Source organism: Caretta caretta, chromosome 12 (genome assembly GCF_965140235.1).
Source record: "Caretta caretta isolate rCarCar2 chromosome 12, rCarCar1.hap1, whole genome shotgun sequence".
In the NCBI taxonomy this organism is placed as follows: domain Eukaryota; kingdom Metazoa; phylum Chordata; order Testudines; family Cheloniidae; genus Caretta; species Caretta caretta.
In genome coordinates this window covers 7,868,981-8,408,029 of record NC_134217.1, presented here as the reverse complement: position 1 = coordinate 8,408,029, position 539,049 = coordinate 7,868,981, and the positions used below count along the sequence as shown (strand labels likewise).

The following is a 539,049-nucleotide window of genomic DNA, read 5'->3' as shown; positions in this document are numbered from 1 at the left end:
CTGGAATAGGCTTTCGAGGGAGGTTGTGGAATCACCTTTCTAGGAAACCGTATTGCATGAAGGGCCTTAATCTAAAGGGTACAAACTTCCACTGGCCAAAGTATTTCTCTGAAACTGTTGATGTTGCCAGATCCTCTGAGTGAACTAAAGTACAGTTATTTTCCGGAAAGTGACCTTGGGTGTCATTTTTTCCATTAATGAGCCAAGTTTGCTGCTGCTGTAAATTGGCAAAACGCCATTGGCGTCAATGAAGCTCTGCTCATTTGTCACCAAGAAGAGCGTTTGCCCCAGTGGACCCCTGTAACATTTTCTCAGGGTATAAGTGAAAGGATGAGGTTTGGGGTTTTGTTCAACTGTCAACGCTGCGAACTAAAGCTGGAGTCTGACCATACCGTGAGGGTCTTTCTGGTTCCGTGCCTCATCCCCAGCCGTAAAGATTGTCCAGTTGGAACTTAAGTTAGCAGCTCCAAGGAGGGCTCCTCAATATTCAATAGCATGCAGCTCATGCAGTGGTGACAGCTTTAAAAAAAAAAAGGACACCTTGCTATTGAAGTAGGTAGATCTGACTGTCGACAAACAGGGAGCGGCGTTATTGAGTAGGAAAGTGCCATTTTACACATCACATTTCTGGTTGTAACAGCTCTTTAGTGAAACATCTGTCACTATCTTGACTTTAGTTTAACAGGTCTTCTAGCTTTGTGGACTTAGTTAATTGACAAATTGACAGTGGAATAGACTGCTACCTCTGAGTTGGGCGTGTGTTTAAGGACATTTTAAACAATATTTTTTGCAGGGGAAGGCTGATGGGTTTACATAGAGGGAACATTTTTTATCGCAGCAAAGCTAGAAATCATCACTGTGTAGTTCTAGCATGTGTTACTTGCCCAGTAAAAGAACAGTTAAAGTAAATATCCTTTTTTCATTCCCGCCCCGCAAGCATTTGTTTGAACTGGGTAAGGAGCGTTTGCTGTAGCTCCCTAAGCTAAACCGTGAGTTATTTCTGGCTGTCAAGATCTCTGGCCTGCAGTTATTCCTCCGGCTGGCTGCATGCAGTTTGTGGCTAACCTGCCGGCCATCATCGCCTCTCGGATGTCTCTCCGGGAACTGCACTGAGATTAGCCTTGGGCTGTAAGTAGTAATCTTTGCATGAGCTGGAGTTGAACCGCACAGCCCTGCTTTGTGCGAACTCTTCGCCTTGTGCCAACGAGGAGAAAGTCTGTTTAAACACATTTCCAGGACATCTTCCTGCGTTCTCCCAAAAGGTTTGCAGATCAGTTTCTTTATCTGATTTTTTTTTTTTTAAATAACGATACAGATGTCGACCTCATAGGGGGTATTTGTTTAAAAGTGTTCCCAGTTGAGATCCTGGTGCTTTCCATCATGTATATTGTGCTCGAATAATACTGAGGACTACTTAGCACTTCTCAAAGGTCCAGTCCACGGCCCACTGATGTCAATATGTTCCCCACTGGTTCAGGCTCTACGTGGAGTAATATAGGCTCCAATTCAGCAAAGCATTTAAACGCGATGGTTCATTGATTTCAATGAGACTTAAGCACATGCTTATGTCCTCTGCTGAATCTGGGTTTTGATGCTGTTTCTGCTTTGTGAGCTGCCTGGCCGGAATGCAGAACACCAGGCAGGAAGAAAGCCTAGTTTGGATAATCAGTTCCGTTATGTTTTTAAAAATACATGTGTCCTTTTTAAAGAAGTCAATAGCTATCTTGTATTCTATTCTGTTATAGGAGTGTCCCTTAGAGCTACTTCACCATCTGATGGAGCCACAAGATATCTATTGCTATGTCCTGATGTTGCAGCAGCAGGGGATGAGATTGCATTGCAGCGTGATAATGTTTTTCACCTGCTTGGTTCTTCTCTTTCACCACAATCCTGGCTGCTGAGAGGAAATGGGTGTAGGCTCCTTTCCTGCCTGGGACTGGAGATGTTGGTAAATCGATCCTGCCAGATCTGTTGGCTCAGTGCTCTCCACGCTGTCTGATACAAGTACATATGACAGACCTATGGGAGCCAATCAGGCACACTGATTCTGGTAACACAAGGCACACCGGGTGTCTGCCAGTGTAAGCGAGATGAGAATCAGTTTATAGGCACCGCAAAGCCAGTGAAGGGCCCTGAAGGGCAATCTGTAACTCGCTTACCAGCCACCAAAGGAGAAACACGTATTTAAAATATAAACGTTTGTTGGCTTCTGAGTGCGTTGCTGCGCTGATGTAATTCTCAGAGTCTGTCCATCTGGCCACATCGACGCTACCGCTTATGTCGGCAAAACCCCACACCCAGATTTCGCCGGCATAAGCAGTAGTGTGCACAGTGCTGTTGGCGGGAGAGCTGCTTACACCAGCAAAGCTCCTGCCGCTCGCTCGTGGAGGTGGTTTTATTTTACTGCCCGGAGAGCTCTCTCCCGTTGGCATAGAGGGGCTGACAATAGCCTGTGTCAGTATCTACTACTACTGAAAAACTGGCTTCCGGGTTTAATGCCTGGCTCCCTGTTGAGTACAGATTCCAGTTCAAGGTCTTTGTCCTGATCTTCAGAGCTTTCAATCCGGACGGGATTAACGAGCGAGGTGAGAGGCTGTCTCTCCCTGCACCACGATGCTAACCTCCCACAACAACTTTGTTCCACGGGCACAATGACAATCTCAGCCCCTAGCGTGACACCTGCAAGCACATGAGTGGGACCCATGCTATGGATTTGTCCCTTGCAAGAGATAAGAGAAACTGATGGGCTCACTGCTTTCAGAACAAAATGCAAAACTCAGTTCTGTGATTAAGCTTTCCCTCAATATGCTGTAAACCCCCGTCATGCCAACCTCCCTCCCTCAAAAAAAGAAACCCCAAAACCTTCCAACTAATCAAGCTATTTCTCCACAGGCTGGGAAGGAAGAAAAAGAGATTGTTGTTAGATCTGTTTTTAAATACCTGGGGAGAGGGGTGCTCAGATCCTGCTGGAATGCGAGTTGCCATCTAATTCTGTGCCGTTCTGTTCAGACCCTCATCCCTCTGGTGTCTGAATGGGCCCTGGGTGGGTGGGGAAGTTGGGCCGCTTTTGCTTGCCCTGTAAGATATTCAGAAACTGTCTGAACAACTCCTGTATTTTCCCTTTTCAGACTTCCCTGTGGTTTCAGACATTCAGTTTCATTCTGCACTGTGTATTTTCAATGCTAAGGCCCTGCTCATATGTTGTTGTAATGTAATGCAATGCCTCTCCGTTCCAGTGCAGTAGATTTCCTCTTCCCTGGCGTGCGCCAGAGGAGATGGAAACGTGTCAATTAAAACCTTGTCCCGATTGTTAACAGCTCGGAGGAATAAACTCTGCTGGCAGAACGTTAAAAACAAGCTGTCGATAACGCACTGAAATGTTTCTCTTTTTAAACTAGATTAAGGTTCATTTGTCTTGTTTAACAGCCAGAATGGACCAAAGGAAAGTGAACAAAGGCCCCCCAGAGCAGAATTTGTCGGCATCTCTTAACTCTGTGAATAGAGGCTTGTTCTGCTGGACACGCTGCTTGAATGAGCCAGGTGTAGCATTTATCCCTTGATTAGAGTCACGGAGATGGATTGCCTTGACTCCGTTCCCTGGCACGCAGCCCAATCAAGTGGGTGGGTTGCTCGTTGGTGAGCTGCTGCATGGAATTCTACTGCTGTGTTTTATCAGTTTGATGCCACTGGGTTGCTGCTATGTGGCGTCGAAGCCAGCATTTAGAAAGGCTTTGGCTGGGCCAGTGCAAATGGTTTCCCCTTCTATAACAAAGGCTAGCTCCAGAACTCCTTCGTTATTGTAAGAAATAGCAGGAGGTGGTGAGATGCCAGCTCATGGCAAAGGGATACAATAGCTGGCGGGGGGGAATGGAACAAGTAAGCTGTGACTGCAGGGGGGTTTGTTGAAAGGTTTCTGCAATCCGCTTTAGTGCGCCACGGGACTGAGAATCCTGCGCCACGGGACTGAGAATCCTGCGCCACGGGACTGAGAAGCTGTTTGCAGAGGGGGAGGAGAGTCCTGGAGTCACAAGATGGCGTAAGGTATTGTTGCTGCAGCTGGTGTTGTGAATCAGGCCGACAACAAGCTCATCCTACTATCCGGCTATTTCACTACACCAGGGTTGCATCATACCACTCAACTTCGCTACACAGCCAGCGCCGGGAGTCTTCTGCGTTCCTCCACCATTCCTGCGCCTGCTTTGATTGTACACCGCTTGGATCCAACTTCGATGTACAACTCGCATGTCCTTGGAGACAGCTGATGCCTGTTATTTAAATATGTTGCCAAAATAAAGCCCTTCCCTACAAGGCGTGTGAGATTTCCTGACCTGGAGCTCTTTTGAATGGAAGTTGATGAACTTGCGGGAGTGAAATTTTGAAGTTTTGGATGGGTTACGGCAGAGTAGAGCTGAGTGATCTCTGCTGATCCTGAGTGACTCCCAATGCAATTTAGTCAGGTAGAATTTTCGGGAAAGGTTTAAATTCAGTTTGTGAGCCCTGAGGCTGTCTCTTAATTGGAGGGCTCTAGCTCTCTTTTAAAAACAGATCCTTTTATGCACATTAGTATGAGCAGTTGGTAGTGCTAAGAGGGGGTAGTCATGCTTCTGTTTCAAGCTGTCAGTTGCCTCCTGGGTTAGGAAGGCCTTTTTGCTTTGGACCAAAGGAAGCAGCGTGAAGTGAACAAAGGCCCCGGAGCAGAAATTTGTTGGCATCTCTTAACTCCGTGAATAGAGGCTTGTTCTACTGGACACGCTGCTTGAATGAGCCAGGTGTAGCATTTATCCCTTGATTGGAGTCCCTGAAATGCATTGTCCGCATTCTGTTCCCTAGCACGCAGCCCAGTAAAGTCCATGGGCTGGTCCTCAAGGAGCTGCTGAATGGAATTCTACTGTTGTTTTTGGAGTCCCCTTAAGTAGTATTATCCACTGCACAGAAGATACTGGGTCTGATCCAATCATCTGCTCCAGGAGAGTAATGTTCTAAGGGTTTTGGCTGTGTAACAGTTTCTGATAGGGAACTGTAGGAAAGCCTGGTCCTCCTCGTGCCTTACAGCATGCCTGCCTGGGCCAGTGCTGTTCGGGGGGTAGAGATTGCCACCTCCGCTATGCATGGCAGGGCAGCTGAACCGTTCCCCTACCCTCTGCGTCAGCTCCCCTGAAGACACTGATTTGTGTGGTCCCTTGCAGAGGCCCCCGTGTTAAGTGTCCACCACCACTTCCAAGCAGCATAATTAAAGGGATTTTATTAGCCAGTTGTCAGAAGAAAGACCGCGGGAAATAACTGTACTGAGGTGGATTCTCTGATAAGCACTGCTGGGTAGGCACAAAGCATGGGGCTGGAACCTCACAGGGCAGCGAACGACAGCGTCTCTGATTCATCGCAAGGTAGCCTTTTAATCTTTCTGCAGCTCAGGGGACACGTGCTTGTTAGCTCTCGGTCACGTGCCCCGGAAAGGGTCAGGACATTGAGTAAGCCACTGACCTTCCTCCACAGGGCCTCAGTTCCCAGCGCTACATCTCCAAAGCTCAGCTCCTGGGGGATTTGTCTCTCCCGCACAGGCTGGTCTCTTCCAAACCGATGGCAAAGAGAAGTGAGCATGTCTCTCGGGGTTCCCCCAAGGCCTCATCCACTTGGTTCCCCAAGAACTCAGTTCGACTCCGGTTCCTTTGTTTGGCATACACTAAAGCCATGCTGAGTTGAGCAGACTCAAGCCAAGGGGTTGGGTATAGGGTGAACCACAGATCCCAAGTTACACGGCAGACCTCTTCCTTTATCTATATTTACACAGTATATTGCATTCACTGGACATTGCCTCACATGCTTTGGGATTGGTTGGTCTCTGTAGGAACCAATCCCTGCACTACATGTTCTGGCCGCACACTGGCCGTGCACTACTTCCTCTCTACCTCACCTTACGTTCCAGGCATATCTTATCCATTGCTACCTTGTCCATCGGAAATGGTTCCCTCCCTGGGTGTGCCCCTTTCTCTTAGCTAGTGTAGACATTCTGTTTTTAGCCCGCTGATCCATTTAGCTCCCTAATCCTGTCTCCCAAGAAATGTGGCCACACCCATGTCAAGCCAGGCCTCCACCCTTACCAACCAACAGCTGGGACCAGCTATTGTATGCAGCTAGAAATGGCAGAGTCCAGACTCAAACTGGGGCATAGCTTTAGTTCAGCGTTCAGCATTCACATAAGTTTACTCTCTGGAAGGCTCTGCATTCATCCCAGAAACCCCTAGTGAAGGCATTGCCATAGGGATCGTAAAAAGCAATCATACATGTGTACCGTCAATGTAGGGTTTAAATGATTATTCAGTTTGCATGATCGTGGCCCCTAGGAGCCCTCATCACAGACCAGGACCCTGTTGTGCGAGGTGCTGTACAAACCCAGAACACACACAATCCCTGCCCCCATAGGTTTACAATCTAGCTATAAAGCTGGATTTTCCAGTGGTGCTAACTACGTTTATTTCTTTTGAAATAAGAGCTCAGCATAAGGGTGTCTAGAATAAAACATTTATGTTGATGGACCTGGTTTATTACACTGATCTAAAAAAAATAAAAGTTACAATGTGAAGTGACTGAGTGGCTACTACCAGTCTTGACACAAGCCAGCCAGAACACACCGTGCCTGCATACACTCTGACTACTCGGGGATGCTCAGTTCATGCAGAACTGTGTTTTCTGAGGAGCAAAATATTCTATTTGGTTCCTATACCGTGCCCATCACCCTGGCATCTGAGCACCTTCCAGGAATGCGTTTTTGGTGCCGTGACGAGCGTCAGCCGTATGGACTGTGGCCTTGGGGTAATTTAGAGTGATCAGCCATCAGACAGCCGGCTCTTCGCCCCTGCTAGTTACTATTTCCGTAATAATGCTGCCGTTGGGGTAGCTAGATGGTCATGACGCTTCTGAACAGGCCCGTGGAGGTGATGTTGTGCTCAGCCAAGGACTAAGCCTAATGCCTGCCCAGTGCAAGGTGCCTGGAGGGTAGCACATGTGAGTCGGCAGGGGAGGGGCAAACAGCCAGGTCCTGGCAGCTTCTACGCTCTCTGCATATTTCATATGTAGGTGGGAGCCCGAGCTGCTGAGGAGCAAGCAGACAGAACCAGCGGGAGAGTGAGGCACCCATTAAGACATAGCACTGGGTTTAAATCGCTCCTCAGGGAGGTGTCTTGGTTAAGCACGTCTGAATGAAGTGGATCATTCTCCATACCAGTGGCGCACCATGTAGAGAACAGGGCTGGCCCTCTGTGGGAAGTGTGTGGTCTGCAGCCTGGGTTCAATTCCCACCTCTGCTACGAACCACGGGCAAGTCACAATCTCTCAGTGCCTCAGTTCCCCATTCGTAAACCACTGACAATAATACTCCTCCCCTTCATTGCTTAGATTGCAAGCTCCTTGGGGCAGGGAGTGTCTCTCACTATGTGAATTTACAGCACCCAGCGTAAGACAGTCCTCATCTTGGTTGGGTATTCTAGGTGCTGCTGGAATACAAGCTACTACTCCAATGTGGGGCATTGCAGATCCTGGCTATGATTCATTTCAAGAACCTGCTCCATCTATTGTCAGCCCTCTGAGCCATCAGTTTCCCACTGCAGATGCATAATTTCTGTTGCAAATCATCTCATTTCGTGCAGCTTTTCCTGCCCTTTGTCATGCTGTAGCATTGTGAATGCTATTACGCACTGCCTCAGTTTCCCCGTCATTGCCTCCCTTCCTCGGAAACTCTTCCTTTCTTCCCTCACAGATTGTGGGCCTCTCCGTCTGTTGTAACTGGACAGCTACCCAGAAGGCAAGTTCACATGATACAGTGTTTTACCTGGAAAGGGTTTTGTCCGCTTTAATTTCCCTCTGATTGCCATGTGTCTTACATGTAATTCTTGCCGAGAGATTTGCAGTTTAGACACTGGAAAGGCCCCCAAGCCCCAGACAGTTTCCCTCCTTGTCTTTATTTAGCGCTGGAGAGTTGCGGTTATTTTGTATTTACTGGAGACAGACGCAATTCAGAAAGTCTGGATCCAGATCTGCACCAGCAAGACGGACTTGTGGTTATTGCACTGGACTGGATCTCAGGCAAATTGGCTTCAGTTTACCAGCTCTGCCACAGGCTGTCTGGGTGACCTTGGGTAAATCATTTAATCAGAAAAATAGGGATAGTGCTCCTTTCGGTTTGTCTAGTGAGAGCCCGTTGGGGCAGGAACTCTCTCTTACTATATATACGAACAGCTCCCAGCACCAAGAAGTCTCCTTAACTGGTCAAACACTGAAAAAATTGAGAAAAATTAAAAATGGTTCTTTTCCCAAAAATGAAAAAATTTCACAAATATTTTGGTCAAATCATAAAATCAAGCTGTATTGACAGCCATTACAGCAGTACCCTAGTGTCTCTCGGGCATGCCTCAAGCACTAGCTTAAAGTTCTTTGTTGAACTGAGGCCTTCAACAGAGCAGAGGTCTCCTTTATGTACAACCAGCTTCACAGTCCACAAGGCGTGCCTTGGGCAGAAAAAATGAATTCAAGACCACGTCTCACTGTCCAACACCCCAAAGGGAAAGCCTCTCAGCTGGGTTAGGGGACGAGGCCTGCCATGAAATCTGAAGTTTTATACAGTGTGAAACCGCAAAGCGCCACTGGATCATGTAGTCTAACCTAGAAGGAGATGAATTTACCCTAGGGTGTGTACTCGACTAAACCCCACCCTTCCAGCTAGAAGTTGGGAGATTTTTTTTTTTAGTTGAAACAACTGAACAAAAGTATGCCCAAGTGCCTGGTGCAAGTAAACTCTACCAACGCTGGTGCTTGATCCTGCAGGGTACCAAGTATTCTGGCTCTGATCCTGTATAGCACTTAAACACATGCTTAAATTTAATCACCTGCTTAACATTAACCACCTGCTTAAGTGCCTTGCTGGGGCGGGTCTGCAATGCTCTTCATGGTGCAGGTTGGGCCTATGGAGCAGTTGACTGTTGATTAATGACACCCCTTCTAATGACAACTGATTATTCCTCCTGGCCCTGAGGGTGGGATGCCCTAAGCTTTTTTGGCGGCAAGATGGGGCTGTTATCTGTTACTACCCCCTTGAGGCCAGATGGGGAGCTGCGCTACCGGACTCCACCCTCTGTATGCCACCACATCCAATTCTGCTTGTCAAGTCCTTGTTATGAGCCACCCCTCTGGCCAGGTCCTTAGTAGGCTCTGTCCCTTGCAGGCTAACGGGGAGGAGTGGTTCTCAGCCTGTGGCCTGCGGGCCGCTTGTGGCCCACTCAGCACAGAGCTGTGGCCCGTGTGACGCGCTCAGGGCCATACAGGTTGTGTTGGATGCAGCCCACATAACACGTTGTGGGCCATATATGTGGCCCACGCTGGTAAGCCGGTTGAGAACCCCTGTTCGAGGGGATTCGACAGCCCTCGGCCTAGGGGGTTTAGAGCCTTCTCTACACTCCTCCCCTGGGGTTTAGGGGAACCCAGGCCCCACCCACGCCCCTGGGCTCCAACGCAGGGTCCTCGTGTGGAACAGAGCCTGGCCGGAGCCCCCCCCTCAAGTCTGAGCCACCCCAGCGCCTGAGCCCAGCTCAGCAGGGATAGCCCCACCTCAGGTGGTGCCCGGACATGGTGCTGAGCTGCCCAGCGGCAGGACAAGCAGGCGGAGACCCTGGAGCCCAGGGCGGGGGGCCAGACTGTGTCCACAGAGGCCTGGCCTGGTGCTGCAGGCAGAGTCTGCCCCAGTGAGCTAACCCTGTCCCTGGTGTGCCGGCGGTGAGTCCGTCCACCCCCCCCCCCGGTGCCTGTGAGGGGAGCTGGGGCTGGTGCCAGCATGGGAGGGAGGAGCGGGGATAGGGGTGCAGAGCGGGGATAGGGGTGCAGAGCGGGGATAGGGGTGCAGCTAGTGGCACTGCGACACAGCTCCCCGCACTCCCCCAGACCCCTACCCAACTCCCCCATAATAGACCCTCAAATCATCTCCCTCCCACAGCCTCCTACCCACCCCCTGCCATAATCTTCCTAATAACCATCCTGCCACAACATCCAACCTGCCCCCTCACAGCTCCTCCACGCCCCCAAACCCTGCTTAACCCCCACCCGCGAATAAACTCAAACCCTCCTACTGCCATGGCCCCCTGCCCATCCCACCTCCCCGCCATACTAACCCCATTTCCTCAAATAAACCCACCCCTTGCGGCACCCCCCGAAAACACCCCAATGAAACACCCCCCTACCAAAACCCTCCCTCCACTCCCCAAAGCCCCACATCCCCACCCCCAAACCTTCCCCTGCCACTGCTTCCCACCCCCCCCCATTCCCCAGTAAACCCACCTCTTAAAAGCTCCCCCATCCCTCACTGGCCCCAAACCACTTCCCTCCCACCAGTCTTCTGCCTCAGCATGTTCCTCCCCCGGCCCCTGCTGCACCCCTTATTCCCCTCAGGGCCCTTCTGCTGTCCCCAGCATCCAAGTCCATTTAGTCTGAATAGATCAGCACAAATGTCCCCAATTCCTGGCTGCATCAATCCCCCCTGCTCCCTTCTTCAATTGCTCCAGCCTCGTATAGCTTGCCCAGGAACTCCCCACAGGGCCCCTCGCTCCTTTAGCCCTGGCATCAGCATCCCATCGTTGCTTTGGAGTGTTACACAGGGCTGGTGATATTTCCCCTCCTCTCATTGTCTTCTTGGGGTGATCTGATGGCTAGACCCAGCCCCCATGTTGGGGAGCCTGCCACAGCAAATCTACGAGCGGGGAGAGCCAAAGGGCCGGAGTGGGACCCTGCGGGACAGAAGCCGCCATTGCGGGCTGAGTGTGGGGCAGGCTTGTGCTCCACTCCTCACCTGAGGCCTGCCCTGCGCCCCGGCCCAGGATAGAGACAGTTGACCCCACATGCACACTGGAGAGTGGGGCCTGTCAGTTTTCCTCAGCACCCCCCCCCCCGCCCCGCAAAGACCATTTTCCTCAGTCGCTTATGGTTGGACGTCTAACAAGCCTCTTGCCTTCACAGCTCTGGGAACCTGAGTCCCTTCTCTTTCCCCTCCCAAGCCCAGCCAGCCGGCAGTACTGGCTTCCCTTCTGCCGGAGGAGATGGACGATGGGAGGGTAAAGCTTAAACTGTCAGCCTGAGAGTCAGTGGACTTCAGATTTGGGGATCCACCCTTGGCCTGAGCATTTCAGATCCTTCATTAGCACCCACCAGAAAGAAGGGGACCAACTGAATGCACAGTAATGTTACAGACAGGTGGCTGGTTTGCGAGGCTCCAGAAATGTCTGAAGGGGATGAGTGTGCTGACGCAAGTTAGTGTTGCTTTACGCAGGGTCTTGTGAGGTAGATTGTGTAACCTTTACCCAAGCGAGGGAGTGCTTACCAAAGTGCGTAAGCTCATTGCTGTCAGGTGGCCTCACATGAGTAAGAGCCCACCCAAGGGAGCAAGAGGTGCATAAGCTCGTCCTCTGAGGCGCATAAGCTAGCTCTCTGCGGGCCAGTACATAAAACAATACAACCCAGAAGGAAATAACCCCCAGTAAAAGGAAGGCAGGTGAAAGGTGTAATGTGAATACAAAAGATCGCCAGAGGCACTCCAGAGAACAGACTGAATTTTCCATTAACCCGCCAGCCAGCATATACAGGGCTGAATTTCAAATGGCTTTTCTGGTGTCGCACTCAAACTTTATGACCTGACTTCTATTTGCTGTCTTGAGAGATCTTATCTGTAACTGCTTTTAAATGGACATGTGACTTCGGGAACAAGCGTCCCAGTGTTAAGTCCCTGGAAAAGCCCCTCGCCGCCACACACACGTGTACACCCACCTCTGTGCTGTTCAGAAGTTCTGTTTGATCAGATGAGATCAGCATTTAGGCCCCGATTCAGGCAGCCCGTCCCTATTCAGGGCAGCGCTTGAGAACATGCTTGTCTTTAAGTGCACGATTACGCGCCATTGAGGTCAACTTGAAATTTAGGAGCTGTCCCCCTCATTGAAGCCAGTGGAACCTGAGCCTGGTTTTGGGGGCTCTCCTGAATAGGAAAGGAAATAAGCCTGCACTTAGTTGGCTTTCTGAATTGGGGCCATAATCTCTGGATCTTTCAAGACGTGTTTCTAGAAATGGGGCCTCAATCCCTGCATGGGGCCCTTCAGGGCTACTGCAAGACAAATAATAATGACAGATTACCTTAGCATCTCCGTAGTATATTCAATATGGGCCCTATCCTGAGCGGTGCTGAATAGTGTACCCAGGAGTCCAGGAGCTGCAGCTACTCAGCTCCCTTGAGGTGTGAGTGCTTTATGCAAAGTAAATAATCCAGTCCCTGCGGGGTATGTTCACTTCTCAGTGCACCCGGGTAACGCCTGTTAGTGCCGGTAGGAGTTTCACAGACTTCAAGCATCGGTTATACAGAAGCCCATTTGAAAGGCAATTTGGGTTCTGGAGGGCTCTGGGGGTTGTTAATGGTCTATGTGGTCTTTCATCTCTAGGTCACTCGCTTGAGGCCAGGCCAGGCCAGCCCAGGACTTGTTACCATATGAAGGGTGTTTGATGCCCTATATGGAATGGGTTCGTTAACTGGTGCCCACATCACAGTAAGTTGCCGCCGCTCTGGCTAATGGGCACCCTTGATGCCAGTCTCATTCTCGAGGTGAACTCCTGTAAGTTGCTCTTCCTGCGTGAGGTCTGGGCTCTGTATGGTAAGGTGGGAGCACATCAGTGGGACCCCATGGAGGAATCCCGCACTGCTGCCACCTCTAGTACAATACCTGTTGTGTGGATTAGCGGTTCACAAATCTTCCCAGCAGCCCTACCGCGCTGAGTCAGCAAAGCACTCGAGACATGCCTAGCTGTAAACGTGAGAAATCTCAGCCCTATCGAACAAGGCACCAAAGTATGTGCTTAAGTCAAGTCCTTAAAGTGAAGCAGGCACTTAAATACATCGGTGAACTGGGGCTTAATTTCTCACTGTGGTTTGATTATTTGTATTGTGGTTGGGCCTGGAGACCCCAGCCCAGGATCAAGGCCCTCTTGAGCTGGGCACCATACACATGTGTGATAAGACAGCCCCTGCTTTACAATCTGAGCATATGGTATGACAAATCGGGGGGCAGGGGAGGAAGATCACGAGATCACAATTGGGGAATAAGCACCAGTCTCTGCTTATGACAATGTGGTGCTTCATGGGAGCTCCTCCTGTGCATAAGGGGCAGCATGGGGGAAAGCCCAAAGAGACTTGATGGATGGGTCCTAATGGCTACACCGCTGGCACAGAAGAAGCAGCATCTGGCTTCAAGTTAGAGGTGACAGACAGTGAGGCCAAACTAGGGAGAGCCCTGAAAGTAAAGGCAAGAAATTTGTGTCTGTGATGGAGGAGCCAGTGGAAGGATGCAATGAGGGGGGATTAATTGGAAGATAACATTAATATCTGATTGGTTCATTGTGTCCCCATCACACAACTGCCATATTCTTTTGCACGGTGTGGTACGAGCAGCTCGGGGAGATGCTGCAGGTTAGGAGCAAGGCAGGTTGGCAGAGTTCTGTGAAAGGTGCTTGCATAATGCTTTCCAGCACTACCGCTGCTTCAGATCTGTACATTTGTCCTGGATTTTCATGATCTCTAATCCAGAGCATGTACCCAACTTGAATCATTCTTATCTGGTCTAGCTGGTGTTTCCAGGTTTTGATGGAGAATGTTGTGGAAGTCATGGAGATTTGCCTCATGAGCTTTCATGCTTTAACCCAAAGGCCAGGAGAGTTTAACTTTTGTTTTAAAAAAATCACTTCTCCCAAGAGATTGAGACACTGGCATTAGCAAAAGCAAAGTTTTAAACTATCTGACTTTAAAATCCCTTTCCCTGTCACTGTTCAACTTTCAGTCTCTTGAGATGTTTATTTCACTAGCTCTCCAGTCACCATAGAGTCCCCCAGGGTAGACATGATCTGGATTTATAATGCTAAAAAAACCCAATTTTTTTTTTTGCACAGAACCACTTCAGGTTTTCTCTTTATATCATACAGAAGGAAAATGAGCACAAAGCCCACTTTATTTCCCTGTGCAGGCCGCCTTCAAATACCTTTCCTAGTGTTTTGCAGGCAACAGCAAAAAATTCTTTTTGGTAAAATGTTCTATTTTTGCACCATGCCTGTTTGCCTGTTACGCCTGTTTGCCAAATCCAGCTATTTGCGCACCACGCGGAGATCCATATTCTGGGAATTGCTCCAGATTACACACTACACACACACATGTGTCCACTCATTACAAAAACACGACACCCCAGCTTCTGGTGTGCCAATAAAATATACCCCCCACCCCGCCATCCTCCAATGGCCCTAGTATATGCACACAGGATCCTGGTGATGGCATGTGGATGAAGGATGTGCTCGTATACACAATGTTGGTCAGAGAGCTGCTTGATCACATGCAGTTCTGAAAAATCTGGCACTGTGCTCACTAGAGGGAACATAACTGTCTCGTGACCTAAATGCCTAACTCTTGGGTACCTGCCTATCCTTCTGAGAATGGCCCAATAGTTAGGGGACCAACCAGGGACTCAAGGAGAGCCGAGTCCAATTCCTGCTCTTCTGAGTGACCTCACCTTGGGCAAGTCATTTAGTCCTTCTGTGCCTCAGTTCTCCATCTGTAAAATGGGGGTGATAGCACTGCCCTACCTCACTGGGTTGCTGTGAGGACTGAAGATTGCTAGTTGCTTAGGCACTGGGTAATGGGAGCCAGAGGGAGATAAGTTCACAGCTTTGCCCTCAGGCACTGCACATGAGTGGAGAACACTGTGTATAATAATCAGACAGATCAATCATGGGTGCTCCCACCCCCAGTGCTGAGATGAGAACTGCAATGCTACAGCCCTATGTCTCTGGACCCCAGCAGGCACAGAGTGCTGCTCTCCCGTGTCCCACGCATACAAAGAATCACAAGCAACTCTACCCCGCATCTCCAATTTCCCTCTGCTCAGACAAGAGCCTACAAGTGGCTGAGTGCCTCCTGTGAGGTACTGCGCACTCTGAGCTCCCGCTCAATCAATAGGAGTTGAAGGCACTCAGCACCTGGCCATGTGAGGTCTCTCATCTCATGTCAGCCTCCTCCCTGTTTCTTCCCACAGTCTTGCTGGTGTTGGCAGGAGAGCTTTCTTCTCTGCCTCGCCTGTCATCTGGAACACTCTCCCTGTATCCCCCTCACATCTTCCTCTCTCCATGAGGTCCCTGAGGGAGACATTTCTTTTCTCCCTGAGCCTTTGCTCAACTCCTCTCTCTCTCTCTCGTTTTATTTAACTCTACAACTTCCCTATTCCACACTGCAAAGACCTTTGGGATTTCTGGTGTGTAGAGAAGGTGCTGTCTAAACTAAAATTGCACTGTAAATAGCTGAATCTGACACAGTATGTTGCATGAAGTTACATGACATAACAGAGAGTCTAGATGGCTCCTGTTTGACAGGCTTAAACTCAGCAGCTCTACCTGAAAGCCTCTGAGCGACATGGGCAGTGACAAGAAAAACCCAAGGAAAGGCTGATATGCTTCCTCTGTAGCCATTTTACAGAGGCCGTTCAGGCTGGGGCAATATCCCCGAGAGAGATCTGTTTATGTTTATACCTAACAGCGGGAACAGAATGTACCTGGTTAGGCTGCAGGGGAAACATAACTCCACATTCTCCCACTGATCTGTCCTTGGGACTTAATCTCCAATCTGTTATCGCAGCCCCGATCAGGCACTGGGAGTCAGCGATTCGGGTAACAGGCATTTTGATACCCCCTCAGGCTATACTTTCCCACGACCAGCTCCGGGTGGTTCAAGCCAATTAGTTTTCCCCATGAGTAATTGATTAAGTGGCGGCCAGTTGGTTCGTTCTGGTTTCGCTGTGTATAAAGTCTCCATACGCTCCTGTGTGTCGCCAATCGCATCACAGCTCCCCATCACTTGACCAAGAGAGACCCAGGCAGAGAGAAGAGCAGGGATGAAATGGCCACAGAATTGCCAGCCACAGAATTAACTGACTTGGCCCATGCCAGTGGCAGGTTCACCATTAGCACCCTGATCAGCACCGAGGACAGCGGCAAACCTCACTATGGACCGCCTGCTGCTGCCCCCTGTGAGGCTCCCCATCCCAGCCACCTCACCCACAGAAGCACTCTCTACATGAGGACCTTTGGCTACAACACAGTGGATGTTGTGCCGACTTATGAACATTATGCCAATACGAAGGCGGTGGGCGAAACCAATAAAGTTAGGCCCACGCTGGCAGATCTACATTCTTTCTTGAAGGTAAGCGATGTAGCAGGACTGTCTCAAGCATCGATTTACTTGAGAAGTGCTGTAGTCTGTTTGTAGTGAATGCTCTTTCTGTACTTATCTCTGTCCCTGCAGAAGAAACATAGACTTTGAAATAAGCCTTCTGCAAACATGGGTCATAGAAAGAGTCGCTGAATAACTGTGAACCATGGGTGGAAATCATGATCTGTTCTTAATCTAGTTACTAACCAACAACAAAGGTGAAATCTGATGCTTTAGGTCACTGCAAATGGTTCTCCAGCTCCATTGCGGACAACCAACAGCTTTGGAGTGCTGAGTGCCCTGTTTCCACCTGGAGAAAATGTTGGCTCTTGGGACTTAAATATCAAGCAGATGGATCAGCTCATGACTCCATCGGCTTGTGTCACTCTCCTGAGAGGGCAGAGGTAAATCACACTAGCATATAGGATGAACAATGAATATTGCTGTAAAATTCATATTCCCAGACATAAAACAAACCTGCGGTAGTATTGTAATCTAACTACCCTCATGCTCTGCAATATTTTCCCATTGATGTTGTTCTACTGCATATGAAGAGGAAGCCTGCCTGCTTTCCAATAATAACAAGGCCTTGCTTCCATCATGTCCACGTAGAGTGAAATCTGACTCCAGCTTTGGAATCCGCCCCTTCCTTGGTCCAAAACATCCCATTTCTGATGCTCTTCAGAGCATATTTTCCCTCCAGGCATGGCAAGGAGCAGCTAGGGAAGAATTGTAATTGCCAGGATGGGGACTGGGAGGGTCACCTGCATTCGGATGTATTTTTAAGTTATGCCAAGGATGCCGAGAACATGTAGCTAGGTGCCCCCCTTTTTAGTATTTTTATAAACTCAAGTAAATAAAGAAAAGAAATGGCCTGGTAGAGGACTTGCAAAACTCAGTTGCTTCCTAGCAAAGTCAGGTCTGAGCTCTTGGGCCATGCATCCGCCTCATAAATGGTGGTGTAGGGTTATGTTTCTGTGTCCCGTCCTTTTTCTGTCCTGGGGGATAGAAGGAATGCTGTTGAAGTCTCTCTGCACGGTTATGGTCATTTACCTTGACCTTGCGGCAAACAGAGGTATGCTTGTGGTTTTTTATTTTCAAGTGAAATTAGTGCTGCAGAAAGTTCCTGGCTTGATGGACCAAGTGACTCAAATCCTGTATTTATCCAGCAAACAGATTGACTTTGGGCAGGGCAAGTTTTCCCTAAATTGCTCCCACTATTGTACCCCTTACTTGGAGGGGGAAGAGGGCTCCATGGTCTGTAAAATCTCTGGCCTTAGGGGTATCTATCTGCATCCCAACCCAGAACCCCCTTCTCTGTTGCCAAAGCTCTTAAGAAAGTAGTCATGGAGGTTCAGTAATTTCAAACAAGGTGTTTCAAGTTCTTACTCCAACTATTGGGAAGGGGCATACCAGCATGACACAGACTCAAGCAGTAAAGACTGCAGGGCTGTGTGACATGGCCTGTATGCATCCTATTGCGAGTCACTCTGTTGTTGTGGTCTAGGTCACAGGCCTCCTCCATGAGGGGTCTTTTGCTATCTCAGCATTCCAGGGATGAGCTGAAGATGGACTCGTTTCTCTGCAGCCTGTAGTCAGCAAGCTCCTGGGGCTCATTGAAACCTGCCATCATCTTGCCCCCGTGCTCGGAGATATTTTTGTCCTTGCACTGCTGATGAAAGCTCCGTTTGAGGCATCGTGTGAACAGTGGTTTTCCCATGCGTCCCACCGCCTTTACTAAGGGCCGTGTTTTTAAAAGTATTTCAGCACCTAAAGATGCAAATAGCTGCTTATGGGGGATTTCAAAAGCACCTAGGCACCTAAATCCCTCTGAAAACACTTGCATCTTTAAGCACCTAAATATCTTTAAAATCTGGTCTTTAGCTTCTGTTTCCCATCTATAAAATGGCGATAACCGTGCTTCCCAGCCTCCCAGGATTGTGTGAAGATGAATGCACTAAAGATTGTGAGGTCCTCAGATCTGATAGTGACGGGGGCCATGTCAGTCCTTAAGACAGACAGATTGTGAAAATCTCACCCATAGTTCCTTATATTTTTACAGCACTGTGCAAATATTAACTAACTGTGAATCAAAAATCCCAAAGTCTCCACTCCCCAGATCTGCTACTACTGATCTGCTGATGGAAACCACTGTATACAAGCTAGGTATTATTGTTATTTGCAAGTTCTGATTTACAGTATTTTAAGAAGAAACAGGAGTATGTCTCTACTTGTAGGGTGGTGGTGTTCATTATTTATATGATGGTGGTGTGAACTGAAATTGGGGTCCCATTGTGCTCAGCGCTGTACAGACACCTAGTGAGAGACAGGTCTTGCCCGGACAAACCTTGTTAGCACAACATTGCTGCTTACCTCTAGGATTAAAAATTTCAAACGGAGGGTTGAAAATTGACAAGGTCGAATATGGTCCCAGACATCTTCCTTTCTGTCCCACCTCTATGCCCTGTTGTGACTTGATTTCTCTCTGCTTTCTCAGTCGGACAATAGTCATCTCCACAATCCCGTGTACGAGCCCCAGAGAAGTAATGGCCTGAGTGATGAAACTACTGAGGAAGATGGTGGTGAGGGTGGGGAAAAGCCTCAAGGAGAGCCTGTCCGATTTGGATGGGTGAAAGGGGTGATGGTGAGTTGTTTGTTTTTTTTTTTGCTGCCTACAGACCAGAAGGAAGTGTAATGGGAGAGCTCGGGTCCTATGCTGGCAACAATTCACGTACAGCCCGATCTTGCCACCTTCACTCTCCCCAATTTGTAGATCACTCCTACATTGACTTCAATGGGACCATACAGAGGGTAATGGCTTGGGTTTGAAAGTCAGTGCAGAACTTTTCTTCTCCCTGGGTTCACTGTATAATCTAGCTTATTTTACTGTGACAAGTATGCAACCCTGATGTCTCATCTGCCAAGTATAACCCATTATATTAAGCCACATGATAGCAGGTGATGTTCAAACTCGACAAATGGCAGGTGATGTAGGTAGGGAGGAAGGATGGTCCAGGGGATCAGTCTAGGACTTTGGAGACCTTGGTTCAATTTTGTGTTCTGCTGAAGGCATTCTGTGTGTGTTACAGAGCCACCCTGTGCCTCAGTGTCTCCCCTGGGAAATGGAGATAATAGCACTTTACTTGCTGTGAGCTTAGGTACATTAAAGACCGTGAGATGCTCGAATACTAGGGTGATGTGGCAAATAGAAGACAGATTCAAAGGAAACATTTGAATAATTGTTGCACATTACTAGGTTCTAACCTGACTGCCTCCACTGGGTATCTTTGCAGCAAGCTCAGGGAAGTCGCTGCTCAAGGTGCCGAAAAAACAATCAAACAAATGGTTAGGAGGTGTAAGGAATGGGATGAGAAATCATACTGAAAATATGTTCATTTCATTATATGTCAATCCGATGCCCTCACCTGGAAGACTCCGTTCAGTTCCGATCATCCTATTTCAGGCAGCATACAACAGAAAGAATGGGGGGCAGGGTGCAAGACCAGTGATGAAATAATTTGGGGCATAAGAAGGGTTCCATATGAAGGGAGATATGAATTGGGAGTAATCTTGGAGATGAGACAGATAAGAGGGATGTGATAAAAGTATACATAACAATGAATGGTCTAGAGAGGGTAGATCAGACATTTCTATTAACCTGCTCTAATAATTAAGGCTACGTTTTAGTCATGAGTACTTTTTAGTAAAAGTCACGGACAAATCATGGGCAGTAAACAAAAATTTGCGGCCAGTGACCTGTCCATGACTTTTACTATATACCCCTAACTAAAACTTGCAGGGGTGGGGAGTTACTCCGGGGGTGGCCCGGGGGGCGCCCTGGATACTGGGGGGGTGCGGGTGCTGCGTGGGGGTGCAGCCTGGGGAAGTGCCGCGGGTACTCGGGGAAGGTGCAGCCCGGGGAAAGCGCCATGGGTGCTGTGGAGGGTGGGGCACAGCCTGGGGGGACGCCTCGGGTGCTGTGGAGGGTGAGGCCCAGGGGGGCACTGCGGGTGCAATGGGGGTGGGGTTGGCAGGGCTGGGGCAGGCTCCCTACCCAGCTCCTGGGTAGCGGGAACTCCAGCTCCTAGCTCCATGTGCTGCCTCCTCTCCGCCCCAAGCCCCCGTTCTGAAGCTCCCATTGGCTGGGAACTGCAGCCAATGGGAGTTGCGGGGGCGGTGCCCGTGGGCAGAGGCAGCTCATGGAACTAGGAGCTGAGGGAGGGGAGTTCCTGTCACCCTTCCAGGGAGCTCCCCCCAGGTAAGCACCACCCTGCACCCCAGTCCCCAGCCCTGATCCCCCCCACCCAAACTCCTGCTGCAACTGGCCCAGGGGCTGCCCGAGCTTCTCAGGTGGCTCCCAGGCCAGCCGCATTGTGCTGCTGCGGAAGTCATGGTGGTCACGGAATCCCTGATTTCCCTGACCTCCGTGACAAACACGGAGCCTTGCTAATAATACAAGAACAAAAGGGTCCTTCAATGAAATGGAGAAGTGACATATTCAAAAAACAATAAAAAGAAATGCTTTTTTTTTTTTTTTTACACAGAATGCACAATGGATCTGTGGAACTCATTGCCACAAGGTATCAGAGGTAGCATGTTCAGGTAGAGAGGAAGGATGGTCCTGTGCTGAAGGCATTAGCCTGGCCCCTGAGAGACTCGGGTTCAATCCTCTACTCCACCACAGACTTCCTGTGTGATTTTGAGGAAATCAGGCTACATCTACACCTCAAGCTAGGAGTGTGATTCCCCTGCTTGTGTACATGTATTTGCGCTAGCTCTCCTCAAGCTTGCGTGAGCATAAATAGCAGTGCAGCTGCAGTGGCATGTGTAGCAGAGGCAGTGAAGGCATGGACGAGCCATGCCGAGTAGAGACCCACCAGCTTCACGTTCGTGGATTCTAAGGCCAGACGGGGCCATTGTGCTCATGTACTCTGAACTCCTGTATAACACAAGCCAAAGACCTTCTATAAAATAATTCCTAGAGCAGATCTTTTAGGAAAAAAAACATCCAATCATGAGCAGGGAAGTCACACCCCTAGCTTGCAGTATAGATGTAGCCTCCATCTCTCTGTGCCTGTGTTCTCCAACTGTAATGGGGATAACAGCAAGAGGCCTGACCTACCTCAGAGTGGTGTTGTGAGAGTAAATATACTGAAAGGTTGTGACGTTCTCAGCTATGGCCATGGGGGTTATAGAAATACCTAACACAGATAGATCACTGAGGCCGAGAGCTTAGCAGGATTCCGAAGAGGATGCAGTGTTGCCAAGCGGACGGAGCACTGGGCTAAGATTCATGAGACCTGGGCTCCATTCCCTGCTTTGTTGCTGGGAGGCTGTGAGCAAGTCGCTTCCCTGCCCTGTGCCTCAGTTTTCCCATCTGTAAAATGGGGGATGATGATCCTGACCTGCTTTGTAAAGCTCTTTGAGATCTACTGATGAAAAGTGCTAGATAAGAGCTAGACATAGACATGGATAACACGAACACCACAGAGTTGCAATAGGAAGGATTTAAAAACTTCTAGAAGGGAAATTAAGCCTCCTGCTTCAGGGCTTAAACCAGCCTCTGACTGATGAGGTTAGGAGGAAACCTTCCTGTGGGCTGGTCACTCCACTTCATGGGTCTCAAGCATTTGGCACTGGCCATTATTGCAGATAGGATATTGGACTTGAGGAGCCATAGGTCTGAGCTGGCAATTCCACTTTTCTCTATTCATGCGCACTGTCAGCTATGCAGACGATCACATGAGATTAATGTGGCTGTTTTCCTTCTAGATTCGATGCATGCTGAACATCTGGGGTGTGATTCTCTATCTACGATTGCCCTGGATCACTGCACAGGCAGGGATTGGTAGGTGCAGCTCCATTCTCTAGAGTTGCCAGCAACAATTATATTTGACATAATTTGTTTAGTTGTAAACCCTGACAGAGTGCTTGGCACTATTCAAGACACCATGAAAACAGTCCCTCCCTTCCCCAATATCCTTAGGCCCAATTCTTAAAGGTATTCAGGGGTCACTGTGCCCCCTATTGCAAAGCCTACTGATTTAGGAGCCTAAATCTCATTTTCTAAAGTTATTTAGGCACTTAGGAGACCAAATCCCATTGACTGAGGGATTTAGTTCCTAAATCTTTTTTGAAAAGAAGACATAGGCTCCTAAATCTGTTAGTTGTTGCAACACTTAACTCAGCAATGCCTAAATACCTTTAAAAATCTGGGCTTTGGTGTCTATGGGACAGCAATGGAGAAGATGGGCTAGGGATATAGACAGGCAGATGCAATATAGAAATTGGGCTCAGAAGAGGACATGGCCCCTTATCGACATCCTGGAAGAAGTAGGTTGAGGGGAAGGGTGACTTTATGGATCAATGTATGGGGCACCAAGGAAAAGAGTCAGAGATGGTGGTATTGCTTTCTTCACCAGGCAACAAAGTGAAAATAATTCCTCTTCTCTGCAGCGCTCACATGGCTGATTATCTTCATGTCTGTGACTGTGACGAGCATCACAGGCTTGTCCATCTCTGCCATCTCCACCAACGGCAAAGTGAAATCAGGTAGTGCTTGGCTCCCATTTTTCTTCTGAGGGCTGGCCCTGGTCTCTCCTGGGGGAGGAGAGGGGGAAGAGGTCCCAGCTGGCACCGATCTCTCTCGGCTGATCCCGGTCTCTCTGGTTGGAGGGGAAGGGGGACAGGTTCCAGGCAGTCCCTCTCACCTAAGGCTGGTCCCTGGATATGGGGAAGAAGTGATGATAGAAGCTGTCAGCGACTGGCTGGAGGGGAGATGGCTCCTCCTGAGGCTCTGGCCCCCAGGATCCCTGGACCCAGCTCCCTGCTTCCCAGAACTCTGGGCTGCCATCTCCTCAAGCTACCTCCTCCATCTCTTCTGCTTCTGGGCCCACTCTGGCAGGAGAGGGAGCGGCTCAGCAAGGACATTCACATGACTTGTAGAGGAGTCTATGGCTAAAGGGGGGCAGTCCTGGGTGAAACAGAAATATGAAATCTCTGACGTGTTAAAGAAAGGTTCAGTCTGGTTTTGTCTTATCAACACCTAGTTCCCTCATGCCGATTTCTCAAGGGTTTGCTCTTGTCTAGTTCTAAGTCACTGTTCCAATCTCCCTTCAAACTCTTCCTTCTCCTAGGAAGGGATTCTTTATGAGCACAAAATTAATGCTTTTTAATTAGAGATGGGCCTGTCCCAAAATTCCAGATCCAGACTTGCCTGAACTTTGATATTCAGACCCTGATAAACTGCCTTGTAAAATGTTGAGCATCTTATCCTATCTCCCTGTGTCATTGTCACTCATCGTGCATACAGTGTATGGATGTAGATACGTGTCTGCCACACAGGCTTTTGTGGTCTACTTGTCATTAGTTTATGCGGAGGACAAAGAGTCATTAAGGACATGTTGTTTGGGTCATGAATATCTGTGATCACCTCAGGTGCTGCAGTGCTGATCCTGCGTGTGAAGTATTTAAACAACGAAATGTTTCTGGCATGTGTTAGGTGGCACCTATTTCCTTATCTCAAGAAGCCTCGGTCCAGAGCTGGGTGGTTCCATCGGTCTCATATTTGCCTTTGCGAATGCCGTAGCGGTGGCCATGCACACGGTGGGCTTTGCGGAAACTGTGCGCGATTTGCTCCAGGTAAGGAATCCGAGTTGTTTCATGGTGCCCCTCCCTCCCCCCCGATTTCATCCGCAAGGACTTGTACCGTGTCAACATTTAAGTCCTTCTTAAAGGCCAACTTCTGCCATGCTGCCGACAGTGAATCTAGTTGTACAAAAGAATCTGTATTTGTTCTTTCTCTTTCCCCTCAACTTGTCTGTCATTAAACTTTTTGCTCTTGACATGCCATTGCGTGTGCATTAATCATAAGCAAATTAATAATCAATAGTTGATACATGAATGGTAATTAATCACTTATAGCCACTGATTAGTTATCAATACTCAAATCAATAACCAACAATTAATAATCAACAGCAATCAATAACCATGGAAATCATGCTAATTAGAGATGACAATGACCGAGTTGCTCTTCCATTCCACATGTTTGCCAGTTCAGGCTTGTTCCATACAGCCTGCTCCTGCCTGGTTTGAAATTGGAAATTTGTTTTTTTAACGATTCACATTTGTTTTAAATATCATTTTAAAGCTGTTTATTTAGGAAGTATAAATGACTTTACAGATCCATACCTCAAACACACCGAAAATTATATAGACCTATCCATTCACGCAGTGCTCTATGGAACTTAGGTAAGACACAGCCCTGGCATTGAAGAACTCACAGTCAGTAGGTCCATAATGTTTTAATGTAAAATAAAAGTCTAGAAAAGTGCCTGGCAGACCAGATTTAAGGTCACTGCCGACTGAAATGACTTAGCTGGTTGAATGTTGGTACAAAAGAATGATGGTTTTATAGGCCTCTTCATTCTCTATTGGTTTTTAATAAAAAGAGGAATTTAAAAGTACAGAAAGACATAAGGAAGTGAAGGAATCGGATGCGGTCTGTATGGTTAGGTTCAACTCTGCCATCAGCTTCCAGAACTGCAGACTGCTGACTTGGGCTTCCTTTCCCAGGAACATAACTCGCCCATTGTAGACCCCACAAATGACATCCGCATCATCGGGGTCATCACAGTGACAGTGCTACTTGGGATTTCCTTGGCTGGAATGGAATGGGAAGCAAAGGTAACGGTCTCAATTGTTAGGATGAATGTAGGAATTTCCATACCGCAACACATCCATGGTCCAGCTAGTTCAGTATCCGGCCTCCAACAGCAGCCAATGCCAGTTGCTTCAGGGAATAGGGGACCTATACCCTCCTTGCAATAATACACCTAATTGCAAGGTTCTTACCACCAGGAAAATTCTTCCTGATCCTTCCTGATGATTGGGTTTTGCCCTGCAGCATAAGCATTGTCAGCCTAGATATAATTTTCTTCTGACTGTTGAAACTGCAGAATCTGTTCTCATTCATACGAATATCCAAATCTTTCTTGAATCTTATCACCACGTTTGCCTCAGTGTTGTCCTTTGTCTGGTTCATTTGTTCAGATGCTGCTATTGGCCTCCTTTAACTAGCCACAAAAGCCTGCTGGCCAAGAAACCTAGGGAGACAGACAAATACAGAAGACTGTGCAAGGCACGTCTCAAGGGTCATGCTGCATCTTGTAACACAGGTCTAGCCAGAACTGATGCTTAGCTTAGCTTGTTAGGCTGGATGAGAACCATCTGTCCCCAAGTTTAGGAGGGGCAGGAAGCATGGTACAGAGGAGAGGTTGGGGGAAGAGGTTGGGTCGCTCCTTTGCACCAACTAGCCTTAGGGTATAAGCAGCATTGCAGCTTGGGAGGAATGCACAGGTTACTTACCCTGGCCTACTAGTCACAAGGGCAGAATGTTGCTTCAGGGGGGCCTGTTTGCAGATTCCCAGCTGGCAGATGGGTGAAACTTACTTAGGAGTTGCCCACCGGTACTTTTCACTCCACCCCTTTGTACAGCGTTTGCAGCAGGTACTCAGCCAGCAGATTGTTCAGCTGGATTCTTTTGGTCTCACAGGCACAGGTGCTGTTCTTCATCATCATCATGATTTCCTTCATAAATTACATAGTGGGGACGGTGATTCCAGCCTCCGAGGAGAAGCAGGCAAAAGGATTTTTCAGTTACCGAGGTAGGTTCCAGCGGTGGCTAGAGGCAGGAGTTTGGGGGGGACTCTTACTAATTCTCATGGATGGCTGGGAGAGCCGGCGTGAATGACTGAGGTTTGCAAGTAAGCAAACAAACAGTGAAAAGGGAAGACAAATGCATCCCCTAAAGGAAGAGGAAGGATGGTTCAGTGGTTAGGGAGGCAGCCTGGGACTGGGAAGACTCAGGTTCAAATTCTTGCTCGGGAGCAGACTTCCTGTGTGATCTCATGCAACTTGTCTCTGAGCCTCAGTTCCCCACCTGTACAGTGGGGATAATAGAACTTCCCTACCTCCCAGGGCGGGTGTGAGGCCAAAGCCATTACAAGATCATGAGGCATTTGGGTACTAAGGTGGTGGGGGTCAGATATGCACATAAGCTGGCCAGAATGTATTTTCAGTCAGTTTACTGTGTCAACTGGAGTTTAGTTCTAATGGTTATGGTGGAATGGGAACAAAACCACAGTGAAGGTTGCACCAGAGTTTTCTATTCAGCAGGACTCTTAATTATGATAATGTGCTAACAAATATTCTCTGCTACATGTCACAAAACGAGGAAGTCTTGGTGCTCAGACATCTCACCATAATCGCCGCTGTTCCATTTCGGTGGAGAGGGCCTGGTTAATTTTGGTGGATTATATGGCTTTTGGATCATAGAATCATAGAAGATTAGGGTTGGAAGAGACCTCAGGAGGTCATCTAGTCCAACCCCTTGCTCAAAGCAGGACCATCTCCAACTAAATCATTCCGTCCAGGGCTTTGTTCTACTACACCAGCATGATTATGGTTTATTTACAAATGTAGATGAATGCTCGAGTACAGTGCTGAACTGAACATTTCCATATGGTCACTTTGCTCTCAAGGTCCTGGCAGTTAGTCGAGAGTAGGGCAGCATGTAACAGAAATGTATCTTGTTCAGGTCTGTTATGTGCCTGCAAGAAAAATAGCCTCTCACTTTAAGCGCCCGCTCTGGCCTGCTTGTTCTGAGTAAGAGCGGTGTGGTAACGATTAAAGCTTCCAGGGAGACAATGACACTTTCCTGATTGTTCTGCTGAACGTTTGCAAGGTGCTGGAGGCCCATAAGGATCTACATCCAGGGGCAGAGAGGTGAATGCTCCTGCCGTGTGTATGAGATGGACCCAGCCCGTGTGGCAGGGGACCCAGCTCAATACATGTTTCAGCCCGGGACTGTGCAAACCGCTTTGGACCCTCATTCTGAGTAAAGAACGGAAGACCATTGGGACTCTAGAGTTCTTGTGGGTGTCATTTACCCAGCATACAAGTACTGCATGAGCCTCATTTTCATAGGAGCTGAGCATCCACAGATCCCATTGATTTCACTCCTGGGGATAAAATATGCTGGCATTTGTCTTAATTACCATTTACTCTTTGATGTAAGAAGGATCAAAATGCATCGGCTGAATGTGGCTATTTGTTGCTGTCAAACAGAATGCCCATTTATTGCCAGGGAAAAGGCTTATCACTGAGAGAGCTCGATGGATCAATGGATGAGACAGTCGTGATAATTAAGGCTGTGATGAAATGCTTCTCTTTTGTTTAGTGAGTTTCTCCATTCCTGCTGGAATCATTCTCATCCCCTGGAGCAAAATCTCCAGGCAGGCAGTGGCAGAATAATTTTTTATATCTAGAAGCATCTTTAATTTGGACTCCGCCCTGTCCACTTTAAGGCCCGACCCTATAACAGATTGAGGGGTAAAAATAGCAAACAAGAAATTAGCTCATGACGCATCCTTTCCCAGCCCTCCTTAGACTTTGTGTTGTCTGTGTAGACCTTCATTTCACAATCAGATTGGCATGGGCAGATCCATACACCTGTGCAGGAGCCCAGGCCCAGATTTGTAAAGGTATTTAGGCACTTTTGAAAAAGGAACATAACCCTCTAAATCACTTAGGCCTTGCTTTTAAATATCTTTAAGAAACTGGACACGTGTGTAGGCAAACCCACTGATCTGCTTGCAAACACAGTCTTAGACTGTGAACTCTGATCTAACTTTATGACAAGAAAGCACATAGCATGTTTTAGGGTGCTGTATAAACAACAATGAAACGCTGCAAGGTTGCCTCTCAAGAGCCGTTCATCACTGCAGCTACTGTTTCAATCATTGCCTTTAAAATGAAAGAAACGAGATTAAAATGATCTAGTAGATTGGAATTGATAGAAAAATATTTTTCTCCTCCAGCTGATATTTTTGCTCAGAACTTTGTGCCAAATTGGCGCGGACCAGATGGCACCTTCTTTGGTTTGTTTTCCATTTTCTTTCCATCAGCAACTGGCATCTTGGCTGGAGCCAACATTTCAGGCGATTTGAAGGTAGGTTTTTACTACTTCTGGCCAATACAGCATCACAAGGGCAAGCATCCCAGGTTGTGTGCTATAGGCAGGAATGAGGTTGTGCTGATCAAGCTCTGTGTGTCAGAAATGGGCAAACTCCAGAGTCGGCAAAACGTCCTTGATTGGCTTTTGATTTTGTAAATCCAAGAGCAGGCATGGTTTGGATCCAGGTCCTGCTTTACTTGGATAATTTTTTGGTCTATCTCTGTTTTAGAGCTGGCCAAAATATTTTTATTTTCAAAACATTTTATCCAAATTTTGAAAGAACAGTAAAAATAATTTTAAAAACACCCCAGATGTTTTATTCATTTTTTGAGCAGCGATGGAACTGGTTGACATTTTTAAAATTTTAACACAATTTCAAGAAATGTTTGAGGATATATATATTTTTACTGCATTTCCAACTAGCTCTACTCGATCGGTTCTTGGGTCCTGATCCTGCGCCCATCATCCACAGAGAGGCCCAGTTACATTAGCACAGGGGTCCAATGCCCAAAGCCTCTTGCAGGATTGAGGCATTGGATTGCACAGTGATGGATGCGCTACAAGACTCTACATAGAATGGAATAGAATTAATATTGGGCTGCCTACATTTATTGTACAGACACGGTTGAACTGATTTGGATAAATCAGTTGCCCGTGCAATAAACTGAACTATTTTTGAGGTTAGAGAAAGTTTGGTAAGCTTCGTTTCTTCATTTCCACAGGTCTCTGCCCTTGCTGCCTGGGGCATGAGTGCCAAAATCATGTGAGGAAGACTGTTCCTGCAGAAGTGTTGAGCTAGCCGCAGATTAGAAATGATTGGAAATCTCTCCAAAGGGCTTGGGCTCAGGAGATTCCCAGCTCATTTTGCATCCCAAACAAATGTCAGATAGTTTGGCTATAAGTATCCAAATTGAATCAGTTATAGATGGGCCCAGCGTGCTGATTTGGACTGGCATGCCGAATGCTCCGGAGTTTGGATCCATGGGTTCGGGTTGCATGATACATGGAATCCCAGCCCTTCTTAAAGAGGAGGTGCTTATTAAAGACGAGAGCAACAAACTATAGACACAAACAAACAGGCTTCTGCACAGCCCAACTTTGTCTTCTTTATTCACCAGGGATCACCCCCTCCTCCCTTGTAATGACATATTTATAAAGTTCAAGTTTAGGGCCATTTCTGGCACCTTGGATCCTTACGAGGTTTGTCCAGCCTGACAGCTGTTTAGTTGATTTTATAGCTCCTATCTTGTACCCGAGGCTTTACCTTACTTTAAACCTTAGTTCCTCCTGTACCACTGACACATTGGGCAGTGCAGTTCCTCTATTGATCAGAGTCACTCGCTCGTTGTGATACTTCTTCCCAGATGAGGCCAGTGCATGCAATATCCTCTGTCACTGTCACTTTAAGTAGATTAAAACAACGTTCAGTACGACATGCTCTGAGATTTCCAACACGCCAGCCCATCAATCCCACTTCACCTTCAAACATCTAGCACCGAAAGAGGGCTTTGCAGAGTGCCCAGCAGGTTAAGAAATCCAGACTCTGGACAATGCAAGTATCAGGTTGAAAGCTGTCCTGTGGTTTTTGAGTATCTAGGAGTGTTTTCTCTTCTTTATGGCTACAAAAATGAAAGGTAATTTTGTGGTGCCTATGGAATGCTGCTGTGTAACTCTGTGGTTGCCTTGCTTAGGATCCAGCTGTAGCCATTCCCAAAGGCACTCTGATGGCTATATTGTGGACTACAATATCCTATCTGGCTATTTCTGCTACAATTGGTAAGTAACATGCATCGACTTAATCCATGGCAGTGGTGGGGAAGTGACAAATGATTAAATGTTCATGGTTAATTTAATGTGTGCTTTCATGTTCATTAGGGACAGGGCAATTCCCAGTTATCAGGAATCCTGGGACACAGGGCACTTTGATTCAGTCTGGCTCAGATATCCATTCTGATTCTGGGTACCAGCAGGGGTGCAGAGTGGAGGGGCATTAAACAGTAAAAAGACAGACTAATAAAATTATAGTTTGATGATTTTTTTTTTAAATTTCATGATTTTTTGAGATCTGACTCAGGAATTTTGACCTCTTGAGATTGGCAACCCTGCAAGTGTCTCCAAAGAATTCAACCCAGGTTTGACACTGGGCCCAGTACGTACTATCCATGGTATGGAACCTTGGGAGCTTTAGTTAGCACTGGGTGGATGCCTATACAGGGTGGACATGTCTGATACAGCTGAAAGTTACTTTAAAAACAAAACTTAGTACAAGTTAATTCCAGGAGCAGCCAGGAACTTGGGACACTGGGCAAAATGAATGGGCAGTCTGTGATAGCCGCCATCTTAGTTGGGACATTGGAGATTGGAGGTCCCTGGTTCAGAGGGGAAAGCATAAGCTGTTACAGCTTGAGCTAAAGCTCTCTAGATGGGGACTGTGACAGACTTATCTCCTCTGTGGATCAGGCACAGAAGGGCACCTGTAACACACATTCAGTAGTGGGTTACAATTACACAGGGACCTTTGTTAAAGCACATCTGGGCATCATGCATCGTACTGGAAAAGACAGATGGGAAGTGAATGGGAGCTGTTCCCTCCTAGGTGCCTGTGTGGTACGAGATGCCTCTGGGAGCCTGAATGACTCCATTCCTTTTGGCTCGCCGGGCTGCGAAGGACTTGCTTGTGACTATGGGTGGAATTTCACGGAGTGTGCTCAGAAGCAGAGCTGTAACTATGGACTCAGCAATTATTACCAGGTACTGTCACTCTGGTGCTCTCAGCAGCATGGCTTAGAAGGCTGAAACAGGGTTGGTCACTTTGGCCTGGGGTGCGGAAAATCCTAAGATATCCATGGCTGGTGGTTCTCACCCCCTTCCTGCCCCCACCCCAGTTCCTTTGCTGTACTCCGTTAGGTCTGCATTAGCGCTGCTCAGAGCGGAAGTAGTAGTCACATCCCAATGCAGCCAGTAGCCACTGAGGGTGATAGGTCAGTTGCCTGAATTGCTGCTTTCTCTCTCTTAAAAAAGTAACTTGCCACAAATGAGGAAGGGATCCTACAGATAACGGGCTCTTTCCCTACACCACCCTGATTCATTCCCAGAGCCTCCTGTGACATGAACGAGGTGGGGCCCTATGGGGGAAAAATCGCATGTGACCGTGTAATTAAAGACTGTATTATAATGCATAAGCACTAGAGGGCTGAGTTAAGGTTGCACAGCCAGCCTGAATACTGGCACTTCCTACCTTTTGAGTGCTTGACTTTGCAATCTTAATAAGGTTCTTTTGACGTAGGGTGTTTTGGGCTGTAATAAGCTGTGCTCTGAGGAGCTCTGAGTGGTGGCTGTCAGAGTCTGAGGCTTGCAGGGGAAGGAGCCCAGGCTGTTAGGCGCCGGTGATGCTGGAGTGATCTATCGCTTCCTGTTTTTTCTGTAGAGTATGAGCATGGTATCTGGATTTGCCCCCCTGATCACAGCTGGAATCTTCGGGGCCACCCTTTCTTCTGCTTTGGCCTGCCTGGTCTCAGCACCCAAAGTCTTCCAGGTGAGATGGTGGCATGCTCAGGGGACCATGAAAACATCTGCAGCGTTGTCTTTCATGTATACAATAAACATGAGTCCACGGCAAGCTAGCAGGTCCCTGGCATTTCAGAGCCATAATTACAGGCTGAGTCTCCACCATGCGTAGGCACCGGGAGTTCTATAACAAGCTGAATAACCACCGTCGTTGGGCCTCACAATGCATCACTGGCAGGGTGACCAGATAGCAACTGCGAAAAAACAGGACAGGGGGTGGGGGGTAATAGGCGCCTATATAAGAAAAAGTCCCAAAAACCGGGACTGTCCCGATAAAAATGGGACATCTGGTCACCCTAATCACCGGGAATTGCCAGCTTTCTGGACAGATTCTTTAATCTGATATTCTTGATGCCTCTGGGGTTTTGTTCCAGCAGCTCCCATCATGCGGTGCAGCCCACGAGCTGGGGCTTATGCACATTGCTACTTTTTCATGCTGTCCCCTTGGCTTTGCTCCTACCTGGCTAATCCTAATGGGACAGATTCTGTCCTCAGTCACTCCCATGCAGCTTCTTCCCTTTCAGTGGGCTTGCAAGGGTATAAATGAGGCAGTATATGGCCCATTGCTTTTGTTCATTTTATGAATTAAGATAATTAAGGTGACATCTCCTGCCCTTTCCATAGTGCCATCCGTGGTGGCAATGCCCCATCAGCAGAGAATAAGTGTGCTAGGATTGTTACCACTGATATTGGGATGAAAGTTAGTTATTACAGTTAGCTTTTCCAAAGTGAAGGGGACCTGATAGCAGGAATGGGCAAACTGGTTCTAAAAATATATCAGCCCTGTAGGGTGGGGGCCAAATTCTGTTCTCACACTGCGTAAATCTGGAGTAAGTCCACTCAAGAATAAGGATATACACTGAGCCAGTGAAAGTGCTTGAAGCTGAACCCTGGTTCCGTGGACCCTTGCTCTCAGCTCTAACCAATAGTCCGCAGTGCCTGTCAAGTCTAGACGACCTCTCTTCCTCTCCACAGTGCCTGTGCAAGGACCAGCTCTACCCTCTGATCGACTTCTTTGGGAAGGGCTATGGGAAGAACAACGAGCCGATCAGGGGTTACATGCTGACCTACATCATAGCAGTGGGGTTCATTCTTATCGGTAAGTGCCTCAGATTTAATAGGCTGCCAGATCCAGTAGGTAGTTTTCTCTCCTTTTTTTCTACAGGCCGATTAATGATCAGTGTGGTGCTAGGTGGCTCTTTCTTTGTCAAACCAAATTCCTGCCTTTGTTAACTTCTTCCACCGTGGTATGAAGAATGGCTGCAGGTTTCCTACACACAGGAGGCCAGAATATAAAATTATATTCTACCAAAGGATGAGTGCAAGGCAGATTGGGAGAGCCTAATTCCACCCGCTCTTACACGCTTGGCGAGTCTGGAGTAGAGTTACTCCATATTTACACCCAGGTGAGGGGAGATCAGGCCCAGATGTTTCTTACCTTCATGGAACAAAATGTCAAATCTAAGAGAGTTCTGTCCTTCGCTCAGCAAGAAGATTCTGATGGCTACTTCTCCAGTTGCACTGAAACCTGACCAGCCAAGCCAGCACTGAGCGCAATTCCCTCCCAGGAGCAGGGAGCTCAGCAGGGCATATGTTAAACCACTAAGACATGGCTGCTTTTTTAACTGAAGTTTGATCTTGATGGAAGGGGCTAATCCTTCCCCAGGTGCATTCTAATATTAGGGGGAAGAGTCCTTTCATAACCAATACACAGGGAAAGAGAGAGCTGGAAGTAGAACCCATACCCAATGGCTCTTCAATATCATAGAATCACAGAATACCAGGGTTGGAAGGGGCCTCAGGAGGTCGTCTAGTCCAACCCCCTGCTCGAAGCAGGGCCAATCCCCAATTTTTGCCCCAGATCCCTAAATGGCCCCCTCAAGGATTGAACTCACAACCCTGGGTTTAGCAGGCTAATGCTCAAACCACTGAGCTATCCCTCCGCCCCTAAGATGTTGATAGACGTCTTAGAAATCTCTACGATAGCTGGAACAATCAGCCAGGGCTCTCAGTTTCTTCTTGATTTTCACCTTTCTCCCATTCTCAGAGGTTAAGTTGGCCAGGGTGTAGCAAATGCACTAATGAGCTATCCCTCTCTTTCCTGTCCCTGTAGCGGAATTGAACACGATTGCCCCAATCATCTCCAACTTCTTCCTGTGCTCGTACGCACTCATCAATTTCAGCTGTTTCCACGCCTCCATCACCAACTCACCGGGTGAGTGATCGCTACACTGGTTCTCGATAGCTACACCCGTCTTGTTGGCTGGGAGGTAGTGTCTGGGGTCTCTGAGCTTTACAAGGCTGGAGGGTCACTCTCTGCATCAGGGTAAGGTGTGAGACCTAGCCCAAAAGTTTCATAGTAAGAAGCTCTTTGAGCTGAACAAGGCGATACGCTTGGAGGATCCATGGTGGTTAGGAGATGGGGAATATCTTCAATTCCATAAACAGAGCATCTCTGGGTGGGGGTGGTTGGGTACAGGTGCTTGCTCCTACTCTGAGAGATGTCAGGTTCTCTCTCCACCCCGCCTTTGTCTCCCAGAGTTACAAAGAAAGCATGAGCCACTGATACGGGCACTAGCCTAGGACTTGGGAGATGTGGGTTTACTTCCCTACTTTGCCACATACTTCCTGTGTGACCTTGGGCCAGTCGCTTAGCCTCCATGTGCCTTATCCGTACAGTGGGGGTAACCACCCTGCCTCCCAGGGGTGTGGTGAGGATAAACACATTAAAGGTTGTGAGGCGCTCAGGTGTGGTGGTGATGGAGGCCAGATAAGTACCTAAGATAGATAGGGTGCCCCTGTTCTACTCTCTCTCCTCAGAGGCTGGAGGACCCCTCCCCCAGGTGTGAGGGAAGAATTTAGCCGTGTAAGTGATGAATGTATTTTTGTGTCATGTCCATGCAGGATGGAGACCATCCTTTAGGTATTACAGCAAGTGGGCTGCGCTCTTTGGTGCCATCATCTCTGTCGTGATCATGTTTCTGTTGACCTGGTGGGCAGCCCTGATAGCCATTGGCATCATTGTCTTCTTACTGGGATACGTGCTCTACAAAAAGCCTGGTGAGTAACTGGGGCTTCTTGTTCTTAAGCAGACAGCGGCTCTAGTGAAAATGCCAGGCTGAGATATCGGAAGTCTATTGGTCTCGGAGCAGGGCAGCATCAGTGCAAGATTGTACCATGCTCTCTTCTGCCAACAAGGCAGTCAGCTGGGAGAGAGGTTTCTATGACGCGGACAAGCCTGCCATAGTAACTGAACCCAAACCCTCCCACTTGCTGCACACGGGCAACTAAACAAACCAACGCATGCACAGCCAGGCTCTCTGGAGCAACCCTACAATAACAAAGCAGCCCGTGCACGTGCCCAGCTCATTGCCAGCATCACTCCTATTTCTGTTTTTAAATGGTCTAATATGTTCTGAATGATTGTCCCCCTCCAGAAGTGAACTGGGGCTCATCTGTGCAGGCTGGTTCATACAACTTGGCCCTGAACTATTCCGTGGGACTCAACGAAGTCAACGAGCACATTAAGAACTACAGGCAAGTAATAGTGCCGTGTGGAGGATGACGGCAAGGGAACATGGCCCTCATCCCCAAACACAGAAGGGGCTCATGAATTGAATAAGTCCCCCATGTTCCCCTCAAAGGCATGACTAGTCAGCTGAACCCCAAAGGAGACTCAACTGAGTGTTAGTAAACTTGTTTAAATTTCTGCTCCTCTCTGCACCTCTGGGTTGCAGCCAGGGCCAGAAGGATGGAAGAGGAAGAGAGTTTTCACAGTCTTTTCAGCCCAGCTAGACACCGGAAGTCCTTGCAAGGAAGCCTGAGGTCTCCAGCCCAGTTGTGTACTTCCTGGAGGATCTGATAGTTTGGTAGTGAAGGACCCACACATCCAAAAGATACTGCGTAGATTGGGTGGGTGCCATTAGCCATACAGGGGCATAGTGATCAAATTCCACCAGAAGATCTCAGCAGTGACTTTTTTGCTGTAAGTTACCAGCCATCTTTTCTTCTTCCTCTCTAGACCCCAGTGCCTGGTCTTAACAGGCCCTCCCAACTTCCGCCCAGCTCTGGTGGATTTTGTGGGCACTTTCACCAAAAACCTCAGCTTGATGATTTGTGGGAATGTGCTGGTAGTAAGTATTTTCGGTTCAGCTTCTCTCTACCACCTCCATAAGAGCAGCACGAGCAGCAGTGCAAGGTGGGGTAGGATGCAGGTATCTACACCAACCCTAATCTGGCATCTGTTCACTGCCAGTACAAAAGGAGTAAGCTGTGTGATATATTCCCTGGCAGGGCCCTGAAAAATAATATCCAGGGTTGTTAAATGCATGGGGATGACTCTTCCAGTCCTTATGTAGCCCATGCAAACTGCAGGTCTTTGTTTCCCTCTGGTGATGGGGTCACCTACGAGGTTCATGAGGCTGATACTATCTCTAGCTAAGTAGCTGATGTGGTAGAGACTTATGTTTTCAGCTCTGAAGGTCCTGGGTTCAAACCTCATTAACGGCCAAGGAGTTGGTTCAATTTGAGTTTTGCCAGAGAGAGGATTTCAGGATTTGATGCCCTGACTTTTGAGGAGTTGGCACATAGCAGAACCTTTGCGGGTTAGTAGTTTACCACCGCTGAGTGAATGAGCACCTATGCTGCCATACCTCTCTGTCACAATGAGCTTGCAAAGCCCTCAACATAGTGCATGAGAGCTGAAGATAAAGCATTCTTGGCTGAGGGGTTTACCTGTGGCACAAGCTTCCTAAGGAAATTAGAGTAGTCCAGAGTTGGGGCACCCTGAGGCCAAGATAAAGACGCTTTTCTTTGACAGAGCATAACAACCTGAAGATAAAAAACCAAAAATAATCTCCAAGCAAAGCCTCCTTTAACTAGGGAGAGGAACTCCATGAAGATCACTAGGAATCTCATCATGGAGATATCTGGGAGTCACTTAGATACTATGGTCTTCTTTTTTCGTCTGTCTTAAAAACAGCACTGTTAGATGTCCAAGTCTAGGTTAGTGATCCAATGGATTGGTTCAGGTGATGCGGAGTGGATGGCAGAGATCTCATGGTGATACGATGGTTTGGGATGTTGATTGAGGAGGTGTTCTGTAGTTTGATGTCCATTTCTGAAGTCACAGATAGGATTGTGTTTCAAAGTCCCCATTTATGGAAAAGGCAGGTACATCTGTCATGTGTTGTGGGATGCAGCTAAAAGTCGACCATATTTTCTATGGGAATAAAAAGCCATGGGGGTTCTTTGGTTGGGTCCTTGATGAGGTGTTTGACTGGGATGTTGGCGTCCTTCCACCTTGCTCACTGTGGTGATGGATTGTATAGAAGACTTGGAGGTAGATAGACAAACCCAATTCTTTACCATGTACCTATGATTTAAAAATATATTTTTAGGCACTGTTAAATGACAAAAAAAAAAAAAAAAAGTAAACTCATGTCTGTTGGAAAGATCCCAGGCAATTAAGCAATATTTGTGACCGGCTACAACGTTGTCATGGGCTAATGGCCTCCTGCTGCAGATGAATTGTCAATGTGAAGATCAGGCATTGCTTTTGAAAGGGGACATTGATCATAGGACAACATTCTGTCCCAGTGACTTCATTTCTTCCAGACCAAATGGCTGATGTAGATGTATTCATTTTTGCCTGAGGTGTAGCAGACTGACAGTTGCTCACACAGAGCCTGATCAACAGGAGCATAATCAGTACATTGTATTACTAAAGATAATCTTGCAGTAAAGGCACCAAGATGAGGCTCTGTGGTCAATTTCTGGCTGTGTGCAACCTTGGGCAAACCACTGAGGCTAGGATTTTCAAAGCTGGATTGGTACATGAATATGGATCTGTGTACATAAAAGTCCTTCTTTAAAAGCAACCAATGAAACCTGCATTCCAGGCGATATCATGAAGGCTTTTCACAGATTTTACCAGGTCCTGTGCCACATAAAACTTCATTAACATCAGTGAGATTTTGGCAAAGGCAGGACTGAATTCTGGTATCATTTAAAGTCCACAGAAGTTTTGCCAGAGATCTCAGTGGGAGACAGAATCAGGACCTGGATCAGGACTTCAGGATTTGGCCCTATAAGATTGTCTTCAGCTTCCAATTATTTTCAACCTTATTTTACACAGACACAGTGAGCCCTGTGGAGCCACTATTAATGTAATGTGTGTGTGGGATGGGGAACATGTATTCCAAATCACACTGCAGTGTGATGGGGATTAATCGAACTTCTGCCTAATGATGGCTTGGAAAAAGTACAGAGAAGGGCAACAAAAACGACTAAGAGGATGGGACAGCTTCCCTATGAGGAGAGATTAATAAGACTGGGACTGTTCAGCTTGGAAAAGAGACAACTAAAGGGGGATATGATAGCAGTCTATAAAATCATGACTGGTGTGGAGAAGGTGAGTAAGAATCACTTAACACAAGAACCAGAGATCACCCAGTGAAATGAATAGGCAGCTGGTTTAAAACAAACACAAGGAAGTATTTCTTCACACAATCCACAGTCACCCTGGGGAACTCAATGCCAGGGGATGTGGTGAAGGCCAAAAGTATAACTGGATTCAAAAAAGAATTAGATAAGTTCATGGAGGATAGGTCCATCAATAGCTATTAGCCAAGATGGACAGGGATGCAAGCCCATGCTCTGGGTGTCCCTAGATCTCTGACTGCCAGAAGCTGGGACTGGATGGCAGGGTATGGATCACTTGATAGATTGCCCTATTATTTTCATTTCCTCTGAAGCATCTGGCACCGGCCACTGTCAGAAGACAGGATACTGGGCTAGATGGACCATTGGTCTGATCTAGTATGGCTGTTCTTATGTCATCCCACATTTCCAGGGGCTAAGTCTGGATCTCATATATGATTCAGGAGACTGCAGGACATTAAGCTGTTTGGTGCAAAGTAAAGCATATTATTTTATGGGGATAAACTTAAAACCACCAGCTAAAAATGGTTTGCATGTCGCAAACACACCGAGCCTTAATGCTACTGTTGTGTCCTTTCCTCCCACTCAATAACAGGGACCATGCAAGCAGAAGATGCCAGAATCCAGGCTCACCTCCAATGGCCATACAAAGTGGCTGACCAAGAGAAAGATCAAAGCTTTCTATACGGACGTGGTAGCTGATGACTTGAGAAGCGGAGCCCAAACACTTATGCAGGTAAAGCCCTAAACTGGATATGAATTATGAAGGAACTGCAGTCCCCTGCTGTAAATCTTGCATCAAGGAATTCTTCAATGTTTCTTACAAGGGGCCTTCAACCTTTTCACTGAGAAGAGGTCAGTATTGTTGGGGCCAGCATGATTTGCTAAGGGATGGATTATGACTTGGCGTTCATGCCCGTCCAAGGGACTAGAGGGGAGTAAAAACTCTTCTGGTGCCCCTTCATGGGTTAGCCAGCACTCTTCATTCCATCTCTGGAGCAGGTGGGTGGGGAATGAGTGGACCCTTGGCTCCAACCCCCCACTCACTGGCCAATGTTATAATTTGCTGTTGACCTATTCCAATGGCATATTACCCTTGTCCCCCATGGAGCAAGGAGGAGGAGTTAAGATTTAGAGGGGTGTCTCTGAGACACAGTGCTCCTGGGACTGCTCCTGGCATAGTGCAGTTTACACACTACTCCTTGCTCAGAACTGGGCCTAGAGGGCACCATCTAGTGGCTCCTGCGTCATAGGACTCTGTGCATGTGATGATACCTTCAGATGAAATAAATGCATGTGTGTATGGCAGGGATGTATATATAGTCCTATTAACACTGGAAAAATATCTATTAACCAAGGCATCCGGTCTTGGGAAGATGAAACCCAATATCCTGGTGATCGGGTACAAGAAGAACTGGCAGACAGCTCACCCTAGGACGGTGGAGGAGTACACTGGAATCCTGCAGTAAGTTGGGAGGCTGGTTGATGATAGTGTTGCCTGCTTTGTTTGCTCTCAGTTGAACAGTAGGGAGTTCTGGGTGAACTGGAGGACACTCAGGAAGAAATATGGTGGTGTATAACTAGTCCGCTTTCATGGCTATCCATCTTCATGAATCCACTGCAAAGTTTGACACCAGCAGCCTCCATTGGCTCCCAGTTTAGCCTCTGGAAACTTAGCAAGGCTGTTGCAGCCGCTGGTCAGCAAGATGTGTATTGGTGGGTGTTCGGGGCTACTACCAGTCTCTCACTGCAGTGGGGAAGGATGGGCTTGAGGCTAAAGCAGGGGACTTGGGAGTCAGGAGGTCGGGATGGAGGTCTAATTCCTAGCTTCCTGTGTGACCTCTGGGAAGTCACTCAGTCTCTCTGTGCCCCAGCTTCTCCTTCTGTAAAGGGGGATAAGAATACCTACCTGACCCTGAGTTGTGACTTTCTTTAGAAGGGCAAAGCCTTATTTCCGTGATTGTTTTTATTCGCATGTGTTAAATTAGGTGGATTCCAACCACCACAGTTTATCTGCACCTCAGACGTCTAAATTGCTCTGCCCATTATTGCATCCATACACTGACTACATCTCACCAGCTGCCTTGACCACATCTGATAGGCAAAGGCAATCCCAAGGATGTGTTTGCTTTAGCTTTGCTCCAATTAAGGGCTGACAAGCGTTTGCATCAGTAGCATTTCCAGGCCCGTGGGGGAAGAGGATCTGACAAGCTCTGTGCTCTGCACAATCCTGCCCACCCTCTCCATGGGTGGAGAAGACCCTGGATGCAGCAGAAAGATGACAATTCCGTTGCATCAAGGGTGCCATGGAGCAGTGGTTTTTGGAAGCTCGCTATGATCTGGGAAGATCCACAGGCCACACTCCCCCCTACTTCCAGTGTGGAAGGGAAACACAGCCACTGTGGTACTGGGGCCTGTGCCCTTAAGGGCTGAGCTTCCCAGACAGCGTCTGGGTGGGGCACTGGGAAGCTGTTGTTAGGCACAGCCAGTTGGAACTGGACACAGAATAAAGCAGAGCTCTTGCATTCACCTGAAGCACGGAGTGATCACTGAACACCACCTCTACCACAGCCCTGGGACTGAAGTGAGTAGCTCTTAAGACTGCTCTGTGCTGGAGTAGGAAGGGTTCATGTCTCTGGGCTCTTTCTGAGACCCCTCAAGGTGTAGCCTGGCCACCTAGGATTTGTGCTGGGGGCAGGATTTGCTCTGTAGTAACCTCAGTTACAGTGATCACACCAGTACCATTTGTCTTGAAGTTTTGGTTAGCTTTTAAAGGCATTCCCCACTGGAAAGGCTCAGAGGTCAGATTCGTTTGGTGTCTTGTCTCTAACAGTCAGATAGCTAGCATACTGAACTAAAGGGACAGCCCCTCTGAGCCTGTTCCTAGATTCCCATCGAATGCAAAGAATGTCAGTGCTAAGTGTGTGTTCTCGCTCTCGTTCCAGTGATGCGTTTGACTTCAAGTATGGAATATGCTTAATGAGAACGAAGGAAGGGCTGAATGTTTCCAGAATGATCCAGGCTCACAGTAAGTGTCTGTTGCAGCCACACCTGCAGGAACTGCACCAGCTGCTGCTGGGGTGAGACTGTTAGATCCCTAGTCTTAAGTAGCAGGGAGTGCACACGGGCATATCAGTTGAATGGATGAACACAGTAAGTCAAACCCACTTGCCCTTTGCAGATCAGTAACGGTGCCTCTCTTGTTAATAATTAAACAAGGTGTCAAATATTTCCCCCTGCAAGAGGAAGGGCTTTGACACAGAACTTTGACTGTACGTGGCCAGAATCCTTCTGACTCCCCAAATTCTTCCAGTTACTGCAACTGAACGTGCTATTCTTCACTTCCAGCCCGAAATCATTTCATGGCAGTACTCTGCACTGTTCCATCCGAGCGGCTGCACTGGGGAATGTCACTGGGGAAATGAAGTGTATAACATATTTCTGGGTCATTTCAAAGTGCCCCCTAGCCAGCGGCTCATTGGGTGGCATGGTGAAGGCATGTCCGTTTCATAGCCAATGGTACACAAGGGAGTGGTACTGCCAGCATCACATCTGACCGCCTTTGACGGCCCTGTCCCAGTGGATCAGGTACCCATCTTGCTGCTGGGTGAACTGGAGGTGGCCTTTCAGTGTGAGATCAAATAAGACAAACCCACAGCCTTCAGGACCACAGGCAAACCCCTGAACAACTCAGTCACCGTACCTCACCACAGACTTCTGGGTGGGATTGTAAAATTCAGAGCTTGCTTTACAGAGCTCCAGTGTCTGAGATCAGCCTGGCCGCTTGGTTCTCCGTTAATTCATCACCGCACCCACAAAGAGTGATGAAAGGCTATAGAACGAATTGCCAGTGTCATTACAGCAAATTACTCACAAGGTGACCATTCACTCCCGTGCAGAGGGCTCACACAAAGTCTATGCACCACTTAAGACTCGCTTGGACAGTGCCCGGGCCTTGTGCTCTGCCTTGGGGTAAATTCACCATAGTGAACAGCAGTCCTATGCCATGCACATCTCTGAAATAACAACAAGCTCCTCATGAGCAGCTGGAACACCCTCTGCCATGGGTGCACAGGAGTTCTTGGGGCTGACAGAAGTGGTCTTTGTCTAAAGTCAATTACCTTCTGCTTTTTAACATGCTTTAAATCTTTGTTAGGTTCTGTGCAGATTGGCTAACGATGAAATTCACCATTGTGCAAAAGGCTGGCATGAAGTCTATGGACCATTTAAGTCTTCAGCGTAGGGCTTAAGTGGAATTTAAGTGGTGTCTGTCCTTTGTGCTGGCTGTCTGTGCAGAAGTGAATTTTCCCCTAAACCAGCACACATGCAGCAGAATTTAACGTTGCAACTATAAATGCAAACGTTTTCTAAACTAGCTTTAACTTTTCTGTTCAGGATGTTCTTAAAGTTCAAATTAAAATGAATGTAAGTTCAATGTTCATTGGATTTAGCCATAATATTTTTCTAAGTGAAAAGAACCTTCCATTGTTTTGTCTTTCACGTCTCCATTGCCTTTATTCTTTATTCTTCAACGAAAAACTGTAGAATTGGAATTAATTTCCAAACTGGACACCATTAAATTAGGCTTGAATAAAGACTGGGAGTGGATGGGTCATTACACAAAGTAAAAATGATTTCCTCATGCTAATTTTTTCCCCTACTGTTACTCATACCTTCTTGTCAACTGTTTGAAATGGGCCATCCTGATTACCACTACAAAAGTTTTTTTTCTGCTGCTGCTAATAGCCCATCTTAACTGATTAGTCTTGTTGCAGTTCGTATGGCAACACCCGTTGTTTCATGTTCTCTGTGTATATATATCTTCCTACTGTATTTTCCACTGCATGCATCCGATGAAGTGGGTTTTAGCCCACGAAAGCTTATGCCCAAATAAATTTGTTAGTCTCTAAGGTGCCACAAATACTCCTTGTTTTTTTTATTCTTCTCATCATCTCTTTTGCAGTTAACCCGGTGTTTGACCCAGCAGAAGACCCTAAAGAGAACGGAGCAAATGGTGTGGTACCCACTGTGACAGGCACATGTTAGTTCTAATCACGTTCATCTTTGTAATATGAAATGCTCACGCTCCAACTTGCAGTGAAAAATAACGATGTTCTACCATATCAGAGCCAACTAGCTGACTGATTTTTGGCTACTAGTTACACAGGGACCCTGGCTGCAAAGTCCAGATCTGAACTTCGCTAAAGTTTGGGTCAGCAGGGTTTGGGGATGTTTGGATCAAGCGTTTTGGTCTAACCAAATACAGAAATAGGGTTCAGCTACTAAGCTTTGCTCTGGATCATACATTTACAGGATATGGCCTAGACCAGTGCTTCTCAAGCTATCTGATGTGGGGGACCGGCATTTTTTTTTCCAATGTGCGTGCAGGCCAGCAGCCGATGGCTCGCAGACTGGCATCAGTCCGCAGACGACCACTTTGAGTAACACTGGTCTAGACAGCATTTTGCCGTAGCCTGCAGGCTGTAAATAGGAAGGGCCTGCCACCTGCTGCAGAGAGTTGGAAGAACAGCACATGTCAAATTCCAGGACCTGTCTCTCATGCTGTGGGTTCTTTCCCCCTTGCTAGCGGATCCGGATGCCCTTACAGCGGAACAGCAAGCAAGCACCATCTTCCAGACTGAACAGGGCAAGAAGACTATTGACATCTACTGGCTCTTTGATGATGGAGGTGACCTTTGACCTTAATAAATACTCCCAGTCTGCACACAGATTTGGGACTTTTTTATCTCATTATTTCCATCCCACCTTCCATTCAGCTCATGAATGAGTCTGATCACTGAAGGTTTTCTGCGCTGCAGCTGGGTCTCAAGCCACTGCAGGGCAATGACCTCTTCAGCTGTGCTCACCCCCATGCATCACCCCCGTCTCAGTCATTTCTCAGCAGTGTCAGGGTCAAGTTCTCCGAAGGACAGTTCCTACCCATGCATTTCCAGCTTTCCGCAGGGTGAAGCCCTTCTCAGCAGTGTCCGCCTAGCAGTTGTCAGCTACCCCCAGATCACTGTACTGCTCCTGTACAGTGCTGTTAAGCTCCACCAAAACCTTGCCATGCTTGGCCAGCGTGGCCTACTGAGGACATTGCCTGAGATTCTCAAAGGCGATGAAGAGAGGTAGGTGCCCAACTCTCATTGAAACCAGTGGGATTTGGGTGCCCAACTCTCTTAGACTCTTTTTGCAAATCTCACTCATACTCTCTTCGCAAAATCTCTCCTGCACTGCCCTTTCTACCAGGACTGCTGATAGCACAGCAGGAGGCTTTCAATATAATCGTTTTGAGCAGAAAACATTCGACAGCAGCACTGGCTACAGAGACTTGCTTCTGTTAATCATGTTTGTTACGGTAGCACCTAGGGACCAACCGAGATGGGGGTTCAGTTGTGCAAGGCACGGTACAGACATAAGCAGTAGGCTGTCTCTGCCCAAAAGGGTTGCCATCTAAATAGACAGGACAGACATGGGGTAGTGGAAAAGAATACAATCTACAAGCAGAGCAATCAATGTGATGATGGCAAATGGAGTATTTGTTCCATGATTTTTTCCCCCAAGAGTGTTAGGTAGGAGGAAACAGCTAAACGGAAAGACAAGAGAAGGGAGAGGAGCGACAGGGACAGAACAGAGGAAAACCTTGAGGGGAGGAAGGTAGGAGGGTAAGATGTGGAGTGAAGCTGAGGTGAATTACTATATTATTAGGGCTGTCAATTAATCACAGTTAATGCATGAGATTAACGCAAAGCAAACTAACTAGATTAAAAAACATAGTTGCGATTAATTGCAGTTTTAAATGCACTGTTAAACAATACCAAAATACCAATTTATATTTATTATAAACACTTTTTGGATGTTTTTCTACATTTTCAAATATATTGCTTGCGATTACAACACAGAATACAAAGCATACAGTGCTCACTTTATATTATTATTTTTTATTCCAAATATTTGCACTGTAAAAAAAGAGAAAAGAAAGAGTATTTTTCAATTCACCTCATACAAGTCCGCTCAGTCCTACGTCTTGTTCAGCCAATCGCTCAGACAAACACGTTTATTTACATTAATGAGAGAGAACGCTTCTTATTTACAATGTCACCTGAAAGTGAGCACAGGCGTTCGCAATGCACTGTTGTAGCCGGTGCTGCAAGGTATTTACATGCCAGATATGCTAAACCTTTGTATGCCCCTTCATGGTTCGATTTGTAGGCTCTAAAGTTTTACACTGTGTTTGAGTGCAGTTATGTAAAAAGTAATAATTCTACATTTGTAATTTGCACTTTCAAGATAAAGAGATTGCACTACAATATTTGCATGAGTCTCCATCTGGGACTAACTGCAGCCCAGAGATCTGGCAATGCAGGGTGTGATTTTTAGCTGGGGACATTTAATACTAGACGGAGCAGTACACTAGAAAATACACCCCGGGGTGCAATCTCACACTGGTGGGGGGATGGGCTGGCAAGCACACAGAGTCTTCTCCATCTCTGATTTAGAATATTAAATAGTTGTTTCGTCCCCAAAAGTAAGAACCAATCCCTGTGCTCTTCCCTGTGGCAGGTCTCACGCTCCTGATTCCATACCTCCTCAGCCGCAAGAAGCGGTGGGGCAAGTGCAAAACCCGGGTGTTTGTTGGTGGGCAGATCCACAGGATGGATGAAGAGAGGAAAGCGTGAGTGCATTACTGAGCATTGATCAAATAGAGCTTGTGAGACCATTAGATGCCACTAATCCCATCGATAATTCAGAGTCACTTCTGTTATGATTTTTTGTACACAAAGTGCCTAGTACAAAGCCTAGTGTAGCCAATAGGAGTCTTTCCATTGACTTGAGTGGACCTTGCATCAACTCTGTATATTCAGTCAGAATAGCGTGTATTTTGGATTAATTGAAATAACTAAGGAAGAAAGAACAAAAGCAAAGTCTCCATGGGAGAGCCCAATCTGTGTGTCTGCTGTGAAATCAACTCAACCGCCCAAAATGGCAGCTTGCCTCACCAGATTCCTAGAAATGTAAAGGCACAGCATACAGAAAACGAAAGAATAACAGTTACCTGCCACCTACCCCACAGGTTGTACTATCTCACAGATTTGCTGCACCTTCTGGGGATTTAAGTCTGGAATTTTGCTGTTTACCCAACACTCTTCTCTTCGTTTTAGAAATGTCAGAAGCTCTTTTTTTTATTTTGATCATTTTTAAATTGTATTTCTTCTGCATGGTATGCCATAGTCCTGGTCATCAGTTTGTGTAAATCAGCGTAATTCCATTCCAGCTAATGGAGCTATGTTGATTTTCATCATTGGAGGATCTGCTCCATTTGTTTGTTTGTCTGTTTATTTTAAAGTGACATTGCTTGTGTTTGTGGAAAAATGTATTGAGAGTACACAAGGGTTGAGAATAAAAAATGCAAATATGATTTTTAAAAATGCAAACCCTAGGGCCATGGAAATGAAATTCCCGCTGGTAATTCTCACCTGAACTAGGTGGCTCGTGAAATTACAGGAGCTGAACACAGAAAGAGCTGTCAGCAGTAAATGGGAAAGTAGCTGAATGCCACTACAGAAGATGTGGTAGTTAGGTGATATTGTTAAATACTCAGTGGACCAGAAAAAGAGAAATTGGCCATGCCATGAAAGGTTCCCCTGCTACCTCCCGGTTCTGACTTTTCACCTTGAAGATGACCGTGCCAATACTTACTACCTGGCTAAATTCTTACTACCATGAGTGGGCCTAGTGTTTGCAGGGCTTGTTAGGCAGACAGATATTTACAATAATACTCTTCTTTAGCACTTTACATCAGTAGAGCTCAAAGTGCTCCATAAAAGAGGTCAGTAGCAATTTCCCTATTTTACAGAGGGGGAAACTGAGGCACAGAGAGGCAAATTGACTTACCCATGGTTACTCAGCAGGCCAGTGGCGGAGCCATGACTAGAACCCAGGTCTCCTGAGTCTCAGGCTACTGATCTGCTTCTCTTGAGTTTTAAATGTTCAGAGAGTTTCTGGGATGGTCAGTAAAATATTGAGCAGGAAAAACTGAGTAGATTTTTTAAAAATCCCCCCTTTTTCTCTCTTATAGGATTGTCTCTCTGTTGAGCAAGTTCCGACTTGGGTTCCATGAGGTGCATGTCCTTCCAGACATTAACCAGAAACCACGCCCTGAACAGTACGTTATTGCTACAGTTTTTGTCTTTGCCTCTTTCATTCTCTAGACGTGGTTCCTGTGTGTGTGTGTGTGTGTGTGTGTCTTGATTGTGGGTATATCCAGTGGTTAATAGGTCCATCAATGGCTATCCTCCATGAACTTATCCAGGTTTTTTTTAACCCAGTTATACATTTAGCTATTGTAACACCCTATGGCAATGAGTTCCACAGGTTAATTTGTGTGTTGTGTGAAAAAGCATTTTCTGTTGTTTGTATTAAACCTGCTGCCCATTAATTTCATTGGGTGACCTCAGTTTTTTGTATTGTAGGAAAGTATAAATAACACTTCTCTATTCACTTTCTCCTCACCATTTGTGCTTTTATAGCCCTCCGTCATATTCCACTTCAGTCACCACTTTTCTAAGCTGAACAGCCTTGATCTTTTTAGTCTCTCCTCATATGGAAGCCATTCCAGACCCTTGATGGTCTTTGTTGCCCTTCTCTGAACCTGTTCCAGTTCCATGATATCCTTTATGAAATGGGGGAACCAGACCTGCACCCAGTATTCAAGGTGTGGGTGAACCATGGATTTATATAGAGGCATTATGATATTTTCTGTCTTATTTTCTACCCCTTTCTTAATGGCTCTTAACATCCTATTAGCTTTCTTGATCACCGCTGTGCATTGAGCTGAAGTTTTCAGGGAACTATCCATGATGACTCAGACCTGACCAGCACTCTTGTTGATCCAGGATCTCTCTTCAGAAGACAGAAACAAACAACAGCCGCCATCTTTCTAATGGGATGCTTGCTGGCTTGCTCACAAACCCTAGCAGCATTTACCCAGTACAACAAATGTCAGAACAGAGCTCCTATCCTATCATGCTCTTTGTTTGTTTGCAGCATCAAGAGATTTGATGACCTGATCGCCCCCTTCAGGCTGAACGATGGGTTTAAGGACGAGGCCGTGGTGAATGAAATGAGGCGTGACTGCCCCTGGAAGATTTCTGATGAGGAGGTTAATAAAAACAAAGCAAAGGTAGGGACATGACCACTGCTATTGGGAGATTTCAACAGCTGGGCAAGGGAGAATACCTAGGAATTCTCATGTAAAGGATTTTCCTGACCTAATCCACGATTCAGAAAGCTTTTCTTGCTTCCAGGCTTTTCCAGGATCCCAATCCTGTAAGGTGCCGTGAGCGCCTCCTGTGGGTTGCTGAGCACCATCCGCTCCCAGTGAAATCACTACAAGGCAATAGCATTCAGCACCTTACAGGATTGGGCCCTTAATGATTTGGGAGCCCTCTGGGCTCCATCCTGCACCCACTGATGTCAATGGAAGTGTTGCTGTTGACTTCACTGGGTGCAGACTGGATCCTTCAAGAGCTCGTCTGCTGCTGTGGAGAACAGAGTGAGCTGCAGAGGGTTTTCATGCTGATTCCATGCTGAAGCAGTGGAAGGACCAAAGGGTTTGGAAGGAAACGGCTCTCAGGAGAGGTTAAGGGAGGCGGCATCGTTTGGCTGGAGACGAGGTCAGCAGGCAGACCGGGCTGACTTTAGGAATGCCCGGTGCTGGCAGCTAGGGGCCTCACCAGTAACCAGGGTGAGGTCATGGTTCATCCTTAATCCCATGCAGGGCCGGATTAACCTTTTGTGGGCCCGGCGCCAAACATATATGTGGACCCCATGGAGGCAATGGAGCATGGCGAGGGGCCAGCCAGAGGCAATGGGGCATGGCGTGGCAGGGGTGGCCCTGCTCCGCCCAATGCGAGGGCACTATTTACAAACCAGCAGTTCCCAGACGCACAGTGGCCTGCCCAACCCTGTGCTGGCAACAAGCCCCTTCCCCTCAGGGGCAGGCCTATGCCGCACCACACAGCCCCCCCCCCCCCGCCCAACACTCCCCGACTCCCTATGGCCAGAGGCCCCTTGGACCCACTATGCCTAGCGCCCCCCCAGACCCACCCACAAATGCACAGGACCCTGCACAACACCACCCCTGCCCACAGCCCCAAGACAACTGCCCAGCACCCCCCATAGAACCCCCACTCCCTAGTGCCCCAACACACACAGATCCTCCCCACAGCTTCACAGCCCAGCAATCCCCCATACTCCCCACAGACCCACTCCCCCAAGCTCTGCCTCCTGGCCGCACTCACCAGCCCTCTGGGAGGCAACTGTGTCTCCCGGGCTGAGCCGGCAGTGCAGCCAGGGCTGGTCCCAGGGCTGGGAATCGCTCCGGCCCCTCGGGAGTGGCACGATTAGCCAGGCCAGGGCCTGCCCAGCTGGGCTCCCTCAAGACGCACTTGCCAGGAGGGTCCCAGCCAAGCCCTCCACACTGTTTCCCCCCCCCCACACACACACACACAGACACACACCTGGCCGAGACTGGCCAGTCTTCTGCACCAGTCCCAAGCGGCCCAGCTCTGGGGGGACAGGTGGGGGCCCACAGGTGGTGGGAAGCAGAGACTTCCCAGAGCTGGAGGTGCACTGGGATCTGAGCAGGGGGGGTGGGGCCAGGGAGCAGAGAGGAGCCCTTGGCCAGCCAGCGGGCGGGCCGAGAGGAGCAAGTGGTGGGTGGGGGGAGCCAGCGGGGTCTTGGGGCACAGGGCAAGCAGAGCAGGCCGGGGCCCCTTCTGAGCATGGGCCCGGCTCCATGACGCCACTGGAGCCATTGTAAACCCAGCACTGATCCCGTGGGACAGTCCCGAGTGTCACAGATCTCTCCTCTGTTTGGCAAACGACCACAGCCCTGCAGCATGGGCTCAGGACTCACTGAAGTCGATGGAATGACTCCCACTGGGGACGACGGGTGTTGAATCAGGGAAATCCACGGGCATTCCGGGGGGACGCTGCCTCATTGACTTTGTGCTGATGTGATTTTTACTTCTTGCTCCTTAGTCACTTCGCCAAGTGAGACTGAATGAGATTTTGCTGGATTACTCACGGGATGCTGCTCTCATAGCCATGTAAGTAACAGCAGCCTCCAGGGTGATCAGGGTCCATAATGTGCCTCTTATGTATTTTCTTCTCCAGCAAGTCAGTGTATTGATGGGCTGTTCTTGTTCTTGGATAGATTACTATGGAAACAGTCCCTTCAGTCTTCTTCCTTCTACATAATAACAACTAAGCAGACACTACCAGTCCATGTATTCCCACAAGTATACCCCCTTCTACGCAGCATTTGCAGAAAAGCCCACCGAAAAATACTAGTTTTCTACAGTGATGGCCTCATACACTATGAGTGATGTTGTTATAGGAGGTAGGGCTCAGGATCATTACTGTAGCATAATGCAATATTTTTTCAATTTGTTTGTACAATAGTGCAGCAGTTTGGAGCAGACCTAATTGTGTAGATTGGATAATTGCTCCTCTGATGATATAATCTCCACCTAGAAGGCCAGGTTCTCTGCTGCTCCAGAAGAGGGGAAGGGGCCACAAAAAAGCTGGTTGCAGCTCCCTGATTCAGGTTGGCTCGATGCTGGAACCTGTCCTGGCATAATTTAGAGCAGCCTCAAGGTTGCTTTAAACTATACCAGTTGGTAGAATCCCGTAAAAGGGCCAATCTCAGGCTCAGAATAGCTGGAATGCAACAGCATTCCAGTTGTATTGGCTTTGCCAAGGTGGTGTGTGGGAGTTGTGTAGGAGTGGGTTACTCTGGGTCTGTCACATGGCTGATGACTCCACATGGTGGGGGAATTCTCAACTGGGGAGGTCCATCCGCTTTCTGGCCCCTGTTTCACCTCCTGAGTGGTGCAAAAGGGCCAGATTTCACAACAAAATCTGGCCCATAAGGCCTATTGGGTGTAGTTTTGGAGGCTACATTCATATGGCCATAAACAGGCGAGCAGGTGTCCCTGTGTCAGTGATGCCCAGTTAGATTTTGACTCTTGTGAGACTGTCATTCATTCAGAAATCTTTTCAACCCTCCAGACAGTGTTGGTCACAAATGTGACACAGGAAGCCGAGCCCCTCTCCTGTCAAGGCCAGCTGACTGAATTCACTTAACTTTCTTCTGGTCCTTGCCTTGATTGTAAGAGCTACACGTCTGGAGCACTGAACTCCCCCCACAGCCTGTAGTCACAGGCCACCTAGTGACCAGTTGAGGAAACACAGCTCTTCATTTGTGAATGCTTGACATGACACAACCTATTCAGGGAACTGAATCTTAAACAGGGGCTGCCTATGGAAGCATCTGCAGCACAAGGACTGTTTATAGGGCGAGTCAAGTTTACCAGTTCTGCTCAGCTCCTCTGCTAGCAGAGATAGTACAAAGAAAGCAGAATTCAAAGTGAACAGGAATCAGTGTGGTGGACAGGACCCAGAAAGTTGGTGGCACGCAGTTGGTATGAGGTTTCAGAGTAGCAGCCATGTTAGTCTGTATTCGCGAAAAGACCAGGAGGACTTGTGGCACCTTAGAGACTAACCAATTTATTTGAGCATAAGCTTTCGTGAGCTATAGCTCACTTCATCGGATGCTGTAGCTCATGAAAGCTTATGCTCAAATAAATTGGTTAGTCTCTAAGGTGCCACAAGTCCTCCTGTTCTTTTCGTGTATGAGGTGGATCTATAATCTGCAAATCTATATGGACTCGTTACACAGGGAATAAAACTCTTCCAAGGCAAAAATAGATGCAAGGGTTTTCTCCTCCCCCCCTTTATACCTCTCTTGTTTTTGTTCTTCTCCTTTCCAGAACCTTGCCAATAGGCAGAAAGGGGCGATGCCCCAGCTCCCTCTATATGGCCTGGCTAGAAACCCTCTCGCAAGACCTGAGACCCCCAGTTATTCTGACCAGAGGAAACCAAGAAAATGTTCTGACGTTTTACTGCCAATAGAATGTGGTTGAATGCACGGTGGGTTGGGATGTGACTTTTTCAGGCCAGGTTTTGGCCTTGGAATGAACTCTTCCGGTTTTTCGGGTGCTAGTCACTGGTAAAAGCAAACTCTCCTGGTTTCAGCTGATGGCAACCATTGATAAAGGATTACTGATGGGAAATGACTAACACTGGTTTATACCAACTCTGCTCTCCCCCTCCTGAAAACTGATCTCGCTGATCCTAGTCTTTGCATATCCCGGGAGCGCCTTAATACCACCACATGCCAAATGTTGTATGGGGGGAATAATGTGTTCCTGAGTTCTCTAATGCAAATTCCTGGGTGGAACCTATTGGGCAACACAGAGGAGGCAGTAATGGGGGGAAAGATAGAGGTTTTACGTGGGGGTTTTCAAAGGTGCCTAAAAGATTTGGATGCCCAAATGAACTGGGCTTCCAGTTCCCCCAGATATCATCTGGCCCATTTATTTCCCATTAATTTGCTGAAAACGACCCTGTGATTCCAATCAGAATGTGACTGCTGGCTGTTAGAAGCTGGGAAATTTATCAAAGATTCTAGCCCCAATTGTATAGTAGCTGTATACTCCTTTGTCAGTGAAGGAAAGAGGCTGGTGAGAGAAGAGAAAGGGGGTGAGCGAAAACAGGAAGAAAAATTAATAGGGACGGGACTTGCCTTAGAATTTTGGGGAAGGAAAGGGAGACCCCACTGCATTACAATCCTGCACTGCAGCGTAGAGGATTGTGCCAATGACCACGCATTGCTCCAGGATGTTCTGCTGCTGTGTCAGCACATATTGTGTCTCCTTTGTCCCCACAAAGGAAACTGCACTGTTAAAAATCTGAACTGTTCCATTCTCATGACACTCAGTAAGTCAGGTTTACCGACCCTTAGTAAAGCTGAGGAAACTGAGGCAGAGAGGTTAAGTGAGAGGCCCAAGGCCACACTGTGAGTCACTAGCAGAGCTAGGATTAGAACTCCGCACTCTGACTCCCAGCCATTCCCTCATTCCTGCTGGCCACACTGCCTCCCTCATTATTATAGCCATTTTACAGCTGGCGATGCTGAGAGAGGTGATGTGATCTGCCAAAGGTCACACAACATGTCAGTGGCAGACTTCGGGTCTCCTGATCCCCAGGCCAGTTTTCTAATCAACCTTCTTCTAAGATACTGTCAGGGACAGATTTGGTTCAGAGTGAATGCTACGGGGAATGTGCTCACCATAGGGTTTGACAGTGATACTGCCATCCTCCCTGGTCGTGTTTGTTTCAATGACCTACCCTGACCCCAATCAAGCATTAGCGAGCGCGCTTGTCTGCCTTCCTTAGACCCCCACAGAACACTGGCGGGGGGTACATGAAACACGCCGCCCTGCAGTCCTCTCCTATTAAAAACGGGTATTAAGCTCGCAAAACCCATAGGCCTGTCGGGTGAGGGAAGGTGGCTGCCCATGTGTGAAATGAGGGGGGAAATGAGTGGCCCACAGTGGCAACTGATGCTTATTGTCTTCTACCATTTCCTTCCGGAGTGACACCTTGGCATTGCCCTGAGCCTTAGCTCTGTCTGGTGACACTGCATCACCTGGCCTGGCTGTCAGCACCTCGGCCTAAGGCTGTGTGAAATTCCCTGTTCTTGCTCCCACTGGTTCAGTTCTGCCCGCAGCAGCATGGTGGGAGCAGTGGTGAAGACAGGGGTCCGGAGTAACCCTGCTCAGGGCAAGGCAGCGTGATAGGATGCTTAAAACCCTGGCAGGTGCTGGTGCCTGTCCGCACTAGTGCTCCCATGTTTGAAACCACTGGTGAGACTGCTACCCAAGCGTCAGCAAAGCCTAGGTCACCCTGACCTTGGCATGGGTACCAGGCTCTGCTTTTCACAATGGCCATGGATTGTTTTCAGCCATGTGTGACGTGGGCAGCACAAATGGACTTCTCTCCAGTGCCGAGCCGGAGGCTGGTGTTTTTCCACCCAGTAAACTCTTCCATCATGGAGAAAAATCCCTCCCTCCCGGTACTTCAGAGACGTGAGTGACAGAGGCAGCCAGGCCAATTCATTTCTTGTCTTTGGGATGGTGAAAGGTGCTGGGCTGACCTGGAGACTGCAGTCCTGTCTTTCCTCAGAACAGGTAAAGCCTGGGCAGCAGCAATGGAGGCTTTCCACATGCTGGGTCTTAATTCGGACCAGCTGTCATGGTTCCATTTCCTTGGCCCTTTAAATCCTTGGCCTCACCTGCACATCCACCAATGTGATATATGCCATCATGTGCCAGCAATGCCCCTCTGCCATTTACATTGGTCAAACTGGACAGTCTCTACGTAAAAGAATAAATGGACACAAATCAGATGTCAAGAATGATAACATTCATAAACCAGTCGGAGAACACTTCAATCTCTCTGGTCACGCAATCACAGACATGAAGGTCGCTATCTTAAAACAAAAAAACTTCAAATCCAGACTCCAGCGAGAAACTGCTGAATTGGAATTCATTTGCAAATTGGATACTATTAATTTAGGCTTAAATAGAGACTGGGAGTGGCTAAGTCATTATGCAAGGTAGCCTATTTCCCCTTGTTTTTTCCTACCCCCGCCCCCAGATGTTCTGGTTTAACTTGGATTTAAACTTGGAGAGTGGTCAGTTTGGATGAGCTATTACCAGCAGGAGAGTGAGTTTGTGTGTGTATGGGGGTGGGGGGTGTATGTGTGAGAAAACCTGGATTTGTGCTGGAAATGGCCCACCTTGATTATCATGCACATTGTAGGGAGAGTGGTCACTTTGGATGAGCTATTACCAGCAGGATAGTGAGTTTGTGTGTGTGGTTTTTGGGAGGGGGGTGAGGGGGTGAGAGAACCTGGATTTATGCAGGAAATGGCCCAACTTGATTATCATGCACATTGTGTAGGTGCCACAAGTACTCCTTTTCTTATTGTGTAGAGAGTTGTCACTTTGGATGGGCTATCACCAGCAGGAGAGTGAATTTGTGTGGGGGGGTGGAGGGTGAGAAAACCTGGATTTGTGCTGGAAATGGCCCAACTTGATGATCATTTTAGATAAGCTATTACCAGCAGGACAGTGGGGTGGAAGGAGGTATTGTTTCATATTCTCTGTGTGTATATAAAGTCTGCTGCAGTTTCCACGGTATGCATACGATGAAGTGAGCTGTAGCTCACGAAAGCTCATGCTCAAATAAATTGGTTAGTCTCTAAGGTGCCACAAGTACTCCTTTTCTTTTTGCGAATACAGACTAACACGGCTGTTACTCTGAAATCTGCTGAGATTGTTATCCTTAAAGACCAGTTAGATTATGGAACAGCCTTTTCCACCATTGCATCAGAAAGCCAGAGGTAGGCAGGGCTTGATCCTGCCAGGTGCTGTGTGCTCTGGGGTGACCAGATGTCCCGATTTTTGGATCTTTTTCTTATATAGGCTCCTGTTACCCCCACCCCCACCCCATCCCGATTTTTCACACTTGCTGTCTGGTCACCCTAGCCATCCAGCAAAGCACTGAAGCATGTTAACAGAGTGACTCCCATGCTTAAAGCCAAGCATGTGCTTTAGTGGTATGCTGGACCAATGCCAGGGAGCTCAGCGTTGCATCAAAGGATGATGTGCTAAGTGCTAAGCAAAGTGCTATTTGCAGCGGATACATCTGCTAATGTGAGCACAGTCATTGAATCGGTTGCTAATTCTTCAGGAGAGAGGGAGGTTAGTGAGATGCCAGAGAGGATGGGCTGCTATGTTCAGCTTCCAGCCTGCCTGCTCCTCCTCAATGTCAGCCAACTATAATGTTGCTGGTCACGGGATCTGTTTTCAGGCCTCCCCTCCTCTTTAAACATCAGCCACCAGCAGGGCAGCTGGCCCCAGGCTCTATTTTGAGGCCCCAGTGATAAACTTCAGGTCCAGCAGTCAGGTGCAATGCTCTCTCCAAGTGCAACTGAAAGCACAAACTGCTCACGCCCTCTACAAATATTCCCACCCTCCCTTCCCAAGAACCCAATTCACAGTAGGACTAACGGCTGCCACAGGAGTCCTGGCTGTTTAAGTTCCTGGGACTTCCCCTCAAACCACTCCATCATCTGGTCTTTTTTTCTGATTGATGAAAGGTCACATGCACTTACCTATAGAGTTTATCTGTAGCAAACAATCCTTAGAGGATAAAAAGTCCCTTCAGCACACTAGGACAAACAAGGAGATCTATTTTCAAAATACATAGCAGATGTACAAGCATTTATATCCGGTGCATACCGCAGAAGACTCCAGTCAACATTAATATGCTCCCATCCTGTCCATTGTACATATAATGCATTGCAGCAGTGGAGAAATGCCAGCAGGTTTTGCATCTGTTGTTCTGGCAGGGTCTGGTGCCACTTTGAGTTGTGTCCCCTGGTCTGTGGGGAGCTTGCTTCCAATGATGAGCTTGGTGAGTCTGGGGCGTTGATTGAAGGCTAGAAGAGTGTTCTCTAGAACAGTCCTGCACCAATATCAACTTCCTGGACTCACGATCAGCTTCAGCAATGGAACATTACAAACAACCATGGACAAGAAACTCATGGATCACCACACCTACCTTCACAGATCCAGTAACCACCCCAAACACACCAAGAAATCTGTAATCTACAGCCAGGCATTCAGATAGCACAGAATATGCTCCAAGGAGAAATTCCAGGATACACACCTTAACACCACCTTTAGCGAACAAGGATGCTCCACCAGAGAAGTAGATCACATCATGGAACAGGTCACCCAAAGACCCCAAGAGAAACTACTTCAATATGGCCGGGGGGAGGAGAACCTCCGACCACACAGACCTCGTTGTCACCTGCCATATGGGGTATCATTAAACAATTACAACCCATCCTCAATGGGGACCACCAAATCTTTCCCAAACCCCCTCTTCTGGCCTTCAAACAGTCCCCCAACCTTGCCAAACTCATCATCAGACACAAGCTCCGCACAGACCAGGACCTAAGAACTTAAAGTAGTGCCCAGACCCTGCCATAGCAACAGATGCAAAACCTGCAGATGTCTCTCCACTGCTACAATGATCAACACCCTCCCACAACACACCTTTCACAATCCGTGGGTCCTCCTTCAGATGCCTGTAACAACATGTGGTATACCTCATACAGTGCACTAAATGTCTCAACTCTGTGGGTGAAACCCAGGATAATCACTGTGTTCTCGAATGAACTCACACAGAAACACGATAAAAGACAAAACATTCTGTCACTTATGGGTGTACGCTTTTCATACAACAATCACTCCATATCTGACCTCTCAGTTCTCCTCCTTAGGAGAAACCTGCACAACACTGTCAAAAGAAAAGCCTGGGAACTTACATTCATAACTTTGCTAAACACTAAAAATCATGGTCTTTAATGAAGACAATGGATTTATGGCTGATTACAACAATCTGTAACCCACTAGCTCCCCTTTTTTGCCCTTGGACTGCAGGGGTGTTAACTGGCCACCTCCCGTTGAATGGTCTCTTACTATATACGTTAACTACGCATGATAAACAATCTGTTCCACCTTGTATTTAGCTGTGACACTCTGAATGCCTTTCCCAGAACTGAAGAAGGGCTGTGTATTGCTCAAAAACTTGTCTCTTTCACCAAGAGAAGTTGGTCCAATAAAATATATGAACTCACCCACCTTGTCTCTCTAATATCCTGGGACTGGCATGGCTACAACAAGATTGCAAACCTTGATTCTGGCTTTTCCTCACTTTTGAGGGCTTGACTTTGCAACTTTAACCTTCTTTTAAGAGTGTGTGTGTGTGTGTGTGTGTGTGTGTGTGTGTGTGTAAATAATAATAAGTAAAATAAGGATAATGATTCTTCCATGCCTCCTGGGGTGCTTTGAGCCTGAATTCTTTACTGTTTGCCAAGTACTTTGAGATCCTTGGGTTGAAAGCCCTATGCAAGTGCAAAGTAACCTTAATATCTGTTGATGTTATAGGGCAGTCCTAATTCAGGCCATATCCCTTTGTCTTTAATTAGGTTTTTGCTGAATTACAATTGTCCAGTTGCACTGTACTTTTGAAAAGGGAACATCTTTTATTTCTAAGGGTTAGGATCTTGCATTAGCAGGAGTGTTGAAAGCAAGCTGATAATCTCACCCAAGGGACTTAATTCTGATGGATTTTACACCAGTAAACACTTTTGACTTCAGTGATTTAATCTTGATTTACTCCAGTGTAAGTGACATCAGAATAAGGCCAAGGAATGCAGCTGTATCACCACAAGCCTGGATTTCTGATCCATAAAGGCCCTTGTATTTTTGAACATCGGAGTTAATTGTACATTAGGGCATTTTGATCACATGCTGGTCACCCCATGTTTGCTAAGTTCCTTCCAAGTATGCATTACCACAGAACAGAGATGAAGCTAAGTATAGAATAATCACCGACGATACATGTTCTTGCTTTAGCTTAAAGTGCTCAGGATCATCAGCCTCTGGGACTGGCACACACGCGGCCAGATTTTCAGACGTGCCTACTCATTTTGGATCCCTCGATTCCTGGGAGCCCATCTTTCGACAGCTTGGGCTCGATATTCTGAGCAACTGAACACCCACAACCTGAGATGTCTCAAGATGGGCACCCAAAATCAGCGGCCACTTTTGAAAATGTTGGCCTCAGCCACTTTTTCACAGAGTCAAAGGACTAGTCCCTGTTCGCTCCTTTCCCCTACCTTGGCATCTGTTGAGGATGGGATAGAAAAGAGTTGAATGGAGCGTAGCTGCCTACAATTTTTGTGAGCACAGTACTTTCAAACCCTTCGGAGACTGCAGCCATATGCAGTAATATATTCAAATAGATGCATTGGGCTTGCAGCCTGGGAAATGCCAATGCTCCAGGCATTAATGAGAATAACACTTTGCTCTTACTTGGCACTTTATAACTTCAAAGAGCTTTACAGGTGTTAATTGATCTTTCATGGACACAGCATGGATCCTTTCATGGGCAAAACTCTACCTGACATTGACAACTGGACTGCTGTTATCATGCAGGACTTCATGGTGAGAGGCCCTTCCCCAGGTGCTTGGGGAGATGGAGGGCATGGGGAGCCTTTCCCCATCGCATACCCCATCCAAGAACTAATCACAGTCTCAGACCATCACAGACTCTCTCTGTGCACCTCTAGGAGCCCACGTTGTCCCAAGGGGGTAGGCAGTGATGAGGAAGAAGTGGGGCCATGGCTCTTCCCCGCCTCCTACACTGGATCACAGAGGAGACCAGCCATTCTGGGGGACCAGGCTGTTCTGCACAGTGGGGAGTGCAAGAAGAAATTGTGTCTGAATCCCTCCCCAAGCCCAGCACGGGGCAGTGCAGCTCCATATTGCCTCTCTACTCAGGCCAGTGCCCCGGTGGCGTGATCTAGCCCCTAAAGGAACTCTACAACCGATGTAAATCAGTTTCTCTGAGAATCCCTCCCTCCCATATCTTAGTTTTTTGGAACTTGTGGAAGCAGCGAAGAATCGGATCCAGGATTAATTTGTTTAAAATGTAACAGAATTATATAAAGTTCAAGTGTGTCATCCCCTTCACTCCGTGCCTGATCACAGCCTTTGAAAAATGCATTTGCCACCAAGGGAAGCAAACAATCAGTGGATGTGTGGGCCTCCTCTCTCTAATCACAAGGCAGAAGAGCGTGCTTTGGAGACTGCAGGACCCACTGTGATAGAAAGCACAGATGTTTGAACAAACACCCTGCAGAATCAGGGACATCAAAAGAACCATACACCTGACTCACTAGCTGACTGAACAAGATGTCACTCTAACTCAGCTTCAAACTTCCTGGAGCTGACAGCTCTTTCTTTGGGCTCTGACTGATCCAATAAAGACCCACAGTTCCATCTGCAGCTGGACATGGTGAGAACCATTCTGTTGGTTGCTCCTGCATGGTTTAGGAGTGCTGCCTTTTGGTGTGGTGTGAAAAAGGGAGAGCTGGTTTTTTTTTATAGATATCTATTTAAAAAGAAGCTTAAAAAACACCAGCTGCCAGCCACAGCTTCTCCAAGGTCTAAATCATTGTGTGAAGGCTTGAATCCAACCCTTGGGATCCTTATATAGTGGAACTGGAAGGACATCTCTTTCCTAGCAGCACTGAGTTCTTCCTTGTGTCCTTTACCAGCCAGACATGTTTATGGCTTTCCCTGCCTTTGTCCTCTAGCCCTCTCTGATGCTTAGGCTGTGGCCTTTTCTACCATTGCCAGGTCAGGAGTCTGTATCATGCTAAAAGGCTAAAATGCCATTCTGCTGTTGTACACATCCATATGATCTGGTTAGATTCAACTCTGGTTCCAAATTTACTTCTCGTTGTGGAGGTGGTCACAGGAATTCTGTAGCAAAGAAAGGGCTTAGTAATGCACCGCAGTATGAGAGCAGTTTTTGGGCTCTGGGAACAAACGGAAAGGTCTGGTTGCTATATTTAGTACTTTCCTGTTGACTTTGTGATCCAAGACATGATTATTTGGGCATGTAAGGGCACGGAGCATGCTCAGCTGCAGAGCATTCCCAAGGCATAGAGATCCAGGGGTTCTGCCGCAACACTGCCGAATTGGACATGTGCTCAGTCCCTGTGGGACATATGCTGGGCATGCCTTTGTCATATGCTCTGAGTGACAATGGACTGGCTGTCCATATTACTTACATGTTACTAGCCAACCGCATCTTCCTTACTCACACTTTTGCTGAGTCTGCTCGTGAACAGCTAGATCACACAGCCGACACCCCTGGGGGACTTTATTACAGAGATGGTCCGGAGCTGTGACGTTTGCATCCACAGCCACTCTTTTCCAAAGACAGAAAGGCTGCACTGGAGGCAATCCTATGGAGAATGAGAGGATGTGTTACAAACTCAGAAGCTACCCAGAAGGAGAAGTGACACCCAGAAGGGGGAGGAAAGGCCAACAAGAGGAGCCTCTCTGCAAAGCAGAGCTAACTCAAGGAGGAAGAGGACAGAGTGAGAGGAGAGACACCAGGGCCAATTGGAAAAAGAATCACCATGGGGAGGTGACCTCCAAATCCTCAGAGGCGTTACCCTGGAGAAGAAGGAGAGCTCATGGGATGCTTGCGGTCCATATATAATAACAATATAGCCATACAGAATAAGAACCATAAAGAATAATATGCCAGCCCTGCTCCTTTCCTTCCCCCCACAGAAAATCCAGTGCTTCTAAACACAACAATACAGCCTCTGTACTTGCCTTTAGGATGGAGTTATCCTATTATCCCTTGATCATCCTGTGCTGCATCTCCTGACCGGTGGCAAGGTGGAACAAAATGCAGAGTGAGAGACAGGGCTATTCTCTCATGCAGAGAGAACATCTGAGGGATCCCCAATATCCTACTCCCATGACTTGGCCAGGGTCCTGACTCCCCTCTGCCCAAGAACCTGCCCAGAGAAAGGAAAAAACCGAATGGTGGGAGGTTTCAAATGACATTCCAAACTGTCCGAGAAACATCTAGGGCAGGAGCAGGGCAGGAGGAAGGTGGGATCTGGCCTCGGCAAGTGCTCAGCCCTCTGTCCCTCAAACTTATGTTCGAGTTTAATCTTGATTGCAGAAAAGGCATGGTGACTTCCATTGTTTGCATAGTTCATGGGTCAGTGGAAAGCTGAACACAGTGTGGAGGAAATGACAGCCACTTATTGAAACCGCACAGGAAAATTCTGACAATAAGCTTGGGACTAATCTCTTCAAATCCCAAAGACCCTACACTAGACACAGACACCCCACCCACAAGATCCACTCCTAACATTTGGATGGTCCTGTGTGCCAACGCTGCATTGTAAAAATCTTGCTTTGGGCCTTTACAAGGTGTGCCCCTTTAAATTCCTGATCATATTGGTCTCTCCTGCCAAGCCCTCTTCCACTTCCAGCTAGAAGGTAGGTGCTAGGGGTGCTCAGCCAGCTACACCAGGAACAAAACCAGAGCAACAGCTGGTTCTGCTAGAGTTTTACGGCCAAATCCTCAGCAGGCGGTAACTGTCCTAGCTCCATTGACTTCTTTTTGCATCACCTGAGGATCAGGTTCTTGGGTTGCATCACTGCAGCATTTTCCTTCCTCCTTACTTCCCAGGAGAGGGCATGGAGTCCAACTACTGATCAGGACTGGAAAAGCCAAAACCTTCCTGCTTATGGGAGAGGCGGGCAGAAACTTATTAGCTGGTTGACAGGGGCAGGGTGACTAAAGAACAGCAGTTCTCCTCCAGCAGCTAAACTGATCCTGCTGCTTTGGTACCCCTGGATGGTGCTATACAATGCAGGGCATCCATCTGCATCCTTTGTCTCTAGAAGCTACTCTGTTAAAGACTGATCAGCTGTGGATGAGTCATGGAACTGGGATGAGGCTCAACTGATTTCACATTTTATTTTCTCATTTTTTTCTGAGTGGGATAGTGCCCCAATGATAGAACCACCCCCGTCCCTGGAACCTCGTAGAGGAGGGCAGTAGAGATTTAGGGCAGGGGCTGTGTTTGTATGGTGCCTAGCACAATGGGATCCTGGGCCGTGACCGGGGCTGCTAGGCACTATTGTTATACAAATAATAAATAATCGTGTCATGGGTAACCGCACATGGCAATCCAGGATAAGACACTGCAGCTCACCTTGGCTTAGAACCAAAAATGACAAGCGTCCAAATGTATGCAGTGCTGTTGTAGCCATGTTGGTCCCAGGATATTAGAGAGGCAAAGTGGGTGAGGTAATAGCTTTTATTGGACCAACTTCAGTTGGTGAGAGAGACAAGCTTTCAAGCTTACACAGACTGGAAGAAGGGCTCTGGGTAAGCTTGCAGGCTCGTCTCTCTCACCAACAGAAGTTGGTCCAATAAAAGATATGACCTCACCCTCCTTGTCTCGCTAATCCCGCAAATGACACACACAATGAGAGACAAGTGTACAGTACTGGCCATGAACCGATTGTGCCTCAGGGCAACAGTCGCCAGCTGCCAGAGAAAACTGAGCACCTGATGAAATGGGCAAAAAATAAATACTTTGTGCTTGGAAATAAAACTGATATCTTGCTTTATTTATTTTTTTAATCACACTACAGCCGTGATCCAGTTCATATTAATGGGAGTTTTACCATTGATGTCAAGGGAGGAAAGAGGGTTCAGAAGAAAATTTCAACTGGGGACAAAGAATGGGAAAGAGACTCTGCACTAAACAGCATCAGATCAGGGAGGTTCTCCTTGACTTTTAGGACTTAATGGCACTTTACCTTGAAAGTAAGAGAAGAGCCAAGCAATTGTGCTTCAGGTATCTGCAAACTATGGATATGTCAGAATCTGTCAGAGAGCCAATGGGAACTGGACATCCCTGTTTCCAGGGAAACTGAGTCAAGATCCAGTGATCTGAGCCTACTGGACTGAAAGGAGATGACACAGCAGAGGATTGCCAGTTTATTGGTTGTTTGGGGAGGGTATCAGGGAGGGTTAGATCAAGCAGTTCACTTCAATGAGACTTTATTGGGATGACAAGATACACACGTGTTGCTAAAGTGTAAGACCCTTCAGGTGCCTGTCGGGGCAGGTATGTCCCAGCCAGTATGGGGTCACACACTGTTTGAGGGTCCATTTGTTATTACTGTCCATACCTGATCTGGTGACAGGATGGTAAGTGGTGCAGTGCCATTTCTCCCCTGTCTTTCAGGGCCAGGAACAATTTTTCCTCACTGCACTTTGCTGAGATGTCTTTTATAATTCACCAAATTTGAGGAAATCTGTCTCTTGCAGTTGTATTTGAGACATTGGCGCAGAAAGCATCTCTCTGTCTCAGTACCGTTGCTTCTCTCTAGGGTTAGACTGTAGTGTAGACATACTCTGAGACTGTAAGGTCTTTCGGGTAGGGACTATCTCTTTGTTAAATGTTTGTACAGTGCCAAGCACCCGGGGGGTCTAGGCGCTAATGCAATACAAATATTAGAGAAGTATAACAGTAACTTACTCAGACATGGTGCTCTTCTCTTTCCTTACATTGTTTTTGTATGCGGTATAGTTGTATTTATGTCTGCCCCAGGATATGAGAGAGAGAAAGTGGGTGAGATAATACATTTTACTGAACCAACTTCTACTGGTTAGAGAGACAAGCTTTCGAGCCACACAGAGCTCTTCTTCAGGACTGGGAAAGGTACTCCAAGCATCACAGCCAAATGCAAGGTGGACAGGTTTGTTTAGCAAAAGTAATTAGTCCATACTCGAAGGGGCCATTCAAGGTAGAGTGGCCCATTAACACCTCTGCAGTCACAGGACAAAAAGAGGCTGGTTAGTTCCTGGGTTACAGATTGTTGTAATAAACCATAAATCCACTGTCTCTGTTCAGTCCAGGATTTTTAGCCTCAAGCAGCATTATGAATTTAAGCTCCCAGGCTCATCTTTTGAAAGATTTGTGCAGGTTTCCTGTGAGGATGAAGACTGATAGGTCAGACATAGAGCGATCGCTTTGTGAAAAATGTTCACCCACAGGTGATGGGCTGTTTTTGTCTTTCATCATTTTTCTGTGAGAGTTCATTTAAGAGCACAGTGATTAGTTTCACCCACAGTTATTGAGACATTTAGTGCACTGGATGAGGTACCCCACATGTTGTGATGGGCTTGTGTAGGATCCATGGATCTTGAGAAAGGTTTGTTGCGGGGGGGTGTTGATCATTGTAGCAGTGGAGCTATGATTGCAGGCGTTGCCTCTGTTGTTCTGGCAGAGTCGGGTGGCACTTTAAGTTTGTGTGTCCTTGGCTGGGGGAGCTTGCATCTAATGATAAGCTTGGAGAAGTCAGGGGGTTGTCTGAAGGCCCGAAGTGGAGGGAGTGAGTTCAGAAATGATTTCTTTCAGAATGGGGACTCTATCAAATATGGGGTGGAGTTGTTTGATGATGCACCGTATGGGTTCCAGTGTGGGGTGGCAGGTGCCAAGTAGGTGTTTAGGGTCCCAGGGGTGTTGTTTCTGTATTGAAGCAATGGTGCCTAGAGCAGCGTTTCTCAAACTGGGGTCTGCAAGGGTACTCCAGGGGCTCAATTCCTCCTCCTCCCTCCCAGTGCCTCCTGCACGCCAGCTGTTCAGCGGTGTGCAAGAGGTGCTGGGAGGGAGGGGGAGGAGCGGGGACAAGGCACGCTCAGGGGAAGGGAGGAGAAGTGGCAGGACCTGGGCCGGAGCAGGGCAGCTTGGGGGTCTGCAAAAAAATTTTAAATCAAAATGGGGGTCCCGAGGTTGCTAAAGTTTGAGAACCGCGGGCCTAGAGGGTCTGGCTGAGCTCTGGATCCCGTTGTTTTTAGCATTGTACAAACACCCCCGAGACAGTCCCCGCCCCAGAGAACTTGGACTCTAAATAGACAAGACAGACAAAGGGTGGGAGAAAGGAATTCCTTTCTTCCCTTCCACGGCAGCTTGGGCTGAAGCAAGACCGGCAAGAATTCGACGGTCCCGGGATGCTGTATCGGTGTGCTCCGGAAGGGGTGGCCCTCCACGAGCCACAGCCACTGTGGCCCGCTCCAGGGCAGGTGCGGCTGACACTCTGGCCCCGGGCCCTTGCAGGGGTGGCCCTCAGCCTCCTTCACCCCAGCCCAGCTGGGCAGCCCCGCCCAAGCCTCCCTCCTAGCCCCGCCCCCTTCCCTAGGCCCCACCCTCTGTCACCCTCCTGCCGGATGTGCACTCTGATAGGCCCACGTATTGGCACGCTCTCCACCCGGAGCCAATCCGCAGCAGCCACAGCGCACAGGCGAACAGGGGGCGGGGCGAGGGGCGGTGAGGGTATAAAAGGGGCCCGGCGGCCGTAGGTCACCGGTGGCGCGCGCGCCGTCGCCTCGCAGCCCGTTGCCCGCAGGAGCTGAGCCCCCCCCCAGCCCCGCGCGCCATGGAGCCCGGCCGCGCCGCGGAGCCCTTCGACCTGCTCGTGCGGAGCCCCACGCAGCGGCACCCGGACCTGCGCCTCCGCGGGGAGCCCGGCTGGACCGTGCGGCAGCTCAAGGCCCGGCTGCGGCGCCTGCACCCCGAGGAGCCGGTGAGGAGGGGACCCCCCGCCGCCTTTCCCCGCCGGGCACCTCCCTCCGGCGGCCCCCTCCCCGGGCAGGGCGTCGTGCCCGCCTGCCTCGCCCACGGGTGTGCGGTGGTGGGGGGGGGGGGGGAGTAGCTGGGGTCCGGGTTCGTCTCGTCTGCGGGGCCGCCCCCCCCCCCCCCACCGGGGGGCCCGCCAAGCCGGGAGGGTGAGAGGGGCCGTGCGACACCGGGTCCCCTCGGTGCTGTGGCCCGCTCCGCTGCGGGCCTCCCTGGGGAGAGGGGTGTTTCCTCACCCGGCGGCGGGGGAGGGGATCCTGACCCGGCAGGGGGTGGGGGGGGGCGGCAGGGTTGTGGGGGGGGGCACCCCCCACACCCAACCCCCTTTGGGGTCAGGACCCCTGCAGTTACAACACGGTGAAATGTACGATTTAAGTAGCGGGAATCATGACCTTTGCGATTTTTAAACTCCCCTGACCTTGACCCACACGGACTGTGAGTTTGGTAGGGCCCTATCGATGGGAGCCCATGCGTGGGCCGCTTCCAGGAGTGGACGTGAGTGCCTGTGTTCCCGCAGAGCTGTTGTCGTTTGCATTGCACAATCTGCTTTGCCCTCCCTCTTAAAAAAAAAATAATAATAAAATAAAGCACGCTAATTATGGCAGCCTTGGCTCTAAAAGATTTCACTGTTTACCTTGCTGTCCACAAGAGGCAAAAATGTTCATGCCCTGTCGTGGCTTTGTTGGCACCAGGGTTTTAGCAGTACGAGGTGGGTGAAGTAAAACTTTCTGTATTGGACCAGCTTCTGTTGGTGAGGGAGACAAAGTCTCCAGCTTACACAGAGCTGAAGAACCTTCCTCAGGACCTGAAGAAGAGCTCTGTGTAAGCTTGAAACGAGTCTTCACCAGCAGAAGCTGGTCCAATAAAGGATATTACATCACCCACTTTGTGTCTGTAAAAGTGTTCACAGGTTCAGGGAACTTCAGCAACTGTTTGATGTCTCTTTAAAGTTTGATAATGGGATGCGAAAAAACGTGTGGTTCCCTCCCTCCTCTCCTCTCCCCTCCTCTTCTCTCTTCTCTTCTCTCCTCCTCCCCCACCCCAGGATTCCAGAACACCTGCTTCTGCATGGTTGGCTAGTTGCAAATGTTACAGTGCAATTTGAAATATATTGTAAATATGTTATGGAAATCAGTTGTAAATACAGAAGCGAAACTTGTTCAGAGTATTGGGAACCTGTTTGGGGCTTTTTGATTTATTTCTTCCTGTTCAGCTGCCATTTAATGTTGATGTGGCTTAGTAGCTTGTTGGATGCTGAAGTAGTATGTAACTGGAGTCTTAGTATTTTCCCCCCAATGGTAACAAAGTTTAAAAAAAAAACAAAAAAAAAGTTTAGTGTTCCAGGCAAGACAAGGGAGTTAAATTGCTGCATTATTTTTGTCAAAAGAAACTTTGTCCATGAAATAACTACGAAACTGTTTTGCCTGTAAGCATTAGATTGATTGAGAGAAATCTTTTTGGTTTTTTTGGTTTTTTTTAAGGCTAAGTCCCAAACAGCTGCTTGTGTCAGTGTGAAATAGTATTTAGATGTTGTTTTTACTATATCCGATATTCTGGTTATGGGTACTATAGGAAACCCCAAAATAACTCTGTTCTATATGCTTCTTAAGACTAATCAAATAAGTCGACATAACAATTTGTACAAATGTGAATTGACATGATGCAGGGAGGCAGTAAGCTCACAGTGGGGTTTCAAGCAGGGTGGCTTGATTTAAATAATCAGTTTTAATGTGCTGTCAATCAGCAAGTAGGAAACCTTGATTTTAAGTAATAGATTTTAATTGTGGTTTTGCACTCTAGTTACTCTACCAAAGAGAATCAACATTTTTAGAAACCAACCTGTTGGTTGCACTAAGTCTATTGTTCTTTTGCTGAGGATTTACTACATCTGTATATAAGCAATTATATATGTATATATATTTGGTAGGAAAGGTTGAATGACGCTTTCCTTTTTTTATCTTGTGATTTGTGTCAAGCGCTACTTGGATGCTGAATCAAATTCAATTGAAATACACAAACAGTATTTAAAATGACTAAATTTTAATTGTGCGGAAACATACAAAAATTCAAATAGTTTTGCTTTTAAAACTGATTTTTATTAAACAAAGAAAGTGCTCTCTCTAGTTAGTGAATTTAACCTGATTAATTCTGTTGACTGTGTCCTTCAGGATTTTATAACTTGGAGCTCATCTTCTCTCAACTAGTTTTTATTCATAGATTTGAAGAGGTTTCCTGCTTTTTCAACTCCCAGTTGCTAACTTTGAATGAACTAGGTGAATAGACTGGAAATGAAGAGTATATTCTCTCTGCACCTGTGGAAGAGGCTACTGCTGTCAAAAAGGTTTCAGAGTAGCAGCCGTGTTAGTCTGTATTCGCAAACAGAAAAGGAGGACTAGTAGCACCTTAGAGACTGACTAATGCTCAAATAAATTGGTTAGTCTCTAAGGTGCCACTAGTATTCCTTTTCTTTTTGCTGTCAAAAACTATTTTAGCACTTCAGTAGACTCTAGTTCCAGGCATTTAGCTAGTGACTTCCATCTTTCAGTACTTTGCTGCCAAGTGTTAAAGAAATTCAAACATGTACTGCTTAAGACAATTTTTTGTATTTTATTTAAATGATTTCAATAGATTATAAATTTAGGCCTTAACTTAGGTTTTAAATTTAAAATTACATTTTAAATAGGTTTATTCTTTAGAACTAAAGCTGCTTATTTAATTTGAATGAAAAAATCTGATTTATTTAAATCCATTTTTATCCACCCTGCTTTCGAGTGCTAGATGATGGACAATCTGAGCAAATTCCATGCATGTTGTGACGATGTGCTGCTGTGGGAAATGCATCTTTCTGCTTAATGTCCAGTGTCAGTGGAAGCCTAGAGGTCTTCATATGCTGCTTTGGGGTGTTAAAATGGTATCCAGCAGCATTGGTCAGAGGCATTATTTATGTAGCAATCACGTACGACTGGTTTTTAGTAGCTTTGAAGACTTAAATTTGGAAGCGGCAGAAGCACTCTTGCTTTGTAGGCTGGCAGAGCTGACCTTTTCCTGTAGGGCGGGGAACATGGGCTCTCCTGCTCTGGGGCAACTCCCAGTGACTGTGCTCCACCTGCAGGTGGATTTCTGTGTAAAGAGCTGCCCAGACTTACTGGGTGGGGGAGAATGCAAATTGTCACAAGATTACAAAGTGTCTGCCCTGCTGCTCAAGTTGGTCAATATCCCAAAGCTCTGCTTTAAGAAGTGTAGAGAGGTTCCTTTTTGCCAGGATTGTGGTGGGGACAGCAAATATTGGGGTTCTGGCCTACACTACAAATTAGTCACTTCATATACCGGAGCAGCTGTTTTATCCTCGTTCTGTATACATTTGTCTAAATCTCTAGGATATTACAAATTTTGCATACAGGTAATTGACTGAATTAATCTTTAATAGAGATGCACACAACTTCTGTTCAGTGGGGGAGGGGATGGGGGGCGGGAGTAGCATTTGTGTATTTGACAGCAGTGTTTGGCCTCTGGTGTTTGTCAGTCAGCTTTTACTTACACAGCTCTTTTTGACATTTGACGGATTGGTAACCAGTATATTTTTGTCTCCTCTCAAAGCCTGAAGAGGACCAGAAGCTGATTTATTCTGGGAAGCTGCTGCTTGACCATCTTTATTTGAGAGATGTGCTGCCCAAGGTATGGTATTTACATGTTTGTGGTAACTGCACTGCAGTATCGAGTGAGGTCAAATAAAGTTTTAATAGATGAAACAAAATGATTATAAGAGGTCTTGACTTTTATTTTAGCAGGAGACGTTTCATGCTCTTCATCTGGTATACCATTCAAAGAATCTGTCAAAAATGAAAGAAACCAATGCAAAGGTATGTAGTTTTTTCCTACATTAGGTATTGAAAGAATTAGCAAAAATCTGTGGAATGTGACCTAGTTTTTTAATGACTGTATGTTTGTAAAGGTTGATAATGTCAAAGCAGGGTGGCAAACCTCATGTGTTAAAAGTTCTGTCATTTTAAGTGTTGTGGCAGCATTGCTTCAGAGTTGTAATAGGGCTGGGGGAAGGAACGCTTACACATTTGGAATAAGTACGGTAATCGCAGTGCAAGGATTGTTTAAGTTTGAGCTGATGGCACCTGAAGAGCTCTGTGGAGCTCGGAAGCTTATCTTTCACCAACAGAAGTTGGTTCAATAAAAGATATTACTTCACCCACTTTGTGTCTAACTTGTCAAACCTCAGTTTCTAATTGTTTGCATAAACTTGAGATGACGTTACTGCTGGGGGGGGGGGGGGGGGGCGAAATGTTTAATCACATGTAATTTAGTCCCATTAAATAGCTAGTGACACCTCATATTGTAGACTCTTCAGCCAATGATGGACACGGTGGCTGGGCTGTATGCAAAGAATTAAATTGTGGTGCCTGTTCCCCCATGATTACTGACTTCAATCACACTAATGGTTATGCGGAAGGAGAGGGAAGTGATTACCATTTGAATAGGGAGTGTCCATCATAGGAATTTTGCTGGGACTTCCTTTGGCAACAGAACTTCAAAAGCATACGGAAGAGGAAATTGAAACTAAAAATGAGCATTAGAATTTCAGTTTTGTGTGTGTTAGTTCAGTACACAATACATATGATCTCTCAATTTTTTTTTTCTTGAATGGAAGTTAGGTGATTAACTAATGCACAAGCTTCATATCTGAAGGCATAAATTTCCACCCTTCTTTAAATCAAAAGTGAACTGCATACAGTAGGTCCTAATTCCAGTTGGATATTTGTCACAACACAAGAGGCAGAGATCCTTGGGACTAGAAATGTTCAGGTATTGCATTTTGATTAAGGTGCATTGTCCTAGTTCTGTAGAGCAGCTTGCAGAGCAGCCACCCACATGCTGCTAGGACTTAAGACCTCATTTCATAAACGCCAAAATTAGATACACATTTAAAAATAAATTCTCATACTAGTACACGTATGAGAAGGACAGATGATCTTTGCTCTCAAAGGGGACCTGCAAAAGAATTAAGAAAAAAAAGAGAGCGAACATTTTTTGCTTTATGGTGTAGAAAAAGGCCCAAGGAAGCTTTACTTTTTTTTTTTATATGCTTAGAGCTTGTCTAAACACACCAGTTATACCATTTTAACCATACCAGTATAGTTAGTGGTCCAATGATCTAGTATGGATGGATGCATTTATACTAGCATAAAAATGCTTGTACTGGTATAACTTATTCCTGTATGGGAATGGAATCGTTAAAGAAGTACAGCTTGTGTTTAGACAAGCACAAAGTTATCCCAGTTTAAGTTGGTGCAACTTCTTTGTGTAGACAAGTCTGAGTTTTCCGGTTATTGTTTTTATCCAGCACAGGATCTGAATTTCTAATCCAAAAAACCCATAAGCAAACCAAAATTTTAAAAAACCTACTCAGACCTTTACATATCATGAGATGGCAGGGGAAAAAATCACAAAACTAATTTTTCCTTTCCAGGTTACCTTTAAAGGAGTGTTAGAAACTGAATATGTATGGACGGACTGGTTATAACAATGGGCATTACAGCAGTACAAATTAATAGTCCCAGCCATTGTCAAAGATCTGTATAAATGCACAGCAATTTGGTAAAACTTCAAGACCGTCCTCTTAGCTTTGGAATAGAAGACTTTTTTCTCCAATACTGTTATGAGTCAGCTCCAATATTAACTGTATTATTATTTAGATTGATGAAACCAATCAAGAGCCAAAGACTGTTTCAGGACCTGGTCAAGATCCTTCTGTAGTTTCTTCAAATGATGGCTTGAGACAAAGGGAGACTTCCGGCAACCAGCTTTCTACAGGGGAAGCCAATACTAGGTAAATATGCCACACATGCCAATAGCTTTCTGAAAATGTTGACCGTTCATGTTCAGCTATCTGTTTTTGGACAGTCTAAGCTTTGAATACCAGCACCTCATGCCATACTTAGTGTTGTAAATGTCAGTGGAATATAAGCCATGTATATTACTCTTCTGGATAGTTAAGTGGACACTGAAGGGGTGAAAGGGATGTATGCCTCTCCAACCAGTGGGGAAGCGTTATCTTTACTGTTATATGTGGGAAAGTAGAATTGTTACATTTTCATGGAACTATGAATCCAGAAGCTTCTATGTTGATCCCTAAATTCTGATGCAGGTAGCCCCTACAATTAATTCTCCTTTGTTAGGAGATCAATATTTTTCTCCCAGGAATTGCTGTCTCCACTATTCTATTGAACTTCGAAGAAGGTTAGTTTTGAGGGGGCTTGCTTTCCTCTGAGATCATAGTACTACTTTCTGGAACACTCCTTAAGCATTGCCATTCCGTTTGAATGGACCTGAACTGAACTTAAAAGCTGAATATCAGATCATTTAATCAGAAATATGGTACATGTGATCCAGTGGTAGTAAGACTGTCTTCGAGTCCCCCTCTGATTTCACAACAGCATATTTTCAGGATGAAATGTAGATTTCTGCAATCATGTTCTAATAAAAATGATTGCAGTATTTCAAGCCCAGATTTAAGGCAGGGTATACTGAAAGTGTGTGGTATATGATGCTTTACCCACAATAAGATGCACAGCATCACAAAAGCTGTTTGCTTGTCTCTTTCATAGTACAAGTAGGGAAAGACCTGGGGAAGTGGGCGTACCTGTTCTTTTGTAAACAAACATCCTGTGTTTTACCCTTTGAATAAGGATTGAAGCTGCTCAGCCTCCCCATGGTGTGGCTCCTGGGTACTCTCCATATACCACTTACAACATACTACAGATGTCCTGGTTTCAGCAGATTTATGCAAGACAGTACTACATGCAATAGTAAGTTTTCATTTTTGTTTCCTATTCTCCCTGAGAGCCTTGAAATGTTCGAACTATTTCTTAATGAGGGAATTTTTTCTTTCCCTCAGGTGTAATGTAGTTGAAAGGCAAGTTACGTAGCCTTTATGATTCAAATGTCTGATGTAAATATAAATGCTGTATGTGGCTCCTAAAATGTAATTAGGTTTAGTTTTACTTGCAACTTTTTGCCTAGATAAAGCTAAGTGCTGCAAAACTTGATACTGTTACCCAGCCTGCTACCGGGTCTTCTAAGTATTGAGGTTTTGAAACAGTGGAGTACTGAAATAAACCCTTTGTATTCCAACTTTACAAAGATGGTTGTTACCCCATTTTACAGAAGGTGAAACTGATCCACAAAGTTGAACTTGTCCCATCACGTGGCATGTCATTGGCATAAACAGGGCCGATTTCTGTCACTGTTCTAACCACGTGCTGCTTCCTAGTTGCACATGAATCTAAGATTAACAAGTTTTTATGTCTGCTTTATTATCCTTTGCAGAGCTTGGCAAAGTCTTACTACTTTTATCTTCTTTTCAGCTTGGCTGCCGTTTCTGCTGATAAATCACCTACCCAAAGTTCACAAGAGATACCAGTGGCACCAGTTGCAGCTTCAGCCCCTCTTCCAGATGCATTTCCTGCACAAAACCTGCCTGGAAACCATAACCCCCCTCCTCAGCTTAATGCAGGAGCCAATCAGAATTTGCAAATGAATGCCCAGGGGGGTCCTCTCATGGAAGAGGAGGAGGAGATGAATCGAGATTGGTTGGACTGGCTTTATTCGGCAACCCTGTTCTTCGTTTTTGTCAACATTATCTACTTCTACTCCAGCCTGAGCAGGTTCCTCATGGTTATGGGCGGCACAGTTCTGATGTACCTGTAAGCATGCATGTCTCATGAAGTAAACATTTCAGTGACTTGTCATTCAGGTGACTGCTCTTTGGAGCAGTTTGTCTGCACTGTGATAGTCTTTTGTTGTAATCAAGTCTCTTACAGCTCATTTATGCATCAGTTGTACCAGTTTAACTATAGTCGTATAGTTAAAGCAATACAGCCCCCTAGTGTGGATGCATTCATAGTAGTATAAAAGTGCTTTTACTTGTGTAACTTATCCCATATGGGATAGGAAGGTGCTATACTAAGATAGGACACCTTTATACTGGTATAACTGTAGCCACACGAGGGCTTATCAGTATCACTGTAAGAAATCGCATTCCTAGCCAAAATAATTGATAAGACCGGGTCTTAGATTGGCATGTCAAAATGTATCCCAGGATCAGCAAATCTCTTACTGTAACTCTTAGCTCAACATTTTTGGGGGGAATTGTTTTAAGTCAAAGTTACAATAAAACATTAACATACTACATCATACGTTACCGGTTCAGGTTAATAGTCAAAGAATGTGGCTAAAGATCGTGTAGTCATGTGCAACCATGTCTTTGGTAGGGGAATTGATCCCTTTATATACGATGTGGCTAAGCATTTTTTTACCATGGTTGACTGCTTCTAAACATGCAAAACTAATTCAGTGCAGTGTAATCCGTAGCCACTTTCTTGACTAGAAAAAATGTTACCAGTCAAACAGACCACTTTTGCTCTGAATGGGGTGGTAGTTTGTAGTACTTCCCAATCTCTGCCCACTTGTGAAGCTGCTCATAATTTGTTGCACTGATCTTCAGATAATTGTCGTCCTCCTTTACATGCTTGAATCAGTTGTGACATTAGTGTAGACCTTTAAATTGCCACAAGTAGGCTTAAGAGTTAACACATTCAAACAGAAGCAGTCCACACTTCTCAGAGCTATTTTAGGCTGTCTGCAGACTCAGGAAGTCAGCATTGGATTACATCTGGTTAGTATTTTGAAGTTTATCTTTACAGCAATTAGGGTACAGCATTTTAAAAGTTTATATTTTTGGAGCACAAGATACAGCCACTAGGGAGGGGAAGAGATTAGTTTTCCTAGTGGCCTGTTATGACTCCTGTTTGTAAGCCGCACAGGATGAGGGAGCAATGCCAGTATCACAGTTTTAGTTATCCTGTTAGCACAGGGCAGGTGTAGGGAAATCCAAGGTATGGTGGTACATGCGGCTGCTTTAAAAAACAGCACTCTGTCCTAGTTCTCATGGTACATGCTGCAGCATGTGCTCTAGCCTGCTGGGGGCCTGATCAAGACCCCTTAGGCTGTGATGCACCAGCCTGTTTAGAGCTGGATCCACTGCTACCTCTTGAACGCTATGTTGTGCCTTGCTGCCATAATGCTGGGTGGTAGGGATTATGGCGGAGAAGGTTTTGGGAGCCTTCCTCCAGCACCTCAACAAATCAGAATTTATCCCAGGGTGTTGAACAAACTGTCTACTCTTGTGTGCGTATTCAAGTGTTTGCTCGGCCTGAAGTGTAGCAAGGCAGGAGTAACATTTAGCTAACTGGTCTTAACAATGAGTTCTTGTCTTCCAGGCACCATGCTGGATGGTTTCCATTTAGACGACGGCCAGTTCACCCTCTTCCAAACAATGTTTTTCCCCAAGCTGTGATAAACCAGGACCAAAACAATAACTTACAGGTATTGGCTCAATATTTGACATACAACAGCAGGAAATCCTGGGAAAGGGTTTAGTTTCCATTTTCCAAACATTTGTATTAGTAAAGATGAATAGTGTTCTCTACAAAATCTTCAGCTGGAAACTTCTTTTCCTGGTAAAATAATATCTAAACTAGCCTACTTTTCTCACTAAGTCATAGAGTTCAAGGCCAGAAGGACCACAGATCCTCTAGTCTGACCGCCTGTATTTTAGAGGCCACCAACACCGCCCAGCCACTCGCATGCTAAACCCAACTGAAATTAGACTAAAATATTAACAGCCTTCAGGAGACTAAATTCATTATGTGCCATAGGCAAAGAACAGGAGGGATCTGGTTAATTCCTGCTCTGTCTGGTTGCTGTTTCTAGTTGTTACCACTGTAATAGGTACCCTGAAACTTTTGCTTTCATAGAAATCAAAGTATCTTTCCTGCTGTACGTTAGAAATGTATTTGGTTTTAAAACTTAACACTGGCAATCACTGGTATTTGTAGTTGATGCATTTTGTTCCAGAAAATCCCTGCTTGGCCAAGGGCTACTGTGGCTGTTAGCAGTGTAACAGGCTCAACAATTTTCATATTTTGGGAAGAGGCAAATATTTGCAGTGCTTATTTACACAACACTACTGCAGCAGGTGTTAACAGTCCCACCGTAATCTGTCTCTGCTACAAGTGAACAGCTCTCATTATTGCAGATAAAACTTGAATGTGTATAAATCTTAATCTGGTATGGGTGGTTATACACAATGTTTCTCTCTGTATATGCTGTTAATGGGACATGTTCAAGTTGGCATTTTCATTTGGTCTTAGTACTCGGTGTGGAATTGTGCTCCTGGTGCTGACCGATTTACAACTAGAACATCAAAATATTGTTCAGACTCAGCAGCTTGTTTTGGCGTATCAGATGCATCACTCCCACTTGTAAATATGTCATAAAATAGTTTTATTTAGCACAGGACAGTATTGGCCCTGGTGACAGTGGTGGGTGGCTTTACTGTGTTTTAGCTGTGTGGTCTCTTGAGCTGCAATTCTGGGACAATGGGTAATAAAGGAATGAAATACTGCAGTATAATCAGGGCTGTTAATGAGTTCTTTACGCTCTTCAGTTGAAAGGAATTAAAATAGCTTGTTTTTAGAAAGGAATCTGGTTTTTAGACTTTAGAATAGTTAAAACAACTATCCCCACTTATAAGAGATACTTTATATTGGCAGGAGGAAAATGTAGTTGGCGAAGCTGAACCCGAGGCTGTTCCTGATGAAGGAAGAGCTTTACCAGAAAATCAGCAGGACAGTCCTTCATTTATGAACACAGCCTGGCTTTTCTTCAAGACTTTCTTTGCATCGCTCCTGCCAGAAGGGCCTCCAGCTGTGGCCAACTAACCGATTTTGCTATCTATGTACTAGCCCATCTGTAACTCCAGCAGATTACTCTTATGTATACCTGACTAGTCTGGACACCAACTCCAAAGTTAAAATGACAAGTATCAGTGGGATTTCCCTATCTTATAGCAGCTAAGCAACCTGAAAGCTGCAAGAAGCCTTAAACCTTTACAGCATATAGACTAAAATGTACTGTGCTTTCCATGTCTTCGTTCCAAAGAACTTCAATGTGCTGTATAACAGGCATTAAACTAGAGGGCCTAGCATTGTACAGCAGTGCCCTAAATGCACAGACGTTAAACAAGTGTGTCGGAGATGTAAGAGAAGCAGATTGCTTCTACCAATGCTATTTGATTCCTGTTGGAATGTTTTTCAAATGCTATTTAAATTACACTGAGTGTAGTATCTCATCTAAAACAAGGAACTGCTGTTAAGTATTGGCAGACTTTTCTAGGGAGGATTTACCCCTAAATTGCTTAAAGGAATGTAGTGATTAATCTTAAACGAAAATGAAGATAAATCATGTTTTCTCTGTAAATTTCCTATGGAGGACATACTGTGTAATACAGTAAGTACCTACTTTGTCAGAAAATGAAAGATAACCAGAGCCTTTGATAAACAAGTACACCAAATGGATCAGCTGAGTTACAGGGTGAATTTCAAGTTGTCAAATTCAGGTATTTTTAAAAACCATTTAAAGGTTCCTTTTCTTGCTTGTAAATCCCAAAGCTTCATTCATGTAGAATTTAGTTGCGCTGTGCATCTTGTAACCACTTCCAGGATGCTCAGATTAAGTAGCCTAGCGGTTCTGTAATCAATCCATGTAAGTTTCTGTACTGTTAGAAAGACCAATGCCAAAATCACTTTTTTGTTGTCAACTTAAATTCAGAAGGGCCTGTTACCTTTGTCAGTTAGAACTTTCCGAATCCCAGAAGTTCATGACAAATGGCTATGTTCCTTTTGAGATGTACAGAAAAGTGACTTGGCTTTTGCATCCCAGCAAGCACAAGACTGCTCCAGAACAACTGTCACTGTACTAATTTCTTCCTTCATGGTGTTCCCTTTAACTTCTAATATTTTCAAGGGCTTTGTTTTCGAAAACCATCAGTTGGGTGCAGACTTGACCACAATTATCCAATTGCCCTCTGCAAATGGATGGCTGTGCACCTAACTTGCACTCTGCACACCCAGTCACTAATTGCATGTATAGATGAAAAGAGCCTTTGCACATTTTAAAACTAGATTTACTCCTCCGCAGCCTATAACTCTGTTTCCCAATGTGCCTTGGATAGCTTTTCTTTGAACAAACAAAAGAAGTTGAAGTTACAATGGTCATAAACAACTTGTAGCTGCTCCTAGTCGTTCTAGAGGCTTTCAGGAAGTTGGCCTGATGTACGAGGCTCCTTTGACATATGCATGGGTTTGCAATGCATTGTTTTAGCTCAAGGATAATGTTTTATTGTGAAGTAAACATCTGGGGGGGGTTTTTGTGGTTTTTTTTTTTATGGGATGTGGGATTAACATCTCTTGTCAATAATGCTATTTGTAGATGGCAAAACTGCATGATAAAGCTTTAAAGTAAATATCTTGTCATGCTAATGTGCATGAATTTGTTCTGTACAGCTGACCATGTAATTCCTTAATCTGAAATTCTTAATCCTGTTCTTTGCACATATTACACCTACCCATTAAACAGGGTTTAATGTTTGTCAGTGTTCTATCTATTGCAGTTAAGCTTTTTTTTTTCATTCCTTATCATAACAGATTAGCTTTAGATAAATCCGTCACCACTGCATAATAGAGTTCCTGTTTCAAAAGCTTGCAACCTCAGTGGGAAGCTGTCACTCCCATAAATCTGCTGAGGTGGCAGTGAAGAGGAAGGTTAAATAAAGTAATACAGCCTTTAACAAATCTTTATAAAGCATGATCATCTGTATCCCTGAGAGCAGTGAGAAATCTTCATGTTTATTGTTCCAATGTAATGTGCCTGAAAAAGCCTCCACCAGCCTTGTTTTTCATATGTATATAATATTACAGTAGGGCAGAGGCCCCATTAGTATCCATGATTATGCTTGGAAAGGCTACTCTTGTTGGCAAATGTTGATTTCGCCAAACACACAAATTGCTGAAAGAATCTTTCCATTGATAACTGAACCTTTCGGATGGGCACCGTAAGTTAAAGCCATGTTGTTTTTCTTAGTTTCACCTTTATGTGCATAAAACATGGTTACATTTCTCTTAAAACAGCTGCCTCTGCTGTTACTAGAGCGGGTGCTCCAGTAATTGCACCGTATTCATTACTCTGGAAGTTGAGGAAGAATCAGCCTTAGGCATCCCAAATTGATTTGATCAAATTGTCAGCCCCATCCACCTCATAATTTCCTGCAACTGCAACCATTTAAAGTGATAAAAACTATCTAACAGAATTATAATAAAATCAAAATTTTCCAAGCCTATGCAAAATTGAACTGAAGTGTATCAGATGACAGCCCCTGTTCTGAAGAGTACATCTAAGGAGCCAACTCCTTGATAAAGGGGGGGAAGAGGATGTAGTTAAATGTATAAGTTGATTAACCTGCTGTATTTGGGTCGATTTTTTCCCATCCATCAGACACTTATGGATTGATTTTCCTATTAGGATTATCACGGGTGGTTTTGAAGGAAAAAGAGAGTGTGAGCCAGGATGATGAGGTCTGGGAAGACTGCCCATATGTAGAGTAGTGTGCCAGGAGCCTTGTAAAAGATGTTGAGAGAGGCTGATAAATGGGTGGGGTGGAGGAGCAAGGTAAGGATGCAAGACAGGTCTGGAGGGGCTGAGTTGTGAAGGTCCTAGAAGCTTGATGGGGTGGAAGGGGGGGAGCTGGGGTGGGTTAGAACAGAGGGATAAGGTTGTGGGGGAGGCTTATATGATTAGAACTGTGGGGTGGGGGGGGGGGGAAGGATAGTCCAGAGGTTACTGAGCAGACAGGAGATGAGGGTCTGAAGGAAGCTTTGGCAGCAGAAAAATGGATTGATTTCTCATAACGTTCTGGAGGAAGACGCAGAAGGATGTGGAAACTGCCTGGCTGAGGGAGGAGAAGTTGAAGATGAGCCCTAGGTTTATGGGCAAAGAACTTTTATACATAATTTAGGCTTTACTGGTTGGTCCAACAACAAGCTGTTCAATTATAACTTCTCGCTTTATCCACTATTTGCATCACCAACCCTATTTCAACAACTGAAACAAACAGCGGCTCGGGGCTGTAGCCTGTGTCCAGGCTAAGGTCATAGAAAACAATAGATCTCTGAAAGAACAAAAGTTGTAAATAGGGGGATTGGTCACAAGGTGGCAGAGTGAGTGAAGAAATGACAACTGCTTTCCATGGTGCTCTGTCCCTAGCTTCTGGCTACTTTGCCTGCACGGTGAACAGATCTTTGTCCCTGTTGGGAAACCAGGGCAGGGAGATCCTAAGTTCTGGGTTCTAAAATTATTTCAAGCTTTTGTCTTTCCAGCTATTTTAAAGTGACAGTTCATTAACTTAGCGAGTGTGTAAAACTGCAATCAAAATACTGGTGCTAGCCTGGGATGTTCCCCACGGCACAGGAAAGAGGAATTTAAAACCAGACTGACTGCTGCTCAAGCCCAGTAACTGCAAATAGCTAACTGCTGCAGGTGATCATGGAATCATTTCCTCTCCACTCCCACTACTGGTAACGTTTTGTCCTTACCCTGGGGTTGTGGGGGAAGAGCCTCAGCTGGTGGGAATTGTCATCTTATGGGAGCTCAGACACTTTTCTCCAGCTGAGGATCTGTCCTGCTTCCTTCAGGTATAAATGATTGGGGATGATCTAGGCCCAGTGTGGTTTAATTTTTACCAGATGCCAATCCCCTTTAGGGAAAAGCCATGCTCAGTTTATGAACAGGTACTAGAATTTTCAGTTAGGGACAAAACAGTGAGCTCCTCTTCCCCTTGAACTTATTAAGACATTGCTAATGTGCTCATCCCTGGAATATCTAGAGTTGCCTACGGGGATTTTATACCTATAAGTAGCAGAGAACAGCTCTACCCTGAAACGCAATTGCATAAAATGACATAATCCGATCCACCGAGTGCATGTATCAGAGGCAAAAATATGTTTCTATTGCTTTTTAATCTCTTTAGCCCAGAAGAAACAACTGCTCAAAGAGAGGCAGGTGGATTCTATTCCTTACTGTGCCTCATCAACATGATTGGTTGGAACTGAGTAAACCATTTCACCTGTACAAACCTATTGATGGCACTAGGACTGCAAAGGTGTCACTGAGCATAATTTGGCCGTTCTTACCGGTGTTTAAAAGAACAAAGCCTAGGCTGGCTCTCAGGTGAGGTTTGCAGGAGTACTAGTCAGCAATGGATTTCCCTGGTAGTGAGAACATGGGACATGATCTGGGAGATGATAACCATGGGATTTTATGGTGCTGTTTGTAGAGGCATGTGGTCAAACAGAGCTGCCCTCTAAAGTCGAATCTGAAAAACTCTTTTATAGTGAACTACTTCATTCTCTGGGTGTCTCACTCAGCAGGGTGAAAAACCAGGTGGTCTGAACCTGTATGTGTAAGGAATCTGGGATTTTTTAAATCTGATGTTTAGTTGACTGACCACTTCTTCCTGCTGTGTTTTGCCCCCTTTATGAACACCTTAAGCAGGCTGTCCCTGAGGAGCTCAAGACAGAGAATGTGTTAATTTGGCCAGGGGGGTGTTAGTAAAATTTGATGATTCTCTAAGTCATTTACCTTTGGTTAAACCTGAAGAGAGTTGGATGCTTGAATGCTCCTGCCTCTGTTGAAGAATTCAAGCATGGATTTAAGATATTGAGCAGTGTTAGCCCCAAGGATTCATAAATACTGGGTCAGACCTCCCAAAATCACGAGACTTGCTTGAGAATCATGAGAGTTAATAAACGTTGAGCTCTTTTCATGGGAGAGTCTAACGTAATACCAGGCCTCCCAGAGCTAGGGCTTTAAGGAAAGCACCAAAGCAATGAGACTTGGGATAAAATCATAAATTGGCTGCACTGGATATTTGGCCAGTAAATTCCTCGGCCTAGCTGGAGTCCCCTTTGAGTTTCACAAGGCCATGCCCTGTTCGAGTGCTGAATATTTGACAGAAGCCAAAATGGCCAGGATTTTCCCTGAAGCTATGAGCCCAGCTCCCATCTATGACTTCCAAGAGTGGAGTGGGGGTGAAAACCTGAATGGGAGCATAGCCTGGGGTAAGTGGTTATATGTCAGTTTGATACGTGGGCTTCCACCCTGCTCAGCACGGACAAAACTAGAGGAGGATGAAAGAAAGCTGTTCTTCCCCTCTTTGCAATGTCCTGTTGCTGTCCTCTCCAAGTGACTCCAGCTCAGGCCCTCTCATTCCTTGGTCCCCCTCATCTTGTGTGTTGGGTTTGCTCCTTTGTGGGCTGAAGGGCAATGTGCTAGCAGGAAAAGTAACCAAAAGGCTGGGGTTTGACAAAGCAGGGGCCTGGGGGGCTTTATCGGATGCCTCCTGTTAGTTGCTTTTCCTGTCGTCGCTCACCAGGTCAGACTTGCTATTGTGGGTGGGGAGAGTATTCAGAAGTTTTTGCCCTGCAAACAATGGCTCTTGTGCACCATGATCACACCGCTGTTTACAGAGCTGGCCTTGGGATCTGGGCCAGGGTTTGCTGGAGGATTCTTTGGGGCACTTTTAATCTTCAATATCATGCAGCTGGGGTGGAGGATGTGATCGCTGGGCCATTACTGGCCTCTTGCTGCAGGTGAGGCAGCGTCCAACCGCTTCTCCTGAGGTCTGTTAATAGCCACTAATATAGTCAGGGTTTTCTCAAGGCCTTGTTGTCCATATAAGCAGGTGAGGGAAGGCGAGACAGTTTTGTATGCTTATGTATCGCACTTTACACACACTAACCTTCACACCAGGCACCCTGGGCTGCAGGGAAATATTATTATCCATATTTTACAGGTGGGGAAGCGAAGGCAGAGAGGGGAAGTGACCTGACTAAGGCCACAGAGGGAAGAAGTGTCTCAGCTGGGATTAGCATTCAGGAGTCCCTTCTCAGTCTTGTGTGATTGAGCTACTGAGCCATCTCCCACTTGTGAGCGGAAGCCATGCGGTGCCGCTTAACAGAACAGCTGCCTCACCTGCTGGGGGGGAAGTAGCTCCAGAGCAGCGGTTCTCAGACTGTGGGTGGGGACCCCAAAGTGGGTCGTGACTCTGTTTTACTGGGGTTGGCAGGGCTGAGGTCCGAAGCCCGAGCCCCACTGCCTGGGGCTGAAACCGAAGCCTGAGGGCTTCAGCCCTGGGTGGCGGGGCTCAGGTTACAGGCCCCCTGCCTGGGGATGCAGACCTTGCGTGTTTGCTTTGCCCCCATTGCCCAGGGCAGCGGGGCTCGGCCAGGCTCAGGCTTCGGTCCCCCCCTCCTGGGGTCATGGAGGGGGTCGCGGTGCAATGAAGTGTGAGAGCCCCGGCTCTAGGGCCATGGTTAAGAGCCCAGGCTCTATTCCCTCCCACGGCTGCAAGCTCGGCTCCCCAAATGTGGAAAGACCCATTTCATGGCTCTCCAAGGCCTGGCTATCGGGGGGATTCTGACAGGTTCAGTGATCTCCATAAAGAAATGGGTTCATGAGTTAACTAGCAAGGACATCTCGACTAGGGCCTCGGAATCAGGAGCCAGATATCTTCTGCCCATTGGGGTATTTGGAGCTCCAAAGCCCCTCGCTGATAACCCTGTTCTTCTGGCCCATAGCTGGGGTGGATTATGCAAACTCCCACCCACACTAGTATGAGGGTCAAAGCCAGGCATACGATGCAGGGCAGCATAGATGCTGCTTTGCAAACATTCGCAGTCCATGCGGGATGCAGGGGAGATCTCTGCAGCTCGGTCTTGAGGGGAGGAAATGGGGCCACGGCCAATAGAGTCGGCACATGTGGGGAACTGTACCTTTAAGGGGCTCTGGCAAGAGTCAGTTGGAAGTGAATATTGTGAGCTTCCCTAGAACATTAAGCAATGCTAGCTGTTTAGGACGCAGAGCCTGACCGAAGTGGAGCGCTTTCCTCTCCCATGGCTCAGAGCAATCACTGAACACCGCAGCACTCACTGATCCGCTTTTCCTCGGAGGAGGGAGCAGACCCAGCAGTGGTGGGATGCGTCCAGCTGCCTCAGACGCTGCTCGCGGGTGAGTATTCTGATCGCCCAGCTCCCTTGTGCCTTCCATAAGCAAAACTTGTCTATTCTGGCTTTGCTGGCGGGCTCAGCCATCTTCCCAGCCCAGCAGCAGTGACGAAAGGAGCACTGAGGTGGGGAATGGAGGGTCAGAGAAACCGGAGGTCGGAGAGAGCAGTGGATCATGGAGTCCCTAGTGCTGCCAGCCCCCAGAGCTGAAGACCATCTCAGGAAACAGATGCAGGGTAGCAATGAGAGGATCGCTGTGTTGTACAGAATTTAGATCAATGGAGCCAGCATGGTAGCCAAACCGTCCGTGTGTCCCTCCATACCGCTGGCTGGCAGGTGACCAAGGCCCAGGCAATGAAGTGTGCGTTCACATGCGAATGTTTTTCAGATGAGTCCGTACAAAGCCAATGCTCACCTGCGCCTTTTGCCGTCCCTCTCAACACACTATGGAGACACTCAATGCATTAGCCTCCCCTTCCCCCTCGGAGGAGTGTGATTATCCCTATTTTACAGTCAGGGAAACTGGCACAGGGGGTCACTGACATGCCCAGAGTCAAAATGCAGATGGGTGACAGAGTCTGGGTCAGCATCCCATTCCTAGGCCCTTGCACTCACTGGTGAGCAACACGCTTTCGTTGGCTCAGGCGGCATGTAAAAGGGGAAGTCCTGGACTGGGACTTGAGAACTAGCTTCAATTCTTGACTCTGCGGCAGTATCCCTGGGTGACCTTGGGCAGTCACTTAGTCTCTCTGTGCCTCAGTTTCCCTTCTGTGAACGGGGATGATATTTCTCTTCTCCCACTTGTCTGTTTAGTTTACAAGACAGTCCCTACCCCCTAGCAGGATGTCTTGTACTATGTGTATGTACAGCACCTAACACAAGGGGGCCCCGATCTTGGTTAGGACTTCTAAGTTCTACTGTCATATAAACCCCCGCCAGCTGCAGGCTTGCCTATGTCACGATCCCATACTGCCCGCTTGCCCTCTCGTGCCAGTGGCACAGCGAATAAATGCCAGCAAGGCCGGAGGGGCCAAATGCTGCTTTTCATTTCGCTTGTCCGGCCCCACTGGAGCAAAGGCAGTTGGGCGTAGCTGAGAACAGCCCAGGGCCTGGATACGGAGCTCCCATTGTGCGATCTGGCAATGGCCATAGAGCGTGTGCTCGGGCTTATTGCTTGGGGGCGGGGAGAGACGTGTTGTGCAAGCTGAAGCCCTGTGTTCCAGTCTCCTTTTGTTATTGCATTCGGAAAATCTCTGGCCTCCCAGTTCCTGCAGGAGGTCAACGCCTGCGAGTAACCCTGTAGCTGTACAATGTGGTTCCTGAGGCCGCTCACGTTGTCCGCTCAGGATGGCTGTTCGAAAAATCGTCCAAGGGCTAATGCACTAAAGCAGATTTAAAAAGGCAGCAAGGAACAGGCCAAGGCAGCAAGATGTGCACAGACTACTGAGCATTGGCCTGCTAAACCCAGGGTTGTGAGTTCAATCCTTGAGGGGGCCATTTAGGGATCTGGGGCAAAAATTGGGGATTGGTCCATATTCTATGATAGGCAGGTGACTACTCTCTCAAGTCTTGGGCTGGTGCCTTAACCAGCGGTTGGTCCTTCCTCTCGAACAATGGCTCCTGACCTTGCTCTTTGAGCTGGGGGATTGGAGACGAGGACGCCATAAAGACCAAGAGTCTGAAATCTGAGCCATTGAAAGGGGTTGTAGGAGACGTTTACATTTGTTTTTATTAAAGTCAAGTCAAATCTCCCAGAACGCTGGGGAGAATGATCAGTGTTAAAGATTCAACCCCTTTGTCCTTCTGTGGAAGAGCTGAGAAACTTCCCTGAGTCTTCCAGAAACTGCTTCAGCAAAACTAGAGTCTTGCTACTCCTGGCATTGCTGAGGTCTGAAACCAGCAGAAGACCTGCCCTTGGCACATACTGAGTTCACACCTGGGCACAAGTCCAGAACAACGTTGCAGTTCCCCTCTCCCCCGCCCAGGCCCGCTGTGCCCTCAGGAAGGGTCAATGACCCTGGGACACAAGACTCGAAAACTGGTGCTGCTCAATGTATTCATTGCAGATGAAATCCACCCCCAGTGTCGAGGGCATGCAGCCTCTGTCTTTCTGGATCTGTGTTTTTTATACCAGGCTTTTGTAATGCTGCGCCCCTGGGTGGGTTGTTGGCAGCAGGGATTAAACCTGGAACTTCTGGTTCTTGCAGCATGAGCCTCTACTACCTGAGCTAAAAGACCCAGCTCTGTTCCAAGGCTTGCCGACCTCTGTAGGTGTCCCAGACGCCCCTAGAGGAGTGGGTGGGTGAGTGGGTGGTATGGGCTCCCCTCCTCACCCTGGTGCCTCTGCCCTTCCAGCGTCTCACCGCACAGCTCCAGTGGGATGGCTTCACACAACGGTCTGCAGCCGACGCCCACGGCCATCGCTTCGCTCTGCAGAGGGAGAGTTCTGACTAGCACGCCAGTCATGAGAGCAAGTACAATGCAACCCCATCGTTAGTAAGAATGTGAGCTCCTAGCTAGCCGGTCATTCCAGGAACCCTGCACGACTTTCCTTTTCATTGAATGTTTGCAGTCTTCTCTGAACTTCGTTTCCCTTTGCAGGTCAATGACCGCTAATACCTCCATACCAGAGGCTAGTCACTTTTCCAGCTCAGGATATCTTTACAGAAAAACAATCAGGCTAGATTCCCTGCACCACCTTTAACATCAGGACAAAGGAATTCCCCAAAGGAAGTTCTGTCCTATTTACGAACTGCAGCAAGAAAATCCTGACTGATCAAACGGCTCAGGATTCAAAAGGTTAGCACCAGAAGCATGAGAGCTCTGCCTTTTGGGAAGAGACGTGAAACTGACCCCCTCGTCTCACCAGTAGGCATACTAAATTCTAACCGGGGTAATGACATTGACTCCTGCAGTGTCCCTGGGACACAGCGTCTTTCACTTCACTGCGTGCTACACTGTTGTGTGCCAAGTGAAGTTCTATGTGTGTGTGTGTGTGTGTGTGTGTTATAGACATATGCCATATGGACTTAGATCGCTGGCTTTTGGCACCCAAATCCGAAAACTTTTGGCCTCTGTAACTTGCCCTTAGTCACTGTCCCAGCCAGTTGAATAGAGCTCAGGAGTGCTTGGCTCCCAGACCTGTGCTCAGACCTGTAGATCACCCCTCTGTGTTATTGCTGTGGTTAATCAGAGCTGTTGTGTGAATCCTCCCAACACCGGTCACCGATTATCATCCGCGCTTTACAGATGGGAACACGGAGGCACAAAGAGACGTGCCCAAACCACGCAGCGAGTCGTCGACAGAGCTGGAGTTCGAATTCAGTATCTTATGATGCTCAGATTCAAGGGTTTCGTTCAATCGTCCAGAGAAGGCTGTCTCTATGACGAGTATAAACAAACCGCTTTCCAGAATTAGTGCAACATCTGATGATGAGGGGCTGATGGGACAGGGGGCACCGGTAGAGGGGAGGCCTTTTGAATCCTGATGGTACCTTTTGAAAAGCGCTTTGGATGGAAGGTGCTACCGGAGGACAAAGCCAGCTCATAACTGTAAAATAAGGATTCTCTCTCTTCTAAGGGCAAACTGTAAAGGGGTGATGGGTAAACCTCTACACTGTCCCCCCTGAATGCTTGTCCATGGGGCTGATCCAGGTCTCAGACCAGCATAAGTCCATTGGCTGCAGTGGTGTTATTCCGGATTTACAGCAATCTTGGGGAAAGAATCAGACCTGTCTAAACCTACTGCCTACTTCGGGCTGAAGGCAGAACAGTGGCTCTGCAAGGGTTAAGGAAGCCATAGGAAGATTAGGAAATGTGTGATGACTTGGATAAGTAAGGGAAGTGGCTCATGTCCTGTCTAGAAAGAGCTCTGTTTGGAATGGGAAAGCAGCTGGTGCTGCAGCAGGGACTCGGTCAGCCAGTCCTTGTGATCTTCCACCTAGAGAACGATGGCCAGGCTCTTCGTGATCTCGCTAGCGCTTATCAGCACGTCAGTGGCTTGTACGTTTGAAGAGTCATCCTTGAACCTCACTGGGATCGTCTGCAGAATGACCAAGCCAGCAGCATTCGTGCGTAAGTCTCTGCTTTATTGGGCTATATTCCCTTCGGGGAAGGCAGGCGGCGGGCAGAGCGGACAGCTACGAGTACATCAGTCCTTCTCCGTCCCTATGTCCCCAGCTAGTTGCATTTATAGTTAAGTCTTTGCAGTCAGCCTGTGGGACCATACTGTTAAGTATCCCATTGAAAGGAGGCGTGCTATGCTGTATCAGACTGCTGGGCCAATGAGGCAGCAGTAGCCTCCCGTGTTAGCCAATGACTGAGGCTTCAGAGTCAATTGTCCAATGCCGTACTTCGGGAGCAAATTCCTTCCTGACCGCTCGGATGACCAATTCATGCCCTGAAGCAACAGATTTACTTGTCATTTTATATCTATACTCACACCATTTAATGACCATTATAAACTTCGCTTTCATAGCTCCAGCTGTTGTTGGGGGTCATGAAATTATCCAGACCCTTTTAAAAAAACCACATCAGCGACAGTCATTGATGTGGGGATGCACGGTCTAGTGGTTAAAGCAGCGGCATGAGAGTCAGGCGACCTGTGTTTGATTCCCAGCTCTGCCACGCACCAAAGGCAAATCACCTAATGGCTCTGTGCTTCGGTTTCTCAGGGGGGGAAACAATGTTTCTCTGCTGCATTAGGGGCTTTTCTAAAGGGGTTTGAGATCCTCCTATGAAAGGTGCTAGTACTTAATTTTAAATACTCCAGCCTTAGTAATGAACGGCGGGGAGGGATAGTTCAGTGGTTTGAGCATTGGCCTGCTAAACCCAGAGTTGTGAGCTCAATCCTTGAGGGGGCCATTTGGGATCTGGGGCAAAAATTGGGGATTGGTCCTGCTTTGAGCAGGGGGTTGGACTAGATGACCTCCTGAGGTCTCTTCCAACCCTGATATTCTGTGATTCTGCAAAGGGGAGAGTGAAAAACAATCAGTCTATTCTTGTTCCCCTGTTCCATAATACAAGCATAAGAAGACAGATGATGAACTTGATGGCTGGTATATTTAGAAGGAAATGATGCTTTATGCCACTTATATTCTGCCTGAGAGACACCATGTGGCTAGAATCTGAAAGGGGATGGATAATGTTATGGCTGTTAATAACATTTTGTAGCTGTGCAGGCCATGATCATGACCCTAGTAATTTCATCTCATTCTCCATGGTATACTGACATCAACTGCAAGAGTCAGGAGCGATTGTTTATCCTCGTGTGCAGAGCTACACACCTGGCTAGGTGCATTAGGCTCTTTGGTTACCTGCCACTGAGGCAGGATCGGATGATCTTGGCCATGCTGTCATGATGGTCCAATGGTCTCATCCATTGTGGAAACTCTTCTGCCCTTTTGAGTTGTCTCTGGTGTTTGGGAACGGCCTTAGATCACAACACTGGAACTCAGTGGTGAGATCCATCGCTCTGAGCTGGGTTGATCAGACTTGCGCTGTATGAGGATGATCACAGCTCTCACGAAACTCCCTGCATGATCTGGTCTCATTGTGAAATCTGGGCTGGACGCCCTGTTCCAAAGAACGGATCAGCCATCGGGAGGTGCTACCCCTATGACCTTCCCCTGTGCAACACCCTTAAGTCCGTGTTTTACCACGAAGCTGATGGGAGCTTCTCCCTGCTCGGATGGATGCCAGGTGCCAAGCACAAACGTACAGCTTTTAATTCTATTAGCAGGAGGTGCTCATCTGATTTTGAAATGCAACTGCATTGCGTTTTGTCTTGTCCCTTTGTTCCACTTCCAGTGAATCAGCAAACAGCTCAGGTCATTCAAGCAGCATTCAGACATGCAACCTACCCTGATATCAGTGGGGAAAAGTCCATGGCGTTTCTTGGCAAAGTGACCTATGGGTTAACGAAGTAAGTACGACCGTGTGCTTTCTAAACTCCCTTTTGTACCATGAAATGCAGCAGGCCTATGAATAAGGTCCTGGATGTGCCTGGGAAGAAGGTTTGAAGGGAGATTCAAATTCGCTCAGTCTGAAATCATGGATGGGAGAATGAGGCCCTTTCTGCTCCTTTCCACATGCAAGTATTTCCTGATTAAAATAGAGGCCAGCATAATGTGGCCTCTGCCACTGGATAAGTCACTCACAGCTAGAGATCTAACAACCTACCAAGACTATTTGTGAGCCGCTTCACTTACATTATTGGAAGAGAGTGAAGTGAATGGGGGAAGGTGTCCAAAGGTTCAGGTGACTGAAACGTCTCGGGAGGGTGACTGAATTCGTTAGTGATTTACATGCGGCACTGTTTAAACAGCTGTCCAACCCCCACGCAGCGTCCCCTGCCTGCAGAGCTGCATGTAGCAGTTCAGTGTCTGCACCAGGGACTTTGAGAACAGATGGGTTTCGGAGCACTGCCCACATCCCCGGACTCTGAGTCATGCAGTTCACATGAGAATCTGAACTTTCCCAAAGTACGTTGGGCCAGGGCTTCTGATTTGGGCCCATCTCTAGTAATTAACGGTTGCCCACCTAAATGTCCTCTGCTGTTTGAATTGGTGCATTATTCTTTGCTACGCGATGGTGCGGTGTTTCTGTGCGCTCTGTCAAACAGCTGCTGCAGAGGGAGCTCCTTTCGTAGCGCTGCGTCCTTGGGTGGGTTGCAGGCGGGGGGATTGCCCCTGCCACCTCTGTGTCTTAAAGCATGGGCCTTTAAAGGTACAGCTACACAGCAAGCAAGCATCAAAAAACAAACAAAACCCACCCACAGCAGCAAGTCTCAGAGTGTGGGTCAACCGATTCGGGCTCACGCTGCAGGGCTGAAAAATAACTGTGTAGACATTCAGGCTTGGGCTGGAGCCAGGGCTCTGAAACCTGGCAGGGATCTCAGGTTCAGGCCCTCGCTTGAACATCTACACTGCTGTTTTCAGCCCCAAGCCGGAGGCAGTTGACCTGGGCTCTGAGATGCATGGCTGCGGCGGGGTGTGTGTGTGTGTGTGTTTTTTTGCTGCGTAGGGCTGGCTGACTGAGCTAAATGAGTCAGCTGTATCAGCCAACAGTGTTTCAGGCTTATCAATCTCTAAATGTGACCCACCAGCCACCGCCAGAGGGTGCCAGAGGGCCACCCATGGGCACCGGTGACACATTTCAGGGGTGGATAAAGCAACTTCTACTTATAGTGAGGTGTTGAGTGTGTAACCACTCTGGCATGAAAGATGCTGTATTCTGTTATTCTTATTATTATTGATCATTTATACAATCCAGCAAAAGCAACTGTAAGAATGCAAGACTATATTATTATTTATTACTCACACAACCAAGAAGAAATGCAATGCTACAAAACAACTTTATATCGTGTCTCTCCTAGAAATTGTCCCAGAGAATGTACGGAGTTAAGTACAATTACAAGGTTAGCAAGAAACAATAACCGAGAGAGGGCCAATGGAGAAAAGAGACGCATTCAGGTCACGCCGGGCATTCTGAATGTATCCACCCTTTTCATTTTCTTCTTTAGCATACAGATCAACGACTTGTCCATAGAAAACAGTGAGGTAGATTTTAAGGAAGATGATGCCATAGACATTGCAATTCAGAACGTGACAGCATCCTTCAAAGGGACCCTGAGTTATGGCTACACCGGTGCTTGGTTGTAAGTATGTAGGAACACAGGAACTGCCAGATTGGATCAAACCCAGGTCCATTTAATTCAGTAGCATGTCTCTGCCAGAAGTAAGAAGCCCACAGTGGACAGATGTGGGGTAATCTGCCCCCACATGCTGGTCTCTAATAGTTAGTGATTGTGCTTCAGAATTTAATATCTCTTCCAACATTATTATTATTTATCATTTTTCATTGTAACTGGATATTCTTGACATCCAGATAAATCTCCAATCCCTTTTGGAATTGTGCTAAATTTTAGCCCCCAAAAGTTTCCTGTGGCAGTGAGTTCCACCATCTAATTATGTGTCATGTGCAAAAGTATTTCCTTCTGCTGGTTTTGAATGTCCCCTTGATCTTATGTTATGAGACAAGAAGAACAAAAATCCCCAATCTACTTTTTCTGTCCCACTCATTATTGTATAGACATGTGCCCTGTCCCCTTTGTCTCCTCTCTAAGGTAAACAATCCCAGACTTTTCCTAAAGGATTCTCAAAACAATCTGTATCCATTTAATCCTGCTTGGCAATGAGATCAAGCAGGTGGAGGGAGGGTGGGGGAGGTGAGAGAGCTTCACAGACAAGGAGGGACCTGGTCTGAGCTCTGAATAGTGCATCAGTGACCACATCTATTCTTGATGTGACATCAGCTAGCAACTCACAGTGCAAAGGAACCCAGGGAGTGAATACAAGGGAAGGATGCACATTCTGGGTTATGGGTTTTTTTAAACAATTTCTTGCCCTCTTTATTAAGGGGGAAATGGCTAATGAAGACAGAAATGGGGCTAGTCATACATAATCCATCTAATGTCTTCAAGGTGTTTAGAAGGCACCTATTGCCATTGGGGTCTATGTGCCAGACTTCTATTTCTAGGACTGATACGGCTGCTGAGTGTTTTCCATTCTCTTACAGTGTGAAACTCACCCACTCCATTGATTTTGAAATTGAATCCTCAATTGATCTCCAGATCAACGCTAAACTGAGTAAGTAGCCTGGAATACAGCATCCTTAGCGACAGCTGGATTAACTTCACTGAGCCCAGGGCACCGTGCGTAACCTCTCCTGCCATGCAGTACGAGGAGGTTTTGCGGTGAGACGCTTATAATGGCCCTTTTGTTGCTTATCTCTGTTAGAATAGCAGCGAGTGGCCCCACCCGAGATCGAGGCCCCATTGCATTGGGTGCTTTACAGACACGCGGCGAGAGGCTGACAATCTAACTAGGCAAGGCAGGCACAATGTAGGAGAAAGGAACCCCGTTTTACAGAGGGGGAACTGAGGTCCAGAGAGATTAAAGGGACAGGTTCTCCGCTGGCGTAAATTGTTGCGATGGAGCGACATGGATTTACATTGGTGGACAGCTGAGAATAGCGCTGGATCTCTTGAGGCCATGCCCGGTGCTCTAGCCACAGACCAGCCCTCTTCTCTATTTTGCAGTTTAGGATAACAAAAAACCCACAAACCCATGCATGCATCCGATGAAGTGGGTTTTAGCTCACGAAAGCTTATGCCCAAATAAATGTGTTAGTCTCAAAGGTGCCACAAGGACTCCTCGTTGTTTTTGCTGATCCAGACTAGCACGGGGGCTGCTGCTTGGAAACAAACCCATGGGTGAGTTGCACAAAAAGTTGCGTCAGCTGGGGTTTTGAATCCGGGGAAGCGAAACTTCACAAGAGCCACCTTCATTTTCAGTTAGCTCCTGTTCTGTAGCCAGTTTCTGAGTGCCGTGTAATAAATCAAGTGACTTACTTTATGGAAAATGAGTCAATGGCTTATCCCAGGCTGGGCGTTAGATTCCTTGCTGGCTTCCACATTCTCTCACCATTAGGCCATACTGAACCACCTGGAGGGGGTTGGGTTATTTCTTTGGTTTAAGACACCGCTTCGCTGCTCCAAAGAGCCTCGGGTGCAATAACAGCGTGAGGCACGTGACAACAGTGTGTCATATTTGCAGAGCCCTGCACAAATGTTAAGCCGATTATCCCTTGCAACACGTCATTTATGAACAGGAAAAGCAAGGCAGAGCGAGGCAAAGGGAACTTGACCAAGGTATTGCAGCTAGTCCGTGCAGAACTAGAACCCAGAAGTTCGTGGTGAAACTTCCTACCAGTCGTCTGTCTCATCAGATGAATGACAGGAGCTTTTTGCATGCAGTTGTTTGCAAGCTAACTGCAATGTAGCCAGCGTTGCTGAGTGCACGGAATGATTTGCAGACCTTTTCCCCACAGTTCAGTGGTTTGGACTGGGAGGCTGCGGGAAGAAGTGTGTTTAAAAATCGCTTTCTGTGAAGAAAACGTCTGGTGGAGGAAACACCTCTTTTGGTTGTGGTGGGGGTCGCCATAATATGGGAGTCGCTTTAAAGTCAAAGATGAGCGAGATCCTGGCAGGAAGGGCCAGAGTAGTTGAAATTTGCTAGTCCTTTTGGAGAGGAAGCCAGGCGCTCCTGCTCTCAAAACGCTGCCTGGCAATGGGCACAGTACAGAGGGGCAAACAGAGGCCCAGAGAAATGAAGTGACTTTGCCCGCATCACAGAACGAGTTAGTGGGCAGAGTTGAGACACGGGTAACATTTTCAAAAGCATCCAAGTGACTTAGGAGCCTAAGTCCCATTGACTGTTAATAACACTTCGGGGATCTCTGCTGTGTGAGGCCTACGGCAGTGTAGCCACTTGCTCTGGTGATGGGAGGGGTTCTCCTGCTGTTAATCCACCTGCTGGAGAAGCAGTAGCTTGGCTGACAGAAGAATTCTTCTGCGGATCTCTCAGTGTCTACGCCAGGGCTTCGATCGGCTTAACTACGTCTCTCAGGGGCGTGGACTTTTCACACACTTGAGCAACGTAGCGAGGTCAACCCACGTTTTAGGTGTAGACCAGACCTCAGACTCCTAAGTGCCTTTGTTCCCTTTCCGATCCATGTTTGGTTTTTGTGTTCTGCAGTGTGTGCAAAGGGCCGGGTGGCGGCCGATACCTCGGATTGCTACCTGACGTTCTATAAGCTGACGCTCCATCTCCAGGGAGACAAACAGTGAGTTCCCTCTTCAAGCAATGCATCCTTGTGCACATGGCAGCTTGCACGGCCCATCGCGACCGTCCCCACGGGCTTTCGATCCCATTGGGCACCCCCCCACGTTTCTGTAACGATATTTCTTCTCCGCAGGCCAGGGTGGCTAAAACAGCTCTTCACAGACTTCATCTCATTTACCTTGAAGCTTGTTCTAAAAGGCCAGGTAAGAAACACAGACGACTAGATGACAGAAAAGCAAAGGCTGTGTCTTATGTCCACAAAGTGCCATATAAGCCTCTGGCATTGGTACATAATAATAATGAAGGGCCTGATCCTGCAAAGATGTAGCCACCTACTTAACTTTATGCACCATGAGGAATCCCAGTGATACTTAGAGGCTGGTCTAGTGGCTAAGTGGAATACTCTGGACCGGCGCTGCCAGGAATAGGTTTGATTCCCAATTCTAGACCCTGGTATCCCGGGACAGCAGGGTTTTGGCAACAAGCTGACAGGCATGGAGCATCCTGCCTTGCTTAGCAGCAACCTCTTCGTGCTGGTATCCAAAGAGAGGGTAACGTCAGACACTTGAGGGTCACATTTAAAAAGCAGGAGGATGATTTTAGTCTCCCAGCAGTGTAAATCAGGAGTGACTCCAGTGCAAAACTGGCATGAGTGAGATCACACCGAGGCCCCGGGGGCTGCAAGACTTGGATTTAGACACATGGCAACACCAGGGGGAGTTTTTTTGGCCCACACCGATACATTCAATATTTTCCCCTTGTAGGTGTGTAAAGAAATTAACCTCCTGGCTCAGCTGCTGGCAGATTTTATACAGGACAGAGCAGGTAAGTGTTCTGCCCATTTTCTCTTCTCTGTCTTCCTCCTTTCTTAGACACAATCCGCTAAGGCTGAGCTAGACCCGACGGAGACAATGACCCTGTCCCTGCGAAACGGGGATCGAGACATGGCCGTGGGAGGGGAAGCAGCACCAAAACGGCACTAATTGGAATTCCTCCCCTGTGTGGTGGGGGGCTTGGGGAAAGAAACGACGCAGGCTGGAGACGGAGGGTCCATGTACCCTGCAGTTATGGGGTGGGACTTCCACTCGTGTGGGGTGGATCTTCTCAAGCGAGCTTTTATCTAGCTAGGGCTCCAGTGTGGGTTGTGCAAGCCAGCCCTGGCCCCTGGGTAATTCCTCAGGGCTAGTCTACACTTGGAATGCTACAGAGGTGCTGTGGCATTTAGGTTTAGACACTTACTACAACGAAAGGAGAGCTTCTCCCCTCGCTGTACTTAATCCACCTCCCTGAGAGCCGGTAGCTGGGTCGATGGAGGAATGATCCCCCCGACCTGGCGTTGTGTATGTCACGGCTTAACTGTGTTGCTCGGGGGGGTGTGTGTGCATTTTTCACCCCCCCCGAGCGATGTAGCTGAGTTGACCTCACGTCTGAGTGTAGACCTGGCCTTGGGCAGGTAGTACCCGAGTTCGCTAGATTAAAGCGAACTTGGGCACGTCTATATGGGCTGCAGTCACACCCGGTGGTTTCAGAGTCGACCTGCTCTGAGTTAAAACAGGAGGAGAGAGTGATTGTTGTGCAGGTTCCAAAGAGACGCTCAAGTCCATCGGGTACGTAAGATTGCGTTAGAAGTGCCTGTGTAACACCAACAGACCTCGGTCGTCAGCAGGCAGGATCGAACCGAGGACCTCAGGAGCTGAGTGCGTGAGCCTCTACCCCATAAGCTGAAAGCCAGCTGGCTGTTAGCTAAGGCTGTAGAGCAGACTCATTTGATCTCTCTCTTTAAGTGGTCTCAGTACCACTAGATGGGGCAGAACGCCACACCCAGGAAGTGTGTGCGTTACACCTGCGTGAGACTTGAGGCTGGATTTTTCTAAAGCCTGTAAATGACTTCAGAGCACAAACCCCAGTGGAAGTCAGTAAGGCTCGTTCACCTACGTCACTTACCCAGAAGTGACCTCTCAGACTGCTGGCAGAAGGGCAAACTGCTCCAGGCTGTCTGGTGCTTGGAGATCCCATGAACCTGGGCCCAGCAGGAGCCTCTCTTCCGTTGTCCCTGTTTCCACACAACGGGCCTCAGGCCAACGACACGGTTCTTTAAGAACCAGGATTTGCCCAGCAGACCTTGCTCCTCTTTTCACCAGGGCCGTTTTGCATGAGAAAAGACAGGTTCTCACATGGGTGAATAGGACAATGGGTCACGTGTGGAGACAAACAGGACTGGTGCCTCTGAAACAAACTCCAGCTTTGGACGGGGTGGGAAACCTGTCTGGAAACACACCAGAGCGTGATTTTTGTGCGTGGGGGGTCAAATGAAAGAAGTCAGGGCGTCGTGAATCAATGATTCGCTGAATGTGAGGAAACCTGAGTTTGGTGCCAATGTTGTCAATAGTGTGATTCTTTTCGCGCCATTCTACTAGCCAGTCCTATTACGGGGCCACCTTCGTGCTGCCTCAGATACTGGACCAGGTCCTGCCCCATGGACTTGCTACGTTTTCTTTCAACTGCCAACGTTGCCGTTAAACGCTGGCATTTACGCCATGAGAGCAGCTCTGGAATGGCATCAGCAAAGCCATTAGGACCAGCGAACAGCTGTCTGTACACTGAACTGATGGCGCGTGCGTAGGCATCCCCATCAGAACGTTCCCCCGAGGCCGCCCTTGCTTGAAATCCCTTCTGGGGTTCCGGCACCTGAAAGCACCTTAGACATTTGTCCTTCTGAGAACCAAACAGAAATTGACAAACGAAATGTTCATTGCAGCCATTGAAAACGACATCCCAGTTTGCCGGGGGCTTCTCCCTTAAGATGAAATATTGACCCCAGTTCTGTGCAGGTTTAAAAGCTTTAGGTGCCACCCTGTAGGAAAATATTTGCCAACGGGGAAAAAATACTTGATAGAACTTGTGCTCCTAAGTCATGTAAAATGTGCTTGAAAATCCCACCCTTCCTGGTTGGCCTACGTGCTCAGACACCACAGGGATGGATAAATAATATTTATTAGATTAGTTAGATAGCAAGTGATCTTAAACTAATGCATGAGGCCTGAGAGACTGAAGCCATTCATGTCCATCTAGCTAAGGTTTTTCTATGGCACCCATCACTTTGGAATGCAAGGATTGAGAATTATTAGCTCTGTTTTAGAGGTGGGGAAACTGAGGCACAGAAGGTCCATGGCAGAGATAGTAATAGAATCCAGGTGTCCTGACTCCTAGTACTGTGCTATGTTATCTTCCGATAGTCTGCAGGAGTCAACCTGTTAGTGTTCGAAATGGACTTCATAAATTCTGGCCTCGATCATGTGAAATTGCACAGTTGGTAAAATGAGTGGTTTTTATTTTTTTCTGCAGCAAATTTCCTCCAGGATGGGGCTATAGGAGTAGATATTTCACTGGCATCGTTTCCAGTAATAAAGGCAAACTACATGGAATCGCATCATAAGGTAAAGTAATTTGGGGGGGGAAGGGGGGCAAATGAGGGACGGGGCATTTCAGACTAATTTCTTCCCAGTTCTCTTCTCTGTCCCACTCCTGGAGTGGAGATGGCTAGAAGGCAGAGATGTCTAACAGTTAGAGCAAGGGCTAAGGAAGGAAGACTCCAGAGTTCTCCTGCTGGTTCTGCTTCTGATTCATTATATAATTGAAGTCACTTAATGACTCTTTGCCTCAGTTTCCCCACCTATGAAATAGGGATAATAAATCCCTACTTCCCAGGGTGCAGTGAGTTGTAAGGCCCCCAGATTAAAGGTGTTCTAGAAGGGCAGAGTATTCATTTTTCTGGGACTAGTCTTCCGGGCCCCCCAGCCAGCACCACCTTAATTGATCTCTTGAGGACTCCCCCAGTGTGCAGGTGAATCTATCCCGCCTCCCACATAGGATGGCTAGCTTGTCACAAGGGGGTGTGGCTGAAGCATTACTGGGCTCTCGCCGTCCCTACCTGGCATAACAGTCCCTTGTGGCTTCAACCAGCTACTGTGATTTAGAATGGTCCTTGAGCTGCTCTCATCTATGCTGGGCATGGGGCCAGCATAGACTCATCCCTAAAATCAGGGAGCTGCAACTGGCTTCTTTGCTCCACCATGCCTCTTTGGGATTAGATATCCATGCTGGCTACACCCTGCACATATTGGGGGTAGCTGATTATTTTGCCCAGGCTGTATAGTGCCCCATCTTCCATCTGTGTCTGCTTAGCTTATCCTGTCAGGCTTTAATAAACACAACTAGCCCTTTGCATTGCAAACCAAGTATGACGTGTCCAGGTGAGGACAGCTGGTTAATTGGTGGTCACCAGCAATGCATTCTCTTTCCTTTTAAGGGTCTGCTTTTGTACAAGAACTATTCAGTCGTCTTCAGTGATTCCATGTTTGCTCCATCTCTGCTCTCCGAGTCCAGGATGCTATACTTCTGGTTTTCAGACCAGGTCCTGAACTCTCTGGCCTTGGCAGCTTTCCTGGATGAACGTCTGGTGTTAACGATCACAGGGGAAGAGTTAGGGGTAACTATTACAGGGTTATTTTAACTTTTTCTCTCACTCAAATAGTATTTTGCAGCCCTTTCCCCCCACCCTACTTTGGGGAGAAGGTAAAAATTCTCAGAGCATTCATTTGCTGTGCAATCTGGTTCCAAAAGAAGAAGGGAACCTACAGTGAGATACAGCCTACAGTGCGATCATAGTCAGAAAAGTGGTACCTTCTTAGACGTCCATACCTGCTCCCTGTGTGTTGGTTGATGAGTCCTATCTACTAATCCCCTGCAGACCCCAAAGAGCTATGGGAAAGCAAAGTGGATTCTATTTTGTTTCATGGTAACAATACACTCATCTTATTTTCTGGATTGTGGAATCTTTGCCATGAGTCCAGCTGGATTTTCAGATCCTGGGGTTAAGTCTATGGTGCAGGTATAACACTGGTCCTATGGGAGGGTTGTCAGCAGTGGGGGTTGAAAGTGAGAACTCAGGATCTAAACTTCTGAGCTAAAAGTCTCAGCTGTTAAGCAAGGCTGTATCAGCAGTGTTTGCCACTGGCTGTGTGCGACAGAGTGGGGTAAACTGGCAGATAGAAAATTAATCTTTCGACTTGTAAACTAAGCAAAATGTGCGGTGGGATCATTGGGAGAAAAGGAAATCTGCAACCTCACAGTGTCTTACACGGAGTCACTTTATTGGCTATAACCACTCTTAAGACAGAAAAAAGAAATCCTCAGAAAACAAAACGCTGTGGGTCTTGTTTTCCCAGCTTTGGGCAGAAGAGAAGGTGTTACAAGACCCGAAATACCAGCTTGCACCACGCTTAGTTCTGAGTAGACAAGAGCACTTGGTTTATTGCAGCTTAGACTTGGTACTGGGTTTGGGCTCTGCTTAGGGGAATGACTGTGATGAAGAGGGAAAATCCAGTGGGTGAAACCTGCCGGCCGGAGTGAAAAAGCACAGACAAAGAGACAGGGGTAGGAGAAGAAGCTGACGGAAAAATTTGCTGATGTGGGGAACAATGTATTGTAATTTATCCTACTTTTAATGAGAGCAAAACCAGAGCCTGGTTCAGTGGTAGCAAAGATCTCCAGCCACACATTGTTCCTGTGATTGGTTGGTTCAAGATAGACCATTGCCCTGTGGTCTCCAGGGGCTGCCCTTCCTGTTACATATTAATTCAGCCGCATTTTAGAATTCCTTGGGAGTTGCCTTCAACCTACGGGTATTCTTTGGTCCCCCCGCCCCCAGTTCTGGTGACACGTTGGGAACACATTGTGCTCAAGCCAACTCATAATTTCATTGTTGTTGTTCCTTGAAGGAGATGTTTGAAATGGAAGACACGGAGGCTCACCAAGGGATTGTGCAAGAGGTAACCATGGAGCTGGTTCAGAGCTAACTTTATGGACCATGGCACTGTTGTTTATTCACTTTACTGTTTTATATTCCATTAAAAGAAAAACATAAGGAACGCCCTTCCTGAGCTGGAAGGCGATGACCCAGCTGAAGGTCAACGTCTGCCCTGTCCAATTGGACTCAAAAAGTCTAGTACAGAACACAGAGGTCCTGATTCTCCCTTGCCACACGGAACCACTGGGAGGGGAGGGGGGAACAGGCTGGAACAGGTTGGGGCTGGGTGATTTGCTACTATGCAGCATCTTGGGTTCTTCCCCCTCCCCACCATCTCTAGGATGCTGGGGGAAAGGGATGCAGAGGCTACTTCGCCCCTTGGGCTGGAGGAGCAGCTGTAGAGCTGGTGGGGAGGGAGTGGATTTCTCCAACCCCCATCCCTGCGTCGTTCCCCCAGGGTCCCAACTGAATTACTGGGGGTGGGGGTAGCACTGAGAAGAACCTGGGGCTATAAGGGTTACAGTGTGTTGCATGTAAAATGATTAGGGGTCTGGAACACATGAGTTATGAGGAGAGGCTGAGGGAGCTGGGATTGTTTAGCCTGCAGAAGAGAAGAATGAGGGGGGATTTGATAGCTGCTTTCAACTACCTGAAAGGGGGTTCCAAAGAGGATGGCTCTAGACTGTTCTCAATGGTATCAGATGACAGAACGAGGAGTAATGGTCTCAAGCTGCAGTGGGGGAGGTTTAGATTGGATATTAGGAAAAACTTTTTCACTAAGAGGGTGGTGAAACACTGGAATGCGTTACCTAGGGAGGTGGTAGAATCTCCTTCCTTAGAGGTTTTTAAGGTCAGGCTTGACAAAGCCCTGGCTGGGATGATTTAACTGGGAATTGGTCCTGCTTCGAGCAGGGGGTTGGACTAGATGACCTTCTGGGGTCCCTTCCAACCCTTATATTCTATGATTCTATATTCTATGTTTCACATAACTTAAGAAATCAAGTACCATGTCCCGAAGAAAAGCCTTGAGCACTTAGTCCGTATCCTGTCCCCCTTGTGCCCTGCAGATTTTTCAAGGCACTTCTTATAATGACTCGCTGGCTAAGGTCTGGAGTCTCACCCCTCCCCAGATCACCCTCCAGCCTGAAGGGACCATTGTGAGGTCATCGGTTGCCGTGGAACTCACCCTTTTCTCCCAAGGAGCAGAGCCCACAGTGGTGTTCTATTCTGAGAAGGTCAGTTTCTTATTCAGTTAATCGAGGTTGCAAACTCCTTGGGGCAGGGACCATGTCTCACTCTAGGCTCTGTATTGCATCACAAATACTCTTAGTGCTCCACCAATCAAACCAATAATAGCTTTAACGTTCGGTCATTACGTTGACATTGTTTGGAAAGGAAATGCGTGCTGGGGGGGTGCAGACAAATAGCAATCTGAAGTTGTTAGTTTCTCCCCCCCATTCTCTCTGAGGCTTGGGGTTTGTCCTCACCAGCCAGTATAGCTTGGGTGTTCCTTGACCCCCATCCACACATGTAAACCTGGACCATGACGTTATTTCTAGAGAGTCCTGTGGGAAAAGTGTTCAGTAGTGCGTTATATTAATGCTGACTCTGTGGGCCGTACACATCTCTGGTCTGGAATTCCATTGGCTTTATCAGAGCTACAGCAGAGCCCAGTGCATGTGCGGATGGGACTGTAAGGGTTTGGTCAGTGCTGTGTGCCTACCCATACAGTACAGGCGGAATAAATAACGCTTGTTAGACACGTACCTCACTGATCAAATCACAGAGCTTCCATTCCCAGAGCTCCTCGTAACGAGGGACTCAACAGGATTTTACCATGCTGAACTGGCAAAAGGGAATGATCTTGATTTTCTTCCTCCAAATGAATCTGGTGATGAACCAGACAGACCATGTGACTGTCTCTTTCTCTTCACAGGAAGTCACTGTCACAATCCAGTCTGCGTATGTAGAAAAGAAACTGGTTTTGCATCTCGCTGACTCTGTGTAGGTACTGGTGTCTCTTGTGCATTGTCACCGGTCTCTTACCTCGCCTGTGCTAGCTGCAAGGAAAAAAGGCCTTTTCAGATGCTTCTCACTGACTTTATCTTTTCTTGGTTAATATTTTCCTACAGGATAGAGCCTAAAGTTTTTAAATGTGCTTTGGAGAGAGCTGGGGTAAGTAGAGCATTTAATCTCCAGGGAAGACGACTTGCTAACTCAGGGGTCATTATAGATCTCTGCAGTTGCCCCTGTTTTCTGTTTGATTTTCAGGATGACAAATCTCTAAGCCACTTCCTGCAGAGAATCATCTCCGTTGCGGGAATCCCAGAAGTGATTTCAAGTGAGTTTATGCTCTGGAGAAAATTCTGGCAAAACGTGCACTGTCAGTTCTGTTCTCGAACAGCCGTTTGAAGTGGCTGCACGTTGTTTCTGATTGTTCCATGGTTGCTGTTCAGAACTGAGTTGTTTTCCATGGAAAATTTTGACTTTTTGGTGAAAAATCAAAATTTGAAATACTTTGATTTGGAAGTGCAGTGTGGGAGTTGTCGTTTGGGTGCTTCCTCTATAGATCAGGCTCCCTGGTTGGATTACACTGACCATGCTGCGCCCTTTCTCTTCTTGGTGCGGAGAAGTGGTGCACCATGGGAGCCCCTGGCTGTAGTGCATCATGGGAGATGCTCTCAACCCTCTTAAAAAGAAAAGGAGGACTTGTGGCACCTTAGAGACTAACCAATTGATTTGAGCATAAGCTTTCGTGAGCTACAGCTCACTTCATTGGATACATTCAGTGGAAAATACAGTGGGGAGATTTATATACAAACAGAACATGAAAAAATGGGTTTCAGAATAACAGCCGTGTTAGTCTGTATTCGCAAAAAGAAAAGGAGGACTTGTGGCACCTTAGAGACTAACCAATTTATTTGAGCATGAGCTTTCGTGAGCTACAGCTCACTTCATCGGATGCATACATGCATAATTCCAATTCAGCAGTCTCTCATTGGAGTTTGTTTTTGAAGTCTTTTTGTTCTAATATTGCGACCTTTAGGTCTGATATCGAGTGACCAGAGAGATTGAAGTGTTCTCCGATGTAATATAACATTCATAAACCAGTCGGAGAACACTTCAATCTCTCTGGTCACTCGATTTCAGACCTAAAGGTCGCAATATTAGAACAAAAAGACTTCAAAAACAGACTCCAACAAGAGACTGTTGAATTGGAATTAATTTGCAAACTGGATACAATTAACTCAGGCTTGAATAGAGACTGGGAGTGGATGGATCATTACACAAAGTAAAACTATTTCCCCATGTTTATTTCCCCCACCCCCCACTGCTTCTCGGACATTCCTGTTAACTGCTGGAAATGGCCCACCTTGATTATCACTACACAAGGTTTTCTTCCTCCCCGCTCTCCTGCTGGTAATAGCTCATCTTAAGTGATCACTCTCGTTACAGTGTGTATGATAACACCTATTTTTTCATGTTCTGTCTGTATATAAATCTCCCCACTGTATTGTCCACTGAATGCATCCGATGAAGTGAGCTGTAGCTCACGAAAGCTTATGCTCAAATCAATTGGTTAGTCTCTAAGGTGCCACAAGTACTCCTTTTCTTTTTGCGAATACAAACTAACACGGCTGCTACTCTGAAACCTAAACCCCCTTAGTCCCTTTGGAAAATCTTCCATCTAATCACAGTGTACCAAGTACATGGGGCAGTAGCTGATACAGTATCTGAGGCAGCACTAACGTGGTTAAATAATAATAAAGTGGCCAGTAAAGTGGTGTGAAAAAAGTCACATCATTGGCAAACTTGGCACAAAACTGAGTTTCCCTTAGATTCAGTGTATCACTGGTTGATTTATGATGTACTTTTATCAGACTCATGAAAAAAATCACACTCTGGTGTGTTTCATTTGTTCATGTTTTCCAGCATGTTAAAAGCTCCTTGGTGTGTGTGTGTGTGTGTTTCGAAGGCACAAACTAATGTTCATCCCCATGTGGGATCCACATTCCTATTCATCAAGATAAAAAACTGTCTTCCCTGTGCAAAGTGACCCTTGTGAAAAGAGGATCAAGGCCTAGTGCACAAATGTTGGCGCTTAAAAGCAATGGCATTGTGGAAACGGGCCCATTGTGTGAAAATAGGGACAACTGAAGTTCACGTGATCTCAGAGGTATCACACCCAGCCTGGGAAGTTTGCCCTTCTACTATGCAGTCAAACCGTCTCACTAAATGTGTTTATTGTCGAGGGAATAGCAAACCACCGTTAATGGACTTATAACGGGATGGTTTTATTGCTTTCGTAGGGATTGAGCCAGCTTTAACTTCTCTGATGAACAGCAAAGGACTCAATCTATTTGAAATTAAAAATCCTGAGATCATCACAAAGGAGGTAAGTAAATTTACATCCACTTCTATGTACAGAGCACTGCAAGCTTTTTGTAAATGTGGTGTGAGCTAGTATAACTGGTCTCTCTCTTTCTTTATAGGGATACCTAATTATACAGCTGGACTTTGGCTTCCCACATCATTTGCTTGTAGATTTTCTTAAGAAAACATTATAGAAGGAATCCATTCAGAAAGGAGTGCTGGAATTGACTGTACAAATAGAAAGAATGCATGTGACCCAATAAAATTATGTCCTTTTTTGGGGTCAACTTCCTTATAACCCAGCCATTAAAAGTGATATTGTTGCTTTAAAAGTCTTAGGTGATTTTCTGTGCATATGAAAGTGAACAGCTAAGTCAGTGGGTTTGGATCAGGCCCTACTACCTAGTGCCGGGCCCAGTGAAGGATTTAACTGGTCCATTTTCATCTCTGTTGATGTATCTTAGACATGCAGCGTTTTATTGTGCTAGTCCCAGGCTTCTTCTAGCCACCAGTCATATCAAAGGGTGTAGTGTGGTGATATTGACAAACCTGAGAGATGAGACCACCAGACTTGCTTAACTTCCCGGAGAGTAACGTCAGAAGCAGTAATGCCGAAATGTCTAGGCATGGTATTTGTACCAGTAAGTTGGATATGACTTTGAAGTGTAATATGGCAGTCTCAATGACTGATGCTTATATAGAGGCATCACATCCTGGGACATGAGATGATGGGTATAGTCCCTTGCTACACCGTTTGCAACTGGTACAGTGTGTTCAGTTATAGCCATCTCAGTAACAGAGGGATGGTGATGCCAGTGGTGCAAGTTTACAAGCAGCAAAAAGAAGAGACTAGAAAGAGCACAAGATACGAATAGATGGACCCCCCAGAACCATGCATTCTTTCTTATGCTCCTGCAGTGCAATGACATTTTGGTGCCGTTCAATCTCTTTTTTATTTTCTTTTGTACCAATTATATCTTCTTTCCAGCCATTGTGTTTCTATGAAGCTTTCAATATGGGGGAAAAAAGCTCAAAAGCAAAACAGGAGGAACAAATACTAAAATGCAATGCCAAGAATCACAGGGTTATCACAATAATAAAAATAGGAGATTGGAACTCTCTCCCATTGCACGAAATCATATTAAAATCAGGGTTTCTCCAAGAAGTTTGAGACCCCTTCCCTCCCCCCACTAGGGGTCATGAAATGTGAGGTTCCATTTCTGCTTCTGGTGGTATGCTTTCATATTTATGTGGCAAACCCATGTGGAGAGGCCATGTGGTCTAGTGGCTAGCGCAAGAGACTGGGCACTGGCTGGCCTGGGTTCTGCACCCAGTTCAGCTATGGGCTTGTTTGAGTGTGAGCAAGTCACGTCATAGCTCTGTGCCTCAGTTTCCCCATTTGTTGAATCGGGGATTTCTTGAACTCACAGGAGGGGGTTTGAAACTTCACTAACTGCTGCTGAGATGGTCCAAGGAAAGGTGCTATTGAGATAACTCAGCAAGTTCAGAGACGCCAGGTGGTTTTAGTCAGACAATCGCTGGGACTCCTCTTTAGTCACCACAACGGGGGATTGGGTGAGCTTCTTCCCAGGCAGCCATGTGGACAGGAAATAGCCCTCTCTGAGGCCTTGCTGGTGCTGGGAGAATCCTGCTAGTTCTCACTGGGGTGTTTGTATATTTTAAATAGCTCTTGTAGCACAGACCCAAAGTCATCTCTTTCGCAGCCAGCAGCAAACACTGTGGACATGAAATAACCCCCCCCCCCCCCCCCCCGTGGCTGTGGCTGTGATCCCAGGACTCTCTTTCTCTTTATCTCTCACCTTGACACAAAAACTGCAAGGCAGTGCCAGGGACTTCCCAGCATGGTCAGAAACAATGTTCATGGCACCAGCCTAAACAGCAGTGGGCTGGTTTCAACCTCCGATTACCTCCCCCTCCCTGCGGCTGGCCAACCCCACTCTGCAAGCACACCAAGCTCTGCCACTTCCTGCTGCTCGGGGCGGGCTCGCCCCGCTGACGGGCCAGGCGATAGGGGCACTGCTGGGTTTGGCTGGGCTAGCTCAAGCAAAGGTAACGAGGCTGTGCCTACATAAACCGCATTCACATTGCTTGCGTTACAGTGTAGACATAACCTTAGGTGGAGCAGGGTGTAGTTCTCAGCTGGAGGAGACCTCCCTGCACTAGGCCGGATCCAACTAGAGGGTGGAAGTGGGAGGGGCGAGCCCCCCGGCAGGATCCCCTCCCAGACATTAGGTACCTATAGGTTTGCCCACGGCTCAGACTGCCACCCTACGTCCCGTCGCTCGCTTGCTAGCTCTGGCAGAGTGGCTCAGGTCTGTGTGTCCTGGAGCTGGGGATCCTGCTCCAAGCCTAGCTGGGCCCTTTGTTACCAGATTTGCCCGTTACTTGGGGGTACGCTCATTTATTAGGGTTACTCTTTGGGGTGGTATGTTTCTGTAATTCTATCAATGTACTTCTTGTGTCACGTGTGTTTTCATATGGAGCTCCACTTCTCCCTTCTGCAAGTTTCCTCCCAATGGAGCTATCCTGCAGGACCTAGCTTCCCCAGGGCCGGGTTCCTCCAGCCCCAGAATCAGAGGAACACACACACACATTAACAGAGCGAGTCTGAGCAGACCGGGACAATCAGCACTTCCAAGCTGTCACCCTCATATGCCCCAGGTTCAGCATGTCCCGATCCCCAATTTCACGTTACAATTGTTCTGGTCATAACCCACTTGATGAGCAAACCCCACAGGATTTTTGGGCGCTACAGGGATCTTTAGCTTAGGTAAGAGGAGCGTTGTGGCAGAGCGAATGAGGAAACCAAAATCACAAGAGAGAGCGAGAGAGGGAGGGAAGGAAGCAATCAGCTTAAGCATTCAAGTTATTTATTGCCAGGTAATAACCATCGGGAAACCAACCAAACAAAACAGTTACAATATTAAATCTAGCTTAAATTTGATTACCAAAGTATAACTGATCGCACAAGTCAGGGTCAGAAAGTGATACCTAGAGTAGGAAAAAAAAAACAGAGAGAGAGAGAGACAGTTGGGTTCTCACCGCTCCGTGAAGTTTGAACCGGGTGGTGGGGGTAGCTGAGGGTCTGGAGTGCTGGAGACAGGCAGAGCCCCCAGCATGGTCAGTCAGGAGAAGATGAAGTCCCAATGGAGCTGATGCAGATTTTGGATCCAGGCATCAGAACACTTACTGGAGCATGGGTAGGGGTTTTTGTAGGGAAACAACAATGGTTCAAGGGAGACATTAGATCTGTTTATGGGTAAACTGATGGCTCAAGGGAGGAAAGCAACGTTGTTTTGTTCAGGCTAGACAATAGGAGCTGATCATTCCTGGCTATGGGCGGTGTTCCTTGGAGGGAGCTCACAATGCAATTAGGCAGCTTCAGTCTTTTGGATACCAATTTCTTTATTACTAGAACTGGTCTGGTAAGGACTGAGCTGGGTGTGTGCAGGTGTGGGGTCATTAACATCTGGAGCAGAGATCCCCCATCATGCAGGGCTTCCCGGCTTTTCTGGTGCCAGAGTTCAGTGCGGTTCTTGCCTTGGAATCTCTGTTCTCCATTCTGTATGCTTTTTGTAAGTCTTTCTTCTGATCGGTTTTGGTTCAAGAAGAGGCTGGGGGAGGAGGGGGTGCCCTTCCTGAGTCAGACAGGATGGATACTGCAGCTTGGTTCCCCAAGAACACAGAGCTGACAGGTAACACCTTAGAAACCTACTTTGCAGAGCAGGGTCCCCAACAGCTGGTGTTTCTAAGTGTTCCTGCAGATCACGCCCCCTTTCCCCCTTACGATATCTTCTGAACACCCTGCTGAGTGCTGCTCACCATCAATATACTCCGGAGGGGACCCAGGAGCCATGCCCACAGCCAGCCCAGCGAGGTTTCGGATTCGCTTTAAGTGGATAAACAAATAAGAGGGGTGTGCGCAGGCGAGAGGGAGAGACGTGCTCTCCCTTGGGCATACAGGGTTTCACAAACACTGGCTTTGCCCTCCGCTGCCCAGCATGTAGGATGAGTTTCAGGGCCCGCAGACGAAGAACCACCTGATAAGCCCTCAGAGGGCGGGGTGCATGGCTCCCTGCACTTTTGGCTTCTCTGCTGCTGATCACTGAGGGGATAATCGGTTTGGCCTCGCACCTGGGGCTCTCACGGGCCTTTCCAACCCTACTGAATTAAACCAGCCAGCCCCTGGAGGCAGGATCTTCCAGGGAACACAGGGGGGTGAAAGGACTGGGTCAGAGTATCTGTGATTCTCTTTGAGCATGACCAGACACAAGTGTGAAAAATTGGGACGGGGGGGCGGGTAATAAGAGCCTATATAAGAAAAAAACCACAAAATCAGGATTGTCCCTATAAAATCCTGGTACATCTGGTCACCCTATTCCCTCTCCTGTGTCAGCCCTGTGCTGGACACACCACTTCAGGGACACTGGCTTCTGCAAAAAGAGCGGATTGACAATTTTTCACTGGAATATTTGTTTGACAAACGGCTTTCTTTGACTAAATGGAATTTTTTGCAGGGGGGGGAAATCAATTTTGGTCTAAAACATTTGGGGCTTGCCCCCACATCCCGGGCACCCGGGAGAGCCCCTCCGGCTGCTCACACTACCCCCGCTCCGGTCCATCTGTGCAGGGCTGTGTGTCCTGGAGCTGGGGATCCTGCTCCCAGCCTAGCTGGACCCTGACAGACACCTACACTGCAGAGAGCAGCGTCTCCACAGACAAGCAAGCCTACGCCGCAAACCAAAACCCAACCGCAGCCCCACGATTTCCCGGCCTCTGCCACCTGCAAAGCGCCCGTTCCGGCAGCTTTTGGACAACTGGCCGGGCCGGGGGGTTTGCTTTCCAGGGGTCCCAGACCAAATGCCTCTCGTAGCTGGGCACCTTAAGAGTTTGGCCCAGGTCTCCGCCGGGTTGCCTGGGAGGCTGCATGCCGGGTTTCCAACCCCTTTGAGCGCTTGGCATTTACACCTGCGGAGGGAGTATTAGAATTCGGATTAAGCGAGGGTCCGGGGCGGGCCGGAGCCCGAGCCCCGCGCAGCCCTGTCTTTAGCCGCCCTGGCTCGTACCCTCGACGGGGCGGAGCGCGGCCGCGGGGAGCCCCCGGTTCTCCCCCGGGCTCGCCTGCCCGGGCTGCGGCCCGCGGGCAGAGGGGGATGCCCGGCGTCCCTGGGCAGCGGGCGGCGGCCGGATCACATGGTTTCTCGGAAGCGGCTCCCGCTACAGCACCCGGGCAGTTGTTTTCACTTTCGAAGGGGGCGGTGGCTCCAGGGTGGGGTGGCGGGGCGCGGGGCGGCGGCGCCATGAGCACGGAGCGGGGAGCCCGGCGGAAGGGGCGCCCCACGGAGCGGGGTGAGTGTCTCCCCCGAGCCGGTGCCGGGTCTGGTGCAGATGTGGGCACGAGCGGGCCCGGGGCCGCCTTTGCTGCCACCCGTCCCACCCTGCTCCGGGCTGGGACCCCTTCCCCGCCGCCCTGCAACCCAAGGGGGCCCCTGGCCCCTGCCCTGCCCCGGGGGATGGAGCTGAGGCTAGCCAGTGGGTGCAATACACCCCATCGGGGACTTTCTCCGCCCCCGCTCCGTCTCTGGGGGGCCGCCGGAGCCCCCTGGCACAGAGGGTGCCTTCGAGGCGCCCTTCTCCGCATCAGCACACGGGGGTGGGCCGGCTCCCCGCGGGTGGGGCATGAAATCTGCCCGCAGACGGATGCTGAAGAGCGATTCCTTGCAGGGAGGGGCTCCCCTCTCCAGAATACAGCCTTTAGTTCAGAGCCTGGTTTATGGGATTTCTGAGGTTAGATGGTCCTAGGGTAGGACAGTGGGCGAGGGCCACTGTCACCGGGTGCTTAGCCCATACAGAGCCTTTCCTTGAAACAGCTGGGTGAAAATCGTGCCAGGCTAATATTCTGTTCTCTGAAGCTTTCAGTGACTAAATCGGTCAGTGTTGCAGCTAGCAAAATACTCCTCCTGTTGTCCCTGTTATTTTTTCCAGCCGCTCTTTCAAGCTCTCTCCCCCTAGATCTTACTGTATTTTAAATTTAAACATTTACCCTGACTGGATAAAAGTGAATGGTTGAAATAGTCGAGGACCGTTGATTTGAAATGCCTGTCGCTTATCAACCTGGAGAAGTTTTTACATCAAGCCCGGATGTCTTTCTAAAAGATTCAGCCACAAGTTACTGGGCTGAGTATTGTTCATTTGCATAGTAGAAAAGAATAAGTCCTTCCACCGAATAACTTGAAATTCTGTGTTCTGCAGGAGACCACACTAAATGATCAAAATAGCCCTCTCTGGCCTTAACGTCTGTGAATGTACTTAATAAACTGGAACCTGATTAGCTTTCAGATCTGACTTTTTTCTCTCTCTTATGGCTCCATTTGTTTGATAAAAGGAGCATTTGCAAATTTATCAGACCACCCAAATATAATTCAGAGAGATTGGGGGTTTAGTGTTCCTGTCCCATGGTTATAGAACCGGCTCCCTCTAGATAGCCAGAAAGGTAGACTTTTTCCCCTTTAGATTGTATTTATTTATTTTATTGTCAGTATAGAAGCATAAAGACAACTGCCCCAGACTCTGTGCGGCCAACGGAGGTAACACCAGGAGCAAAGCCGTGGCCTTTTTTCTGCGCAGAATCAGCCAGTCAACAAAAGACCCCAAAACTCAGCTACCACCCACATTCAAACCCTGTATCTGTCAGGTCTGCCCAGATAGGTGGGGTGTGCTTGAAAGGTCAGAAAACAAGGGCGATTTCTGGTGGGGTGAGGGCAGAGGTGAGGGAGGGGGGAGAATTTATTCTGAAGTAGAGGGGCTCTCACAGGGACTGCGGCTATGAACAAGTGAGCTCCAGCTCACTACCAGTTCACACTACCCTGGGGGCAGAGTCTGCGTTGACCATATTAGAGAATTCTCTCACTGTTTTCCCCACCATGCCCTCTAATCCTGCTCTGAGAGGGTCTGGACAACTCTGGGGTAAAAACGCGAGCACCGTGTCTACACCAGTGCTCCCAGTTTTTGCTAACCCCAGAGAAGCTGCTAGCACAATGGTGAGAGATTTGCTCCCCAGATTCCCGCAGACAAGACACAGGCATAAGTATTTCTTCCTGAAACACGAGGATCAGCAGCTCTTGTCCTTTTATCCCAGCTTGGAGTTGTAGCTGCTGAACCTAATTATTATCTGATTATGTTTTGTGGTTTCCACCATGTGCGAGTGTGGCCAAGTCGATAAAGCACCAGTGTGGGAACCAGGAGACCTGGTTCTATTCTCAGCAGGGCCACTGGCCTGCTGGGTGACCTTAGGCAAGTCACTTCCCTGCTCCATGTCTCAGTTTCCCCATCTCTAAAATACAGATAATGATACTGGCCTTTGAGATCTACTGGGGAAAATCCTAGGTATTATTAATACATATTGGGCTGGATCTTCGTTCGGTATCAGTCAGCATAGCTTCATTGGATTCAATCAGCACCAGAGGATCTGGCCTGCCATATCTGTGTGTTGGTGAAAGAATAGTAATATCTGATCTCCTTTTGGACCTTTACCAAGCTGTTTGTCTGCAGTCATTCTGTGGCTAACTGTTACAGAATAACCTCAGGACCCTCCTATCGACGCATGCAAGCTTCTTTGCATCCCTAGAACATTTCACAAATCGCCCGAGTCTCCAAGGCGCTCGCCTAATCTCATGCCGTATCCAAAGCGAGAACCCTGAGCTCTTAGAACCTTCCCTTTCAATTCCTTGAGGCTGTGTCCATGCTGGGGAATTTTAGGGGGAGATTCCCATCAGTGCTTTTAGAGCCACGTGTACATTGAGACTTCCACCAGCATAACCTTCATTATGGCTGAGCTGGGGTTAGCACCAGTGGAGACTGGCTGGCTGGCTGATTTCCTTGGGGTGAATTCTTTAGGGAGGGATGCCCTTTTTACCTAGTCTCCCATCTGTATGTTTGGAAGGAATTCCTAATGTTTTTAACACAGGAAAGGGCCGTTGCAAAGGGGAATTTCTTATCGTTTTTACTTTCAGTTTTACTTAGGCTTTGTGCCTTACCAGAGCCGGTAAGGGAGGTGTGGGGGTGTAAGTGTGTAGTAGTTTGCAAGTAGTTACCAGGACGTGCAGAGGTCAGAGCTAAAGAGGACACAATTTTGGGACTCTCTTACTTCGGAGTCCTCTGTCCATTTCTGTGGTGGTTTGTGTCTCTTTCTCTCCCTCGGTAAGTACATGTTCTCCGGTGTCTGTGCAGCGTTTAGGCTCATGGTGGCCAGCTTCACGTTTTGGTTTTATGTTTCATGCTGGGGGTGGCAAGCAGCATGAATGCTGGCTTTTTCAACTGATGTTTTGATCGGTTTGCTGCTCAAGCGTTACAAAGGCTGTGATAGAAATCAAAATGTTTCCATTTGGCTGAAAAGGTCCCTCTGCCTAGTTCGGAGCCAGGACGTAGATCTTTGGCCCTCACTACCCGTTGGGTTGCGTTGGGCATTTATTTTGCAGTGGTGTATATGGAGAAGAGGATTAAAATATCTTGTGTACTTTAAGCTGTAGTCACACATTGTTCCCTTCTTCGTGTACAATTTTCCTCCTATTTACAAGAGTTGACATTCTGGACTAATGACCTTCCATTAGTACCCGCACCATGTTCTGTGGTATTATGGTCCAATCCTGCAAGCTCTTATCTGCATGAATAGTCCTTGCTTATGTAAGTAGTCCCTGTATATCAAAGGTGAGGAAAGGTCACTCACTTATATTGTAAAATAATTTAATTGCTCAGCAGTAGAAAACTTAAATAATTGTGTCCCAAAGATTGATAAGGAGAGCCGGCCAAAACTTAAAATTTCCGTTATGGGAATTCATTCCAAATCGGAACTTAAATAAAAATATCAAAGTTTCCTCAAAAATGAAATTTAAAAAAATCATTTGGGTCAATCAAAACATTTTCCTTGTTGATAGCATTAAAATAGTTTGGTCTGATATTTTGTTCCGATGTCTTTTAAAATTGTATGTTACCTCATGATTTATAACATAAAATAAATTCCATAATGAAAAGTAATCTTGAAATGAAACATCAAAGCGTTCCATTCTGATAAGGTCAAAACGTTTTTGATGCTTAGTTTCAAAGTGTTGTTGTTGAAATTGACACATTCCCATGGAAAGGTTCAATTTAGACAAAAAGACATTGGCTGATGGGAAACAATTCCATCGGAAAATTTTTGAGACGCTCTATTGCTAAGGACTATTGGAGAGGCATTGGTGGGTTTATATTTATTTGCTCTTTGGCCAGCATGTTTTCATGACACATTTGATGATTCCCTGTTCTGTTCATTCCCTCTGGGGCACTTGGTATTGTTCCACTGTTGGAAGACAGGATACTGGGCTAGATGGACCTTTGGTCTGACCCACTGTGGCCGTTCCTATGTTCTTATTTCAACACAGAACAAAGGTTCATTCCCAAGTTATACACCCTAAAAACTGGATTTAGAATGGGAATGCTGATAGACTCTTAACTACAGCAGCCCTGTGAATGCTGGCATAATGAGTGTGCATAGAAGGTAAGGACTGTTATTAAGAGTTTGCCTACTAAAGTATCCAAAGCAGTTAAGAAAGTTGCGAGAGTTTGGGAGGAATGAAAAAGTTCAGTACAGTTGGGAGGACAAATTAACCAATTAAGCTGTTGCATCAAGATGAATTGTGATGGCGAACCCCACTTGGCCTGGTAACAAGACCTTCAGAGATCAGTCAATTTATCTTGAGATTCAAAGTCTTTACAAATAAATGAATGTTACCGATCAATCCTGTTCCCATCAGTGTACCGGGAAGGGAGGGGTGGAGATTTTGTTCTAAGAGACATTGTGGAGAGGGTGGCAACAAAGGCGACCCCATGCTTGCCGATGGGGAGGGGGGCCGAGTGAGGGCATCCAGCTTCAGCAGTGTTATTGAGCATGCTCAGTCCATGTGAGCATGCTCAGTACAAGCCAAGCAGCAAATCGTGTGTGTGTGTGTGTGTGTGTGTGTGTGTGTGTGTCCGGATTGACCCTCTCGGGGGCAATCTGCAGTGGGGAAGGTTTGTGCCTCTCTGGCTTTAGCTTGACAACAGATTTCCTCAGCTATTTTTCCTCTGGATTCCTGAGGATGGGGCTGCTTCCTTTCTCCCCATATTTGGTGTTGTGGGGTATGCTTTTAATCATAGAGAGAGGGGAAGGGGGAGTGGTCCTTTCCAAGCCAGAGAATTTGGCCTGCAGTAGTAAGCAATGCTCAGCCACCCAGGTTGCCCTGTAGGGTCAGCAAGGGTCCCTCTCAGCCTGCCCAGCCATCAGCCTTCTTTCACTTTTGAGTTTCTGGTTTGGATTGTTTCCCCAGCTCCATGTCAAACCCCGGCCTTCGTCCGTGACTCGCCTGGGAACTGGAGGGCAGCAAACAGGGGGACAAGTTGCTGGGTCTTAGGCTACTCAGCTGGGGTCTAATGCAAACTCAGGAACGAGGGCGTAGCCGGTCAGTAATGGCCGGATTGGAAGGTGGTTTTTGCAGAACAGCACCCCCTCTTGCTCTGTCAGATTCTTGTTACTGCAGTTGTTTTTTTGTTATAAAAGCACTTCTGATAGTGGGGGCAGAGGCTGGGGGGGAAAGGCTACGAATGCCTGATACTGGCTAGAAGGAGACGACTATTTGAGATCAAGAAAGCAAAAAACAACTCCGAGAAATGGATCCTGTCACCTGACCGTGTCTCACACTATTGGTAGTTCATGGCAACCTAAAATTGACAGATGCTACTTTGCTGTTTTGGTTCATTTCTACACACAGACACGCACTCACACATGCAGAGTCAAATACCTCCGTGCTGGAACTCCCTTGATTCCGGGGTCAGTTTGGCTTGTTTTGTTTTGTGTGCGGGGGAGTTAAGGTCTGTGTATTTTCACTTTCGTTTTACTCCAAACTACATCAACATCTCTCATCTAGAGCTTAACACTCCTGACACTTGCACACCTCTGAACTCTGTATCAGTGAGTTAATAGTAACGCTTTACCCTGCATTTCCAGCTGTTGAGATCCGAATCCGATTGTGCCAACAAATGCACATCATCTGTGAAATAGAGGCAGTGTTGTAAGGCTGATCCCTAAGCCCCCTGATGTTGAGGGGTGTCGTTCCATTGATTTCAATGAGCTTTGGATCAGGCGCTTAGTCTATACCATGATCCGCAAACTCACTCACGTCTTCTCCCATCATCTTTATGCTCCCAGAATTGCACAGAACAAATTCTGCAATGGAATATTCCCTGGCTTGCACAAAATGCACACTCAGGCTGTTGCTGGGACTCATCCAGTCTCATCTTTTTAGTTGGCAAGTGAAATGACCGATGGTGAAAGATGTTAGATGAGTAGCCTAGGAGACCAATCCAAAGTATAGGGAGCCTACCTGGGGAAGTCTCAGATCTGACAGAGATGGGGGCCAATATTAAGCCCTAAAATAGATTAAATAATGTTAGTGAAGGGTATCAGAGTAACAGTATGAGTTTCCCCACTCTGAGCCACCATCAGTATGTTTCAGCCCTGGGCTTGGAGGGATGCCCCCGCCCCCAACAGGGGATAGAAGGTAATTCAGTCTCCATGGCCCCTTCCTTTCTTAGCCTCCCTGCCAAAATAACCCACAAGCCAGTTGTGGTGGGCTGGTGGCTTTACTAGAGCTTCGCAGTTCTGTAGCACTGCGCCTCTGAAAGCACCATCCAGGCGTGAACTAGGCCTCAGAGCACCTCGGCTGCTGTGATCTCCACGTGGGAATGGAGGTACAAAAAGACAAAGTGTCTTGCGGAAGGTCACACAGTGACAGAGCTGAAAATAGAATCCAGTGCTGCCCTCTTCTAATCTCGAGATAAAACTGTCTCACGCACACGGACATGAAACCCGATGTGTAAGGAGCTAGATTGAGTCTACCAACTCATTTCTTCCAGCCCAGTCCTCACAGGGCAAAACACTTTGATCACCACTCACGTGGGCAGGATTTGAACTGTTCACCTGGAGATGAAAGGCCCTGTAGCCCAGTACTAGTCCCAGTCCCCTACTGCTCTCCTAGACAGAGCTCCTAAATCAAAACGCTGGTAATTGCATATGTCATTTTGTATTTGTTCGTGCGTATTTATATCCTGCTCTGTTAACAGTCCGCTTCTTTCCCCGTAGGAGGCTGCACAGGACAAATCATCCACTTACATGCTCAAAACATGCATCCAAGAACCGATGTCTATTGAAAGTGTGATGTCTACGGGGGCCGGTAATTCTACAGGAAATGGAGGAGAATCCACAGTTACATTTGAAAATGTAAATGTCTAGAAAGAAAGTGACCGTCTCAGGATGCAGGTAGGAGATCTTCAGTTGGGTAGGGCAGAAAAGATTGTGAGAGTAGAACATGGACATGGCAGGTTTTGTGTTGCCAAATGGGCCATGAACGTGTCACAATTCCCACTGACGTCAATGGCGCGTGACTAAAAGTGGCTGCATCAGTCCCCCAAATAGGCAAATATAACCCCACTCCTGGAGTCCAGAGCCTCCCAGCCGCTCTGTTTTATGACACTGTGTGAACTATGACCCAACTTGCCCTATCAGTGAAGTTATTGATGATGAAGTTGTACATAACTCTGCTTCTGTTATTTATTTCTAGCGCAGAAGCCCCCGAGCCCCCCAAAACGAGGATTGGCTTGCCATTGTGCTAGGCATTGTACAAACACACACTCCAAAAAGAGTCCCTGCCCCAAAGAGCTCCCAGTCTAGGGTTCTGACAATAACACAGCAGGTGAATGAAACAGACAATTGGCTGGGGATGGATGGGCAAGGGAACAATAGAGATGGGGTTTTGTATAAGCAGCCTAACCAAACAGTAGGCAGTAGTGATTTGGAAGTCTTAGGGTGAAAGCAGGTTTCCATTATTCCCAATTCCACTGCTAACCTATCCAGTTTCTTCCCTCCAGCCCAAGATGGAGGATATGGATCTCCAGAGGGCCATAGCAAACGCTCAGCCACAGCTGGTGGAGTCCCTGAGTCATACCCCTGAGTGGCTGCTTATGAAAGCCAAACGTTTCCTCCCTCACATGGACCTGAGCCACGTGGATGGAATCACTGACCGCAAAAAAAAGGTCTTGTTGCTCCTTGACACACTTGAGAATGCAGGGCCGATCATTTGGAAGCAGTTTATCCAGTGCGTCTGCATGGAAGGCAACCTCCCCATGGACCTGGAGATACAACTCATGAGTGCCTCAGGAGAAGGTAAAGGAGAAAGAGCTGGGGGGTTGATCAGTAGCAATTCACACTGAAACACAGTCCCCACTGGCTCCTTCCCAAACAAGAAGCCAGAACCTTGATCCCTAGCATCACCACTCCTAGTAGTACAGCTGATGGGCGAACTTTGTCCCTGGTGCAGCCCAGTGGCTTCGACAGAGCAATGGCAGGAGTGAATTTTGCATTATGGGAGTGGATGTTTTAGGATGGAAATACAGTAAATGGATCAGTTTGGACCGTGTCCACTTTGCTCGTTCTGGCCCTGATCCTGCAAGATACCGAGCGCTCTCAATTCCTGTTGACCTAACTGGGAGTTGAGGGTGTTCAATACCTTCCAGGATCAGGGCCTGTCTCTGAATGATCAGAACATCCAGTTCCCAAACTGGAAATGTGCACAGAGGCAAAATCGCTTTGGAAGGACTCAGGGCATTGACTAGTCCAAATTGGGACTCTGGTATGACAATGTGTTCTGCCCCATAAGGATCCTGAGAGCTTTGGTGAGAGGACAAAGAGTGATTATAATATATACATCAGTCATTTTATTTCACATGCATAATTATATTAATATTGTTGTTTAAATCATTATAATTGAATGTCCCACCCGCTGGAACAATTTATCCCACAATCTTTATGACTTTATAGCCCTCCAAAGGTCGTGAGGTGGTTTTCTTCCTTTGCAAACATCAAAAGAAATGTCTTCCCAGTCTGATCCATACAGTGGAATACGGGAGGTGGCTTTCCTCCACGTACGCTGTCGTCATTGACAATGAATTCCACCGCACAGAGTGTTACAGACACCAAACTCTTATTTAATAGTTCCTGACACATTGGGTAAAATCTTGAGCCCCATCGACTTCAGTAGATCGAGGATTTCACCGAGGGTATCTTCTCTATTTAGCAGTTGGATATCCTCAGCCCTCAGCTTCCTGCTTAGCAGGAGGTTATGCAAATAACTGACGGCTCATCTAAGCAGACTGGTCATGCAGGCAGTCTTGTTATTGCACATTAACCCTGTTTGCCTCCATGAATAGCCAAGTGCACCAGGAGCAACCCACACAGAAAAGGAAAGGGGAACAAGGTTAAATCCAGCCACAAGCTAAAAAGAACTGTCCTGTACTTTCTTTGATCCAGAGTTCAAGCTAAAACAAGGTTTAGCCTCAGAGTTTAGTGGGGGTGTTTTTTTAAAGTTTCTTAGGTTGTAAAATCTCTAGATCAGGAGTTGTGGCTTCATGTGTTTATTTCACATAGGGTGGCCAGATGTCCCGATTTTATAGGGACAGTCCCGATATTCAGGGGTTTGTCTTATATAGGCACCTATGACCTGCCATCCTCTGTCCCCATTTTTCACACTTGCTGTCTGGTCACCCTAATTTCACAGTGTCTAATACAATTATTGTGATGGGCGCCTCTGAGTACTACTGTAATACAAATATTAAGTAATCATTTAAAATAGTCATTGTTCATGGTTTTTGGTACCAGGCAAGTACAACGCAGGGACTTTCTACATGCATCTCTCTGCTTCCTGCTTTCAGCTGGGCCCTGGAAATGGAAATACCATAATACTGAACTGATCTCATTGTACTTCCAGCTTGAGCAGAAATAACAAATGCTGGAAATGACAGGAGAAAGAGTCTGTTCTTGGGAGTTTAATGTTTTTTAGACCAAAGATTCTCTGATAAATGCTGAGCTTTATTCAGACCAAAGCTCCAGACCTTTGGAGGTTCACTTATCACTAATGATACAGTGATCAACATTTACCCTGAACTGGGTCTGTGATTCTGCAGAAGTTTCACCAGCTCCTCTCCTTGCCACAGAATTTTGCTCCAGAGTCTTTTTCATTTCAAAAGGAAAATGTTTTGTTGTTCTGATTGTGAAGAGAAACTGCCAAATGGAAGCCATGTACAAACCAGTGTAGTGACGTCTGTCTGAATCTGCAGGCAGGCAGCCTAAAGCAACAGCTGTGAAATAAAACACCTGTTTATTTCTTTGGGGTGTTTACTCTGGTACCTAATAAGTTCTGTATTGTTAACTATTTAGCTTAGCAGTTGTGCTTATCTCACAAGCCAAAAACATTTCCCACACATTCCTGGATAACAAAAACCTGAACTATTCTCCACCAGCTGCTGAAACGTCTGCCTTTTCCTTGACAGCTATGATGCATTAATCATTAATGTATCATCAATACAAAAATCCATGGCAAACTGAAAATTTAACATCAGCCCGGAATCTCCAGGCTTCCACTCTGGAGTGATGCAGAAACCAGGTGATGCAGGAGTAATCAGGTTACCTAACAAATGAGAGTGTGGGTCAAATTTAGGCTGAGGCAGGTTTAGTACTGCAAATATTGTGAGTCCCATCAGAGCAAACTGCATTGTGTAAAAGTTGAAGCTTCACACCTCTCTGGGAGCAAAAGATTAACTGTGAGTCAGGGCACATATGAGGAGGGACACAGTGCCCCATGCCTGTTTGCAACACAGCAGACTATTAGACACTAGTCAGACATTGTACCGGGGTTTCCTCTGCAGCACTGTGTGTGTGTGTTTGCATGTTGCATACCTTTGGTTTTGTCAGGCTGGTAATGCCACAAACAGGTGAGCCTAACCCATTTGGAGCATGTTATAGGGAGGCACTGGCAATATCCTAATTTTATTTTAAATTAATAATTGTAGGTAATTTAAACCAGGAACAAGAAGCCTTTGCAGGAGCAAGTACTCAGTCTCCTTCTCAACCTGGAGGTAAGCCTGGTATCTATGGCATGAATGCAAGGGGATAACGTTCTAGGAGCTTCCCAGCTCTCTGAGAGGTAGCTGTCTTGGGGGTAGGGTTGCCAATTTTGGTAGGACGTATTCCTGGAGGTTTCATCACATGACATAATCTTTAATTCCTGGAGACTCCAGGACAACCCTGGAGGGTGGGAACCCCTACTTGGGGGTGGAGCCAAAGACCAGGACATTGCAATAGTCGGAACCACCATAGAGTAGGCCACAAACTGAGCCCAGACAGAAACGCACTGTGAGGGAACCCGCTTGTACCGTGTTCTCTCATTCTCTACACGTTGCAGCTATTTGCCAAGGTTTTGATTTCCCTCTTCGTGTTTCAGAAAAACCCAATAAGCCCTGAATTCACCAGTGGTCTACTGATTTGTTCTTCCAGTCTAAAGAAGCTCCTAGCCCCAGTGCATTATAACATGACCCCCTTTGGCTAATTCACTACATTTGAATGACTGGCCTCACTGAGGGTTAGTTTGAGGAAACTCATTTGGTTTTATGCTGATTTAGTGATGCTTAATGCTTGGCTGCCTGGTTTCCTGACTACGGATTGTGGTCCAAAGGTCAGTGCAAGGCCTTTAATCCAACGTATCAGGAAAGGCTCAGACTCCTCCACACACCCCAGTTACACATGACCCCCACCATGCGGTTCGTGGAAGCCATGTAACGGCCATCCGCGTGCCAAGCCTTGTGTATTATTAGATGGCTGTTACACCGCTAAAGAATCTCAGTGGGTGCCTCTCATTCGAATGGTGTTTGGTTTCTAAAAATCAAACCACTGGCATACCTCCCCGCCCACCCGCCTGAAGAGAATTACAGCAGATGGAGAAAGGCTGTGGTAAATATTGCCACAGCACGATCACTTCCTGAGCTGGGAGGCAACTGTCCCACAAGCCAGCAGTGACAGAAGAAGCTTGCTGGGTGTTGGTTAGCTTTTATATAGAAAGCTCTCACCTTACTGCTGCATCCGCCTCAAAGGTGTAGGTAACTAGAAATAAAAACGCTGAAACGAACCCTTTGTATTCTGTGCTCTGCAATGTGAAAAAATCTGCAAACAGAGCACGTATAGCTGAATTTTTGAAACCTGGGGTGTCAATGAGTGTCTGAGAACAGTGCAAGCTGATTGCTGTGTAGGGCTCTGTGCTTGGACAGGGACAGGCTGAAAGTCAGTGGCCAAGTGTGATTTTGCATGGTAGAGAAATAATTGAGCAGAAGGCCGCCGTGCTCTCCATTTGCCTAGGAAGTTCCCATTAGTGTTGTTAAGTGCTGAGGAGAGTGGTGAGGGCTGCTAACTTGTTACAGCTACTCCGTGCTCCTGTGCTCGGTGCTCCGATGCCAGCTGCACTGGCAGCTAATGCCGCTTACCCCTTCAGGAGACCTCAGTGTTATTTGTCAAGAAAGACCACTGGCTGTTTTCGGTGGCGAAGGCACTTGGCCAGGTTTATTGTCAGCAAAGCACAGGCCTAGTGCCTTGGCTCAATGGTTACATGTACACTCACACATGTGTGCCCGCAACAATGGCACCGGGCTAATCGGCACACCAGGATGCTGTCCCCTAGGCAGGACAGCAATGCCCCCCGTAGGACTTCTCCTTTTATACATGGATACAAACAAGTTACGTATTACACTCCGGATGTTACTTACCGCCCTTGTACCTGCTAGTTAGAACATCCTCATCCATTATCCTGTCATCCCCTCCTTATCTTACGAGGGGTCGATGTGTTCTTGTACCATCCCTTAAGAATGTGTTTACACAGTTACCTGAGAGATCCGTGTGTTTTTGTCCAGTCAGGGATGCGCTGACTTGGTTCGCTGACACCTGGCGCATTGCTGTTCTGCCAAAGCCAGGCCTACTCCCGGTTCAGAGCCTTTGCTTCATACAGTGACTCCTGCTTTGGGCTCCAGCCAGGCGTACTTCGGTCTGTGAATTTAGAGACTGGCTAAGGTTTGGTCTACACTTAAAAGTTAGGCTGACACAGCTACATTGGCCGTGCGTGTGAAAAAACCCACACCACTGAGTAGCACAGTTTTGCCGATCTATTCCCCAGTCCAGATGCAGCTACACTGGGGAAGTGGTGTTCCTACATGGATGGGAAAAGCCCTTCCGTCAACATAGGCTGCATCTGCACTCTGGGCTACACTACATTACGCAGCTGTGCTGGGAGAGGCACTGTAGTGGAGACATACCCTAAGGACTGGAAAATTAGGTCAACCCAGCGATGTAGCTCAGGGGTGTGAACAATTCACATGGAAGAAGTTTTCTGTCGACTTAGCAACCACCTCTCGGAGAGGTGGGTTTACTACAGTGCCGGAAGAGCCCCAGCAACTGTGCCGCTGCAGTGTTTCTAGTGTAGACGTAACCTGAGGTTCAAATTCGTAGGAACACGTAGCTCCTGCAGGGTGCCAGGCAGCATGTGGCTCTGAGTCACTATTGCCAGTGGCCCTGATGTCTTATCATTTGTGCATGTGCAACGCACACCTACGTTTTGCACTTGAGGGTTTACACACACACAGCTAGATAGCCATGCAGTCCTCGTATCCCCAGAACTGTGCGTGCACGTGGAGCAAGCACCTGCATAAAATTGGCCTGCGTTTGTGTGTGCGCAAACATGACTGCAAATTGGGACCAAGATGCCTAAATTACAGTGTGGTTATGGAAAGGTTAAGGACATTGTGGGCTGTTTTCTGTGGTACAGTGTGCAGCGTTTGGATCTATTACTGCAGTCTTGAATCCGCAAGACTCGCTCTCTTCTACGTATTCAAAACCACATCCTACACAACTACCTCTGACTACTTCCTTATATAATGTACAGTTGAGAGGATTTTTTAAGACTACAATACCTATACCTCTGAATCCACTTCTACCTACAAAATCTCAGTATGGCAAAGTCCTGGCCCTTTAAAATTTTGTCTGCCCAGCTCAGGTCTCTTTAGACTGTAAGCTCTTGGGGGCAGGGACTGCCTCTTACTATGTATGTGTGCACCACCTTGCATCATGGGGGGCCCTGATCCCAATTGGGGCTCCTATAATATAAATAACTAATAGCAATGAGAGATATCCTTTATCAGTAATGTTAGGAGCTAGGTGAAGCCTTGTTATGGAGTGAGTTAAAACCTCATTGAGATTGATAGGTGTGAACACATCTTTCAATTAACACAACTGTAAAGGATAAACCCCAACCTAAACCACCAGGAGTATGTGAACCCACCCAGGAGCGTTTGCTGAGTATTGTTTTGAGTAGGCGTGTGCAGGAACGGAAGGGAGGGAAGGCAGAACACAGAGAAACTGAAAACAGACAAAAATTGTGAGAGAGACAGACAGCTGGAAGAAGCAGCTGGAAGTGCAGAGTCTGACCCTGGAAGAAATCTAAGGAAAGGCTTTTGGGGCGGGGTGCAGATTGAGAGAGAGCTGTAACCATGTTCCATTGTAACAGGCCAGATTTCATAAATTCCGCTACCCGATTCTGTCAGGGACTGGGGAATTGCGCACACACATCCATCACAAGAGGCCAGGTGACATCCCCGCTGGTGGGTGGACTCATTCTGCCTGATTTTAGACACCCATGAATGTCATCGGTTGGGATGTTTGGCTCAGTCTTCATTAGGTTTCTGTCTTGCTTAGGAAAGGGGGTTTAAAAAAAAAAAGAGCCGGAGGGAGGAAAATTCAGATGCAAAACTGAATCCGGCCCCTGCTGTGCCTGGCCGTACTATGGTAATGGACACTTGAAAACGCTACTGTAACTAGACGGCTCATAAGGGGGACTCCTCTCTCCCTGATCCAGAGCAAGTCTGCCTGTTAAAGGTGAATGGCCTTTGTGGGGAGGCTGGAATATGCACTTAGATTGCATGAAAATAATTGCTACCTCTAATGAGCCCAAGAAAGAGCTTTGGAGGCTTTCAAGACCTCCCACTGAATGAGGCTCCCCCATTCCAAGCCACGGCATCCTTGGAACTCTGGTGGGGTACCGATTCATGGCTCCGTGTTACCTGTGCAGTGAGTTCTCTTCTGCCAACGCCCCCGTGCTCAGGTAGAAATCCATTCGCATGCCACTATGTGCGGCAAACTGCCTCTGTCACTCTGCTCCAAATTGGACCAGTGTAAGATGATCAAACCCCAGTTAGCCGGGCAGCCCTCCAGCTTTTAACCTGGATATAAATTACAGTTAGGAATTTTGAGGCGCTTTAACCAAGCAAATGGTTTTGTTAAGCAGCTGGTGCACTCTGGGTGCTGCTTATGATGCTGACTGGTATTGTCTTCAGTCTAGCTGGCAATGAGAAAATAAGATCCAATGGCTGGCAATGGAAGCTAGACAAATTCAGACAGACAATCAATAAGGAACAATGAGGACTATTGGCCCTCGCAACACTTGGATTCTCGATCACTGGCAATTCTGAAATCAAGATTGGATGTTTTTCTAAAAGACCTGCTGTAGTGCAAACAGGAATTAATTCAGGGAAGTTCCTACTACCTGTGTTGTATAGGGGGCCAGACGAGATGCTCACAATGGACCCTTCTGGCCTTGGAGTCTAAGAATGTATATTGGCAGTCTCCGTGCACTTCGTAACAGTCCCTCGGAGAACGGTCTGGTTAATGTGTTGGTGATCAAAGGGTCTTAGCACCGTGCGTCTTAACAAATGGTGAAAGGATCCGTCGAAATCATCAGACAACCGTTTTCTAAGTCTGAACACTTTTTTTTTATAAATACCCCTTTTAATTTAAAGTGTTGCCAGTGAAGATATTTCAAACCCACAAACAGCCTCTAATGTTACACTGAAATTTTTATGCATCCAGTCAACTGTGGGATCAAAGTGACAGAATTTACACCCTCTCCCTGATACATGAAGCACAAATGAGTGTTACCCCCACAAATCAGGTGATGTTGACGTTCTATTATCCATCCCCATATAGGCATGCTTTTACCTCAGCAGTTGCAGGGTTTGGACTGGCTGTTGTTGACGGGATGATGTACCATGTGATCTCAAACTCACAATGCTGCATTAAGATGTTTGCTGCTTTTCAACTTTCAGGACTTGAAAGACGTCGTCATGGAAGCAATTCTCATCCCAATGGTAAAGAGTCTAAACAGCAACGATTAGGTAGGTGGATTTCTCAAACGATGCAGGAGCATGTTTGTATTGGTGTATAGTGGTGAGCGTAGCTGCCTTACAAGCAGTTGACCTGGGTTCGATTCCCAGCCAATGCAATAATGGATTTTCTCCTTTGTGGGGAGGGAAAGCTCAGTGGTTTGAGCATTAGCCTGCTAAACCCACGGTTGGGAGTTCAATCCTTGAAGGGGCCATTTAGGGATCTGGGACAAAAATCGGGGATTGGTCCTGCTTTGAGCAGGGAGTGGGACTAGATGACCTCCTGAGGTCCCTTCCAAGCCTGAGATTCTATGCTCATCTGGGGGGAAATGCCAAGTTATTGACTTTGTATGAGTCACATACAGTACCGACCCAAGGGTCCGTTATTTTTCTTGCATGCCAGTAAATAAATCAAAAGCACCACTAAATCATCCTTATGGGAAGCCTGTGTTGAGAAGCTGCATTATCTCACATGCAACTGATCTTAAAAAGAACAAAGATGTTTGCAAAAAACTGGCTCAGAGGTGCAATAAAAACCCTTCTGGAAAAAAATGGATTAAAATAATCTAGAATAAAAACCTTCTGATGGAATTACGTGCCCAGAAGGTATCTCGCAACTTGTTATGCATGAAAGATTTTTTAATATTTTTTTAGACTGGGGAACCAGTTCAGGAAATATGCACATTTAATACAAAACTCCAATACGCCTTCAGAGCTAGTGTGGCACATTTGAAAATGCCCTTGTAGGATTTCATAACCCAGAGAAATTGAGGAGGAAATACATTTCCACAAACTGTAGGTGGAACAGAATAACACCAACATTGTCCATATGGCCTGAGCCAATACCCACAAAACATTAATGGACAAATTATAGCTGACTTACATTGGTGCACAATAGGAAGCAACAAAGGGGCTGGAGAGAGCAGGGGTTGTAGGGAGCTAGCTAGCATTTCCAGTAGGTACTAGTGTGTTCTCAGAGGGGGCATGTCTTAGGAGGTCAAGAACAAGGCCTTGATCCCACCACATTGTGAACTCGGAGAGTTGTGTGGAAACCGAAATGGGTGCAAAGCAAAATGTTGGATTTAGGCAACTCTCAGCTTGGAGGGGGCTGGACTCTGATCCCAGATCAGGATCCAAATTCATGACTGTAATTAAAGACTGTATCATAATGCACATGCACAAGGTGGGTATGAGTTAAGGTTGCACAGGCAACCCTAATTCTGGCATTGCCTAACTTTTGCGTGCTTGACTTTGCAACCTTCACATTCTTTTAACTTAGTTTTTTTTAAATGTAATTTCTAGGGATTTTTAAAAACTTAAAAATTGAAAAAATAAAACCCAGCAAAATTCTATCTTGTGGAACCATACTGATCCTCTATCTTGGTCAGCAGCCTGGCTGGGATATTTAGATCCACAGCACAGTCCTCTACCATTCAAACTAATGGAGTAGCTGGTAGCAGTAGAAGACTTATCTTTTATGTGGACCTTCCCCTAGAGGGGAATGGAGACACACATTTTACCTGTATGTTTCACACCTATTTGCTAGACAGCAAGGCAATGTTGAGACTCAGGACTCATGGATTCAATTCCTCAATTACTGGAGGCAAGTAAACTCTAGTTATGGACTCTTCTGCCCCTTCTCCCTCCCTCCCATTTCTCCCTGTCTCCTTCTGCTCCCTCTCCAGCCCCTCCGCCAACCTGGCTATCAACACCCCAGCTCCTGCCCCCAACTCCTTCCTCTGCCCCCCTGCTCCTGCACCTGTTGTCCCACCCCTGCAGCTATCCTGACCCCTCCACAGCTCCTACTCCTACTTCATCTTCTGCCTCTTTCTACTCCTGCCTCTTTCCTCCCCTTCTGGCTCTAGCTCATATCCTTCCCCAACCCCCATTCCTCACCTCTCTGCATTTGAACCAGGTTGTGTCTTCCTTTTCCTCCATGCTACCTGGGCACGAGCAAGGGTAGCTCTGAGAACACAGGAGAGGCAGAGTCTCCCTGCTCTCAATTCCAGTGCCTGCCGCTACATCAGCTACCAGGAGGAGCAATGTCACAGGAAGTCCAGCTCATCCCTTGCAGCCTTGGCGGGAGCATGCTCAGTTGCTCTGTGCAGATGGCGCATGTGCAGGCTGATCACAGATAGGAGCTGTGAGGGGATGGAGCATCTCAGTGCAGATGTAACCTTCAGAGAATTTAGCTGCCAAACGCTAACAAAGTCCTACTAATCATGTGGGAACTGAGATTTTTCAGAGGCTAATAACTTGGCCACATTTGGGCAAATTTTCCACAGGCACAGCAAAAGGCCACCTAAAAGTCAAATGTCAAGTCCCCCTGCTTCAAAGCATGGCTATACTACAGCTGCTCAGTGATGTGGTTATAAGGATTTTTTAAAAACAGAAATGGTTGAGCCATTTTAGCTAAAATTTTTTCAAAAGATTCATCCTGAGGCAGACACCCAGCATGGGAAATTTCAGCCTAAAGTTTGGCAAAGTTAGAAGAAACTGAAAATAGGGTCTTATAATGGGAAATGTCGGGCAACCTTAACTATTGGCATCACTACATACAATATCTATAATAAAAAAGAGAAATACATGCAGATGCCATCTGTAAGGGACTCTGCTCTCCCGAGGGAGTGAACACCTATTAGGTTGTAGTCATTGCCCTTTATCTCCTGCGTTCTTGGCAGCCTAACAAAACATCCTAGGATCTTGTTTGAAATAAAAATAGTCTAGTGTCTCTGGGAGGGATCTCAACAGAGAACACCTTTCCTCAGAGTTCATCAGTGTGTTACTGGGCTGAGTTTCATACAGAGAATTGATGAGATTGCTCAGAAGACGACAAGGCTATTTTGTGTATTTCTGAAACAGCCACTGGGGTCCTAATGGGGACATTTTCTAACCCTTGGCTAATTTTATAGATCCATAGATTTTAAGGCCAGATGGAACCTTTATGATCATCTAGTCTGACCTTCTGCACAACACAGGGCAGAGAGCCTCATCCAGTAATTTCTGCATCAAGCCCATAACTTCTGTTTGAGCTGTGAGCTTGTCTTACTCCCCATACTGGGTGAGGGAGAAGTGTGAATCCATAAAACCAGGTCCATGAGGCAGAGGATAGAAGACACTCTACTTTGGCAAATAACGCTATGTAATTGTGCATGCCTGTGGTTTGTTATTGCAAGGTCGCACAAAAGTGCTGCTTTGTTTACTAATTACTTAGTGTACGGTTGCTGGGCTGGATATACTGCTTTGCGATTGCAGGGCTGCTGGTATGGATTTATTGTTTTAAATGCAAGTTTAAGCATGGAGTTTTTAAAAAAAATTACATAGGTAAAGAATCACATGGACTTTGCAAACAGATCTGCCGGGCGGGGGGAGAAGTACTTGATACCATGAACCTCCCAATGCAAATCAGGATCTATTTCAGTGGTTAAGCAACGGGTCAGATCCTATATGAACAAGCACAGCTCCACGGTCTCACTTTTCATGAAGCTGATATAGCTGTTTCCCATTACCACTCTCACACACACTCTCTCTGTCATTCTGTGTCTCTCAGATTCAGCTGAAAGGTACCGGCATCTCATCATTGCTTCAATGTGCCAAAGGTATGGAAATGAGAGAGCAGCAGGAGCAGCTGTCCTGGGACAAGTACAGACACCAGCTTTCAGCCAAGCCTTCGTCAACCTAGTCATCCGGCAGAGTAAAGCTTCCCGACTAAAGGAGAGAGCAGATAAACCCAGAGAGGACTTGGCAGGCATGCAGGAAGCAGAGGAATGTGTGGACACGGCTGTGAAAGTCTCAGACCTGTTTGAAAGTGTCGTTAGCTTGGGTACCACCAAGGTTATCCTTTTGTTTGGCAAACCGGGGATGGGAAAGACCATGCTGATGCATAGGCTTTGCCAGAAGTGGGCAGAAGGAGCCTTGCATCAATTTCTGTTTACTTTTCTCTTTGAGTTTAGGCAGCTGAATCTGATCAGCAGAAAGCTGACTTTAAAGGAGCTTTTGTTTGACTTGCTCCTTCAGCCAGAAGATTGCCCTGATGCAGTATTTCAGCACCTCCTGGAGAACGCCCAGCGCGTGTTGTTCATCTTTGATGGGCTGGATGAATTTGTGGGGAACATAAGCCAGCCATCCTCACCTTGTTTAAGCCCTGCCCTCCACAGGCCTATGTCCATATCAGAGCTGTTTGCCAATTTCTGCTTTGGAAAACTTCTCCCTGGGTGCACGGTGCTGGTCACCAGTCGGCCTAAGAAATTACCTGACTTTCTGTTAAACAGAGCAGATCTGCTGGCAGAAATTTGGGGATTTGACCGCGAGAAGGTTGAAGAGTATGTCAGCCACTACTTCCACCAACATTCCTTCAAAGAGCAGGCCATTGCTCACCTGAAAAACAACAGCAAGCTTCTGAGCATGTGCTTGATCCCTGCCTTGTGCTGCATCGTCTGCGTCTGTTTGGAATATTTGCTGAGGAAGCGTTTGTCAAAGGTGGAGCTTCCTCAGACCATGACCCAATTTTATATCAAAATGCTCCTCATCTTTATAAGTAAGCAGCAGACAGAGAGCACTGTGAGTGAAGACACGCAGCTGAATAACCACAGGACAGCCATTTTGGGCCTGTGTGACCTTGCACTGAAAGGCCTGGAAGAGAAGAAGCTTGTGTTTTATGTCGATGATATCCCAGAGCATGTGAAAGAGTTTGCTTCCCTACATGGGTTGCTGACTGTCTTTGAGGTCAAGAGGAGTGACAGCCTCCCAGAGGCTGGCCATGCCTTTGTGCACTTGAGTCTTCAAGAATTCTTTGCCGCTCTGAACCTGATGATAAATAACGCAGTTGACGGAAACTACCTGAAGAAAAAGTTCTCTCTGAAGTCAAAGTGGACTTTAAAAAATGAAGCCAGGACCGAATTCATGGAGAATTTTCACACCTTTCTCTCAGGCCTCTCGTCGAAAGAGTGTAGGACGTTCCTCACCCTGCTAGCTGAACGAAATCAGGCGTGGGTGCAGGACAAGCAAGCCGCTATCTTGCAGTCATTGAAGAAGCTGGCAGCTACTCATCTAACGGGGCCCAAGATAATTGAGCTGTGCCATTGCGCCTATGAAACACAAGACCTTGAATTAGCCAAGCATGTCGGGAGCCAGTTAAATTTCAAATATGAATTTAGAAACTTTAGATTGACACCTCTAGATGTTTCAGCTTTGGTTTTCATCATTAACTGTGGCCGGGATTTGACTCACTTGGATTTTGCAGGCTGCCCCATGGAATTCGATTGTTTGGAGGTTCTAGCCAGCTGTAAAAATATAGAGCACCTGAGGTAAGTAATGCATGAAAGACATGTGCATTTAGATTGAGATTTTTGAAGGGATTTCTATGCCCATTTACCATTAAAATTAATGGGAAATGGGTATCTAAATTACCTAGCATCGAAGGGCTCAGATATCTAGCCATGAAGTCCCAAGCATTTCACCTCTGGGTTGCTGGGTCACAGCCAGCCAGCACTGATAGCTACTCAAATTTGCTGCCATCTGATTGCCGTTAGGTATTGTAGACGAAATGAGTCTATTATCTCAGTCCAGTTTCTACTGGACAGGTGCCCCATTGCAGTGGGCAGGTTCAGCGGAGAGCTCAAAGATTAAGAGTGAACTACCATTGCATTTCTAAAGCTGGTACTTGACAGCCTCCCGGTCGGGAGCTAGGGGGGCAAAGTAGGCACTTCAATCTCCAGAGCCGTCAATGTGATACCTTTTATGAGTGCTAAGTTCACTTTGAAGATTGCGTGCATTCCAGGTCACTGTGTGCTACTAATTTACCATAGTGTAAAGGTATGTTTCTCCAATAACAGCTTTAAAGCATTCAGACAAAATTCATCCCTGGTCTAACTCCATTGACTTCAATAGCTTTACACACAGGAACCATTAGTTGTTTCCAGTTCTTAAGAGTCAGATTTTCATTGCTCACTGATATAACCGTGAGCTGAAAATGTCCTTAAATAAGGAATTACTTATCTTTATCATAGGGCTAGCAGAATGCTCAGTCATACTGTCTCCACAGTTTAGTAACAGCTACTGCATGAAGTGTCTTAGTAACCAAGTCAATAAAGTCTTTCCCCCTTTGTACATTTGATTATGTTGAAATTGTATTTAAAGAACTAATATGTTTAGAAATAAAAATGATGCAATAAGGTGACTGGATTGTAGATAATGTTAGAACAAAACAGAACTCTTTATTTTTTTCTATCATGTTTTAGCCCACTTTTTTTTATTGTTTTAGCTTTAGGAGCAGGAAATATGGTGATGAATTTGCAGCTGCTCTTTCCAAAAGCTTACCGAAGATCAAGAGTCTGAAGAAACTAGAGTAAGCATTTAATATTAGGGTCAACCCATCTTACTTTGCTCTAGTGCTGAATAGGAATAGGGAATGGGTTCCCCTTTGGATTTTGTACCACCATCTTATGTCATATGTATTTTAAATCTTTTGCTCTGGTTGGTGTGGTCTAAAATATAATCTGTTGCATTTTATAGTGCTGCACAAAAATAGAAATCCATGAAAAATGTGATTGCATATGGTATCTTCTGTGCATTGCTACCAAATGCCAGGAGATAGCTTTTTGGTTTTCAGGTTTTCAAAAAAAAAAAAATCAATTTTTTTGAGGAAAGCAGAGACACTTTCTGCAAAAAAATGAGTTAAATTGAAAATCCAATTATTTGTCCAACCCCCCCCCACCCCCTCCCTAAAACCATGCTTCTATGGAAAATTTTTGACCAATCCTAATATCTGTACAGCATAGGAAGGATGGTCAATGGAGGTAGGTGTGGTGATCCGTGGGTTACTTGTCTAGGGTTGTCTGTCGGGTTCCACTGTTGAAGCTGACTGTGGTGTCCAAGAGGTTGATGCTAGTGTGAGCGTGTTCCAGAGAGCGTTTAATGGATGGGTAGCAGTTGTTGGAGTTGTGGTGGAAATCTATACAACAGTTTAAGCCGTCTGTCCAGAGGACGAAAATATGATCAATATATCTCACGTGTATCACTGGTTTCATGGTGCATTGTCTCCATGGACCTGTAGTAGTCAAATCCTTGTTACCTATTTATCAATGAATTATTTTAGCCCCAAGATCTGCCTAACACTCCTAACTACCTAAAATAAACCCCTACATTTTTGATAGACTGAGTCCAGTACAAGAAGTTTGCACACTTAGGCCTGGTCTACACCTAAAATTTAGGTTGACATAGCTACATCACTCAGAAGTGTGAAAAATTCACACCCCCGAGAGACATAGTCAAGCTGACCTTAGCCTCAGTGTAGACTCTGCTAGGTTGACAAAAGAATTCTTCCATCAACTTAGCTACCTTCTCTCGAGGGGATGGATTTATTATGTGATGGAAAAACCCCTTCCATTGTCATAGCAAGCGTCTATGCAACAGAGGTCAACCCTGGTCTCATTTTATGTCTGTATACACCTAGAACGTCAAAGGCAGTCTACCATTAACTATGGTATATGGTAGACGTGCAGTTCTGAAATCTTTGTTAACAACAGTAACTTGTTCAGTTTTAAAGCTACTTTACAACAGTCTTGGTTGGAACCTGGTCCAAAACAAAGACACATGCTGTAATTCTGTGACAACACACACACACAAGCATGTATACTTCCTTACTAATTAGGTACTCAGTTTCAGGAAGCGACCAATTGACTGATTTGGGTTGTCTCATGTAACAGGGCGGGACTCACCACTATGGTGCCTCCTGCTGGTTGTTCTGGGAATTAGCTCTGTCTTTTTGCAGGGCACCTTCCTCTGGTGGTGTCTCGCCACCGTGACTTCTGCTCCAGACCCGCAGCACCCCAAGGACTGTGGCGTCCTCTTCAGGACACAGGCCTCCGGCCAAGCCCCATTCTATTCTCTTTTCCTTCCTGGGGGGCAGCAGTCCTCTGTCCAGCCACTCACCTCTGTGGCTGACTGCAGCCCAAGCTTCTAGCCACTTGCCCCAGTGGCAAACTGCAGCCCTTCACTGGCCACTTCCCTCAGTTGCAAGTGGGGGCGAGGAAGACCTGGACCCACCCCCTACTCCAGGTCCCAACCCAGGGACCCTCTAGGCAACAGCCACACATTGCGTCTCCTTCAACCCCTGCCATCCCTTTCTGTGGGCCACTTCCCCTAGCCCTAGCCCCTTCTCTGCCCCTGTATCAGGGCTTCAGTCTTCCAGCCAGTCAGGCTGGAGCTCCCTGTCCAGCATTGCTCTGTCCAGGGTGCTGGCAGTTTCCTCAGCCTTTCAGGGACCCAGTCCTTTCTTCCTGGGCTCCCAAGAGGGAACTGCCCCGCTACCCTTCAGCTCTCCTTATATATGGGCCTGCTCTGCCCTGGTTGGCTGCTCATTGCAGCCCCTCTCTGGTTAGTTGTCTGCTGCACAGCCTCCCCAAGACTGTTTTTAACCCTTTCTCCACCATTGTGGGGCAGACGCCCCATCACATCTCCCAAAGAAAGTCTCTGTGTTACTTATCACTAGGTCTTTGCTCAGAAAACAGCTTTCAGCTCAGTAATTGTCCACAGCAGGACTTGACATGCAAACACAGATTGAGTAAAGGATAGATACAGCTATAGTCTTTTCCCAGTGTGCTAACAGGCAACCTGAACTGCTGGAAAATAGAAAGAGACTTTAAAGTGGTCTGTCTGAGATAGGTCTTTGGTGTTACCAGGAGGACTCCGAGATTGCTGGCCCAGGAACTGTCTTCTCTCTTCCAGGTGTCTTCAGCTTTTGAGAAATGATGTGCTGAAGGACACCAGTCGTTTTATCCTATTTCTCCTGGCTGGTCCAACTTGGTTCCTCTTTTTGGAGGTTCTGGCATGTTGACTTCTTCTGAAGATTCAAAATATCCAACCAAAAGGAGAGTCATCCTCTCTTACCATCCCATCAGGGAGCAAGGCATCAGCTTTTGAGTTCTTGCAACTGAGACTGGGATTTTCCTGTAATACATCTTGTCACACCAGCTAGTGTAAGACACGTTAGGCCATAACTATTGGTACACCCATCTTGGGACACACCTTGAACACTGGCTGGCCTGCTCTGTCAGCAGCTTATCTCCACAAGACCCTTTCTGTGGACCCCTTTATGGTGCGTCCGTTGGCCAATTGTGCAATTAATGCTTGTTTAATTTGCAGTTTCTCCATCAACATCAAGCTAGCTGCTGAAATGTCCAGTTTAAAGTTCATATAATTTATATAAAGTCTCTTTGTAATCTTTGGTGCTCTTTAAACATGTTTTAACAGTCCATTATACAATGCAAAGTCCCTTCAAGAACTGTTGTTCTCCAGAAGGCCGGAACAGCTGTATAAATATTCCATGCCTCTTCTCCTTGTTTTAACAACCACAGTAGGACCTTGGTATGCATGACTGAGCTGAACAGTTGTGATTATTCCACTCTGTGGCCAAGTGTCCTTATGCACACACTGTGTGGTTTCAATGCCTCTTCAGCACTAACTTGACAGCATAAGCATGCTTAATTGCAAACATTAGCCTTACTCCTTCACTTGATCACATAAAATAAAAGAAATCAGTGTGAATGCAACCTCGTTCTTTCCTGACAGGATTGCACAACGGGCAAACCCGGGCACTAAAGTTTACAATAAGTAATACAGTTGACTTTCCTTTTACACATTTTAATTATTCCATCAAGTTCCCCATTTTTTACGACTGGGCTCTCAGCAACATCTCCAGCAGCTTCTTCCGCAGTCACTTTCTTCAGGAATCCTTCTAGGAACTCTGTCATTCTTTCCCTTACCTCCCTGAGCTGAGGTCTGGGTTACCATCTGAATCAGAGGGGAGAAACTACATGCTAGGCAGATTTTATTTCAAGTTTATTTAGACTTAATAAAGTAGAACCCCAGCAAGGGAATTTGGTTTTTACCTTTTGAACTGTGTGAAGTTCTTGAGGGGCCCTGTGAGAAGGGAAACTGAGGCAAGGCGCTGCAGAGCCATGCTTTGCCTGCAAGGAGTGCTACATTTGCATTCTGGTAGCACCTGGATCAGGGATCCATTGTGCTAGGCACTGTACAAACACAGAACAAAGAGCTAGCCCTTGCCCCAAAGAGTGTACGTGAGATGACGAGGGCCTGGACGAGAGTTTTAGCTGAGTGGATGGAGAGGAAGGATGGGATCTTAGAGATGTCATGCAGGAAGAAGTGGTGAGATTTAGGCTATGTCTGCACTACCGCTTATGTCACCACAACTTACGTTGCTCAGGGGTGTGATTATTCCACCCCCCCCAAGCGACTTAAGTCACGCTGGCATAAGCGTAGTGTGCATAGTGTTGGCGGGAGAACTTCTCCCGCCAGTGTAGCTTCTGCCGCTCGCGGGGCTGGTTTTTCTAACTCGATGGAGCTTTCTCCCATCGGCACAGAGCGTCTTCACCACACGCGCTGCAGCAGTGCAGGGGAACCAGCATCGGCGGTGCATGACTCCTCCATGTGGGGAGGCTGTGAGCCCCCGGACGGTGGCCCCGCCCTGAGGCCCGCCCTTGCTCAGCCTCCTCCCCTGGAAGCTCCGCCCAGACTCCGTCCCCGGCCCTGCGAGGCCCCCCCCCAGCCATTTGTGCCTCTTCGCCCCATCCACGAGGACCCCCTGCCTGCCGCTTGTGCTGCTTTGCTGCCTCCCTCAGGCCCCCACAACCCACCTGCCGGTCAGCCAGCTGAGCCAGCTGGCCGGCCACTCACCCGCCCGTCTGCCCGTCGGCCAGCCAGCTGCTCGCACATGCCTCTTCACCTCCACCCATGCGGGCAGAGTGGGGACAGGATGAGGCAGGGCCTGGAAGAAAGAGGACGAGCGGGACCAGGGCCTCGGGGCAGAGCGCGGGTGGGGCCACGGCCAGGGCACCCACCCTTTCAGCGGCAGCGTGCGCCGAAGGTGGCAGGCAGGCTGATTGGGGCAACTTAGCCTCCCCTGGCCTCTTATACCCGCCGCCTGTGTGTACCCGAGCGCTGTAAGTGTAGACAGGCCCTTCGAGATGGCTGGGCCTGAAGGCCGAGGGAGAGGGCCAAGTAGAAGACCCCATGCGTGCGTTACAGGGAAGGCTGCGATTCTCCCACAGATTCCGTGGCTTTCCACAACCTCCATGGCTTCCGCCGCGGCTGGTGTGGCTGACTGCACAGGCACCCCATGGCCAGCCGCACCGGCTGCTGTTGGCGCAATCCGGGGCCAGCTGCTCGGCCGGTCCCTAGGGCCAGCCACACTGGCCACTCCTCGGGAGGCCCCGGACAGCTGGCTCTGGGGATTGCGTGAGCAGCTGCCGGTGCGGCTGGCTCCAGGGAGTGTTCAAGCAGCGGTCCTGGGGCGCCCTGGGGACCGCCCAAGCAACAGCGGTCCCGAGGTGGCCGGAGCAGCATCCCCAGAGGTGCCTGGAAACTGTCTGGAGAGTGATTCCCCAGGGAACAGCAGCCCGGGGCAGTCAACCCTCAGCACTGAAGGGGGGCCACCCGGAGCAGCAGCTCCCCAGAAATAGAGATTTAATCAGGGGTATTTTTGGTAAAAGTCATGGATAGGTCATGGGCCATGAATCTTTATTTATTGCCAGTGACCTGTCCATGACTTTTACCAAAAATACCTGTGACTAAATCTTAGCCTTAGTTATGGGGCTGAGTGACGCTCAGGCTGCTGTCCATGGTGCTGGAGAAAGAAGGGAGTGGACAGGGTTTAGGGTGGGAAAGATGAAGAGCTCCATTTTGGCTCTGTGGAGCTTTTGTTTGGAAGCAGTTTGGGATGTATTTTCCTCTCTACTTCCTGCAGCTTTCCCCTGCATGCTAAGAGCCTGAAAAGCAGGGAAATTGAATGTCAGGGACTCAAATTCCTGCAAGCTGCGATGGATGCGCAGCAAAGTGATGGTGCTGGAGTTGTCCCCAGGGGCATAACTTCCATTGCCTGAGAGCAGAATCAGGCCACACGCCCCTGCATCTTCCTCCTGGTCACCTGTTGGACGTGGAACCCAGGGACATCCCAGACACTGTTTCTGCCACGAGTCCGGCGGATTTGTATTGATCCGACATTTTCGATCTGCTTTGTGTTTTTTCAGGTTAACTGGTGGTAGTATGACTGCCCTGGGGCTAACTGGCCTGGCACAAGTCTTTCCAAACTGCCTTCAGCTGGAAGAAATAGAGTAAGTGACCCGCGTTATTGGGGGTGAGCGATGCTTTTAAAATCAGCTGAGAATTATTCGTGGGGGATATTAACCAGGCAAACTGATTTGCAGCTTGCAAGACAATCGACTGAAGGACCAAGACATGGGGAAGATGATTGAAATGCTTTCCAGAGTGGAAAAGTTAAAGATGATTGAGTAAGTAAGAGATTTAATGACTTAAGCCCATTGCAAATATCATCTCTGAAGAAGCAAATCATCCCGTCAAAGGGTCAAGTAGTTTAGGGTCAACATGAGGTCAGGAAGTAATGCCGGCAGTCCCTGGGGTCAGTCAGGGGCACAAATTTTTCACAGGGAGGTGAGCAGTCCAACTTGCAGCCCTTGGGATGATTTTGTCCATCCCCCAACTGAGTCTGCCCTCACTTGTAGCAGACCTGCTCTGCAAAATGGTGTTCTCTGCACAGTGGGACTTTACCATTACAATACGTGTGAGGTCACGCCACATGGAGCACGCCATTTTGTAGAGCACATATTCCTGGGTGTGGCCTGCGGAAGTGCCTCAAACCAGCCTCTGGCCCACAGCACTGAAAAGATTGGACCACAGATCTTCAAATTCCACCCAAATACCCCTACATCATGGAGCCCAATGACTTAAATTAAAGCAAAGCATTTTAGTTCTCAGGAGACTAAACTGTTGTGTGCCACTGGGGAACAGGAAAGGCCGAGACACAGTCAATGCCTGAGGCCCCTTCCATTAACCATTAGAACAAGCTACCAAAGGAAACAGTGAATTCAAGAGGAGTTTTGAAGTCTCTAGATCAAAACTGGTTGCCTTCCAAGAAGATCTGCTTTAGTCAAACACAAGCTACTGGGCTCAGAATGGGAGTAACAGGATGAAATTTGATGGGAATAATCTGATAGTCCCTCCTGGTTTTAATATCTAGGAAGCTATGTACAATTAGATTTCATTAAAAAAGAAAATAATCCCCAGCCTCAAGATTTTACTAAACCTAATATGAATAAAAATGTTTTCTTGGGATGTACTTGTGTATGCAAACATGGTGAGGGGGAAGAAGGATCGGAGTCAAACATGCCTCTGCCAGTCTGGAAAGTGGAAACCCTGATACAACAGCATTGGCCTCATAATGCACAAGAGCCTTCAGTGAAACAAGTTTTCAACTGAAAAAAGAAGAGAGTGAAAATTATCAAATAGACCAAGCTAATTTTAAGGCCTGTTCCTTCAAACTCTTACACATGTGCATAACTTTACTCATGAGCAATTCCACTGATGTCAGTTGGAGTCATTTTATGCCCATGCAAAAGTGTTTGCAAGATCAGGGTCTTATGTTCTAAGTTGAGTGAAGTCCAAAACTTAAATAAGCAGCATAAATAAAGTAAATGATATTTTTAAAAAATCCTTTGAGTTTTACTAGTTAGGTTTACTAGTTACAGGTTAGATTTTTTTAAGCATAAGATTTTTATCTTGACTGTATTACTTTAAAGTGCTGTACTTACATCTGTTATTTTGCTGCAGCAGACTATGAAAAATGTACTGTATGTATTAAATATTTTATCATAAATTCCTATGATATTGCAGCTGTATCACCTACATTATTAATAAGTGTTTTGTTTAGCAGAAAATGGTGCATAACTATTTTACTATCCTATAGATCTATCAAGTGTCCCTGATTCTGAACTAAGGGGCAGCAGTTGCATTTGAAAGAGTCCATAAAATAGAATTGAATTGCTGTCACGGTGCCTTCCCCATTCTGAACTCTAGGGTACAGATGTGGGGACCTGCATGAAAAACCCCCTAAGCTTATTTTTACCAGCTTAGGTTAAAACTTCCCCAAGGTACAAACTATTTTACCTTTTGCCCTTGGACTTTATTGCTGCCACCACCAAGCGTCTAACAAATATATAACAGGGAAAGAGCCCGCTTGGAAACGTCTTTCCCCCAAAAAATCCTCTCAAACCCTACACCCCCTTTCCTGGGGAAGGCTTGATAAAAATCCTTACCAATTTGCATAGGTGAACACAGACCCAAACCCTTGGATCTTAAGAACAATGAAAAAGCAATCAGGTTCTTAAAAGAAGAATTTTAATTGAAGAAAAAGTAAAAGAATCACCTCTGTAAAATTAGGAGGGTAATCAGATTCAGGGTAATCAGATTCAAAACATAGAGAATCCCTCTCGGCAAAACCTTAAGTTACAAAAAGACACAAAAACAGGAATATACATTCCATTCAGCACAGCTTATCTAACGAGATTGCTTATTAACCCTTTACAGGAGTTCTGACCTGCATTCCTGCTCTGGTCCTGGCAAAGGCAACACACAGACAGAAAAGGAGTACTTGTGGCACCTTAGAGACTAACCAATTTATTTGAGCATGAGCTTTCGTGAGCTACAGCTCACTTCATCAGATGTTGAAGTAGCTCACGAAAGCTCATGCTCAAATAAATTGGTTAGTCTCTAAGGTGCCACAAGTACTCCTTTTCTTTTTGCGAATACAGACTAACACGGCTGTTCCTCTGACACAGACAGAGAGAGCCTTTGTTTCTCTCCTCCCCTCCAGCTTTGAAAGTCTCTTGTCTCCTCATTGGTCATTTTGGTCAGGTGCCAGCGAGGTTATCCTAGGTTCTTAACCCTTTACAGGTGAAAGGGGTTTTCCTCTGGCCAGGAGGGATTTAAAGGTGTTTACCCTTCCCTTTATATTTATGACAATTGCAAACAGACAGAAATGTCTGTTGGCTGAAAACAAACAGTATAGTTTAAATGGTCAACAAATCCATTAGATGTGCGTGTGTGCATGAGTGTGTGTGTTTGTGTTGAGAAGCAGTGATTGTGTATTAAATAAAAGAGACTTACTATCAAATACAAGCAGCTGATATTGTGATGCTCTGACTATTATCCACAGTTTAAGCCATAATGATATTTCGGTGAAGTCTGTTCTTACTTTGGCGAAGGGAGCCACTACTTGTCCAAATGTTACTGAACTACATATAAGGTACTGGTAATATATGCTATGGAAATATACACTTTATTTCTCTAACTGTTGACTTTAAAAATTGACTTCTCTTTTCAGTAGAATTGCTCCTTAATAAAGATTGGTGCAAATTGAGTTCCAGTCTCTCCTCTTATTGACAAGTTGAAACATGGAGTTTGATTCAGTTACATTATACAATATGGAATTATTAAGGCATTGATTTTTACATGTTCATTTCACACATTGATTTTTCAATGTAAAATGTATATGTAACTGTTGCGGTTTAAATACAAGACAGGACAAGCTTTAAGCAAGCAAGCAGGCTGCTCTGCCGACGGGCTGGTCCGCCTGTCAGCTTTTCCACCCTCTCCTTTATTTCTCTCTCTCCCCCCCGCGCATTACATATTTTAATAGATAAAAGGAATATATTGGCTTTGTATAATATTTTTATTTACTAATTTTTATTTATTGTATTTTTTGTTTTTGGGCCTTGAGCCCAGTTTTGGGAGGCTTTTTATGGTTTATGCTATTTGGGCGAGATTTTAAGGTTCATGCCCTTGGGAGGAGCCGTGTGTGCACTGCTCCTACACAACACTCTGGGTGTGCCCTGGATGTTGCCAAGTGCATGAACTTTGCATGAATGCTACATGTAACATAATTTAAACTCTGTTTTTAAAACATGCAATATCTACACGGTGAGATGCCTTGTCTGTGCAAATGAGTTATAAACCAGTGAAAAGCAACTGGAAAAGCAACACTTTGCATTGCTGTGCACTTGATATGTCTTTGAACAATGGTTTTGATATTATCATATGTCCAAGATATTGGGTAAAGTGGAGACTTAAATTACAGATCTTACAACTAGTTCACATCCACGTGTAAACTCCAGGAGCCAGATTAATCCCTAGTATAGCTCTAATGAAGTCATGTTGGACACAGTTTGCTTTTTTCCAAGTTTCTCCACGCAATACACATGAGACTGAATCACTGCTGACCCTTCTTATAACTTGTCTTGCAGAAAACATTTGTAAAAAGTAAAGGAGTACTTGTGGCACCTTAGAGGCTAACCAATTTATTTGAGCATGAGCTTTCGTGAGCTACAGCTCACATCATCGTATGCATACTGTTCCAATGAAGTGAGCTGTAGCTCACGAAAGCTCATGCTCAAATAAATTGGTTAGTCTCTAAGGTGCCACAAGTACTCCTTTTCTTTTTGCGAATACAGACTAACACGGCTGTTACTCTGAAAACATTTGTGTTATTTTGCTCCATGCCACGGCTGGACAAAGGGCCAAATTGCTGCCGTAAATTGTGGCATTTTGGATCAATCAGTGGAATGATCTCCTATTTTCATGAGAGATGTATCTAGAGAAGGGGAACCCCAAGAAGCAGTCTGCCTAAGCTTCCGGCCAGCTTTGCTGAGACCAGTGATTCTTTTGATTAACATCCACTGCAATATTCCCTTTTGCTTCACAAGCTTAAGAGCTCTGAGAGCAGCACGTTTCTAAGGCTTGATTCAGCCCCACTGAATTGAATGGGAGCTTTGCCGTCCATTTCAAGGAGAGCAGACCCAGGCCCCTATTGAGCATTGCTGCATAAGAAGTTTAATCCTTTAGCATTTAACCTAATAGTGTGTTGTATTTTGCTTGCAGGAAGGACACTATCATGATATATTTTTCTGGCCAGTCCAGAAAAGTCCCAAGGTGAGAAATTGATCTTCGAGTTGTGAGTATTTAAGGGAATTCTGATTCAAATAATAGTCATTTCTACCATGGACACTGGTGACTGCTGGCTCCAGAAATGGCAGGAGCAGATTTACCATTAAACAAACCGTGCGGTGGCACGGGGCCCCCAGTGACAGGGGGGCCCCAAAATGCAGAACAAATATCATAGAATCATAGAATATCAGGGTTGGAAGGGACCTCAGGAGGTCATCTAGTCCAATCCCCTGCTCAAAGCAGGACCAATCCCCAACTAATATCTGACAACCTGCCCCCGAGTCCCGGCCAGCAGTGCAGCAGGGCTCAGGCAGGCAGGCTGCCTGCATGCCGTGGCCGGTGGCCCCACACCGCTCCCGGAAGTGGCTGGCTGCTGGCACGTCTCTGCACGCCCCTGGTGGGGGAGACCCGCTGTTCCCTTCCCCTCAAGGGGCATGCAGAGACATGCCAGCAGCAGGGCTAAGGCGGCTCCCTGCCCTCTCTGCCTCCCTCCCTCCCTCTGCACCGCTTCGCTCCCAAAAGTGGCCAGCATATTCCTGTGGCCCCTGGGGGGAGTGTCTCTGCACGCTGCCCCCACCCCGAGCACCTCCCATTGGCCGGAAACTGCTTTGGGAGCTGTCCCGCCCAAGGTAAGCGCCACCCCCCTTACCCCTCTCCCGCATCCCAACCCTCTGCCCCAGCCCAGAGCCTGCACCCCACATCCAAACTTCCTCCCAGAGCCCCCCCCCCCCCCCGCACCCCAACCATCTGCCCCAATCAAGGTGCCTCACTTTATTTTCATTTTCTTCCCATTACTTATAATATAGGAGGAGGATGAAGAAAAAAAGAATGAAAAATGGGGGAGAGATCAGAGAGAATGTTCTTTTTCTTGGCTGGGTCCCGAGGGGGGGGACTGAAAATGAAGTTGTGCACAGGGCCCCACTACCTCTAAATCCACCACTGAGAAATGGGACATAATTCCCCTGCACCCCGTGCAGTCATTTACACCTGTGAAAAGGGAATGTAAAACTGTTAATCCAGAATGGTAGCATTTTGCATGGGAGTAAATGACAGTAGAGGTTGCAAGGCAATTCTGAATCCCGGCCATGTTGATTTTTTCTTTAGGGGGTGGGGGCATAAATAGGGTGCAACACGTCTTGCACCTTGCTTGGTTGCCTCTTTTCATGCCTCTGCGTATGCGTGGGGACAGCATGGATTTAGCCCTAGGTCAGTAAATACCAAGCGAAATATGAGTCCTTGTTTTTCTCTTAGAGATCAGTCTGAAAATGCCCCAGCTGGAAAGCAACCTTTCATCACATGCTGCGCTCTGTAGTTGAACGTTTTCATTTGCAACGAGCAATCCTTAGCCTCCTAACTCCCATGCAGCCGCACTGCGGCAACGCTGGGCCAGAGAACTGAATCCTGGAAAGAGACTCAAGCTACATCTACGCTGCAGCTGGGGTAGACATACGTGCATTAGCTTTGATCGCGCTAGCATCCTAAAAATAGCAATGTAGCCACGATGGTGTGGGTGGTGGGAGGCATGGGCTAAGTATAAGCCTATCTGAGACTCCAGGTATGCACTCAGAACGGCTAACCCGTCCTGCTGCCCATGCCACTGCAGCCATACTGCTGTTAACACGCTAACTCGATCAATGCTAGCACAAGTTCGCCTACCCAAGCTGGGAATTACACCCCCCGCTGCAGTGTAAATGTGCCCTCAGTGACTTCTTCCAACAAAGCTTTATTCCTTCCCTGTGCATACTGTATCCCACAGTGCAGCTGGAAAATATTCTCAACAGCGCAAATGTCTCATGATGGAGTTTCAAAGGCCGGTAAATATTTTGTTTCTTTGCAGATCACCAAATCTGAGGAGAAGGGAACATAAAAAGGAAAATGTTACTCAAATAAGAACTATGAAGTTACGGTAAAAGAAATATACTTAAAAAGTCTATGGGCGAATAGAGATCTTCCTGTGAGAGGTTGCATAGATGGGCAAAGTAACAGCCACCTTAGTCCTTAAAGGCAGAGGATATTCCTATTGAAAAATGGTTTGAAATAGGGCTGGATAAATGGTTAGGAATTAAAAGTATCCCAGCCTGTCCAAATGAGGGCCCCAGCAGACATGGTTTGACAATGTTCCATTGTGACATCACATGTTGTCGTGGGAAAGTTTGCATCACAATGTCACCGTGCCATGACACCAGCCCAGCAGAGCCTGCACTTGTGGCAGGAAAGGGCTGTGCGCACTGGGAAGCCACCGACTTTCTTCCCCTCGCCTCCATGTGATGATGGGAGATGGACTCTCAGAGCACTGTGGTCATCATGGCTGGCATAAAAAGATAAAGAGGAGAATGGATGGCATGTGTAAAGAAGGTAGCCTGGGGATTATATCTGCCCTTTCTCACAATACAAGAACAAGGGGACGTTCTATGAAATTGAATGGCAGCAAATTTTAACCTGATGAAAAGAAAGACTCTTTAACACAGCATACAATTAGCCTGTGGAATTCCCTGCCACTATCTATAACTGAGGGGACAAGAGCTTAGTAGGAGTAAAAATGGATTGGATAGTTATAAGGATAATGAGAGCATCCAGATTTACAACAGTAAGGATTTTTTTAAACAAGCTTTGCGCAGGGGAGAAAAACCCTCCTGCATCAGAGCAAAAGCCACCTTCTAACTGCAGGGGTTATGAAGAAAATTTCCCTAGGAGTTGGCTATTGCATAAAGACCTACTTCACAGTTTCTTGCTACTTTCTCTGTAGGAGCTGGTGCTGGCCACTATCAGAGACAGGGTACCACATTAGGTGGACCATGGGTCTGACCTGCCATGTTCATTCCTATTAAATCCAGCATGTTTCACCAGCACGAAATTCAGGGGGCAGCAGTGTTACAAAAATGACACTGATTGGCCAGCAGATGGCAAGCTCGACCTGGATCAGGAAGCCAAAACTGGAGTCCATGGCAGTAACAGACAGCACTTTATTCCAAGTGTCTTTGCTGGTTCCCTAGCACAGTTGTGTCATAGCACCACCCTGCTGTAAGTTAGACGGCTGGAAGTGAGTGTATCTGTGAATCTGGACTCCTGGGTTCTCTCACCTGCTTGGCAATTAACTCCCTGAGTGACTTTGGCAAAATCATTTACTTCCCTGTGCCTCTTTTTCCCCATTTGTAAACTGGGGATGATAAATCATAGCGGTGGGTGTGAGACAACGATATAATAACGTTTTCTCTCCTGTAGCACTTTGCCTTTAAAGATTCCCAAGTACTTTACAGAAGGATTATGACCACTTTATAGGGAGAAAAACAACTGATCTCCTTTCTCCCAGTCCTGTACCCCATCCACTGAGCCCCTCTGCCTGACTACACTATTCCAAATGTGAATTCCCTCTGGGTCGAGAGAGGGCTAATTCCTAGAAGGGCCCATGAAGGGAGTTGAAATCAGTTCCCAGTTCAGTTTGCTATTCTTGTCATTTAATCCAATCTTTCTGTTCTTAGAAATGTATTTAAATGTCCACGGGTTGACTGAGGCCCTCAGCTGAAAGATTGCACACAAGTCATATTAATGATGATGAGTCTGACCTCCTTTGTAAAACACTTTGAGATCTATGGATGAAAAGTTCTTGGTATTCTAATTGTTATTAAACATTAAATGCAGGGGGATTTATTGTTTTATTATTTTTTAAGAACAGTTGGAGATAGAGCTGGGTAAGTGGTTCAAATACAAAAATCCCAGCCTGCCTAAACCAATGACCCCAAGTCATTGTGAGCGAGCTCAGCAGACATGGGTTTACAGTGTTCTGTTGTGATGTCACGTTGTCGTGGGGAAGTTTGTATCACGATGTCATCATGCCATGACACTAGCTCAGCAGAGCTGCACTTGTGGCAGGAGAGGGCTAGGCGCGCACTGGGAAGCAGCCAGCCTGCTTCCCCTCACCTCCATATGGCGACGTGAGATGGACTCGCAGAGCATTAGGGTCACTGTGGCTGGTGTTGGATGATAAAGGTACACAGAATAATAGACGGCATAGAGAACATAGCTCAGGCACTTATGTTCACCCTCTCGTATTACAAGGACAAGGGGATAGTCAGTGAAGTTGAAAGAGAGAAAATTTAAAACTGATGAAAGGAAGTACTTTTTCTCAAAACTTACACATAGCCTTCTGCTCTGTGCCTCAGTTTCTCCATTTGTAAAATGGGAAGGATAATGATTACCCACATCACAGAGGGAATTGTGTGACTTTGTTATATAATAGTAGTTTGAACTCACGTAGCATTTTTCCTATGAGGATCTCAAAGACTTGTACAAAAGTATTCTCATTATGTAGAGGAACTGAGGCACAGAGAGGTCAAGTGACTTGCCCATGCTCACATAACTGTCAGAGGCAGAGCTAAGAATAAAACTCAACTCTCCTGACTCACAAGCCGGTAGCCGATCCCTCTGCCTGTTTATATTCATTCAAAAGGGGGAATTCTCGATGGATCTAGAGAGGGATGGATGCTAGAAGTGCCTGTTGACAGTTGATATCAGCCCCTTGTTCTGTCTCTGCTCAGCTCATTTAATTTCATCTTCCTGTTCATAGAAATATGTCTGAGTTTCCATGGGTTAATTGAGATCCTCAGAGAACAGGTTCCACACAAAGGCAAAGCAGCCATCGTATTAATCATTACATTCAGAGGGATTGTTTGTTGTTTTATTATTCTTTAAGACCAATTAGAAATGGAGGTGGGTGACTGATTAAAATATAAAAATCCCAGGCTGTCCAAACCCGTCGCCCCCAGTTACTGTGAGCTGGGCTCACCTGATGTGGTTTTACAATGGTCCATTGTGCTGTCATGTTGTCACGGGGAAGTTTGTATCACAATGTTGTCGTGCCATGCACTTGCCCAGCAGACCCTTCACTTGTGGCAGGAGAGGGCTGTGAGCACTGGGAAGCAGCCAGCCTGCTTCCCCTCACCTCCATGGGATGTTGGGCGTTGGAATCACAGAATCGGCTGGTATCAGGTGATAATGATACACAGGGTAATGAACAGTACAGAGAAGACATATCGGGGCACTTTGTCTATTCAATCCTATCTAGGGTCCTATCACTCATCACCGTAATATCTGAGTGTTGCTATCAGTCACTCTTTCTCATCATCGGTATTATTATAATTAAGTATTTATATTCTGGTAGCCCCCCAAAGCCCCAGTTAGGATCAGGGCCCCATGTGCTGGGCACCATAAACCTCCCTAGAAGAGACTATCCCTGCCAAGAAGGAATCACAGTCTAGAGGCCTAAACTGCTGCTGTGTCTGCTAAAAACAAAGATTATGTTCCAAAAACCATTTTGTTTTGATCAAAGAATCTAATTTGAGTTTTTCTACTGCTCCCTCCCTGTCAACGTGGCTTTTAAAGTAAACAGCTACCTCCTCTTTCCAAGGTCTCCTGCCTAGGATTCAGAAAGAGAAGTCACTTTTCTCCTAATATGGGAACACAGGCACGGAAAATGAAGTTGAAATGAAGCAAATTTAAACCGCATAAAAGCGAAGGCTTTTTCTCACAACCTACAGTTAGTGTTGCTCTGTGCCTCAGTTTCCCCCACTCGTAAAATGGGAATGATAATGCTTCCCTTCGTTGTAGGGAGGATGGTGAAACTTTGCTATGCAATAAAATTTTGCACTCCAATAGCACTTGTAAACAAAGGCTCTCAGAGCTCCTTACAAAGTCTTATCCTCATTTTACAACTAGAGAAACTGAGGCACAAGAGGAGTGAAGTGGCTTGCCCGAGGTCACCCAGACCCATCACTGGCAGAGCCGGGAACAGAATCCAGATCTGATGAGTCCCAGTCTGCTCCCCCATCCACTGGCCCTCTCTGCATTTATCCCAGATGTGAATTCTCCCTAAATCTCGAGAGGGATGCGAGAACTGTCAGCACTCTGATATCAGCCTCTTGCTCTGTCTGTCTCTTCGCTGCTCATTTACTCTAATCTTCCTCTCCGTAGATTACAGAACTGCAGCCTCAATTCACAACATGCAGGGGAGATTGCTGCTCTTCTCAGGGACTGCGCCCACTTCTTGGAAGTGGAGTAAGTACATCAGGAAAGATCCTGTTTCTTTCTAAGGGTCCCTTCTCATGTTGATCTTGCAGCAGGTGGGATGGGAGAGGGAGAAATCATGTCAAATCACCAACCTAGTCTGTGTTCCTCACCCCAGGGGGGGAAGGCTCGCCATGTTGAGCTGAGTTTAGGCATGCTGGGATTTTCGAAGAGATTCGGTGGGAGTTGGGTGCCTAAACCCCAGCTTCTGGCTCTGCGGGAATGTAACCAGAGACACCTATTTTAAAATAGCATTGTTGGCCACGCTCTGCTGGGGAGGCAAATGCATGTGCCAGGGCCCCCGGGGAACAGCGCTGCTCTGGAGTAGCTCTGGAAGGCATTTATAGAGTCAGAGAAGGATCCATTGTGATGGTCTGCTCTGACCACCTGTATAACATAGGCCATAGGATGTCCCTGCCTTAATTCCTGTTTGAACTAGAGCACGTCTGTTAGATGCTTGAGGAGACGCATGTCCCGGGACTCTTGGGCACAGAGGGCAGATATGCCTGTTGCACTGCCCTTATGCCCCTCCAAGGCCATCCACCTCTGCTATATGGTCTGGACAGGTAGGGCCATGGCCGCACTCTTTGCCCTCCCCCATTGCGGGGACTAGCAGCTACTGCCCCCCTCCCCCCTTTTTTTTGCACAGGCAGGGTCTGACTGTACAGATTTCATTGTAACCTGCTTGCAATAGGAAATTCAGGGAAATCTAATGTCTCTGGCAAGGTGATTCTCCAGCCCAGCTCAGCACCACAGATTTAGATTCGCCCCCAACCCCAGCTCTCCCATTGACTGGCTGGGATTAGGGTTAGAGGGTCTTTCTTACCCTGTGTTTTCCCCCTCCCATCAGGACTGCAGTCACCCATTGACGTGGTTCTTCTGTGGCTCGCATTCCCTCCCCAAATGCTTTAATGTAGGATTCTTGTTGGGGCTGGAGCACACACGGAAGCAATGTGAAGCAGAGAGTGGACTCACTGAGGGGAGAGCTTCCCCCGTGAGGTCGCTTCATGTAGGAACTAGAGCAGGGAGAACGTTTTTGTCCGAAACAATTTTTTGGGGGGGGGGGGAATGCAGGTTCGGAAACAGTGGGATATTTTGAGAATTCATGTGGTTTTTGCCAAATTGTTTTGGTTAAAAAAACAAACCTACAATTAAAAAAAAATCAAAACATTTTGTTTCAAAGTTTTCAAAACAAAACATTTTGAGTTCTAGGTTTGAAATGACTTGGTGTTTCAAAATGTCCTTTACTTTTATTTTTAAAAAAAACAGTCAAAATGGTTGAAATGAAATGTTTCCTTGAACCCAACCAGAACCGTTCTTTGAACTTTTCAATTTTCTGAAAATTAAAAAAAAAAAAAAAAGTTTTGGTTCGACCTGAAACGATTTTGTTTCAGGTTTTTGTTTTCGGAATTGCCAGTAAACAGAAAGATCCATTTGCACAGTTCTACTGGGGCCAAGCAGGGGAGTTAGGTGCAGGAGAGGAAAGAAGGCCAAGAAAGAAAAGCAACAAGAGGAGGAGCGTGGAGTAGGAGGATGAGATTCTGGTGTCATTTACATTGTTCAAAATGAACCTCTTTAATGGGAAAAATCCCTCAGTTTATCAGGTAACCAACTCGGTGATGAAGGCTGCAGAGAACTGGTGGAGAGTCTCCCCAAAGTACATATTTCCGAACGGTTGAAGTAAGTATTGCCTTACACCCTCCGAATTACCCTGTGATGAAGTTGATGGCTGTTGTACATAGAAGCTGACACCCACATAGGAGTATGGGTGGAATACTGAGTCAGGAGGAAGCCAATCAAGCCTCTCCTGGGGCTTGTCTACACTTGCAAGTTTTGGTGACAAAACTTGCAAGAGATGTACCCCCAAAACTTGTGAGACGTACCCCCATACAGAGGAGCAGCCAAAGGCCCAGGAACCTCTGAAATCTTAGGTAGCTCACATGCTTCTAACACTGCATTCAGAAGCGGAGTCTCATCCTTTCAGAATACAGAAGTTCAGCATCAAATGCCTTGTCCCCAAGAATACTGGGTCCAGCTGTTTTCATCCTGACCACTTAAAAAAATTAAATGTTAGAATGTGCATGGTGTTCCCCCCCCCCCAGCAGTGAGAGCAATGTTCATCATGTCCCTCTAATGACTTCCTTCGTGGTCTGTTATTGCACACATGCTTTTCAGTCAGTAATCATTTGCTTGTCTGGTTGTTTTCTTTCTCAGTGTCAGTAACAACCAGATATCTGTGGACGGTGTTTGCTGTCTGTTGAATGCCGTGAACACCTGCTTGAATGTGGTGGAGTTTGAAGCCAGGTATGCAAAGTCAGATCAGGAAATTGTGCTCAGCTGATCTATCTCATCTGTCTAACCTGTCTCATCTAAAGGCACTTGTATAGTCCCCTTTAGCCTATCTAGTTTATCTAGCGGTACTTATATGACCCTTGTGAGCACAGTATCTGAGTGCTTCACAATCTGTATTTATCCTTACAAGCACTGAAAATATGTGGCAGGGAATATTCTTGTATTGGCAGGACATGGACTAAATGACCATCCACTTCGAATTTCTGTAGTGCTGTGTATTCCTTCATAGCTAAAAGCGGTACCATTTAGCAGGAATAACCCTGCAGAATCAACAGCGGTTTTCAGGGTAAACTCCCATAACCCTTAGCAGAGAATCAGATACAGTAATCAGATTTCAGAGAGTCCGCATAAAACCCCTTTTTTGCCTCTTATACTATCAGTACCAGGGGATTTTAGACTAAACCCTGACTAAAATTCCCTACTGTAGACAAGACTCTGTGTTGTTAAGTGAGGTAACTTCAACAGGACCGTTTCCTTGATAGTGTTCCTGAACTACTCAATTGATATTGCATAATTAGACTCAAGTATAGTCATGTGAGATAGCTGGTTGTCTTGGGTAATATTTGAATTGACCTTGGAACTGCTGTCTTGGGTAATGTTTTAATTGACCTTTGAAGTGATGACTAAGTGATTTTGAGAAAACCCACGATATTATCAAGAGTAAATAAAATATAACTTAGTGACAGTCAGTGAACTGGGTGTGACATTGTTTGTCATCTCTTTCTTCCACAGCCTTCATCATCAGACTGCAATCCTGAAGTTTATAGCAGATAAAGAATTTCCTTCTACCCTTTCCAGGTACATCACATGGAAACAGACCCTTTGTTCTGTGTATCAGTCCGTGCTGATCACAAGTCAGAGCATGGCTGAAATGTTAATCCCCCCCGATCTGTTCCTTAAATGGTCCTGTTATTTACATGTTGGAATGAATCCAAACATATGATTTAGTTGATCATTAGGGTGCACTGTGTACCCTGACAGTGTCTCCCCTCTGCTGCCCAACTCACTGTAAATCTTGGTGCTTTCTCTTAGCATCCTACCCAGTTTACTTGCTCTCGCTCTCTTTCCCCACACCCTGATTATAATGTCTTACATCTCGACAGCACTTTTCATCCCACAGGACCCCAAGCATAGCAGACTATGCTAAAATAAAAAGTCATCAATGTAGCAATTGTTTAACACCACACAGCTGTGCTACACAACAGAAGGGCAGGTTGAATAGTTACAAAACCAGATTCACAGCTATGTTCACATAGAATGGCACCAAGTTCAGCTTACTGTAAATTCTGGGGTCATCATATGCATAACTCACAAGTCAAGCTGGTCAGAAAATGAGGTGTTTGGTCTCAGAAAGTTTGGGCAAAAAAAAAAAATTCAAAATATTTTGATTCTGAAATGCTGCCATTTGCCTCATGAGAGTTGTAGTTCGGGTGCCTTATGCTCCTGTTCGCTATAAGTTGGGCTTCCTGGTTGGACTACATCTCCCATGATGCACCAGGGTCTCCCCTTTTTAGTGAGGGGAGACAAGTGCATCATGGTAGTTGCCCATGTTGCATCATGGGAGATACAGTCCAACTGGAGAGCCCAGCTCCTAGAGAAAAATGGGAACAAAAGATACCTGAACTGCAACTCCCATGATGCACCACAGTGGCATTTTAGAATCAAAATATTTCAGTTTTGGGGTGTTCTGTTTTTGACCAAAAAATGGAAATTTCTCCATGCAAGACCGACATTTTTCACAAAAATCTTTGTTCAGTCAAAACCCATATTTCTGCCCAAAACCAGTTTGGATGGAAAAATTTCAAACAGCCCTTCTCACAAGTATTTGGTTAACCACTGGAAGGAAGAATAGGCTAGTGCTAGACAAGTGCAGGAAAATGAGCTGGTCAGAGACAAGCTCTTTGAGGTAGATCATGGTGGCAAATCCGTGGTGGCGTTACAAACAAGGGAAAGGAATGTATATTTCCCATAATTTGTCCTGCTTTTTGCGCTGGCTTCTTGTGGAGGTGAGTGCTCCCTGTGGACTGGTTACCTATGTACGACACCTGGAGTTCTTCTCTTCGCCTTGTCTTTTCAGAGAACAGTTCACGTTCAGATCTGATCATGTGTATTGTTACAGGGATACCTCTCGTAGTGGGGACCAGTCAGGTGGAGGTGAGAGCCAGAAGTCTGTGGTCTCAAGGAAAATAAGGTAGCTTGATGCTTTTCATGGGCGTTCAGAAATCTTTGGTGTCTGCAGCTGAGAAAACTATTTCTGATGCAAGTTCAAATGGTGAATAGCATTGACGAGGCTGTTGAAAGGAAGAGTCACGTCTCATCGTTTATCGTTATTATCTTGGTGTGGGGGTAAAGTCTAGGATGCACTGCAGTGGTGGCTCTGTGGTCAGTTCTTGTGCAGTCCTGCCAGAGCCCACTTTGATGTCTAGTTATGAGATCTCATTCACCAAACCAGCCTGTGGTTAGTATTTCAACCAGCGGGTCAGAGGTGGGAACTTGCTTTGCTGAGCTGGTCAGTTACTCTTGTTCTGGGACATGCATTGCAAGAAGATCCTGGACTCAAACCCAAGTCTGGATTTAATTCAGACTGTATAAACCTGTATAAGTCAGTGTGTGTTCGTATCTCTTGCAGGATGTCAAGAGGAAGGATGAGCATCTGGATATAGGTCTCAAGTAGCACTCATGATAGCTGGGTTCAAATCCCTGCCCTGCCACAGACTCCCTGTGTGACCTTGGACAAGTCACTTAGTTTTTCTGTGCCTTGGTTCCTGAGGGGGCCATTTAGGGATCTGGGGCAAAAATTGGGGATTGGTCCTGCTTTGAGCAGGGGGTTGGACTAGATGACCTCCTGAGGTCCCTTCCAACCCTGATATTATATGATCTGTAAGAGGAGGCTAATCATCCTTTATTTATCCCACCCTTTGTCTGTTTAAACGTAAAGCTCCTTGGGACAGTGAGGATCTCTTACCATGTGTATGCACTGGGATGTGAACAATGGGGTTCACAGGGGCAGTTTCAGTGAGGACCTCCATGTGCTATTGTAATACAAATAAATAATGATAAAGAAGAGCCAGCCTCATCTCTTAGCAAATGATAACACTCAGTGTCCATACAGCGCTTTTACCCATAACTTTCATACATGTATTATCCCCATTTTACAGATGGAGAAATGGAGGCACAAAACTGTGGTGTGACTTGGTCAAGGTCACACAGCTCAGAATAGCACCTCAGTCACCTGGCCCCCTGCCATATCCACTGGTCAGTGCTGGGCTGCTATGCAGGGTTGTATTCAGAGGGCTGAGTTGGAATTCAGTGTGGCTCTTGCTGATTTACCTTAATGTTTCCCAAGCAGAGCTCATTTTAAATCTGATTATGAAAGTCTCTTGCAGAACAACTCGCTCTTTCAGTCAGATGCAGTTTAACCCTCTGGGTTATGGCAACATTGCCAACTCTTATGATTTCATCATTAGTTTCATGGGTTTCTTGAAAACCCCCAGCTCCCGGATGTATGAAAAAGTACATTTCTAATCCTCATATTTGCAGAGAAAAGCTGGAAAATGTGACTGAGTATAAACAAAAGGCTCAAACACCAGAAGGCAATGAAAAGAACCTAAAAATTATTATTTTTTAAAATCTCATGATTTTTAAGCCTATCTCATGATTTGGGGTGCGGCGGGGGGTTGCTTTCTTTCTTAGGCTGACAGACAGTGGTTTCCCCCCCAGCGATCTGGATAAGTTGTGCAGTGTGTTGAAGAAATGTAGCAGCGTATCAGAGCTCGAGTGAGTCTTCTTATTTTTTAGTGCTAAATTGTATTTTTGTGATTTGTTGTTTTTAATAGATATTTTTAAACGTTGGGCCTTATTTATAGGCCCCGGGTAGTTGTTCAGAGATTCATAATTTTAAGGCCAGAAGAGTGGTGGTCTACTCTAACCTCCTGCACAACACAGGGGCAGAGAACTTTGCCCAGTAAGCTCTGCATCAAGCCCATTCACGTGTGTTTGAGCTGGAACGTTTCTATTAGAAAGACATCCAGTCTTGATTGAAACATGTGGAGTGATGGAGAATCCAGCACATGCCTGGAGCAAATTGTTCCGTTGGTTCATTTGCATGCCGGCAAAATGTGCCTCTCTTTTGCACATTCACGATAGGGTGTGGTGCTCACCTATAGATCGTCAACACGGCTTATCTAGGATTTTCAGCATAAAAACACAGATCTCTACCTTGTGAACAAAAGGGGTCATTCCATTCGCTAGCAGCGGGAGGTGGTTCTTGTTTTTGTGGTTGTAGACTTGCACAGATGTAGGATTTCAGAGATTCCTAGAGTTTACAGCCAGAAAGCACTGTTCTGATAATTTAACATGACCTCCTGTATAACACAGGTGAGAGATTTCACCCAGCGGTTCTTGCATTGAACCCAACAATGGGTGGTCAGACTATCTGTTAGTGACCACTTTCCGGAAGCATTCAAGCAATCAAGTTGCTTGGTCAAAAGCATGTACAAAGCCAGTTTGAATCCGGTGTGCTTCCGTGCTGATCTTGGAAGTGGAGCGTTTTATCTGATATGGGGCAGTGCTTGATGCAACTTTCCCCAGGCCTCTTGCCAGAGCCCCGAGGAATGAGTCAAGTGAGCATTGGTATGAAGCCTGCATATTTCCAGGGAAATGGCTGTCTGTACCACAGAGACTCCTTTAATTATGTTGCCTGAGGGACAGTGCCTGCATCAGAGGCAGTACGTTGTAATGGAGATTTCAACCCCCTCTGCTAGGCCAAATTCAGCATAGCAACACATTTAAATGGCTTTCCTGGTAGGAGAGAAGATGGGAACTGATGCCTTGCTACTGTTTAATGAAATACATATTTCCATGGGTGGCCTGGAGACTGAAGTCTTCTGTGTACTCACAGAACAGGTATAACGTTAATGGAAGCAGTGCAACCTTCCCAGCTAACTGCCCTGCCAGTGTGCCTCCCGCCTGGCCCAGGAAAGGGGCAAGGGGGGGGAGGGGGTTTCTCCAGTAGCGTGGCAAAACTTTTTTTTTTTCATCCAAAAAGTCATTTTGTCAACCCTGAAATGCTTTGTGGAAATGCATCTGTTTGGAGGGAAATTCAGGCCCAGGATGGAGTTGTTTTCTGGTGGCAGGGGGAAGAGAACAAGAGAGATCTAGACTAGCTTGCTAGTTAGGGCACTTGGCTGGGACATGGGAGAGCCAGGTTTGCAAGCCTGTTCCAACATGGGCCTTCCATACCCTAGGCAAGTGCCTTAACTGCCAAGCTGTTCTGGGATGAGTCTCGCTCGCTCTTTTTTTTTTTGGTCAACATTTCAAAAGGTCTCATTGTTCTTCAGCATCGTAATGAAAACTGATCTTGAAACCTCAGCATATGTTTTGCAAAACAGAAAAGTTGCATTGTCTGGGACTCGTTCATGGACTCATGCAGTGTCTGGGATTCATGCATTGTCTGGGACTCATTCATGGACTCATGCATTGTCTGGGATTCATGCATTGTCTGGGACTCATTCATGGACTCATGCATTGTCTGGGACTCATTCATGGACTCATGCAGTGTCTGGGATTCATGCATTGTCTGGGATTCATTCATGGACTCATGCTGTGTCTGGGATTAATGCATTGTCTGGGACTCATTCATGGACTCATGCATTGTCTGGGACCTTGGTTCCTCTGCTGAACCTGGTAACAGGAGGGCCAGTTTGAGATCCTCCTGATGGATGTGGCCGTCTGACCTCTGGGGATGAGAAGCACCAGCTCATTCCAGAGGCTACTGAACAGGCATCAGACGATGAGGCAGTTCTGAGCACGATTCTCCTCTCGCTCACCCAGGCGTAACTCGGTTGACTTCAGTGGACTTACTCCAGTCAGTGGGAGGAAACTTGACTGGATTCGAGTTAAAGTTGCAATGCTCCGGATCCCGTCAGTGGCCTTGCGCCCCCCCCCCCCCCCCCCAGGTTTTAGGCCTGAGGCCTGGGCTACGCTACAAAGTAGGGCTGACTTAAGTCACTGTGCGTCAACTTATTTGACAAAAAAGGCAAGGAGGAGACTGGATGAGCTAGCTGCTGCTTTGATTTGCATCCGAGGATGCCAGTGTTCTGCCCTTTGGGGACTGATATTAAGGGAACAGACCATTAATACTATAAAATCAGAGAATCACAGGACTGGAGGGGAGCTTGAGAGATCATCTAGCTCAGTCCGCTGCACTCATGGCAGGACTAAGTATTATCTAGACCATATTATTTTCTTCTTAATGAAAAAGAAATATCTTCCTTTAAATCCTAGTTTGTCAAATAACTCTCTGGGAGACCAGGGAGTCGGGAAGCTAGTTGGACTCCTTCCGGAGCTGAAGGCAGTGAGTTTCCTAAAGTAAGCGATCACTTGTCATTATGTAGTTTGTTTGAAATATTTGGCCTAATTCCCATCCTTGACTTACCTTGTGGATAGTTGTTTAAATCTGTGCAAAATAGGTGTAAAATGCCACCAAACCGGAATTTTCCACTCACACACAAGGGGAGAGGCATGTTTGACACCTAATTTGTGTAACACTCGCTTGGACTGAGTTACATTTGCACAAATGGAAATGTGGACAGGCGGTGCGAAGTGGCAGAGCATCAGGCCCTTAGGGTATGCCTACACTGCAGCTGCGAGTGTGTTTTTTAGCTCACCTAGACACACACACGCTAGCTTGAATGTGCTAAAAATAGCAATGCAGCCAGGGGTAGCGTGGGTGATGGCTTGTGGTAGCCGTCCGAGTATATAGCCAGTGGTCCAGCTGGGCTTGTACTCAAGGGGCTAGCCTGAGCTGCCTCCTGTGTGCTATCCCTGGCTACAGGTCGGTTTTTCTTGTCTGTCTAGCAAGGGTCTGTCTTCGCAAGCTGGGAAGCACGCTCCTGGCTGCAGTGAGACTGCCAGTTCCTCAGATCAAGGACCATTTCTGTTGTATCTTATGGCACTGTATAAATCATTAATGATAATGAGGATGGGGATTTAATCCTTTGAAAATAATGGTTTTATTCCATCTCTTCCTCTAGGCTGAGTGGCAATCAGATATCCTTGAGTGCTGTGTTTGGCTTAGCTCAGTGCTTATCGGCACTGGAACACATTAAATCAATAGACATCAGGTACGTTCGGGGCTCTTGTTGCTGTGTTTTCCCATCAGTGATGCTGTTTGAGACACGTGACCTTGGTTTGCAGTGCATGAAACGTGAGCACGTCTCTCCCGACTGCGTGTTCATGGTGTTCTCTTTTGGTTACAGCCTGGGAAACGCTCAGTCAGTTCATTTAATCTTCTGGGAAAGTGTCAGGTAAAGATCCTGTCCTCCTGTCTGTCTAAGCATATCCTGTGTGCCATCCCCATAGTATCTAGATGTCCACGTTGCAATAGGGTGGTTTCCATGCGGTGTCAAAATCAGGGGTCCTTTCGGCTCTGAATGCTGGCAGGGAATAGTGGAGGCAGGGAGCAGCTGGGTGGTGTGGATGGGGGTGGGCAGCCAGGAGTGTGCGGGGTGGGGTGGCAGGGTCCGCAGTGGGTGATAGGGATGGGAGTTCACTTTCTCCTGGGCAGCCACCTGACCAAAGGCTAACGGTGCTGGATGGATGTAAGCCATCCTAAAGGTCAGAGGAGTGGGGTGGCATGAGTCTTCGCTCCTGTGCACAATGGGCATGGGGAGGCTGGTGCGTGAGGCCACTGCACTGAGGCACGGAGCATCAGCTACCCATAAACAACACAGCATTTCGCACTCGGTGCAGTTGACATGGTATCAAAACCTCTGTCCCCAGGAACAGCCGTACCAGATCTGCAGGAAAGTTCCCGGCTCATCCACAACAGTTAGAGAACGACCATTGCTTTCGGTATGGCATCTTTCCATTCTGGCTCCTTTTCCCATTTAGAAATGTCAGAAGAGCCATGCGTGGGTCACGATCATTTGGGGAGTCCTTCATCTCCAAGTGTTTTTCCTCAACGGGTCTCTCCGTGCACTGCCTTGTTCTCATCCTAAAGAGAGATAGAGTGCCAGATTCTGCTTCCCATTGAAAGGGCTGCCTTGTGCCCCTCTGATTGGCCAGTCACAGCTCTCAGTGCATGGGCAGAGGTGGATAGAAAGGGTGGGGACCTAGCGGGCCCACAGCTGTTCCAAAACTAAGAGCATTCTTGGGGAGATCTTTCTAAATGATTTGCTTTAGGGGCCTCACCTTCCCAGCTCCTCCACCACTGGAATGAAGAGAGATCTGGGTGCCTGAAATACTTGTCTATAGAGCCACATCCTCAGCTGGTGTAAATTGACATGGCTCCACTGAAGTCAATGACATTTAATACCAACTGAGGATCTGGCCCATAGGGTATTATGCTATTCCTCCCCTCTACACACACACACAGAATCATAATTCAAATGGACTAGTCTGCTAAGAAAACAGTATCACGTGTTGTATAGAAAGTGTTTTGGCTTGATTGGAGCTGTTTCCCATGATCACTGAGATATACAGGGCCTGATTCCCCACTGCTTTGCTCTCATGGAGTGATTTATACCTGCCAAAGTGAGAATCAGAATTCTCTACTCACACTAGTGTTCTACCCACACTTCGTACAGGTGGAAATGACTGTTGAGTGTGAGGCAGCAGGGGATAAGGCCAGCTAAGGAGAAGGCCTTGGAAAGGCCCGTCTATAGGGAAAAGCAGATGCTTTCTCACAACACCATTCCCTCATTATGTAACCCTAACTCTCATTAAGGGAGCCCTGTGCAGCGAGAGAGCAATATATTCAGCCCTATTTCGAGGGAACCGAGAAGGCGTTTGACATTGGGAAAACAAGTTCTGATTCCCAAAGGAATTTTTATTGCCAAGTAGGCAGCTCCATTAAGTCTCTTCACAAAGTGGTATGATCACATGGGGCCAGATGCTCAGCTGTTGTGAATCAGCAGAGCTCCGCCAAAGTCAATTGAGCGACCCGCATTTACACCACCTGGGGATCTGGCCCAGAAGGTTTAGAACAGCAAAACCGTCACTCTGAATGCACTTGTGAAGTGAGCAAGGCAGTAGGTAGAAGGGCTGAGATTGGCTTTGAACCCCAGCCTAGCAGCTCGGCCTGAAAAGTGAAGCTTTAAGGTCTAGATGGAGTTTCCCATGTCATCCCTGCTGTAGAAGGTAAATCTGAGGATCCTGAGTATGCTGTTTGCTTCAGTCTTAGGGAATGCACCGTGAGTCCCAAGGACATGGACAGGCTCTGCCAGATCCTTGAAAAGTGCACAGGACTAACAGAACTTGAGTAAGTGCCGAGCATTGTGTAAGTGTGTCTATACGTCAGGCTGTCCTGTGCTCCTAGAAAATGAAATCCTCCAGTATAAAACCAACGGGCCAGATCTCCAGCTGGTGTGAATCAGCGTCACTCTATTTGCTTCATTGGAGCTATACCCATTTACAGCAGTTGATGTTCTGGCCCGGAGTAACTAGGCTTTGTGCAGATGGAGCACCTGGGGTGATGAAATCCATCCTCCCAACCCAGGGTCACCGAGCAGGACTGTGGAATGCCCTCCTCCTGCCAGAACTGCTCTTCCAGCCTATGGCTAGTTGTGTGGAGTGTTTGGGGCCTCTGTCTCCATGTAAATGCAAATCTTATGACTCATCCCCATTGCAGCCTTCAGCATGGAATCCCCTCCTAAGGCAGAAAATAATTGTCTGACTCTCCATCTGTGGTTCTTTCCCCCACCCTCACACACATGATCTCAGTGCCGTGTTAGGTCTTCAACTGGCTCTCTGCACCACAAGTGAATTTCATGCATATATTAATATACAAGTATCTACCCTCTGATATCCTGTACATGACCTCAGTGGAGTTACTCTGGTTTTACCCCAGTATATCTGAGAACAGAATTTGGCTTCCTGGAACTCTATGATTTGTGTGTAAATTCCCCAGGACATATGCAGTGCAGGCATACCCTTCTGTTCCCCTACCTATCCTAGATTCAGAGATGGTTACAGTCATTTAGAACTATTCTGATCTAGTTCTAGATAGTCTGGCCTCCTGTGTAGCACAGGCCAGAGACCCAGTGATCTCTGCATCAAACCCATAAAGATATTTGTAAAACTAATGATCTAGCTAGTGGTCTCTTATAACTTGTCCAGCCATTTTCATTTCTAAACAGTTTCCTTTGTTGTTCTTTACTTGATTGGAAGGGGTAACTCCCATATTCCAGTAAATGAAACTTAAACCTTTGAAGTAAAGGATTTCTGAGCCTAGTGTATATTTTTCAACAGGAATATAATGTTTTAATATCCTCTAACTGTGAAACTTGCAAATCATTTCTAACCTTGCAATGTGTTTTCTCCCTTGCTTTGCAGATTATCTAGAAATGCGCTGAGTGATCAAAGCATTGAAAGGCTGCTAATGTCCCTACCAAGTTTGCACGGTCTGAAGCTACTGAGGTAAAATTTGGGGCGGTTGTTTTGATGGATGTCATGAAATATTCATTTTGAAAGCTGTAATGCTGCGGTATATCCTACCAGCATTAATAAATCATTGACTCATTCTACATTAACATAGGAAGAAGCAAACCAAGTCCAGAAATAGTCAGAAACTCACTCACCCCAATTCCTCTCCTATTTCCACACCCAAACACAAACTAAACCTCTTTTAAGATACTGAGATGATTGCCACTCTTGGTTCTGGCTGCCACCAGATCCCCAAATCCCGAAACGCTACAAGAAAGATTGTTCTCATGTATACATCAGGAAACAAAAGTGCTGGAGGTTTCACACTTCTTTTTTTCATGATTTCCAGCCCCATTATTGCAGACTCAGGCCATGTTTACACTAAGCCTTGGCTGATATAGCTATGCTGGCAGAGCCCCCTAGTGCAGGGGTTCTCAGAACAACTTTTTTGGTGGCCTAAGAGTGTGGCCACCAACCCCCGCTTGTGGCCGCTCTGAAAATTTTTCCAAACCCAAGCCCCGCCGCCCTGGGCTGAAGCCCAGAGGTGGAGCCCAGGGCCTAAAGCCTAAAGCCTGCTGAGCACGCACACTGGCCCCATGTGTCTGCCGAGGTGCTGTCCGGAACCCCCAGGAGGCTGTGTGGTGCAGGCTGCTGATCGCCTGCGGTCGGTGCCAGCAAACACCAAGGCAGCCAGGAGCAACAGCTGGGCGCTGCAGGGAGGGACCACTGCTTCCCCGCCCCAGTCTCCACCCAGGAGGCTGTTGTGGACGCAGAAAAATCCCCTGGTGGCAGCCAAAATGGCCGCATTTGAGAAACGCTGCCCCAGTGCAGACACAATGAAAGCTGTCAGAAGAAGTTCTTCCCCCAGCATAAGTACACCACCTCCCCGAATGATATTAGGTAAGCTGACAGAAACACTCTTGTGTCGGCAGACTTGTGTTGGGGTTTTGTCGGGATAGCTATGACAGTTTGGGGAGTGCGGGGTATTTTTTTTCACGCTCCAGCAAAACTGTGCAGTGTAGACCGGACCTCATAAGTTTTGGCTTATTTGATAAGCTTTGGGGCTTGATCCAAAACCCATTGAGGTCGCTGGGAGTCTTTCCATTGGCTTTGGAGCAGGCCCCTGGTGCTTATCCAAAAAGAACACAAACTTTGAACCTTTTAGGGTTAGCCTAGCACAAAACGTCTAAGAGAAGAAACAAGGGCTATGAACTCCTGAATTCTGACCCAAACTTGGACACTGACTTGTGGTGTAGCATTGGAGATCAGTCACTTAGAAGTCACTTTCCAAGCGTATAGGTCGGCGTATCTGCAACCCATTTGCGCACAGAGCTGCTGCAGTTGTGTAGGTGTAAATGGCCACTCATCCATCTAAGGGATTTGCAAGTGCAATAAAAAAAAATCACACATGCAAACTAGGGAGCTGATTCACCACTGTGTTACTCTAGCTTTACATCAGTGAAGTTACAGCAGTATAAAACTGGAGCTGACGCAGTGGAGAATCTAGTTGTTCAAAGGCAAGCACAGTTTCATGCCTACAGCTTTGGAAACCAGGCCCTCTTGTGTCTGTGTGTGTTTGTGGAAGTGACCGTCAAGTCCTACATGTATGGAACCAACCTTCCTTGAAGATGAAGACTGATTTATTTTTGTCCTTCCAGTATTAAGAATAACAAGTTTTCACCAAATTGCACTCTCTTACTGGCCAACTCCCTCAACCTGTGTGAGCGAATCAGAGAAGTAGAAGTCAGGTAAGGAACTGAGACCTCCTCTCTCCCAAACAAATCAGCCATCATTGAATTCCAACCAGTGGAATTGAGAGCCTTGTCCTTTTTGAAGAATGTGGCTGTGGATGCAATGACTGGTTTTGCTTGTGTTTGCTACAGGTCAAGCGAAAATGCTTTTTTGCATTTAGCGGGGAGGATAGAAAGCCAAGAAACATCCTGCAGGTCGGGCCTTACATTATTTATTTATAAGTTTGCTTCTTTTGCATGCATTTAAAATGTTAGCATTTGTTGAAATCATGTTGAGTGAATCCACATTTGACTAAATAACAGCATGGATAAAATTTGCACCAGGTATTGTGTAATCCTTACTGATATTTTTAACATCGGGAATAAGAATTATTCTCACTCCTTGCATGGGCAGCACCACGTATCTGTGCATGTTGTGCAAAAGTCCAGGATCCAGTCTCATGAGAAGAAGGGGGTGTTTCTGGAACACCTTGTAATCTATCAGTTGGAGCAGGAGGCTAGTAGTCAGGACTCCTGGGTTCTCTCTGCAGCTCTGCAAGTGACTCATATGACCTTGGACAAGTCATTAGTAGCCAATTTTTCAAAAGTGGCCTCTCATTCTGGGTGCTCAGCTTGAAGAACCCTTGTGTGTGATGTTCAAAAGTGCCCGTAACTCCTGGTGAAATAATTGGAGCAGGAGGTACTTAGTACCTCTGAAAGCCAGGCTCAAGGTGTCTCAGAATGGACACCCAACAACCAGTGACCACCTTTGAAAATGTGGGTCTTACCCTCGCTGTTTCCTTGCCTGAAAGATGGGGCTAGTCATTACAGAGGTCTTGAGGCTTTATGGACATTGCAAAGATCTTTACAATCAATGGCAGGGCAACACAGTCTCGTTAATTAATGCAGGCATTGCCCATAGACTGCTGTACAGGCAAGCGACTGGGAATTTGTAGCTTTCAGTGCGGAGGCTAAGTCAGTGCAAGGCAGTTTCTCGGGATCTATTTCAAATGCTGTTTCTCACACGTCTGTCTTCAAACAGGCTAACTGACTGCAGCATCGGTCAGAACGAGGTTGAGGAACTCTGCCGAATCCTTGAACAATGTGGCCGTCTTGCAGAACTGGAGTAAGTGGGCTTTGAATTTCCACTGTGGCCTTAAAAGGAAGGTGAACAGAGCCAGTGAGAGAAAGCTGGGTGGATAGAGATAGGTGTCTCCATACACTCATGAGCCCTGTAGGCTCACTCTGTGTGTATATCCAGTATCTAACAGCATATAAACAAAGAGAGAAGTAAAAGGAACCCATAATGCTTACTGGGGGGAGTTGATCTGTTAGAGAAGAGGTGCCTCCCCCGGTAAGAGTCCATTATGTAACAGAGTCACGGTGGGTCACAACTAAACTGCATGTGTGTGTGGCCGCCAGCAGAAGCTGGCCATTTGGGTTCTAGGTCTGTTGTTTGCATTGCAAGAGGCGGGTAAGTGTAAAGAACTAGTAAACGGTCAGCAGCCAGTGTGGGATGTGATGTCCTAAAAACGACACTTTGCGTGAGGATTTTTTTCCCAAAACGACTGCTGGAGTCTGCCGTGTGTGGAAACGTAGGAGAGTGCGCCCGAGTTCATTGCTGGTGAAAGGTGCTGGGGCAGTCAGCCAGGAGACAGAACTCCTCAATATATTCTCAGAAAGGGAATGGCATAGGCAGGAGCCATGCAAGCTTTCCCTGCACTGCCTTCTCAGCGTGGCCTAACCCAGACCCGGAGGGCCCACTCACCTGGTCCAACCCATACTCCCTCCATCTGTGGGGATCTGTGGAGATCCCTGGTACACAGAATCCCCAGGAGACAGCTTGATCCCACCCAGTGGTCCCCAACCTTTCTGTGGGAATAGCACATGCACTATAAGGTGGGTAGAAAGTTGGCTAGATTGTCGGGCTCAATGGGGAGTGATCAATGGCTCCATGTCTAGTTGGCAGCCAGTTTCAAGTGGAGTGCCCCAGGGGTCGGTCCTGGGGCCAGTTTTGTTCAATATCTTCATAAATGATCTGGAGGATGGTGTGGATTGCACTCTCAGCAAATTTGCGGATGATACTAAACTAGGAGGAGTGGTAGATACGCTGGAGGGCAGGGATAGGATACAGAGTGACCTAGACAAATTGGAGGATTGGGCCAAAAGAAATCTGATGAGGTTCAATAAGGATAAGTGCAGCGTCCTGCACTTAGGACGGAAGAACCCAATGCACAGCTACAGACTAGGGACCGAATGGCTAGGCAGCAGTTCTGCAGAAAAGGACCTAGGGGTGACAGTGAACGAGAAGCTGGATATGAGTCAGCAGTGTGCCCTTGTTGCCAAGAAGGCCAATGGCATTTTGGGATGTATAAGTAGGGGCATAACGAGCAGATCGAGGGACGTGATCGTCCCCCTCTATTCGACATTGGTGAGGCCTCATCTGGAGTACTGTGTCCAGTTTTGGGCCCCACACTACAAGAAGGATGTGGATAAATTGGAGAGAGTCCAGCGAAGGGCAACAAAAATGATTAGGGGTCTGGAACACATGACTTATGAGGAGAGGCTGAGGGAACTGGGATTGTTTAGTCTGCAGAAGAGAAGAATGCGGGGGGATTTGATAGCTGCTTTCAACTACCTGAGAGGTGGTTCCAGAGAGGATGGTTCTAGACTATTCTCAGTGGTAGAAGAGGACAGGACAAGGAGTAATGGTCTCAAGTTGCAGTGGGGGAGGTTTAGGTTGGATATTAGGAAAAACTTTTTCACTAGGAGGGTGGTGAAACACTGAAATGCGTTACCTAGGGAGGTGGTAGAATCTCCTTCCTTAGAAGTTTTTAAGGTCAGGCTTGACAAAGCCCTGGCTGGGATGATTTAATTGGGGATTGGTCCTGCTTTGAGCAGGAGGTTGGACTAGATGACCTCCTGAGGTCCCTTCCAACCCTGATATTCTATGATTCTATCCCAGAAGACTGTGGTGGGCGCCAGACACCCCACCGCCGAAATGCAGCCGAGAAATGGCAACGCGTCTCAGCAGCATTTCAGCGGGCAGTTCTCCGGCGGCTGCGCTTGGCAGCGGCATTTCGGCAGCGCGGTGTCCTGTGGGTGCACACAACTGCCCCAGCGGGCACCATTGCACCAGCAGGCACCGTGCTGGGAACTCCTGGTCCCACCAAGGCTTCTGCTCTGGGCTAATATACATCACTGTCTTAGAGCCTGACCCACTGCTCATTGAAGTCACTGGGCGTCCTGCCATTGACTTCACTGGGCTTTGGATCCGGCCCTTACGGCCCAATCCTGCAAGGTGCTGAGCACCCTAAACTCCTACCGAAATCAGTGGGTCTGAATTAATGGATCAGACCCCGACTGGTAAAAGGACTTGAATAGTTTTGTTATCTCAGGGTTCTCACTGTGAAGCTAGGTTTGTGAGGTAGTTTTCTATGACAGTATCGTGTGTATAAAATCCCTTTGCTTTCCAATGCTCCAGTTGCCCAGAAGAACTGTAAACAAACTCAGCTTTTATTTGTTCAGCTGCACATGGCTAGCCAATGGCTACAGCTCTTGGTCCCTTCAATCGAGAATATACCATGAAATGCCCATTGTAATGAGGGAGAGGAAAGAAGGTGCAGTGTGGGACTTGGGATACCTTCTCAGGGCTGGGTTGTAGGCAGCCAGGCCTAGTGATTAGTGGGGGTTGGGGAAGGGAAGGAGGGTCCCCACACTAGCCAGGGTTCAGAACCAGAAGGTCAGGAGCCAAGATCTTGACCCACAAGTCAGAGACCAGGAATCAGGCCGAATGAGGAAACCAGGTGTTCGGGATCAGGAGACACAAGCAGGTAGCACTGGATGAGGAGCAAAAGCAGGATGGAGCCCAGTTGTAGGGACAACTTCCAACCCTGTTCCTCCTTCTGCCTTAAATAGAGGAAGCAACCAATCAGGATCTCTGGTGTTGCACCCATCAGGGCCCAGGGTGGAGTCTCCTATGTGAGCTGGGCTTCAAGAAGTCCCAGTCACCAGTGGGTGGAGGGTTGGAGCAAGATGACCCCAAGGAACTTTGCGAACCTGGGTTAAAAACTAGGTATTATTGTTTCTAAATCGGCAGCCTGTTTTACGCATTGTAAGAAATGTTTTCCGCCATGTGAGCCTTTAGATTAATACACTGAACAAACTCCTTGTGCTTGCATTGAAGACAATCTGTGTAATGTGTCAAGAGGGTACCAGATTATTCTGCTCCATTAGCCAGAGACCTGGGTGACAGGACAGGAACTTCCTAGTAGATAATCTAAGTAATGTATTTTGTGGAACACCGACGTTCTAGTTTCCACCATGTGCTGCTGGGCAGGGTGTTGGCCCACGATGTTTGGCTGTGAAGTACCTGGGAACCCCGGCAAGGGAGTGCGCTAGCCTGAATTTCACATGTGAATTTGGTTGGTTGATTTTTACCTTGTTCTCTTCCCTTGCAGTCTCTCTGGGAATCAGCTCGGCAACGAGGGGCTGAGACGCCTCTTGGATCACTTGCTCCAAATGCACATTTCCCGCTTGCTGAAGTAAGAAAGCGCCCTGGGAACTTGGGGACTCAGAGCACTGGTGCGCCTGCTCTCAAGCTTGTCACCAAAAGCAGCAGAAGACAGGAGGGGCCGAGTGGAGAGACATTCGCCTCCTAAAAAATAGCACCATGTGGTGGGACTAGTGGCCACCCTTGTCCTGTCTCATTGGAGAGGCCAAGGATTCAATGGGCTGTGGGGATTGGACTGCCCCCTGGGACTGTTCCTGGCTGTCCCTCCAGGTCAGGAGTGAGTCATGTAGAATCTGATCAAAAACCCAATGAAGTCTCTCCACTGGTTTCAATGGGAGTCAGTGTCTCTTCCCATCACTTTCACTCCACACTTGTCCCGCTTACCCTCTTTTCTCCTGCCTTCTTCCGCTCACCCTCCTTCCCAGTTCCCTTCCCTTTTCTGTCTATTGGGGTTGGAGCAAACAGCCAGTCAGCACTGGGCAGAGAAAGTCCACAAGACAGGAGGAAGTTCTGTGAATGTCCAGAGATCGCAGCTTTGGCTGCATCTGCCCCTGCGGGCTGGAGTCTCTGGCTGGCCTGTTCCACAGATAAACAGAGAACTCCAGTCTCCCCCGATTCATTCAGCAGCTTTCTGCAGTGGGTGGAGCTGCTATTTTAGTGGCATTTCCTAGCAGGAAGTTCCATCTCCTAATACAGCTTGAGGTGGCAGGGATGCCGCTCAACCCATGAATGCATGGAAAAGGCAGGAGACTGTCACATAAGTGCAGCTATGCCCAGGCAGTGAAGGAGAGACTTTGCCACAATATGTTAGGCATAAAGGGAGGTACATACAAGCATTAAAGGGGATACAGACCCTTTAGTCTCTCACAGGTTTGAAAACTCTGAGTGTCCCTTTGCAAATGTTCATTCTCCTCAAATGTCAGCACAAGACTCTTTGGCTATGTCTACACAGCAAAGAAAAACCATAACCGGTCCATGCCAGCTGACTCGGGCTTCGGGGCTGTTTCACTGCTGCATAGCCTTCCGGGCTCGGGCTAGGACCCTGCGACGGGGGAGGCTCCCAGAGCTCGGGCTCCAGCTCGTGAGCCCAAGTTGGCTGGCACAGGGCAGCTGCGGGTGTCTATTTGCTGTATAGACATAGCCTTACGCTGACAGCACCAAATTGCATCAAAATATAACAGTAGCTGTAACTGAGATTTCTAATACTATATGAATCATCATGTTCTATTGTTCTAGCCTCAGCCATAACAAAATATCTCAGGATGGAGTTCTGCATCTAATCAACACCTTCTCCACGTGCAGAAATGTAACAGAAGTTCAAGTCAGGTATGGTTTCTCGTCATTAATTCTTGTTTCTCACCTAATTATCCTGAAGTTTATATATTGACTACCAGGGCCACATTTTCACCCAACTTAACTTTTTGTGTGCATGCACCCATTCCTACAAAATGTAAATGTGTGTATGCAAATGAACTTTTGCATATGCAAATGACAGAGTTAACTGCAATTACCTTATTCTGTAGGTGCAAGTCCTTTTTTATGTATGCAAATCTGGGCATTGTGTGTGCAAATATAGATGCATGTACATTTTCTGATGGGCACTAGCCCGCCTCCGCTATCTGAAAATCCGAATTTTCATTTTAGAACTCTCTAATTTCTGTGTGACACTGCCAAAAATTATCCTTGATTTACTGAATTTGGGTTTGTTTTTTTCTCTTTTCCATGCCTGACAAAAGTATAGTCCACGGGCAATACTGATTCTGCTCAACGTTAAAATCTGCTAAGCAGGTTCTTGCTTTAGTTCTTTATTGTTCAGTTGCTGTTTAGTTTTCATTTTGGAGACTTTGAATGCAATGAATCCCTCGGACAGTGGCATGCAAACACAGGCTAAATGCAAACACATATCAGGTACACAGTTGCAGGCATATTTTGCACAGACAGTTGTGCACCTAAACTAAAAGTCTGGCCCCTTGGAGACTTGTCCAAAGCGCAGAGTATCCTAAACTTGTGTGGTCTTGTCTGTGCAGTTTGTGCTCCAAGGCAACGTCACTCATCAAGTTCACAAGAGAAGATGAACCAAGGAAGATTTTGGGGTAATTGTATGAGTATTTTGTGCGTGTTTCAATCTCCTTTAAAAAGCTAGAGTCTTCCCCTCTTTAGAGAGAAGAATGAAAAGCATGTCTTTGCCCTCTAGATCCTAAGGAATTGCATGATATAATATCTGTAACAAATGGCATATTCATTAATTTCAAGGCTAGAAGGAACCATTATGGTAATCTAGTCTGACTTCCTGTATAAAACAAGCCATGGAACGTCCCCCATATAATTCTTAGAGCAGAGCTTTTAGAATAACATGCAATCTAGTTTGAAAAATTGTCAGTGATGGAGAATCCACCATGACCCTTGGTAAATTGTTCCAATGGTTCATTACTCTCATCATTAAAAATGTATGCCTTATTTCCAGCCTGAATTTGTATAGTTTCAACTTCCAGCCATTGGATCGTGTTACACCTTTCTCTGCTAGACTGAAGAGCCCATTATTAAATATTTGTTCCCCATGTAGAAACTTATAGACTGTAATCAAGTCACCCCTTAAACCTTCTCTTTGATAAGCTAAATAGATTGTGCTCTTTGGGTCTATCAATATATGGCATGTTTTCTAATCCTTTACTCATTCTCATGGCTCTTCTCTGAGCCCTCTCCAATTTATGAACATTCTTCTTGAACTGTGGCCCCTAGAATTGGACACCGTATTCCCACAGTGGTCACATCAGTGCCAAATAAACTCACTACTCCTACTCAAGATTTCCTTGTTTATGCATCCCAGAATTGCATTAGCTCTTGAGCATCCAGTGTGATGATGTGGCCAATGTTCAGCTACTTAGCCACCAGGACACCCAAATCTTCTTCAGTCACTGCTTCCCAGAATGGAGTCCCCCATCCTGTAAGTGTTGCCTACATTCTTTTTTCCCAGATGTATACATTTACATTTAGCCATTTTAGGATGCAGATTGTTTGCTTGTGCACAGTTTACCAAGTGATCCAAGTCTCTCTGAATCCTCTTTGTTTCACTCTCCCAATTTTTGTGTCATCTGCAAACTTTATCAGTGATGATTTTATGGTTTCTTCTAAGTCCTCACTGGAAACACACTCACTCAATGACGATTCCCCATTTACAGTTTCATTTTGAGAACTATCAGTTAGCCAGTTTTTAATCCATTTAATTTGTGCCATGTTAATTTTATACTGTTCTAGTTTTTTAATTAAAATGTCATTCAGTACCAATTCAAACACCTTACAGAAGTCTATATTATGTCAACACTATTACCTTTATCAACCAAACTTGTAATCTCATCAAAAAAAGATATCAAGTTAGTTTGACAGGATCTATTTTCCATAAACCCCATGTTGATTTGCATTAATTACATTTCCCTCTTTTAATTCTTTATTAATCGAGTCCCATATCAACTGCTCCATTATCTTGCCTGGGATTGATGTCAGGCCTATAATTACCTAGGTCATCCCATTTACCCTTTTTAAAAATTGGTCCATCAGGTATTTCCTCCTGGTTTCCTTGCAATAATAGTCCCTTCATATGAGAGAGAGAGAAAAATCTGCACACACTCGCTCTGTAGCTCTGATTTCTTGTAATTCTTTATCCCACCAGTCTCTGCTAAATGTATCTGGATCCCTTGTTCATCTCTTAACTCTGAATCGTCAGTAGTTATCCATCCCTGTGCTTCAATTACAGAGGAGTATTTTGTGGAAGGTAGAGGGAAAGAACCCTCATAATAGGCTGCATCATAGCATATCAAAGAACTCTTTTAAGATTTTACCAAAAATCTTTTTCACAGAGTTTTAGCACTCAGATGTCCCTCCTCTTTTCTCAGAAGATGCCCTCAATACCTGCGATTTCTGGATCAAAGGGACTAATGACTGAGAAGGAACTAATACAGTTTTCTCCCCCATTCTTTCAGACTAACGGAGTGCAACTTTCAACCAGAACACCTGCCAAAGCTGTTCTCTCTACTGCAAAAGTGCACCAACCTGACGGCGTACATGTGAGTTAGATACTGCTGAGAAATCTGGCATAGACGGAACTTTGCCTAACAATATTTTGTTTGTGTTTTAAATGTTTTGAAACCTTTCTTCGCAATGATCTATGATTCTAGATCAACAAACAACAACATGACAACCAAGGCGGTGGAAGATCTCTTGCGGGCACTGAGGAAAAGTCTGGGAACGCTGCGAATAAGGTACAGAATGGTTCTAGTACTCAGTGTGGCAAACCCACTTTGGTTCTGATAAGCTAAGATCCAATTCTGCTGAAAATAACATCTAGGTATGGAAGGCAGAGGGGCTGGGATTTAGTTGCCATCTGAGTCAGCAGTGATTTAACGTTTGTCTGCACACGGAAGATATTGTGAAATAAGCGGGGCTGTGAATTTAGAGCACAATAGCTGTTCTACTGTGGAATCGTTATTCCGGGCTATTTCCCACTGGTGACAAACACTTTGTGTCCAGCATGGCGTAAGGGGGCGCTCTGCTGCTGGCAGTACCCAGGATATTAGAGAGACAAGATGGGGGAGGTGATACCTTTTATTGCACCAGCTTCTGTTGGTGAAAGAGACAAACTTCGGAGCTTACACAGAGCTCTTCTTCAGGTCTGGGAACGGTACTCAGGGTGTCACAGGTCAACATAAGGTGGAACTATTTTGCTTAGCATAAATAGTTAACGCATGTCTCAAGGGACCATTCAAGGTGAAGTGACCTGTTAAACACTTCTCCTGACATAGCGGGAAAGGGAAAAAGAACCTGTCCCTGCAACCTTTCATTTGAATAATTAATTCTTTACTTCCTGTCCCAAACTGTTTTGCATTGCTACTGTTGCCATCTTCTACCCTGTGGTGGAGAGTAAGGTCTTACAGCATATCCTGTCTTTTCATTACAGCTGGTGGGAAAAAAGGAGAAATATTGGGGGTAAAAAGAGAAAAAATTGAGGTTAACGTCCCCTTGTTTCCAGTTTGTACTGTGCTTCCTCCCCCGAGGTAGCCCCTCTGTGTATTATGGTGAGCTGAGAACCAAGGGCTGTACAGACACATACGGGACGTAGCATCGAGATGGGAGTAGTTTAGATAAACGATGCTTATGAAATAATGCAAAGCTGCCTGTGTTTTGAAATTGCAGCATTGAAGAGCCATGGGTGCGGAATGAAAGTGTGGCTAGCCTTCTGCAGATGGCCGTCCAACCCCACGGGAATGTTACAGAGATCACGTAAGTGGAGCCTGAACAGCTGCTTGTCACAGATCCAGGGCCTGTAATTCCCCCTCAACAGTCTAGGAAAGACACCTGCTCTCAGGCTTCTGGCTCCCCAGCTGTCACCTCGCTTGGGTGGAGACATCTCTCCCTTCTACCCAGGCTCCACAGCTCCCTGGTTATGCTGTGAATTCACCAGCAAAGGCAGGCAGCCGAAGCAGGCCTGCTTGCTTTCTCTTCAGAAACTAATAGCAACACTATAATGGCCTTAGAATCATAGAATATCAGGGTTGGAAGGGACCTCAGGAGGTCATCTAGTCCAACGCCCTTAGCCTTCAGTTAAGCTACAGTATTTCCTATGGAGGGATAGCTCAGTGGTTTGAGCATTGGTCTGCTAAACCCAGGGTTCTGAGTTCAATCCCTGAGGGGGCCATTTAGGGATCTGGGGCAAAAATTGGGGATTGGTCCTGCTTTGAGCAGGGGGTTGGACTAGAGGACCTTCTGAGGTCCCTTCTAACCATGATATTCTATGATTCTATGCAAGTTAATGTATTCTTAGGGTAAAAGCATGACAAAGAAAATCTTAAAACAATAAAAGAGCCTACGTGTATGCTAATAAGCTTAACTGAGATCACCCCAACTCCAGCATGGGCTCTGGCAAACCCGACCCAGATGTCTCTTCCATGGTCATAAATTCATAACAGCCTTAGCTCAGACCTAGCACACTCAGGACAAAGTTAGTCTATCCACGGGTCTCTGAAGTTCCTAACATTTCCACTAGTCACATCTCTAGAAAAGTTGCATACAAGCCTACAGAACACATAAACAATTGCATTTTTATACAATGGACCCCAAAAACTCAATTCAGTAAGATTTAACTTAATTCAATAAGGTTTCTCTGGGATCTTGCAGGAAATTACCATCTGTCACACTGCTGTTTTCAATCCCTTTTCTAAAAATAAAAGCCTGTGTTTGGAAACCAGCCTTGGATGAATGCTATCAAGTCCTTAGGCATAGATGGTTTCCAGTCATTCAACAAGTAAACTCCGATTGCCCGCGCTCTTCTGCTCTGTCCCATCTTGTGGAAAGTAACCTTTGCTACAGGGCATTTGAAACAATTTGTATCATGCACCCAGCAAGGTCTGGGCCTGTGATGTATTGTCATCTCCATCTTCTCCTAGGATATCAAAAGACAAAGGTCTCCTTCAAGTGGGCGTGGGGTTCCCCTGTCGAACGGAGAAGATGGAGTCTGTGGTTAGCAGGTGAGGAGGTGCATCTGGTTGTGCTTTTCATTGCAGGTTGCTCCCTCTGACTGATCATCCAATAAAGGAACTCACTAGCTTTCCTATTGTACCCTGAATAAGTAGAAGCCTTGAATACATTAAGACCCAAGCCAGCTTGACACTTCCTTTTGCAAGGGTGTGCATGGAAGGGATAGCACAAGGATCTTTCATGCTCTGGCCAGAGAAATCAGTCCTTGTGCCTGGGAGAATGCAGGGACTTCTAACTATGGGCACCCAGAGGTGGGGAAGGGCCATGTTCCCTTGACTCTACACCAAACTTTGGAATGGGCACGGCACATCAAGGAGGAGCTTGGGTTTGTGCAGCTCTGCTCTCAAGCCCAGCCATATAGCATGGAAAAGCCATTGCTGCAGGTTGCAAGGCCCTGTGTAAGCGTGAGCTGGGTTGATTGTCATTGACGTTGATCGATCGCATTTGTGTGTATCTGCACCCTGCAGGTTGAACCAGTGCAGGCTGGAAGCAAAGCACATTCACTTTCTCCAGAGGGTTACTGAGAAATGCACACAGCTTCAGGAACTGAGGTGAGTTCTCAAAGCGGTGTAGCAATTTATCTCAGGAAGGAATGTCCTGGTGCACAGAAAGAGTGGATGCATCTCTGAAACTGGGACTGGGGAGTTGGAAAATCATGTAAAGAAGCAACGGTAGTCAATAGTCAATTCTCCCCTGACATATGCACCCTGTCGAACCTCACTGAAGCCAACGGGAGCCCCAGAAGGGTAAACTTCTGAGCAGAATTTAGCCCTAAGTGACCCCAGTGAAGGAGATGGCTAGACACAGCAATACACGTACCATCTAACATGCAGCGCTTGCATGTGGCTTGACCACAGCTCGTTGCTACAGCTCACTCAGACACGCATGCCCCACGGCGAGTGAGCACCGAGGGCGTGGGAATGTTAGCAAGACGTGCTTGGTTCGGCGCATACGCTGTGCGCTTCGTGATACGTGCTCTGCTGGCATTGTAGAGTGTATGAGAATTCCAAACGGCACCCCTGGGACGCAACAGAAGGCCTGTCTCTCCCTGCCAGCCATTTCCCGGTTGGCTCGTAGGGCTGAGGATTCGCTCTTTATTGGTTGGTGCTTGAAATACTTTGACTGAGCTGACTCATGCAAGAAAACCTGGGGTGGTCAAACCTAGAGAGACTCAGGTTACAGTTGCGCTATTTGACGAACCCAAGCTCCTCCACCTGTGTGTGCTACGCAGGAGGCCAGACTAGATGATCCGATGGTGCCCTCTGGCTTTAAAATTCCATGAACTGTGAAAGCTTGGAGAACAGAGCCTGGGAATGCAGGGGTCATTTGGCTTGGCATCACAATGCGATTATGTTGCTCTAACAACAAGGGGGCAAATGTGGCTTATTCCGTATACCTTGAAGTGCTTCTTAATGGACTGTTGACCTGGATGTGGGTCAGCAGCCAGGCTGCCCTTGATCAGTTAACTCACGCAGAACAATTGCAAGCATCATACCACGCCAAGGCAGCTGTGGGCTGTTCAGAGCTTTGTGTGTCGCTGAGAGGATGTGCTTTTTCGTCCTTGCAGCTGGTCTCATATTGATCTCAACGATGCTGAAGAAGCAATGCTAGCCAGTGCGCTTCTGACTTTTCCAACGCTGAGGAAGTTTGAGTAAGTAATTATCTAAAAAGCTCGTTACTGTTGAATGTTCTACTTCATGAACTATGGCTCATTCTAAGCAGATACCCCTACTGTCCGCACTTGCCCTTTCCCCAGCCCATTATCCCCATGAAACTCTCTCCTTCCCATGCAATCTGTGCAGCTGGCTAAATCCAGACATGTATTTTCATAAAAAGAAAAGGAGTACTTGTGGCACCTTAGAGACTAACCAATTTATTTGAGCATAAGCTTTCGTGAGCTACAGCTCACTCACGAAAGCTTATGCTCAAATAAATTGGTTAGTCTCTAAGGTGCCACAAGTACTCCTTTTCTTTTTGCGAATACAGACTAACATGGCTGTTACTCTGAAACATGTATTTTCATGATTTCTTTGAGCTTTGGGTTCTTGGGAGCAGCCTGGATCAAAGCTCTTTTCTGAAGTGCAGAAAAGTTCAGACCTGAATCAGCATCAGAACTCCATAGCTGGCCTAGGACTTTGTAACCTTTTGTAACAGACCAAACCGCAGCCCCATTGGGTGGGAAAATTGGAATTCAGACATGAACGTTGCAACTTCCACACATCTGCGTGTTAACATGTCATATGTTCTAGAATGTTCTTCTGTGAATTGTTGAAAGGGACACTTGAGCATTTAGTCGTGGTGCAAGATTTCAGAGAAATTATCCCTTCCTGCCCCCTTCCTTTAAGTAAAAACATATAAAGACAGAGGGCCTGATTCTCATGTACACTGTGGCCATTTTATCCTGCTCCTGTCATGTAAAAGGGGCTTAAGGGTGTAAATATAATCTATTCTCACTTTAAGGCCCCTTTATACTCCCAGAGAGGTATAAAGTGGCCTTAGCTAAATGAGAATCAGGCCCATAGACTGTATCTTTGCACAATACAATCTTTTGGGACTCATTCTCTGTTGCTGTTGGCAGAACCTGCAGAGAGTCCGAGTCAGTACAGATCAGCACCCAACATTTTGGACTATCCAGTTCTCTTGGGTCTGTAAAATGGAGCTGGAAATCACAAAAACGTACTCTTCTCATGTGTTTTGGCTCCTCACGTTCCAAAAGCTTTGCCCTGAGGGGTCCTTACTTTTATGCAGACCCCCAATTCTGAAAAGATTCAAGATTAATGGGGAGAAACTAATGCAGAGCTGTAATGTTTGGGTATAAAGCCAAGATCCCATGTCCGTGTATGGTTTCTAAAGACCCTTTAGGATTTTTTGCAAGAGTATGAGTACCAGCCCTAGGACCCTGGCCAAATACTAATTACATTCTGGTGATCTAATTTCCCCTCTACGATTTTATTTGGAAATATCAGGCTCTTAGCGTTTTAGTATGTGGGTACCAATTGGTGTTAACACTTCCCAACTTCCCGGTTGTGTTTTATGCTGATAAAAAGCTTCTGCATTCCACCCCAGAAGCAGCTACACGTCAATGGTGAGGGAAGTGATTCCTATATCTCCTATCTTGTTGGACTGCCTGAATGTAAGTCATTCTCATTCGGTGCTGTTACTGGTTTTTCAGGCTGATGTCCAGCAGTGTTACGCCAAGCGGAATGGGACACCTGGTTGCAGGGTTGCAGCAATGCCATGCTATTGAAGAGCTTAAGTAAGTTTACTGTCCTGGTGCTATCTAGACCCTGTTAGGCCAGTCTATATTTTATGATTAAACTGCAGTTACTTACAAGCTGTGTGTCCTGGAGGAGTGTAACCACACAGATGGCTGGGAGACATCAGCTGGGGGAGAAGTATGAATTCCTTAGTATTTGCAACTAAGGATGGGCAGAACAGGATTAGTAATGTGTGATTAGGGCAGGGAGAGCAGAGTTCTTTGTACAAGCCAAGTGCTTTGGTGTCCTCAGTACCTCTGCAGTGTGTGTGCACACCCATGTCCCACTGCAGAAAGGCAGTAATCTCAGGAACCACACTGCAGTGTTAGAAGATACACCGCATCCAGGAAGGTAGCACCTTCTAGTGGCAGCAGATGGCATTTACAGAAGCACTTTTGCCCGTTGCTGTACAACCTACCCATGATACAGCTTTGATTCCTCCTGTTTTGGAGGGCCAGCCATAGGAAGGCACCCAGACCAAGATCTCGCACTAGACCAAGACACAATGGTCCTGAGAAATGCCAAGAGAAGAACTGAGTTTTTGGTTCTGTGACTGAACTGAAAAATCCAGAAAAAATTGTTTCTGGTCAAACAAAACGTCTTTGACCTGAAACTAATTTGTCAAGTTTGTTTTTTTTTAATTTTGTTTTTGGGTGTATTTATCCTTTTTTGGTTTTGTTTTTTTAAATAAATCTAGCTAAATTTCTAAATGAAACATGTTTTGAAACGAAAAGTCAGAATGTTTCCTTTTGAAAAAGTAGAAATGAAAAGTTTTGACTTTTTCTGGCTAAAACTCTTTGCCGAATTTGACCCAAAATCATAAATGGTTCAGTCGACCCCAAACTACGTTTTTTGAGGAATAAACTATTGCAAAGAATTTTGTTCAGCTCTAGTCACGAGTGTTGCAACCTAAAGATCGGAAAGTAAATTATTTTATCATTCATATCACTGTAGAAGCATCACCCTTAGAAAACAGCATCCTTGCCCCAAAGATCTTACAGGCTAAATGTTGCAGAATTGTTAGTGTCTTGAACCTGCCTGTTTTACCTGGTTCTTGTAAAGAACATTGAAAAATCAACTCCTTTTATAATGAGAGCAGGTAAAAGAAAATTAAAAGAATTTCTAAAACATTTTACTTTCCATGGTTTTTAAAAGGACTGACTTATTTTATTTTCCTAATTTTCCACAGATTTTTCTTTTCTTTTTGATAATTCACTGTTGCTTGTATTCATTTTTCTACACTTAATACATGGATTTTCTAACATCCATGTCACACAATCAGACATAAACCCTAGTGTTGTGACCATCAATGAAATAACAGGATGTGCAATTTAAAAGATGTTCTAGCAATTATTGGAAATCTCACTGGGTTTTTTAAAATTTTATTCTTATTGACATACATTAACTTTCCATACAAGTATTAATAAATCTTATTTATAACCTGGATTTGTTACCTGCAAAAGAGACCTAGTTGTGATTGGGCAACCTTTAATCATTATCAGTGTATTTATTTTGTTCAGATTCCCAAAATAGTAACCACCTGTTACAAAAGCTATGTGATCCCTGATATAAGGAGTTCTGTTATTTTCCATTATCAAATTTTTATTTGCTTTAAAAATTGGTGATATCCTAAAATGAACATTTTCATTTTGGGCTGGGGGAGGGAGTGGAGGTGGGATCCCAGCATGTGACTAAGCTGTCCAGTCAAAATTGGGAATGCAAAAAACAACCAACCAAACAAAACAACCTATTGAAGAGCAATATACTTTCTCATCATAAATTTCCATTGAGAAGTGAATGTATTGGCAGGCGGGGGAATCTCAAAATGCTTTCATGGTATCTTTGGTTTTGAAGCAAAAGTGAAGAATTCTTACGTCTGAAACATTTCTACCCGTCTCTGTTAATAATGACCCTGCAATTCTCAGCCTTTGTAATTGCTTGAGGTCTCAGAGAGGCAGCTCTTCTTCTCTCCATGTCTCCTGGGGTCAGTTTCAGCTGAAAGGAAATGAAGAATTTGCCTCTCATGTTGTGTATGTGTTTTATGCACCTTTGGCCTCATCCCACGCCCATTGAAGTCAATGGCAAAACTCCCATTGACTTCAGGGGGCAGGGTCTTTGTAACTCCAGAAAAGAGTATTTCCCATTGCAGTCTCCTCAGCAGCCCCACGCTGTGCAGGATACAGAGCTGCAAAACATTTACACGACAGTTAAGAGGCTTCCCTTTCCTAACCATGCGGGATCAACATAACGGCACGGCTTCCATAGAGAGCTAACGCTAGCCTCCGTCAGCCTCCCATTGCTTTGACAGCTCCTGCCTAGCAGACTGGTCACAGTGTGTGAACTATTCATTTAGATCTGTGCACACTCATTCCTGTGTCCATTTGCCTCTTAGCCTCAGCTCCCTGGGACTTGATGACACGGCCATTCGCATGCTGGTGCCAGGACTTCACAAAATGCCTTTACTGAAAAGACTCCTGTAAGTATGTCTGTGCAGGCCTTCATGTCCTGTAGTGTTAGCTGGGCCATACACACACTAGTGAGAGAAGGAACTTTTGTGATTCATTCCCTGAGCTTCCCACAGAGATGCCCAGCTTAGCTACTGCGTAGTCTCTGGAGAGCAGATTTAGCCCTAAGGAATCTGCATATGTTCTGTGCACTGTGCTAGAATCAAGAAGGAAAGTTTCCATTGTGAGTATGTCTGACCTCCGTGTAGACAGGCCTGCTATCAAAGCAGCATGATGGAGGTTCATTTTTCCAGTTCCGCCACACACCCTGTGTGACCTTGAGCAGGTCTGTGCCTCAGTTTCACCTCTATGCAATAGGGGTAATAATCCTGTCCCTACTTCACAGGTTTGTTCTGAGGATAAGTTTGTTAATGCCTGAGTCACTCGGGTCCTGCAGTCTGAATCCTTCCCATGATGCCAAACATTGCTTTGGGCCTAACAAGACTCTGCCACCAGTCTATCCTGGGATAATGCAGTGAGGGGGTCAGATAAATACTAACATAAAGAGATAACTATCTTACCAAACAGGTGCTGGACTGTTCTACAATTCTGCAGGGATGCTAGCAGCAGCTGCAGTATTTGCCCCCTTACTCTGCTATTTTTGGTAGTCCCTACTTTTACTGACTAAGTCGTGAGAAAGCAGCATTTTTAAAAATATTTAAAATTTTAAAAAGTGTCCACCCTCCTCCTCACAGCAAATACACTGAGAAGAGGAAACATTCAGGGGCAGATATGCAAAGCTGAGCAAAACAGATGCACCCGGAAAAATTCACATGCACCCAGTGAGCCCACAAGAACTCCCCATGTAGGTCCAGCTCATAGACAAACATGTGGCCAAGATGATAATTTCCTGCTTTGCGGGAGCACAGAGGGGTCTTTCACTTGCACAGCCATCGGAATCTCCAGTCGCGATAGCATTACAGTTACGTTCCAGGAGACCACGGAGTTGATCATTTCGCTGTTAAGTATACTGTTCAGTGGTTACTGTGGATACATGCAGCTGTTTCAGAGACTGATGATAGCATATTTGTTTCAAGCAGGGCGATGCAGTGCACAGATTTCTTTTTTCTTTTTGAATTCCAACACCAATGCACCACTTGCATTCCATTTATATCCCTGTCCTGAAGACTTAAGTGGGACTCAGATGGCCCATAGACCTTGCACTGCCCCTCTGCACAGAGGTGAATTTCATCCTCTATCTATAAAGCCATGAACTGAATAACAGCCTAATGTGTGGTATTTTATTAATATTCTCTCCAGCTTGAACAATAACAGTATTGGTAATGAAGGCTGCTCCCGCCTGGCAGAAGCTCTGAAGAATGCTCCTCATATGGAAGAAATCAAGTGGGTTCCTCCTTTCTTGTAATGTCTCTGCTAGTGATGGGGATGGATTATAGAGCTCAAGCCAGGGGGTGTTTTTTAGGTGCAGTTATATGAAAGCAGCAAGTTTTACGGAGGCTGCTAATGCTCAAGTGTCTGGGCTGCTTGAATTAGAGATGGGATCAAACCAAAACTTCAGGTGCAAAATCTGAGCAAGTTTTGGTCTGATCCGAGCCGAGCAGCTGGCACGTGTAATGGCATATAATGGGTTCAACCGAAACTCCAAGTTTGAACAGCCTCTGTCAAAATTTGGATCAGGAGCTGTGTATTTTAGCGGTCTCTGAGAACTGGTCCCAGCACTCCCAAGATCTAGAAAAGTTTGAATCTAGATCCAGTCTGCGGCCCTTGTTTTTGGTTAGTTTTCTTCATTGCAACCAAACTCAGTCTCTTTTCTAACACAAGACGCAGTAAGAACAAACACCTTTTTGACTTTTGAAGTTCATTCAGCTGTGAATAGTGAAACGATTTTGGTTCCCTCCAACAGATCAGAGCGATTAAACAAGACATTGCACTCAGTGGGCAACTCGGCATTTTCTTTCATAATGTGGCTTTTTTTTTCCCTTTAAAGTTTAAGCCATAACAAGATTGAACATGTTGGTCTGGAAAAAATAGCCACGCTCCTGCCGGAAATGCAAAATCTAAAGAAAGTCAAGTGAGTCGCTTTATATTTCGGGTTGAATAATGGGATTAATTAGAGTTAGAGCCAAGGTTGGGGGGAATGTTCGTGTCTGATTTTATTTGACCTGCATAAACGTTACTGGGAAGGCTCCCACATCGACTGCAATTGGCTTTGGATCAGGCTCTTTGTGACTGAAACTTGCCGCCATGTCCTGGCCATGCAGTAATCTCAGTACAGTTTTTAGCGGACAAGTGTCCGCGTCGCAAAAAGCAGCACAAGTCTCTCCCGTTATTGGAGACCTAGAGGCCAACGGTTGAATATGCCACAGGGAGTGGATGCCCTGGTGTGTTGGCCTGATGGGATGGTTGTACACTTCCCTACCCCGTGCATTACCTGTTCTGTAGCTACATGGAGGGTTTCAGCCTCGAGGGCTTTCAAAGCACCACGTCCCATCGCCACTACATTGATTTCCTAACAAAAGTTGGGGGGGAAATGGAGAAATTTCTTTCTGGCCAGTTTCAGCTGGTAAGGAAATTCGCCCCGAATCTTAGGCCACGAAGGGGACACCAGCTAAGAGAAAAAGCAGCCATAGGCTCCCCATGCCAGTGCTCGCCAGCCATCAGGAGTGCAACATAATAAGTGGGACTGGAGAAGGAGGGGTCGGGTATTCAGAAGGCTCTAGTTCAGTATGACACCAGGGGCTTGGCAAGATAAGCTGGGGTCAGGTTGCTTGCATATAACTTGTAGCGCCTTGGCCTGTAACACTGCCCACTCAGAATGCTTAATAAAGATCTCTCTCCTACAACTTGGCCTGCCACATCACTTATTGCCATGTGAAGCAAGTGTGGTCCTCGGGGTCAGTCATAGCAAGGTAACATCCTCTCTGATGGTCTAACCTAATGCATTAGAAAGCCGTTCTTTTCCAAGCTATTTGATGGAGAGACCTGTGTGTCTCTTGCCAAGCTTTGGATTGGCATCTCTGGGCCTGCTTCAGTGGTAGCTTGTTATTACGATGCTCTGTGCTCTCTGTCATGCCACTCAGCCACGAAACAATCTGCAGCGAAAGCGCCATTCGTGCCACGGCTTAATTTGTATTGCGTATATCCCGGCTCCTTTCAGCCATTGACAGACTCTGCCTATTTCCATGTGTATTTTAGCCTGTCGTCGAACAGTATTGGCCCAGCTGGAGGGGAGACGCTCGCGGAGGCTCTGGCTCACTGCAGGCATGTCGAGGAGTTACTGTGAGTCCCACATTCACACTGGCTGGTACAAAGTTCTGAGGCTTCACGTCTGGTCTTCCCAGGGGAATCAATGGGCTGTACAGACTTTGTTAATGGAGTGGAGCCCGAGCCTTACACAGAATAATAGCTAAGATTTCAGAAACACAGGGCCTAGACTGTGCCACACATCTGCCTGATGTGTTACCTACGAAAGCTATCTAATTATTACTATATTAAAAATGGGGGTTGGGGCTGATTTGAGACTTTGTCAGCCGAGGACCATCGCTGAATTTATTACTGTTCATCTAACCCCCTATTCGTTTGCAGAAGAGAGGTGTCATTATCCTATGAAATAATTAAAATCTTTAACCAGAGTGGGGAAAATTATTTCTGTTGCAGTTAAGATGCATAACCCACCCAGTTAGCCTCCAGATTGCAGGATATTGGACTAGGCTCATGCATCAAAAAATATAATTACAGCATAAGGCCCCAGTCGTACAGTGCAGTCAGCTCACTGCGTATGCGAGTCAGTTGAGTCAACAGGACGCCACATGGGTGCTGGTGGCATAACACACCAGTGTCGCATCCCCATCGAGTGGCTATTGCACATAGAGGAAAGCAGCCTACTACTACTGGGAGCTGATGGCGTTTCTCCTTTAGCTCAAGTAGCAGAGGGCTGTTCTGTCTTGCTGAAGACCCTGACTGAGATTCTACTCTGCAGTCTGGACTGAAGGAATGGGGCCTAATCTCTATGTCGATAAAGGGGAAATAACAAGGATTTGAATTATTTAATTAACCTACTGGTTGAATGAGTTAGTGGTAATCGCAGCGGTATCAGGAAGTATAACCACAGGGTAATTACACCGTGCTTTAATTGACTGTTTAATGCCTGGATTATGAAGCATAACTATTACTCCTGTGTCTAAGTATATTCAGTCTCCAAAGGGGTAAGTAAGGAGATTTATGTTCTACCCTCAGCATGTGCAGCTCCTCTGAACATTAACAGGAGACACACGGACATGGGTGGGAGTGAGGAATTAGGCCTGTTAGTTCATCATAAATAATGTTTCATATTGTTTTCAGATTAGCTAGGAACCATGTGGGAGACAAGACGGCAGCGAGACTCTCCCTCTCTCTGCCGAGCATGGGCCACTTGCAGATCCTTCAGTAAGTGCTTGCTTCCCCTTCTGTACTCACATTCCAAGAGGCAGGGCACCCCAGAAATACTGGGACTGATAAAAAAGAGACTGAACATGGAAGCAGGAGAACAATGAATCGGTGACATGGTTAAACAAATCTAAAATTCATGAAGTGGACAAAGATTTGCCAAGACCAGGTTTCATTACCTACCTGCTTCCTAACATAGTTTGATTACTATTTATTGCCATATGTCTTGACAGTATTGTCATTCCATCATAAAATCTTTTCCTCATTCCCACTAAGCTCTGGGCTTCAGTAATATCTTGTGGCAATCAGTTCCACAGATTAATTAGGAAATGTATAAAAGACAATCTTTAATCAGTTCTGAATATGTTACCTGTTAATGCTAATGGGTGTCCTCTTGTTCTCATATGACGAGAGGGTAAATAGGCGCATCCATCTGGCCCTTCATTAATTTGTCACCTCTTATTTGTCTCTGAGTAGTGCTAAGTTTTTAACCCTCACATGGAAGTCTTGCCAAACCTCTAATTAATAGAACATTGCCCTGCTCTGCCACAGGAGCAAAACAGTTAAACGACCCTAATTTCTCTCTCTACTATCTTAGACCAAACTCCCCCATGCCATGGGTATAGGTCAAATAGGCTGTGCCATGTGGCTTTTAATTTCCTGGGGTCATTGCTTCTTATGGTGACTGGGAGGATCTTGGTCCATCATTTATTCATGCAGAGCTAAATCTCTCTGTTTAACTACAGCGGCTTTGTGAATGAGCGTCGCATGTGAAAAGCAAGGGGAGGTTACGTGTGAAATTCTAGCCCTGTTAAAGTCAACTGGGAGTTTTGTTCTGACTTTAGTGCGGTCAAGATTTCACCCTCCAGATGCACGGAGGTGAACGAGGGTACATTGGGGTGGCTAGTTAGAGTACAAATTGCTAGCCACATTCCGATCACTGGTTTGTCGCTGTTCTCAAGGTCTCATAAAGAAGGGTGCAAATGTCAAAGATAGTGTTTCCGTTTGAATCCTGGGTGTCCGTTCCAGAAAAGCAGCTGTTTCTTTGACAGGAAGTTGCATATCAAAGGAGTTGTTACAGTTTTCTTCTGAAAAGTTTGTGTCTGAATTTCTTCTCTCACCAGTCTGCAGTCAAATAACATTGGTTCACTTGGAGGAACACCGCTGGCCAAAGGCCTGGTTGAATGCCAGCAGCTAGAAGAGATAAAGTAGGTGCGGTTGGGAGTTAATAGGGATGTTTTAAGAAACAGGACTTGGTGTACCTCTGCCTGTCTCTCTGGATTATATATTGGCTTCCATGTAAACCTAAGTGTACAAACAATAGTATGCAGTTACGTGTAGAATTTGTAGAATTTACAACTATGTAGGATGAAATCCTGGCCCCACTGAAATCAATGGCAAAACTCCACTTGCTTTCACTGAGGCCTGGAGTTTAAAGCCCCTATGCAAATGCACAGAGCCTTTAGGTCTATCCTGCTTCATGAACTGAGTTACAGAGAGTGTCCAGGTTTCAGAGGAACAGCCGTGTTAGTCTGTATTCGCAAAAAGAAAAGGAGTACTTGTGGCACCTTAGAGACTAACCAATTTATTTGAGCATGAGCTTTCGTGAGCCACAGCTCAGTGAGCTGTGGCTCACGAAAGCTCATGCTCAAATAAATTGGTTAGTCTCTAAGGTGCCACAAGTACTCCTTTTCTTTTTAGAGAGTGTCCAGGGAGACCTTCCCTGCATATTCCCTCTTTGCGACACTAGTATCAGGATATTCCTCCCTTAGCATCACCATCTGCCAGCCAGCCTAGGCCCAAATGTGGGATGCCGTGTGTGACAGGAGGTAACACCCAAAATAATCAGACAGCAAATGGAAAATGCTTTGGGATGCCTTTCAATATAAAGGACTCCTTCTGTAACTCTAGATCATGACTCTTTACATCTGAAGTAAATAATTTTCCAAAATAGAACTGACGGGGACATCAAATTAAATTGTCCTGATGCCCTTCACTTGCTTATTTCGTCAGCAGCCTCTTTAAGTTAAATGACAGCAGGGTGCCACCTGCTGGTAAGTGTGAGAATGCACTTGCCTTCTGCCCCAGGATACACTTCAAGCTGTCAGCGATGTCTTCACACTTCCAAAGAGTTGAGCTAACCTTTGGTTCAGCCCCGGAGAGACCAGTTAGAGACGGTCCTTTGACTTATTCTCTCCCACGGCAAACAAGTGGGTAGAGTGAACCGTTGATCCAGGGTGTGTTTTACAAAGCAATGTCTCTCTCTCTTAGGGACTGACATGGCCCATCTCTCAGTCTTTAATGCATTTACCCATACAGCACTCTGTGAGGCAGGGAAGTGCTGTTGTCCCCATTGTACAGATGGGGAACTGAGGCATAGGGAGGTTAAGTGATTTGCCCAAGGTCACACAGGAAATCTGTGGCAGAGCCAGGACTTGAACCTGGGATTCCCGAGCCCCAAGCTAGCCACTGACCATCCTTCCTCTCCTCAGCACTGCTGTTTGTTAAGGAATGGGGTTGCTTTTTGCCAGTGTTAGCAGCCCAGTGTCTCTTCTCTGATCACAGCTTCTTACAACCACTCACTGCATTCTGACTGTCCTTGCAGTTTGTCAGAGAACAGCTTTGGGGAAGGCGCCCTCCGCACCCTGTCAGAGGGGCTTCCACGGTTCACCCGGCTCAGGAAGATTGAGTAAGTTGAATTGCATTAGGCACAGTGGAGCTGTGGTTCTCAGGACAAGATTGTAGTGGTGACCCAGCCGGGGGGGCTTGATTCTCTGCTGGTGTTGACTTCAGTGTACCTATGCCCATTGACGCCAGCTCAGGACCTGGCCCGGGGGTCTGGTCTCTGGCTGCTCCAGTTTACACAGGGCGGGGAGAATTGGCCTCAGGCAGGGCCATGGATTGATGGGGGAGCACATCCAGGCACTTCCCCTGCCTCGATCAGACCCAAAGAGTGGGGCCTTTACGGGTATGTCTCAGAGCCCAGGTCTGCAGACTCGGGCTCGCGCTATGGCGCTGAACACAGCTGTGTCGACACTCAGTTGGGCTGGAGTTCGGGCTCCGAAGCCTAGGGGTGGGGTGGGTTTCATAGCCCTCACCACAGTGTCTACACAGCTGTTCGCAGCAGGAGCCGGAGTCTGTAGAGCCGGGGTGTGAGACGCGCTGCCGTGGGTTGGAAAACGCGGCGTGGACGTTCCCAGGGGGATTGCAGACGCGCGAATGGAGTCCCCGAAATTCCCTAGGATAAACTGCCTGCCGGCCGTGGGGGCCAGCGATTCCATTTGTTATTTCCCAATCCTGCTTCCCTTTAGACTGAAATTCTGTGGAATCAGCGATGGCGTTTCCAAACACCTTGCCCTCGGCTTCAGTCGTTGTCCCGTCATTGAAGAGATCATGTGAGTCCAGGGAGTGGGTATATATATCGCCTCGGGGCCCGAATATCCATTTCACACTCTTTAGCAGCTGCCTGTCTTTTGGTTACTGTGCACATTCACTCCTGCCTTGCTATCACGGTCATGGGCGGCGAGTTCTATGGGCCCGTGGTGCCCAGGCACCAGGAATATTCCTGTCCCAGGGGCCCGGCTCCAGCAAAGTTTCCCACCTGCCGTCCCCAGGCGACTTAAAACAGCCCAGGGGCTCCCGCCCCAGGTAAACATCGAACCCCCCCTTCCACTTCCAGAGCCTGCACCCACACCCCCTCCGCAAACACCCCCTTCGGCCCCCAAATCTCCTCCTGCACCCCCACCCCCTCTCGCCCCCAAACTCTCTCCCAGAGCCTGCACCCCTCACCCCCTCCTGCACCCCCATCCTGCACCCCGCACCCCCTCCCCCCCAACTCCCTCTTGCACTCCCACCCCTCCCCTGCACCTACTTTTGTCCCCAAACTCCCTCCCAGAGCCTGCACACCGACTCCCTCCTGCACCCCTGCCCCCTGCCCAGAGCCTGCACCCAGCACCCAAACTCGTTCCCAGCGCCTGCTGCACCCAAATTCCCTTCCAGAGCCTGCAATCCCCTGCCCCAGCCCAGAGCCTGCACCCAAACTCCATCCCAGAGCCTGCACCCCAGACCCCGTCCCCCACCAAACTTCCTCCCAGAGCCTGCACCCCAGACCCCGTCCCCCACCAAACTCCATCCCAGAGCCTGCACCCCAGACCCCGTCCCCCACCAAACTCCCTCCCAGAGCCTGACCTCTCACCCCTTCTGCACCCAAACTCCCTCTCAGAGCCGGCATCCCCACCCCCTTGTGCACCCCAATTGCTTGAACCCCAAACTCCCTCCCAGAGCCTTAGGCAGGTGTGTGTGGGGAGTTTGCAGGCGGGGGAGTCCTGGGGGTTCTGGGCACCACCAAAATTTCTACAGTCCTGCTGCCCCTGATCATGGTATCTTATTGAAACCTGAATGGAAATTGCAGGTCAGTGGAAATGAAACCCAAACCTTCCCCTTTAACGTACGCCCCTTACTGTCAGCATCAGGGCATCTTGTTTGAGAGCGAGAGAAGCAAGTTACTGGTCCTGATTCTCTGCTGCCCTGTCCCATTGTAAAGTGGGTATGAAAAGCGACCAGATCAGAACGGGAGCGTTTTACATCTACTTTGCACAGTGAACATTATGGCAACTTCCAATTTCCTAGCAGTCTAGCAGGGGCTTACAGCTGACTTTCTACATTCACAGTCGCTCAGGTTATATGTATTGAACTGGTTAGCGTGTGTGCCTGTCACTGCCTTCCATTGGTTGGAATCAGAACTGCTCAGCTATGTGTCTCAGCTCCTATACTGCTAGTGGGTAAGGAAGAGTCTCCTTTAGCTACGGTGTTATCGGTTTCTGGTTTTGGAGCAGGCAGTCCTGAGTTCTAATCCTTCTGTCACTGGGAAGCTTTGTGGATGGGGTGCAACAGAGTGACACTTGTGAGTTCCCTAAATGGCCAGGAAATTGTTACAACATAAGGCCCCGGTCCTGCAAAATGTCCCTGTTTTATAATACATGGTGTAATCACACCAAAGCCACAGCTCTGCCCCACAGCCAGCCCTGCTTCCTCCCACCCCAGGAGGGAATTGCCATTGCAACCCGGAGCAGGAAGGGGCACGCAGACTGGGCACCCCTGCCCCAGAGGCAGCCGTGGCATACCCAGCCCCTCTCTGCCCCCGCAAGCGCTGCAGCTTCCTGCCACGCCGAGCTGCCGTTGGCTCATTTCAGCACTGCCAGCCCTTGGATGCTGCTGCCGGAGGCAGGAGCCAGCCTCTCTGCAGCAGGCTCCCTGCGCTGCTGCTCCCTGCCACCAAGGTGAACCGCCTGGCTAGAAGCGATGGCTCTGCATTGCGGCAAGGTGCACGGAGCCAGTTGCAGGAGAGCTAGTCTGTGCCGCGGATGGCAGCATCCAAGGGCTGGCGGTGCGGAAACCTGCAGCAATTCTGAAAGGCCGTGATGTCGACTAACAGTTGCGGTTACTGCAACAAACCCGCAGCCCCCCATTTCATGGAGCCTCACCGCTGCGCCATTTGGAACGTCCCCCTGCTCAGCAGGTGCGGACAGCTGGAGTCTGAGCCTCTCCCCTTCCAGTCAGGACAAAAACTCCCTCGGTAACAAACCAGAAAGCAAAACCTCTCCTCCTCTGAAAGGTCAAATGAAATCCTGTTATACAGGGCTCAGATTAAAGGGCAGGCAGGAAAATTTAATGGGTGCTGTCATGGGCCCCATTAGCTGCAGCCTGCTGTGACAGTTTCACACCATGAACAGAGCAAGGAGCTGCCTCGCTGTAATGTTCTGAGCTGATGTACAGGAGACCCGAGTCTTGATTTCTTTGTCTCTCACGCCCTGGGTCAGCAAGCCCACAGAATGAGCAGAATCCCACTCCGTTCTGTGGAGTCCTGTCGTGTGTAGAAAGATATTGCGGCCGTGAGATAGTCCCTCAAGGGGAAAAGTAGAAAGCAAGGGGAAAATAAAGCTTCCTTAGGCTGCGACAGGGGAAAGTTTCCCCACAGGGTGAGAGCAAAATAAACTCTTTCCCTTGCTAAAATCTCATGGTTCACTGTATAACTTTGGGTCTCCAAAATCATTGTGCTTGTATGTGATGGAGACTGGACCAAAGCACTGCTACTGTATCTCGGGGGCTTACGCTTTCCTTTGCCTCAGGTGACCAACCGGCTGATGTTTCTGGTTTTATTTAGATTGTCGTGGAACAGCCTTGGTGATGAAGGTGCCCTGGAGCTGGCCACTGTTCTCCCAAGAATGGCAAGGCTGAGGATGCTAGAGTGAGTGTGACGTGGCAATATCAAGTATTTCCCCGGGGGAATTTCCATATATGGCATCACAGACCTTCTTAAATAGGAGACATTTGTTAAAGGAAATAGCTATGAACTTTAGACACAAGAAAACAGGCTTCCACACAGCTTGAGTGCTTGCTTAGTCTGCTTTGTTTACCAGGGACCGAACCATGCCTGGAACTCTACACAGTGCAGAGAGACCTCTAATAGCTCAATAATGCACTGCAAGTAAACATGCAATTATATTCACTAAAGAAATATCAGCTGACTACTAGGTGAGACTCAAAGTTACGATGAAAGGTGAGAGACAGAGAGGATTTGGCTCCATAAGGAATTTTCTTGAGGTTTTTCACCATAAAATGGATGTAGTTAAACTTACTTTTCATTATTAAATGTTTGTTTTATTTTCCCACGTCATTCATTTGGGGCCAAGGAAGCTAGATGTGTCAGTTTCTAAGGCTGTTACATGCTTAGTTTCACTGGCTGTGGCTCAGGGGTTGTCTTCGCAGCACAGTTAACTTGAGTTATAGCTTGAGTGTTACCCCGAACTCAACTCCCATCCACACACAAAAATCTCTAGCCTGAGTCAAGGGGCGCTTTAAGCTAGCAATGGAACAGCATCAGCGATCAGCAGCTAATCCATTCACTGGGTGCTGGTAATCCAGTCGCTCTGCGTAATTCCCAGTGTTTTGATATGTGCTCACTACCACTCAGGATAGACTAGTTCGAGTCCAGTAACTCCAGCGAGAGCCACCGCACTTCAAAACAGAGTGTACTTCACTCGAGCCAACTGCTGCAGTGGAGACAAGCCCGCAGGCACTAGCAAGAATGCCGTGTTTGCAACAAGGGGGTTCATTCCTGACAGTCCTCGGCACTGATCCTGGAGTGGGATCCACTGAGGTTCTGCTTAAATGCAGGGGTCCATGCTAGCAAATCTGAGGCCATGGTGAACAGCTGCAGTGCACTTTGCTTTTGCAAACAGGGAAAGGAGGAAGGAGAACTTCTGAACCTGACCTGTGTTGCGGAGCATTGCAGGCTGCGGTACGTAGCAGAAGCTTAGCCGGTCTTTCCCTAGCCTGTTCATTTGCACATTCTTTTCCCATTTCTCGAAGTCTGGACAAAAACCGCATCGCAGCCCGGGGTGCCAAAAAGCTAGCAGAGAAGCTCGCCAAGTGCTGTGGAATTCAAGTCATCCGGTGAGCTCGCATCTCTGGTGGTGCCAGGGCTTTGGGGCAGTACCACTTTTGTAAGGGTGATGGCGCCCCACTGACCAATCAGCACTGGGTCCGCTGGAGCGGATTAGGACACTAAATTGGGCCCAGACCTAAAAACGCTGTGGGCTTCCCAGACAGGCTCTTCCCCGCAGAGGAGCTCGCCCTTCTCAGAAACAGTCATAGCGAGAAGTGATGGAAAGACTTTGTAGTTCCCATCTACAGAGACATGGTGGGTGAGGTAATAGCTTCGATTGCACCAACTTCTGCTGGGCCAGACCTGAAGAAGAGCTCTGTGTGGCTCAAAAGCTTGTCTCTCTCACCAACAGAAGTCGGTTCAGTAAAAGATATTACCTCACCCACCTTATCTCTAATATCCTGGGAGCGAGACAGCTACAACACCACCACATAGGTCCCATCTAGCCCACCCTTTTGCCCAGTGTGAGATTGCTCCTTATTGTGCATTTTCTATTGCTCTGGTTTTCCATGGGACTCCCACCACTCCCCTTGGGAAGCTATTAGACAGCTTCATACATCTCACTGTCAGCAAGCTTATCCTGGTATTGCATTTCCCCTTCCATTTTTCTACATCTTGTTACACCTGGTTGTACTCCCTTGTGTTCTCCCACAAACGATCCATCTTCGCTCTTGGTGACTACATCTTTCCCATGCTTGGAGACTCCTTTGTTTCTCCCAACTTGAGTCATTGCTTAGCCAAGCTCTAGGTATTGAACTCCATTTAACATCTTTCCTAGTCCCTCCAGCCCTGTGATCATTCTTGTGGCTGTTCTTGGAACTCCCTCCAATTTGACAATATCCCCCGGTAACGGGGCCCCCAGAACAGTATTCCAAGTGCAGTCACAGCAGAGCTGGAGAGAGAGAGATGGCCCCCTCCCCGTCTTTGTCTTTGCACAAGCTGGTCCAAACGACATTGGTCTATTTTGCTGCTGTATCATGCTGAGCACTCCTGCATCACTTGCTGTTCCCTGCTACACCGAGGAATGACTGCATCCCACATTTCTCCCTCTCATTACATTTTGGAATATTTTTCTGTGGGTTTATTAGGTCAGCTCTTCCTCCCACTTCTGATACCACAATGAACCCTTGTCTTTTGAATCCGAAATCTCTCCCCCAAGATAGACAACTCATCCCACCCCAGCTAGCAGGTCACAAGCCTCTGTGCTCCCCAACCCCAGCTGCAGCTCTGCCTCTAAAGCCGTGCTACACCCAGGCCCCTCTCACCACTGCGCGTGTGTGCCAGTGGTCCAGACCTCCCTCTCCAATCAGGCCCTGTGGATTAGGGGCAGACAGTTATGAACTGCACCCCAGCAGGAAGGAGGAAGGTTATCTGGGGATATTTCTAACCACGGATAACCATTGCAATGTCGTTTTAGGCTTTGGAGCAATCCAGTACCCAAGAACGTGGAAGAAAGCCTTACGAAGCAAGATGCAAGATTGCATTTCTCATTCTTTTGATAAAGGAAGAACAGCAAATGAGTAAGAACTGATTTGGTAGGGCAGGTTACTGTTACCCTGGGGAATTGCACCGAAGAGGAGCCGAGAGAAACTGAAAAAGCAGAATTCTAAAAATAAACACTGCAAGCATGTAGCGTTCTTGCCCTGCTCTCAGAACACACAGGTTTTCTTTATCTGTAACTCGAATATCTATTATATAAACTGCAAACTCAGCTTCCTCTAAGGAATTCTAAGGTTACTCCCTGCAAGCCCTCTCTGTTCGTTGCCTTAGTTCCCTTCTACCTCAAAGAGAGATTTAATTGTTTATACTCCTGGGTTGAAGCCAATAAGATCCACTGGGTCTGGCAATCGGGGTGAGTCAGAAGGATAGCTCTGTATCTTTATACAGGACCATGACACCTGGTACCAGGGTGAGTCAGAAGGACTGTGCATCTCAGTGTAGGGAGCTAGAACCTGACACCCTATTGCAAATATTCTCCCATGTGTTGTTTGAATATGGTGTATGTTTCCCTCAGACCGGTATCACTTCTAAGGCTGGGCAAAATAGTCACAACAAACTGGGGACCACTTGGGATTTTGTTTTGATTCTCCACACTCCCTGAAAAAGCACAAGAACAAATCTGCACAGACACACCCCTGGAACCCCGACCTGGGATATTCTATCTGCTACCCAAGATCCACAAACCTGGAAATCCTGGACGCCCCATCATCTCAGGCATTGGTACCCTGACAGCAGGATTGTCTGGCTATGTAGACTCCCTTCTCAGACCCTACGCTACCAGCACTCCCAGCTATCTTTGAGACACCACTGACTTCCTGAGGAAACTACAATCCATCGGTGATCTTCCTGATAACACCATCCTAGGCACTATGGATATAGAAGCCCTCTACACCAACATTCCACACAAAGATGGACTACAAGCCATCAGGAACAGTATCCCCGATAATGTCACAGCTAACCTGGTGGCTGAACTTTGTGACTTTGTCCTCACCCATAACTATTTCACATTTGGGGACAATGTATACCTTCAAATCAGCGGCACTGCTATGGGTACCCGCATGGCCCCACACTATGCCAACATTTTTATGACTGACTTAGAACAACGGTTCCTCAGCTCTCGTCCCCTAATGCCCCTACTCTACTTGCGCTATATTGATGACATCTTCATCATCTGGACACATGGCAAAGAAGCCCTTGAGGAATTCCACCATGATTTCAACAATTTCCTTCCCACAATCAACCTCAGCCTGGACCAGTCCACACAAGAGATCCACTTCCTGGACACTACCGTGCTAATAAGCGATGGTCACATAAACACCACCCTATACCGGAAACCTACTGACTGCTATGCCTACCTACATGCCTCCAGCTTTCATCCAGACCACACCACACGATCCATTGTCTACAGCCAAGCTCTACGATACACCCACATTTGCTCCAACCCCACAGACAGAGACAAATACCTACAAGATCTCTATCAAGCATTCTTACAACGATACCCAGCTGCTGAAGAGAAGAAACAGATTGACAAAGCCAGATTTTCCACTGAATGCATCCGATGAAGTGAGCTGTAGCTCCCGAAAGCTTATGCTCAGATAAATTGGTTAGTCTCTAAGGTGGCACAAGTCCTCCTTTTCTTTTTGCGAATACAGACTAACACGGCTGCTACTCTGAAACCTGTCGTTACTGTGTGGACATCAGCCTGCTGTCAAGCAAACAAAGATCAATCTTCACATTTTGATCACGTAAAGATCATGGCTCAATGAGAAAATAGCCCTTTCAGAATGAGCAAAGTCTGGAGGCTGCAAAATGGCGTAAAACAAAATGGTGAATACTGTGTGTGTGGTATTTCAGGGTGGGGCCAGGAGAAAGACGTTCCCTATTTTCATCCTGCTCTCATTGTTTTGTTGGGCTTGGAATGCTACATGGGGCCCTATATTTGAAGTTGCACTAACCTGCTTGACGTGTGGTCTTCGATGCAATGCTGCAGTCGCTCCATGGGCCCAAGCCTGCGATCTGATCTGTGTGAACATGTAGTCAAAGGGTCTGGCCATGCATATCCAATTGCAGGATTGGAGCCATGCGGAGGACCTTATTTATACCCATTCATTGCAATGCGGGTGACTTGTATGTTTGGTACTGTAAATATTTAACCTCTGAAATGGATTTATTTATCGACTTGTTTACAGCAGTGGTTTGGATTGGGCGCTGCATTCTGTTCTGTTAAAAGAGGCCCTGTTAGCGATAACGAGTGCTGATAAGTGAAGAGCACATGTCCTGCTGGGTCCCGCTGTTCTATGAAGTCTGAGCAGTGATTGTTTTTATTGAAAGATCAGTGTTAAATTTCCCAAGGTGCATATTTGGTTTTAATTTATATGACTCTTTTGGTTGCAAAGTGGTTATGCTCTGAAAAGGGATAGGGCGGGAAGCCCAAAATCACCACTGAGCTTCCATATTTAGGTCCAAATTCAGTAACGTACTTGAGCTTGTGTGATTTGAGCATGCGCTCAAAGTTAAGCACGTACTTTGGTGGATCTGGGTTGTATTTCCTTTCCATATTTCCAGATGTAATTTGCGTAGTTTACAAGTGAAAATAGGATTTTTTTAACTGCCAGCCCAGCAAACTGCAAATGGATGGCTCCTGGTGATCTGCTGTGGTCACTGAACCCAAGAAGCATCTGTGAGTTTGAGTTCTGCCCTTAGCAGGTTGCTGAGAACATGTGTGGGACACATTAATTATTCTCTGCCTACACGGTCTCTCCCAGAAGTTTAGGCGATCAGATTAGCTGATTCTAATGGTCCCTTCTGGCCTGAAAATCTATGACACTCGGGCTGGGAACCTAAACGTCAAGTTGGTTTCTTCCTGCATTTTAAACCAGCATTGGCTGCTTTGTGCACTGAATTGTGATCATAGTTTTGTCACCTTCAAAAACAGCTATTGCAGAAGTTCTCTGCTTTTATCACCCACTCAGTAAAACAAAAATTCTAAAAACAAATTATAGCACTTGTAAAAGCAGATTTCTTTGCCTCTTTTATCGTCTTATTGATAACACTGTAACTTCTACATTTGGACAGTGGGTCAGATTCTACTCCAGTTTATTTTCCTCTTTCATTGGTTGGAAACATTCACTGTTGCACAAATTTTTATGCCTTTTAATGAGAGCATATGTGTGATTATTGAATAAATAAAAGCACCTGGGATTCTGAAACAGTTTGACTTACTTTCGTGTTCTGTTTCTAGTCAGTTTCACTTTCTGGTGCTTAGGCATTAATGCACAACAGCTGCATAGGGGTCAAAACATTGTAAAGGTAAATGTTATTAATCATGTTTATTATGATAGTGCCTAGAACAGTGGTTCCCAAACTGGGGTTCGCGAACCCCTGGGGGTTCGCAGAACGTTACAGGGGGTTTGCCAGAAACATTTCACTAATGGCAGCCAGAAGACCCCAGGCACTGGAGGCAGCAGAAGGGGGCCCGGTTGCAGGGCAAACAGCCCGAGCCCCAGGGAGAGCGGGCCAGGCAATTGGGGCTGGCAGCCCGAGCCCTGCCCCCATCAGCAGGGGAGCCAGCTGCCCGAACCCCAGCGCTCTGCATGGGGCTGGCAGCCTGAGCCCCAGGGAGAGCAGGGCAGGACAGTTGGGGCTGGCAGCCCGAGCCCTAGCGGTCAGCGGGATCTGCAGCCCAAGCTCAGTGGAGCGCAGTTGACCGGGGCGGTCAACGGGGTCCAGCAGCAGGAACCCCACGGAGTGCGGAGGAAATTTAAACTTAAATCCCTGGAAATACTCATTTTTAGGAGGGGGTTCACGAGATTTCACAATTTAGCGAAAGGGGTTCGCGGGCTGTTAAAGTTTGGGAACCACTGGGCTAGAGATAAACCACGAATTGGGGTCCCATTGTGCTAGGCTAGTGCTGTACAAACACGGTGCACGGTGAGCAGTCCCTAAAAACACACTGTAAACAGTCCCTGCCCCAGAGAACTTACAATCTAATTAAGCAAATGCGGTATTGCTATATAAGTCATGAGTCAGGTCCACAAACACCAAGAGATTAGCTCAAAAATCATGAGTTTTTTTTAAAATAATGTTGAGGTTTTTATTTACCTTCTGATTTTTAACTTTTAGGGAGCGCTTGGGTCACAGTTTCAATCTTTTTTTCCCCAACAGTGAAAGCGAGAAACAGACAATTTTTTGGTAAACAAAAGCTGAGATTCTCATATATTCACATGATTCCAGGAGCTGGGTTTCTAAGAAACACACCAAATATTGTGAGACTCAGGCTAAACTTGCGAGAGTTGGCAACACTGCCAACGTTTAAAAATTTAAAACAATCAGAGAGTTCGTGGGGAAAAAAATCTGTTCGTGTTAGGGATTATCCTGCTTCCCTCTCTTAAATCTAACTGTGAGACTTAACTAAGCTGAAGAAGAGCTCTGTGTCCGCTCGAAAGCTTGTCTCTCTCACCAGCAGAGTCCAATAAACCCATCGTGTCTCGCTAACATCCTGGGACCTACATGGCTACATCATCACTGCATGCTACTTATAGAATCCTTTTCAGAATTGAAGACCAACTTCCAGACACATGCCCATCACGGCCCTTCTTCATACACAAGGTCATTCTAGCAGCAAAAGAAAAAATATCATATGTACACAAAAGCAAATCATATATACATCATGTATACACACAGAGCAGAAACCAAACCCCATTCCTTCCAAACCATGAGGTGTCAGTATAACCTAAGAGATGGGGAAAAATCTGTTCCTATTCTAGAAACCTAGTACAGTATATACAATAGGGCTAGACACTGTACTTTGAACACACACAGTCCGACCTCACCTAAAGTCAAGGCGTGGGTACTCTGCAGCGGGCTGGACCAAATTGCTGCTCAAGACCTCTCCAGTCTGTGGAGCTCTTGATATTTTCCATGGCAGCATCATCTGAATTTTGAACAGTCAGGTTTGCATTGAATTAAATACGAAAAAAAAACAATCCAATCAGTCCCCGCTTATTTTTCATATCAAGTTCCATTTATTTTGTGCTGCTCCCCATGTAAATAGGAATTTACACATGGAGAAGATCTCTGGGCTTTTGCATTTGGTTTCTTTTCTTCCGGTTTTACATACCAAGAGTCAATGGCTGGAAGCTGCAGTTCAACAAATTCAGCCTGGAAATACGAGGCGGTTCCCTAGCACTGAGGGTGGTTAAACAGTAGATCAGCTTCCCAGGGGGTGGTCTCGCCATTGCTTGGCATCTTTAAAATGGGGTTGGGCGTCTTTCTAAAAGAGATGCTTTACTCCAGCTTCTGGGAATTGTTTTACAGCATGTGTGTTGGAGGGGGAGGGGTTGGATGGTTGTGAAGGTCCTTTCTGGCCTCGGACGCTGTGAATCCATGAGTTCCCCCTATTCATTCCCATCCTGTCCCCATGGGAGGACAGGATTGCCTGCATTGCCCTCAATATGCTTATAACCCTGGCAGCTCTGCATTAAAACAATGGCTGTAATCAAATCTCAGGCTTCAGGGCTTCTGCCCGTCAGGTGCAGGGGTCAGGAAAGGGTTTCTCTCCCAGTGCACAGTTGATCAGATACATTCTTCTTTTTGGGAGGTTGGGGGGTGGGGGTTTGGTTGGGTTTTTTGTTAGTTTGTGTGGCTTTGAAGCAGCAGAGCTTAGCCACAGCTGGAGACGGGTACAGAGAATACTCTCTTAGGGCTTGTCTACTCTGGCCCCGGACTACGGGAGGAGGTGAATTGCATCCATCTCAGTGGGGTGCTGTAACTGCCTTGTGTAGACGCTGCAGGTGCGAGCTAAATGTCCTGTTTGAAACAGGACTGCGTTAGTGCTTTGATTTCATAGTTCAAATTGCAGGGCCATGTAGATAACCCCTTAGATGCTTGGCTGGTGAGTCTCACTCACATGCTCAGCGTCATACTGATCACCAGATTTGGGGTCAGGAAAGAACTTTCCCTGAGGTCAGCTTGGCAGGAGGCCTGTGGGCGGGGGTGGTTGCCTTGCTTTGTAGCACGGATCATCGGCGAGGATCATTTGAGCACGTCTCACCAAATCAATTCCCTGCCATCACAGGGAGCCTCCAGCACTGTGGGTGAAATGTGATGGCCTATGAGATGCCAGCCTATGTCATCCATCTGACAACATGTTGCTACGTCATAGAAGTCTTCAGGGGAAGCTGGAGTTTTGGAAGCTGGCGAGGAGGCCGTTTAGGTCTGTGGCGCTCAGGAAGACATGGGAGGTGGTTTGGGATTGCGGGAGGAGCACGCTAGCTGGATGTGTCTGCTCAAATGTTCAGCAGTGAAATAGTTCACGGGGGTTGCCATTTACATTGTCACCATTCGTTTTCAGCGTTTTCGCCCCATTGAGAGGGATGTGGGCAGTCCGCTCATCTCAGAGCTATTGTTTCAGGAGTTCTGCCTCTCAGGAAGACAGCACAGAACTTGGTTCACAGTGGGAGGTGTTTTTTCCTGAGATTGGAACATTTAAGAATAAATAACCAGAAGCTGAGAGTGTGGAACACAGCCACATAGCCCTGTGGCAAGGACCAGCATCTGTGGGAAATGCCTTCTCTCTGAAATCAGGAGTGAAAGTAATTTAAAGGACTTACCGGTACGCCGGAGTCCTGAGCAGGGGTGTGGCCTCAACCAGAAGAGGTGGGGCCTTTAAATACCCGGGGCCCTTTAAATCAAGATTTAAAGGCCCCGGGGCTTGGGCTGCGGTAGCGGCGACTGGGAGCCCCGGGCCCTTTAAATCACTCCCGCAGCTACTAGCTGCAGAGGCGGCTGGGAGCCCTGGGGCTTGGGTGGCGATTGAAAGGGCCCAGGCCTCCGGCCGTTGCCGGGAGCCCTGGGCCCTTTAAATCACACCGGAGCCCTGCCGCCTCTACCCGAGGGCTCCGTCAGTGGGGCTTGGGCGGTGCTTTAAAGGGCCCAGGGCTCCCCGCAGTGGCCAGAGCCCCTGGCCCTTTAAATCACCGCCAGAGCCCTGCCACCACTACCCCGGGGCTCTGGCAGCTGGGCTCGGGCGGCGATTTAAAGGGCCCAGGGCTCCGGCCACTGCAGGGAGCCCCGGGCCCTTTAAATCACCAGCCAGTCCAGTCCAGCAAACCGGACTGGACCGGACTGGCTTACTTTCACCTCTGTCTGAAATGCACAGAGCCATGACTAGCCAACCTCTTTCATGTGATGGACACAAGGACAGCCACAAGGATCTCTGGGACAAGAATCAGGACAAGGCAAGTACACGGGTGTCAGGACTTTTCTCTTGTTACTGACCTTTGAGACCTGAATACTCAGGAAAGGGCAAAACATTTGGTTAGGGAAATAGAGGGTTTCAGCTCCCTGGGAAGCAGCGCTGCACTGGAAGCTAGAGGGAACACAGCTGGGATTTTCAAATGGGGTGTGTCACGGGGTGATTGGCTCTGTATGTGGGAAGAGGCCAGTGCACCTGTGACTCGCAAGCTGCCTCCCAACTGGATTAAGAGAAGATACCTGGGCCATAGATGAGGGGAGGCAGGGCAGAAGGAGCAATACGGAGTTGCCCTGGGGGGGGAATCAGCTATAGGAGAACTGAAGGAAAGCAGTAAGTGGGAGCTGCTGGTGATGAGCTCCAAGGAAAGTTGTTTGGAGGACTGGCCAGAGCTGGGGAACCCTGTTGAGTCACAGGAGAGCTTGGGCAGAAGCCCCTGGGCAAAGGACAAGACCTAGCTTGGTTGGAGCAAGCCAGGCCCAGAAGCAAGAGGCAGACTCTGAAGGTGGATGCCAGGAACAGAGGTAGGACTCGCAGGCGAGGAAGCCTGAGGAGTGGAACGCTGCAGGGAGCCCTCTGGCAGAGGGCCTGAGGGGGAGCACAAGAATAAGGGGTTGGTCCTGGAGGGAGGTTCCCTGAACAGGGATAGGACACAAGGATGAGGAGGGCTGGAGAGTGGAATGCTGTGGGGACCCTTGTGGCCCTGGGAGACCTGGTTTGGGGCTACAGGGGAAAGCTTGTGAGACAGAAGCTCCTAGAAATCACAGGCCTGGAGAGTGGGGCCCTGGGACAGGGGCTAAGGGACTGGGACAGGGGTTCATGACTCTCAGGCGGCTGCCCTGGGAACAGTGACTTTACAAGGGGATTGAAGAACTGCTCTGTTGTAACCTTGTGGGATGTGGGGAGACTGGTTGTGTCCTGTGGTTCTGTGGATTACTGCGCGGGGAAAGGAATAAACCATGCCCAGTGCTGGGCCTTGGAACCGGACACTGAGGCCTGGCATTTTAAAGGTGTTTAGATATTGCTGCTCTCAGCATTGCAATGCCTAACTGATTTAGGAGCCTAAGTCTCACTTGCAAGAGGGATTTAGGTATCACGGATCCTGGTGGTGGGATTTTGGTGCCCAAGCAGGGCTTGAGTTGTGCCAGAATGTCCTGGATTGCCGCTACGGGCAGCCTGCAGGATGTTCTGGTCCTGTCCCTTATGAGCGAGAGCTGTGGACGTGCGTTCAGGGCACTGTTTTCAGGACTCGCACACTGCTTTTATGTGCTTAAATCCTCTTGAAAATGGGATTTAGGATCCTAAATCGGGGGTTGCAATGCTGAGAGCAGCATTACCCTTTTTAAAAAAGTGAGCCAGAGAGACTTTATGTGCGACTCCGTGCCTCTGCAGGGGTGAATGACGGGGAAACTGAGACAGGCATGCGGGCTGTGCGGCCGCTTGCCACAAGGGGGTGCTCAAGGCCGAGGCTGCACAGCGACAGGCTCCCGCTGAGCCTTCCAGCGCCTTTGACAATCCCAGCCCCCCAGCACGGTTCTGCCCGTCAGCGGCAAGAGTATCCGGCTAGTGGAAGATACGGCGCTGGCTTTCGCCGAGACGAGACGAGAGGCCGTGTCTGCATTGCAATTCAAACCCGGGCTGGCCTTTGCCAGCTAACTTGGGCTCCGGCTAAGGGGGCTGTTTAGTTGTGGTGGAGCCGGTGGGGCTCGGGTCGCTGCCCAGGTTCTAGGACCCTGCAGGGATGGAGGGCCTCGGTGCTTGAGCTTCAGCCACAACTAAACAGACCCTTAGTCCGAGCCCCGCAAGCCTGGGTCAGCTGGCAGGGGCCGGCCACGGGCGTCTAATTGCAGTGTAGACATACCCGGAGACTGCCACGCTCATTCTGTGCCGTGTCTCCTGGCGCTTCGAGGGTTGGGTCAACGTTTGAAAAGTTTCACTGGACCAATGCGCTGATCCTTTATCAGCAGGCGGGGTGGTGGGCTTCAGGGCAGAAGGGACCTAAAGAGGGAGGGAGGGAGAGCTCAGTGGTTTGAGCATTGGGCTGCTAAACCCAGGGTTGTGAGTTCAATCCTTGAGGGGGCCATGTAGGGATCTGGGGCAAAAATTGGGGATGGGTCCTGCTCTGAGCAGGGGGTTGGACTAGATGACCTCCTGAGGTCCCTGCCAACCCTGAGATTCTATGATTCTGTTCTATGAAAGAGGTCATCTAATCCATCCCTCCCCAGGCTGAGGCAGGACCAAGTACACCTAGACGATCTGATGGGTGTTTTGTCCAATCTTTTGTAAACAACGTCTGATGCTGGGGATTCCATGACTCCTAGGTAACCTGTTACAGGTGCTCTTATGCCAAAAGCTCTCGTTTATGAAGAGTATATATTTTCCCATTAAGTATGGCATGTTACTAGAATACCAGATATTTCACGTGTACATGTATTGTGTTTGAATAACTTTAAGGACCCGACACAAACTAACCTGCATTTTGCTGCTTGTGGCATTAACCACCAGCATTAAGGGAACTACTGATGTCTGCTTATCCCCTCTAGGCCGCTCACTCAGACAAGATTAGCATCTGCTAACAGGGTGATTTAAGAAGCAATCGCTTTCTGCCTCTATCACATCTGTCCCCCTTATCTCTCGCCACATGTCAAGAATCTTCTCAGGGGATTGTAGTCTTCCGCTGATTACAACCTTGTTACTCTCAATGGTATCTAAATAGGGAGTGCCACCAGGAGTTTAGACAGGATGGTCTGGTGGTTAAAGCACTAGACTGGGGCGCAGGAAAACTGGGCTCACTTCTCAGCATTGCCACAGACTTCCGGTGTGACCATGGGCAAATCACTAAATCCCATAATTAGAACTGTAAACGCTTTGGGGCGGGGACAGTCCATTGTACAGCACTTGGGACTACAGGGCCCTGGCCGTTTGCTGAGATCTCTACGTTCTGCTGTATCGCATGCAATAATAATTCACACCTTTCACTTGTAGTGTTTCCCCCACCCTCTTCTCTTTGCCGTCCCTTTTGTCACCTACCATCCCCAACCCTGTGCCAATGGGAGCTTCGTCACCGACTGCAATACAGCCAGGATTTCAACTTCTGTTTGTTACCCGTAGTGTAGCTGCTTGTATCTGGAGAGTGTAAGCCCCTCGTAATAATGGGGAGGGTGAAATAACGTCCCCAGTAGGACCCTAATTGTTGGTTCAGAAATACCCAAAATATCCTTGACTTTCCTGGAATCTTCTGAGCAGTCTCGTCTATTCTCTGTGTACAACTCAGCCTGGAAACCTACTGATTAACTCTGAGGATAGAAGCTCATTGTTGAGATGCCTCCCAGGGTATGTCTACACTACGGAATAAGGTCGAATTTATAGAAGTCGGTTTTTTAGAAATCGGTTTTATAAATTCGAGTGTGTGTGTCCCCACAGTAAATGCTCTAAGTGCATTAAGTGCATTAACTCGGCGGAGCGCTTCCACAGTACCGAGGCAAGCGTCGACTTCCGGAGCGTTGCACTGTGGGTAGCTATCCCACAGTTCCCGCAGTCTCCGCTGCCCATTGGAATTCTGGGTTGAGATCCCAATGCCTGATGGGGCTAAAACATTGTCGCGGGTGGTTCTGGGTACATATCGTCAGCCTCCCGTTCCCTCCCTCCCCCCGTGAAAGCAAGGGCAGACAATCATTTCGCGCCTTTTTTCCTGAGTTACCTGTGCAGACGCCATACCATGGCAAGCATGGAGCCCGCTCAGGTAACCGTCACCCTATGTCTCCTGGGTGCTGGCAGACGCGGTACGGCATTGCTACACAGTAGCAGCAACCCCTTGCCTTGTGGCAGCAGACGGTACAGTACGACTGGTAGCCGTCATCGTCATGTCTGAGGTGCTCCTGGTCGCCTCTGTGAGGTCGATCAGGAGCGCCTGGGCAGACATGGGCACAGGGACTAAATTTGGAGTGACTTGACCAGGTCATTCTCTTTAGTCCTGCAGTCAGTCCTATTGAACCGTCTTATGGTGAGCGGGCAGGCGATACGGACTGCTAGCAGTCGTGCTGTACCATCTTCTGCCGAGCAGTCATGAGATGTGGATGGCATGCAGTCCGTCTGCTGCCAGCCAAAGATGTAAAAGATAGATGGAGTGGGTCAAAACAAGAAATAGACCAGATTTGTTTTGTACTCATTTGCTTCCCCCCCCTCCCCTGTCTAGGGGACTCATTCTTCTAGATCACACTGCAGTCAAGATGCAGCGAGGTAAATCTAGCCATGTATCAATCAGAGGCCAGGCTAACCTTCTTGCTCCAATAAGGACAATAACTTAGGTGCACCATTTCTTATTGGAACCCTCTGTGAAGTCCTGCCTGAAATACTCCTTGATGTAAAGCCACCCCCTTTGTTGATTTTAGCTCCCTGAAGCCAACCCTGTAAGCGCCCCTCCCAGCGTCAGAGCAATGGCAAACAATCGGGCATCTGAGAGTGCTGTCCAGAGCAGTCACAATGGAGCGCTCTGATGGGGCTAAAACATTGTCGCGGGTGGTTCTGGGTACGTGTCGTCAGGCCCCCGTTCCCTCCCTCCCTCCGTGAAAGCAAGGGCAGACAATCATTTCGCGCCTTTTTTCCTGAGTTACCTGTGCAGACGCCATACCACAGCAAGCATGGAGCCCGCTCAGGTAACCGTCACCCTATGTCTCCTGGGTGCTGGCAGACGCGGTACGGCTTTGCTGCACAGTAGCAGCAACCCCTTGCCTTCTGGCAGCAGACGGTGCAATACGATTGGTAGTCGTCCTCATCGTGTCCGAGGTGCTCCTGGCCGCGTCGGCTGGGAGCGCCTGGGCAGACATGGGCGCAGGGACTAAATTTGGAGTGACTTGACCAGGTCATTCTCTTTAGTCCTGCAGTCAGTCCTATTGAACCGTCTTATGGTGAGCAGGCAGGCGATACGGACTGCTAGCAGTCGTACTGTACCATCTTCTGCCAGGCAGGCAAGAGATGAGGATTGCTAGCAGTCGTATTGCACCATCTTCTGCCAGGCAGGCAAGAGATGGGGATGGCTAGCAGGCGTACTGTACCATCTTCTGCCAAGCAGCCATGAGATGTGGATGGCATGCAGTCCTTCTGCACCGTCTGCTGCCAGCCAAAGATGTAAAAGATAGATGGAGTGGGTCAAAACAAGAAATAGACCAGATTTGTTTTGTACTCATTTGCCTCCTCCCCTGTCTAGGGGACTCATTCCTCTAGGTCACACTGCAGTCACTCACAGAGAAGGTGCAGCGAGGTAAATCTAGCCATGTATCAATCAGAGGCCAGGCTAACCTCCTTGTTCCAATAACAACGATAACTTAGGTGCACCATTTCTTATTGGAACCCTCCGTGCAGTCCTGCCTGAAATACTCCTTGATGTACAGGCACCCCCTTTGTTGATTTTAGCTCCCTGAAGCCAACCCTGTAAGCCGTGTCGTCAGTCGCCCCTCCCTCCGTCAGAGCAACGGCAGACAATCGTTCCGCGCCTTTTTTCTGTGCGGACGCCATACCACGGCAAGCATGGAGCCCGCTCAGCTCACTTTGGCAATTAGGAGCACATTAACCACCACACGCATTATTCAGCAGTATATGCAGCACCAGAACATGGCAACGCGATACCGGGCGAGGAGGCGACGTCAGCGCGGTCCCGTGAGTGATCAGGACATGGACACAGATTTCTCTGAAAGCATGGGCCCTGACAATGCATGCATCATGGTGCTAATGGGGCAGGTTCATGCTGTGGAACGCCGATTCTGGGCTCGGGAAACAAGCACAGACTGGTGGGACCGCATAGTGTTGCAGGTCTGGGACGATTCCCAGTGGCTACGAAACTTTCGCATGCGTAAGGGCACTTTCATGGAACTTTGTGACTTGCTTTCCCCTGTCCTGAAGCGCATGAATACCAAGATGAGAGCAGCCCTCACAGTTGAGAAGCGAGTGGCGATAGCCCTGTGGAAGCTTGCAACGCCAGACAGCTACCGGTCAGTTGGGAATCAATTTGGAGTGGGCAAATCTACTGTGGGGGCTGCTGTGATGCAAGTAGCCCACGCAATCAAAGATCTGCTGATATCAAGGGTAGTGACCCTGGGAAATGTGCAGGTCATAGTGGATGGCTTTGCTGCAATGGGATTCCCTAACTGTGGTGGGGCTATAGATGGAACCCATATCCCTATCTTGGCACCGGAGCACCAAGCCGCCGAGTACATAAACCGCAAGGGGTACTTTTCAATAGTGCTGCAAGCTCTGGTGGATCACAAGGGACGTTTCACCAACATCAACGTGGGATGGCCGGGAAAGGTGCATGATGCTCGCATCTTCAGGAACTCTGGTCTGTTTCAAAAGCTGCAGGAAGGGACTTTATTCCCAGACCAGAAAATAACTGTTGGGGATGTTGAAATGCCTATATGTATCCTTGGGGACCCAGCCTACCCCTTAATGCCATGGCTCATGAAGCCGTACACAGGCAGCCTGGACAGTGGTCAGGAGCTGTTCAACTACAGGCTGAGCAAGTGCAGAATGGTGGTAGAATGTGCATTTGGACGTTTAAAGGCGCGCTGGCGCAGTTTATTGACTCGCTTAGACCTCAGCGAAACCAATATTCCCACTGTTATTACTGCTTGCTGTGTGCTCCACAATATCTGTGAGAGTAAGGGGGAGACGTTTATGGCGGGGTGGGAGGTTGAGGCAAATCGCCTGGCTGCTGGTTACGCGCAGCCAGACACCAGGGCGGTTAGAAGAGCACAGGAGGGCGCGGTACGCATCAGAGAAGCTTTGAAAAACAGTTTCATGACTGGCCAGGCTACGGTGTAAAAGTTCTGTTTGTTTCTCCTTGATGAACCCCCCCGCCCCTTGGTTCACTCTACTTCCCTGTAAGCTAACCACCCTCCCCTCCTCCCTTTAATCATTGCTTGCAGAGCCAATAAAGTCATTGCTGCTTCACAGTCATGCATTCGTTATTCATTCATCACACAAATAGGGGGATGACTACCAAGGTATCCCAGGAGGGGTGGTGGAGGAGGGAAGGAAAATGCCACACAGCACTTTAAGCACAGCACTTTAAAAGTTTACAACTTTAAAATTTATTGAATGACAGCCTTCTTTTTTTTGGGCAATCCTCTGTGGGGGAGTGGCTGGTTGGCCGGAGGCCTCCCCACCGTGTTCTTGGGCGTCTGGGTGTGGAGGCTATGGAACTTGGGGAGGAGGGCGGTTGGTTACAGAGGGGCTGCAGTGGCAGTCTGTGCTCCAGCTGCCTTTGCTGCAGCTCAACCATACACTGGAGCATACTGGTTTGGTCCTGCAGCAGCCTCAGCATTGAATCCTGCCTCCTCTCATCACGCTGCCGCCACCTTTGAGCTTCAGCCCTGTCTTCAGCCCGCCACTTACTCTCTTCAGCCCGCCACTTACTCTCTTCAGCCCTCCACCTCTCCTCCCGGTCATTTTGTGCTTTCCTGCACTCTGACATTATTTGCCTCCACGCATTCGTCTGTGCTCTGTCAGTGTGGGAGGACAGCATGAGCTCGGAGAACATTTCATCGCGAGTGCGTTTTTTTTTCTTTCTAAGCTTCACTAGCCTCTGGGAAGGAGAAGATCCTGTGATCATTGAAACACATGCAGCTGGTGGAGAAAAAAAAAGGGACAGCGGTATTTAAAAAGACACATTTTATAAAACAGTGGCTACACTCTTTCAGGGTAAACCTTGAAAGTTAACATTACATACATAGCACATGTGCTTTCGTTACAAGGTCGCATTTTGCCTCCTCCCACCGCGTGAACGGATTTTGGTTGAATGCCAGCAAACATACACTGCAATGCTTTGTTCTACAGTGATTCCCCAGTACGTGTTGCTGGCCTGGAGTGGTAAAGTGTCCTACCATGAAGGACGAAATAAGGCTGCCCTCCCCAGAAACCTTTTGCAAAGGCAGAACCGCAAATGCCAGGGCAAAGTAATCCTTTCACATGCTTGCTTTTAAACCATGTATAGCATTTTAAAAGGTACACTCACCAGAGGTCCCTTCTCCGCCTGCTGAGTCCAGGAGGCAGCCTTGGGTGGGTTCGGGGGGTACTGGCTCCAGGTCTAGGGTGAGAAACAGTTCCTGGCTGTCGGGAAAACCGGTTTCTCCGCTTGCTTGCTGTGAGCTATCTACAACCTCCTCATCATCATCTTCTTCGTCCCCAAAACCTACTTCTGTATTGCCTCCATCTCCATTGAAGGAGTCAAACAACACGGCTGGGGTAGTGGTGGCTGAACCCCCTAAAATGGCATGCAGCTCATCATAGAAGCGGCATGTTTGGGGCTCTGACCCAGAGCGGCCGTTCGCCTCTCTGGTTTTCTGGTAGGCTTGCCTCAGCTCCTTCAGTTTCACGCGGCACTGCTTCGGGTCCCTGTTATGGCCTCTGTCCTTCATGCCCTGGGAGATTTTCAGAAAGGTTTTGGCATTTCGAAAACTGGAACGGAGTTCTGATAGCACGGATTCCTCTCCCCAAACAGCGATCAGATCCCGTACCTCCCGTTCAGTCCATGCTGGAGCTCTTTTGCGATTCTGGGACTCCATCATGGTCACCTCTGCTGATGAGCTCTGCATGGTCACCTGCAGCTTGCCACGCTGGCCAAACAGGAAATGAGATTCAAAAGTTCGCGGTTCTTTTCCTGTCTACCTGGCCAGTGCATCTGAGTTGCGAGCGCTGTCCAGAGCGGTCAGAATGGAGCACTCTGGGATAGCTCCCGGAGGCCAATACCATCGAATTGTGTCCACAGTACCCCAAATTCGAGCCGGCAACGTCGATTTAAGCGCTAATCCACTTGTCAGGGGTGGAGTAAGGAAATCGATTTTAAGAGCCCTTTAAGTCGAAATAAAGGGCTTCATTGTGTGGACGGGTGCAGGTTTAAATCGATTTAACGCTGCTAAATTCGATCTAAAGTCCTAGTGTAGACCAGGGCCCAGAGACTGTAGAAATGTAGGACTGGCTGTGACCTTGATAGGTCATCTAGTCTATTGCCCTGCACTGAGACTGGACTATGTGTTATCTAGACCTGGGGTCGGCAACCTTTCAGAAGTGGTGTGCCAAGTCTTCGTTTATTCACTCTAATTTAAGGTTTCACATGCCAGTAATACATTTTAATGTTTTTAGATGGTCTCTCTCTGTAATATATAACTAAATTATTGTTGTATGTAAAGTAAATAAGGGTTTTAAAATGTTTAAGAAGCTTCATTTAAAATTGAATTAAAATGCAGATCTTATCAGTTTAGTGTGATCCTTGCCCTTGCTTTTCCTTGCTGAGTTTTCCAATGTCTGGCACGTATTGTGATACTTTAAGCTGCAAACAGACTTCTGAGTGATCAGTTGTTAACCGGCTCCGAGAGGACAGATGTCATGTGTGAAAATACCTGTTCACATAGGTATGTGGATCCAAATGCTGAAAGCATTACAAATGCAATTTTCTTCAAACAGTTAAATTTCACTGGCAGGTCAGAATAGAGGCCCCATGATCTCTCTCAGTAGCTTTAAGTGCCCACAGTTCTGAGCTTTTTAACTGAATGAGCTGCATTTCAAAATCTTCAGCACCCATCCACTGAAATACAGACAAATCCCAGTCGCTGTCGTTGAACTTTTCAGAAAGAAAGCATTGGGCCAAATTGCTGAAAATCTTGAAATCTGTCAGAAAATTCTGATTCCAGTTCTTGCATGTACATTCCAATCTCATCGACACTGACAATGCAACGTGTCGATAGCTCTTTTATGTGTTGGAAGTAGCGGAAAGTCGAAGTTCGAATATCCCCAGAAAAAACCTGCTGGTTTTACAATCAATGCCTTCCAGGTTTCATAAAGCTCCAGAACCATTTGCCCTGTACCCTGGAGGCGGAGGTTGAGTTCATTTAGGTGAGCGGTGATGTCAGTTAGAAACATGAGCTTACACAGCCATTTGTCATCATCCAGTTTGGGGTAGTTTTGTCCCTTTTTGGACAAAAAGGCCTGGATTGCATCAAAAGAGTTTACAAAGCGCACCAAAACCTTGCCACGACTTAGCCTCCAACTGTTGCTGTGAAGTGGAATGTCATTATAAGCACTATCCGTGTCGTCTAGCAGTGCTTGAAACTGTCCATGAGTCAAAGCAGATCAAGCAACAAGGACATTCACAGTTTGCACCACAGTATCCATCACATTATTAAGCTCTGAATTAGAAATTTTGGCACACAGGTTTTCTTGATGGATGACACAGTGAAATTTGACTGTCGGGCTGCCAATTTGATTTTCAAGTAACTTTACCAATCCCTTCTGTTTTCCGACCATGGCAAAAGCACCATCTGTTGTCACACAAAATATTTTTGTGATGTCAACTCCTCGTTCTTCAAAACGGTTTACAAAAGTTTCCACTATATCTTCCCCCTTTGTTGTGCTATGCAGGCAACAAAGTTCCTCTTGGATTTCATCGGAAGCACAATAACTTGCAACAACTGCCAAACGGGGAACGTCATTTATAGCCACGCTCTCATCGACTGCAACGCTTAACACTGCTGTGTCTTTTAACGCAATCGTCTGCTTTTCTTTAATGTTTTCTGTCCTTTCACTTCCGTGTCTCTCAACTGTTCTGGCAGAGACAGGCAGTTCTCTTATTCTAGATACGCAGCTTTATTTGGCAAATCATTGACCAGAACTCTGAAATGCTGAGAAAAACTTCTTTTATATATGCCCCATCTGTAAACAGCTTTCCGTTTTTTGCAATGCACTGTGACTGCAATCTTGTAACTTCCTTCTGTAGCTTGATTTTTACTTACACGTAAGCATTTAAAAACACTGCTTTGCTTCTCATATCCTGCTACTGCCTTTTTGATCGGTTCAGTCTTGTCGGCTTCATCAAGAAAGGTTTTTCTCGTGCTTCGTTTGAAAATGTCGTCGAACACTTGATGTGCGACAAACAACACTTTCACAACAGAAAGCACAAACAGCACGGTCCTTTTTTTGAATAAATCCAGATGTGTCTGTCCAAGAAGGCTGAAGTGAATGGACATCTAACCTTGCTTTCTGAGGAGCTGACATTTTGTCAAATGTACCCCTCAACTTACAGTGGGGGGGGGGGGGAAATTGCGACAGACGGCCCGCACAATGTCAAACACAATGCGCTGTTCCACGTGACGTGATAGTGATGGAAGCAGCAAATCAGGACTCAAAAATATTCCAGTACAGCAGCCCTGGAACAATCTTTAAGGCGGGGGTGCTGAGCTGCACCCCCTCTTGCCCCTGTCTGTACCCCTCACTGCCCTAGGTTGGGGCCAGTGGGCCACAGCTGGGGGCGGCTGCAGAGGCCTGGGCCTAGGCCAGGAGCAGAGCCCCGGGCCGGTGGCCGGGACCCCAGGATGGCAACAGAGCCCCTGGGACCGGTGGCCAGGACCTGGGGCCGGCAGCGGGCTGAGTGGGGCCAGCGGATGGGACCCCAGGTGCCGGGGACTGGCAGTAGGACCCCAGGCCAGCAGCAGAGCCCCCAGGACCGGTGGCCAGGACCCAGGAAGTGTGAGTGCCACTCAAAAGCATCTTGCATGCTGCCTATGGCATGCATGCCATAGGTTGCTGACCCCTGATCTAGACCATCCCTGAGAGGTGTTTGTCCAACCTGCTCTTAAAAATCTCCAATGTAGAGATGCTATAACCTCCCAGGGCAATTTATTCCAGTGCTTAACCACCCTGGCAGGAACTTTTTCATAATGTCCAACCTAAACTGCCCTTACTGCAATTGAAACTCATTACTTCTTATCCTGTCCTCAGTGGTTAAGGAGAACGGTTTACCACGCTCCTCTTTACAACAGCCTTTTACATATGTAACCCTTCTGCCAGGTGGAGCTGGCAGCAAGCAGGGCCGGGTTTAATATCTAGGGGTTCCTTTCCATTGATACAACGCAGAACTGGCTCGAGCCCCCACCCAGTAACCTGGGAAATTTACACCCCTGGGCGCCTCTGAGAGGCAATACTTCCCCGCTTGCAAGCACAGAGTCTGAGTTTATCTTGATTATCTTGATTAGTTTTGATTATCATGCACATTGTAGGGAGAGTGGTCACTTTGGATAAGCTATTACCAGCAGGAGAGTGAGTTTGTGTGTGTGGTTTTTGGAGGGGGGTGAGGGGGTGAGAGAACCTGGATTTGTGCAGGAAATGGCCCACCTTGATTATCATACACATTGTGAAGAGAGTGGTCACTTTGGATGGGCTATTATCAGCAGGAGAGTGAGTTTGTGTGTGGGGGGAGTGGAGGGTGAGAAAACCTGGATTTGTGCTGGAAATGGCCCAACTTGATGATCACTTTAGATAAGCTATTACCAGCAGGACAGTGGGGTGGGAGGAGGTATTGTTTCATGATCTCTGTGTGTATATAGAAAAGGAGTTCTTGTGGCACCTTAGAGATTAACCAATTTATTTGAGCATGAGCTTTCGTGAGCTACAGCTCACTTCATCTGATGAAGTGAGCTGTAGCTCACGAAAGCTCATGCTCAAATAAATTGGTTAGTCTCTAAGGTGCCACAAGAACTCCTTTTCTTTTTGCGAATACAGACTAACACGGCTGTTCCTCTGAAACCTGTGTGTATATAATGTCTGCTGCAGTTTCCACGGTATGTATCCGATGAAGTGAGCTGTAGCTCACGAAAGCTCATGCTCAAATAAATTGGTTAGTCTCTAAGGTGCCACAAGTACTCCTTTTCTTTTTGAGTGTAGAAAATAAACTTTTAATGAAAGGAGGGAATTCCCCGGCATTAGTTAGGGAGAATGCCACAAGCAGGATTCATAAGCATAAAACTGTCAGCAGGGCATCCACCCCAGAATGCATGGGGCAGAGTCTTCTGCCTCATGTTCTTGAGTCCTACAACCAAAAGTTCCTTTTCTGTGCCCCTGTCTGCTCCCGCACCACACACTACTCACAGTGGTTGTCCTTGGTCAGAGAGGACCCAGGGTTCAGAGGCGCAGCTGTGTGAGTTCACCTCCCACCCAGGGAAGAAGGCACCTTGCTTGCTCCACCATTTGAGCACTTGCTTTGCCTGGCTGCCCTGCCAACCGCTGCTCCTCGCTGCCTGGCCGCCCCACTAGCCGCTGCTTCTCGCTGCCTCGCCAGCCACTCGTTCTGCTCACCGCCTCACCAGCGACTCGTTCACCAGTCAACTGTCAGTCACCGTCTGCTGCCACCTGCTTGTCTGCTGTGACCTCTGCACATCAGTCTCTTAGCAATTTTCAGCTCTTTGCGGGCTGGGCAGAAACACTGCCCCATCCCAAGTGATTTCAGCTTTGCCTGAGCATTTAAAATAACAAAAGGCTCCTAATGAAGTCTATTTAGCTCTTTCTTTTAACAGTGGGAAGGAACAGGTTAAACCAGACCAGGGACCTTTGGGGAGAGGCCACATCTCCTGGCTGGGACACCTGTCCCCACACCTTTTACTTTTACACGGTTCTGACATTCAAGCCCCTGGCTTAGCAAGTTCCTTTTGCTGAGGGTGACCCCTCAATCAGAACAAGCTCAGCACAGTTCTGCTCTCCTTTAGTCATACAATGAAGATGATAAAATTTCATTACCCCTGCATTCCATACTAAAGTGATTTGTAGCCCAATACCAGCCAAAGCCAATCACTTGGAGCTACACAACTGCTGTCTGCTAGATACCTATGCAAAGCAGGTGTGTTCATGTAAATACAGTTTGCTCTTGAAGTCTCTCCCCCTCCCGAACTAGCTGTCAGGGGAGAGTTCATTCAGATCCTGCTTACACATACTTGAAAACTCATCTTGTCTCCCCTCAGTCTTCTCTTCTCCAGACTAAACAAACCCATTTTTTTTTTCAATCATTCCTCCTAGGTTATATTTTCTAAACTGTTAATCATTTTTGTTGCTCTTCTCTCAACTTTCTCTAATTTGTCCACATCTTTCCCGAAGTATTGTGTCCAGTTCTGGGCACAGTGCCCCAGTTGAGGCCTTATCGGTGCTGAATAGAACAGAAGCTGTGTCTCTTGTATCTGGCTTACAACACTACTGCTAATACATCCCTGAATTATGTTCATGAGGTGTGGGGGGTGGGTTGGGTTTTTTGGTGGGGTTTTTTTTTCAACAGTATTACATTGTTGACTCCAGCTTAGTTTGTGATCCACTATGATCCCCAGATCCCTTTCCTCAGTACTCCTTCCTAGGCAGTCATTTCCCATTTTGTATTTGTGCAATGGATTGTTCCTTCCTCAGTGTAATACTTTGCAATTGTCCTTGTTGTCATCCTAGTTATTTCACACCATTTCTCCAGTTTGTCCAGATCATTTTGAATTCCAATCCTGTCCTCCAAAGTGCTCGCCACCCCTCCCAGCTTGGTGTTGTCCACAAACTTTATAATTGTACTCTCTGTGCCACAATCCAAATCATGGATGAAGATATGGAATAGAAGCAGACCTAGAACTGATCCCTGCGGGACCCCACTTGATATGGCCTTCCAGCTTGACTGTGCACCAATGATAACTACTCTGAGTATGCTTTTCCAAACAGTTATGCACCCACCATATAGTAGGTTCATTTTGGCTATATTTCTCGTTTGTTTATGAAAAGGTCACGTGAGACATTACCAAAAGCCTTACTAAAGTCGAGATATATCACATCTACTGCTTCCCACCCTGCCTCCCATCCACAAAGCTTGTTACCCTGTCAGAGAAGGATATTAGATTGGTTTGACAAGATTTGTTCTTGACACACCCATGTTGACTGTTACTTATCACCTTAATTTCTTCTAGGTGCTTGCAAATTGATTGTTTGATTACTTGCTCCATTGTCTTTCTGGGTACTGAAATTAAGCTGTCTGGTCTATAATTCCCTGGGTTGTCCTTATTCCCCTTTTTATGGATAAGTACTATATTTTCCCTCTTCCAGTCCTCTGGGATGGCTCAGAGATCTCTTCAGACAGTTCCTTAAGTATTGTATTTAGGATATATTTCTTCAGTCCCTGCCAACTTGAAGACATCTAACTTGTCTGAGTAATTCTTAATTTGTTCCTTTCCTATTTTAGCCTCAGCTCCTACCCCATTTACACGGAGGTTCACTTTGTTAGGCCACATCTACACTACCATTTATGTTGGCAAAACTTATGTTGCTCAGAGGTGTGGGGGGAAAAACACACCCCCCCAAGTGACATAAGTTTCGCTGACATAAGCGGTAGTGTGCACAGCACTGTGTCGGTGGGAGAGCTTCTCCTGCTGACATAACTACTGCCGTTCGTTGAGGTGGTTTTCTTGTGTCGACAGAAGAGCTCTCCTATCTGCATAGAGCGGCTACACGAGCAATTTTACAGTGGCACAGCTGGTCAGTACAGCAGTGGAAGCTCACTAGTGTAGACATAAAAACACTGAGGAGTCTGGTGGCACCTTAAAGACTGACAGATTTATTTGGGCATAAGCTTTCGTGGGTAAAAAGCCCCACTTCTTCAGATGCATGGAGTGAAAATTACAGATGCAAACAAATTTAACAGCATTACTTTGGGCTTGAATAGGGCCTGGGAGTGGCTGGCTCACTACAAAAGGAATTTTCCCTCTCTTGATATTGACACCTCCTACTCAGTTATTGGGAGTGCACCACATCCACCCTGACTTTGAACTGACCTGTTAACACCGGTTCTCCACTTGCTTCCGATGGGATTTTACCTACCAATTTGCTGCGTTGGCTAAACTCTGCCTTCTTGAAGCTCATTGTCTTTATTCTGATGTTTTCCCTCCTCCCATTCTTCAGTATCATGAGTTCTATCGTTTCGTGATCACTTTTACCCAAGCTGCCTTGCATGTTCACATTCTCAGCCAGCTCCTTGCTGTTTGTCAGAATCAAATTGAGAGTAGCCTTTCCTCTAGTTGCTGTCTCCATTTCCTGGAATAAAAAGTTGTGGATTACTTTTTTTTTTTATATTGCAAATGACATCCCGTGGTGTTTTGTTAGGCTGCCAGGAATGCAGAAAACAGAGGGACAGATAACGAGTAATGATTGGAACCCATAGCGTACCCTCCCTCGGGAGGGCAGAGTCCCTTACGGATGGTATCTGAGTGTATCTTTCTCATTATAGCTGTTGAAGGGTTGCCTGACATGTCCCATTATAACACCCTATTTTCAGCATGAATGGTGAAAGTTTGGCAAAATTAAAAGATCTGAAACTTCCTTTGCTCTTTGTCTTCCTCAGTCTGATTTTTTTTGTACCGGGAGCAAAAGTCAGTAAAGCTGTTTGGTGCCATTCTTGATTGGCTAAGCTTCCAAAGCTAAATGACCAACCTAGTGGGTGCTAATTAGCATCTCTGCTTGCTGTCACAGCAGGGAGACCAAGGACCTGGCGCGCCAATGACCCTCTTTTCTTAAGATCTGGTCCCTTCTGCTCAGTAATGGGGCACATTGGTGAGACTGTGTGTGCGGGAGGGTGCGCGGGGAGAGAAACTTGCAGGGATGACTGCCCTTGCTCTGCGAATACAGACAGTTTCGCTCTGCTCTGAGGTTGTCAACCCAGCACCTCCCACTAGCCTTAAATTCCCTTCTGTTTTTTTTTTTAAAGGGGAAAAAGAAAGAGGGGGAAAAAAAGGATTTTAATGCCAAGCAGAAAGATCCAGGTGTTTATCAGATCTGAACTTGAGAGAGCCACGAATTGGCTCTACCTCACTGATGTACAGTACTTCATCTCTTACGGCACCTTAGAGACTCATGGGAAAGATAAGGCAGCTGAGCGTTTGTCAGTTTTCCACTTACAGAAATAAGCCCATTACACCAGCTGCATGTATTTGATGTCACTTGGAGTCGGACTTGCTGTTCTGGAAGCATGATCTATTAAGGGTTATTTGTAGGAGTCTGAAGGAAAATGACTACTGCACCCCTTAAATCTTGAAACACTTTCCCAGTTGGAAGTGGAACTTACTGACTTCTTCAACAGCCTTTGTGATATGGAGACATGAGTGGGCATGCCCAATAGAGGGCACTGTCTAATAATATCAAAGCAGATACTAGCCTTTCCAGCCCAGAGGCTGAAACTTTGCTCATGTCTTCGGCAATGTCACAATCTAGATGAAAGAAAAGGAGTACTTGTGGCACCTTAGAGACTAACCAATTTATTTGAGCATGAGCTTTCGTGAGCCACAGCTCACTTCATCAGATTTCCACGGTACACATCTGATGAAGTGAGCTGTGGCTCACGAAAGCTCATGCTCAAATAAATTGGTTAGTCTCTAAGGTGCCACAAGTACTCCTTTTCTTTTTGCGAATACAGACTAACACGGCTGTTCCTCTGAAACCAATCTAGATGAAGCGCCCCTTGTGTCCTTTCCATGAGCAGCCCCACTCATTCCAGTGGGCAAATGGTGGGGGTGGGGGTGTAAAATTGGACACTAAAGATAACTGAAAAGTGCATTTCACACTAGAGAAAACCTCCGGGAAGAGGGCTGTTAATCATCAAAGTGACACACTCAAGGGGAGGAAGAGACTATAGCAAAACAAAGTGTCCAATATACTTGAGACATTAATTGTTAGGAGGAAGGTCCCTCCCAGTGGACCCAAACCCTGTCTAATGTCTCTCTCCTGGCGCTTGTGGGTGCTTTGGAGATGACACACCTGGCCCCTCCAGTCAACATTGTCTCTTCTGGGCAATTTTTAAGGAGAAGCCCTGGGACAGTGACTACCCTCCTATATTTGTCCTTCAAGACTGATGGTATGTCTTCATTGCAGGCCTCTGCCAACGCAGCTGTGTCAGTCAGGGGTGTGAAGAGGTGTGATCCCTGACTGATGCAGAAGCCCTGTTGTAGATGCAGTTACACTGGCCAAACTGCACTTTTATTAGCAAAGCTTCTTCCTCCAGGTGTGTGTGTGAGAGAGTGTGGGTGTATGTGAGTGGGTGCAGAGGGAGTGGGAATAAATGATCCTGGTAAAAGCATAACTTTATGTCTATACATTGCATCCATGCTAGGCTTGCTTTGCTAGTATAACATACCAGTATTCTCATACTGGTAAAATGCTCCTAGTGTAGACATGGCCTAAACTGTCAGGATGCATCCTGTTTGTGAAGTGTATTGCTCAGTGCTTCCCCAGCTAGTGGCTGATATACACAGAGAACAGGCTACTACTGCTACCAGCTAATAGTTACTTGGTTTAGCTCCAGGGTAGAGGGCTGTGTTGTGCTATGCTGCTGAAGATCCTGGGCGTGACCCGGGAAGGAGGTCATTACAATGATATTTGTAGAAGACCTTTTCTGTGGAGGATCCCCACACGTGTCCACCTTGGGCTTCCACCATCCAGCCTTTGGGTGACTGTCCTCTAGCGCCCATCAACAGCATCTCTACACTGGCAAAAGAGTTGCTGCGGAGCACTCAGATGCACCCTTTCTCCATCAGGGCCTTCCCCCAACTCCTGCCAGAGGAGTGCTGAGTTTCCGTGAAGAACACCAGTGAGCATCCTTGTGTTTGCTGCGTCACTTTATCCAGCCATTGTAGGGCCTGCAGCCTGCTATAGCAGATGGAACTGTTATTCCTGGCAATTGAAATCAGTGTGGAGAGAGAGAGAGAGAGAGAGAGAGAGACAACAGCAATGTTTCTGACTATGCTGGGAATGAGCAGCTTCTCCTTCAGTTAAGTGCCTGTTAAAGAGGTCTCCAGATCAGGCTAGAAATGCGGAAGCCATTGATGGATGAGGTGGCTCTTCTGAAGGACTGGGAAAAGGGGCTGAGAAGTTGTCTCCTGAACATGAATGGGAAAAGCCACCTGCCTTTCCTCCCAGGGTCAGCACTGATAATAAAGATGGGGAGGGAAGAAGGAAGTCCGGAAGAAGAATGGCTGGTTTGAATGGCAAGCAAAACTTGGTAAACTTGTATCTTTAGAATGAGTTTGGGTTCTAGGAATCTCCTGGATGGGTCCCTTCCAGGTTCTTCACCAGGACTTCGAAGCCTAACTCAAAACCTGGGAACTCAGCCTGCAGCATTGGAGATGATCGAGCCAGGAGCTGCCTGTGAAGTTCAGTTCCAACCTACACACTGGACCAAACCTGAACCCCAGCTCTGAACACTCCTCACACTCTGATCTGGCTCCAGAGGTCTCAGCATGGCCTCATCTCCAAGTCAAAAGAGAGCCAGCCCCTAAAAGGTCCGTCCCAGGAGTTACATGCAGCTAGTGCGAGTGTGGTCCCTTCCAGACGGACATTTAGTCATGCTGAATGTGTCCAATAAACCTGCCTGCTCTTTACCTGAATATTGAGTAGCTATGTGTAACTTAAATGGTCCTTGGAACACATGAATGGCAGTGGTACAGTGCTTCCAGGTAGGGTGACAGAATGTCCAGGAGGGAAGTAATTGCTGTGTAGAGAGGGGGATTATGAGCAGCTGAGTGTCAGAAGAGGAGCACAGAGCTCTGACCACCTCATGAGTGAGGAATCTCACCATGCCAGCAGTTAACTGCATCTCCAGCTCAAGATCCAGTTTCACCTGTCCTGCGTAATACTGCGGAGCGCTCTGCAAGCCTCCTGTCATCTGAACACGGAGTGAAACCTCCTGTTGGCTGAACATGAAGCAAACTCGGACTGTGGGAATCGCAGGATCAGGCACAACTGATCCTTGGCAATTGCTAAACAAAAGGAGGCGAGGGAATCTTAATGCACTGAGGGCCAAATCCAGATCTGGGTTACACAGGGGCAAATCTGGAGTAAGTACACCAGAGTCAAGGAAGGAAGGACTGAATATGGGTGAAACCGCCGAGGAGACTGAATGGGAGGGCAAGCTTTGCTCCCAAAGAGAGCTTCACAGAGAGGATCGGGCCCATTGGGGCAAAGATCCTGAGTCACCCCATAGCACTTAACTGTCACAGAAGAGAGGTTCTGGAACAGCCTTCCAATAGCAGTAGTGGGGCAAACCACCTCACTAGCTGTAAGCTGGAGCTTGATACATTTATGAATGGGATGATATGGCCGGGTTGCCTGCAATAGCAGGGGGCTGGACTTGATGACTCAGGCCCCTTCCATCCAGTCCTGTGTCTCTGTGTACCCTGCCAACCCCTAAAACATCATCTTTGTTGCCATTGTCTACACCTGCTGGAGGTCCTGCTTCCCTATGGGGGTAACGCCAGCGACCCTCCGTTAGCATCACGTGGGGAAGGAGAAGTCTGAGATCTATGGAGGGGAGGGACCTCATTGACATGAGAACCCCTCTGAACATCTCCAGACCTGCTCCCACAGAGCCCCTTTCCTCCCTTCCCATACCAGGCCTAACTGACCCCAGGACTCGTCAACTCCAGCTGCAGCGCCCTCTTAAATGGCTGCTGGGGACTTACGTGACCTGGTGACAAAGGCCGCTGAATTCAGTGCTCTGTCCACTTCTCTCTCCTCCTCCGCTTTGAAGCATTAAATGACATTGGCAAATTGCACTGCTAAGTCCCCGATGCCCCAGCGAGCCCGCCTAGGCTTGGTTGCGCTACACCGTTGAGTTACGGGCTGCCAGAGTTTTCCATGGGTGGCAAATCCAGGTAAAAGAATTATTTGTATTCCAGCCTGGGAAACGGGATACGCAGCTCACCCCCCACCCAACCCATTTCTAGGCAGACCATTTTGGCTCTCTTTATCCTATATGATCCAGAGTCAGATTCTTAATACCTCTGCTAGAATGAGCATCCCCAGTTGCCTCAGGGCCTTGGCTCGAGTTGCCAGTTGGCAGCTGTTATTCAAGGCTTTAGTGGCATGTGCCCTTCTTATCACATCGCAATTGCTGACTTTCCTCCACGATCCTTGCAGAAGCAGCCTAAGATTTGGTTTCCTAATCCTCAGCTGCCTTTTCGCTGCAGCCTCCGCTCAAATGGTTCCTTTGCCATCTGTTTAATCCCATGTCCCTCCCACTCCTACTGTCTGCCGTACAAGGGGAAGCATCATTAAGGAGCATGGGGGGTGGCATCACGCATCACTTACACTGGTATAAATCTCAATGACGTTACTCTGGATTTACACCAATGCAGCTAGTGCAGAATCTGGCCCTACAACTCCCTTCCCCCATTGCCTCCCTGTCACACACGTGAGACGGTTCTCCAGCACCCAGGGAAAACGTGAGGGTATCCTGAGCTGTCTTGCTCATGCTGAAGTCAATGGAAAACATCCCAGTGATGTCAAAGGGAGCAGGACTGGGCCCAGAGGAAGTGAGTGGCTGGGAACAGAGGCCCAGGTCCTCAAAGGCATTTAGGCTCCTAACTCCCATTGAAGTTAGGAGCCTAAACCCCTTTGTGACTCTAGTGCACAAATACTTCTAGCGGCTCCACTGCATGGCCCCATCCCGCATGCCACAAGCCCTGTGGGTGGCCACCCACCCACCATGCATGGGCAGCTGCTGCTCCAAGTCTGGGGGGGGGCAGGGGCCGGACCGTGGGGGAGCAGCTGCTCTCCTTGGCATGCTCCCCTCTGAGCCTGGCAAATGTCTGAATGGCGTTAACGTAGCTCCAAGTGGCAATAACCCTCCCTGCCTGCCTGCACCTCCCCACCCCTGGGAGAAGGGAGGGATGCCAATGCAGCTGGCCTCTGCAAGCGCCTGCAGGCAGGGGCCAGCTGCCACGTGTGTGCAGGGACAGCCTTTGCCATGGAGGGGCTGGCTCTTGCTGGGCTTTCAGCATCTTTTTGAGGTGGAATCCCTGCTCTGTTCAGGGATCAGAAGCCAAGCCCCTTTGTAGGGGGTTAGGGAGCGGTGTGGGTGGGGGCATACTCTTCTAAGCTCTGCCCCCAATAAGCTCCACCCCCCCAAATAAGCTCCACCCTTGTGAGTCAGCAGAATGAGATGCCACATGCAGTAGATTGGGCTGCTATTTAAAATTGGATCGTGCGTGTTCTCTGAGCTCCTCTAGGCTTATGCCATAAGCTCAGCCCTTTCTTGAATAGGGGGGAAAACAAGTGGTGGAATTGCCCAAATGCATGCCGGAATGAGACGTCTCGTACTGCAAGCTGAGCAGATCTGTGACCTTCCCGCTCCTTCCTCGCCTTTATGAGAGAGTTAACAATCCTGACATTTAACTTCTCACCAGGCATCTGTGTTAACCCCTCACTAAGCTGAATGGGGTAGTTTATATCGCTGAGCTAGTGTTCCAGCCAGGCTCGTTGCAAGTAGACATTTCTGCATTGGTTCCACTCCATTCACATTTTTGAAGTTTTCTTCACAACCATAACAGGTGGAGACTCTTTTATTTTTTAATGAAAGCTGAGATTCTGGAGAACAAGAGAGCAGGCTCAGAGAGGAGGTGCTGGCTGCTTCCAAGCCCTGCTCTCCAAAACCTCTGCCCCTGGGAAGCACATCCCCAGGATCACCATGTGGTGAATGAATTTCATGGAGTTTCCCGGGGAAGAGTAGGAGAAGCTCCTGATCATGGAGAATATCCTATTACTCTGCAAATTCAGGGCAATCTCACTTCCTGTTTGGCAGAGGAACCAGTTGAGAGCTGGACTTAACTAACTGACCTCATTGTTAAAGCCCTGGACTAGGAATCGGGCGATCAGGGTTCAGTTCCCAGTTCTGCCACTGATTCCCTGTGTGATCTTGGACAAGTCACTTAATCTCTGTGCCTCAGTTTCCTATTTTGTCTAGATATGTTAGATCTTCAGGACAGGGACTGTTTCTTACTGGTTTTGTACAACGTGGCCTTGATCTCAGTTGGGGCCCTGTAGGCATTGCTGGACTATTGACGATGATGAGATGAGAAGCATAATTGGATTCTTCATCACTCAGAAATTGCTTGTGTAACCCAACCAAGTCAGACTTTAAAATGGATAGCCCCTCCCTTTTGCACCTTATCAAAACTAGGAGATGAGGAATGTTGTTAGGCACCCAAACGCAATCAGGGATTTAAATTTGGTTCCAAAGGAACAATTTCAAGTGCAAAATCTAGCGGTTGTTTATTTAAAACAAACACACCCTTCATTTAAAAAAAAATCAATTGACTAGATTTTTCTTTAGGCCTGAAAACATACATTGGCCTAGCGACGTCTGTCAGGGTTGTGAAAAATCCACGTCCCGGAGCGATGCCGCTCTGCTGACCTAACCCCTGGCGCTGTGCTAGGTCGACAGAAGGATTACGTACAGCAACGAGAGAACCCCTCCTGTCACGGGCGGGAGAGTCTACACTGAACCGGTACAGCAGTAGCTGCGCCGTTATGGCGTTTTAAATGGAGACGTACCCTTAGACTTGTAAGGCCAGATCTATGCAACAGACCTACATTGGTCTCACTACGTCGCTCAGGGGTGTGAAAAACCGACACCACTGAGCGATATAGTGATACCGACCTAACCCGCCATGTAGACAGCGCTATGTCAGTGGGAGAACTTCTCCCGTCAACAGGGCTACCACCACCCGGGCAGGTGGAATAACTACGCCGCCGACGGGAGACGCTCTCCTACCAACGCAGTGGAGTCTTCACTAACACACTACGTGGCTGTACGTGAAGACAAACCCGAAAACTCTTTCAGTTGTAACAATTCTAGTGCCAGGAAAAAGGGGAAAGTGCCCCTTTAAAATCTTTTACAAAGCACCTAGCGAAGGGAGTATACAAACGAAGAAGAATAATTTAAATCAGAAACCTCCAAGGAGATTTGGTTCCGATTTTATTACCCCTTCTCTGCATCGAAAAATATCCTTCCAGGGCTGAGAATCTGTAAGCCAAGTTTCAGTCCCAAGGAGATAATTGGTCATAAAATACTGAAAATAGAGATTTAGAATAGTAAGTCTGACAGCTCCTTAAGTCCAGCTGAGTGAGTTATAGGCATAATATTAGAAAGCCAGGTATCCCTAGATAGTCATGCGTATCTGGGTCATGATCACTTGCAGATATTCCCAATAGCTTCCACGGGCTGCTAAATCTTGCTTTTAAGGATAATTATTGTCTCTGTGTAGCTTTGGTTCTAGGAGATGCTGGAAGTGAGTTAGAGAATGCAACTATTCTTTAGGTGATCTCTGGTGAGTTCCTATAACATAAACCAATCTAGGCATAAATGCTCTGGCTTTAATCCAGCAAAGCACTGAAGCATGTGGTCCCTTTGACTTCAGTGGGACTACTCCCATGCTCAAGTGCTTTACTGGATGGTACAAACCACTAATTAGGAGCAAATTCTACCCTCAGATAAGTGCCTGGTACTCTGCATCACTTGTGCACTCAGCTGAGTGAAGTATTAGGCCCTGAGAAAATTAACAGCCAGGGCTGGCTTCCATATACCTTAAGGCCAGAAGGTCATTGTGATCATTTAGTATGATTTCCTGCATAACAAAAGCCCTAGAATTTCCTCCAGGAAATTACCTGGTTATACCTTGAAAGACAGCACTGATCATGCAGAAATTGTTTTAACATGTAGCTAATCTATCCATCGGTTGGATGCCTTCCGAAGGATCTCCTGTATGGAGAATTTACAGATGCTCAAGTTCACTGAGCCCACCTGGGCACAGGTTCAGGGACAGGTTCTGGGCGCAGGTTCAGGGACATTTGCAAGAAGGACCTGCAAGCTGGGACGATGCTGCTAGCAACGGGCCACACTGGAGACCTGCACTGTGCCAGGAGGAGAGCTGGTGTAACTGCATCATTCAGGGGCGTGGATTTTTCACACCCCTGCGCCCCTGAGAGATCCAGTGATACCGACCTAACGCCCCATGTAGACAGCGCTGTGTTGACCGGAGAGCTTCTTCCACCAACATAGCTACTCTCTCTCGGGGAGGTGGATTAACTACGGGAAGCTCTCCCGTTGGCGTAGGCCTGTCTTCACTTAAGCCTTACAGTGGCGTAGCTACATCAGCGCAGCTTCACCAAGGCGGCGTTTTAAGTGTAGACCTGCCCCTAGGCAGAGCGAACGCAATGTGATGTTAAGGATCTGCCTAATAAACCCAGAAAAGCCAGGAAAATCAAAGTCAAGCTGCAACCTTGTACTGCATCCTCCAGTTCCCATTTACTTTTGTGGCTCTCCCTTAATGCATCTTGTCTGCCATTTGACAGCCAGCTCTTCAGCCCCAGGAATGGGGTCTCTCTCTAGTAAGATATGTAAAGTGCCCTGTACACTGTGTGCTCTGAATAATAATGGTCCTTTAAAAACTGTAGACAGCAGAGGAAAAATAAGGACCTTCCTTCCTAACCTCATTTGAAATACTCAGGACAAAAAAGGAAAAATGGCAATTTATTTTGCTGAAAGGCAAGGGCTGACCTTCCAAAGTGGGCATGATTGGCCTGTGACTCACTCCGTCATGCTAATGTATAGTGTGCAAAGTGATCCATTGTCCTATGATTGATTCCCGGCTAGAGACCCGTGGTGGTGATTGTATTAGATGTCGTCATATGGGAAGACATTTACAGAAGCGCTCACCACCCACAACAAGGGCTGTGGGTTTTCAGAGGAGCACAGTGTATAGGGTGCACACCGGGTGCTGAGTATGTTTGTTTAATTGGGCCCTTTTTTAGGTGCTTAAAAGGAAGCTGTGCTTCCTTGGAAAATCTCGATCACTTGATGATCACCTGTTCTGTTCATTCCCTCTGAAGCACCTGGCACTGGCCACTGTCAGAAGACAGGGTAGTGGGCTAGATGGACCATTGGTCTGACCCAGTAGGGCCATTCTTATGGATGGAAGAATCCAGGGGTAGTTAAGGCTGGTGCTTTCATTGTCCTCCACAGACACAAAATCCCATCTTTCTCCTGTTAAAATTGATGGGAGTTTTGCCATCGACTTCAGTGCAAGCAGGATGTTTGCATATCTGTGGCTATTTGCAGGTGGTGACAATAATTTAAAGAGACAATGGCCCTGCTGGCAATGGAACAGTTCAGACTGTGTTTGTTTTTTTAACTTATGGGAGGAGGCTGCAGGTTCCAAATACCTGGAACCGTAGTTGGGCTATTTGCTGCCTTCCACCCAAGAGGAGGTTGAATTTTAGTGGTGCGCTCTGTGTGTTGTTTGAAAGGTGCTTTTTGATCAAAAGAGCTGCGTGAGCAGGAAGGATTCTTATTACCCAGTATATTGTAATGGCTTTGATGCTGATGTTCTAGTGATCTGGGGACTTCTATATTGACATATAAACCCCGCAGTGAGGGACGTGCTTGAGAGGTGTAGCATGTACTGGAGTCCAGAACCCTTTAGAAAACTGACACTTCATCCTGTACATATGCATTTAGGGTGCAATTAACCCACTGGCCAAGGGCCTGTGACGCCCCATTGCTGGGCAAAACAGCTACACAAGGAGAGCCTTTGGCCCACCTGGGAGGCTGGCTCCATGTTGACTGTGCACATGCTGGCAAAGAAGGGAGTGTTGGGGGTGGTCTGGAGAATTGGGTCCTTACATTTGATATAGAGCTAATGGCTGGAAAGTTACCTAGGGAGGTGGTGGAGTCTCCTTCCTTAGGTATTTTTAAGGTCAGGCTTGACAAAGCCCTGGCTGGGATGATAGTTGGGGACTGGTCCTGTTTTGAGCAGGGGGTGGCACTAGATGACCTCCTGAGGTCCCTTCCAGCCCTGAGATTCTATGAGGTGGAACAAAGAGGAAGCAGCTGCTATTCCAGCTCATGTTATGGGTTGGAGTTGAAACCTTGTTCAACCTGATGAGTGAATGTGCCCTTCATTTCCGATAGTTGTAAGAGATTGTCAAGGGGCTACACTTAAAATAAGGCCTGTTACAGTCTTCCCAGAAGCTAGCACCATGTGGGTGGGGGGGTCCACAGAGTATTGTGACCCCGGGGGGAACGTAGGTGTGTGTGAAAACAGCCAAGAACAGAGAGGCAGAGGCAAAAAGCTACCAGTGGTAGCTGTTGAGCACAGTGTAATCCTGGGAAAAGCTAGAGAGGCAGCATTTGGGTCTGCTGGCGAAAGTGGCTTGTGGCTGTAAGGTAAGAAACTGCTCCTTTTGTTTGTGGTTCCTGCTGCATTTGAAGAAGTAGGACTTTGCACATTCCTTGTAAATAAACAAGCTTGCCTGAAAGAGAATACCAGGCTCCATGCATTACTGCTTCCAACTGGAACATCCTCGGGGCCCCAAAATTTGAGTAGCCACTCAGGGCAAAAGTACTAATGAGGTCTTTAGCCCGGGGGGAGAGAGGCACAACGAGAACCAGTGGCTGGGAGCTGGAGCTGGACAAATGCAAACTAGTTTTTAACCGTGAGGATGACGAATCTTTGGAACAACTTACCCAGGAAAGTGGTGGATTCCCCATCTCTTGGTAACTTTTAACATCAAGACGGGATGCCTTTCTAGAAGATGCTTTAGTCAAACGCAAATGATGGGGTTAAACCGAGGGGTAACTGGGTGACATGTCCTGGGCTGTGATATACAGGAGGGCAGACTAGGTGTTCTAATGATCTCTCTTATGGCCTTAACCTCTGTGAATCTGGGTAGGGGAGGAAGAAAAGCTGAAGTAGCAATCACAGAAGAGCTGCTTTTCAGCCCCATGCCCTTCCCTCTCGGGGCAGGGGATGTTTCTGACCACTCCCCAATCCTTCATTTGGTTCTTCCCGCCCAATCAGGTTTGTGCCAGTGTGGGTAAATTTCACCTTTTAAAGATTTTGCGTTTAAAATTCTTTAGGGCCTGATCCTGCCATCCATCAATGCCCCAAAGACTCATTGAGCCCAACAAGGGACCCTGCACATAGGCCAGTGGCAGCGTTAACCCTCTGTATTGCTGTTCGGAGAAAATTGCTTCCTTGATTTTCAGCTGCCAGGGAATCATCATATGACTAGCCAGCCGAATTCCAGTTATGCTGCGAAAGGTCACGTCAGTACACTGCAACATTTCAAAGACAGTATCTTAATTATAGATGGGTAAACAGTGAGGGAAATTATCCACTAGGATTTCAGCAGTTTCTCAAGAGGATTGTGCTCTGACCACCTTTGCAAAAAGGAAATCCAAATTTGATTGTCTAATAGGTACGTATCGCACGCTCGTCACCTTCAGTAGTGCAGTAAGCACCATGACGACATCTGTCCCCTTTTGTTTGCTCGCCTGGGGGAAGAAGCACGTGCAGTGGAGTGTTTTGTTTTGGAAGGCTTTTTCTAGTGCTTAATTTGTAATGAAAGAGATGCCGGGGCAGGAGCAATTTTATTACTTTCATAACTGATGCAGCAAGCTGGGGCTATGAACTGCCCAAGCCGAGAGGTACTAGGCCTCACTGTCACAAATTAAGCACTGTGGTTGGGCTTTTTAAAATACATAGTAGTAACATTTGTGTTTTAGAGAAGGCCTGGGGGGAGAGGCTGGTGTTTGTCCCTGCTTTCACCAGTCCAGAAGGGGAGGGGGGCAAACCATCCTCTGGGGCAGGTTACTTCCATGGAAGGTGAATTCTGGCTAAGGGGCCACAAGTCCGCCTTTTCTTTTCGCGGATACAGACTAACAGGGTTGCTACTCTGATAGATGAGATCTGTTTGACCCCAAAATGGAATGTGTTTCAAGGCAAAATAACTCATTTTAGGCTGAAGGGGTTTATAAAAGCTTAGATCATCCCAGGGGCACCAATCCCACGTGACCCACGGGACCAATCATGTAGCTCGAATAGCAAAGCTTCAAAGGAATCCTCCCAGTTCCCCAAGAATTTGGGAAAGAAGAAACCTTTGGGGGCTAGTTTCAACTCGCGAACGAACCGCAGGCTGGTCAAACACACGCTTTGTGTGACCCAGTAGACGCGAAAGGCCCCGATCCTGCCATCGGATCCACGCAGGGGATCCGATGGCAAGATCGGGCCCTCCATTGGCTCTGTAGTTTGTTTAGAAACCTTTCCCCCGGGTCTCGTTAGGGACCCGGGCCGCTTCGCCCGTCTGCCCCAGCGGAGCGGGCTTCAAAGCCGTTCGCTAGGAGCCGGCTGGTTTTAAAAATACCACTTGCGTGGCATATTTGAGCGCGTCTCTTGCACGGGTCCTTTGAGGGGTAATTATTTACTTGGGAAGGGCCAGCCCCCTCGACAAAGCTATTTAAAGTATTTCTTGCCCTCCAAGAGCCAGACCGAGACGGGAGCCTAGACTGGAAAGACCCCGCAACCCTGGGAAGCCCAAGCGGGGGGACTCTGTGTGGGTTAAAGAAGCAGTTTCTGAAAATCCGCCTCCGGGTGTCGGTACGTTTCAGGGCTTCCGAAGGGGAGGAGGGATTGACACACCGGGGACGCTGCCAGCCAGCCCCGGTGCAGCGTGCAGGGGAAGTGGCTGGAGGGGGGCGCCCCGCTGCCTCTCTCGGAGGCGGAGGGCCGGGGGCCGGCCGGCGTGTGTCGCCTGGCTGGGCGCTGCGCGCGGATCCCACCCCTCGCTCCCCCAGGGCCGAGGCGCCGCTGCCGGGCGCAGCTGGTTCCCCGCTCGCTCGCTCGCTCGCTGCCGGAGGAGCCGCGGTGCCCGGGCGGCCAAGCGGAGCCCCGAGAGCGCCCCCCGGGGAACGGGGCACTGCCGTCCCCGCCGAGAGGAGCCGCTGCCTGGCCGGGGAGGAGGCGGCGGCGATGCCCGCCCGCTGATCCCACCCCACCCCGAGCCGGCGGGGCTCTCCGGGGATGCCCCAGCAGCTCCCCGCCGCGGCCCCCGCAGCTCGGTGAGGAGCCCGGGGCCCCACCGCCCGGACGGCAGCGGCACGGCGGTAAGTGACCGGCGGGCCGGGGAGCCGCGGTCTGCGCCGGGCCACCCGCCGCTTCCAGGGGCGGGGGGAGGCTGATCGTGGCAAGCCCCGGGGGGACCCCCTGGGGGGCTACTGCGCCGCAGCGGGCTTGGGGGGGCCCCTCTCCGGGCTGCGGCACGGTAAGTTTCCCGGCAGCGGCGCTGGGCGGTTCACGGGGTGGGGCCGGATCTTGGCCTTACTTCTGCGCTTAGTTTCAGTCCAGGAAACAGTTCGCCTCCGAGGGAGCGTTCCCGGCTGAACGGGCTGGCTCTGCCCGACAGCCTCCCGCCTTGGCCCCGCACCGGCCCTGGGAGGAAGAGCCTTGTTTGAGCTGCACCCCGAAAGGCCGCTGCTGGGAAAGGGCAGGCTGCCAGAGGCGGCTTGCAACACGATCAGCCGCGGTGGGTTACCAGCGGCTGGGTCAGTTAAACTCCCCCTACCCGCTCCTGTCAACTGCTAAATGCAGACCTTGGCCCCTGTTGTTCCAGTCCTCCTTTTTGAAAAATTACCCTGGGTGCTGCCTTTCCCAGAGTCCACCTGATGACAGGTGCCTTGCGCCTGGGGTCCGACCCAGTATAGCAATAACTGGGGGGGGGGGGGATCCCTCCTGGTGGAGATGATAGTTAGAGAGGTGGGTTTTTTTTTTTTTCCCTTTTAAAGCGACTGAACTCTCACGCCATCTACAAATATGAAACAAAATCCAAGTCTTTAAGTGCCTTGCAGGGAGAATCCATCACAGCGCATGGACTGTGGGTCTGTCTGCTGTGTGGAAGGGAAAACATTGTCTTTCTCTTGCAGCTTCATCGCTGCCGCTGTGTATATGTGTGCTCTGTCGCTGGAGGGGAGAGAAAGAAAAGGCTCTGTTAATGTTGGTAGGGGCCCACACCCGTCCACCCTTAATGTTTAAAATACCACCCAGACATGAGCACGAACCTTTTCTCCGCAGCAGCTCTGGGACCTTCAGGGAGTTGTTTAGAGTTGAGGGTATAAAGCCTGTTCCTCTCTCTCACCATGTGCCACAAATCCAGCTTGCCTTCCTCAGGCCTGTAACGCAGCTTCCTCGGGACTAGTACTTTGCTCCCACTCTGGCTGTCTCCTCTATTAAGATAGAGCACTCTTCAGGGCACCGTGTGTTCATAACAAGCCCAGTGAGGCCCCGATCTGGCTTGTAGCCTCTTGGCTCTGCCATAGCACGTGGTTATAGCAGCCCTGTTGACGTTGACGGGACTGCTGTTGTGAGTGTGGCCATTTAGGATTGAGCCTGGATTCACGGATGCCCAAAAACTTAGGTTGGAGAAGAGATCAGTGACCCACTTTGCATTCTGATGGTTAACGTCCGGAGGCCCTGGACTTGGTGCTGTGAGGTGTTGGATGCCTTTCTGGTAGCTCAGTGTACAGGGCCCCCCTCTTTGCTCTGCCCCACTTGCTGTGGGTTGGGAGTCAGAGTGAACGGCAGCCAGCTGGTGAGCTACAGGGCGGAAGGGCAAAAGTGCTTGTTTGCCAGCAGTTTGCGGTATGCCTTCATTTTTGTACCCTTGGCTGTTGGCTATTCTCCTCAATGCTGTTTGCTTTGTAGCAGCTGGGTCTGCTGGAGCCTTGGTGGGTGAGTCACTATTTTGTATCGGAGGTGGTGGGAAGGGCTCCCTTTCTTAGTGACAGCTCTGATTGCTGGCTGGGTGTAGGAAGTCCATCATTTGAATGTAGGGCAAGTAACTGAGCTACCAACAAGTCTCACACTCCAATGCTCCATCTAGGTTTTGGATACACTGAATGCCATGAACACCTGGTGAATGAGTTGAACAAGGAAAATATTTTCCCTTAGCTCCCCCCATTGCCAAACTAAGATCCTGATCCTGTAACTCTTCCTCATGTGAGTAACCCTTACACACGTAGCCCTGTTGGAGTCCAGGGACTGCATGGAGCAATCTGGATGAATGTACCGGCAGGCCCCCCTTTCCTGTCACCAGGGAAACTGCAGTGGTAGGAAATTTGTGGCAAAGGAGGCCCGAGGGCCAGATTCTGATTTTTGCTACACCTCTGTAAGGGTCCGATCCGCTTCCCATTGAAGTCAATGGAAAGATTCATCTCAATGGCCTGTGGATCCAGCCCTAAATCAGGTGTAATTTCACTGACTGTACTGGAGTTGCTCCTGAATGATGCTGGAGGATCTGGGGTGAGAGTCTGGCCTTTAGTGTAGACACGTCCCTAGAGTTCACCACTCTGACCCTCGGTATTACTGCAGAGCTCTGTTGCTCAGCTCCTGCTCTCTGTTAGCTTCCCTTGTAGCCGGGGAGTCAACTTTGCAGTTCTCAGGGTTGTTAATGAAGTTTGTTGGCTGCTGACAGTGCAAGGCCCAGAACGTTGAAAGTCAGGGGAAAAGTTACAAGAAACATCAAATCATGTATTCCTTGACCACAGTGGCAATGTTCAGTCTGTCACAGGACATTGTCTGTGCTCCGTTAGTGGATCAGAAGGCATTTAGGCAAGGAACTACGACAAACAGAGTCACATTAATAGCAGCAGTGAATAGACTGATCTAAGTAAGGATGGCTTAGAGCAAGAGCCTTTGACATCTTAAAGGGACACTGTCAAAATAAAGGGCTAGATCCTTAACTGGTGAGAATCAGTGTAGGGTAGAAACATTGACTTCTGATTTACTAAGCTAAGGGTCTGCCCCAAAATCATAGTTAAGTGTCTTGTTAATTTGCTTAAGTTCGTGCCAACAAGGGTAATTAAAACATAAATTTTAAAATAGAATGTAGCTGCTTCATTTTTGCTCTTCATTCAGTTTGAAGAATGAAACTAGATTCGTCTGTCCCTGCATTGGCATTGTCCTGCTTTTGCTTACACCAGTTTTACACTGCTGTAAATTCACACGCTTCCATGAAGCTGCTCCTGATTTACATCAGTGTGGGTGAGAGAAGTGGGAGGATAATCCAGTGGTTCGGGTGCTAATCTGCCACATGGGAGACTGAAGACCCGTTTCTTGCTCTGAAACAGACTGCCTGTGGGACCATGGGCAGCTCACTTAGTCTCTCTGTGCCTCAGGTTCTCCGCCTGCCCAGTGGGGATACTAGCATGGCCCTACCTTGCAGGGGTGTTGTGTGGATAAATACACATCTGATGGTAATACAGCCACGTGAGTACCTAAGATAGACAGAATCAGGCCTTTAATTCCTAGTTACTTTCACTGTCTGGGTGCCATGTTCTAGGAGAGGGCTATTGGGCTTAGGTTTATATATCTATCTTTCTTTCTTTCTTTCTTTCTTCATATTGGATTGTATAATGCCATTAAAACAGCCATACAGCTGACGTCTAAACTATTTACAGTGAGGTGACCCTTTGCTGAACCCTGACATAGAATTTGCAAAACTATTCCATGGAGTGTATGGATTCAGGAAACTGAGATGCCCTAAACCGTGTACGTACCATACGAGGCTAGATGGACCCCATGGTTATAGTGACCTTCCTTGGGAGTGCCTTTGGGTCTCTGCAAAGGTGAAGTCAGACGCTCCTTCCCCTTAGGGATGAATTCTTTGGTTACTATTCTGACACATCAGGTTTCAAAGTGAGGCCTCTATTCTGAAGGCTGATGCACCCAACAAACTGTTTCTTTGAAGCTGCACGCTTCCTAACCCAGAGTAGCATCAATTATGGAGCTGAAGATATTGTCACGCTCGTGCATGCATAATTGTCAGTGCACCGTCAGCACACAAGTGTCTCTGCACAGGGTGAGGCTACCTTAGGCCAAGATTTTCAAAAGTGGATGTTTAAAGTTAGACTCGTAAATCCATATTTATGCAGCCCAACAAGTGGGTTGGATTTCAAAAGAGCTGAGCACCCAAGCTTGCTGGGGACAAAACAGAGTGGATACAAATGGATGACTTAATTGGATGATTTAGTTGGGGGTTGGTCCTGCTTTGGGCAGGGAGTTGGACTAGGTGACCTCCTGAGGTCTCGTCCAACTCTAATCTTCTATGATTCTATGACACTTTTTTGGAAAAATACAAAATTGGATTTTTTTGTTATTTAAATTATAAGAAGTTTCTCATTTTAAAACAAACCTGTTTAAAATCTGAATTTACTCCAAAATGTTAAGGCCTAAACGTCTTCTAATGTTTTAAAAAAATTAAGTAAAAAATAAATAAGCTAAATCTCTGAGCCTCTATCACAAACTTTGAGTCAAAGGCTGCTCTTCAGAAATCGGGGGGAAAACATCTAACTTTGGAGGTTGAGCTTTATAAACATGACACAGTAGAAGACTGTCTCATTTTCAAGAGATCTAGGCGAGTAGGAACTTAAGGTCCAGTCACTTTCATTTAGGTGTGTGTGACAGTTTTCCCAGGCTGACCCTGATATAATGAGTTTAATTCATGGACTACAGTTAATCCCTCTGTTTAGTAAATGGTGAAGCATCTTTTGATACGAGAAGTTTGTGTATCGAAAACACCTGAAAGTTGTTTAAAAATAAATTGTATGTGCTGTTTTGTGTTTCATTACATTCCAGTTGCCATCTTAATACAGCTTGATACAAATAATGAGCAAAAAGTTATCTAGTAAATGAGCAATGTATCCTTCACCATTTCCTGACATACTAAAAATGTACAATAAGAATACAAAAATATCAAGCTATATAATTGCTTAAAGACATGTATATAGTTATAGGGTACCCTCCTAGATAGCAAGATGTACCAAATCTCATGTAAAGACTCTATTTCACTGTAAATGTTTTAATGGTTATATCAGCTAATGGGAACACATCTTTCTTTAGAAAATAACTCCAGTACAAATGGAAAAGTGGGTTAAAATTGATTATTTAAATTGAGGCTTTCCACATGACGATTTAACTCACCCCACCCCATGCTCTCGTTGGCTGAAATCCAGCTAAAGCAGCTACGCTGAGAAAAGCATCAAGTTTAAGTTGGTTTAGCTAGTTCGCATTCGCTAAACCTGAGCTAAACTTGGCCACTTTTCTGGGTCAAAACAAACCCTGAGGTTGTCAGTCTGGCCCTGAGCTTTTTTAATATATGGGGAAACAAATGAATTGAAGCCTCGTTTCCAGACCTTCCTCTCTGCAAACACACACCCCGGTCAAATTATACCTGGGATTTATCCCAGGCCAGGGGACAATTTTGTGGGAGCCTTTTGCTTAAATTATTACCTGCCTATCATTGCCTCTCAGGATTGGATCCTAACCCTGCAGCTGTTAAAGGGTCTATACCGGCTCAGCATTCCCTAATACTACCCCTGCTAGGTATGGGTTTTTTAGAATGCATTAAAATGACCTTTTCTGGAGCAGAGTGTGTCTAAAAACATTGGTTTGACAAGGAAATTGCGACCTACAGTCTGAATGGCTTTGTTGCAGTGTGGTCTGCATTGTACTGGAGAACAAGCTTCTTATCTGATCCCTCCTGCCTGGTGAAAGGAAAACAAGACAGCTGAATCTCCAGTGATGTTAAATTACATGTGTTGGCTTGGAGACGCAGCTTGTAATTTTAAAGGCCTTCGGATGTGGCTTTTCCTCCTGCCTTGTTCTGCGTCTCTTTTCTCTTCCCAGGTCATGGTGGACAGGTTGTGTCGCCCTCGAGCTATCTGATTGCATGGTATTGTGAACTGACCAGTGCAGGAGCAGCCAGGGTGGATTAACAGTTCTCCCCGTTTGCTGTGATAGCATTGTCCATGGGACTTTGAACCTGGCATTTTTGTTGCTTTTAAGTGCACCGAGAGTGATGATATTAGTCTCCGAGCCAGTAATAACCTAGGGCCGGATCCTGCTCTGGTTAAACTCTGTGGCAGAACTTCCATAGATGTCCGTGGAAGCAGGATCAAGCCCCTGCCCCTGACTTGAAGTGCTAACTTCTGGTTTGAACTGACTGGATTCAGGGCCTAATTCGGCTCTCGCTTGCGGTGTGAATCAGGAGATATTCCGGTGAAGTCCGTGGAGTTCCATGAGTGGGATACCAGTCTCCGGGAGAGCGGAATGAAGCCTTCAGTCTGTTGTTCTCTTGAGACCAGTGTTGCCAGTTGTCGCAGTTTGTGTGCGATTCCTTGAGGATCTCGGCTTTCATTGAAAAGAAAAAAGAACAGGAGGACTTGTGACACCTTAGGGACTAACAAATTTATTTGAGCATAAGCTCACTTCATCGGCTGCAAGTACGTTTCTAGCCTTTGCCTTGGGTGGCAAAGAAAAGCTTGAAAATGTGCTCCCGAAAGGCTCACAAAACAGAAAGGAAATAGAAAGAACCTACTATTGTTTTAAGCAAATCTCTTATTGTAAGGAGAGTGATCACTTTAGATAAGCTATTACCAGCAGGAGAGTGGGGTGGGGGGAGAGAAAACCTTTTGTAGTGGTAAACACCCATTTTTTCATGGTTTTGTATGTATAAGAACATCTTCTGTATTTTCCACAGTATGCATCCGATGAAGTGAGCAGTAGCTCACGAAAGCTTATGCTCAAATAAATTGGTTAGTCTCTAAGGTGCCACAAGTCCTCCTTTTCTTTTTGCGAATACAGACTAACACGGCTGCTACTCTGAAATCTGTTTGTTCATTCATTCATTTTCATTGAGGAGGGAGGGGGCATGACTCATGATTTTTGAATGCTTTCAATTGGCCCTGCTGTTTCCTTGCTGGCCATTCAGCTCTGCTGTGGCTGGTGATATAGGGTTCATCACAGGCGCAGGGTAAAATTTTCAAAAGCACCTAAGTGAAAGGAGCCCAAATTCCACTTTCAAAGGCATCTTAGTCGTTTGGGCTCCTAAACCACTTAGGCCTTTTTGAAAATGGTAGTTAGCTGCCCAAATCACCCTCCGTCTCTGAGATTTGCTTTGCCTCCAGTTTTCTACATTGCCTCCGGGACCCAAATTAAACCCTGGTGTAAGCTCATCAGAGTCAGTGGTGTGACACCACAGACTAATTTGGCCCAAGGTATCTCTCGCTACACACTGAATTTCTGCCCCATTCTAATTGAGAGCCCACTTCCATTTGACAGGCTTGTTTATGGAATGAATATGCAAAGAAACCCGGTGCTTAGACTTGCTCGTTACGGTGTGTAAGGAGGAGGATGACCGTGACCCTGTAGGAGCTAGACCTGGTTGAAACTTTGGAATCGTAAACCTGTGTGAGACCCTGACATTCTGAAAGAGTTTTTGTTCTGAATGGGAATGATAACCCACATTTCGAAAGGAAATTCTGAAAAAATTCCCAAAGGGAAGAATCAACATGTTTCCATTCCGTTTTCCCAACCCAGAACAGCCGGCTGCCCCAAGTCCCTGGGCTCCCCTGACTGCAGGGGCTTCCCAGGGCATACCCCACCACAGAGTGGGGACCCTAGAAGCCCTGAGCGGCTTCTGGCGCTTCCAGACTCCCAGTGCCACGACAGGAAGCCTAACTCTGAGACGGGTTGACGGCAGGGTTGCCCCGGGTCCACGGACCGGTCTCTCTAGCACCTACCAGCTGGCAGGAAAGTGTTTCAGCAGAAGTTTGTCAAAACCCAAACGTTTCCGCGAAACACTTCTGTTAGAAAATTCCAATTTGTCCAGTGAAAAATTACTTTATCAGAAAACTCCTGACTGGCTCTTTTAGCTTTCCTTTGAGTCTGTGCTGATCCAGTGCCTCCTAAAGGTCTGGGGCACTGGGCAGCTTGAGGTGCCATCACTTGCATGAGACATCAACCTGAGGCTCTGACAATTTGTGCCCATCAGAGACATTCCTCCTCCCGCCGTCACTTATTTTCTCCCCAAGGTTAGGAATTGGGATGTTCGTACTCTCCTGACTACTCGCAACTCTGGGGGGAGCTTTACCTTGACCCACTGTCATTTCCACTGGATACGTTCTTCTGCTTCACCACTTACGCTACACTGTTTAGTGCAGTATCGCCAGCCCCAAGTACTCCGAAATTAGCAGTCCGGCACCAAAATAAAACATGAGATTGGCTAAAAAAGTATAGAATTTTTAAATATAATCAGTGTTGGGTTCTTTTTATTTGCCTGCTGGTCACTGAGCCTTTAAGGGGATTATGTTTTCAAGCTCTTTTCCAGAACTACAAGGATTAGAAATGTACCTGTTTTTTAAAATGTGAATTGAGATTTTTCACAGGATTCCAGGAGGTGGGTCTTTAAGAAAAACATCAACTGCCATGAGACTTGCGTTTAAAAAATCAGTCGTTGGCAACGTGGGTTGTGTTGCTAAACAGCCATGTTCCACTCCAGAAGGAGCTGCACTACAGTGCAGGGCAGACTGGTACCTGGACACACAGTCTACAATGCACTTTGGGGTCCTTCTGAGCAAAAGGGATATTTTTCTCTGGGTCCTGGTGTCCAGCTTCTACAGTGGGTTGGTCTGTGCGACGGTTCAGATGTGCTTTTCACCTGCTCTATGCAATCTCAAGCGCAGACCTCACCCCCTCCTATACCCCTGCCCCAGACCAGACTTCCTCCCAGAGCCCGCTCCCCCTCCTGCACCCCAACCCCCTGCCCCAGCCCAGAGCCCGCACCCAAACTTCCTTCCAGAGCCTGCACCCCTCACCCCTCCTCCCACACCCCAGCCCAGAGCCCACACCCAAACTTCCTCCCAGAGCCTGCACCCCTCACCCCTCCTCCCACACCCCAACCCCCTGCCCCAGCCCAGAGCCCGCACCCAAACTTCCTTCCAGAGCCTGCAGCCCTCACCCCTCCTCCCACACCCCACACCCAAACTTCCTCCCAGAGCCTGCACCCCTCCTCCCACACCCCAACCCACTGCCCCCATCAAATTATCTCGCTTTATTTTCATTTACTTCCCATTACTTATAATATAGGAGGAAGAAAAAAAGAATGGGGGGGGGAGATAAGACAGAGTGTTCTTTTTCTTGGCTCAATCCAGGGGGGGAGGGCTGAAAATGAAGATGTGCACAGGGCCCCACTAACCCTAAATCCACCACTGCACAACATCTGTCCTCATGTCATGCTCCCTTCTCCCCGCTCTGTGTACATTTCACTTGAATAAGGAACCAGGTTTTGACTGGCTGTATGTGACAAAATACTTCTCGGGTCACCCCCGTGACGAAGTGAGGCATTTCACCCTGTTATGTTGCATCTGAGTCTTACTGTCCTAAACTAATACTGTGAGTACCTCCGTTTCCCCGTGTACGGCACCAATGCCTAGTTGGTGGGACTTGGGTGTGTGGCTTTTGCTGAGGCCTTCAGGGCAGGTGAGGCTGCCCAGCTGCCTGCATGTAGGTGATGGCCGATGCCCTTTGTAACCTGAGAACCAGGAGGGGGATGCGGCCAGGTGACACTTTGCCTGGGAAGCGAGACAAAGACCGGAGGAGAAGCAACGGTGTGTGTTGGAGGCCAGGCAGCGGGGTCCAGAGCAGTCTGCTGTGGGAGACTGGAGTGGGGAGTCCAGGGGGTCCAGCCTAGGATTCCGCCAAGATGGACTTGGCTGAAAGTCACTGATTTCTGTGTTAACAAATTCTGTTCTATCCTGTGTTCCTGTCGACTAATAAACCTTCCGTTTTACAATGCTGGTTGAGAGTCACTGTGGAGTTGGGGTGCAGGGCCCTTTGGCTTCCCCAGGAACCCTGCATGGGCAGACTCGCTGAAGGAAGCGCATGGTGAGAACAGGGATGCTGAATGCTCTGAGGTCAGACCCAGGAAGGCTGAAGCTGTGTAAGCTTCTTGCCCTGGCGATGGTATGCTCAGAGAGAGGAGACCCCCACCGGCGTCCTGGCTGGCTTCATACGGAGCAGTTCCAGAGCATCGGCCCGGTGACTCCGTGACAGCCCCACGTGACACATCTGGGCTGTTGCGGACTGTTTGGAAGAAGCTGGGATATGCCACTTCTTCACCCAAAGCTTCTTTCTTCCCAAAAGGTTGTGGCCTATGTCACCAGACCTCTTCCTTTCTGCAACAAACAAACCGTTTAGGGTAAACAGAAGTGGCAAAGGGGAGTTTCAGAGAGCGAAGCTGCAGCTCCTGTGTGTTGACGTGTTTTCTGTGGGGCTTGTGTGGCTGGGCTGTAAGCCACTGGACAGGTCAGGTGAGGCAGGTCTGTTTGTGTCACTGAGGGCTGTGTGGCTGACCAATGTTTGAAGTCTGAATGGTTAATCCCTTCCTCTTAACAAGGGAGTAGAGCAGACAAGCAAGTCTTAGTATATAGATTGGTTGCCAGGTGAACAGGAGTGATAAACATTCAAGTTTCAGTGGGAGTTTAGAGAGGGAGTGTGATTCCTGTTTTAGATATGGCTCTGTACCACATAAAGAATGTGGATGATGAGAGAACAATTACAGTGGCCTGCCTTGAGTGTGCTATGTTGTCTGTTCTGCTAGAAGACAGAAGTGATTTCAGGTGTATGATGTACAAGCTGGTGATGTACATGATGTACATGTTGAAAGAGAAGATATGTGGGCTGGAAGCACAAGATTCAACATTGTGCAGTATCTGAGAAAACAAAGACTTCATGGACAACCAGATTTGGAAACTGCTGTAACAGATGCCACAAGGCGAAGGTTTGGTGAAAAAAGAACCAGAGAGAGAAGAAATCAGAGAGATGGACTGGAGATTTGTGACCAAGAGGGGAAAGAGAGTCAGGAGGCATTGAACCCAGGTAGAAGCATCAAAACATTATCAGTTGCTCAGTAAGTTAACTCTGGAAGACCCTGTCTCTAGAGGACTAGAACAGAAAGTGATAGGGGACATATCTGATAGGCATCCTTGCTGTATGAAGCAAGCAGCTATGAAGAGGGTTCTTCAGCCATCCTAAGAAAGCAAGCAATCCTCATCAGCAACTGCATATTAAGAAGAGAAGACAGAGAATTTAGCAAAAGACACAAGGGCAATAGGACAGTATGCTGTCTCCCTCTAGCAAAAATATAAGATGTCTCTGGGATGGGTTCCCCCCAGGGTGCCATTTGGAACTGGGTTACCACTGAGCCCACCAGCCTGGGACCCCTATACACTGTACTGCTGAGGCAAGCCAGCCCAACCCTCCCTCAGGCTTCAGACTGCACTTTACCAGCACAAATACAGGTAGGGACACACCCCGCTGCAGCTTTACACACAGATGCTGAGATCAGCTCTGCATGGGAAGGCTCAGCCAAGGAATTGTCCAGTACTCAAGTGCACACCCTCCTCTAGAGGGTAAACCCAAAATTATACCGTCTTCCACTGCACAGAAAACTGTACAGTGTAAGCTCATAAAATTTGCCCCCTCCCTCAGTGTGCAGAAAGATATGCAACAGCTTTCTACCCCAAGTTATAATTTCCATACACTGGTTATAGACAAAACAAAATCAAGTTTATTAACTATGAAAGATAGATTTTTAAGTGATTATACGTGATAGCAAACAGATCAAAGCAAATTACCTTAGTAAGTAAACAAAACCGCAAACTGAACTCAATACACTAGATAAGTAGAATATGAATTAGCAAATTCTCACCCTGAGTGATAAACAGGCTGGCAGATTCTTAAGGCACAAGTTTCCTTGGCTTTCCCAGGTTTTAATAATCAGGCTAAGAATCCTTCTAGCCTGGGACCATCACTTCCCACAGTTCAGTCCTTGCCCCTCAGGTGTTTCCAGGTGTATTGTTGTAGGGAGAGTGAGATCCCATCATGAAGTTGTTGTCCCCCTTTTATATCTTCTTCCCACTTGCTGGAAAGCTCTTTTGTTGTGACATGGGTCAAACAGTTTCCATTGTGCAGTGCTATCTCTGAGAGGTTTTTGTTGTACACAGTTACTGGGGTAATCCTTGTGCTCGTGCATTTCCTCAATAAGCCACAAACATTGTTTGACCATTTTACTGTTGTACCTGAAAGGCTGCTTGTGGGTGTGTTCAACCTCATAACATAACTCTTTTCTTTTTTCAACCATGCAGCTGGTGTAGGGAAACCAACAGCCCTGGTTTCTTCAGAGAAACGGCTGGCTGGCTTGGCTGTTAGCGGAGATGAGCAGAAACCAAGTGCAGTGGAATTCAGAGGTGCTGTTTGTACTTGGTTCTCGTGTCTGGGTCTCTTGCCTGTTGCTTTCTTCATGCCTGCAGATGCTCTCGTCTTTTCTTTTCTCCCCCGCCCCTCCAAGGTGATTTTTTTCATCAAACAACCTGCCTTGATTACGCATTTCTATCCAAGGTACTTTGATGACCCCGTTATGGAAGTGTGTGAGCACCTCATGACATTACTGTGCGGGAGGAAGTCCCTGCTTTAGATGTGGGGAACTGAGGCAGAGAGGGTAAGAGACTTGCCCAGGGTCACACAGGAAGTCTGTGGCAGAGCCAGGGATTGAATTCTGGCCTGCTGAGTCCCAGGCTGGGACTGTAACCACTGGACCATCTTTCTTCTCTGACTCATACTGGTGTAAATCAGGAGTAACTTCATCAGAGTCTATGAAGTTACACCAATATGAAACTGAGGTGAGTACAGGAACATACTCAATAAACTGGTGCTGACTTGTGTGGTTTCATTCTCCAGGATGAAGGAAGAGCTGGAAGGACACAAACAGCGCAGGGAAATGAAATGACTATATTATATTTTGAAAATAATGGTTGTTTAATATTCTCATTGAACCGTGGTCTCCTGGAGTCTCAGGCCAGTGCCATAAACTCCAGGACCGTCCTTCCTCTGTGGACCGATGAAGTGTGGTCTAGTGGTCAGAGTGCCAGGCTCCTGAGTTCAAATTCTACCTTGGCCATTGCCTCACCATGGGGCGCTAGGACAAGTCTCTTCATCTGTTTGTTTCCGCTTTCTCATCTGTAAAATTAGAAGTGAGTCAGAGCAGCAAGATCTGGGTTTCACACTCCTTAAAGTTCTGGGTCTTTAGATCCAGGGTTTTGGTTTGGCCCATTAGGAGGAGAGAGCAGGGCCAGCTGTGAAATTCCAATCCAGTCACTCCACTGCCAAAAGCGGGGTGTGTTTGGCTCAGACCCATCTCTGAGTACAATAGTAATAACACTTCCCTGCCCCAGGTGCGTGAAGTGGGGGTGTGAGGTTTAATTTATTTGTGCTTGTAAAGCACTGGGATCATTAAAAAGCACTTTATAAGCGCTCAGCAGTGTTTATTGTACTAGCAACAATTCCATGTGTCATAGGAGCTCCGTTAGCATGACTAATAGTAAATAATATATTTTACTTCACACTCCCGTAGCACTAGATCCTTCATTCAAGGATCTGGTGCCTGACAGAATAAACACGATTGTGCTGGCTAAGGATGAGGCACAGACAGATGGTTCCACCGACTTCATGGGAGTTGGATCAGGCCCCAGGAGACTTGCTGAAAGTTGTACAGCAAACAAGGCAGAGTTGGCAACTGAATCCAGAAGTCTTGTCTCTGAGGCCTCTGCTGTATCCATTTGAAAGCGGAGGAGCTGCTCAGCAAATGGGTGGTGAGCACATGTGTGTCATGCATGTGATTGTGAATGTTCCCCCTCCCCCATTTTTCACGGATATTCCATTTTGTCAGCCCCTCTCGCAGACGAGCCCCATATGCCCACTCCAGCTGCGTGCCTTTACTTTTTGCCACGTTATGCCCCACAGACAATAACAGGTCAGGACCCTTTCATTGTCCTGCTGAGCAGAGCGAGCCCTGGGTGGCAGAACCCAGTCTGTGGCTCATCGACATCTTGATTCTCCTTTTGCTTTTCCATCCCTTTACCTGCAGCTTTTGCCTGGCTTTGCTCTGCAACCTCTGCTGGCTTGGTGCCCTCTGAGACGTACTTTGCTCTCTGCAAGAGGTCTGACATGAGATAGGAACCAGAGAGCAGATTGGAGAGAGGGGATAAGTCATGGCTTAACAGCACCAATTTCCACTCCTCCTCTAGTATTAACATGGGGCAAGCCTTTTGCTTGTCCCACCTGTGACCTCAAGTGACTTGCTGTCTGCTAAATCTCTCCTTGGCACTCTGGCTTTTCCTTTCCTGGTTCCTCACAGGCCCTGTATCTACCAAACAAAGGTGGTTTCTTTGATGCTTAGACCTTAGTCAGAGTCATGCCCTCTGAGCAATGCAAGCCAGGGAGAGAGAGTGAAGCAAAGCTGTGCGTGCCACTTTTGGGCCTCTGGGATGTTGGATGTTGCCAGGGCCGGATTGGCCCCTGGGGCAAGCTAGAGCAAACCCATATACAGCTGCTGCCCAAGGTTCCCATGGAGCCGTCCGTCAGCCCAGAATAGCTGCAGTGCCAAGCACTCTGGCCACACCCTTTTCCTTCATAGGCCTGTCCATGGTATCCACCTAAGCCAGGATTTTCAAGTGAGGAGAGTTTAAGGCCCCATAAGCTGTGCAGGAAGCAACCCCCTCTGGGTGGGTGGAGCTACCTGACTTCCAGCCCTTGTATCCTGTCGGTGATGTAAAGGGGTGAGAATGTGCTCCAGGGCCTGTGGGATTGGGAATGAGAGAGCCACTCGCCTGTTTGTGAAATGCGGTGCAACTGGCAAACCCAGCCATGTCTCCGGGATTGCTCAGGAAGTCCTGTCTCCAGCAGCAATTGTCTGGTGGTGGCAGGAAAATCAACCCCCCCAAGACTGAAAAGTCCTTGCAAAAATAAAAATTCAGATAAATCTGTAGCGTGAGGAGCGAGTGACAGGGATTTGGAGCAGAGAATTTCCCAGGAATATCAAGCCTTAAACAAATAAACTTACACCCAGTGTAAACGCCCAGCTGGCTAGCACGGCAGAAATGAAGGCTCTCAGGAGCCAGCTGGCTGCCTGCCATCACTTCCAGGAAGGGAAGTAGCTCTGGGATGAGCTGGGAAGCATCCACCCTTCCCTAGGAGGGCGCAGAAAGACAGCAGAGACAACATAGTTTGAGGAGGCCCGCTGAGGTTCCCGTGTGGGTAAAATCAGTTTCCCATATTGAGGAAGCACCCTGGGATCAGCAGTCTGAAGAAGATCAAGGACAAACCACAAGCATCTGTAGGTATCCAGCCTGTGCCTTCCTAGAACAAGAGAATAATCCCTTCTGGACTCCCCTGTATGACTGCCTTGAACACCTAGGGGTCTCCCATCTAAGCACTGGCCAGGCACCTCCCCACTTTGTGAGAATTGTGAGATTGTGTGACTGCAGGAGGCTTTATTTTTCCTGAAGCACCTGGCATTGTTCAGCAGCAGAGACTTGTTAGAGGGACCAGCAATCTGTGCTTGTTTGGCAATTCCTATACTCCTGCCTGACTGCAAGAATGGAAAGGCTAGCAAGGGATGGGGCACAGAGTACAGAAAGCTTGATACAGACAAACTCTGGGTCAGTTGAATCCCTGTGTCTGGGGATACATTTCTCCAGGGCAAAAAGGAAAGGTTAGAAGTCACTGAGTAGACCACAGCAGAGAGTCTAAGCAATTGAAATTGCTAAATGTTAACAAGGCACTAAACATGGCTGGATTACACTCAACTGTGCTCACTTAATGAGCAGATGTTCAGGGTTTCCTTTTATTCTTATCATTCAGTGTGTGGCCTCGGGCGCCGTTTACTGTGCGACATCGAGGCCCTGTGCTAAATATTGAATGTTGGGCTTTTCTAGGGTGCTCATTGCTAGTACGAGTGCTTCACAAGCGTTAATGAATTATCTTCGCAACACACCTATGAGGTAGGGGTGGTTATACCTGTTTTAGAGAGGGGGAAACTGAGGCACGGGGAAATTAATGCCAAAATTGGCAAGCATCCACTAATTTTGTGTGCCTTTGAGACACCTGGGACCTGACTTCTTTTTTTCAGAGTACTTAACATTTTGTTTGGTCATAGCACAACTCCCATTGATGTCCGTTACAGTTGTGAGCTCTTGGCACTTCTGGAAATCAGGCCTCCGCTTGTCTTACCTTGCTCATTTTCTGGATGACCAACGCACAATTATTGGCCAGCTGTGGCCATTTCTATTAACTGACGTGCCTGGAGTCACACACAAACGCTGAGGCAGGGGTAGAATCTAGTTCTCCAGTGAGGCCACTGAAGTACCTTAACCGTGAGGCCATTCTTTCGTTTCCTGCTGTCCCCTGCCTCATGCACTACACACCTTCTGACGTCTCCATCAAATGGTTCAGGGGTCCCACGGACTACAGACTCCTTTACCGAGCAACCCTGATTCACCTCTAGAGCATCGTCCATCCTGTGCACGCCTCAACATTCTTTTGTGTTTTTTTTCATGTAATACGACACTGTGAACGGTGCAGAATTGACTCACTTCTAGACGGTAGCAAAATCTGTGGCATGAGTTACTTTGTAAGCTTATTAATGTATTCATTCTGTGGTATTGGAAACTGTTATGACTCAGCATTATCTGCCTCATGATTACCATTAACAAACATTATTTTGTTGATTATAGTTCTTGTCATGTAGATGCGCGCTTTCTCTCTATCATCTAATCTATAAATAAAATAATTGTTTTATGGAGGTTTTGATGGTAGGTCTGACCTGGCTTCTGCCTCAGTCATTTTTCACTGCTCTGGTAGAAATTCCATAGTTAAGGTTGTGTTGTGATTTTTTTTTTTCACTCAGATCATGATAAAAGCCCCAAGGACCTAGAATCATAGGACTGGAAGGGACCTCGAGAGGTCATCTAGTCCAGTCCCCTGCGCTCATGGCAGGACTAAGTATTCTCTAGACCATTCCTGACGGGTGTTTGTCCAACCTTCTCTTAAAAATCCCCAATGATGGAGATTCCACAACCTCCCTAGGCAATTTATTCCAATGTTTAACTACCCTGACAGTTAGGAAGTTTTTCCTAATGTCCAATCTAAACTGTCCTTGCGGCAACTTAAGCCCATTGCTTCTTGTCCTATCCTCAGAAGTTAAGAAAAACAGTTTTCCGCCCCCCCCCGTGTAACAACCTTTTATGTACTTGAAAACTGTTATCATGTCCCCTCTCAGTCTTCTCTTCTCCAGACTGAACAAACCCAGTTTTTTCAGTCTTCCCTTAAAGGTCATGTTTTCTAGACCTTTAATCATTTTTGTTGCTCTTCTCTGGACTTTCTCCAACTTGTCCACATCTTTCCTGAAATGTGATGCCCAGAACTGGACCCAATACTCCAGTTTAGGTGTAATCAGCATGGAGTAGAGTGGGAGAATTATTTCTCATGTCTTGCTTACAATACTCCTGCTAATACATCCCAGAATGATGTTTGCTTCCCCCCTACACCCCCCGAATAGTGTTACACTGTTGACTCGTATTTAGTTTGTGATCCTCTTTGACCTCCAGATCCCTTTCCGCAGTATTTCTTCCTAGGCAGTCATTTCCCATTTTGTATGTGTGCAACTGATTGTTCCTTCCTAAATGAAGTACTTTGCATTTGTTCTTACTGAATTTCATTCTGTTTACTTCAGACCATTTCTCCAGTTTGTCCAGATCATTTTGAATTTTAATCCTATTCTCCAAAGCACTTCCAACCCCTCCCAGCTTGGTATCCATCAGCCAACTTTTTAAGTGTACTCTCTATGCCATTATCTAAATCATTGAAGATACTGAATAGAACCGGACCAGAACTGATCCCTGAAGGACCCCACTTGATATGACCTTCCAGCTTGGCTATGAACCACTGATAAGTACTCTCTGGGAACGTTTTTCCAACCAGTTATGCACCCACGTTATAGTAGCTCCATCTCGGTTGTATTTCCATCTTTTGTTTATGAAAAGGTCACGCGAGACAGTATCAAAAGCCTTACTGAAGTCAAGATATACCATATCTACCACTTTCCGCCAATCCACAAGGCTTGTTACCCTGTCAAAGAAAGCTATCAGGTTGGTCTGACACAACTTGTTCCTGACAAACCCATGCTGACTGTTACTTATCACTTTATTATTTTTTAGGTATTTTTTGCAAAATGCTTTAATTATTATTCCGTTATCTTTCCAGGTACTGAAGTTAAGATAACTGTTCTGTAATTCCCCGGATTGTCCTTATTTCCCTTTATATAGGTGGGCACTATATTTTCCCTTTTCCAGTCTTCTGGAATCTCTTCATCTTCCATGACCTTTTTGAAGATAATCTTTAATGGCTCAGATATTTCCTCAGTTAGATCCTTGAGTATTCTGGGATGTATTTCATCAGGCCTTAGTGACTTGAAGACATCTAACTTGTCCAAGTAGTTTTTAACTTGTTCTTTCCTATTTTAGCCTCAGATCCTACCTCATGTTCACTGGCATTCACTATGTTAGATGCCCAATCGTTACTAACCTTTTTGGTGAAAACTGAAACAAAGTCATTTAGCACTTCTGCCATTTCCACACTTTCTGTTACTGTTTCTCCCCCCCCCACACACACACACCCATTAAGGTCTACCCTATCCTTGGTTGTCTTCTTGCTTTTGATATATTTGTAGAATGTTTTCTTGTTATCCTTTCTCTCGAGCTAGTTTAATTTTGTTTTGTGCGTTGGCCTTTCTAGTTTTGTCCCTACGTACTTGTGGTGTTTTTCCTTTGTAATTTGACCTAGTTTCCTGGCTCATTGTTATACACAAATGCAAGGAGCTGGACTAGATGACCTAATAGGTCTTTTTTCCATCTCTACCTTTGCTGATTCACGTATCTAACATGGCTGCTCCCATGATCTCCTTCCTATTCAGTATTCAACTTCCACAAAATTACTGGCCAGCCAGTTCTTTTTTGCTTCCTTTCTTTGTGTCCTTCCGCTTCACTGAATGGAGTGAGCCCCTGAATCGTCACCTGTTAAATTCTTTGTTCTGACATGTCGGTGCTGTGCCTCGCTTCCCACCAACCTCTGCCAGCTCGGGATGTGTGCGGCGGTGGTGCTGGGGGGTTCACCCCGGTTTGCCATTTTCAAAACCCATAGGCCTTGTCTACACTCAAGAGCACCTCTACTCACAACCATTGGTGCTCAGCCCATGTGCAGCGGTACTGGTCCCTAAGTGCAGACCAGGAACACTACGAGGGCTTGCACTGTTCGGGCTAATTTGGGTTTACTTTGGCTGGCCAGGTGGGCGCAGACCCCTGTGTGCCCTTGCTGTGGGGATCAGTGACACTGCTTGCTCAGCTGGGGCTCATCCCAAGCTCACACGCGGCTTTACTCCCTGTGGCCGGTGCTGCCCACGTCTCTGCAATCCTCCTCCTCTGAGGCCAATTCTGGTTTTAGCTGATGGCTGTGGCTGTAGGTGACCAGAACACCCCGAATCTGATTCATTTTAGAGAGTTAAAAATACTGTCTGGGCAACTGAGCTGCCATGTTAAATGCAAACCAAATGGACATCTGAGTTATGTCATCGATGTGATTTTTTTTTTTTCTTCAAGTGTAGCTACAACCACATGTATCTATGTACTGGCCCTGTGCAAGTAAGCACGGTGGAATAGCTGATGTAGCGATTGTGCGTTCCACTAAGCACAAGAGAAGCCTCTGCCCTCCCTGTTGAGAAGGCCCCAGCAGGTCCACCAGCCTCTCTGCTGGGCTGCCCTGCACCTCCAGTCAATTTTGTACCATCGGGGATGTAGGCACCACCTCCGAGCGCGCACAGCTGGGAAGTGGAGGCGCTGAGGGTCTCGCTGACTCTGCTCTGATGTTACTTCTGGCTTACAGTAAGCGTGGGATCCGGGGGCTTTTGCAAGGGGACGATTGCTGGAGCCTGGGGTGAAGATCTGCGTGCAGATGCCTCGCTGTTTAATATGGGTATCCCCAGTGTGAGGTATGCTTTGGGGAAAGAGAGACTTCCCTGGGCAATGGACCCCCTGATCATTACACTCTAGCCTTGCAGCAGTCGTAGCCCCTATAGCTACTCTGCCGCTCAGTGTGGGGTGATCGGGGTGGCAGATCTGTGTGCACTGTCTCTTTCCTTTTCCCTTTGGTACCCCCACCTCATCCCCAGAACTTTCCGCGGACGGGAGCCTCTGCAGGTTTTCAAAAGTGCTCAGCATTGGCCTCACTCTGCATTGAGGTCACCAGGGGGAGAGTGAGTTTGGCCAACACAGAGCGCTGCTGAAAATCCCATCTCATGCCCTGCAGGAGCCATGACCTCCCTGTGCGGCTTCCCCTCAGCCTGGCCCATAGTGCAACAGAGCCAGATAGGTCCCACTGGAGCCAGGTTCTTCGGGGGTCGCAGAGAAGGGATGGGAATCGCACCTTGGTGCACACAGAAGACCCAGTCCTCCTTTCACCGCAGTGGGTCGCTAAGCTCTCATTGAGGTCAGTGGGAGCAGGGTTGGGCTGCTGAACCGGTAAGAGAACTGGGCAGTGTGCAAGAAGCTATTTGACTGGTTCATAACTTTACAATAACAATAAATTCTTTTGCATGTATGCGGTGCCTTGAACCTGCCCTACTCAACGCTGTTTATGAGGGCTGATTTAAGCCTCAACACCCCAGGTACAGGATTATTGTCCACGTTTTATTTCTAAGCCAATTTCTGTTCCGAGTTGGCACAGCCCACAGGCCCCATCGCAGAGAAAGTACCTGCCAAGCCCGGCCAGCTAAAGCCAAACGGTTCCCGAGTTATCCAAGCACAGAAGAGCACTCTGAACAGTTTCCCAGGCCATTAAAACACCTTTCCTCCCTGCTCTCCCCCCCCCCCCCAATCATCTCACTCAGATACTGCCAAATGGAATTGTAACCAGCAAAAACCTCCTTTAAGATGAGAATGACCCTTCAGTCCAAAGAGTAATAGTTTTCTCCAGAACACCTAAGAACTCGGATTGGAGGAAGGATGGTGGTGATGTTAGTGCAATGGACTGGGACTTGTGGCAGGGGGGTTCATTTTCTGGCTGTCATAGACTCCCTGTAGGTTCACATAATCTCTCTGTACCTTAGTTCCCCGCCTGGAAAGTGGGAATCATGATGATTAATACTTCCTCGTCTTGCAAAGGTTGGTGAGAGGGTAAATTCATTAATGTCTCTGCTGCACTTTGATTTGAAAGGGAGAGGGACAAATAAGTAAGTGGATAGAGAGAAAGTTCTTCCTGCACCTTAATATAGTGTCACTACTATGCTACTCGGAGACATGGCTATCGGAGGCTTTTGACCATCTCATTGTCAGCATCAGAAGGGTTTGTGATGTTCGGGATGTTGCGGTCTGTATCTCCACTTGCCACGTTTCCCCTCCATATTGTGTTCCGCATATTGTGGGTCCAGATCTGGGCATCATTACTCATCCTCTGCTGCCCTGGTTTCTGCTGGGCGCAGCCCAAGAGCTGCAAGAGAGCCAGGGGCAGCTCCCTGATTCTGAAAATAGTTCTGTGCCATCCTGGTGCGGGTGTAGACTAGAGCAGCCTGCAGGGTGCTCTAAGATATGTTGACCCGCCATAAACTGGGAGCTGTCAGAGTACAGCAAGCCACTCCCCTCCTCCTCCTGGGTGTTGTGAGGAGTGGAATAGACCTCAGCTAGGCAACTCTACAGTGGCTCTGTACCTGGTGGGGAATCTCCAGCTGGGGTGATTCCGTGGCTTTCTGGCTCCTTTACCCCACCAGAGCAGCAGAAAGGGGAAGGATAATTAAGAGAAAATCTGGATTGTATTATCACCTCTATCTCCTCTTTCAGTCTGGATTTAGACTATAAGCCCTTCAGGGCAGGGGCTGCACCTTTGTCTGTTCGTACAGCTTCTGACCTCCACTGAGGTGCTCGTATAATACAGACACTACCCATGGGCTAGGTCGTGGCACAGTGTGCCATCAAACATGGATTGCAGTGTTGCTTTACTTGGTGTTCTGGGCTCTGCTGCTGGCAGGAATTTTCCTTGGGGAGGGTGGAATTTTTGCAAATCCCACAGTGACATCTGTGTGGAAGCTCATTTTCTTTTCCATTGTGTCAGGTTCCCTAGTGATAGGTTCCCTTGTGCTTACTGGGCCGGCTCAGTGAAGGGGCGGGTTGATGGCACAGCGCTGCTGTAGTGAGAGGTATTTCTCCTCCTCTTTCCCTGATGAGGGAGGGGTCTCTGAAACGGTAAGAGCCTCCCCGAGGAGGGCTGGGGCTGAGGAAGACCCTTCCATGCCATGAGATACCAGAATAGAGCAGAAAGACAGTCTCTTCCCATCTCCCAAAATAGCTCCAAAGAAGCTATTAAAAGCAGAAAAACAAACCCTTCTAAGGCATTGGAATGAGAAGGCGCGTTGGGTCTTGCAATGGGCCTCATTCGCTAACTGGGGATGCCCCCATGGGTCGTTTAGTTTTGGCTTCACTATCTCCTACAGCACCTCCTCCTACTTGGGTCTCCTGGCTTCAGGGGAGTTGGGAGTTGCTGGGATGGGGCAGCTTTACTGCCCCTTTGCACCACTGCAGCACAAGAAGGTGGGTGGATGAGGGGTTTGGGGTGTCGGTTCAGAAAGATGGCATCATACATTTGAAAGACCGCAGGCCCCGATTCTCTCACTGAGGCCTTATCTTCTCTGGGGATTTGCCCCAGTTCCAGTCATCAGTCTTGCTGCAGCGGTCTGATCTCCCGGCAGTCTGCACCCAATGCCCCTTCCCCGGCAATCTGCACCCAATGCCCCTTCCGCTAGACTCAAGCAAGGGTAAGCTCTGCTGGTGCTGACTGTAGCTTTGCCAGATGACCATAGAGGTTTGCCCAGGTGCAGCTACATCCCTGGCTGGAATCGGGGCAACTCAGCAGATTAGGCAAGGCCCTGCGCTATTGTAAATCAGGAACAACTCTCTTGGCATCCATGTAGTCACACCTGGTGCAACTGAGAGGAGAATCTCTATAGGCAATTAGCCAACCCAGTTCTAGAATGATGATTCCATCTGGTGCTAAATTCTCCTTTCCAGTTACACTGCCCCAAAACCCTATATTTAATTGAACAGGCTTGCGGTGGGGTAACTGAATGGAGAATCTGTCCTTCCCCCATGTTGAATTTAATGTTGATCATGGATTTCACAGGCTTCAAGGCCAGAAGGTACCTTTATTGTAATCTAGTTTCACCTTCTGCATAACATAGGTCCTAGAATTTCCGCCACTGATTCCTACATCAAGGCCAATCACTTGTGGTTGAGCTCGAGCATAGCTCTTAGAAAGAGCCATCTGGTCTTGATTTAGAGACTCCCAAGTGATGGAGACCCTATCACATCCCTTGGTGAGCTGTTCCAACAGTTAATTACCTTCACTCTCCGAAATGGGTCTTATTTCCACATCCATGCCCATCTTTTGGTGGGATGTGAAATGGTGGCTATGACGGTAGAAGAGAAGGATGGTTTGGTATTTAGGATCCTACGTTAGGCCTTGGGAGATCTGCTCTTCACAGATTTCTGTGGGACCTTGGGCAAGTCACTCAGCTGCTCCATGCCTCAGTTTCCCCTCTGTACAGTGTAGGTAATAGCACTGCCCTGCCTCACAGGGGTGTTGTGAGGAGAAATACGTTAATGATTGTGGGGCACTCGGATGCTCCAGTATTGAGGGACCAGATAAGAACCTTGGATAGATAACTGCAAAACAGTTTCTGGGAAAATATATGGTGTGTTCTGTGACAAAACATCAGGCCTGACGTTATAAGGTGCTGAGCACGCTCCAATTCCATCACAGGTTCTTACTTGCAATCCTTTAGCTGAAGGTCATGCCCAAACTAGCCAGAATCCAGAACACCAATAACGCTCCCCGAATGATGTTTTGTGTTGCGGGCTATCTGTCCACACTGCACTTTCATGAACAAACACCTCTTTTCTGTACCTTTGCCTCTGTACTAGATGTTTGCCCAAAGCTGAGATTTTGCTGTGGATGGAACCAGGAAACTTTCAGAGGAACAGTGCAGTGTATATGATTACTACAGAGTGGATTTGGAAGGGTGTTATTAAAACCAGGTGCGGGCTGGTGAGCCTGTCTGAACAGGAATGAATGGAAAACATTTTGTTTTGTAAAATAATTCCAGGATGACAGTATTTGTTTACGCAGTAAATCAAAGCGGCTGATCCAGTGTTGCGGGGGGGGAGGAAGGGAACCTCGGACAGATTTAGCTACGGACTCTAGTGGGCCCTTCCATTGCTAAAAGATTTATTTTTAAAACCTTTTATGATGCAGTTATGAGCACTGGGTATTTATCAGGGCTGGTAGGAAAATGCTATGCATTTTCTGTGAAAAGAAACTTTTTCATTTGGTTTGACTTTTTTGGTGGCATTTTTGATTAAACTAAAACTGAAAAATGTTTGTTTCCAACCCCTCTCCCCCCCATGTTTGGTTTTCAGGTTTTGGTCCCCCCCCCTTTTTTCTTTTTCCCAGAAAGGAGAAAAAAAGGAAGAGAAGAGGTAGAAAAGGGGAAATCCCCTTTTGGGAAAAAAATATCACAACACTTTCACTCAAATGAGAAATTTCTGTGACTATCTGTTTTGGTCAACAAGTTATTTTTCATCAATAAAATATTTCTTGGGGGAAAATAGTCAGCTAGCGCTAGGGTATGAATTTTTTTAAATGTCAAAGTGGCTTGGGAGACTAAATCCCATTTTCAAAAGAGAGGCATGTAGAGCCAGATTTTCAAAAGTATTCAGTCATGTAAAAGGCAGATAGGTGCTTTTGAAAGTCCCCACTGGGCACCTAAGCAGGTGGCAGGTTTCAGAGGGGCAGCCGCGTTAGTCTGTATCAGCAAAAACAACGAGGAGTCCTTGTGGCACCTTAGAGACTAACACACTGATTTGGGCATAAGCTTTTGTGGGCTCTAGCCCATGAAAGCATATGCCCAAATAAATGTATTTAGTCTCTAAGGTGCCACAGGGGCTCTTTGTTGTTTAAGCAGGTTAGGTACCTACCTCCCACTGAAATCAATGGGCCTTAGACTTGTAAGTCACTTTAGGCCAAGATTTTCAAAAGTGATTTTGGATACCTTGTTGAGAGGGTGCCCAATTTAAGACCGCTTTTAAAGGGGCCTGATTTTTATAAAATTCTGAGCATCCATCCTCTGAAGGTGTCGTTAAGGTGGGCACCAATAACTTGAGGCACGCAAATCACTAGTCGCTTTTTGAAAATCTCAATTTTAGCCACATTTCAAGCTGCTGTGTATGGCTGCATTGAAATTCTACTTTTACCAAATGCTACTTTTACTTTTTGCAGCTGTGTTCAGGGGGTGTCGAGTCTCAAGAGAGGTCACGTACCTTCGTATAGCCATTCACACCAATACAAACTGAGTACAAAATGCTGCCATCCTGATCTAGTGGCATTGACGCCCACTGTGCACTGCTGGAAGGGACTACTCAAGACGCCAGGCAATGGAGAATCTTGCCCACAGTGAATCCATGGCAGAGATCCCTACGCCACCTATCGCAACAGTATATAAAGGGGACTATTTTTGTTTCCTCCAGGAGTGGAATAATATCGTTTTCTGAAAGCTGTGCTAAACGGAGGGGCAGTCGCTTTTTCTCGCAGTGCCATAGTAGATCTTGAACTGAAAAGTTGCTGGGCAAAAAGTGACCTACAATTAGCCACACATGCTAACATATTGTAATTACTTAAGACATGTAGCGCACAGTGGTTGTGTCCACATATAAATACTTGACTACAATGGCATTTCTCTTGATTTACACCAGTGCCATTGAACTCGGATATGCTTTCGTTCCACCCCGGATGATTGAGATTGATGCGGGAGTCCCTGGATACAATTTTTATGGCCTGTGTTATACAGGAAGTCAGACTAGATGATCACAATGGTCCTGTAGGACTTTAAAATCTTCCTCTAACAAGGCATTGGCTACAAGTTTATGCCCCCAGTTTTACCTCCTTAAAGGAAGACTGATCCCACGTGCGGTCACAGAAGGGCAAATGTACTAAATAGTACATTACGTAATATTTAATTATTTAATAGTAATAGTACGTATTACCTTGCGTAGGAAATAGAAACGATTCTATAGTCCTGGTGGAGGGAAATCTGTCTGTCTCATTTATTAATCCCGTTTTCAGCACACCATTTTCAATTGATAAACATTAGCTCTTGTAAACAAAGTGATTGGCTTTTTATTGTACTCACTGGGAGGAGGGTGGTAGAGGGGAGACTTGGGGGGGGGGGAAATATCTTAAAAGACAGACAATTGCTCCCCCTTCAAAACAGAAAATAGCCCAGACTGCATCTTGCCTCCTCTTTTGTACAGAGACAGCTGAAAAAGTCAGTGGCAAGAGAACCAATTTATTAACTTGGGTCTCTTAGCTGATGTGTCGCGCTTTCTTGTTCATTTTCCTCCCCTCTCTCCTCTCTAGTAAGAGATGTGAAATGTCTTCTCTGAGTCATCTTCTGGATTTTTGTTCTGTTTTTTGTTCCATGATGACTGGGGTGCAAAGGGTCATGTTCTTGTGATTTCAGTGAGTGGGGAAGTAGCAGCCACTTCCGTTGAACCAGCCCCTGTTCATAAGATACATTGGGCATAATTCTCCATTGTGTTACTCCAGTTTTATGCTGATATAACTCCACTGATTTCAGAGGCATAAAATGAGGTATGTTGTGGTGAATCAGGCCTTTTGTTTTGGGATAAGATTTTTCTCTTTATTCCTTAACACTGTGGTGGGCAGGGAGTGGTGGAATGGCCATCAGTCGAAACCTAGCATGCCTTGACAATAGGCTGTTGGAGATGGACTTGGGATCCTGCCCCAGTGATCTACTAGAAGTTTCTTTTGGCCTTAGGAAGGCTATGGTGTTTTTCATCCCCTTAGCACAGGGGAGGGAGAGAGTTGAAACGTAGATGCAAAGTGGCATAGGGGAAGGAGGTGTCTTCAGTAATCTTTATTTTACCACAGAGGTGATGGAGGACTTGTCTACACTACAGGTTATGTCGGTGTAACTTATGTTACTCAGGGGTATGAATAAGCCAATCCCTCTGAGCGACGTAAGTTACACTGACCTAAGTGCTGGTGTGGACAGCGCTATGTTGGTGGGAGAGCTTCTGCCTCTTGTGGAGGTGGTCTCATTATACCAACAGGAGAGCTCTCTCCTGTTGGCATCAACGGGCCACGCAGCTGGAGTGTTTCTAGTATAGACTAGCCCTGAGAAGGTTCAGGACCATCTGTCGCTGAGTTCTCCTTGTCTCTCAGAAGGGTGGGTGCCAACTCTTTAACCTCTCTTGAGAGTAAAGCATTTTCTGAGGTTACATTTATAATCCTCTCTTCCTGCCTCTCGTCCAAGCCTTGTAGTGCCTCAGATGTGCAATTTATGAGCTCAAGAATTGCTTAATTGCCTGATGCCTTGTCCAGCTGCTGCTCCTGCCACATGACTGACAACCAGATCCTCAGCTGGTGTAAATCTGCATAGCTCCAGTGAAGTCAATGGATTTATGCCAGTTTACACACAAGGATCTGCCCCCAGGATCATGGAGGGAGAGTGTGTGAAAGTGGGAGGCCGGGACTGGAAGATACCAATAAGAAACAAAGTGAGACAAACTGATTGCTGTTGTAACTCTATTGGACTCAATGGAGTGATGATAGGGATGAAATTGGCCCAGTGATTCAATTTTCCAAGGTTCGTTTACTGACATGGGAGCTATGGCTGTGGAGCTGGAATTGTTACTTATTGTAGGGTAGTGTCTGGAGGACCAGTCTGAGATCAGTGTCCCATGATGCTAGTGTCACAGTTCAGGGAAGCTGCACCTATATTCCCCCGCTATGGTCTAGGTCGGGCACCCACTCTAGGCTCCAGGCTCCCCAGCTATCACCTCTCTTGTGTAGAGACCTGTGACACTCTCCCTCCTAACCAGTGTTTTTCCAGGCTGCACAGTTCCCTACCTGTACTGTCATATCCCCAGCAAGTCAGACTGCATAAGCAGGGCAGTTTTGCCTTCTCTTCAGAGGCTATCCACAGTGTAATTGGCCATAGTTAGTCTGACACACAGCTCTTTCTAAGCAAGCATGTTTATTCTTAAGGTAAAAGCACTACAGAGGTAACATTAAAATAATAAAAGAATGTTAATTAGCTTGCCAGAGATCATCCCAACAAGGGCTCTGGCAGGTGATCAGTCCTTTAAACCCCATCAAAGGTTTTTTCCCTGTGGTTACAAGTTTCATAACAGCTGTTAGCTCAGAACAAGCACCCCCCGGGAATCTGAGTCACTCCTTTATACAGTTTGGGTCTCTGAGCGTCAGAGCCCACAACTAAGTCATCAGCCAGACAATGGTCCCCTCCTCAGGGACAAGGTTCTGAAGGTTGGGTCTTTGCATAACCAGAGTGAGTAATTTGCATTCACCTCCCCCCAGGTATTTCACAGGAGAACCCCACTTAAACTTTGTTTGTCTGGCACATTGTTTAAAAGACTCCTTTGATGCTCATACCACTTCCCAAGGTTTACACGGGCCAGACCTCCCCCCGAGAAAAGTTACCTGCAATCCCACAGTAATACATAGACTTTGCATTTCAATGCAGTGAACTGCTGTGACACTTAATCTTAATTCAGTAAGGTTTGTCCAGGTCGTTGCCATCCCTGTCCCAACAAGGTGCTGTACATACACATAGTAAGAGACACTCCCTGCTCCAGAGAACTGATGGGCTAACCAGAGAGAGAGTGAGAGAGAATCGGAGGTAGTAGCCATGTTAGTCTGTATTCACAAAAACAACAAGGAGTCCAGTCCGGTGGCACCTTAAAGACTAACAGATTTATTTGGGCATAAGTTTTCGTGGGTAAAAACCCCCCTTCTTCATATGCATGGAGTGAATATTACAGATGCAGGCATTATTATCCTGACACTTGAAGAGAAGGGAGTTACCTCACAAGTGGAGAACCAGTGCTGACAGGGCCAATTCAATCTGGGTGGATGTGGTCCACTCCCAATAATTGATGAGGAGGTGTCAATTCCAGGAGAGGAAAAGTTGCTTTTGTAGGGAGCCAGCCACTCCCAGTCCCTATTCAAGCCCAAATTAATGGTGTTAAATTTGCAAATGAATTTTAGTTCTGCTGTTTCTCTTTGAAGTCTGTTTTTGAAGTTTTTTTTTTTTTTTTTGTTCAAGAATGGCTACTTTTAAATCTGTTCTAAAATGTCCAGGAAGATTGAAGTGTTCTCCTACTGACTTTTGTATGTTACCATTCCTGATGTCCGATTTGTGTCCATTTATTCTTTTACGTAGAGGCTGTCCGGTTTGGCCAACGTACATGGCAGAGGGGCATTGCTGGCCCATGACGGCATATAGCACATTACTAGATGTGCAGGTGAATGAGTCCCTGATGGTGTGACTGATGTGGTTGGGTCCTCTGATGGTGTCACTAGAGTAGATATGGGGACAGAGTTGGCAATGAGGTTTGTTGCAAGGATTGGTTCCTGGGTTAGTGTTTCTGTGGTGTGGTGTGTAGTTGCTGGTGAGTATTTGCTTCAGGTTGGGGGGCTGTCTGTAAGTGAGGACTGGCTTGTCTGCCAGGGTCTGTGAGAGTGAGGGATCATTTTCCAGGATAGGTTGTAGATTGTTAATGTGCTGGAGAGGTTTTAGCTGGGGGCTGTACGTGATGGCCAGTGGTGTTCTGTTATTTTCCTTGTTGGGCCTGTCCTGTAATAGGTGACTTCTGGGTACCCGTCTCACTCTGTCAATCTGTTTCCTCACTTCCCCAGGTGAGTATTGTAGTTGTAAGAAGGCTTCATAAAGATCTTGTAGGTGTTTGTCTCTGTCTGAGGGATTGGAGCAAGAGCGAGGGGATTGCTCTGTCCATTTCACAGGGTGAGAGCTGTGGCCCAGGGGAGTGAAGTGACTTATTTCACAGGCATACAGGGAGCTCTAGGCACAGCTAGGAACTGAACCCCGATTTCTTCAATCTCAGTCAAGAGCTTTACTGGGTCACAAGTCCTCTTGCTCTGGGCAGTGCTCACACCTGGTGCTGCCTTCACATGCCTGTCCTCCTCCTACCCCCCACTCTCCCTGAGGTGGGGAGCAAGCTCAGAATACCACAGTGTAAACTGCTGGAACATGAGGGAGAGTGGGGTTAGTGTGGGGGGCAGACTCAGCGCTCCCCTGCAAGCAGTCATTGTAATGAATGCGTCTCCTTGGGAATCTCCAGGAAAATCGGAGTCAGTCAGTTCTCCAGAGGAAAATACTGAACTGGTGAAGTTAACAGCACAATGATAACCGCCTACCTTTGATAGCAGAGTTATAAATCGAGACCAACCCACCTTCCTGGCATCCCCTTGCTACCTTTTGGGGGCTATCTAGGCCAACAAAAATCCCTCCGCGTAACCGATCCAGCTGTTTGAAGGAGCGTACAAAGTCCAGTTCTGTCTACACTGCAGTTAAACAGCCAGGGTTGGCCTGCATCCGCCGACGCGGGCTGCGGGGTTGTAAGCTTGCAGAGTAGGTGTGAGGGCTCAGGCTTGATCCCAGAGCTGGGCCTCCATCCTAGGCCCAAACATCTACACTGCAATTTTTGTAGCCCAAGTCAGCTGACACAGGCCAGCCGCAGCCGTTTAATTGCAGCAGAGACATACCTTCGGAGGCCTCGGCCATAATGTTGCTGCTTGAAATCCACCTAGGGCAGCCAGGATGTCTAAGAATTGTTCCTCTCTCTCGTTGTTGGGTAGCTTCTGTGAACTGAGTTGCTCTCAGGTCTGATCCTACGAAGGATTGGCTATAAAGCAAAGTTCTGCTCTGCATGCAAAAGCTCAGGGCTTAAATTCTCAAAGTATTTTCTGGACCGCTTCTTCTCCCCCCCCCATGCTATTAAAATCCCCAGGGGGTTTGAAAATATTTACCGGCGCTCTGCTCCGGACAGCTCCAGCTCAACTTAAGCCCTGCAAACGCCCCTACAGTGCAGAAGGGCTCAGAGCCGGGAGCCCGGTCCAAGTCCATCTCCAGGGCACATCTTGTAAACAGCCATTGCCGTCTGCAAGAGAGGCCAGGGATTGAAAGGGCTCGGGGGACTGAACTCCCCCCTCACTCTTAGGTTGAGGGATACTGATGGGGCCATGTGGGGCAAGCTGCTGCTGATGTACCTGTTAAATCCAGCACTTCAGACTCCAGGGCTGTAAACTTGTCACCTCTCCCCGGCACTGAATGCACATAATAAAATGTTAGCACTCGAGGGCCAGATCCTTAGCTGGTGTAGTTCAGTGTGGCCTCCTCGGCTTGGCCTTGAGTGCCTGGTGAAGGAGAAGTGGGAGAGGTTAGTGTCTCTGCTCCTTTGTTCGCTGTCCAGCATCTACCACAAAGAGAAATTTCTGCCTTGCAGCTTGGCAAGCTGTGTGGTTTAGTAGACAAGGCTGCAGGCTAGGACTTGAGAGACCTGGGCTGAGGTTCTGTTCCTGGCTCTGCCCCTGATGTGCCATGCGGCCTTGGGCAAATCACTTCACATCGGCTTCCCCTCCCCCATCTTGTCTGTTTGGCTTGTGAGCTCTTCTGTACAATACACACTAGTTCCTTGAGGCCTCCAGATGCTACCGTAATCGTAATGCTGCTTTTGAAGTGCCTAAGGCCCCTGTTAGAGGCATGACAGGGAGCAAACCCGAGGGATGTGCAAGGGAAAGACAGTTGTTATGGTGCCAGTCTGTACTGAGGAAAAGCCCCTCCACAGAGTCATTTACTCCCTCTGCTTTTAGGAGCAATAGGCGAGGTTTGGGCTTCTGCCAGCACTGCGGGACTGTGTTTGCTTTTGGGAGGCAGAGGCAAACAGACACAGTGGTATAAATAGAACGGGTCTGGCTATTTTAAGGCTTTGGTTGCATGATGTGTGTTTTTAAAAAAAAAAAAAAAGGAAAAAAGGGGTGGGGCGATCTAATGTGTTAACTGGAAAACCAGGCTTCGGGGGACAGAGGCGGCCAGAAGATCCGACACTCTCAAACGTCAAGCCACCATTTCTTGGGGCAGATACCCCCCCCTTCTGGGATGGATGGGGCTAGAAGATTTTCCTCCTTTTGTTCATTTCACGATATACACCCCTCTCGGAGACTTTCCGCGTCCTGGGTCCTTTTTGAAATCCTGCATTTCTCCTTGAAATGGCGGCATGTTACGTTCTTGGCAATGTTGGTCTCATTTCAGAGTAAACCAGACCAACCAATTACACTGTTATAAGTGAGATCAGAATCAAGCCCTGGAAAGAGAAATAATGTCTGAGGTTTTAGAGGCCTTGGGGTGTGTAAAGGGGAAATTAGGCTGCTCTCCTTTTACTTCCCGACCAGTAATTGGAATCCTCCCATGACCATGCAGGATCTGAAATTATGGCCCCTCCCTTGCTGGTCTGTACCTGTCAGTTAAATAAACGCAATTAATGCCTATCAAAGAGCTCAGATTTTTCCAGCAGGAGTTAAAATTAAGCCTATTGTGAGAGTGATTTTTAAATGCGAGGCAGAAATCGTGGCAACCTGGACAATGAAGCTAGAGAATTTAGAAAACTTTGGGTTTTTTTCCCAATGTGGAGTGAATTTCAATCACCACCGCTGTGTGGATCCGCTTATGGTGTGAGCAGACATGCACTGTGTATAAATGTCTGAATTTGGGTGGGCATACGCAATGTACATCCCAAAGCACATGTTTTGTTCTCCTCGGGCGATGTTCCATAAGGTGCTTGGGGGGGATGTTTTCCCCTGCCCTTTGTTCACATGTTAGGCCTCTCACCGCAGCTGGTGTGTTAGTGATCATACGGGGACAGATCTACAGCTGGTGTAAACTGGCACGGCTCCATTTACACCAGAACGCGATGGGCCTGTAGTGAATAATGGCAAGTGTACCTGGGCAGGCCAGAGACAATGGAACAGCTGGTGTGTGTATGTTCTAAGTTCAAATTGTTAGCTACACACCTGTATAGATAACAACTTCAGTGTGCCTTTCCAACCTGCCTCGTTATTGTGTGTCACTGGGGAATCCTGCCAGAGACAAGGTGGTAGGAGAACAATTAGTTATAATACTGAGCTCGTAGATAATGCTTTTTATCCATAGATCTCAGAGTGGACATTATTCCTGCCTTTCAGTTAGGGAAACTGATGCACAGAAGTGACGTGAAGCGGCTCCCTGAAGGTGCAGGTTGGTAGCAGTGCCTGGAGCAGAACCCAGGTGTCCTGCCTTCCAGTCCAGTGTCCTGTGCACTGACCCCCATTGTCTTTGCTGAACCTGGGGCTCAATTTAGCTGGTTTAGACAATGCTGATTGCACATTTCCAGTTGTTGTTTTTTGTTTAACTGACTGTGACTTGTAACCACTGAAGGAGACCCCTATTCCCTCCTCTCCTCCAGAAATGAACAATCAGGATTATCATGCTCCTTGGTACAAAGATTCAACCATTAGCAAATGGAGCTAGGAGCAGGCATAAACCACTGACCCTTAACAGGGTGGGAACAGAGCCGGCACAATTGGAGAGTGAGAGAGAGAGAGAATATTGATCAGTGTTCATGCCTATGCGAGGTAAATAAAAGAGGACGAAAATCACATTTTAATACCCTGCCATATGGAAGCAGAGGCCATTTAGCAGCCTAGAGGAAGATGATGTTTGCAGTTTTGGAGTGGCGTTTCCATGAGCCGGTCTCAAAGAACGGGAGTATGGGAAGGATACTGGCTTAAAGACTTCCTCTTGCCTGAAGCTAAGAGTAGATGCCAGGGGATGGGTCACTTGATGATGACCTGTTCTATTTGTTCCCTTTGAAGCACCTGGCATTGGCCACTGTCAGAAGAAAGGGTACCGGGTTAGATGGACCATTGGTCTGACCCAGTATAGCCGTTCTTATGTTCTTCCTTTCCTCCTACCCCAGGGATCACTTGTAGGACTAGTCAGAAAAATGTTGTCCCCCCTCTTTCCCCCTCCTTCCCCCCCGCCTGCCTGAAAAATTTAGACTGTCAAGAAACCGGAAAACCCAAAAGTTTGTAGGGTTTTAAATGTGACCCATAAGCAGAAGCTTTCTGCAAAAACTTTCATTTAGTTGAAAACCCAATTGTCTGTCAAAAAACCACTGAAGCAGAAGATTTCCGCCCCGTTTTAATCCCGTGCATCTTTATTAGCAGCACCTGCAAATCGCTCTATTCTCCAGGTCGTGTGTCCTGCCCACCACTTCCCTCTGTCCCTTCTTTGTGCCCATCTGCTGCTCTTTAACTAGGAAGTAGAGCTGCTCTTGTGTAAAGCTGTCTTATTTTTCTTCCCCTCGACGTCGCTAGAGATGGGGATCAACCAAAACCCTGCACCTGAGCATCCCCGGTTTGGGGGAAGATTTAGATTCCGATCCGCTCTTCAAAGCTGCCCCCCTTTCTCTGGAATGGGTTGTGCCATAACTCCAGCTCGGAACATTCATGCTGAACCTTGAGCGGTTTCAGATCCAGACTTGTGGCTCAGGCCCATCTCTGCTCTAAATGTCTTTGTGCTGTGACGCAAGCTTTGCAGTGTCGTTAACGGGTCCCAGGCATCGGTGAATGGCCTGCGAGAACTGTGTGTGCTCTCAGCCCAGGGAAACAGGACTAATCCCAGATATCACTGGACAGCTGGCACAAGTGATTTCCATTCTCCTCCTGCCCTGGACCCATTTCTCTACAGTGGGAAACACGGTAGTGATCCTGTTCGCTCCCCAGCACAGCAGCGAGTGCCGCTGTAAGATAGACTTCTATGCCTACCCGGTCCCAGCAGTCATGTCTGGATGCAGGGCTGGTTATACAGGCTGCACGGAAACTGCCAAACAGAAGCCCTTTCGCTTTCCACAAACTCCTGAAAAATACACACGGTTTAAATCTGATCTCCACCCTGGTGCCAGAAATCTACTGGAAGCTTAATTTAAAAGGAACTCAGGAGCACTACACTGAAAAGGAAGGGCTGGAAAACTTCTTTCCCTTTCAAACCGAAACAGCGGAGACAGGTGATGCGTGTTTTAATTTGCGTTTTAGGGTTGAATGAACTCTTCTGGGTTGGATCATTAACATAGGTAGTATCATCATCAGGTGTGTTGCTCCTCAGTGCCAGCTCTCCCTGAAGGTTAGCTAATAGTGGACTTGGGACCATCCACTCTGACGGTGTGTATTTAAGACGGGGGTATTGCATTCAGGGACTTCCACCTGGAAAAAATACATTTGGCCTGATTCTCGCCAGTTTTGGCTCTTTTGTTAACCTGATGTGAAATGTTGCCATATCAGAGGTAAGTGGCTGTGGGGCGCTTAAACTGTTTTACAACTGAGCCTAATGGGCTGACGTCACCGGAGGGGAGGGAAGCGTTCCTCGGTAAATTAGAATGTTGGCCACGCCTAATCCCGGATGAAACACCAGCCTGTGTTTGCTTTCCGTTGCCCCAGCCAGTAGCCCAGCTCCAGCCAGGTGAGGTGGCTTTAGAGGCGAGCGAGGAAGCCCTGCTGTTTAGAAACCCTTTCTCTCAAGGGTGTTTGGAGAGCACAGGAATAGAGCTGGGAGGCTCTCTAGATGTGTCAGCGTCTAGTGGCAGGTTTGCTTAAGAATTTGTCCCCCTTGTTGCTCAGGAATGGCACACAGAGGTACTTCAATCCAGCATTTGCTGCTAGAAGAGGCTGGGTGTTCCAGCAAGTCTATCTTTGAATTAGGGGCCTGGTTACAAAAGCAGTTCACCATTGTTAGCCCTCTGCTGTCTGAATGCTCCCTAGGAACGTTGCCCACATTAGCAGTCAGTAGCTGCAGTGATAGTCACTCGCTCATGCAGGCTTTTCTCCTGTTGGTCTGAGCCCCCCTTTTTTTCTCTGGGTACATTTCCCACCATTCTGTCCTGCAAGGTGGGGCATGGAAAAGGGGCTGGTAATTTAGAATTAGGCAACGACCCTTTTATACCAGGACAGAAGCCTTAATCTTAAGGCAGGGGAGGGAGTAGAAAGTGGGGAACTTGGGTTCCACCAACGTCCTGGAGTTTCCTTTTCAAAGACCTTAAAACGGCCCTTCCTAAATCAACAGAAAACTCTTCCTGAGTTTCCCGGAAATGATGCGAGACCCAGACTTTCTATTTCTACCACCACATTAAGATCACAGTACACAGGAAGTTGAGTAATTGCATATGAAGCCTTCCTCCCTCTATATAGCTGGTTCAACCCCAGCCTGGGTCAGTGCTGACCCAACATCCTTATCAGTAGACAGATGTTCGAGGCTTATGGGCAGTGAAATGTGGCTCTCTGTCCAGTTCTTCTTAGTGTGCAGGTCTCGATGTCACCAAAACCAATGTTACATTTAACACAAATGGGCAGTTGTGTTGGCATTCTCAACAGAGAGGCTAATGGCTGAATGGGCATGAATAGGGCCCTACCGAATTCCTGGTCCATTTTTTCATAGATTTCATGGTTGTAGCATTTTAAAAAGCTTGAATTTCAGGGTTTCAGATATTTAAATGTTCAGTTTCACAGTGTTGTAACAAAACATGAATAAGTATTTAAAAACGGCAAAGTATATGTAAAGCCCAGACTTTGCATGTCTTAAACTGGGGGTCCCGACCCAAATGGGGATCACAAGGGGGCAGCACCGAAGTAAGGGTGGCAATACTGTGACCCCCTCCCCCGATAATAGCCGAGAGTGGTAAAAGTACACAAGACCAGATTTCATGGGGGACACCAGATTTCAGGATCCGTGACACATTTTTCATGGCCACGAGTTTGGTGGGGCCCGAGGCATGAACCATTCATTTTACCCTCAGAGGTGCTCCTGTCTGCTTTGTACCTGCCCTGTGGCTACACAGAGGAATTTCATTTGCCTTGTCCAGGCACAAAAATTGAACCATACTACTGGAGTTTAAGTGATACGACCCACCTAGTATGGATGCAGTTTTATCTACCCTGGTGAACTCATTCCTGTATGGAAAAGGACACCGGCTACACCAGTATAAAGCACCTTTATACTAATATAACCATAGGCACGCTAGGGGTTGTTCCAGTTCAATCTCTGTTTTGGTAACAAGTCACATCCCTGACCAAAATAGCTATACCAACACAAACCCTGTGTGTCGGACGGGCCGAGGGGCCATCCTTTTTCACTGGCAATAAAAATTCTTTCCTAAAAGCATGAACATCTGTACAGTTGTTTGCGGTTTACCGCCCTATTCAATGTTTCTAATTTTTAAAAACCAGATTTTACAGCTTTCAGAAAGCGTCAGCTCCTAGACTCATAGACTTTGTCAGAAGGAACCATTGTGATCATCTCATCTGACTTCCTGCACATCGCAGGCCACAGAACCTCACCCACTCCTGAAATAGACCCCTAACCTCTGGCTGAGTTACTGCAGTCCTCAAATCATGGTTTAAAGACTTCAAGTTACAGAGAAATTCACCATTTACACTAGTTTAAACCTGCAAGTGACCCGTGTCCCACGCTGCATAGGAAGATAGAAAACCCCACAGGGTCTCTGCCAATCTGACCCACAGGAAAATTCCTTCCCAACCCCAAATTTGACGATCAGTTAGACCCTGAGCATGTGGGCAAGACCTGCCAGGCAGATACCTGGGAAAGAATTCTCTGTATTAACCAGTTTTTGGAGGTTTTTTTAGTTTAGATTTTGATGCATCACTGGTTTTCTTTCTTATATTATTGTTACTCCTTGGATTATTAAAATAGAATATTTAAAATCTAGTTTACTGTTCATTTATTGTTGCATTTCTCTCAGCTTGGACAATGAGAATAAACTAATCTGTTTTGCTGGTTAGTCTGTTTTTCAATCATTCACTTCTAGGCTCTCAGAGCTGGTTAAATCTTCTTGTGATCAACCTTTGAATATAGTGGTGGTTATTGTTGTTAAATTTTAGCAAAAACAACAACATTATCCAAAAAGTGTTGGCCAGGAGAAATCTTTTAAAAATGGTCTAAGTCCCATTTCCAAAAGTGACTTGGGCCCTTGAGGGCCTAAATCCCATTGGCTTTCAATGAGACTTGAGCCCTGATTTTTATAATTAAGTAGAGATTTTTGGCTGCCAAACAAGAGATACTTTAATACAGACTGGTTTTTCAAAGGGTGGAGGTTCAGCCCTTTCTGAAAATCCGGCTCCTTTCAGGCCCTGGGGATTGGGCACCCAAAATCTCTTGTCACTTTTTAAAATCTTGGTTCTTCAGTGCCTACATCACTTTTGAAAATGTAACATAGGCTCCTAAATAACTGAAGACTAGTCTAAACACAATACTACTTTGGCTAGAGTTTGTTTGCACAGTCCCTAGCGTGGGTGCAATTATACTGGTATAAAGATGCCTTGTACCAGTATAGTTCATTCCCCTTCCCATACTGGAATAGTTACACTGACATAAAGCATCGTTTATGCCTATGTAACTGCATCCACACTGGCGGAAGCTGCACTGGTTTAACTGTAGCAGGAGAGTTAATGCAGTATAACAGCCCCGTCTCCACCACCACTCCAGTGTGGGCAAGGCCTGAGACTCTGGAAAATGTCTCCCCCTCTCCAGTGCTCATGCACAAGACGGCAATGTCTAAATTACAGACGCTTTCAGAGAATGTTTTTCTTTGAAGTCCTTTCAGTCCGATTTTAAAATCGATGTAGTGAAATAGCATCTGTTGGCTTTCAGTGTTGCTCTTCGGTGGTATAAATGTGATGGGACAGTGTTCCATTGTCAGATACGCAAGGCTACGGGCAGCTTTTCTAGCTCTGTGTTTGCCGGCCTGCCGTGCCAGTTCCTGTCCCACTCGTGGTGGGAGGCCTGCAGTCTCAGTTGGAAATTACCTCCAGTGTTGATATGCCCCCATGAATAGCTTCCTTATTAGGATAAATGTTAGAGCCTGACCTGAGCCTCTGTAGATTTGTGTAAAGGGTGTAGCTGCTGACTCAGATACCGGACTTGCTGTGTGGTTTTTTTTTTGTTTGTTTGTTTGTTTTTTCTAGGGTGTGGCCAAACCATCCTGTTCCAATTTAACTGTTGGGTATTGGACACACATTGACTTATTTTTAAATGCCAGCACACACTTTGCGGCTCTGCAGCATCGTGGCAAGAGCTTAATAGAAGTGGTCAAGAAAGTCTCGTTTCTGTTCACTAGGATCTTCCCAGAATTGCTAGTCTTTCCACCTCCTTCCCTCGATGATGATTGTTGTTGGCGCCTTTCTGCTTCTTATTTCAGATGACGTTGAAGCTAGACAAATGACAGAAACAAGATGCACACTTTTACCAGTGAGGGTAATTAACCGTTGGAATAATTTACCAGGAGTTGTGGTGGATTCTCCATCACTGGAAATATTTCAATCAATCTTGGATGTTTTTCTAAAAGCGATGCTCTAGTCCAAACAGGAATTAATTCAGGGAAGCCCTATGGCCAGTATCCTACATGAGGTCAGACTAGATGATCACAATGGTCCCTTTCAGCCTTATGACCTACAAATTATTTAGTGTGACCTTGTCTATAACACAAGCTATAGAATTTCAACCAATAATTCCTGCAGTGGAGGGAATTCTTTTTCCCTCATGCACGTGAACACTGAGCCCAGAAACACATGGGTGAGCAAGAGTGTCTCTCTTTGAGAAAGGCCTCCAAACTTGATGGAAAAACCACACCCCACTACATTCACTGTTACAAAAAAGAAAAACCCTCTTTTCAATTTTCTAACTTGGAGCTCTTGGACTTTATTTTTTAATCTGCTGGGTTATAATGTCTTCCGATATCAGGAATCTTCTCTCTGGTCACTTGGGCCTTGATGATGTAAACATGAATAGAAGACACAGACAAAATAATCAGGATGGGAAGTCCTGTGTCAGGATGGAGCTCATGTAAAAGGCTCAGACTCTGGGTATTTTGGGAGCTCTGCTGCTGAAGCCTGAGCTGACGTAGTATTGCTTACGATAAGCCCGCTGTTTGCTTTTCTGCCATGTCTGACGCTTCCCTACATTTCCTTGTCTCCCGCAGATTGCCTGGAGTTTTTCCTACTGGAGTCCATGGCGTATACATTAAGCCCCTCTCCTGCTGGGCCTATCGGGACCCAGTACTGTGTTTGCAAAGTCGAATTATCCGTGTGCGGCCAAAACCTTCTGGACAGGGACGTGACCTCCAAATCTGACCCGTTTTGTGTCTTATTCATAGACGTCAATGGCAAATGGACAGAGGTGAGTCACACATTGTCTACCCTATGCTGTTTGTGTGTTCATGGGAATAGTCCCACTGAAGCCAATGGCGCTACATGCATGAGTGAAGTTATGCATGTCCTTAAATGTTTGCCTGATCAGGGCCTGAATGGACAGGAAATACAGAGTGGAGAAACTGTGTCACGGAAGGGTCAAGTGACTCCATTTACAAATGTTCTCTAGACTGAATGGCTCGATCAGTTAAACCCCACTATTTTCACAAACTTCTATGTAATACGTTCCTACGTGGTGTAGTTTTGATTTCATCTGAATTCAGTAAAAAGGGGTAATAAAATGAATGCTATTTAAGGAGGGCTGGGTGAACAAGTGCAGGTAAAACAAGAAATCACCAGAACCTTCGCCCAATCAGAGCCACAGCTGCTTGTGCCATCGTTGGAACAAGTTAACACTAAAATGTCTTCCGTGTTCCCCTAGGTCTGTCCCTGTAGCCTAGTCAAAATTTGTGGCAGAAGTACTGAAATACAGACTTTTGTCTTAGTGCTTCCAGCTGGACTGGAAGCAGGAAGTAATGGGAATTGCATGAGAGCTTGTGCCCATGGGATATATATATAGCCCAGTTTTAAAGACAACTGAGGGAGAGATTTTCAAAGCTCTCTAAGCCCAGTTGGACACTTAGTTCCTGTTAAAATTAAGCCAAGTTGTTTGGACAAGTGTCCACGTTTTTGCAGTCCCGTCACCTGAATTGTTTATGGTGTGACATTGCACTCTATATGATCTTATGAAAATATGCTAATGAATGTGAATATAATGTAACTGGAATATGCTTCATGCAAAAGGTCTCTTTGTAAATTATCATTACAAAGCTTATAATCTACTGAGTGTGGTCATTCAATTTGTATAAATGTAACATTCCTGTATCTGAAACTCGAAATATGAAATATAACTCTGAGGTCCTACTGTAATTATGCAAAGTGTGGGCCATTAATGGTGGCTTGGAATCTTGATGTCTCCCATTAACCAGGACAATTTGGTCGTAAATGGCTCTGTTTACTTGTAAGTCTTCCTGAATACGTGTGCGCAATGAGTGGGTAATGAAGTCTTACAGTGACATGTGATCATGTCACCTGACCTGGAATCCATCTTTAACCTGGGGCTTTTCCATTTAGAAGGAGGGGTGGGAACCCAGAGGGGGACAAAGGATTCCTGCCTTGTGCAAAAGCTATATAAGGGGGTAGAACAGAACAAAGGGGGCTGCAGTCATGAGAAGTCCCCTAGCTACCACCTGAGCTGGAACAAGGACTGGACCAGGGGAAAGGATTGGGCCCAGACTAGAAAGAGGCGAGTCTGTCAAAGACGCTTATTGGAACATCTCTCAGGGTGAGATTTACCTGCATTTAGTTTTCTACTGTATTGGGCTTAGACTTGCATCTTTTGTTTTATTTTGTTTGGTAATTTACTTTGTTCTGTCTGTTATTACTTGGAACCACTTAAATCCTACTTTTTATATTGAGTAGCATCACTTTTTTTACTTAATTATTAACCCAGAGTAAGTATTAATACTGCGGGGGATGAACAGCTGTGCATATCTCTCTATCAGTGTTTACAGAGGGCGGACAATTTATGAGTTTATCTTGTATAAGCTTTATACGGGGTAAAAAGGATTTATTTGGGGTTTGGATCCCATGGGTAGCTGGGTATCCGAGTACTGGAGACAGGAGCACTTCTTAAGCTGTTTTCAGTTAAGCCTGTAGCTTGTGGGGGATGTGGTTCAGACTCGGATCTGTGTTTGCAGCAGGCAAGCATGTCTGGCTCAAACAAGGGGGGAGGGATAGCTCAGTGGTTTGAGCATTGGCCTGCTAAACCCAGGGTTGTGAGTTCAATCCTTGAGGGGGCTATTTAGGGATCTGGGCAACTATGGGGGATTGGTCCTGCTTTGAGCAGGGGGTGGGACTAGATGACCTCCTGAGGTCCCTTCCAACCCTGTGATTCTATGATTCTACTGAAGTCCCAAGCTGGCAGGGAAAATGAGCTCAGAGGTAGTCTAGGCACATCAGGTGGCAGTCCCAAAGGGGTTTCTGTGATCCAACCCGTCACATATGGTCTGTCTGTCTTTTATTTAGACATGGTTGCATGCGTCAGTGCCTTTTCATGTTTGATCAGTGTTTTTCTTTTAAGAGGAATGATCAGCTAAGCGTGATCATCTCTGGTGGGTATTGGAAACTTCAGAACATTCCCAAGTTTGCCTGAAAGCCTCTGTATTAGGTCGGCACAAGTGATCTTCTCAGACCCGCAAGTGTGGGTACGTGAGTTCTCACTGTGATGCGTCTGGTTTCGCTGCTGTTACATTCATCTCGCAGACTTGTCTCATTTATCATTTTGACAAAAATCTTAGAATTATGATCACAGGGCTCGGAAATGTCAACCTCTGTCATGGCACAGTGAAGGCTTAAAATGATTCCTTAACATTCCAGAGCTGACCGAGTCACGATCCATGGTCCTATGCGACGTGTAGAGGCTTGGGGCAATGCTGTCATGATCCCTAATGACTCGAGCCCAATCTGAGCACACTGCAATGCTAATCTAATGCGGTGTCCCGGGTGCCAAGGCCCTCGTTAGAATCCAGAAGTGCCATTCCAAGTTGTATGATGAGCTGTTTGTTTGGAGCCCCAGCCAGGTATGAAACGGCTCTTTTGTTTTGAATTGGCTAGTTATTCGGTCAGTATTGAATGTTACATGATGGTGCAGGTTTGGACTGGTGTATATTGGGTACTGCTGTTGATTTGCATTGTTCAGGGAGACTCTGGAGGTGGGTTGTGTTTGAATACCTAAGGCCTCATCCGAAGCCCATGGAGGTCAATGGACTGGGGTCAGGCCCTTAATGAATTTCAGATTCATAGTTTGGGAACAGCAGGTGGGGGCCCCTGGGCAAGAAAAAGGAGAGGCACTAAAGTGATGAGGTTCAGTTATATGCTGTGTGAACTGCAGTCCAGTCAGTGACTCACTGGGAAAAGCCTTTGAACTGTTCATGAGTCTTGATCGTGCTTGGCTGGATGAGACGTATGCGCCGCACCTGTCACCCTTTATTGGAGGAGACGCTGAGCAGAAGCTACATCTTAACACTGTTGTGGCTTGTTTCTTCGCCATCAGATCCAAACACCCTAGAGCAGGGGTGGGCAAACTTTTTGGCTTGAGGGCCACATCTGTATGGGGAAATTGCATGCAGGGCCAGGAATGTAGGGCTGGGGTGCGGAGCGCAGGAGGGGTGCATCAGGGGATTCAGGGAAGGGGGTTGGAGCGCAGGAGGGGTGCGGAGTGCGGCAGGGGGCTCAAGGCAGGAGGTTGGGGTGCAGGGTGCAGGAGGGGGCTCAGGGCAGGGGGTTGGGGTGCAGGAAGGATTCGGGGTGTGGGCTCCAGGGTGGTAGCAGCACGCAGCAGGGCTAAGGCAGGCTCCCTGTCTGCCCTGGCCCCACGCTGCTCCCAGAAGTGGTCGGCACCATGTTCCTGCGGCCCCTGGGGAAGAGGGGGGGACAGAGGGCTCTGCGTGCTGCCCTCGCCTGTGGGTACCTCCCCCGAAGCTCTCATTGGCTGTGGTTCCCCGTTCCCGGCCAATGGGAGCTGCGGGGGGTGGTGCTTGCAGCCAAGGGCAGCACATGGCGCCCTCTGCTCCCCCTTCCCCCAGGGGCCGCAGGGACGTGATGCTGGCTGCTTCTGGCGTGGGGCCAGGGCAGGCAGGGAGCCTGCCTGAGCCCTGCTGGGCCATGGGGCTGGCAATCCTGCGGGCTGGATCCAAAGCCCTGACTGGCCAGATCCGGCCTGCAGGCCGTAGTTTGCTCACCCCTGCCCTATAGCCTTATAGCTCATGTCACCATGTCAAAACTAACATCCTTGGGGAGAACTGAACTAAAACCAAGTTATTTCCCGGCTGGAGTTTGACGGGTCTAGGAAAGTTGAGAGGAAATCTGAGAGTGTGAAATCTTATCCATTTGTGCTGGACGTTGTACAGACCTGAAGTAGGAGGGTTGTGGCAACAAAGAGCCTATCTGCTAAAGAAGGACAAGATCAAAAACTCAAGTGGGAGGAGGGGGAAGATACGGTTAACCATTTTCAGAAGACAAGGTTGCATAGATTAGCGATGTGCGTTATTTGAAGGCTTATCCTGTTATCAAGAAGCCTGTTTCAAAAGGCACACGTGGAGGAGGGGAAAACATAAGCTGTAAACCTAGAGGGAGAGAACTAGAATATCACTTCCACTCCTTTTAGCACATCTGGGAAAATACAAGGTATGCTGCCTAGCTGCTATGAGCAGAGGTTAGCAGCTCTTGGGCAGTTTCTTTTGCAAATAATAATGTTGCCCATCAGCAAGGGCCAGCTGAGGTTCCTTAAAGAGAAACACGCTGCCCCGCGCATGTTGAAAATCAGCGTTAGCAGCATGATTCCTCTTGGTGGGTTGATGAGCAGAGAACTGCCTTCATTTACTCCCTTTGCCACCCCTTAAATTGAGGCTGTGTCCCTCCCCATGGCAGGGCCTGCAAACATGAGTTTGTTCTGGGAGAAAAGGAACTCCAGCATCCACCCAGCCCTGTGACAGTGGAACAAAGATCTCTAATTTGTTCCCCCTTAAAAATGCAAAGCACAGAGAGCCATTGTGTGGTCTTGTTTCAAGCATTCTGCCTCTGCAGTATGAAGCTGCTAATGAAACTAATAGTGTGTGAATTGGATGAATTATTTGATGATTTAAGTCCGTTCTGGCCAGATTCCAAGGATCTACCATCCAAAAAAATAAAAAAAGAAGCCCCAGCCAAACATATACTCTGCTGAAAACAGGCCTCAGACTGGAATGCAGCACTAGGGAACATTGCACACATAGGAATACTTACAGTCCCTTTGGGCACTGTTTGTGTTTGATAAGCAGGACGTACCTGGCCCAACTCAAGGGCTGGGGAGGAAGGATCTTGGCAACTTCCTAGGAGCTATGGGACCACTTGCGTAAGAGGGACAATGCTGCAGGTCTCCTCGTCCTTCACATGGAGACTACAGGCCCTAACATGTAAGGGTCCTTCTTGATCTGGACAGTCTTCCTTGTGGATGGAGGCAGACCATTGCATGCTAGGAGTTGTGATCTGCATGGGTCGAACCTTTGCATTTATAGATGAGAGCTACTGCAGGTTGGATTGCAGAATACCATGGACTTCACTGTAGATATGGAGTGTCTTATAGACTTGCCATAGTTAGACAGCTCTCTGTTAAGACCACCAGAAAACCAACCCCAATTTCTCTCTCTCCTATCCCCTGGGATTGAGGTGGATGTTCCCCTCTTTATAGTAGAGGTTCCTGCAGCTCTTTAGAACCAAGAGTTCACCACTTTCTAAAGGGCAGCCTTTGGTCTTTCTTTGGTGTCTGGTCCCTATTTAGAGAACACGTTGCTCTGAGGAATTATGGGCAGCCTGTCCCCTTGTCACAATGGCGTGGGAGTTTTGCGTTTTTAAATTAAAACCCAAGATTGTGCATATGAAACGTGTTGGCTCAGTGTTCAACAAAAGCCGTGAAGAAGGCACGGGGCCAAGATGTTTGTACGAGGAACTGCTGGTTTATTTTTGATTCTGAGGGATGCAGTGTGTTGGAAGACTTTTCCTTATGTAACAAGTCGCTGAATGGAAAAATCATAAACAGCACGGGGAGAATTGTGGAGACATTCGCTTCTAACCTGTAGGTCACTGCTTTGAATTAGGTCCAGGCCAGTAGTGGTAGAAGATAATTAATAGCTATGGACAGGTACCACTCTGTGCCTTAAGTGGAACAAGTAGATTGTCCCTGAGGACAGGAGTCCCCACCAAAAAAACATTGACAATTGGAACGAATTGGACTGACAGCAGGAAGGTCTTGGCAAAGAAGCCGATGAATGAACTGGGTTACTGGGTTATAGCCTGAACTATCCTTAGCTCCTAGAGTTGGTCCCTTCAAGTCAGGGTTGAGGAACTTTGATGGGGCACCCTGGGTGGGGTATGGAAATCTTTCACTGCCATGTTGTACCTGTTCTGTGAGGCTAAAGAAGATCTTAAGTCTCCAGGGCTCTGAATTCTCAGCACCCTTCCACAGTAGTAAAATTTCATTTAAATCGAAAGCAAAAACCCATCTGTCTTGAATTTTTTTTACTGATGCTAATGCGGTGATCTGGGTTAGATTCACAGGATTTCTAATCTTGTCATGCAGTGTCTCTTTAACCTGCCATAATTCTAAAGTCCTCTTTTGCTGTCGATAAGATTGTGTCAGATGGCTTCAACACCAGCTTCCTTTACGACGTAATCAAATGTGTGTGGTTTATTTTTTGCTTCTGCTTTTTTTAGCTCCTGTTACTTTGCGAAATACACTATAGAGAGTTGTTCTTGAAAGGGCAGTGTCGGGGTTCCTTCCCCACTCTGAACTCTAGGGTACAGATGTGGGGACCTGCATGAAAAACCCCCTAAGCTTATTCTTACCAGCTTAGGTTAAAACTTCCCCAAGGTACAAACTATTTTTCCTTTTGTCCCTGAACTTTATTGCTGCCACCACCAAGCGTCTAACAAAAATATAAGAGGGAAAGAGCCCGCTTGGAAACGTCTTTCCCCCCCAAAAATCCTCCCAAACCCTACACCCCCTTTCCTGGGGAAGGCTTGATAAAAATCCTCACCAAATTGCATAGGTGAACACAGACCCAAACCCTTGGATCTTAAGAACAATGAAAAAAGCAATCAGGTTCTTAAAAGAAGAATTTTAATTGAAGAAAAAGTAAAAGAATCACCTCTGTAAAATCAGGAGGGTAAATACCTTACAGGGTAATCAGATTCAAAACATAGAGAATCCCTCTAGGCAAAACCTTAAGTTACAAAAAGACACAAACAGGAATATCCATTCCATTCAGCACAGCTTATTTTATCAGCCATTTAAACAAAACAGAATCTAATGCATATCTAACAAGATTGCTTACTAACTCTTTACAGGAGTTCTGACCTGCATTCTTGCTCTGGTCCTGGCAAAAAAAAAAAAAAAAAAAGAAAAAGAAAAAAAACCACACAAACAGAGAGAGCCCTTTGTCCCCCTTCCTCCCCCCACATCTTTGAAAGTATCTTGTCTCCTCATTGGTCATTTTGGTCAGGTTCCAGCGAGGTTGTCTTAGCTTCTTAACCTTTTACAGGTGAAAGGGTTTTTCCTCTGGCCAGAAGGGATTTAAAGGTGTTTACCCTTCCTTTTATATTTATGGCAGGCAGTTTCTGAGACACTCTGCTTTCGAGGAGTCAGCGAAGGTCAGCACATTGCTAAACTTTGCTGCTAGTCCCTGGGCTGCCTCCAGCTGGAAAGGGGCAATGGTCACTGCTCCTGAATGCTGAATGTTCGGGTTTAGAGAGCAGCTGGCTGGGATCCACAAATGGGGGTGGGGGGACAGGGACCTGGGACTGGCCAGTGTTACTCCCAGTAAGGCGCTGCTCTGGCAACAAGAAGGTTTTGCCCTAGTATTTTCAGGTTTGTCTGGATACAGGACGGTCACTGGGCTGACGTAGCTTTGGGGACCCTTGGCATATCATCGTGTGATCTCGTGCCCTGATCACGTTGCAGTACCCCATACGATGTAAATGTTCTGTGATTGCAATGGAAGGACGAGTCGAGACTCTGTGTGTGTGTGTGTGTGTGTGTGTGTGTGTGTGTGTGTGTGTGTGTGTAATGGGGTTGAAGTGATGAACTCCCTTATAGGAGGAGGCATAGGTGGGAGAAAGCATGAAGTTGAAGCGCCTTCAGAATGTAGGTAAAATCCGTCAGTAATCCCCCACTAACGATCAATCCAGATGACGACAATGGCGCTATAGTTAAGCGAAAGAAATATCCCCAGACTTGGTGCCTGCAATGTCTTAACATGCGGTGCCAGATAACGCCAACAAAGATTGCGATTCAGTGTTTCTAGCAGTCAGATTGGTTCCTAGGTGCCATGATTCTGTCTCACTAAGCTTAACAGGCGCTGAAAATTTGCCGTGAATCAGCCTTTGAAAAAACACAAGCCAAGGAGCTACATAAAAATTAGTCATGTCTTAATTAAACTTTCCATTGAACTGATGTCATGTTGCTCTGACCATAAAGGAGCCGCTGCAAGATGCAATGAGGCACGCTGATGAATGCCATTCCTGGTGTGCCCTGGAGAGAACGTCTGGCTGCTTTTGTGCCACTCCTGCACAGGTCACCTCCGATTGATAGAGACCCCGTGACTTGCTTGGAGTCTCATCCTGCAGTTTCTATCCTGTCCCCGCTTTGCATTTCATAGCCTGGACTGTCAGATCATGTGCAGCAGCAGCAACGTGGCCAATCCTTCTCTTGCACTGGAAGTGGCTCACAAAGGGCTCTGTCCCAAGGAGCTAGCGGACCCATGCAGATACGGGGCCAGATTTTCAAATGCCCAGCACCCACACCTGGAGCCAGAGTTTTCAAAAGCACTCACCCGCTGAGCTGTTTTGAAACTCCAGCTGCGTACTTGGGTGCCTAAAATGGCAGCTGAAGCTCTGTTGAAAATCCGGTCTGACATATCCAAGTCAAACACCAGAAGGCATGGAGAGACATAGGACCAAATTTCAGACCTGGTGTAAGCAGGAGCAGCTCCTTGGTCCCTGTTCTGTGTTTCCCTCTCTCGCCTCAGGGTTAGAGATGAGGAGTTCTGGCTCCTCAGCCTCCATTCCTCCCCTTCTCTCTCTTGGGGGTGTTAAAGTGAGGCTCTGCAGACTCTGGACTGGCCCTCCCTTTTAGGTTCATCACCCTGCCAGCTCAAGCTTTCCTTAGACCCCCATAACAACGCTCCCCAGTTGTTGAGGACTATGGAACATCTATCTCTCTTCTGCTGCTATGGAGCTTTAAATTTGTGTTCATCCCGGGCAGGCTCCGTTACTTGGGGAACTTTTCCTCATTTTCTGCTTGTAATTCAAGGTGCTCTACTTGGCCCACGCAGAAATCTTTATTTAGTCTGTTGCTCTTTCTGGGACAGATTAAAAATCTAGAACTTCTCTTCCATGTTTGGACCCAAATGACTCTTTCCATTGGGTTAACTCTTTGCAGGACTAAAAGAATTCCATAAAGGTTAAGGAAAGAAAAGGAGAGAGGTGGTTTTCTCCTGTGTCCTGGCTGTGTTATGAGAAGGGGGTTGTACTTGGTAATGGGTTTGAAGGGTACCTTTCTGATACCAACAATCCAACTGTGTGCCAAAGGACCAGAAGGTGGCCCACCTGCATTTGGTTGCGCATTGCAGCGTAACAGACAGATTATAATATTGTCGACTCTAGACCTGGTCTAAGGGAAGCTTTCCGCCTGTGAATGCGGAAAAGCCGTCTTTTTCAAAGTGCTTGGAAATACTGTACAGCAGTCGGCCGGGATGAGAGCAGAACTTCTGATCTCATGGCGCCCAGGTCCTTGCAGCAGCCCCTAGGTTAATGGGAAGTCTCTTTAAATTTGTGGAAAGGGGCTGTGATCAGGGTCTCAGGGGAGCCAAGTGAGGTCATAGAATCCTAGAATATCAGGGTTGGAAGGGACCTCAGGAGGTCCTCTAGTCCAACCCCCTGCTCAAAGCAGGACCAATCCCCACTCAATTAGGTCACTTACTTAAGGTGCACTGCAAAGAATGGGGCAAACAATCCCCAAAGCTGATGGAGATTCCAATACTTTGATTTACCAAGCCAGCACAAAACAGGCTCTATAATACCTCATTGGTTACCCAGAAGCCAGCAACACAGTTCCCTTAAAGCAACCCAGCCTTAGGCCTCCACCCAGACACCCAAGTCAAATGTGATGAGGATTACTGAAAATCTTATTGATCATATAGAAAAGTTCTACCAATCCCAAAGGATCGGACACATTACCTCCCAGGTTAATTAATACTCCAGATCTTACCCAAATCATAGAATCATAGAATATCAGGGTTGGAAGGGACCTCAGGAGGTCATCTAGTCCAACACCCCGCTCAAAGCAGGACCAATCCCCAACTAAATCATCCCAGCCAGGGCTTTGTCAAGCTGGGCCTTAAAAACCTCTAAGGATGGAGATTCCACCACCTCCCTCAGTAACGCATTCCAGTGCTTCACCACCCTTCTAGTGAAAAAGCTTTTCCTAATATCCAACCTAAACCTCCCCCACTGCGACTTGAGACCATTACTCCTTGTTCTGTCATCAGCTACCACTGAGAACAGTCTAGATCCATCCTCTTTGGAACCCCCTTTCAGGTAGTTGAAAGCAGCTATCAAATCCCCCTTCATTCTTCTCTTCCGCAGACTAAACAATCCCAGTTCCCTCAGCCTCTCCTCATAAGTCATGTGTTCCAGTCCTCTAATAATTTTTGTTGCCCTCAGCTGGACTCTTTCGAATTTTTCCACATCCTTCTTGTAGTGTACTCCAGATGAGGCCTCACCAATGTCGAATAGAGGGGAACGATCACGTCCCTCGATCTGCTGGCAATGCCCCTACGTATACATCCCAAAATGCCATTGGTCTTCTTGGCAACAAGGGCACACTGTTGACTCATATCCAGCTTCTCGTCCACTGTAACCCCTAGGTCCTTTTCTGCAGAACTGCTACCGAGCCATTCGGTCCCTAGTCTTTAGCGGTGCATGGGATTCTTCCGTCCTAAGTGCAGGACTCTGCACTTGTCCTTGTTGAACCTCATCAGATTTCCTTTGGCCCAATCTTCCAATTTGTCTAGGTCCCTCTGTATCCTATCCCTACTTTCCAGCATATCTACCTCTCCTCCCAGTTTAGTGTCATCTGCAAACTTGCTGAGGGTGCAATCCACGCCATCCTTCAGATCATTTATGAAGATATTGAAGAAAACCGGCCCGAGGACCGACCCTTGGGGCACTCCACTTGATACCGGCTGCCATCTAGACATGGAGCCATTGATCACTACCCGTTGAGCCCGACAATCTAGCCAACTTTCTATCCACCTTATAGTCCATTCATCCAGCCCATACTTCTTTAATTTGCTGGCAAGAATACTGTGGGAGACAGTGTCAAAAGCTTTGCTAAAGTCAAGGAACAACACGTCCACCACTTTCCCCTCATCCACAGAGCCAGTTATCTCGTCATAGAAGGCAATTCGATTAGTCAGGCATGACTTGCCATTGGTGAATCCATGCTGACTGTTCCTGATCACTTTCCTCTCCTTTAAGTGCTTCAGAATTGATTCCTTGAGGACCTGCTTCACGATTTTTCCAGGGACTGAGATGAGGCTGACTGGCCTGTAGTTCCCAGGATCCTCCTTCTTCCCTTTTTTAAAGATGGGCACTACATTAGCCTTTTTCCAGCCATCCGGGACTTCCCTGGATCGCCATGAGTTTTCAAAGATAATGGCCAATGGCTCTGCAATCACATCCGCCAACTCCTTTAGCACTCTCGGATGCAGCGCATCTAGCCCCATGGACTTGTGCTTGTCCAGCTTTTCTAAATAGTCCCGAACCACTTCTTTCTCCACAGAGGGCTGGTCACCTCCTCCCCATGCTGTGCTGCCCACTGCAGTAGTCTGGGAGCTGACCTTGTTCATGAAGACAGAGGCAAAAAAAGCATTGAGTACATTAGCTTTTTCCACATCCTCTGTCACTAGGTTGCCTCCCTCATTCAGTAAAGGGCCCACACTTTCCTTGACTTGCTTCTTGTTGCTAACATACCTGAAGAAACCCTTCTTGTTACTCTAACATGTCTTGCTAGCTGCAACTCCAGGTGTGATTTGGCCTTCCTGATTTCACTCCTGCATGCCTGAGCAATATTTTTATTCTCTTCCCTGGTCATTTGTCCAATCTTCCGCTTCTTGTAAACTTCTTTTTTGTGTTTAAGATCAGCAAGGATTTCACTAAAAGAAAAGGAGTACTTGTGGCACCTTAGAGACTAACCAATTTATTTGAGCATGAGCTTTCGTGAGCTACAGCTCACTTCATCAGATGTTTACCGTGGAAACTGCAGCAGACTTTATATACACACAGAGAATATGAAACAATACCTCCTCCCACCCCACTGTCCTGCTGGTAATAGCTTATCTAAAGTGATCAACAGGTGGGCCATTTCCAGCACAAATCCAGGTTTTCTCACCCTCCACCCCCCCACACAAATTCACTCTCCTGCTGGTGCTAGCCCATCCAAAGTGACAACTCTTTACATAATCAAGTCGGGCTATTTCCTGCATAGATCAAGGTTTTCTCACATCCCCCCCACCCCCATACACACACAAACTCACTCTCCTGCTGGTAATAGCTCATCTAAACTGACCACTCTCCAGGTTTAAATCCAAGTTAAACCAGAACATCTGAGGGGGGGGGGGGTAGGAAAAAACAAGAGGAAACAGGCTACCCTGCATAATGACTTAGCCACTCCCAGTCTCTATTTAAGCCTAAATTAATAGTATCCAATTTGCAAATGAATTCCAATTCAGCAGTTTCTCGCTGGAGTCTGGATTTGAAGTTTTTTTGTTTTAAGATAGCAACCTTCATGTCTGTGATTGCGTGACCAGAGAGATTGAAGTGTTCTCCGACTGGTTTATGAATGTTATAATTCTTGACATCTGATTTGTGTCCATTTATTCTTTTACGTAGAGACTGTCCAGTTTGACCAATGTACATGGCAGAGGGGCATTGCTGGCACATGATGGCATATATCACATTGGTGGATGTGCAGGTGAACGAGCCTCTGATAGTGTGGCTGATGTTATTAGGCCCTGTGATGGTGTCCCCTGAATAGATATGTGGGCACAATTGGCAACGGGCTTTGTTGCAAGGATAAGTTCCTGGGTTAGTGGTTCTGTTGTGTGGTATGTGGTTGTTGGTGAGTATTTGCTTCAGGTTGCGGGGCTGTCTGTAGGCAAGGACTGGCCTGTCTCCCAAGACTTGTGAGAGTGTTGGGTCATCCTTTAGGATAGGTTGTAGATCCTTAATAATGCGTTGGAGGGGTTTTAGTTGGGGGCTGAAGGTGACCGCTAGTGGCGTTCTGTTATTTTCTTTGTTAGGCCTGTCCTGTAGTAGGTAACTTCTGGGAACTCTTCTGGCTCTATCAATCTGTTTCTTTACTTCTGCAGGTGGGTATTGTAGTTGTAAGAAAGCTTGACAGAGATCTTGTAGGTGTTTGTCTCTGTCTGAGGGGTTGGAGCAAATGCGGTTGTATCGCAGAGCTTGGCTGTAGACGATGGATCGTGTGGTGTGGTCAGGGTGAAAGCTGGAGGCATGCAGGTAGGAATAGCGGTCAGTAGGTTTCCGGTATAGGGTGGTGTTTATGTGGCCATCGTTTATTAGCACTGTAGTGTCCAGGAAGTGGATCTCTTGTGTGGACTGGACCAGGCTGAGGTTGGTGGTGGGATGGAAATTGTTGAAATCATGGTGGAATTCCTCAAGGGCTTCTTTGCCATGGGTCCAGATGATGAAGATGTCATCAATATAGCGCAAGTAGAGTAGGGGCTTTAGGGGACGAGAGCTGAGGAAGCGTTGTTCTAAATCAGCCATAAAAATGTTGGCATACTGTGGGGCCATGCGGGTACCCATAGCAGTGCCGCTGATCTGAAGGTATACATTGTCCCCAAATGTGAAATAGTTATGGGTAAGGACAAAGTCACAAAGTTCAGCCACCAGGTTAGCCGTGACATTATCGGGGATAGTGTTCTTGACGGCTTGTAGTCCATCTTTGTGTGGAATGTTGGTGTAGAGGGCTTCTACATCCATAGTAGCCAGGATGGTGTTATCAGGAAGATCACCGATGGATTGAAGTTTCCTCAGGAAGTCAGTGGTGTCTCGAAGGTAGCTGGGAGTGCTGGTAGCGTAGGGCCTGAGGAGGGAGTCTACATAGCCAGACAATCCTGCTGTCAGGGTGCCAATGCCTGAGATGATGGGGCGCCCAGGATTTCCAGGTTTATGGATCTTGGGTAGTAGATAGAATATCCCAGGTCGGGGTTCCAGGGGTGTGTCTGTGCGGATTTGATCTTGTGCTTTTTCAGGAAGTTTCTTGAGCAAATGCTGTAGTTGCTTTTGGTAACTCTCAGTGGGATCATAGGGTAATGGCTTGTAGAAACTCGTGTTGGAGAGCTGCCGAGCAGCCTCTTGTTCATATTCCGACCTATTCATGATGACAACAGCACCTCCTTTGTCAGCCTTTTTGATTATGATGTCAGAGTTGTTTCTGAGGCTGTGGATGGCATTGCGTTCCGCATGGCTGAGGTTATGGGGCAAGTGATGCTGCTTTTCCACAATTTCAGCCCGTGCACGTCGGCGGAAGCACTCTATGTAGAAGTCCAGTCTGCTGTTTCGACCTTCAGGAGGAGTCCATCTAGAATCCCTCTTTCTGTAGTGTTGGCAGGGAGACCTCTGTGGATTAGTATGTTGTTCAGAGGTATTTTGGAAATATTCCTTGAGACGGAGACGTCGAAAATAGGATTCTAGGTCACCACAGAACTGTATCATGTTCGTGGGGGTGGAGGGGCAGAAGGAGAGGCCCCGAGATAGAACAGCTGCTTCTGCTGGGCTGAGAGTATAGTTGGATAGGTTAACAATATTGCTAGGTGGGGTGAGGGAACCATTGCTGTGGCCCCTTGTAGCATGTAGTAGTTTAGAAAGTTTAGTGTCTTTTTTCTTTTGTAGAGAAGCAAAGTGTGCGTTGTAAATGGCTTGTCTAGTTTTAGTAAAATCCAGCCACGAGGAAGTTTGTGTGGAAGGTTGGTTCTTTATGAGAGTATCCATTTTTGAGAGCTCATTCTTAATCTTTCCCTGTTTGCTGTAGAGGATCTTGATCAGGTGATTCCGCAGTTTCTTTGAGAGCGTGAGGCACAAGCTGTCAGCATAGTCTGTGTGGTATGTAGATTGTAATGGATTTTTGACCTTCAGTCCTTAAGCCAAGCTGGTCGCCTGCCATATTTACTATTCTTTCTACACATCGGGATGGTTTGTTCCTGTAACCTCAATAAGGATTCTTTAAAATACAGCCAGCTCTCCTGGACTCCTTTCCCCCTCATATTATTCTCCCAGGGGATCCTGCCCATCAGTTCCCTGAGGGAGTCAAAGTCTGCTTTTCTGAAGTCCAGGGTCCGTATTCTGCTGCTCTCCTTTCTTCCCTGTGTCAGGATCCTGAACTCGACCATCTCATGGTCACTGCCTCCCAGGTTCCCATCCACTTTTGCTTCCCCTACTAATTCTTCCCGGTTTGTGAGCAGCCGGTCAAGAAGAGCTCTGCCCCTAGTTGGTTCCTCCGGCACTTGCACCAGGAAATTGTCCCCTACACTTTCCAAAAACTTCCTGGATTGTCTGTGCACCGCTGTATTGCTCTCCCAGCAGATATCAGGGTGATTGAAGTCTCCCATGAGAACCAGGGCCTGTGATCTAGTAACTTCTGTGAGTTGCTGGAAGAAAGCCTCGTCCACCTCATCCCCCTGGTCCGGTGGTGTATAGCAGACTCCCACCACGACATCACCCTTGTTGCTCACACTTCTAAACTTAATCCAGAGACACTCAGGTTTTTCTGCAGTTTCATACTTGAGCTCTGAGCAGTCATACTGCTCCCATATATACAGTGCAACTCCCCCACCTTTTCTGCCCTGCCTGTCCTTCCTGAACAGTTTATATCCATCCATGACAGTACTCCAGTCATGTGAGTTATCCCACCAAGTCTCTGTTATTCCAATCACATCATAATTCCTTGACTGTGCCAGGACTTCCAGTTCTCCCTGCTTGTTTCCCAGGCTTCTTGCATTTGTGTATAGGCACTTGAGATAACTCGCTGATTGTCCCTCCTTCTCAGTATGAGGCAGGAGACCTGCCCTCTCGTGCGCTCCTGCTCGTGCTTCCTCCCGGTATCCCACTTTCCCACTTACCTCAGGGCTCTCCTTCCCCCGGTGAACCTAGTTTAAAGCCCTCCTCACTAGGTTAGCCAGCCTGCTTGCGAAGATGCTCTTCCCTCTCTTCGTTAGGTAGAGCCCGTCTCTGCCTAGCACTCCTCCTTCTTGGAACACCATCCCATGGTCAAAGAATTCAAAGCCTTCTCTCCGACACCACCTGTGTAGCCATTGGTTGACTTCCACGATTCAACGGTCTCTACCCCGGCCTTTTCCTTCCACGGGGAGGATGGATGAGAAGACCACTTGCACCTCAAACTCCTTTATCCTTCTTCCCAGAGCCACGTACTGTGCAGTGATCTGCTCAAGGTCATTCTGGGCAGTATCATTGGTGCCCACATGGAGAAGCAGGAAGGGGTAGCAATCCGAGGGCTTGATGAGTCTCGGCAGTCTCTCCGTCACATTGTGAATCCTAGCTCCTGGCAAGCAGCAGACTTCTCGGTTTTCCCGGTCGGGGCGGCAGATAGATGACTCAGTCCCCCTGAGGAGAGAGTCCCCGACCACCACCACCCACCTCCTTCTCTTGGGAGCGGTGGTCGTGGAACCCCCAACCCTAGGACAGTGCATCTCATGCCTTCCAATCGGCGGAGTCTCCTTCTGTTCCCTTCCCTCAGATGTATCATCTAGTCCACTCTCCACATTAGTACCTGTGGAGAGAACATGAAAACGGTTACTTACCTGTATCTGCGTTGCTGGTACATGGACGCTCCCCTTTCTTCTTCTGGAGGTCACATGCTGCCAAATTTCTTCACCGTCCTCCTGTCCCCACTCCGCAGCCTGCTCTGAATCTTCAGAACGTTGTGCCCGTAGAAGCATGTCCTGACGTCTGTCCAGGAAATCTTCAGTTTCTCTTATGCAACGCTTACAGCCAATTCTCATTAACTAAACTAAAATTTATTAAAGAGAGTGTGTATTGGTTAAAGGATTAGTACAGATACAGACATGAGTACAGTTCTTGAGAATGAATTCATATTAGAGATGGTGAACATTATAGTTGCAAAGAGTTCTTTCAGAATTAGTTCATAGGTTATAGTCCAATCTTCATATTCAGGGTGTTCCAGCTTACGACTGTGATCTCAGCCTTTGGACTTAAGCTTCTCCTGCCTGAAGCATCAAGCAGGTCTGAGATCGAAAGAATTGGGATCAAAAGGTCTTTTATACAGTACCAGGCCTTCTGTGACCGCTCAGAGTCCTTTGGCAAACAATAAGCAATTATGGGGACTTCTGAAGTAGATCCATTTCCTAAGGATCATTGTTTTCAGGTGATTTGCTTTACATTTCAAAGAGAGACAAACACAGCTATATCCTATGTTTACAGTTCATTTAAATGTTAATATTCCCTTTTGATCTCTGAATCAATAGCTATAGTGACAAACAGGAACTGTCTGTTTACATGGCTAACATATGAGTACACACATACAATTAGTATCCCCTCCAATTTCTAACAATATAGGTTTGTATTTCAAAGTTCTAGCCTATCTACCATAGAGTGGCTCTAATTACCACTCACATGCCTCTAATGGTTGACTCTGTCATTTATCCTGCAGGATGCTTAACCCTTTCTGGCCACACATCACACTTTGTATGAGGTTTGTTGCAATGATATAACAGTGATAGCAACAATGATCTGCATGGTCCTATTTTAATTGGATCACGTTACCTTTGTAGCACAGATGAGTAGGCAGCCTGGTCCAGTTGAGAGATGTTCTTCAAAATCTGGAACAACTGGGAGGTGTGATTAGAGGTGTTTGGAGCCGTAAATAACTTCTATTATTAGAGGGATCAATAACCCTGTACAGTTTGGTATTGGAGCAGTTCCCTAGCCCCCAGAGGGCCCTTCTGTAATATCAAGACTCAAATAACTAACCGTTTGGGATCAGCTTAACCCAAAAGCTGATGAGGATCCCCTTCCTTGAGCCCCTGGCTTTTTTTCCCCAGCATTGCTCCCCATTAGAAACACAACGGTATGATGTAAATCAAACCAGAATTAACTTAGGAAAGTTGCATGGCCTATGCTTATGCAGGAAGTCCGACTAAGTGATCCCAGTACCTTTATAATCTATTCATCTTGCTGCAGCTTCTCCATAAATGTCACCTTGTTGGTCCCTGCTAACTTTTTTCTTCCGCACGGTGTATCTCTTTCCCCACCCTGCCAACAACCGGGCTATTTTCTCCGAGCGAGGCTAGCCCCAGGGGCACAGCTCTGTTCCCCGACCCTCTTCCAGAGGTGCTGTAGTGGTGATAATGTAGAGTTTAAATAACAGTGCTTTTGAGGGTAGTCATTTCAGCGGTCTCCCAAACTGAAGCGCTAATCAGGGTCTTTGGCATCCTAATTAAGGCTGTAGCATTTGCTCAGCACAGTCGTAGGAGTGGTTTGTTGTTGGCTGGGTTTTGCAAGTTGGGAGAAATTATCCGTGGCCTGGTACCCTGTGCTGGTCTCCTCCGCTCACTTTAAACCCATGGATCGGGTCCTCCGGCTGCAGACAGGGTTACTCAGCTCTGCTCCTCCGGGTCTATTGCACGGAGCGAAGCAATGAGGGCAAAATGAGCTCTCTGCGATGTGGTCCACAGGGATTCTGTCTAATCTTGTTACTGAGGCGCCAGTGAAGGTCTTATTTAAAACACAATAAATCAGATGCTAGCAGGAAAACAGGCCCCTCTGGCTTCATGGTTTTGTTGATGCAGTTTGGAATAATACAGAATTCACACCCGGAATAGGGGCCAGATTCCCTGTGGTTTTTGGCCCCCTTACACCGCTAAAACAGCCTAACGGGGAAGTGGAATACACCCTATGAATCAGGTGCCCTGGCCAGTATGGAGTAGCTGGAAAGGCTCTTTATCAGCCCTGCTCCCAGCAGAAGGAGCATTTGGGGGCCATGCGTAGGGAGATGGGGAGTGTGGCTGGACTTCTCTGTGCTTGGGCTAGTCTCACCTGGCTGATGGGGTCCCTAGGAGGCAATTGCAGCCTGATCATAAATCTCGGTAGCCTTGTGGCTGCTCTGATTTATGCCGGGGTTCTGGTAGATCCCAGCAGCCCGAAAGATTACAAGGAGTACGAAGGAGACTTAAATCTGTTTTTGTGTCACCTACTGCCACGTTCCTGTGCCGGGACAGAGGAACAGAGAATCAGGGCCTCGGTCTTTTAGATAGGAGTTGAAATCAAGTGAGTGTATGTAAAAATAGCAGGAGATCTTTTTTTTAATCAAAGACAGGGTTCTGGCAAGCCCTAGCCCAATACCAAATTGAGTAACTCAATATCCAGCCCCAAGAGATCAAAAACTGTCAGGTCCAAAAAAAAATTTGAGATTGGCTTAAAAATAATAATTTCTGGTTTCTGACCCTTTAGGGAGCTGTCACTTCACATTTTCAAGCCTTTCTCCACAATCACGAAGGCTGGAAACGTACGTTTTTAATTTTAAATGAAAGCTGAGATTCCCGTGCAATCTCCTGATTCCAGCAGCTGGGGGGTCTAAGAAACCCATCTGATATCATGAGATTTGCGATAAAAATCACAGCAGCTGGGATCGCTGTAAATCCTATTTTCTGCAGGATCAGCTGGCTCCATAGCTTCATTTCCTGTCCTGCGCTGTGTAGCGTTGCTCTGAGCTGTTAAAACAGCTGCTGTGTTCCATCCAAGGGGTGACTGCATTTCAGTGGTGGGGGAGAAGGTTTCTGTATGGCTGCATGTGGTTGGTGGAGTGGCCTGTTTTAGGGTTTTGTGCGGCCATCCATCACCATAGTACCTGAGTGCTTTCCTTGTGGGTCAACAGCAGGAGTGAAGTCCCTGGTGTATTTCGTGGGGTCTCTGGCACTCCTCCCTTTTTAGAACAAACCCTCTGCTTGGGTTTTTTAGATTTTATTACTATCCCCTGTGTGTTGGTTGGTAGGGTTTTAATGGGTAGAAATCTGGGGTCCTTCAGTACGGAGCAAAGCTATTAATATTTAGAATTACAGCAGCATCCAGAGTTCTGCATCAGAAACAGGGCCCCATTGTGCTGGATAATACTCCTCACATGTTGCTGATCATTTGATTTTTTCATCTTCCCAGCGGGTGCAGCAGGGAGCTATTTTGAGATAATATTAGTTTACTCCACATGTTTTCCTGGCAATTAAGATGGAATAAGTTACTGCCTCATATAGACCAACTCTGCGTGTATTTTTAGCAAAATTACCATATTTCCATTCTGTCCCTCCAAAAAGGAAAAAAATCTCTCCTACACTGAATACATTTCGGTGGAACTAAAAGGTGTGTCCTTGTTTCCGCTCCTGTCACCTATCTGTTTGTAGCTTTCCAATGTTTGCAGGCCTTCTGTCTACATCCATTACTCCTGATGAAGCCGGTAGTCTTCGTGGTCCGTGTGGATGAGTGTTTGTGGCAGGTGCTCTTTAGCAGAAGGACGTGTTTGTCTAGTGGTTAGAGCAAGGGACTGCGAGTCAGGAGAATGTAGGTGTCCTGGTCAGGTCTGTACTGCTCGCTTGTGGACGGTGGGGGAGTCACTCAACCTCTCTCTGGTGTCTGTTTCCCAACTTGCAGAATGGGGATCATGGTGGTCTAATTAATAGGGAGGCAAAATTCCTTCCTTTTTGTGCAGTTCTTTGGGGCCCTCGGTGGGCAAAGGGTTGGTAAGCACCCTAGAAACGCAGAGGAGGGAGTGGTGAGTGGTAGCGGCTTTCTTAACAACCAAGGAAGCTAAGACAAGTGGTGGGAGATGCTGGAGGTAAAATGAGGAAGGAAACTGCTCCCCTTGTTGGAATAGTATTAAGGGAGGAAGACAGGAGTTTCCCTTGTCAGCTTGAATGGCAATATTCTTTGCCTATTGTATGGAAGGATGGTCTAGTGGTTAGGGGGCTAGCCTGGCACTTGGGAGACCTGAGTTCAGTTCCTCGTGTGACCACCTTGGGCTTGTCTATACTTGGAAGTTAGTGCCAACTCAGGTCGGCTGTGACTTGAAAGCACAATAGCTGTCCCTGAATAACTCCGTATGTGGACACTCTTATTCTGGAACAAGAGTGCCCCGTTCCTGTTTCGCTTACCCCTCTTTAAACAGGAACAAGGCCCTCTTTTTTTGGAATAAAAGTGTTCACACACAGAGTTGCTCAGGGACAGTTAATCAGGAATAACTCTGTAGCCGAGCCCCTCTGTGGCTCGGGTCCTCGTGTGTACACTGGGGCTAATAGCACTGCCCTGCCTCACAGAGGTGTGGTGAGGATACACACAGTAGAGATTGTGAGGTGCTCAGCTACTGTGGTAATGAGGCTGTATACGTACAATTGGGACAGCTGGAACTGGACCTATGAAGCTGTTTTGTTCTTGCCTTCTGGGCCACGACCCCCAGGTGAACATCACCAGTTGCCTTAGGAGAAGGGGACAGTTTAGTTAACCCCATCCTGTTCCCTCTGCCTCAGCATCCCATAAACCCGTGTGCTGTTTCCTAAGCTGCCTCCTTTAGTAGCGCCATGTGACCCAGTGCAAAGAATTATGGGAGGACTGCACTAGAGGTCGGCAGGTGGCTGATGCCTGAATGATGGGGGTGGCAGTTTAAAGGAAGAGTTCGCCCGTCCTGCTCGTGTTGGGCTGCTGCGAAGTGACACCGGCGAACAGCGAGAGGAAAGGCTCAGTTGGGGCAGTTAACGAGTGGCTGCTGAATTCATCTGACTCTGACCAACTGATGGTATCGTGCCTCAAAAATCCAGGCCCGGAACGCCAGCCCCAGCTGTGCAAATCCAAACAGTGCTCCCTTTCAGAGGCAGCGGCCGTTGCTGTGTGATGTACGGCTCCAGGGAGAGCACAGGGACCAACGCTCAAAGCATCACCATTTTCCAGCACCTGCAGCCAAGAAAAACAAGACTGGGCTGGAGTCTCAGGAGGCAGCGCTTCTCTAGTCCCTTAAAAGTAGCCCAGTTGGATCAAATCACAGCTGTGTGCTTTGTAATAGCTCCAGCAGCTTTGCCTGGAGTAAGAGACGTGAAACAGGAAAAGACCTGTTCGATCATCTTATCCAGCCAGCTGTGTCAGGGCAGGATGGTTCTGTGCGCCGTGTATTTTGCAGCAATTTATCCAGTTCAGCCTTAAATGCCTTAGTGAGGGTCTGCTTCCCTTGTGATTCTATCCTACAGCCTTGTAGATCTGATAAGAAGTCTTTTAAATCAGCCTAGATTCCCCCTTTTGGGATTCATCCCAGTACTCCTCACTGAGCTTCCTTATACCACTCTCATTCCTCTGCTTCCTGTGCGCTCACATCCTGGAGACCTTTGTAGGTGGTTATCATGTTATAGCCTTCACTTCCCACTTAACAGCTGCTGAGCCAAGCTAGACTTAGGTAGCTCTTTGAGTTTTCTCTCATGAATCTCACTCTTTAGCTTCCCGGAAGCATCTTTGAGCCTCTTCTCTGAACTTCCTCTAGTTTGTGTCGATCATCAGAGCTGGTTTTGTAGCTAAGGGGCTAGACAGGGACTTGAGAGATTAGGGTTCAATCCCTGACTTGGCCACAAACTTTCAGGGTGTTCACAGTGTTCAAAAGGGAGCTAGATAGATTCATGGAAGATAGGTCCATCTATGGCTATTAGCCAGGATGGGCAGGAATGGTGTCCCTAGCCTCTGTTTGCCAGAAGGTGGGATTGGGTGACAGGGCATGGATCACTTGATGATAACCTGTCTGTTCATTCCCTTTGGGGCACCTGCCATTGGCCAATGACAGGGGACAGGATACTGGGCTGGATGAACCTTTGGTCTGACCCAGTATGGCCGTTCTTATGTTCTTATGGGCAAGTCGCTTCAATCTCTCTGTGCCTTGTTTCCCCTGCTGTAAAAATTTGTTGTTTTTCTTAGTCCTTGCCTGCTGAGAGTATCAGCTTTTTAGAGCAGGGTCATTCTCACTATGTTTATATTGTGCCTGGCCCAGTGGGGCTGCAGGATCAGTCAGGGTCTCTAGGTCTCATTGCAGCAGAGAGAATGTTTCTGATAATGAAGTTCCAAGATTAGAGTTCGCTATCCCCTGGGGGCTGTGCCCCAGCCATGTCAGATGTGTGCAGAGGGACGTGCGCTTTCCTGAGCCATTGGCCACTTTCTGCCATATCACACGTGCAAATTCACATCTACTTTGCCGTTGCCTGGCTCTCTCATGCTCCATTACTGCTTCCTGTATTTCTCCCTCCCATTGTCAGTGTGTTCAGGTTATTTTTCTGCGTTGAATCTGGTTTTATTTGCTCGTCAACCCCTAGCTTCCTTAATAGGATTTTTCTGTCCTTCCTGGTGTTTGTAACTCCTCTCAGCTTTGGGCCTTGGCCGTTTTCAGCGTAATCCCTCTTCCAGATCAGAGAGAACCTTGTATAAAACCAGACCCAACATGATCCCCTGCATCTCTCCTTCCCCCAGTGCAGTATGATGTTGTTTGTCTGCAGTCCTTCAACTGGTTGCCAGTCCTTGTGACTGGGCTCAAACGCACACTGGCAGGAACTAAGTTCAAATTCACCTCACAACCCTTGTGTGTGGTGTTCTGGGGCACGCACAGGCACAGGAGAACCAGCCGGTGGAGCCAAGATGCTGTCACTCTCTTCATTCTCAGCCTTTCCAGTAAGGTGAGCTCCGTTGCAACTAAGCTCGTTAATGAAAACAAAACTTACAGGAGCTTTTTCAGCAGCTAGCTGAGTGGATGCCAGGGTTAGTCCGAGCTTCCAAGCAGGAGGGAATGGTTACATGCTGTGACGGGCCAGGGGACAGCCTTGTGATATGGGCACACGTTTCAGGTACTGTGTAAATATGTTCTCTTCTCCCCACCGGATCCAGCCCTTTGAGCTCTCCACGGGGAGTGCTCTCCCGAGACTTCAGGCAGAGTTGTTCATCTCCTCCGGTGACTCGAGGCTGGAATACACACGTGACAGAACAAGAAGCAATGGTCTCAAATTGTAGTGGGGGAGGTCTAGGTTGGATATTAGGGAACGCTATTTCACTAGGAGGGTGGTGAAGCACTGGAATGGGTTGCCTAGGGAGGTGGTGGAATCTCCTTCCTTAGTGGTTTTTAAGGCCCGGCTTGACAAAGCCCTGGAGGGGATGATTTAGTTGGGGATTGGTCCTGCTTTGAGCAGGGGGTTGGACTAGATGACCACCTGAGGTCTCTTCCAACCTTGATATTCTATGATTCTATGCGTGGCGGGACAACGTGGCCTCTTGGCCAACAAGAACATCTGACACTGGTAACTCAGAAAGGGCCCAAGTGATCAGTCGATGCTAATGCTGCTTCCCAGTTACCCTTTTAAAACTGTGGGAACTTGCAAGGGGGGAAGTGGCCAGTCTGTCCAAAAAGAAAAAAATAAAAAGCCCTGCGTTTGAGCCCTAGAGAAGGTGAACTGGGGTCTACGGAGAACTAAGGGGCCCTTTCATATTCCATAAGGCCTGTTCAGTTAGGAGATGGGGAGAAGGGGACTGAAGCCGAGTGGCTAGTGGTTGGGCGTTTGGAAAGAGGGGGAGAGTTTGGCTTCATTGGCAACTTCACAACGAGACAAACATCAGCCGAAGCTTTCTCCCCACACTTGGCTGGTCTAGGGGGTTGTCTGCATGCCCTCTGCTGGCCCCGTCCCTAGTTCTCTCTACCTCAGATCATGGACACTCCAGCCACTCGTCCAGCCTGGTTAGAGCTAACCAAATCACCTGTCTCAGCAGTAAGGAGACTACGCAGAAGAACTTTAGCCTGGTTTCTAGAAGCTGCCTCCCTGTTAAGAGATCTAGAATTTGTCCTCTTCTTATCCCATTACTTAAGGCCCTTGGTCATAGCAGCCCTTCTGGCTGCTGGAGAGCAGTGCAGGGTTGTGCTGTGCCTGCCAGTCTCCCAAGTGCACTGAGCCCAGGATGCTTGAGGCTTGGCTTGTGACCAGCTGTTTCCTATGCTCAGGCAGTGCCTTTGGACATCAGATCAGCCCCCCTTTTTTCTGCTGCTGTTATATATGTGCCTTAGTAACAGGCAGATGTAAGAAGCTTGCGTGATGGGAGGGGAATTCTGACTTGGGCGTGCATGTAACCCAGAGCTTAGCACAGAGGTGACAGTAATTCCAGTGCAATGTAATTGCACAGATCAACAAAAAAGATACCATGCTCTTTCCTTTAAAAAGGGACCCGTCTCCCCTCCTTTCTGCTGCAGGAGCAGCCAGCGCACCAGTCTCTGGGTTAGTCATGTGTTGGCTTAGGAGCAAGCTATACGCATTTCTTACACGGCACCTTTGTATCCAGGTGATGAGTGTTAAGGCCAACATGGTCAAAGTTGGCACCCAAAATAAGTGGCAGCTTCTTAGCGCTTCTGAAGATCAGGCCACTTATTGTCGGTGCCCACATACAGATCTAGGTGCCCTCCTGTAACGCCTAGACCACATCTAGATTTGCTGTGAAAGGCAGGCTTATGTCCCAGTAGGTTGCACTGGGGCTGCTCCCATCCTCAGCCTGCTATGAAGGTAACAACACATTGGAAGCTGTTCTGGGCCAAGCGCTGGCTAGCGCACTGTGTAAGGACCAGGGTGGGTTTCTAGAGGGCTGTTGAGAATGTCCCTTCCAGAATCCAGGGCCGATCTGCTGCAGGCTCTGTGCTGGGCACAGCATTCACCCACAGAAGGAGGTAAAGGCAGCCTCATCTGCCAGGTACATCCTAATGTTCCACTGATTTCTAAGTCATGTGGGGGTGCCCAAGGGCTGCCGCAAAAGAGCAGCTGTGGCAGAGAACCAGCAGCAGGGAGGTGATGGAAAATCTGTTTCCTTTCAAAGATTTTCCGTTTGAAAAACGTCAAGGCGTGGACATGAAGTCCAAACAACACCGCACAACGCGCAAGGCGACTGGCTAGAAAGTGACACCTGCTGCTTTAATATGTAGCTACATCTATCCAGTTCCCCCCCCCCCCCCCCGCCACCTTCGAAAGGATCCCTCGTTCACCCTACCTCAGTCTCTATTGTTAAGAGCGGGATATTTTGGACAGCAAACCTCAGGGGCAGTACTTGAGACTATCAGCCTTGCCAGCCTTCTCCTGCTAGCATATTGTCCTTCATCGTGCTGGGCTAAATCCATGGGCATTGAGTGTAACTTGTTTATTTTGTGGCAGCCCTGGAGAATAGAAGCCAGAGGAAACATGGAGGGCTCTGCGCCTCTGGCTCCGAGTTTGGAAGAACCTGTTGCTTGTTTGCGTTGTCGCTGCTTTTGGCAGAGACTTTCTGGCTCCTAGGTTGGACCTTAAGTAGCTTGGGCCCGACTTGAAAACATCTAGGATGTTCGAGAGCATCTCTGGCCACTGACACAGGCTGATGCTCTGTTTCCAGGCACAGCTGAGGTAATCGTCCGCGTGGGTTAAGTACACAACTGTACACCCACTTGGGGTGAAATGCCTCAGGTGAGGGAGCCCAGGGAAAGGCCCTCTGTGCAGCTTAAGCCCTTAGACAAGGGGGCCTGGCTGAGCACATGTGCTATGGAGACCCCTGCATCTGCTGTTATGGAAGGGCTTTCTGTGCCAACCCCTCCTAGGCCAGCGCAAAGGGCATAGGTGGGGGAGGACCAGGTTTCAGGAGGCATGAGATGTACATTGATCCTTTGGCCCTCGTGGAATGTGCAAATCGGGCCTGTCCCAAAGCCCTCTGATGTCAACGCAGAGATTCTTACAGGTGTCAATGAGCTTTGGATCAAGCCCATAGCATGGAGCAGAGGCCCTGTGGAGGGGATGCACTGCAGCCCTGTGCTTTGGCCCCAGGACCAGAGCAGGATTTCACCACCTCCACCCTCTGCACTTCACCCTCATGAACCTCTGTTCTCCAGTTCTGAATCCCATCTCTCATGTGCTGAGTACTCAAGTCCAGGCCCATGGACTTGCGATGTATATCCTGAATGCTGTGTTTATTTTGGACATTGATTCTGTAGCTGGTTAATAATTGCTGCGGGGTTTCTGAATGGCAGGGGAGCATGGGCAAGGGCTCTTCTACACAGAGAAGCTCATTCGGATTAAGGTAGGGTGTGAATTTAAAGTGGAATTGCTATTCCTGATTAACAAAGTGGATTAAGCTTTCAGAGTTAGGCACTTTTATTCCGGAATAACAGCATCCGCACAGAATAAGTTAGTAAGGAATCGTTAGGAATAACTCCCTGTGTAGAAAAGCCCTACCTGAGTGATGGGGTGGATGCAGCATGTACATATCTGGTAGACCTGTTGATTGCTTGCTCAAACTCCTTCTTAAATTGCAGATCGACAGGACAGAGACAGCCGTGAATAACCTCAACCCAGCCTTCTCCAAGAAGTTCATTGTCGATTACCACTTTGAAGAAGTGCAGAAGCTGAAGTTTGCTCTCTTTGACCAGGACAAGTCGAGCATGCAGCTGTATGAGCATGACTTCCTGGGAGAATTCTCCTGCACCCTGGGCATGGTGAGTCTACAGCAACGCTGCGCCCCAGCAGTTAAGAGTCACTTGTGTGGCTCCCTCAGTCAGAAGGATCCCTTACACCAAAAATCACGGCAGTGTTTAGGTTACTCCCAGTCCCAAAGGAGCAGTCACTTACCCCAGGGCCATTGCAGCTTAGATCTCACAAAAGTCAATGCTTGTAGCCAGTCCTATAATAAACTATCTTAAGATTTATTAACTAGGGAAAGGAAATAAGACAGTTATTTACAAGGCTTAAGCAAGTAAACATACACACACAAATGAGTTAGTCTTAAGTTCTAAAAGGTAATAGAAGCTTCTATAATAAGCAAGCTCTGTATGTCCCTTAGGACTAACCCAGGCTAAACACTGGGGATTTTTTGCTTCTGCCTAGAAAACCTTGCCCTCAAGAGCCCAAGCAGCATAGAGATAGTTTCTTCTTATTCGGGATTTTTATTCCCTTTCTCTGACAGGCCTTCTCAGATGATGGAAGGGAATTAACTTGCATGGTTCCTCTTCATGGGGGACAGGAGAGAGCAATCAGCAAAGTCTTTCGTCCCCTTTGATGTTCCACAATAGTTTGCCTGGCATTGATGGACCTTTTCTGTTGGGCAGGAAGTAACACCTTCTCCTGGAAGGTGGCATTTCACACTAGTTAATATCTTTCTTCTGTTTACGGAGGACTGCCATGCAAACACTTAAATATTCCCTTTTTTACATGGGCTACAGATGTTATAAGAGAGATTAATGCATGCGGCAATTTACAAGCATTTCATAAAGTCTAATCACTAAACACAGTTTTATAATTCTAATACCTATCTTAACGATACTAATCCACGGAGGAGCCAGACTGGTTCCCGCTGTGTATTTGTCAGTGTTCAGTTGAGACCTAGCGGCCTTGGCATGAGTTGGCACCTGGTTTGCCAGCGTCACAAGCTTCACATCGACCTGCTGTAGCCTAGATTGTAAGCTCTTTGATGGCAAGACGCCTTTTCAATAAGGCCAGGTTTACACAAGAGCAGGTTTGCTGGTATAACTCTCTAAGCTAGCAGGGCTTGCCAGTAAACAGTTTATGCTCGCAAAAAGGGCATGTGCCACTATAGTTTATACCGGTTCGGCAAGTGAAATAAGTTACACGGGCAAAAACACATTGATGCTGGATAAACCTTACAGAAATATTGCATCCTGGCCACGTAGCTATCTCGGCAAGGGTTTCTAAAGTCGGCCTGGTCTACAGATACAGCAATGAGCACAATGGGGCCTTCATCCCTGATTGGGGTTCGTAGGGACTACAACAGTAAATATAATTCCGCTTGAAGGGTGACATCAGACCAGTCGCTTTCCCTTTGTTCATAGTCACTTTCACTTCTTAGTGCTGTTTTTCTGTTCCCCAGCAATGTTTCAAATACCCCCTCCAAAAAAAAAAGCCACCCTGTTTTGCTTAGATCCCCATGAAAACTTTTCTCTTCAGTTCTGTCAAAGCCTCTTATAAAGAAAAAACGCCCGACATATTCAACACAAGTGACTCTGAGCTCCAGCTGATGTTCTGATTAACTAAGGTCAGTGATTCTCAACCTCTTTTCCCTAACGGGCCCAATGTTACAATGAAAACGTTTTGGATCACCCTTCCCTCTAGCCATAAAGAGAGGGTTGCAACAAGGCTGTGAGCTCCTGGCATATGCCGTGCCCAGGTAACTTGGCTGTGTGTGTTCTGCACCTGGTGGATTAATGTTGGAATCGAGCCCCCTGACTGGGGCGTCTTGCTGGAGCACAGTTGCTTTGTGGCTCTTGATGGTCTCGCAGTGGACAGCAGGTTGTTCCTATGCTTCGCTGTGATGATCTGGCAGCCCAGAATAATCTTGAGGACAAATTGGAGTGATGACACTTGCTTTTGTGTAACTGACTAGACAAGGTGCAGTGCAGTGGAGAATCAGGCTAACGGACTCAGCTGAGGGGGGTGGTGGCTTCTTTCACTGGATTTTGATCACTGCTTTTTGCCCTTGTAGGGTTTTATTAAACCTGCCCAGTTTTGAGGTCCAGGTAGCTATTCGAAAGGACAGGAAGCTTCCTTAGGTACAGATAACCTGGCTCTGGAGAGCCACTAGAGAAAGCATTTGACTTCCCCTTTTAATTTCACTTTTGCGTCAGAGCTCTGTCAGATTAGTTTGGAGTGTTTTGTTGTACCTCATTAATTCTGCGGCTGGATTTCATTCCATGACCCCTAACCACCTCTGCAGCCATGCGAACTAAAAGTATGAGGCATGATCAAATCTCATGCTTCAGGGCACAAGCAGACAGCCTACCATGGTCAGGAAGGAACTTTTAACCCCCGATGTGCAGTGCTATATAAATGCCTAGTTTCACTGAGGTTTTTTGCCTGTCTCTGAAGCAATGGCTTTTAGCCAATGCTGGAGCGAAGATACCGGACTAGCTGGAATGATGGCCTGGTCCTGAAAGGAAAATCCTGTAGTCCTTGATACGATGAGACCTGGCTGTGACTTAGGCTATGTTTACACTTAAAACTGCATCAGCACAGCTGCACTGCTTCAGTGTAAACATTCACTACAGTGACGGGAGGGGTTCTTCCATTACAGTAGTGAATCCACCTCCCCAAGAGGCGGTCGCTAGGTTAGGTTTCCGGAGGGGGGAAAGCATTTCCTGTGAGCTCTAGTGAGAATCTGTGATAAAATCCAGCTAGACCTCTGCCACCATCTCTTATCTCATCTGGGTGGAAAATGCTCTGGCCTAGGATCAGAGCTGGAAATTGCAGGAAAGCACTTTAACTAAGTGAATTTTTCCCTCTGATGCTGCTGCTAGTGTTCAAATTACATATGATGCCGTATTGCAGCTAAGTAGATTGCAGAAGGTTATTTCGACTTCCGAATGGCTGTTTTCAGGCTTCTTAGGAAGAGAACTGGGAATTATACACTATATATCCACTTCATAGTGGGATCAGCTCTGCTCCTCGTGGGGGAGCCGCTGAGGCAAAATGCAAAGTGCCCCTGAAAACTCCAGGAGTTTGGGAATGTCCAGTATTCTGCAGGATTGGGCCCTTAGGTAGTGAGGCAATCCGTCATTAACAGAAGAGCAAAACTGGCAGAGAAAGGAATTTTACTGTCATGCTTCTGAGAAGTTATTTAAAACACAGAGGGGGAGTTCAAAAAGTAAGTCTGTATCCTAAACTGGTGCAAATCCCTCTAGCTCCATTGACTTCAATAGACCTGTGCCCACTTACACTGGCTGAGGATATGACCCATAGTTTGAATTGGATACGGTGTTCTTTCACTTGGCCTAAAGTGTTGGGTAGGGTTGCTGTGCACCATTTGCCGGCTGACACATTCCACCATAGAGACAGCTGCATTTTGAGTGGGGTGAGCTTTTTCCCTGAATATATAGCTTAAGAACCCAGTCTTGTGAGCTGCCAAGCACACTCCATTAGACTTCAGGAGGGGCCAGTGGTGTTTTGGGTAAAACAGGAGCAAGCCCTCTGCTTTTAAATAGCTTTGGGAAGGAGGAACTTGATGCAAATGTGCTTTGGTGAGGATGGTGACATTAATCAAGTACTGTGTCTCTGTGTCCTTTTAAGGTACATTTTGAAAAGGTGCATCTGTGAACATGTCACCGGAATTAGCTAACTTAGGCAGTGACCAATTCCTCCTCACTTTGCTTTTGATCATTTAGATCTCTGGTTTTTGTGGCTTCCTTAGATTGTCTCAAGCAAGAAGATAACAAGAACGCTACTTCTGGGAAATGGGAAGCCGGCTGGAAAGGGGATGATAACGGTACAGTTACTGATTTATTATATATATTGTGTGTGAATATAGATAATAGACACAGTGTGGTCCGCTTGATAATACACTGGATTGGGACCCCGTAGACCTGAGTTCTATTTTCTGCAAGTCACTTCACCTTTCTGAGCTTCCGTTTCCTCTTCTAGCTTTTGTCTATTTAGATTGTAAGCGTTTTGGGGTAGGGACTGCCTCTTGCCAGGTGTTTGTACAGTGTTTAGTACAATGGGCCCCTTCTCTCAGCTGGGGTCCGGGGGCACTGAAATAACAAAATCTAATCTCTGTGTAAGTACCGAAGTAATATGCTTTTCTTGTCAATGCAAATGGTCTCTCCAAACCTCCGTGAAACAGACTGAGATAAAGGGGTTGATTATATTCCGCTGCTGATAATCAGTGGTTTTATTTGTAGTAAGAGGCCAGAACTTACAACTTAGCAACAGGTCTCTTAGCAACAGCATCTCTCGCCTGATGTACAATCCCCCACGTGGTGGCTTTCCCACTGTTGGTATATTTAGCAATCTTTTCTTTACATGAAGAGGGTAGATTTAGGTCTGATTTTTTACCTCATCTCTCTTTTCTAATATGAACAGTCCCAGTCCTTTTCATCTCTCCTCGTATGGAACAGCTTCCCTACCCTTAATCAGTTTTGTTGCCCTTCTCTGTACCTTTTTCATTTCTCATGTATCTTTTTTGAGATAGCGTGACCAGAACTGCAGGCAGTATTCAAGGTGTGGGCATACCATGGATTTATAGAGTGGCATTCTCATGTTTACTGTCTTATTATCTATCCCTTTCCTAATGGTTGTTAACGTTGATGGGTTTTTTTTAACTTCTACTGCACATTAAGCTGATGTTTTCCGAGAACAATCCACAATGACTCCAAGATCGTTCTTGAGTGGTAACAGCTAACTGAGACCCCATCATTTTGTATGTATAATTGGGTTTACGTTTTCAAATGTGTTGCTTTGCATTTATCTACACTGAATTTTATCTGCCATTTTGTTGCCCGGTCACCCAGTTTTGTGAGATCCCTTTGTAACTCTTCACAGCCTGCTTTGGACTTAACTATCTTGAGTACTTTTGTATCATCTGCAAACTTTGCCACCTCACTGTTTGTTTTTTTCCAGATCATTTGTGAATATGTTGAACAGCACTGATCCCAGTGTAAATCCGTGGGGGACTCCACTATTTACCTCTCTCCAGTCTGAAAACTGACCATTTATTTCTACCCTTTGTTTCCTGTCATTTAACCAGTTACTGATCCAATAGAAAACCATCCCTCTTATCCCATGACTGCTTAGTTTACTTAAGAGCCTTTGGTGAGGGACCTTGTCAAAGGCTTTCAGAAAGTTTATGTACACTATATCCACTGGATCGCCCTTGTCAGCATGTTTGTTGACCCCCTCAAAGAATTCTGATAAATAGGTGAGGCATGATTTTCCTTTACGAAAGCCATGTTGACTCTCTCCCAACAAATCATGTTCATCTGTGTGTCTGATAATTCTTTTCTTTACTATAGTTTCAACCAGTTTTCCTGGCACTGAAGTTGCCAGGATTGCTTCTGGAGCCTTTTTAAAAAATCTTAAAAAGGCGAAAGAAAATGCAATGGGAAAATTAATGAGCAGTACCTAATTCACATGTCTTTCCTGATTAAATATCTCTCCACCCCTGCGCTTGGCACTTACTTTGGAAGAATTGAGCCAGATTAAAGGGTCACTTGTCAAGTTTAAAAAAACACATTTGTTTCAAAAAATAATTCCTTATCTCTTGCTAAGACCTTGGATTACTAAAACTGAAAGGGGTTTAAATGTCTAATTCACTCTGTACAATTTATGTAATTTACTATTTTGCATTTAAATCCGGTTGCGCGGTGAAAATAGACTAATTAAACTTAACTTTGCTTCTAGTCCTTTCTCTTTCTGGTTCTCATACATAATGCTGCAGTGGTTAAACAGTGTTGCAATGTTAGCATGGCAAACACTGGAATGCAATAATCTTCCACATAAACAGTAACATGAAAACACCCTACTGTTTTTGGCTCTTGTAAACGTAAAGTTTGGACCAGTGGTGTCCCTTTAACTTTTTAAAGAAAGTATTGTTTCTGTAAAAGTGGTGACTGCATTAGAAGTGCCTAAGGCCGCTATAAGAGATGTTAATGTCAAATGCTGGTCCTGTCTCTTTGGATTTTCCCTCTGTTAATTTAAACTCCCCCACCACCACGTTTGTGGGGATTGAATTTGGGATCTTCGGCACAGGTGTCTTCCACTTAAACTAAAGGCTGCTCGACACTAGACGCCCTACATCCGTGCAGCTGCACTGCTGTAGCGCATCTGGGGAAGACGCTCTGTGCCGACGGGAGAGGCGGCGTAATAAACCCACCCCCACGAGAGATGGTAGCTATGTGTGCGAAAGAATTTCTCCTGCCAACATAGCACTGTCCACACCAGCGCTTAGGTTGGTGTAATTTACGTCGCTTAGGGGGGTGGCTTATTCACACCCCTGAGCGACGTAAGTTATGCCGAAGTATGTGGTAGTGTAGACCTGGCCTAAAGGATTAACTCTGCTAGCAGTAGTAGGCTCTTATCCTCTGGGCCAACCATGAGGAGGTGACACAGAACCCTGAGCCAGCATGTTACGTGAGCAGTAGGTAGTTGCTTAGCAACTAGGTGCTATCTACCTGGCTTTTACTCAAGCATGAGGTATATCCCGGGTATCTCTGCATATGGGTGTTTCTTCTACCAGGTTCCGAGTCCCATATGTCTGGGTGTTCCTAGGGAGATGGAGAGCAGTTGTCTTTAATGGAAGATAGAGCAGGGATATGTTAGTGTCTGTGCTGAAGCAGCTGGCTGCTCCTTTTATTCTCGGAGCTCTTGGTCGCTGTCTGGGAGCTCTTTCTGTTTCAGTCCTGCCAGCCCTCCCGCTGCTCCTCTGGGTTCTGGGTGCGTCTGTCCGAGGGTCCCCTGCCAAGTCTGAATCTCCACATTCCTTTCTGCCCGGCTAGGCTGGCGGCCCTGCTGGCTGGGTCCTTATGCAAATGAAGCCCATGCGAATGCACTGTGCTGTGGAGGGCTTTCGTCTCTCTTCCTGATCAGCAGCTTGAAAGGAATGGTTGAATATGTCGGAAGAGATCTTCATCTCATAGAATCATAGAATAACAGAGTTGGAAGGGACCTCTGGAGGCCATCTAGTCCAACCCCCTGCCCAGAGCAGGACCAATCCCAACTAAATCATCCCAGCCAGGGCTTTGTCAAGCCGGGCCTTAAAAACCGCTAAGGAAGGAGATTCCACCACCTCCCTAGGTAACGCATTCCAGTGTTTCACCACCCTCCTAGTGAAAATTTTTTTCCTAATATCCAACCTAAACCTCCCCCACTGCAACTTGAGACCATTCTCTCTGCCCAGATCGCCCGCCGTGTGTGCAGCCAATCGCCAGTCCAGAAGTGGGGGTAGGGGGTGGGTAAGTAAGGTGGCTATAGAAGGTCCACTGGCAGATGGCATCACTTAGTTATCCTGAGTGCTTCAAACGTTCAAAGTACTGGCCCAAATGTTAACCAGTCCTTACACGTCCCCTGTCCCGTGAGCAGTTGTTTACCCCATGTTACCTAGGGGGAACTGAGGAACGTGGAGTTTAAAGACAGGGTTTACAGAAGCATCTCAGTGACTGAGGGGCACTGTCCCCGTTAATTCACACACTTCCTGAGCCATTCTCCACTCTTGGGAACACACCAGCATCCTCGTAATACCAGTGCCACTGCAAGGGACGGGAACTTGTGCTCCTAAATCATCACGTAGGTGCTTTTGAAATGTCCACCCCTAGTGACTTGGCCAATGTCCCGAGGCTTGTCAGCATCAGAGCTGGGAACTCTCGGTTTCATGAGTAGAACTGGCTGCAACTTGGGATTTTTGGTTCCTGGGATATTTCAAAATTTGACTTAGTTCTGATGTGGAGCTGCGGATCCTGTAATCCCATGTTCCCCAGGACTCCACCAGTAAGCTGGGCAGGGTTCTCTGCAAAAGTCCATCGAACTTGAACCATTCTCGCAAAACATTTCAGGTTTGACAAACCAGCGTTATCCAATGAAAGTGTTGTTGGAAAATTCCTGGCCAGCTCTGCTCACGAGTGATCTGGTTGGTTGAGTGCAATGCTGCGATCGTTCTGTTTCCGGTGTAGTCGTTCACGGGAATTGTGCTTTTTTAACTTTGCTTTCTGCAAGCAGTTGAGAGTGGGTGCTTCAGGTTTGCTTTCCACGAGCTTTTGGGCCAGCAATACCCAGTGGAGACACTCGGGGAAGGCAGACGCAAAGGGAACGCAAATACGACTGGAGTGACTGATTCCAACGTTCTAACAAATATTCATTGGAAAATGTTCATTCCAGTCCAGTATTCGTGCAGGCCTACTGCTAAGTGTATATCAATTGCGATTACCTTCTAAATAGCTAGACCAAAGGGCCACTGAAAAGGATCCGGCCCTTTGAAATTTTTGTGGAGGGGAAGAAATTTAATGCCTAAATCATGTTTAGAGTAAATAGAGAGATTTAGTTAATTAAAGAAGCTGCTTTAAAAAATAAATGGCCCATGCAAAGTGTCCCATGTGTGATAAGGTTGACCTTGGAAACCAAAGATTTAGGTGTCTGTTGCAAATTGTGCGTTGACAAAGCCCCTTCCCTATGTTCAGGGTGTGGAAGAATTTCCAGTGTGTGTGGGTGACGTTGAGAAGCAAAAGGAAGCTAGCAGAGGTATGATGCGTGAATCTGATGGGAAACCTTCTAGCAGTGTGTGTTGGAAGGAGATTTATTTTAATGTTGTGTTTAAGAGGAGAGTGACTGCAGAATGTGTCTGCTGCTCTATTGTTCTGGTAGGTCTAATTAGGAGGAATGGATAAAGGTTCACTTACCCTGAGCACCAGAGCTGGGATTTTTTTAAAAGTATCCAAAGAGAGCCAGCCCCATCCAGCAAGGGTCAGGTTTACACCAAGAGCAGGCATCACAAAAAACACTGCTTCTGGAAAAGTCCAAGACTGACCTGCCATGGAGACTGGAATCCCTTAGAGTTGTGGGCCCCATCTGCTGCCAGTGCTGGGTACCCCTCATGAGCGACCAGAAAACTTGGATCTCTAGGAGAGTCCAGTCTGTGCTTTCGCTAGCTCAAAACTCACATAAATTATTGGTTTTTAAAAGAACCAGAACAAGAGGCCAGTCTGGCATGTGGCAAACAGAACCCCCAGCTGGGGTGTTACATCAGCACTGTATCGTACAGCAGATCCCGTCTCCCAGATGACAGCAAGCAAGTTGGACTAACATGTCTTACCAGCCCGCGTCACCAGTCCGGTTCGGGTTGGGTTTATTCCCTGTGCTTTTCCTTACTGAATGAGACTCTACAGTTCTTGACTTAGCGTTGATCTGGAATAAGTTCAGTGCACACTCCCGGTAGCTCAGCTCAGAGAATTACAGAGTGGCGTTTGCACGCTGATCTGTCCTTTTGATTTATTCTTGCTGCTTTTGGGAAGAGCATCTCTGGCTGACACATCCCTGTATCTTGTGCCTCATGGATTGTCTCAAACTGGGCCTAATACATTGTAGCATACTGCCAAATATGGGACTGAAATACTCTGACCGGTACCTCTGAATTGTCTCCTCTTGGCTGGAGGCTGGTGTGGCCGGACCGTCGGCAGTACCGGGGCTGCAGGTATCAGCGTTGCTGCAGCCGAGGCACGTGAAGCCCCAGAACTGAGAGCTCAAGCCGCCTACGTGGGTCGTCGCTCCTGGGGGCCAGGATGGGGAGGAGAAACTTTCTGCCCAGCTGTAGCAAGCGGGGTTGGCCGGGGTGCATCGTGGTCTGTTCGGGGCGTCTGCATGGAGCCAGGATCTCCTCCATCACTTACCGCTCATGGGGAGTCCGCCTCCTCCCATTCACAGTGGGATGTGATGGCTGTTGTGGCTCGGAGTGAGGCCTGAGCAGGGAAAGTGCAGGAAACTCCTGCTCCGGTTTTCCAGCCAAGGCCCCTGAATCACTTGCTTTGCGCCTCTGAGTTATTCACTCCTCTCTGTGCCCCCTTTGCTTGCCCTTCCGTGACACGGCTCACAAGGAAGACCAGAGCTACCATCCCTATAACCCCCCTCAGCTAACATGGGCCCTCATGGAAGGGACTTTTTCTAAGTCCTTTGTGACGGCTTTGCAGGTTTTCTGGGTAAGTGAAGGCTCCCCCGTGAGCCTGCTGCTTTGGAGACCCCCAGTGGGATGTGCTGCTGCGCGTGAGTCCTTAGAGCCATTCAGAACGGGGATGAAGCAACCTTCTCTGACCCTCCCACTCTCTGGAGTGAGTCACTTTGCCAGCGAGAGACTCCCCACAGATGCTGGGTCACCTACTCTCTCCTCCCACTCCTGTTAATGAGCCAGTGACCTCCCTGTCTCCAACATTTGGCCAATCGCTCTTTCTTGGGGTGCTAAGTCTTTTCAACCAGAGCGTCCCTCCTTTGAATACAGGGGCCAAATTTCCAAGGACCCTTCTTTGAAAAACGTATAGGTGGACCCACGTGTGCCTACAGAATGGGCAGTCATGGGAAAGGGGTAAATTCTCCCCTAAGCTCTGTACAATGCTTGAAGCTTGTGCCAAGGGTTTCGTACCACAATTGGGGCATGGAGCGTACTTCCAGCTGGAAGATCATCTGAATTTGTTTGTAGGTAGGGGGGTTAATTATGTGGGGTTTTCCCCAAGCACGGGCAGGGAAGAGGTGTAAAATAACTTCAGTCCCCAAAGTCACTTATGCAGCTTAACTTCTTATCCAAGGAGATAAGGCTGCCTGGTAACAGAACCTCTCTGCGGCAAAGGTGTGTACTTCCAAAGCAGGAGCAGTGGCTTGTTAGGTTAATAGTTGCAGTGCTTTGAGTCAGACTTGGGATGGGCCCAGAGCGAGCGCAAAATGAAAGGGGAATGTGGAGACGACAAGCGAAAGATACAGCGGGCTCGGGAGCAGCTGCCATTCCCACCCTGCTGCAGCATCTGTGTGCACGGTATCGGGTCCTGCACACTGCCTTCCCAGGTCTTAGCCTTATTAGCAAAGAAATGAATGATATACAGCCTAAATTCCAGCCCCAGCCTTGGCTTTGTGCCCCTTCTGTAGGGCCTTCCATGCTGGACTCTTTTTAATCTTCTGCCCACCATCATTATCCCCACATTAGAGAGAGGAAGTAACTTACTGAAGATCACACAACACATCTGTCACTGAGCCAGGACTAGAACCCAGGTCTCCTGACTCTCAGCCTGATGGCTTATCCATTAAGGCATGCTGCCTCTTCTTAAAGCACTATCTTTAGCCTTCAGCAGCTTTCCAGGCTCCTTACTCATAGGCGTGACCCATTCTCCTTCTAGCTCTGGCCCTTGGACATTGCATGTAGAGGGCAGATAGTGACGTATTTGGTCCTGAGAAGGGTGAAAGATAATTGTGAGAGAGCAGCCCTGCGCTTAGCATCTCCTCCCTGGAGCTGCAGGCAGCCTGTTGTAACGCATTAACCGACAGCGTCTTGGTGCCCCTCTGATGGCCAGACCACCTACAGAGATCAGAGTCTGTTTTCACTTCCAGATATACAGGCCTGGTTCTTGAGCCATTAATGCTTTTAAATCCAGAGGTCCTGGGTTCAGTCCTTGCAACTGACCCATCCACGGGTGTCTTTACACTGCGAAACACGCCAGCCTTGACCGTTCTGTCCATCCTCCGTGAAGCACCCGGTCTCCTGTGTGCTTCCGCAGTGAAATCTTCACTTCTGTGCTGGGCCGTGCAGGGGCCGTGTAGTCCGCTTGAACCACACACAATATGTTTTGTTATTAGGAAGTTCAGCATGTACCATAATACAGTCAGCATCGCCCTAAGCATGCGTGTTGCCTCTGTCTCCTAGAACAGAGGTCTATACTTCAAGTGCTTTCCTCAAATAGTTATTCAGAGGCCATAAATGATGCTCTAACCCAGCTGTCTGAAGAGACACGACAGGCTTTAACTCTCTCCTGCCTCTGCATTTTTCTGAAGCAGTGAGTCCTCTGATTGCTCCTTCTGATGAAAATTGTCCCTTGATTTCCCAAGTTTCGTAATGACCTAGATGTGATTATACTTCCTCTTAAACACTCATGCAGGGATCTTTCACCAGGGAACGCTCTGAAATATTATCGTACTAATACAAATCAAAATGTGTGTATTTCTGCCGTTCAGAGTTCCCCAGAGCTTGAGTGTCTTCAGCTGCTGTTTCATCCCCCTGTGTTCTGCCATGGCCGCCCGCCGCAACGCCAGGAGTTTGTCGTGCCTGGTAATACCCTCTGCCACACATTGGCAGTGGCGCTAGGCAGCAGGATGCAGGGGAAGAGGATGGGTTGGGAGGGGGACAGCTCTTAGAGGAGGATGAAACTTTAAAAAAATAAAAAACAAAACCAGCAGTAGTGATTCGGACAATCGCTGGCAACATAAATGACTTTATATTTTTTTGTTATAAAACGTTCCCTTTCTTAAAATACCAAGAAACACATTAGAGCATATTCCAGGCAAAACCAGCCCACTGGTGTTCGGCAGTGAAAGCCATTTTGAAGTTTATAGGAGGGTAAAAAAATGCCTCTTTAACTCCTTGTGTGCTGGGCTACATTCATGCCTGGTATAACTTGAGTAGCAACAATGGATGGTTTTGGCCCTTGGGGCCAGATCCTCAGCTGGTGAAAATTGGTGTCCACTGACTTACAGTCGTGACAGGTCTGTCCCGTCGTATGTGATAGCCTCATAAACTGAAAGCAGGTTAGAAAGTTTGCCTCTGAGGAATCCAATTGATCTAGCTGGGAGCAGGAACTGAACTTTTGCATCAGTTTAGACCTCTCAGATGCTGGGATGATGAATGGAAATGCAGGTTCTACCCAAAGTCATAGATACGGTTGGGTAAACAATTTGCATTTGCAGAGAAGACCCAGTCGGGCTTAACTTTCTAATGTCTAGGATCCTTTTGTATGACATTAATGAAAGACAAGGTGGGTGAGGTAATATCTGTTACTGGACCAAATTCTGTTGGTGAGAGAGACAGGCTTTTGAGCTAACACAGAGCTCTTCTTCAGGTCTCTCTCACCAACAGAAGTTGATCCTGATGTAGAGGCTGGCCCCGGGTTCCCCTACAAGTCACTACTGGAGTGGCACACTAGGGATAGCCCTTTTAGAGGCGACTGGAAGCAGACGTTGATGTTACCCCAGAAGGGGGGAGAACTTCAATGTGACTTAGCCGGAGGGCTAAGCCATGAAGAGAAAAGAGCTGCAGCTCCTGGCTCATGAGAAGCCACAGAGTAAGTGAGGGGAATGATGGGCTGAGTAACTGCAGGAAGTGGCATCAGACCAGATGGCAGAGCTAATTCCCTAGATGAGCCACAAGGAAGCACCGTTGAGCAGTTAGTAGAGGTGATCCCGTCACAATACCCCAAATTAAAAAAAAACAAACATTGAGGACCAAAAAAGTGCAAGTATGGTTAAACAGCAGAGCAAAAGAGGCGGTTAGACATCCTTTAAAAATTGAAAGTCAAATTCTACGGAGGAAAATAGAAAGGAACATGAACTCTGGCAGGTCAAAGGTAAGAGTTTAATTAGGCAGGCCAAAAAAGACTTTGACGAGCAACTAGCAAAGGACACAAAAGCTAACAGAAAACTTTTTTTTAAGTACATCAGAAGCAGGAAGCCGGCCAAATGATCAGTGGGGCCACTGGACAATCAAGGTGCTAAAGGAGCCCTCAAGGAAGATGAGACCATTGCGGAGAAGCTAGACGAATTCTTTGCATTGGTCTGGAGAGGATGTGGGAGAGATTCCCACGCCTGAGCCATTCTTTTTAGCTGATCAATCTGAGGAACCGTCTCCGATTGAGATGTCAGTGGAGGAGGTTTTGGAACAAATTGATAGATTAAGCAATAGTAAGTCACCAGGACCTGATGGTTGTCACTCAAAAGTTCTGAAGTGACTCAAATATGAAATTACAGAACTACTAACTGTGTTACAGATGACTGGAGGATACCTAATGTAATGATTTTTAAAAAAGGCTGCAGAAGCAATCCTGGTGATTACAGGCCAGTAAACCTAACTTCAGTACCAGGGGAAATGGTTGAAACTATAGTAAAGAAAAGAATTGTGAGACACGTAGACGAACGTGATATGTTGGGGAGGAGTCAACATGGCTTTTGTAAAGGGAAATTAAGCCTCACCAATCTATTAAAATTGGTGGGGGGTGAGGGGGGCTCAACAAACATGTGGACTAGGTGATCCAGTTTACACAGTGTATTTGGACTTTCAGAAAGCCTCAGCATATTCATAAATGCTCTGGAAAAAATGATCTTATGTAAACAGTGAGGAGGCAAAGTTTGCAGATGATATAAAATTACTCATGATAGCTAAGTTCAAAGCAGACTGCAGAGAATTACAAAGGAATCTTGCAAAACTGAGTGACTGGGCAACAAAATGGCAGATGAAATTAAATGTTGGTCAATGAAAAGTAATGAACATTGGAAAACATAATCCCAACTACACATACAAAATGATGGGGTCTAAATTAGCTGTTGCCACTCAGGAAAGAGATCTTGGAGTCCTCGTGGATAGTTTTCTGAAAACATCAGCGTAATGAGCAGCAGCAGTCAAAAAAGCGAACAGAATGTTAAGAACCATTAGGAAAGGGATACATAATAAGATAGAAAATGTCATCATGCCACTGTATAAATCCGTGGTACGCTCACACCCTGAATACTGCATATGGTTCTGGTCGCCCCATCTGAAAAAAGATAGGTTAGAACTGGAAAAGGTACAGAGAAGGGCGACAAAAATGCGTAGGGGTATGGAACAGCTTCCATATGAGGAGAGATTAAAAAGAGTGGGACTGATCAGCTTAGAAAAGAGATGACTAAGGGGAGAGATATGACAGAGGTCTCTAAAATCGTGAACGGTGTGGAGAAAGTGAATAAGGAAGTGTTACTTATCCTTTCACATAACACAAGAACTAGGGGTCACCCAATGAAATTAATAGGCAACAGGTTTAAAACGAACAAAAGGAAGTACTTCTTCACACAACACACAGTCAACCTGTGGAACTTGTCAGGGGATGTTGTGAAGGCCAAAATTATAGCTGGATTCACAAAAGAATCTGATAAATTCATGAAGGATAGGTCCATCGATGGCTATTAGCCAAGATGGTCAGGGACTGAACTCTACGCTCTGGGTGTCCCTAAACCTCTGACTTCCAAAAGCTGGGAGTGGATGACAGGGGTTGATGGATCTGTCAGACGACAGGATACTGGGCTGGATAGACAATTGGTCTGACCCAATATGTCTGTTCTTATGATGATAACCAGCTCCGCTTGGCTCAAGCCCTACAAAAGTTCCATAACTCTCTGTTTTTATTCTAATCGTTTTGGGAAGCAAAGGTTGTTGGAGAAAAAGAGCTATTTTCAATGTCACTTTTCCAAGGCTAGGGCAGGAGGTGAATTGAGGGGGGAAATGCAACATATTGCCTTGATGCCAGCGATATTATTCCCGTGGAATTATTTTTCTTTCTACCAGTTTGATTTCACAGAAGCTTTTTGGGTGAAATCTAAATGGGACAAAAGAGAAAATGGCCCAACATGCATTTGCAAATGGATGCAATGTTTGAGTTATGGATGTTCTACTGAAGCGTGACGTGGGAAGACTAGAGAACAGAGCGAGTCAGCCATCTGGTCAGATCTTCTGTGGAGTGGGAAAGTGGGAGGCAGGGATTCTGGAAATAAGTGTTAGGCGGATGGACTGAAGTAACTCAGCAGCTGAGCAACAAAGAACCAGTTTCTTTAGGCTATAGGGGTAAAGGAGACTAGATTTCAGTTTTAAGTTTCAAAGACAGCAAGCAGTACTAGTGAGGAGTAGTGAAGGGGAAGAAAAGTACCTTGATGGTTCCTTCTGACTCCCCCATATCTCCTTCTGAATCCTAGTAGCAACACTTGGAGGCCCATCCTGCAACTGGGTCTGTCTGAGTTCAGTGGGGCTGCATATGGGTGAATGGATGCAGACATTTGTATCCAATTGCAGGATCAGGGCCATAGATGGTTTTAATTATGGGTCATGTGTATAAATCAACCTTGTAAATTTCTCCGTTGAGTGACGAGTTGATGGTTTTTATAAACTCAATAGTCTTTTTTTGTTTTTTGGTTTAACAATTATAGTAAAAGGCTGGAGGGACATAGACGTGTGTCTGGACTGGTAAAATTACCTACAGTTTGACAAGGGTGGTATTAGTCTTAACTCTGGCTGTATTTTTAGACTATGTAATGAGTTTATTTGAGAACAGGTTTTGTGCAGCTTGCAGTGATGCAGCTCATGCTAAATAGTAAATGATTAAACAAACAAAACAAGGCCTAACATGCTCTCTCGTAGTTTTGGCTTTGGAATCTCTTGTGCAATTAATCAGTGAATTTAATTTTCATTCTAAAAAATAAATAAAATGTTCTCTTGTCTTTCAGATAGCTGCCCAAGAGCTGTCAGATAACAGAGTGATCACTCTGAGCATGGCTGGCAGAAAACTGGATAAAAAGGTGTGTGGGCATTTTATTCCCAACGTGCAAACGTTTAAACCTCTTTATCTGCTATGGGATCCTGAAAATCATTCCTTGTAAAGGGATCAATGACTCACGATACCCTAATGGATAGAGCATTGGACTGGGACTCAATAGACCTGAGGTCCATTTCCATCTCTATCATTGGTCTGCTGGGTACTGGGGCAAGTCATTTTGTCTCCCTGTACCTCAGTTTCCCCATCTGTAAAATGGGGGTACTGATGTCCTTTGAAAATTGCTTTGAGATCTGCTGATGAAAAGGGCTGCAGTGGGGTGGAGCTGTGACCCTGGGATCAGTCGAGGGACTGGACGGGGACAGGGACTGAGGACCTCTCGAGGTCCCTTCCAGTTTTAGGGTTTGCTCATGCATTGTTGCTGTTGCCCCTTTCCTTCCTTTCTCTATCGGCTTTGTTGAGTGTTTTGTCTTTTGAGGGTATTAAGCAGCACACGCATTTCCCTCTAACCATTCCGGGTCAGGTTCTGATCCCTTTACTCACTGAGTAATGCCTTTCTCCACAAGTAATGCCATTGATGGGAAGTAGACTGCTCATGGATTAAATTGTGGGTTTTGGCTGTAATGAACAGTGTCAATATGGTTCTCTATGGCCAGTGTGAGTGTACCTATAAATACTCTCTCTGCATACACACAGAGCGTGTGCGTCTATAAACTGGCAGGAAACAAGCAGCTCTTTATCGGGGGGTGGGATCTAAAGCTAGAGTGAAAGTTGGTAACAAACAAGCATCGGCGTGTCTCCCAGAGTAATTCATGATCTGTCTGTCAAGGCTGATGTGGTTTGCTCTAGAGAAACCATAAAGGGTTTGCTCTGTTCGCTCCTTATTGCGGTGTATATCTTTTCATTCCTGGATGTTTGTGCATTTTTAAATTTCTTTTTAACACGTTAGATGTTTTTCTAAACCTGAACTCAGCTGCATGGTTTCCCGTTGCATGTGGAATGGAATGCGGCATGCATGCAGGGGGAGGCATAGCTCAGTGGTTTGAGCACTGGCCTGCTGAACCCAGAATTGTAAGTTCAACCCTTGAGGGGGCCATTTAGGGATCTGGGGCAAAAATCTGTCAGGGACAGTACTTGGTCCTGCTAGTGAAGGCAGGGGACTGGACTTGATGACCTTTCAAGGTCCCTTCCAGTTCTGTGAGATGGGTATATCTCCATATAATGCATATTCTCTATAGAATCCACTCGGCATGTTGCTGTTAGGATTGTGAATGTGAAATTGCACACGGAAACGTGTTTTTTGCATTTGTTGAATTTATGCATTTCTCTGGGCTTCTAGGTAAAATAGTTACCTGCAGGCTTGTTTGGCTGCAAGAGTTTAATGTAATGCTTCCTAAATATACCTCTGCCGTGCAAGTCTTCAGGATTGCACAGCATTTTAGCTTCACGGCTCCCAATAAAGTTTGTGAGCTCTTTCATAAAGACAGACCCTCTCCCTGTGCTTTTGAAAATGTGGGGCTTGGAGACCTTCTTACGATAGCCAGTGTTACTCTTCGTTTGAGTGGTGTCCCTAACAATGTAAGGACTGGAGCTTGGAGCTTTTCCCGTCTGCGTAGGTACTCCACTTCCTGTACTAGGGTCTGGTCTAAGCAGAGTGGTTGAACTGAAAGTGGGATTTTAAACCGGTGTAATTAAATTGTTGCAACAGGGTGTGTGGACATTCTTAAATTGATTTACACCTGTCTATTGTCAGTTTAGCTGCCTTCCATTAAATATACAGGGACAACCTAACTTGCTAGAAATTTGAAACTGCTACAAATGTGTCCACACTTCTGAAGACAAGTCCTAAGAGTTTAGGTGTGAGTTTCAAGAGGGCTTAGCATTGCTGTAACACTGTGCCCATCACATCAGTGGAGTTTTATCATTGACTTCAAATAGGAGCAGAGCCAGACTAACGCTGAGAGCTTTTGAAAACCACACCCTTAATACTTACAACGTGCAGGTCAAAATAAATACAAGACCAGTCTCTTTTATATCAGTACTCCCATTCTAGGTGCTTATTACCAATCTGATCAGTTAATCTTGTAAAAATTGCTAGGGGATATTTAATAACCATGTATTGTCACTTTAATTCTGTGTTATATTCTTCCCTGCAGAAGATAACTAGGACTATGAAGTCCTCTAACTTGTTGTGGAGAGTGTCATTTTCCTTTTGCAGGGTGTCCCGTGCCTGAGCATCATACAGAGGAATGGAAATAATTGTATAACCCGTATTGCATTTTTCCACAGGACCTGTTTGGAAAGTCAGATCCATTTCTAGAGTTTTATAAACCAGGCGATGACGGGAAATGGATGCTGGTCCACAGAACAGAGGTGAGTTGGACTAGTATTTGAGGTTTTAGGTTAGCCACTTGGTACCTTTTTTGTCCTTAACCTTTTTTTCTGATAGTATCACTGATCAGAGGTGAGAGGGCAGGTGAACCTTGTTGTAAGTCCATTTCTTTGCCTACCCATGTCCAGCTGAGACTGTTTGACTTGGAAAGTGGGAGACTTGGTGGTGGTCAGAGTTGCAGCAAGTAAGCTAAACATATAATTGAGGTTTTTAAGAGCAGGTTAGACAATCACCTGTCAGGGATGGTCTAGATAATACTTAGTCCTGCCATGAGTGCAGGGGACTGGACTAGATGACCTCTCAAAGTACATTCCAGTCCTGCGATTCTATGATTCTATAATCAAGGTATTTTTAGGGCTTCTGGGGCTTGGGGGTGGAGGTTATTTTTAGCAATTTTTAACTCTGTGTAGAAGTGCAAAGACTGGGTTTTCTTCAGGGCTTTCTCTTTGTATGGACTGTAACTGGTAATATGTTCTGCACATTACTCATTACAGTCGTTTTTACTGTAATGAATAATCTCTGTAATGTTCCCTAGCATGCTTTAATTTAATGTAATACTGTTTCAAATGGTACTACGTTAAAGTGCACTAGAGAACGTTGAGTGCGCATCAGCAGGATCTGCACAGTCCAATTAATGCGTAACATGTTGGTACAGTTTAGAAATCACACCCCTGTAGTCCACATTACTGCTTCATGTGGACAGGCCCTTAGATACAAGTCACCATTTCCGGGGTTTTCTCAGTGTTCATTGGATATACAGATTTCATTTGTTTTTGTGGGGGGAGGGGGTTTCCTGGGTATTTATCAGTTAAAACTGACCATCAGAAACCCTAATTATTTAAATGTTGTAGCTATGCAGAGCACTTTGGAGAGAAGAGATTCCCCCTGGCCCAAAGAGTCCATGACTTGAATTCCATCAAACGAAGCACAGGGTAACAATATACAGATAGGAGGGTGTGGAGGCCTGATTAGAGGGGAGACCAACTTAGGCTTCATGTAAGAAATGTGTCTTAAGGAGGTGGAGCGGATGCACTGCAGTCAGGAGCACGGTTCCAGTTATAAGGGGCAGCCTGAATGAATCCAAGCGAGGAAGGGGAAGACGGAAGGACTGGTAAAGTGAATGGATTGGGAGGGGACGGTGGAGTAGGACTGCAGAAGACCAGAGCTGGAAGAGGGGTCAAGAGTGTAGAGCCATGGAGAAGAGGGGGTTGAACCTGAGGTAAAAACAAAGAGCCCAGGCAAGGACTCAAGGTGGGATAATGTAGCTGGAGCAGCAAAAGTAGGAGAAGCAGTAGGATTTTCGATAAACTGGAAAGGGGAGAAGCAGGCTGGTCACGTTAATCCTGGTGAGAGGTGACCACGACGGAACAAGGGTCGCAGCAGTAGGTAAGGGACCCATTTAATTTAGCATTAAAATGTGCTAATTGAGGAGGCGTTGGGTCAGATCCTCAGCTGGCATGAAAGAGCACAGCTCTGTGGACTTAAGTGGAGTGACACCAATGCACACCAGCTCAGCATCTGGCCCATTGTCTTGAGTCTAGAGCATTGGACTAAGGAGACGGGTTTGTATTTTTGACTTTGCCACTACCTCTGTCTGACCTTGGGCAATTCAGTCCCCTTTCTGTGCCTCAGTTTCCCCATGTGTAAAAGGGGATCATGCTTGTAAGTCATCAACTTGTGTTTTAAAATAAATAAATAAATAAATAAAGCCCTGTACAAGTACAAAACGCTTTGGGCTAAATCCTCATCTGGTGTAAATCGGCATAGTTTGAATAACTTCAGGGGAGCTACGCTGACCTTACCCCATCTGTCACAGGTGGGAATATTTCCTGTTCATTTACATCAAAGTTAGCTTTGGTTGTACCGGTTCTGGGTGCGGGCTGGGGCTTTTGCGTGTAAAGGACAAGCAGCAACAAGGCTGTGGGAGGAGAACGTGTGTTTGTGCGTTACCCTGTACGCACCGAATGTGGCTGCAGACCCGCTGTGGGTTGGAACCTAATGAGAGGGCCGCAGATGAAAGCTCTGGCTGGCACCTGGGCGAGGGGAATTGAGGCCGTTTTCCCACCTGTATGGTACAGCTGTGCCGAAGCTCTGGACTCACTGACAAATGACGCTGAGAGGATGTTTGCTGAGGTGCCAAGCCTTTTCTCTCAGCTTCACTGTTTAGCACAGTGGTTGCAAGAGTCAGGTGAGGGAGACACGAGAGGAAACAACAAGGATCTTCTGCTTTTCCCCCACCCCCAAAGCTCATTTCAAAGGTAATGGCTGCTGCTTACGCATGGCTCTCGCCACTTAGCAAAGAAGGGAAGGGGGACAGTTAACTGACAGCTTCGCTATGACAACAGGGTCTGGACACAATTTCTCTCAGCTTTTGAGGATTTAATTGAGGCTCTGTTATGGCAGGTTAGTTCTTTCAGGGAACCTCACCGCTTGGCTTTCTGTCCTTGTGTTCCTGGTGGGGAAATGGCCAGTTAGGCCCTGATTCAGCAAAAGCATTTAAGCAGGTGCTGAAGTCTCATTGAGTTCAATGGGACTAAGGCCGTGTCTCCATGGGGGAAATTGCATGACATAGTGTGACATACCAGGGTACAGTCCAGACTAATCGCCACAACTGTGGGTGCCGTACAATACCTTGCGGAAGTAGCTCCCACCTGGGCCACTCCCAAACAGCCTTCCATCATATAAGCCCCACCCTGAGTGTTTGTGTGGTGCAGCCTGCCATCCACGCTTGGGTTACACTCTGGCTCTCACCAGCCTTGGTTATGTGGCAGGGTGACTCCTACACACCCCCAGTCTTAGATTTTCCCCCAGAGATGTATGTCCTGTACTGCTCCTGGACAATACAAATTATATTAAGTCCTTTATTCCTTTAAGAGAATAACATGCACACAATTTGTCAGCCTCCATGGCATTTCCTGGACACTTCAATTTAAACACACTGTATTGGATAAAACAATAAAACAAGTTTATCAACTACAAGGAACTAAATTTTAAGTGAGTACAAGTAATGAGGCATAAAAGTCCGAAATGGTTTCAAGAATAATAAAGATAAGACGTATATGAATACCTAATTTAACAAACTATATCAGATTGAAGCAACGTTTCTTACCACATGCTTCTGGCAGTCTTACTTACCAAACCCTGTAGCTGGGGACCCCTTCCCCCAGAGTCCAGCGAATGCTTCCTTCGTTGCTTCAGGTGCCATGAATACGATGGGCCGGGAGAGAAAGAGGGGTGCGTTGGGGTGTGAGTTCCTCCTTTTTATAGTTCCAATCCCTCTCTTGAAAAACATTTCCAGCTGGGCACCGGGAGACAAAGAGTCTATGTGGACGGATGTTCCCTGTTGCTTTTTCCCCCTCACCTGTTCGAGCTTTCTTTGTGTCCCTTCCTGCTTGATGGTTCTGTTTACTGCTTAAGTGCAAAGTAAGTAGAGCACATGTTCCTCTGTTTAGGACAGAGCTCTTTGCCGGCCTCAGTTTGGGCAGGGTTGTGAGGTGAGGTAAAGATCACCATAGTATGACTTCATACACAGTGTTGCCATGTGTATGTTGTCAGGACTATACTTACCAGCAAATTATGAATTTTCAGTTGATACCTCACAAGGCATGCCTTGTACAAAAATGATTACAGTAGCTTGCAGGATGTGAACATGGTTACATTCTGCCACATGCAGCCCCTGCGGTATAATTTAGCTATGCTGGAATAGCTCCCTGTGTGGATGCCCTATTTGTCATGAACTATGGGTTCCTTCAGTTGATCCTCGGGCTAGCTGGCTCAGTCCTTGGGCCAGTAAATGAGCCCAGCTGGGCTTCAGCAGCGTCCCCTTATGGGCTGGGCTGCCCGATTGGCTTCAAGGTGCCCACAGTTCTGCCTTGGAGTTCAGCAGTAGCAGCAGGCCACTGGCTGGTCTACACTTCGCCCACAGCCGTGATCGCTCCTGCTCCAGCATTGTTCCCAGTCTTGTCCCTGCCCTGCTCCGGTCCACACCAGTCCTGCTCAGATCCTGACCCCGGGCTGTGACCCTCCAGGTGCCTGGCTGTGCTCTGACCACAAGGCCTCACCACCATGGCTCCAATCCATGACACTATTCCAGAATAATTAGCAGAGTCATTATTGCTAGAACAGTGTGTCTGCACAGGAAGCTATTCTGTAATGGCTCTTTCTGCAATAGCTTTGCCTATATTTGGCCTGTATGTGTAGGGGCTTTTCAAAGATATTTTCAAACTTAATATATTGATCCCTAATGTGGAAAGAGCATATTATAACAGTTTTTGACTATCTAGGAAATTCAGTTGTCCCTACACTACATCACACAGCTCCTCAAAACTTAATAATGACAGTGGGAATAGAATTCAAATCCCACAAAAGCACCCTGCCATTTGAGCTAAAGGGGAATCTCCACTATTTTCTGTATATGGCCTATGACACACAGTTGTGCTGTCCTAATTCTAATTCCGATGCTGCAGACATATACTAGCCAGTTTGTTGAAATATTATTGTGTATTTGGGTGTAATGGGCCACTTCTTTGTATGATTCCGTAATACAAAATGCATAATTAAAAGGACAAAATGGACTAGTCTGAAAAGCATTAGTTATTCTAGGCTATCAATCACTTTTCAGAACTTGGGTTCACAACTTTTTTCTTCTTCTTCTGGAGGGTGAAATCTAGTTAATAGACTTGATTTGTTGCGAGCAAAAGGGGAGGGAAATACTGTTTATAGGAAAAATTCGTGGTGTGAGTAAGGAAATGGTGGAAGTATCTGAAACAGACCTTGTTCCATACTTCCGCTCTGTGATTTGTGCTGGTCTTTTGAGAGCTGTTTGGATTTATTTATTTTTTTTAATTAAAAAAGGAATACAAACATTTTCCAATTTGTTGACCACTTGTAGTCATTCTCTTACCTTGACTTCAGCCAGAGCAGCAGATACTTGGTGCTTCTCAAAAACGTTTCAAGTTGGGCACTCAAAATCCGAGGCTGCTTTTGAAAATGTTGGCCAAGGCTCTTAAACTAAAGGACAGAATAATCAGTACAGATCCCATGACTGCTGAAGCCCAGGGTAAACAGAGAATTTCAAACCCAGGGACCATCCGTTCAGACCTCAGATGAATGGAAAAATAGAGCTGGCTGGGAATTTTGGAATAATTTTCTGACCCAGTGCACCTCTCTTACAAAACTGAAATTTTCCATGGGAAAACTCGATTTCTGTTTGTTGGCCAGCTCGACTCAAACACATGTTTTTAGTGAGTCCCATTTGACTGGTGGTCGGCCACTTGGCGGTGTGTGTTCATTATCTGCTGCAAATTTCATTGGGAAACCGGAGATGAAATAAAACACATGGTTTGCGAAGCTTAGTCCGTACACGGCAATGGAATCTATTGAAGCTTTATTTCCTTTTAGCAGCTTGGGGGGGGGGGGGGGGAAGGAGGGGGAAAAGGGGAGGGGGGAACTGTGCACGTTTTGAAGGGCTTAAATAACGTCCCACTTAACAGCCCGGAAAATAAACGGCTGCTCTCAACGGAATTCCAAATGACTGAAATATCTAGATTCTCTTTTTGGCGGGGGGGGGGGAGGGGAGTACCAGAAATAAAGTGATCGCCGGTTCCTATGGGCTGCAGCTTTTGATATGTTCGTGGCTATTAGTCTGAGCCCATTTAGTAGCAGAGGTGTCTGCTGTGGTAGGGTAATGCCGTCGTTAGCGTGTTTTAAAATAAGGTGCGAATCCCCAGCTGGGTGCCATCTGGTGAAATAATCATTGATCCTTTCATAGACACCCACCTCAAAGACCTGGTGTCTGGCGGCATACGGGCACCATACAGTTTGTATTCTTAATGTGCGTGGGTTCCCCCACCCTCCCGATCTTTCCAACCTGATGTAGGAGGTGTTTACAAATCCTTCATTAAACTGTGCTCTTAATGTCAGTTTTTTTTTCCTGTTCCCTAACGAGGGACTGTCTGCATCACCCATCGTTGCAAAATAAAAGCCAGTCCTTGGTTCCCGTCGCTAGTTGCTGACAAAGCTCACCCTATCCTGCAGGAGCAATGCGAATCCTGATTGTAACCAAACCGAAATGCTCTGGTTGCAGTGGAAGCCACTTGATGGCTTTGGAGAAAGCAAAATTTTCATGTATAAATAGGCAATTAACTACCATACATATTTAGCGTTCACCTTTCTGCATGGCTGAAAACCTGCTATGCGTGTATCCTTAAGGAATGGGAAGTGTATTAATCGAAAGACGTGTGGAAAAATACAGTCTTAATCTTACCTGCTAGCTTTTCAAAGGCGAGGCTGAAGGCAAGTTTTCTTTGCTTGTGAAGCCTGCTGTTTGGTGTGTGTTACAGCGACTGGTTGTTCTCGAGGTAGGACAAGAAGTAATCAGCATAGTTTGCAGCAAGGGTGATTTAGGTTGTGTATTTAAAACTTTTTAACCCTAAGGACAGTTAAGCATTGGATCAGGTTACCACGGGAGGTTGTGGAATCCCCATCTTTGGAAGTTTTTAAGAACAGGTTGGACAAACACCTGTCCGGGATGGTCTAGGTTTACTTGTTCCTGCCTCAGCACAGGGGGCTGGACTAGATGACCTCCTCCCTACACTTCTGTGATGCACCCCTCAGTGCTGGTTCTATGTGAGTGTCCTATAGCTCCGAGTTGGGAGATTGGTTCTTTAGCTCCTTTGCTATAGAGGCTTATGCTCTTAACTCTGGAAGTCCCAGCGTCAACCATGGGTGATGACTAAGATGATAGACATTAGATCTGCCTGGGTTTAGACTTTGATGTGAAATGCTACAAAATTGTGTCCTGACCAACAGGAAAGGTTTCCAAGCAAGAAACTGCCATTTCTGAGGCCACTTAAGCTGAATTTCAACAAAGGACTGGCAATGTGGACCAGACCGATGGTACGGTGTCTGTGATAACCACCATGACTGGGCGAGGCTGCTCCCCAGTAATGCAGTGGAGCGCCTCTGACATCAGCAGAGCTATGCCAACCTTATGCCAGTTATCTGTTGAAAGTTGCTGAAAACATGTCTCCAGCCTTTACTTTGTGTTCAACCCTTCGCTTCCACTGGCTCATTCTAATTGAACCGTTTTCCTTCTTTCCCAAACCGCAGGTGATTAAGTACACGTTGGATCCCGTGTGGAAGCCGTTCACTGTGCCTTTAGTGTCGCTGTGTGATGGAGATGTAGAAAAGCTGATCAAGGTAACTGTCAATATGGGGCTGGTCTCCACTTACCGGAGGATCAATGCGCGGTGATCAATCCATTCTAGTGAAGACCTGATAAATCAACTGCCGATCGCTCTCCCATTGACTCCGGTACTCCACCGGAACAAGAAGCATAAGGTAAGTCAACTGGAGAGTTTCTCCCGTCAACCCAGCACGGCGCAGACACCAGAAGAAGTCAACCTAAGGTATGGTTTCAGAGGAACAGCCGTGTTAGTCTGTATTCGCAAAAAGAAAAGGAGTACTTGTGGCACCTTAGAGACTAACCAATTTATTTGAGCATGAGCTTTCCTGAGCTACAGCTCACTTCATCAGAAGCTCACTTCATCAGAGCTCACGAAAGCTCATGCTCAAATAAATTGGTTAGTCTCTAAGGTGCCACAAGTCCTCCTTTTCTTTTTGCGAACCTAAGGTATGTCAACTCCAGCTACATTATTCATGTAGCTGGAGTTGCGGAACTTGGGTCGACTTAGCCCCGGAGTGTAGACCTGCCTGTAGAGTGACCCTTATGTTGCTCTGGCTTCTTGTTGCATTGTGGTACTCAGCCTCTGACACTGTGGCGGGGAAGGAAGGGTGAAGCTGCCTTCGAGGCTGAAACTAACACAGATCCAGAACCGCTGAGGAGGAATTCATATGCTACCAAGAAGCAAGGCCACATTTCTATGATAAACCCAGGGTGACCGGTCTCTTTTCATCCTAAAGTCACATCGGCTGACTGCAGCGGCTGAGCAAATGTTTTCTGGCAAACTGCAACAGAAACTCCAGCAAGTGGCATCACATTTGCTACCCTCGTGGGTCATGGGCAGGCCCGGAGCCTTTAGAGCCACCACACACACCTCAACAAGTGGAGCTCATGGCGTAACTGAAAGCAGGTAGTGGTAGGAGGTTGTGATTCTTAGTGGAGCAGCATTAGAGGGGGATGAGATGCTTTGCCAGGGGGTTTCACAGCTATTTGCTGGCAGCAGAGGATGGTAAGACTCGGGAACCTTGGTTTCCATTCCAGGCTCTGGAGGGGAACGTGCTCCAGTGGGCACAGACGCTTCAGCTCTCCAACCTATCCCTGTCCCAGTCCTGTCTCTTCACCACCCCAGTATCTCATCCCATTCCCACTCTCCTCACCTAGTCAGTCCCACTCTCCACTCCTTAGGCTTCTTCTCCCAGGCCTAACTTGCCCCCTCCAGATTCCCATTCCCAGTCTAACCTCCCCCCTCCCCGGCTCCCTGTCTGTTCTCTCTCCCCATGTTCTCCTTCCCCAGCGGCTCCCAACCTCCTGCCCTGGACCCCTTGTCCAATCTCAGTGTGTTGTGCTGCCCCTGCCCCAACTCCTTGGCTAGCCAGTCCTAGTTCTCCCCCTACATCCCAGCTCCTCATCAGATGTCTCCCCACTGATTCCCAGTCTCTTTGCCCAGCCAGTCCTAGTCTTCCCATGGCTCCTTATCTGATCTCAGCTCCCCACTTCCTCCCATCTCCTTTGTTTTCCTCCCAGGATCTCCATACCAATCTCCTTCCCCCAAGGTCTGTCTCCCGTCCCCTCTGCATTCAAATCAGGCAGCTTCCTTCTCATTCTCTCGGCCTCAGTGGGGGGACATTGAGAGAACAGAAAAGACCCGTCGGTCTCCTTGCTTTCAGTTCTGGAGCTCAGCCCAGAGCTGCAATTGCAGGGAACGTCCTGCTCAGTCCCCAGGCTGGAGCATGCTCAGTTCATACAGAATCCTCAGGGAATTTAACTGTGAAGATCTAGCAAGTCTCTACTGAGCATGTGCAAAGTCTGATTTTTAATTTTTTTTTCAAGGGCTTATAACCCGGCCAACCTATAACTTGGGCAGGAGAGATTTTCACAGGACCAGCTAATGGCATTTCCATGCCACCCAGGCCACCCTCCCTGGTCAATTTCAAGTCCCTGGTCCAAAGCAAAGAAAAGGTCACCAAAATTTAACGTAGGTAGCCTGCAGTATGTTCTCCAGCCTAGTTCCTGGAAACCGTTGAACCATTTTGGCTGACATTTTTTCAGAAAAATTCAGCCGGAGGCAGACAGACACCTAGACTTAAAAGTTTCAGTCTAAGTGGTTAAAGTTTGGCAAAATTTTCAGCAACTGGATATAGGGCTTTATAATGGGAAGTGTAAGATGACCTTAACAACGGGTGACGCTACCAATCCTGCTACACTAAAGAGCCTTTACAATCAGCACAAGGGGTGAGCGACCGTGTCGGACTGTTCCATTACTGCACACTCAGGAGACACTTAGAGCTAGAAAAGCCGATGAGACGTTTCAGTGAGTACTCAGTAGCAACTGCCTGTCATGGTTTTAAAAAAATAGAATATTTTAACTATTCCATCCTACACGCTACGTCAGTCATGGCAGTGCATATAATGCCCTCCTACAATTTGACATGTCGCGAAAAAACGTAAAATCGATTTAAAAAAAAAAAAGCTTTTACAGCATTTCTGAAACTGAATTTTTGGAAATTTCAAGTCTGGAGCAGTGCTCGTGGACTGGTTGCCGCTGGTGGTTTCATCATCACGTCATCGAAATCTGCTCTGAGTCGGGTTAGACCACATGCTGATGGTTAAAGCACCGCAGGCTGGCCTACACTAGCGCTCATTCTGTTCCTACGGCCGGTAGGAAATTTCTAGTAATAGGCCCAGCCCACTGCTTAATTTGTAATGGCAGATGTGCCGGGGCTCAAGCAATTTTTTTACTTTCATAGCTGACGCGGCGAGTCCAGAGGTGCCGGGGTTATGAACTGCCAAGTCTGGAGATGCCAGCCCTGGCACAAATTAAGTACTGATCCCGGCCCCAGAGGAGGGAGCATCTAAAGTCATTCTCTGGAGATCCCTGCCTTCATGGTCAAGGCAGTGTTGTTGCTGACAGGATCCAAAGAGCTGTGCTCTGCCCTCATTGGCTGACAGAAAGGCTGTTATGAGCCAGGGCCTTCAGGAGGCAGTGTCGGGGTAGTGGGGAAAGCAAAAGAGGATAAATCTGAAGGGTGAAGCAACGTGTAAACGTGACTCATCTAACCACAAGCAAGACCCGCACCTCTGCTGTGCATGAGAATGACCGCTTCCCCTCCTCTTCCCCAGGTCATGTGTTATGATTACGACAGTGATGGGGGACATGACTTCATTGGGGAGTTCGAGACCTCAGTAGCCAAGATGGGTGAAGCCCAAGATACCTTGCCGGTAAGTGCGGAAACACCGTCGGGTTTTAGAACAATAGTTTGGGGAGGAGGAACCCAGGGTCCCCTTGGCTAAGGGTTTCAAAAGTGGCTCTTACCCATGAGAGACTTCATGCTTTAAATCAATGTTAAAGCCCCCACTTCCCCTCACTCTGAAAATCAGGCCCCTTTTAAGGAGTCTGGGCACCCAAAATCACTAGTCATTTCTGAAAAGCATGACCCCTGTTGGCTCTTCTTTTTCTAACATTCTCCTGTCCTCGTTTCTGAACCTGTTGCTGATGGAAGTGCTCTTTGGCTAACTGAGGGGTCTGCCACATGGGGTTGAGCTTTGTGTCCACCTGGCCAGCCCTGGTGATGTGATGATGCTACTCCGTGTCACACGGCAGCTGTCGCAGCATGACACGGCAATTTTTCTCCAGCCCGGCTGAGATTTGGGGGTGTTGTTTTAGATGCCAGCAGGTTCAAAGTAATGAAGGCATATAATAGAGCTCCATTTCCTTCCACGGGTTCTGGGTGGTGGTTATTTATTTGTACTGCAATCACACCAAGATTAGGCCTCATTGTGCGGGGCCATGTCCATACACATTGGGTACGTCCACACTTCCAGCTCCAGGAGACATACCCACGCTAGTGCTGATTGAGCTAACGCACTAAAAATAGCAGGGGAGCCGTGGCAGTGGGAGCCACCCTGAGTGTGACCCTCGTCGAGATCCTAGGTGTGTAGTCCGCTGGCTAGCCGCTCGCGCTGCTGCGACTATTGTCTACCTGAACAGGAAATCCAGTGCCAGTATCGATATACACACCATGAGAGGCAGTGCCCGCCCCAAAGAACTCCCCGTCTAAATAGACCAGACAGGGTGGGAGAAGGTAAGAATTATCCCATATGAGGAACAGAGAGGGACAGTGACCCCACCCAGGAAGTCTGTCAGAGCTTGGAATCGAACCTATTTCCCCTGATTCCCAACCGACTGCATTAGCTACAAAACCCACGTTCAACTTCAGTAACCCTGCTACTAAACACTTCCTTGAGTTCCATCCACCTTCCGAGTACTGTGCAGGACTTAATTACCTCCCCTACAAATTCCTCTGTGATGTGGGTGAGCGTCATGATCCCTGTCTTACAGACAGGGAAACTGAGGCACAGAGGTGTAATGACTTGTGCAGACCCAGTGAAGGCTTCAGAGTTGGCTGCCCAACAGAGAAGCGCAGGTCTTGGGCCGTGATCTCAGATGAACTGGGCGGGTGTTGGTGCGGTGAGATTCCTCTGCATCCTGCATGTTCCGGTTGGATTGCTCTGCCGGCATTTCCTCGTTTTGATTCTTTCGGGGCTTTTTGAAGGGGTCTGATTCTCTTTCATTTAATTTTGTCCTTGCTTTAATATAACTTAAAACGCCACTTGCACTGTCCCTGGGAGACTGAATCAGAGTGGAGCCTGTAATTCACGTACATCCTAACACCCAGCGAGTGTCCATCTCCTTTGACAGCTAGACCTGAACATACAGAATAGCATGAGCCCAGACCTCCCATTGACCTGCCGGCTACTGCTGTCGAGTTCTCATGGGGGACTATGCCCATAAATGTCATATTTTTGTCCCTCTTCACAGCAGTAGGGAATATCCTGAGAGGGCTGGAAAGAATTGATGCTCAGACCATTCACTTGCACCTGCATCGAATCCCAGAAGATGCTTTGCTGCATAAAGAAGTGCATGTTTTAGCGAAGACGCCCCATTCCAGTGCTGCAGGATAATGAGAAGAGTATTTCCACCTGGTGCTAAAAGCTTCTCTCAGACAGGCACCCCTACTCTCCTTTGTCTGGGATCTGGCATCTAAGTACAATTTAGAGGCCGCCATTAAAGCAGCTCCTAGCCCCACACATGCGTCAAGTGGCTTTGTCCGTACAAAGCCTCCGGCAGACTGGCCCTGTGGCGGGAATGGAGGGGTAGTGTTAAAGTGTGCTGGCTTGGGCAGACACACCCACCCCAGCTCTGCTCGAGCGATTGCGCTAAGATTAGCAGCGTGGCACAGGCTACCCTCCTGCGTACAACTCCAGCCGCTCCCCTGAGTGCATATTCGGGCAGCTAGCCCAAGTGGCCGCTACCGCCACCCTGCTATTTTTAGGCGCTACCTCGAGCAGAGCTAGTCTGTGTACATCTACCTAAACTGGGAATTACAGCTCCCTGCTATTGTGTAGATGCACCCTAGGTCTGCTCACTGCAGTGCATCTGGGATCGGCGTAGTTCTAACCACCCCCAAATGCTAAGGAATCTCCTGCACCTAAATGTCCAGGCCTCTGCCCCACCCTCCGGCCACATTCTCTCTCCAAACCAAGGCAGCTTTTAAAGTTGTTTCTCATTAAAATAACTGGAAACTATTGAGTGATTCATTTCCTGCCCTGGGATTTCTTCCCAGAAAATGTGCTGGTACTTGACCTACATGATGACACAAGATTTCTGACATACTTGGCCAAATATTCTCAGTGGGAGAGGTTTAGGTTGGATATTAGGAAAAACTTTTTCACTCGGAGGGTGATGAAACGCTAGAATGCGTTACCTAGGGAGGTGGTGGAATCTCCTTCCTTAGAAGTTTTTAAGGTGAGGCTTGACAAAACCCTGGCTGGGATGATTTAGTTGGGGATTGGTCCTGCTTTGAGCAGGGGGTTGGACTAGGTGACCTCCTGAGGTCCCTTCCAACCCTGATAGTCTATGATTCTTTATAAAAGCTGTGAGAGCCACAGTGCTTAGGGCAGCTGAAGTTCGGTCCCACTTGCAGATGACTCAAGGTCTAATTTACTGGCTGTCTGGAATGATGCCTGTCGATAATGTGGATTCTCTCTGATCTAGTCACACTCCTCCTTTCCTCTGTGTCTCTCCCTTTGCTTAGTCCTTCTTCCTGAAGGGTAGCCTCTCACTCCTGTCCATGCCTGCATCTACAGATAGTCCCTGTAACCTTCTACTAGTTGGCTCTGTGGTGCCGCTTGTAGAGATGACGCAATACTGCAGAGAAGGAGGATGGTTAAAGTTGGGCCTCAAGAGATTTGGGTTTGATTCCTGGCTCTGCTACAGATTATCTGCAAGAGCTTGGGCAAGTCATTTACTCTCTCTGTGACTGAAAACCCCACCTGTACAATGGGAATAATAACACTCCTATCCCGTAGATTGCGAGGCAGATAGGTTAAGAACTGCCTTCTACTTACTTGTATGTACACCGCCTCGGAGAATAACATCTTGATCTTGGCGAGAGCCAAGTTATTGCTACACAATAACTGTTCAAGAAGACAGTGTAAAGGATAGACTGTGACATTCCCAGATCTACTGTGTATGACACACCTTTACTGTACATACGTCTGGGAAGAGGGAAGGTTTATGGAGAAAGGGGGGAAGGGGCTGGGGCATGTCTCTGTAACAGCTTATAAATAGAACAAGTACACACACTGGTTTACCCAGTGACTAATCAATCTCTGCCTTCCTCCAGCTTGGACTCTTGTCTATTTCCTGCTTTCTGCTCTGTCTAGTGCCCAGTGCTCCTAATACAACTACTTGCTGTAAATAACTCAGACAGCCTCTTTATTGCAGACCCCAGGAGCTGAAGCCATCAGCAGTGTCTCTCTGCTCTTTTTGTGTGAATATACAACAGCACTCCCATGGCACCTGTTTGGCAATATTATCCAGACTCAATTTCCCACTATGTCTTGACTCCCCTTAACATGCCTGTGTTTGCTAACTCCAAGCCAAGGGGCTGGGTTTATACTTTCTCCGTTCAGCTTTGCCCTATGTTGGAAATATGTTTATAAAGCTGTGATCTTAAGCATACAAGGGCGTCGCTATGGGCTAGATTTTCAAGGGCTCAGTACCCAGAGCTGGTCAACGTCTCTTTCAAAAGATCTCAGTGGTGGGGTCAGAACCACCTTTTCAAAACCCGGCTTTGCTGAGCTTTTTTCAAAATCTGGCTACTGATTTAGGTGCCCAAAGGGGAGCTGAGCCTTCTCTGAAAATCTGGTCCCGGGGGCGGGGGGATCATTTAGGGGAAAGGTATCTATCCTTTTCCCTAAAGTATCTGGGGAAGAAAGTAGGAGAAACTGAAGGACAGTAAAAATTGAGGCAAGGCTGGAGGACAAGACATCTGAAGCCGAGGGAGCTAAATTGATGTAATCTGGGGACGAGAAGGACATGATTGACCCTACAAAGTAACAAGCTCTCTGCTGAAAGGGAATTATTCCATCTCCAAAGAGAGCAGAGATGAGGAGCCAGCAACCCAACACTGAGGAAGGAAACGAATATTGGTCATTAGAGCTAAGTTCTTACCAGTTAGACCCACTGGGCACTTTAACGGAATCTCTGGGAAGGGGATTGAGGCACCATCTCTGCTGGGACTGAGGCTCGGGTTAGGTTAGGTGGCAGGATTTCCCCCACTCCATTCCCAAACGCAGGCAGTCTCGGTTCAAGCCAAGTGGCCATGTCCAACCCTGGGTCTGATTCTGTGACCAGGTTCTGTGCTCACTCTAGCCAGGGGTTGGTTTGTCTGTTGGGTCACGTGGGCCGCTGAATGAAGGGAGCTGCAGATGAGCAATGGTGGTTAACCGAGATAGCGTGCTACACGGCACCCAGAAGCTGCATGTGCCTGCGGGCCACTGAACTGTCTCCCCATGTGCCTTTCTGGAGGATGAGAAGCCATTCTGGGAATCCCTGGGTGGGTGGCACTATGGCCCTCCTTGGCTCTGCCATTGCATGTGGACCGTTGGTGATGCCACTGAGCCTGCTACATGCTGATACTCAGACTGGACACGACCCCGGCCACTAAAGATTCTCATGATGGGCCTGTACAGCCCTACCTGGGGAAGGACTCTGACTTCTGTCTGGGGTGGAGTTTTATTCTCCTTTAAATGTGGCGTTGGCTTGTCCCTTATTTCTGAAGCACTGATGTTCGCGAAGCCCTCTCAGCCCAACACACAATAGTTGGATATATAGCCAGGAAGCCCCAAGTAGGAGTAGGGTAGTGGTATTACCGCTATATATGGCATCTGGGAGCCCACTTCTGGAATGCCGCGTCTGGGTCTGGTGTCCACGCTTCCCCAAAAAAGCTGCAGAAACTGGGGAAAAGGGCTCCGGAAAGACCTATAAGAACGTTTCACGGTCTGGGAACCATGCCTCACAATGCGAGATTTCCGAAGCTCAATCTATCCAAAAAAAGGGTCACAGGTGGCTTAACCATGGTCTACAAATACCTGCACAGGGAAGAGATTTCTGTTTGTAGGCAGCTATTTAGCAAGGGGGAAAAAACACATCCTGAGATTCAGGGGTTGGAGGCTGAAGCAACACAAATTCACACGAGAAACCAGGCACACATTTTTAAGTAAGGGTGACCAATCATTAGAACTACTGAAGGGAAAGCTGGGATGGCATCTCTGCTTCTGAAAGAGGCTCTCCCTATCCAGTCACTGCTGAAAAATTGCTGCTGGATTGAATTGGTTTCTGAAGAGCATATGTGTGTGTTGAACTCCCAAGGAACGATGCCCCATTCCCCACTTGCAATGGCTTTCTCTCCTCCTCCCATCCCCTTAGATAACCCAAGGTGAGTGCTACATTGGGGACAGAAATTAGTGGGTGTGAGCACCTCTATAAATCACTCCCAAGGGTTCTCCAGGTGGGTACTCAAAAACTAGAGGTTACCCAAGTGGGCCTCAGCCTCCATACGCCATTATCCCCCCCACTGTCAAATAGAGATAACTCATAAGCTTCATTCGTGCCTGTTAAGCACTCTGAAATCCCTGGGCAGAAGGTGCTGCAGTGGGGTAAAATGTTTTTTATTGTTTTAAAGATGAAAAATCATTAAAAATGAAGAATAATATTAACCATTAATTACTCTGAGATGTTTTTGGTTGATGCAGCAGCTGGCTTACACTGGGAGACTCAGCTGTTGGCTGAGAAGTACTTAGGTGACCGATCAGCTAGCGTGCCCATGAGCTCCAGACTTCCGGGTTGCTATCCTACACTGAATGGGATGGCCAGCCCTTGTCGGAACTTGGCTTTCACATGGGGTGCTGTGTGTCTTGTTTGTTACAGCTTGAATTAGAATGCATTAACCCCAAAAAACAAAAGAAGAAAAAGAATTACAAGAACTCCGGCGTCATCATTGTGAAATCCTGCAAAGTGAGTGCAAAGCTTTTAAAAACCCTGTCTCTTGTTGGGTGGGAGGGGAGGAGGTGCCCAGATCGGAGGAGAGTTCAGGAGCAAAATCCCACTAGAAAAACCATGATGGACCAACGGATGCAAATCACTAGTAAAGCGACGCTCTTCTGCTCGCCCAGCAAGACGTAAAAAATCGTGCCGCCGCATTGGTATGCAGTCATGCTGCTGCAGCAGTGCGGTACGAAGGGTTCTGTAGAATTAGGCAGAGCGTGGAGTATCAAAGGTTTCTGTGGAGCAGGACCGCATGAGTGGACATGTTGCTGTGCCCATTGCTTTCACCTCTGGTGGCAAGCCACCCCCTGCTTTATGGCAATAACCTTCCTGAGAAGGAGCAGAGGTCTCTGGTCTGTGTAACGACCTTCTGAAATTGTTGGAATCCACCCAGAAGCGGGAGAATAACAAGCTGGTAAGAAGGGGGATGTGGAATGGGGAGTTGTGCAATTACTGGCTTGGCCCTGACTTGTTTTAGGCTGCAAGGCCGTGCGCAATATCCCGAGTGGCCATAAATAAAACGTAATCCTCCCCTGATAATTCTTAAGGGTTGAGGGGGATAAAGCCATGATTTCACGCCACATTTTGAGCTCGGGAGGTGCCCAGTTCAAGATGGCGGTCATCCCGCTGACACGGGGGCACCTTTCAACGGCGCTACCTTTGGTTTTGATGTAGAAATGAAAGGCTGCCTCAGGAAATCCAGACATTTCTCCACATTTGCTTCATCCCGCGAGCAAAGAGTTTGAGAGAAGGGGTCAAAATGTCAGCTGCTCAACAGTTACACAATGTTTTTTGTTTTTTCTAAGCCTTCCAGGACTTTACTGATGATGAAGGGTGCTGAAATGCGGCTTTGAAAGTCTTTCTTTCCTCTTTCTTTCAGATAACCAGGGATTACTCCTTCCTGGACTACATCCTTGGGGGCTGCCAGTTAATGTTTACTGTAAGTATTTTTTGCTGCTCTTTGTCCATCAGGTGTAATGAATGAAAAACGTAATTGATCGGGAGCTCTGGGCTGGGGTCCGTGCACTAACATACGCATTGGGCAAACATTTTTAAAGGTCATTGGAAGCTCTCTGTGTTTAGCCTTCCTACAGCACCTTGTCCTTTATAGTAGCTCAGAAGCCTTTGTCTTCACCCTTAACCTTTGTCAGGACGAGGATTTTAGCCACCAGCAGAGCTACACGGATGTCTCTGCACCGACGGAAACCCCCTAGCAGAAACACAACCTACCCTAGTGCATTGTGATTTTTTTCGCCAGTGCAACTTCTTCCCATTTCTAAGAAGGGTGAGTTGCCCCCGCATAAATAGTGACTGGTTTGTCCCCGTGAGACCACATCAGGAGCTGATTTTGGATTCGAAGGCTTTCAGGCTTCCTCCAGGCTCACTCAGGCGCCACCTATGGCGTGAAGAATGACAGGATTCGCTAAATCGTTTTTGTTGACCCCAGTTGGCACAAATTGTGCATAATTATCACGAATGCGCACACCCACTCATAGTGACTGTACGTGCTTCCTAGGTCAATAGTTACTCAAGCATTTCTGTTGCTGGATCCACGGTCACGTTTTTCTGGGTATGCGACCCAAGCAGTCCTCTCAGAAGGTCTCCCTGGCGGCTGGAATTTCTCCAGCTCTGAGTCCCGTTCGTTTGCAGGCGTGTCTCTGATACTCTCAGGAGTGTATCTGTCGGTCAGAATGTCTCACAGGTATTGTCCATGGTCCAAGAAGCCAGCCGCTTCCCAGTACACCCAGTATGGAGTAGCCTTTTTTCTGCTTCCTCTTCAAGAGGTGCCGCACCTCCTCTCTCCATCTCGTTTTGGGCCTGCGTGTTTGGATGAGCTGAGCTATGTTTTGTTTGGCTCAATTTGTTAACTCTCCAACATGTGACAAACCTTCATTGTTGCCCTGGGCAAATGTACTGTCGTTCAGGTTTGAACAGCTTGGAATCCTGCAGGAAATTAGAATACATATGATCTTTCTTCTGTGTCTGGTCCCTGGAATTCTCCACAGTGCTACTTCATAGGATGTACGGGGGGGAAATGAGGACGGACTTTTTTTTTTTTTTATCAGAACCACGGAGCAGTTTTCCAGATCAATGAAGATCAAACTTCCCCCAGATCCCTCACTCAAAACTACCAGCCCTTTTTTTGAGGTTTGAAAAAGATCCATTAACTTCTCCCCACTATTTTTCACACTGGCCTCTGCCTCTGCACTTCCTGGTTCCAGCTTGAAGTGGAAATGCTGTAAAATACTACAAATGACCCTGTTCTTGGAGTCTTGTGTTGCCTGAAGATGAACCAGGAAGCCTTGGGAGTCTCATGTGGGAGAGAGCCATTCTTGGAGACAGCTCCAGCTAACTCCCTACAGATCTGAGAAGTTCAAAGACGGCTCCAAGTTCTTTGGGGCTTTAGTCTAACCCAGCTGAATCTCTAGATCGTCTTCTGAAGTTCGCAGTCATTGGTTGGGGGTTTACATTAATTTTGCCTTGAAAAGCTGATCTGATTTTTGAGTGGAATTCACTCGTTTGGAATGTTGCTGACGTACACTTTGGATGTAATGGGAGAATTTTGGTGTTTCCCTTTGCATTTCTAGCCCCTCTTGTTTGAGCCAGCGTGCACGTGATTTGACAGGAGCAACTCGAGAAGAAACGACTGCCCTCGAGTTTAACTGCTTATTAAAATGGATGTTCCACCCCCCCCCCCCATTTCTGAAAATTCCGGTTTTTAGTACAGTATCTAGAGATCCGTGTGTGTGTGCAGCATGCCAATTTTTATTTGTTGTCTAAAAAGAGATAGGAGGCGAGGGAGGAGGAGATGGGGGGAAAGGAAGAGTTACCATAGAAACAGAAATGAATGCCAGAGCTTTTTATACACAGCTCAACTGTTGTGTTAAGGTCTTAGAGCAAAAGAGGGAACAAAAGGGAAAATGACTAAGTTTACTGGTAACACCAAACTCCTGTGTACATCGGCATGAAAAGCTGAAATCCACCCTATGGTTTAACGATCTACCGGTAATTGGCCAGCTTTGTTGTTCGTTTTTTTTTTAAATGGAATGTTTCTGTGATTAGTGTTTCAGTAAGGGAGGGTAGTTCTTCATTTATTATCCTGTAGGCACAATACCAACTTGCGGGGAGGGATAGCTCAGTGGTTTGAGCATTAGCCTGCTAAACCCAGGGTTGTGAGTTCAATCCTTGAGGGGGCCATTTGGGATCTGAGGCAAAAATTGGGGATTGGTCCTGCTTTGAGCAGGGGGTTGGACTGGATGACCTCCTGAGGTCCCTTCCAACCCTGTGATTCTATGATTAAGTTACCAGTAGCAACTGCTGGGTAATGACTTGAGGAGCCGCTGCAGAGAGAGGGCACCCCGAATTATGAAAGGCTGCCTGTCGACAAGGGCCTGGTGCCGCCCTGAAAGTCACATGGTGTCACGGGAGACCATGAAAAACTGGAAGAAGATGCTGAAAGGAAGCAAGAGAAGATCAGGAAATGGGGTTCTAAAAATGGCACTTCCCAGCCCATCCAGTGGCTTTGTGCTGAGGGGAATTCACAACTTTAGACAAACACTCATCAGCTTTTACCCACTTGGTTCCCATTCATTTTCCACTGGTGATGCTGCAGGCGTTGATGGTGTCTATATATACACAAGAGGAGAGAGAGGACAGGGACTGGGAGCCAGGAGACACAAGTTTCCTTCCCTTGTCCTGGTGTGTGGCCAGGGGAGAATCACTTCACCAACCCGAGACTGTTTCCCCTCCTGCCCTTTGTTTCGATCATGAGCTCTCCTGGGTGTCTCACGGAGTGTCCGTACAGTGCCTAGCGCAACAAGGGCTGACCGCAGCTGGGGCCTCTGCCTGCTAACCTGATACAGATACACGTGTATGTTTCAGGGTGGAACAACAGCTGTGAACGTGACTCCTTAATGTTAACACTGGGATCATTCTGTCTCTGCTAGTGCCCTGACAGGGAATGGGATACTGCACTGAAGGGCTCGGCATTAAAAACCTGCATAGACTAGATTCTGTGTCTAATAAACATCTTTTGCAGGAAAATGAGGGAAGCCAGTGGAATGCAAGGAGCCTTCCCTCCCACCCCCCACTTTTCATTTCTTTGTCTAGAGCATTAATTTGCTTCCGACTTAAGGATCAGCAAACCCTTTTGGATAAAATCTGAGCTGACCGGACTGCAGCTGAAAGATGAGGTTAATGCTGCTGTGCTTATCCATGCGTCCTGCCTTGCCTTGTTTGCATCCCGAACCAAAATACTGGAGTAACAAGAGGCAGTTCCCACAGGCCCACAGCTACCTCTGCTGGGCGTGACCTAGAAACCTTGTTGGGCAGCATTTCCGTCCTATCGGAGACCTGGAAATACTGGTGCCAAGTGCCAACCCTACAAAGAAAAGAGAAGGAGACATGAATTTCCATGAGCCAAGCTGATCCCTGGTGTAAGCCGGCATCAGTGCAGTTACTCAGGGGTGGATTTGCCTCATTAACTGGGCTGGGCCTAACTCAGAGCTGATGTCACAGGTGATGAGGTGCATGCTGGTAAGCGAGCATGATTTTAGTCACCAAGGAAGTGGGAGGGGCTGGGTTTTAGTAGGAATTGCACCTTCCTGGGTTGCTTTTCCTGCTGATGCCCTGCCTTTCCGTCCCCCACTCACCTCTGTAGTCACTTTTTATTAATGCAGAGTGCATGTTAAATGGCATCCTTCCATTTTGTAACGGGTCTTGATGTACTCTGCTCAGATCTGGCCAGAGGGAGAACTATGACCGTACAAGGGGCAGGACAAAGGAGAGTCGGCTCTTGGTGTGTAAGTTACCCTCAGGCTCTTACTGATTTGCCAGTTGCGCCATCACTTATGTCACCTCTGGATCTGGCCCAATTGTTTGAGGTTTGCTTGTCCACCGGTGGGATTTCTCCTCTTTCTCTGAACAGGAAGAGTAAAATTCAGCTCTGGGATAATGCCACTGAATTTGGCTCATGGAGTTTCTTCCTGGGCTTAGCACTTTGGAGCGGACAAGGTGGAAGCACTGAGGACCGCTTCTGGTATTTCAGTCCTTCTGATTCAGACTGTAAATAGGAAGCACACAGGCGCATGGAGAAGCTCAGTCCAAAAATTTTCAAAAGTGGTCTCTGACTTGAGATGCTTTATTTTTGGGCACCCGATTTAATCTGCTTTATCTTGGGTCTGATTTTTAACAGATCTTCTGAGGACCTGAAATGAAAATTATCTTCAGCATGCGCCACTGGTACTCAATACCTCTGGGAATTAGTCTCTTGGTCCTCCAAGGGGACACTCAAAAATGACTGTTACGCCCAAAACAGTGGCCACTTCTGAAAAATGTGGACCCGAGCCTCAGAAGGCGTAAAACCTAGACCAAATAGACTCTGGTTTTAATCAACTAAGCTTTGTAGGAAAGCCTATGCAAAAGAATTGAACTTCTAGAAACTTTCAAAAATTTTGGCATGGGGTGAGGTTGGTTTACATTTTGTCCAAACTGCTATGCTGATCCCAAGTGAAAATGAAGTAAATATGAGTGAACAGTGTAACGCTGTTGCAAAAAAAGTGATCATTCTGGGATGTATTAGCAGGAGTGTTGTAAGCAAGACATAAGAAATTGCCCCAAGGGAGGTTTAGACTGAGCATTAGGAAAACTTCCTAACTGTCAGGGTGGTTAAGCACTGGAATTAATTGGCTAGGGAGGTTGTGGAATCTCCATCATTGGGGATTTTTAAGAGCAGGTTGGACAAACACCTGTCAGGGATGGTCTAGATAATACTTAGTCCTGTCTTGAGTGCAGGGGACTGGACTAGATAAAGGTCCCTTCCAGTCCTTTGGTTCTATGATTCATCATGAAAGGGGTGGTGGGAAGACAGTGAAGTTTTCTGCCTGGTCCATAGACCCGTTAGCTGGATTTATAATGGAGATTTCTACAGGTCTGTGCTTCTGTCTTCCTATTCAGGTCGGAATTGACTTCACAGCATCCAATGGGAATCCACGGGACCCCTCTTCGTTGCACTATATCAATCCCATGGGAACAAACGAATACTTGTCAGCTATTTGGGCAGTCGGACAGATCATTCAGGACTATGACTCGTAAGTACTGTCTCGTCCATTTGGATCATAGCTGCTTGGCCCAGAGTGTTCTCTTCCCTCGGTAGGATATTGGCAGGTTACGTTCCCTCCATTGCTAGTGCACATAGGCAGCATGGTTTAGCAGGGTGGGGCACTTGACTCTGCACTCGCTTACTGCGATATCTTGGGCAAATCACGTCCCCTCTGTGTGCCTCAGTTTCCCCATCTGTAAAATGGGGTTAAATACCCGCTTAAGTGATGCTCTGAGATCTGTGGATGAAAACTGACACAAATTCAAGTTGTTGTTTCAGCCATGAATTGCCAAATAAATACAGAAGTGAATCTCTCTTTTCTTCTTCTTCTGGGGAGAGGAGAATTCAAGCATAAATGGGGTGTCGAAAATAATCCCATCTGCCCTCACACCATCAAAGACCAACCATTCTCTCACTCAGGGGTAGGTCTGCACTGCACTCTTAGCCCAGTTCTGTGGGACCAGGACTTGTGGACTCCGTGTTTCCAACCCCATGCTTGACCATTGTAATCCTGGTCTTATAGTTGCTGGACCTGGGTCTCAGAATGGTGCTAACGTGTCCACACTGCACTATGCAGGCCACCTGACTTCGGTGTGCCCCTTGAGCCGTATCCACACTGCAAGATGACAGGGCTTGGACCTGAGTCTCAGCAGGACTCAGACTCTGATCCATCCCCTTAGCAGAGTCCTAGCACCCAGCTCCTGAGTGCTTACAGACCCGAGTCAGACTGATTTGTGTGTGGACAGAAGTGGGGCGTGGGCTCAAACCTGAGTCAAACCTGGGCTTCGCGTCCAGTGTAGACATACCCTTATTAGGGCTTGTCTACATGGTGGGGTAATGCTAGCTGTGGGGATATGATTTCTAAAATAGACAACTGTGTTGCATATTAATTGGTCCCTGCTGATGCAGTGTTCAAGTGCACTAGGGAACCTTAAGTGAGCACCAGCAGAGTCTCCACGAGCCAGCGTGCAATGCATTAGTGCATCTTCGAAATCACATCCCCATAGCGTGCACTGCTGTCCATGTAGACAAGCCCTTACAGTGTGCGGGCTGTCCATTTGAAAAGCAGATGCCCTCTGCCCTAGTATCTTTTCCCATAAACAGCTGTGCTAACATGCCTGTGTCCCTCGATTAACCGGTTGTGTGTTCCTCTAGTGTGGCATAAAATCAATAAATCAAACAATCATAGGAACGTCAGCGTTCTAATACTGGATAATATATTAGGGCCTGATCCTGGGAGCAGTGTTGCCAGCTCTCATGATTACAATAGGGAACCTTGCAATAGAATAGCTGGTGCTTTTCTTCAACCCCAAACTCCGGCAATCCTACAATGACGTGAGAATCTCAGCCACGACTTAAAAAGAGAAGAAATTTCTGGCTCTTGTGACTGCAGAGCAAAGCTTGAAAGCGTGACCCCTAGAAGGCTGAAAAGCCCAAAGGCTAATAAAGCCCCCACATCTATTGGCCTAAGAACCATGTGATATTAAAAAGATAATCTCGCAATTTGGGGTCTGCTTGGGAATGATTGCCACAGATCTGTATTCAATGACCACTTCAGGTGCTGAGTACCTTCCAGCCTCGTCAGACCTTTCATGAGTGAAGAAATGTTGTTGTATGTTTGGAGAGGGGGTGCAAATCCAGTAACACTTCCTGTTTTGTTTTGGTTGTATTTTTTTTTTTAAGAGACAAAATGTTTCCTGCTCTGGGATTTGGTGCCCAGTTACCGCCAGACTGGAAGGTAAAGTATTCTGCCTGCCATATGCTCTGCATGTTTAAAATGTATGCGTCCACTTGAGCAGGAATAAAGCTGTCTGTGACTTCCTGAGGGTTCAGAACAGAATGGCTGCCTGTTGTAACTCGAGAGCTTTTTATGCAGGGGATGGGCTGGGGGGGATGGAATAGACGGGCTCTGGTTTTCAAGCTTTGGAGAAGGAAACATGATTGTGCGTGTGTGTGAAGGGAGGGAGGCTGGCAGCCAATTTCTCCCTCCCTTTCAAGATGGCATTAGAGCAGCCGCATTGGCATTAATTGGCCTAGTCAGCCACTGAGTCGCTCTCCTGGCAGGAGGCAGGAGTGATTTGGGGAAAGTGGCAGGGCCCACTTGGTAAGTGTGTCAGACAGACACCGAGGACAAAATTAAAGGGGGCTGGAAAGGGAATGTCCGTTGTGTAACGTTTTACATGTAGAGTGTGGAAATGGACCCAGAAAGATAGTCATAGGTTTTAAATCTTTACACCTTAAGGACTGTATCTTGTACGGTCCGTGTTCTCAGGTGCGCTGAAAGCCAGTCACTTCCAGGGCTGGCTCTCAGCGAATCTCCCGAAAGCCATGTTGATCTTCGTTGGGAGTAAGCACTCAAATGGTTAAAGGGGACATGGTTCTGCCAATGCACATGCCAAAAAAAGAAATCTCCCCTAACATATGGTGCGGTGCTCAGAGCATCGTTACAAAACCCAGTCCAGTCAGCGTTTCCACAGTAAACACGCATTTCGGTTTGTTGTTGTTACGTCCTGCAGAGACTTTGGACCAGCTGGCAGAATTAAGATCCCAAAGAATTCACACCCATGGCTCACGGAAGAGCCAGTGCATGAATATAGGAGAAGGCATTTTAGAGTGTATGTGATCCTCCTGCTGAGTTTCTGGCTCTGTCTAAATACTGGGTTTGTCCGTGGTGGAACTCCTCTGGTGTCTATGGATGAATTTAGCCCATGGAATCTTGTTGTGTTAAGACCTGTAGTAAATTAGCACACAGCAAATCTCTCTGTGTTTTTGAACAGCACGGGCTGAACACTGAACCTGTCTGCGTCTCCCCATCACAGTTATTTGTGTTCATTACATTGTCCTGTTCTTGTGTTCATGCAGTATTGGCCTCTGTACACTGACCAAAATCTCACTGGTACCCAGATGGATTCTGGCGGGGTTCTAGACTAAAGTGGACTGCCACATCTCTGATTTGGTTAACGGAGGGCACAGGGCAATCAGACTTCGGAACCTGGTCTTGTCCATGGGAGAGCGATTTATTGGTAACCTGTTGCGACCCTATTGTGAGGCCTTTATAGCAGGAGATTTCAGTATGCATTTCTCCTCCCTTTTTCAGCGGAATTGTTATTTCTCCAGCCCCATAAATGGGCATAGTGCTTCAGACAGGACAATGTGGACCCTGCCATAAAGAAAATAGTCTACAGCCCTGATCCCATGAGTCGCTGGGTGCCTCTGGTGACATCAGTAGGAGTTGAGGATGTTCAGGACCACCGATTGGGTCAGTAGGTGACATGAGTTCAGGCTGTTTAAAAGTGGTTACTCTGGAAGTTCATTATCATGGACAGGCTGTGACCCAAAGCTGGCCTTCTGAGGGGGAATTCTGATGGCACCATTGTTTCCACTCATGGCTTCAGAGGCATGTTTATGTGGGGCGTTACAATGGTCAAACAAACTTCAGCTTGTGTCTCATGAATAGAGCGGTGCTCTCTGTGTCCGCAGTGGGTGGATTGCTGCTGCCCGCTAACTAACCCCCCTCGCTCTGAAATGTTCCGCTTCTGAATGGTGGAGACATCCCAGCCGTGCCCATCGTGGCATGGCTAGTGAGCAGGTCATTCCACCAGCCCCGGCACCCTTTGTACTGCAAGGGAGACTCTCCCATTTCTGGACACGGTGCGTGCTTTGGGGCCTTGTAATCTTTCCGTTAACTTCAATGGGCCTTGGATTGATTGAGGCAACAAAACATCGGAGTCGTAGCAAAACTCTCGGCAGTGAGGTTTGTGAGCTGTAGAAGGGAAGATCTGGAGGCTCCATACTGGAGCACTTTGAACTGAATCTTTGGAGAATACATTGTAGGCACGGGCTAGATGGCCTAACAGGTCTTTTTCCATCTCTGATTTTCTGCCCTATTGAGCTGTGCACTTCATAACCAAAGGCCAGGGTGCTAAATGTTGAGTGAGGTCTATGTAACCTGGTTTTTAAGGTGTTGGGTCTTTAAAATGCACCAATCTAGGACATCAATTAACCTCCCATCCAGTCTCTGGGGCTGGCCGGACATGCCTTCCCACGGGAAAAGAGTTGCTAGCCCGGCAGCCAGAGAGGCTGAGTCAGGCACTCGGCCTTTCTCTCTCCTCCCTCTCTTTGTCAGATTCATGGCAGAGAGTGAGATCGGAGCCATCCTTACGCTTCTCCGCGTGGAAAATCACAATTGTCCCGTGGAAAAGTTTGGTTTTTCAGGAAGGGCGTTTACTGCAAATCATCTGGGCAAAGTCATTACAGTCATTTCTACCCATCTCCTTTCCACTGGCACGCAGGACATGCTCTGGGCCATGTCCCGCAGGGCTTATAAAGAGAGGTTGGTTTAGATGTTTGTTTTTCTGATGCTCACCTTGTATTGCAATATCAGGAGCAGAGGAAACTGCCTAAAAATGGAGGGGCCATGGGCGCCCGAACCATGGCCCTGCCCGCGCACCACCCTCTCCCCCAGCCGTCGCCCTCACGCTGCCTCTTCCCCGAGGCCCCGCCTCCCTACTCGCTCCCCTTCCCCCCCGCATCGCTCGCCCTTACAGCTAGTAAAAAGCCCTCCCACTTGTAAAAGTGATGGGGTTGTGGCCCCGTGCCCCCCCTCATTCCAGCACCCCTGATTGCAACCCACCTTAGCTTTAAAAACAGGCCTTTACCAGAGTTGATACCTCCGAGTGATTTTCTTCCATCTCTCTGTTTGAAAACTACCAGCTGGGGAGCGTCTGGATTTCTACCCTCAGTACTGATTTGATGGTGCTTTACAGAGGAATAAAAAAGAAAGCCCTGCCCTGCAAAATGTATAGTCCAATGGCCCATTTCTGCCGGCAGTAATTCCTCCACAGGGTGCCATAGAAGTCAGTAGGACTGCATGCCGGAGTCACGGTTTGTAGGATCCCAGAGTTGTCATGGCCTAGTGGCATGAGCACTGGACTGGGACTCCGGAGAAGTAGGGGTTCTGTTCCTGACTCTGCCACTGGTGTGCAGTGTGACCTTGAGCAAGGCACTTCACCCTGCCTGTTCCTCTATTTCCCCTCCTACACTTGTCTATTTAGATAGGAAACTCTTCAGGGCAATGAGGGTCTCTTGCAATGTATTTGTACAGCACCTAGTGCAATAAGGTCCCAGTCTTAGGTAGGGCCTCTAGGTGCGACTATTGTACAAAATAATAGGGCCCTAAATTAGGCCGTGGTGTCACAGGAGATGGTAATAGAGACCGGAGGGTGGGAGGAATGGGCGGTAAAGCTTCCAGCCATGAGTTCCTGTGATTGCGTTGGCCAGTGATGTGCATGTCCTTAGGGTCTCACGCAAGGTTATCTGATATTGTCGCTTTGAGCATCTGTTGGCTGAAAAATAGCTTTAATTTTCAAAATTACATTTCGCTGCTACTCTGCACTGTGTTTTAAAACCTGTTCTGAAATAGCCCCAGTGTTTTCATTGCTAATTGGCTCCTGGAATGAGATGCAGCAGCTCTGTTAGCTGCTCTTGCCCAGGCTCGCTGCGCACTCTTCCTGCCCGCGTTGTTCTGCCCTAGTCCATCAGGGTTTTATGCTTGGGCTTCGTTCATGCAGCCTTGGTATCTTTGAAATACTCACTATGGGGGAAGGGGAGGGTTTTTCCGAAGCAAATGGAGTATGGGCTGAAGGGACCACAGTGCCAGCTCTGAAGATCCAAGTCTTCTGTCCCTGGATTGCAGGGCAGGGGTGTGTAAGTGGAACAGCCACCATCTTGGCAGACATACCAGGGATTGAACCGGGGACTTCAAGGCATAGACTGAAATAGCTTGCGATAGGGAGCCAGGCTCTGTCGCTGGGGGCTGTACCAGGCTCCCACCCTCGGGGCATTGGGCACAGCGGGATGCATAACACCTGGATTGCACCATTTCCCCCCACACTGGTGGGACAAAGTGCCCCAAGGCTGCCCACCTCTAAAGGTGATAGGTAAGGCCCCACGGTCCATTATGGTCAATTTCACGGCCATAGGATTGGAAAATGGGTAAATTTCACATTTTCAGACGTTTAAATCTGAAATTTCAAGGTGTTGTAACCGTGGGGGTCCCAACCCAAAAGGGGATCAGGGGCGGTTGCAAACCTGTTATAGGGGAGTCACAAGATTGCCACCCTCACTTCTGTGCTGCCTTCAGAGCTGGACTCTGAAAGCAGGAACCGCAGAGCTTCCTGCAGCCGCAGGAGGTTCCCAGAGGTTGAGGTGGGTCTGATCTCCACACACCCCGCCCCCCCCCCCAGAGCAGCTGTGCAGGAGATGGACAAGTCCTGTCCCTCCCCTGCCCAGCTGGAGCTAGGAGCCCCCTTTCCTGGGATGCCCCCAGGAACAAGGGGACATCAGATTTCATGGGGAAGGGTTTATTTCACGGTCTGTGACATGTTTTTCACAGCTATGAAATTGGTAGGGCCCAATAGGGTAATTCTGCCCATTCAGACCCTAGCCTCTCTTCTGAGTGTCAGCGAAGGGGCAATTCTGATGGTTATACAGCATAGACAGGTGTCTACTAGGACCTAGAGTGAGACCATTAACCCGTTTGCCCTACACCATCAAACAGCCATCAGTGGGCCACTGGCGGTTTGTCTACACCGCAATTAAAAACCCAGGGCTGGCCCGAGCCAGCTGACAGGTTCGTGGGGCTCAGGCAAACGGGTGTTTAATTGCGGTGTAGATATTTGGGCTCGGGCCCAGGCTCTAGGACCCTGCAAGGCAGGAGGGTCCCAGAGCTCGGGGTTGCAGCCTGAACATCTACACCACAATTAAACAGCCCCTTAGCCTGAGCCCGTTGGCACAGGCCAGCCGTGGGGGTCTAATCAGAGTGTAGACATTCCCTTAAAATCAGTACCCATGTAGCCTGGACTTGAACCTGCAGGCCAAAGGTGAACGGCTTTGTAGCCAATTGGCCAAGCCCTTGGACTTTTCTCCCTTACGCTTTTTTCAGTATGAGATAAACTCAATGCAGTTTCTCTGCTGTTGATTATTCATCCACAAAGTCCCATGGAGATAAAGTGGTTGGTCGCATCAGTGACTTAGTTACTTACAAAAATGCACCTACCATGTTCTCTAGGAGCAAGTGCAAAAAAATACTACCACGCTATTCGCCCATCACAAGAAACTCAGGGCACTTTCCTGTCAAATCTTCCCCTCTGGAAAAAAGCCTGAGTACTATAGAGAGGCCTTGCAACTTGCCCTAACTGGCCTTGTCTTCCCTAGGGAAAAAAAGAGTGTTTGTAGAGAGTCAGACACTGTGCTGAAATGCAAGTGTGGACAAGGCTGGTGGAGTTCTAACCCATGTTAGCTGGTCGAGGACCCTCTACGACACACTGGCCTTTCACAGAATCATAGAATGTCAGGGTTGGAAGGGACCTCAGGAGGTATCTAGTCCAACCCCCTGCTCAAAGCAGGACCAATCCCCAATTTTTGGCCCAGATCCCTAAATGGCCCCCTCAAGGATTGAACTCACAACCCTGGGTTTAGCAGGCCAATGCTCAAACCACTGAGCTATTCCCTCCCCCCCTTTCAACACCCTGTCTAAACATGTTTCCCTAGTGGAGACGTGGCCGATGTCGGTCAGCTCTGGTTGGGGGACAAAGGGAGAAGCAAATTCCAGTGTGGGCATGTCTACGCTACAAAATGAAGTCAACGTACAGCCACTGCAGCCATTAAAGCGGTGCTGCTTCTGTGGGCGGTGCGTGTCCTCACCAGAAGCGCTTCCGCCAACTTAACTGTGTGGGGCATGGTGGGGCATTGACAGATGGAGCCTGCCTACCCCGCCCTGGGCTGAGAGCTGGAGCCATTTGCCCCCATATAAGTCAGTTGCTACAGCCACCCTCTCCCCCACCAAAACCAGTTCGTACTCTCCTCACCTTGGTGTGGGCCCCGCTGCTGTCCCTGATCCTCGTGGTCTGCTGCAGGAAGTCCTTAGTCGGCTCGGGCTGTCAGCTGTGAACAAGTGATGTAAGTAACACAGTGTCTACACAGACACTGCGTCACCCTAACATCGACCTAAGCGCTACGCCTCTCATGGAGATGGAGTTATTAAGTCGATGTAGTGGGCGACTTCCATTGGTGGGACGGGAGCTACATTTTAGTGTGGACACTTACAGAGTTACCTAACTGTAGTATAGACCAGGCCATTGCTAGACTCCGTTCCCCTTCTCTTCCCCCTCCCTGCCCCTTCCAGCCATACAGCTCAAGCAACTCAGCTGAGATGCACAGGGCCCAAACCATAAACAGCTTCTGGATCAACATCAACAGCTGGTGTTCAATCTGACAGCAAATGAGGAGCTTGAGCTATGGAGAGCACTGGGGTGCCCTGCTCCATGCATGCTCTGGCTGGCTTCTGCTCTAGCTGAAGTTACCAAATAATCTTCAGCTGCAAAACTGGGATCTGCCATTCTCCACAGAGAACACAGCTCCTCCCGTAAGGACAACGGTGGGAGTGGTAGGGTAGGCAGGGTGGAGGTGTGCTGTCCAATATTGGTCTGTGGCCAGTGGAGCCAAGAGAAGAAGGCTTGATAACAAAATGCTTGGGTATGTCGGAAGTGTTTGAGTGACATGACATTGACTGACCATATGCTCCAGCCTTCTTTGTGCCTCTTCTTTCTCCGTCACCTCTTTGTGTGAGGTTTTTAAACAGGGGGCTGGGTCTGATTCTGTGGTCTGCATGCAGGCAGAATGCCACTTGACTGCCTGTAGATCAGGGTCCCAGTGTACACCTTGGAGATGATTCATCTGCCCCCCTAACCAGTACATGGCACTCCTGTCTGTCATGTTACCTGTTTCAATGGGACAAATCTCCGTAAACAACTTGCAGTGAATAATTCTCCCACTGGTTGTTATGACTGACAGAAGCCAGAAATTGAAAACTTAACGGGACTGAAGAGAATATGGAAACTCCAGATGCATCCTGTGCTTGTTTCTCGCTGCATATTGCCACGCTGCTCGGACTGCTGAGATGTAATCTGGGCAGGGGCCGAGTCTTCATAGCTGCTTATAAAACCCCTAGCGCAGCACGGGCACGGTCTTAATAATAATTTCACACTCCGGATTCTATTCCTGTTCACATTCAGAAAGGAGAATTCCAGAAGATCAAGCGTTTAATGAATATATGGAAACGAAGGGCCCTTAATTCCCACTGGCTCGGCTGTGGCCATGTTGATAATGATGCTATGGGTATCGAACCCTGGACCTTCGACACCAGAAAATAGAGGACTCAGTCCTGATCTGCAGTCTTTGTGCTGTTTTATTGCTGGACCTTTGCACATAGCTCTGGCAAATGAGCCTTCTTCCTCTCTTCCAGCGCTCCTTGCTTATTTCAGTCTTGGGTCTGCAGCCCTCTGCCAGTTCAGGGGTGGACTCCCACATGTAACTTGCTCTTCTAGTCCTGGGTCCTCAGCACTGCCCAGATTTTCCTGATATTCAAAACCAAAATGGCCATTACTCACTGAGACCACGGTCCTGTTTTAAGACAGGGTCTCTTATAGGAGTTCCACCCCCCCAGCTGTTGCTCTTTTAATTTTTAAATAAGACCCCTCCCATGTGTAATAAAATGTACATGCAGCAGGTTAAAACTTGACCACAGAGGAGTGTGGCTCTCGTAGCGTGAGGACCAGAATAGAAATGGGGAAGATCATTAAAGATAAGAGTCATATAAATCATGCTTTGTTCTCGTGATGCGCTCGTTGCCATGGCACTGCCAAATGCTTTCAAAAAACCGATATGAATACGATATTTTGCACACAAATGGAAATGTCAAAAAACATCTTGAAATCCTAGCATCTCCAGAAGGAGAACCTCAAGCCGTCTCACTGTCGAAGATGGGAAAAGGAAGCAGATGGGTTTAGACTTCAGTGGGAAGATACAGAGGGTATATGGCATTGGATGGATTTTTGCTCAAAATCCCATCCCCCAACCCCATGCTGCTTAATGCCTTGCGTGAGATCTGGGTTCAAGCGTAGACTCTGGAATCCAACCTAATTTAATTTCTGAGCTGGTAGATGAAGGTTCCCAAAGCAAATGTTGTTGTTTGTTTTATTATTCTTTGTCTTCCAGTAGCACCGAGGGCCTCCATCAGAGTTTGGAGGCTTTGTACTAATAGACGGTGCCTTAAAAAGCAGTGTACCTAGACCAGACAACAGAAGTATGATCCCCATTTTACAGATGGGGAAATTGAGACACACAGGCCAGGGGCTTGCCCAAGGTCCCAGTCTGTAGTTGAGCTAGAAATTGAAACCAGGTCTCCTGAGTCCCAGTCCTGGGCCTTATCTACCAGCCATCTTTCCTGGCTGTATGACTCGGTCTCTGCTCTCAAAGCAGCACTTATAGGCACAATCTGGCTGAAGACCGTGCTTTTGCAGGAGATGTCCGGAATTAACTGGGATGTCCGCGTTCACCTTTAGCCATGAGTTGTGAGAAGGAGGGTTTCTAGTCGTGTGGGGAGGGAGAGGGTTATAGGAGCACCTTGACGGCTTCTCTTCCAACCCTGCTGCCAGGGGAGCCAACCCAGTGGTTTGGGAGCAATGCCCTGTGCAGCTCGCCAGGAGAGACCGGTTCTATTTCTGAGCTTACTCGTCATCTGGGAGAGCTGCAGCATACGGGGCTGGGAAGAGGGGACAGGGCCTTCTAGCCAGCTAAGGAGTCTGATCCAAAGCCCACTGAAGTCAATGGGATGCTTTACACTCACTTCAGCCAGCATTGAATGAGCCCTAAGGAACTGTTGTTGATTGGCTCTGCAAAGGGCTACGCCCTCCGTTCTCCTCAGCTGGGAAGCCTGATGGCCTTAAAGATAGAAGGGGGGTTACACTGGGAAATATCAGGGGGCTGGAGGAGCAGAAAGGGGCTTGAGTGCACAATGCTGCAATTGTAACGTGGTCATCTTGCAGTCTGCTCTCTAGTACACAGGCCTGATGTGTAAACTCTGCGGAATGCTGCCAGCCAAGGGAAAGCTGCATTACAGAGCCCAGTCACTGAAGATTTGGCACATGCTTCGGTCGCCAGGTCAGGGCTTGTGCATATGAATGGCAGCATTATTGATTGCCCTAAACCAGCATGAAGATACCCAGAGAGGAAATGGTAACGTTACCTTGTGCAACGGCTAATTGGCTTTAAACGCAGAAAAGAGTTTTAGGAGTTTTTTCCACTGACTCTTACGAAAAGATAAAGTCGTCTTCTTCTCTAGATCGCATGTATTTTGAACGGAGATGGGGGACATGCTGAAGAGGAGAGATCTGTATTTCCCTGACAGTCTGGAAGGTTTTTGTGTCCTATGCAGGGATGGTTAATGCTAACTTCCCTTGAAACCAAAGGTTCATTTCACTAGCTTTATTAATATTCATGGACTGTGGCACCCTCTGTCTGAGGATATCCAGGCACTTTACATACATTAATCAAAACCCATAAGAGATGGGAGATTTATTATCCCCAGTGTCACTGGGAAACTGAGGCTGCATCTTCACATTTGGGCACCTGAGATGAGTGGCCCAAATAACCGGCCTAATTGTCAGAAGTGTTGAAAAAGGGAGTTGGGGTTGCTCAGCACTACTGCTAGTCAGACTAGTTATTTAGGTGCCTACATGATCAGTTCAGGTGCCTACGTTTACTCCTCTGAGTTTGACAGTTAAGCCCTAAGTGAATTGCTCACCCACATCAAATCCCTGGCAGAGCCAGTATTAGAACCCAAGTTCTAGCCAAATGCCAGTCCCAACCCCACCCCTTGTGCTTGAACCAACGCATCACACTCTCTGGTAGCAGAGTTAGGCTAAAGAAAGTGGTGCATCTCTCTGTTGCTGATCTGTCTCGTCTGAGATTCTCCGTAGTGCCTGTATCCATCGTCTCCAGTCTGCATAGCGAGATCGCTAGTGGGTCTCAAGGAGTCATTCCTCTCTTCTAATTTCTTTGGGCCTCGTCAGAGAACAGTATGTGCTGATTAATTCAAAGCATCTGCTTCTGCAGGGGTTCCCAGGCTCTTTCACAGCATCACTTCCCACTCAGTCCCTCACCCTGGTCTTTCCCTGCTGGGCCTTAGAATCCTTTGCACATAACACCAGGGCATTTCAGTGGTGTTATTCCAGGAAACAGCGCAGTGATTTCTGGCAATTACCAGTCCAGAGCTGCTGAGCAAATCTTCCACACTGGAATGGCAGAGATGGGCAGTGAGACCTGGCTCTGTCTGAGTTTCATCGACTCTTCTTATCACTCTGGGATACATGGTGTCTCACTTACACTTGTGCACTCCCCTGGCAACCTGACTGGCACAGCGTTTCCTGAGTAATTCATTCATATGGCATGAGCAGAATTATTAGGAGCAATAAAAGCAAGTGCCTCTTAATGTAATTGATGCTGGGAATAGCTTCCTGAGGAGAGCTTTGCAATTAGCATCGCTATTAATTTTGCAAATGGCCATGCTGAGCCGCCACATAACTGATAGGAAACGCCAGGCACTCTTCATTTGCTAGCGTCCCAAGGAATCCCCTTTCGGAAGCATCTCCCCATTTCTGGAGAGGTGGATAATTCCTCCCATATGGTGTCAGTTGCCTGAAGACCTTGAGTGTCTTGCTTCTGCCTAGCAAGGTGGGCTTCCTTAAGCATTTTCCTTGATGGTTGGGAAAGCCAGTCCAAGCAGTTCCAGGGGTTTACCTCTCTCACCTGCTCTGCAATGCCAGCTTGCAAAGGGATGGGGAACAGGGACTGTGTCTACAACTAGGACTCCGTGTAATGTGGTTAATGTTGTTTGAGCCTTTTGTGAGCTTACATGGAATGAAAGTCACTTCTAGCGAGTGTGATTCTTGATGGGGTATGTGAGAGAAGTGCCTACAATTGGCCCATCTCCACGGCTCCGCCCACATCCTCAAAGGTATGTAGGTGTCTAGGTCCCACTGAGATCAATAGGAGCTAGGTGCCTAAATACCTTTTGAGGATCTGGTCCCTTCTCCCTGTGCTCTTCCTCCAGGTAGACAAAGGGAAGCAACATGGACAAACCCAGTTTCTTACTGTTCACTAAAGAACTAGTGATGGGAATCCCAATTTCAGAGGAAGCTGAGTGGAGATTTAATCAAAAGGCTTTAAGGCAAAAGGAACTATCCCAGCCCCCCAAAGCTTCTTAAGTCTGAGTGTGTTAATTTTCACTTTTCCTATGCTTGGCATAACTGGGGGTATAGGAAATGTTGCAGACCCAGCACGGGGAATTAATAAATCGGTGGCACTGCCAAAACAAAGCTAGAATCCCTTTGGGGAGTGCAGGGGAGTTCTGCCCATCAGACCCAAAAACCGCCTTACGTTCTTTTGCCAAGCCTATTGCCAGAAACCCCATTCTGTGCTTAGTTTTCATGTCAATTTCAGTTATTGTTTCTTTTCCCCCACAGGTATCTCACGAATTTGCCATTAACTTCAACCCCACCAACCCATTCTGTTCCGGTAAGTACATACGCGGGCCCAGACCTTTCCAGCGTGGGGACCTGTATTTGCTAACTATTAGTCTGCTTAGGACTTGTTACCTCCCCTGTGATGTCTTCCAAAGACCTGTTAACTTCATGCCCTGGACAGAGCAGTGTAGCAGGTCTTGACTAAGTCTTCAGTACAGCCTGTGTTCGAGCAGTGCAGCGTCCTGGAGGCTTATAGGACAAAGAGCACTGTGTACCTCCTGTACTTTTACAAGCCCTCTTGAAGTTGAAATTCACAGACCAGGGGCACAATATCCTAGGCACTTGTGCCAACATATGGAGTGTACCATCTAGGTAATATAGACCAAGGGCAGGTCTACTCTTAAAAGGCTGCGTCGGCACACCGGCAGCACTTATGTGAAGATGCTCTTACCCTGATGGGAGAGCGTCTCCCGCCAGCGTAATTAATCCACCTCCCTGAGAGGCGGTAGCTCTGTTGACAGGAGAAGCTCTTCCATCAAGGTAGCGCTGTCTACCTGGGGGGTTAGGTCGGTGTAACTACATCGCTCGTGGGTGTGGATTTTTCACACCCCTGTGTAGTGTTGTTATACTGATACAGATCTGCAGTGTAGACCTGGTCTACTAAATTGGATTAAAGTAATCTAATATCCAGGGTCCGCTTAACCCTTTGTGGGGTTAGCCCATGTGTCTCCATGGTGCACTTGTCATCATGGGTCAGTATTACTTCTGTTGTTATAGATGGGGAAAACCAAGGGTCCGTCTAAACTACCTGCCGGATCGGTGGGTAGTGATCGATCTATCGGGGATCAATTTATCGCGTCTAGCGTAGACGCGATAAATTGATCCTCAATCGCTCTGCCATCGACTCCTGTACTTCACTGTGGCGAGAGGCGGAAGTGCAGTCGACGCCGCACCGTGAGGACACAAGGTAAGTCGACCTAAGATTCGTCGACTTCAGCTATGCTATTCTCATAGCTGAGGTTGCGTATCTTAGGTCGATTTCCCCCACACACACTCCCCCCAGTGTAGATCAGGAACAAGGCAAAGAGAGGCAAAGTGACTTGGCCCACGGTCGCCTGGAACTCGAACTCTGCCTCCTCCCTGAGGCCTTGCCGACAGGCAGGCATACTGGCAGGGATGGGAGGATGGAGATAACGACCTAACAAGACTGACAGTCCTGATTCTGTAGGCTGGAGAGAGGAAAGATGGTCCAGTGATTAGGGCACCAGTCTGGTACTCAAGGGACCCAGGTTCAATTCCTGGGTCTGCCACAGACTGCCCTGGGCAAGTCACTTAATCTTTTGGTTTCCTCAGGTTTCAGAGTAGCAGCTGTGTTAGTCTGTATCCGTAAAAAGAAAAGGAGGACTTGTGGCACCTTAGAGACTAACAAATTTATTTGAGCATAAGCTTTCGTGAGCTACAGCTGTTAAATTTGTTAAATAAATTTGTTAGTCTCTAAGGTGCCACAAGTCCTCCTTTTCTTTTTTTGTTTCCCCAGTTTCCCATCTGATAATGGGATAATCTGATAACAGCACCGCCCTCCCTCCTGGGGATACATAATGAGACTGTGGTGGTCAGATAAGTAATGGGGGACAGATAAGTACCTTCAACAGATGTTGCTGGACAGTGACGTTAATAATTGTAACTCTGCAGAACCACGGTGCCAGGGTCCTCCATAAACCTCCTGCTCTAGTGTAGCCTTTTATCAGACTGTTAAACCAGTACTAAACGTTTAGTTTAAATAGGAATACACTTCTCTGATTGGTAAACAGAGCAATGCAAGATACTATGCGCTAGTTGCATGTCTGTGCAGATGCACAGAATAATGGTTGAAATACTATTTGACACACATGTTTGGGTGGCACACGTCCTTTTTTACCTCTTGGTAATGACATAATAAATCTTAGGTTGCCATATCATGCCCTATCTTCTCTTCATGATAAATTATCTTAAATCAAACCGGGGGGGGGGGGGGGGATGAATTTCCCTGGAAATGAAGCATCTGAAGATAGCACAGATCTGATTGAGCGTGGGTGGTGGTGATTGCATTCTACAGGAGTTCCATTCACAGATGAACATTCCTATCTGCAAGAAAGAGCTGGCTGGGAATGTTTCAGCAGGAACCATGAAATAGTTTACATTGTCATCAGTAGGCTTCAGATTCAACACCTATCTCAGAGGAATCTCTGGACCTAAGGTCCTTGCTATACGCCGGGCTATATGTGCAGACTCAGACAGCACTGTACTGGGTCATGTTCAGACAGTTCTCTTTCTATTCGGAAGTGGATATCAAATTTGTTCTGTGGAAAGAGCCAAATTATGTCAAATTATGCCGTTATACTACCCTTGAAGCACAGCGGAGTTAACAGTGGGATGCTTTCACAAACATCAAAGGGAAGAATAGGACGCTAAACCTTTCATTCGTAAAATGAGAGAAAATGGTGCGGGGCCCCTTAGAACTACTGTTGTATTTTTCCTCTTTGGTCATTTTTGCATGGAATTACCCAGTTTACACATACAATCACAGTAATTCTGTGCATAAATTAGGTGCACAATTGAATACCAAAGTTTTATATTTTAAAAAGGGGGTTAGTGTCACCATTGGGGTTAAGTGTTAACACCTCCATTGAAATGAACAGGGCAATTCAGACCTCTCAGAGCTATTATTGCAGACTCAGGCAGGTACCGCAGCATCCATTCTGCTCCGTGCACCCTTGGAAGGTTTTCTTGGCAGTCATAGCAACATATTTGGTAAGATGAAAGCTTGCCAAAACTTACTTAGAACTGCAGAGGGCTCGGGGGTCTCCCCCCACTGTATTACAGGTGGGATTTTCAAGAGCGTCTAAGTGACTCAGAAGCACAAGTTCCATTGACTTTGATGAGAGTTGAGAGCCTGAGTCACTTAGGCGCTCTTGAAAATCCCATCCTAAAATAGACACTTAGACCCAGATCCTGCAACTTCTTGCATGCAGGCAGATTGCTGTGCTTAAGGGGGAGCCCTGTCGACTCCAATAATTCTCCAGGCAAGTCACAGCGGCCCTCATGCACGCAAGTGGTTGCAGAGTAGGGGTTTTACTGATAGCTGAAATTATGCATACAGCAGCTGGGCCCACCATGACTGTACTGCAATACTTTACCCCTTGGAATCAGCTATATTCAAACACAAGAACGGCCAGACTGGGTCAGACCAAAGGTCCATCTAGCCCAGTATCCTGTCTTCTGACAGCGGCCAATGCCAGGTGCCCCAAAGGGAATGAACAGAACAGGGAATCACTAAGTGATCCAACCCCCGCCCCGCCACCCCACCCCATTCTTTAGAGCCGAAGCCTTAACCCGTCAGTAAGAAGGGGAGAGAAAATTATTAGTTCCAGTTGATATTTATTCTGTCTTCAAAATCTCTGTGTGTGTGTGTGTGTGTTCAGAGGCAGATAGATATAACTTTTGCATGAGTGTACTTTAAAAGAGAGATGAAGGGATGGGAAAGAATGGAGCTGAGAGTTCAGGACACAGCTGGAAATTGAACCTCTCAGTGCAGCCACATTCAAATCTTGCATCTGTGCAAAGACTTTGGCGGAGGCTGGTCTCCTAGGTGATCAGAGCACAGATAACCCTCCAGGGAATCGGGGTCATGCTGTTCCGGTCAGGCTGGAAGGCATTGCCATCAGCTAGTGGTCTGAGGCTGCAGGCATGCAATAGCCTGTGTGTTTCCTTTTTGTGTGTCTTTACTCCTAGATATTGTGTGTCTTTACTCCTAGATATCCTGAGCAATGTGACGTTCGTTTGTCCAAGCAGCTTGGATTCCTGCTTCCCGCCCCGGCCACAGAGTTGGGCGTTGCACGTTAGCAGAGCATTGAGTTTAAAGCCACATTCTGTCCTCTGATGTGTGTGGGTGGCTCCCTTTTGAAATGCCAGCTCCCTTTGCTCCCATGTTGCAGAGCAGAATTTGGCCTCGTTATTTCAGAAGTGAGGAACTTATTTAAAAAAAAACATTTTTCTCGGCTACCTAAGCCAACAAGAGAGAATGCAGTAACTTCAGAGCCAGCCACCCCCAAGCCACTTGCATAACCCAAGCTTGTAAATCTGCTGCCAACAATAGAAGTCCCCTGCAAGCTGGTGGGAGAGTTCAGATAATGGACGTGGTAGGGATAGACCAATGTAATCCTTATCAGATGATCACCCATGGCAAACAGTCAATAAGGCGTCTGCTCCAGGGATGGATTATTTCCTTGTGTAGCCTGAGCTGAGACAGTCCTGTATCCCTAGTCTAACTTGCTGACCGGCATGTACATACCTGAGCAGGGCTATCAGTAACGAAAGCAAAAGAGCCTCCTCTAACACTTTCAGAACTTCAGTGAAACTTCTTGGTTCAAGTTTCCATTCAGACTGTTCCTCTGAGTGTGGCTTCTCTCCACTCCTTTCCCTGCTTTATGGCTGCCTCAGTTTTTTCTTGGGCATGGTGAGATTCTTTAAGGGCATTTATTTGTGCTTCTGCTCAGGCAGGTTCTTCACATGGCTTGGTATATTTCCAAAAAACAAAAGGAAGCCCTATCTGAATTCAGGCATTAGAAACTCTTTCTCTCTTAACCACAAGGGCTCAGGTGTCTGCTGGAAAAGGTTTGTCGAAGCCAAAGGCATTTGAAGCCTTGTTTTCTGAAGTTCTGAGCATCCACAACTCCAGAGGAAGCCAGCAGGTGGTTTCAAGAAACACTGGTGGTAGACTGTATGGCCCAGTGGTTAGGGCACTGGACTAGAACCCAGGAGACCTAGTGTCTACTCCTGATTCAGCCACTGACCTCGACTAACTTCACCTCTCTGTGTCTGTTTCCGTTACCACTTCTTGCCTGTCTGTTTGACTGGTCGGGTATAGTGCTGTTTGTATGGTCTCTCGCAGAAGTGGGCTCAGATCTCTGGTGGGGCTACAAGATGCTACTGTAAGATAAGTAGCAAAGTGAAATTTTGCTTTAGTGATCTCAAGCTTCTGCCCATTGTATCTGAAATTCATTTTGATGTGTATGTAGAAGGTTACTGCAAGGAGCCGGCCTGGAGGCTGTCTAGTTAATGTCTGGTTTGTCTGGTTCTCTTGAAGGAGTGGAAGGCATTGTCCAAGCATACTCAGCCTGTCTGCCTCACATACGCTTCTACGGACCAACCAACTTCTCTCCCATTGTCAATCACGTGGCTCGGTTTGCTGCCCAGGCTACCCATCAGGAGTTTGCAGCGGTAAGTTAACAAGCGTCTGTCGTTTTATCTGTATCCCTGCCTTGGCTTGGAATTTCAAAGCAAGACTCATTAAGCTTACCATCTTTTTATCTCCTCGAGGGCACAGGATCATAGAAGTGCAAGATAAAAAAGACCTATTTGATAACTTAATCCGTCCCTTGCAGGCACAGGCTGTGGTCCCTTGGTAGAGGATGTATCAGATGTCAGTGATATGTACCATGCTTGATCTAAGCCAACAGGCCAGTCACTAGCTCTGTTTAAAAGCTGAGGGGATGTCTCACTGGTAAAGGCATGGAACAGCTATATCTAGGGAAGAAGTAATTTCAGATACCGTATGTTTAAACACTGTTGGTTTTAGTAAGACCCGCTGCTGCAGGTTCATGACAAAGGCAGATACAATGACAAAGGCATTGATATCATGGAATTCGGAGTTTGAGGTTCTGTTCGGGGACTTATAGCCTCTGTCACTGCAACCGTGGAGCATCTTGTAGGCACCATGGAATTAACCTCCATGCCCCTGGATGGTAAGGAAGTGGTGTTCTCTCCATAATACAGATGGGGAACTGAGGCACAAGGACATTAAGCAACTCGCCCAAACGCACAGGAAATCAGTGGCTGAGCCAAGAATTGAACCCAGGTCTCCCGAGCCCCAGTTTAGTAACCCCAGGGGCCATCCTTCTTCCTCTTGTGCCACGTGTGTTTTCAGGCGAGTGAAGAGATGCGGTTTATCCTAGGTACTTATCTCACTATTATAGTGTCTGAGAACCCCTGTGAGGCAGTGCTTTTATCCCCATTGCCAGCGGGGGACCTGAGACACAGAGAGGCCCAGTGTCTTGGCCATGGTCTGTACCAGAGCAAGGAGCTCGGCCTGGGTCTCCAAAACCCCAGGCTGGGCACTGCAACCACTGGACCAGGCCTCTGATCGACTTTTTTTTTTTCCCGGTGCCCTTACCACACTGGCAAACAACTGTGTGATTTATTTATTGACATAATACAGTTTGAGTCATTTCCTAGGTTAAACTCCGTGGGCGAGGTTTGGGAAAGCAGTCAGTGTCAGTGTTAATTTTTGCTCCCATTAAAAGTTAGTGGGAGTCAGTGGGAAATGCATTAATTGCTACAGCTTACGGACGATGAGTATGTATGGCCCACGGATAGGATACGCCGAAAGAATGATTCATCTAAAATAAGGAACTCTACTATTTCCCCGTGCCCCTCGTTTTAATAGATGTCTTTCAAACACAAGTGCTCCAGCTGCACTGTGATGAGCATAACAGGCAGGAGAGGAGGAGACGATAGAATGCAGGGTGGGAGGGCTAATGCTGTTTGATACAAAGCCCGTCTTTGCAGGTGTAGAACAGTGTTTCGTGTCTGGGAGCTTGGCTTTCGGGCTCCTGTGTTGTGTTCAGTGGTTTTGGAAACACAAGCAAGCAGACTGGCAAATGGGTTGCGACTGAGGGCTTGTCTTCACTGGACATCTTTACCATGAGTTAATGGGTTGCTGCGCATTTGGTCAAGGCTGCAAACATTTCTTCTTTACTCTGGGGATCAGCCATATAGGACAACCCTAGAATCCCAACTTGAGGCTGACCGCCATTAATTACATCAAGGCAAAAGCCTTGTCTACACTAGGATTTTGCCGTGAGGTAGCAATCTTGATGTCTTCACTGCAGAAAAGGCCTGAGTCACAATCTGTGTCCCAGTTCCCCTTGCTCCAAGGGGGGTGTGTGTGTGTTGGGGTTCTGGGAGGTAAAGTACCCAGCGCCTGCTTTATACCTGGTACATTCCCTGGAGCACTGGCCGCATGCATGCGGAGTCAGATGAATTTAGCAGCCCCACCAGGGCTGCTCTCCTTTCCACTGCTACCCCCAGCATGGGTAGCCAGCCCAGGGGAGTAAGGGGCTCCTTATGTCTCCTGACTACTATTTCAGTGCACAGGATGGGCTACAACCTGGCCCATGATGAGTTAAAGCCACTCAGTTTGATTGTTGCGAAGCTTACAACAACTTGCCTGGCAGATCGGGTGGCCTGCAGGGAGGGTAGATTATTTTATTGATTTGGCATTTGGGGGTGGAATGGGGAGGATATCTGAACTTTTCATGGCTGCTGTGGTTTCAGTGCCAAGTCCTGGGGTACCCGGAAAATGTAGGTTGAAGGAGCTGTGACTCTCGGGGGGGGGTGGTGAATAATCCGCACCTCTGAGCATGGTAGCAATGCCACCGCATAGTGCAGATACAGCTAAGTCAACGGAAGAATGCTTCCATGGACCTAGCTGCCATTGCTCAGGGAGGGGGTGTTCCTACAGTGATGGAAAACCCCCTTCCATTGGTATAGGATGTAACTACGCTATGGGGTTAATCGGCATAGCTACAGCACCATAGCTATAGTCCCCCGAGTGTAGACATGACATCAGCTTCCTTTCCAGGCCATGTACAATTTAAGCTGACTTGAGAAATGGGGAAGAAAAGATCCGTACAATTAATAACATAAGACCTGCAAGGCATCTTGTTGTTGCTTTTAAAACAAAAATGTCTCCTGCATCTGTCTTACACTGGTCTTACCTCTGCTGTCCTGTAGATGGCTGGAGTACTAGTAAGATCATGATGTAACAATTGGAACCTGAGCAATTGGAGAGAGAGGAAATTCTTATTCAGATGGGTTTTTAAACTCTTTGGTTTATTTAGCTCCAACACACAACTAACAGTTAGGAGGAAAATCTTTGTTAAAGATTCAGCATCCTCACTCTTCCAGTTAAGGGCAGAAAAGGCTCCCACTCCAGTTCTCTGGGTCTTCCAGGGAAGACTTGATATACCAAAGGTGAAAAGCAATCAACAAAGAAAACTTTAGTTTTATAACACAGTTCAGGTCTTCAGATGTCCTAAAGAAGCCACAAAGAGGGAACAACCTGTTTATTTCCTTTGCAAGGAAATTCCACTTAACAGTACACTCAATATGTACAGATCGCTGCTCAATAGCCAAGACGTTTGTGTCTCGAAGGGTATGTCTACACTACAAAATTAGGTTGATTTTATAGAAGTCTATTTTTAGGAAGCAATTTTATACAGTTGATTGTGTGTTTCCCCACTGAATGCATTAAGTCGGCGGAGTGCGTCCACAGTACCGTGGCAAGCGTTGACTTTTGGAGCGGTGCACTGCGGGTAGCTAACCCACAGTTCCCACACTCTCCGCTGCCCATTGGAATTCTGGGTTGAGCTCCCAATGCCTGATGGGGCAAAAACATGGTTGCGGGTGGTTCTGGGTACATGTCGTCAGTCACCCCTCCCTCCCTCTGTGAAAGCAATGGCAGACAATCATTTTGCGCCCTTTTTCCCGGATTGCCCGTGCAGACGCCATAGCACGGCAAGCATGGAGCCCAGTCAGCTCACCGCTGCAGTTCTGAGTATTGTAAACACCTCGCGCGTTATCCTGCAGTTTGTGCAGAACCTGCAAAAGCAAGCGAGCAGAGCAGGATCTAAAGCCTGCAGTAGGGGGCAGGAATCCCAGTCTCCAATCTCAGGGGCTTCAGAAAGAGTTGTCTTTCCTGACTAGGTCTCAAAGAGCTGGACATTGTTCTAGCAAGTCCTAGACCAAGGATTCAGCAGGGGCAGGTTGAGAGCCCTCCACTCCTGGGGAAGTTTCACTCTGAGCCCCTAGGGCTAGACAAGAAGCGGCAGGTGTTTTCCCACTCCTTTTCCCCCTCTGTCCCTTTCCCCCAGTTTCTTTACTTCCCTTCTCCCCACCTCTCTCTTACTCGCTGTAAGAATCATACAAGGACCACGGTTAAAAAGTGAAAGGAAAAGTCAGCGAAACCAATATTCCCATTGTTATTGCGGCTTGCTGTGTGCTCCACCATATCTGTGAGAGTAAGGGGGAGACGTTTAAGGCTGGGTGGGAGGTTGAGGAAAATCGCCCGGCGGCCAACTACGCACAGCCAGACACCAGGGCTGTTAGAAAAGCACAGCTGGGCGCCCTGCGTATCAGAGACGCTTTGAAAACCAGTTTCATGACTGGCCAGGGTATGGTGTGACAGTTCTGTTTGTGTCTCCTTGATGAAAACCCACCCCCTTGGTTGACTCTGCTTCCCTGTAAGCCAACCGCCCTCCCCTCTTCGATCACCGCTTTCAGAGGCAATAAAGTCATTATTGTTTCAAAATCCTGCATTCTTTATTAATTCGTCACACAAATAGCGGGAAAACTCGCAAGGTAGTCCGGGGGGGGATGGGGGGGGAGGAGGAGGGAAGCACCAGGTGGGGTGGTGGATGATGGGAGGAGGGAAGCACAAGGCCACACAACTGTTCAAAACTTATTGAATGCCAGCCTTCTGTTGTTTGGGCAATCCGCTGGGGTGGAGTGGCTAGGTGCCCGTAGCCTCCCTCCCCGCGTTCTTGGGCATCTGGGTGAGGAGGATATGGAACTTGGGGAGGAGGGCAGGCGGTTATACAGGGGCTGCAGTGGCGGTCTGTGCTCCTGCTGCCTTTCCTGCCGCTCCACCAGACCCCTGAGCATGTCAGTCTGCTCCCCCATTAGCCTCAGCATTGCATCCTGCCTCCTCTCATCACGCTCCTTTAACGCAGGGATCGGCAACCTGCGGCATGCATGCCGATTTTTGTTCCGTTCACCTGGCCGCCGGCCCCGCTCAGCCCAGCCCGGGGTTCCGTCCATGCCTTTGGAGATTTTGGCATATATATTGGCATTTCGTCTTTTGGAACGGAGTTCTGCCTGCATGGATTCTTCTCCCCAGATAGCGATCGGATCCAATACCTCCCGTTCTGTCCATGCTGATGAGCTCGCCACGCTGGCCAAACAGGAAATGAAATTCAAAAGTTCCCGGGGCTTTTCCTGACTAGCTGGCTAGTGCATCTGAGTTTACAGTGTTGTCCAGAGCAGTCACAATGGAGCATTCTGGGATAGCTCCCAGAGGCCAATACCGTCAAATTGCGTCCACAGTACCTCAAATCCAGAACACCGATGTCGATTTTAGCGCTACCCCCCTTGCCAAGGTGGAGTACAGAAACCGGTTTTAAGAGCCCTTTACATCAACAAAACCGGGTTGGTTGTGTGGACGGATTTAGTTTTAATTCGACCTAATGCAGCTAAATTTGACGTAATCGCATACTGTAGACCAGGCCTAACTCTGCTGATTTTGACGTGGTCTGTGATCAAAAGTGAACCTTGAGCTGAGGGACAAGTTTTTTAAAAAATCCCTGTAAAGTCAGAAAAATATTTGACATCTTTATTTACAGTTTTTTAAGTCATGTGGGCAAACTGCCGATTCTGTGCCAGCAACCCAGTTCCAAAATGATGCTTCAAGCCACTCTACAATCCCGGAAGTCCTGGTTAATTAGCCCATCAGACTGTTTACACAACGTGCCAAAAAGCTGCTTGTTATCTCTAAGGATGGCCCTTGTGACTCCGCTCTGTTTCATTAACCGGTGAGGTTCTGTCTCGTTCTGGAGAGACTGTACCAGGATGTTAGCAGTGGTTTATGAGGCCAGGTTTTGCAGGTTACTTTCTGTTTAAGCAGGTAGGAAGGAAGGGCTCAGAGGAACATGGTAATTTAAAGAGACTCATGCAGCTGAAATAAAATAATGGCCTAAAAGGGAGGGAATCGCAGGACTGCAAGCGGATGGGTGTGAACCAGTTTCTAATGCACTGGAATCCCACGCTTGTTCTCAGACTGAACTATCCTGTGCACCAAGAAGAACTTCGGGGCTCCTAGGTGCTTCAGGTCAATCTAGTCTGATATCCAGTAGTGGTCCTGTCCCAGGGTGCCTGTGCCACAAGGGAAGTTGAGCCCAGCCCCATCTGACACTAATCAGCTGATGCTATGAGGCCAGGGACCAGGTGAGGGCTGAAGATGACCCAGTCCTCATAAGACTCCAGTGAGATGGAAATCTGCATGGGGCAGGGGAGCTTCAGGAGAACAGACCCATAAAGGGGGCTCGCCCCACCGGCTAGGCGAACGACCTGGCTGGGATACCTGCTACTGTGTAGGCACCAGCAGAAGCTTCTGGGGAAGAGACCTTAGGAGAGATGAGGTAGCAGGGCCTGGTTCACCTGTTTCGATTAATGTTTTGAACTGTTTTGTTGGAGCAATAAATGCATCCCTGGGGCAAGGGACTCAACAACTGACATGGGTGGGAACTTCACTGGATGCGCTGGCTGGTGAGTGGGCCCGCCCCTTACATAGGAGTGGGGAGACAGTGCTATACATTGTCACTGGGTACGATCCCCACTAGAGCATCTCCTCCTAGCTGCTCTGGGGATTAGCTCCTTCCTCGTCCAACACATCCTTCTGCCACCCATTTGGGCGCTCAGCCGCCTCTCTCACTCTGTGTTACTCAGGGAGCTCTGTCTTCATAGCTTGGCCCTCCAGCCAGGTCAATGTGCTTTTTCAATTCCAGGGGTTGTTCGTCTTTCCATCCAAAATGGCTGACTTCTCCCTCACTGCCCTGTTTGTGCCACTTCCCCAGTGTTTGGTAGAGGAACCCAGGCCCACCCTCTACTCTGGGTTCCAGCTCAGGAACCCTCTAATAAGGGCCAAAGTCTGCAATGTCCCACTTTGCTGTCGTTTCCCTGAGCCTTTCCTACACCACCGGTCTCAGGCTTTTGCTCCACCACCCTTCTCGATATACCCTTCCTTCAGGGCCTGGAACCCTGGGGGTTTCTACACTCCCCCTGGGTTTCCTTCCTTCCTTGTCTAGCATCCAGAGCATGGCTGCAGGCTCTTTCACTGCAGCCCCCATTTCCGCTGTTGACTTCCTGGCTTTCTACAACATAGGAACGGCCAGACTGGGTCACACCAAAGGTCCATCCAGCCCTGGATCCTGTCTTCCAACAGTGGCCAATGCCAGGTAATTCAGAAGGAATGAACAGAACAGGGAATCATTAAGTGATCCATCCCCTGTCGCCCATTCCCAGTGTCTGGCAAACAGAGGCTGGGGACACCATCCCTGCCCATCCTGGCTAATAGCCATTGATGGACCTATCCTCCATGAACTTATCTAGTTCTTTTTTGAACCCTGTTATAGTCTTGGCCTTCACAACATCCTCTGGCAAGGAGTTCCACAAGTTGGCTGCGCGTTGTGTGAAGAAATACTTCCTTTTGTTTGTTTAAAACCAGCTGTCTATTAATGTCATTTGTTGACCCCTAGTTCTCCTGTTAGAAGAAGGAGTAAATAACACTTCCTTATTTACTTTCTCCACACCAGTCATGATTTTATAGACCTCTATCATATGCCCCCCCCTTAGTCATCTCTTTTCCAAGCTGAACAGTCCCAGTCTTCTTAATCTCTCCTCCTATGGAAGCGGTTCCATACCCCTAATCATTTTTGTTGCCCTTTTCTGTACCTTTTCCAGTTTCAATATTTCTTAAATAGTCCCACGTGTTCCTTCTCAGCTGGGCTCCATCATCAGTCCAGGGTTACTGAGCCCACTTAATTCCCCTAAGGTGTAGCCTATCCACTTAATTGGCCCCTTCTCAGCCTTGTTAACCCTTCCTACACTAGGGTGGGGGGGGCACACCCCATCACACATGCGCATATCAACATGCATTACAGCTGTCAAACACAGGCCCCATGGGCTGTGCTGGGGCCAGCCTGTGTGGTGTGTTGATGTAGCCTGTATGACCTGTTCTGTACAGAGCCTCGGCTTTCGTTTGCAAATATCGTTTGTAGCCTTCCTGACCGCAAAGTGAACTTTCAAGATGTGAAGTGAGTGCAAACGAATGTCATGTCTGCTTGAGTCTGCAGACAGCCTGAAACAGTGACTTGGGCATGAGCTCCCATTAATCACATTGGCTTGTCAGCTCTAGAGTCCAGGAAACGTATTGTCCATGCTGACTGTTCCGTGGCTGGTCTAGTGATCCGAAAAGGGGTGGGAATGGAGCCCTCGAATGGTGGGGAGGGAGTTCCTGGCAGGGAAGGAAATGCCCAGCTTGGAAAGAGGGAGGGGGAAGAGTCAGGGAGAGAAGCAAAAGGCGGGAGCAGCAGTAACCGAAAGGAGAGCAGGTCTTCTCACCGAGTGATACCGAATGGGACGATGAGGTCCTGGATAAATAATCAATGCCAACTTATTCATGACGCGAAGGCTACGTTCTCCCCTTAATCTCTGTGAAATCCTCCCCTTGACATCCGTGGGGAAGCATGAAGGCCTGAGTCTGTATTCTGGCCCCCAGACTGTAATCAAACCTGGAATCTGGCCCCTGCCGCCAAATGAGTTGACACCCCTGCTTGAGAGGGAGGAAAACCCCACTGTGCCGCCAAGGTTCTTACAATTCATGAGTGTCTTAGGTGCCCGAAGGGAGTTGGGGGGTGAATCTGCCCATGTGTTGTGGTGTTGGAAGACTAGAGTAGTTACCACAGAGTCCCTCCCCTACAGCCCTCATGCTAAGGACAAGGGCCTGGGGTGCAAAGCCCCACTTGAATGTGAGGCTCCTAAAAGGGCCAGGTCCAAAACAGCTGTTTGCCTTGCTGGTACTTAGGCCAGCTCTGAAAGCACCAGGACAGCTATACGACATTGCACCCTGGAGCCACAAGTGTGTACGTTCGCCTCCCCGGAGCCTTGTTTGGCAACTTCTGCATTAAAAGGCAGGAGTTTAGAGTTTCACACCTCCTTAACGCCCTCCTGAGCATCTCTTATCCCTGGCCAAATGTTCCCACTCCCAGACTGAGCAGAACTTATTCCAAGGCCTTGTCTAAAGTGGGGTTACTCCTGATTACAGCATTCAGTGGCCAGCAACCAGCCTAGCCCCACAGCGAACCCATAGTGTAGACAGAGTTAGCAGTTATCAGCTGGTGGTTGCTTTGGTGCAGCTTCCATGAAGGGTGAGCTCAGCCAATGCAAATTGAGGCTTTGCCCATCTCCCATAGGGGTTTGCATTGATGCTCTGCCCTCGTCACCAGTGACGGATTCCCGTCCTAGACAAGGCTGAGTTCTTTCCTGCTTACGCGGCAGGGATTACGTTTGCTACCCTAAGTGAGAGCAGGATACTGCGCTAGTGGTGACAGATCTGCCGTCCATTTTGGTCTCCCGGGTCAGAGCCAGTGGCCAGCCTGAGTGATGTTGTCTTTCTGCCTGGGCCCATGGAAACAGCTCTGTTCCCTCCACACTGTGCCCCAGTCCCGAATGCCAACTGGCTGCGTAATTATCCTGCCTCCCCATTACCTGTCTCCAGCAATTTTTCAAACTGTCTGCGGTGATAACTCTGCTGTTCTTCCTTTTCAACCCGGGCCCTTGGTTTCAAGCTTGCGAGAGACCAACTCGCACGTTCGCCCGGGCAGAGCCGAGAGAGATCTGGAGCTGCAGCATCTCCTAGTGGGACGCGGGGACATCTCGGCAGTGGGCCCGTACTCTGAACCCCACGTAGTGCAGCTGGTTGGGGGCGGGGGGGGCTCTTGACAGCGTATGGCTGCGAGTGTGAATGTGGAAAGGAAATGGCCTTTTGCGCTTCATTAGCTGAGTGCGGCCATTGGGGCAGTTGCAGGCATGTCAACAACCAGAGTCTAATTTGCTTAACAATAATGAAGATATTTCCAGGTCACTTTGCTTAGAGAGCAGAATCCATGATCCCTTAGCCCAGCAACCTCTAGGGGGTGGGGTCTGGGCCCCAGAGACGGTTAAAGGGCCAGCGCAGCAGGCCCACGAGGCATTTTCAGTTGCCTGCCCCCTCAGGTCAAGAGAAGCGGGCAGCAAGCATAGGTTCTTCACTACCCCCTTCCACACAAAGCAACGGGATGGGGCAGTGGGCGTGAACAGCTGCCCCTGCAAGACTCGGAAGGGGCTAGAGAGCTGAAAGAGGGAAGCTAAGCCACTGGCGGAAGGGCAGGGGGGGTTGTCTGAAGTCCTGGGATCTTCCCATTTTGGGCCCAAGGACTGGAATTGCTGGGAGCTGGGGATCTTCACCCCCTCCCCCAGCTGAGACAAGGGCAGCATGAGATCAATGGCCTTTCCTAGCTGGGAGTGGATTGTAGTGTGCGTGGGTCGGCTTGCTGTGTGCCGCCCCTTTAAATGTAAGAAGTCGGCTTGCCTGTTGGCTAGGGTCGTGCCTCGCTGAGGGGGTCGTAGCTCGCTGCAAAATCCTGGGGTTTGAGAGCTGCCTGGGGTTGTCCGGATCCGTCGGGAGCCCAGGGCAGAGGAGGGGAGGAGCTGCTTTCCTCACAGCCCTCCAACCCCATTGCTGATTCCACCTCTGCTGTGCCCCCTCCCATCCCGGAGCAGTTCTTCGCCCCACAGGCCCACATACATCTTGGCTCTGGGGCTGGGGAGCCGGCTTCCCTATCCCTGGAGCTGGGAGACAGGACAAGCAGTCTCCCTTTTGTCCAGCCCCCCAGCACCTTTGTTTTGCCATCACCCCCCAACCCATAGAGAGACCAAAAACTCTTCCTGTGGGACATGGTGGTTGGAAGGACGATTTTGGTAGTGGTTGGTTTTGTCATCCTGGGCCAAATAAAGCTGAGCCGAACCACACGGGGGGGACAGTGCCATGATGCGGGGACTCAAGATGGCGGGTCTGAGAGTGAGATACAAGCACTCTGCTTTCTCTCTCCTGGAGAGTGCCTGGGTGGTGGTGTTTTGGCTGGAAGCATCATGCTCGGTTACGTTTCCTCCTGCATAGACGCACGCGATCAGCCGTGTTCCATATGTAAAGATCCCTGTGTAAGAATACTTGACTATCCCTCTGTTCACCTCCCTCCTGTGAGAGAGGCCCTATTGGGAGATTGATACATAAGACAAAGTTTTCAGAAGTGGCCACTGATCTTGTGTGCCCAACTTGAGACAAAGGTGCCTTGAGCTGGACGTGCAAAACTGGAGGAACACAAGGTCAGCGGCTACTTTGGAGAATGTTAGCCGTCATTTATATGCTGTATAATCTGGAGCTGGAGTGGAAGGACCAGCCCAGTGATTGGGACACTGGCCTGGGATGTGTGAGCCCCAGTTTCAAGTCGCTGCTCCGCCATGGGCTTCCTGTGTGACCTTGGGCAAGGCACTTAGCCGCTGTGCCTCAGTTCCCCCTCTGTCAAATGGGGTCCTAGAGAGGAGTGGGGCACCTCTGGGATAAAACCACGCATTGAAACATTAGGAAAATGATGCCCTATGACCAAGCTGGTCACAGGACACACACATACGTAATCTGAAATTGTTGGCCAGGGAACATGGAGGAGGCAGCTGCTGCAGCACTGATGAAGACCGTGTATGATAAGAAATGCTACACACATTTGCAATGTACTATTCCATTGCTAGGTATCTGTGCAGCAGAGTTCCAGACTCTGCGTGATCTCTGGTGAACAAAGGGGACAAAGCTGAAAGTCAAGCTGAACGGAAGCCGGTTTGTAGCTGAAGCTGATTTAACAGGAAGCATTTACTGAGAAAGACTGTGATGCCACAGATCACAGCACATCCTCTGTTCCTTGTCTTTAATTAAAATACACAATTTCACTTGTTTCCTTTCCAAAGGAGTAGTAACAGCTTGCCCCCATCCGCTTCCGATCGTAATATCTTTCTGCACTTCCGTTTCAGTCTTCCATCCCTTTTAAAAACTTCAGCAGTAAGTTGCTTTTCGAGGAGACGTCTCTTGTGTCTGTGGCAGTTATATGCTTACTTTGTTGTTGGCAAGTCTGGGTTTGGTTTAATTCCCTATGAATTCTGATCACTCTTTATTTTCAATTTTTGTTTTATGTGTCAGAATTCAGGGGGGTGGGGAGGAGGCTCCAGACCTAGGAATGAAAAGAGAAGCGTTAATCATATGTAAATTGCACCCCTTGGTGGCACGAATATTTTAAGCAAAGGAGCTTTTTAAATAGTACTAAGGTAATAGGCCTATAGTAGGCAAGCTTGAACTGGATTTTTCTTTTTAAGATGCACAAAGAATAATTGATAAGAGTTTTATTCCCCCGTGACCTGCCCTCTTTCATCCCATCTTGAATGGATGGAGCAAATGTCAGTAATGGCATCTTTAATAATAGCCTTCTGACAAAGAGGCGTCCGCTGAGACGATGACAGCAGCTTCTTTCCAGGGAGAGAGGCACATTTTGTTTTTAGGAATGAAAGAGGCAATAGGGGTGGGTGGATGAGGTGTGTGTGTGTGTGTTGCAAAAGCACAAGGGGTCCCGTGAGCCAACAAGAGGTAAATAGCTGGGGCCCAAACCTATTTGGAGACCCTGGGCTCTGAGGTTCAAAGGGTTTCTGCTGGAGAAAACCAAACGCTAGATCTCGGTGTTCCCAAGCATGGGAAGATTTTTGGCTCCAGATCTCGAATTTCCTGACCAGGAATGGAACATTGCAGCTCAGGGCCACCCCTCTGATCTTCACCATCAGCTGCTGGCCACCCCAAAGGGGTTGGAGCTCGATGTGCGGCTCTCCATGGCAGCTTTAGGCCCACCACAGAGACCCGTGGAGGGTACTTCTACACCGCAGATTAAGGTGTGATTGCAGTGTGGGAAGATATACCCGTTTCAGCTGGCGCAGGTAGTGAAGACATGACGGTGCAGAATCCAGCCTAGGCTGCCTGCCCCAAGTGGCCCCAAGTGCTGGGGACACTTAGTACCTAGTTTTGTTGCCAACTCCGACCAAGTTTTCACTGCTATCCTTACCTGCAGCGACTAGATGCAAGCAAGCCCAGGTCTGCCTACCCACGCGGCAGTCACACCTTAATTTGCAGTTACGACCTACTCAGAGTGGTCTAAATTGGTTTAGATGAAGCCAGAGGGGCAACGTCAGCTTGCACCAGAGAACTTGGCCCTCTGGTTGCAAATGGCTTCTGATGAGGATGGAGATTTGGGGAAGTCACGTGCTCAGCTGTGAACATTGAAAAGAATGCTGCTCATGTGTCTTTGATCCACCTCCCCCCGCCATTGTCGTTGTTCAGTCGCTAAGGCTAATATCCAACTGCAGTTATGGCCACGCGGACTTGAACAGAGAAAAGGAGTTCTAAGAAACAAGGCAACGTTAGTAAGTGGGGTGATTTATTTGGTTGGGACTCTATGGCTAGAGAAAATTGATTTGCAAATGAGGAGGGGATCTGGAATGTAGTTCTGCCGTCAATTTGAGTAATGATTGGGGGGCGGAGGGGGTTACACAGATAACTTCCATCCCGGCCATAACTCCTGGCCATACCGGGGTGCAGATGGGGAATAGACTTTTACTTAGGATAATTCACAAATGAACAGAAAGCAGCCGTCTAACTCTGCCTCTGGTTTTATCAGCATGGTTTGCTTAGCTCAAACCTTTCCTTCTCAGGCCCTGGGCCTTAAGAACCATGAGCTGCATGCAGGTGTGGGGTCATGAGCCGGCATCCATTTCTCATCTCAGGTTTTCAGCTGGAAGGGGTTTGCCAGGTCACTTTCCAGCCACGGAGCCTGCCCTGGGGAAGCACCCCAGCACCGTTGTGTCAGTTCAAGTTACATCTCCTTTGAGGTGCCATGGAAACCAGAATAAATTATACAAGTTTAGGGTAGCGGCCGTTGGCAAGCAGCCAGGGGTCACTGTGTGAAATAAGCGGTGGCAAATGGCAAAAGAAGTATGAGTTGAAAACGTTAATGCAGATATTCTAGGCATGCTTGTAAATATCCAGCCTTGGGGGGTAGGTGGATGCGGATCTATTGCTCTCTATCTGCCCAGCTATCTAGTTGGATGTCGTAATTCTAGGCATTTATGATTTGTGAACATCGCCATGCTATCTGGGAACCTGCACTGTCACCAGGTCTGAATCGGCCCCATTCTCATTCAGCTTCCCTCCAAGAGCTGTGACATTTCCTAAGACTAAAAAACCCCCCTGCTTATACCTTTTCCATGGCAACCCATATCACAAACAATGGAGCCCACCGGCTTTTAAGAGGTGGAAGCAGAAAACCGTGTGTGTGAGAGAGAGAGAGAGAGATTGCATGCACCTGACTTGACACGAAAAGGATTAATAAGCATTGGGAAATGAAAATTACCTTTCAAAGAGAATCTTCAGTTTCCAGATAGGCTCCTTTTTCACTAGCATGCTGGATACGTTGGATAATCCCTAGCAGTCTTGAATCTAATTCCTGACTTAACTAGCAGAAATAATTGGTGGTCACATTTTATAGGCAATACAGCCCATACGTGACTTAAATATCAAGTATCTTAAAAAACGGATGGAAAGAATGAATGATATTGGAAGAGCAGCCCGATTGTGTGCTAACAATCCATGCTGAATGCTAAAAAAGGAGGCATAAGCCCCTAGAAGGCACCTTAGTATGGAGTCCTCTGACCTTTCTTCCTCATCCGAAGATTTGCCCAGAAGCCTGCAAGTCATGAGTTGCTATCACTCCACATGCCATCCGATTATTAAAAGACAACCTGGTTCTGAAGTTGCATCTGCCCAGCACATGGAAAAGCCCAGTCTGTCCCCAGCACCCAGGATCTGCTTCCCTGTAGTTAAGTTTTCCCCTCTTTAAGAAGCCCCTGCCTTAACCCCCCCCCCCCCCCCGTGTCTTCCTTTGTAAATCCCCAAAGATAGTGGAGGGAAAGAGAAGTGAAACTGAAAAACTGGTCCTGTTCATTGGTCTCTAAGGCCCCAGAATCTGTACCTCTGTGCATCCCTGCTTCTCCAGCTTGCTCCGAATCCCTTGTGAAAAGGTATTTCCATGCCTGTGCTTCTGAAGTTCTTTGTCTCTCTCTCTTATTGGCTTTCTGACAGGGTGGTTCCTTCAGCAGGTGATCGCTTTGCACCCCTGACTCCAGGAGTTTATGCTGTGTTCATGGTCCTGCCTTATTTATCCCTGCAAAGCAGCTTGGCGGGCGCTTTGTATGTACGACATTCTCCAGAGTGAAACCACTCGTGGTCACCTGTATTTGTGGCCATCCTGTGCCTCAACCCAGCTGCAGCCACACCAGGGAACATCTCCAGTATCATGAGCTTTCCCCTCTCGATGTGAACTCTCTGTGTATTACACAGCCAGCTGAGAAGATCTCCTAGCCCCATGCACGAACCATTTGGCTGCTTCATGCTGTAATGTAACTGGAAGGGAAGCTGTTCCTCCTGCAGCCAAAGGCTGAGCTCCAGTGCTGAAGGCCTTCTGGGGCAGCCAGCCCTATGTTACGCGGTCGCCTAGTATCCTGGGTGGGGAGGGGGGAGGAAGGAAGTTCCAGTGGTAGCTGTTAGTGAGTTTCTTCACTTCTGGGAAGTGGCGGAGCAGAGAAACATGCCCTTTCTCATCCTTGGGTGGAATTAGATGGTCTTGGTCAATATTCTAGTGAACGGGGTCCCCATCACCACCATAGCTGGCACTCACTGACCCCTTTCGTGGCAGACTCGAGGGCTGAATGAAGCATGGAGACAGGCCTAGTGACTGGAGCTCTAGACAGGGACACTGGAGAGTTGGGGGTCTATTCCTGGCTCTGCCACTGACCTCGGGCAAGTCACGTTCCTGCTCCTTGCCTCAGTTTTCCTATCTATAAGATGGGGGAAATGATACTGGCCTCCTTTGTAAAGTGCTTTGAGATCGACAAAGGCAAGGCACTGTGTAAGGGCGAGGTGAGGCTCTTATTTTGGAGATGAGAATGGTTTTGCATCAGAAGGCTGAAGTGCATTGCGAAGACCGTTCGGTGACGCGTGTCCTGCCACCGCCCCGTACTGCACCTGTGCTCTGGGCGAAGAGAGGACGGTTGTTTGCAGGGCTGTGAATCCAGCACATTTCGCCAGCCCTCACTTCACTCTTGCTGAAAGTCATTGCTTCATTGTATTTCACCGCTGCCTCATTAGAGGGCTTGATATTGTTAAACCCTGGATTTTTAAGCATACTCGTAATTGGAGCTTATCCATGCTTGCCTGCATTCAGTACAAGGCTAAGTAAATAACTTAGGGCTCAGGGCAGCAGAAGCCACACTGTGGGGCCTGGACTAGCTGTAACCCTTGGTAGCTCATTTCTTAGAGAGCCTAATTCCGATGCACTGGTTCTTCGCTCCCTCCCTCCCCCCTCAGTTATCTGATTCTAAGTTCCAGCCCTGGCCTCCCTCAATCTTTCTGCCCCAGGTGCTTGCAATTTCCGCTAGGTACTTCCAGTGGGAGAATCCCTGATTCCACAGGGGTTATGCTGTTTGTGAGGGACCATTTAAAAACAGGGGATATGTTTCCCCCACACATACTCATCCCTTTGAGGTTCAGCTACTGACCAGGGAGAAAATCGTTGGCAACTTTATGGTGAAACCGAGGCAGGGCCAGCTGGGTAAAGGCTGAACGTAAGATAGCCCATAGGCGAAAAAAGTGAGGAAGAGACCAGATGAAAAGAAGAGATGTGAGAAGACCAATTGCTATGAAAAGCAGTTTGGATCGCAGAGCTCTTTTCAAGAGGTGACACAAGGAAATTGCTTTAGGAATAGTTGTAATCACAGAAAATCAAGAATTGTTCTGTGGTGGCCTTATTATCTTCAATCCCCGGGGAATGGGGCAACACTTCCGAGTGTTGTACAAGCACCTAGGAAGACACAGCCTCTGCCCCAAAGCGCTTAGGCATTAGCGACAGACAATGTGTGCGCAGCAGGAGGAGGGAATATAACACCAAGGTAGAGTAAGCAGGAAGATGGCCGGCACCCAATGGGTTAATTCCATATCTCTTTCCCCGTCCTCTGTTGCCAGCTTGTGATTTCTTTTTTATTATCAGGGATCTTGTGATATTTGGTGTATTTTTAATTGAGTCCACAGCGCCCAGAGTTAGGTGATTATTGGAGACTATCAGCTTTCATTTAAAGAAAAAAAAAGTCTCTGGCTCTCATTCTTCTGGAGAAAAGGTTGAAAACATGACCCCCTAAAGGTAATCAGAGGGAAAATAACTGGAATCTCAGATGCATTATTTTAAAAACCACTTGTGATTTTTAAGCCGGTCTCCTGATTGTGGGGCCATGTCTTGTGGTTTTGGAGTGCTTGGGCCTGGCAAAGGTGGGCTTGTTTCCCAAATGTTAGTTTGGGGGGGTCGGTGTTTGTGAGAGAGGGGGGGGGAAAGGTGCTTGGAGTGAGAGGGAAGTGGGGAAAGGGAAACTGAAGCGAAGTCTTCACTGCAGAGTTACCGCGTTCGTAGATAACGCAGGTTCAGTCCTCTCGGGTTAGCCTAGCTCACGTGAGCTGTGCAGAGGGACTGGATTATACTACGCAGTGGTCATGTTAGCAGCTGACTCAAGCTGTAGCCTGTGCCCCTGACGGGCCAGCCAACTTGAGGTAAAAGCATCACCGCACTTGAGTGAAGGGGGTTTGTGTGTGGACGGGACTCCAAATTGGGGGCAAGGCTGGAGGTATGACTCAAGTTAACTCAGCAGTGTAGACGAACCCTGAAGGGGAGGAGACTGTGAACTCTTCTGGCTGTCTCTCACTATATGTCTGTGCAGCACCCAGCTGTCTCTCGGCCCTACAGTAATATAAGTAAATAATCTGACGAGGAGAGGGGTGAGAGCCAGGCTGAGACGCGTGGTGGGCTGAGGGCCGGCTGCTTTTCGGGTGCTCCAGCCTGTTTGGCGTGGGGGAGAACAGGCTGTTTAGTCTTTCTCCCACTCAGTGAAGCAAGCTTCTGTAGCTATGCTCAGCCTCTAACCCGGCCGCCTCACTGCGTCCCTGTTGTTCTTAGTAGCCAGCCTCGGAGTCCCTCTCATGAGCTGTTGGGTGAAAGGAAGCCTTCAGGTTGCTTACTCCCCTGTGTAATAAAAACACATGAGATCCCAATGGGGTGGGCACATGGTGCTACAAACTACACACATTGCACTGGAAAACAGGCTGGGGATTGCGCGCTAAGGGCCAGGTCTTGTCCCTGCTAAGTGATCGCATGGCATGTCCCGAGTGATCAGTCAAGGGTGTGTCCAATGGGTGGCATGAGGGAAGGAGAAAGGGCACAGGACGAGCTCTCTTCCCCCTCGGCAGAGACGACTTAGTTCAGTGGTGTCTCCCCAGGGCTGTCTGTGGAGCATAGCTCTGAGGGAGATTTCTACAGTACACCTGGGGGTCCTGGTCTGATGTAGGGCGGATGTGAAGTGCCCCAGCTGGCGATATCGCTACTAGATAAAGTGCTGGCCCTTTGTTTTGTGATGTTCTCGGCTGGGGGTTCTGGTTCTGATCTCCGTCCACCTCTGGGCGCAGAGTGGGGGGTTCCGGGCTGGGCTGGCTCCTCCAGTTATTGGCATGCATGCAGTAGCTCGTTCCTCCTGCGTGTGATGTACGGAGGGATAGGAAATGCAAAACTCCAGCGTTGTGTGTGCAGAGCTGGCAGCTCCCGTCTGCTGGACCTATCCTCATTCGCTGGCACATATTGCATGGGAGGGTGACAAGGGGCATCTGAGGCTGTTGGGACAGTTTTCAGGGTGGGGCGACAGGAGGAAAACGAGTCACGAGTGTGATTTGGGGTAGGGTTCAAACACCATAGTGACGGTGTGTCTGGGCAAGGAGAGAGAGGGCCTGTCCTGGTCCGCAAAGGAGTGGGGTCGCTGAAGTTCTGTGTTGGGAGTGGGAGGAGCTGTGGGGAGAGCTGCTCCCCCAGAGCTTGATCTAAACCTGATGTAGCGAGTGGGTTCCAATGGAGCCTACAAGGGTGTGTATAAAACTTACTTGCTTTGTACAGTGACTGGAGTGTGATGGAGCCCGGGCTGCTCCCCCGACACCTCCCCCATGTGCGCACGCAAGTGGCACGTTGCCCCAGACGCTTCACCCCGCTGCTCTGGCATTGGCAGCCAAAGTTGGGTCTGTTCGGGCCACAGCGGGCTTTGCAGGATTTGCTAGAAGCCCAGGCCCTTGTGCTGACAGGAGGCAGGGAGTCCTGGGAGTTTGCAATGGGAACCCAGAGCCTCAGATAGTGGGGGAAGTGGGTCACTTGGACCCTCAAACAGTAGAAGCAAATGTGCCATCAGGACGGGCATTGAATGCCACCAAGCGACATTTCATCAGGTTGCTGTATGGGTGTAAGGGTCGTCAGACAGCATTGGTCCAATTAGTCCAGCAGGCAGCCATTGGCAGTGGCCAGTTCCTGTTGCTTCAGAATGCGATGGAAATAATGTATCTGGCCAGATATGCAGTGCTGGGGAAAAATACCCTCCCAACCCTGGATGAATGGCTGTTCTTTGTGTCTATTCATGTGGATACCAGTCACAGGGCCAGATTCCCACAGGTGCTGATCGGCACCTATTGAGGTTTACAGAACCATCTAAGCAGGTTAGGTGCTTAATTCCTATTGATTTTGACATGAGTTAGGTACCTAACCTGCTTTAGATGGTATTATAGACACCTATCTGCATCTGGTAGGCCCCTAAACGCCTTTGGAAATTTGGCCCCCAGTCACACTGATGAAATTGCTGATGCCTTTTCATCTGGGGCAATTGCTTTTGTAAGACTGTTCTCAGGAAAATAATCCTGCGAATTTTCATTTGATTGCACCATTTTCTTAGCAGTAAATTAGGGGAAGGTTTGTGTGGCCATCCTGAAATCTCCGAGTTCCTGTTTATCACAGTTGCCCATCGGATCAGGATTTGGAAACAGCATGGTGACTCAGGTGGCCTGCGTTGCAGTCCTCGATGAGACTGGGGCCAGGGGATTTCAACAAGACCTCTGGGAGTTAGGCACCCATTTCCATTGAATTTCAGTGGGAATTGTATGCCCTGCTCCTTAAAGCCCCTTTGAAAACCACAGCCTGAGTGCCTAAGTAATCCTTGTCTAATAACAGCTCCTCTAATGACTCTGCGGCACTGGGGTATGTCATGGTAGAGTGGCACAATAAAATATAGACTCTTGGGGAAATGTTCCTGGTTAATGGAATGTCAAAAAAATAGAAGCATATTTACAGCTGGATTTTTGTAGCCTCAGGGCCTGATTCTCTCTTGATGGTATAAATCAGGAATAACAGGCACAGGAATAACTTCGAATAACACTGAGGTCGGTGGAGTTATGCTCCTGTGAAAGGAGACGGAGACCCATGGTCTCCTGTTAGGTGTGGAGCTTGAGAAGAAGATATGAGTATTAAGCAATTTCCATTGACCCAGGCTCAAAAGTTAAAGGGATAAAGGCAGTGAGGAGATGAGAATTTCATTTCAGTCCAACAAGGAGATAGATAGCTACGACATCCCAGGATCTGCTGCTCTCCACCAGCTCTGATCGTGTGTCCTTGCCAGATTGCTCTGCCGTAATCCCAAGGATGATCTTATCAGATGTCACTTAACCTTTGAAATATCCTGTTGATATAACAGTTGTTGAGCTTTACTCCCTCCTTCTCTCTTGCATGCCTTTTAGTGCTTGTCTCTGATGCCATTGCCAATTTCACAGAGAGAAAGAACAAAGGGAAACCGACTTTTTTTAACATGCATTGAGGCAAATTCTGCACTGTTTTATGACTGAAGCTGGTAGAGTTGTATGGGGAGGAAATCAGCACCAAGTTCAGCCCATGGTGTTTTTTACATTTACTCCTTGCTCATAGGAATTGCCAGGCCAGATCAAACCCAGTGTCCCATCTCTGACAATGGCCAGTGTCAGCAGCTGCAGAGGAAGGTGTAAAAACCCCATGTTAGAAATTGTCTCAAGCCCAGAAGCACGAGGTTAATATCCCTTCCAAAATTTTTGTTGCCATGGATTCTGATAACTCTGTATATTCTTGATATCCAGACAAAAATCCCTTGTTACGTTCTCTGCAGCTGTGTCCATGTGTGTATTTATAACTACACAGATGTCAGATTCATGGTTCCCTTGGTTTAGCTAGAGCCCTCTGATCCCTAGTCATGTAGCAAAATCCACATTGGAAACTGGATCTTTTCAGTAGAGTGTAAAATAATCCAGTCTTTTTCCATTGCCAGATTGGCTTTATTTTAAGTGTTTGGAGGCTGAGGGTCGGCTCCCTAAATCTCTCTGATAATACAGCATTACCAACCTCAAGGATTCAGAAATCACAAGTGATTTAAATAATCATGCGGTTGCAGAAAACTGAGGTTCTTTTTCATTGTTTCAGTTTTCTGAGCCTTTAGGGGTCATCTTTTCAAGCTCTTCTCAACAGCCAGGCGGGCTAGAAACATCCTTTATTCTTTTGTAGATGAAAGGTGAGATTCCTCACAAAATTCCCTGACTCCAGAAGCTGTGGCTTTAAGGAAAACATTAGGTATAACAGAACGCATGAAGAATGCGGTTTTGGGAGTCCTGGAACTATTCACGAATTTGGATCGAATCTGGTGAACCATTTCAGCCAAAATAAAGAAGAAAAACCTGAAAACAAACATTTCAAAAGGGTTGAAACGGTTGGTTTAGAGTCAGACTTTTGTTTCGAATGACATTTTCAGAACAAAATGTTGGCTTGAAATGACATTGTTAGAACAAAATGTTGATTTGAATATGTATTGAAAATGTGATGTTCGACCCCAATGAAGATTTCTATTTATTTATTTATTTAAATTTCTGTTCAAAAGAAAAGAGATTTTTCTGGTTTGGCTGAAAATCAGTGATTCGCTCAGCTCTGGTGGCCAGCAGCAGCTGCTCCAGAGGAAGGAGTAAGAGCCACACAGTAGGCACATGTGGGGCAATCGGCTCATAATAAATATACTTCCTAGCCCCCATTGGGTAGGCGTTAGTTTATGCCTTGAAGCATGAGGGTTTATATCCATTTCAAAACGCTTGTTATGAAAAAAACAGCATTATTATAAGTCTGAATTTTCTTGTTATTTACATAAACTTCGAGACCTTTTTTGGATCCTGTTAAACTCTTAAGCTACGTCTACACTGCAATAAAAAAAAAACCACAGTACCGAGTCTCAGAGCCCAGGTCAATTGACTGGGACTCTCAGAACTCGGGCTGCAGGGCTAAAATTAGTAGTGTCGATGCTCGGGCTGGAGCCCAATCCCTGGGACCCGCCCCCCACGCAGGGTTTCCAAGCCCAGGCTCCTGCCCACGCCCGAATATCTGCATCGTAAGTTTGAGCCCTGTGAGCCTGAGTCAGCTGATCTGGGCCAACTGCGGCTGAGGGGTCTTTTATTGCCGCGTAGACATATCCTTAGCATCAGTGATATTTTGTTAGCAAAGAGTTTGCGGCTGATCAGTGATTTTCTTAAACTGGGGCTGGAATCATGGGACCCATTTTTAATAAGTCAGGGTGGGTCACTTATTCACCTAATATATGTACTTCCTTTCATCTTAGCTGTTCTGAGTGCCCATGAGCCCCACGCCATTTTTCCTAAGACCCCGCCCCCCTCCAAAGTTCCACCCAGGCTGGGAGGTGCTCAGATCTGGGTGGCTTGATCCAAGCCCATGTCTGATCAACATAGAGCAAGTGAGCTATGAATATCACACACTGGTGCATTGTATTAATTTTCGATGGCCTAGATGAGCCAAGGGTGTAAACATAGCCCAGTCACTGGCCAGCGTTAAATAAAGTCTGGAGTTGGGTATACAGAGACCTCAGCCAGCTGAGAACCATGGCAAAAACAACATTAAACATCCTTTTAGCCTTTTATTAAAGATACAGAAAAGAAGGGGAAACCAGTTAAAGCATTTGAAATGTAAAGTAGTGAGTCAGGCTTCCCTTTTAACAGCATTTCTTGTTCCCTTTCCCTGTAGCTAGAGAGAGTTTGAAAAGGAACCCCCACCCCCTTTTTGACACTCTCTTAGATGGTATCAAAGATAGTAACAACTGTCCTTTTGGGGAAAGAGAAATTGCTTGAGATGGGCTGGAGCTGCTGTTAAAGTCAGTTTTCGAAGGAAAACCTCCCTTGTTTGACAGTGTCTGGATGGTAAGGGCGGTCATCCCAGGTGGTGGTTGGAATTCAGCTGGAGCTGGTAGGGGGAAGCAGTGTCTGGCTCCCTCTCTCTGGAGGACACCTCTCAGGATCAGGGTGAAGAAGGCCCGAGGTGCCAAGAAACGGTGGGGGTGGAGCCATGATGCTGCAGTAGTCTCTTGTCTTTTCTTCCAAAGAGTTCTTCCCCCCCCGAAAAGTCTCTTTCCCACAAAGGGAATGGTGGGTGGAATAGCCCATCCCCCCATAATTTTGTCCACCAATTAGGCCTAATATCCAACCCACCAGTTTTGGGTTCATTATCTTCCGTTCCATGTCATCTGTTTTTAAGAAGCATCGTTTCAACAGTCCTTGGATTATACTGATGTGGCCTTTTTGGTTTCGACTAAAATAGTTTCTGTCTCTGTTCTCTTGCATCTGTTTAGACCATGCTTTATTATATGTTACCGTGACAAATTTTTACAGCTGAACTCACAATTAGGCTGGATTGGTAGGCCCAGTTATCACAACAGACCCTTCTTGGAGCCCCCATCACAGGAAAGGGCACCAATGCCCAGCCAGCTAATGACCGGATGTTTCTGTAGAAGAGGATGGAAGAACAAAAGCAGGATTTCAATGGTGCTTACAAATAACTTCAGACAAAACCATTAACTTTTCACACCAGCTTAGGATCTTCAAGGGGCATGAGATAAAAAAGCCTGTGAGCAGAGTGTGTGGAGTTCTTTGTAATTAAGGGCATGTTTGAATCTGTGTGGTTATAATCGGTGGTGCTTTTTCATGGAGTTAAATCTTTTGATATTAAATGTTCTCTGTTAACTAGCACGCAAGACATGTCAGCTGTGAGAAGCATCAGCTTGAGTGATTCAGGCTCTGAATAGGACAGCTGGTTCTTTGGTGATTAGGGTGACCTCTGAGCATTTACTGTTGACCCTCAAAACATCTCGCTCCCCCCTCAGATATGTTTCCTCCAGATCTTGCAGTGTTGGTGGAGAAGAGACCATCCTTGGTTGTAAAAAATGTAAAAAGGGTGCTCTATCAAGGCTGCTGGACACAGTCAGATCTTTTGGTTCTCTCTGTCTCTCATACTTCCAAGGGGACTAACACAACCAAGGCTGACTTTTGTCACCAGCGGGGCCTCCCGAAGTCCAGGCCTGGAGTAAGTCCTGGTGGAAGGGACTGCTGACTGCACTCTAGGACCTGCATGTCCTTTTGTTGCATACAGATCCGTGCAGGCCATCCAGTAGGTGTTATGGAGTTGTGACCCCTGAAAAATACTTCAAAAACGGTGGCACTTCTCTTTGACCAGCCCTCTGTAGCATTGGATCAGAGTTCTGAGAGATTTTTCTCTCAGACTGTGACCTTGCACAGCTGCTGTGTTGCTGAGGAACAATGAAACTAGCATCCACAAGGGCGAGATTCACAAACACTGGAAGACGAAGCTTTCTGGGCACCTGGCCTGGATCTGCAGAGCTCACGTCTCCAAGAGCTTGGAATGAGCATGGACCTTACTGCTTTCCCAGCAAAGAGCTAAAGCTCACTGCTTCAATTCCGCTTTCCCGTGATAGGGGAGTGATGGTAGGGGAAGGCAAATAGGGAGAGACATGTTCCAAATCCAACTGAAGGTGACACAGAAGTTTTTTCACCCTACCTATAGTTGTGGGGGACGTCAGAAATTTTGCGTCTCCACCATGACAACTGCAAAGTTTTGACTAGTGGATCACCTCTTGGTGATGGACAGTATGACTGAATTCAAGCTTCCTCTTGTTGGAGAGTGGTGGGTATCTCTCACTCCATCTTCATGAATAGGACTGCTCAGATCCATGGCAGTACCAAGTTCCAGGGATACAGTATCAAAGAGGATCTGGGGATCTTTTGGCTAAGTCTGACTAGGTTTTGTTGATGGCGTTTTGGGATGTACCTGTCAGATGGACCTTTGTAAAAGCTATTGAGGAGAGCTTGGTTCTGATACTAATGAGGCTGTTTAATGCTTCTCTTTTTTAAGGCAGGGTGCCACTTATCCCATAATCATAGAATCATAGAATCATAGAATATAAGGGTTGGAAGGGACCCCAGAAGGTCATCTAGTCCAACCCCCTGCTCAAAGCAGGACCAATTCCCAGTTAAATCATCCCAGCCAGGGCTTTGTCAAGCCTGACCTTAAAAACCTCTAAGGAAGGAGATTCTACCACCTCCCTAGGTAACGCATTCCAGTGTTTCACCACCCTCATAGTGAAAAAGTTTTTCCTAATATCCAATCTAAACCTCCCCCACTGCAGCTTGAGACCATTACTCCTCGTTCTGTCATCTGCTACCATTGAGAACAGTCGAGAGCCATCCTCTTTGGAACCCCCTTTCAGGTAGTTGAAAACAGCTATCAAATCCCCCCTCATTCTTCTCTTCTGCAGGCTAAACAATCCCAGCTCCCTCAGCCTCTCCTCATAACTCATGTGTTCCAGACCCCTAATCATTTTTGTTGCCCTTCGCTGGACTCTCTCCAATTTATCCACATCCTTCTTGAAGTGTGGGGCCCAAAACTGGACACAGTACTCCAGATGAGGCCTCACCAATGTCGAATAGAGGGGAACGATCACGTCCCTCGATCTGCTCGCTATGCCCCTACTTATACATCCCAAAATGCCATTGGCCTTCTTGGCAACAAGGGCACACTGCTGACTCATATCCAGCTTCTCGTCCACTGTCACCCCTAGGTCCTTTTCCGCAGAACTGCTGCCTAGCCATTCGGTCCCTAGTCTGTAGCTGTGCATTGGGTTCTTCCGTCCTAAGTGCAGGACCCTGCGCTTGTCCATAACCATAAGCGGTTAATCTTGACACGAATCAATATCCACCATATCTTGAACCTCCCTCTCTGGGGAAGGTTATTGAGAAGATCAATATTAGCAGGTCTACACTAGCATCCTCGAAATTCTCCCTGTTTCCTTTTTCCTTGTAAACCTAGTCTCACTCTAGCATGGAGACCGCACCAGACTTTTGATTCCCCTGTCAGTGAACAAAGATCAGCCATCTATGTTCCCAGACTGTTCAGTAGTTCTAGATGTGCTTGACCATAGGGACATAAGTGGATGGGATTGCTTTGGAGTAGAATCTACTCATCCCTCTCAGGGGTGCTGAGAGGCAATCACTGATCTCCTCTGAGGGCTCTCTTGTGGGGTTCCGTCACCCATCCCGTCTGATGGGTGCCAGGCTGCTGGGGAAGACTGATGGTTAGATATGTGGGCTGCAGCAGCATCCATTTGCTGATGATCCTCAGCTCCCTTTGTCATAGAACCTGGATTCTACACTCTACTTACTTTACCCAGAGCCCCTTGATGCAAGTTGGGTGAATTGAGCTTTATCCAGACAACAGAGGTGATGCTGGAAGGAAGGGGACAAATGTCTGGAGGTATTGAGAGGCTGGGACTGATCGCTCTGTAAAGAAGGGCATAGCAGGCCTTAGTCTTAGCAGATTGCAATCTTGAGGTCTTATTGGGTCCATTAGTGCTCTTGGTCTCCAAAGCTGGCTCATAATACTACTGCCATCTTCAGCTGATCCAGAAGCTGCTTGGCCCTTTCTCCCTGAATTGGACCATACCACAGTTATCCACTTCCAGGCTGGCCTGCTGTAATGAGCCTTCTTGGGGCTACCTTTGAAAGCCTATTTCACCTAAAGGTCCAGTTCAGCAAGGTGCCAAGTCCCTTCAAATCCCATCAATTTCAGTAAGCGCCATGGGTGCTCAGCACCTTGCAGGATCAAGCCCCTGGTGGAGAATGCAGCTGCCTGGTTATTAAATGAGCCAGGACAATGCAAGCATTCTGCACTGGCTTCCTAGTGACCTTCAGGGGCAATGGAAGTGGTCCTGTCTACACAGTGGCTCTGGTCCCTGATAGCTGCCAGACTCCTTTATACCCCACTGAGGCAGTAACGGACCACTAGAAAGCTCTTGCTATCTTCCCAGAAAGCTGAACCCCAGAAGGCAGGCCATAGGGCCTTCTCAGAGGGGAGCCCTTACTTGGAACTCTCCAAAGTAGAAGAAGCAGTACAAGATACATCAGGAAGTGTCATTGCAGTTGACAAGGAATGGTAGCTGGAGTGAGGCTCAGCCTTGTTTTGTAGCTGTATCAGTTAAGCAGTTTGAAGCTTGTCTCTTTAATGTTCATAACCAAAAATGATTCGGTAGGGCGGTTTGTGCATGAGTAGATACATACATATGCGCAAAGCTAGCACCAGGAATTATACCAAGAAACACAGGTGCTACCAACCCTCACGCTTCAGGGCATAATCCAATCACCAGGTGGGGTCAGGAAAAAATTTCCCCTTCCTGGGAAAGCATTGCACGATTAAGCATATCATTGTGAGTTTGTGCCTTCCACCTAAACACATGGGTTTGGGTGTTACTAATAAACTAGACTTTATGGGTCCCATTGGTCTGATCTAATCGTAGGTCTGTGTTAGTAAGCCTTTTCCAAGCTCAGGTGAACTGTGTTTTTTACTTATATGGCGTTTGTTTCTCATGAAGAGAGTGAGTCTGGTCTGAAATGCAGTCAAACCCTGGCACACGGGCTCAGTCATAGAATCATAGAATCATAGAATATCAGGGTTGGAAGGGACCCCAGAAGGTCATCTAGTCCAACCCCCTGCTTGAAGCAGGACCAATTCCCAGTTAAACCAGTCCTCTGTGTTTTACTGGCAATTTAGGGAGTACCAGAAGCAGCCGAATGATAACTGATTTGACTGGGATTTCCACATTTCTGCACCAAAGTTTTGCCTTAACTAGAAGTGACCTGGAGAGCAGGGCCTCTGTCTCAAGCTGTTACATCTCCACTGGCAGCGCTGGAGGTTGATGGGAGAGAAATCACAGCTCTTGCTCTGTCAGGTAATCTCTTCCGGCCTGCTTACCTCCGGTGTAGGAAGTGGGGAAGAGCTCAAATGCTTGTGCATCACTGAGTCATCTTGCACCCCTTGGAATGACGTTGTCATGGAAATGTCATAAGCAAATGCACATCCGCCTTGAGGGCGACCGACCTCTTTGCAATTGCACAGCCATTTTCACCGGGGGGGGTGCGTGTGTGTGTGTGTGTGTGTTTGTGCACACAATCTCACTCACCACAGAACTGCATGGAATCGTTCTGGTGCTGGGTAGGACTCACCCTAGACCTGCATGGAATAGTTCTGGTGCTGAATATAGCGAGCAATGTCTGTAAGTCCAGAGGAGTCCTCACCAAGGACATGGGGCTAGGTTTATTTCCAATATAGCTGACTTCATGGCGTTTAAATGGAGGATGATGTTGGCCCAAGGAGTTGTCGCCTCGACAGTGCAGCTATAAAGCTCTCTCATCTTTAGAGCATAACACAATGAAGGGTGCCGTAAGCTGTGTGGCAGCTAAAAGTCTTAGCTGAAAACCAAGGGAGATGTACCTGAGCTCTGCACTACTTTGCTCCCAGGGGAGAGGCAGGCTCTGTGCCGGAGTTTAGCTCTACAGCAGCCAGGGTTAAAACTGCAAGAGCAGGGGCTAGAAGAGTAAAACCCCTTCACACGCCCTTCTTCTGCCCGCACATCCAAACTGGCTGCACCCCTGGAGTTTTGCACCTTCAGAATGAGCAGCTTCGGCCAGCTGCAGGTTTTGCACATGTAAAGCCAAGCTCTGGGGGCGCCCTTTGGATGGGCTCACTTGGAAATTTTGGCCCGAACAGTCGATAATCCGGTGATTTTAAAAATTAAGATGGTTGGAAATGTTTGAAGCAGGTTAAAATTCAGGGGCGCCAAAGCGTGGCTGGTGACCCCTTTAACTCTTAAAATGCTGGGCTCTGAGTCGAAGGGACAGGTGGTGCTCGTTGAGGCAGTTTCATTAGCCAGTAGGATGAGTGTCTTGGCGGTGCATGGGAAGACCCATGACGGACATCGTTACACCTGCATCTGAGCAGGGATTGGGTGCATCCCTAGGCTGCTTAATAGTAGTGTATTTGGAGGCAAAACCCCCACTTGGGTTTGACTCAGTAACGTTGCAGGGAGCATTCTCGCTCCACAATTGTGGATGTTTCCCCAGATCTGACACACAGTCCATGTATTTCTTATCCCTTCCCCGTCTTCCCGGTGAGCTGCACTAGTTAATCTACAACCTTTCTATCGGTGGTCAGCAGGGACTGAACGGGAATTTAGATCTCACTCCCCTCTTCTGTTTTACTTCCTGCCAAATAAGCAGCACTCCTGTAGCCACAGCCCTGGGGACACACCTGTGTTGTTTTGAATAGAATTAGAACCGTTTTGTTCTTTTTCTTTTAGAAACAATGTAATGACCCAGTGGGAGTGGGGAAAGTTGACCGTAAACAGTTGAGTTGGAACCATTGCTCGCTGCTGAAGCATCAGGACCTGGCTGTTACTGGGTGACGTTCACCCCCGGGCAGAGGGTCGGCACACAGCCCGTGGACTCCTGGTGGCATCCCAGAGTTTGGGCTCCTGCCCGAGCCTGCTCATTTACATTGCAATTTTACAGCCCCATAAGCCAGAGTCAGCTGACATGGGCCAGCTGCGTCTGTTTAATTGCAGTGTAGACATACACCTCAGTGTAGACATACACCTGAGACATACACCTCAGTATAGACATACACCTCAGACATACACCTGAGACATACACCTGAGACATACACCTCAGTGTAGACATACACCTGAGACATACACCTGAGACATACACCTCAGTGTAGACATACACCTGAGACATACACCTCAGTGTAGACATACACCTCAGACATACACCTGAGACATACTCAGTGTAGACATACACCTCAGGCCATTGTAAGCCCTTTATTGAGAGCTGAAGTGATATTTGGGCCATTTGTTGATACTTAGGCCGTTTGTTGGCTTTCTGCTCAGAGTGATTTTGCCCTTGGTGACTAGAATGGATGGAATTTACATAGTCCAGTCAATAGCATAGAAAGCTGGGGGAGATGTGGACTGTCTAGCACAGTGAATCGGTAATGGGCTATGGAGAAGAGCAGTGTAAATTACCAGGTTTGGTTTGTCTGGGTTTTGGCTCACGTTGCTTCTCACACCCCTTGAGCAAACTTGAATCTTGGACTCCCTGTGATGGAGGCAAAACTCACACTGAAATGGGGCAAGTTTTGTTAATAATAATCTCTAGCTCTTCTCATCAGTACAGCTCAAAGCGCTTTATACAGGAGGCCAGGATCACTGTCCCCATTTTACAAATGGGAAAACTGAGGCTTAGAGACTTGCCCAAGGTCACTCCTCAGGCCAGTGTCAGAGCTGGGACTAGAACTCAAGTATCCCGAGTCTCAGTCTAGTGCACTATCCGCTTCGCCACACTGCCTCCCCAAAGCAGTTGAACACTGTGCATCGCATACTGGATCCCAGGGGCTCACAAGAGTTGGTTTCACCCAGGGGATCCACTAATGGTTCTGCTACAGGTATCTAATATTTATCAAATGTCCACTTAACAAAGATTAAATGGCCACAGCTCTCACCTGTTTGTCTTAATGGGACAAACACAGGCAATAAGCAATACAAGAGGAAGAGAAGAGGGTGAGAGTGAGTAAAGATCACGAGAATTGTACTAAGTTTCACAGGAGACTCAGAACCAGTTGTGCCAAGGTGCATTTGGAACGCTTGGAAAACCAACCAGCTTCTAGGCAGGTGACACCTGGGAACTAGATAGTTCTTAGAAGACGGGAGATGGGTGCGGTAGAGGGTGCTAACCCATGGGTGGCTTCAGTCTCAGGGCTTTCCTCCGGGTGAGTCAGCCATTGCTAGTGGAGATGTGGGAAGGCTGGGAGCAAATGTCCAGAGGGTCAGTGAGGAAAACCATAAGGGAGGTGGCTGGGTGTGTGACCAGTGACCAGGAGGGATCTTGGCTTGAGCCTCTTCCTGATGGAAGGGTGGTTGCAGGAATGTAAGGCAACAAGGAGGAGACCAAGTCTCCTAGCGAATGATGAGAAGAGAGGTCTGAGGAGGTGAGTAAGGGGCCTACAGGGCTTCAGAGCAGCGGGTTGATGGAGGATGGATATAGCTGGATGGGATGGTGGACCATGAGGAGACACTGGCCCAAATTTTCTGAAATAGGAGCCCAAAGTTAGGTTGCAAAGTTCATGTTCAGGCACCTACGGGTGGGGTTTTCAACGTGATGTAGGCGCGCAAGTCCCATTGAAAGTGAATCTCATTGAGAGTCAGTGGCGCTTATGCTCCTAAATCACTTAGGCTCTTGACTTGCCCATATCATATGGGAAAGGCATCTGCAATCTCTCAGCACTGCAATCGCCCAGACACATGGACTGGGGCTGTGTTCGTGTTAACTCTTTCCTCTCCCCCTCGAGCAAGTCTTTGTGGGGGCGTGCACGGGGCTGGGAGAAGCCTGGAGCCGATAAACTACCCGCAGCGCCGCGGCTGATTTCACTCTCGGCTCTGTCTCCCCAGCAATACTTCATCCTCCTGATCATCACGGACGGCGTCATCAGCGACATGGACGAGACGAGACACGCCGTGGTGCAGGCCTCCAAGCTGCCCATGTCCATCATCATCGTGGGGGTGGGCAACGCGGACTTTGCAGCCATGGAGTTCCTGGATGGGGATAACCGCGTGCTCCGGTCTTATACTGGCGAGGAAGCCATGCGGGACATTGTGCAGTTCGTGCCCTTCCGCGAGTTCCGCAGCGTAAGTGCAGGCGGCTTTGCTGTGCCCGCCAGACCCGGTCCATTTCCAGCAGGGTGTCAGTCAGCCACAGAGACCCGTCCCACGGGGGAAATGCCCCAGAACTGGCGTGCTCTGTTCATTTCTCTAGTTAAAGAAGAGGGGACAGGCTCATACGTTTCATGCTGTACAGAATTCTAGGTACGCACTCCCGGCTCAGAGTCAGAGTTCAAGTCCTCTTGCTAGACTGGGAGTCCTACCCAGTTCTCATGTAGTGCATTGCTGCAGAGGAGACGTGAACCCAGGGGACGTTACTGGCATTTTCCAGACTGCCAGCAAAACCAAAGCGCAGATAAGCGTGAGTCTGGGCAGCAAGGCTTGGCACTTGCATCTGTTTTTCAGGCCGGAGCAAAGAGAGCATAAGTGATGCTGCCCAAGCTCACGAAGCAGGTTGGTGGGAGCGGTGGGGTTATAACCTGGAATCCCTGACTCTCAGTCCTGGGCCATAACCACTGGGCAATTCTGCCTCCTCTGCATAGAAGCTTTTCAGACTCCATCGGGGCTAAGGTGAAGTTCCTGCTATGCAGCGAGCAATCCCATGCAATAGCGCTGGGAGGATAGTCCCGGTGTCTGGGCCATCATCCCTTCTCCCTGCAGAGCAGCTGCTGTTGCCCAAGGCTGCGTGAGAGCTATTAGCAAGTGCGTAATGCATGCTACACAGTCACTGCAGGGTAACTGTCTGACTCAACGCTCTAAGTGCTTTGGGATGCTGGGAGAAAGAGAGGCAGGATACCAAGGCACATTCTCTAGTATCAGCCCTGCTGGCTTCCATTGTAGTGGTGAGTGGGCGTGATCTAAAGCCACCGTGGCAACTGTTACCTTCTCTACCAGCACCTGGGCTTGCATGAAAACCTGGTAACCGTAGGTGGGCCTACACCCACCCTGGTAATTGTACATGGGCCTTAATACCAGTCCAGTGACCCGCTGGGGCAGCTGCTGGGCACAAGTGACAACAATAAATCATTTGGCCTGTTTGTTCTTTTTTTATACAGGCACCTAAAGAAACTTTGGCCAAAGCGGTGTTGGCAGAACTCCCCCAGCAAGTCGTTCAGTATTTCAAGCATCAAAATCTGCCTCCCCTCAGCTCGGAGCCAGTGTAGGGCTGAGAGCATCGGTGTTGTCTGCATGCTGCCGATTTCCGGAGGGTGCATGTCTCACATGCTTTTAAACCTTTGTACTCTTTTAATTTAATTCGTTTATTTTATTAAAAGCTCTCCAACCCGGAGAAGCCGCTAGATTGGCGTTGTACGTTCCTGGGCCAGGGTAACGGTCGCGGGCTGAACGGAGACCTCTCCTGCCTCCCTCCCGTCACTTTTAAGTATTGAAGGCACTTTGTATAATTTTAGTGGAACGGGATTAAAATTTTTACAGATCAGAACTTGCTTTTTTCCAAACGACAAAATGTTTAATATATTATCACCCACTCCTGTGTATAGATCACGTATCTGTGTTGTACCCATAACCCTCTCATGCTCTATGGTCATTTTTATACTGTGTACATGTTATATTTGTTATACTCAGGTTAATAAAGAAACTCAGATATTTAAAAGCCAGGCCTGGGTCTGTTGTTTGGGTCCAGTGCAGAACGGCCTCTTAGCGCCCTGTACAGCATTTAATGCTGGCTGCCTTGCTCTGTCGGGGTAATCGTGCGAATATCTTACTCCTCCTTTGGCAAGAACGTTCCCTGGTTGGGTCTCACCCTTGCTTCTATCTTAAGTGGTTGACTGGGGCCCTGATTCAGCAAAGCATTGAAGCAAGCGCTTAAGTCCCTTTGACTTCAGTAGCTCTGAAGCATGTGATTAAAGCGAAGCACAAGTGTGGAAGTGTTTTGCAGAATTCAGATGGACTTAAGCAGATGCTTAATTTTAATTACGTGATTAACTTCGTGACTGGGTCTTCTGTCTGACCGAGATTGATGTTTAAGGGGGCCCCATCTTTTGTTTGTGCAGCACCTAGCACAATGGGGTCCCTGACTAGAACAATAATAGTGATAGTGTTGGAGCATCTTGTACACATTTCATGTATCAACCCTCACAACACCCCTGCAAGGTAAGACAGCAGTGTTAAGAGGGGAAACTGAGGCACATCAAGGCGAAGTGATTTGCCCCATGGTCACCCAGGGAGTCTGTGGAAGAGCCAGGAAGTTGCCCCTAGATCTTTTGAGTGTCAATCCAGTGCCTTAGCCAGATGGCCGTCCTACCTATGTCTAGCATGTAGACATTGAAGTAGAGGAAGAAAGAGGAGCCTAAATACTCTAAACAAAAGTGACCTCCGCTCTCGCCTTCTAAGGGTGCAACCGTTGGCCTTGCATTATTTTTCTCTTCAGGTCTTTTGCCCCTGAGCGCAGGATGTGCGTGGCTGTGGAATGGCTTCCGGCCAGACCCAAGGATGTGTCCGACCGCTTTCAGAGCGCAGTGCAAAACCGGTCGGTTATGCAGGTCCCCCCTGAGTGACTCCAGCAGCAGAACGCCCCCTCCTCCCCTTTTCTCATGGAGCGATGCAGAATTCCTCGCCGGCAGTACGAGCAGCTGAAACCCACAACGGCCGTGCAAGGTGGCCTTTATGTAATGCCCCAGTCTCCCTGCCATGGGTATGGCAGCGACACACAGATCTGTCCTGCCAGGTGTGCGTCTTGCACTTGGTCTAGCTAGAAGTCCGACCTTGGGAAACGGTGAGTCACTGCACGTCTCCTCGCTCCGCGGCACGCTGCTGTTTCGACAGGGACGTCTCTCCTGACTCGCGTGCTCTGGTTCTCGTTGTGCTGTAAAACCTTGATTCCATGCAGTAACCTCGGAGCCTGTCGTTAGAGTCACTGGAGAGGCCCTGCGCCCTTCCCCCAGATCCAGGCCGCTCCACGGGGAGGCATCTGATATTAAACCAATGACTCTACGTGAGCTAGGCCGAAAGGCCTCTCAGAGGCAATAACGCCGCTGATGTTGCAACGCGAAGGGTCGCCCTGGCTTATTTGGCAGCTTTTTCACGTCTGGGGCCAAAAGTGTGTCGGTCTCCCCCAGGAGCCGTTCTTCATTCCCAGCTCAGTGATGCTGGCGGAGCAGCAGGTGGGCCTGTTGGGGGACGCTGGTAAACCTTGCTGCCTCTCAGGGAATGTCTGTACGGAAGCTTTCAGACTGCTCAGGAACTGAGCCATGAGTCAGGCCGCCCCCCAGATAAAACCGTCCCGAATGGCACAGCTTGTGGGCTGAGCGCATGCAGCTACCGTCCGCCTACCCCCTCATTGCACTCTTGGGATCTGCCCTGTTGCTCTCTCTGAGTCCCTCGGGGGGGAATGGCCTTTCCTGCGCAGTGCACTGGAGAAAGCCAGGCTCTATTTTTACTCTAGCCAGGCAGTTGGCTTCAAGCGGAGTAAATCGTCACCCAGCCTGCAACAGCCGGAGATGCGCTCTTAAGACCAAAGCATAGCGTCAGCTCAAACAAGGGAGCCCAGTGAGTGGCAGCCCTCGCTCCCTTGCAGAATCTCCTCCCAAACACGCGCCCCTCGCTTTACTGGCCCGCCAGCGCTCCCTGACTGGCGGGTTCTTTGCCCTATTGTCAGCTGCCTCGCCCCGCCCTCAGGAACCTAAGGAACTGGAGGGGTGGAGGCAGCTTCCTTTGGGCAAAGCAGCAGCCAGACCTGAGACAGGGTCTATGCAGTGCCAGGCCCGGCAGTGAAGAAGGCTGTCAGTGGCAGGGGAGACAGGCATGCCGGGGGTCCACTTGGCTCCTTCCCTTCATGCTCTGCTTCGTTTCGTTGTCCCCAGGTTCCTGGTGCCAAGCCCTAGATTCTGCTCTGGTGAGTCTCATTCACAGTTAATTGCAGATGGTTAGCTGGCTGATGATACCAACACCTGTAGCATTTCCATCCAGCGTGTCCCTTGGCAAGAACCTTTCATTGCCTGCTCCTGTGGGGTGGCTACCGAGGTTTCCTTGTGCTAAGGAGCAGGCACTTACTGTATGCAGTTGGACAGAGAGGAAGGATGGTCCAGTGGGTAAGATGCTAGACTAGGATTTGGAAGACTTGCTCTGCCACAGACTTCCTGTGTGACCCTGGGCAAGTCACTTAGTTTCTCAGTGCCTCAGTTCCCATCTGTACAATGGGGATGATAGCACTGCCCTGCCTCACAGGGGTGTGAGGAGAAATGCATTGTAGCTGGAGAGGTGCTCAGATGGTACGGTAATGGGAGACATTAGGTGTGTTTTCCTGTGTTCCTATCTGTGTACTATGCCGTGATGCTATGGGGAATGACCTGGCTTTACCATTTGGCTGTTAAATTGATTTAGCAAGGTGGAACCTTGGGACCTTCACAACTCTCTGCCCATCCCTTGCTGAAGGGGGAAGCACCTATGCGTAACTCCCTCTTTTGTACTCCCTCCTGTATTTTGTTTTCTTGGACTTCTGTGCTTATCAGGAAGTGTCTCTAAGGTGGGGGGCTTGAGCTAGATTTGTATTTATTCTGTAACCAAAGACACTTGATTGACACCACAATTTACCCTTTATTGGGGTCCAAAAGGCTAGATAGAAGGGTTTCCCAGATCTGCAATTCCCTTTGCAAGTGATCTTTGCAGGGCAGAAGGCCTAGTGGGTAGAACACTAGACTGGGACTGAGGAGACCTGCAAAATGGGGATATGATGCTGCCATCCTTTGTCAGGTGCTTTGAGATCTACTGACAAAAACACTGCAGAAGAGCTACGTGGTGGTAGTATTTATTTATTTATGTGTACATACCAGATGCACCTAGAGCTCCAGCTGAGATCAGGGTCCTACTGTGCTATGCTTTGTACCGACATATCCTGTCCTAGAGAACTTACAATCTAAATAGCCACTGTAACACCATTTCTGCTCCATGTTTTCCTTGAAGATGATGCCTTGGAAGAGCGATCTGGTGTGCTGGGTCACACTATCTTACTCTTTCTATGCCATGGAAACAACCATGCCAGTCCTATTATATTTTATACGTTATCTAAACTCTGACTGCTTTCCCAGTAAATTTGCATGCCAGAACATGCAGTTACTCCCATGGCCACTTCTCCTTTAGTGACTAAGGCCCCATTCCTCAAAGGTATTTAGGCTCCTCATTTCCACTGATGTCAATGGAAATTCGAAATGTAACTACCTTTGCGGGATCTGGCCTGGGGAGCTTACTTCATGAGGCCTTTCATCCGTGAATACGATGCTAGATCTCCCCCGCTGCAGCCCCTGAATTAGTAAGTGGCTGGTGCGTTGTGGCTGGTTACGGAAATCCTGTGGCGGTCTGCCGTTTTCTTTTGTGTTTCAACAAGTCCTCCACGTTCAGCTCTGCTCTGAACGGCGATGGTGTCGAAAGGCTGCTGTCGTAGGCAACAGATCTGCTTCTTGTGCCTATTCAGTCACAGCTGCTGCTTTCTGTGCATAAAATCGGGGGTTTGCTGCTTTTTTACGTCTCTCCGCCCTGCAGAGCCAACACAGCCGCTGGGGCGTGAGCTGGACTCTGCCTTCTTGTGCCTCAGCAGAACTGTTTAAGTTCCAATCAGTTGTACTGTACTTCCCTACTGAAGGGGGTGGGGTGGGAAGGTCACTCAGGTGTAACTGAAGACCTAATGTGGCCTGCAAAGACTTGATTGCTGCTGCTCATGCACAAGAAGGAAGGAGTCCAGCTTGATTCTGGGATCCCAAGTCAAGTGGTCAGTTTGCCAGTTGGGGGGGGAACGCCCTTTGTAACTTGTGAATGCATCTTGGTGCTGAAATCATTGACCCGCATTGAAGAGGCAACTGCTCACGGGGCCACCTACAAGCGCGTGTCCCTTGTAGAGCTGCACACTTGAACTCCTGTAGGTTCCAAGGATGGCTAGACAGGCTGCTCCCAAGAGTCTGGACTTGGCTTCAGCCAGAGAGCTCTTCACTCCTCCCCACGCTAGGAGCCCCTACTGTACCCCTGAAACCTGGCCCAAAGTCACAACCTGCAGCCAGTGGAATTACGGGGCTGAACTGGGCCCCTACGGGGTTATTTTTGTTCTGGCTTTGGAAGCTGTGACCGGGGTCCTAGTGGGGGCCAGCTGTGGTACTCAATTAGGTTGAATTGCAAAGAATGGGGCAGACAATCCTCCCAAAAGCTGGTGGATATTCCAATACTTAGATTTACCAAGCCAGCATAAACCAGCTTCTTCGGATGAAGTGAGCTGTAGATCACAAAAGCTCATGCTCAAATAAATTGGTTAGTCTCTAAGGTGCCACAAGTCCTCCTTTTCTTTTTGCGAATACAGACTAACAGGGCTGTTACTCTGAAACCTGTCTGTTTACAGGTAGCATCTAATCTAATTGAGATACCCGCAATCAGTATTACTTCTAACAATACAGGTTTGCATTTCAAAGTTCTAGCCTATTTAGCACGAATGGCCCTCATTACCATTCACATATCTTGTAACATGACTTCAAAGGTGGGTTTTGGGTCATTCAGCCTGCAGGCTGGTTAACCCTTTCTGGCCATGTGTCACAGATCCCTTTTATTTCCTTTCTCCAGTTAGTCTGTGCACATGACTCCTTCCTGCATGTGCTACTGAGGGTCCCCAAGGCAAATGACACCCACCCACCCAGACACACTCCTCCTCCCTGCCTGGGATCCTGAAGTGGTGGTGTCATATGGATGGGGAGAATAAGGAGACTAGGCGTGGGTGGGTGAGATTCTGTGGCCTGCATTGTGCAGGAGGTCAGACTAGATGATCATAATGGTCCCTTCTGACCTTAATATCTATGAGTCTAGAGGACCCCACTGTTCAGACCATGCTGCCTTATTGAATAAGGCAGATGAATGAAGCATTGGTCCCTTCAGCTTGGATAACGAAGTGGGAGATGGCTGCAGGCTAATTTAGAACACATGCCCAGACAGACTCTTTCGCTGCCCATGGGAGTGAAGATGTGGAATGCCATCCCCCTCTCCTGGGCTTCTCTCTGATGAGTAACAGGAAATGGGTGGGATTCTGGCCTTAGATCTGTGTCAGGTGCAGAGCAGGGAGAAGAGAGGACATTACTGCCAGTTCTCAAAGTTTACCCAAGTCCCTTTCAAAATGACACAGGCAACCAGATTCATCATCTCTTCTGCACTCCCCCGATCAGCTGCGGGGGTCACCACACTGCACCCCTCCCCCGTTTCCTCTAGCAAAGACCTTGGGGTTGCCTAATGACTGTGTGTGTTTGTTCTGTGATGATGTACACATTCTTATACACTTGATAAGAATGTGTTTATCACATGGGCAAATTATGATGGGGCCTTCCTTAAACGACTCATTTTTTAGCTTTTAAGTTCCTGGTTGTTTGTTTTTCCCCTGAATGGTGCAGTCTATGCTGTCACGTAGTAACCTTAACATTTTGATTAGTGAGGACACGCCTATTATGAGATGGTTTTATTGCATCTGCAGGGAACTTAAATGTGAAGATATGGCTCGTTATACATCACAATAAGGGTAGCAAAGGCCCTGAGTCAGTCAGTTTGGGCCGTGCACCCAGCAGGATCTGGCTCTAAAGCCAGCTTAACCAGACCAGAGATGAGAGACCACTCCCCGTGTCTGGGTGAGCCTCAGGTAGCCCAGACCCACTTCCCCTCGATGTTGGCATAGCATGGAAATGGGGGCATGACCAAAGAAAAGGGGGTTTAGCTGGGCTGTCTCTAGGCCACATATGTGTTGCCTGACATAAATTCGAGCCATTTTCAGAGCTCCTGCAGTGCTGGGGAATTGGCCTGTATTGAGCAGCATTAACAAAGTGCTAAGGTGAGCTGTGATACGCGCTCACAACCCTCCCGCTCCAGCTAGCTTGTGCTCTGCACAGTGTAGCAACTCCTCAGGATCAGGCCCATAATGGGTTTAACTGTGTAGGGGGATTTCACTTTCTATGTGCTTTTTGGAGCATCGACCCCACTTCTTTCCCCCAGCCATTAGCCAGTTGGCTTTAGGAATCATCCTGTTCATTTAGATTTTAAAAACAAAAAACCTGAATGCACTTCTCTAGTGATGTCTGACAAGGTTTAATCAATTTCACAGATTAACTCTTAAATTACTTTGCATGCATGTGTTTGAAGCATTGCACTTGCTTCTCAGTTATGCTTTGGCAAGGACTGTGGCTAAACTAAGCCTGCCTCACACTGGGAAGAGAGTTTGGGGTTTCCTTGTCTTTGTGGTTTTTTAGCTATTAGAAACTTCTAAGTGATGAAAGATCCGTGCCAGTTGGGAAAAATTGGGCATCTAGCTAATTAGAACCACGTTCTCCAAGAGTTTGCGTGAGCTGTTGATCAGTAAAATGATCTCTTCAGCGCTAATTACTGCTTTGTTCGGTCACTAACTAGATTAACAACTTTTAAAGATAAATTGTAAAACCTGAATTATATTATGAGAACCATTGACAAGCAATCCTCATATCAAACTCTATTAGGCTTGATTTCTTTTCTCCTTAGGCTAAACTGTTTGTAGTGGAAGCTTCCTGTGTCTCCTTGCTGCCAGCAGGAGTAAATACAGTAACAAGCTGGAATGACCATTATTTCTAGCTTGCCTAGTCATCTCTCAACTTGACTGGCGTACTAGCCTTGTTGCCAGCATTTCAGCTGCTTCTTTGGAATGCTGCCATTTTAATGCAAAACTGCTGCTCTTCTCTGCGCATCATGGGCTACTTCGTGCAATCTATTGGCTATTACTTGAGGTAAAAGTCAGAATTGATTTTTAAATGCAGCTCTTAGTTAAGTGCAGGACTTGGTCTAGCTACATAATCCTTGTATGTTATACTGGTCTTTGCAAAAGATGGATCTTAATGAACCATTCAACTCTTACCCTCCAAACTTTGGAAGAAGGGTGGGAAAGAGGTTTCCAAATAGCTCTAAATCTTGTAAGTGGCTATTTTTTACAATAGGTTGAAACAACTCAAAAGTACCGCCACCCAGACTTTGGGGTGTTCAACTTCCAGGCTGGAATCTACAGCTCAGAATCTCAGTTGGTTCTTACAAAGGAAATTATACACGTGTTGGCTGCATGCCTTTACTCTGGAAAGGTGTCTTCACTTCTCAAGTCTTAAAATGAACACGGACAAATATTTTTAATTTTACTATTGCAGAGTCTTTTGATAGATTAGTCACATGCTCTGTAAAGTTATGGTAATGAGAAATTGGCATTTAAAAATAAATGCAGCAACTTGATTACTGAACTGCTACCATGATGTCAAACTTCTCCTGCAGAAGCCTTGAACCCAAGGCAATGCATGTCTATTTCCATTCTTTCTGCTCCACCCTGAAGAGCCACCACTCACTGTCAGATTAGCCAGCTGATTATCTGCATGTTCTGATTTACTTCCCCCCACCCATACTGTTCCTCCAGCAAATCACTGGGTGCGCTTGGAATACACTGCTTTGAAGCACAGGAAGGTAAACAGACAGCTTTCCCCTTAGGAGTAAATAACCTTCCCCTCCAGGAAAGCACCGACACCAGTTCTTCTGAAGATTATCCCCCTCAGAGGCTCTAGCAAGTGTTTCACATAATGAAGGGAGCGAATTATTTTGTCAACTCCCAGTTGTGGGTGGAGCGTCACCATTCAAAAAGCAAGCCCAGCACATTTGAGGTTAGGCCCAACAAATCTGCCTGTACGGCTGATGTAAAGCGATGTGCACAGTTCTGGCTAACTGTGCAGAAATAGATGGATCACTGGCACCTGCAGCCTCATTATTGCATGCATAATTCATTATGCTTTAAAAAGAGTCAGGTCTCTCATGCAACTTCTGTCCCTTAGTAGCTGAGCACTCAGGAACCAGTAACTGCAGGGAACGTAAACGAAAGCTAAATGCTATGCAGGGATGTCCACTCAAAGCCCGTGGCGTGCAAGGTCTTGAGTTGATGCAACATAAGCACGTCAGCCAAAGACAATGCCTGAGGAAACATGGCAGATAGCTGGACCTAGAACAACGGGCACTTCTACAGGTTAGGGGGATGTTGAATCCATGTAACCCAAGAGCCACACCCATGAAACGTGAATGGAGTCAAGGGACCTGTTCGGTTCCATAGGCATTGCTGTCGGAGATGGTGGGGGTAGAGAGGCAGCTGAGGAACTGCCCGTTTCAGGGAATACGCTTCACGTACAAATAAAAGATGTGGGAGAAGAGGTCATTGCACAGTTAGGGTTTGTGCCTTAAGAAGAAATACCTGGTTTCCTTTGGCCTTCAGCAGATCTATTACCTTGTGGGTTCATCTGGCTTGCTCCATAAGACATCACTTATTCTTTTAGCCTCAGTGTAGACCAAGCTTTGGTCCCATACCATATCATCTTATGCTGGTATAACTACATCGCTCAGGCGTGTGGAAAATCTACACCAATGAGCCAAGCAGATATGCTGACCTAACTCCCAGTGTAACTAGTGCTAGGTCAATGGGAGGGCTTTTGTTGCCATAGCTACTGCCTCGCAGGGAGGTGGAGTACCTAGGCTGACCGAAGCGCTCCCATCAACATAGGTAGCGTCTTTACTGAGCTGTGCCGCGAGTGTCGTCCCACATCCTCACGCACCCTGGGCCTGGTGGCAGTAGCCGCAGGGCCCAGTGGAGATCAGAGTTTTAGTGACGTTGAACCTCCCCCCTCATCTGCCTGGTGGAGGCAAGACTTGTAGCTACTTTAAGACATCCTTCTCGTGGAGGAAAGCTACTAGTCACCACATTTACCAGTATCAGTATATATAGAGAGAGGATACACACACAGCCTTGAGCAGAAGGAGGTGAACATTAGATCCATGGCCCATGGGAGTCTTTAACAATTGAAGTTTGGCTTATTCTGATACAGACAATGCCAAACTTTGTCATCCTCCATCTGAGAAATACAGATGAAGTGTCTACAAAGGGTTTGTCTGTGTACCTGAATTCCTCCTCCTCCTGTATGTTTATATACCTTTGAAGGACAGCAGCATTTATCTGCACCCAAAAAGTTAAGCCTTATCCTACCATTGACAGGGGCAGAGGTTTGAAAAGCTGAATACTTTTGCTTTGGTAAAGCCAGTCAGGTGGGAGAACCATCGGTTGGCACTAACCAGAAAAACTTGATTTTTCTGTTATCTACTCTCTGGGAAGAGCTCCATTCAGAGTGAGGGTCTTGTGTTGCTGCTTCTTCTTAATTTGTAGGGAGCTGGCATGTGCTGCTCTTTGATCTCATTGATGGGAAGGGGCTGGGCACAGAAGAAAATGCTTAATGGAACAGACTTACCAATGAATTATGAATGGCGAAAGCCAAGATAAAAATGCATTCAGAATTTCTTTAATCATGTCACACAAACTTCTTTACAGTGTCATGGCAAGCTACATTTCCACCATCTGCTTGATTTTATTCTGCCCCCGCTTCTCAAATACAGAATAAAAAGTGACATTTTAAAACCGAACACATGGCCATTTTTACAAGACTTTGGTGCTGCAAGTCAATGCTTTCGCCTTTAGTCATGGAGAAAAAACAGAACAAAACAAAAACAATCTTCCTACACCAGGAAAATCTTTCTTTCCATAAGAACTTTAAAAGAGAAGGCTTTCTCCTGCATTCTCCCCACCCCGCATCTTGGTTACAATAGCAGTATTTTCCCTCAATGTTTTAGAGTAGAAACCTATCAAACAGGCTCAGTATGCACCTCAGAAATGGAAGAAGCTTTGGGTGAAAGATAATTTTGGTATTATGTGAGGGTACCCAGAAGGTTAATCTTGAGAGGTTAGCTAGGAAGGGTATCCTGGGGGAGAAAGGATGCATCTTTCACCCTCCAGGGCATAGGCTATCTTTCCAAGCTACACTGACATGGAGGGATTTTAGGTTATGGCCCATCAAAGAAACTGTTGCTACGAAAGACCGAGGAGACAATCTTCCCAGTGGAGTTAATAGTGCCTTCGCTATCTGAACTGGACTCGGAATCGCTGCTCCCCGAGTAGGCGCCCAGGCCTGGGAGAATACCAATGCACACAGCTGCTGAGGGACAGTGGACTGCAGAGCCACCCACTGAGCTGCTCCCGAGAGGAACGCACGATGGCATTTCTGAAAGACATTAACAAACCATTACACTCTTCAAAGCGCATGAGACACATGTAGCTTTTAATCAGCGAGCATACCCAGATGCTATACATATGCTATTGCCACTTGAATACCGTACTTCCCCAATACAGCTAAAGTAGCTTTGCTACCCTAAAACTTCCTCCAGGCGGAAGGACTGATGACCTCAGGGATGGGCCGTGGAGCTTTTCAACACTAGTCAGTCCTGTCCTGTGAAGGCAGTATTTCCTTCTAAGACCATCAATTTGATACATTCCATGAACACTAAATGATTCTGCTCTGTATATTTGACAAACTTTGCCATGTAATGACTTGATTGGGAGAAGGACTACTAGAGCAGTGGAATAAAGCAACGTCTCCAACACTTCGCAGCTGGTTAGCTTTTAGAAGGTTGGAAACACAGTTAATTGAACAGATGGAGTTTCAGAATGTGCCTTGGATTGTAGTTCTACAGCTTACTTCCATGCTGGTTGGGGTGTCTAGGTAGTAAAAGCTATTCTCTTGGCAGTAGCAGTCACAACAATTAAGACTGGAATCCAGCTGGATTCAACTTCCTTTTTTCTAGTTGCCCACAACTTTCTCAAACGTATTTGTCTCAGGCTGAAACTTCCTAGGCCCGTCCATTGCCTAGAAGGGGAGTAGTTCTGATTTGGTCAAACCTGCTGATGACCTGAATACAGGAGTCATAGAATCTCAGGGTTAGAAGGGACCTCAGGAGGTCATCTAGTCCAACCCCCTGGCTCAAAGCAGGACCAATCCTGAATTTTTGCCGCAGATCCCAAATGGCCCCCTCAAGGATTGAACTCACAACCCCGGGTTTAGCAGGCCAATGGTCAAACCACTGAGCTAACCCGGTTTGGATGACAAAACTACTTCCCAGCTAGCTCAAGAACAGCTGAAGAAAGACATGTCTAACTTGGCTTCCTTTGTACATCTTGCTAAGATTTGAAAAGCAGGGAAATCAGTCATTTAAAAGTTTAAATTGGACAATGTTAGGCATGAACTTTTGCCCCTTTCCCCCCCAACTCCTCCTTAAGCATATTCCTGCTGTGAGCATCTCTTTCTATGGGTGAGGCCAGTGGAGCCTGTAAGCTCCAAAAAGCAAAGTGTTCACAAGTTCGCATAAGGATTAGTCTGTTAACTGCTTCTCAGCCTACATTCTGCACAGGAAGAGCTGCCAGGTCTAGTAGCCTTTAGCATAGGCCCAGGATCAAGGGACTTTTAAGTCTTGTTGTTCAAACTTGTAAGTTCCAACACCAAACAGATTTGGATTTCCCTTTAAGAAAAACAGAAGCCAAAAGCGAGCAGTAACGAAACACTGAGCACTCAGGGAAGGCGGAGGGATAGCTCAGTGGTTTGAGCATTGGCCTGCTAAACCCAGGGTTGAGAGTTCAATCCTTGAGGGGACCATTTAGGGATGGGGGCAAAAATTGGGGATTGGCCCTGCTTTGAGCAGGGGGTTGGACTAGATGACCTCCTGAGGTCCCTTCCAACCCTGTTATTCTATGAAGGCAATCCCAAGCATTAAGCTATATTCATAAAGTTCACACTGCACATACTTTGTCAGGATATTATTTATTTGGACATGTAATGTGGTTGAATTATCTTAACTCCTGGGATTGCCCAGCTCCTGGAGTAGTTAGAATTTCTGCTACCTCATTTTGCCCCAATGCTACCTTTTGTTGGCAGTTGTGTTTACACAGGCATTACAGATTGTAGAATAGCTAATCTGCTTGTGCGATAGTATTTTATGTAGCTTTATTTAAAAAAAATCTGAAGTGAATGGGAACTAAACTGCTAGGGATCCTTTGTTCATCCCCCTGAAAACTGGAGCTGCTATCCAACTCTGTCCATGGCTTGCCATTTTCCATACAAAAGCAAAATATCCTTTGGCTTTTTGCGGAGAACTCCATGACCCAGACGAATGGCCCTCTACAGTCAAATAGTAGACCTCTGTGGCGGAGCCTTGTCTTAATCATGGTTGCACTGTTTTAAGTTCCTAAATGGCTGCCAAGTTTGTCCTGTCAGGTACCTAAATATCTTTGTTCTAATCTCTGGGAGTTAGGTGCCTAAATATCTCTGAGGCTTTAGGCTTCTGTAGCCGCAATGACCATCTATTGCTTTGCAAAGCACTTGGAAATACTTGGGAGTATGAGAAGCTATGAAAAAAAAATCTATATACAACACAGTCCAATTAGTTTCCATCTTGGAGAAAGATAAGAGCCCTTAGAAATAACATTGGCAAATAAGTTATAGCTCCCAAAATAATAAACCACTCTACATATCGAACTCCAAGGCCAGAACACACCTTGATTCTGGTCATTGTCAGTGTCTAGTTTCAGTCTCTTCACACTGTTACCGCCTTCTGAACTGTAAGAGAAAGTGGAGTCACCTGGTTAGTCAGAAGACAGTCACATGACAGCTGCAAAATCATAAAACTAGATTTGCCTGGAGTGCCTAAGAGAATTCCAGCCAACCACCTTCCTGAGCACTGCCAGGACTAACTGTGCGGCTAGTTGGGAAGGATCACTATTATCCAGACATTCAGCAAACTGCCTACACTGTATTCCCATCCCTTGCCAAGCTAAGTCGTAGAAATCCAGATCTAGGAATCAAAGCCAGGTCTTTTGCATGGGAACACAGCACTAGTCGCAGGGCTGCCCACCTAGCTGAGACTATTAATCTTGAAATATTTAAGAGTTTGTGTGCAAGAAAACCCCCAAATAAGTTTGCATCTCTTTATACTGAGGGACAGCATTCATGTCACCAAGAGAATACAAGCCTGCTTACAAAGGATGGGCTCTTCCTTCAGATCTGTGACTTCTGTACTCCTCCAAATGCTTTTTATTTAGAAACATCATTCCAGTCATCCCTTCACTAGTCAACTAGGTGTTGTGCATCCTCTCCTGTATAGCAGAGCCTGCTATCCCTGAGGGGGGACATACGGTTCCGCTGCCCATGTGCTAAGTGGGAATTGTTCAGCAAGGTTATGTAGCACACCAAAAGTAAATGTGAAGATGCTTCCCCTTCATCTGAAGGGACAGTGAATCATAGAAGGTTAGGGTTGGGAAGGGACCTCAGGAGGTCATCTAGTCCAACTCCCTGCTTGAAGCAGGACCATTCCCCAATTTTTGCCCCAGATCCCTAAATGGCCCCCTCAAGGGTTGAACTCACAACCCTGGATTTAGCAGGCCAATGCTCAAACCACTGAGCTATCCCTCCCCCCAGAAAGCAATTAATGAGTCTGCTCTACACCCTTAGCTAATAGCCAGTTGGCTTTTTAGCTCATGCAGCAGAGGCTAATGCACTAAGCTCCAGAGGTCCCCGGTTCAATCCTGCCCACCAACAACCGGGGGTCTGCTTTAAAGGTCTTAAGCTCTGTTTCTTTGTCTGGTGACAGTGGGTGCTCTCAGGACAGGAGCATCTCATAGATACTAAGGTCAGAAGGGACCATTATGATCATCAAGTCTGACCTCCTGCACAACACAGGCCATGGAATTCCACCCACCCAGTCCTGAGAAAACCTCCTCTCACCTATGTCTGAGCTATTGAAGTCCTCAAATTGTGGTTTAAAGACTTCAAGGAGCAGAGAATCCTCCAGCAAGTGACCCGTGCCCCATATTACAGAGGAAGGCGAAAACCTCCAGGGCCTCTTCCAATCTGCCCTGGTGGAAAATTCCTTCCCGACCCCAAATATGGTGATCAGCTAAACCCTGAGCATATGAGCAAGATTCACCTGCCAGATACTACAGAAAATTCTTTCCTGGGTAACTCAGATCCCACCCCATCTAACATCCCATCACAGGCCATTAGGCCTATTTACCATGAAATCCTCTCCCTGCATCAAAAAGTTAGTCACAGAATAAACCTGCAATAATACATGTCCATTTATTGGCAAGGATAATCTATAATGCCCAGACAGATGTTAAATTGAGGTGTCACTAAATCTCAGCTAGCTTGAAATAGAAGAAAAAGTGACTGACTTCAGAAATGTCTTCATGTCAAGGCACTGACATGTCAATTTTGAAACACTCTTTTCAAATAGATGCCATCTGCAGCCATCAGATGTGTCATCAAGGAACATGCCAGAACCTGCTGCTTAGATGCCAACGGTTAGGGAGAAAAATAGCTCTTTGGATCCTAGCGACCATCCAAGTTTTGTTCCCTTTTAAAAATCAGTCCAGGTGGTACATCAGGGATTGGAAGAGGAGTTTTGAGCTATTCCTGTACTAAATTTACCAAAGCCAGCTTCCTAGATTAGGAGTTACTATTTCACTGGGGATGAAATACTCACCACAAATCAGAAGCATCTGAAGGAATCTCCTATACCTTCAACTAAAACCAGATTCAAACACCAACTTACTTCTAGATGCCAAACAACAACAGTCATCGTTAGCAGATGACTGGTGATTGTCTATGGGAAGTGAGGCTACGTCTGCTGCCATGAGCGGTGTAATCTGCAGCTCATGTAAACACACCTGTGCTAGATTCAGTCTAGATAGCGCGCTACACAATAGCCTTGAGGATGCGGCAGAGCCAGCTAGCCACGTGAAGACATACCCAGGGGGCTTGCACAGCCCACAGTGCCATATCCTCTCTGCTAATTTTAGCAAGCTAGCCAGAGTGGGTGTGTCTAAATGAGCTGCAGGTTACACTTCTGGTTGCACTTCCATAGCCTGAACGCATGGTCATAGTGCAGTTCCTGCTGGACTGTTGTTCCCATTACACGATATTGTAACGGGTAGCTAAAATGGGAGTCTCAAAGAGGCGAAACAGCAAATGGGCCACTGACATAAAACTGCCCTATCCCTTGGGAAGCGAGGGTTTTGCAATACTACTGTCAAGCCAAACTGGTGGAGAAGAGAAGCTTGCACATTACCCTCAGGAGCAGATTGTCACAATGAGTTATCTTCTATAAACCAGAATAAAAACACCAAACAGTCAAAATTATGCAATTAGGTATCAATAAAACAAGCTGACGTGAGATGCAAATCATTTGACTCAATGTGCAGGGGTGGCTTGTTATCTGGGAGCACAGTGGCACCTTTACCTGAGGTGAGTCCCTGATTCTGGGGGGAGGGATAGTTCAGTGGTTTGAACATTAGCCTGCTAAACCCAGGGTTGTGAGTCCAATCCTTGAGGGGGCCATTTAGGGATCTGGGGCAAAAATTGGGGATTGGTCCTGCCCTGAGCAGGGGGTTGGACTAGATGACCTCCTGAGGTCCCTTCCAACCCTGATATTCTATGATTCTAAGTGGCATGAGTAAGATCGAAAATAGGCCATTTTCAGATCCAAATATAGGATTTAATGACACAGACAAGGCTTCAATCATCTCAGACGGTGTCAGTTTGAATCATTATAGTTTCCCCACAGTCTGGGAGACACAAAAACATGCTAGTCCCCCTCTCTTTGCTAAGGTTCACACCTCTGACAACCTCCCAGAGGCAGCTTTTGGCCTGCCTCACTGCATACTGCTAACTCTGTTCCTTTCCTTATGAATTTATAGAGGTGTGAAACTAACCTCCTGTGTTTCACAGCTCCTGCCAACAGCTTTGCCTGAGAGAACTTGTTCTTGTTTTCTACTGATTTCACAGTGAGTTTCTTCTCTGCTTCCTTCTTTGGGTCCGTGCTGACCCCCACTTTGGCGAGAGTGCTGTGAATTAACAGTTAAGGATCAACCGGGATGTGAGAGATGACATTTCCTCTGCATTACATTCAGTCTGGCCTGCTAACGCTGATGGGGGTTCAGTCACAGCTTGAGGGTCTCATAGTCCTGTGCAAGCCTGTTGAATGGCATTTAGCAGGCACCTCATGCCAGCAGCGTGAGAACCTTACTCTTAGGAGCTGTCGTTCCGATGCCAGGCCTGTTCCTGGAGGACTCGCAGGCAGAGTGGGCTGCAGACTATAGTAGCTGATGCATAGTGGGAACTCTCCTCATCAGATACTTCAGGATAGCAAAGAAAGGACTTTGTACCGGACCAACAAGCAGTGCTCTCGGCACCAGAGGAGCTACCCTATAGGCCCGTGTCCTCTCTCGTTTTTAAAAAGTTTGGGAAAGGTGGAGGGTGCAAGGAAGGGAAAAAAGTGCAAGCATAAGATGACACGGGACCACCTGCCACCCCCTGGGCCCAGACACTTTTGTTACAGACCAGCTGTTTCCCAACCCAACTTTTCTGAAGGAGAAAGAATTCATACGTGGGCCAAATTCTGCTCCCCACTTTGCAACCTTGCAGCACCAGAATTCATCCCACTCGGTCTACCATAAAGCAGAACAAATTAGGCTCGCATATCACAAGGCCTTCTTAAAAATTCTCCCCTCCCTTTATGCTGGCCTCATTACTGGTCACGCAGCAGGCTCCTTCCTTCACGGACAGCCTGAAAATTAACCCTGCCAGGCTGGAATGTGGTTGGACTAAGATTCAACCAGACCTTTGAAAGACCAAAAACCTGTAGCGAGGGAATCTTCTTTCTTACAGAGAATTTTGTAGCAGTTTGTCCTCAACATGTGGACAAGGCAGCCAATGATTTGTTTAAATTAGGTTGTAAACTCTTTGGAGTAAGGATTGTGTGTACCTGTGCCTGGTGAGCACCCAGTATAATGGGGACCCTGAACACAATTAAGGCCTCTGAGAACTACTAATGCAAAAGATCGAGGGCCCAGAAGTTCCCTTCCTCAATGAAATACAATCTTATTGGCTGGTCAAGTAAGAGTAGCTTAAATCTGTCTGTGCTCATGTACAAAAACAACTGCCTAATTTCTCTTCTTTATGCTGCTCCCACTGTTAACGAGCAGCATCATTTACCAGTTCCAGCAATGCCCACAGAGGAAATGAGTAGCCTAAAACAGAACATTTGAAAGGTGGGATGCAGGTGCAACCCATAATGAAGCAGACAAATCCGGACAGGCCTCAAAGGCTGGCTTTCTGATGTTAAGCCACACCCAAGAGTCTGCAGAAACACTAACTGGTTCTCATCCTATGGAGAAGTCCAGTTTGACCCCAGATGGGTTGATACAGGACCCATCGGACTACCTCCCCCTATTTCCTTGCTGCTACTTCTGTATTACTCTGGTATTTATGGGGACCTGAAAAATCTTCTGGAAAGTTTTATATTTACACCTACAAAACCAATGTAACCTAAAAGGTTACAAACAAACAAAAAAAAATTACCCTTACCTCCAGTATCAGTTCCTTCTATGACTGCAATTCCCTGAAACAGCTGACAACACAAATGTCTTTTAATTATTTGTGCAACTCAGCTATCAGCTGTTGCAGGGAAGACTCAGGACACAGTAAACTTCAAACTTGGCAGGTCATGCCAGTAAAGTGGCAGCAACTGTGCAAATACTGGTTTAAAGTGTAGTTACACGCATACTTTGGAGACTTTGAACATCTATTTTAAAGCTTTGTTTCAGTCTTTCCAGTTCATGTTTTAACAGGGGTCATTCCTTGTTTGATTCTTCCAGGGACACAGTTATTATCAATAGCCCCGTCGGTCGTGTCTGTGATTTTCTTCCCTACCTCAACAACTAAACAGCCTAATAATTGCAGCTGCTAAGTGGCTTTAAAAAAACAAAACAAAACAAACATTTTTAAAGACATGGAACAATGGTGCCATCCTGTGGCCACTTGCAGTAATAAATGCTCCCTCTCTAGACAGGCAGTACCTCTTTAAAACAGTTTCATGTTGCAACATGTGGTTCTTTTCACTTATGTTAGCAGGGTAGGTTCTTATGGTCATATTTCTGTTGTTCTATTATACTTCAATACTAGGCTAACTAGAGCCATTATGAGCAAGCTGAAGTGTCATTTGTATCAACAGATTCCATGGCTATTACACTTTTGTCAAAGGATGCTATTTTGCAAACACGGCAACCCTACCTCCAAAATGCTCAGCAACTAACCAAACATCCATTTGCAGAGACTGATGTGCTCATTACATCTAAATTAGCTCTATGGGCAGAAGTTCCCATTGCTGGATTCATATTACAAGCAAAGTTACTTTTTCCTCCCATAAAGCTATGTAAAAAATATGTACAGAGCATTGTGTTAATCCTGGATACAAGCATCAAAATTGTTGTCCTACAATATAGTTTAATGCTAGCATTTTGGGAGAGATGACAGGCACGACTTCCTTTTCAGAGAGCTCTAAGATTATATGGATATTTCCTCTCTCATACTTTTCATTTGTCTTATGTAAATAGATAGCAAGCACTCCTTGAAGGATCTCTCTCTCAGTATGTTTGTACGGCGTCTAGCACAATGGGTCTTGATTTGAGTTGGGGCCGCTAAGGCTACTGTAATACAAATTAGTAATGCAAATTTAGAGAGCTAGTGTTTAAAAAACTATTTCTAAGAAGGTTAAAAATAATACAGGCAATTAAAAGTTCTTTATCCGGGAAAAATTGAGTAGTCAGTCACTTCTGCAGTACCGAAGCAGCAATTTTTAATATACACACCCCTACAAGCATCACATACCCTTAAGTTTTGCTTATGTGTTGAACAGAACAGAGCACTAAAATACAGACCTGAATTTTACTTTTAAAAAGTAAGAAATGGTTGAGAATTTTAAAGCAATGTAGGAGATTTAGACACATCTTCCGTTAAAAGTAAGCATCTAAATCCCCTAAAATGCTTTGAAATTCTCAACCATTGTCTGCAGCCAGTAAGCATCCATGATTATCAAGTTGTGAGCTATCAGCCAATGCAATTAGTTATTTCAGAATTTCAATTAGCAATATCCTAGTTTTCCTAATACATTCCTTGAGTAGCCTGCTGCAATCTGCACGCTTTGGGTTAGTACAGCCAGGTAACCCTCAGTTTAAGTCAAGCTTAATTTTAGAGAAACCTAGAACGTTCACAACATACCAAGAGATAGAATTAGTTAAAGCAGCACCCATAACTGGAACCCTTTCCCAACGTTAACCGTGGGCTTTAGGGGTTATGAATTGGCCATTTCAGTTCCCAGTTCATGCAACTTTTTATCTGACAAACTACAACTGGAATACAATTTTTCTTTTAAAATGACTTTCAAGGTCTAAGCATGCTAAATCATTCTGAGACAATTTCACAGGGTGGTGTCACATTTTTCACCTATTATAGTGCATAAATGGAAGGAGAATATTTGATCCACCTCTTGATTTTGGTCTGTGCTGTGGGCTGGTACCTCTACGTAGCTTAAACTGAATGTTATGCTGGGGAAGTCTGATGGAATGACAAAAGCAACATTTTTGATCCACTTCTTTTTAGACTGGAAGGACTTTAGGGCAGGGACAATGGCATCCTACCACATTTTGAGCTCTATAGTCACACAATTACTAATAACCCATTTACATCTCATACTGCAGAAACTAGCCTCAGTTTAAAAATGCATGCCAGCATCTAAAAGTAGTTTAGCTTGAACTTTAAGATGGGCCAGTTTGAGATACTCAATCTGACCCCATGTGGAGGTGGAGCCAGGAAACTGAAATAAGATACTGAACACTGCATTTGCAATTTTCATGCCAAATATAGGGTGAAAGGCTAAAAGTTCTCATTGACAGTATCAATGAGCTTATGACATGGATTCTACAATTTGTAATATATAGCAAGGCCTGTGGATGCAAAAACAGATGATACTTTAAGGCTGTAAAGACTGAGTTCACTGATATCTAAAACTCTGGAAGATACACTGCCCAATAGCTTCAGGGGTCAATTACTATACTGCCCAATAGCTTCAGGGGTCAATTAGCTAACAGAGGGCACATAAGACTCCTTCTAGGCTCGCATGATTCACTATTGGACTTGTTTAACCTGACTAGTGCAGTCAGATCTATGCTGTGGAAGCAGCTGCCATACACATCCCAATATTCAGCACACCCTGAAGCAACAGTGGTAGAAACTAAACATATTCCATGAATGATCAGTCTGAATAAATCTAAGGAAACTTCTACATGCAAATGTGCCCACTATGTCCCACATTAAGTTTTGTAATTTCTAACTGTACTAGCATCATTTACAAAAAGAGCTGGGCCGGACTTGCACATCCTACCAAGTTAGAAGTTGGCGGTTCCTGTCTCATGGATAAGCAATGAATTTCCAATACTATTACCTTAGGACATCTTTATACAAAACCAGTATCAACCTGATTCTCTTCCCAGTTCATTTTCCTGTGGAGTTTGATCCTCCTTGTTCTGCCTCAAGCCCCCTTTACTCCCACTGCTAACTTGCACCGAAGTGTCAGAGTTTGCACATCACCTACTGATTACTTACACATAATGGGCTTGATCATGACCGAACAGAAGGGGAGGAACCATCAGCATCTTGGTAGATGAAAGGAAACAATTCTCTTCTTTCAACCTTAAAGACGGTTGTAATTAGCTCAATGCTTTGCCATATGTGCAAGCCCAGTCTGAGGTCCTGAACTTGTCCCCAGCATGTTGGTCTGGCAAGGGATAGAAACACAGTGGAGCTGACAGGCTTAACCCTCAGGCTGGGAGAGAAAGAGCATCCTAAGTTGCTCTCTAGCACTTCTCCATGAATATAAATATTAAATATTGCAAAAGCAATAGAAAGACAATAGTTCAATAGCTACTTCAAACAGTTTGGCTATTTTAAAGCTGTCAATCTACATCTGAAAAAACAGCTTGGCGAAAAAACAGATCTGCTTTTTAAAATAGGCGAAAGATAAAGCAGAGGCTGCAAAAAGGAAAAGCCCTATCCTTCCTTTATACATCCTCCCTTTCTATCCTTGTATCAGTGTAAAATAGAAGAAGAAGAAAACAGCAATTAGAAGGAAACAGGAACACACAGAAAATTTTTGAAGACATGACCAAAAAAACCCCTGAGATTCTGAGAGATCCAAAATAAGAACAAAACATGAAGAACTTTAGAGGCAACTAATCATATACACTTCTGTGTAGAAAACTACTTTGTAGGGAAAAAGTGTGTGGACATCAAAGTGATTGCTGCAGAACCCAATTGTAGCTCACTATCTTATAACCTTCTACTCAGAACAGTGGCGAGTCATTTCAATGCAAAGGATATTCTGTATTCATTTAGTTCTTTCAGATCATCTTCTCTTCGTTGCTTTTCTATTAGTGCTTGTTGCCGAGAAACCTCATCAAGGAACTTTGTCTCATCTTCATCTAAGCCTCTTACCATATTTTCTGAATAAAGCAAAGCAAAAATTAAAAGCCATTAAAGAAGCTGGTAGAGTGGAGGACTATACAACAGTACTTCGCACTTTCACAATACTTTTCATCCAAGGATTTCAAAGGGCTTTACAAAAGGTAGATAATCATCCACAGATATTTTACAGATAGCATCTATAGCACCACTAAAGCAGAGAGGGGAAGCGATCTACACAAGGTCACTGCTAGGGTAGGAAGTAGTATCCATGGCTACTATCAATCCTCTCTTCTAACCAGTAAATCATGCTGCCAGTTTAAAAAAAAAAAAAAAAAAAGACTGTCTTCTGAAGGGTCTGATATATACTAACCACCCAAGGATCAGCTTGTTTTCCTAACTAATGAGAGACAACAAACTTCTCAGGCTAAAGATTGTCTAATCAGTGGGATTCCAGATTAGTACAGCTGAGCTCCCAAACATCCAAGCATATTCAAATTAAGGGCTTGTCTACATTCAAAATGCTCCAGGTGCACTGCTGTAGGACTTCAGAGTACTACCTATGCCAACGGGAGGGGTTCTCCCATCAGCATAGGTAATCCATCTCCTCAAGAGGTGGTAGTTGGACAAATTCTTCCATCAACCTTGCGCTGTGTACAGGGGAACTTAGGTCAGTTTAATTACATGGCTCAAGGATGTGGATTTTTCACACCCCTGAGCAACGAAGTTGTACTGACCTAAATTTCTAGTGTAGACCAGGCCTCAGAGACATGTTTTGGAACAAAGAAAACATAGCATGGTATTTTACTGAATACATACTTAACCACATTTATAAACATGGTAAAAGCTAAATCAGTCATTTTTAGCTATCAATGTATTTACGCTCTAAATTTCCAGTCTGGTATCCTATCTCCTCTTCCAAGTAGGTTACAGATAGCTTATTAGAAGGTTCTTTTAATCTCTTGTTATGCAAAGGATAATCACGCCATCAAAGCCACACATTTTCAGAGAGCTAATGAAAGACTTAAAGCAAAGTCCGCGGTGTCTGTGGCCAGACCAAAAATTCTAAGAATCATAGAATATCAGGGTTGGAAGGGACCTCAGGAGGTCATCTAGTCCAACCCCCAGCAATCCCCAATTTTTGCCCCAGATCCCTAAATGGCCCCCTCAAGGATTGAACTCCCAACCGTGGGTTTAGCAGGCCAATGCTCAAACCCCTGAGCTATCCCTCCCCCCAAAAAATGACGTTCCCTGCAACTCTTCAGTTACAGCAACTGGCCGAATTTCACTGGTTTTAGCTTCATGAAGGTTTAATTCCTAAAGAGGATTTTTAGGACTCTACATATTTAAGGGCCATATTTTGCCCTCATATAAAAGTCCCATACAACTTCAAAAGGCAGGGCCTGAAAAATCCACTTGCCCTGATCGGTGGCAAGCTTCAGGAAGGGTGGGGCCTAAAAGTAGTCTTTTGTGGAATTTAAGGCTTTAATTTTAGAAGTACCAGTTCTTAAAGTTGTGAAGAATATAGTACCGCTCCCTGAGTCTCCAGACCGATAGTTTCCCATGTGTCTACGACTGCTCAGGGCTTTCCTCAGACGCAACAAGTGTTAAGACACTAGTCAGTTTCACTGGTCCCATTCTGATGACTGCATGAAACGGACCTTCGTTTTACTCATCAGGTGCTCGGTATATAAAGCTATAAGCAGCAGCTGCCAAGGCAGTAGTGGTTGTTCCTAGGTCTTACTGATAACACTCTCCTATGGATCAACTTTTGTCTGGTATGCAAGTCTTCTGGCTTGCAGGTGTTGTATAAACTTTTTAAAGCCCAATCAAGGGCAGCATTTAGCCCCAATATAACTGTCTACCAAAAAAAAATAAAAATTAAAATCACAAACAAGAAAGAATATTTTGTTTTAAAGCTTACCAATGAGCATGTTCAAAAGAATGGGTACTTTCCCTAGCATTATCAATCAACAAAGTATGTATGTTAACAGCACATTCCTTCCTAGTCAGCTTACTCCTGCTGCCCGGTGCAGTGATGCACCTCAGTCCAATATTTAAGCTATATTGATTTTTTTCTGAAATGAAATTGAGCTGTCACAAATACTGCATAATTGGGCAAGAGAAACAAGCTGATTTAGATAGGAGACAGCTACAAGGAGCCTTTCACCCCTAGGTCACTGCTGACAAACGGATAGCTATTTGGTGGCCAATATGAAATGATCTGGTTGTCAGTTCCCAGTAGAACTGTCATTTGTCACAACTGGCATCCTTGATAGCAGTGTCAACAGAGGTACCCAGCGCTGAATCTGAATGGAAACTGAATTCTTCTCTTCCGTGTAAAGACTGTCCCACTGGTATTGGGTTTGAGGGATGTCCATGGGGCAGAATGAGGAAGCTTGCATAGCTGCTGCCCGTACCATATCTGTTCTATGCCTTATACAACTTTCACCAGCACTGCATTCATTCAAGACCCCAGAAAGGAGATTGCTTCCATGCACACAAACACCTCTGCTATCAGCACTGTTCAGAAGGGAAACAGAGTACAACAGTTCAGTAGAGTTGTAGTAAAGTATCTTTCTTTTTAAAAGCACCAGAGTATGGCAATGAGGGGTTGGGGTTTTTCTGGTTGTTTTAAAAGCAGCAAACCCTGCAAAGAAATCTGGTTCTGTGCAATCCTAATAGATTACCTATATGCTGTCATTTACAATAGGACGTTTCCTGAACAATCTGAGAGAAGCAAGAAACTGGCCCTATGTTTATTTGTTCTATCTGCTTCATATATTATATACACAAACATATAAAGTACACTGTGTATTTAAGAAACCACATGTTTGTTTACATTATAACTAGAACTGCTCACATTAAATTAAATTACAGAATTTTGTTAGATTTCATTGGGTAATGCAATGGCCCAATTTTCATTTTCTAGGTTTTCCCATAGATTTTTAAAATGTTTTTAAAACAAGCATTAACTAGATTTGAAGAAAAATCCCACCATGTGACTCTGCCAACCAATCAAAATTGACAATGCAGAAAAATGAAAACCCCAAACGTCTTTTTGAAGGACAGGCTACATTTTCTTGTTAAGATTTCTGTTCAAGATTTTATTTAAATGGAAAGTGGTTTTGTTTTTTGTTTTTTTTTTAAAAAACACTTGTTAAAATTTGCTGTTTTCAGAAGATGGCCAAATTTTGATCGATCTGTTTGTTTCAAAAATGTTCAAACCTGCTCATTATATCTAAGAATGAGTCAACATATCTGTATCACTCTTAGGGCCAAATTCTGCCCTCTTATGTACACACAATTCCTATGAAGTCAATACAAGTTGGGCACACATATGGTGGAATTTGTGCCTTAATGTTACACATTTTCCCCCCTCTACCCCACAATCTGTGTCAGGCCAACAGTCCCCCATACGGAGGTAAACTGGTCATAACTCTCTGGAGCCACCAACACTGATTTTAAACTAATCAAGCCTTCCCATACTTCCCCCTAAAAAGCAATTTCATTATGGACATGATCCTAACAATCCCTAGAGATCAATTACGCTATTCATGGCAGTGAGCACTATGCATGGCAGGTTTTGGTCTAACACAGCACTGTAACACTATGCATCTATTAAGGATGGAAAAAGAAGAATTGCATTTGATGTGGCAACAGCAGGGTAGAGATTTAGGCAGAATGTAATTACCCAAACTTGAGTTTGGCCAAAGCCTGACCCTTGCAAAGTACCATATGCTCTTTAAAGCACCACAAGCGGTCAGGGCCTCTGTTTTAAGTGTCTTCACTCTGGAGCACTGGTTCAAAAGAACAATCTAGAACTGACTCAGACATCATTCCTGTAGCACCTGACTTCAAGGTCTCTTACCCAACTTCTCACTTTTCCTTAGAAGAAGATCACTCCCCCAAAGGTGGTACCCAAAAGTAGAGCAGGGAACAATTTGTTCTCTAGTAATCATTATCCTTTTTCCATATTCACAGACAATTGGCATAGACACAGATGGAGATGACAACTTGATGTGTGAAATGCAGTGTTTCTCTAACGACAAAAACTCAGTAATCACCATGACAATTTTTGGTGAAAATTCAAAATTAAAATCTCTGCCTCGAAGTACCTACTCCTTGTACATTGGCTTTATTTAAAAAAAAAAAAAAGCGCGGATTCACGACTCAAAACTATTGAGGAGAGTGTGTACATAACTGTTAGATTGGAAAGAAATGGTCTGTTGGAAACTTTAAATCTTTTCCTTAATTCACACTAATGAGTGGGGGGAAGTGGTCTTATGTTTAAAGCACAGGATGGGGAGTCAGGAAAACTGGGTTCCATTTCTAGCTCCACTACTAATTCCAACATCCTTCAGCCTCAGCTTCTTGATCTGCATGATCGAATTCCATACTTCACAGGAATGTGAGTTTTGATGGACATTTTTAAGTAACTTTTAATTCCTTATACGCAAAACTCTCTCTTTATGCAAATAATTACTATACATATTTTATGATGACAGCAGCGGTACGATCCCCCCATTCAATTATTTTCCAAGGAAATTTCAGAGTGACCATGATGTAACAAACCAGTGCTTTGAAAAAAAGACAAATAAGGCATCCGACAGGAAAGAGCTATCCATCTGGCCAGGTATCTCAAAGTTACCAAAGATGGGGCACTTCTCTGGGCTTCAGCTCAGAACAACAACTTGCTGGTGCTTACTGAATTTAAACTGCTCCTCAAACTCCTGCTGTTTCTTGTCTTTCTGTTCCTGGAGTCTTTCATATAGTGACCGTGGGTCATACACCTCCTCTGGGCATTCTGAGAGACGGGAAGACAGCAAGAGACACGAACATACCTTAGACTATTTCTTTTTTATTATTTTTTAACAAGCAAGCATGGCTTTTAATCTCCCCCCACTTAAAGCTTTTAAATATTCTCACAAGCACAGCGGCTGGTTCCTTTGATTTTTGTAGAGACAGTTAAATATTCTTTGGCTCTCTTTCCTGCAATTACCAAACTATATCCTAGTACCTTCTGGGTCCTCGGGTTTTCGAACCTTCTCCCATTCTTCCTGTCTTCTCTTCCGCCGCTCATCTAGCTCCGATTCAGACACAAATCTTTTGTTAATTACATGGTCAGCAGTGCCATCTCCTCCATCCATCGTGGAGCAGCCTGTCCAAAAAATATACATGGAAGAGAATACTGATACTCTTACTGATACAGATTCCAGTTTCAGTTGCACAAGGAATACTAGAAATAGAACGTTGCACTTATGAGCAATACAGATCCTTCAAGATACATCGGGTAGAGGAGATAAGAGTCTGACCCCACAAGCTGAAAAACATAACATTAAATATCAACTCAACATAAAAATGAACACAATTCACCTTGATTGCAAAGCACCACTTGTAGGACATCTTTAGTAAGAGCTAGAGATCTATCAGAGTCCATCACAGAACCCAACTCAGAAACAGCAGATAGATACTAAACAGATACTATACTTGCTCTTGGTCAAAAGGCTCAGAAGAGGGGTACATTTTGCATGTAGCAACAAAATTGAAACGTGAGGGATTAAATAAACTTGTTAAAACAAACCTGTTTGTAGAGAACCTCAAAAACATTTAAGTAAGATACAGAAACATTTGCCTATTACAGGTAGGCAAGGCTGTCCAACACTGCCCGTTATAAACCCTACTTCTAGTTGCTTATAAAGCTTTGTCACGCTTCAACCGTTTGGGCTGAAATTTTCCATGGCAAGTGTCTGTCTCGTGTGAATTTTTTTTTTTTTTTTTTGAAAGTTTCAGCCAAAATGGTTCATCTGTTTCCAAGGATGAGGTGATTTGATAATGTTTTTTTCAGTTTGATTTTCCCTTCCTAAATCTAGGAAACTGCACACCAAAACCTGCGTTGAAAGAACGTTAAGGTTGCTATTGTCAAGCACTCAAAAGTTAGGAAATGCCACAATTAAGATTGCCTGTGGGTTAACAACACTGCAGACAGGAGTTTAAAGTACATTTTACAAAAAGACATTTTAAAATGTCAAACTATTATTTCTGTTCATATTCAGGGTTTTAAAATCCATTTATGGGAAGAAAAAAAAAAGTTTTGGACCAAAGATAACCTTGCTAACCCAGACCCTACAACTGACACTTGAAAGTAGTCTCTTCCTACTTCTCAGCAAAAATTTAATAGCAATAGACAACACTGAAATGAGGCTGCCTACTACTCAAACATCATTTACTCTACAAAAATACTGTTCAGAACATTATGAATGTAACAACAAATGAATGAAAGCTGTCAAAGAAATTAAGTCTATTTTATAGTGCATTATATATGCTCTTTGTTCATGTCTTACTAAATCTTGTACTTTAACAAGTAATTCGCAATCTGATTTCCTACTCATTAGCACTAATTGAGGTTCTACTATAGTTATCAGTGCCACTGTAAGACTGATGTCTGTAAGGAATTTCCTGTAATTAGGACTTAGTTGGTTTCATTTTGAAAAGAGGCTTCCCCAGTGACCCGCAGCAGTATTCAGTGACAAGGGACAGACACCTCCCTTTCCCCCCCACACACCTCCAGTCTTCATACACACGAAAGTCACAATGCTTGGCCATCATGAAGGTGAAGCAAGTGACATGCTTTACAAGTGTGAGTGATCCTCCTCTAAGAGAATTAACTAACTTGACACCTAAAGTCCTACTCCCAGTTCAAACCCATGTAATCAATATATTACAAGCCTCGAAGTTCAAGATTTATTCTGCCAATATAAAGTTATGCCTCTAATCCAGATATTTATAGCTCTGTATTCTAGAATGATACATAAAATTGATGCAAGTGTAAGATTGTTCATAGAATAAATCTGTTGCTATTACTTAGATCATGCCAGCAACATGCTGGGTTTAACCTCTGTGCCTCAATCTCCCCATCTGTAAAATTGATATAGTCATGCTTTTCCTCCTTTCTAACATACTTAAGTATCGACAGACACAAGCCACCATGTCAGTGCTAAGTATTCTCCATTTGGAGCCCAATCCTGCTTGCATTTAAACCCCTGGAAACAGGACTGAGCCCTCCTGAGTTCCTTTGCGGAGAAGTCAGCCTTTCAAGATTATAGGAAGGATCAGTTTAATACACCCTTCTGCTATCACTATGGTTTCAGTCTTTTGAAGAGCCGAGCCCGATAACTCCTGCTGATGTTGATGGCAGTTGTCGATTTATTTATTATTTGTATTATACCAGCAAACAGAGGCCACAGCAGAAATCCAGCGCCAATGTGTTAGGTGCTGTACAAACAAATGGTAAAAGGTAGTCCCTGCCCTAAAGAATTTACAATCTAGATAGACAAGACAAACAAAGGCTCATCATCCCCATATTTCAAATGGCAACATGAGGCACAGAGAGATTAAGTAAGCATTTAAGAGAAACTGCTGATTTGGGGTATCGCATTTTTGGGTATACGACTAAAGATAGCTTAAAATAGGCCTGATTTTCAGAAAAGGCTGAGCATATGCCTTCTGAAAATAAGGCTCTTTTAAGCTGTCTCAAGATGGGCACACAAAAATTACAAGTCACAAAGGAAAGTTTAAGCTTAAATAAGTTGCCCAAAGACACACAGGAAACCAGTAAGGGGGATTGGAAGTTGAACCTATGTCCCACGGGTCTGAGTCCAGGGCCTCAACCATAGGAGCATCTTTCCTTCCCTCCTACGTGAACGCCACTAGCCATCACCTTCAGCCCACAACCAAAACCTCTCCAACGCATCATCAAGGATCTACAACCTATCCTGAAGGACGACCCATCACTCTCACAGATCTTGGGAGACAGGACAGTCCTTGCTTACAGACGCAAATACTCACCAGCAACCACACACCACACAACAGAACCACTAACCCAGGAACCTATCCTTGCAACAAAGCCCGTTGCCAACTGTGTCCACATATCTATTCAGGGGACACCATCACAGGGCCTAATCACATCAGCCACACTATCAGAGGCTCGTTCACCTGCACATCTACCAATGTGATATATGCCATCATGTGCCAGCAATGCCCCTCTGCCATGTACATTGGTCAAACTGGACAGTCTCTACGTAAAAGAATAAATGGACACAAATCAGACGTCAAGAATTATAACATTCAAAAACCAGTCGGAGAATACTTCAATCTCTTTGCTCACTCGATTACAGACCTAAAAGTGGCAATTCTTCAACAAAAAAACTCCAATGAGAGACTGCTGAATTGGAATTAATTTGCAAACTGGATACAATTAACTTAGGCTTGAATAGAGACTGGGAGTGGATGGGTCATTACACAAAGTAAAACTATTTCCCCATGTTTATTCCCCCCCCCCCCCCAGTTGTTCCTCAGACTTTCTTGTCAACTGCTAGAAATGGCCCACCTTTATTATCACTACAAAAGGTTTTCCCACCCCCACTCTCCTGCTGGTATTAGCTCATCTTAAGTGATCACTCTTGTCACAGTGTGTATGGTAACACCCCTTGTTTCATGTTCTCTGTGTATACTAATCTTCCCACTGTATTTTCCACTGTATGCATCCGATGAAGAGAGCTGTAGCTCACAAAAGCTTATGCTCCAATAAATTGGTTAGTCTCTAAGCTGCCACAAGTCCTCCTTTTCTTTTTGCGAATACAGACTAACACGGCTGCTACTCTGAAACCATTCTTTTTATGACATCTGTCCCATCTCATAAACACCTTTTGGAAAGGGATGAAAGGTTCAGATATGTTGGTGATGGTAGGGCATATAAGAACATAGATAGGGTGAAGGGGGAGAGACTCAGGCTACGCCTACATTTACAGCCGTGTGTAGAGTACAGACACTGCACGCCCAGCTGGCATGGGTATAAACAGCAGTATAGATGGTGAGACACTATTTAGACAAGCAGAGCAGAGTTCCCTACACATCTGAACCGCCAGCGTATAGACCTTACACAGTTCTCCACGTGCCCAAGCAATGCCCCTCACCCCTTTGCTGCTATTTTCAGCAGTGCACTGTCCCGCTGCCAGAGTCTGTCATTGTGGTGTGTAACTACACACTGCAGTGACAAGAGTTGAGGTGCAGACTGCCTTTCACTGCCACATGCAGCTATATGCCATGCGTTACTCTATATGCTACTGTACGTGTAGACACAGGCCTGGAAAGGGTCCAGCAATTTCATTAGGACTACAGTCTTTTGCATGCAGAATTGTCCGATCTAAGCTCACCACAATCCTAACAGAATCAGTACACTCAGAGGATCCCTCTACTTGAGGGAAATGATCTATGTACAACAGTTATCAAAAACAGGTTCTCCCCTCAACTGGTGCCACAGCTTAACTGTGACTTTATAGAGGACAAAAGTGTTTTCAGCATCATTATGGAAAGCATGATGAAAACATGCTCCTGGTAGCCACATCCTGGAGCACAAAGATGAAACTGCAAAATGCCATTTCAAAATGAAAAATTGGATCATTTTCGATGTTACTTCCATTTTTCAGCAAGATAAGTCGGCATTTTTACCATCAGAATGGCTGGGTATTTAGATGTCAACTTATAATGAGGTTCACTCTTTCCCCTCGCTCTCAAAAACCAGTGGAAATACAATTAACCTGCATTTGTAATGCTGATGATGAAAGGCTGCTTTTTACTTCTATTTCTTGCTACTTAGTGGCCTGTGTATACTCAGCAGTTCTGAACAGCCAGGAATGTGTACTAGTTTCTCTGCTTCCTCCTGTAAAGCAACGTACTGAGAGGCTCACTCAGTGATGTCAATGGATGAGCTGCTGAACAACAAGTAAAGGAGATTCTTATGACAGGGCTGATGCTTACTGATGGTTACTATTAACTCTTCAGAACAAACAGCTTTCAGAGATTTTTTTCCTCACCACTGAATCCAAAGTATTTCCTCCACTTGGTTAAAAAGGAACTGTAGTCACAAAATTTACTCTGGCCCAAGGCATCCCCACTGCTCTGTAAGCAGAGGGGACTCTTATCTGGCAAGGACAGCACCAAGTTGGGTGCCATCATTCCTCTTTAACTCTTCAGAAGTCCCGCCAGGGTGTACAGTAGGGATCTACTTCTGAGGTAGTGGGGGGTCCTACCCATTCTCTACGGCATTCTCTCTGCACTCTCAACACCAGAAATGGGACATACTTTACTGGTGAGATCGCATTTGGTAACAAGAGATGAAAAGCAGGTACGAGAAATAAGTGAAGATTTAGCGTCTCTCCAGCTACCACACTTTAAACAATTTAAAGATTCTTTTAGTTCTAATTACCTCCCTCACAACTTTCCCATATAAACAGTATATCAACTTCTAAACCCTTTTCTTTTCTAAACCTTTCAACAGATCTGAAACCTATAAGGTTTTTTAGAAATGCCTAGTTAAAAAACTTTATTTTAACCCTCCCACACACAATTTCTTCAAGATTTAGAGCATTGTCAGGGGGATTTCTTGGACCTTACCTATTGATGTGGATTGTTGATATGGAATATATTTAAGGAACAGACCTACCTCATGCTCCCCATTTAGCGTTCGACTGACAGCATAAAACAAAGCCATCAGTAATGAAGAGATAAGAGAACTGCTCTTCAAAAACCTTGTAAATATATACACTAGGAAAAAAGTCTCTAATAGTCCCTCACCATCCCATGGCTGGGTTTATTTTATACTCTCAGTCTGACTGGCATGCTTGATTGTTAAGCATCTAACATCATTCACAATGCTTACATCAGAACAGAAAAGATCTGCAAGACTTGGAGTCTAAACCTTGCACACTCAAGGCTCCTATTAAGTAGAAAAGTTAAGCACATGCATAAACATCTTCAGGATCAGGACTCGGTCTGCAGGAATTGACAGCGAAGGGCTCCCCACTGGCTACAGGATTTAATAACTTCCAAAAGATGAAGTTTTAAATATCATAATACTACACTGTAAAATTCTGAAGCAAAAAAAGAAAAACAAGTTGAAAAAAGAAAAAAACAGATCAAAATGTGTCTGTTTAGGACAGCAGTCTAAATCCACCTCCCTCCCCCAGTATAAATTTTGTTCGTATCTTATGGGTGGATTGAAAATTAAAAGCATCAGGGATTAGTCAATGGCAGTATGAGCTGCAAATTTCCATCCTTCAGCGCATCTTGATAGAAACCTATGACATGGCATATGTCATCTCAGATAGTGGCTAATACCAGATGTTTCAGAGACAGGTGCAAAAAACCATTGGGAAAGCTTCTTCCTGATTGGTTTATGCCCTGACGCATGAGTTTCTCACTTCCAAACTCTTTGGTTTTTTGTTTTTGTTTTAAAAATCATTATTAATGTAACAACTATACCAAAGTCCATTTTTTTAACTCTGCTAAGCTGTTGGCCTCAGTGATATACTGAGGGAATGTGTTCCATAGGCTGAAAACAGTTCCTTGTATTCATTTTAAATTTTCAACCTTTGTTTCGCTGAATGTCATTTGTTCTTGTTTTGTGAGAGGATAAACAAAAGTTATTTTTATTTTTAACTCATGATGAATAAATTGAGACATATGATGTGTCAGAGAAAGTCTGGCAAGATTTTCAAAGCTGGTTGCTGTTACTAAGCCTTTTAGTTTTAGCCCAGTTTACTTAGCTAATAACTATTCTGATGTAACGAAACTGACATTGTGATTCCAAGGCAGACACCAGTTTGATTTCCAGCTACTCAGTTAAATGTGAACTTTGTAAAGAGAATCCCAAACTAGGGAAATTTTAAAAATCTCTCCCATGGTTGATAATACTGGTTCAGCGGGTGTATGAAATGCTGGGAGAGCCTTAGTGTGGAAAGCCTGATGGGTGTCACCACCATTTTCATCATCATGCTACCCAAACCTGATAGGTGTGAGTGCTAAAAACAGCATCAGGCGCTTAAAATAGGGCTCCTAAGATTACAAAACACTGGTATTTGTATCCATGGGACATTTTTCAAGGATTTCCATAGTGCAGACAGGGCTAGCTTGTTCAAAACTAACTTACATATGGTCATCACTAGCTTTCTCATCTCAATCACAAAAGAAAAATAATTAGAACCAATACTTTGTTCTGATACAGCACCTTTCATCTGATGATCTCAGAGCAATTTAACAACAATAAAGGGACACCTTCAATTTGAAATCTTATCAATTTATGAAAAGGTGAGACATACTTCCCTGTGCCAGATTGCGCACTCTGAATCACATTTGCCTATTTTTTCCTTGAAAAACCAAACAAACCACCCATTTCTCCGCACTGTTTCCATGTAAAAGATCCACATAAATAGGAAACACTGAATGACAACAGAGTCAACCAGTGAAAGTATCCTCCCATGTAGTGTTATCAAAGATTCCAAAAGAAAAAAAAACTTTTTAAAAAAGTCAATTATAGTGTTTTGGGGGTGTTATTTGTAACAAGAGATAACATGCTCAAGTCCACACAACAAATTGAAGGCAGAGCTTGACACTGAACTGTGGAGTACTACTCCAAACCCTTGACTATCTTTCCTTCATAATGTGACTTATTTCATCAAGGTACTGACTTTCAACTGATTGCACAGTCAAGCAGATAGGGCCGAAGGCATCAACTTCTGCAGAATTTAAGTATTCGTTTAAAAGAGTTTCTAGCCCTTGCATAAAGAAAGCCTTCCAAATGTGAACTGAATGCAACCCAAAAAAAGCGTTCTCTTCCCCAGTTTGCAGGCAGACAGCTTAAGAATCTCTGAAGCTTCTCAGACCTTTTCCCAAGTTCCAGTGCAAGTAAAATGACTAGACTTTGATTACAAAAAAAAACAAACAAAAAACGAGGAGTACTTGTGGCACCTTAGAGACTAACAAATTTATCTGGCCATAAGCTTTCGTGGACTAAAACCCACTTGCCCCAATAAATTTGTTAGTCTCTAAGGTGCCACAAGTACTCCTCGGTTTTTTTTGCCGATACAGACTAACACGGCTACCACTCTGAAACCTGTAGACTTTGATAAGTATTTCTGTTTCCTTTCAGAACCATTTGGGCAGCACTGAAACCTACAAGAATCGCATCCATTTCACTCTATAGGTATTAGGAAAAGCTATGAGTAGCAGAGGACGCATTTTGCTGAAGCCCCAAAGAACTTTATCAGCTTAAAGCTATTATATATCCAAACTGTCAGTGGTTGAGTTCCTACAGCATTCTACCACCATACTTCCAAGGGTGCTTTGTTTTTGTATGCAGGCAGGAAGAGCTCTCAGATCACAGGAATCTTACATATAAACACTATCTCCTCACAAGACCACAGTCGTCAGAGGACCAAATACTCAGACTTTAAGGTCAAAAGGGACCATCCTGATCATCTAGTCTGACTTTCTGCACATTGTAGGCCACAGAACCTTGACTACCCACTCAGTCCTGTAATAGATGCATAACCTCTGGCTGAATTACTGAAGGAATCACCTCTGCAGGGACGTACTACTAATTTTGTCTTCATGCTAGCTCTGTTTATCAGCAATCTAGAGAAGAAACGATCAGTTGTGACTATGGTACATTGCTGTATGATTAGTTATGAACTACATACACTAAATTTAAAGGTTTTTCCATCTAGATTACTAAAGAAAAAGCATGCAGAATGAAACACTTTCTGACTGAAATGCAACACCTCTTCTCTTCAAAGTGCCCTTAACTCTATAGAGCACAGCTTAATGGGTACCAGTCTAGGAACAACACCTGAAACAGGCTACTGCTATCATGGGGCAACTTGAGGAAGAAAGGTAGATGTATTTACAGAACTCCACTTGTGACAGCTCTTGGTGGCTTCAGGAACCATTACTTTTTTTTCTTGGAGGCTGCCATCAGATGCTGCAGAATGAACACTTTCATTTTTTTTTAAATGTAATCCTATAGTCCTCATCATTACTTCCATTGCTAGCTTTCTGGAGTAGCGACAGCATATCCACTATACGTGTGTCTAGTACCTAGTACAATAAATGCATAATCATCAACCTCTAGCTGCTAATGTAACACAAACAAGTAATAGTCAACCTCACAGAAAACCTTCAAAATATCCTCAAGTGTATCAAAGTGACATCTGCCCAAGCCTGAAGTGGCCTGATATCTGAAAAAGCTGTGAACTGTCCAGCTTATCTCAAAGTGGGGTTAATGCTGAAGCCCAGCAATGCTCATTTAAACATCAACTTTCCATTGTAGATCAGTGAGCCCAAGAAAAGAGGAGGATATTAGAAAGAACTGCACCACCTACAACAAGAGGCATCTCTTCTTGACTAGCCATACTGTGCCCTGTAACAACACCTTTACCTAGCTCGCCCGCTATTGAATCCAAAGGGGAGCTGGATTCCAAGGCAGAGTGGCTCAGCTAGGGAGATACAAGCTAACCCACATCACCACACAAGAATCTGTAACCTTATTCTCACCACCCCCTACCTGTATCCCCACATTACAGCCACCTGCCCCCAGCCCTAACCCATCCCCCCCAGCCTCCCCCAAACCCCCCTCAGCCCTAACCCCCCCAGCCTAACCCATCCCCCTAACCTCCCAGCAACCCGATCGCCCTCCCGCCAGCCCTAACCCATCCCCCCCTCAGCCCTAACCCATCCCCCCAGCCTGCCCCAAACCCCCCCAGCCCTAACCCATCCCCTCAACCCCCCCAGTCCTAACCCATCCCCCCAGCCTCCCCCAAACCCCCCAGCCCTAACCCATCACCCCCCAGCCTCCCCAGCCCTAACCCATCACCCCAGCCTCAGCCCTAACCCATCCCCCCAGCCTCCCAGCAACCCTTTTGTTCTCCTCCGATCGCCCTCCCCCCCAGCCCTAACCCATCCCCCCAGCAACCCGGCCTCGCCATACCCCCAGCAGCCCGCCCTCGCCATACCCCCAGCAGCCTGGCCTCGTCCCCTCCGCGCATCCGCCTCCCAGGAGCCAGTTCGCCCTCAGCCCCTCCCCCAAGGCTGCCCTCACCTCACCCCCCGCTCCCCACCCACCTTTCTCCCGGCCGGGCCCCTCAACAGAGCAGGGCCTCTACAGCGATGCGCACACCATACCCCACTGCAGCCACCATTGACCCCGCGGGGCCTCGGTCAGCTAGGAGCCACACCCCCTTTCCGCCCCAACCAGCCAATCACTTGCCTCCTTCCTCTCACACGGCCACTACTAGCCAACCCCGACTCTCGTCTTTCTGGGCCGTCCCAACAACACGGCGACGGTTGGCTGGGCTCGTGACGGGGCGGCGTGATTGGATGAAGTGTCGCCGGCTCGGGGGCCCCGCGCCCGGATTGGTGGGTTTGGCGAGGGAAGGGGCGGGGCGAGTCGCCTGGGACACGGGGCTGGGGGCGGGGTCGGCTCCCGGAATGGTCGGTCGGGCGCCTCCATCTTTCCGCCCCGCGCCCAGATGGCACAAAGGGGCAGCGCCGACCGGCCGCCGGCCTGAGCGGGGGACGAGCCCGGCACCGCCCCGGTAGGTCCCGCGACCGCAGGCGCCGAGTGGGAGCCGCTCAGGGCCGGGAGCGGGGGCTGGCGACCCCACCCCGGGGGGAGATGCTGAGGGGAGAGGGGCACTGCGAGCCCCCCTCAGGCGTGGGGCTGGGCGGCTCCGCGGGGCCGGCCCGGGCTGGGCGCTCCCCTGGGGAGGGGCCTTTCCGGGGGGGGGCTCCTCGGGGACTCCTGGGAGGAGGGGTGGGGGGCCCCCGGCTCACCCCGGGGTGGGGGGCCCAGGGGGCGGGGCTGAGGGACCCCGGGGGGGGGCTGGGCCCGGGGGGGGGTCTCCCGGCCCCGGGGGAGATCCCAGGCACGGGGAGGGGGCTGGCCCGGCTGGAGGCGGCCGAGAGTTGCGGGGCCGGCTGGGGTAGCGGGGGGTTCTGGGGGCAGGCTCGCCCCGCCTCGGCGGGGGGGTCTCGTTAGCAAAGGGCCCGGCCCCTGTGGCCTGGGGGGGCACCGGGCTGTGGAGCGGAGCGAGGGTCGGGGGCCGGTTGCCCCCTCCCGGCAGGCGAAGGGGCTGCGGGCGGGGCAGTCGGCGCCGACCGCCTGGCCGTGGTGCCGGGCTCCCGGTTCGCCCCCGGCGGGGCGCGCTGCAGGTGCCTGGTTTGACTCGGGACGGCGGGGCGGGGGGGGAGACCAGAGCTGCGTCCTGGGCAACCCTGATCTGCTTCTACTCTGGGGAAGTCACGGTTGTAAATGCGGAGGCTGTACCACTGCCTTAGTAAGCGCGGGGAGTAAGGGAAGGTGGATTGTTGCAGTGAAGTTGGGCGTCCTCTTGTTTGCAGACCCCGCTTCCTGTCTCTCCCATACTTGGCAGTGGACTTTGGTGTGGCTCTGTCTAACGTGCGAGGGTTGCTGTGTCCTTCTGGATTTCTGGTCCTGCTCGATAGATGCATCCTTGGCAGTATTTGTAAAAGGCCGCTCTGAAGTAGAGTAGGAGGTAGACCGGCCTAAAGGTAATGACAGGTGTCAGAGGAGCAGCCGTGTGAGTCTGTATTCGCAAAAAGAAAAGGAGGACTTGTGCCACCTTAGAGACTCCAATAAATGCTCAGATAAATGTGTTAATCTCTGAGGTGCCACAAGTCCTCCTTTTCTTTTTGCATAAAGGTAATGGAGTGCCAGATATGGCCAGAGGGTCTCCGTATTATACATGCAGTTGTATCTAAATCAACGTAGATCTTGCTGTCCTCTCCCAGGTAGAAGTCAGAGAGACTACTTGTGTGAGGAAAACGAGCAGGAGCAATGTCTATATTAAAAAAAATAAGAAGTGAGACCAACAATATTTGGGGCTGTATCCGTACTCCCATGAGTAATCCTTACTCGTGCAAGTAGTCCTGTTGCTTCCAGTGGAGCAACTTGCATGACTAAAGTTATTTGTGTATTAAAACAAATGAAAAAAGGACCCTTTACTTTTTTGTTTTTTAGTAGCATATGATGTCAAGGCCCTGACTCTGCAAGCACTCAAAACATATTTAACCTTATTCACACCAGCTGTGCTTAAACATAAAAGCGTGCTGTAGTGCTTTGGTGAATTGGATGCCAAAGTGAATCGGCTGCTATTTTTTTAAAGTAATTCAGCCAAAAAGGTGAATTTAAAAATGAAAATAGAACTTGCCAAAAAAATCCACAAACCAGGCTGCAGGTGACATCGAGCACAAGAATAAATGTTAACTTATTAACAGCATCATAGACTTACTTCCTAGTTCACAAAAAAAGCCCTAATACATTGGGTTGCAATGAGTTCTCTGTTATGTATAATATGACAGAATGATTGTTTTAATCCAGGATTCCTTCTGGGAGCCGGAAAAACCCAGAAGGCTTTCAGAGTCTATAATTTATTTTAAAATCAATGGGAGAATCTCCTGAAGTCAGACACTTTTTAAACAGTGTGTGGCCCACTCTCTGGCTAAATATAAAACAAATTTTCTTGCTTATGTTACAGAAAACATCTTCATAAACCGACTAAAAATTCAAGATAAAATTTATTTTTACTACTATTTTACTTTGTTTTTCTCTTAGCTTGGAAAATTACAATGAACTAGTCCGTTTAATCTTTTCTATTAACATGCTACCACCATTCTATATTAATTGCAAATGTTACATACAGAAGGTCATTTCTTAAGACTTTTGTTAATCATGGAAACATTTCAAATTGGGCTTGAGGGTTTTTAAATTTTTTTTTATTTAGTCTTTTTTTTTTGTTAAGGTGTTTTGTTTTTTTAACAAAGCTTATATCTTGAGCCATATTTCAATTGGTGTATATATTCTGTACCTATTATAGCCTTATTAGGTGGTACACACACAGATCAGTTGTTTTTATTTTGCTTTTAAAGATTTTTTTTTTTCTTAGCAGCTTCACCAGATGCTGCATTTTGTGTGTGTGGATAGGTGGTAGTAAATAGAATGGGACACATTGAAAAGTAACCTGGAAAGAAGAAATTAAGTGTGCACTCTTCTCCCCCCCCCCCACCCCCACTGCTTTGGGATGTTTGGAGAAGACTAGAAATATTTTGGGTATTTTTTTTTTTAAATCTATGGTGTTTTATTTACATGAGCTATTCAGTTCTTGTCTTCTTCACCCTGGAAGACTCTGGTCACTGGAGAAGTAGTGACTTATAAGGGACTGAAAAGTGAGCAATAGAGGACAGGGAAGGGACTCTTAGTCTCAGTTCAAAACTCTGATTTTTAATACCTAACTCCAGTGTTGAATAAACACTTGGGAGAAATAATATCCTTGTTAGATCTTGAATGCTCCCACTGCTGCCTCTCTTAAATGTTGAGAGAGAGAGAGCTCATGAGATGGGACATCTTCTGAGATCCCCAAGAAGTCCTCCAGGAAAAACCAGAAGAGACTATGTTGCAAGTACACACCCTGAAATACTGGTACAGGCCACTGCTGGAGACAGTATACTGGGCCAGATGGACCAGGGTCTCACCCAGTATGGCAACTGTTAAGTCCTTATGTTGAAACTTCTTGGGTTGGGGGAGAAACTCGTTCAGTCCTTCTTGTTTTCTTCATACATCATATTAAATAAAATGGACAGAAATGTAGTGGATTTTTTGTAAATAATTTGCAGGCCACCTTTCATACAGCAGGAGTTTTTTATTATTTGTATTACAGTAGTATGTAGAGGCCCGAGCCAAGATGAGGACTCCCAACTGCGGTAGCTTCTATATATAGCCATAGCAAGAGTCTGAGAGGGTCCCTGGCCTGAAGAGCTTACAGTCTATATGGACAAACACAGGCGCTGGGTGGGAGAAAAGACATCGTCATTGCCATTTTAGAGATCAGGCACAGAGAGTTCAAGTGTCTTGCCCAAGGCCGCACAGGTAGTCTGTGGCAGAGCCCACTCCCTAACAACAAGACCATCCTTCCTCTTGAGACATTTTAAGATATTCCCCTTGAATTAACAGGAGATTGAAATTCTTCTGATGTCCTCCTTCTGAGCCAGTAGTCAGTTTTCCTGTTGTTTAAGAATGTAATTGGTAATTATGTTCTACCCCATCCCCCCATGTTGTCACTTCAGTGTTTGTTTTGCAGGACTAAGATTGGAGGTTCTAGACATTACCTACATTCTGTGTTTAGGCAATTGTCTGACAACTTACAGTGCAAACTTCTAACTGAGCCAGCTCTGAATTTCTTTCAACAGTGTTATCAAAATCTTTCACACATCCAAAACTGTTTCAGCATATTTTATGCATCCATAATACATTAGTCATACTACCTAACTGGAGAATTACCATTGTAATACTGTATATCCTAGCGTGATTCACAGGGGTATGGCATTTATTTTTGTTGGTACAAATTATTTTAATTCTCATTTTAAGTAGATTTCCTTGTAATAAATGTAAAAGCTACATCAATAAGATATTGTTTTATTATTTTAAAAAGTTACTACAGTACTAGTAGAAAAACTTCTCCTCTGGGTTTTAATACATGGACAGAATGTTGAGTGAAGAATTTAGTTTTTTCAGCTAGACAAGTTTTAAAAATAGTCCATTTAGAAAGAATAAATATTTAATCCCCCCTCTTACTCAAATTTCCAGCCTCTAATATTTGCTGCCTGAGGGAAAGATTATCCCAAACCCCGAATTGTTTTTCCTTCTTCAATTGAATGTCATCTGCAACTGATCACAATCTTTTTTCCGAGTCCTCTTTCTATGAACTTTCTCCTCACTCATAGGAGTAAGTTCCTCTATTGCTGGCCAACTCGGAAACTTTCACATTTCTGTTTTACTGTGCCTGCATCTCTCTTGCTCACAGGACTGGGGTTTGCTGTATTTCCTGTCACTGTTATGCATTTCTGAAACATAGGTGTGTCCTTCTCTCTGCACCTCTTCAGGCAAGGGCTGAGCCAAAACACTTTCTGACTGCCCCATCGTGCTGGATGTGATTCATCCTTGCAGCTGCCATGAAACCTTCATGTTCCCGTAATCCTTCCCACTTGCTAAAGGAACCTGATTCTAAAAATGTGTTGGTCATTTCAGCTTAACTCAAACATTTACTTAAAAGAGAAGCCAGCTTTTACCCCTTTGCTGTATCTGAAAGCTGGTTTTTGGAAGCAGTGTCCTGTTTTATCAGGATTCATGTTGAATAGCTTGGTAATGCTGGAGTGTGTCAACAGGAGAACTAAGTTAGCCTTTTAAACATTCTGTCACACAGAGGACGATACTATCCAAATATTAAGTTACACTAGCACGAGAAGAGAAGCAATCCCTTCCTCCCAAGATAATGAGAGCCGTGAGGCCTAAATATTTAGTAAAACGTTTGGGAGAGAACAGTGACAGAAGAATCTCACGCTTTTTTAAAGTTACATTTTGGTAGCCCTGGGGATTGATATCCTTCATTTATCTGCACATGAGATACAGCATGGGCATGAAAGACACAGAAGGCAATTGTCCTGCACTGGTGAGACCTTGTCTGGAGTACATAAGCCAGTTCTGGGCGCTACACTTTAAGAAAGCTCTGGGCAAACTGGAGAATGTCCAGCGGAGGGCAACAAAAATGATAAAAGGTTTGCAAAACCTGACCTATGAGGAAAGGTTGAAAAAACTGGGCATGTTTAGTCTTGAGAAAAGAAGACTGCAAGGGTCCCTGTTAAGTCTTCAAATATGTTCAGGGTTGCTCTAAAGAGGATGGAGTTTACTTCTTGTCCTACCTTCAGTGGACATGGAGAACATCATCAGATTAATATATAGTAAGGGAAATTTAGGTTAGATGGTAGGAAAAGTGTTCTAACTATTAGGATAGGTAAGCATTGGAATAGGCTTCCAAGGGACATTGTTGAGTCCCCATTGTTGGATGTTTTTAAGAACTGGTTAGACTAAAACACCTGTCAGGGATGGTCTAGGTATAGTAGGTCCTACCTCCGTGCAGGAGGGTGACGTAGATGTCATCTTGAGGTCCCTTCCAGCCCTACATGTTAATGATTTATCCACACAGGATATACGCAGTCAGCGGTGACAGGACAAGATTTCCTCACACTGCCCCACCAATGAGTGTCAACCCTGATCTGGCATAATATCAGTAAAGCCAACTTAAAACAAGAAATAGGAATGACCACCATATGCACAAAACATTAGTCTCATACCCCCAACTTCCTCCTTTTACTTCTCTCGACTGCTGCCTTCTCTCCCTATCATGTCTAACATGAGACCGGATCCCTCAGCTCCTACTCACTCCTGACTTCAATGGGATTACTCATGAGAAAGGTTTGAAGGATTTTAAACCCCAATACTGCAGTGAGCTCTGCATAACTAGATGCCTGAACCCATGTGGAGCTCCACTGATGGGATCGAGGTCCAAAATTGTAAGCGCTATGAGCAGGGTCTCAGTCTCTTCTCTTTCTGTAAAGCACTAATGATACTGCTAACCAGGGATCAGATGTGATGAATCCAATTGTGATATGGAAACTAAACCCTGACCTGCAGTGTTGGGACTTTTGAATGTTGAGGCCATGTCCTTGTAGAATCGGGGCCTAGCAATGAATGAATGGATGGGTGAATTTTTTTTTTTTTAAGAAATATAAGAATTTGAGCCAGTTGTTATGGAATCTCTGAAACACGTCACTCAGTTAGATAGAACATGTACATGGTTCGGCATAAAATTTGGTAATCACTCTTTTTGCAGTCTACACTCTGAACACAGCTGAGCATCTATAATGGAAGCCAAACTACTTTGTTCCTCTGTCAGCCAAGATGTTTCTCTGCCCCTGTTTTTTCTCCTCTGAAGACTCCACTGAAATTGAAGAAATGTGAACTTCAATCAGTTTTTCTTGTATTCTTATTTTTATATAAAGAGAATTTTCATTTTTAATGAGACCTAGCTCTCTCTCCCTGGTGCAAGGTCTTAAACGTAAGCAAACTAACGACTGTCTGTGGAGACTTGCAATTTAGTCTGGTCGATCTCCCACCGGTAGCTTGACTTTCACTTTTGCTTAGGATTCCCCAGTGTTCCAGCACCCTTCTTAGAAAACTAAGTTCTCAAGCAGGAATTTAAAATATTTTACCTTCTCAGTAGAACACCATGTTAATGTAAATCCCTTAACTTCTTGTATTCATTCAACATCCTTATGACAGCTCAGACAGCAGTGACATGAAAGCTGTTGTTTTACTCTACTGTTTGGGAGGGGGAAATATTGGCAATACTTAACACCATTTCTGAGTGATGAGTGGGAACTGAAACAAAAAGTGGTTTAGTGTCTGAAACTGCTTTTTCTTACTTATGTATCAGTTTCTCATTTGCCTGGAGTATTCTCAGCTTCATAAAGAGGGGAGGCTATCTTTCCACCATGAGGCAATATTGTGGTTGGCTGTAACCAAATGTCTGAGGAGGTAAATCATTAATCCCTGGGCTGTATATTACAGAAAACTAGATTGATGCCATTTCCAGCCAAGACCTTCACTAACATTCTCTCTAAGATCTTTTGGGACCAGGCCTCTTGGTAGGTTTGATATTATCAATAGTGTCAGACAGGCAGTGTAAATATACCTGTATGGAACTGCTACTGTAGCAGTTGCTTATTTTAGGCCCCCCAGCTGGGGAGCTTGACAGCATAAAGGAGCCAATAAACTCCTGTCCATCAAGAGACCAGCACAAGTTGGAAGCTGCACTGAGCAGGCCAAGATAGGAATAGGTAGGAGTAGTCATGAAATCTCCATCACTGGAGGTTTTTAAGAATGTGCTAGGCAAACACCTATTGGGGTAGTCTAGATTATACTCAGTCTTGCCTCACTGCAGGGGACTGGACTAGATGACCTGTTGAGGTCCTACATTTCTATGATGGCAGGTGGATGTGCTTTTTCAATCCAGCTTTTGAATGGCCTCTGCCAACTAGATGCCACAGCTGTGGCTAAAAGCTGCTTCTCTCTCAGCTAAGTGAATTATTCTTTCGCTCAAATGATATTTTAAGATAGTCATTTGTTTAGTGATAGAGGTCCCAGGAAGTTTGATTCCTTCTGCTGTCTGCAGTTCCTATATGTGCATGACCACAGTTCATCAAGTAGGCATGCAGCAGGTTCTCTTTTTTTATTTCTTTCTGCTGTAAAAAGGAAAGTATCAATGTGATGACAAAAGCATTAAAAGAATTTTCCAAATGTGACTCATTCTTAACTTTCAAATTATTGCATTTCTAACTGCTTCTCATTCTCCCCTTTCCCCCTCCAAAATTTCTAGAACCTTTCCCAGATTTGGCCTTAAAAATTCTCTTGTTCTCAGGTCACAGTTGAAATTTGAACTAGAGAGACCATCTCTCTTTCGTTTCAGAGCATGTGAGTGAAAGAGAAATCAAGCTTGTAATGGGAAACTGGTTACTACTTTAACTATACACAGGCAACTGCCTCTTCATAGTATAGCCTAATTAATGTACTCTGGTATTTCCAAACATAAAGTCTATTTTGGCCTTTTAAAGGCTTCAGTTTTGTTCTGATTTGGACACCTTCTGTTTCGTTAAACCATATTCTTTTTGATACCAGTGCAACCCCACTGAGCACTGGTGGGATTCCCCCACTCCGCTAAAAATGGCCTCAGAGGGGAATTTGGTCTACAGTCTTGGGGTTGCCTTGAATGTAGGCTAGTGGGTTTTGGCATGATTTTCAAGCACTGCAGTTTAAGTGCAGTAATTGTTGTTAAATGTTTAATTATTGCAGTCTAATGTTTATCTGTGGCACTTGGAAAGTATACCACTTCTCCCTTTTTTGTTTATTTTCAGTGAAACTGAGCAACATTGCAAGGATCACTAAATTTTACTTAAATCTAGTCTTCCCCAGAAAGCTTTACTGGTTTAACTATGCCAGTATAATTAAACTGGCAAGCCTTCTTAGTTTCGAGACAGTTTTATTTATAAAAATGCTTATATTGGTATCCTTATGCTGGCTCTCTGACAAGCATGAGCAATTCCAGTATATTCCCTTATATAAAACAAAACTGCATCTACACTTCTTATTAACACTTATTGTATTGTGGTAGTTCCGAGGATCAGGACCCCGTTGCGCTAGGTGCTATCCAAACACAAACAGCAAGACTGTCCCTTCCGCAGTGAGTTTACAGTCCAAGTATATGAGGAGAAACAGCAGGCGCAGACACAGTATTGGTCAGCATGATGGGCAGTGGTCTCTGCACGCCAACAGCCTACCTGTGAAGTGTTTTTTGTAAGCATCACAGGAAATGAGAATTTTGAGGCGGGATTTGAAGGTGAAATGAGATAGCTTTGCAGATGTTTATGGGGCGTGCCTCCCAAGTGTGTAGGGAAGCATGGGGGAAAGTACAAAGGTATTTGAAAATGTAACAAGTGAGCAATAGACTGACATCATTAGCTGATTGCAGGCAAGCATGGAAAGTCTGATAACGAATGAGAGATGATAGGGTGGGGAATTGGCTGTGTGGAGCCTTGAAAGTGATGCAATAGAGAAGGGGGAGCCAGTGGTGGGATTTAAAGAAAGGGGTGACCTAGTCGAAGCAACAGGTTATGAAATTGACCCTTTGCAGCAGCATTCTGAGCACTATAGCCTGATCCAACAAAAGTATTTAAGCATGTGTGCTCAGCATCTTGCAGGATCAAAAGCCTAATTGCACAAATTTGGGTATAGCTTTAGGGAACCTAAAGATAATGGATTTAGGGATTTTCTTTCCCCTCTCTATCCTTAATTAAATATACCAGAGCTGAATATAATCCATTAAGAAACTCCACTGACTTCATTGAGTTTAAGATTGCATTTAAATTGTTTTTAAAAACTTTCAACATGTACAGTTTAAAGAGATATGGTGGGTGAGATAATATCTTTTATTGGTGAGGGGGGAGACAAACTTGAAAGCTTTCTAATATCCTGGGACCAACCTGGGTACAGCTACGCTACATGCATCATGTAAAATTGACATTCCTGTTCTGTTAAGGTTAAAATCCTTTTTGAAACTGATGAGCATCTGCTCCTTAAAACCAGTTGTCCGGTTTTCGGAAGAGAGAGGGGATTGAGAAGGGAAGTTGGCATGTTAATGACCATAAAAACAGATCTGTGCTCAGTTCTGGGCTTATTAACCTTTTTAGTATCCATTGGTAATGGTTGAATTTTAGTTTTTGTATTGTAAAGTGATTACAGTAGAACCTCCAGAGTTACGAACACCTTGGGAATAGAGATGGTTCGTAACACTGAACAAAACGTCGTGGTGGTTCTTTCAAAAGTTGTTCCTTTAGCTTACAACTGAACATTGACTTAATACAACTTTGAAACTTTACTATGCAGAAGAAAAATGCTGCTTTTAACCATCTTAATTTAAATGAAACCAGCACAAAAACAGTTTCCTTATTGTGTCAAATCTTTTTAAAACTTTAATTTTTAGTAATTTACGTTTAACACAGTACTGTGCTATACTGTATTTGCTTTTTTTGTCGCTGCTGCTGCCTGACTGTGTACTTCTGGTTCCAAATGAGGTGTGTGGTTGACTGGGCAGTTTGTAACTCTGGTGTTCGTAACTCTGAGGTTCTATTGTTTAAGTCATCCTGTAAAGCTGATAGTATAAAGTGCTATTCATCACTGCCCTGCTAGTTTCCAACCGGGAAGACGGTCTTGAGATTAGAGGAATAGGCCAAAAATTTAATAGTTATTTGCAAGGGTCTAAACTCAAGTAGGTTTTTAAAAAAAGTGTTTAATATTTATAAGATTTTTTTATATATTACATGAAGAAATATAAAATTTATACTCAGATTTAAACATTGTGCTATTATGAGACACTTAGCATGATTGTCACATTTACTTTTCATGTCTGCAGAAATTACTTTCTCAGACATATATTGGGATGTTGATAATTTTAGTCAAGGTATTTTAATTAATGGGACATATTCATCTGAAAAACGTGTTATAAAGACATTTCTCCTTACAAATATCTTAAACTAAAGAGAATTTTTAAAATCCATTTTTGTTTTTTGATTTCTCCTATACAGTGGAAAATCAGTGAAGTCATTTTTACTTCAGGTTCTTAGTGCTGCAAAGTTTGGGTTGTAAACAGTGTAGGTAGGGGTCTTTAAGTATGTTTGGGTTTTTTTGTTTTAATTGTGGAAACATTTCTGTTGGCTTCCGATCTCATAAAGAGTTTGCTTGTTTGCTTGTTTGCTTGTTTGCTTGTTTGCTTGTTTGCTTGTTTGCTTGTTTGCTTGTTTGCTTGTTTGCTTGTTTGCTTGTTTGCTTGTTTGCTTGTTTGCTTGTTTAACAAAGCTTACGTTTTGGGCCAAATTTGACAATGACCCTTTAGTTTTAGTTCTCTCACTTTCTTTAGCCTTATATCTGGGATTTTTCCTTTTTAGGGTAATAATTCAACTGTTGCTTAAATATGAGTTTTCAGTTCTAAGGGGATTTGTTCTATTTTCATAGGAACTCTCAGTTGGTGAGTTGTCCAAATTTGGTTAAAAACAAAACCAATAGTTTTTTCTAATTGCAACCTTTTTTTCTATTTTCTATGGCAGAACTGCACTCAACTGGGTTTGGGGAAAACCAGTGAAGTCCTCTTTACTACAATGCTGTCGTTTGGTATCTGCTCTAGACAGCCCTTGTCCACCTTCCCTTTCTGACTCGATGGTCTGTACGGCATTCCCTCTCGCATGAATTCCTGTCTGTACTTCCTTTATGTTAAATTTCTTGACACTTTTCTCCTTCATGGCCAAATGCACTTAAGAATGTGTATACTTCCTTGTATGCAGGGGAGACAGTGTTCTATTATCTCCCCAGGATAGATGATACTCTTTTGTATGCCATTCCCGTCATTTGATTCCTTGTCTCCATTGCCAAATGACTCCGTTGTATTTATGTAATAAAACTGCTTGTGCCTTCTGTTTCCCATTTTTGTCTCTACCGCTCTGAGATATTTTTAATTGTTCTTTTGTCCCTTTGTTCCACCCTGTGTTTGTCCCTAAAGTTCCAATTTAATACTCTATGTTCAGTCCTCCTTTTATTTTCAGCAGTGAAATTGACTTAGTTGGAATGGCCACCCTCAGCTTGATACTGAAGTCATTGTTCATAGCAGCCTTGCAAAACTTCTAATGAAAATCTATTAGACCAGGCACAAAGTCTACTCCATTACCCATTACTATGACAAAGGCTAAAAAACAAACAAACAGTCTTTCATGCCCTTTAAAACAAATACTTTATTTACTTGTCAATTTACTCTCCCGGGAAAGTGGAGTTTTACAAGGCTGGTTTATAGACTGCTCATTTACAATTACATATATAACTGTTTGTCATTTTGGTTTGATTCTGCTCATGGCTTGAAATTGCACTTCGTAATTGCAAGTGATCTTGATACATAGATTAGCGCAGCCCTGCACAGCAACACTGTTACAGGAAGTAGAACAACATTTGCAGAAGTTTCATTCTGGCTGGCCAACTTATATTGGGCAGAGTGAGGCCTTTTTGTCAATGATACTCTTTTGTGTCATGTTTAGCTATTTCATGCAGAGATTGATGCTTCCCTTCCCCTCTCAGCAACCAGTAATTTGGGGAGGGGAAAGTTCCCCGCCCCATGTTTTCTTTCAGATTCCCAAGGTTGTGAAAGCAGAGAGAGTTCCCTGTTGGGGTATGCTTAGACTCCTTAGAGGCCCTTAAGGGGATCAGCTTTTGCTGATAGGTTTAGTCCTAAGGCTATTAGGTGGTGGGTCCATTTTGGAGCTCTTAGTGGCATGTCTACCCCCCCAAATAAGCACAGCACAATCTCTTGCCCAAAGCTGGGAATTCTGTATTACCTCAGCCATCAGGAAAACCATCTCCTTTCTTGGAAATGTATTTTCCAAGTGAATCATTCTTTCCAAACCACAGATGTGCAATGTGGCTCAAACCATATCTGAAGTCGCGCTTACTAAGTGCAGCTATTGAAATCAATGGCGCAGCATAATTCACTGAGTAAGATAAAAGCCCATATGGTGCTACTTTTCTGTGTATAACTGCTCTGGTGCCCTAAGGAGGTACCGTGTTCTATTAGGGAGCCCAAGTGTTCTGGAAACCATTTGCTGGAGCTATATCCAAAACAGTGAAGTAATGTCCTTGCAGCTTCTCTGTCCCACGCAACTGTTTGCCAGATTGTGCATAAATAATGACTCTGCAGTAATACATATGCTATATTTAACAGGTCTGTGGTGGTGGGGTTTAAATATCCTTCTCTCACTCACCCCATTCATTAGCTCCCCAGCACAAAGTTTATTGGTCTTAATTCATTGGTTAGCATCACTCCAGCGCTATAATTTGTTTGTCTTGTTATATAAATGAAACCACTTGGATTAAGACTCAATAAAGCTGTCTGATCTCAAAATTCCCACCCAAGATGGATTGCATGGTCACCTCGAGACCCAAACAGGTACCAAAAAATGTTAGGGCCTGATCCTAAGAGATGCTAAATACCTGCAATTTCTGTTCTCTTGGGTGGCGATTGCCGATTCTCGGCGACTCTTGGGGTCAGGCCCTTGTTAAGTAAATATCATTTATGTAAAATAAGAACTCATATAAAATATTTATATATAGGAAGACTAAACAGCTAGTTCACTGAAGTCTGTTGTCTGTCTATATAGGCAGCTTATATGGAACTTAATATTTGTGTTCCCACAGCCTCTTTTGAAGAGTAAATAATACAGGGTCTGATCTGCAGTGGTGCTAAATACTCAACTTCTGCTGAGGATCTGTTCCCAAAGTGCACCTGGCCTTGGTTTTTATTGATTGTCCTAAACAGTGTGTCTGTGAGGGGGGAGATGCTTTTTGTCAACACCTTTTTATTTAAAAACAATGGGGTGGGATGGATGTATATTAAAATAAATAAATAAATGAAGCAATGTTTATATATAAAGGCCCAGGCTGCACCTTCTTCATCGTAAAGCCTGCAAGAAGAGGAAAGAACACTTGGAGTGGATGTAGGGAGAACTGCAATAGGCTTATCTCATAGTTGCCCCCACATGGTGCTTATAGGAGAGGGTTTGTGTGGCTCCCGCAGTGTCTGTTTTCCTCATATCTCCTATCTCCAATCCTGAAGATCTGTAATTCAGCCCCCTTGTGTATGTGCGTTATGATACAGTCTTCAATTACATTACTAACTTTTGAGTGCTTGACTTGATTGCCATTGGCTGCCCTTTCCCAAGGGAAGTAGGCACAATGCAATAAGACTTAATGTTTCTCACAGCTGTGTTACTATTTTCCTAGCAGAAATCACTCTGTATTGGAGTGAAGCTGGGCATGTAGAGCACATCACACAGTGTATGCAGCGTGAGGGAGGGAAGGGAGTGTGATGTTGACTGAATTAAGCAACTTTTTATATCCACTTTAATGTGGCTCCTCTAAATCCTGCAGGGAAAGTCTCTTAAAAAAAATAGTCTGGGCTTGGTTTTTAAAGGTTTCATCTGGAAGACCCACAACATCAAACCACTTGGTACTCAATGTTGGCTGAGCAAAGTGAGACCTTACTCTCCCTCGATGGCATTTCTATGTCTGTAGCACAGTGCATTTTGAATGCCACATCCAATTCCAAATTTTTAAGGAATCTTCTAGACGTCAGTGGGCAAATCCCTGGAGGGAGGATGGGGAAATGAAGGACACACAGAGCCCCTTGCATCTCTTAGTAGTCCCAGCAGCTTCACATCCATAATGGTCTCTGGAGCAAAGAACCAGTTGATAACGGCCATTAACACCTTGCAGCACAACAATACCCCTATCTCAGTTCTGTCTACTCTCCCAGTACAGTTCAGATGGTTGACTCTCTGCTTGGCCTATCTCCCAGACCGAAAGACCAGAAATAAGGGGCTGGCACACAACTCCAGGCATATGGGGGTTGGCGGAGGTGGAGAATCGGGAACAGTAGCGTGGGGGAGAACGACGGAGCTCTTGCCTTGGGGTGAAGGGGGCACACTGAGCCCTTGACACCAGGGTGTGAGCCCCTGATATCAGGGAGGAGGTGTCTGGGGGCAGGGAGTCCCTGAAATAGAGGGGGGTAGGAGGGTGGGCACACATGGAGCTTGTTGGGGGAGGTGGAGGGATGCAGGGAGTCCCTGGGGTGTGCAATATGTTTGACCTCCAGAAGCAACACATTGTGAGACACTCTAGCCTAAAAGATTATGGGCTGTTTCTGCCAGAATTTCAACATGTGTTTCCACATGTTGTTTCAAATTACCCAGTTTGCACACCAGCATTCCCAGGCATTTCAGTGGGAGTTCTGGGTATACAAAAACATCAAAATGGGCCCCAGATACAAACTAACGCCATCGAGGCATCAGGTATCTTCAAACTAATTGTTTACTTCACTACTGAAGGAGGAAGTTTAAGACTTGCTTATTACTCAACAAATTTATTAAAACATGATTGACTTCCATTTTTCTTTCTTTTTTTCCCCCCCAGATATGCTTCTGGATGACAATGCATATTTTAATTGATGACGTCAGAAGCTAAACCTACAATTTCCCATTCGTTCCAGCTTGTTAGCAATACATAAAATGCGAAGACCACAATTCACGATCTCAAAAACATTACTCTTAAATCTTTCTAGATGATTGTAGTTGCTCTGATTGTGTTCTATGCTAGCAGAAGCCTTCTCCAAGGTTTACTGCTGACTCTAGAGCAGCACATCCCCTGCATACTGGGAACTTTGGGTGCTAGCAACATGGGCAACTCCTGTATTTGTCGAGATGATAGTGGTGTGGAAGACAACGTAGAATCCCAGAATCGGCAAACACAGAATAGTAGAGTACCAGTACCTGAAGCAAGAAGCCATCCCAGGGACCCTGTAAGGCCACCAAGGAGGGGGCGAGGGCCACATGAACCAAGAAGGAAAAAACAGAATGTGGATGGACTAGTGCTTGACACACTGGCAGTAATACGGACACTGGTAGATAAGTAAGTACCTCCGAAAGGATCACTCAATATTAATGAAAACTGTTCCATTGAAAATTTCAGTGCTAAAGATTAAAGAGATCTCTTATTCAACACCACCAGGAGCATGCATGAGATTAATATTTTTAAAATAAGAGGGAAGGTTGTTTGTCTCCAAAGACCAATTGCATTGGAAGAATTTTGTTTACTTCTCTCTGGAAATAGCGAAACAAAACTATAGAGAGACGGCTTTCATCTTCATTAGATGTGTACTCTTCCAGGTTGCAAATCTAATTTCTTATCCTTAAAGGCAGCACACTGTAATTCATCATATGATGAGCCAAGTGCTGCACTTGTTGCATGCTCAAAGCACTCATTGTGGTAGTTTACAATACACAACGATCACAGGATCTGTCCCTGTTTTTGATGGTTATGCTGTTGCTTTTCATAGGTATTTAAAAGGGCCTCGAAGTGTTTATCATTATGTGGTTTGGAGAGACCAAAACAGGAGGAAACTATTACCTCTGTCAATTGTACTTTATGCTAAATAGCTTCGGTTTGAGCTTAAACTGGATAAATCTCAAGTTAATGAGCTTTGATTCTGGAATGTGCCTGCTGGAGGAGTCTCCCTTTCTCCTGTAGGGTGCTGTAAATGGGCATGTGAGGTCAGATTTGCCTTGAAATTTGTGTAAAAACTATTTTGTTCTAAAAACATTAAAAGAACACCTTCAGCTGGAATTTTACTGACTAGCGTTACAAGCAACACCTATGATGTGTTATAAATGAAGTATGTATTTTTCTCATCTCCTCCCCCTGCCCCCCCCCTCCAGTTTATTTAGTTTATGAATTTGACAGCATCTTATGACTACTTAACTCTGTGTGTCTTTCCCTCCGCAACATGGGAAAGAAGAACATTTACAAAAACAGAAAAATATTCTGTGGTTTACAGAAGGACTCTGGGGTAGGTGTAGTACCTGAAAATATTGGGGGTAATGGTGGTGTGTTGTTGTTTTAAGGGTGTGATCAGTTCCCTGCCCATGATCTCCTGGAGTGCTGACTCACTTCCTTGTTTTCTGTTGCTAAATTTTGTTGATAGCTAAAAAATACATGACTTTCTTAATGTTGTTTTCCATATAATTAATTGCTGTCGTTGCCTCAAAGATGTCATGTAATCATGAATGATGGGGAACTGTCCATAAGAAAATCATTTATGTACCAGATCTGTGGAAAAGTTGGAGAACTTCAGGACTAGACTTCAAGCTGACAGTGTCCCTTTAAGACCAAAAGAAACATTTCCACTGGACTAAAAAAAATTTCAATGGAAAGGAAAGTTGGTTGTGTTTTTTTTTTTTTTTTTTTGTATAACAGTGAGACTGCAGAAATGTAACTTTCCCCTGTGGTGTCTCCAACTGAGAACCTAAAAATGAAATTTAGAGGAAACAGTGAAGTTGGCTAATCTCTGTCCAAGTTGAGAAAAGAGGAACAAGTGTAAGCTAAACAGCATAAACAGTAGAGGTGGATCTGAACCATGCCCACCTGGGAACCAGATGCAAGCTTCCTTTGTTCAGAAATATTCAGATGCTATCTCAGAGTACAGTAACGCCTCACTTAAAGTCATCCTGGTTAACATTGTTTCGTTGCCGATCAATTCGGGAACATGCTCGTTTAATGTTGCGCAATGCTCCCTTACAACGTGTGTGGCAGCCGCTTGCTTTGTCCACTGCTTGCAGGAAGAGCAGCCTGTTGCAGTGAGTGGCGGGGGGCCTTGCAACCAGAGTGGACCGGCAGCCCCCCCATCAGCTCCCCTAAGTTCCCTGTGCAGCAGCCGCCCAGCAGACCATCAACTGCCGGCAGTTCAGCTGTCCCCCACCCCGTTGTGCAGTGGTGGAAGGTGGTGTTGCGCAAATGAAGTAGTGAACAAAAATATGTTGATTTTTCCTTTTCATCCCAAATATGGGAAAAGATGTAGGTGGAGGGAACAATGTTTGGAAAATTAAAGTGGTGATGTATACTACAGACCAGGAAAAGAAAAACCAAAATGCTAGAAATGTGGTTTTACTGTTAATGTAAATGGAAAGAACATCGTGGACGGAAAGGCCCACTTCCTCTGCCGGCTGCTCTGAGCATCTCCACTGTGTGAAAACAACACAGTCACAGACGTCTGGAGAATCTATACGTACTCCTAAAAAAGCATTGTGCTGCAGGGAGGATAGAAATGGAAAAGTGTCTGTGGAGCCCTTGTACGAAGAACGAAGTATAAAGGAATGGAATAAAAAGATAATGAGCAAGCAGTTGCACATAGTGAGAAAACTAATGGCACTAAAATGACTTGCTTTATGTTTTTCTGAAGCTTACACATTGAGTAAGTATCTTCTTGCACATTGTAAACTAGCCAGAACACTGAATCAGAACACCTGCAGAGCCAAATACCCTCTATTTTTTCATCCTTCTGCATTTTATTTCTCTGAGCCGTCTCTTTTTATCTCTCTTCTCTTGAGGTTAATTCAGTTTTCAACAGAGTTCCACCTTTTCCGTTAGTGATTATTACTGTCTTTCTTTTCAAGCTGGTTTTGAGGTTTTATGTGGTCAGATTTGCTTCAAAATACTTTTTAAAATACCATCATGTTACTATTTTTGTGGCAACACCGATTTTAAACTTAAAAACATTCAACACGAAGTACAGCCTTTTCTTGGAAGAAAAGGACCGATTTCACCACTCAGTTTTTTTTAAGAAACCTAATGCTGTTAAATTGTATGCTGCAGTTCTTCATAGGTAATTGAAACCGCCTTCTGTGATTTTTAAGGTATGCTAGCGGCACATTTATTAATCAGTCTTTTATTATTTTTAATCCAACTGTATTTAATGTCAGTTCACGCAAACATGGTAGATGAGACTATATTAAATTATAGAGATTGCTCAAGCCCAGGACTGGGACTAAGGAATCCCTTAGTTCTAAAACTGGCATTGCCACGGATTCCCTCTTTAGCCTAGAACGAGTAACATCTGTGAAGCACTCAGGAGATGAGAATTGTTAGAGCTGCAGTTTTACTCTGTTACATGGGTACAGCCCCATTGTGTGGGGAGTACAGATAGATGAGTAAAATTTGCCATGGGACATAACTCTGTGTGTGTGTGTGTAGTATAAAGTTGGGATCTCAACATCAATCCCTCTGATGCCTCATTAATGACATTTTGTACTTGAGTCCTCATTTTTATCTAATCTTCGTTTTTAGGGCATTGAAAGTGTCTCTTGTTACTTTATTTTCTTGTGCTAAACTCCCTTTGTAGGACACTTAATTCCATCCTTAACCTCTAATGTTGAAACTTTGTTTAATGCTGCCTGAGATCAAGCACGTGATACTCTCAGAATCCTGATGTGATAGTGACTTGTCTAAAAATTCTTAACTTCTTGGTGGAAAAACAATTCTCATTTAATACTATGCTGCCTTTTGCTATATTTGCTGTATCTCAGGCTGTTGTTTTCCTTCCAGTTTATCTAGACTTCTGTCTTATCTTCTGAAGTGCCCTTTCACCCTTTCATAACTCTTTTCACTATTGCACAAACACCTCATTCTTCACCTGCCAGTTCTAAATCTCTCTGATAAATTTATAAATCCTGTGCTGCTTCTCTGGAACAGATGAATCCAAGGCCTCTATGACTTCCTTTGAGCTTTCCCTCAGCTTTCATTGCCTCACTTTCTTTCCCGCAAGTCCCAAGTTTTTTTACCATTTGTTTACAATATTTCAGTATCTTGTATTGTTAGACTTTGTCTCGCTTCTATTTCTACTCTTAAGTTGTTCTTCTGTATTTCTTAGTTTCACTAGCTGAACACTGGCTAGATTTTGTGGGAGGAGGGGGAAGGGAAGGTGGGGTTAAATATTTTTTGTTCTTACCAAATCCCTCTAACAGGCCTGTTTTCTGCTGCCCTGGATAAAACACTGAAGTTTGTAGAGACGCTGTGGATTGTTTGTCTTTCAGACTTACCCCCCCTTTTTTCTTAATAGAGATTTTCTGGGAGGGAAATCATTTAATAGTCTTCAGTATCTTTTTTTTTTTCCCCCCTCAGTCTATTCTTCATTGAATTTGTGCCCTCTGAAGTACAGTATTTCTTACTACATGATTTCAGGAACACTTTACAATGTATAATATTAAACTTTAGGGGCTCTAGATCTTAAACATGCAGATGTAGAGCACTGTATATCTTGTTCATCAGCTATTCTGGAGATGCAAAAGTGAACTTTTGAGCCAGAGTGCAAGGCAATACACATTTCTACTTCAGATCCAAATAGAGCAGGGGTCCCCAACACGGTGCCTATGAGGGCAATGGCGCCCGCCAGGGCAGTTGTGTGCGCCCGCAGGACACTGTGCCGCCAAAAAGCGTTGCTGTTTCTCGGCGGCATTTCGGCGGTGGGGTGTCTGGCGCCCGCCACAGTCTTCTGGGAATAGGCATATGCTATTCCCACGGAAAGGTTGGGGACCACTGAAATAGAGCATTAGAGGTTTGCAGTCTGTGTAACTTTTTTCTTTTTTCTTAGAGATGAGTCCAGCACACATCTGTTCACTGAATTTTATGCTAAGTATGTGGTGTTGGTTGTGGTACAGCAACTTTGACCAATGTAATATTTGTCTTTCAGTGACCAGGAACCTCCTTATTCAATGATAACATTACATGAAATGGCAGAAACAGGTATTAACGCATTTTGTTCAGTATTTTGGGTGCAACTGCCAGAGGCAGAGGAATATCTTCCTTCTAAAGAGGAAACATATGGCTGCATTACGTGTTGTTATACCCAGTAATTCTAGCAATTTGTGTTCATTATTGAAATACTGTCTGTACTTCATAATTTCACTGAGCTCATCATATTAGTGTAAGATGCACTTTCTAATTGTTAAATTTAAGTGAACTGTGCAAAATCAGCCAGCTGACAGCTATAAACTCAATTAACAGGCTTTTATACAATGAGGTACGTAGGACTTTTGTGAAGGGATGGAATTTATCCATGTACGGGAAGTGGGTAGCCACACTTCCAGCCCCTCTGTTTGAATAGGGGCTGCAACCCTTCTCTTCCACATAGGAGTTAGTGCAGGTTTAGCAGCAGCAATCACAGATCTAGTGGCTGTGCCCTCACCCCGTCCCTAAACACAGTCTAGATGCAGAGCTGCGCTGGCATAGTCTGTTCCTGTCACTTAGTATGCAAAATTCCCCTGCAAGATTGCACCACAGTAGACCTGGTACAACTTTCCTTGTGGATCCAAAACACCCATCAACTTGGATGGAGGCTAGTGTGCACAAAGAGCTGAGGATTGGGCCCAGCATACCTGAGGGCATGTCTCCACACACAAGCTTGTCATGCAGCAATTGTGTGTAAATCTGCATATCTCAAAGCCCTCCGGGGAACTTTTTGTGTGCATCAGCAGGGTCTACGTGAACAGTTACTATGTGGCACATTGGTTTACGCCTAGCGTGCGGTGCAGTAAGTCTGTGTGAGCATGCCCTTAGACTGTATACAAGTAATTAAGAAAATACTTAACCTGTTTAGATAGTAGTAATTAAACTTTGATGAGCAAAATATGTCCTCAAGGCAACATGCAAATACCACTAAAACTTTACCAAGGCACTGACTGGAACTCCTGCATGGTCCATACACACTTGCCCTTAATTTTTTCAAAGCCTCTCTTATCTCCTCTTGGTCATTTGGTCATTTTCAAATGAAACCCATAATCTTCTATATTTTCTTTGCTTCTGGGAAAAATTATGGGTCCATCCCTTATTTCTTGCATATCCAAATCTTCAATTGACAATATTCCTGCTACTTTGTCTTTTAACACCTAGATTGATTCATTTTTGTAAATTCTTTTAATTTATGTAGTACTTACCTTTGCTTATCTGTAAATGGAAATCTTGTTTCGTATATATGAATTGGTGAGAATTTCTGAAAATGCTTTTCATAAGCAACAATGAAAAGTCAAAATCAGAATTGACTTATGCTCCCTGCAATCCCATTGATGTCAATGTGATTTCACAGGGAGTAAGCAGTGCTGAATCTGGTCTGAAGCATGGCAGTAAGTGTAAAATCTTGTTTAACAGCAAGAATGGGCATTGCTCACTTAACTCCCAGAGCACAGGACCAAAAATATACACACAGTGCTTGTTCGTTACTTATTCTGAAGCCAATTCATATGTAACAAATCAAGAGCCAGGTGCTCACGACTGGCAGAATTGTTTCCCTGAACATCTTAAAATGTTCTGTGTAGTATTACTCTGGCAATTGTAGAAATTTATATTCTCTCCAAAATAAAAGCCTTCAGCATATTACAGATTAAAATTCCATAGATCTACAACATGCATGATTAACTGCTCCTTTAAGACCCATTAAAATATGACATTCAAATGAGTTCAGTAGGGTAACTTTTTTTAATGCCACTGAAGTGTGACTTTTTTTTTAATATTGACCAGCATGTTTTGAACACTTCTAAATAGCAGCACCATTTTCTGAGAGTTGCTTCTGTTTTGTGGTTGACAGATGAAGGCTGGCTGGAAGTTGTCCAATCTTTAATTAGAGTTATTCCATTAGAAGATCCATTGGGGCCAGCTGTTATAACATTACTACTGGATGAGTGTCCACTGCCAACAAAAGTAAGTTAAATAATGCATGTGTTCTGTGGCCGAGCTTCAGCCTGGTGTGGTTGCCACTCCCAGGGAAGTCTCTGGGCTGCTTTCACCACTGATGTAAACTTGTGTCCTGGGTGTCAGTTGGCTAAAAACGGATGTTACTTATAAAGTAGGGTAACTTGCAAGGATCTAGGATTCAGTGGGCTATTTGATGGTGGAAGTGTTTCAGGAAAAAAGGTGAGAAGAGAGTGAAAAAGCCCTGGCTGGAATGATTTAATTGGGGATTGGTCCTCCTTTGAGCAGGGGGTTGAACTAGATGACCTCCTGAGGTCCCTTCTGACCCTGATATTCTATGAGTCTATGAAAAATAGTTTGTGCTTGGTGGGAGAGTAGGGAAGTTTCTTTTGTTAGTTGCTTTTGCCAGTATGCTCACCTTCGGCTCTCGTGGTGTGTGTTACTCATTGTACATGCCCAGTGAATGCCAAATCAGTGCAAATTCAGCTGCTTTACCACCTACTCTCCATGTTTTAAACCGGCACTTCTTTGTGTCAGTGTTGAGTTCCTCATAACTTATCTATGTATAAGACAAAATGCTTTTTTTCTCTTTAGCTTACGCATTTTAGCCACAAATGGATCAATACTGTAACTTTTTTAAAAAGCTTTTGTTAGCTGGATACTGATTGTTGGCTCTCTTTACTTAAAGTAAGATTAAAATAAATGGCCAGGTGTGTGTGTTCATAACTGGATAAATTCTATTTTACTACAAATAGAAGTCAGTCATTTAGCTTTTGGCATTTTAAAAACTGAAATGAAGTGGTGGTATTGGGTCCCAATCCTTTGAGGTACTCAGCATCCACAGATCCCATTGAATTTAGTGGGAGTACTGGGCCTACAGCACCTCACATGATTTGGTGTATGTTATTTTAGAGGCCTTTTAAATCTCTGTTTTGCCAGGAACTCTTTCTGACACTGGCATTGCTGCAACTTCCATTAGTACTACACTTGTTACTGTGCCAACTTTAATTTTTACTGTACATTGTCATAGGGTGAGAGATTGGGAAGTTTCTAATTCATTGGCTCTTAAATAAAATTATAAACTGAGTAGCTGATTGCTCAGGAGTTGATCAAATACTATAACTGGGTAAGGAGCCTCTTTCTTCCTTGGTTAGTGGTTCCAGTACACCCGAGGTAGTAGTGAGAAAGTCAACACCATACAATCTGGCAGGTAGACTGAAATGAGACGTGATCTCGGCCAGTTCCAGATTTAAAAACAAACCTACCATTACAGTTGGCACTAAATGGCCCTTTTGTTGGCATCCTCAAAGGAGAAGCCAAGTGTTAACACCAAGACTTTCAAATGTGGGTGCTTGATGTTAAGCACCTAAATTAATGGCTCGATTTTTTCAGAGGTATAAAATGCCCCAGTTTCCAGTGACTTGTTCAGTACTTCTAAATGGTGTGATTTTCAAGTGTATTAGTTTTAGGCATCCAATTTTGAAAAGGCTGGTCTAAGTGGGACATAGCTTATTCTCTATCTTCTCACCCTTGAGAAACAACTCAGGCTCCTACGTTCAGGTTTGTGTGCACTTGGGGGGAAGCTTGCAGTGCTGTTGTCCAGCCTTTACCTGTTCTGGATAAACTGAAGACTTTTGCAGGGTTGTCAAGTCAGTATTCCCAACTTTTGGAAAGCTGCAGTTTTCCGCAGAGAGTCAACCTAAAGCCACATTAGCTTTTTGATGTTTAACTTCAGTCTTCCTTTATTTGTTTATACTTACATTGGCAACTTTGTAAACTCTGGAGTAGAGTCTTAGAGGGGGGGAAAAAAAGTCAAAACAATTAATGTCAGTACAGTTACAAGCAACTTCCATTCCCAAGGTGTTTGTAACTCAGAAAAAAACTTTATGGTTGTTCTTTCAAAAGTTTACAACTGAACATTGACTTAATACAGCTTTGAAACTTTACTATGCAGAAGAAAAATGCTATTTCAACCATCTTAATTTGAATGAAACAAACACAGAATCAGTTTACTTACCTTGTCAAATCTTTTTTTAAACTTTCCCTTTATTTTTTTAATAGTTTACGTTTAACACAGTACTGTACTGTTCTTGCTTTCTTTTCTTCTATTCTTCTTTTCCTCTTTTTGTCACTTCTGTCACTTTTGTCACTCTGCTGCCTGATTGCGCACTTCCGGTCTCAAATGAGCTATGTGGTTGACTGGTCAGTTTGTAACTTTGAGGTTCTACTGTAGTTTCACTAAGATTGACTAAGGGCCGTGTCTGAGAATGTCATCCTCATTCTAATTTTAGTTGTACTTTTTCACCTCAAGTCCCTTCCTCAATCATTGCTGGTTATTCTTTTTCTTTCTTCTCTATGCTCTTTGCACTTTGTCAGCCTTATCTATTAGTTCTGTTTGTGGCTGTTCTTTTGGGAACACAATTACATTTCCCTGTAACCTCCATTCAAAGATCAGATTTTTTCCATGTTGCCGTGGTTTAAATCTGGATCAGAATCTGACCCAAAGAGCGTAAAACTTCATAAACTCAGTTACACTAATCTTTTCCAAATGCCCTGCTGATAACTTCAGTGTGGAGAGTTGTTTTTGTTTTAATTAAATGTTGGGCTTAGTTGTGAAGCTGGGGTCTGAATCAGCTCAACTGAACTTTCCTAAAAGTTTGGGGTTGGAGGGGTTGAGATGAATCAGGAGTTGCAGTTTGGACCCATCTGTGGAGCAATTTCTGTTCTGAATTTGGATTTACACTGGTGTAACTCCAGTGAAATTGGTGGGAGTTACTCTAGATTTGTTCTGCATTAATCCTACATTAATAGCCAGAGGAAACGAAGGCTCAGCATAGGTTTCTGTTAGTCTTTTTTTCTTGTTTAAAAGACTAGCACAGTGAGTATAGGCAGCGTATGCCGAGGGAGAAGGAGGTTTTAGAGTCAGCAACAGCGTAGTTTTCTAAAGTGGACTCAGGGGCTATCTCCATTTTTGTTATGCGCAATTCATTTTTTTTACTGTCTTTTCAATTTTAAAACAAGATAAACTTTTTTTAAAAATAGCATCAGGATATTTGGAACCGATTAAGCCACTTTGGTGGCAGTCCTCCCTGGTTTCTGCAGTCTGTCTTTCTTTCTGATCCATTAAGGTTAAGGAAAGGTTAATATTTCTGTTATAGTTGGCAGCACATCATTTTTGAGCAATCAGACATCCTTTGGCTCATATGGCAGTAACCAATGAATTAATGTAACTCTTTAAGGTAAATTAAACTTCTGGTCTCTCTTTAAAACAGATAAACTATCACTTGGCATCTGTAATATTCTCCTGTTAGCATTGATATTGAAGCAGAATCATTGAGTTATATTGAATGACTGCGTGGAAAACAATGTGTTCCATAATTCCTATACTGTTAAATAGCATTCTGACTCTGTTTTAGGATGCATTGCAGAAATTAACTGAAATATTAAATTTAAATGGAGCTGTTGCCTGCCAGGATTCCTGTCACCCTGCCAAACATCGTAACACAACTGCAGTACTGGGCTGTTTGGCTGAGAAACTAGCAGGTAAGCAGAAGGAGCAATCTGAAAGCTTATTTTTGAGTTTTCTATAGTGTCACAGCATAGCAACGTTCAGAGCTGACTTTGTAGAACTGAGGCCGCATTTTGGAACAAGGAGAGATCTTGTCTTCCAGCGCGGACCAAATCTACTGCATGATCAAAATATTGATGAGGCTTAATTTCAGTCACCAGCAAACAGCTTGGCTCTGAACTTGGATTTTACTGCACCAAACTCCCTCAATATTTGATTTACCAAATAAAACCTCAATCCACACGTATATATTTCAAGCATCTGCTAAGTAAGATTTCCTGACACACAGCCTTGATGATGCAATTACCCGTGCTAACATTTTTACAGGCCTAACCTGGGTGGATGAGAGAATTTCTGGGAACACATTATCATCATCTTGCCTACTGGCTAAAGGACAAATTATTCTTATTAAAGAGAATGCGTGGAAAGATGACGGATGTTCTTTCCACCACAGACAGATGTTCTGTTGTAGTTATCTGAAGCAAATGCTCTTCAGCTACATTATTTAAAAGGACACAGAGTATTTCCTTTTTAAAAAGTGATTTTTGTTTTTATAGGTCTCTTTATTCTCCATTTATTTTTAATGCCCTGCCTGAAACTGAAAGTGAAGTTTCCATTCCCTTCTGATTGTTGCCCCATTTGGCAACTTTTCTTTTTTTTCTTTCTTTCTAGGGGTGCTTGAAATTAACATGTCTTTTTAAAATTCCTAGTTTGTGCCCCACTGTTGATATCAGCACAGTTTTAGAAGTAGCATTTAATTATTGGTTCAGAGCCAGCACTAAAGAGCATAAAACATTTTTGTGTAGGTCCTACATGAACAGTGACTTCTGATGTAGATATCTGAAATAAAAGCAACAATTCCTCCTCCTTGCCACACTCTTGATACCATAGGTCAAAATAAGATCCTATGTTAGTTGACCGTTTCCATTTGGTTAGGTGAGAGCAGATGCTTCTCTAGAAATCCAGGCCGTGATGGGGTCAATGCTGTTTTATAATAGTGTTTTTGTGTGTACACCAATTTGTCACAGTTCATGGATTTTATGAAGCTGAATGCCCTCCCTCCTACCACACTACCTTAAGCAGATAGTGTTTCTGGGCATTTTTATTGGTCTGTTGCCACAATGCCAATCGCAGATTGGGTGACTAGGCATCAAGCTGGCAGTATCTTGTGGGCATTACTCATTTTGTGCCAGTGATTGAGGGAGCTGATCTTTTTAACCTTGATTTATTAATACAAAATGAGAGAAACTACTGGCTTTACATAAATATACATTGGGGCCTGATATTTTTTCAAAAATATGTAGGCATAAGTGTTATCAGATACCAAGGTCACAGGTGTCTTTCTAGGAATACTGAAGATAATTAGAACAATACGCAGTTACAGCTATGGCACATGAGTATTTGTGCATAGAAATGGAAGGTAGATCCAAGACTCTGCATTCAGATACCTGATTTATGAGCACATTCATAGTAACTCTATGCATAAATTAAGCATACAGGAGAGTGTCCATTTTTTGCTTGTGTGCAAAACCATAGCCCTGGGTACTAGTTTAATTTCTTTTTGTGAATGCAAGGTCTTTGTCAGGGACAAAATGCCCCCCCTTGGTTAACTTTAATTGACGTGGAAAGATAATGCAGCAGTTCCCATACATGCATTTCATTTTTAGTGTTCTTGCAGGTCCTGCAAGTATAGGCTTACTCAGCCCAGGAATACTGGAATATTTACTGCAAAGCTTGGTAAGTATCTAAGCACAGTAGCATTCTTAGCTGCTCCAGCTTCTTAATTGCATCTGTATGCATAAGTGGTAAATGTTAGTGTTTTCAGCAAGTGTTAATTTTTTTTTGTAAGAGTGCAGTAAGATCAGTTTTTGTAATTTTATCTATCTTTGTCTGTCTGTACATACAGCATTTTTCACTTAAATCAATGACAGGCTCAACATACAAAACCAAATAATACAAATTAAAAATAATCAAAATAAAGGACAGGCTTATTAACTGTGAACACTTTAGGCTGATGTTGGAAAATCTAACATCAGACTATAGAAATAATAGAAACTATTTAATAAGGCAGGAGTCAAAAAGGCTTAATGAGAGAATGAAAAAGAAAGGAAGGAATATCTATGAAAATAAAGACCACAAGTATTCTGTTTTATTTAATTTGTGAAGCACAGAGTATATGCTTGGCACTATACAGAACCTAGAGAAAATGAGTCCCTGCTCCTAAATTCTTAGTGCCGTTCAGACCCTGGCATTGACACGAATGTGCTATGGAAGTTGCGGTATACACAATTGTACTTGTAGATAACAAGTTCATCCATTCACTGTGGTCAAAGTGAAGAACAGATTTGAACTAAGAAGTCGCTGTCTTGTGAATTCAAAGGTCAGGGATATAGTTGAACATTAGTTTGGAGTAAAGGAAAGGATAGCCCTTATCTTGTACTTTAATGCCCTGTGATACCTTGCAGTGATCCTTATTCCTTCTAAAATTTCTGTTGTGCTCTTACTTCTGCAAACAGTTCACCAAAAATGACTCTACTGCTAAAATTATCTAAATTTCAGATAAACACATTCAGAATAACCCATAATTAAGCCTTCTATCTGAACCTAGGCTTCTTTGGCTTGTAGTCTGGCTTATGCACCTTACTGCCAGTTCATATTGGTAACTGGTGATCATGGTTGCAGAACAGTATGACTTAAGATGGGTGTCTCTGGAGTATAGGAGGAATATTTCTTGCTAGGAGCAATCCTAGGGATTTTGGACTTGGTACCCAGAAATGAACAGATCATAAACCCAGAAGCAACATTAACATAACATCAAGGGCCTGGCCAAACCACTCCAGAAAATGTGAGGTTAAGATTGAAAGTCTGTCCTTCACCATTGCATCAGATGGAGGTACAGAGAGCAATCTGGCACACCAACCGGCTTGCATTACCAGTGCAGTGAGTTAAAAGGGAGGCATTTTAAGCCTGACCTTTGAATTTACTGGCATTGGGTAGTTTAAGCCCCTTAAAGCAAAACTAACCTTCAAATAGTTTAGAAGATCAGAGTTTTAGAATTGTTGTGGATGCCCGATTATAGGAGAGGCTTCCAGCACGTGATTAACTTAGGATCTTATGCAAGCCTTCCACACAGAGAACTCCAGTGCTTTAGCCCTCTTAAATCAGAGCAGTGGAAAGCAGCTGTTCTCAAACTGTTGGTTGGGATCCCAAAGTGGGTTGTGACTCCATTTTAATGGGGTCGTCAGGGCCATCATTAGATTTGCTGGGCTCTGGGGCTGAAGCTGAAGCCTGAGCTCCATCCCCCACCCAAGGTGGCAGGGCTCGGGCTCCGGGCCCCCCCCCCCCAACTCGAGGCGTCGGGGCTCAAGCACCACACCTCCTTCCCCCGGGGTCCAGGCTGGATTAAGACCTTTAGAGGCCCTAAGCATTGAAAAGATTATGGTGCCCCCCATATGTAATTCAAAATAAAAATATTATACCGTAAAATAAAATTTTATTTTTCGAAATGACACAAAATTTACATGTATGCTGAAATTAAAATAGCTTCTTTCTAGATTTTCTGATTGCAAAATTCTGGATTAAGTTAATTGAAGCTGACTCGACAAAGCATGTCCGCTTCTATACACAATAGGGAAAGTGAATCAAGTCTGTCCTGACACATTGTTGCTCTCTGAGGGTTTTTATTGTTTTCAGCTGAGAAAGAGTGTTCTGCAGAGCAGTTAGTTATCATCAAGGTTAGAAAAATACGTAGTGTGATCTCTACATTGTATTCCATCTTTCAGTATTGTGTCATGAAGATCAATGTGACTGAATTTCATTTTTCCTGTTTCATTAAACTTTGCATGCATATAACAGTGGAGCTGCCGTACTTCTCCACAGAGATTCATGTTCAAGTCAACAGGGTATGAGTCAACTAGCTTTTGGGAACCTTGTGAAATATTGTTTGTCAGATAAGTCCATATCATTTAGAAAAGAATCTACTTGATACTACTTTGTACACTTCACCTCTCCTCTTCATATGAGCTTCAAGCGTATCCGTTATAGTGTAGTAAGTAGATATGTGAAATTTGTCTCTAGGATTCAATGCTGTTTCAGTTGCACTGCTATCATTTGCTTGTTTTTTCCTGATTCACTTGCGGGACTGGGCTTCTTTGTAGTTAGTATCAGGCAAGATATCTTTTGATATGTCTTCAGATCTTCTGAAATCATTCCTCACTGTGTAAGTGGTCTGCTAATGATGGACAGAGGTCTGCACATGTTTTCAAATCAAATTATTTTTCTTGGAGAGCTTGACTTGTGTGGTAAGTGTTGTAAAATTTCATTCCACATGGTCAACATGAATACAAACTCTAGTTCTTGCATCTTGTTTGCAATGTTTCCTGCCTCTCCTATAGTTTCTCCCTTTTGTGATTGGCTATAGCTATACTTTCTAATGCATCCACAATCTTTGAGTAGGACTCCAGAATTGCACTTGTTGCCACTGCATGTGCCTCCCAGCGAGTATTAGAAAGAGATTTCAACACACGATCATTGCCCAAATGTGTTTTAAAAACTGCCCATCGGTGTGTTGAGGCAGAGAAAAATGTATAAAGTAACTGTTGAGAAAAAACTTACTGCCATCAGACAACAATCAACAGCACTGCAGCCAGCAGCATTGAGAGAGTGTGCAGCACACCGTGTGAATATGGCGCATTTGTTCTGTTCTATAAAGCTGCTTCTGCATTCCTTGAGAACGCCCTGACATGTTGGCAGCATTGTCATAAGATTGACCTCTGCACTTTGAGAAATCTGTTTTGCAAACTTGGCACAGATAATGCAGTACTTGATTTGCAATTTCTTCACCAGTGTGGCTTTTCAAATTGAGGGATGTTATAAATCGTTCAACTGGTTTTCCATCTGTGGGGGAGACACATCTTCGTACAATACTCAATTCTTCAAAATGTGGAAGATCAGGTGTAGCCAACAGATAAACTGAAGTACCCAGCAGTACTTATTTCATCCACAATAGCTGAATGAACTTTGTCACTCAGTGATCCAAATGTGTCATTTGATCCCCGGAAAGGCAGACTACGTTCAGCTAATGTTTGAATAACCACTATAACACGCTGCAAGACATGTTGCCAGTATTCACGCTCCCCTTTAATTTGGTCTTCCAATTTTTGTGTCAATCCAAAGCCCTGTCTCTGATTTAAATATGTCAACATTGAATCTGTGAGTAGTGCTATTTTCATGTTGTTCAATTAAGAGTATTCTGCCAGTCACTCAATCCATCTGCAGCAAACCGGGATGTTGAAGGTTTACATGCAAAGAGTTTGCAAACAAAACAGTATACAGACCCTGTTGATGGTGAATACAGTAGTCATTCTCAAGCGTATTTCTCACCAATCGCTTTCATGCTGAAATTTTTTGTGGACAATATCTTGTTTGCCATTGGTAAAAGTCCGATGTGATTTCTCAAATGGCCTAGTGTGGTGTTGAGTCATTCGGTCCACGATCTATCCAGGAAGCTACATTATCGGTACTAAGAAAAGGAGTACTTGTGGCACCTTAGAGACTAACCAATTTATTTGAGCATAAGCTTTCGTGAGCTACAGCTCACTTCATCGGATGCATACTGTGGAAAGTACAGAGGATCTTTTATACACACAAAGCATGAAAAAATGGGTGTTTACCACGACAAAAGGTTTTGGGGTGGGGGAGAGAAAATCTTTTGTAGTAAACACCCATTTTTTCATTCTTTACCACAACAAAAGGTTTTGGGGTGGGGGAGAGAAAACCTTTTGTAGTAAACACCCATTTTTTCATGCTTTGTGTGTATAAAAGATCCTCTGTACTTTCCACAGTATGCATCCGATGAAGTGAGCTGTAGCTCACGAAAGCTTATGCTCAAATAAATTGGTTAGTCTCTAAGGTGCTACAAGTACTCCTTTTCTTTCTGCGAATACAGAGTAACACGGCTGTTACTCTGAAACCTGTCATTATCGGTACTGAAATCAACCCACATACCAGGATTGTTTCTCCTATTTACAGCGTGAGCAGGTTCAGTCTCTGACACATCCACACCTTCTAGAACAATGTCTGTTACCACCAGGAGTAGGATGATCAGTTAGTCTCTGACACATCCACAGGTTCTGGAATGGTGGTTGTTTCACCCATGGAAAAGGGGTCAGTCTCTGAAACACGTACAGGCTTTGGAACGATGTCTGTGCTGCTGAGAGAAGATGTTGCTTCTGGTGGATTCGCTTTTAAAAATGTCAGCTTTGGAAGATTTTGGAAAATTTCACTAGTTTTTTGTTTCTTTTCTTCCACCGGTTTACGTTTCTGTGCTCCACTCAGTTGGTTACGTTTCATCCTGCCCCTACTCGGTTTTCTGAACTTTAAATAAAAAAAAAAGTACACAACGTACGTGTGTGTGCTTGTTTATATATATTTTTCCATTATTTATTTATTTATTTATTTATTTATATATATAACGAATGAAAAGGGGGGAAAAAAACGAATCAAGCATGTATAACTCAGAAGAATATATCAGTAATAAAACATTAATTTATTGCGATACATGACAAGATCTCATTTCCTCGCATTATTTCAATCTGTTAGTAGGACGCCCCCTGCTTTAGGTGGAGATAAGTAATAAAAAGAGAACAGAAAAACAGGGGAAGTGTGTGTAGTGGAGTGTAAGGAAGTTTAGCAAAGTTCTGATTTTTCCCATGATGACGATTTCGATACTTTTTTGAAATCATATCAAATTAAAAAAAAATTTTTTTTTTTCCTTAGGGCACCAGCAAAGCAGGGGGCACAAAGCACGTGCTTAGTCTGCCTATTGGGTAATCCAGCCCTGCCCAGGGTCATGTAGTAACTTTGTTGTCGGGGGGGTCACAGTGCAATGAAGTTTGAGAACCCCTGGTGTTAAGGGAATGGTGCATTGGACCGAATCAGGGTCACAGATTATATATAGTGGAAAATCTTTACAAAAGTTGTTAAACTCAATAGCCATTTTTTCCCAAGAACAAAAGCATTATTAGACATGCACGAACTACAGTAGGAAAGTTTACAGTAGTTATTTGACTCTGTTGTGGGAAATGCTGACTATAATAGGTATAAAAGATAAGTGCAGAAAATCTTTTGAAATAACTTACAAAGATTACAAATAATTGGCATAATATTAAGGAAGACTTAATGGTGGAAGTTTCTTGTCAAATGTCTTTGGAAACTGTAGAACTTGCTAGACCATTTAATCCTTTCTAGGTATCATGGAACCAAAGACGTGTTTTTTGTTTGTTTAAGCAAAGGCACAATATAACCATAGCTCCTTTTTAACTGAACGTAACTTTTTATCAGAGCATTGCAGTGGATCACTTCTTATTTTTTCTGTAATAACACCTGCCATTTAGCAGGCAGTTACGGGTTGGATGAAGCATCTCTTGTGTTAGCTGCCGTTTCACAGGGAGACTCACAACGCAAGTCTCTCGTTCTGCACATGTTACTTGCAGGTGTCACCACTGCATGTGATGAACTTGTGCAGAGTCCTGGAGTTCAGTTGTGTCTCTGAAAGTTCCTAGTAAATGTCTCTGCAGTTCTGTAGAAACCCAGCAAAATTCTACCAAGCCCCGCCGAGTTGGTGATCGCACTACAGGCATCCAATACCACTGTGCTAGCTGTTATGCTGGCATTATACTGTTCACATTGCGCAGAAACTGGTTTGCTAGTGTGCAATTTTTCTTCCTTTGCTTATGATCAAAACTAGGTTAACAATCCCCTGGGAGCCTGAGATGGAAAATGTAATTAACTAATTCCATATAGGGGAAAAAAATAAACATTTAGTATATATGCTAAAGGGACATATGCTGCAACACACTGACCACAGAGTGAATTTGAAGCTGGGGTGGAACTATCATTAAGGTCCAAATCCTGTCCATCTTACTCACAAGCATAGTGTCAGAACATCAGCTCACACAGTAATCACATAAGCAAGATGAGCAGTATTTGGCCTTTCAGTGTTAATCTGTTGTAGAGCTGCAAAAACAGTGTGAATAAAGGCCCATATACAAATATTCCTGTGGTAAAATCAGTTGCTCTTTGGATTTATGCTGGTATAAAGATCAGGAGTTTGGTGTGAGGCGGTATTGTTCAAGTGATCTTTGTTCTGTTACTGCATCTTTGGACATGTTTGTTAATCTTTTCACTTACTAATTTTAGCCTTTAGGGACTATAGACTTATTTTCTATTTTTCCATTTTAATACGAACTTAAATAACCAGGCTTTGCTCTATGAATTGAAACCCTACTGTGCTCTGGCAGTTTTGAACCTCTTTCCCCTCCATTTATCACCAGCATGTGTTCTGGTTAATTTCAGACTTCATTTACATGTTAATGGAAAAGTTGACCAAATTGTATTTGAATTTAGCTGGAGAATAAGTGTAGTGTCACCTTACTAACTCCCACGGGCATTAGTGGAGGTTATGCAGGTACATTTAAGTGGGATGGGGATATGCCCTGCAATGTGTAATTGCATGTTCTTCTTTGGACTTCGATACCAAGAGGTACTAGAACAGCTAGTTATAACTGAGAACGCTCCTGAAAAATACATCCTGTGGAGTAAACTATAGGAGCAGGCTAGTGAGGTCATACGGATTGAACATCATTTAATTCAGCCACTCTCAGCATAAATGTTTTGGGATGTTCTACATTGAGTGATATGAAAGTTAGTGCAGTATTAGATCTTCTTTCTGCTCCCCCATGCAAACTTTTAGTCAAATTATGCTGTCACTTACACTAGTGTAAATGTACCTAAAAGTGCAGATGTTGGGCTAGTTCTGTTGATTTTAATAATCTGCATTTCCTATGATTTTTCTTGTTCTGGCAGAATTCTGGAAGGGTAGAGCAGAATTGCCATAGGTTTTATTTGTTTCGACTTTTATTCTGAAGCTGGTATAGGTATGTGTATGTGTTTTGGGGGTGGGGTGTCTGGGGTGAGACTGAATTTTCACTCTTAGGGTATGTCTCCACTGTAGCGGGGAGTGAGCCTCCCAGCTCGAGTAGATAGACTCGTACCAGTGGTCTCAAGCTAGCATGCTAAAAGTAGGAGCACGGACGTTGTGGCTCAGATTCTCAAGCCTAGGAGGTTGGGTGGGCTTGAGAGCCCACACTACAGCATCCACACTATTTTTTGAGCACTAGCTTGAGCCCCTCCGGGGAGTGAGTCTGCCCACTTTGGGAGGCTCACTGCCAGCTGCAGGGTAGACCTCCTTGAGGGGTGTTCCCTTCCTTCCCCCCCGGTTCAGCTAAATTGCCCCATTAATCTGGGGGATCTTGCCCATACTGTGTCTGTTTTCTGGATGAATAGAAGGTACTGATTGACCTTTCACAAACACTAAATTCACTTTTTAAAAAAATCACTGTTCTAAGACCATCCCACAAAGGATTCTAACAAATTTTCAGCTTCCTGACTCTCCCCTCTGGGAGTGGTCACCTCTTTCCTCATGGCAGAATGGCCTGCAGTTGGCCCCAGGCAGAGATTCAGGAGACCTAAGAGCTTTTCAGCTCTTTCATTGATGGACTGCGTGACCTGGAGCAAAACTTCTGTACCTCAGTTTCCGCATCTGTGAATGAGAGTAATTATACCCTTTATTTTAAAGCACTTGAGCTTTACAAATGAGAAGCACCTATAAAAGTGCCAAGTCTTTCTTACTACTACAATTTACCAAATGCTAAAGAAATCACATGGCTAACTAAGAAGAAACTTTCACTTGCTAATAAAGTGCTTGTTTGATTAAGAAATAAACTACTTTGTCTTCCAAACTTTCTCTTGGGATAGTGCCAAATTGCTTGTTAACCATTATTAGCATCTCCTTCATTTATGTTAATTACTATAAGGACAAACTGAGAACTCTACATAATGCCTGATAAGGACATTTAAAATTATATATCAAATATATAATGTACGGATCAAAATTTTCTGTTTATATTATGGAGCATATTGAAGGCTAGCCTTCCTTTTTATGAACCCTACACTTTAGTTATTTCAAATAACTGCTTTCCATCTGAAATGTCTTTTGCATGAATTCTATTTAAAGGGGGGGAAAAAACTTGCGAAATTTTGCGGTTACTAGAACGAGGCATCTTGAAGGTATAAGTCAGAAAAAATAATCTTAGCATTTGGGGCTAGAAACTTTATTATCATTTTATTTTATATTTTTTAATTCAGTGGTCCTCAATGAGAGCTAGTGACCCATTGAGGTAAATCGGGAGCAACTCCATTGAAGTACAGTAGAACCCCAAAGTTACGAACGCCTTGGAAATGGAGGTTGTTCCTAACTGTGAACAAAACATTTTGGTGGTTCTTTTAGAAATTTACCACTGAACAGTGACTTAATACAGCTTTGAAATTTTATTATGTAGAAGAAAAATGCTGCTTTGCCTTTATTTTTTTTGTAGTAGTAGTTTAATACAGTAGTGCACTGTGTTTGTTTGCTTCTCTCCCCCCCCCCACCCCTTGTGTTGCCTGATTGTGTACTTCTGGTTCCAAATGAGGTATGTGATTGACTGATCAGTTCGTAACTCTGAGGTTCTACTGTAGATAGACTACGCTGGTTTAAAAACTGTTGTGACGTGAGAAATAGGTCCTGTGAGTACTTGTAGTATAGCCCACTTCCCTCCTCCTACTGTGCCCATTGCTCATGATTAAGGCTGCGAATCATTCACGGAGGTCATGGAAGTCATGGCTTCCGTGACCGCCATGAATTTTGCAGCACTGGTGCGGCTGGCCCCAGAACCACCCCAGCAGCTGGGGAAGCCCTGGGGCCAGCCACACCGGCCGCTGCTTTGGCAGCCCCAGGCAGCTGGTCCCCGGCATTACCCTGGAGCAGTGGTCCAGCGGCAGGGCCCCTGCCTGGACCGGCCCCCACTCCCTCCCTCACCCCCCCCCCCCCAGCAGAAGCGTCGCCCTGCGCTTTCCTTCCCTCCCCCACCACCACACACAGAGCAGTCTTCAGGAGTGCCCACCTCCCAGCGGGTAAGATTTAGTCATGGGGTATTTTTAGTAAAAGTCATGGACGGGTCAGCGGGCTGTGACTTTTTGTTTAATGCCCATGACCTGTCCATGACTTTTACTAAAAATACCCCATGACTAAAATGTAGCCTTCCTCATAACATCTCTGCCTTTCTCTTGTGAAGAATCTTGAAAATGTAATCTGACTGTTAGTTTTAAGAAACTGTTTTCATTGTATTAGACAAGTCAACAGAAACATCTTGCACAGCTATGGCATGTGTTTAATACTCTTGTTTTCTTTAGAATTTCCAGTCCCATCCGACGGTAATGCTTTTTGCACTAATAGCACTGGAAAAGTTTGCACAAACAAGTAAGTATTAGCCTAGTACTTCTTACGGCAAAAACAGAACTAATGTTACCCCAGAATGGTTATTTCCTTCATCTGATCACATCTGCTGTCCCCGGTGCATGCACTTGAAATAACCATGTTGAAGTTCCCAACTTGTAGCTTAAGCCTAGTGCACCATAAGGATCAGTGATAGCTGGGCTGACAGGGAATGGGATCGCTGTAGGGGAAAGTATGCTCAGGCCCTCGGGGCAGGAGGAGACTCATGCTGTTCTAGTGACCCAACTTCCTTGGAAAGAGAATGGGTGGAACACAATTCCGTCACTCTATTGTGTACTGTCCTCAAATATAGCTCAGATTATTGCCACATAGGGTCTGCTATCCATCAAATGTAGCTTTGGGGATGGGAAGAGGAATAAGAGCCCTTTGAAGGCCTTGCCATGGCTGGAAAAAAATTGTCCTGTTAATAGACTATAATTATTATTTTCCTAGCTAATAGCCATGCTCTCAGATGACTTAGTACAGTAAAATGCAGAATATTTAATATTGCATTTCTTCCTGTTAATGTGTCAGGAGAAGGTACGTGAACTCCTAAATTTTTTGTTTAATGTTGAGACTTAGAATATTTCTACATTGTACTGGTAAAATATTTACCTTTTGTCTTTTAAATCACTGTTTCTTGTTTACATCTATTACTTTTTTCACTTTTAAATTACAGGTGAAAATAAAATGACAATTTCTGAATCCTGTATTAGTGACCAGCTTGTTTTGTTAGAGAAGTGGACAGATAATCTGGACTTCTTAAAACGCCAAGTGGGATTCTGTGCCCAGTGGAGTTTAGACAATCTATGTAGGTATAGTGTGAGCAGGATTCATTTTTATTACTGGCGTGTGTGTGTGTTTGTGTGTGTGAGAGAGAGAGAGAGGTTTTTTTAAATGTCTGGTCATATTTGTATCTGTAAATATCCAGTGTCCACCCAGAAATAAGGTTTATAAATCCATGTGCATTTGCATGCCTGCATTTTTGAAAAGCAAACCTTATGTAATTGTTAAAATTCTTTAACTTTATTTGCTCTGTACCTGCTGTGACACTTCAGCAAAGAAGCAATAGCTAGATTGCACTTGTAGGCTGACTTTTTGAGGGAAAGCAGGGTTGTCCCAAAGAAAGCCATTGTAATATTCTTGGATATACTGATACCACATCTGCACAAGGACTAATTACGACCTGTGACTTATTAAGCAAACTAGATTTTCATGATTTAAGAAACCAAGAAAGAGTAGCTCTCTGATAAAGTCTCTTTTATTTAACGAACCAATCCGGGCATCACTAATGGGGGCCCAAAGCTTTGACACACTAAAGGACCCCACATTCTTGCCAGTCTTATTTAAAGCATGCCCCTCTTGTTCACTGCCACTGGGAGAAGAGAGAATGAAATTACTTGGTTGGCCCCAGGCTGCAGCTTGTCTTGCTTATGCTGAAACCCAGCATCAACTTGTGCTTTGTTACCAATGGCAATAAATATATAGTAATGAGTCTGTGATGTACATTTCACTCCCTGAAATACTTCTGTCTGAATTACTACTTTTTAGTGGTGTTGGTATGATTCTCAGCCTGTAGAGCTAAATGCTTCTCCATTCCTCCCCAGTGTGAAAGAGAATGATTCGGAGGAAAATGTACAGAGCAGTTTCCATGGCATAGCATAACAGTTATTCTTCAACTTGCCCTCCTGGTTCTGTGCAATCCCAGCATCCTGTGTCTTCCCTGCCCTGATTCTGGGTGATTTCCAGGGTGGAATCTCTAACAAAACCCGGTGTACAGTATAACTTATAATAGCTCAGGGTTGGAGAAAATGCCACCCTGGGTTAAAGCAAATATGAGGAGGCCATGTCGAACAGCATGCTAGGGAATCCCACAGTTGGGCTTCTCTTCTCTTCCCTGATCATGAGCTGTTACAAAGTTTCCACCAGGGGCTGCTTTCTTTTGCTTGAAATATTTTTCTTGCCATGAAACTCGAGCATTTGATCAGCCAGTGTGGGAGGGTCTAGCAGTCACGGAAGTGACGGGGAAAGGACTGAAAGTGGAGGGGGAAGACCGCCTTAATTGGCTCAGTTCAGCTGCATAAACCCAGCCCAATAGCTGAAAGCAGCAAGTTTCAAGTTTTCACTATTGCTCTGGCACCATTCCTCCCACAGTAAAATTCCACTCACGTTAACCTTCAGAGTGGTGTCTTGTGTGTCCTTCAGGGGACACATCTTGATATGTATTCTGATGCCCTTAATGCTTACTCATGGTTCCTTGAGAGGCACAATTAGCCCTTAGGTGCTTTTCAAATACTTAGGCAGGATATGCCCTGCTCCTGGATATAGTTCTAACAAACATTGGGTGCCACTGTAAGTAAGTAAGTATTGACATTCAAGTATGCATAATGCCTGTGTTGCTTTAAAGTATACCAAGACTGAATTGGATCCTTTGTGTGTGTAGATTTGTATTTATTGAAATACTCTGGTTGGACTTGTTCCTGCAGTAGCACTTTATTTATTTATTTATTTTCTGCAGTTTTGAAAGAAGGCAGACAGTTTACCTATGAGAAAGTTGACTTGACCAATATTAAGGCCATGCTGAATAGTAACGATGTCAGCGAATACCTTAAGATCTCACCACGTGGACTGGAGGTAGGATGTCATTTGATTATTTCAGCGTAGAATTTGTTTTGAAGAAAGCTACAAGATATCACCGTTTCAGTTCACTTTTTGTTCCCATTTTTTTTTACCCTTCAAAGACTCAACAAGTCTGTATTTCTGAGTTCCCTACAAAACTAGTGAAGGAATTCTGTTTGGCAGAATTTGGCAGACTGTAATGACTCTAACCTTGCTTTTATTACCAGAAATAACCACTGTAAAACATCACTCCTCTGTGAATCTCAGATCTTTAAAAACAGAGAAACCTATTCAGATCTATCTGGTCCTTCTCCCATGTGATGCAGAACTGTTCCCTACAGTAGATTTTTCTTTTGTTCTAGTGTTTTTTCTATTGTCCTGTCTAGTCTTAAAAGCCCAAAGCAATAGGGATTCCATTTCCTCAGAGAAAGTACCTCTCACCATCAGGAAATTCAGCCTAAATGTTCCTTTTCTTAATTTTGTTCCATGACTGCTCATGATATATTCCTAGAGCACTAAATTCCTGTCCCTCCTTGATGTTTATACCTATCGGATAGTTCTAGATTGTTCCCCACTTGGTCATTTTTTTTAGCCTGTAATCTTTAAATCAGTTCCACTAGCCCTCTGATCACTTCTTTCAGAGTAGCGGCTGTATCCGCAAAAAGAACAGGAGTACTTGTGGCACCTTAGAGACTAACAAATTTATTTGAGCATAAGCTTTCATGGGCTTCAGCATCCGATGAAGTGAGCTGTAGCCCATGAAAGCTTATGCTCAAATAAAGTTTAGTCTCTAAGGTGCCACAAGTACTCCTGTTCTTTTTGCTGATCACTTCTGTTGCTCTTCTCAGAGCTACTTTCAACTTGGTTCAGTTTTACTAAGATCCTGTCCGGTATATGGCCCTTGCTGTTGTGAAAGGGGTGCATTGTGTTTGGAAATTTAAGTGCTTTTACAATTTTACTTGTATGGCATTTCTCAAATCTATCAGACAGGATTCTTCATGACTGCCAGCTAATTCCAAATCTATTTTCCACTTCTGTTTTTCAGGCTCGATGCGATGCCTCCTCTTTTGAAAGTGTTCGATGTACGTTCTGTGTTGATTCTGGGGTTTGGTACTATGAAGTCACAGTAATTACTTCAGGAGTGATGCAGATTGGATGGGCCACCAAAGACAGCAAGTTTCTCAATCATGTGAGTACATGTGAAGTCACACAGTCGATACTCTAAATATTATGGTTTATTTTCCTTACAGTGCCTATACAAATGGCTTTTTATGGCCTATTGAAATAATTGTCCATGTTTTATATGGATTGCCTCTTCCTCTTACGTTTTTGTTCATACATTTGGCACTGTTAGTTAGTGAATTTAGTACTCATGAAAGGTGCTGGAGTGACATTTATCTCCAGAAGTACAGCACGGTCATCAGTAGCGAGGACTTTTCTTACCCACCGGTGCATGCCTCAACCCTGATCTGGAGCAGTAGGAAGGTAGTTCAGTTTTTATGACCCATTCCACTCTTGGCCTCTGCCCCAACTGCAAATAAGGGTGTCCGGTTACTGCCAGCTGTGTTTTTGTGAAGTGATCGCCTGCCTACTAAGAGCTGATATGCTAGTCATTCATTTGATGCATCCGATGAAGGGAGCTGTAGCTCACGAAAGCTTATGCTCAAATAAATTGGTTAGTCTCTAAGGTGCCACAAGTCCTCCTTTTCTTCATTTGACTTAGGTCATCAAAGAGCCATGAGGTGGTTTTTCTTACTTTTTTTCTTCTATTTCACAAACTTGGTGACTAGAGATTAAAGGGCCTCTAATCTACATGAAACCATCTGCTTGGGATAGTTTAATATCTTTGAATGTGGGGGTGGTAATCATACTGTTGTATTTTTAGTCTAGAAAGCAAGGATTAAACTGGATGTATATTAAACTGTTTTGCCAACCTAACTTTGTCCTTCTCTAGACTCCTTCCATAAGCTCCCTCTGATGTGTTCTGTTTGCTCACACTTGCTCTGTTCAGTCAGTATTTGACACCGCAAATTCCTACTGCTTGTACGTATGTCGCTTTTTAAAAAATACTCTGCAATTGCATGCATTAATTGGTCAAAGTCTGTGATCATGGGATAGTTCAAATGATAACAGAAATGTGAGTAGGATATTTATTTTTTCCATTTCCCTACCTGGATGAATCCTGGTGGAAGATACCAATATAAAGAGTTTGCCTATTCTTTTACTAGAGAGGAGCAAATAGCACTTCAGAACAGGCCAGGTGCTAACACTTCATTTTCCAGTCTGGCAAGGAATTGGAAGCTCTCCCTGTTTGTCAGGAAAGACTAATTTCTGATGGGAAAAGTACATATGTGGAAATAGCATGCCAAATGTTCTCTTTCCATGCCCTCCAAAAATAAATGAATAAATTCATACAGACATGAAAACTACCTGAGGCACAGATTGAGAATAGCACAAAACAGGCATAAATGTCACTTGGTGACATCATTTGCATTAGGTACTGGTAGTTTCATTCTTCATTTCAAGCAGTCACATCTAGTTACTCACCTGCCTTGCAAAGTTCTATTTACCTGTGACAAGTTTTATGGGGGAATAAAAGAGCTTCAGTTTTTTTCATAATCTTCACAGCAAAGGCCACTGTGCCTTCACAGTAAAGGCAAATACCTTTGTGATGTGGCTTTTTTGTTTTTTGTTAGTTGTGTGTGTTTTGTGTGTATACCTTGGTTTGTAAATTTTCAGGCTGTTGTAAACTCAGGGGTACTCGGACAAGATGGGGATAGTGTAAAGGTTACCATGGCAGCCTTGTTTTCAGAATTGCCAAGTTTGTATTCTCCATCTGAAAACTACTGTTAAAGTTCCTTCTATTCTGCTTTTTTTTTAATGGAATCTGTTAATGCTTTCATAGCAAGTGTGTTCAGCTTACAAATAAGGATGGCTTTTCTAATTGTTACCTTTGCAACCTCACCCAGCATCTGAAAATCAAACTTTCTGGTTCACCCATAATCACTATTAATAGTTCTGCAATAGAAATTTATAGGCCTATCCTGCTGCCTCCGAGGTCAGTTAGCATTTTACCATTGACTTGAGTGGGAACAGGGTAGGGTCCTTAGTTAACAATTCCATCTGTGCACAAGCCAGAAGAAAATCCAGGTCTCCTCTATTGCGTTGGCTCTGCAGAGCTAACAGGCACATCAAGTAGTAGAAGCTCATTCCTTGGTAAAGTCAGCAGGCAACAGATCTGCTTGCTATCCAGTCAGAATCCTGAAATTTGTTAAAATCTTCATATTACCATAGTCATTTTTTGGTCATCGTAACACTTTAAGATAAGGAAGCAGATTATATAGAGTTCTGTTTTGGGTTATTTTATGTTCTAATACAAGAATGACCCGAGTTAAAACTGCTCAGAAAACTTGTAGAAAAAAATCGTTCTAAAACCTGATATACATCATAGACCAAATACTGTGATGTAGATGTTGGTGTTGATGAATGTAAGTTGGTATGGGCCAAGGAAATGGAAGAGAAGGATATAGCGAGAAAAGCAGCTAACAGGACGGTGTAAGAGGGAATAAGATAAAGTAGATTCCCTGCCCCCATTAGTTACTCTTCCCGCTATCCTCTCCCTTACATTCATTCATGTAAGTTACTTCCACGTGCTGACATATAATTTACACATCCGATTACATTATCTCTAAATATGGCCCCTTGCCTACTGCACAGTATTGCAAAAGAAATGTAAAAAACTGCAAGCCTGTCTTGAATACCAGAAGTTGCCAACACTGACTGTAATGGAAACTGTTTGTGAAATGAAGCAGCAACTCACCAGCCCTTAAACTAGAAGAGGCTTAAAAGATTTTCCCCACTCACCCTAAGTAGCTTGACAGTTTGTTTGGGGTGGTTGTTTTTTCTGTCTGATGTGCTTCCTGTGAGGAATTTCTAAGTAGGAAGAATTGAGATAATGTCTCTATTTAAGGGCTAGAAGCTTGCTTTACTATTTATTTTTCCCTTGATTGGATGTTTCTGGTATTCTTTCTGCCCAGAATCTTTTGTAGGCACTTATTTTTGAATGCATCTAGTTTTCTAACATTTTAGCAGATCTCCAGCTCTTGCAGCCCTATGTTAGCACCGAGATTACGTTTGAATTGAAAATTGTCAGTTTTGTTGATAACCATGCATTGTTAAGTTCACTAAATACTGGATGGATACCTTTTCTATCCTTGATGTCACTTCCTTCTTGAGGCATCCATTAACTAATATGGAATTACCCACGTAGATGAGTTGCTCTTCTTGATATTTTTGACCAGGGTGGATTTGATTAAAATCAAATTGATTTAAATTACTAGTCAGGAAGACTCAATTTAATCATGGATTTCTACATAAAAGTGCATTCTTGTTGGTGGTTATAACCGTAATACATATTCTTCACAACTCAGATGTAGGTTTCATTTTTAGAAGGTACACACGATACATTTTTAAAGTGATTTATTTTGAAAACTTTTCAGATTAGTTTTACAGCTATATCAGAAAATGAATGATTGGTTATTTCATTTACCAAAGGTATTTGAAGCAGATAGATAGTTCACCTCCCGATGACTTCATAAATATCTCCAATTCAACAGGTTAATCATTAATATTTGGAGGATTTTCTTGGCATGCTATATTAGGAGGAGAACATCATGAGACAGACATTAATATTGTTTTATTTAACTAAAACGACAACGTTATGTATTCTGGATTGTTTTCTTCAACAGCAAACATAAATATTTTAACAAAACAAGCATCTGAATGTTTGAATTTAGTTAAACATTCAAGTTTTTTAAAATCAGGTTTGTTTTTGTTAATTGTTTTGAACTAAAATAGTTAAATGAAATATTAAAACAAAAAACAACCAAACATTAAATCAACCATGTCAGCCAGGTCAACACAAGAAACTTAAAATATTGGTTTCTGCAGCTAACTCCGTCCTCTTCACCTTCATTTTCCTGTTTGTTCATAATCTGGAAAAGAAAAACAAACTTTCCTGCTTTTTCAGGTCCCAAACAATTTCTCAGTTTGGAATGAATGAGTCCAAAGGAAGATAATATTCTTTTTAAACCAGCAGAAGAAGCTACTGCTGTTAAAAGTGAGATTATCACTTCAACAGTCTCTGAATCCAAGTGCTTACGTGACCCACCAGTTCACTGGTGTGACTTTCTTTAAATAATCATCAGCAAACATATATTTCTTGAATGGTTCTCATTCCCAAACTGGGTCTCTCTTACAGCCTGCTGCCATTATAGGTTTTTCTTTCTAGTGAGAGAATGGTATGGTAGATCTCAAATCAATAAAGGCTACGCTCAGAAACACCTCAAGACTTCTGGAATATGCTGCTCAAACAGTTTCACTTTTGTTTCAATTGCCTGTCCCTCTCTTCTCACATTTATCTCCAGACTTCCTCTCCTTGTCCAGATCCATTCCACCCCCAACAATCTTTTTTATTCATTGAACTTTTCGAAACTTTGCACTTTTAGAGAGAGGTAAGGGATTTGCTCTGCGTACACAAATTTGCAGAGGGACAATAGGGTTGAGGTTTGTTGTTTTTTCACCTGTAGGTAGGTTGGTTGGTTAGGCAGGCAGACACATTTTTGCTGTTAACATGCATGTTATCTCAGTAGACACAAATCCATAGTCTGAGAACTGCAAAACTAAGCATCTCTGATGGTATCTTCTAGACTGACTACTGAGTCCCATTGGGTAGATAGAAAGATTAACCTAAATAATCTATACAGAAGCCCCTGGAACCCCATAATATTCAGTCCCTAATCCATGAACTATTGGAACTAATTTACAAAACTTTTCTTAAATGTTACATGAATATATTGTCTCATACTATAGAATTAGAATTTATAATCCCTATTCCATGATGAGATACATTATAGCTCAAAAAGTTATCTTAATTAAAACTATCTACGATAGGTTTTTTCCTCAAAAAGCATTTTAGCAAAAAAATCTGATTTAAATAAAAAAAATTGAATTTTTTTATCATGGATTTTTATCCACCCTGTTTTTGACTTCTGTTATGTTACCACTTGACATCTGGCTTTAAGGGATATTTGTTTTAACATAATTAATTTTGAGCTATGCTTGGCCTGCTATTTTTGCCAAAATGTCTGTCTGTCTTTGTAACTTTTGGGGGTGCTGCTCACTACCACAATATTGTCAAGGTCGTCTAGACATTAGCCATCTAGCCATGCTGTACCATTGTTTGTGTTGCTAATACACTTCTTTGTTATCCAGTCTACGGCAAACAGTAGATATACAGTGCAATCCTGTTTCACTCATGTCAGTGAACCACTGTCTGATTGTTCACCTTTATAGAGCACTTCACATCTCTACGTGGCCTTGATGACTTTAGCTGGGATTCTGTAGAACTGAAGAATGTTCCACAATGTATGTTTGTGCAGGCTATCAAATGCTTCTTGAAAATCCATTAAATTGATGAAGAAGGGAGCTTCCCCTTCTAGACATTCTTCTATGGTCCTTGGTGTGAATATCTGACCTGCACAGGATCTCTTGGGCTTGAATCCAGCCTATTCTTCTCTAAGCTTTGCATCCACTGCCTCTTTCATCCAATTTAGTATCACACTGCACAAGGCTTTCCCTACAACAGAGAGGAATGTAACTCCTCTCCAGTTGTTAGTAAGATTAACCCTTTTGGAATATTCTGACAATTATTCCATGCTCCTCTTGGTGAGGAGGGTGTCTCTTTTTCCCAAACTTCATTAAACAGCTCTCTGTTTCATTAGGATGGTGGTAGCAAGTATTTTAAGCATTTTTGCTGTAATTTGATCATCTCTCGCTGCTTTGTTATTTTTAATCTTTTTGATTGCGGCCTGTACTTCTGACATCTCAATTGGACTAATGTTTGTCAAGTTAAACAAGTTCATTTGTAATGTATTTGGGGCCATTTATCTCGTTAACACTTGAAAATTGACTGAATTTAGCTATTATTTGGGACCTGTGAGACTCACATTGGAGGAGTACGGGCATCTCTGCCCTTATCAAATCCCACAGAGCAAGCAGAAACTAGTCTCTTCTTCCATACTGCTAATTGGTTCCTCCTCGTCAACGAAGAGAGGTGGCTTTCTGATGAGGGATATTGTTTTCAGTTACTGCTTGCCCCCAAATGGGTTTAGTGAGGAGTCTCAAAAGCTTTTTATAGTACAGCCTTTGGATTCGTTTTGGGGGAACACAACAGAGGGCGCTGTTTTTCCCACAGTCTTCTTGCTGGCAGCCACTTCCTTATTTGAAAATAACTAATATAACTTGTCATTGTCTCAAGTTTTGTCAGCTCTTGAGTTTGAGAGTAGCTTCGGTTAGACTAGAGGTGGCATTGTGGAGAAAACAAGTAAAATGTTGCTGTTTAGATACCTAGCTTTGTTGTAAAGATAATATATCCGATATTAATCAACATATAAAATGTATAGTCCCTTTCATTCAGGGAGCTCGAAGCACTTTGCAGACACTAATCCTTACAACATCCCTGGGAGGTAGGCAAGCTTTATCCCTATTTTATAAGTGTGGAAGTCGTGAGGCCCAGAGGTTCAGTGACTTGCCCAGTGTCTCCCAACCAGTTGCTGGCAGAGTCCCAAATAAACCCCATAACTCCTGACTTGGTCTGGTGGATAGTGCACAAGACTATATTCCCTCTCTGACCCGTGAAAACGTTGTAACACCTGGGTAAACAATAGTACAAAAATTGTGTGGAACATTGCAAACACCACCTCGGTCGTGCTCTGTTACCCAGCAAATGACCTGATTCGTAATACTGAGTCATTCTGTCTGCTGAACACAGATCAGAAATGAGGTGTGTGGTCAGAGCTGCCTGAGAGGAAGCTCACTTGGTACCTCTGCTCTTGCTAAGCCTGGTTCAGGTAATGCTATTAGACCGTCCTCTTTCAGGAGCGTTACATTCACTCCTAATTTTTTATTTTATTTTTTTTTTAAAGGAGTAAAATCCATTTGACCTTGAAAGTACCCCTCCCAAAGGAGGGGGAAAAGTAAATATGCCTTCCTAACAAGAGCTGTGTAGTTCTGATGCATTTTTAGGTGGAAAGAGTAAGGAAGTGATACTGAATGAGGGGGGTGTGGGTGTAAGTGAGAGAGAGAAAATAGAATAGAATAAAATTAAACTTCTTAGAATGAATGGTTTGGTTATGTAAAAATAGACCTCCAGCCCTTTCCCACAAAACAGGAGTGACTGCAGATTAAAATGCTGTGCTTTGTTTCGCTAAAGGAAGGTTACGGTATTGGGGACGACGAGTACTCCTGTGCATATGATGGCTGCCGGCAGCTGATTTGGTATAATGCCAGAAGTAAACCACATTCCCATCCCTGCTGGAAAGAAGGTATTTTCTTCATCTTGTGGCAGTTATCCTAGCCTGCTATCACCAAAGAGCTTTTCTAGAATACTCACAGGAGGAATAGCCTGTAGTTGGAGTTTATTAGCAGTTTCAGAGAATCTGAAGATGAGGTCATCTAGCCAACTTCTTGCCATTTCAGGATTGTTAATTACTGTACGCTTACTGGTGTTCTGTCTGGTTTCTTAAATGTGTCCTGTGAAACTGTCCGCCACTTCTCATGGAGACCTTCCACAGCCTAACAGATCTCACTTTGGGGAACCCCTACCCCCACCGCCAGTTATTACAGGTGGTGCTGATAGCACCACCTTAGCTTAATGTTGTCTGATACTTCCTTTTAGAAGACCCTGTTTTCAGTTGCTTATAACTTGGCCAGACTTAAATCATTTGGGGAGAAATTTTCCATGCAAGGTGTTTTGCCTCGGGCTCATCTGTCTGTCTTCAGCAAAAATGGTTTGGCTGTTTCTTAGAACAAGATTTGGGAAATACGTTGTTTTGCCCCTGTATGTTTATAAAAAAAAAAAAAAAGGAAATTCTGGAAATCTTTGCTTTGAGAAGCTATAGTGACCCCTTTTCTTTGGAGTAGGAACTTGAAATTTGGGAGGAGGGTGGCCTTTTTCTTTTCTTTTCTTCAGGGATGTGCCTGTAATCCTCATGAAAATCAGCCCAAATTTGCCCAAGTTACAAAATCTTTGAAATACCTGAGTTTGAACATGCGCTGCAGAGACTTCTTTAGATTTTTAGCAGCTAAATTCCCTGAAGATTGTCTGCATTGGGCATGCTCCAGCCTGGGGAGGGAATGGAAAGAGGCAACCCTAAAGCCTGCATTTGCTAACTTTTGAATATTTAGCTTAGCAATGTTAATGTTCCTTAAATGTAGCTGTCTGTGTGCAAATCAACCTAAATCTTCCTTTCCTTAATTTCATCCAATTTCCTCCTAATTATACCCTTTTTACTATGGTAAATAACTCTTCTCCCTCTTTAGTGCTTATTCAAATAATGGTTGGTTGTTCCCTATTAATCACTCCTTAGCCCAGGTATTCAGTCAGCTTCTTTAACCTTTCCTCAACAATCAGCACCTCCAACTCCCAATCATATTTGTTGAATGCCATAAATACCTGAACCTTAATCCTAAAATATTTTTGTTTTTGTACATAAGGAGACACAATAGGATTTTTACTAGATTTGCAAGAAAAGCAAATGATCTTCTATTTAAATGGAAACCAGCTTCCTGCTGAGAAGCAAGTGTTTTCATCTGCAGTGTAAGTAATATTTTCATTTTGACAGACAAGTATTAAAATGCAATATGGATAATGGTTCATTGGTTAAAAGAAAAAATTCAAATTCTGGGTTTAGTTTGACAGTAAACTTATATTTAGCGGTCATAGATGCTATTGCTCTTAAGCAGAGCTCCCTGTTGAAAGGTACTGATAACAGCTAAAAATCTGAAACCAGCTAAAAATCAGTGACATGAGTGTGAATTTACAAATGGATTTAAGGGCCAGAGGAAACACATTCTTTAGCCTAAGTTTAATGCAGCTTTCTGTCGTGCAATGTTAGCAATTTACGGAACACTTTCTATATAATATTGTGGATTTTGGTTCTCTGGGAGATAAAATAACAAAACCTTGTTCTTGTTGCTTCAGATGTGTCAACTTTTTGCACACTCCTAATTTGCTCAGTGTTCTCCAAGTTTTGTGCCTTCCCAAATAAGAGAGATTGGGGGGGTGGCGGCGGCGGTGATGTGAATCCTTTGCACTTGAACCTGTTCCCCAAACAGCAACACACAGCCCCATTTTGGACAAAACAGTTATTCCTGCTGAGGTGGATGGAGAATAGTGTTGTCACACACTCAGGTGCATGCGTTTGCCTCCACATAGATGCAACTTATCCTGTTTGTAGCCAGTAGAGGCTCTGGCAGACAGTGGCAATGGACTTGGTTCACATATCTTAATTAAATTGAGAAATAATGAATCAAGTAAGAAAAATACATGCTGCTAAAATCAGGTTCCCTGGAGTTTCTCTCCCAAATAACAGTGGCTGGATTACAGTACTGGAAGTCTTGTTCCAGCGTGAGATAGCGTTTGGTCCAATAGGTATGTCCAGCATGCTCTGTCTGTACTATTGCTTTCTGATGTTCATGCTGTCCTTCAAATTGCAGATCTGGCTTTTTTGCTGCAGCTAGTTTCATGTCCTATCAACAATGTGAGTTCAATTTTGGAGCAAAACCTTTCAAGTATTCACCTTCAATCAAATTTAGCACCTTTAATGACTATGCCTTCCTGACAACAGAGGAGAAAATAATTTTACCAAGGTAATCTCTTTCTGCTGGTTATGCCACATTCATACAATATACAAATATGTAGGTTTGAACAGGATGTCAAATTTCTGGTGTAAATGGTCTAACGTAGTCTCCGAACATAAATAACTTTGTGATCAATTCAGGATGTGATTAGTCCTTACGTGAAAGGGACATGCTAGACTTCAGGCTCCACTTCAACAAAGCATAAAAACATAAGAATGGCCATACTGGGTCAGACCAAAGGTCCATCCAGCCCAGTATCCTGTCTACCGACAGTGGCCAATGCCAGGTGCCCCAGAGGGAGTGAACCTAACAGGTAATCTAGTGATCTCTCTCCTGCCATCCATCTCCACCCTCTGACCAACAGAGGCTAGGGACACCATTCCTTACCCATCCTGGCTAATAGCCATTAATGGACTTAACCTCCATGAATTTACCCAGTTCTCTTTTAAATCCTGTTATAGTCCTAGCCTTCACAACCCCCTCAGGCAAGGAGTTCCACAGGTTGACTGTGTGCTGAGTGAAGAAGAACTTCCTTTTATTTGTTTTAAACCTGCTGCCCATTAATTTCATTTGGTGGCCCCTAGTTCTTGTATTATGGGAACAAGTAAATAACTTTTCCTTATTCACTTTCTCCACCCCACTTATGATTTTATAGACCTCGATCATATCCCCCCTTAGTCTCCTCTCTTCCAAACTGAAAAGTCCCAGCCTCTTTAATCTCTCCTCATATGAGACCTGTTCCAAACCCCTGATCATTTTAGTTGCCCTTTTCTGAACCTTTTCTAGTGCCAGCATATCTTAAGCACTTAAGCATGTGCTTAAATGCTCTGCTAGATTTTTGTCCTATCTTCCTTCTGTACTCATTAATTTACACTGGCTGTGCAGTTTTACCTCACACAGTGTTTAAAATACACATAGTAAAAATCACTTCCTGCTATGTATAAACTGTGAAGTTAATTGAAGAAAAATGATCTTAATTAAAATTGGTGTCTTGGCACAAATGAGGTCACTTTTAAACATGGGCCGTGTAGAAGCACTTTGCAAGCAATTGTAAAGCCTGAAGTGATTGCTCTTCTCTTAATCTCAGTAAAAATACTTCCTTACTATGAAGGATGCTGCCAAGGAGAGATGTTGGAGTGGACTGGCAATTCCCCGATTTCTGAACAGCTTAAGACCTCTTTTGGCTTAGTTTATGCTCAGAACTTCTACTTGGATAAAATCAGCATAAATTTTGCATTTCTGCAAAAAGGAAAAAAAAATTCAATTCTAACTTTAGGTAATCAGTAAAAGTGTGATGCAGTGCACGAGAGCACAGCGCTGGGAACCAGTGGCCCTGCTTTGCCACTAACTCTCCGTGGAATCTGGGGCAAAACCCAAATTTTTAAACTTCGGTGCCTAAAGATAGTTAGTGTGATGGGGCCACTCGCCTCTCATGAGCACTCCCTAGCTGGTGTGCCGGTACCTGCACTTTTTCCAGCTTTGCGCCTGCTACCAGCCTCGCCAGGTGGATCTTGGGAGACGCAGCCCTCCAGCCGAATCCCACAGTCTGCATGTGTACAACCAAACCCCTTCTGGGGTACACAATTCAACAGGGCCTATCACAGTGCCCTGAAGACCCTTCGCCTCCCGGCGAGTCCCAACTGATCCCCGCTCGCTAGCTGAGCTGCGCTCTCAGTTCAGTTCACTCCCCTTCTGGGGGGGTATCAAAAGTCCCACAAATGCTGAGAGTGGGTGAATAAAATCACCAAGGGACTGGACCTCCATTGGTACCGTCTATCCCAGATCCACACAGAGCTCCACTGAATGCACGGGAGCGCAGAGTGCTAGTAGCCCCATTGCAGAAGCAGGGCTGACATTTTCTCATTTCTTGGATATTGAAAGGAATTCTTTGCTTTCGTCCGTGAAGGTTCTGATGCTTTTTCTCAGGCACCTTTCTGAACACTAACGGTCACCAACGTTAATATGGAGACGTTGCTGCACTGTTTACCCTACACTTTTTGACTGTTTACTTATTTCAACCTCCCCCCGTGTTCATTCAAAACTTATCAAGAAAATTACATACTAAATCACCTCTTATTTTTAATCATATGTAGAGGGACCCTCCAACTACTTAGCATTAGTTGCTCTTTAGAAGAATTGCACTGTCACTTTTTTCATCGATTTTTCTCAACTGAAATACCTTGGTATTGGGGTCACTTGAGAAGACAGCTCTAATTCCATTGTTAAAATCCAAACATATGGAGTAAAGTTTTGGTTAACTCGGTTCCTTGGACGTTTCCTTTATACTAACACACCATACATTCCCTTCTCCATCCTAGCCTTTGCTCCTGTTCCTGTGTTGGTTGATAAGTTGGATTGTTGTCCCTCTTGTATCTGTTCTTGTAAACAGTTTTACAGTATTGTATGGTTTCTGAGACTTTGCATATTGAGAATTTTTTTTAAAAACATTCCTATTATACAAGTGTATATATCAAACTAAAGCATAAGAGGTTTGTTTGTTTGTTTGTTTGTTTAAAAGTGTTCCACTTTGGAAGTCCTAGGAACTGGAGATGGGGGGAAAAAGATGTATTGAGTCATCTAGTCTAGCCACCTCTTCCAGCCATCCCCACGGCATAGCCAGAATAGGGTTGTTAGACTGTCCCAAATAATTGTACGTTTGTTTAGGAATATTTTTACTGTTTTTAATTGTCAATTAAAAACAAAAGAATTTGTGTATTGGCCTGGATCCATCACTCAGGAGTGTAGTTTAGTGATAAATGTTTTTCTCGTACATCTATTTCAGACATCGACGTCTGGCATTGTTGAAGCAAGTGAGTATCCGAGAGAACTGCTGCACACTGTGCTGTGATGAGGTAGCAGACACAGAACTCAGACCCTGTGGACACAGGTAAATTAAACACACAGACCTTGTCTGTTTGCACCGCGTTGTGTGAAAATGCAGTCAAAGTAGGACTTCTGCTCATCTCTGGTGACTACTCAACCTGCACGAAAAGATCTGTCCCTTTAAAGATTTGAAAAGGAGTACAGGATAAACAAACACTAGTCATCTGACCATCTCCCTCAACAAAACAGATGTAATATCCAAGGTGCTGGGTGTGTACAGTTGCTAAGCGTAGACCTGCTTGTGTGTCTCTTCACAGTGCCTGCTCTACCAAATTTAACTCCTTGATCTGGAAAGTGTCTTGAGATAAGTATAGTATAAAAGCTCTACATAAAATGCAATACTGTTTAGAGAAAATCAAGAATGGGACTGGATTTTTAATGCAATCTGGATCCTTTTACCAAGTTACCAGTTCAAATACAGTTAAGTACTGATAATGTCATTGCCATGATGGTTTTTGAATTGCCTTTATGAAATGAGTTTGCAGCTAAGTGTCCAGCTCTTAGTGACCTGTGGGCACCACTATAATATGCCTGTTGGAATTGACATTCTTGTTGGCAGTTAGCAGAAAGACAAAGGATTGAGTGGGTGTGCAGAATATACCCCCCATGGCCTCTAGTGATTGGCATTCTAGGTCAAGAGTCAGGCAAATCAGTGTGGGGAGACTTGCACTGCCATTGTCCAAACCATAGCTGGTCTGTGGGTTAATGAAAGGGTGACTGCACTAGAAATTGCTCAGCAGCATTAAGGACCTAAATCCTGCAAGATTCTGATTGCCTCCTGCAAGGAAGGGCTTGAGACTCATGAGCTTCCATTGACTCTAGTGAGAGCTGAGGACACAGAACCGAACCTTCACATTGAGGAAAATCAATCTTGCTGACCCTTTTTCCACAGTCGTTGAATGAAATTTTTGTATGGAGTGAATTTATTAGCATCTGGATTCTACTCCTTTTTTGTTTTGTTTTTCGTTTTTTTAATAAATTAGCATAAATTCAGATTTGTAACTGAATCTTCTCTTCTTTAGTGACCTGTGCATGGAGTGTGCCTTGCAACTGGAGACCTGCCCATTGTGTCGACAGGAAATACAGACTAGAGTCAGACAGATCTCCCACATTTCATGACACGTGGAGAATATCATGGACTTATTTCTAATCAATTCCAGCCAATACTGCAAGGGACAAGCATCTCTTATCAAACTATACGCACATCAAAACCATAGCCGTGACCAGATTTCATGCTACGCCATAGTCTGTTTATCTTAGAAATGAAATCTTTAATAAACTAACCCAACTTGCCAGTGCTGGGGAACTGGCTTCAACAATAGCTAATAGTTCGACATTTTATGGCTGTTGGTTATCTCCAAGCAAGACCACAGGAGAGTGTCTGTCTTTCTCTCTCTCTCTCTCTGTCTTTCTCTCTGTCACTTATCACAAGTGCTGAAAAAGAATTTGCACTGGAAATATACACATGAAGTACATAAAATCTCCTAAAACAGGGACATTCTGTCTCATGCTCTAAAGTCCTTATTTTTGGCAGAAGTCGTCATGAATAAAGTATGCCAATATTTCTTTAATGTAGCCTCCTGCTGGTCAGAGACTGTTTTCCAACAGTGGATATTAAACTGCTCAAAGACTTGAAATCTGTACACAAACAGACTGGTTTGAAAAGAAGGTGCAGAGACTGTAGAAAAATCCAAATTTTTGATAACTCAGTGATTCCAAAGAACGTTCTGATTTTTTTTTTAAACTGCGGAAAGTTGGTGGTATTTTCACATTCGTAGTGTTTCTAATTACTTCAATTTCAGTACCCATGTTTAGTGAAAAGAATAATTTTCAGGAGGAATTATTACAGTAATTGTAATGCTGGACAGGAGATGGTTTGAAATTTTGGGTATTTTTTTTTAGGTACCATCAATCATCTTTTTTTAATCAGTATTGTTTTTTGAAAGTTATGTACATTTTGAAAATACTGAGCTGTGTTCTCAAAAGGTCTAGAAAGAATTCTGAGCAAATGTATTAATATTGTTTTAAACGAATACATGTTATTTGAATAGCACATTCGGTCCTGCTCTGTTTAACTCTTTAACCAAAAATGCACATCACCTACACTTAGAGCCTCACACACGGTCCCCTGCACCAGGTGCAGGATTTGGGTCACATTTTCTTTTTGGTTGCGATCGTCAAGTGGTGATTCCTTTTTACTCCCTGTTATCATAAATTTGTGAAACTTAGTTGATAAGGATGCACTTCAGCAGGCAACTGTGGATGGATGGGTTGTTTCGAGATCAAGTATAAATTTAGTAAAACAGAGCCAAATCCTCAGTTGGTGCAAACTGGTGTAATGCCATGGAAGTCAATGGTACTTTACCAGCTCGTGCCAGTTTGAGAACCTGACCCAGAATCTCCAAGTTTTTCCACTTTTCTTTGAAGGTACAATAGCCTTGCTAATCCACACACAATAACTTAGACCAAAAAAATCCCCACTTCTTGCAAAGATTTAATAGCAGAGATTGCTGTAGTGAGCTCTTGTGCTGCAAGATTTATTTTATTTAAATAAAAATTAGATATAATTTACTAGTACAGTAAATTTTTATAAATACTAAGTATAGTTGGGGCCTGACTGTATGGGCTGAGCACCTTCAACTCCTGTTTGTCAATGGGAACAGAGAGCCATGAGCCCCTCACAGATTCAGACCCTTGAACTTATTCTTTCACTTGTTGGCGTGAGTAATTCAAAAGGTGGTGAAAGTAGTCACCCCTGTGCAGATGTCCAGCAAATGGCCTATTCACCACTTGAGGGCTTGGACTTAAGTGCTACGTAGCTCTTTGTGCTCGTCCTGTGCCCAAGGGTGACTTTCACCCCCAAAATGCAGATATTCAACGAGTCTCTCAATCACTTGCACAAATTAAGAAATGTGTTTGTAAACCCTTCTTCCTCCTGAATTTTCCAAATAGTTACTACTTACACTAATTTGTATTCAGTCGAGTAACTTAGTCATCTTATTAAAGTTAGTGATGTGACTTCTCTTCCACCTCAAAGCTAGTTCCTTCAGAGCCCTGTATCCTGATTTATAGGTTGGAACAGTCACATGTATTCTGAGGATTTACATTCTTCCCCATGGATTTTCTTGTATCTTCCAAAATTTGTTTTTATTATGATAGTACTGAGGTCCCAGCCAGAGCTGAGTCTCCTTGTGCTGAGTGCTCTACAAACATAGAAGTAGACCCAATCGTTGCCCCCCAAAGAGCCTAGAATTTAAGACATAATTTTGAAACTAAGCTTCTAATGCTTCTGATTGCAAAAATAGTTTTTACAGCAAAAACAGAGGTTCTATAAGTCCAAGACACTGTGGATGCTACAAGGAACGTGTGTGAGCCAGAACCATATAGATCTGCCTTTATGGAAAGGTGCTGATAGTTTCCATGGTTTTTTCCCTGTTCAGGGTAGATTAGGGGTAGAATTTTCAAAAACACCTAAGTGACTTAGGCTCCTAACTCCCATTGACTTTCAAGGAGACTTAGGCTCCCAAGTGCCTAAGTTGCTTTTGAAAATAGATGTGTTTGGAAACTTTTACCTGTGACATTTTATCTTTTTATCAGCAGTATTTTATTGGCTTCCTCCTCTTTCTGTACAGAACACGAGCTTAAGAGTGGGAACCACTGTTTATCTTAAGGTAGCCTGTGCAATTTTGTTCCATATTAAACTTCATGATGTGTATGTAAAGAGAGACTGAATATATAGGTTTTTTTTTTTTAAAGTTTTGGGTGGCGCAGTTCAGCTTGACTCTTACACTACACATTCAGCTCTGTCTATTGTTTAGTCTTTGAAGACCTGTAGGGTATCTACACTGCAACGTAAGCCCACGTTTGAGCCTAACCCCCCCCCCTTGCATCTACGCTGCAATTGTGCTAGCCCAGGGCTCAAACCCAGGGTCCCAGGACTCTGTAGGGTCCGAGCTCGAGTCAAGCCGGGACCCAGAGTCCAAGCCCTATTGCTTTCTAGTGCAGCTGACTCCTGTGACCCCAGTCAAGCAGGACTGCATCTGGAAGTATTCCACAGTTCCATGGGACAACTTCCTTAGTCCTCTATCTCCCAACAATCTGCAATCCACTCTATTGAAACGCTTGCCAAATGACAGCAGCTCAGGTCCGCGTTAACCTCTTCTGTTCCAATCGCTGATCTGCAAGCACGCTTACAACAGAGCCTCCTGTGTTTGCAATGGCAAGCAAACTGATCAAGCCTTTTGCAAAGTGAGCTGTTTCCTGGTATTTTGCAGGGTGGGCAGTAAAGTTTTCCCACTGCACCATAAGCTAGAGAAGCCACATTGGTGGGCAGGGGGCAGCACTGAGAGGGACTCCGGGTTATGGTTACTTTGACTCAGGTCTGTGGACTACAGTGTGGACACCAGAGCCCGGGGTTTGAACATGGGTCAGAAAATTCTTTACCTAAAGTTACAATAGAGTGTAGATGCTGAAGCCCAGGGTTCCCTAACATGGGTCAGCTAGCTGACTTGAGTCTCACTAACCCTGGGCTTATGTTGAAGTGTAGACATACCCTTAAGGACAAGCTAGGAAAGGTGGTGGCTTCACAGGTACCAAGGAAGTGAAACCTGTGGGGAAAGCGATTTTGTAGTGAAATTGTTTCAAAGCTTTGGAGGTTTGTTTGTTTGTTAAGGAGTTAAACAGCTGAGATAAGAGCTCAAAGGTTTAATGCTCCCCTCCCCATCAAGTGCTGAGAGAGCCTCCCCCCCCCTTCCCCCACCCCCTCCTTCCCATTTCTCTAGTCCTCCAAGGAAACCTTTAACCAAAACTGGGAAGGTCAGCCTGGCAGCTGTGATATTTCTAAGGTGAAAAATGAGCAGAAAACCAAAGAAAAGCTTTCACACCTGTATATATGTTACAAAGAAGCAAGAAGGACAAAAACATTTTTGCCACCCATAAAGGTGGGGAATCATGAGTGCTTCTCTAAATCCAAATAATAATGTCCTTTTGCTAAGTTAATTATTTCCCTGCTCATCTTAACCAGACTTATCCCACTAATGAGCTGGTTCAGTCTGGCTTGGACAGTTGTTCTGAACCTATCCTCTACCCATCACTATGATATTCATGGGTCTTCAGTGATCGACAGAGCCGTTTCTCTTGTCTGTAGATGAAATATTTGAGTATTAAGGCAGTGAGATGATTGGGGTGAAAGATCATTCTCTTACAGGCGGAAAGTGGAGAGAATCAGAACCAATTACTGGATAGGTCTATCAGTGCGGTGTTGCATCAAGTAAAATGGAAGTTCCATGGTGGGGAAGGTGGTTAAGCTTTGAATATACAAAAAATAGAATGGCCTTTGAGTTATTTGGATAATCTAGGATGTGCTATTGTCTTGTTTTTTAACAATTATGAAAAGATGTTTACAGGGCCGTTCACTCAAGTGTTGCACAATGCTGTAAGGTTTCTATGAAATTTGATCCAGCAGCAAAGATTGTTCAGTTAATAGTGTTCTTGAACAGCTGACTTTGTGTATATCTGATTTTGCCTTCCAAGTGGTATGGAGCAGCTTTTGGCTGAATCCCTGCTGGTTTCTGGAGGGATGAGGAAAAGGCAGCTCCAAGAGGAACTTAGCCCCAGTCTGTAGAAGGCTTTGAAGAGCAGGACCAAGATTTTGAATTCAATCCAGAATTCTCTAGGAAGTTTGTCCAGCACCAGCATGCTGCATTTGTATCATCTGGTTATATAGCAGGTAGGCTGCCCTGTTCTGTACCATCACAACCTTAAGTGGTTTTGTTCATTTCTAGGTAAATGTCAGTAAGTGAGGCCGGAGACAGCATGGCCAGGCTTGGAGTCCAATAGCCAAAATAAATGGAAGGGGATTTAATTTCAGAAGACCACCAAGTTTATACCATGAAACAACTACAGACAAATTGAGCAGTTTTGGTTAATCTTAATTGGTTAATTAGACCATGTCTTTTGAAAATCAGATTTGACATTACTTCATAGTTAAGGAGTACTTGTGGCACCTTAGAGACTAACCAATTTATTTGAGCATAAGCTTTTGTGAGCTACAGCTCACTTCATCGGATGCATACTGTGGAAAGTGTAGAAGATCTTTTTATACACACAAAGCATGAAAAAATACCTCCCCCCACCCCACTCTCCTGCTGGTAATAGCTTATCTAAAGTGATCACTCTCCTTACAATGTGTATGATAATCAAGGTGGGCCATTTCCAGCACAAATCCAGGGTTTAACAAGAACGTCTGGGGCGGGGGGTAGGAAAAAACAAGGGAAAATAGGTTACCTTGCATAATGACTTAACCACTCCCAGTCCCTATTCAAGCCTAAGTTAATTGTATCCAATTTGCAAATGAATTCCAATTCAACAGTTTCTCGCTGGAGTATGGATTTGAAGTGGTTTTTTTTTTTTTGTAATATCGCAACTTTCATGTCTGTAATTGCGTGACCAGAGAGATTGAAGTGTTCTCCGACTGGTTTTTGAATGTTATAATTCTTGACATCTGATTTGTGTCCATTTATTCTTTTACGTAGAGACTGTCCAGTTTGACCAATGTACATGGCAGAGGGGCATTGCTGGCACATGGTATATATCACATTGGTGGATGTGCAGGTGAACAAGCCTCTGATAGTGTGGCTGATGTTATTAGGCCCTGTGATGGTGTCCCCTGAATAGATATGTGGGCACAGTTGGCATCGGACTTTGTTGCAAGGATAGGTTCCTGGGTTAGTGGTTCTGTTGTATGGTATGTGGTTGCTGGTGAGTATTTGCTTCAGGTTGGGGGGCTGTCTGTAGGCAAGGACTGGCCTGTCTCCCAAGATTTGTGAGAGTGATGGGTCGTCCTTCAGGATAGGTTGTAGATCCTTAATAATGCGTTGGAGGGGTTTTAGTTGGGGGCTGAAGGTGACGGCTAGTGGCGTTCTGTTATTTTCTTTGTTAGGCCTGTCCTGTAGTAGGTGACTTCTGGGAACTCTTCTGGCTCTATAATCTGTTTCTTCACTTCCGCAGGTGAGTATTGTACCCTTCTATGATCACTGTAGCGGTAAGAAAATAGATTTTTTTTTCTCATTCATGTTGTGCATCTGACAGCACTTTGTGCAGTTAGTTTCATTATTTCCTCATAGTTAATTTTTCTTGTGAAGACCTTTATAAACATTAACAGGGGAACAGAATTTGTATTTTTAAAAACAATTGGGATATACTATTGAAAGGATTCTCTCTCAGAAAATGGATTTTTTTAAAAATTATTCAACTTAATGTATTCTACTAACTGCTGGCAACATGCAGCATTATCTGTTTATCTACAAGTTTCACAGCCTTGAATGTGAGACATTGACAGAGTGGGAGTGTCATCCAGTGCACCAGTTCTATTGCCTATTTCCTCCTGAAAGCATCCTGGCAGTATGTTAATGGAATTGCAGCTCCGGCCTTTATTAAAACTTGGGGAGAGTTAGAATGCATTCCATTTTTGAACAGGAACCAACCCTCCCGTGTCTCCTCTGTACAAGAGGAATTTCAAGTGGCAGTTGACATTATCTGCTAATTAAAATACTGATTAGAATTCTGGGACCCACTTGGCAGAACTAGTAGGAAAGATTCATTTGAAAATGATTACACCCAACTTTGTGACACTTCTTCTGTTCAATTTGTTTACTGTAGTGAACTAGTACTAAATAAGCACATGTAAAAGGTAATTAAAGTTACTTAAACTGCTTCTTAATGATGGCTGAAACTGTGCTCCTAAGAAAAAGGGGCATCTTGAGACTTGTATCTTATGGGAAATCATGCCAAAAGCAAGCTACTTGGTGTTCTGCTTAAAAAGGTTATTTTGAAAAATATCTATTTTGATATTCCTTCTTATCCTGCTAGGGCATGCTGCTTGCCTTGGGGCTGCAAAAAACTTGCTCCCATAATATGTCCCTGTCATCGCCAGTGTTGCTAAGGGCTAGTCTGCAGGAGAAGTGCTACATCAGGGCAGCTCTCCTGGCAGCATAATAAATCCACCTCCCAGGGAAGAAGTAGCTACGGCGCCAGCAGAAGTTATACCAAAGTAAGTGGCAGTGGAGACCTAACCTCACCTTGGTGATTTTACTGAGTCTTGTGTGTTTTTTTCCCTGAAGCCTGAGCTCCTGGAGTCGTGGGATTAGGTGAGTATCTGATTTCCCTCCCCCCAAGAAAGTATGAGCAGCAACTTCCTTATTCTTATCCGGGCGATCGCTGTAGGAGGGGGAAGAGCTGACTCAGGAGCGTGGAAAGGCTGGGCTCAGCGACCCTAGCTCCGCGGGACCCCTCGGCAGCCCTGGGGCCACCCGCTCCCTGGTCGTGGTCTTTGCCTGGGGGTTGGCGCAGCAGCGGGGGACCCTGCGTGGGCCCGGGGGGGCAGGAAAGGGAGGGGGGGGGAGGGTGGCGCCGGGGGCCCGGCCCGGCCCCGCACGTGACCCTCTCCCCGAGCTCCGGCTCCCCGGGTCCGCGCGCGGCAGCGACACGCGCGCGCTCCCTCCCCGGCCGCGTCGGGCGTCTCGCGCCGCGCAGCCCCAGCCTCGCGCTCTCATTGGCTCCGGGCTGGCGCGTGACGGAAGGGAGCGTTGCCGAGGCGACGGGAGGGCGGGGCGTGGGTAACGGACTCCATGGGGAGGCCTCGCCAGCCCCAGCGAGCGCGGCGGCCCTCGGCAGCCAGGTACGGGGGGGTGGACTGCGCGGCGCCCGCGGCGGGAGGGGCTGATACCCCGGGCCTGGGCCTGGGCCTCCCCCAGGACTGATAGCAGCGGGAGCGTCTCTAACCGGGCGGCAGCCAGTCTGGTTCGTGCAGCGCCGAGCCCACACCGAGCCCGGGCTCGGCTGGGTGCCCCCGGCCCGCACAGCTCGGAGAGACCCCAGCGCAGCGAGCCTGGGCTCGGCCCCTGCCCCGCACAACCCCGGGACCCCCAGCCCAGCGAGCCCGGGCTCGGCTGGGTCCCCCCTGCGCTTGCCAGGCCCGCCAGAGACAGGAATTGGGTTTGAAAAGACCTCGTCCATTCAGCACCCAGGTATGGCCTGGGGTAGGGCTCGCTGTGTGCTTTGGGGTTCACCAGGCCTGGGGCATCTGCCCAGACCTCAACGCCCTGGATGTATTGAACAGTAAACACGTAAAAACAACGAGCGCTCCTTATGGCACCCTAGAGACTAACAGACTTATTTGGGCATGAGCTTTCGTGGGCTAAAAACCCACTTCTTCAGATGCATGGAAAATACAGGAGCAGGTAAAAATACATGAAAAGATCGGCGTTGCCTTACCAAGTGGGGGTCAGTGCTAACGAGACAATTCAATTAAAGTGGGCTATTCTCGCTGTCTCCCCCCCCCCCCCAACTTGGTAAGGCAATGCCCATCTTTTCATGTATTTATACCTGCTCCTATATTTTCTATTCCATACATCTGATGAAGTGGATTTTAGCCCATGAAAGCTAATGCCAAAACAAATATGTTCGTTCCTAAGGTGCCCCAAGGACTCCTCGTTGTTTTTGCTGATACAGCCTAACACGGCTACCACTCTGAAACCTGTCAGAATACATGTAGGTACTATCACGGGCTTCTGCTGATATTGTGAGACTTGGCCCTCGGCTGATCTCTGGTGGAATCTACATGAGAACATTGAAATTTCCCGACTGGATCATATCGAAGATCCATCTAGTTCCCATATCCTGGCTTTGACAGTGGCCAGTGGTATATGCTTTGGGTGGAGGTGCCAGGTATCAACTGAAACCATTTTCCTGGGTTAAGCAAATTTCTGTAGGCCTGTTCTCCTATGGTCAGCGAAGGTTACTACAGGATTCAGAGTATTAGAGGAGAAGCAGAGAAGTCAGTAGTCGTGGAAGAATGCCTAAATGAGATCACAAAATCCTACAAGATGCAGGTCTTGTATTTAATGATTGTCTTATGGCTAACTAGTCAATGTTCATAGACAACTTTGAAGATTTACGCTGTATATGTGCTAAAAGTAATCTATTGTTTAAAAAATAAATACATTGCTGATATAGGAAACATTTTAATTCTTATCTAAAAGTTTGTTTGGTGCAACAGGTGATGCAGAAATGATGGAGACTTTAGAAGAGGAAAACTTTGGTGTGTCTATGTAAGTATAATCCAGATTACACATCAGCATTTGAATAACATTTTTACTAGTTAAAAATAGCTCCACTGTAGCCTCTTTTTGGAAAAAGAATAACAGCCCAACTTTAGAGGAATGGTTCAAAAAAATATGGGAGGTTGTGGTTATCAAAAAATTAACATGCCAATTATATGCCTGGCAAAATAGACAGAAGACAGATACATGCTTATATATTTGGTTACCTTTTATTCAAAATTCAAAGTGTATTCACCTGCGCAAAAACCTCAGCATACCTGTTCAGTTTTTTTAATATTCAAATTTGATGGACCAGCCTGGTGTGTACATAAAGATTTCATTCAGTTTAATAAAATCATTAGAAATGACAGAGCGGTTGTAAAGATTCTCACTTTGTAATCTTGTATCACCTTATTAAATAGAAAGATCTGATGACTAAATTCCTGTATAAAGTTTCTTGAAACAAAAGCTAACTGTTTAATGATTGTTTTGTTTCTGATATTTACATGGTAAGGATTTGTAAACTTGTTAAATCTTCCTAAATAAATTAAATAAAAATAGAAAAGGGGGAAAAAACCAAAATGATGTTAGATGATATTGATGAGAAGATAGAGACTCATGTAAGAACAATATGGACTTCAGAACAATATGATGTACTAGAGAGGGAAGAACAAGTGAGAGTTTAAGCAATATTGAACTCAAAATTGCTTGAACCTTCCCTTGATACCCAGAAAGCTAACCCCTCCTTGATCATGCTGTTCTCCCAGACATTCCCCTCACTGAAGGACCAAAATAAGCATTGTGGCCCAGATCCACAAAGGCATTTAGGTACCTAACTCCCCATGGATTTCAATGGAAGTTAGAAGCCTAATAACTTTGAGGATCCCTTTAATTGTAGGGATGTCTGTATCTTCAAAATTTCTCTTCCTGACCCTCCCACCATATGTCTCACTTTCTCTACTACCCAGTTTACCGTTGTTAGAAGTTGTATTTGAATGTGTTCCTTGAAAAGCGTGATGTATGTAGAGATGTATTCTTACACAGCACTTCGGGCCCTGGTATTATTAATTGTTGTGTGCTGTGGTTGGAATGAGTAGAAAATACAGATATTATTTTCTGGACAAAATATTATTAGAATTCCCCTACTCACTACCACACCAAATCTAAAACTAATGTTTAAACTGTTAGCTTAAATTCAACAATGTTAGAACAAGCTATAATAAAATGACAAAGATGTTTCTTCTTTCATCAGTGTAGCCATCACTCGCGTTAAAGAAAAGAATGGGAGTTAGGTCTGAACTGCTCCTGCTTTTGTGCATAAGTGAGAAACAATTACCCCATTGTCTTGAACCATAAATATGATGCTAATGCTTTAGCTACTCTTGTTGTGGCACTCTGCCCTCTGGTGTTGTATCATGTATTCTGCCATTCATTTGTGTTATCTTTGTCTGGGCTGCAAAGGCATAACAATGGCCACTTTTGATCAGTAAATGAGGATGGTAGTATTCTAAATTTTCCTAAAACAAGATGAATCCCAATGCCCAAATAGTGGAATTACTGGTGGATAAAGGTACTGAACTGTTGCTAAGAGCAATATCATTTTAAAGGCTTTTTTGTAAATAGACAGTCTAAAGCAGAGGTGGGCAAACTACAGCCCACGGGCCACATCCGGCCCACGGGACTGTCCTGCCCAGCCCTTGAGCTCCTGGCCGGGAGGCTAGCCCCCGGTCCTTCCCCTGCTGTCCCCCCTGTCCCGCAGCTATGCTGCCGTGCGGGCAGCAGGGCTGCAAGCTCCTGCTGCTCTGAGCAGTATGGTAAGAGGGGGTGGGGGGTGTTGGATAAGGGGCAGAGGGTCCCGGGGGGCAGTCAGGGAACAGGGAGCAGGGGGTGGTTGGATGGGGTGGAGGTTTCGGGGGGGCAGTCAGGGAGCATTGGGGGTTGGATAGGGGGTGGGGTCCCGGGGGGGGGGCGGTTTGGAGCAGGGGGTCCTGGGAGAGGGCGGTCAGGGGACAAGGAGCAGGGGGGCTTGGATGGGTTGGAGGTTCTGAGGGGAACAGTCAGGGAGTGGGAAGTGGGAGGGGGCAAATAGGGGGCAGAGGCTAGGCTGTTTGGGGAGGCATAGCCTTCCCTATCCAGCCCTCCATACAGTTTCACACCCCAATGTGGCCCTGGGGCCAAAAAGTTTGCCCACCCCTGGTCTAAAGCAATATCCTTCTTCACATGAGAGACACAGAGGGGAATTTGTATATTAATTAAGTGGGGCCTTCATTGAATGGGTGAAGATAAATATGTTGAAGAAGAATGTGCAGCAAGGCTTGCATTCCTGATATTGGAGAAAAGCCTGTTGGGCACTTAATACCCTAGAGAATTTATTTAAGTAAAGTTCATCCCTAAAATGCCAAGGTCAGGGAGACTTCGGTATCTATGAACAAATTGTACAATATAACATTGCCAGAGGGACCCAGATTTTGAAGTGCTGCTAATGTGCTTCTCCATTTAAAGGAGTCCATTTGAAAGAGAGCATATGTTTTTGTTATAAAACAGAAGCACCATGTTTTTTAGATTAAGGGATTACAAAATTTAGTTCTAAACCCCCAGTGTGGTACACTGCATTAGAGAAATATTTAACAATTGCTATAAATTACATCATTTACCTTTGCTACACTATATACTCAGCAGGGCTGGTGCAACCACTAGGTGAACTAGGCGCTCGCCTAGGGTGCCAAGTGGTTGGGGGCGGTCAAACGTGCGCTCCGGGGAGGCGGAGGTGAGCTGGGGCAGAGGGGCGCAGGGAGGGCCACCTGCAGCAAGTAACGGGGGTGGGGAGGGTCACACAGGGGAACCACTCCCCACCCCAGCTCATCTCTGCTCCGCTGCCTCCTCCTCCTCTGAGCGAGCTGCCCTGCTCTGCTTCTTTCCCTCCCAGACTTGCAGCGCTAAATAGCTGATTGGCGCCGCAAGCCTGGGAGGCGGGGGCGGCATGCTTGGGGAGGAGGCGGAGCAGAGGTGAGCTGGGCCGAGGGGAGTTGCTGCACGGCTCCCCGAGGGAAGAGGGGGCAGCGGGGAGCTGCTGCAGGGGGGGCGCTTCAGGGTGGTGGGGAGCTGCCGCGGGGGGGGGGGGGTGCTTCAGGACGGCGGGGGGTGCAAGGTGGAAGTTTCGCCTAGGGCGCAAAACATCCTTGCAGTGCCCTGATACTCAGTCTGGTAATATATGACTGGGTGCTCCAAATGGTCCTCTACAGATGGGTCTTGAACAGTTCCAGTAGAGTTACAACCACCTTTTATGGCTAGATGAGAGGTGGGTACTGAAACTTCGTTGTGACATCGGGTCACGGTATGGAAAAGGTGGAGAACTGTTGCTCTGAACAAACCTTTTAAACATCTTCTGCACCAAGAGGTTAATTACACTATCAAAGATACCCAATAAAACAGTTCTTTCCAATAAGTAACTACCCCCCTTTAGTATACAGTGGAGACCGAGTGAGATTAATGTCTGTTACAGGAATAAACTTTTTATTATTAAGTAAAGTTTTCTGTGCAATGACCTTTTTTTTTATAATGTTAAGTTGGAAGATAATTCCCTTCTCTGATGTGCAGGCTGGGTTATTGTGCTAATTTGTCTTTCGGCTTTCATTAAAAAATTAATCTTTCCTTTCTTTGTTATCAGCTCCTCTCCTTCAGATGCAGAATTTGATGCGGTTGTTGGGTATTTAGAAGATATTATAATGGGTAAGCTCCTGAATTTAGATGTGCCTAAAAATTAGCAGTAAAAATATTGATAGGCAAAATAAGGATTGAACGTCACTGACAGAGGTGTGTGGAGAAACCAGTGCCTCTGCCTTCTCCGTGTGTCCTATGAGTTGGAATTTTTAATTCCTTGCTTTCATTAGCACAAAACTTGCATTACAGTATAAAATCTCCAGCAAACCCTTTTGGTTTCTGTTCTCCCAACAGTGTATTCATGGGTTCGAAGCATGTGTCTTTTCCCCTGTGCACTACTGGGAGACTAGAAACCCTCTCTTCATTGATAAAGTTGTGGTAAATAAAGATCCTGATAAATTCTCACGTGAAAACCAAGGTTTTCCATCCTCTCTGCTGTCTGTCCCTCCATGTCATATGACATCCCACTTATCCTCTGGGTAAACGAATTGGTTTTCCTTTTTGTTGCAAGTAACTTACACACATACAACCTAAGGTGACAGGATCTATTGGAGGAAAGAATGCCACAAGCAGTCAACCATTTTTCCCTGTGGGCTTGGGAGGATAAAAGATTCTAAATCGTCAAGTGAGAAATTTGAAGTAAGAGGTCAGGGTTGAATAAAGAGGATTTACAAGATGCCAAGAGAAAAAGAGAACTCATTGTGTTAACTTGAAGAGGTTGATGACTGGTTAACATCTTCCTCCTTATTCACACACCTTTCTAAGGGATCATAAAGTTTTTTATTCTTTTCACTCTCAGCTGCTCACCTTGTGATATGTATAGCTGAATCTGGAGAAATGGTCACAAGTTCACCAGTTTTGAGTGGGTTAATTAATAAAAGATTAGATTTGTGCAGATTTATTTTAACACTGTGTCAGTGTGTAATTTATATTTGCACCTGTTATGATACGTTAAGTTCCACTTCCTGCCCTTTTGCCTTCCTCCAATTTCACTCATTGATGACTCAAAAATTGTCCTTTAAGGGTTATAGCTTTCTGCACTCATTTTCAGAGATAAGAAAAATCCATTGTCTTTTAACTAATGGAGGGAAGAAAAATATACTTCTAAAAAAAAAAAAAGTTCACTGATAACTCACATACCTGAACAAAAAACCTGATTGTTTGAAAACTAACAGCCTCTTTATTAAAAGTTAATTTTAAAGAACTGCCTTAATATTGAGAACATGTGAAAATCTTTACTTGAAAATAGAAAAGTAGATTGTTTGAGTATGTGCCCTAGCAGTTTTGCTGCCTTTTGCAAATTCTATCCTTTTCCATCATTAAATGTACAGCATTCGCAACATAGATCAACATGCTGCTATCCTGGTAATCCCAGCTGACTTGGCTGAAGCAGAATTTGAATCTGTAGCACTCTTTGCTTCACCACCACCTACTCTGCTAGCAGCCTCCATATATTCTCATAGATTGGTCAGAAATTAAAGCTAGCCCAACGAACAGCTTTGCTGTTATTGTGACCAAGTGTGTATGTGCGGGGTTCCATGCTCCAGCAGTAGGAGCTATTAGAACAGGCCATTAGTGAATGTGATTACTGTCTTGCAATGAGTGGATAAATTGAATGTAACTGTATGCAATTTACTTATTGTGGCTCAGATGACGATTTCCAGTTAATACAAAGAAGCTTTATGGATAAACACTACCAGGAATTTGAAGATACAGAAGAAAACAAGCTCATCTACACTTCTATTTTTAATGAATATGTAAGATTTTTTTTGGTGGTTTTTCTCATAGAGTGCTTCGCTTTTCTTTTAAGGTCATTGTTAGGTTCTTTTCTCCCCTCTGTTTTTAAAATACAAGTTTGATCAGAATCAAATACATGTAAAATATTATCTATGGTGTCTTTGAAGTATAGCAATAGCCTGCAAGCAACCAAAAATATTCTGGAGTTCCAAAATACTTTTTTCTGTTTCGCCAAGGAATCTTCTACAAGTGTTTGAGAACAGTTTAAGCCTTTTGGATGGAAGGTTGGTTTAGGCAGCCACTGTGTGGGGTATAGTTGTATTTAGATTAGTACAATAGGAACATAGGAATTGTCGTACTGGATTCAACATCTAGTCCTGTCTCATGTCTCTGGCAGTGCCAAGCCATAGATGCTTCAGAGGAAGGTGCAAGAAGCCCACCAGTAGGCAGATTTGGGAATATCTGTCCCCCATGAAGGTCTCCTCCTAATCTCTATTAGTGACTCTGAAGCATGATACTTTATATCCCCCTCATTTGGGGTCTGGTTGTAGTTTGACTGATACGTTAGCTAGCAATTAAGGGAAAAATTATTTGATACATTCTGCATTCTTCCCTAGTGAATTGGTAGAAGTTCTATTGCATAGAGGTCAGTAAAGGAAGTGGGACAAAACACTATGAAAATTAAGACTTGTGTAGTATTTGTTTCTGTTACTATACAGTATAATCCGAACCAATCATCATTAAAGGGATGCTGTCAAGTTGAAAATCACTTCAGTCTAATTTTTTGTACCCACTATTGTAAATAACACACAAGATTACTATAACTGAGCTTAAAGGAAAATAATAGCTTCTGGGGTTTTTTTTTCTGTTTGTTTGCTTAATGTATTTGACAGCACCATGTAAAATCAGTTTCACTATTTCCTCTGTATAGTTAGTTTTCTTCGTTGTATGGTTTCTGTACAAACTGGAGAAACAAAATATCTTTAAAAGGGTCAGAAAAAAGTGGTTGAAGGCCACAAAAATTGTTTAGAGGAGCTCAGTTGTCAGTTCCTTAAAATTAATTAACATTAGTTTCAGGTACTGGTTTCAAGTAGAGGTTGTTTACTGCTACAACCTGTTCTTGCAAACATGCTTAACGATGGCTCTTTGGTGGTATTGCAAAGCATTGGACAAACGTTGGCTAGAACTTTCTGCACTTTCAATGGGATTTGTGATGCATTTTACCTAATGAAGACAAGCCTATGGAGAATAATATGTAGGAATCTGAGAACACCACACTCCTTTATCAAGTCAGCATGTGGAATTTATGATGATGTCCTCTCTTTTAGATCTGCTTAGTAGAGAAATACATAGAAGAAAAACTACTTGACAGGATTCCTGGTTTTAGTATGGCTGCTTTCACCATGTCATTACAGTAAGTCTTTGGTTTGGGGTATTTTTCTTGTGCTTTTCTCTGTATTAACCATTTTGTACCTGGGACCAAACTAGGATTTGATTTTTTTTATTATTTTTTTTCCCCTTTGTGGAAGGGATTCTTGTTTAAAAAAGGAAATGTGAGTTTGTCTATACAATTCTGCTAATTCACCTCCATCCTCACCTCCACCATCCCCTGCTATTCTAGGCCTCTGACTTGAAATGTTGTGCCAAAATGTATGGAAGGTTTGTGATATGCAGAAATGGGGACCAGAACGAGACCATTAAACTTGATTTCTCTTATTCCCCAATTCAGGACTCGAAGCCAGTTCCCTGGGGGTTAAAAGGCCACTTGCATTAAGCCCACTAGGTTTTCTGTACTTAGGCTTTCAGAAACAGCCTCAGTAAATGGCTTTACCCCAATCCCTATTTTATAAAAGAATGCAAAGAGTAATTCAGTTTTGGTGAAAAGTTTCTGTTGACATTGTTGGAGGGTTACTCTCAATTTAAAGTAATTTCTGCTGTTCAGCTTTAGCTTAATTATGTGGAGAATGAAGTTGTTAAAGGAACATATTTTCTTCTGCTGAATAAGAAAATCAAATGCTATTAGAAATGGACTCCTAAAAAGGACTAAAACTGCTTCAAATATTTGAATAAAGCATCAAGAAATTTGCATGAAAGTACAGTAGTATGGTTAGACCATCCATCAATGTAAGGAACAGGGCTTTTCAATAATATTAGGAGAATCTTAATTGCTTAGAATAAGTCCTATGAAAGTGGATGTGTACTGACAATCTACTTAAAGTTCAGTTAAAGTGAATAACTCCTTTGTTACTTGCAATGCCTGAAATAATTAAAAGGACTAAAACTCTAAGATTTTTCACTTGTTTTTTTTTTTTAGCATTTCTCTTATTTCAGGCAATGAAAATGTTGACGAATCAAGCTTTACTCCTTTTAAATTACCAATCTTTCACTGTCTGGTTTCTTTCGACTGGTGCAATACTCAGGTCTCTCTGGATTTAGGGGATAAACTTAACTGTATGAAAACCTTAGGTAGATAGAACGTTGCGATGTTTGTATTGCAGACACTACAGGGGATTGGTTTTGTTTAATAAAGCTGTTTTACATTAGAATTTTAAATACCTTCCTATTGGTCTTGTTTAAATCTTGATTTTGCACTACTTACATTGTGTACTAAATTTGACCTCCAAGTGCCTTTAAAATCTGATGTCATGTCTCACAACTATGTTAAACCTACAAATCTCCCACTTTACAGACAGCACAAAGACGAGATGGCAGGTGATATATTTGACATGCTTCTCACATTTACTGATTTTCTGGCATTCAAAGAAATGTTCTTGGATTACAGAGCTGTAAGTATTTTGGGTTGTTCTATTTTAACTAGCACAGTGGTAACTGCTTTTGTATGGCTCCTGCATTACAGCATTAAAGGCAGTGTTAGCTCGTCGGGTGACCACATGCGTTCAAGAGATAGAGGATCAAAAGGCAAATGGCCCTCATGGTGTAGCTGTTTAATAGGCTTGAAAAGCCGATCTGATAACTCTTGCAGAAAACCTGCATGAAGCGGCTAGCTGGTGAAATTCCTGTGATGTACATTTCTGCATTGTTGAATACAGAATCTTTCTAGTACCCTTTCATTGTTTGGGGTTTTTAAAGTCCCATCCATTGGCTCTTGCAGTGGTTGTACTGCAGTTTCCCTTTTTCTCCGTGCTGGTTGCGTCTGGGGGTTTTCTACCCACCTTCCCACCCCCAAAGTGGTAAGTAGGAGAGAGAAGGCATCCTGACTGGGTTTCTTTCCTAGGCCAGACCAGCAGAGAGCACACTGATTTTAGCTGTGCCAAGTCTACCCACAGCTGGGAAAACATCAGCCAAGGTACTTACACAGCAGCAGCCCCCATATTCCCTTGTTAGTTTCTGGATTCATCCACAAATAAGAGTGGGAGAAAAGGGAGGCTCAGCTGTAGATTTTACAGATCCCAGAAGCCAATTATGTGCACTTGTGGAATTATGCTGCAAGGTGTGGTACTATATTTGGTATGGTAAGCAGAATGCTAATAATACCAATTATAATGTGCCTACTTAATCTGTTAAGATTGAAAGCCTGCTTGTTTTGAAACTTTACTGAGCTGAGGGTTGTTTTTCCCCCCACTTTTTAGGAAAAAGAAGGTCGAGGTCTGGATTTAAGCAGCGGGTTTGTGGTAACATCTTTAAGCAAGTCCTCAATGTCGTCTTCTCAGAACAGTTTACGACACTAGTTCACAGCTGCAGATGAGGGCTGCTTCTTTCATTTGGACATTCCAAACACTACAGGCAGTGAAGGATTACAGTGGTAATGGAAGCTGATTGCCTCACTACATTTCACTAGGCCTGATCCTCTAAACTGCTCTTGTGAATTACTGTTAGTATTGAAACCTGTTAGTATTGAGTGATCATAAAAGAAAATAACTCCAGCCATTCCAGAATAATGGATTTCAATACACCGATAATATATACGCATCGACCAATTTGGATTCTGTACCAAGGAGTTCAGTAAATGGAACTATATATGTGTTTCCTATTGGTTAAAATTACAACCCAGATATGTCACTCTCCAGAAATGTAAACTTAAAGAGAAAACCCACAAGACTGTAATAACATGGATGATCATTTAACCTTTTTTTTGGGTAGGATGGTTACAGCTCCACCACCTCTGATTTCCCACGCTCACAGTACCTTTCATTTTTTGAAAAATAACTTTTCAGTATGCTTGGAAGGTCGTCTGTAGGGAAGAATAAGTTGTGACATATGCAGAATATATTTTGCACACATTTTAGCTTGAGAATTTCTCGGTTCTGTGGTAATTGTTGGGGGGGCAAGGAGAGGATCCACCAATGGGCAGATACCCAGTCTCACTCTGATGAACTTGCAGAGCTCTGATGTTCAGCTTGGCATGTAGGCGCCAACTAAATTAGAGAACTAACCAGGTTAAATATGTCTGTAAAACATAAGCTTTGCCTACATTAGGAACTTTCTTACCTTGTTTTTCCACAGCGGTGCAGCATGGGTGCTACCAAGGTACAAGGTGTCTTGTAGATCAAGCACAGGAATTTTTACTACCACATCATATAACTCCCCAGATGACATGCTGGTTAAAGTGCTTGTGCCCAGTGCATACTGGAGCTTTCACCACTGGTAGCAGCTGAGCAGCTGCACTGACAACTGAAAAACACATTAGAAATTTGCTAGTAGAGATGTACTCGTTAACTGTCTACAATAGACTTCTTTACGGAACCTCCCCCTGTTGCACCACTGTGGATGCTGCCACACTAGCCAGTAGTGTCAAGGGGAGCGCTAATGTAGACAGAGCTCAGGTCCTGATGTTCTTAGCACCATGTCATCTATCTTCTGTGAGCAGTAGGAGAAATCCCATCGTTGGTACCAGTGCAGCCCATACCACTAGGAGGCTTCTAAGAAGAGCCTAGTAGACAGACCAAAGCTATGGCAGATCAATGTTGTTATAATGTGCTGGTGTTTCGGCTGTGCCGATGGAAAACTTGTTAATCTCTTTATGTGTTAAATCCTGGCTGTATTACAGTGAATGGGAGTTTTGCCATTAATTACAAAAGGGCTGGGATTTCACCCTGAAGTTAAAACACAGTTTTCTGACATGGTTACAAAAAAATTCCTATCCACACAGGCAAGCATAAACCATGTTTATATGATAATGTGGTCTGGCCACAAATCTTTTCAAACTCCTCTACTTTTGTAGAGTAGACACTTTCAGTACTATGGAACCACTGTAGTGTCTTAGCCTGTTCTAACTCTAAAAATACAGTAGTAAATAACTTCATTGAGCTTAAATTTCCAGTGTGGTGTTATAAGACTGCAGTTCAGCTGTTGGAGGTTGTCCTAGTATTTCTGTTAACCTCCCACACATTCACTTTTTAAAAGCCTTCCCCTTCAGGGTTTTGTAACTCTTCCAATAAACTATTTACTGATCTCAGATTTGATTTGGAAAATCCGCACCCTGAAGCAATCTTAAAATCACAAAAGGAATCCTTTGTTGTTTTCACAGTAGTTTTTACGTAGAAATCTCTGTGATTGTGCCGTAGAGAAGGAACTGCATTAGCCCAAATGCTTCTTTTGAATGCTTTTTTGATTAAAAGTAATTGTATTAGCTTTCTACTTTATTGAACATCAAACAAGCTAAACTTAATTCTCTTTGCAATGAAAGGCTAAATTGAATCACTTTTTAATACTATGCTAGTGTAATGTGTGGACATTTGTTAAAGATATTAGTTGCAGTATAATAGTTTTAAAGATAAATTCCTAATCCTGCAGACAGAGCCCTGTGGTGAAGCTCAATATAATGAAGTCAGTGGGACTGTGTGTAGGCTTGGTGTCTGCCCACGTAGATCCAATTGCAGGATCAAAGTAAAGATGTGAGGGCAGAGCATCATCTGGTGTAAATTGTCATAGCTCCATTGATAACAATGACCGCTTACACCAGCCTACGCTCTGCCTTCAAAAGATGTCTGCATTTCCCATTTTGTTACAAGGTGTTGCCTTGTACCATCTCTACCATAAAGATCAGTGTTTTCCCAGGGGTACATAATCCACCACTGAAGACCACACAGGTACTTTGGGAAGAGATGAGAGAGGTTCTTTTAGGTTAAATGTTTGGTCCAGGCTGAATGCAGTTCTCCCAGCTAGCCTAAAAATCTATTGGACCAACTGCTGGGAAAGCTTGTTCAGTCTCTAAAGAAAATACTTATCGTCTAAAGACAGTGCTTGTAGAAGATTTGAATCAGACTATTCTTTTCATTTCAGTGTATGGGCTAGAATTCTTTTGTCACTATCCTCTTTTTACACATGTATTATATTGAAATTGTTTTTGTACTGGGAGTAGGTTTTGTCAAATTTTAAAAGAATCATACTGAAACATTTTTAACAATTCATTGTTCAGTGTTGAATTGAAATAATTGATTAAAGTTACAAATGTGAATGCTCTTGAAGTTGAACTTGGGATGAGGGGGAAAAGTATTTATTCCTTTATTGTTACCACTGCTCAGATTATTCGTCATTTGCAATGATGGAAATGAGCATCTCAAAACAATTCTCCAAATATAGTGATTTTATAGCTCGGTAACTTGTAATGTCAGAGTCTATAAGGTACAGCTTAAGGTAGTTATCTGGATGTGGAATTTTATAGTGTTCACTGTATGCCAGAGTAGCTAAATTCATTGTCTGTAACGCAACTTGTGTGGGCTTCCTTTCCCTCCTCCTTTCTGGTATATCTGTATTGTGAACTTTACACTCGAATCTCGCCCAATCCATTTTTTAGCTAGCCTTTATAATTAGTGCATTGGGTAAAAGGGCAATAGAAAACTAACTAGTGTTTATATCTGCAGTTTTGCTGGTTTAGTTGTATGCAGAGAACTATGGTTGTAGTCATGAGCGCTGATTAGTCTATATGTATTACTTGTGTGCATGTTAGTCTATACGTATTACTTCTGTTGATTTAAACAGTCTTCATGTGGTACTCCTATATAAATGCTGAGCTAAACCTATGTTAAAGTTTAGCATGTTTGTGATCCAAGCCTTTTTTATAGTTTAGCTGTTAAATTCCCAATCCTGTTGTCACATTTTTTAAGGGGAAAACCCCACAGACTTCAGTGGGGGCACCACTGGGATCTAATACTTCTTATTTTTACTCCCTGTTCCCATGAGTACAGTTTCTGCCCAGTGTGTTTGCCTGTTTCTGCCCTGCATGTTTCCTACACTCTAGCATCTTCATTATTGTCCATCTCTACAACATGCATGTAACTAGACTTTCTGATTTTATCTCGCATGCAGAGCTTTTTAAAAACAAATTAAATTTTTACATACAAATGCAATATCTCTATGCAAGTCTGATTTACTTTTCAGAGTTTAGAATTTCTTTCCTCAAACAAATGCATAGTTATTTGTCTCTAAAGAGTTTTTATCTTTTTTGAGGGGTTTTTTGGTATTTTTATCCTGAAACTTGGAATTAGTTTAGAGCCGGAGTCAACTGCATAAAGAAGAACGACAAGAGCTTGGTCTAAACAGGTAGGAAAAGAACGTTTAGCTATTTTCCCTGTAAGTGAGAAAGTAGCCCAAACTATGTTTAGGCTTTTAACAAACCCTGAACAAGCAAAGTATATCAAAGGAAAGCCAGGATGATGTTTCTATCTGATTGGGTACCAATGCCATTTTCTGGATTTTCTTCTCCCCACCTCCACAAGTCCCTTAAAGATCATAAATTGGACTTGACTGGCCACATCCCCTGCTGGTGTGAATTAGCATCAGATCACCCACAATGTTATCTTTTTGGAGATCACCTGCAGCTTGGGGGGGGGGGGGGGGGGCTTAATTATTTGACTCTTCTCCCCTGTTCCGTGGGACCAGGATTTCACCCAAAATATTGAAATCAATGGCAAAACTCCCACTGACTTCATTGGGGCCAGGATTTCATCATCTCTGTCTAAGGTAGGAAGCATGATAAACCTGTGACTTAACTCTAAATATTAAAGCAGCATTGGGCAAACCCAATACATTTGATAGCTATACCCGTGGGACCAGATTCTGTGCGGGTGCGGGGTGGTCTTAGTGGCCTGTCACATACAGGAGGTCAACAAGCTGATCTAGGGGGCCCCTCTGGATTTAAACTCTATGATGTCATTACTCCTGGTGAGTACTACTTTACTGTGCAAGTGAATCTCTGCTTTCTATATGGCATGAAGTTTTACCTTACAATGGCTTTTTCAGGAGGGAAGAAAGTTTCTACTAAAAACTTCCTTGACCAACTGTTGGATTTAGAAAGATTTTTATTTATAACATACAACTTGTACTTCAGATTTTAGAAATCAATAAAATAATGGTTGCAATCTCGTACCATCGCCTAGCTTCCATTCCCACAACTCCGCCATTGCTTCAACCAAAGAGTTAATTTTTCATTATTTACATTAGAGCTGCAAGTGGCTGTGGGAGGAGTCTTGGTTTGATTTTCAGTGAATTTAGTGCCAGTGAAATGTGCTGGATTGACCAGTCCTGGTGACTGAAGTCTTGCGCCATAGGCAGGGCACGGATACATTTCCCCTAAGCCAGTGGTTCTCAGCCAGGGGTCTGGAGCCCCCTGGGGGGGCTGCGAGCAGATTTCAGGTGGTCTGCCAAGCAGGACTAATGTTACTCACTGGGGTCCAGGGCAGAAAACCAAAGCCCTGCTGTGCAGGGCTGAAGCCCGGGGCCCACCTGGGGCTGAAGCCAAAGCCTGAGCAGCTTAGGGGCCCTGGGCAATTGCCTGGCATGGGGACCTGGGCAATTGCTGTTTGCTGCCTTCTAATGCCGGCCTGGGCTTTTATGTGCAGAAAAACAGTTATTGGGGCACTGGTGGGCCGTGACATTGGTGAGAACCCCTGCCCTAAGCTACTGTGACATGAAGACACCAATTCCAGAGACTTCAGTCTCCCAAGTCAGTCTTTCACCATACAAGGATGCCAGTTGTGGTGGGTTTTGTGCTGTGGACACTTATCCACTGTAAGCTGCATTAAAAGACCACGTGTCAGCCCTCACGTAGGCCACCAAACAGCTATTGGCCAGTAATGATTTTCAGCCACTACTGATTTGAATGAGAGGCTCCCTTGCTCAATGCAAATCCAGCAAGCCCTCCCGCCCCTACCCTGTCAACGGTAAACTGCCTTCAAGAGACCCAGCGCGGCGGGAGGGGGGGGTTAGTTAGTCACTTGACTGGTTGCTGCATTGCTGCCAAATCCTTTCCATTCCTGGAAGCTGAAGAAAGTGCTGGCCCCATAGGCTATCATCACAATGCAGGCAAAGAACTGAAAGAGAGAGCAACACAACAAAGCTCGGTTAGTTTCTCTGCAGCAGAGTGTTGTTAACACTGATGCTAACGCTGCCGAGCACGGTGCTTAGAATCCGTGGCACTCAGTCAGCTAGCAGCAGCAGCTGCCCTACTAAATGCCTGGTCTGACGGATGCCTGATTTAGTGCATCTTGCCTCGGCACAAAAGGCAAGGACGGGCTCTATCAATGGGTCCTATTCCTGCCTCTGCCACTGACTCACTGTAGGAGCCCAGGCAAGTTACTTAACGCTGTGCCAACTCCCCCCTCCCTTCCCCCTCTGCTGTGAAAGGGGGGATCGTGTGTGTCAAATGTCACCTAAAGGAGTCGGTGAGGCTCCATCCATTCCTGTCTGTAAAGTGCAGGGATGCCGTCCAGTTTAAACATGCAAAGAATTTTTAAAAGTCAATCTTATGATGCAAGATCCTTTTAAAGAGCAGGAACCTGTGTCCCTCTACCTGACTTCATCTAGTGGCACCGCCTACGTGCATGGCACAAGTAAGAAACAGGAGCCACTGAGCGTGACTGAAAGCTGCTTATTTTGATACTGGATCCACATGGGGCCCATCAATGAGAATTAGGCACCTAAATACCTTTGTGGGTCTGGGCCAAAGTTCTCAAACACAAGTGAGACCCCCTTGAGAAATGGCCATTCCTGGAGCTGAGATTTCTAGATGGGTGGGGCTAAAAATCCCTTCTGAAGAGTGCCTCAGGATGCCCATCTAACCGGCTATAACAGCATGGTTTAAAGCCTTTCATAATATCACGCATGATGGCCAAGCAGGGTCTACCAGCGTTTTGGCTGGCCATGGCAATGAGACCTATCAGTTAGGAGGAGGATGGTCTTTCCCCAAGGTGGGGACCTAAACTAGACAGTAGCGTTGCCTAGGCTCTTAGCTAGGCTAAAGCCTGATTTTCGATCATGTTTTGGCCCCCTGCATGCTGAGTAACCCCATTTTTTCCCCAAGAGTAAAACGGGGAAGGAGAAAGAGTGGCAGCTGTGGGAGAAGCAGGAGGTCATGAGGCTGAGCCTGGTACAGGAGGACCCAGAGGAGTGACAGGCCAGCTGTGCTGCCTGGCTGCAGCTGGGTGACCCAGCCAAAGAGGTGAGGGCCTGGCAGGCGGGCCTCATTGTTATTTATGTAGCAGTAAGTGCCTGCCTGGTGAGCTAGGCATGGTCCAAACACGAGACAACCTGGTCACTGCCCTGAAGAGCTTAGTCTTTAAGACAACAGATGAAGGGTGGGGGAAAGGAAAACCCATAGCAGCATGATGGGGAAGGTGTGTGTTGGGGGGGCTTTGTTTGGATTTATTTTATCATATTTTTTGCATGAACTCTTCCCCAGCTGCTCTCCTAGTGAACCAACATTAGCTGACTAATTTCTTGTAGGTATCACAGCAGAAGTTGGGCTTGAGCAGGAATTTGCAGGAGAGGCTGGCGACCTGGTGTATCAGCCCGAGGAGATGGGCAGCAGAATGCAGGACAGCCCAGAGACAGCCATGGGAGAATTGGACAAACAGGGCACGAAGGCTGGCATTTTGCAGAGGAGTGGGTGGGGAACAGCATTATATGAGGAAGCTGTGTTTTCCTAGCAGAGTAGAGGATTGACCAGCAGGAGGAGATGCTGCAGAGCTGGGGTAGAGGGTCATCTCTGTGCTCGGGGGAAACTGAGAGCCTTTGTTCTTTGAGCTGATTCTGAGACCCCACTAAAATGGAACAAAAGGTTTCACCTGGTTCATTAACTCATTGGTGACACCAGCAGCATGGGTGGGGCCTCACGTCCCCACCTGCACCGCACAGATCCTGTGTTGATACTAAAATCGCTCTGAGGAAGCATGTCTTGCTAGAAAGGTGCTAACAGTTTCCCTGGCTTGCCTAGAGGGGATTTTACACAGACTGCTCTCCTTTGCCTTGGCTCTGTACCTTGAAAACAGAGCCTCTCAGTGGGAGAGCCAAGCGTGCTGGCAACAGACTGTGGAGGGAACACACCAGCCAGGTAACACATTGCTGAACTGACAGTCCTGTCCACCTGGGTCACTTTCACTCATCTTCCTAAAAGCCTCGCTCCTTTTTCCTGCTTGGTTTGGATCTCGGGTAGGTACAAGTCATTTAGTCTCAAGGGCCAGGTCGACACTCCAGAGTTAGGCCTATGTAAGGCAGCCTACGTCCACCTAACTCTGTGTCTACATTACAGTGTTGTTCCTGTCAATGTCAGTCGCACACTGCACTGACCTAATAACTCCACCATCATGAGAGGCGTACATAAGAACGACCCTACTGGGTCAGACCAAGGGTCCATCTAGCCCAGTGTCCTGTCTTCTGCCAGTGCCAGGTGCTCCAGAGGGAATGAACAGAACAGGGAATCAAGTGATCCATCCCGTCTCCCATTCCCAGCTTCTGGCAAACAGAGGCTAGGTACACCTATCGCTTAGGTCAATGTAGTTAGGGCAATACGGTGTCCCCAGCACCGGGCAGTCGGGCTCCCAGGTGGGAGCTCCCCCCTAATGCCCCTCTTCAGTCGGTGTGAGTGCTCCGGGTGAGGACGCACTCCAGCGGCAGAAGAAGGGCAGTGTGGACATGAGAAAACACAGTAATTACTGCGGTGGCTGCAAGTTGACCTAATGTAGGACGACTTAACTGTGTAGCGCAGACAAGGCCTAGGTGAACACAGCACAGTCCAGAAGGGTCCCATAGCAGAGAGAAATAGGAAAAGCAAGGGCCGCATTCGATACTTACTGATGCAGCTGCTCTTTTATTGTAGTCCCCGGGTAGCCGGATGTGATCCTGAACGGCAGCGGAGCACGTAATAAACGCAGTCACGTACAGGACAGTCGCAGCCGTGTTGAATATCACTAACTAGGGAAAGAAAAGGATGTTTTCTGTCAAAGGGACCACTCTGTTTCCTTTTCTTCCTGTTACTTGTTGATCTATCACGCTGATTTGCCCAGACCTGTCTGAAAACCAGGCCCCTTTCAGATGTCTTAAATGGGGCACCCACCATGACTGGTCACTTCTGAAAATGTAAAACACACACACACACAAAAATATATTAATTCACCTGGCTCCACCCCAGCAGTATCCCTTGGCCGAGAGGAGTTTAGCAAAGATCTCCGGTTGGAAAAACCCGTTCTCATGAAGAGGGGCAAGGCCAGGTTTCCCCACCTCTCGCCCCTGTGAATTTGCAAATGGTATCAGAAAACCCATGTCCAGCGCAAGGAGCACTGTGTTATAGCACAGGTAAGTGAGCACTGCTAACGGCTTCACTTCTGATTGCCATACCAGAAACATCCTGTGCATGCTTGAAAGGTGAGGAAGAAGCATTACGTTTTGAATAGGCCCATAGAATATGCATTAGATAAGTATATCTCCATATTATTATATATTTATTATCTCATAGAACTGTGAGGGACCTTGAAAGGTCAGCGAGTCCAGTCCCCTACCTTCACAGCAGGACCAAGTACTGTCCCTTATTTTTGCCCCAGATCCCTAAATGGCCCCCTCAAGGATTGAACTCACAACCCTGGGTGTAGCAGGCCAATGCACATAAACATCTGAAGTGTGCTGTTTTCTTTGAACAGTAGGTGTCAGGTTGGTTGTATGCACAACTCAGGTTACTGCATGCAACTGCATCCAGCACTTGTGTTCACCCTGCTGATTTGCAATAGCAAATAAAGCATGAACTAAATCAGCCGTTCTCAACCAGGGGTCCGAGGCCCCCTGGGGGCGGGCCGCCAAGCAGGGCCGGCATTAGACTCACCGGGGCCTAGGGCAGCAAGCCCAAGCCCTGCCATCCCGAGCGCCGTCACCTGGAGCTGAAGCCAAAGCCTGAGCAACTTAGCTTCATGGGGGCCCCTGTGGCACGTAGCCCCGGGCAATTGCCCTGCTTGCTACCCCCAATACAGGCCCTGACTTTTATATGCAGAAAAACAAGGTGTGGCCCAGGTGGGCAGTGGAGTTTCTGTAGCACGTTGGAGGGGGCTCAGAAAGAAGAAGGTTGAGAACCCCGGCACTAAATCATGCCGAAAGTGTTTGAAAAATCTGCTTGGAGGGTTAAAGTAATATTTACAATCACGGCTGGACTTTCGCAGTGTGATCTGTGGAATCCCGTAGACATATTGCAGCTTCGGGGGAATTCTGAAAAGCCTCGTGGCTCAGTGACCCGGACAGAGGAAAACTAAACAGCTAGTGAAGAGAGAAGGTGTGCAGTGACGAATATGCTGCCTCGCTGGTACTAACAGCACCCCTTTGGAGTAAGTAGCGACTATGCAGGTAGTTAACAGGACAGTGTATCTTTCCCACTTCGCTTAGGGACTGGGTGCACTAAAATGGGGGGTTTGTTAAAGAGCAGGAATTGCACTGGACATAAAACCCCCTAGCATTGCCCAGGGAACCAACCTGGCATTCTGAAGAGAGGAGCACTCACTCCATGCAGCCTTATATGGGCCAGTCCAATTCGCTCCCGGGCCTTGAGCCAAAGGGCTCTGCAGCCCTTTGTTTTACTATTGCAAGGCCGTGTTGTTTTGCCTTTGTTATTTCTGGGGCCCAATCCTGCATTCCTTGCAGCATCAAACCTCCCACTCCAACTCAAGGGCGATTTCATTACGCCAGGAATGTAGACGCAAACTGTTAGTGGGTTACTTCCTTCCTTTAAAAAGCCTGTCCAGACATGGACTAAATGCTGTGGAGTCAGGCCCTTCCTGTGTCAGGGCACCACCACCTGTGCCTCCACGCTGGGGTCTAGTTCCCTGGTATATCTGCCTTCAACTCCTGCAACCACAGGCGCCAACTTAACTCCTTCCATGAGGCCCTGCCTCTTCCAACCCCTTCCCCAAAATCCCTGCCCCAACTCCGCCCCCTCCCTGCCCCTATTCCAACTCCTTCCCCAAATCCCTGTGCCAGCCCCGCTTCTTCCCCACCTCCTCCCCTGAGTGCGCCACATTCCCGCTCCTCCCCCGGCCCTTCCAGAGTGTGCTAATGCTGCCAAACAGCTGTTTGGCGGCAGCCAGGCGGGAAGCGCTGGGAGGTAGGTGGAGGGCGGGGTGTGAGGGGAGCGTGGGTGCAGAGTACCCACTAATTTTTCCCCTCCAGCCCCAGAGCACCCACAGAGTCGGCACCTATGCCTACAACTAAGAGGGCTGCAACACTGAAACAGAGTCAGGTCCCCTGCTCTCGCCTAGATTCTATAGGTACTGGGACTAGGGGTGCTGGCTTGAAGTGGTTTCCATCATATACAGGGTTTACAGTTTGGGTCAGTGACTCTCAGCCCCCCCACTGTACAAATAGTTCCAGTACGCCGACTAGATTGAAAGCTGGATGCAGTGTTGGTTGAAGGTTAATCCCTAATATTGCTCTGAGGCCTAAATCACTACTTATTTAGGCCAAAATTCAAAGAACTGCGGTAACGCTGGTGTAAACCCAGAATCGTCCCCTTAAAACCAGCTGAGTTATTTAATGTTCATTGAAGCATCACCCATCACATCGTGCCCTTTACTTTCAACCGTCAAAGGCTTTTTAGAAGCATAGAGAAATGTGTCTATTCCCTGCAAAACGTTATCCTTTCCTAGGCCTGGTTTACATCTAGAAAATTTGCACTGGTGTAACTGAATTTTCTATAGTTTCACCAGCACAAACCATTAAAGATGCATTTATGTGAGTTGAGCTTAAGCTGAACTGCTACACGTGTGACTTAAACCTCTTTAAGTGCAGCTCCATTTGCGGGTGGAGTGCGGTGACTAAATTGATTTAATTGCACTTGTGTAAGTTTTCTAATATACCCAAGCCCCTGTTTGATAACTTGGTGCCAGATCCCCCTCCGTGGTATAAAGGGATATAAAGCAGGTGTGACTTCAGCACAGTTGCCCCTGATTTCTATTAATGGCATTACACAAGTGTGAAACTGGCATATGAGAGGACAGGGAAGCCTATTGTGTTTTGAAGGAAGCTGAATGTCGCGTTCATTTCAATGCAAGTTAGAGTGCACAGAGGCCAGGTTTATACTCAAAATTTAAGTCAACCCAGCAGTGTCGCTCAGGGGTGTGAAAAATCCACATGGTGAGCGATGTAGTTAAGCTGACCCTCCGTGTAGGCAGCCACAGGTGGACGGGACAATTCTTCCATCAACCTAGCTACCAACTCTTGGGGAGGTGGATTATTGATTACACAGATGGGAGAACTCCTCTCATCTCTGCAGTGAATGGCTAGAGTGGCACTTTTCAGATGGCTTTTTAAAAGCAATGTCTCGGTAACTGATGGGTCGAGTTAAAATCAAATAACAGGACAAGATACAGGTATGTTGGATGCAGACGACGTTCTGTCGGAATCAATCTTAGGGTACATCTAATCATCAGCCCCATAAAACCATTTAACGTGGAATGATTTCCCCTGTGAAATACACCATTTATCTGCAGCTCCAGGGGCTTACCACAACAGGCCAGGGGATCATGTAGAGCTTCATCTGAAGCTGCAGTAGATACATCGCAAACAGAATGATTGTTACCAGCCAGAAAAAGATGGCTACAAACATCACCCAGCCGTATGCTGGAATGGGTTGGTAAAACGTACTGGCAATGAGAGCCCACACCAGCAAGCCGAGCACCTGTGGAACGGAAAGGAAAAAGTGGTTAAAAGGAAGGAATCAAATAAATCTTTACAATTCTTCTTTCGGGGAGATTTGCCATTGATGTCAATGGGAGCAGGATCCAGCTCTCAGTTAGTGAGCTCTGTCATTCATTATTTGCAAGTGCTTCCTGCTTAAGTTTTGTAGATATATATATCTGGAATGTCAAGCCTCCACTTTCCCTGGCTTTGCTGGAAAACTCTTTCGAGACCTCAGATGTGGCTTGTGAGCTTTAAGGCTTATTTGATAGGGTGGGGATGTTGACTCTTTAACAAAGAGATCTTTTCTCCCAACTGTTTAAGCATTTGAGTTAAATGACATGTTAACAAAAAACAAACTAGACCAATGGCTTTCAGCAGTCTGAATGTAAATCCCTTCTTTTCTCAATTAATCAGGCTTAATTGCCTGGTAACTGTGATATCATAATCCTACAAGTTGTCCATAGAGTTTTTCAGGAAGACCTCAATTTCTAATGTAAAAATCAAGCACGAAAGAAAACCATTTGAGCCCTTATTCAAATATCACAATGAAGCTAAAATGGCACAAAACTCACAATTTATCCCCCTTTCCAGGTTACTGTTAACATTTCTTTCAGGGGGATCGAATCTGTTGTCAGTCCTGTGGCTTGTTTTAGAGAGGATGGAATCTCGGGTGACGTGCATTGGGTTGATCTGACCCCAGAGAAGGTAGGTGGCACGATCAGGGTGTGAAATCAAGCCCTGTAATCGGCATGGCACTTTCCCATACTGTCTTCCCCACTTGGGTTTCTCATAACTATTTATAAACAGTGACCATGATTACTTTAAACCTGCGGGCGTTGGCTGGTTCTTTAATGAAACGAGTTCCCTCCACCCCTGTAGGGCTGGCCTCTGTTTTTTTCCGTCAATGACCTTGAGATTCCCTGGTGTGTGTTACTGATCACTGTTAATCAGCAGAATAATGACTAGGTCAATATCAGCTGTTATGATTAACACTTCATAGCCAGTGATCTCAACCTACCCTCACCAAGCTGGTCCCACGTAATCATGCCTCACCTGCTCTCATTTTCCCCTCTCAATCCCTCTGCTCTTCCCAATCCTGTCCTGGCTCTTTCCCCCAGTTTCAGCTTCACGCTGTCCCATGAGGCCTAGAACAGTCCCTCTCCCCTCAACAACCCTCTCTCCCCTCCTCCAAATTCCTCCTTAACACCAGCTTCTCCTCCATATCCTTCTTTTGTCTCATCATGAGGAATCCCCACCTCCTCCCTCTCCTTGTCCGGCTGTCTTGTAGCTTGTCTGACTTGGCTTGGAAGCTCCTTGGGACAGGGGGTGTATCTTACACTATCGCACCATGTAAACACAGGACGCATCGGCACTGGGGCGGGGAAGGGTGAGCCAAAGGCACTGCAGGAATCCCCTCTGAAGTGCCAGGAGGCAGGCCAGATCTTGTCTGAGAGTCTTGCACAGTAAAGGTGTGGACGTCGTTAAATGGGGGAAAGGGCTCGGAAGACTATGAAAACGCTGGCTGTATAAGGAAAGGGCCCTGAGGTGGGGTGAGCTCCTCCCACTAGCCCTGCAAGGGCTGGGTGGGGCCAAACAGCTAAATAGGCCGCAAACAGGGGAGCGTTAGATCAGAGGCAGCTGGTTGGAGAGAGGCTCACCTGTGCAGGAAGAGGCCGGACCTATAAAGCCAAGGAATAGGCCCCAGCCAGGGCTGCTGAGAAAGGGCAGTTGCTCCCTGGGAAGAGGGAGGGTGTTTGAGTGCTGCAAGGCGCTAGTCTACAGTTCCTCCTGGGAGGAGGATTTGGAGCTGGAGTATCCAGAGAAGGGGAACCAGAGTGTAGGACACAGTCCAGAGAAGGGGCCCGTGAAGGCAGAGAGGAAAGCTCAGAACTGCTGAGCTGAGGGTCTCTGGACTGGAACCCGGAAAAGGGGGCAGACCTGGTTTCCCCTACCAGCTACCGAGGACGTGGCATAGCCTGGAGGCAGCGAATGGCAAGACTGCCTAGGACTGCTGATGGACTGTACCCTGGAAGGGGGCACGCTGAGTGACCTGGCTGGAGGGCTACGTCATGGAGGACACGCTGAGGGTCCTGGAGTCAGAGAGGCGCTGCAGACCAGAGGATGAGACAGAGGGATGGCGTGCAAATCGCAGAAGGGGGTGTCTACCTTGAGAGCTACTCCCCCGAGTGACCAGGAGGAGGCGCCAGACCAGCAGTGAGCAGAGCACCCTGTGACAGGCCCTCAAACAAATCACTCTTTACATGGGCCTTCCCCACACCCTGCCTCCCCACAGTAAGAGAGCAGGCCAGGATCCTGCCCCTGGGAGCGGAGAGGGATGAGACCATACCTGTGCGAGGCAGTAATTTACTGGCTGAATCTGCATTGTTTATAAGCAAAGGGTGAACTGGCTTAAACACGTCTCTGGCCGGGGGCTACACCTGTCCAACTAGAACTGATGTTGAAGTCAATTTAGTTAAAACTGGTGCAAATTTTTCTGAGACTGGCTCTGCTGGGGAAGTGGCCTCATACGAGGAAGGGGCCGGGAGATCTCCGCTCAGCCTTTATTCCCAGAGCGATGTCTCCTGCCTCCCCGCCGCAGTGAAAGGCGCGTTAGAAATCCAGAAGGGAAGGAATCGTGGGTCTTTGGCAGAAAGCTGGGGGTGGGGTGAGGGGGACGCTGGCTGAGAAAACACCCCCGGCTGCAGTTTCCCACATCTTGGGAGAAACTGACTCTTTCCTTACCTAGCGATGCTGCAGCCCGTGGCAGGAGCCATTGGCACAGCATCGCTGTGTTCATCCAGCGGGGCCCTAGGGGTTTTCATCACACCCCCGGGAACGTTGTATTTGTCATTTTGTCTGTGCCTGCAGCCGTCGCTTATTGCAGCCCGGTTCCCTTCTAGATCTTTTCTCTCCTCATGGCTGCTGCTTTCCCTTGGCCGGGACCCCCTGCCCCACGGTCCCTGCAGACCCTTTGCCACCCTTTGGTTGTGGCGGGTGTGGGGGAGGAGCTGGAAAGATGTACCAAAATCAGGTTACAGACACATTTAGAAGGGGGATGAAAGGATGAATCTGCTGGGCCTTTGCAAACGCATCTCTCAACCCCAAAGGTGCAACCCCATGGGGAAGGTTGGGGAGAGGGGTCAGGGGAGGGACCACAGACAAAAATGCATCTGTCCTGTAGCTGGGCTGGTGGAAAGATCAACAAGAGGGTAAAATGCATGGGTGGGGGGGAGGCAGGGGGATGTTCTCTTAACCCCCAAATGCCTGGTGATTAGTTACCATTAATAGTCACTCCAGGCCCCAGTGAAACCGTAGGAATGGGCAGCCAAAATTTTGTGTCGCTGGGCACTAAGCGATCGATTTGCCAGAAGCCTGAGGGCCTCCCCTCTCTTACTGACTTCAGCAAGACACGGGGTTGGCCCAGTGTGCAGCTAAGATGACACCGGTTTAGCCCAAATAACGAATACCCGAGAGTCTGCCTAATGGAAATCACTGCTTTGCCGAGAGTGTCAGCACTCGACATCCTGCAGGGGCATGAAAGACGGGCGTGGGCCATGTAACTTGAGTTGCCAACTTTCTAATCGCACAAAAATGAACACCCTAGCCCCGCCTCTTCCCTGAGGCCATGCCCCCTGCTCCGCCCCTTCCCCGAGGCCATGCCCCCTGCTCGCTACATTCCCCCACCCACACTCCCTTTCCCTGGGCTGGGGCAAGGGTGCGGGAGGGGGTGCAGGCTCCAGCTGGGGGTGTGGGCTCTGGGGTGAGGCCAGAAATGAGGGGTTCAGGGTGCAGGAGGGGGCTCCAGGCTGGGGGATGGGGCAGAGGGGTTCAAGGTGTGGGAGGGGGCTTTGGGCTGGGGTAAGGGGGTAGGGTGCAGGGAGGGTGAGGGCTCTCTCTGGGGGTGCAGGCTCTGGGGATGAGGGGTTTGGGATGCAGGAGGGGGCTCCAGGCTGGGGGGGCATAGGGGTTCAGGGTGTAGGAGGGGTCTTTGGGCTGGGGCAGGGGGTTGGGGTGTGGAAGGTATGAGGGCTCTGGGGTGGGGCTGGGGATGAGGGGTTTGGGGGGGGGCTTGGGGTTGGGGCACGGGTTTACCTCCGGTCGCTCCCGGTCAGCGGTGCAGTGGGGGGGCTAAGGCAGGCTCCCCGCCTGTCCTGACTCCGTGCTGTACCCCGGAAGCGGCCAGCAGCAGGTCCAGCTCCTGGGTGGAGGCGTGGCAGGCAGCTCTGTGCGCTGCTCTCAGCCACAGGCACCGCCCCTGCAGCTCCCATTGGCCGCAGTTCCCTGCCAATGGGAGTGCGGAGCCGGTGCTCAGGGCAGGGCAGCGCATGGACCTGTGGGGGCCTCCCACCCTCAGCCTAGGAACCGGACCTGCTGGCCCCTTCCGGGGTGCAGCGCGGAGCCAGGACAGGTAGGAACTAGCCTGGCTTAGCTCCACAGCACTGCCGACCGGACTTCTAACGGCCCGGCCGGTGGTGCTGACCAGAGCCGCCGAGGTCCCTTTTCGACCGGGTGTTCCAGTCGAAAACCGGACACCTGGTCCCCCTCCACGTACTCAGACCTGCCTTGGTGAGTAACCAGAGCAGGAATGAGCAATACAGACAGCAAAGCCCATGACAATAAAACAGCCTGTTGGAAGCCAGAGGTACAACAGAGTGGGGGGCTGGAGAGTGTGCCCAGGATAGGGAGATCGTGTTGTCTAGTGGTGAGGGCATCAGCCTAGGCCTCAGGAGACTAGGGTTCTTCTCCCATCTCTGCCACTGACTCAAAGGGACCCTAACAAGTCAGTCACTTCACTTCTCTGTGCCTCAATTTCCCCCTCCCCGTAAAATGGAGCTAGTCGTGCTGGGCCACCCTGAGATCTATGGGTGCCGAGTGCTCAGAATTGTTTTGATTTCATTAGAGCCATGGGGACCTGCCTTCCCACCAACTTCGCTCTTCTATCTCGGGGAAGGCAGCTGCTCTGCTCCAGCTGAGCTCAGTGACAGGACACAGGGCAGAAGCTGTTTTTCCCCCCCCCACACACTTTTATTTAGGGCTTTATACACTAAACTGCACTACACCTTGCAACATATTTTGTTTAAATGATACTCTTGAGACCCCCGTAAATCTAGTCATGAAGCAATGAACGGCAGGTAGGACACAAAGGAGCTATCATCGTCAGTCAAATATTAGTCATGCTCGTTGCCCCCTGAACAATAAAGCAAATAAAGAAGGAGGAACAGAAGGGGGGGGGAGAATAAGAGCTGGGTTGAAGAAGAGGTGAGTAAAACATACATGGTAGAGGACCAGCCCTCCGTGCAGAATTAAAAGCTCTTCATTAGCTTATAGCCTAGACACACCTGCCTGAGAGGCTGTTTCACTGACGGGCCTGATCCAAGCTTTCATGCGAGACTGTGAATCTACTTGCCAGTGAGTTATGATTCTGTCTGCAGTCGCCATACTTCCTGGGTTCTATTCCTGGCTCTGCCACCGACCTGCTGAGGGACCTTGGGTGAGTCATGTTGCAGCTCAGTGCCTCAGTTTCCCCTTCCACTTTTTTTTTAATTTAGATGGCAACCTCTGTGGGACAGGGACTGTCTCTTATGTATGTACAGCGCCTTGCACTATTATGATGATCTGTATTGCCACAGTGCCTAAGAGCCCTAATCATGGACCAAGAGCCCATTGTGCAAGGTGCTGTACAAATAGAACAAAAACCAATGGATTCTCTAGGCATTACCATAAAACAAATAATAGCTTCTACTTATCCACCTTTGCCATGCCTTGGCGAGCCCTCATTTACCTCCCTCCCGTAACATACAGGGCTGAGCACCTCTACCTGTTGGTCAGTGTGCCGACAGCCTCCTAACTGTTTAATTGATCACGGCCTCTCTGTGCACTGCCTTCCTCTGCGAAGCTGTAAGTTGTACTCATTCACTCTGCTCGCAGCCCCCTCTGTAGTGTGGGCAACCCCAGCTCTCAAGGATGAAAGTAAGTTACTCAGGACATTTGCTTTCTGGCCTTACTGAGCAACTCAGTCGAAATCGAAGTAGTAAGAGAATTAGAGCCCTGATTCTCTTCTCACACCAGTTTTACACCGTTCAGCTTCAGTGGAGTTACTCTCTGTTTACACCAGCGTGGGAGACAGGAGAATCAGGCTTTGTGTTGGCAGAGGAAATCCTGGTTGATTTTACTCAATTTCTGAATTAAAACTCCAAATTTGTAAAACAAAGCGGAGTTGTACCAGCCCAGTGCTTGGCCAGGAGACCTCCTTGGGGGGTGGGTGGAGACAGTCCGAGAGATGGCATGCTTCCCTCTGCGCCAGGACTGAACCAATGCCCCAGCATGGGGCAGTAGGGCTCTGCTTCTGGAGTGCCCTACCGCCCCATGCTGGGGTACTGGTTCCGTACCAACCAGTCTTCAGGGGAAATGCCAAACCAAGGTCCTGGATCTTCAATGACCACAAGCAGGCCACAGCACTCTTTCTGCAAGAGTAGGGGGTGCCAATCATGGTGCCCCAGCTAAGTCACAGTGTGAGGAAATCAATGATGTTCCCTCTTTCTAAATTCCAACGCTCCCCCATCCCCGCTGTTTCACACAGAGAAATTATTTAGCCCTTCTCCTTCCTCTAAACTTATAAAATCCACTGTCCTGACTCAAACCGGTTGCTGTGTTTCCACCCCAGAAGTAGCTGCCTTTCTTACTTGCACCATCTGTAAAGCTCATGGGATTCCTCCAGGAGGACGGGCAATATAGAGATCTAAGGAATATGTTTGAAGGAAATGCTGTTGATAATCTAATGACCCAGCAGGTCCCCGACGGGATGGTGAGCTATTCTACACCCTTGATGTCACTGGGAGCGTTGCAGCTGGGAGCCAAATCAGGCCCTATAGCTCTTTGCTGTGAGACCTGACACTTAACAGATGAGCCCAAACTGCAGATCTGAACTCTCCTAAACTCTAGGATGGCTCTGCCCTTCCCTGGGAGCCTCGCCGTTAAGACATTATGCCTAATAGTCAGCCTAAAATTTCCTTTTCACAGTTTCATCCCATGGCTTGCCCTAATTACAGCCCCAGACATCAGCCTGAAGAATCCCCCCTCCCCTCCCCCTCCCGCAGCAGGCCTGTGACTCTGTTACGATGGTGAAGTTGCGGTTGCCATGCCCCAGTATCTGCCTCGTCACTGGGGAACGTCTCAGTGCATCAGCCCCAGCTGCAGTGATTTCTGTCCTTATTTCCCTGCAGGGCTCTGGCCTGTGCACCCGCCGGACTGAGCAATACCCCACCAGCCACCTTGGGACCCGCAGCCTGGGCCCTGCAGCCTGGGCCCAGCTGTTTCCAGGGTTATCCCTGCGCCAGCTGGCTCTGCCCCTCCCCTGCCAAACCCTCCCCGGGGACTCGGGTCCCGTTGTCTTCCCCCCACCCCCTCCTACACACCTGGAGAAGCAGCAGGAGCTGCCTGGGAGCTGCCTGTCTCCTGCTCCTTCGTCCAAGTCCCATTGTGCCTTCCTCCAGCTTTCTAAAGAGCGAGTGAGCGAGCAAGAGAGAGCTCCCAACCCCCCCCGCTTTACTGGAGAACCCCACCACTTACCCTCACACCCAGCTCTTGCATGCATGTCCACGTCCCTACAGGTGTGTTCATGCACAGGCAGGAACTCATACATATGTTCACTTGCACCCACACTCACTCGCAGCTCGGCAGGTGCTGGAGCTATTTATGAGGGCAGAGGACCCCAAAAGCGGAGGCTGGGGAGCAGTAAAGTAGCGGGCCCCTCTTTTCTCCTTCCCCTCTTCTTTGCAGAAGGCACTCAGGGAGATGTAGCGTAGCAGAGACCAGGAGGTGGTAGGGGGGAGAAGAGACCAGCAGCTTCTCCTCCCTTCCAGCAGCTAGAGGTGGGAGCGGAGCTTCCTGTTTATCTGACCCCTGCTAGCCAGGAGCTAATCCTGAAGATGGTGCCCCAAAGCAAAGCGGTGGAATTTCCAGCACGCTCCCTGCTCTCCGCTCCAGGCACTGGTTGGGCCATTGGGCATCCAACCTGGCCATTGTTCCCGGGTCTCCCTGATGGCAGCTAGGGTTGCCAACCCTCCAGGATTGTCCGGGAGACTCCAGGAATTAAAGATTAATTTTAAAGATTGCATCATGGGATGAAACCTCCAGGAATACGTCCAACCAAAACTTTCCCAGCATTAGGCCGGCAGGGTCCTGATTCAGACTCGTCTCTGGTTCGGAGATAAATGGGTCTGACGGACAACTCTACGTCCATTAAGCCTCCATTGACATAGAGGAGAATGAGCCTTTGAAAGCAGCTGGCTGGGGCCTTGATTTGCCACCACGGACTTTACATAAGTCTTCATTGCTTATTGTCAGCAAAGAAACACTAGAACACACAAGTCATTGTCCTTCTGGAGTACAAAGGCCCTGGTTCCCAGAGGCCCTGCTCTCGCCTCAGTCTAGACAATGCCTTCTTTTTTTCACATCAATTTCCAACCCTCGTGATTGCAAAATACGCATAAGAAAAAATTCCTAACAAGGAGCTCAGCGAGCAGGAGACGCTACAGAACAGTTGCCTTGATTCATCTAACCTACCTTCTTCACAACGGCTCAGTGCCATGGCCCCTGTGGCTGCTGCCTTTTAAACACTGGCCGCTGGAACCAAGCCGCAATTGGCACATTTGTGTTGCAGCATCTTGGCACAGTGCCGATGTGATGTCACTGCAGGATGACGTTCCGTGGGCACCAAGATGGGTTTGGGGACCTGATGTTCTAAAACATGTCTGTGCAATTGGCATGGAAAAAGAACGGCATGAAGCAAGCGCCTGATTTAACAGAGGAGCACCAGGACTGGGCCTGCACGCTGAATGTTGGCATATACAGTTTCTGGGATTGCACACATTAGACCTGGGAGTAACCTGCGGTTTGTGTGTGATCCTTCTTCCTGATTTTGTCCGAGCTTCACTTTGAGATCAGGGGTGAGGAGAACAAATCCCCCATGGATACAATACAAATAAAATACTCCTGAATATAAGCCTTGTGGTACTTACGGCCCAGTCATGCTCCCGCTGACTTCACTGGGGCAGGATCTGACCTTTGTTTCTTAATCACATGCTGGTCGGGGTGTTGGTGCTTAGTACAATCTTTGTATCTCGGTTCTGGTTTTGTTTGGGCCTCCCTTGAATGTTTTCCATGGCTAAAGGGCTTGTATCCTACACTGGTCACTCCTCCACCTTGGGCTGGGATCATAAACTAAGCAGCATGGGACACGGTGAGTGGTTTGATAGGAGACTGACAAGGAAAGCAGGGAGAGGTGTTAATAGGTTGGCAAATCTCTTCCCCTCTAATACAGCACTGAAGCAATGCCCCTAACTGGTGCGAAGGGCTGGGTGCTTCTGAAGGTGGTGTTTCGTGACGTAGCCCTGGTCCACACTACGGGGTTAGGTCGAATTTAGCCACGTTAGGTCAATTTTAAAATTAATGCGTCTACACAACCAACCCCGTTCCGTCGACCTAAAGGGCTCTTAAAATCGACTTCTGTACTCCTCCCCGGTGAGGCGAGTAGCGCTAAAATCAACATTGCTCGGTCGAATTTGGGGTCATGCAGATGCAATTCGACAGTATTGGCCTCCGGGAGCTAACCCAGAGTGCTCCAATGTGACCTCTCTGGACAGCACTTTGAACTCCGATGCACTAGCCAGGTACACAGGAAAAGCCCCGGGAAATTCTGAATTTCATTTCCTGTTTGGTCAGCGTGGCGAACTCGGCAGCACAGGTGACCATGCAGCCCCCCCAGAATCGCAAACGAGCCCCAGCATAGAGCGAACGGGAGACGCTGGATCCGATTGCTGTATGGGGAGAAGCCTCTGTGCAGGCCGAACACCGATCAAAAAGAAGAAATGCTAATATATATGCCAAAATCGCACAGGGCATGGTGGAGAGAGGCTACAACAGGGACACACAGCAGTGCTGCGTGAAAGGTAAGGAGCTCAGGCAAGCCGACCAAAAGACAGAGGCGGCAAACAGTCGCTCCGGGTCAGAGCCCCATACATGCCGCTTCTATGATCAGCTGCATGCCATTCTAGGGAGGGGACCCTACCACTACCTCACCACTGTCCGTGGACGCCTGCAAGGGGGGAATCTCACACAACAGGGAGGAGGATTTTGTGGATGAGGAAGAGAAGAAGAATGCACAGCAGGAAAGCCGTGAATCCATTCTCCCCGGCAGCCAGACCTTTTCATCACCCTGGAGCCAATACCCTCCCAAGGCGGGATCCCCGACCCTGAAGCCGGAGAAGGCAGCTCTGGTGAGTGCACATTTGTAACTACTGTACAGGGTTTAAAAGCAATAGTGTTTAATGTTTGATTTGCCCTGACGAATTGGGGTGCATTCGCGGCCAGTACAGCTACTGGAAAAGTCTGTTAACGTGTCCGGGGATGGAACGAGAATCCTCCAGAGACATCTCATGAAGCTCTCCTGGGGGTACTCTTTGCAGAAGGTTTCTGGGGAGGGCTGCCTTATTTCATCCTCCACAGTAGGACACTTTACCATGCCAAACCAGTAGCAAGTAGTCTGGAATCATTGCAGCACAAAGCATGGCAGCGAATGGTCCTGGGTTTTGGTTGCATTCAAGCAACATTTGGTCTATATCTTTCTGTGTTAGCCTCAGGAGAGTGAGATCGTTCATGGTCACCTGGTTGAAATAGGGGAATTTCTGTAAGGGACCAGTAAAAGGACCCCGTTTGTGCTGGGTTGTTTGTGCTTGGCTAAAAGGGATTATACCGGAGAATAGCCACGCAGTGGGGCGAGGGGTGGTGTGTGCTGCACATCCACCCAAAAACCACAGCCCCTCCTTCTAAATGTGAAACCCAACCGGCATTGCTTGCTATGGGAAAGGATGGTGCTGCAGTTTGAAACCATTCTCACGTGTTATGAAGGTGTAAGAAGCCAACCCCGCATACCAAAAGGCTTACTATGACTGCCTGGAAACTTAATTCTGTTGTCCAGCCGTTTGTGATGTGTCACCATACCGGCAGGCACTCAATATAAAAGGCAAAACGCGACCTTGTACCTAAAGCACATGTGCTGTCTGCTGTGAATTGCTTGATTCACTGTGAAAGAGTCTCCCTTTTGTTCTCAGAAATGTATCATCTTAAATTTTACTCTCCCTTTTTATCTCTCTCCAGGTGCAAATGTTTCTATGCTCCCCCTATCATCTCCGTCCCCGAGATTATCGCAGATTAGAAGGTGAAAAAACGCACTCGCGATGACATGTTTTCCGAGCTCATGCAGTCCTCTCACGCTGATAGGGCACAGCTGAATGCGTGGAGGCATTCAGTGGCAGAGGCCAGGAAAGCATTAAGTGAGCGTGAAGAGCAGAGGCAATGCTGAGGCTAATGTGGGAGCAAACGGACATGATGAAGCGTCTGTTGGAGCCGCAGGAAAGCCAACAAGAGCACAGACCCCCGCTACATCCATTGTATAACCGCCTGCCCTCCTCCCCAAGTTCCATATCTTCCTCACCCAGACGCCCAAGAACGTGGGTGGGGAGGCTCCGGCCACCCAGCCACTCCACTCCAGGATGGCCCAAGCAACGGAAGGCTGGCATTCAAACAGTTTTGATTTGTAGTGTGGCTACAATAAGCAATGTGGCCTTGTCCTTCCCTCCTCCTGCACCCCACCCCACCCGGGCTACCTTGTCAGTTATCTCACTTTTTTTTTAATTAATAAAGAAAGATTGCATGGTTTCAAAACAATAGTGACTTTATTTCCTTTGCCAGCAGTGATCGAAGGGGGGAGGGTGGTTGGCTTAGAGGGAACTAACATCAACAAAGGGGGTGGGTTTGCAGCAAGGAGAAACACACACAACTGTCACACTGTAGCCTGGCCAGTCATGAAACTGGTTTTCAAAGCCTCTTTGATGTGCAGTGCACCTAGCTGTGCTCTTCTAATCGCCCTGGCATCTGGCTGCTCAAAATCAGCCAGCAGGCAATTTGCCTTAACCTTCCACCCTGCCATAAATGTCTCCCCCTTACTCTCACAGATATTATGGAGCACACAGCAAGCAACGATAACAATGGGAATGTTGGTTGTGCTGAGGTCTAACCTAGTCAGCAAACAGCACCAGCGAGCTTTTAAATGTCCAAAGGCACATTCCACCACCATTCTGCACTTGCTCAGCCTATAGTTGAACTGCTCCTTACTACTATCCAGGCTGCTGGTGCATGGCTTCATGAGCCGTGGGAGCAAGGGGTAGGCTGGGTCCCCAAGGCTAACTATTGGCATTTCAACATCCCCAACAGTAATTTTCTGGTCTTGGAAGTAAGTCCCTTCTTGCAACTGCTCGAACAGCCGGAGTTCCTAAAGATGCGAGCGTCATGCACCTTTCCCGGCCATCCCACGTTGATGTCAGTGAAACGTCCCTTGTGATCCACCAGTGCTTGCAGCACCATTGAGAAGTACTCCTTATGGTTTACGTACTGGTTGGCAAGGTGGTCCGGTGCCAACATAGGGATATGTGTTCCGTCTATCCCCCCACCACAGTTAGGGAAACCCATTGCAGCAAAGCCATCCACTATGACCTGCACATTTCCCAGAGTCACTACCCTTGATAACAGAACGTCAGTGATTGCATTGGCTACTTGGATCAGAGCAGTCCCCATAGTAGACTTGCCCACTCCAAACTGATTCCTGACTGACCGGTAGCAGTCAGGCGTTGCAAGCTTCCACAGGGCTATCGCCACTTGCTTCTCAACTGTCAGAGCAGCTCTCATCTTGGTATTCCTGAGCTTCAGGGCGGGGGAAAGCAATTCACAATGTTCAAGGAAAGTGGCCATACGCATGCGAAAGTTTTGCAGCCACTGGGAATCATCCCATACCTGCAACACTATGCAGTCCCACAAGTCTGTGCTTGTTTGCCAGGCCCAGAATTGGCGTTCCACTGTATCAACCAGCCCCACTGCCGCCATGATGTCCCAATTGCCACAGCCCGTGCTTTCAGGAACGTCTGTGTCCTTGTCCTCATCAAAATCATCTTCGTGCCGGCATCTCTTAGTCTGGTTCTGCACATACCCCAGGATAATGCGCGAGGTGTTTACAATGCTCACAACAGCAGCGGTGAGCTGAGCGGGCTCCATGCTTGCCATGGTACGGCGTCTGCACGGGTAACCCAGGAAAAAGGGCGCGAAATGATTGTCTGCCGTTGCTTTCATGGCGGGAAGGAAGGAGGGAGGGGCGACTGACAACATGTACCCAAAACCACCTGCAACAATGTTTTTGCCCCATCAGGCACTGGGAGCTTAACCCAGAATTCCAATGGGCAGCAGAGACTGCAGGAACTGTGGGATAGCTACCTACAGTGCAATGCTCCATAAGTCGATGCTAGCCACGGTATTGAGGACACACTCCGCCGACTTAATGAGCTTATTGGGGACATACACAATCGACAGTATAAAATTGATTTCTAAAAATCAAATTCTATAAAATTGACCTAATTTCCAAGTGTAGACATACCCTGAGATAGAAGACTAAGACCCTGACCGCTTGTGCTGATTAAAGATCACGTGGCATTTTTGTTACTCTAATGGGGCTATGTGACGATGTGACGCAGCAGGGAGGGGTGAGTGTTGACCTGGGAATGTGCCCTGGGGATGGGAGACCTGAGAGCCTGTAACCTGAGCCAGGAGGGGGAGGTGGAGGTAACACCTCTGCCCAGGAATGTGAAGACAGGCTGGAGGAGAGAGCCTGCTGGGGGGAGTTTAGTTTCAGTTTGGGGCTGGGTGGAGGAACACAGGGAACCCCAGGGCTGGGGTCTAATCTCCCTGCTCCCCCGAAGGACTTGACTGAGGGGTCCTGGGTGTACCCACAGGCTCTGTTTTGGACTGTGTTCCTGTTGTCCAATAAACCTTCTGTTTTACTGGCTGGCTGAGAGTCTCAGTGAATCCCAGGAAGAGGGGTGCAGGGCCTGGACTCCCCCACACTCCGTGACAGGCTAATGACAGAAACACCTAGATTTGATTAAAGTCCGAGCCAACTTCCAGTTTACCTAATTTCATTTTGCCTACTTAAAATTCCCCTTCTCCTATCAATTGGATAACCACTGCTTCTTTACTTCCTATCCTATACTACTGTGTAGAATTCCTGCAGGCTATTACACAGCTGCCACATTCCATTGCAGAGGTGGTTGCATTTTGTTGGTGAGTAAATAGTTCCTGGCTGGGGACTGCAAAGCACTTTGGAATCCTCCTGTCTGAAAAGTTCTGAGGAAGCAGGGCAGCTTCAGTTTGCTCTGTATTCCAGACACCCCTCTTAGTTTGGTTTCATTGGTACCACTCAAGAAGGAGATCTTGGCGTCATTGTGGACAGTTCTCTGAAAACATCCACTCAACGTGCAGCAGTCGTCGAAAAAGCGAACAGAATGTTGGGAATCATTGGGGACAGGATAGCTAAAAAGAGAGAAAATATCATATTGCCCCTCTATAAATCCATGGCACACCCACATCTTGAATACTGCGTGCAGATGTGGTCGCCCCATCTCAAAAAAGATATATTCGAATTGGAAAAGGGCAACAAAAATGATGAGGGGGCTAGAACAGCTTTCATATGAGGAGAGATTAATAAGACTGGGACTTTTCAGCTTGGAAAAGAGAACAAAGGGGGGAGAGAATAGAGGTCTATAAAATCATGACTGGAGAAAGTAAATAAGGAAGTGTTATTTACTCCTCAGAACACAAGAACTAGGGGTTATCAAATGAAATTGACAGGCAGCAGGTTTAAAACAAACAAAAGGAAATATTTATTCACACAACGCACAGTTGACCTGTGGACTTGTTTGCCACAGGATGTTGTGAAGGCCAAGACTATAATGGAGTTCAAAAAAGAAATAAGTTCATGGAGGACAGATCCATCAATGGCTGTTAGCCAGGATGGGCAGGGATGGTGTCCCTCGCCTCTGTTTGCCGGGAGGGATCACTTGATAATTACCTGTTCTGTTCATTCCCTCTGGGGCACCTGGCATTGGCCACTGTTGGAAGACAGGATACTGGGCTAGATGGACCTTTGGGCTGACCCCGGATGGCTGTTTTATGTTCTTATGGGGATATGGCACAGACAGTCTGGCTATGGCTGACTGTGAGAGATGATCTCCTAGCTATGGAGACAGGTAAGGAGTCCAGGCTTGTTATCGCAATCTGTCAGTACCCTGCAATGGCCTGGACCATGACATTTTGTTGCCTCCCCTCTGGCACCAGGGTGGTCTGAGAGCAATGGCTTTACAACGGGCTTGCACTGCCCTCTCGGTGGGAACTCTCACTCCATGCTGGCCCCAGTCCCGTTCCATGTGTATGTATGTATGTACACCCCCTGGGAGCCGCACTGTTTGGCAGGGTGTGGGTGATCCCTTTTCACTGAATCCCAGCACTGCGGGCTCTGTTTTCCCCAGCATGGGGATGAGGATGAGAGCAAAGTGGCTGCAGCTCAATCCACTCAGGATGAAAGTGATGCTGATAGGCAGGGGCAAGCGCTTCAGGGAACGTGGGTGGGCTGAGCTTGCACCCACTTTTGGCAGTCTACAGCCTTCCCTTTTCCGATACAGCCCACAGCCTAAGGCACTTACTCAGTCCATCATTGCTCAGACACTCCCAGGCATTGGCAAGGAATGATCTAAGGTTGGTTAGGAATCTGCGGACCCTCCTCTGGGTGACGGACCTTGTCCCAGAAGCCCTCGCCCCTATCCCTCCTCAGGAGAGTCTTGACACTCCCTCTACTTGGTGTTGCCTTTGAAGACCATTCAGAAGTTGCTGCTGAAGGTATATATGGGTACTTCGTTACACTGTACTCAGCTCAACATTCCACACTGGCTACCCACTCACTCCTGGGTGCCAATCAAGGTGCTGGTTTTGATCTTCCAAGCCCTGAATGGCCAGGATCCAGCTTAGTAAAATAAAAACCAGCAGCATCTACTAATGCCAGGGAACTGGGAAGTAAAAGGGACCAATGTAGTTACCTTTGGGGCTGGGATGTGCGTGGTGGAATAGACCCCCGTAAATGAGCAAGTAATAAAAGGAATCATCTGATCCAATAAAAGGAATCATTTTAATAGATGGGTTTTTATCCTGACAATTTCCCCTGGCATTTAAAGAGTCCTAGGCTACCAGATCCCAGGAAAGGGAACCGATTCACACATCTGAGTGGGTAGAAAGACAGGGAGGAAGGGGCATTGGCAGAGGTATTAGAATGAATGGGGGTGTAATGTGACCTCTAAACATTACAGCCCTCTTTCAAACTAAGAGAAGCTCATACTTCCTCTCACAAAGATCTTCCAAAGGTGTTTCTTGATCTAACTCCATGTCAGATTGTCAAGGGACTGAGTGTAATTTCGCACCTGTTTTAGGGAGTTTCTTATGCCATTTAGAATGATCTTCATGGCTATAGGAGGTGAATATTATCCGCATGAAATCTCTTTAAAGCTTTACCTTTTATTCCTCATGATATGCTTTTCTTCCGCCTGCTGATCTTTCAGTACAAAATGCACGAATGATTTGGTGATGATGTAGGTAGCAAACACACTCTTTTGTCTTATCATATTATGAGATTGTACACTTTTTTAAAAGCGTCCTTCTTGTTTGTCTCTAATTTAGTCACAGTGGCTGGTACTTTATAAAGACTCCAGTGTCTATTTTCCATAGGAAGCCAACCGGAGCAATTCTCTGTTCCAAGGTTCTCCAGCTACCACCATATTCTGGCTACAGCTCTCCCCATGAAGAGACTCTGAACACTGAAATGTGCTTTGAAGCACGGGGCAGTTGAAAGTCCGATTGGAGGTGCTGTTACCCTTTCCCCCTCCTCCACGACAAAGGTCGCAGAGTGTGTTACTAGGGTAACTGTTCCACTGCTTTGCAACAGGCCATGTGTGGTTAATTTTGGCTAATCAAGTGACCTGATTGACTAAACAACCCTTCATGCTTTACAATCAGAATGCAAACCAGAGGCGGTGCATGAAAATAACCAGTTCATAGCACAGTGGATCACTACGTAACACAATGATAATATGCGGCCAAGTTTTCCTCTGTTACATTGTTGCAACTCTGGCCTGGAGCAGTGGAATCTTGGTTCTGTTTCACTTGCACTGGGTGTAAACCAGCTGTGACTTGCTGAAGTCAGTGGAGTTACGTTAGGGTAAAACAAGCAGGGATTAGATTTGCATCAGGCCCACAATTTTTCTGTGGCATTCAGATGTCCTCACTTTGGTTTTGCTACAGTACAATGCCACTGACTTCGCTGGACTTACTCCGGATTCACACCATGAGCTGAGAATCAAGCCATTAATACGTTTATAGACTTTTCTCCCATAATTACGTGTCAAACCATACATCTAATTCTGTCAAGCTTTAAAAATATCCTTATTACACTGCCCTCTAACTAGTTATTACCTATTTAAAAAACAGGATAATGGCCCAGCCTGTGCACTGACCTTGCTGTAACTCAGGGGTTCTCAAACGGGGGGTCAGGACCCCTCAGGGGGTCACAAGGTTCTTACATGGGGGGTTGCAAGCTGCCATCCTCCACCCCAAACCCCCCTTTGCCTCCAGCTTTTATAATGGTGTTAAATATATAAAAAGTGTTTTTAATTTATAAGGAGGGGTGTCACTCAGAGGCTTTCTATGTGAAAGGGGTCACCAGTACAAAAGTTTGAGAACCACTCATGTAATTGGTAGTGGCTGGGGCCATTATTGTGGACTAGGCAGGGAAACCTGCCTTTGATCATTTCCCTAATGCAACCATGGAGCGCTGTAAAATTCTCCAGTGCTCAGAATTTGTGCCCTCACCTCCAGGCGTTTGTTCCAACTTCGTTGTGAAATTAGGGCACCGGCAGAAAAGGTCAATTTTTAGAATGCTCGCCAGAAAAGGGGAATCTGTGTAAAGTGACACCCCGGGGGGGTTGGTGCCCCCTGGGACCCCCCGAGTCACAAAGGCTGCAGCCCGGAGAGGGGCAGAGGCTCTCTGGTGAACTTCACCACCGAAACCCTGGCTGCGGGCAAAGGGGGAGGACGCGGTGAAAGTGTCCGGCCAAGCGGGCAGGGGGGCTGAGAGAGACGCGTGGGCCAGGCGCCCGTGTGCGCCGCGTCTCTTCCAGCGGGGAGGGGGAGGCCCCGGTTATAATCGGAGCCCCCCCCCGCCACGGTAACCACCCGCAGGTGCCTGGGATCTGTTTACAGCCCCGGCTCCCTGCACACCACTCGAGCTGGAAGGGGGGCGCTCCGGGCGTTTGCACAAAGGTTGGAGGGAAAGAGGTGGGGTTTGGCCCCCAAACACCAGGTGCCTCTTACCTGTGTCTGGCGGGGGGCTCAGAGCCGCTGAGCGAGCCTGCTGCAGCCCCTACCTGTCCCCCTCCTTGCCAGCCCCTGCCCAGCCCGGTGCCGGGAGCTTGTACTCACCAGCTCCACGATCATGAGCAGCCCGAGGAAGGAGCGGAGGAAGCCGAGATCCAGGCCGAGGGAGCGCAGCACCGGGAACGAGCTCCCGGCCGGGCCGTGCGCCCCAGCCGGGGTGCTGGTCTGGGTGCGGACTTTGGCCGGGAACTCGGACATGGCGCTGGGGGCAGGAGGGGCGGCCCCGATCCGCAGAGAGCCGCCGGCTCAGGCTCGCTCCATGGTGCCGGGCGGGCAGGGCGCCCCCTCGCCGGCCGCGGGCAGACACCCGGGGACAGGAGCCAAGCAGCCGGCTCGCTGCGGGCCCAAAGGTCCCGGCGCTCCAGGCAATGAGCCTCCCTCCCGCCGGCAGGGCGACGAACCCCTTCGCTGCCGCCGGAGACGGGACTGCCCGGAGGCTTCGCAACCGCAACCCGCGTGTCCGGGCCGGGCTTGTAGGGCGGGCCCCAGCCGTCACTTCGGGCGGGGTTGTGCTGGAAATAAGGTAGCAGCTCTAGCTAGCCAAGCTTATCCCTTCAGGTACCTAGTTACCTGCTCCAGAGGGGTAGCCCTCTTAAACAAGGAGGAGTCCTTGTGGCACCTTCCAGACTAACACATTTATTTGGGCTTTCCTGGGCTAAAACCCACTTCATCAGATGCATGCAGTGGAACATACAGTAGGAAGATCTCTCTCTCTCTCTCTCTCTCTCTCTCTCTATGCACATACAGAGAGAGAGAGAGAGAGTACATGAAAAGATGGGGGTTGCCTTACCAATCCTAAGGAGACAATTCAATGAAAGTGGGCTATTATCAGCAGGAAGAAAAACCACTTTCCTAGTGGTTCAAACAGTTGACAAGAAGGGGTGAGTAACGCTAGGGGGGGAAATTAGCATGGGGAAATAGTTTTTAGTTTGTGTAATGACCATTCCACTCCTAGTCTTAACTCAGGCCTAATTTCATTGAATATCAGGGTTGGAAGGGACCTCAGGAGTTCATCTAGTCCAACCCCCTGCTCAGAGCAGGATTAATCCCCAGTTTTTGCCCCAGATCCCTAAATGGTCAAGGATTGAACTCATCAACCCTGGGTTTAGCAGGCCAATGCTCAAACCACTGAGCATCCCTCCTGTCCAGTTTGCAAATTAATTCCAGTTCTGTAGTTTCTCCTTGCAATCTGTTTTTGAAGTTCTTTTGTTGAAGAATTGCCACTTTTAAGTCTGTAATTGAGTGTCCAGGGAGGCTGAAGTGTTCTCCGACTGGTTTTTGAATGTTATAATTCTTGACATCTGATTTGTGTCCATTTATTCTTTTGCATAGCGACTGTCCAGTTTGGCCAGTGTACATGGCAGAGGGGCATTGCTGGCACATGACGGCATATAGCACATTGGTAGATGTGCAGGTGAACGAGCCTCTGATGGTGTGGCTAATGTGGTTGGTTCCTATGATGTTGCCCCTTGAATAGATATCTGGACAGAGTTGGCAATGAGGTTTGTTGCAGGGATAGGTTCCTGGGTTAGTGTTTTTGTTGTGTGGTGTGTAGGTGCTGGTGAGTATTTGCTTCAGGTTCGGGGGCTGTCTGTAAGCAAGGACAGGCTTGTCTCCCAAGGTCTGTGAGAGTGAGGGATCATCCTTCAGGAGGGATTGTAGATCCTTGATGATGCGCTGGAGAGGTTTTAGTTGGGGGTTGAAGGCGATGGCTAGTGGCGTTCTGTTACTTTCTTTGTTGGGCCTGTCCTGTAGTAAGTGACTTCTGGGTACTCTTCTGGCTCTATCAATCTGGTTCTGTCTCTCTAAATGGATCCAGTAGGCTTGTCTATCTAATCTATCTATCTCTCTATCCCCATCCACCCTATCTCTCTATCTATCCCTCCATCTCTCTATCCCTCCCTTCCAGCCATTCTCTCCTGTTGCATTCTAATCCCCTGTTTTATTCCAATCCCTGTTCATGGTGATTGTTTTTGCCAGTGTCACAAGTTCCTGTTCTGTCTGGAGTGACTTAGAGCAGTGGCTCTCAACCTTTCCAGACAGCTGTACCCCTTTCAGGAGTCTGATTTGTCTTGTGTACCCCCAAGTTTCACCTCACTTCAAAACTACTTGCTTACAAAATCAGACCTAAAAATACAGAAGTGTCATAACACACGATTAGTGACAAATTGCTGACTTTCCCATTGTTGCCATATAATGGTAACATAAATCAATTGGAATATAACTATTGTACTTACATCTCAGTGTATTGCATATAGCTCAGTATAAACAAGTCATCGTCTTTATGAATTTTTTAGTTTGTACTGTCTTTGCTGGTGCTTTTTACGTAGCCTGTTGTAAAGCTAGGCAAATTTCTAGATGAACTGATGTACCCCCGGAAGAGTTCTGCCTACCCCCAGGGGTATGTGTGCTCCTGGTTGAGAACCACTGTCTGACTTAGAGGAGGAGTAAAGGGCCTGTGAGAAAGCAGGAATCCTTATTAAAGCCCAGAGCTGCTGACACTGAAGTGGCTGGCAGTTTTTTCATTGACTTCAATGGGCGCAGGATCAGGCCCATAAATACTTGGCACGATAGTGTAATTAACAAGTAGCATGAAGAACTTATGGGGGGGCGGGAAGCATATGCAAGGCAGTTGCAGTTTACACCATATTTACAAAGTTTTCCTGGGTATCAGAATCCTTCTCTGGTCAATGTGAAATGACAATTTTCAGATATGGGGGTCTGCTTCTGATTTCAGGCATGCTGGTGTAAATCGGGAGTCACTGGGGTAAATCAGTGGAGTCACACCAGTCTCCAACTGGCTTAAGCAAGAGCAGAATAAGGGTGTTTGTATAAAGCCCACTGGCACCATATCTAAGCAGGGTTTGCAAGAGAGCTGAGCACTGCAAGAGAGGAAGAAATCGTTTTGCCTTCTGTTCCGAAGGCACAGGTACATTCAAACATCTCATTCCAAACGTTTTCCCGGGAGCACTGGGAAGTCAAAGCATGTACGGGGACGGTGTCATCGAGATGTTCTTGAAGGGCCCCATGCTGCTTCCACTAAAGTCAATGGAAGAATTCCCACTGGCCTCCCTTGACTGCTATAAAACTGTGAAAAGGTTTGCTCCAAATTAGCAGTTTGCTGGTGCCAGCTACAAACGGCAACATTGACAGGCAATCGCTGCAAAATTACAGAGCACATGGTGTTAGTTAATTAGTTATATGGTGTCCAAAGTGTGCTACAAAGAATAGAACAATCCACCAGTTACCAGTTGTTTGTCTCCAGTTGAAATCATCATACCTCATGCTTACTTGGTGTAAAACTATGTAGTTCCCTGTAAATCAATTATAACAATATGTACCAGCTGGCACAGTGGGACTTCAGAGTGGCAAGATCATTGCAAGTCTTCACGTTGCTTCTATATGGAAATATTTGCATTGCTTACCTATTGCTAGCCAGTTAGCTGTCTCTGTCTCTAATGTACGCAATCCTAGTATCTGTGTACAACATATCACCATCTGTCATTTCTGCAGAGATACAGATATGATTGCAGCTGACAGTGTCTTTGGTGCCAGGCTGTGCCACCGACTCACAACAGAAAGGCCAGTGGGTTGGGGTTATCACTGTTTGCAGTATCCTTCTGTCCTTCCAATTGCTTAACTCAACAGGGTAGGAGTCCATAAGGCACCCTTAGGCCTTACAGCCTTTTTAACGACTGTGGCCGGAAGGGTGCTATATGTTATAGACTTGCAAAATATTATTATTATTATTATTACTTTGTTAATTATTTTGTTAATAAGTATTGGGACCCAAATCCAGCTCTCTTTACACAACCCTGTAGGCAATCAATGCTCCTACTAACTCCTACAGGAGTATTGTTTAATTAAGAACAGAATCAATACAATGGGGTTTGGTCATAGAATCATAGAATATCAGGGTTGGACGGGACCTCAGGAGGTCATCTAGTCCAACCCCCTGCTCAAAGCAGGACCAATTGTTGGTCCATTATCCGGGGCACTCCTTAGGAGGACATACCTGCATCTCCAACTCCGGCTTCAAGCCCCGCTGCCCACGGTCTCTATTTTCCCTTGGCAAGCTTACCCTGGAGAGCCAGCTCCCGAAGTCCTTACTCAGCCAGAACTCCTGTTGAAGTCAGCCTCAAGAAACCTACAGGAACTATATTGTTAGTGAAGACGCTTCTGTGCTGATGGGAGAGTGCGAGAAGCTCTCCTGCCGACATGGTGCCGTCAGCACTGGGGGTAAAACGCAACAGGTGCAGGGCCGCTGTAGCGTTGTATGTGAAAACAAGCCCTTACAAATCCAGGGTAGCAGAAGTCTTTGCTGCATGGGGAAGGCCAGAAAGAAGACAAGGTGCCCTTTGATGTAGCATTCTCCTCATGGGCCTGACCCCAACCTCTCCCTCCCCAGGGCTCTTCTTCCCTTCCCCTCCCCATGGAGGATTCTTAGATCCTAATCTAGAAAAGAGAAAACTTCCCTAAAGCCAAATGCTCAGGACACTGTAGGCCAAGGTGTGGCTTGTATCATCAAGCTTCCTGATGGCTCTGTTGTTTCTCTTGCTGATGAGCTCCCAGGAGGCGAGAGGTAATGGATTCCTCTGCCTTTCTGTCCATTAAGGGGTTTGCTGATTAATGGTTCTCAGTTCTCTGCCTAATAAAGTCACTGGGTCTGATTCTGCTTTGACACCAGTTGTAATTCCATGGGATGCAGTGGCATTACTCCTTAACACCCAGTGACAGCACAATCCGGTCCATTGTCTTTCTGTGTCCGTGCCCGGGGATCTGATAGGGTAAATCTAACATGGCAATGGTAGGCCTGCTCACAGGTAGAAACACGGAGACTGGTCCCCCTGCTACTTACAAGTTGGCAAAACAGGAATAATTCCATTGAAGTCACTGATGGAGAAGTGCAAGTGAATTCAGAGTCATACCCATGCATTCCAATCACAGAGACTTGAAACCTCGCTGCAAAGTTCAGATCTGTATCCAAGTTGGAGGGATTTTGATCTGGGGTTCTTGTCCAAACCTATCACTATTTATACCCGTTAGCACAGCCCAGTGACGAGTGCAAAGGCAGAAAGCATTTAGCCCAAAGGCTGTTTGACCTGAGCACCTGTCTGTTCTCCGCACTGCTCACTGCTCTGTGGGCTCAGGCCCTCCAGCCCCTGGGATCCTGGACTCGATGGAAGCCATTTCAGCCCTGGATGGAATTTACAACAGCTTCAGAGGCTGCAAAGGTCAAGAATCTGGTGGTGCACTCTGCCCACCCCCCTCCTGAGGGAGGGCGTGGGAAACTGGTGTCGTAGAGCCAGTTATGCTGGTTTTGCACCACTTGAGGATTCCCCTGAGTGAGGGGGAGTCCTTGGCTGCCCCTTTAGGGCAGCTTTCCCGCTCCTGGTGATGCTGCCGTGGTGCAAAGCAGACGGCACAATGGCTGAGGATTGGACCCTGTGGGCTCAAATCTCTTCTGATTTACACCAGTGTGACTCGGGAGTAACTCCACTGCAGCCCGTGGAGTGACATCACAGTGTTAATCCTGTGTGAATGAGGCCTGAACCAAGTACCAGGGGCCAGCACTTTATCCCACTGGGAGCAGGCTGGGGATGTGTAAGAGCAGAAAACCCATTTCCCAGAGAAGTGAGTTCAGTCAAGTGTGTCAGTTCGCATTCGTTACCAAGGCTGAACAATCCCAGCAAGTAAGGGAGGTAAAGGCAGAACGAAATATTGGTTATGGGCTCGAGTCTCTAAATGCTGCTCCTGTGGAAACAAACAGGCATTTAGCCCTTGATTCAAAGGGAGCAAGATTGGACCCTTTCACTGGGGTCAAGCTGCTGTGACTCCATCAATGGCAGGTCACACTGGGGCCAAGCTGCAGTGACTCCATTGATCTCAGGGGGAAGTCACACTGGGGTCAAGCTGCAGTACTCCATTGATCTCAGGGGGAAGTCACACTGGGGTCAAGCTGCAGTGACTCCATTGATCTCAGGGGGAGGTCACACGGGGTCAAGCTGCAGTACTCCATTGATCTCAGGGGGAAGTCACACTGGGGTCAAGTTGCAGTACTCCATTGATCTCAGGGGGAAGTCACACTGGGGTCAAGCTGCAGTGACTCCATTGATCTCAGGGGGAAGTCACACTGGGGTCAAGCTGCAGTGACTCCATTGATCTCAGGGGGAGGTCACACGGGGTCAAGTTGCAGTGACTCCATTGATCTCAGGGGGAGGTCACACTGGGGTCAAGCTGCAGTGACTCCATTGATCTCAGGGGGAAGTCACACTGTGGTCAAGCTGCAGTGACTTCATTGATCTGAATAGCAGGTCACACTAAGGTCAAACTGCAGTGTCTCCATTGACCTCAGGGGGAGGTCACACTGGGATCTAGCTGCAGTGACTCCATTGATCTGAATGGCAGGTCACACTGGGGTCAAGCGGGAGTAAGTGGCAGGGGAATTAGGCCCAACGGCGACTATAGGGCCAAAGTAAGATTTTTTTTTAAAAGTGGTTGGGAGAAATGTTGATCCGCAGGATGCAGGCTCTCTTCCTGCCTTGTATTCTAGCCATGCCCTCCCAAACAGGCCCCATTAGAACAGAAATGTGTTTAAAAGCAAAATACGCATCATTTTTGATATCCGTAACTTCCTGTAGCCCCTTCCACTTTCCTCGATCTGATTTTTTTAAAGCCTTTACATCCAGTATTGTTACTCTCCACCATTTCTTGTTGGCTGTCGCTGCAAAGGTAGCTCTTACTTGGCAGCTTGACGGGCTAGCATGAGCAAGGAAATTGCTTGTTCTGAGCCTGGCTTTATTGGGTGAGGTTCCTTCCCCATCCCCCCCCCTGAGAGATTGATATTGGCTCCCTGGTATTCATGTGTTTACATTCCTAACTCAGTTCTTTTCTCACGGAAGGGCGAGGCGAGTGGCCCCGGGGTTCTGCATTGTTCATTTCACCGTGACAGAGAGCTTGTTGTACTGCACAGGTCCATGAGGTTGCTGCAGGAAGACTGCACATTTGAGTGAAGTTAATTAATCTGTTTCTGTTGAGGGGATTACTGATACCTGGATGACAGGTTTCAGAGGGGCAGCCGTGTTAGTCTGTGTCAGCAAAAACAACGAGGAGTCCTCGTGGCACCTTAGAGACTAACATGTTTATTTGGGCATAAGCTTTCGTGGGCTAAAACCCACTTCATCAGATGCAGTGGGTTTTAGCCCACAGAAGCTTATGCCCAAATACATTTGTTATTCTCAAAGGTGCCACAAGGACTCCTTGTTGTTTTTGCTGATACCTGGATGGTAATTGCTGGGTTCATGAGACAACTGGCTCAGTAACTGGGAGGGTATGTCATTGGGACTAGGAACAGGAAGCAAAGGGAGGAGAGAAATCTGAGGAAGGCTCCTCCTCCTGCTGTGTGCCTGTATTGTGTCCTGCCCTGCTTGGATACCAAGGGATTAAAGGTACCTGTGGTGAAAAAGAAACAGACTGTGTGTGTTTGTGAGTAGGAGACCACGTAAACAGGCTAGGCAGCGCTGCTTAGTGGGTAGCTGCAGATGCACCCATGTGACAAGCACCAACGATGGGAAATTGGAAGGGGTCTTTAATAGTGATTGTGCAAATAGAGAGGCTTCTTTGTTCACAGAAATAAAATGGCAAGACACACTCCTGAAGTCCTTTCTTAGGTAAACATCCCAATGACTTCAAGGGGAGGTTTGCCTGAAGAAGGACTAAGTAAAGTCTAAAGAAGGACCTTAGGATTGGGTCCTCAGGCCTCAAGGCAACTGTAGCTATGGTTGTTTTCTTATTTGATTACACATTTTCAGATGAAGATAATGAATATCCACACCCACAAAACTCCTAGACTATAGGGTGTAACTGCCCAAAGAGCAACTAAGTCTGCTTCAGTCTGGCAACTTGTTAATAAAGGATCTTATCTTGCAAATGTTACTCACATGAGTAGGATTGTTCATGCCACAAAACCAGCCAAATTAAAATGAGGAATTAGATGCGCATTTTTAACCGGGAGTGTGATTAATCATTGGAACACACTGCCTCGGGAAGTGGTGGATTCTCCAGCACTTGATGTCCTCAGAGATAGAATGGTGTCTTTCTGGAAGAACTGCTTTAGCTAAAGACAAGTTACTGAGCTCAATGCAGGGGTAAGTGGGTGAAAGTTAATGGTCGGTGATAGGAGCTCAGACTAGGTGGTCTAAAAGTTGCTTCTGGCCTTAAATCCAATCAATCTGTGACAGTATCTCCTGGCTGGCTCCCCATTAAGTATTGAGCCCAGTTCAAGGTCTCTGTCCTGATATTCAAAACCTTCCATTGGATTGACCCCAGAAGCCTGTGAGATCACCTCCCCCTCCACAGCCATGACCTCCCTCAGGAGCTCCATTCTACTAGAACAATGAAAGTATCAGCCAGTAGCTGAAGGCTCATGAGTATGTCAGACTGTGGAAATTCCTTCCTGTGAGAGAGGAGTACGATCACGGGCTTGACCATTTTCAGAACAAATTGCAACCCCTTTCCCCACCTTCAACATAGCTTTCCCTAAGTAGCTCTTCACACGCTTAGGGCTTGGTCTGAACCATACTGAAGTCAATGGAAAGACTCCCAGAGATACCAGTGGGCTTTGGATCAATCTTTTACTCACGC

At 46.4% G+C, this 539,049-nt stretch overlaps 9 protein-coding genes, 1 long non-coding RNA gene and 1 other non-coding gene across 29 annotated transcripts; 8 read left to right on the top strand and 3 right to left on the bottom strand.

The window, feature by feature from the left end:
• The first annotated feature begins 15,871 nt into the window (after positions 1 to 15,871).
• SLC12A3 (solute carrier family 12 member 3) lies at positions 15,872 to 52,426 on the top strand. 2 transcript variants are annotated; one of them, XM_048816727.2, is made up of 26 exons: positions 15,872 to 16,252; positions 18,759 to 18,905; positions 22,034 to 22,109; positions 22,718 to 22,813; positions 23,763 to 23,902; positions 24,836 to 24,946; positions 25,815 to 25,926; positions 28,141 to 28,271; positions 29,969 to 30,053; positions 30,874 to 31,028; positions 31,705 to 31,812; positions 32,820 to 32,943; positions 33,958 to 34,059; positions 34,749 to 34,904; positions 35,282 to 35,381; positions 35,866 to 35,977; positions 38,881 to 39,021; positions 39,644 to 39,750; positions 41,231 to 41,313; positions 43,249 to 43,326; positions 43,873 to 43,974; positions 45,849 to 45,960; positions 47,365 to 47,451; positions 48,333 to 48,468; positions 50,331 to 50,398; positions 52,124 to 52,426. In XM_048816727.2, the coding sequence occupies exons 1-26, from the start codon at positions 15,950 to 15,952 to the stop codon at positions 52,263 to 52,265; spliced, it is 3,114 nt and encodes a 1,037-aa protein (XP_048672684.2). In that variant the 5' UTR covers positions 15,872 to 15,949; the 3' UTR covers positions 52,266 to 52,426. The 2 variants fall into 2 exon arrangements, with proteins under 2 accessions (XP_048672684.2, XP_048672685.2); XM_048816728.2 differs by lacking the exon at positions 24,836 to 24,946.
• Positions 52,427 to 66,076: 13,650 nt separating this feature from the next.
• On the top strand, positions 66,077 to 78,812 carry HERPUD1 (homocysteine inducible ER protein with ubiquitin like domain 1). 2 transcript variants are annotated; one of them, XM_048816634.2, is made up of 8 exons: positions 66,077 to 66,259; positions 69,910 to 69,987; positions 70,101 to 70,172; positions 72,018 to 72,151; positions 73,011 to 73,130; positions 73,689 to 74,027; positions 75,603 to 75,708; positions 76,938 to 78,812. In XM_048816634.2, the coding sequence occupies exons 1-8, from the start codon at positions 66,113 to 66,115 to the stop codon at positions 77,103 to 77,105; spliced, it is 1,164 nt and encodes a 387-aa protein (XP_048672591.2). In that variant the 5' UTR covers positions 66,077 to 66,112; the 3' UTR covers positions 77,106 to 78,812. The 2 variants fall into 2 exon arrangements, with proteins under 2 accessions (XP_048672591.2, XP_048672590.2); XM_048816633.2 differs by having other exon boundaries at positions 70,098 to 70,172.
• A 9,327-nt stretch (positions 78,813 to 88,139) lies between these two features.
• Positions 88,140 to 105,481, top strand: CETP (cholesteryl ester transfer protein). The gene is made up of 16 exons (XM_048816933.2): positions 88,140 to 88,355; positions 90,090 to 90,204; positions 91,804 to 91,938; positions 92,859 to 92,929; positions 94,880 to 94,967; positions 95,100 to 95,169; positions 95,731 to 95,791; positions 98,312 to 98,403; positions 99,276 to 99,455; positions 100,747 to 100,797; positions 101,843 to 102,010; positions 102,712 to 102,779; positions 102,908 to 102,950; positions 103,047 to 103,116; positions 105,086 to 105,171; positions 105,269 to 105,481. Exons 1-16 carry the CDS (start codon positions 88,232 to 88,234, stop codon positions 105,341 to 105,343), a joined length of 1,497 nt encoding a protein of 498 aa, XP_048672890.1. The 5' UTR covers positions 88,140 to 88,231; the 3' UTR covers positions 105,344 to 105,481.
• Positions 105,482 to 117,334: 11,853 nt separating this feature from the next.
• Positions 117,335 to 196,992, top strand: NLRC5 (NLR family CARD domain containing 5). 5 transcript variants are annotated; one of them, XM_048816589.2, is made up of 48 exons: positions 117,335 to 117,498; positions 118,107 to 118,401; positions 121,083 to 121,148; positions 126,210 to 126,278; positions 129,817 to 131,572; positions 132,529 to 132,612; positions 138,314 to 138,397; positions 138,491 to 138,574; positions 141,295 to 141,384; positions 143,016 to 143,066; positions 144,919 to 144,987; positions 149,049 to 149,132; positions 150,738 to 150,821; positions 151,356 to 151,445; positions 152,226 to 152,291; positions 153,613 to 153,684; positions 155,187 to 155,270; positions 157,779 to 157,862; positions 158,528 to 158,617; positions 158,753 to 158,800; positions 159,276 to 159,347; positions 160,672 to 160,755; positions 161,829 to 161,912; positions 163,577 to 163,666; positions 163,802 to 163,864; positions 164,691 to 164,774; positions 168,109 to 168,192; positions 169,398 to 169,487; positions 170,189 to 170,254; positions 172,139 to 172,222; positions 172,334 to 172,417; positions 173,349 to 173,435; positions 174,599 to 174,679; positions 175,157 to 175,240; positions 176,257 to 176,340; positions 177,862 to 177,945; positions 180,339 to 180,422; positions 181,711 to 181,794; positions 182,399 to 182,482; positions 183,607 to 183,690; positions 184,753 to 184,836; positions 185,961 to 186,044; positions 187,442 to 187,525; positions 188,148 to 188,231; positions 191,000 to 191,083; positions 192,208 to 192,291; positions 193,701 to 193,803; positions 194,298 to 196,992. In XM_048816589.2, exons 1-47 carry the CDS (start codon positions 117,493 to 117,495, stop codon positions 193,780 to 193,782), a joined length of 5,583 nt encoding a protein of 1,860 aa, XP_048672546.2. In that variant the 5' UTR covers positions 117,335 to 117,492; the 3' UTR covers positions 193,783 to 193,803; positions 194,298 to 196,992. The 5 variants fall into 5 exon arrangements, with proteins under 5 accessions (XP_048672546.2, XP_048672545.2, XP_048672547.2 ...); XM_048816588.2 differs by having other exon boundaries at positions 193,701 to 196,992; XM_048816590.2 differs by lacking the exon at positions 170,189 to 170,254 and having other exon boundaries at positions 193,701 to 196,992.
• Positions 196,993 to 197,695: 703 nt separating this feature from the next.
• On the bottom strand, positions 197,696 to 221,837 carry LOC125620615 (uncharacterized). Its single transcript, XR_007352273.2, has 3 exons — positions 221,318 to 221,837; positions 216,644 to 216,902; positions 197,696 to 198,397 (listed from the first exon to the last, which is right to left on the bottom strand). It is a non-coding gene; the product is annotated as an uncharacterized LOC125620615 (long non-coding RNA).
• A 7,752-nt stretch (positions 221,838 to 229,589) lies between these two features.
• CPNE2 (copine 2) lies at positions 229,590 to 390,531 on the top strand. 2 transcript variants are annotated; one of them, XM_048816708.2, is made up of 16 exons: positions 229,590 to 230,074; positions 270,166 to 270,362; positions 297,405 to 297,584; positions 301,286 to 301,360; positions 313,852 to 313,923; positions 316,188 to 316,271; positions 323,401 to 323,490; positions 326,594 to 326,692; positions 332,748 to 332,834; positions 333,745 to 333,804; positions 338,820 to 338,953; positions 340,648 to 340,702; positions 352,329 to 352,380; positions 357,454 to 357,587; positions 388,710 to 388,946; positions 389,975 to 390,531. In XM_048816708.2, the coding sequence occupies exons 2-16, from the start codon at positions 270,195 to 270,197 to the stop codon at positions 390,080 to 390,082; spliced, it is 1,635 nt and encodes a 544-aa protein (XP_048672665.1). In that variant the 5' UTR covers positions 229,590 to 230,074; positions 270,166 to 270,194; the 3' UTR covers positions 390,083 to 390,531. The 2 variants fall into 2 exon arrangements, with proteins under 2 accessions (XP_048672665.1, XP_048672664.1); XM_048816707.2 differs by lacking the exon at positions 229,590 to 230,074 and adding an exon at positions 230,155 to 230,580.
• LOC125620939 (small nucleolar RNA SNORA57) lies at positions 375,697 to 375,839 on the top strand. The gene has a single exon (XR_007352363.1). It is a non-coding gene; the product is annotated as a small nucleolar RNA SNORA57 (small nucleolar RNA).
• A 9,681-nt stretch (positions 390,532 to 400,212) lies between the features above and the next one.
• On the bottom strand, positions 400,213 to 427,204 carry PSME3IP1 (proteasome activator subunit 3 interacting protein 1). 4 transcript variants are annotated; one of them, XM_048816625.2, is made up of 7 exons: positions 427,064 to 427,203; positions 417,126 to 417,266; positions 416,814 to 416,912; positions 412,020 to 412,146; positions 406,522 to 406,650; positions 403,308 to 403,369; positions 400,213 to 400,984 (listed from the first exon to the last, which is right to left on the bottom strand). In XM_048816625.2, the coding sequence occupies exons 2-7, from the start codon at positions 417,253 to 417,255 to the stop codon at positions 400,767 to 400,769; spliced, it is 765 nt and encodes a 254-aa protein (XP_048672582.1). In that variant the 5' UTR covers positions 417,256 to 417,266; positions 427,064 to 427,203; the 3' UTR covers positions 400,213 to 400,766. The 4 variants fall into 4 exon arrangements, with proteins under 4 accessions (XP_048672582.1, XP_074974433.1, XP_048672583.1 ...); XM_075118332.1 differs by having other exon boundaries at positions 427,124 to 427,147; XM_048816626.2 differs by lacking the exon at positions 416,814 to 416,912 and having other exon boundaries at positions 427,064 to 427,204.
• Positions 427,205 to 427,396: 192 nt separating this feature from the next.
• Positions 427,397 to 482,711, top strand: RSPRY1 (ring finger and SPRY domain containing 1). Of its 6 annotated transcripts, XM_048816565.2 has the most exons (17): positions 427,420 to 427,536; positions 428,342 to 428,512; positions 438,512 to 438,623; positions 442,413 to 442,907; positions 447,520 to 447,572; positions 449,410 to 449,522; positions 452,930 to 453,056; positions 454,760 to 454,818; positions 464,374 to 464,440; positions 465,135 to 465,266; positions 466,974 to 467,089; positions 468,120 to 468,263; positions 475,347 to 475,458; positions 476,630 to 476,732; positions 477,632 to 477,784; positions 480,558 to 480,662; positions 481,681 to 482,711. In XM_048816565.2, exons 4-17 carry the CDS (start codon positions 442,561 to 442,563, stop codon positions 481,775 to 481,777), a joined length of 1,728 nt encoding a protein of 575 aa, XP_048672522.1. In that variant the 5' UTR covers positions 427,420 to 427,536; positions 428,342 to 428,512; positions 438,512 to 438,623; positions 442,413 to 442,560; the 3' UTR covers positions 481,778 to 482,711. The 6 variants fall into 6 exon arrangements, with proteins under 6 accessions (XP_048672523.1, XP_074974431.1, XP_048672524.1 ...); XM_048816567.2 differs by lacking the exon at positions 428,342 to 428,512 and having other exon boundaries at positions 427,404 to 427,536; XM_048816568.2 differs by lacking the exon at positions 438,512 to 438,623.
• A 6,482-nt stretch (positions 482,712 to 489,193) lies between these two features.
• Positions 489,194 to 503,465, top strand: ARL2BP (ARF like GTPase 2 binding protein). Of its 4 annotated transcripts, none has more exons than XM_048816617.2 (8): positions 489,194 to 489,335; positions 490,716 to 490,767; positions 494,426 to 494,487; positions 496,069 to 496,175; positions 497,484 to 497,569; positions 498,845 to 498,941; positions 499,391 to 499,462; positions 499,746 to 503,465. In XM_048816617.2, exons 2-8 carry the CDS (start codon positions 490,727 to 490,729, stop codon positions 499,842 to 499,844), a joined length of 564 nt encoding a protein of 187 aa, XP_048672574.1. In that variant the 5' UTR covers positions 489,194 to 489,335; positions 490,716 to 490,726; the 3' UTR covers positions 499,845 to 503,465. The 4 variants fall into 4 exon arrangements, with proteins under 4 accessions (XP_048672574.1, XP_048672575.1, XP_048672576.1 ...); XM_048816619.2 differs by lacking the exon at positions 489,194 to 489,335 and adding an exon at positions 489,435 to 489,684; XM_048816618.2 differs by lacking the exon at positions 499,391 to 499,462 and having other exon boundaries at positions 489,195 to 489,335.
• Positions 503,466 to 504,398: 933 nt separating this feature from the next.
• PLLP (plasmolipin) lies at positions 504,399 to 530,863 on the bottom strand. The gene is made up of 4 exons (XM_048816623.2): positions 530,452 to 530,863; positions 511,871 to 512,044; positions 508,186 to 508,305; positions 504,399 to 505,427 (listed from the first exon to the last, which is right to left on the bottom strand). The coding sequence occupies exons 1-4, from the start codon at positions 530,602 to 530,604 to the stop codon at positions 505,320 to 505,322; spliced, it is 555 nt and encodes a 184-aa protein (XP_048672580.1). The 5' UTR covers positions 530,605 to 530,863; the 3' UTR covers positions 504,399 to 505,319.
• Positions 530,864 to 539,049: the final 8,186 nt, after the last annotated feature.

Coding starts and splice junctions, on each gene's coding strand:
- SLC12A3 (XM_048816727.2), top strand. CDS start 15,950: ATGGCCACAGAATTGCCAGCCACAGAATTAACTGACTTGGCCCATGCC. Junction 22,814..23,762: donor CAACGGCAAAGTGAAATCAG/GTAGTGCTTGGC, acceptor GGCATGTGTTAG/GTGGCACCTATTTCCTTATC. Junction 45,961..47,364: donor ATGGATGAAGAGAGGAAAGC/GTGAGTGCATTA, acceptor TCTCTCTTATAG/GATTGTCTCTCTGTTGAGCA.
- HERPUD1 (XM_048816633.2), top strand. CDS start 66,113: ATGGAGCCCGGCCGCGCCGCGGAGCCCTTCGACCTGCTCGTGCGGAGC. Junction 69,988..70,097: donor TGAGAGATGTGCTGCCCAAG/GTATGGTATTTA, acceptor CTTTTATTTTAG/CAGGAGACGTTTCATGCTCT. Junction 75,709..76,937: donor ACCAAAACAATAACTTACAG/GTATTGGCTCAA, acceptor TTATATTGGCAG/GAGGAAAATGTAGTTGGCGA.
- CETP (XM_048816933.2), top strand. CDS start 88,232: ATGGCCAGGCTCTTCGTGATCTCGCTAGCGCTTATCAGCACGTCAGTG. Junction 95,170..95,730: donor AGCTTGTTCTAAAAGGCCAG/GTAAGAAACACA, acceptor TTCCCCTTGTAG/GTGTGTAAAGAAATTAACCT. Junction 102,780..102,907: donor TTGCATCTCGCTGACTCTGT/GTAGGTACTGGT, acceptor ATTTTCCTACAG/GATAGAGCCTAAAGTTTTTA.
- NLRC5 (XM_048816589.2), top strand. Junction 153,685..155,186: donor GTGGTCTCAAGGAAAATAAG/GTAGCTTGATGC, acceptor TTTCTTTCTTAG/GCTGACAGACAGTGGTTTCC. Junction 158,618..158,752: donor ATTAAATCAATAGACATCAG/GTACGTTCGGGG, acceptor TTTTGGTTACAG/CCTGGGAAACGCTCAGTCAG.
- CPNE2 (XM_048816708.2), top strand. CDS start 270,195: ATGGCGTATACATTAAGCCCCTCTCCTGCTGGGCCTATCGGGACCCAG. Junction 338,954..340,647: donor ATCATTCAGGACTATGACTC/GTAAGTACTGTC, acceptor TTTTTTTTTAAG/AGACAAAATGTTTCCTGCTC. Junction 388,947..389,974: donor CCTTCCGCGAGTTCCGCAGC/GTAAGTGCAGGC, acceptor TTTTTTATACAG/GCACCTAAAGAAACTTTGGC.
- PSME3IP1 (XM_048816625.2), bottom strand. CDS start 417,255: ATGGATGGAGGAGATGGCACTGCTGACCATGTAATTAACAAAAGATTT. Junction 416,913..417,125: donor AAAACCCGAGGACCCAGAAG/GTACTAGGATAT, acceptor CCCGTCTCTCAG/AATGCCCAGAGGAGGTGTAT. Junction 400,985..403,307: donor TGACAATGACCAGAATCAAG/GTGTGTTCTGGC, acceptor AATGTCTTTCAG/AAATGCCATCGTGCGTTCCT.
- RSPRY1 (XM_048816566.2), top strand. CDS start 442,561: ATGATTGTAGTTGCTCTGATTGTGTTCTATGCTAGCAGAAGCCTTCTC. Junction 442,908..447,519: donor ATACGGACACTGGTAGATAA/GTAAGTACCTCC, acceptor TTTGTCTTTCAG/TGACCAGGAACCTCCTTATT. Junction 475,459..476,629: donor CCATCCCTGCTGGAAAGAAG/GTATTTTCTTCA, acceptor TTTGTACATAAG/GAGACACAATAGGATTTTTA.
- ARL2BP (XM_048816617.2), top strand. CDS start 490,727: ATGATGGAGACTTTAGAAGAGGAAAACTTTGGTGTGTCTAT. Junction 496,176..497,483: donor CTTCTATTTTTAATGAATAT/GTAAGATTTTTT, acceptor CCTCTCTTTTAG/ATCTGCTTAGTAGAGAAATA. Junction 499,463..499,745: donor CTGGGAAAACATCAGCCAAG/GTACTTACACAG, acceptor CCCACTTTTTAG/GAAAAAGAAGGTCGAGGTCT.
- PLLP (XM_048816623.2), bottom strand. CDS start 530,604: ATGTCCGAGTTCCCGGCCAAAGTCCGCACCCAGACCAGCACCCCGGCT. Junction 512,045..530,451: donor TGCTCATGATCGTGGAGCTG/GTGAGTACAAGC, acceptor TCCGTTCCACAG/GTGCTCGGCTTGCTGGTGTG. Junction 505,428..508,185: donor ATAAAAGAGCAGCTGCATCA/GTAAGTATCGAA, acceptor TCTCTCTTTCAG/TTCTTTGCCTGCATTGTGAT.